The sequence below is a fragment of the Bubalus kerabau genome, chromosome 19 (assembly GCF_029407905.1).
Source record: "Bubalus kerabau isolate K-KA32 ecotype Philippines breed swamp buffalo chromosome 19, PCC_UOA_SB_1v2, whole genome shotgun sequence".
NCBI classification, from domain to species: domain Eukaryota; kingdom Metazoa; phylum Chordata; class Mammalia; order Artiodactyla; family Bovidae; genus Bubalus; species Bubalus kerabau.
In genome coordinates this window covers 38744137-39320852 of record NC_073642.1, presented here as the reverse complement: position 1 = coordinate 39320852, position 576716 = coordinate 38744137, and the positions used below count along the sequence as shown (strand labels likewise).

General features: G+C 36.8%; 2 long non-coding RNA genes across 2 annotated transcripts; both read right to left on the bottom strand.

Moving 5' to 3' along the window:
* Positions 1-213743: 213743 nt before the first annotated feature.
* On the bottom strand, positions 213744-406756 carry LOC129633661 (uncharacterized). Its single transcript, XR_008705201.1, has 2 exons — positions 406549-406756; positions 213744-215989 (listed from the first exon to the last, which is right to left on the bottom strand). It is a non-coding gene; the product is annotated as an uncharacterized LOC129633661 (long non-coding RNA).
* Positions 406757-407874: 1118 nt separating this feature from the next.
* Positions 407875-570600, bottom strand: LOC129633660 (uncharacterized). The gene is made up of 4 exons (XR_008705200.1): positions 570386-570600; positions 410992-411067; positions 409360-409449; positions 407875-408548 (listed from the first exon to the last, which is right to left on the bottom strand). It is a non-coding gene; the product is annotated as an uncharacterized LOC129633660 (long non-coding RNA).
* Between the last annotated feature and the right edge of the window lie 6116 nt (positions 570601-576716).

The following is a 576716-nucleotide window of genomic DNA, read 5'->3' as shown; positions in this document are numbered from 1 at the left end:
ACACCGACATCAACAAGAGATTTCCTAGAGGTAGACAAAATGGATTTTGACAGTCTTAAAGGATAAATAAGTTCCAGTAAAGTGAAGTCGCTCAGTCATGTCAGACTCTTTGTGACCCCATGGACACCAGGCTCCTCCGTCCACGGGATTTTCTAGGCAAGAGTACTGGAGTGGGTTGCCGTTTTCTTCTTCAGGGAACTTCCCGACCCAGGGATCGAACACAGGTCTCCCACATTGTAGACAGACGCTTTACCGTCTGAGCCACCAGGGAAGTCTTAAATAAGTTCTAATTGGGTGACAGGCAAGAGAGGTATCACAGTCAAAGGTACCTCATGTAAATGTCATGGAAGATGAGAGTGTGATGCTGGCAAGGGACCTGCAATATATTTAACATAACCTGAGAGTATGGTATGAGAAAGATGTTTGAGAAAAGAGACCTGAGAAGTTTTAAAAGGATAAGCCATGCAGAGACTTGTATGTTGTAGTAATAAGTTTGAATTCAGTCAGCACTGACTCAGAAGACTCTTGAGAGTCCCATGGACTGCAAGGAGATCCAACAAGTCCATTCTAAAGGAGATCAGTCCTGGGTGTTCTTTGGAAGGAATGATGCTAAAGCTGAAACTCCAGTACTTTGGCCACCTCATGCGAGGAGCTGACTCATTGGAAAAGACCCTGATGCTGGGAGGGATTGGGGGCAGGAGAAAAAGGGGACGACAGAGGATGAGATGGCTGGATGGCATCACTAACTCGATGGACATGAGTCTGGGTGAACTCCGGGAGTTGATGATGGACAGGGAGGCCTGGTGTGCTGCGATTCATGGGGTCGCAAAGAGTCGGACATGACTGAGCGACTGAACTGAACTGAACTGAACTGACTCTAGAGTCAGATTAAGTTTAAATCCTAGCTTTTCCATTTGCTGGGGTGCTTCCCAGGTGGTGCTGATCGTAAAGAATCAGGCTGTCAGTACCGAAGGTGCAAAAGATGCAGGTTCGATCCCTAGGTTGGGAAGGTCCCCTGAGAAGAAAATGGTAACCCACTCTAGTATTCTTGCCTCAATCCATGGGTCACAAAGAGTCAGACATTACTGAGTACACACATACACACACACATATCGCCGCTCGCTGGCTATGTACTTCGGGGCAAGTTACTCAAGCTGTCTGTGCATCAGTTATCATATCTGTAAAGTGGAAGTAGTAATAGAACCTACCTCATAGTCAATATGCTATGCTATGCTTTGCTAAGTCACTTCAGTCATGTCCGACTCTGTGCGACGCCATGGACTGCAGCCCACCAGGCTCCCCCATCCCTGGGATTCTCCAGGCAAGAACACTGGAGTGGGTTGCCATTTCCTTCTCCAATGCATGAAAGTGAAAAGTGAAAGTGAAGTCACTTAGTCGTGTCTGACTCTTAGCAACCCCATGGATTGCAGCCTATCAGGCTCCTCCGTCCATGGGATTTTCCAAGCAAGAGTACTGGAGTGGGGTGCCATTGCCTTCTCCAATAGTCAATATGAGAAATGGGTTAATACGTATATAGTTCTTATACCCAAAGGGTCCTATATCATCACTCAATAAATCATCATAACAATTTTTATTACTATTATTAACCATCTTGGCAAAGGAGACACATTGGTGGAACTCCCACATAGTCAAATATGTCTGAACATGAGTCACTTTTGATCAAATGAGTTTGAAAGTTTATTCTGGCATCTTTAAGCAAAATGGGCTGTATGGGGCAGAACCAAAACTAGAAATAGGAAAATCACTGGTATTTTCAGTTGAGAGATTATGCAAAGAATGCTTGACCTAATGGTATTATAGTGTGGTGACAGGAAAGAGATGAATAAAAGAGATTTTAATGAGAAAATCTGACACAATATAGTCATTAATTAAATATTTAGAGTAACCATAGCTATCTACAAAGATTCTGACTGGAATGATGTGATTTATCATTCACTAAAGCAGGGAATGTAGGAAGGGGTGCTGGTCTGAAGGAGAAGATGATGAGCTGAGTCTCTGCAGATGTAAAGTGACTGAGACTGAGTTTGGAGCTGAGAATAGATCATGGAGAGTCACCAGTAAATACAAGTATTAGATGAAACCATAGGTATATATGATCAAAGGAATACATGTAGTGCAGGAAGAGTAGAGGGTCTGTGATGCAATGCTTAGAAGGTATCAAAAGATTAGGAAAGTGAAAGTGATGTCGCTCAGTCATGTCCGACTCTTTTTGACCCCATGGACTGTAGCCTGCAGGGCTCCTCTGTCCATGGGATTTTCCAGACAAGAATGCCAGAGTGGGTTGCCATTTCCTTCTCCAGGGGATCTTGTTTTTTACCACGTTACTCTTTGGGCTTCCCAGGTAACTCAGTGGTGAAGAATTTACCTGCCAACCAGGAGACATGGGTTCAATCCCTGGCTTAGGAAGATCCCCTGGAGAAGGGGATCTTGTTTAACTTGTTTCCACCGGTAAACAAGACAGAGCATGTTCCCACTGGTAAACTGGTAAACTACAGCTGCTAGGAAGTATCTGATGCACAAAATAAGTTAATTGGGTATTTTACAAATAAATGAATACATGAAGTAGTGAGAAGGGTAGGCAGTGGTGACAGGAAAGCCCAGGGAAAAGTTTTACTACAGCATTTAGAAGTCTGAAAACAATTGTTTTTATTGAATTTAACAAAAGGGTCACCAATGGCACTGGTAAGAGTAGTTTGCATAGAATATTAGAAGCAGAATTCAAACACCTAAGCCTGAGAAATGAAAGAAAACAAATGAGTGAAGAAAACAAATTTATTCTTTCCTTTCAAGAAGCAGGACTGTACAGAAAGAAGATAAAGAAATATTTAGAAGAGTAGCTCTTTAAAAGTAAATACAAACAAGCATACAACCCAGAAACAACTTCGAGTATTAGAGACAGGTTCTGAAAGCTATGAGGTCAATGTTTTTGTTTTGCTTTCTTTTTAGTTTGAAACATTTTTGAACTTAAAAGGTAGCAAGAATGTTTCTAAGAACTCCCTTTTCATGTAAAGGCCTCATTCAAGTTTCAGTAATTGTACTATTTAGTTTTAAGCAAAAAGATCCAGTCCAGGATCCTGTGTTGTACACAGCTGTCTAGTAATACTAAAATTTTTCACTTTGAGAGAGTTCCTAAGTCTCACATTGACTTTTATTACTTTGATATTTCTCAAGATTGCAGTGCACTCATTTTGTAGGATGTCCTTTAAATTGGTCAATCTGTTTCTTCATGACTAGACCCAGGCAATGTTATTCGGCTGGAATATCACAGAAGAGATGCTGGTTTTTTCTCATTGTCTTCTACTGAGTGATATGTGATATTCACCGATCTCGTTACTGGAGATTTTAACTTTCATCATTTGATTTTGTAACTGTAAAATCACATTTTATCCAATTTAATCTCATATTTCATTAGTAAATATTTTATGGAGAGGCACTTTGAAATTATACAAAATTCTGTTTCTTATCCAACTTTCACCCACTATTTTGAGTGTGTATTGGAATATATTTTTTCAATTATCATTACTGCAGTGGTGGCCAAATGGTGATTTTTCCAGTTCCAGCTTTCTTCCTTCATTCGTTAGCTCTCTTTCTATTGTAAGGACGAGCTAACTCTGCCTTCCATTTCTTTCTTTCTTTACATCAATGTAAACTCTTGAATTGCTACTTTATTCATTTGATATAAACGTCACTGTCATTATTTAACTTGATGCTTAAATTGTCACAGATTTGGACATTGAAGTGTTTTGTTTTTAATATAGAAATAATTTTGAACGCTTTTGCATTTTTGGAAAATAAACGAGTACAACAGTGACGTTCAATCTTGGCTGTGATCAAATTCACCCAAGGAGCTTTTAAATATCTTAATGTCCAGGCCAAACACTGCACCAATTAAACAAGCATTTTTGGAATTGAAACCCAGCTATAAATATTTTTCAAGCTCTCCAGTGATTCTAATCTGGAATCAAGTTTAAGAACTTGATTAAGATCTGCAACCAAGTTTAAGAACCACTGAAGAAAGAGGGGAAGAATAGAAATACAGCAGAGATAAGAGATAAGTGTTAAATTACATGTATATGAAGATTAGGGAAAGGAGGCTCTCTAAGGGCATAAGTATAAGAGCAGGATCTAATTTGTTTTCTGTAGGTGAGGAACTAAGAGGCTGAAGAATTTCCTATGTAATAATTCTTTTTGTTTCTGTGAAGAATCAGGTGAATTTGTATGTTGAGATTTAGAGTAAATGGTGATGGAGACCAGCAAGGCTTAAAATAGCTGTTGTGAGGAGTTAAAAATATAATGTAACCATACAACAGGTAGATTCTATTGAGATATTGAAGGTCTTTTCTTGAGGTGGGGAGGGGGGTGGGTAACTCAAAATTAATGATAATTTCCCTCGAATTTGCATTTAGTCAAGTAGGTGCAAAAAGATAAGAGTTTCAAAAACTGAAGGGCTGGGTTGAAATACAGGGGCTAGAATTGACAGAGAAGTTGACTATAAGAGGGGTCAAATTGTGGGAATATGAGTAGTGGCAGAGATATGAACATCTTCTAAACTTCTTTAACAGCAGTGGTTGGATTTTCAGGTTCTGTGGCAGGAATTGTATTTGGGGGCACAAGAGTTATTTTTGGCAACGGTACGTCATCTTTCCCTTCAATACATCAAAAGTGGAAAATCGGTGCCTGTTATTCTATTTTGTATATGTTGTGCTCAGGGGCTTGCCATGTTTAGGACACCTGAAGCATTCTACCTGAGCATCTACCTGTATAACTTGTGATTTCTTGTTTTTGACACATAAGATTTCTTAGTTTTATCCTTTTATGCTTGCAGCTTGCCCTGACTCTGATTCTTCAGTTTTTGTGCTTCAGTGCCTCTTTGTTTTTGTTCTCATCATTATTAGGTAGACCCTTCCTGGTAGGTAGACCTCATGAGTAGGCTATTTTAGAGAAACTGTCATACAACAAGTTCTAATTACAATCCATTTGAAAAAAAATATTCTGTTCAATTTTCTTTTTTTTAAAACAAGCTTTTCAAAAGAAGACTGATTTTTATTTTCTTTGGTAGAAAATAGGCATTTCAGTAAAGCTCTGGGTCACAGTCTGTTATTCATAACAGGGATAAGATTCCAAGTATGCATACAGCCATCACACTAGAGTTTTAAAATATTTCCTCATGAGTTTTCATTATTTGTGACTGTCATAAAATGATAGCCATTTCATTGTGGTAAAATAGAATAGTTTTATGGCAAAACCAAGGCCACTTAAAAAAATTAAACTTGATAAATAGGAATAGACAGTGAATAATTATATATGTAACTAAATAAAGGAAAACAAAATTATTAAGATAAATATTGGGGAAAAAAACTTAAATTCAGCACTGAAGCATGTGATGAAAAATTAATGCCGTAGTGAAGCCACAATACTGCAGGTTTAATAGAGCTGAAGCAGCAGGTTGCCCCATGTCAAGAATCCAGAGAGCATAGCAAGCTTAGGCATGATTCAAGTAGGAAGTTCAATGTGATAACCAAGGTACATCAGGGAAGAGTTATAATCAGGGAAACAATTCACAATCAGCAGGAAGATGGTGACCCAAGGAAACTCTGCCAATTTTCCCACAATTATCTGTCAATTCTCCCATCAGTGGACAGGCAACAATAGCTTTGGGGAAAGAAAAAGGGTTAGATGCTTGTGTGGGGTTACCAAGGCCCTGGACTTATTTTTTTCCTTTAGAGCCTTGAGTACTTGGCAGTTCCAACTGAAAACCATGAAGCTTAGTTAAGATGTGAACATCAAAGATCTCAAGCATTTCTCAGGAAAGTTGAGACTGAGAGAATTAATTACAAGAGCAGCTATATCTCCCTTGTTAATGCTGTCAGGATTGGTAGTGGCCTTGCGTTCATGTGGAGACAAAGTGAAATCAAACTGGCAACTGTTGAGCTGATTTCAGAATTTTAAAAGAAGACTACAGAAAGCAATGAAGCTTTCAAAACAAATCTCTTCTGAGTACATGTTAAGACTTTGCTACCTTCCACGGGACTTCCCTGGTGGTCCAGTGGTTAAGAATCCACCTTCCAATGCAGGGGACATGGGTTCAGTCCCTGACTGGGGCACTCAGGGAACTGAGATCCTACATGCTGGAAGGCAACTACTGATACCAAAAACCACAACTAGAAAGAAGGCCACATATGCAAATAAGACCCGATGCACCAATAAACAAATAGATAAAACTTTGCTACCTGCCCAAAATCCAAATTATAGATGCCTGACACAACTTACATTTGTATTTCACTAGTATTAATAATTCATGATTGCTGCTTGGAGTTGGTGCTTTGTAGGCACATTTTTAGTACAGCAAAGTAAAGAACCCCGTAAGTTTCACTGTTGTATGGGACTGTGTAGTGTGGGAAATGATTAATTACTCTAGCCTGGAATCAAAGACCCACTTTGCCTCTAATCTTGTCCATATTTTTCACTCCTCCTTACCATTACCCTTCTAAACATACATCTACAAACACACAGCTTTGAAACTAACGAAGGCAAAATATGATGTATTCTAAGTTACTCAGTTTTTAAGTACTTGACTTTCCTATTTTCTACCAATATTTTTAATTATTTAATACTGGGTTTAGTTTTAAAACTTGTTAATAAGATTGACATCTTTTTAGAGATTTTTCTTTCAGTCTTAGCATTTATTTTAGATTAGGAATCCATCTCAAAGAAAACAAGGAAATAGCATCTTTATATTATTTGCCTTGATTGATGTATTATCTTCCAGATTCTGCCTGAAAGTCACAGGATATTTTTTTTTTTTTGAGATTTATGTATTTGTGAGTTTTAGATTTAGATTAAGAAAATCCTATTTTTAATGAAAGCATAACTTACTGAAACACATCTTTTTATCTGAACATACTTCATTGATAAATTGAAATTCTAACTATTGATCTTTATATGTAAATCTTCTGGAGTGAAGCTTTTTTAAAAAATGCCATTTTTCCATTTTATTTCTATTAGACTCATTTTTTGATATTTCATTTGTCAAATATCAGAATCATCTCAGGAAAATTTTAATCATCGTTGGTGAATAACCAACTTCAACAGGTTTAGCAATTTTGTTTTCTGGGCCTATCTAGAGTGGTAATTACAAAGGTTACAGTGTCAGTTAATCTGTAAACAACTTTGTTTTGGAAGTAGGCCATTGAATAGTCAAATATAATCTTATTTTTTATATTGTACTCCAAATACTAAAATCATAACAAATAACAGTAGGAAATTTTCCCTTGCTGGGGGTTTCAGCCACATATAAAAAAAGATTTTGAGGAAATACTTGGCTATGTTGCCTGACTTTCTGTTTTATAACCCATTAGTTTAGTGAACTTCAGAGAGATAACTTTATTTCTTTAGACTTTAATCAATTACATCAACAATTGGCAGGGTAAATTTTTACCTCTTTCCCTGGTGGCTAAGTCAGTAAGAATCTGCCTGCAATGCAAGAGATCCAGGTTTGATCCCTGGGGGTAGGGGGTAGGGGGGACGTGGGGGAATTTCCTGGAGAAGGAAATGGCAACCCACTCCAGTATTCTTGTCTGGAAAATCCCATGAACAGAAGTTCCTCATGGGCTACGGTCCATGGGATCACAAGAGTCGGACATGACTTAGTGACTAAACCGCCACCACAATGTACCAGATCTTTGAATAACATTCAGTAGCTAACACTAATATCATTTATTATGTGTGAGGTGGTGCTCTAAATGTTTGCTAGGTATTAATTCACTTAATCTTCACTAGTCCCAATAAAGTATATGTTATTATCTTCATCTTACAATGAAGAAACTAAAGAATAGAGAGGTTAAATAACTTTCCCCTGGTCACAGAACCCAGGCTGTTTTATATGAGATTCTATCCATGGGCTACAAATTGAGTAGGTTTAACCATCAATGAAAAGCATCAGGCCATATATTGATTCTATGATGTAAGAGATGCACTTGATTTTGGTTAACTGGCATTAAATTATATGTAACTTGAACACATAACTTTAAAGTGGTGCTTAAATTATTAACTGATATAATCACTCATAGTAGTGCAATATGCACAACTTTCCTCAAGACCTTTTTCTTCTTCTCCCGCTTTCAATTCAGCTAGTGCTGTAAACTGTGCTCCCCATCCCAACTAAAAGCAGATAATAGTGGATTTAAACTCAGCACACAGAGAGAAGGTCTTTATCACGTACCCAAAATTGGTTCCCACAAAGAATAAAATGAACTAACCAGCTTCACAATGATAGGAGTCTTTTGAATAAAGGAAGCAGCATGTACAGCTGTAGCTAATTACAAATTTGGGCTTCACTTTTGTTAACAGCAGACTAATGTTTGCATACAAAGCATTTGTGGTAAATAAATAGCTTTAATAAGTGGGGAAAAAAGACAGTAAGCAATACAATGCCAGGGGTAATTACAGCTATGTTTGCAAAAGCCACAAATGCAGTATATAATTATCTTAATATGAAAAATGGAGATTATTTCATATTCGGAGCTCTTTATTAGGAATAATTCTAACATTTGCATATTCTAGTATTTGAACAGTTGTCTGATTCTGACTTAATTTTCTTGATGTTCTACTTTATATAACACATAGAAATACCAAATAATGCAGCCTCAATGAATAAATCTCTGTTTATGAATAAGATATTTAAAACACACTTGATCATAGATATATAGCTTTCAGCCTGGTATGATTTACTGATCCAATTAGGCATGGTATAGAAAGGGTAGTAAGAGCTCACATAGCTCATCTAAAGTAAGGCTACTCACAAACCATTCCTTCCACTACTCTCCCCTCCCAAATAAAGATATCAACCCTTTTTATTCTGCCATGAAAACAGCAGTGTAGAACTACAGCATCACATTACAAGACTGATAGAAAAGCCAAAACAACAGATACAGGTTCTATGTCACCCGAATTAGACTTTGTCCTGAGAGGCAAATAAGGTTAATACAGAAGATAATTATACATTGACCTTCATGTAACAGTAATTGTAACTGAATTTGACATTCTGGTAAAAGATGGAAAGAAGAAGTCATTCATAAAAAGCTTATATTTATCCACACAAAAACCTACACACAAATGTTTAAAGTAGCTTTATTCATAACTGCCAAATTTGGAAGCAAGCAAACTATCTCTCAAGAGGTGAATAAAGAAAGAAATGTTGGTACATCCTTACACTGGAAAGTTGTTCAACAATAAAAAGAAATAAGCTATCTAGTGATGAAAAGATCTGGAGGAGCCTTAAATGCATACTACCAAGTCAAAGAAGCCAATCTGAAAAGACTATACATGCTCTATGATTCCAACTTACATACATTTTGGAAAAGGCAAAGCTACAGTGACCAAGAAAGATCAATGGTTGCCAGAGGTTCAGGGAGGTGGGGAGAAGAATGAATAGGTGAAGCACAGGGGATTTTTAGTGCAGTGAAACTATTTTGTATGATATTGTAATGCTGGATACATGTCATTCTGTATTTGTCAGAACCTTGTAGAATGTTCAACACAAAGAGTGAAACCTGGTATAAATTACAGACTTTTGTTAATCATAGTGCATTAATATTCGTTAATCAATTATAACAAGTATACCAAACTAATAATCCAAGATGTTAATAATGGAATCCTGTGTGTTTGCAGGGGTAAGGAGGGTAGAGTATATGTGAACTCTGTATTTCCAGTCAGTTTTCCTGTAAACCTAAAACTGCTCTAAAAAAATTGACTACCAATTAAAAAAAATATATATATATAATATTAATGACAAATGGAAAGGGAGATTATTTAAAATTCAAGAACAGGAAATCTGAAGTTATCTTACTTTTAGCAAGGTAAGATCAATCAAAGATTATTTCTGGTGAGTAGGGCCTAAAATTTTCTCCTAAACTCATGTTAGTATGCCTCTTTTTTTAATTACAGAAAAATATTAACATTTAAAACACTGAAAGTGAGTATTGATTTGTCAGTATTCTATGATTCTGTTAACATTCTTCTATTACCAGAAGCTGTTATTCCTTTGTGTTAGGTAAAAACTCAGTGAAACTAAAATGAGAAAAAACTCATATACTTACTATATTTGCCTGGAAGTAGGGAAGCAAAGGAAAAGAGGCACTTAACTGATAAAAATAACAGGTATATTTTAAATTAGACACAAAAATCAAATAATATTTTTAAAGTGACTTTAAATTATGATTATGTAAAAAAACTGGATAATAAAGAGGGAAAAAATCTATACTCAGGGAAATAAAAGTGCCATTAAACCAAACTAAAGTTTTGCCTCATTTTTTTAAAGAGAAATATGGTAAAGAAAAATTTCTTTTCAAAATAGCTTTTTAAACAAATAGGATCACAGTATTAGTTTATAAGTTAGTATATGGACAGGCTGTTCTAGAGCTGCTTAATAAACTAAATAAAAGCAGTTTACCTGGGCTGTATAATACCTTTCTTAAAGTTTTAAAGAAAATCTTTTTGCTTGATAATAAGAAATTCTTTAAAATAGGAAGAAGCATATTGGGCTACAGAATATCCACTTGTAGGGCTGTTAGATAAAATTCAGGATGCAAAGTGAGTTCTAGTTTCAGATAAACACCATATTTTTATTTTTAATATAAATATGTTCCATAAAATATTTGGTACATATTTGTGTGAAAATTTATTTTTTAATTAAAATTTATCTGGATTTATTTTTGTTTTTAAATCTGGCAACCTGACATTTTGCCAGTCTTGCATTTTTATAAGCCTTGAAGAATGTAGAATTTAACTAGTTAACCTCATTTTCACCCATATTTCTGGAATTATCAGAAATACAATCCCAAAACGACAATGGAATATGTAAATGAGCACTCATGTTTTAAATGCTTGCTTCTTGTAAGATTCTGGGCTAAGCTTGCTGCTGCTAAGTCGCTTCAGTCATGTCCGACTCTGTGCGACCCCATAGATGGCAGCCCACCAGGCCCTGCCGTCCCTAGGATTCTCCAGGCAAGAACACTGGAGTGGGTTGCCATTTCCTCCTCCAATGCATGAAAGTGAAAAGTGAAAGTGAAGTCACTCAGTTGTGTCCAACTCTTAGTGACCCCATGGACTGCAGCCTACCAGGCTCCTCCGTCCATGGGATTTTCCGGGCAAGAGTACTGGAGTGGGGTGCCATTTCTGCCTTTATAGAGGATATACCAGTGAAGCATAGGCAGATGATTATAACAGACCTAATGGACTATTATTTTAATTTGATGTAAATTTGCACATAAAGACATAACTATTGCATGTGATTGATACAGATGTTCAGGAAATCTTTTGATAAATATCCACAGCAAAAGCTATTTAAATAAATATAGCTGTCAGAAGCTAGAGGGATATCTTACAAAGAGCAATCAAATAGAAAGGATAAATAGACACTTCTGGCAGGAGCAGCATAAGTATCAACAGAGAAATTCACCAGAGATAAGAATTTGGCTAGTTTTATTTAGTATTTATATGCACTATCTGTTAGAAGAAGTGTACAATAAAATTCCCAACTTTGATTGAAATGCCAAGCTTATGAGGATAAACAGGGTATTTTCAGGAAACTGTGAATATAGCCAAAACATGTGGTAAATGAATTCTAGTGTTGGCTATTTCAACACAATGCCTTGCAGGAACACAGGCCAACTGTATTTTTAAGTTGGTGGCCTCCAAATTAGTTGTTTTGCAAGGTTACTAGGGCTAGTTATTGCAATTCCCTAAAAAATTATCGGATAAGTATGCTACTGTGACCAGAAACATCCAATACAATTTTTAATAACATAAGGCAAATTACAAAGAAAATTAAAGCTATTATTGTATACCTTGGTTAATCCATAGTACGTTTATATCTGGATTTTTATGCAAACAAATGTATCTAGATAATAATTTAAAACTGGAATTTGTTTAGGAAACTGGAAATGATCAAAGAGTAGAACATTGTTGTGCCAAATAACTGGATTTTTCCCCTTTTAAAGGCTAACATTCCATTCCATTTTCTTTATTCATTCATCCCTCTATAGACATTTAGGATGCGTCCATGTATTGGCTATTCTGAATAATGAATATGGAAATTCAGATGTCCATTTAAAATCTTGATTTCAATTCTTTTGGATGTATACCTAAAGGAGGGATCATATGATAGTACTATTTCCTGGATCATATGATAGTACTATTTTTTTCTGAGGAACTTCCATCCTGTTTCCCATAGTGGCTCTACCAATTTCCCTTCCCACTTTTATGTTCCCTTTTGTCCACATCCTTGGGAATGCACGCCATCTTTTGGTTTTTGATAATAGTCATCCTAAAACCACTGTCTCCTTTGCTTTTGATTTGCATTTCCCTGATGATTAATGATATTTGGCACCTTTTCAAATACCTGTTGGCTTTTTGAAGGTGGTCCATTGGTAAAGAATCCTCCTGCTGATGCAGAAGACAGAATTCGATCCCTGGGTTGAGAAGATCCCCAAAAATAGAAAATGGCAACCCATTCCATGGATTGTGAAGTCAGACATGACTAAGCATGCACAGATGCGCAGTTGACCTTTTGTGTGTCTTCTTTGGAGAAAGGTCTATTCAAATCCTTTGCCCATTTTTTTTAAATTGAGCTTTTTGTTTTTTCTATTGAGTTTTAGGAGTTCCTTATATATTTTGGATATTAACCCTTTATCACTTATATGGTTTGCAAATACTTTCTTCAGTTTCTTAGCTTGCCTTTTCATTTTGTTGATTATATCCTTTGCCATACAAATGCTTTTTAGTTGATGTAATCCCATTCTTTTATTTTTGTTGCTGATGCTTTTGGCATTATATCTGAGAAATCATTGCCAAAGTCAATCTCAGGAAGCTTTTCCCCTGTGTTTTCTTCATGGAGTTTCACTGTTTCAGGTCTTACATTTAAGGCTTACTTTATTTGAGTTGATTTTTGTGTGTGGTATAAGGGTCCAAATTAATTATTTTGCAAGTCGATATCCATTTTTCCCAACACTTTTGTGAAGAGATTGTTATTTCACTTTATGTATGTAGTCTTGGCACCACTGTCAAAATTCATTTTACCATATAGGTGAAATTTTAGTTGTGTGTGCTAAGTCCCTTCAGTCATGTCCAACTTTGCAACCCCATGGACTATAGCCTGCCAGGCTCCTCTGCCCATCATATTCTCCAGGCAAAAATACTGGAGTGGGTTGCCATTTCCTGCTCTAGGGGATCTTCTTGACCCAGGGATCAAACTCAGGTCTCTTCTGCATTGGCAGGTGGGTTCTTTACCATGAGTGCCACCTGGGAATCCTGAAGATTTATTTATAAGTTTCTGATTTTGTTTCATTAGTCTGTATGTCTATTTTTATGCCATAGTCATTCTATATTGATTACTGTGGCTTTGTAATATGTTTTGAAATCAGGGATTATGGTGCTTCCAGCTTTGTTCTTTTTCAAGATTGTTTTGGCTATTCAGGATTCTTTCTTGCTCCATACAAATTTTAGTATTGTTCTTATTTCTGAGAAAAATAACCATTGGAATTTTTATCAAGATTGTATTGAATCTTCAGACCTCTATGGGTGGTGTGGACATTTTAATAATATTCAGTGGTGAACACAAAATGTCTTTTAATTTATTTGTTGTAAAATTTCTTTGATGAATGTTCTGTACTTTTCAGGTATGTTTTTCACCACCTTGGTTAAGTTTATTCCTAAGTGTTTTATTTATGATCCTGTTGTAAGTGAGATTATTTTAAATTTCTTTTTAGAGTTCTTTTAGTTAGTACATCAAAATACAACTGATTTTTGTATGTTTATTTGTATACTACAACTTTACTGAGTTTGTTAGTTTTAATAGGCTTTTTTGGTATAATCTTTAGAGATTTTATGCATGTAACATCATGTTATCTGCAAACAGATAATTTGAATTCTTCCTTTAAACTTGGATGCATTTACATCTTTTTCTTGCTTAATTTCTCTGGCTAGGACTTCCAGTACTATATGAATAAAAGCAGCAAGAGACATCCTTGTCTTGTTCCTGATCATGGAGGAAAAGCTTGCAGATTTTCCCTGGTGAGTATACCTGTGGGCATGATGTGTATGGCCTTTACTAGGTTGAGGTAATTTCCTTCTATTCCTAGTTTGTTAAGTGTATTTAATCACATGGATATTTAACTTTTTTCATTTGCTTTTTCTGCATCTATCGATATAATAATATAATTTTTACTTCTATTCTGTTAATGTGGTGTTTTACATTGCTCAATTTTATATGTTGGATCACCTTATAGCCCAGGGGTACATCCCAGAGACTTGTTCATGGTGTTTGATCCTCTTAATGTGTGGTTGAATACAGTCTGCTAATATTTTGTTGAGGATTTTTGTGTTTATGTTTATCAGAAATATTTGCCTCTAGTTTTCTTGTAGTGTCCGTATCTGGCTTTAGTATTAGGGTAATACTAGTCTTATAACGTGAGTTTGGCAGTCTTCCCTCCCTTCAGTGTTTTTTCAAGAGTTTGAGAAGTATTGGCATTAATTTATCTTTAAATGCTTGATGAAATTTACCTGCAAAGCCATCTTATCCTAGGATTTTCTTTTTTGGAGGGTTTTAATGTACTGATTAAGGTGATTAAATCACCTTACTAGTAATTAGTATGTTTGGATTTTTTAATTTTTTCCTGATGCTGTCTTGATTGATTTTGGTTTTTGAAATTTATCTGTTTCTTCTATCTTGTCCAATTGTGGTGTATAATTGTTTATAATAAGTTCCTATGATCTTTTTCTTCATTTAATGTCTCCTATTTAATTTATAATTTTATTCTTCCCTTTTTCTTAGTCTAAAGTTTCATCAATACTGCAGATAGTTTCAGAAAACAACTTCTAGTTTTGTTTATTTTTTTATTCTCTAATCTATTTCTGCTCTAGTATTTATCATTTCCTCTGTTCTGCAAGTTTGGGCTTAGTTCTTTTTGTTTTTTTTTCAAGGCCTAAAGTTAAACTTTTATTTGAGGGAGTTCTTTTTTAATAATCCGTTTATTGCTATAAAGAGCACTTAGTACTGCTTTTGCTATACCCAATAAATTTTGGTATGTTATGTTTTCATTTTTGTCTTGGGATATTTAAAATTTTTCTTTTTAAAGATGTCTTATTTAATCCAATGTTTGACCAATAGAATGTTGCTTAATTCCCACATAAATGTGAATTTCCTAGTTTTCCTTATATTATTGATTTGTATTAATAATTTAATTCCATTAATGAATGAAATGATAATTGAGATATTTCAACTTTATTAAATTTATTAATACTTCTTTTGTGACATAATATGTGATCTGTCCTGTATAATTTTCTTTGTGTGCTTTAAAAGAATGTGCGTTCTGTGACTCTGGTGTGGAATGTATTATATACGTCTGTTAGGTCCAGTAGGTCTATAGTGTTGGACAAATAGTTTGTTCCATCATTAATTTTCTATGTGGATGTTCCATTCACTGTTGAAAATTTAGTATTAAAATCTCCCGTGCTTATTGTGTTGCTGTGTACTTCTTTCAGATCTGTATACTTAGAAACTTTGATGCTGGTTTAGTCATTCAGTCATGATTGACTCTTGTGACCCCATGGACTGTAGCCCACCAGGTTCTTCTGTCCATGGGATTTCCCAGGCAAGAATACTGAAGTGGGTTGCCATCTGTGATACTTATGTTATATTTGGTCTGACATGAGTATAGCCATTTCTCCCTTTTGATTATCATTTGCATAGCTGTCCTTAAATCTAAATTCTCTTGTAGACAACGTGCAGCTGGAGCTTGTCGTTGTCTCTTAGGTGCTCAGTTGTGTCTGACTCTTTATGACCCCATGGACCATAGCCTGCCAGGTTCCTCTGTCCACGAGATTTCCCAGTGGGTTGCCGTTTCCTTCTCCAAGATGGAACTCATTGTTCTATCTATTTAGCAACTCTGTGTTTTTGATTGTGAAATTCAATATATTTACATTTAAAATTATTGATTGGTAAGAACTTATTACTGACATTTTGTTAATTATTTTTTGTGAGTTCTGTAGTTCTTTTTACTTTTTTCATTTGGTGATTTTTTTATATTGATATGCTTTGATTTCTTTCTAGTTTTCTATTGCATGCACATATTCTTTGAGTATTTTGTCTATAGTTATCTGGAGGTGTATATAAAAGATCTTATAACTGTTTTTTTTTAAGATGATAATACCAACTTTTATTATAAACTAAACTCTACAATTTTACTTCTTCCTTCTTACAGCACTTTGTTAATAATATAACAATTTACATCTTTATTTTATACAATTATTATATTATATTCCAGTTTGTGTAGTTATAGTTACCATAAGTCTTACACTAAAATTAAAAGTACCTTCAGTTCAGTTCAGTCGCTCAGTCGTGTCCGACTCTTTGCGACCCCATGAATTGCAGCACACCAGGCCTCCCTGTCCATCACAAACTCCTGGAGTTCACCCAAACCCACGTCCATTGAGTCAGTGATGCCATCCAGCCATCTCATCCTCTGTCGTCCCCTTCTCCTCCTGCCCCCAATCCCTCCCAGCATCACAGTCTTTTCCAATGAGTCAACTCTTCGCATGAGGTGGCCAAAGTACTGGAGTTTCAGCTTTAGCATCATTCCTTCCAAAGAAATCCCAGGGCTGTCTCCTTTAGAATGGACTTGTTGGATCTCCTTGCAGTCCAAGGGACTCTCAAGAGTCTTCTCCAACACCACAGTTCAAAAGCATCAATTCTTCAGCCCTCAGCTTTCTTCACAGTCCAACTCTCACATCCATACATGACTACTGGAAAAACCATAGACTTGCCTAGACGGGCCTTTATTGGCAAAGTAATGTCTCTGCTTTTTAATATGCTAAAAGTACCTTAAGATCCACCTTTACAATTTTACTTTATTTTATATTTGTGTGTATATTTGCCTTTAACTGTGAAATTTATACTTTCATATCTTATTTTGTTGCTTTCAGGATTATTTCCTTTTCACTTGAAGAACTTTTTTTTTTTTTTTAATTCTTGTAAAGCAGGTCTCACGGTTATCAACTCCTTAAGTTTTTGTTTCTCTGGAAAAGTGTAGTTCTCTTTCATTTTTAAAGGATAATTTTTACTGAAAATAGTATTTTTGACTGTCTGCTCTTATTTCTTCAGGCATTTTGAATATATACTCCTATTCTGTTCTGACTTGCAAGGTTTCTGTTGAGATACTAATAGCCTTCTAAGGGTTTCTTCATATCTGATGTCTCTTTTCTCTTGTTTATTTCAATTTTTTTCTTTGACTTTTGATTATTATGTATCTCAGTGTAGAGTTCTTTAGATTCAATTCAAAGTTTCTTGGAATGTTTTGCATTTCATGAATGTGAATGCCTATTTTGCTCTCTAGACTTGAGAAGTTTTCAGCTATTTTTAGAATTTTTTATTTTATATTGATGTATAGTTGATTAAGAATGCTGTATTAGTTTCAGGTGTATAGCAAAGTTCTCTGAGCTATTTAGTAGGTCCTTGTTTTTTATGTATTAATATAATGTATTATTATTATATATTTATATATGTTATATATAAATTATATATGGAACCCCTTTCTCTTTCTCTTCTCCTTCTGGGATTCATATAAAGCATATATTAGTTTATTTATGATGTGCCATATATTCTGTAGGCTTTCTCACTTTTTAAAATTATTTTTCTTTTTACTCTGATTGGGTTATTTCTAATGACCTATCTTCAAGTTGAATGATACTTTCTTCTAATCGATCAAGTCTACATTTAAAACTGTCTTGAATTTTTCAACTCAGTCATTGTGTTTTTCAGTTCCAGAAATTCTGGTTCTCTTTTATCGTTTTTATATCTTTTTTGAAATTCTCATTTTGTTTTAGTACGGTTTTCTTGATTTCATTACTTGCCTGTCTATTCTCTTGCAGCACACTGAAATTTTTAAAGACCATTCTTTTAACTGTTAGTTAATTTGTAGATCTCTATTTCTTTGGGTCTAGTTACTGAAGTTTATTTTACTGTTTTGATGAAGTTATGCTTCATTATTCTTTTTCTATAGCTTTGCATTGCTATGTGCATTTGAAGTAGTCACCTCTTAAAGTCTTTATGGACTAACTTCAGGAGGAAAAAACTTTCACAAGACAACCAAGCTAGAGATTATATGTATATATCTATATTATTTTTTCTATTATAGTTTATTATAAGATATTGAATATGTGCATTCAGTTCAGTTTAGTTGCTCAGTTGTGTCCGACTCTTTGCAACCCCATGAACAGCACACCAGACCTCCCTGTCCATCACCAACTCCCGGAGTTCACCCAGACCCACGTCCAGCAGTCAGTGATGCCATCCAGCCATCTCATCCTCTGTCGTCCCCTTCTCCTCCTGCCCCCAATCCCTCTCAGCATCAGAGTCTTTTCCAATGAGTCAACTCTTCGCATGAGGTGGCCAAAGTACTGGAGTTTCAGCTTTAGCATCATTCCTTCCAAAGAAATCCCAGGGCTGATCTCCTTCAGAATGGACTGGTTGGATCTCCTTGCAGTCCAAGGGACTCTCAAGAGTCTTCTCCAACACCACAGTTCAAAAGCATCAATTCTACGGTGCTCAGCCTTCTTCACAGTCCAACTCTCACACCCATACATGACCACAGGAAAAACCATAGCCTTGACTAGAAGAACCTGGGTTGACAAAGTAATGTCTCTGTTTTTGAATATGCTATCTAGGTTGGTCATAACTTTCCTTCCAAGGAGTAAGTGTCTTTTAATTTCATGGCTGCAGTCACCATCTGCAGTGGTTTTGGAGCCCAGAAAAATAAAGTCTGACAATGTTTCTACTGTTTCTTCATCTATTTCCCATGAAGTGATGGGACCAGATGCCATGATCTTCATTTTCTGAATGTTGAGCTTTAAGCCAACTTTTTCACTCTCCACTTTCACTTTCATCAAGAGGCTCCCTAGTTGTTCTTCACTTTCTGCCATAAGGGTGGTGTCATCTGCATATCTGAGTTTATTGATATTTCTCCCAGCAATCTTGATTCCAGCTTCTGCTTCTTCCAGCCCAGCGTTTCTCATGATGTACTCTGCATAGAAGTTAAATAAGCAGGGTGACAATATACAACCTTGATGTACTCCTTTTCCTATTTGGAACCAGTCTGTTGTTCCATGTCCAGTTCTAACTGTTGCTTCCTGACCTGCATACAGATTTCTCAAGAGGCAGATCAGGTGGTCTGGTATTCCCATCTCTTTCAGAATTTTTCACAGTTTATTGTAATCCACACAGTCAAAGGCTTTGGCATATTCAATAAAGCAGAAGTAGATGTTTTTCTGGAACTCTCTTGCTTTTTCCATGATCCAGCAGATGTTGGAAATTTGATCTCTGGTTCCTCTGCCTTTTATAAAACCAGCTTGAACAGCAGGAAGTTCACGGTTCACATATTGCTGAAACTTGGCTTGGAGAATTTTGAGCATTACTTTACTAGCGTGTAAGATGAGTGCAATTGTGCGGTAGTTTGAGGATTCTTTGGCATTGCCTTTCTTTGGGATTGGAATGAAAACTGACCTTTTCCAATCCTGTGGCCACTGCTGAGTTTTCCAAATTTGCTAGCATATTGAATTCAGCACTTTCACAGAATCATCTTTCAGGATTTGGAATAGCTCAACTGGAATTCCATCACCTCCACTAGCTTTGTTCGTAGTGATGCTTTCTAAGGCCCACTTGCCTTCACATTCCAGGATGTTTGGCTCTAGGTCAGTGATCATACCATCGTGATTATCTGGGTCATGAAGATATTTTTTGTACAGTTCTTCTGTGTATTCTTGCCATCTCTTCTTAATATCTTCTGCTTCTGTTAGGTCCATCTTTGCATGAAATGTTCCTTTGGTATCCCTGATTTTCTTGAAGAGATCCCTAGTCTTTCCCATTCTGTTGTTTTCCTCTATTTCTTTGCATTGATTGCTGAAGAAGGCTTTCTTATCTCTTCTTGCTATTCTTTGGAACTCTGCATTCAGATGCTTATATCTTTCCTTTTCTCCTTTGCTTTTTGCTTCTCTTCTTTTCACAGCTATTTGTAAGGCCTCCCCAGACAGCCATTTTGCTTTTTTGCATTTCTTTTCCATGGGGATGGTCTTGATTCCTGTCTCCTGTACAATGTCAAGAACCTCATTCCATAGTTCATCAGGCACTCTATCTATCAGATTTAGTCCCTTAAATCTATTTCTCACTTCCACTGTATAATCATAAAGGAGTTGATTTAGGTCATACCTGAATGGTCTAGTGGTTTTCCCTACTTTCTTCAATTTAAGTCTGAATTTGGCAATAAGGAGTTCATGATCTGAGCCACAGTCAGCTCCTGGTCTTGTTTTTGCTGACTGTATAGAGCTTCTCCATCTTTGGCTGCAAAGAATATAATCAATCTGATTTCGGTGTTGACCATCTGGTGATGTTCATGCATAGTCTTCTCTTGTGTTGTTGGAAGAGGGTGTTTGTTATGACCAGTGCATTTTCTTGGCAAAACTCTATTAGTCTTTGCTCTGCTTCATTCCGTATTCTAAGGCTAAATTTCCCTGTTACTCTAGGTGTTTCTTGACTTCCTACTTTTGCATTGCAGTCCCCTATAATGAAAAGGACATCTTTTTTGGGTGTTAGTCCTAAAAGGTCTTGTAGGTCTTCATAGAACCGTTCAGCTTCAGCTTCTTCAGCATTACTGGTTGGGCCATAGACTTGGATTACTGTGATATTGAATGGTTTGCCTTGGAAATGAACAGAGATCATTCTGTCATTTTTGAGATTGCAACCAAGTACTGCATTTCACACTCGTTTTGTTGACCATAATTGTTATGAATATGTTGACCATGATGAATATGCACATTATCATATATGAAATAGATAAACAAGGATTTACTGTTTACCTTTATTTTCAACTCTGGTTGGTTGTTAAATTGGATTTCTGAGAGTGGATGTGTGCTGAGACCGCTTTTTCCATTATTTTTCTGATTTCACTGCTTACTCCTTTTCTGTTGGGTTGCATTGATGCTTAATACATGTTATTAAGGCAAATGTTAATCATTTGCCTAGTATATATGGTCTCTTAAATCTACCATTTTTGTTAATGAGTCATTTATACTTTATGTTGTTGTAATAAAGTTTTGGATTTATTAAAATCAAATTTATCAAACTAATATCAATTTTTTTGCTCCTTGTGTCCTACTGATATCTTTTACTCTCGTGAGATATTAGTCTATAGGGCTTAATTTCTTTAATAAATCTAAAAATTTAGGTTTTCATTCACTTAGATTTTATTTTTGTGAACTGTGTGTCATAGAATATGCTGCATAATATAGACATAACATAGACACCTTGTTAAATCCTCCTAGTAATTTATGTCACTTATTACTATCAGTTTTTAATCCTAAAACTGCTTTTGTATCTTATCTGCATTAGCAACTGTGAATATACTTGCCACCATTTGTTTATAATTTTAACTTAAACTTGACTGAAAATAAGTTGATAATCTTGTCTCCCAAATAATATAAACATGTTAGAATTTTTAATTCCAAGCTCCTCTCATACCATCATCATAATCTTATCTGTTATTGTTTTGCAATATTTTATTTTCAATTTGTTTTCAAAACTGTTCAAGACATTATTATGATTTTATACAACTGACTTTTAGTTGGATCAACTCACATATTTACTGATCTACTTGTTCAAAAATTTTTTTTTTTTATCTTATTTGTTCCTTCTGAGTTGAGATTCTTTCTTACTGGAGTTTATCCATTAGTAGTTACTCTAGAGAGGTTCTGTTAGTGGCAAATTATCTCTCCTTTTTGTTGTCTAAATATGTCTTTCATTTGCTCTCTACATTGAATTACTGTTCATCTGAACTCAGAATTTAGGTCAACAATAATTTTCTTTCATTACTTTGCTGTTATTATCCCATTATCTTCTGGTTTCTGCTTTTGTGGATGAGATGTTATTTTTGTGAGGGGAGTGTAATTTTACTTTTAAAGATGCAATGTTTTAGCTTCAGTTCCCATAAAATACTCCTTTTTTGGTTTATATTTTAAAGTTTCAGTGTGATCATCTAATCATGGAGTTATTCTATGTATTCTGTTCAAGATGCTTTATAAATCCTAAATATGAAAACTCTCTGCTTTTTAAATATTAAATTTTTATATCTTTTATTTGTTTTCTCCTTTCCAATACACTTTAGACAAAGATTGAGTTCATCTTTGTCTACTCATCATGCCTCTTACTCTCCTTTCCTTAGCATGTTCTGCTTTATATAGTTGTGTTGCATTTGGGACAATTTTCTCCAATCTTTCTTTTAGTTTATGAACTTTCTCTTTAAACATCTAATTTATCATATAATTCACTTATTTGATTTTTAATTTCTGTGATTGTATTTTCATTGAAAGTCTGAATTAATTATATGTCTATATATGCCTCCTTTTAACTACTTATTGTCTTTGCTAATGTTTTCAGTGTTTTTCTGGAACGCTTTTGCTTTTTTGATGATCTGACGGATGTTGCCAATTTGATCTCTTGTTCTCTGCCTTTTCTAAATCCAGCTTGAACATCTGGAAGTTGATGGTTCATGTACTGTTGAAGCCTGGCTTGGAGAATTTTCAGCATTACTTTGCTAGTGTGTGAGATGGGTACGAAAGTGCAGTAGTTTGAGCATTCTTTGGCATTGCCTTTTTTGGGATTGGAATGAAAACTGACCTTTTCCAGTCCTGTGGCCACTGCTGAGTTTTCCAAATTTGCTGGCATATTGAATTCAGCACTTTCACAGCATCATCTTTTAGGATTTGAAACAGCTCAATTGGAATTCCGTTACCTCCACTAACATTGTAATGATGCTTCCTAAGGTCCACTTGACTGTACATTCCAGGATGTCTGGTTCTAGGTGAGTCATTATACCATTGTGATTATCTGGGTCATGAAGATCTTTATTGTGTAGCTCTTCTGTGCATTCTTGCCACCTCTTCTTAATATCTTCTGCTTCTGTTAGGTCCATACCATTTCTGTCCTTTAATGAGCCCATCTCTGTATGAAATATTCCCTTGGTATCTCTAATGTTCTTGAAGTGATCTCTAGTCTTTCCATTCTGTTGTTTTCCTCTATTTCTTTGCATTGATCATTGAGGAAGGCTTTCTTATATCACCTTGCTATTCTTTGAAACTCTACATTCCTTTTCTCCTTTGCTTTTCGATTCTCTTCTTTTCACAGCTGTTTGTAAGGCCTCCTCAGACAGCCATTTTGCTTTTTTGCCTTTCTTTTTTTTGGGGATGGTCTTGATCCCTGTCTTCTGTACAATGTCATGAGCCTCCATCCATAGTTTTTCAGGCACTCTGTCTATCAGATCTAATATCTTGAATCTATTTCTCACTTCCACTGTATAATCATAAGGGATTTGATTTAGGTCATACCCAAATGGTCTAGTGGTTTTCCCTACTTTCTTCAATTTAAGTCTGAATTTGGTAATAACGAGTTCATGATCTGAGCCACAGTCAACTCCAAGTCTTGTTTATGCTAACTGTATAGAACTTCTCCATCTTTTGCTACAAAGAATATAATCATCTGATTTCGGTATTGACCACCTGGTGATGTCCATGTAGAGTCATCTCATGTGTTTTTGGAAGAGGGTCTTTGCTATAACCAGTGCGTTCTCTTAGTAAAACTCTATTAGCCTTTGCCCTGCATCATTCTGTACTCCAAAGCCAAATCTGCCTGTTACTCCAGCTGTTTCTTGACTTCCTATTTTTTTCATTCCAGTCCCCTATAATGAAAAGGACATCTATTTTGAGTGTTAGTTCTATAAGGTCTTGTATAGGTCTTCATAGAACCATTCAACTTCAGCTTCTTCAGCATTACTGGCTGGGGCATAGACTTGGATTACCATGCTATTGAATAAGTTTGCCTTGGAAACTAACAGAGATCATTCTGTCATTTTTGAGATTGCATCCAAGTACTGCATTTCAGACTCTTTTGTTGACTATGATGGCTACTCCATTTCTTCTAAGGGATTCTTGCCACAGTAGTAGATATAATGGTCATCTGAGTTAAATTCATCCATGCCAGTCCAGTTTAGTTTGCTGATTCCTAAAATGTTGACATTCACACTTGCCATCTCCTGTTTGACCACTTCCAGTTTGCCTTGATTCAAGCATGGACTTGAATGGACTTAACATTCAAGGTTCCTATAGAATATTGCTCTTTACAGCATCAGACTTTGCTTCTATCACCAGTCCCATCCACAACTGGGTGCTATTTTTGCTTTGCTCCATCTCTTCATTCTTTCTGGAGTTATTTCTCCACTGATCTCCAGTAGCATATTGGGCACCTACCGACCTGGGAGTTCATCTTCCAGTGTCCTATCTTTTTGCCTTTTCATACTGTTCATTGGGTTCTCAAGGCAAGAATACTGAAGTGGTTTACAATTCCCTTCTCTAGTAGACCACCTATTGTCAGAACTCTCCACCATGACCCATGTAAAAAAGCAAGAGAGTTCCAGAAAAACATCTATTTCTGCTTTATTGACTATGCCAAAGCCTTTGACTATGTGGATCACAACAAACTGTGGAAATAACTTAAAGATATGGAAATACTAGACCACTTGACTTGCCTCTTGAGAAATCTGTATGCAGGTCAGGAAGCAACAGTTAGAACTGGACATGGAACAACAGACTGGTTCCAAATAGGAAAAGGAGTATCAAGGCTGTATATTTTCAGCCTGCTTATTTAACTTACATGTAGAGTATATCATGAGAAACACTGGGCTGAATGAAGCACAAGTTGGAATCAAGATTGCCGGGAGAATTATCAATAACCTTAGATATACAGATGACACCACCCTGATGGCCGAAAGTGAAGAAAACCTAAAGAGCTTCTTAGTGAAAGTGAAAGTTGTGAGTGAAAAAGTTGGCTTAAAACTCAACATTCAGAAAATTAAGATCATGGCATTTGGTCCCATCATTTCATGGCAAATAGATGGGGAAACAGTTGAAACAGTGAGAGACTTTATTTTTCTAGGCTCCAAAATCACTGCAGATGGTGACTGCAGCAATGAAATTAAAGACACTTACTCCATGGAAAAAAAAGTTATGACCAACCTAGAGAGCATATTAAAAAGCAGAGATATTAATTTGCCAACAAAGGTCCATCTAGCCAAAGCTATGGTTTTTCCAGTAGTCATGTATGGATGTCAGAGTTGGACTATAAAGAAAGCTGAGTGCTGAAGAATTGATGCTTTTGAACTGTGGTGTTGGAGAAGACTCTTGAGAGTCTCTTGGACTGCAAGAAGATCCAACCAGTCCATCCTAGAGGAAATCAGTCCTGAATATCCATTGGAAGGACTGATGCTGAAGCTGAAACTCTAATACTTTGGCCACCTGATACGAAGAACTGACTCATTTGAAAAGCCCCTGATGCTGGGAAAGATTGAAAGTGGGAGGAGAAGGAGACGACAGAGGATGAGATGGTTGGATGGCATCACCAACTTCATGGACATGAGTTTGGGTACTCTCCATCAGTTGGTGATGGACAGGGAGGCCTGGCCTGCTGTAGTCCATGGGGTCACAAAGAGTGGGACACAACTGAGAGACTGAACTGAACTGACTGAGTGTTTTCAATTCTTCTCTTACATATTTAATCATTTCATGGTATGCATGGTGGTTTAATGTTGATGTTACTTTTATCTTAGAATTCTCAATGCTAACAATTTCATTGTGTGTTTTTAGATTTTAAGTGGCATTATCTTCAATGGGGATTGAAGTAAGAATACAGGGCAACCAGTGCAGAGGGATTTTCCTTCCATAATAATTATGCATTTACTTTTAAAAAATACTTTAAAATTTCCAGTAGTTTCTGCCTGAAATTTAGGTTTATTTCTTTTCTGGCCAGGCAGTGTTGAAAAATGTATCCCCAGATCTGTTGTGGTCAGGCATGTGGTTTCAGAACCTCAGGGCAAATATATCAGAGCATAGCCGAAGAGACCACCTTGTTTGTTATTCCATTTTACCAGAGTACAGTTATTTTTCTTTTTCAGCCTTTCATTAGAGTTCCACCCCCTTGAGTGGAACTTTATATGAGAATCTCAGTCCCAATTTTTTGTTTTAACTTGCCCCATGTCTTCGTCTCCTAAACACATCTTGACATTAAAAAGCTGCAGGGTTTCTTGGTCTGGTGATTCTCAAACACATTTGGTTGCACCTTGTAAGCAAGTTTTGGTTGACACAGTGTTGGAGACCATGTCAGGTATTTTGAAACTGTGAGCCAGGGATATTAACCATCCTAAATTTCTATGATACAGAACCACAAAATGAGTAGTTGGCCTGCCCTAAATACCACCAACTTCTCATGAAGAAATACTGACATCAACAGGGATAATCACTATGTCAGCTCATGTACTTTTACCATCTTCACTTTTAGTTCTGTGTTCATTTTTGATCTCTAGTAATATCCAGTAATATTCCTTACTTTACTTACTAATATTCCAAGCTCATCTAGTCTACAGAAGAAAATTTATGGTGTAATACTTATCATTATACAACTTAAGGCTTTTTTTTTTTTCAACTTGTGTAATCTGTTATATTCCTAAAACCAGATTTCTGAATTTCTGTGTGCATTCATATTTATAGTATGCATCTATATCTGTTAATCTACATATCTCAATATTTATATGTCATATTATTTTTCTATTTGTCTTTATTTAAATATGAATTGAAAATACATATACTTATATTGACCTTGCTGCTAAGTCACCTCAGTCGTGTCTGACTCTGTGCGACCCCAGAGAGGGCAGCCCACCAGGCTTCCCCGTTCCTGGGATTCTCCAGGCAAGAACACTGGAGTGGGTTGCCATTTCCTTCTTCAATGCATGAAGATGAAAAGTGAAAGTGAAATCCGCTCAGTCATGTCTGACTCTTTGCGACCCCATGGAATGCAGCCTACCAGGCTCCTCCATCCATGGGATTTTCCAGGCAAGAGTACTGGAGTGGGGGTGCCATTGCCTTCTCCGCCTTATGCTAATAATTAATATTTATGAGTTATAACTCTTGATGTGATTTCTTTGTGAATTTTGAAACTTTTTACAATGCTTAAATTCTGTATAATATCATGCTTGCTTTCTTTTAAGACAACACTAGCTGAATGAATATATTTATTATACATGCATGCATGCTAAGTCGCTTCGGTGGTATTCGACTATTTGTGACCCCATTAACTCTATCCTGCCAGGCTACTCCGTCCATGGTACTTGCTAGGCAAGAACACTTGAGTCAGTTGCCATTCTCTCCTCCAGGGAATCTTCCCCACCCAGGGATAGAACCCACATCTCTTTTATCTCCTGCATTGGCAGACTTGTTTTTTACCACTAGAGCCACTTGGAAAGCCCATACTGATTATAATTGAAGACAATAAAATCAGGAAAAGTTATGGTGAAATATGACTGTTTCTCAAATCTCAGAAGCCTAGTATTAAAGATGGAAGTGTAGCCTTTCCTTTAGAAACAGATGACAAAAGCAGAGTAGCTCTGTCTGTAGCCCAAAAGGCAGTCATCAAATTTGCCTCCCAAACACTATTCACATTAATTTTTTTCCTTGCCTTCCTCTCTAGGTAGGCTTGGAAACTGAAATTTCAACCTTCTATCATAGTTCAAAGCCAGGGGTCCTCATCTGATCTGCTTCTGGACACTGAGATTTATGTGGAAGACTGCCTGTTGGGATTGAGGGTAGTAGACAGATGTCTGTAATTAGAAGCTCAAAATTACCAGGTTTCAGGCTATGCCTTGATCAGTTTGGTTTTATTTACATGTTAAATGAGGGCCAGAAACATAAGAAATACAAGTTGACTGGAGAATTTTTAAAAAAAATCTGGCCCTGGACAGCTACAGTATGTTTATTCAATCCATAATACAAACACTGTATCTCTTCAGATGGATGAAAAATACTGTATCTCTTAAAATGAATGGAGGTGAAAGAAAAAGTTGCTATAGCCATGGCGATTGCAGGAAGAATATCTCTATCCCCTTTGTCCAACGTGCTGCCTTGATGGATAATGAAAAAAGATTTTTGTACTGAGGAGAGGTGAGAATTTCCGGTATATCTGATCAGGAAAATTATTCCATTGTAGGGTGGTGAGTCTCACTAATCCTATCAGCTAGTTCTGATTATATTGATTTATATATGAGATATAGATTGAATGCAGCTGGATGATTTTCATGCTCGCTTTTTCCAAATGGGATTTTTTATTGCAGTTCCTTTCTTCTCAACCATTGTATATGTTGGATGCTGGGGGGCAAATGAGTTATCTTTTAGGCATGCAATCTGAATTCAGTGACTGGATGAACTTTGGAGCTTTCTCTCCTGAGTAGTGAGTGAGAATGTTCTGTGTAATGGGGAAAAGGATATATATGAATTTTGAGTAGACAGGGATAAATAATTGATCAACCTCCTTTGAAGTCAGAATTGGGCAGACATGTTTCAATTTTAGTTGAAGTGGAAGTATCCCGAGTGTAGTTTCTGTGAGAACTTGATATAAAAGGACAGTCTCAAGGGGTAGAGCCTTTGACTCTTCTGTCATTTGCCTTCCTGTAATTAAGATATGATGTCTGGATAGACAGTAGTCCTGTTGTGAATTTTAGGTACTTAATGCAAAGATGGAATTATGATCTCTGATGTCACCACTGAGCCAACTCTAGCATCTCTATTTTTGGATTGTTGTTCAAGTTTTCTATTACATGCAAAATGGAGAGTTTTATTATCTTAACCCCTTTAGGAGCTTACAGCACAAAGACAGAAAGTGTTCTCAGATTTCTAAGACCTGTCTTCATTATTCATATAATGTTTGACTGGGACAATTACTGAATAGTGATTGAATCCACTTTTGTCTCCTTTGTCCTTTCCCTTCTTTCTTCTTTGTACATTTCTTTTTTAATCAGTTAAAATATTTGTTCATTTAATGGTCACCTGTTACCATCTATTATGTTACAATGGTATTCTATAAGGCATTTTGCTGTCCTGTAGCTCAGATTTGCTATGAGGCTCTTCATTTATAAAGTAATGTATTCAGTTACTTTGCATTCAGTTTTGTGTTCAAATTTTAGTCATAATTTATTTTTGTTGTTAGACTTTCAAGATTACCCTATTATAACACCCTTCTTTAATGCACGCCTAAAAATTTTGTAGATGAATGATACTCTGAAAATATCACATATTCCAACTTTATTATTTACTTATTGAATGCTACTTAATATGATAGAGATTTTGTTCACGTGACATCTTATTTAATGTATATAATAATCCGAAGGCTGATGTCATTGTTCTTGTATATATTAGGACAATAAAATTCAGGAAAATGTAACTTAATCAATATTCTATTCAGTATTATTGCAGTGTGCTAATGACTATGAGGACAAAAAAGATTTTGTTCTCTGCTCCATGGCCTCATAGTTCAAAAGGGAAATTCATAGGCAATATGAGAGGTGCAGTGGAATCCCAGGGGAGGAGGACATGATAGGAAAGGATTTTCAATGGAGGTGATATTAGAGTTGAGTTTTATTTTATTTTTTTCATTTTATCATCTGTTATTTTTTTATTTTAAATTTATTTATTTAAATTGGAGGATAATTTCTTTACAATACTGTGGTGGTTTTTGCCATACACCCACGGGTGCACGTGTCCCCAAATCTCAAACCCCTCGCATGACCCTCCCCAGCTCATATTGTGTTACAGTTTTATCAGCTAGAGCAAGGACGGTTGCTCTCTACAGGAAGAAAGTCATTCACATGCATGACATATTCAATGAATTGTTAGTTTCTCTATGTAAATTAGAGCCATCTTTACAATCACTTGTTCTGCCTTTAATTACCCTGATGACTATTGTCAGATAATTCACCTACTGCCTATTATTGGAATTTCCTCTCTGGACTTCTGAAAGTGGATAGAGGAAAAATTTGAATATTTGTATGGACTTCATTGAACATTCCCAATAGAGTTTTAACAGAAATAGGATTATTTTCTCAGGAAAATAATAAGTACAAAATTCAGCATTCATAAAATTTGAGTTGCTTGACCAGTTTTTCACATTATCTCAGTATAAATTAATCAAGTTTAATCTTGTGGATCAATTCTCGAGTAAGAATTTAAACTAAGAACAGTTTCATATGAATTTCCCTTTTTGTTATCCTAAACTACATTTCCAAGGTATGAAACATGTGTTGTAAGGAATCAGTATTATCATTATTTTTAAAAATTCTACTTGTCTTAGTCTGCCCTGGGTCTTCATTGCTTTTTGTGTGCACTTAACTTACTCTCGTTGCTGTGAGTGAGGGCTACTCTCCTTGCTTGCTTCTCTTGTTGTGGACCACAGGCTCTAGGTACATGGCCTTCAATAGTTGCAGCATGTGGGTTCAATGGCCGTGGGGTGCAAGTTCTAGGACACACAGTAGTTTTGGCACACAGGCTCAGCAGCTGCGGGTTGTGGGCCCCGAGCACAGGTTTAGTTGTTGTGACACACTGGATTAGTTGCTCCACAGCACGTGGGATCTTCCTAGACCAGGAATCGAACCTGTGTCCCCTGCATTGGCAAGTGGATTCCGATCCACTGTACCCCAAGGTAAGTCCAAGGAATGATTATTGATACATTTTAAACCTAAAATTGTGTTCAGTCTTTGCTCTTCAAGTTTGAGATACTGAATATATCTTTAAAATGATATATTTAAAAATAAATATTAAGGATGTTGTGGAAATAGCATTAAAGATTCATATGGCCTTCTTTAATTTCCTTTTTGTTTAACATAACGGTATGAGTTGACATAAAAATCAATGTTTTCTCAAAAAGTCATGGCTTTAGCTGTATTTCTTCTGTCCACACCATATTATAAAGTACCTATGTTATGAAAAGCAAAGTTTTACCTATAAGTTCAGTTCAGTTCAGTCGCTCAGTCGTGTCTGACTCTTTGCGACCCCATGAATCGCAGCACACCAAGCCTCCCTGTCCATCACCAACTCCTGGAGTTCACTCAGATTCACGTCCATCGAGTCAGTGATGCCATCCAGCCATCTCATCCTCTGTCGGCCTCTTCTCCTCTTGACCCCAGTCCTTCCCAGCATCAGAGTCTTTTCCAATGAGTCAACTCTTCACATGAGGTGGCCAAAGTACTGGAGTTTCAGCTTTAGCATCATTCCTTCCAAAGAAATCCCAGGGCTGATCTCCTTCAGAATGGACTGGTTGTATCTCCTTGCAGTCCAAGGGACTCCCAAGAGCCTTCTCCAACACCACAGTTCAAAAGCATCAATTCTTCGGCACTCAGCTTTCTTCACAGTCCAACTCTCAACATCCATACATGACCACAGGAAAAACCATAGCCTTGACTAGCCGGACCTTTGTTGGCAAAGTAATGTCTCTGCTTTTGAATATGCTATCTAGGTTTGACATAACTTTCCTTCCAAGGAGTAAGCGTCTTTTAATTTCATGGCTGCAGTCACCATCTGCAGTGATTTTGGAGCCCAAAAAAATAAAGTCTGACACTGTTTCCACTGTTTCCCCATCTATTTCCCATGAAGTGATGGGACCAGACGCCATGATCTTCATTTTCTGAATGTTGAGCTTTAAGCCAACTTTTTCACTCTCCACTTTCACTTTCATCAAGAGGCTTTTTAGTTCCCTTTCACTTTCTGCCATCAGGGTGGTGTCATCTGCATATCTGAGGTTATTGATATTTCTCCCGGAAATCTTGATTCCAGCTTGTGTTTCTTCCAGTCCAGCGTTTCTCATGATGTACTCTGCATAGAAGTTAAATAAGCAGGGTGACAATATACAGCCTTGACGAACTCCTTTTCCTATTTGGAACCAGTCTGTTGTTCCATGTCCAGTTCTAACTGTTGCTTCCTGACCTGCATAGATTTCTCAAGAGGCAGGTCAGGTGGTCTGGTATTCCCATCTCTTTCAGAATTTTCCACAGTTTATTGTGATCCACACAGTCAAAGGCTTTGGCATATTCAATAAAGCAGAAATAGATGTTTTTCTGGAACTCTCTTGCTTTTTCCATGATCCAGCAGATGTTGGCAATTTGATCTCTGGTTCCTCTGCCTTTTCTAAAACCAGCTTGAACATCAGGAAGTTCATGGTTCACATATTGCTGAAGCCTGGCTTGGAGAATTTTGAGCATTACTTTACTAGCATGTGAGATGAGTGCAATTGTGTGGTAGTTTGAGCATTCTTTGACATTACCTTTCTTTGGGATTGGAATGAAAAGTGACCTTTTCCAGTCCTGTGGCCACTGCTGAGTTTTCCAAATTTGTTGGCATATTGAGTGCAGCACTTTCACAGCATCATCTTTCAGGGTTTGAAATAGCTCAACTGGAATTTCATCACCTCCACTAGCTTTTACCTATAAGCTAATGCAAATTGAAGCAAGGTTCTCTTTAGATCTCACCTGGAATGAGGCGAGAAAAAAAAGTAATATTATTAGTCTGAATCCAAAATGCTAGGCAGAAATGAGAAGTCAAGTAATTAGGAATGAAATTTGAATAGTTACTCTGCTTAGGCTTAGAGCAAGTGTCTATTTCTGTAATTTTCATTTTGGAATCAAGTTATTATCAGGTTAACTCTTTATAGGCAATTTTTAAATGTAAATAATCCCTTAAATAATAAAATAAATTCAACTCTAATAGGTAGTAAAATTTTACTAATACCAGATTAGGCCTCACACTGGCAGCAAGCTATAGGATAAGATGATCTGTATATTTAAAAAAATATATTACCTCCTCTAAAGCTAGTAGGTTATGGGGAAAGTGTGCTGATGTGAATGAAAGGGAGAGAGAAGGGAAACTAAGGACAAACTATAAGAAATTAAAGCATAAGAATAATTTAATATATAATTTTCACTGAAATACAAATATGACTTTATAAAAGTCAGCAAACTCAGAAGTTAGGTGTAATTTAAAATTCCTCTTTTTATTTCTTCAAGGTGTTGAGACTTAATTGATCTACATCTTAGTCATTTCTATTGGATTTTGAATGCCACTAATATTTTAAGGAAGAATGCATCATAGAATTAGGGTAATACAGACTTGTCTTAATGAACTTATGTGTCCTTTCTAAATGCAACTTCATTTTGTCATTGATGACAATAGCATTTAAAAGAAATACATTGGTTGATTCAAAGCCTCTGGGACAAAGTCTTGGTATATATTGGAAAGTAAATAAAGGTTATTTGTATTATTTTTATTCTTCTCAAAAGGATGGATGGCAACAGGCAGTACTAATATATTGTCAAGTATAAGCTGAGGTGTGAGGTTCACTATCAATAAAAGTTCATGTATTTATAACAAATAAAATCAGAAGCCTTATATCCTGATTTATTCCAACTGCCTCATCTCACAAGATGAGTTAAATATATCCAGTGAGATTTCATTCTAGGAGATCAATTATGATATATAGCTGCTCATAATTTGTAGGGATTAGCTCTTCATAATAAGGTCAACAGGATATATTCACTAGAAAATTAATAGAATATGGGCAGCCATTTATCTTCTTATTCACAAATTCAAGAATGAATAGCAATTTCACAAGAAAGGAATATTTTCTATTTTTGATTCGGAAGCCTAGGACATGAATCATCCACTTAGCCCCTGGGCCAGTGAATCTCTACCATCTTGTTTGGTTGTCAGTGAGCTTCTCCAAGGTCAGCTGGTAGAAGAAGAATTTAAAAGTGCCCTATGATTCATTTATTCTCCAGTTTTTGGGCGGGGTTTAAGTGAGGGTGCATTTCCAGGGAAAAAGAAAGAAGGCAGGTGGCTAGGTCTATTCTTCTTGTGAACATGATGTTGGGCCTCTGGGAAAACAGACTAATGAAATATGTGAGGAGAGGAGTCCTTATCTATACAGTGTTTTGGGCAGAATGTCCTAGATTTGGGATTGCTTGTGATAAACAATCTGTTGATTTATAAGACATGGCTCCCATACAATTCTCTGGGGGTATAAAAGAGTGACATTTCATGACGTTAATACTATCTGCTGTCTGAGGGGACTCAAGAACTTCTTTAAAAACTTGTCTATTATTTTGGGCAAGGGAGTGCATTCCTGTAACCACAAGAAAGGATGTGGGAGCCACAGGAGAGAAGTCCTTGTCCTCTCCTTGCTTCACCCAGGCTTCTTGAATGTCTATATTCTTTAACATAGTCATTAGTTATTAGTAAATCTTGATACTAGGTAAGTTCTTTGATCTATGAGAGTCTGATTTGACAAATGCATCTTTTGAGTTAGCTCAAATGTCAAAAGCAAAATGATTAGGAGCCACTCTTGAAGCGTAACTTATATTGATATGTTTACTGATGGAACAGTAGGTCTTTTAATAACAGTAGAACTTGTTTGGAACCAAAAAGCATCAGATTCACAACTAATGATACAGCACAGTTAATATTTAAAGACCCAGTGATAAAACATAAAAATAGCCTTGAAATATCTATATCCCCTTGCTGATTAAAATTTAGAGAGAAGTATATTATGGTCACTGGATATATGGTACTTCAAATTTAGCATTTTAATTTTAATGCATTTAACTTTAATTCTTGATGTTGGATGGTGCAGTACTTTTGAGAAGGAGATGAGAGTTCAGACCTTCTTACAGGGAGGAGGGTTGTTGCTCTTCCCCACTCCCGACCCCCCCCCCCCCCATAATAATCTCAATCTTTCTTTGCAATATCTTGTTCTTTTTTATTTTTTTCTTTACTCTCAAATTTTGCAACTATCAAGAGTAATTCTTTGAGTAAGATGTTCTGGAATCTGTCTGCACTCCGACAGTACAAGGTGAGGCAGGAGTCAATAGTGCAGGCGCTGTGCCTTGAGCAGGGACTCATTTATAATGGTTGCCAATCCTTGATTTAAGCCGATCGACACATGACAAGGTCAGCTGGAATTAGATAAGACTGTTTCTAAAAAATGTGATGTTACCTTCAAAGATAATCTATAAGCAGTTAAGGAATTCTTATTCTGATTTTCAAAGGCATAGTCCTCTCAAAGAATGAGAAAGGAGAGTAAAATAACTACTCTGACAGTGGAATTTTCAAAATAATTTATACAAAATGATTTGAAACAGCAAAAGATTTTTTTTTCCTTTTCTCAAAGGCCAGATATTTATACAGCAAATCAAAAGAAACATCTTGGGAAAGGAATAGTGCATATTATCGAAAAGGCCTTTCACTCAGCCTCAAGAGTCTGCTCAGATGAGGCCTGTGTTAGAAATTCCTTAAGAGAGGCCTTTTGATGTTGGTCTCATCTTAATTCATTGAGAGCAAGCACTTCTTAATTAATTTAGAGCAAACCTCTTGGAACTGTAGCAAGGCACAGGATGGGGAACTTTATACATAGTTCTTGAAATTGTCTACAGCCTGCTGAATATGTACTTTAAGTGCTTTCTTCAGAAATGTATTTCCTTGGACTATTCTGAGGTACTTATCCAGAGATCTTTGATTTTTTTTTTCCTTTCTGAGTAAGTAGAAAAGTAACATTGTGTTCCTAATTGAATATTCTTTTCTAAATTTTTGTTTCAGGAGTTTTCTATTTATGAATTCTATTTAATATCAGAATAAGACAGACTTTGGTTTGAATCTCAATTTGACTGTTTGACTCAGAGTAAGCTACTTTATCTCCCCAAGACTAATTTTTCTCTTCTGAAAATATAGGCAGTTGAAATACTACATCATAAGTTTGTTTGAGGACTAAATGAGATAAATTAATGAAAATAATGTATCAAATACTTTAGCACATGGTAAGAACTCAGTGAAGTCTAGCAGTTATTATTGCTACAAAAAATACCTCTTAGGTTTAGCACATTCAACAGAGAGTAGAAATACTGTATTGATTCAGAGTATACTCAGATCTTGGAAAAGTAGCTTGTACTAATCCCTTTGATTTCAGGGAGATGGTTTAATACAGCATAGCTCTCATCTATTATATTTTCATTTTTATGACAGTGCTAACAATCCACTGATTATCCCAGTTAAACAATGCTATAATTATGTGTGTATATAAATGTGCTGATGTGTCCCATACAAAGCAAAAGCAATCCTCTATAAGCATGAGCCTGATTTTTCCTACTCTGGGCTAAAGGATCTTGACCTGATATGAATACAGACCATATCTAAAGGAATTTTTAAAGCAGGGAATTTATCTCAGCAACTGCATTATTCATTTCTTTTTTTTTTTTCAGTTGACTATATATACCCTGATCCTATTGTCAGTTTTATCAGAATTAGTGATTAACAAAACATACAAATAATTTGTTGAGGGTAAGTAAAACCCAAAACACCCAGACCATTTTATTATATGTGTGCATGTGTGCTCAGTTGTGTTCAACTCTTTGTGACCATATGGACTCTAGCCCACCAGGCTCCTCTGTCCATGAGATTCTCCAGGCAAGAATACTGCAGTAAGTTGCCTGCGGGGCAATCCTCCCCTAGGGGAATCTTCCCCAGCCAGTGATTGAATGCATGTCCTCTATGTCTCCTTGCATTGGCAAGCAGTTCTTTACCTAGGAAGCTACTTATTACATGCATATAGTATATATTGAATATACCTACATATACAATACACACACACACACACACACACACACACACATATATATAAATACAAAGATTTTTAAAAATCTGTTTTTGTATATCCTTATAAGAATTTAATAATGATCTTCTTCAGTGGGTTAGGAAATGGTGTTATGGGAGTCCCATTTTGATTCACTTTTGGGTTTGTTTTCCTGTGGCTTGAAATAGTCCATTCTTAATTTGTGTAAAGCTTATCAACATTATCACCTTTTTTTCTGATCTCAGAGAGTTTTAGTTTTGTTTGCCAGGAAAAAATGCTGCATGAATGGGTAACTCTGACTAACCTGTGAATGCTGTATCTGGAAATTGTGTATTCTAACTTGTGGGAATGTTTTGTGGTCAGAAAACTGCAGTATATGATTACAGTAATATTGATTGTGGTCTTAAAGTCATGTTTATTGGGAAGGAATTATTTATTCTTAGGGTCTGAGCAAAAAATTTATTTCACCTTTATGAACTATGTAAGGTGACCAACAGTCCTGATTTTCCCAGAATTAAGGAATTTTCTGTGATATAGGATCTTCAGCTTTAAAACTGGGAGAATTTGGGGCAATGGAAATGATTTTGTTACAGAATCTTTGTGACACTTTTCAGCCAGTTCAGTTCAGTTGCTTAGTTGTGTCCAACTCTTTGCGACCCCATGGACTGCAGCATGCCAGGCCTCCATGTCCATCACCAACTCCCGAAGTTTACTCAAGCTCACTTTTATGTTACATTAAAAATCCTTCTGGATATGACAGATGTACATAAATATAAATGTGTTATACACTATATAATAAGAACTTTTCTGCTGTATCTCATAAAAACTTGAAATGACCCTGTGAGGTGGGTGTTAGCATATTTTTTAAATAAGGAAACTAAAGCTTTGAGAGATGAAGCAACTATCTAGCATCTATCTATTATCAGATAATACTATATATATATATATATCATATATAATATTTATAATAGTTATATATCACAGGCAATGTATATCCATAGAATCATGATTTTATTATATTGTTACCATTTTCTTATGCCATCAGAAATTTTTGGGATATGTTTTCTTCTTAATGATTGAGTAAAATTTGACAAATCATGTTCTAAATTAGCTATCTTCTTCCCTTAATAAGGACAGTTTGCCTACAGAAAAGGAACTAGGGAGCCCCAGTTTTGTTGGGAAATTATTGGTCATAGAAAACCCTCTACCTCTTATTTTGATCAATCCTTTCTTTTTTAATCCCTGGTGGCTCAGATGGTAAAGTGTCTGCCTGCAGTGCAGGAGACCCAGGTTTTATCCCTGGGTTGGGAAGATCCCCTGGAGAAGGAAATAGCAACCCACTCCAGTACTCTTGCCTGGAAAATCCCATGGACGGAGGAGCCTGGTAGACTGCAGTCCATAGTGTCACAAAGAGTCGGACATGACTGAGTGACTTCACTTTCCTTTCCTTTCCTTTATAAAATTGCCCCCAGACCATTTGATTGTCCCATTGCAACCAATTAAAGATCAACCATGTACCTGATAACCAATTAGCAAGTCTCCCCCACTTCCAAAAATACAAATCCCCCTTGATAGAATGCTTGCCAGAGATTCAGTTTTCCTTTTTTTTTTTTTTTAAACTTTATAAAATTTGCTGTGCTGTGCTAAGGGGCTTCAGTCATGTCTGACTCTTTGGACCCCATGGACTGGAGCCCACCAGGCTCCTCTGTTCATGGAATTCTCCAGGCAAGAATACAGGAATGGGCTGCCATTTCCTTTTCCAGGGGATCTTCCTGACCTAGGGATCGAACCTGCATCTCTTGAGTCTCCTGCATTGGCCAGCAGGATCTTTACACTGAAGCTTACTCTCCTTTATAACATCTTTGACGCCTTGCTGAAATGAAAGTGATGGCTGAAAGATTTCCTTGATGCAAATTTATGAATGCTGCTGCTGCTGTGTAGTCGCTAAGTTGTGTCTGACTCTTTGTGACCCTATGGCCTGTAGCCCTCCAGGCTCCTCTGTCCATGAATAGTCTTTGTTAATTTTGTCTTGGACTTATCTTTGTCTTTAAGAAGTAAAATAAAAATGCATTAGCATTACACCGTTACACAGTTCTAACATCTACAGATTTCCATGATTTTCTGACATGGATGCAATGAGTTACATTAAAACAAACAAACCCCACCCTCACAGTTCTTTCTCTTCTCTCTACCAAGGTTCTTCCTGTCTCTGACCTTATGTTTCAGTTGATAAAACCTGTTTGATTGTTTGGGAGCACACATCTGCTAATGGTCATAGTAAGTGTGTTGTGGAGGAGAGCGATGAAAGAGTAGTCTACTGTTCTCAAAAGTGGTATTCACTTCAAGCAGGAAGAGTTCTGCAGTTTTTTTATTGTTATGGGCTCCATTGACTATGTTAAAGCCCTTAAATGTGCGGATTACAACAAACTGGGAAATTCTTAAAGAGATGGAAATACCAGGCCACCTTACCTGCCTCCTGAGAAACCTGTATGCAGATCAAGAAGGAACAGTTAGAACTGGAAATGGAACAATGGACTGGTTTCAAATTGGGAAAAGAATAATTCAAGGCTGTATATTGTCACCCTGATTATTTAACTTATATGCAGAGTACATCATACGAAATGCCAGGCTGAATGAATCACAAGCTGGAATCAAGATTGCCAGGAGAAATATCAGTTATCTCAGATATGCAAATGACACCATCCTTATGGCAGGAAGCAAAGAGGAAGCAAACTGAAGAGCCTCTTGATGAAAGTTAAACAGGAGAGTGAAAAACCTGGCTTAAAATTTAACATTCAAAAAACAAAGATTATGGCATCTTGTCCCATCACTTCATGGCAAATAGATGAAGAACAGTGGAAATAGTGAGATACTTTATTTGGGGGGACTCCAAAATCACTGAAGATGGTGACTGCAGCCATGAAATTAAAAGACGCTTACTCCTTGGAAGAAAAGTTATGACCAACATAGATAGCATATTGAAAAGCAGAGACATTATTTTGCCAACAAAAGTCCATATGGTCAAAGCTATGGTTTTTCTCATAGTCATGTATGGATGTGAGAGTTAGATCTTTGTAAAGAAGGCTGAAAGCTGAAGAATTGATGCTTTTGAACTGTGGTGTTGGAGAAGACTCTCAAGAGTCCCTTGGACTGCAAGGAGATCAAACCCGTTAATCCCAAAGGAAGACAGTCTTCAATATTCATTGAATATTCAATCAGTCTTGAAAGATTGATGCTGTCGCTGAAGCTCCAATACTTTGGCCATCTGATATGAAGAGACAACTCATTAGAAAAGACCCTGATGCTGGGGAAGATTGAAGGCAGGAGGAGAACGGGATGACAGAGAATGAGATTGTTGGATGGCATCACTGATTCAATGGACATTGGTTTGAGCAAGCTCCAGGAAATGGTGAGGGACAGGGAAGCCTGGCATGCTATAGTCCATGGGGTCGCAAAGAGTCGGACACAGCTGAGTCAGTGAACAACAAATGGGCTCCAGGGAGCAGATATAATATATGTGTACAATTGGTAATTTAATATAATCTACATGTCTTTTTTCTAAACCAAAAACATTTTTTTATTCGGTATAGACGAGCCATTTACTTCCTTATGTAGAAACGAAATGAAAACAACAAAACAAAAACAAAAAGTAAAAGTTGATAAGCAGCAAAGTGTATGAAGATATACCTTTCATTTCTTAAAGTTTTCTTATTCTTCCTGAAATTGCATATTTTTAAGTTGGGTTGATGCTTTCTCATAAAGTCCTGGCTTTAGAGTTTTTTTTTTTCCTTTGTTTTTTTTTTTTAATTTTATTTTATTTTTAAACTTTACAATATTGTATTGGTTTTGCCAAATATCAAAATGAATCCGCCACAGGTATACATATGTTCCCCATCCTGAACCCTCCTCCCTCCTCCCTCCCCATACCATCCCTCTGGGTCGTCCCAGTACACCAGCCCCAAGCATCCAGTATCGTGCATCGAACCTGGACTGGCTTTATTTATTTATTTTTTAAAGTCAACTCTAGTTGTTTTTTTTTTTTTTCTTTTTTTTTATGATTTTTAAACTTTATTTATTTATTTATTTATTTTTTAAATTTTTTTTAAATTTTATTTTATTTTTAAACTTTACATAACTGTATTAGTTTTGCCAAATATCAAAATGAATCCGCCACAGGTATACATGTACATAATTGTATTAGTTTTGCCAAATATCAAAATGAATCCACCACAGGTATACATGTGTTTCCCATCCTGAACCCTCCTCCCTCCTCCCTCCCCATTCCTTCCCTCTGGGTCGTCCCAGTGCACCAGCCCCAAGCATCCAGTATCGTGCATCGAACCTGGACTGGCAACTCGTTTCATACATGATATTTTACATGTTTCAATGCCATTCTCCCAAATCTTCCCACCCTCTCCCTCTCTCACAGAGTCCATAAGACTGTTCTATACATCAGTGTCTCTTTTGCTGTCTCGTACATAGGGTTATTGTTACCATCTTTCTAAATTCCATATATATGCATTAGTATACTGTATTGGTGTTTTTCTTTCTGGCTTACTTCACTCTGTATGATAGGCTTTAGAGTTTTAAAAGCTTTAGATTTTTAAAGGAGAGGATTGGGGAGAAAGAGGTAAAGGGTGGAAAGCCACACAACATTTCATACTCATTTGGTCACTGCTGCAAGTGACTGATTCTTTTTTTCCTCTTAAAGTAGTTTTATTTTATTTATTTATTTTTTGGCTATGCTGGGTCTTTGTTCCTGCACAGGTTTTTCTCCAGTTGAGATGAGCTGCAGCTACTCCGTAGCTCCAGTGCATGGGCTTCTCATTGCAGTGGCTTCTCTTGTTGTGGAGCACAGGCTCAATAGTTATGGAGCATGGCTTAGTTGCTCTGAGGCACATGGGATCTTCCTATCTTCCTGGATCAGGGATTGAACCCATGTCTCCTGCATGGCAGGTGGATACTTTACCACTGATCCACCAGGGAAGCCCAAGACTGATGATGGAGCCTGATGAATTGTCCACTCTGGGGGAAAGTGGGGCAATATTTATTTCCCTTTATACTCGAATGGTGTATAAAGATCAATGGCGGTCCTACAAATTTAGCTCCCTCAAATTTCTGTCATGTATGAGTGTAAAATATTTCCCCACTAATGTATCATGCCTGTGAATCAGAGATTCCTGAGAAGAAAAGGAAATATATGAGGCTCTGGCAAAGGTGGAACATAGACTTGATTTATCTGTCAGAAACTGGTTAAAACCTGTGTATAACTGGTGATTATAAGCCAGAGCTTTGAGTAAGAGGTAAAGCTGAGAAGATTCTAAGTGCTATATAAGATATATCTGATCATTGTCATGGATCAGGCAGTTCAATTACTCAGTCATGTCCTACTTTTTGCCACCCCAAGGACAACAGCACGCCAGGCTTCCCTGTCCATAACCAAATCCTGGAGCTTACTCAAACTCAAGTCAGTGATGCCACCCAACCATCTCATCCTCTGTCGTCCCCTTCTCTTCCTATCTTCAATCTTTCCCAGCATCAGGGTCTTTTCCAATGAGTTAGTTTTTCACATCAGGTGGCCAAAGTATTGGGGTTCATATTCAGCATAAGTCCTTCTAATGAATATTCAGGACTGATTTCCTTTAGGATGGACTAGCTGGATCTCCTTGCTGTCCACGAGACTCTCAAGTCTTCTCCAACACCACAGTTCAAAAGCATCAATTCTTCTGTGCTCAGCTTTCTTTATGGTCCAATTCTTACATCCATACATGACTACTGGAAAAACCATAGCTTTGACTAGATGGACCTTTGTTGGCAAATATGTCTCTGCTTTTTAATATGCTGTCTAGGTTGGTCATAGCTTTTCTTCCAAAGAGCAAGTGTCTTTTAATTTCATGGCTGAAGTCACTATCTGCAGTGATTTTGGAGCCTAAAAAAATAAAGTCTGTCACTGTATTCACTGTTTCCCTATCCATTAGCATGAAGTGATGGGACCAGATGCCATGATCTATGTTTTCTGAATGTTGAGCTTTAAGCCAACTTTTTCACTCTCCTCTTTCACTTTCATCAAGAGGCTCTTTAGTTCTTCTTCACTTTCTTCCATAAGGGTGGTATTATCTGCATATCTGAGGTTATTGGTATTTTTCCCGGCAATCTTGATTCCAGCTTGTGCTTCATCCAGCCTGGCACTCCGCAAAATGTACTCTGCATAGAAGTTAAATAAGCAGGGTGACACTATACAGCCTTGATGTACTCCTTTTCATATTTGGATCTAGTCTGTTGTTCCATATCCGCTTCTAACTGTTGCTTCTTGACCTTATACAGATTTCTCAGGAGGCAGGTCAGGTGGTCTGGTATTCCCATCTCTTTGTTTCACAGTTTGTTGTGATCCACACAGTCAAAGGCTTTGGCATAGTCAATAAAACAGCAGTAGATATTTTTCTGGAACTCTCTTGCTTTCTTGATTATCCAATGGATGTTAGCACTTTGATCTCTGGTTCTTCTGTCTTTTCTAAATCCAGCTTGAATGTTTGGAAGTTCATGGTTCATGTACTGTTGATGCCTGGCTTGGAGAATTTTGAGCATTACTTTGCTAGCATGTGAGATGAGTGCAATTGTGCAGTAGTTTGAGCATTCTTTGGCTTTGCCCTTCTTTGGGATTGGAATGAAAACTGACCTTTTCCAGTCCTGTGGCCACTGCTGAGTTTTCCAAATTTGCTGGCATATTCAGTGCAGCACTTTCACAGCATCATCTTTTAGGATTTGAAATAGCTGAACTGGAATTCCATCACCTCCACTAGCTTTGTTTGTAGTGATGCTTCCTAAGGCCCACTTGACTTCTCATTCCAGATGTCTGGCTCTAGGTGAGTAATCACGCCATCGTGGTTATCTGGGTCATGAAGATCTTTTTGTGTAGTTTTTCTACATATTCTTCCCACCTCTTCTTAATATCTTCTGCTTCTGTGAGGTCGATAACATTTCTGTCCTTTATTTTTCCCATCTTTGCATGAAATATTCCCTTGGTATCTCTAATTTTGCTGGGAGAAATATTAGTAACCTCAGATATGCAGATGACACCACCCTTATGGCAGAAAGTGAAGAGGAACTCAAAAGCCTCTTAATGAGAGTGAAAGTGGAGAGTGAAAAAGTTGGCTTAAAGCTCAACATTCGGAAAACGAAGATCATGGCATCGGGTCCCATCACTTTATGAGAAATAGATGGGGAAACAGTGGAAACAGTGTCAGACTTTATTTTTTTGGGCTCCAAAATCACTGCAGATGGTGATTGCAGCCATGAAATTAAGAGACGCTTACTCCTTGGAAGGAAAGTTATGACCAACCTAGATAGCATATTCAAAAGCAGAGACATTACTTTGCCAACAAAGGTCCGTCTAGTCAAGGCTATGGTTTTTCCTGTGGTTATGTATGGATGTGAGAGTTGGACTGTGAAGAAGGCTGAGCGCTGAAGAATTGATGCTTTTGAACTGTGGTGTTGGAGAAGACTCTTGAGAGTCCCTTGGACTGCAAGGAGATCCAACCAGTCCATTCTGAAGGAGATCAGCCCTGGGATTTCTTTGGAAGGAATGATGCTGAAGCTGAAACTCCAGTACTTTGGCCACCTCATGCGAAGAGCTGACTCATTGGAAAAGACTCTGATGCTGGGAAGGACTGGGGGCAGGAGGAGAAGGGGACGACAGAGGATGAGATGGCTCGATGGCATCACTGACTCGATGGACATGAGTTTGAGTGAACTCTGGGAGTTTGTGATGGACAGGGAGGCCTGGCGTGCTGCGATTCCTTGGGTCGCAAAGAGTCGGACACGACTGAGTGACTGAACTGAACTGAACTGATCTCTAATTTTCTTGAAGAGATCTCTAGTCTTTCCCATTCTATTGTTTTCCTCTCTTTCTTTGCATTGATCACTGAGGAAGGCTTTCTTATCTCTCCTTGCTATTCTTTGGCACTCTGCATTCAAATGGGTATATCTTTCCTTTTCTACTTTGCCTTTTACTTTTCTTCTTTTTTCAGTACTTTGTAAGGCCTCCTCAGACATTCATTTTGTCTTTTTGCATTTCTTTTTTTGGGGGGCATGGTCTTGATTACTGCCTCCTGTACAATGGCATGAACTTCTGTCCATAGTTCTTCTGGTACTCTGTCAGATCTAATCCCTTGAATCTATTTCTCAATTCCACTGTATAATCATAAGGGATTTGGTTTAGGTCATACCTGAATGGTCTAGTGGTTTTCCCTACTTTCTTCAATTTAAGTCTGAATTTGGTAATAAGGAGTTCATGTTCTGAGCCACAGTCAGTGCCTGTCTTGTTTTTGCTGACTGTATAGAGCTTCTCTATCTTTGGCTGCAAAGAATATAATCAGTCTGATTTTGGTGTTGACCATCTGGTGATGTCTATGTATACAGTCTTCTCCTGTGTTGTTGGAAGAGGGTGTTTGCTATGACCAGTGCATCTCTTGACAAAACTCTATTTTGCCCTGCTTCATTCTGTACTCCAAGGCCAAATTTGCCTGTTACTTCAGGTGTTTTTTCACTTCCTACTTTTGCATTCCAGTCCCCAATAATGAAAAGGGCATCATTTTGGAGGTGTTAGTTCTAACAGGTCTTGTAGGTCTTCATAGAACTGTTCAACTTCAGCTTCTTCAGCATTCCTGGTTGGGACATAGACTTGGATTTCTGCGATACTGAAAATTTTGTTTTGGAAACTAACAGAGATCATCCTCTCATTTTTGAGATTACATCAAAGTACTGCATTTTGAACTCTTTTGTTGACCATGATGGCTACTCCATTTCTTCTAAGGGATTCATGCCCAGTAGTAGATATAATGGTCATCTGAGTTAAATTCATCCTTTCCAGCCCATTTTAGTTTGCTGATTTCTAAAATTTCGATGTTCACTCTTGCCATCCCTCTTTGACCACTTCCAATTTGCCTTGTTTTATGGACCTAACATTCCAGATTCCTATGCAATATTGCTCTTTACAGCATTATACTTTACTTCCATCACGAGTTACATCTACAACTCTATGTTGTTTTTGCTTTGGCTCCATCTCTTCATTCTTTCTGGAGTTATGGATGAAGTGAAGTGAAGTGAAGTCACTCAGTCATGTCTGACTCTTTGTGACCCCATGGACTGTGGCCTACCAAGCTCCTCTGTCCATGGGATTTTCCAGGCAATAGTACTGGAGTGGATTGCCATTTCCTTCTCCAGAGGATCTTCCCGACCCAGGGATCAAACCCGGGTCTCCCGCATTGTAGACAGACGCTTTACCGTCTGAGCCACCAGGGAGTTATGGATAATTATATGTAAATACAATGCAGGAGACCCTAGTCATGTGTTCAGTCCTTGGGTTGGGAAGATCCTCTCGAGAAGGAAATGGCAATCCACTCTAGTATTCTTGCCTGGATAATCCCATGAACAGAAGAGCTTGGTGGGCTACAGTCCATCGGGTAGCAATGGTCCGACATGACTGAGTGACTGAACAACAACAAATGTCATGCTATATCTACTAGGTTCCCCAAATCATTTTCATTTCACATACTGGCAATTTAGCCCATTCTCATTTTGAAATTTGCAGTAGAAATCACAATAGTTTTCATGGAAATTCTTAACTCAAGAAATCAGAATATCTGGCATTTTCATTGTGTGATTTTTCTAAATTTCAAAATTTATATCAAACATGGCTGTGCAAACTTTGATATCTCCAGTGAAATTGCTTATTGATTTTAACTTACACTAAATTTATTTTGTGGGTCATCTGAAACATTCTACATTTCTTTGTTTCTCACTGACTTCTGCATATGCTTTTACTTTGCACAGAAGAGACAATGCTAAATTAGTATAGTCCTGCTAAGTACCAGAAAGTGAAGTCCTTCATCAATTTCAATTATATATGTTTTATCTGACTAGAGATTCAAATTGTTAAAATCAGACAAAGAAAATTATCAGATCAAATTCTATATGCAAGAGGCAACCAAAAGCTTTATGTTCTATTAGTAATGCAGGTGCTTGACACTATTTAATGGAACACAGTGGTGTACCATAATGTCTTGACAACCTGAAGTGCGCCTCCTGAATAGACTTGTGAAAGTTTAATTGGATAGGAGACTACTCCACGAGGGACCACTAGCACTTTAATAGCTAGTTGCAGACCCCTAGTGAGGTTGAATAATTACAATCAAGGAGCTATAGCCGTTTCCATGACTGCACTTATACTTCTGCAGAAAGGCCCATTTTCCTCTACATGACAGTTCACTTTGTATTAATTATAGATTACATGCCTCAGCCCTCTATCATTATGCTAGCATATTCTCATAAAGGATGGTACATTAACCATGAAACACTGTATTCATTGCATGTATGACTGTCCAGCTCCCTGCCCTGGGTGTGTGTGTGTGTGTGGAAGAAAGGGGGAAAAAAGGTTATTTTATAAATATCAATGGCACCAGATGTGCAAATAACAAATCAAAAGGCAGCAAAGCAGAGGCTGGCACACTCTCAACCTAAAATGGAGCTATCACATGTACTTTTCCCTCTATTTCTATTTTCTAGCACATGTTGGTTAAAAATGGAGCAGGCTTGAAATATAGTTAACATTAAATAATTGAAATATTCATTTCACTAGAAGAATCACCTGCAAAACTACTCCTAACTATCACTCATCACTATTGCTCTCTTTCTGTGAATGGCAACCGTAGATCTTGGTCTGGAGAAGGGAACTCATAGCAGATAATCTGTGTGCCCATCATTAGGATAAAGCTTAAATCAACATAATTTCATTATGAAAAACTCTCTGAACTGGGACTTATATAGCAAAAGTAAACAGAAGCACTTTTAAGATAAACTAGGTAGGATTCAATTTCCAGACCATCTAATGGCAACATCTGTGCCCATTTAACCATCGGTCCTGTTTCCAGGGATAATAAAATTGAGGGAAGTGGGGCAATACTGACAAATTTTCCCTTAAGGCAGTAAAATACCGCTATTCATGATAAAATTGCATCATGATTTCTAAAAATGGAATTCAGTAGATCAGTTGTGTTTTAACGCTAATGTGTCATATGTGTTTCAACTGTATCTTAGCTCTTTCAGTATAAAATGTATTCACATACAAACCTCAAACTTCTAAAAAATATTACCCTAATATTGCTTCCTTCTAATAACATATCATGGTGAGGATTAGGCAGGTTGCTAGATATTTTCTATCAAGCTTTCTATAACTGTCTTTGTCTTTCATGTTTCTGAATACTCATTTTCCAGAGAGATGTCAGAATCAAATACTTAACTTTTAGGCAAAATGTTTGGTGGATCATTCGTTATAATGTTGTAGCAGATTTGTTTCTTACCTCTAGAAATTGCTATAACTTTTTAGTATTTGCATAGTTGCTCAGTCATGTCCAACTCTTTGTGACCCCATGGACTGTAGCCCTTCAGGCTCCTCTGTGCATGGGGATTCTCCAGACAAGAATGCCAGAGTGGGTTGCCATGCTCTCCTCCAGGGAGCATTTTAGTATAAAAAATTTCAAAAGCAGAGAGAGCGTTTTAGTGTTGATTTTCCCACTTAACACTTTTACCATTTTAAAAATAATGAAGTGATTTATTACTATATGATATATAGTAATAAACTCATAGTGGTGGTGGTTTAGTCCCTAAGTCACGTCCGACTCTTGTGATCCCTCAGACTGTAGCCTGCCAAGCTCCTCTGCCCAGGGGATTCTCCAGGCAAGAATATTGGAGTGGGTTGCCATTTTCTTCTCCAGGGGATCTTCCCAGCCCCAGAATTGAACCCAGATCTTCTGCATTACAGGCAAATTCTTTACTGACTGAGCTATGAGGGAAGCCCCAAAGTGAAAGTGAAGTTGAAGTGAAAGTCACTCAGTTGTGTCTGATTCTTTGCAACTCCATTGCTTATACAGTCCATGGAATTATCCAGGCCAGAATACTGGAGTGGGTAGCTTTTCCTTTCTCTGGGGAATCTTCCCAACCCAGGAATCAAACCAGGGTCTCCTGCATTGCAGGTGGGTTTTTTACCAACTGAGCTCTCAAGGAAGCCCAATAAACTCATAGATTTATTCATATGCTGCTGCTGCTAAGTTGCTTCAGTCATGTCCAACTCTGTGTGACCCCATAGATGGCAGCCCACCAGGCTCACCCGTCTCTGGGATTCTCCAGGCAAGAACACTGGAGTGGGTTGCCATTTCCTTCTCCAATGCGTGAAAGTGAAAAGTCAAAGTGAAGTCACTCAGTCGTGTCCCACTCCTAGCGAACCCATGGACTGCAGCCTACCAGGCTCCTCCATCCATGGGATTCTCCAAGCAAGAGCACTGGAGTGGGGTGCCATTGCCTTCTCCATTTATTCATATAGATAGGTATATTTCTGTCCATTATAGCTGCCTTTAATGTTGCTTAAAATGTTCTAACTTTGACCTGTGAAATCTCCCCAAATTACATTAAAAGACATTTGTCCTTAAAAACAATAGTCTTTCATAACTTCCTTGGTTTAAAAATGGGGTCCAAGTTCATATTGTAGATTCTTGCCATAAACCTGGTTATCAGTTACTTCTTCCAAGAAGCCCTGGTTCTTTTGAACAGAAAATGTTATGCAGAGACCACAAACCTCACAACAGATGATTTTTGATGACAGACTTATCAGTATTTCTCAAACCTTTCAATTGGGCAATGATAGGAAATCTATAATTTTTTAAAGAAAAATGTGCCATGGGTTCCTACGTTTTTAAGTTCAAACTCAATTTACAGAGATTTTGCTTAATTCTTTTATTTTTCTAATCTCATTACTCTTCCTGTATGTGAAAAATTTTGTTTCTAATTCAATTGACATAATTTGTTAATATAATAAATATAATTTTCAGTACTAATGATATAACTGAAAAAAACAAAGAATTTGACTTTTTTTTAACTTAAAAATCTCTCTGTCTTACCACAACTTCTCTCTGTATGACTGACTGGCCTACCAATTTTGTATTGGCTTATTTCATTTTTCTATAATTTTTAATGTATTTTATGTAGAGATGTATATGTGTGTGTATTTCAAATATGGTTATATTTCACAAATATGTAGACTTTTGTAGGTTCCAAATTTAAATTTACAATGTTAGTTAAAAATTTAAAAGAAGTCTCACTTTTTACACCTGTCTCATACACCTATACCTTCCCATCTCTATAGGTAACTTTTTTTCAGTACTCATGTATATTCACAGTTTCTTAGATAAATGGTGGCTTACTTTAGCATACACTCCACTTTGATGTGTTTCACTTATATATACTAGAGGATCTGCATAGCACTAATTAGAGATATTTCTTATTTGTTTTACAGCTGCAGAATACTTTATTACATGGATGTTTCATCGTTAACTCAGTTTCTTATTGATGATCTTTTGGGTTACTTTGAGTTCTTTACTATAATGATTAGTTATCATAACATATTTTAGTTATCAGTTTCTTGATGAATTTCTCAAAATTCATCCAATTGTCTTTATTAAGGCAATGTTATCTCTGATGTTATCTCTGTTGGCTTTATCTAGATGGTGTATATCATCATGGGTTAATTATGTATGATTAAGCAAAGACTGTTTCTGTAATCCTTGTTTGTTTTTACATTTGTATATTCAGTACATTTGGTAAGTAATATAGAAATAAAAGGGCTTACTTGGTGGCTCAATGATAAAGAACCCACCTGCCAACGCAGGAGATGTGGATTTGATTCCTGGGTGGGGAAGATCCCCTGGAGAAGGAAATGGCAACACACTCCAGTACTCTTGCCTGTCAAATCCCATGGACAGAGGAATATAGTGGCTATATCCATGGGGTCACAATGAATCGGACCTGATTTAGTGACTAAACAACAACATAGAAATAAAAGCTTCAGAATTTATTGGGCATTCTTTCTTTATCATGATCAGAATTGCATAGATGATTGCTAAAAGAGTATGTCTCCATTTTTAATTACCTAAAGCACAGGAATACGAATGTCAGGGAGGAAGGCAATATGTCTCCTTGATATTGGCAATGTTTTTATTTCCTGAGAGAAGAGAAAAAGGATATTTCAAACATAAATGCACTTCTTCAAGAAATTTTAGGTTAGGTATTTCCTCCAACAATAGATAGCCGAATACTAGGGAAGCTCTTCCTTTGTAAGATGACGTTTTGCACCAATGGGTTTGCAAACTGATGATCTGATGGTCTACAAATGTAATTTGTGTAGCCAAATCCCATTGTCTTTGGCAGAGACATCCTCTTCATTAAGTCACAGCCCTTGTTCTTCCCTATTCCTTGCCTGTAAGGAATAGGCATTGTAAATATCAGGCCTGTAAAGACATTTGAGTTTATAAAATATACCTGATAGAGTTTTTGCTCAGAAAGTGTGAAGGTAAGAGATAATAAATTTAGATTCTATCCTTTAAAACCTGACCCAACTTGTTACATAAGACTTATGGTGGCACTTAAGGTATAATTGACATTGTCTTTCACAGAGTTACATCCTGAGGGTGGTTTTCCTTAAGCATAATGTACCACAACTAGGAAATTCTCTGGTTATTTGTTTATTAGAGTGACCAGGGAACTTTCTTTCTAGTCAAATGTTATTTGTGAAATTGATTTTTTTATAATAATATCTGATATTATGTAAATGTGTATGTCAGTATGTCAGCCACTTTTCTAAGAGCTTTACCTAGCAACCCTATGAGGTATGTGCATGTGCGCTTAGTTGCTTAGTCTGGTTGCTCAGCTGTATCTGACTCTGCAACCCTATGGATTGTAGTCCACCAGTCTCTTCTGTCCATAGGATTTTCCAGGCAAGAATATTGGAGTGGGTTGCCATTTCCTACTCCAAGGGTTCTTCCAGACTCAGGGATCAAACCCATGTCTCCTGCCCCTCTTGCATTAGCAGGTGGAGCCGTTATCACTGAGCCACCTGGTAAGCCACCCTATAAGGTATTACTCTTTCCTTAAACAGGAGGATAATAAAGTATAAAGAACTTAATCAACTAGCTATTAGTTGACACTGCTAAATATTAATAGATTTTGAAGTCATCTAAACTTGGAAGTGAGAAATAGATTTAAGGGACTAGATCATGAGAAACGCTGGGCTGGATGAAGCACAAGCTGGAATCAAGATTGCTGGGAGAAATATCAATAATTTCAGATATGCAGATGACAACACCCTTATGGCAGAAAGTGAAGAACTAAAGAGCCTCTTGATGACAGCGAAAGAGGAGATGAAAAAGTTGGCTTAAAGCTCAACATTCAGAAAACGAAGATCATGGCATCCGGTCCCATCACTTCATGGCAAATAGACGGGGAAACAGTGGCAGATTTGACTTTTTGGGCTCTAAAATCACTGCAGATGGTGACTGCAGCCATGAAATTAAAAGACACTTACTCCATGGAAGGAAAGTTATGACCAACCTAGATAGCATATTCAAAAGCAGAGACATTACTTTGCCAACAAAGGTCCGTCTAGTCAAGGCTATGGTTTTTCCAGTAGTCATGTATGGGAGTGAGAGTTGGACTGTGAAGAAAGCTGAGCACTGAAGAATTGATGCTTTTGAACTGTGGTGTTGGAGAAGACTCTCGAGAGTCCCTTGAGCTAATGGAGATCCAACCTCAAAGGAGATCAGTCCTCAGTGTTCATTGGAAGGACTGATGTTGAAGCTGAAACTCTGATATTTTGGCTACTTGATGCAAAGAGCTGACTCATTTGAAAAGACTCTGATGCTGGGAAAGATTGAAGGTGGGTGGAGAAGGGGACAACAGAGGATCAGATGGTTGGATGGCATTACCAATCAATGGACATTAGTTTGAGTAAACTCTGGGAGTTGGTGATGGACAGGGAGGCCTGGCGTGCTGCAGTTCATGGGGTCACAAAAAGTTGGACACAAATGAGTGACTGAACTGAACTGAGACATGATCCAGAATCCATGCTCTTAGCACATTCTACTTCTTCACTTATTTCATAGTCTCACTTGGGATAATTCTACTCAATTCTGCAAACATGCCAGTTTTCTCTTTGTGACTCTGTTTTTGAAAACATTTCTATAGCAACTGTGAGGCATTTGATTGGAGAAGCCTCACAGATCTGACCCTGTTAATTCTTTCCTTATATTCATGGTGTTAAAATTTTAAAAATATTACCATTTAGAAAATATAAGTTTATGGAAAATCAAAGAATGAATTTAGTTGCTGCACTTTCAGAAATTTGATTCTTTACAAAAGTTTCTTAGAAGAAACAAATTTTATTATGGGGTCTCCTGAGAAATCTCTTTAATCCATGGTACTTGCCATTGTGCTGAAACATCAGCCTTCTCTCCAGGAAGCCCTGGCTCCTGATTTCCCTTTGAACTCACCTTTCTCACTGTCTCTCCATGCCATCCACCAGACACTACCTCAACCTGCCATGTCCTTCCCTCATTTATGTTTGCTCAGTCACTCAGTCATATTTGATTCTTTGTGACCTCATGGACTGTAGCCTGCCAGACTCCTCTGTCCATGGGATTTTCCTGGCAAGAATACAGGAGTGGGTTGCCATTTACTCCTCTAGGGAATCTTCCTGACCCATGGATTGAACCTGTGTCTCTGGCGTGTCTCCTGCAATGAAGGCAGGTTCTTTATTTCTGAGCTATCAGGAAAGCTCATTTATATGTTTACTAATGTCTAAAACCGTTTTTAAAATTTTAGTTTTATTTTTTTAGCAGCCAATGAACAATGTTGTGATAGTTTTAGGTGAACAGCAAAGGGACTTAGCCATACATATATGTTTATCCATTCATCCCCAAACATCCCTCTTATCCAGGCTCACACATAACATTGGACAGAGTTCCATGTGCTATACAGTAGGTTTTTGCTGGTTATACATTTTAAATATAACAGTTTGTATATTGTCTTCCCAAAGTCCTAACCATCCCTTCCCCTGGCAACCATGAGTTTGTTTTCTAAGTCTGTGAGTCTCTTTCTGTTTTGTAGGTATGTTCACTTGTATCACTTCTTTTTAGATTCTACATATAAGGAATGTCATTTGATATTTCCCCTTCTCTGTCTGACTTAGTTCACTCAATGTGGTATTCTCTAGGTCTATCTGTGTTGCTGCAAATGACTTTATTTCATTTGTTTTGGCCGAGTAATATTCCATTGTATATATGTACCATGTCTTCTTTATCCATTCCTCTGTTGATGGACATTCAGGTTGTTTCCATGTCTTGGCTATTGTAAACAGTGCTTCAGTGAGCATTGGGATACATGTTTCTTTTTGGGCCATGTTTTTCTCTGGATATATGCCCAAGAGTGGGATTGCAGGTTCATATGGTAGCTCTATTTTTAGTTTTTTAAGGAACCTCCATACTGTTCTCCATAGTGGCTGTACCAATTTACATTCCCTCCAAAAGTGTGGAAAGGTTCCTTTCTCTCCACACCCTCTCTAGCATTTGTTGTTAGTAGATTTTTTGATGATAGCCTTTCTGACTGGTGTAAGGTTTTAATTTTAATCTCATTGTAGTTTTAATTTGCATTTCTCTAATAACTAGTGATGTTGAACATCTTTTCATGTGCCTACTGGCCATCGGTATGTCTGCTTTAGGGAAATGTCTATTCTAGTCTTCTGCCCATTTTTTGAGTGGGCTGTTTGTTATGATGCTATTAAGTGTCATAGCTGTTGGTAAATTTTGGAGACTAATCCCTTATCTGTCACATCATTTGCAAATATTTTCTCCCAATCTGTGTGTTGTCTTTACATTTTGTTTATTATTTGCTTTGCAAAAGCTTTTGAGTTTAAGTAGGTCCCGTTTATTTTTTATTTTATTTCCATTATTCTGGGAGCTAGATTGAAAAAAAAAATGTTTATGTGATTTATGTCAGAGAGTGTTCTGCCTATGTTTTCCTCTAAGAGTTGTATAGTGTCTGGTCTAACATGTAGGTCTTTAATCCAGTTTGAGCTTATTTTTGTGTATGAAGTTAAGGAATGATCTAATTTAATTCTTTCACATGTGACTGCCCAGTTTTCCCAGCACCTTTTGTTGAAGAGACTGTTTTTCCAACATTGTGTAATATCACCACCTTTGTCATAGATTAATTGATTATAGTTGCATGGGCTTATTTCTGATCTGTTCCACTAATCTTTATTTCTATTTTCATGCCATTACTATACTGTTTTGATGATTGGAGTTTTGTAATATAGTCTGAAGTTAGGGACCCTGATTTCTTCAGATCTGTTTTTCTTTTTCAAGATTGCTTTGGCTATTCAGGGTCTTTTGTGTGTCCATACAAATTTTGAGATTTTTTTGTTCTAGTTCTGTGAAAAATGCCATTGGTAATTTGATAGGGATTGCATTGAATCTGTAGATTGCCTTGGGTAGTATTGTCATTTTGACAGTATTGATTCTTCCAATCCACAAACATGGTATATCTTTCCATCTGTTTATGTCTTATTCAATTTCTTTTATCAGCATCTTATACTTTTTGAAGTATGAGTCCTTTGTCTTCTTAGGTAGGTTTATTTCTAGGTATTTTATTCTTTTTAATGCAGTGGTAAATGGAATTGCTTCTTCAATTTCTCTTTCTGATCTTTCATTGTTAATGTACAGAAATGTAGCAGATTTCTGTGTATTAATTTTGTAACCTACAATTTTACCAAATTCATTGATAAATTCTAGAAGTTTTCTGGTAGCATCTTTAGGATCTTCTATGCATAGTATCATGTCATCTGCAAACAGTGACAGTTTAGCTTCTTTTCCAATTTAGATTCCATTTACTTTTTTCTTCTCTGATTGCTAAGATAGAATTTACAAAGTTTTGTTGAATAAAAGTGGTGAGAGTGGGCATCCTCATCTTGTTCCTGATCTTAGAGGGAATGCTTTAAGCTTTTCACCATTGAATATGAAACTAGCTGTAGGTTTGTTATATATGGCCTTATGTTGAGGTATGTACCATCAGATAGTGACTGCAGCCATGAAATTAAAAGATGCTTACTCCTTGGAAGAAAAGTTATGACCAACCTAGATAGCATATTGAAAAGCAGAGACATTACTTTGCCAACAAAGATCTGTCTAGTCAAGGCTATGGTTTTTCCAGTGGTCGTGTATGGATGTGAGAGTTGGACTGTGAAGAAAGCTGAGCGCTGAAGAATTGATGCTTTTGAACTGTGGTGTTGGAGAAGACTCTTGAGAGTCCCTTGGACTGCAAGGAGATCCAACCAGTCCATTCTAAAGGAGATCAGCCCTGGGATTTCTTTGGAGGGAATGATGCTAAAGCTGAAGCTCCAGTACTTTGGCCACCTCATGCGAAGAGTTGACTCATTGGAAAAGACTCTGATGCTGGGAGGGATTGGGGGCAGGAGGAAAAGGGGACGACAGAGGATGAGATGGCTGGATAACATCACTGACTCAATGGACGTGAGTTTGAGTGAACTCTGGGAGTTGGTGATGGACAGGGAGGCCTGGCGTGTTGTAATTCACGGGGTCGCAAAGAGTCGGACACAACTGAGTGACTGAACTGAACTGATGTACCATCTATGCCCACTTCCTGGAGAGTTTTTGTTATAAATGAGTGCTGAATTTGTCAAAAGCCTTTTCTACTTTATTGAAATGATCTTATGGTTTTTATTCTTCAATTTGTTGATATGGTATATCACATTGATTGATTTGCAGATGTTGAAAAATCCTTACATCCCTGGGATGAATCCCATGTAATCATGGTGTATCATCTTTTAAATGAATTGTTGGATGCAGATTGCTAGTATTTTGTTGCAGATTGTTGGATCAATGTTCATCAGTGATATTGGCCTCTTTTTTTCTTTTTTTGTGGTATCTCTGTCTGGTTTTGATATCAGGGTGATTGTGGCCTCATAAAATGAGTTGGGAAGCTGTCCTTCCTCTGCGACTTTTGGGATAAGTTTCAGAGGAATAGGTGTTAACTCTTCTCTAATTGGTTGATAAAATTCACATACAAGGCTGTCAGGTCCTGGACACTTGTTCTTCGGGAGGATTTTAGTCACAGTTTCAAAATCAGTGCTTGTGAATGGTGTGTCCCATATTTTCTATTTTTTCCTGGTTCCATCTAGGGAGACTGTACTTTTCTAAGAATTTTTTCATTTCTTCTAGGTTGTCCATTTTATTAGCATACCATTATTCAGTCTCTTATGATTCTTGGCCTTTCTGTGAAGTCAGTTGTAACTTTTCCTTTTTTATTTCTAATTTTGCTGATTTGAATCCTCTCCCCTTTTTTCTTGATGAGTCTGGCTAAAGGTTTATCAATCTTGTTCATCTTTTCATAGAACCAGCTTTTAGCTTCATTGATCTTTGTGACTGTTTTCTTTGTCTCTATTTTATTTCTCCTTTGATCTTCATGATTTCCTTCCTTCTACTAACTTTAGATTTTGTTTATTCATCTTTTTCTAGTTGTTTTATGTGTAAGGTTAGGTTGTTTATTTGAGATTTTCCTTGTTTCTTGAGGTAAGATTGTATTGCTATAAAATTCACTCTTAGAATTACTTTTGTTGCATCCCTTAAGTTTTGGTCTGTTATGCTTTCATTTTCACTTGTCTCTTGGTATTTATTTCTTCTTTAATTTCTTCAGTGACCCAATGGTTGCTTAGCAGCATATAGTTTAGCTGCCACATATTTATGTTTCTTAGAGCTTATTTCTTGTAGTTTATTTCTAATCTCATAGACCTGTGTTCAGATAAGATTCTTGATATGATTTCAATTTTCTTAAATTTACCAAGACTTGGTTTGTGGCCTAGCATGTGGGCAATCCTGGAGAATGTTCAGTGTGCCCTTGAGAAAAATGTGTAGTCTGCTGCTTTGGGATGGAATGGTCTATAAATATCAGTTAAGTTCAACTCATCTAAAGTGACATTTAAGGATTACATTTCTTTATTGACTTTCTGTCTGTATGATCTGTCCATTGATGAAAGTTGGGTATTAAAGTCCCTCACAATTATTCTGTTACTGTCAGTTTCTCCCTTTATATTTGTTAGTATTTGCCTTACATATTCAGGTGATCCTACGTTGAGGGCCTATATAACAATTATAAAAATTTATAACTCTTGTGTCTTTTTCTTGGATTGAATCCTTGATCATTAAGTAGTGTCATTGTCTCTTATAACAATCTTTGTTTTAAAGTCTACTTTAAATACTCATACTCTGTTATGAGTATTGCTACTCCAGCTTTCTTATGATTTCAATTTGTCTGAAATACATTCTACCATCCCCTTAATTTCAGTCTGTAAGTGTCCATTGATAAGAAGTGGATCTCTTGTAGACAGCATGTATATGGGTCTTCTTTTATTATCAACTCAGGTAGTCTGTTTCTTTTGGTTGGTATATTTAACCCATTAAAATTTAAGGTAATTGTTGATATCTATGTTCCTATTCAATTCAGTAGCTTAGTCGTGTCTGACTCTTTGCAACCCCATAAACTGCAGCATGCAAGGCCTCCCTGTCCCTCACCAACTCCCAGAGTTTACTCAAACCCAAGTCCATTGAGTCGGTGATGTCATCCAACCATCTCATCCTCTGTCATCCCCTTCTCCCCCCGCTTTCAATCTTTCCCAGCATCAGGGTCTTTTCCAAATAGTCAGCTCTTCGCATCAAGTAGCAAAAATATCGGACTTTCAGCTTCAACATCAGTCCTTCCAATGAACACCCAGGAGTGATCTCCTTTAGGATGGACTGGTTGGATCTCCTTGCAGTCCAAGGGACTTTCAAGAGTCTTCTCCAACACCACAGTTCAAAAGCATCAATTCTTCAGCACTCAGCTTTCTTCACAGTCCAACTCTTACACCCATACACACCTACTGGGAAAGCCATAGCCTTGACTAGATGGACCTTTGTTGGCAAAGTAATACCTCTGCTTTTTAATATGCTGTCTATGATGGTCATAACTTTCCTTCTAAGGAGTAAGTGTCTTTTTATTTCATGGCTGCAGTCACCATCTTCAGTGATTTTGGAACCCAGAAAAATAAAGTCTGCCACTGCTTCCACTGTTTCTCCATCTATTTGCCATGAAGTGATGGGACCAGATGCCATGATCTTAGTTTTCTGAATGTTGAGTTTTAAGGTAACTTTTCACTTTCCTTTTTTACTTTTATCAAGAGGCTCTTTAGTTCTTCTTCACTTTCTGCCATAAGGGTGGTGTCATCTGCATATCTGAGGTTATTGATATTTCTCCCAGCAATCTTGATTCCAGCTTGTGCTTCATCAAGCCCAGCATTTCTCACGATGTACTCTGCATATAAGTTAAATAAGTAGGATGACAATATAAAGCTTTGATACCCCTTTGCCGATTTGGAACCAGTCTGTTGTTCCATGTCCAATTCTAATTGTTTCTTCCTGATCTGCATACAGATTTCACAAGAGGCTGGTCAGGTGGTCTGGTATTCCCATCTCTTGAAGAATTTTCCACAGTTTGTTGTGATCTATAGTCAGAGGCTTTGGTATAGTCAATAAAGCAGAAATAGATGTTTTTCTATATCTCTTGTTTTTTTGATGATCCAACAGATTTTGGCAATTTGATCTCTGCTTCCTCTGCCTTTTCCAAAACCAGCTTGAACATCTGGAAGTTCACAGTTCATGTACTGTTGAAGCTGGCTTGGAGAATTTTGAGCATTAATTTGCTAGAATGTGAGATGAGTACAATTGTGCGATAGTTTGAGCATTCTTTGGCATTGCCTTTCTTTGCATTAGAATAAAAACTGACCTTTTTCAGTCCTGTGGCCACTGCTGAGTTGTCCAAATTTGCTGGCATATTGAGTGCAGCACTTTCACAACATCATCTTTCAGAATTTGAAATAGCTCAACTGGAATTCCATCACCTCCTCTACCTTTGCTCATAGTGATGCTTCCTAAGGCCCACTTGACTCCACATTCCAGGATGTCTGGCTCTAGGTGAGTGATCACACCATCATGAATATCTTGTTCCTGAAGATCTTTTTTGTGTAGTTCTTCTGTGTATTCTTGCCACCTCTTCTTAATATCTTCTGCTTCTGTTAAGTCCATTCCATTTCTGTCCTTTTGAGCACATCTTTACATGAAATATTTCCTTGGTATCTCTAATTTTCTTGAAGAGATCTCTAGTCTTTCCCATTCTATTGTTTTCCTCTATTTCTTTGCATTGATCACTGAGAAAGGCTTTCTTATCTCTCCTTGCTATTCTTTGGAACTCTGCATTCAAATTGGTATATCTTTCCTTTTTTCCTTTGCTTTTCGCTTCTCTTCTTTTCACAGCTATTTGTAAGGCCTCCTCAGACAGCCATTTTGCTTTTTAGCATTTCTTTTTTTGGGAGGTGGTTTTGATTCCTGTCTTCTGTACAATATTATGAACCTCTGTCCATAGTTCATCAGGCACTTTATCTATCAGATATAGTCCCTTAAATCTATTTCTCACTTTCACTGTATCAGGTCAGGTCAGATCAGTCGCTCAGTCATGTCCGACTCTTTGCGACCCCATAAATCACAGCTCACCAGGCCTCCCTGTCCATCACCAACTCCTGGAGTTCGTCATAACTGAATGGTCTAGTGGTTTTCCCTACTTTCTTCAATATAAGTCTGAATTTTTAAATAAGGAATTCATGATCTGTGTCACAGTCAGTGCCTGGTGTAGTTTTTGCTGACTGTATAGAGCTTCTCCATTTTTGGCTGCAATGAATATAATCAATCTGATATCGGTGTTGACTATATGGTGATGTCCATGTGTAGAGTCTTCTCTTGTGTTGTTGGAAAAGGGTGTTTTCTATGACCAGTGTATTCTATTGTAAGAACTTTAGCCTTTGCCCTGCTTCATTCTGTACTCCAAGGCCAAATTTGCCTGTTATTCCAGGTGTATCTTGACTTCTTACTTTTGCATTCCAGTCCCCTATAATGAAAAGGACATTTTTTAAGGTGTTAATTCTAGAAGGTCTTGTAGGTCTTCATAGAACCATTAATCTTCAGCTTCTTCAGCATTACTGGCTGGGCATAGACTTGGATTACCATGATATAGAATGGTTTGCCTTGGAAACGAACAGAGATCATTCTGTCATTTTTGAGACTGCATTCAAGTACTGCATTTTGGACTCTCTTGTTGACTATGATGGCTATTCCATTTCTTCTTAGTGTTCTTGCCCACAGTAGTAGATATAATGGTCATCTTAGTTAAATTCACCCGTTCCAGTCCATTTTATGTTCTTATTACCATTTTGTTAATTGTTTTGGGTATACATTTTTGTAGATCTTTTCCTTCCCTTGCATTTCCTGCCTAGACAAGTTTTTTTGGCTTTGGTTTGGTGATGCTGAATTCTCTTTTGCTTGTCTGGAAAGCTTTGGATTTCTCCATCAAATCTGAATGAGAGTCTTGCTGAGTAGAGTATTCTTGGTTGTACATTCTTCTTTTGGAAAACATTGTGCCATCCACTCTTGCTTGTAAAGTTTCTGTTGAGAAATTTTTGATAACCTTATAGTAGTCTCCTTGTATTTTTTTTTCCCCCTGTTGCTGTTAATAATCTATCTCTGTCTTTAGTTTTTGTCAGTTTGGTTACAATGTGTCTCAGTGTATTCCTCCTTGGATTTATCCTGCCTGGTACTCTCTGTGCTTTCTGTACATGGTTGACTATTTCCTTTCCCATGTTGAGGAAGTTTTCAGCTATTGTCTCTTCAAATATTTTCTCAGGTCCTTTCTCTTTTCCTTCTGGGACCTCTATGCAAATATTTGTGCATTTTATGCTGTCCCACAGGTCTGTTTTGCTGGCTTCATTTCTTTTCATTCTTTTTTCTGTATTCTGTTTTGCAGCATTGATTTTCACCATTCTCTGTTCCAGGTCATTTGTTGTTCTTCTGCTTCAGGTATTCTACTATTGATTCCTTCTGGTGTATTGTTCATCCTTTTTATTTGTTCTTTAGTTCTTCTAGGTCATTGGTAAATATTTCTTGCATCTTCTCAATCTTTGCCTCCATTATTTTTCAGAAATCCTGAATCATCTTCACTGTCATTATTCTGAATTCTATTTCTGGGAGGTTTCCTACATCCACCTCATTTAGTTGTTTTCCTGGGCATTTATCTTGTTCCTTTATCTGGGTCATAATCCTCTCTCTTCACTTGGAGTAGCTTTCTGTGATTGTTATATTAGTTCTGGAGGCTGATGGGATTGCAGTTCTTAATTTCTTCTGTCTGCCCTCTAGTAAATGAAGATAAGAGGCTTGTGCAAGCTTCCTGATGGGAGGGACTGGCTGTAGGGAGAACTGGGTCTTGCTCTGGTGGGCAGGGCCATGCTCAGTAAAACTTTAATCCAATTGTCTGCTGATGGATAGGGCTTTGCTCCCTCCCTGTTAGTTGTTTGGCTTGAGACCACCCAGGCCTGGTGACTGTATACTGGGGCTAAAATGACCTCCAAGAGGACTTATGCCAACACTTGAATCTCCTAGGACTGCTGTTGCCAGTGCCCCTGTCCCCATGGCAGGCTACTGCCAACCCACACCTCTGCAGGAGACCCTCAAATACTCACAGGTAGTTCTGGCTCCATCTCCTGTGGGGTCACTGCTTCTTTCCCCTGGGTCCTGGTGCACATAAGATTTTGTTTGTGCCCTCCAAGAGTCTCTGTTTCCCCCAGTACCACGGAAGCTCTGTAATCAATCCCCGCTGGCTTTCAAAGTCAGATTCCCTGGCGATTCCCTGCCCCTTGGCCAGATCCTGGGCTGGGGAGCCTGATATGGGGCCCAGATCCTTCACAAAACTGCGAGAACTTCTTTGGTATTATTGTTCTCCAGTTTGTGAGTCACCCACACAGTGGGTATAGGATTTGATTTAATTGTAATTGTGCCCCCTGGTGGTTCAGAGATTAAAGTGTCTGCCTCCAATGCGGGAGACCTGGGTTTGATCCCTGGGTTGGGAAGACCCCCTGGAGAAGGAAATGGCAATCCACTCCAGTATTCTTGCCTGGAGAATCCCATGGACAGAGGAGCCTGGTAGGCTACAGTCCAGTGGGTCGCAAAGAGTCGGGCACAACTGAGTGACTTCACTTTACGGTTTTGTTGTGGCTTCTCCTTTGTCCTTGGATGGGGGATATCTTTTTTGGTGGGTTCCAGTGTCTTCCTCTCAATGGTTGTTCAACAGCTAGTTGTGATTTTGGTGCTCTAATATGAAAAGATGAGCACACATCCCTCTACTCTGCCTAAAACCATTGTTTGAAGTTTAGGGACAGTCTAAATGTCAATCTTTTCAAGTGTACATTATTTTTCCCCTTTAAAAAATTTGAATACATGCTGTTTACTTTATTAAATTATAAAATATATGCACATTATTTATTTTATTCAATTATTTTTTATCTTGCAAATATCTTTCTTGCATTTTTATTCTGTATATGGATGTCTCATCTCCTCAAATAGATTGCAGGCATCTTCAGATGATTAAATAAATTTTATGTTTGTACTTTATTTTTCCCTTACCCAGGACTAGTATTCTTACTGTAAGGAGGATACATTCTCTAAAACATTAACTTTAATTGAAAGGAAGATTGTTTCTCAGTGAGTTGAATTAATTCTATTTTCAAATCATATGTGGGACAGATATAAACTTATGGCTGTAATAAATAGAAGATCTGCTTTCCCAAAAGTGTATGTGTGCATATGGACTTATTTGGTTATCATATATATGTGTATGTACGCATACACAGAAACATATATAAACATAATACTACATAAACATACATTCCTTCAGAAAAGATATATATATATATATATATATATATATACCTTTACCTACCAAACACTGTGTGTGTGTTTATGCACACACACATTCAAAGAGCAGTAAAGCAGAATAGGGATTATGCCAGAAAACGTCCTGGCAATGGAAAAAAAAAGAGTTTTATAACCTCTTGTGTTGGCTATCAGAAATAACCCATCTCTTTCCACTCACAGCTGCATTGCTAATTAAATTGAATCGGTTCAATTTTAGCTGAACATTAATGGTATAATTGCATTGCTGTAAGTAATTAAAACCTTATCCTACTTACCCTGACAGATGGTTTGGTTGAAAGTTTCAACTGCAAAGGATAAAATTTATACAAGTGGATTCTAGAGAATAGACTCCTTCACTCATATTTTGTTTGCCTGAGAAATAATTCCATAGACATTTATCCCACTGAACTTTGCTATAGGAGATAGTAGATGAAAACTTGTTGATCAGTGAGACTCTATTGGTATTCATTTCTTTACCTGAATTGTTTTTACCTATTTTGATGATATTACTTACTATGATGGTTCAAAAATTAATGTATCATAACACTAAACTTGAATCTTAGAACTTAGTCTAAGGAAAATTTGTATTTAAAGGAACAGTCATTTTGTTTCACATTATAAACACTTCTTTGACTCAGCTGTTCTTTCAAACTTATTTTAAACATGCGGTAGCTCAGCTGATAAAGAATCTCACTCCAGTATTCTTGGGCTTCCCTGGTTGCTCAGATGGTAAAGAGTCTACCGGCCATGTAAGAGACCTGAGTTCAATCTCTGGGTTGTGAAGATCCCCTGGAGGATAGCATGGCAACCTACTCCAGTATTCTTGCCTGGAGAATCCCCATGAACAGAGGAGCCTAGTGGTCTACCATCCTTGGGGTCGTGAACAGTCAGACATGACTGAGCCACTAAGCACACAAAGGAAAAGTAGGCCGGTATTGCATTAATAAAACTTTCCAGTCTCTTTGAATTTATTCCTCAATTGTACATTGTAGCAAATTTGCAACACATTATTAACAATGTTGTTCTACTCCATAACACAGTTCTTTTACATAAGTCCTAGAATATTTTTAATAGACATCTTCAATGAGGGCATAATTATATCAAATTGTATGAAACCTCAGAATTACTTCAATCAGTGTATTGTGAGGGGCTGCCATGTAACGGCAACTTCTCTCCTTTGCTCATTCTTTTGTCTTTTTTCTTTCTTGTTTTTGTTTTTCATCTGCCTTTCTTCCCTTCCTTCCTTCTTTCCTTGCTTCTTGATTTTCTTTAATGTACTGCACCAGAATAAATACTGAGAAAAATAAATCATGTCTTATCCCAGAGGTTTCCAACTATGTCATAGAATTTGAAGTTTGTGTGAAAAGGTCTGCAAAGCAAAGACCATTGCAGGGATCTGGCCAAGTTGGATAAGCAGGAAGACTATAGAATTCTTTTCTAGATCATTTTACATTTTTGTCCACTGAAATCTCCTCTATACCTGGATTCAGTTCTTGAAAAATGTTATACGATTTTCTTTTTCTTGTTTGTGCTATGCTAAGTTGTTTCAGTCATGTGAATCCCCTCTTTCTTGTTTAGACAACTCTTAAGACTATCTATTAGAGAAAAATGTGAATAACATTTTAATTTCAGTTATCACCAGGAATATTAAGTTCAAATGACCTATCAAAGAGTGGAGTGATTTTTTAAAAATATATAATGTTTCTCTTTTAGTGTGTTAAAATCTTACAATGTTATTATAAATGAGTCTCTTATAATTAACTATCTCAATTTCTGTATAGATAAAAAATGCAGCATTTTATACTACTTTGCTAGAATTATAGGATATTTCTGGGATATAATTTCATGTGATTGTCATCTGAAACATTTGAGAAAATACTGGTAGATATAACCCAACATTTTAGGAAAACGAGTACATTTTCCCCAAAGTATTTGAAAATTTGGAATGCCTTTAGTTCTGCTGTGCTGTGCTGTGTTTAGTTGCTGTCATGTCTAACTCTTATCTGGCTCCTCTGTCTGTAGGGATTCTCCAGGCAAGAATACTGGAGTGGGTTGCCATGCCCTCCTCAAAGGGATCTTCCCAACCCAGGAATCAAACGGGGGGTCTCCTGATTGCAGGCAGATTCTTTACCAGCTGAGCTACCAGAGAAGCCCTTAGTACTGCTAAGAATGTCTAATTTAATTTACTTCAATTGTGAATGATTGAACTTAAGCTTTTTTGTTTTGTTTTGTTTCCTGTTGTGTTACTAAAGAATGAAGAATGAAATTCTGCCATTGGCAGAAATATGGTTGAACCTAGAGAATATTATGCTTTTTGAAGTAAGTCAAACAGAGAAAGACAAATACTGTATGTTATTGATGCTGCTAAGTCACTTCAGTCGTGTCCTACTCTGTGTGACCCCATAGACGGCAGCCCACCAGGCTCCCCCGGTCCCTGGGATTCTCCAGGCAAGAACACTGGAATGGGTTGCCATTTCCTTCTCCAATGCATGAAAGTGAAAAGTGAAAGTGAAGTCACTCAGTCGTGTCCGACCCTCAGCGACCCCATGGATTGCAGCCCACCAGGCTCCTCCGTCCATGGGATTTTCTAGGCAGGAGTACTGGAGTGGGATGCCATTGCCTTCTCTGTATGTTATTACTTATGTATAAATTAAAAAAATAAATAAATAAAAGTACATAACAACAGAAACAAACTCACAGAGAAGATGAACTTTTACCTACCAAAGTTGGGGAGGGGTGCATATTAGGGGAATGGAATTATCAAATATAATCTATTTTATGTAAAATAGATAAGCAACAAAGATATATTGTATGGCACAGGGTATTATAGCCATTATCTTTTAATAACTTACAATGGAGTATATTCTGCAAAAATACTTATTCACTATGTAGTACTCCTGAAAATAACACAATATTTTATAAACCAAGTTTACTTCAATAAGAAAATTACACCAGCATCTGGAAGATCTCCAACCACCTATTTATTATTTCAGTTATGCATGAACTGTTAAAATAGTCTTTCTTATAAGCACAAATATCATGCATACATGTGTTATGTTCCTGGAAATTTCAATTTTTTTGACTGCTTATCATGAATTAGAGTCTTCTTTCCATACTATTTTAACCATATGTGTTTACTTAAATGTTAGACTTTCAAAATGTTTCCTTGTGTATAAACGTGGTAGTCAAATTGCATTTGTCTTTGTTCCGAATGATTGTGCTACACTTTTTAAGGCAAATAGGAAGTGTTTTTTGACTTATTTTTCCTTGAGTTGAATTGGATTTATAATAATGACTATCCTCCTTTTCTCTAAACATGACTTGTAAAAAAAATTGAGTTTAATGAAATATTATTTACAGTCTTATGATTATTTTTCATCAATCAAAACAAGTATCTTTTTAATACTTATTATGTGAAAACCCCTATCATTGTACTGGGTAATATGGAAATCAAGGCTTGAGCTGTTGCTTTTAAATTAATTAGATACTTCATTTGAAACCACTTCATTGAAATTCTTTTGCCATGTGAATTTCACACATACAAAAATGACTATATGATTATTTGTAGTTTAAAATTTATCATTTGAAATCTATAGTGCACCCACAGCATATGATAAATTATAAAAGAAGAGTGTTATTTCATTGCTGCCTGCATTCATTAATCCATTTAACAGATAGTTGCAAAATACCTACTATCTGCCATAATCAGATGCTAAGAATAAAATTAAAAGATTCTTACTCCTTGGAAGGAAAGTTATGACCAACCTAGAGAGCATATTCAAAAGCAGAGACATTACTTTGCCAACAAAGGTCCATCTAGTCAAGGTTATGGTTTTTCCAGTGGTCATGTATGGATGTGAGAGTTGGACTGTGAAGAAGGCTGAGCGCCGAAGAATTGATGCTTTTGAACTGTGGTGTTGGAGAAGACTCTTGAGAGTCCCTTGGACTGCAAGGAGATCCAACCAGTCCATTCTAAAGGAGATCAGCCCTGGGTGTTCTTTGGAAGGAATGATGCTAAAGCTGAAACTCCAGTACTTTGGCCACCTCATGTGAAGAGTTAACTCATTGGAAAACACTCTGATGCTGGGAGGGATTGGGGGCAGGAGGAGAAGGAGATGACAGAGTTTGAGATGGTTGGATGGCATCATCAACACAATGGACATGAGTTTGAGCAAACTCCAGGAAACAGTGAAGAATAGGGAGGCCTGGCATGCTGCAGTCCTCTGTGTCACAAAGAGTCAGACACAAATTAGCTACTGAAAAACAAGAATATTTCATTAGTTGTTTTCTTTCAGTGTTTTTTTTTTTCTTGTTTTCTATTCTCTGTCTTCTCATTTTGCTTAACTTTGTCTCTGTGAAATTAGGTGAAGCTTTTACCTATTCCAATCTTTAAGGGATGTCTTTGTACAGGTGAGTCCCTGGATAGTCTGTCTGTGTCCAGTGGCTTTGGTGAGAGAGCTGGAGCTGAAGTGAACAGGAGGTACATCTTCCCTGAGGGTGTGCTGACAGCTACCACCTTGGTGGGATGTGGGGTTGGAGAAAGAGGGGTTAAGTCAGGAGTCTGGTGTGCAACAGGGCTGTTTCTTTGCTCAATGGCTGACAACCTCTAACAGGGTTAGGGGTGGGTCCTAAGGTACTGAAGCAGAAGCCCTGTGTTTCAAGTTCAAGCTGATTCTGTTTTTTTAAATCTGTGCTTTACCCCTTCCCAGCATCAGTGACTTCACCCCAGAAGGGAGCAGTGATGGATCAAGAAGGGCTGGAGTGTGCACCTGCTGTTGATCAGGCATGTGCTTGGGGCAGTCCTGGCATACCAGTCATAATTTGAGACCACTTCCTGTCTGCCTCCTCCAGGAGTGCCAGTAATGGCTGCCCTACCCTGTTCAGATGCTGTGCCAGGTCTGAGCCAGCTCAGTCCCCCACAGATGAGCACTCTTCTCAGCAATGGCAGCTTTCTCCCTTCCAGGGAGCTGTCCTGAGGAGCCAGAGGTGCAAGACTGGGTACTGATTTGGGCCAGTGCATATGCTGGGGCAGTCATGCAAAACTGGCCAGAGTCCTGTGCCATCTCAGTCTGCTTCTGCTGCCTTGTTTGGGGAGCAAGAAAGATTATGTGCACTATTCACAAGCAGAGTCCAAGTTTCACACAGTCCTACTGCCAATCCCACTGGTCTTCAAACCAGCCTAGGGGTTCATCTTCCTTGTGTTGAATTCCAGGACTGGGGTGCCCAATATGTGGTTCAAACCATTTACTCCCTAGGGCCTGTGTGATCTGCCCCTCTCCCAATTCTGTGTCATCTTCTAGGGGATGGCTTCTTTTTCCTTCCTGTCTGAACCTGTGTGACTGTTTCTTTACAGCATTGGTTATAGAAAAGTCTTTTTTCCAGTCTCCACTTTTTCACTAAGAATTACTCCACATGCAGATGTATTTTTGATATGTTTGTGTGTTTGGTGAGCTCGGTATCCCCCTACTCTGCCATCTTGATCAACCCCCAGGAACTATGAGTATCTGTGCTTTAACTTGATTCACTTTGTGCATATATTAGCAAGAAATGTCCTAAGGTAACTATTTCTTAACTTTATGCCATTTCACTTCATGTTTCATAGAAACCCTCTACTTTCAAATAGTGGGGGGAAATCTGTATATTGCTTTGCACACAGTTGGAGTTCTGTAGAATTCCTGACTAACTGTAGCTGTTATATCCTTTGATTTCCTAGCAAATATATATCTATGTGCTTAATAGTTCCTAGGTAATTTCATAGCATTTATGCAGCCTTAAATAGTGAGGAAGAAAATCAAAGGAAATAGTCCCCAGGATAAGTTCCTCTAAAGAAAAATATTATTTCTCCTTGAAATATAGATGCTTTCTCTCTCTTGGACCAGGAATGACTCATGTTTTTTTGTAAGGAAAAAATGAATACTGGGATTAATGATTTTTCTGCCAGTAAGATTTTTTAAAATGCAAGGTAATGCTATCACTTTTTTTTGACATCTCTGATTCCTTAATAAACAGAGTGCGTTTGTTTTTGGAAAAAAAAAAAAAGTTAGTTCCCATTAAGTGCAGGATGTAAACAAGTACAGTCTTACAAATATGTCCCATTAAACTTACTTAATATATAGATAATAAATAAGCAACCAAAGAAGTAAATTTGTCTCCCCCCACCCCACCTGTAATGCAGGAAAAGAGGAAAAAATGCTTTACACATATCATTTAACTCTGCTGAGGGTCCAGTTGTACAGGTTTGCCTGGGACTGCAGAGATGAAGGGTGTTTTTGTGAAAGCTGCAGCTGGACCAACTTGCTACTGTTGCATAATATCAATAAAGCATGAGTGGCATTCCACATTATATCCTTAATCTTTAACGGCGAGTGTGCAGGTCAGCTTGGGTGACTCTACCTCAAGCTGTGAGTTTCTGGGTTTGGCTTACCTGTTTCAATCCAGAGTTTAGGCTACAGAGGCAACAGCTACCTGGGGCATATTCATTTCATAGAAGAATTTGACTCTACCAGCAGACTAAGCAAAAACGTTGTTCAGTTGCTCAGTTGTTGCAACCCCATGGACTGCAGCATGCCAGGCTTCTTTGTCCTTCACTATCTCCTAGAGTTTCCTCAAATTCATGTCCATTGAGTCGATAATAGCATTCAACCATTTCATCCTCTGTCATCCCCTTCTCCTCCTGCCCTCAGTCTTTCCCAGCATCAGGGTCATTTCCAATGAGTTGGCTCTTTGCATCAGGTGGTCAAAGTATTGGAGCTTCGGTGTCAGTCCTTCCAATGAATGGTGGTGGTTTAGTTACTAAGTCATGTCTGACTCTTATGACCCCATGGACTGTAGCCTACCAGGCTCCTCAGTCCATGGGATTCTCTAGGCAAGAATATTGGGGTGGGCTGTCATTTCCTTCTCCAGGGTATCTTCCTTACCCAGGGATCGAACCCGAGTCTCCTGCCACTGCAGGCAGATTCTTTACCATCTGAGCCACCATGGAAGCTCTTCTAGTGAATATTCAGGACTGATTTCCTATAGGGTTGACTGGTTTGATCTTGCAGTCCAAGGGACTCTCAAGAGTCTTCTCCAGCACTACAATTTAAAAGCATCTATTCTTCAGCAGTCAGCCTTCTTTATGGCCTGACTCTTACATCCATATAGTTCCGTTCAGTTGCTCAGTCATGTCTAACTCTTTGTGACCCCGTGGACTGTAGCACGCCAGGCTTCCCTGACCATCACCAACTTCCGGAGCTGACTCAAACTCATGTCTATTGAGTTGGTGATGCCATCCAACAATCTCATCCTCTGTGGTCCCCTTCTCCTCCTACCTTCAATCTTTCCCAGCATCAGAGTCTTTTCTCTCAAGAGAAGACTCTTGAGAGTCCCTTGGACTGCAAGATCAAACCAGTCAACCCTATAGAAATCAGTCCTGAATATCAGGAAATCAGTTCTTTGCATCAGGTGGCCAAAATATTGGAGTTTCAGCTTTAGCATTAGTCCTTCCAATGAATATTCAGGACTCATTTCCTTTTGGGTGGACTGGTTGGATCTCCTTGCAGTCCAAGAGACTCTCAAGAGTCTTCTCCAACACCACAGTTCAAAAGCATCAATTCTTCAGTGCTCAGCTTTCTTTATTGTCCAACTCTTACATCTATACATGACTAGAAAAACCATAGCTTTGACCATACAGACATCAAAGTGATGTCTCTGCTCTTTAAGAAGCTGTCCAGGTTTGTCATAGCTTTTCTTCCAAGGACCAAGCGTCTTTTAATTTCAAGGCTGCAGTCACCATCCAGAATGACTTTGGAGCCCAAGAAAATAAAGTCTGTCACTTTTCCCATTTTTTCCCATCTAGTTGCCATGAAGTGATGGGACCAGATGCCATAATCTTAATTTTTGAATGTTGAATTTTAAGTCAGCTTTTTTACTCTCCTCTTTCACCTTCATCAAGAGGCTCTTTATTTCCTCTTTATTTCTTCTGCCTTTAGGGCGGTGTCACATGCATATGAGATGGTGATATTTCTCCCAACAGTCTTGATTCCAACTTGTGATTCATCTAGCCTAGCATTTCGCATGATGTACTCTGCATATAATTTAAATAAACAGGATGAAAATATAGAGCCCTGACATACTCTTTCCCCAATTTTGAACCAGTCCATTGTACCATGTTCAGTCCTAACTGTTTCTTCCTAGACTTGAAATTGACACACTAGCACTTCCACACTTATAGAATAGAGCTAAGCAAGTTAACTGCTTAAGTCCAACTTCAAAGAAATGGAGACATGAATATATGCTAAACAATAATGGCAAAATTGTCTTTAATTTGAAGGTATATATCTTTTATAAGTGTTTTAATTTATTTTTTAATATGCTAATAAATATACTAAAAAGGTTAGTATAAGAGAAATTGTTGCACTTCTTTGAGCAGTAAATTCATGTTTTTAACTTGAACAATTTTGTTCTTCCTTCAGTCCAGTTCAGTTTAGTTCAGTTCAGTCGCTCAGTAGTGTCTGACTCTTTGAGACCCCATGAATCGCAGGGGGCACACCAGGCTTCCCTGTCCATCACCAACTCCCAGAGTTCACTCAAACTTAGGTCCATCGAGTCGGTGATGCCCTCTAGCCATCTTATCCTCTGTTGTCCCCTTTTCCTCCTGCCCCCAATCCCTCCCAGCATCAGAGTCTTTTCCAATGAGCCAACTCTTCACATGAAGTGGCCAAAGTACTGGAGTTTCAGCTTTAGCATCATTCCTTCCAAAGAACACCCAGGGCTGATCTCCTTCAGAATGGACTTGTTGGATCTCCTTGCAGTCCAAGGGACTCTCAAGACTCTTCTCCAACACCACTGTTCTTCCTTACATGCATTATTTCTAACTTAGAGTGGAATTTAAATGATTTCTGTGATGTAGTTATCTGAATTCAATTGCCTCAAAGCCATCTAAAATTTTTTCTTTCTCATTTAACAACACCACCAAATAAAATATAGAACACCTAATAAAATTTGAAATTAAGATAAACAATACATTTTTCATGTAAGTAGGACTTCCCTGGTGGCTCAGATGGTAAAGAGTCTGTCTACAATGTGGGAGACCTAGGTTTGATCCCTGGGTTGGGAAGATTCCCTGGAGAAGGAAATGGCAACCCACTCCAGTTCTCTTGCCTAGAAAATCCTATGGATGGAGGAGCCTGGTGTCCATGGGATTGCAAAGAGTCGGACACGATTGAGTGACTTCACTTTTCCTATAAGCAAGTTCTAAATTTGTGTTGAATATCTGAAGTTCAAATGCAATTGGACATCCTGTATTTTGGTTTGCTAAATCAGGCAACATACTCCCACTTAAACAATGTATTTGATCAACATCCTTTGGATTGCTTAATAAGTTCCTACTATGAGTCAGATACTTCCAACAATACAGAGCATACAAGCTCCTGACTCCAAGAAGCTTAGCGTGGACTGAGAAATCCATGATTTATAGTACTTATGGTAAAGTCTGTGAGAAGGGAAAGGCTACCCACTCCAGTATTCTGGCCTGGAGAATTTCATGGACTCTATAGTCCATGGGATTGTAAAGAGTTGGACATGACTGAGTGACTTTCACACACACACACACACACACACACTTGGTAAAGTCTGTGAATGGCTTATGTATATTATGCTACTGGGATACATGAAGGGCCACTTGATCGGGAGTGGGAAAGTCAGATAAGAGTGATTTGGGGTATAAATATTTAGTGAAAATAATAGGTCAAATTAAAAATCAGTTATAGCAGGTACATGATCCAAATAGGCAATTCAACTCTTCATGAAAATAAAACAGAATATGGTTTCTGCTCTAGATGGTGTCCAGAGAAGACAATGGCACCCCACTCCAGTAGTCTTGCCTGGAAAATCCCATGGATGGAGGAGCCTGGTGGGTTGCAGTCCATGGGGTTGCTAAGAGTCGGACATGACTGAGCGACTTCACTTTCACTTTTTACTTTCATGCATTGGAGAAGGAAATGGCAACCCACTCCAGTGTTCTTGCCTGGAGAATCCCAGGGACAGGGGAGCCTGGTGGGCTGCCGTCTATGGGGTCACACAGAGTCGGACACGACTGAAGTGACTTAGCAGCAGCAGCAGCAGCAGATGGTGTCACTAGATGTCTATACAGCAAGGATATTTTATCACTAATTGTTATGGAGTGTGTTGAAGAATTTGACTGAGTTCCAGAAATCTCAATTTCTCCTTCTGTTTCTTCAACAATGTCATCTTCTTTAAACTATAGTTTTTTATTACCATTAACATTAGTCCACATTTTACAGAAGTCTAATATTTTAAAAATAATTTTTGTTTACATTTGTTGTTCAGTCACTAAGTTAGTATTATGTTTTATGTTAAATGAATCAGAAGATCAGGGAATCTAAAATAATATATTTTTAGTCAGAAAACTAATATGTGTTTAGTCTTGATTTTACCTCAAACCATTTGACTCCATTTACTTTATACACTATCTTGCATTGTAATGTCTCAATTCTCGTTTATCTCATAGTGTGATAGACCTACAGATATGAGTTATACAGATATGGAAATATTAGGCAGTAAAGGGGCTTCCCTGGTGGCTTAGATGGTAAAGAATCTGCCTGCAATGTGGGATGACCTGGGTTCTATCCCTGGGTTGGGAAGATCCCCTGGAAAAGGGATAGGCTACCCACTCCAGCCAGTAAGGAGAATGGGCCAGAATTTCTTTTCCTGAATTTGGTTCCACATATCAAACATAGTATGCAGCACCCATCAAAATAACTGAACTTTTATTTCCAGCTTTCAATCTCAAAGCAGCTTAGTTGCAACAAATGTAAAAAAGGAGGCAAAAGAGTTTGTGATCTCATCAAATTTAATTCTTTACTGGGCCAGGATTACTACATTTCACCATCCCTACTGCCTTTTTTCCCCCTCCTGGATTTTTGCCTAATGTGTTTTATGATATTACTGTAGAAGCAATATCTAAAGGAATTATCAGAAGGCTACCTGTGAAAACCAATTTTGAATGGATTATGGTACTTTATCTTAAATTTTCATTTTAATTGCTATCTGCTTTTAAATGAAATTGAGTTCCTCAATTTACAGTAGTAAAAATCTAGAAATATCATCTAATGTGTTTAATATTCAGGATGCATATCCTGATTTAATCAGTTGTGAGTGCTAGACATTCAAATGAATAAACTGCACATACATAATCAACAATACATTATTTCTAATTGAGTTAAATGCCAAAATGAATTTAGTTTATTCTGTAGTGTTGAAAATGTTTGTAGTTAACATTGAAATGAATTATTCTTTACAACTGACAGAGGTAAGAGAAACTAGATTTTGTTTAACCATATGGCAGTTCTATTTTTTAGAGTGATTTAGTTAAGTAAGAAGAGCTAAATGGTATAGAACACTTGTGTTACTTCTATCCATTAAACTGGTTACCTAATCAATAGCACACGTTTTTATTAAGATTGTGATTAGTTCAAGAGAAATTGGGCCTCACATATTTTTTTTCCTCCTTCTTTCTCTTTCTCCTCTTCTATCTCCTTATCCTTCTCACCTCCCACCCCTCTTTTTTGTTTTCAAGGTGTAGGATTTTTAAATATGAAGTGACTCACCACAAATTGTGAGTTGGTTAAAGTTTATTATTCCATTGTTTGTTAACTTTTAAGATTGCAATATGTCCCTATAAAAGCACAAAAATTAGATGATTGAGTAGGTCTCCCTCTTAAGAAAAGTATGCTGCTACTACTGCTAAGTCACTTCAGTTGTGTCCGACTCTGTGCGACCCCATAGACGGCAGCCCACCAGGCTCCCCCATCCCTGGGATTCTCCAGGCAGAAACACTGGAGTGGGTTGCCATTTCCTTCTCCAATGCATGAAAGTGAAAAGTGAAAGGGAAGTCGCTCAGTCGTGTCCGACTCTTAGCGACCCCCTGGACTGCAGCCTACCAGGCTCCTCCATCCATGGGATTTTCCAGGCAAGAGTACTGGAGTGGGGTGCCAAATGTCTGTTAATACTTACCTTTTTATCATGTGCAGTCATCCTAGAATCATTAAATTCATTTCTTAAGTTGTTTACAAAATAGTTATTATTGTTATATTATGAAAGAATGATTCATTCATGTACAAAACGTTTTGAGCTTCACCAGTGTACAAAGCACAGTGGGACACATTGTTATAAGGAACTTGAAAGTGAAGAGAACATAGTCTTAAATTCATAAAAATTCACATTCAGTATTCCAGTACGTGTCTCTGCAGTTTGGAAAAGAAATGCAAGCATAGAAAAAGACCTAGTGTGCCAATGGAAATGATTATTGACTTGGAAAAGGGGCTTAATGTAAAGGAGGTACCATATATAAGTAGCCTGGTGAATAAAATACACAACATTTTTAAATTTACTGAGAATATTTCATAAAGTAATGGGTAATTATAATCAGAAAAAAAATCACTGTGATTTTTGAGATATTGGACTCCATTTTCAAGAAACATTAAAATTTCCTTTCAGGAATTTTTGAAAGCTGATGTTTGGCAAAACCAATACAATATTGTAAAGTAAAAAAAAATAATAATAAAAAACAGATAAGAGAAAAAAATAAAATAATAATTATATACGATATTTATAAATTATTTTTAAAACATTTTTGAGTAGCATCAATTAGACACTTTGGGAGGTATAAGAGATTTACAAAAGTGTCTTTTTTTGACCTTAAGGAGTTATGATATCATTTAACAAAACAGAAAATTAAGAAAAATACAAAGTAATTTACAGTTGGGTTCCAGTACAGCGTGGGCTTCACAGGTGGCAACAGTGGTAAAGAAGCTGCCTGCCTGCCGATACAGGAAATGTCAGAGATATAGGTTCAACCCCTGGGTCAGGAAGATCCCCTGGAGGACACAGCAACCACTCCAGTATTTGCTGCCTGGAGAATCCCATGGACAGAGGAGCCTGGCAGGCTATAGTCCATAGCGTTGCAAAGAACTGGACAAGACTACTTAGCATGCATGCACAGTGTAGGAAATGCTATAGGAGATTACAGTATAGAAAAAAAATGGAATATTATTCACAGTATATTTATTAAGGATATACTATGTGCAATTACTGAGATGGATGATAGAAAGCATTGTTAAATTTTTCTAATGCACTGTTTTATAGATAATGGACTCAAAGATCTTGTTCACAGGTTCTCTATGACAAAATACAACTTTTGCCTTTTGATATTAATGATTATATTCAGTCATATTCAGACTATCAAAATCTGTACTGGACCTAAAATCCTTAGATTAATTATTCTACCAGTCTTTCTTTCACGTAATGTGATGTGAGGGGAGAAGGTTTCTATCAAAAATCTTTCCTATAGTTGTTTTCACAAAAATATATAACTTTCTTGGTACAGCAAAAGCACTGAGACTATACCAGTAATGTGGTCAAACAGGGTATACAACGGTAATTCAACTTTGGCCTTGTGATTTGAGGGTTGGACAGAAACAGATCTCTTTTTAGAAATTCCAGGGAAATGTAACATCAACAATCTGAACTCAAAATGAGTCACCTTCAGATCTCTAAATTTTTCAGATCTCTAAATTTTCTCTGACCAGATACTTACATACACTTACTTTTTCCACTGAGGTACTTTGAAGGCCTCACAAGTTCTGTCTGGTATTCTGGCCTGAGGAATGAATCAAGTGAAGTGACCTGTTTTAAGGATGGCGAGGTGAAGTAGTGATGTTGAATTGACCAAAAGGTAAACAGTAAGACTTGTATTTGGTTTCCCTCTTTCCAGTGTCACCTTCATTCTTTGAAATAATGACACTTTAATGTTACTGTTACTATTTAACAGAATTAAAGCAAAAATCTGAAATGTCATCATAATGCTCTTCCAGATGTAACACAGCTGTTTCTGAGATTCTCTCGTGTTTAGACAGCTTACCTGGGCATACTCTAGTTACTTGTGCAGTATTTGTTACACTAAATTACCATTTTATGCAATTTACTGAAAGCTTGTCATATGACCATAGTAAAATAGAACTTAAAATAACATTCTGCACCTGCACTTAATCAAAGGGGTATTCCTGGAATAGAATAACTGACATAACAAAGTAATTTCGTCTGCCGTAATTTCATCTCAAAGTTGGTGAGATTCAAAGGTAAGTATAGATCACTAGAGTCATAACTGGACTGGCTTCCAGCTCTTGCTAAATTTATACTGAAAAATTCCCTTAAGCTTCCACTTTCAACAGAATTATTACCTGCATACCTCAAGGAATTCTGAATACCAAATAACATATTGTGTATTAACTTGAAAATGGTAAAGTGCATCAAATATACATGCCATCATCCACATTTTTACAAAGAATCTCTGTTGATAGATCTTGAACAAATGTTTTAATGAATCTTGAACTTGGTTGTCAAGGGAAATTACTGAAATCTAAAATGTATGAACTCTTTATATTACAAATTCATCATCTGTATGCTGAAGTTGTCATCATTTTATTTTCCTGAAAATATTAGCTTCCTATCCATTGATAGAGGAAGACTATAGTTGAGTTCAGGGAAACAGATGCAGTTGAGAGGAACTTTCTTGGACTTTGTTTCTCTTGTTTTTAACACTTTACAGTATATTGAAAAAGACAGTGATTTACCCAGTATTGCACAGGAATAATTAGTAATGTTAGATAAGCTCTAAACCAATTACATTTATTTTTCTTTCTTGTCATAAAATCAGAAGATTTTTCAGGCTGGAGCCATGTCCAAATTATACCACAAGCTTCATTATTGTCAGTTATAAACTAGGGTGCTTTTATGATTGAGTGGCTATACATACACAAACACACAAACACACACATGCCTTCATACATTCACATATCAAATATAAGTTTAAAATTTTAGAAAACATAAACATATAAACATAGCATCATATAAAGTAACACTAAATGCACTTTTGTTGTTCAGTCTCTCAGTTGTGTCTGACTCTTGTGACCCCATGGACTGCAGTATGTCAGGCTTCCCTATCCTTCCCATCTCCTGGAGCTTGCTCAAACTCAAGTCCATTGAGTCGGTGATGCCATCAAACCATCTCATCCTCTGTGGTCCTTTTCCTGCCTTCAATCTTTCCCAGCATCAGGGTCTTTTCCAATGAGTCAGCTCTTCGCATTAGATGACCAAAGTATTGGAGCTTCAGCTTCAGAATCAGTCTTTCCAATGAACATTCAGGGTTGACTTCCTTTAGGATTGACTGGTGTGACATCCTTGCTGTCCAACGGTAAGTGCATTAAACAATACTAAAATCTCTATTAGATCAAAATTTTAGAGAAATTAGATAACTCACAACAATATTGTTTAATTTCCAAAGTCTGGTAGTGGTTCTTGAAATTCCCAACTTTGATGCCCAGATATCTTTCTTCCCACGTGTACCTCTATCCTTTGATCATTCCCTAACTTATCATGGTCCAAGGACATGAGCCCCGCCTCCCATTTTTTTTTTTTTTTACTGTTTACTCTATTGTATACTCTGTCTTTAGATATTTAAAACTCTATCTTCACCAGTGAGTTATCTGCTGTCTTTCAGACCAATATGCCTCAAGTCCTTAGTATCTCTTTTATAGCACATTAATGTTTTGAGAATAAATGGACTAAATATCATTCTTTCTCTCCAAATTGTTTTTTCTTTCTGTATTCATATCTTCATAGATTAATCCAATGTAATAGTCTAGTATTTTGGATAGATTCATGGAACTCATGAAATAGTATGAATCCCTTTTAATCATAGGGCAGGGGTTAATCAGATTCTTTAAAAAGTCTGTGACCCCAAAATGTTAACAGCTGTGTTATATAATAAACTAGAAACATTGAGCCATTGTACCCTACTTCATATTAATAAATACCTATTCTATCAGATATTAATGTGCACAGTTTAATATCCTAATGCTGTGCTTTATTCCTATCATCACAGCCTTAATTAAAACTGTTCTTTTTAAAAGTTTTAAAATTTATTTATTTTAATTGGAGGCTAATTACTTTACAATATTGTAATGGTTTTGCCATAAATTTACATGAATCAGCCATGGGTGTACATGTATTCCCTATTCTGAGCTTCCCTCCCCATCCCATCCCTCTGGGTCATCCCAGTGCACCAGCTCTGAGCACCCTGTCTCATGCATTGAACCTGGAAAAAACAAAACGAAACTCTTCTTAGTTCTCATTTGAACTTTTGCAAGTGTTTTCTCATCAATCTCTTTACTTTCTTCCCCCCAGTCCTTTATGCTGCATCTGAAACGCACTTTCTAAATTTGTATTTGTGTCATATCTCTGCTCATAATGCATCAATAGGCCACATTTATCTTTCTGAGAGTATTCTAAGAACCAGAAGCTCTGCAGTGTCTGAAATTTCATCCTTTCTCTCACATTGTCAATTTTTAATCTTTGCTTTAATAGATGCAGGTACTAATAAGCACATATTTTTCAGGTCAGGTATACTGGGCAAAAACTAAAAGATAAAGTCATGTATTCAATGTATTATTGGCCTCCGCTTCTCTAGCTTTATTTCTCACTAGTCATTCTTATACATTCAGCACATTGAAATTAGTGAAGTTATTCAAATATTGACCATATTTTTCCATTGCCTTTCAATGTGTTGTTTCCTCTGGCATGTCCTTCCCAAAATTATTTATCTACCAGGCTTCTAGTAGTTCTTTAAATGTCAGCTTGTGTTTTACTTTCTTCTCCAGTCCTCAGTATTATTTAGGGTACCAGTTTATGCACTCCAAGAGTATTCTCTGCATACTTGTACCACTGCATTTATTGCTATGTTGTGATGACGAATTAATAATCTTTGTCCTTCAGTAGAATGCAAACTGAACAGAACGGAGACCTTTTTATCAACAGTAATGTCAACACTCAATAAATTTTTGCTGACTGAATGAATGAATTTATGTTCTATCATTCATCAGCTATGTGACCTTGAGTAAAAAATAACTATATTCACTCAGTGTTTTGTTATCTTTCTCAATGCTACTTTTCTTATCAATTGTATAGGAATAATAATAATGTGTGCTTTAAAGAGTGGTTTTAAAACATATAAGATGATAACATCCTATTATGAGTTATGTCATGATTTCTAATAATGTTCTAGAATTTCCAACTGATTTTTATTACAAATTAGAGAAAATGAAAGGTAGTCATTTGATATTATCACTCATGCTTATTCATGTTATCGTTATTTGAATATAGTGAAATGCTAGGTGTCCCTGAAATATACTCCAGAATGAGCCACATAGAAATTTCACCTCTCCCAAGCATTATGGCAGGAGAAAAATGGTAAGTGCTTATCTGCTCTGTTATTGTGCTCCTTAGAATATTGCATCCTCTCCTTTTTAGCCTTACTTCATTGTAAACATCAGTTTCTGGTTGTTTGTCATATATAACCTTCTCCACCCTCATAAATGCTACTGTTATCTTAATAACTGTTTGAAATAATTTCCTGTACAGTGTTACAAACCTCCATCCACAGTTCTTCAGGCACTCTATCAGATGTAATCCTTTAAATCTTATTTGTCACTTCTACTGTATATCATAAGGGATTTGATTTAGGTCATACCTGTGTGGTCTTGTGGTTTTCTCTACTTTTTTCAACTTAAGTCTGAATTTTGTGATAAGAAGTTCGTGATCTGAGCCACAGTCAGCTCCTGGTCTTGTCTTTGCTGACTATATAGAGCTTCTCCATCTCTGGCTTTGAAGAATATAATCAGTCGGATTTCAGTATTGACCATCTGGTGATGTTCATGTTTAGAGTCATCTCTTGTGTTGTTGAAAAAACAGTGTTTGCCATGACCAGTGCATTCTTTTGGCAAAACTCTGTTAGCCTTTCCTCTGCTTCATTTGGTACTCGAAGGCCAAATTCTCTTGTTACTACAGATGTCTCTTGATTTCCTACTTTTGCATTCCAGTCCCCTATGATGAAAAGGATATCTTTTTTTTTTTTTTTTTTTGGTTTTAGTTCTAAATGATCTTGTAGGTCTTCATAGAACCATTCAACTTCAGCATTAGTGGTTGGGGCATAGACTTGGATTAATGTGACACTGAATGGTTTGCCTTGGAAACAAACCAAGTTCATTCTGTCATTTTTGAGCTTAAACCCAAGTACTGCATTTCAGACTCTCTTGTTGACTATGATGGCTACTTCAATTCTTCTTAGGGATTCTTGCCCACAGTAGTAGATTTAATGGTCATCTGAATTAAGTTCACCCATTCCAGTCCATTTTAGTTCACTGATTGCTAAAATGTTGATGTTCACTCTTGCCATCTTCTGTTTGACCACTTCTAATTTACCTTGATCCATGGAGCTAACATTCCAGGTTCTTATGCAATATTGTTCTTTACAACATCAGACTTTACTTTCACCTCCAGACACATCCACAACTGGGCATTGTTTCCGCTTTGGCTCAGCCTCTTAATTCCTTCCAGATCTACTTCTCTGCTCTTCTCCAGATGTATATAACTCTTCAGTTACATACTTTAAATTCCAACACTTTGACCAAGTAAGGAGGAGCCTGAAAACTGTCCCAATGAGTTCTAAATATTTGAATTTTCTTATAGTTTTCAAAATCACCTTCAGAAACAATGAGCAACTTTCTTTCATCTTAAGTATAGAGACATAAAGAGAAGACAGGTAAAATGAAAGACCTGAGTGAAGTAAGATAAGAATAGGAAGAGAAAAATTGTGAGTCAACTGTGAAGCACTAATTCCTTGCATAGGCAATGGTGGATGTATTTATATTAAGAAAACTGGAAAATTCTAAAATAAAGGATTCCCTTTGTCTCTCCACGGAGAAGGCAATGGCACCCCACTCCAGTACTCTTGCTTGGAAAATCCCATGGATGGAGGACCGTGGTAGGCTGCAGTCCATGGGGCCGCTAAGAGTCGGGCACGACTGAGCGATTTCACTTTCACTTTTCACTTTTATGCACTGGAGAAGGAAATGGCAACCCACTCCAGTGTTCTTGCCTGGAGAATCCCAGGGACGGAGGACCCTGGTGGGCTGCAGTCACTGGGGTCGCGAAGAGTCGGACACAACTGAGCAACTTCACTTTCACTTTTCACTTTCATGCATTGGAGAAGGAAATGGCAACCCACTCCAGTGTTCTTGCCTGGAGAATCCCAGGGACAGGGGAGCCTGGTGGGCTGCTATCTATGGGGTCGCACAGAGTCGGACACGACTGAAGCGACACAGCAGCAGCAGTTTTTCTCTCTAAGAGCCAGTTTACTAGCATTACCTTTGGCAACTGGGAGAAGTGGATGGGACATTCTGAAGAGACAACCATGGCTAAATGCTGAAGAATTGGAATTCTAGCAAATTTTGTAATGCCAAAGAAATACTCATGGCTCTTCCTACCTAAAGATTTTTTTGTAGAAGCTATATGAACTTTAAAATCAGCTGTTTGTCTAATAAAAATCCTAACTCAGTTAAAAATGCCTTTATGCATATGCATGGCAAATGCAAGTTATCATTTTCTGAAGAGTTATCTAAAAGGAAAGGGAAAAAAGCAATTACTTATCCTGATCTATTATGTTAGTAATTACATTTTCTTGTAAACTGAAGTTTTATAGCAGTCTTAGGTTCTCAGTAAATTTGAGCTGAGAATATCTATGTATTCCCTACCTCCACACAAACATAGCCTCCCCCATTATCCAAATCCCATACCAGAACAATACTTGGTTTCAGTTCAGTTGAGCGTATGTGCCATTATCATCAAAAGTTCATAGTTTTAAATTAGGGTAAAATAATGGTGTTTATTCTTGGTGGTGTATATTCTATAGATTTTATGCCTCATTATAATATCATACAGAATATTTTCACTGTCCTCCAAATGCTCTCTGTTGCATTTATTCATCCTTCTTTCCCCTACTAGGCCCCTGGAAATCACTGACTTTTTTTGTTTTTTAACCATTTCTATAGTTTACCTTTTTCAGAATGTCACATAATTGAAATAATACACCATGAGTTCTCTTTTTAAGAATGGCTTCTTTCTCTTAATGCTGTACATTTAATTTTCCTCCATATGTTTCCATGGACTGATAGCTCATTTCTTTTTAGTGTATAACAATATTTCATTGTCTGTACCACCATTTATTTATCCACTCACCTACTCAAGGACACCTTGATTGCTTCCAAATTTTGGTAGTTGTAAATAAAGTTGTTATAAACATCTATGTTCCAGTTTTCGTGTGGACATATTTATGAGTTTCAGCTCATTTTGGTAAATACCAAGGAGGGCAAATGCAGGATTGTATGGTAAGACTATGTTTAATTTTCTGAGAAACAGTCGAACTGTCTTCCAAAGTGTCTGTACAATTTTGCATTCCTATCAGGAATGAATGAGAATTTCTATTGCCCCACATTCTTGTCAGTATTTGGTGTTGTCACCATTCTAGACTTTTACAGCATTCTAAGAAGTACGTAATGGTAGCTCATTGAGGAAAAAAAAATTGTGGTACCCTAATTACCAGTGACTTCCCTGGTAGCTTAGCTGGTAAAATATCTGCCTGCAATGTGGGAGACCCCGGTTTGATTCCTGTGTTGGGAAGATCCTCTGGAGAAGGGATAAGCTACCCACTCCAGTATTCTTGGGCTTCCCTGGTGGCTCAAATGGTAAAGAATCTGGCTGCAATGCAGGAGACCTGGGTTTGATCCCTGGGTTGGGAAGATCCACTAGAGAATGGCATGGCAACCCACTCCAGTATTCCTGCCTGGAGAATCCCCATGGACAGCAGAGCCTGGTGGGCTACAGTTCATGGGTTGCAAAGAGTCAGACATGACTGAGAGAGTAAGCACAGCACGGTGACCTGTGTGTGACATTAAACATTTTTTTCATAGACTTATATGCCATCCATATATATTCTTTGGTGAGCTATCTGATCAGATATTTTGCCTTTGTTAAATCAAGTCTTTTTGTTGTGAGTTTTAAGAGTTTTTTTTACATATTTTGGTTAATGATACTTTATCAAATATTGTATATGCTTCTGCTAATTTTTTCCCAGTCTATAGCTTATTCTCTTAATCCCTAACACATTTTACACTGATTTCAAGAATTACATATTTCTTCTTGTTACAAATAAAAAATGTCCAGAGGAAAATTTTAAAAGAATATTCAGTATTAGAGTTTTGAGCAAGTATTAATTTGAGCCATAGGGAATTGTTCTTTTCATGGATCAAAAAGTGACAGGAAATCTTGCTGTTCATGAATTTAACATTCTAAGGTTTATATTTTTGAATTTCTTAAATAGAGTACATTTTAAGTTTAGGTCTAAGTGTTAAAGATAATAATATTCTTTTTTTTTTAATTTTATTTTATTTTTAAACTTTACATAATTGTATTAGTTTTGCCAAATATCAAAATTAATCCGCCACAGGTATACATGTGTTCCCCATCCTGAATATTCTAAGTCCAGAGGATCTGTCCCTGTTGGCACTATTTATCTTTGAACTGGACAATTCATTTTTACGCAGGGCTTCCCATGCATTGTAGGTTGAGCCACATCTCTGGCCTCTAGGCACTGGAAATGTTCCATCCAAAGTTATGATAACCAAAAAATTTCTCCAGAAATGTCCAAATGTCTTTTGAGGGTTTAAAGCATCCCCAGTTGAAAACCATTGTTCTAACGATACTCTACCTTGATAATGGCTTACTTTTTAGAAAAATATACCTTCTATCATATACTCACAAGAGCATATACAATTTGTTTGATCTCTGTCAGATCTTAAACAAGAACTCTCAATTTCTAGGAATAAACTGATTAAAACACTTAGTATCTCATCATTGTCTATAAATCAGAAAGAGACTAAAGCAGTTGCTAAAACTGGACAGTTATTTTTCTCATAAACATATTTTTACAACTTTATTGGGATGTAATTGACAAATAACATTGTAATGTGTTTAAAGTGTACAATGCGATGATTTTGATATATTTATGTATACATTCTGACAGACTCCCAAACATCAAGTTAATTAATACATCCATCAAAGTATTATCAACCATAGTAGCCATGTTATACATTAGATCCTTAGATCTTATCTTATAATGTGAAGTTTGTACACTTTTACTAGCTTCTACCTATTTTTTTCACCTTGAAAACTGTGGTAGCTACCATTCTTATGCTCTGTTTCTGTGTTTATATTTATATTTTTAAAAAAGATTTCAAATATAAGTGATTCTTTATACTGTCTTTCCATGTCTGGCTTATTTCTCTTAGCATAATGCCCTACAGTTTTATCCATCTTGTCACAAATGACAGGATTTCCTTCCTTTTTTAAGGTGAATAATACTCCATAGTGTGTGTGTATGTGTAAATATACATATATATATATATACACCATATTTTCCATATATATATATTTATACACCATATTTTCTGTATCTGTTCACTTATCACAGACTCTGAGTTTATTTCTATACCTTGGCTGTTGTGAATGATGCTGCAATGAATATAAGAGTATGTATCTTTTTGAAATAGTGGTTTTGTTTCTTTTGGATATAAACACAAAGGTGGGAATGCTATATCATATTATAGTTGTACTTTTAATTTCTTGAGTAACCTCAATACAGTTTTCCATAGTGGCTTTACTATTTTATATTCCCATAAATAGGATACAAAATTTCCTCTTCTCCACATCCTCATCAGCATTTGTTATTTGTTTGATTGATGACAGCCATTCTAACAGGTGATCAGTAATATCTCTTTGTGGTTTTGATTTGTATTTCCCTGATGATTAGTGAGTGTGGGTGCCTTTCCATATACCTTTTGGCCATTTGTATGTCTTGTCTGGAAAACTGTCTATTCAGGTCCTTTGCCCATTTTTCAATTGGGTTATGTATTTCTTTGCTATTGAATTGTGTGTTTCTTGTATATTTTTGACTGTGGCTTGCAAATGTTTTCTCCCATTCCATAGGATGCCTTTTTATTATGTTGATGGTTTCTTTTGATGGACAAGAGCTTTTTAGTTTGATATATTCCCACTTGTTTATTCTCACTTTTGTTGCCAAATCCAAGAAATCATCACCAGCTCCAAGGTTAAGGAGCTTCTTCCCTATGTTTCTTCTAAAATGTTTATGATTTTGGATCATATATTTAAGTAATACATTTTGAGTTATTTTTGTACATGGTCTAAATAGGGATCGAATTTCATTTTTTTGAATGTCAATATGCAGTTTTTGCAACAACATTTATTGAAGAAATTATACTTTCCCCATTTTTATTCTTGCTGTAAATTAATTGACCATAGATAAGGAGCAACCCCATGCCCGAGGCCAGGGGCCATGGCCGGGAGGACCAACCCCACGTCCAAGGAGCTGTGGCTATGCGGGCACAGGAGGGCCTAGAGGCACTATCCCATGTTGAAGGTCAGGAAGGGCAGCGGTGAGGAGGTACCCCTCGTCCAAGGTAAGGAGCAATGGCTGCGCTTTGCTGGAGCAGCTGTGAAGAGATACCCCATGCCCAAGGTAAGAGAAACCCAAGTAAGACGGTAGGTGTTGCAAGAGGGCATCAGAGGGCAAACACACTGAAACCATACTCACAGAAAATTAGTCAATCTAATCACACTAGGACCACAGCCTTGTCTAACTCAGTGAAACAAAGCCATGCCCATGGGGCAACCCAAGTTGGGCGGGTCATGGTGGAGAGATCTGACAGAATGTGGTACACTGGAGAAGGGAATGGCAAATCACTTCAGTATTCTTGCCTTGAGAACCCCATGAACAGTATGAAAAGGCAAAATGATAGGATACTGAAAGAGAAACTCCCCAGGTCAGTAGGTGCCCAATATGCTACTGGAGATCAGTAGAGAAATAACTCCAGAAAGAATGAAGGGATGGAGCCAAAGCAAAAAGAATACCCAGCTGTGAATGTGACTGGTGATAGAAGCAAGGTCCAATGCTGTAAAGAGCAATATTGCATAGGAACCTGGAATGTCAGGTCCATGAATCAGGGCAAATTGGAAGTGGTCAAACAAGAGATGGCAAGAGTGAATGTCGACATTCTAGGAATCAGCGAACTGAAATGGACTGGAATGGGTGAATTTAACTCAGATGACCATTATATCTACTACTGTGGGCAGGAATCCCTCAGAAGAAATGGAGTAGCCATCATGGTCAACAAAAGAGTCCGAAATGCAGTACTTGGATGCAGTCTCAAAAACGACAGAATGATCTCTGTTTGTTTCCAAGGCAAACCATTCAATATCACAGTAATCCAAGTCTATGCCCCAACCAGTAACGCTGGAGAAGCTGAAGTTGAATGGTTCTATGAAGACCTACAAGACCTTTCAGAACTAACACCCCCAAAAGATGTCCTTTTCATTATAGGGGACTGGAATGCAAAAGTAGGAAGTCAAGAAACACCTGGAGTAACAGGCAAATTTGGCCTTGGAATACGGAATGAAGCAGGGCAAAGACTAATAGAGTTTTGTCAAGAAAATGCACTGGTCATAACAAACACCCTCTTCCAACAACACAAGAGAAGACTCTATACATGGACATCACCAGATGGTCAACACCGAAATCAGACTGATTATATTCTTTGCAGCCAAAGATGGAGAAGCTCTATACAGTCAGCAAAAACAAGACCAGGAGCTGACTGTGACTCAGACCATGAACTCTTTATTGCCAAATTCAGACTTAAATTGAAGAAAGTAGGGAAAACCACTAGACCATTCAGATATGACCTAAGTCAAATCCTTTATGATTATACAGTGGAAGTGAGAAATAGATTTAAGGGCATAGATCTGATAGAGTGCCTGATGAACTATGGAATGATGTTCATGACATTGTACAGTAGACAGGGATCAAGACCATCCCCATGGAAAAGAAATGCAAAAAAGCAAAATGGTTGTCTGGGGAGGCCTTACAAATAGCTGCGAAAAGAAGAGAAGAGAAAAGCAAAGGAGAAAAGGAAAGATATAAACATCTGAATGCAGAGTTCCAAAGAATAGCAAGAAGAGATAAGAAAGCCTTCTTCAGTGATCAATGCAAAGAAATAGAGGAAAACAACAGAATGAGAAAGTCTAGAGATCTCTTCAAGAAAATCAGAGATACAAAGGAACGTTTCATGCAAAGATGGGCTCCATAAAGGACAGAAATGGTATGGACCTAACAGAAGAAGAAGATATTAAGAAGAGATGGCAAGAATACACAGAAGAACTGTACAAAAAAGATCTTCATGACCCAGATAATCATGATGGTATGATCACTGACCTAGAGCCAGACATCCTGGAATGTGAAGTCAAGTGGGCCTTAGAAAGTATCACTATGAACAAAGCTAGTGGAAGTGATAGAATTCCAGTTGAGCTATTCCAAATCCCGAAAGATGATGCTGTGAAAGTGTTGCACTCAATATGCCAGCAAATTTGGACAACTCAGCAGTGGCCACAGGACTGAAAAAGTTCAGTTTTCATTCCAATCCCAAAGAAAGGCAATGCCAAAGAATGCTCAAACTACCGTACACTTGCACTCATCTCACATGCTAGTAAAGTCATGCTCAAAATTCTCCAAGCCAGGCTTCAGCAATATGTGAACCATGAAGTTCCTGCTGTTCAAACTGGTTTTAGAAAAGGCAGAGGAACCAGAGATCAAATTGCCCACATCCGCTGGATCATGGAAAAAGCAAGAGAGTTCCAGAAAAACATCTACTTCTGCTTTATTGACTATGCCAAAGCCTTTGACTGTGTGGATCACAATCAACTGTGGAAAATTCTGAAAGAGATGGGAATACCAGACCACCTGATCTGCCTCTTGAGAAATCTGTATGCAAGTCAGGAAGCAACAGTTAGAACTGGACATGGAACAACAGACTGGTTCCAAATAGGAAAAGGAGTTCATCAAGGCTGTATATTGTCACCCTGTTTATTTAACTTCTATGCAGAGTACATCATGAGAAACGCTGGGCTGGAAGAAACACAAGCTGGAATCAAGATTGCCAGGCGAAATATCAACAACCTCAGATATGCAGATGACACCACCCTTATGGCAGAAAGGGAAGAGGAACTCAAAAGCCTCTTGATGAAAGTGAAAGTGGAGAGTGAAAAAGTTGGCTTAAAGCTCAACATTCAGAAAACGAAGATCATGGCATCCGGTCCCACCCTTTCATGGGAAATAGATGGGGAAACAGTGGAAACAGTGTCAGACTTTATTTTTGGGGGCTCCAAAATCACTGCAGATGGTGACTACAGCCATGAAATTAAAAGATGCTTACTCGTTGGAAGAAAAGTTATGACCAACCTAGATAGCATATTCAAAAGCAGAGACATTACTTTGCCAACAAAGGTCCGGCTAGTCAAGGCTATGGGTTTCCTGTGGTCATGTATGGTTGTGAGAGTTGGACTGTGAAGAAGGCTGAGTGACAAAGAATTGATGCTTTTGAACTGTGGTGTTGGAGAAGACTCTTGAGAGTCCCTTGGACTGCAAGGAGATCCAACCAGTCCATTCTGAAGGAGATCAGTCCTAGGATTTCTTTGGAAGGAATGATGCTGAAGCTGAAACTCCAGTACTTTGGCCACCTCATGCGAAGAGTTGACTCATTGGAAAAGACTCTGATGCTGGGAGGGATTGGGGGCAAGAGGAGAAGGGGACAACAGAGGATAAGATGCCTGGATGGCATCACTGACTCGATGGACATGAGTCTGAGTGAACTCCGGGAGTTGGTGATGGACAGGGAGGCCTGGCGTGCTGCGATTCATGGGGTCGCAAAGAGTCGGACAGGACTGAGCCACTGATCTAATCTGATCTGATCTGATGGTGCTGCTGCTAAGGCACTTCAGTTGTGTCTGATTCTGTGTGACCCCATAGATGGCAGCCCACCAGGCTCCTTTGTCCACGGGATTCTCCAGGCAAGAATACTGGAGTGAGTTGCCATTTCCTTCTCCAATGCATGCATGAATGCAAAGTTGCTTGAGTCATGGCCAACTGTGCGACCCCATGGACAGCAGCCCACCAGGCTCCTTTGTCCACGGGATTCTCCAGGCAAGAATACAGGAGTTGGTTGCCATATCCTTTTCCCCATAGATATGCATGGGTTTATTTTTATTCCATTCATCTATGTGTTTATTTTTATGCAAATATGCTATTTTGTTTACTCTAGCTTTGCAATATAGTTTGTAATTAAGAAGTGTGAGGCCTTCCATTTCACTTTTCTAACTCAAAATTTCTTTGACTATTTGGAGTCTTTTTTTGCTTCCAAACATATAGTAAGTTTTTTTTTTATTATTTCTATGAAAAATGCCATTGGAATTGAATTCTCATAGACATTGTATTGAATTTGTAGAATTTGGGGGAGTAGTATGCACATTTCAACAATGTTAATTCTTCTAATTACCCTGATGCTGTGAAAGATTGAAGGCAGCAGGAGAAGGGGATGACAGAGGGTGAGATGGTTGGATGGCATCATTGATCGATGGACATGAGTTTGAGGAAGCTCTGGGAGATAATGAAGGACAGGGAAGCCTGGCATGCTACAGTCCATATGGTCTCAAAGAGTTGGACACGACTGAACGACTGAAATGAACTGAACTGAATATATCAACATGGAATATCTCTTCTTTATTGTGTCTTCAATTTAATCAATGAAATTGAAGTCCCACTTTCATCAATGTTTTATAGTTTATAACATATAGATCTTTTACTTTCTAGGTTAAACTTTTCCTAGGTATTTTGTTTTTAATGCTATTATAAATGAAACTCTCTTCTTAATTTCTCTTTCCATCTCTTCACCATTGTGATATTTGCTATGGCTTTGTCATACATGGCATTATTGAAATAATTTCTTCTATTCATAGTTTGTTGAGAGATTTTTTTTAAATTTTCAATTATGAAAAGGTGTTTGTCAGATGCTTTTTTTGCATCTGTTGAGATGATCATATGATTTTTATCATTAATTTTGTTAATGTGTTATATCACTTTTATTGAATTGCATCTGTTAAGCCATCTTTGAATCCCAGGAATAAATGACACTTGATCATGATGTATGACCCTTTTAGTGTCCTGCTGAATTTGATTTGCTAGTATTTTGTTGAGAAATTTTCATAAATGGTCATAAGCAATATTGGCCTATAACTTTCTTTTTGTAGTGTCCTTATCAGGCTTTGATAGCAAGATAATGCTGTCCTTGTAAAATGGCTTTGGAAGTGTTCCCTCCTCTTCTACTTTTTGAAGGAGTTTAAGTAGAGTCTTTTAATACTTTAAATGTTTGGTAAATGTCATCCATGAAACCATCCCATGTGCTGGACTTTGCTTTGTTGAGGGGTTGGTTTTTGATAGCTGATTCAAAATCTTATTAGTAATTGTTCTGTTCAGATTTTTCTCTGTACTGGACCATTTGTATAGCCTGGGGTGGTGCTGAAATGCCCATTTAAAAACTGCTTATTTATTTTCCATAATCTGGAGCAACTTGGAATGATCCTCCTATTGCCTGTCAGAGCTAGGTGACTTTGGGTCCCATACCTGGAGTGGCAGTCATAAATGCTGGTGCTTAAGATGTGTGGGCAGAATCCGACAAAGAAGATACTGGCAACCTGTCTTTATTGTTGGAGTGAGCCAGAGAAAGGCAGAGAAAGAACCCATGAACTCATTTGGATTCTGTGGAGCATGGCAGTCAGCACGAAGATGGCATGTAAACTAGAATTTGGGCCCTTAGACTACACTTTGTAAAGTACTCATCAAACCCCCTCTGGAGATGAATGATTTGCTTGCTTTATCTGTGCTGAGCCCTGCGTGGATAGCCTTGGTAAGTGTACATGTCCCCATATACAAGTGTTTCTTTGTTTACTATATAGTTGGATCTCAGATATACTGCAAGTTCAGTTCCAGAACACAGAAATTGAGTATCAAAATAAAGCAAGTAACACAATTTTTTTGTTTCTCAGTGCATATAAAAGCTATGTTTACACTATAGTCTATGAAGAGCAATAACATTGTCTAAAACAATGTAAAAATATTTTATTGCTAAAACATGCCAACCATTATTTGATAATGCAAGATTGCCGTGAATCTTCAATTTATAAAAACTGCATTATCTGTGAAGCACAATGAAGTGAAGTGCAATAAACCAGGTATGCCAGTGGTCCTGTGGGACCATGAATACAAGGCCCAGTGGCTTTCAGATTTAGGTGTTTTGAGGGCTCATAGCCTTAAAAACTGGAGCACTAGATGTGTGGTCCAAACCATTTACTTCTCAGGTAAAGCTGGGAGTTGGAGGTTCTCTTCTGAGTCTATGGTGCTGTGGTGGGGGTGGGACTTACAGAGAGTGTGTATCACAGCCTTCTCTACCCATTTTCATGTGGATACTTTCTCATTTTATTTCTGTATAGGAGTTACTCAGCTAGTTTGTGGATTTCTTTCAGAGGAAATTGCTCTATGTGTAGCTGTAACTCTGTCTCTATGGGAGGAGAAAATTCAGGAGCCCCCTATGTCGCCATCTTGGTCCAGAGTCCCACGGCTTTGGTAGTGTGAGATTGAAGTTTCTTGACGGAGAATATTCCTTATCTGGCCTGTTCCTTACTAATATTTCTGTAGACAATTTTCTATGAGTCCAAAGGAAGACATCAATACAACTAAAATGAAATAAAAACCTCTCACCTTTTAAAACTAAAACACTATAAGAATTTATTCTCATCTTAATAGCAATCTAAATTTTCTCTCTTTTTTCTTCCTGTTTGATACATTTAAGGAAAATGTGTGGTTTTTTTCCTTCTCATGGTTAGCAGTCCCTATACTGCCATAGTTATTTCAACCTGTGTATTGGTATTAACTATGAGACTTGGGAGTTTTAACTATTTTTTAAAACCATGTAATCTGCAAAATCTTTCAGAAATAAGGATACTGCTTTGTGGTCATTACTTTCAGTCCAAACTAGGCATTAATTTCCTTAAATTCCCTTTACCAAACACAAAAAGAAAATGACAGAAAGGAGAATAATTTAAATGTTTCTGTGGTGCTTGTACAATGGCAGTGCTGTGCATCCTTATTTCACTGCAGACAACGATTCTATATACCAAGAGTATAATTTTTTTTCTCAGTGGACTCCAGCAGATAAATTTTTATTGGTGTAAATAATTCAGCAGCTTGTTATAATGAAACCACTTCACATTAAGCATTTCCTTGCTCTGTCTTAAATGCACACAGAGATATTCCACTGGATACTACTAATATCTGATGCAAACTGAAGGTTTCCCAGTTTATGATGCGTTGTAGCTCTTTAAGGACCTGAGCCCATTGCTAAGGGATGTGGTTCAACATTTGCGAGAAAAAGAAAAGCTAAGCAGAGTGCAAAGTAAAGGAACAAAGAAAATAATACAGCTTTGCTGGTCATTATGTTGATCTGAGAGCTTTCATAGTCACAGCACATCTGGAGGTTAGTTTTCAAGCTGGTCCTTCAGAGACCATGAAGGAGATTAAAATTTATATAGAGCAGATATAATTCTCAATAAAATTTAAGGGGCAGTGACAAGTTTCCATATTTGGAAGTTCTCTTTTTTAATCCCCCGTAAGAATAGAAAATAAAATTATACACAATCTAAACCTTTTCTTTTTGAGATATAAAGGACAGTTCATTTAAAAGCTGAAAAAAAATTGGTTATGGTGTTCTACAGAGTTCTTTCTGTCTTTGCAGCTTCAGTCTATAAATCTTTTCTGATAAATTTTTCTTTTGAGGAAGAAGTCCACTTGCCTGTTGGTGAGTTGTCCTAGGCTTGTGTTGCTCTCTTTGTGGCAGTGTTCAGGCACCACTCTAGAGGATCTACTGCCAAACTTTTCCCCACAAGCCTGCCTTCTCCCCACTTCACCACCAGTTTTGACTTATAATAGGCTTCATACTGATTTTTGGTATACAGTAATTTGGGTCTTGTTTAATATTTTTGTACTTGACTAGTATCAAAGGGATGACTTCCTAAGGGGGATATTTTAACAAATTCAAATGTAGCTTATAAATATTTTATTCAGCTTGTGATTTAATGTAATATCTGGCTTGCAGCTCTTGATGCCAGCTTCCTCAGCTTCCCATTATAGTGTGTAAGAGAGAAGAGACCAATTTTCCCAGTCCTAAGGTTGAGAGTTTACTTATGGCTAAAATCTGAGAGAAATATAAACTATATAGAATGAAACCAGATTGGGAAAAGCATGTTTAGACCACCTGAGAAAAGACAGACATCAGAATCCTCCTTTATTCCTTAAACCCTGATTCAGTGTCTTTATCAGCCATTGGGCAACTGTATCCAGGCCCCTCAGGAACCAGTTCCTGAAACGATCTGATTAGTATGGCCTCCCTTCTGGCCATTATTTTTAATTGCATTAGCAAAAGACAAAATATATTTTCATTATAAATGCACATTGTAGTGTAAGGGGAAAAGACTCACTTGTACTCTATTCCATCACACTCTTCTACCTGAGAGAATCCTTGATGCTAATTTGGTATGCCGTTGCAGATGATTTTAATATGCATTTGCATATATGTGAATATATGTACATGTATGCTATAAACATGAGAAGGTATGTTTTCATTATTTGTATACACACATATACACATTCTTTGTTGTTATAAATAAAACTGTACATTATGTATTACTTAGTATCTTTCTCTTTGCTGTTTTTTTTTAAATTAATAACCTGTGTGTTGTGTCTTATACAATTGTTTTGCCTATAGAAAAGAACTTCTGCATAGCAGTCCATAATATTGATGCCCCATGGGTTCATTAACCACTTCCTTGTATACAGTGTTTCTATTTTTTTTTTTTGATTAATTATAAAGTGCCTAAGTCGTGTTTGCTCATATACCTGATTATTTCTCTAGGAAAAATATCTGTAAGCTGCTTTATCAGTCTACCTTCACATAAGAAATGGATGAAAATATCCATTTTTTAATATACTTGCCAAAATGAAATCCTATAGTTTCTCAATTTTGCCAGTCTAAAAGCAACAATACCCTGTATTAATTTTCTGTCAATTTCTAATGAAGTTCAGCATCTGGTTTTGTATTTCTTTTTGTTTTGTGATAGCCTGTGGTGTTCTTTGCCCATTCTTTTTTTGAATTATCTGTCTTTTTTTTTAGCATTTTTATTTGGATGGTTTTTTTATATTCTGCTAGTTATTTTTTGTGCCAATCAGAAATGGTAAGTTTCAGAAAACAACAGGAAATGAGAATGAGAATTAACAGTGGCACATTATGCTCTGGAAATTTTAGCTTCACAAATAAATCATCACAAGTGGGGGCTCAGAAGAACCACAGTACTAATTGGAGCTAGGGGTTGAAATGTTTTATGACCTTAGTTTATTTAATATATGAGAAAGTCAAACAGGAATGAAGGGGAAGTTACAGCAGGTAAAACATATTCATACATGAGAATTGAATGAGGGAGGTGCTATATACATACAAATATATACACACACATACATGCATACACACACACACACACACACACACACACACACACATATATATATGTTTTCCCTCTGGCCATTAATCTGAGTGGGAAGGTCAGCTTTCTTTACAAGTTGATGAGAGTAAAGCAAAGGACAATCCCTCTTATTTATAGATAGATAAAAAGAGAAAGATTGTGTGGACGGAGAGTAAAAAAAGCACAACATTCCAACAGGAATACGAAAAAGGACTTGCTTTCAAAGATAAAATTGGATTTAATGCAATTAATATATTTAAGGACTATATATATTATTGGCTATCTCATAATAAAATTAATGTCATCCATATGGAGAGAAAGCAGCATTTTTAAAAGTCATTTTTCATTTTTAAATGACAATGTGTAGAACTGTGATAAAGATGATAATGTCTAAGGAGAACTGCACTAATGATCTTGGTAGTGATAAGAGGAAAAAAAGCTATACCTTAAATACATATGCTCAAAAGAACTAGTTTCCCTCTTGAGTCTGTTAGCAAGAAAAGAGATTCTCTAGCATTAGTGTGTATCAGAGTCACCTTAGAGTTAATAAACAACACAGAGACCCAGGCTCATTGAAATAGGATGGAGGCTGGATCTTTGCACTTTCACTAAGTTCCCCAGGTGATCCCAACACTCACTTAAGGTTTAAGAACCACTGAACTAAGGGACTGTTATTTCTTCAACAATTATTTGAAAATGTTAAAGGAATGTGGCTGAGACTCCTGCTTTCTAAATTTCTCACACATATTATTTAACCCATGAATTTTATATAGAGGCAGATATTTTGAAGTCCAGAGAAGCCCCACTGTATACATTTGGGGAACTTTGAGTTTCTGTAAAAATTGCAAAGGTTGGTAAAAAAAAATAGCAAAAACAAAAAAGATAAAGCCATACCCTTGTTTATGGTTAACCAAATGCTTAGTGAAAGAACTTTTTGCTGTATGTTCATTTTCTGACTCGTGAAAGACGCTATTCCCACTTATACATTATGCGGATGACATCACAGGTGCTAAAACAGGCATAACTTAAAATAGTGAAAGCTGTAAATTACAGACTTGTAAATACTTTTTGCATAAGAATCACTGGAAAGATTATTAAAAATGCAGATTTCAGGATTCCCTTATCAAAATTTCCATTTAGTATTTCCAGAATATTCATGTAAAAGACAAAATAATCTGCAGATGATTTTCTACAGAAACTGTTATAAGTGAGGAGCACCCAGAAACCAGAGTTTCAAGAAACACTGTAATAGAAATTCATCAATAAAAATGAACACTCCAAGATGATAACAGTAAAGTAATGTCAGTGACTTGCTGTAAAGTTTTTTTTAAAAAACTGAGTTAGGAATTCTAAGCACCAGTTCAAGGAAGATGTGTTTTTTGTTTTATTTTATTTTTGACATATGTAATAAAACACTGAGAAAGAAAAGACAGTATTAAGACCCAGCTTTAGACTATCTATTATTTTTTAATATAGAAGCTCTAGATCTAAACTGCCCAGTATGATATCCAATAACCACAGGTGAGTATTTCAATTTAAATTAGTTAACATTGAATAAAATTTAGAAAAGTAGTAACTAGTAGCTTTAGTCACATTTTAACTGCCATAAGTGATCAGTAGCAATATTATGGGTACATTTCATTGTCACACATACTTCTGTTGGAAAGCACTGCAGAAAGAGAAAGAGAAAGTAAAAATTAAATTTGAAAAAAATTCTTTTTTACCTTAATTTTTTTTTATTTAACACCAAAAACGTTTTGTATTGGGGTACAGCCAGTTAACAATGTTGTGATAGTCTCAGGTGAACAGTGAATGGACTCAGCCATACCTATACATGTATCCATTCTCCCCCAAATACCCCTCCCATTCAGGCTGGAACATAACATTGAGAAGAGTTCCATGTACTCTACAATAGGTTTTTGTTTATCCATTTTAAATATAGCAGTGTGTGCATGACCTTCCCAAAGTCCTTAACTATTCCTTCCCCTTGGCAACCATGAGTTTGTTTTCTAAGTCTGTGAATTTCTTTCTTTTTTGTAAGTTCATTTGTATCATTTCTTTTTAGATCCCAGATATAAAGGATGTCATATGATCCCTTATATCTGTCATACTTCACTTAGTATGATACTTTCTAGGTCCATCCATGTTGCTGCAAATTACTTATTTCATTTTTAATGGCTAAGTAATACTCCATTGTACATCTATACACCGCATCTTCTTTATCCATTCCTCTGTCAATGGACATTTAGGTTGTTTACATGTTTTAGCTATTATAAACAGTTTCTGCAATGAACTCTGGGGTGCATTCATGGAAGAAAATTTGAGAGTTTCCAATCAAAGAAGTTTTACTGTTAGATATGACTAGGAAGATCTACTCTAAATAAAAGCAGGATTTCTTTAATTAGCATTGTTTCTTTTGAAAAATGAATGTTCAGAATATAAAAAGACTCATTTACCATTAATATAAGGGATTAACTTTGTAACTGTGCATTATTTATCTTATAAAGTAAGATAATTTTTTTAATTATTTCATTTTTTTCATTATTTGATTATGAAGTTTCATTATGAAGTAATGAAATCAAAGGCAACAAGCCACAGTAGAATTTGTCCTATTGCATTGTTTTATTGTTTTATATATATATCATAAATTTATTTTTTGCATCATAGCAGACTTTGGTCAATTTTTTAGGAAACCTTTATTCAATATATGTCATAGAGAAAAGTGTACAAATCAAAGTATCAAAGCTATGAATTTTCATAAAAAGAACATATTCATGCATTAGCACCTTGATCAAGAAACAGAAGCATATGAGCAACAAGGAACTCGTTCTCATCCACTTTTTCAGTCACTACCACAGGAAAAAGGGTCACCAATAATGTCACTTTTAATGCCATTAGTTTTGGCTTTTTTATAATTTTCTGTAAATATAGTCATTGTTTCTTTTTGTTTAATATAATGGAGGAAAGCTATGATAGACCTAGACAGCATATTAAAAAGCAGAGACATTACTTGGCCAACAAAGGTCCATCTAGTCAAGGTTATGGTTTTTCCAGTAGTCATGTATGGATGTGAGCGTTGGACTATAAAGAAAGCTAAGTGCTGAAGAGTTGAACTGTAGCAATTTAATTGCTTTTGAACTGCAGTGTTGGACAAGACTCTTGAGAGTCTCTTGGACTGCAAGGAGATCGAACCAGTCCATCCCAAAGGAGATCAGTCTGAATATTCATTGGAAGGGTTGATGCTGAAGTTGAAACTCCAATACTTTGGCCACCTGCTGCGAAGATCTGACTTATTTGAAAAGACCCTAATGCTGCAAAAGATTGAAAGCAGGGGGAGAAGGGGACGACAGAGGATGAGATGGTTGGATGGCATCACCAACTTGAAGGACATGAGTTTGGACTAAGCTCCGGGAGTTGCTGATGGACAGGGAAGCCTGGTGTGCTGCAGTCCATGGTGTTGCAAAGAATTGGACATGACTGAGCGACTGAACTGAACAGATGCTTTTGAGATTCCTCCATGGCATTGCTTATAGTAGTGGTTTGCATATTCTCATTGCTGTATAATATTCTGTTGTATAAATATATCACAGTTTATCCATTCTGCTATTGATGACCATGAATGTTTGGGTAATCTTTCATCCTTAGTTCATATACATGGTCCTGGTATGAATATTCTGGGTCATGTCTTACAGCTATGAGTGGACTATCTGGGTCATAAATCATGAAGTTTAATTTAAGGTAGATATAATTACCAGTTTTCTGATGTTTACTCTCCCACTAACAGATAATTGGAATTCTTCCACATTCTTCCAATTATTTGATATTGTCTTTGCTATTCTCCATCAGTCTTGCTAGGGGATAAAAATGGTATTAATTTTGTCAAAGAACCAACTTTTTGAATTGTTAATTTTCTCTTTTTTAAATATTTTATTAATCTGTTGTTTATCTTTTTTCCTCCCCTCTGCTTAACCTTATTTGTAAACTATTCTATTTTCTAATAAAAGCATTTAAAATTATGAATTTACCTATAAATCCTTTTCTAAAGCCTACAACTATTGATACGATATGTTTTTTTCTTCAACTGATAATTTTCTAATTACCTAAAGGAATTCTTTTATCCATATTGTCAGAAGACTACTATTCTATTTTAAAATATTTTTGGATTTAATTAATATCCTGCTAATATTGATTTTTTTCAATTTACACTTGTGATCAAATAATGTTATCTGTATAATATCAATGTTTTGATTATATTGAGACATGTTTCACAGCTTAGCATTTGTTCTGTTTTCATGAAAATTAGATGTATACTTGAAAATGTATTTTGTAGATGTTGATTTTAGTGTACTAAAGTATCACCTGGGTCTAATTGGTTGTAGTACTGTTTACATTTTGTATATCCTTATTTGCTTTGCATATTTCTTCTATCAAAGTGACCAAAACCTCCAACTATGTTTATGAATTTTCTATTCCTTCTATTCTTTCCCTCAGTTTTTGTCTCATGTATTTTGAAAGTCTTTTATTTATGTCTGTATATAATCAATCTCTGTATCTTCACGATTAACTGTTTAATCACTAGAAAATTTCCCTTGTTATTTTTGGTAATGCTCTTTGGTTGACTTGTAATCAACTTTTTTTGGACAATAACAGATAGTCATGTCCGATTCTGTGACCTCATGGACTGCAGCACACAAGGATTCCCTGTCCATCACCAACTCCTGGAGCTTACTCAACACATGTCCATTGAGTTGGTGATGCCATCCAACCATCTCATCCTCTGTGGCCCCTTTTTCTTCCAGCCTTCAATCTTTCCCAGCATCAGGGTCTTTTCCAATGATTCAGTTCTTTGCATCAGGTGCCCAAAGTATTGGAGGTTCAACTTCAGCATCAGTCCTTCCAATGAATATTCAGGACTGATTTCCTTTAGGATGGACTGGTTGGATCTTCTTGCAGTCCTAAAGACTCTCAAGAGTCTTCTCCAATGCCACAGTTCAAAAGTGTCAATTCTTCGGCGCTCAGCTTTCTTTAATTCAACTCTCATATCCATACATGACTAATGGAAAAAAAAAAAAAAACAACATAGCTTTGACTAGACGGACCTTTGTCAGCAAAGTAATGTCTCTGCTTTTAGTATGCTGTCTAGGTTGGTGATAGTTTTTCTTCCAAGGACCAAGCGTCTTTTAATTTCATGGCTGCAGTAACCATCTGCAGTGATTTAGGAGCCCAAGAAAATAAAGTCTCTCACTGTTTTCATTGTTTCCCCATCTATTTGTCATGAAATGATAGGACGAGATGCCATGATCTCAGTTTTTTGAATGAGTTTTAAGCCAGCTTTTTCACTCTCCTCTTTGAGTTTTAACAAGAGGCTCTTAAGTTCCTCTTCACTTTGTGCCATAAGTGTGGTTTCATCTGCATATATGAGGTTATTGATATTTCTCCCAGCAATCTTAATCCCAGCTTGTGCTTCATCCAGCCTAGCATTTCACATTATGTACTATACATATAAGTTAAATAAGCAGGATGATAATATACAGCCTTGAAGTGCTCCTTTCCCAATTTGGAATCAGTCTGTTGTTCCATGTCCTGCTCTAACTGTTGCTTCTTGACCTGAAACAGATGTCTGAGGAGGCAGATTAGGTGGTCTATTCTCATCTCTTGAATTTTCCACAGTTTGTTGTAATCTACACAGTCAAAGACTTTGGCATAATCAATAAGACAGAATAGGATGCTTTTTGGAACTCTCTTGCTTTTTTGATGATCAAGCAGAGGTTGGCAATTTGATCTCTGGTTCCTCTGCCTTTACTAAAACCAGTTTGAAGATCTGGAAGTACACAATTCATGTACTGTTGAAGCTTGGCTTGGAGAATTTTCAGCATTACATTGCTAGTGTGTGAGATGAGTGCAATTGTGCAGTAGCATGAATATTCTTTGGCATTGCCCTTCTTTGGGATTGGAATGAAAATTGACCTTTCTCAGTCCTGTGACCACTGTTGCATTTTTGAAATTTGCATATATATTCAGAGAAGGCAATGGCACCCCACTCCAGTACTCTTGCCTGGAAAATCCCATGGACGGAGGACCCTGGTAGGCTGCAGTCCATGGGGTCGCAAAGAGTTGGACACGACTGAGCGACTTGGCTTTCACTTCTTACTTTCATGCATTGGAGAAGGAAATGGCAACCCACTCCAATGTTCTTGCCTGGAGAATCCCAGGGATGGGGGAGCTGGTGGGCTGCCGTCTCTGGGGTTACACAGAGTCGGACACGACTGAAGTGACTTAGCAGCAGCAGCAGCAGCATATATATTGAGTGCAGCACTTTCACAGCATCATCTTTCAGGATTTGAAATAGCTCAACTGGAATTCCCTCACCTCCACTAGCTTTGTTTGTAGTGATGCTTCCTAAGGCCCACTTGACTTCGCATACCAGGATGTCTGGCTCTAGGTGAGTGATCACACCATTGTGGTTATCTGCATCATGAAAATCTTTTTTGTATAGTTCTTCTGTTTATTCTTGCCAACTCTTCTTAATATCTTCTGCTTGTTAGGTCCATGCCTTTTCTGTCCTTTATTGTGCCCATCTTTGCATGACATATTCTCTTGGCATCTCTGTCTTAAAGAGATCTGTAGTCTTTCCCATTCTATTGTTTCCTCTATTTCTCTGCATTGATCACTGCTGAAGGCTTTCTTATCTCTCCTTGCTATTCTTTAGAACTCTGCATTCTAATGGGTATATCTTTCTTTTTCTCCTTTGCCTTTCACTCTCTTCTTTTCTCAGCTATTTTTAAGGCCACCTCAGACAGTCATTTTGCTTTTTTGCATTTCTTTTTCTTGGTGATGGTCTTAATCCCTGTCTCTGTAAAATGTCATGAACCTCTGTACATAGTTCTTTAGGCACTCTGTCTAACAGATCTAATTCCTTGAATCTATTTGTCATTTCCACTGTATAATTGTAAGTGATTTGATTTAGGTCATACATGAATGGTCTAGTAGTTTTCCCTACTTTCTTCAATTTAAGTCTGAATTTGACAATAAGCAGTTCATGATCTGAGCCAGTCACCTCCTGGTATTATTTTGCTGACTGTATAGACCCTCTCCTTCTTTGGATGCAAAGAATATAATCAATCTGATTTTGGTATTGACCATCTGGTGATGTCCATGCATAGAGTCATCTCTTGTGTTGTTGGAAGATGTTGTTTGCTATGACCCATGCGTTCTCTTGGCAAAACTCTGTTAGCCTTTGCCCTGGTTCATGCTGTACACCAAGGCCAAATTTGCCTGTTACTCCAGGTAGTCATGTCAGCTTTCTTTTATCTTTTTCTTACATTTTGCTTGGCTTTCGTTTTCTATCTTTTTACTTTCAAAATTAGTTTAGTTTAGTTCAGTTGCTCAGTCGTGTCCGACTCTTTGCAACCCCATTAACTGCACCATGCCAGGCCTCCCTGTCCATCACCAACTACCAGAGTCCCGTCTGTCAATTTGGTGATGCCATCCAACCATCTCATCCTCTGTCGTTCCCTTCTCCTCCTGCCCTCAGTCTTTCCTAGCATCAGGGTCTTTGCAAATGAGTCAGCTTTTCGCATCAAGTGGCCAAAGTATTGGAGTTTCAGCTTCAACATCAGTCCTTCCAATGAACACCTAGGACTGACCTCCTTTAGGTTGGACCAGCAATCTTGATTCCAGCTTGTGTTTCTTCCAGCCCAGCGTTTCTCATGATGTACTCTGCATATAAGTTAAATAAGCAGGGTGAAAATATACAGCCTTGACATACTCCTTTTCCTATTTGGAACCCATCTGTTGTTCCATGTCCAGTTCTAACTGTTGCTTCCTGACCTTCATACCGGTTTCTCAAGAGGCAGGTCAGGTGGTCTGATATTCCCATCTCTTTCAGAATTTTCCACAGTTTATTGTGATCCACACAGTCAAAGGCTTTGGCATAGTCAGTAAAGCAGAGAGAGATGTTTTTCTGGAACTCTCTTGTTTTTTCAATGATCCAGTGGTTTTTGGCAATTTGATCTCTGGTTCCTCTGCCTTTTCTAAAACCAGCTTGAACATCAGGAAGTTCACGGTTCACGTATTGCTGAAGCCTGGCTTGGAGAATTTTGAGATTTACTTTACTAGCATGTGAGATGAGTGCAATTGTGTGGTAGTTTGAGCATTCTTTGGCATTGCCATTCTTTGGGATTGGAATGAACACTGACCTTTTCCAGTCCTGTGGCCACTGCTGAGTTTTCCAAACTTGCTGGCATATTGAGTGCAGCACTTTCACAGCATCATCTTTCAGGATTTGGAATAGCTCAACTGGAATTCCATCACCTCCACTAGCTTTGTTCATAGTGATGCTTTCTAAGGCCCACTTGACTTCACATTCCAGGATGTCTGGCTCTATGTGAGTGATCACACCATCGTGATTATTTGGGTCGTGAAGATCTTTTTTCTACAGTTCTTCTGTGTATTCTTGCCACCTCTTAATATCTTCTGCTTCTGTTAGATCCCTACCATTTCTGTCCTTTATGAAACTCATGTTTGCATGAAATGTTCCCTTGGTATCTCTAATTTTCCTTGAAAGATCTTTAGTCTTTCCCATTCTATTGTTTTCCTCTATTTCTTATCATTGATCAGTGAGGAAGGCTTTCTTATCTCTTCTTGCTATTCTTTGGAACTCTGCATTCAGATGCTTATATCTTTCCTTTTCTCCTTTCCTTCTCCCTTCCCTTCTTTTCACAGCTATTTGTAAGGCCTCCTCAGACAGCAATTTTGCTTTTTTGCATTTCTTTTTCTTGGGGATGGTCTTGATTCCTGTCTCCTGTATAATGTCACGAACCTCCATCCATAGTTCATCAGACACTCTGTCTATCAGATCTAGTCCCTTAAATCTATTTCTCGCTTCCACACTATAGTCATAAGGGATTTGATTTAGGTCAAACCTGAATGGTCTAGTGGTTTTCTCCAGTTTCTTCTATTTCAGTCTGAGTTTAGCAATAAGGAGTTCATTATCTGAGCCACACCAGCTCCCGGTCTTGTTTTTGCTGACTATATAGAGCTTCTCCATCTTTGGCTGCAAAGAATATAACCTGATTTCCGTGTCAACCATCTGGTGATGTCCATGTGTAGAGTCTTCTCTTGTCTTGTTGGAAGAGGGTGTTTGCCATGACCAGTGCGTTCTCTTGGAAGAACGCTATTAGCCTTTGTCCTGCTTCATTCTGTACTCCAAGGCCAAAATTGCCTGTTACCCCAGGGGTTTCTTGACTTCCCACTTCTGCATTCCAGTCTCCTATAATGAAAAGGACATCTTTTTTGGGTGTTAGTTCTGAAAGGTCTTGTAGGTCTTCATAGAACTGTTCAACTTCAGCTTCTTCTGCATTACTGGTCGGCACATAGACTTTCAAAATATGTCCCTTTTATTTTATGTGCTTCTCTTTTGAGCAGTAGATTGTTGGGCATTGATTTGTTTCTTTCCCCCTCAAATTCCAATCTGATAGTCTTTGAATTTAAAATGAAATGTTCAGTCCATTATATTAATATTGTTACTTGTGACTTAAGACCACCATCTTGTTACTGTTTTTGTTTTTTTTCAGTATATTTTATAATCTGATTTTAATTTTTTGAATTGTAATATGTTTAATTGGAGGATAATTGCTTTACAATGTTATGTTGGTTTCTGCCACATCACAACGTGAATCAGCCATAAGTATACATTTATCCCCTTCCTCTTGAGCCTTCCTCCTACCTATCCCACATCCCTCTCCTCTAGGTTATCACAGAGCACCAACCTGAGCTCCCTGTGTTTTACAGCATCTTTCTATTAGTTACTTATTTTAAACACGGTAAAGCATATAAATCATGTATATATTTCAGTGCTATTCTCTTGATTCATCCTAGCCTCTCCTTCCCCTGTTGTGTTCTCAGCTCCATTCCCTATGGCTGCATCTCTATTCCTGCCCTGCAAATAGGTTCATTAGTAGTGTTTTTCTAGATTCCATATATATGTGATAATATATGATATTTGTTTTTCTTTTTGTGACTTACTTCACTCTGTACAATAGACTCTAAGTTTGTTCATCTCAGTTCACCTGACTCAAATTCATTCATTTGTATGGCCGAGTAATATTACCCAATTGTTTTTACCATTATTTAGTATTGTGTTTTATTTCATCTATTGATTTTTCAGTGATACCTGTTTGTATGTAAGTGGTAACACTAGGAATTACCATATAAATTCTGTTATTTAGATTTAAGACCACTTTTTTTTTTTTTTTTGGTCTTTTTGACTGTGCCACATGTCTTGTGGGATCTCACTTTCCAAACCAGGAATCCTAACCACTGTGCCACCACAGAACTCTCTACTTTGAGTTAATATTGGACCACTTCACATAAAATGGAGGAATATATGAACACACACTTCTATTTTAAACCCATTCTTTTTTGTTGTTGGCAAATGTTTTTACTTAAATAAATGTTATGATCCTCACAATGAGATATCTTTGTTTTAGACAGTCTATTGAAGAAATTGAGATGGGGAAAGGCAAAAGCAAAGATAATCTTCCATAGTTATGTAGTATTTACTCTGTTTGGTATTCTTAATCTCTTTCTGTACATCTTATTTTGCTTCTGGCTTCATTTCTCTTCAGTCCGAAAAGCTTCTTTTTGCACATGTTACAGTGTATATCTGCTGACAATGGATTATGTTAGTTTTGCATATTTGAAAAGGTCTATATTTTGCCTTCATTTTTGAAAGTTGTTTTTTGACTATAGATTTCAGAGCAGAGAGATTTTGTTTTTCGTTCAGCACTCTACCTGCTTGTCTTATTGTTGTTGGTGTTTAGTTGCTAAGTCGTGTCTGACTTGTTTGCAACCACATGGACCACCAAGGTCCTCTATCCATGGGATTTCCTGAGTAGGTTGCCATTTCCTTCTCCAGGGGATCTTTCCAACCCAGGGAATGAACCCGTGTCTTCTGCTTGGCAGGTGGATTCTTTACCACTGAGCCATCTGGGAAGCCCATGTTTGCCTTATAGGTTGCATCATTTCTCAATAGAAGTTACTCATTATATTTAGAGTTGTTTGCCTACATAGTATATGATGTATTCTTCTGATTGTTTTATAATTTTTCCTTTATCTTTTCTTTCCAGTAGTTGAGTGGCATGTATGTAATTCTGTACTCTTAGGGTTTACTTCTTGGATCTACAAATTGTTTCTCCCAACTTTGGGAATTTTTCAGCAAATGTTTTTTCAGATACATATTTTTTCTAATCCTCTCTCTTCTAAAACTCTGAGTAGCATTTGTTAAAACTTTTCACTCTATTTATTGCTCCTGTCCTTTATGCATTTTCTGAATGTTCTGATTTTGTATCCTTGCTCCAATTTACCTTTTTTAAAATCAATCTATCTTCTGTTAATATTCATATAATCCACTCATAAACACACCAAGTCATTTCTAATTTTATATATTATATTTTCTTGTTACATAATATCCATGCTGTTCTTTTGTCTTTAGTATTTTAACTGAGGTATAATAATATACAGTGAAATGCACAGATCTTAATATACAGTTAAATGAGTTTTGGCAAGTCCACATATTCATGTACAATCAAAATATAGAATATTATCTTAAAAAGTTCCCATCTGCCCTTTCCCATACATCTATGTCCATGTGGGTTAAGGCATGTACTTTTCTGTTTATTTTTATGATACAGCTCCCTTTTGAAAATTTCCCACTTTTCCTTTTTATTGTTAATTTTCCTCTATTTTCTTTAATAATTCTATTAATATACTTTGCTTAGTCCTATATCTAGAACCACTGCAATCCATTTTTAATGTTTATTTCTTTTACTTTATATGGTTCTGTCTCTTGACATCCATTAAACTTATTGATGTTAGATATATGTTGTATATAATAAAAAGTAGAGGCTTCAGATGATTTCCTAAATTTTACTACAGAGTATTCATCTTTTACTGTGCTAGGAAGATAGATAGAGACTCATTATTTTAATTCATTTAGAAGTGGAACTGATTTGATATTGCCTTGCAGGTTTGGTAAGACTCAAATTTATCTCTGATATAATCTTGTACTGAGGACATAGCCCCACAGGCCTTTCAACTGAAATCCTGGTGTGTTCACTGGAGCTCTTTATTCTGGCACATCGTAAATCTAAATCCTTATTTTAAATAGCACTACAAGATTGCCAGAAGTCTCTAGGAGGGAAAATGTCCATGGATTTGAGAACATCATGTCTCCAATTTTATCTTTATCCTCATTAGAATGTCCATATCTCTTTTCTGTCTATATCTCTTTTCTGTCCTTCACAAGTTACCCACTATTTGGTCAAAGCTTGGTTTCTCAGCCTGTTTTGCTCAGAATTTGCAAATACTCCCAGAAAATAATTACAGAATATGAGTTTACTTTTCACATTTCTTTACTATCCAGAATCTTGTTCTCTGAAGTTCTCATTATATTTCAGCCTTTAAACAAAATATTTTGTCTTGTACCTTGAGGAATGTTGGTCTGCTACAAAGCATTCTATCCTGTGTTCTTCAGTTGAAATTTTAATATGCAGATTAAAAACAATTGTAAGTTATTATAGTATTATAAGTAATTAAAATTACTTACAAAAAATTACATAGATGAATATGGCATTGGCAACATAATTTTGCTCATTGACATAAATTCTTGAAAATAGCTTTCTGAGAGATATGAATTATGGTTATAGAACTGTAAATATATAGATTCTTTAATAACATATGAAAAAATATTTTAACATGCAAAGATCCAGAAAAATATGATTGAGAGTGTACTATCTCTAAGGAGAAAAAAATTAGGAGACACTCAGGTTGAATGAAAAGGAAAGAATGAAATACTAAAACAGCAGTATGCTAACAATATTAATGAACATAAAAGTATCACAACATAGAATGTATGTAATGGACTTTGTTATGATTTTATTTATTTTTTAAATTTTGGTTGTGCTGAGTTTTTGTTGCTGTGTGGGCTTTTCTCGAGTTGCAGTGAGCAGGGGCTACTTTGTAGTTGCAATGAGTGGGCTTCTAGTTGTGGTGTCTTCTCTTGTTATAGAGCAAGGACTCTGGGTTGCCTGGGCTTCACTAGTTGCGTCCCCCAGGCTTTGAAGCACAGATTCAACAGTAGTGGTGCATGGGCTTAGTTGCTCCATGGCATGGGATCTTCCCAGATCAGGAATTGAACCCATGTCTTCTGCACGGGCAGGAGAATTCTTTACCTATGAGCCACCAGGAAGGCCCTATGTAGTGTTTCAATAATATACATGTAAAAGTGAAAGATGGTTGAGATCATTTTTAAAAGCAAAAGCATAATTAGAACATTTTTTATAGTATCACAACACAATTTTATAATATAAAAGATGTAGAAGTCAAGAAATAGTGTAAGTTCAGTTAAATTGTATTTGAAGTATTGTTTGTTTTCCAAAAGAAAAAGAAAGGCTTCAAATGTACTGACTATTCACAGTGATAAGAAATAAAGGCAGTTATTGTCATTAAAATTATAAACAGGACAAATATACTGTCTTCTACCTCCTCCTTCTCTATCTCCTCCACTGATTATTATGATTTATTATTATTATTTCTCTTGGAGATTTTTTGTTTATCCTAACAGGGAAAAACCAATTATCTCTAATTGTGGGAAAAAATAAAGCATTCAGTTCTTTGTTGATATATTATTTTCCTGAATAAGAGTCAATTGAAAACTTATTGGAATTGATAAAATAAGATCAGTACAAACAGATAAAAGATTGTTTAAACAAGGGGAAAACATACAAATTAATGGCTTTGCAATATATAATAAGTAAATCAGTAATATTAATTGGAAGAAATGCTAACCATTATAGAAAGAAAAAACAATTAGAAATAAACTTTATAATAAATGTAACATAATTACTACATTTATTATACAAATTTATTAAAGTATTTACAGTAAACATAGATAAATGGAGAGACCTACTATTTTGCTGAAAAACTGTATAAAGTCAATATTGTGGAGAGAAATCAGTTCATGATTGATTGATCCATATAGTCAGTTCAAGAATTTGTTATATAATTTGAGAAATTGATTTTAAGTTCATCTATAATTTATCATCCAGCTGTTGAGTGTTTATGTGTTCAGTCATATCTGTCTTTTTGTGACCCCTTGGAATGTAGCCCTCCAGGCTACAGGGATTGAACCTGGGTCTCCTGCATTGTGGTGTCTCCTGCCTGCCAATGCAGGAGACATAAGAGACATGGGTTCAGTCCCTGGGTTAGAAAGATGCCCTGGAGAAGGGCCTGGCAACCTACACCAGTATCCTTGCCTGGAAAATCCCATGGACAGAGGTACCTGCAGGCTGCAGGCCATAGGGTCACAGTCAGACATGACTGAATCAACTTATCACCATGCATGATTTATCAAGAATACCCAAGATAATGAAAAGAAAGTCTAATTAAGGAAATGAATGGAGTATCATTAAAACTTTAAAAATTTACTAAAAAAGACCACTACACGCAATAAATTAAAAAAAAAAAAAAACAGAGGATTTTAGTATGAAAATGCAGTGTGAAAATGAAAAAGACCAAAAACAGTTGAAAATTTGTTATGTGAAAAGGATGGCATTCTGAATCATGTGGAAAATGTTGGCATTCCCCAAAGTGTGATTTATAGCAAAGGTAAACAACATTATTTCATATGGTTCAGTTCAGTTCAGTCGCTCAGTCGTGTCTGACTATGCGACCCCATGATGCAGCCCGCCAGGCCTCCTTGTCCATCACCATCTCCCGGAGTTTACTCAGACTCACGTCCATCGACTCAGTGATGCCATCCAGCCATCTCATCCTCTGTCGTCCCCTTTTCCTCCTGCCCCCAATCCCTCCCAGCGTCAGATAGTTCAGAGGAGACCAATTTAAAATGATAAAACTACTTATTTTAGCTGATATATAAGAAATTTATAAAACAAGTCACATATCACACCTGTTCCCTCCAAAATTATGAACATATAATTTAGGGCAAGACTATATTAAGAAGGGAGTTAAGACGAATTTTAAGAAAATATTAGACAAAATAATATTATCTTAGACAAAAATATAATATTAGACAAAAAATAATAATATTGTGCAGATGGCATACAGATACAACAAAGTGATGAAAATGACTTTTTAGAATACATTATTTATTAAAAGATGCTATGATGAATAGCTATTCATCTGGAGAAATATTGAGTTAGGTAAATAATTCAGAGTCTATAAAAAATAAGTTCCAGAAGCAATAAATTTCAAAAAAATATTAATAATACACTATAGTATCAGCTAACAAAAATTGTAGAAGACTTTATTATAGTCTTGGGAAAAGGCATTATTTAGAAACAAATCTGAAACTCATAAGCCATAGAGAAAAATATTGCCAGAATTTATTCCAAATCATTTAAGCACATTATCTGAGTAAAAAAAGTAAAAATAAACAAAGTACAATAAAAAATATATATATATAAAACATGGATACAATAATTGCCACACCACATGTAAACAGAAGAATAATTAACTGCTGCACTATATGCTATATGAAGTGTTCTACAAATGAAGAAATAGATAATTAAAAGAATGGAAATATGGACACACCCTATGAAGAGGGTGTTTTACACCAAGAAATAAAAATGACAATAAGCATACAAAAGATATTCTGCCACACAAATGGTAGAAAATGCAAACCAAACCAGGAAGATACTACTTTCACTAACAATATTGGGAAACCTTACATTCTTAACAAAACACAGTGTGAGGAATGGTGTGGAAACAGGCATTCTAATGCAGTGTTGATAAGATAGATTGTAACATGCAAAGTAAAAATAAATGTATGAAATTGCATTTGGAAGCTGGAGTGGATATATAAACACAGGGATTTAACTTTTTACTTAATATATTCTGTTTCAGGGTATTTTTTAAAAGAATTTGCTTTTTGTAATTAAAAATATTAAATCTGATAAAAGTTTAGGAAAAAATATACATGAATAGATTAGGACCAACAGTTAAACTTGGTAATGAATATGTGAAAAGGGGCTAAATCTCACTGAAGATCAATTGAAAGCAAATTAATACAATTGAATGTAATTCTCAAATACCAATCTCAAGGACCTATGAAATCAAGAATATGAAATATTGCTATCTTGGAGGAAAGAAAGTAATTTCATTAAAATAAAAAAGTAAGCTATGTCTTGATTTCAAAAAGGCAGTTGGCAGTATAGATAAAAATGATTATTTTTATGTTGAGTTTTAGTCCAAATTGGCTCATATATAAGAGTGCTAGGAAAATACCAGGATGTCTAGTGTTGCATTTTTTTTTTCTTTCTGGATTATTACATAATGACTTAAAAATTAAATGACATAAAGTCACATTTATCCATTTTATTCATTTTAAAGTATACAGTTCAATGAGTTTTAGCACATTCAAAGTATAAAATCACCATTATTTAATTCCAGAATATTGCTCTGTGTGTGTGTGTGTATGTGTGTGTGCGTGTGTGTGTGTTGCGTTGCTCAGTTGCATCTGACTCTTTGTGACCCCATAGACTATAGCCCACTAGGCTACTCTGTCCTTGGAATTCTCCAAGGAACAGTACTGGAGGGGATTGCAATTCCCTTTTCCAGGGTATCTTCCCAACCCAGGGATTGAACCTGGGTGTCCTGCTTTGCAGGCAGATTCTTTATTGTCAGAGCTACCAGGGAAGCCCCCCAGAATATTGTGATAATCCCCCAGAAAAAAATCATTTCAGTTAGCATTCAATACTAGTTTCCTCTTCCCTTTGTTTCCTGGAGCTACTAATCTACTTTCTGTCTATGGTTTTGTCTATTTTTTACATTCATAAAAATGGAATCATACAATATGGTATATCTGTGTCTAGCTTCATTTATTTAGCATAATGTTTTCAACTTCTTTTTGTAATGTGGATTGTTTCAAAGGTTCATTCCTTTTTATGGCTGAAGGCTTTAGCAATATGTGAACCATGAACTTCCAGATGTTCAAGCTGGTTTTAGAAAAGGCAGAGAAACCAGAGATCAAATTGCCAATGTCTGCTGGATGATCAAAAATGCAAGAGAATTCCAGAAAAACATCTATTTCTGCTCTACTGACTATGCCAATGCCTTTGACTGTGTGGATCACAATAAACTGTGGAAAATTCTGAAAGAAATGGGAATACCAGACCACCTGACCCGCCTCTTGAGAAATCTGTATGCAGATCAGGAAGCAACAGTTAGAACCGGACATGGAACAACAGACTGGTTCCAAATAGGAAAAGGAGTACGTCAAAGCTGTATATTGTCATCCTACTTATTTAACTCATATGCAGAGTACATCAGGAGAAATGCTGGGTTGGAGGAAGCACAAGCTGGAATCAAGATTGCCGGGAGAAATATCAATAACCTTAGATATGCAGATGACACCACCCTTATGGCAGAAAGCAAAGAAAAACTAAAGAGCCTCTTCATGAAAGTGAAAGAGGAGAATGAAAAAGTTGGCTTAAACCTCAACATTCAGAAAACTAACATCATGGTATCTGGTCCCATCACTTCATGGCAAATAGATGGAGAAACAGTGGAAACAGTGGCTGATTTTATATTTTGGGGCTCCCAAATCCCTGCAGATGGTGATTGCAGCCATGAAATTAAAAGACATTTACTCCTTGTAAAAAAAGTTATGACCAACCTAGACAGCATGTTAAAAAGCAGAGACATTACTTTGTAAGCAAAAGTCCATCTAGTCAAGGCTATGGTTTTTCCAGTGGTCATGTATGGACGTGAGAATAGGAGTATAAAGAAAGCCGAGTGCCGAAGAATTGATGCTTTTGAACTGTGGTGTTGGAGAAGACTCTTGAGAGTCCCTTGGACTGCAAGGAGACCCAACCAGTCCATCCTAAAGGAGATCAGTCCTAGGTGTTCATTGGAAGGACTGATGTTGAAGCTGAAACTCCAATACTTTGGCCACCTGATGCAAAGAGCTGACTCATTTGAAAAGTCCATGGTGCTGGGAAAGATTGAGGGCAAGAGGAGAAGGGGATGACAGAGGATGAGATGTTTGGATGGTATCACTGACTCGATGGACATGAGTTTGGGTAAACTCCAGGACTTGGTGATGGACAGGGAGGCTGGTGTGCTGCTGCTCATGGGGTCACAAAGAGTCGGTCATGACTGAGTGACAGAACTGAACTGAACTGAATATTCTACCAATTGAAAATAGCACATTCTGTTTACTCATTTTCAGTTGATGGACATTTGAGTTGTTTCTGCTTTGGATTATGAACGATGATGCTATGAACATTCAAGGAACTGTTTTCTATAGCAACTTCACCTTTTACATCACCACCAGCAATGTATAACGTTTCTATTTTATCATATCCTTGCCAACATTTTCTATATTGTTTCTTTATTATGATTATCATCCATTGAGTATAACGTGTTATCTCACTGTGATTTTGATTTGCATTTCCCTAATGTAAAAAGATTTATTTTTTTTCATGCTCTTATTGTCCATGCATATATCTTCTTTGAAGAAATGTTTATTCATAAACCTTTGCTCATCTTGTAAGCTAGGTTGCTTGTCTCTTTATTGTTGTTGTAAGAGATCTTTATATAATCTAGATACTAGACCCTCATATGAATTGTAAATATTTTATTCTATTCTGTTGGTTGTTTTTTTTTTCACTTCCTTGACAGTATTTAGACACACACAAGTTTTAATTTTGATGAAGTCCAAATAATAATTTTTTTATTATGTTGGTTGCTTTGGTGTTATAATGAAACTTTTCTCTAAGGTAAAATCATAAAAATTTACATGTATGTTTCTGAGATTTTTACATTTTATCTCTTATATTTACCTATTTAATCCATTTGAGTTAATTTTGGTAGCAGATATGATGTAGTTATCCAATATTATTATTTTGTTATGTGAGGTCCATTTGGTCCCCCAACATTTTGGTTTGAAGTCAACAGTTTTAATTTATCCAGTTATGTTCTTCATTTCCAACATTGTTTTGACTATCTGGGGTCCCTTGGATTTGTGTTTCAATAATCAGTTTGTTTATTTTTGCAAAAGGCAGTTGGAATTTTGATAGAGATTGGATTGAGTCTGCAAGAACAATTTGTTCTATTGCCATCTTAAAATTTTGAGTCTTTTAGTCCATGGACATAGTCTGTCCTTGCATCAATTTGTTCCAATAGTACTTTATATTTTAGTGTACAGGTGTTTTAATGATTAAATTTATTTCTATGTATTTTATTCATTTTGTGCCATTTTCAATGGAATTGATTTCCATACATTATTGGACTGTATGATGCTAAAGCTTAGAAATTGAACAATTTTTGTTTATTGTTCTTATGTTTTCAACTTTACTGAAATAATTTATTAGCTCTAAGCTTGTGTGTGTGAGTATGTGTTTTATGTGGTGTGTGTTTGGTTATTTACAATTTCTCTACAAAAGACATATCATTTGTGAATAGAAATTTTAATTCTTTCCATCTGAATGACTTATTTTAGAGCCTAATTGCCCTGGTTAAATCTCTCAGTATAATGTTGAATGAAATTGACAAGAACAGATATCATACCATTTTCCTGATCTCAGCGGGAATTTTTTTCTCTTTTATCATTAATTCTCATGTTAGCTGTAGGTTTTTCATAGATGCTCTTTATCTGCTTTTTATTGGGATAAGGCAGCTTCCTTATATTCCTAATTTGTTCAGTGTTTTCTATCATGAAATTATGTTGGATTTTGTCAAATGCTTTTCTTTTTTTTTTTTTTAATTTATTTTATTTTTAAAATTTACATAACTGTATTAGTTTTGCCAAATATCAAAATGAATCCGCCACAGGTATACATGTGTTCCCCATCCTGAACCCTCCTCCCTCCTCCCTCCCCATTCCATCCCTCTGGGTCCTCCCAGTGCACCAGCCCCAAGCATCCAGTATCGTGCATCGAACCTGGACTGGCAACTCGTTTCATACATGATATTTTACATGTTTCAATGCCATTCTCCCAAATCTTCCCACCCTCTCCCTCTCTCACAGAGTCCATAAGACTGTTCTATACATCAGTGTCTCTCTTGCTGTCTCTTACACAGGGTTATTGTTACCATCTTTCTAAATTCCATATATATGCGTTAGTATACTGTATTGGTGTTTTTCTTTCTGGCTTACTTCACTCTAGGAATATTTATCTGTCACAGTTGTTTTTCTAATATCTCTTGTGAGTTATTGACACATTCATTATTCAAGAATGAGTTATGGGATGAATAATACCATCACAAAGAAGGTATGCTGAAACTCTAATACCCACTTTTACAAAATGTGACCTTATTGGGAAATAGGGTTTTTGCAGAGGTAATTAGTTAAATTAAGATGAGGTCATGCAGGAATAGTTGTTGTTCAGTCACTAAATCAAGTCCTACTCTTTGCGACTTTAAGGAGCAAGACAGGCTTCCCTGTCCTTTGCTATCTCCCGGAATTTGCTCAAACTCATGTCCATTGGGTTGGTGATGCCATCCAACCATCTCAATCATTATTGCTCCTTCTCCTCCTGTTCTCAATTTTTCTCAGCATCAGAGTCTTTTCCAATGAGTCAGCTCTCTACATCAGATTACCAAAGTATTGGAGCTTCAGCATAATGAAGTGCTTCCCTGGTGGTTCAGCTGATAAAGATTCTGCCTGCAATGCAGGAGCCCTGGGTTTGACCCCTGGGTTGGAAAGATCCCCTGGAGAAGAGTTCCTAATCCAAGGTGACCAGTGTCCTCAGAAGAAGACGGCCATATGAAGACAGACTCACAAAGAGAATGCTTTGTGACAATCAGACATTAACATTATGTAACTTCAATTAAAGAAACACCAAAGATTGCCAGGAAAGCACCAATCCCTACAAAGAGATGAGGAAGGATTCCCTTACTGGTTTCACAGGAAATATGGTCCTGCCAACACCTTGATTTCAGACTTCTAGCCTCTAGAACTAGACTAATTGTGAGATAATTATTTTTGTTGTTTAACAGGCTGTTACAGCAGCCCTAAAAAGAAAGCATTGACTATTTGTTGATTTTTACATCTTTATTAAGGAATAATTAACAAATATAGTTGTATATACTTACAGTGTGTAATGTGATGATTTGATAGATGTATATGTTATAAAATAATTGCCAAGATGAAGATAGTTAATACATTCATCACCTCACCTAGTCACCTTGTGTATTTGTGTGTGTAGAGAATGTGAAGTGTTAGTCCCTCAGTCATGTCTGACACTTTGCAGCCCTGTGGTCTGTAGCCCTCCAGGCTCCCTCTGTCCATGGCATTCTCCAGGCAAGAATACTGGAGAAGGTTGCCATTTCCTTCTGCAGGGGATCTTCCTGACCCAGGGATCAAACACAGGTCTTCTGCATTGCAGGCAGATTCTTTACTGTCTGAGCCATCAGGGAAGCCCATAATTAGGACTTATTCTCAACATCTTTCCAGTATAAAATACTGTGTTACTAACTATTGTCATCCTTCTCTATGTTAAATCATCAGAACTTACTTTTCTTATAAACTGAAAGTTTGTACCCTTGACCAACCCTTGCCCATTCTCCCCTCTTCCCAGCCCCTGGTAACCACCATTTTATTCTGTTTCTATAAAATGGGTTTGTTTGGGAGATTTTTTGTTTGTTTGCTTGTTTAGTTTTTGTTCAGTGGGTTGGGCCTAGAATCCACATATTTTAACACCATACTATATTTCTCTTTGTCTGTTTGACAATTCATTTTTCAGTGTTACAAATTTTGATGTATTCACCCTTTATAATTATATAATGCCATCTTTGGTTCTCATAACAATTTCTTTCCTAAAGCCATTTGTTTGATATTAGTATGACTACACTTTTTCTCTTTTAATTAATGTTCACATAGACTATCTTTTCCCATCATTTTACTTTCAGCCTCTTTGTGCCATTGAAAATATACTCAATCTTTTATAGATGGCATATAGTATGTTCATCTGATGGTTGCAGTGAATACAAATTACTCAAGACCATTTTATATTCAATTTTATGTCTGCATATTTATCTTAATCAGCATTGAATACCTTTATAGTAGGAAAAATAAAGATATTTTTGTTAAAATCAATAACTTGTAAAACACAAGAGAAGATGAAAGCAAAATAACACAATACAGAAAACAAATGTTTGGAAAAAGAGTAAAAGCATGGATGCAGGGTGAGAGCAGCAAAGTATATGACAGATGTTGGGACCAAGTGTTCACATAAAAGCAGGCATATTCTGCCTGCCAAGGGGAGCCCTTTGTGGGGGTCTTCAAAAGTAAAATTTTGGAATGTGAACAGACTTACCACCTGACCAATGACAATGAAAACTTACTAGTTACAGTGATTTAAATGATGGGCATATGCATTCTTTATCTATAATATATTATTACTGATGTTAAAAACTCTGTTGTGCCTCTGTGTAGTTTTGCCATTCCCTTTCATAATGACTAAAGATCTTAAGGATATAGGTAATCTTTAAAGCTTGTGAAAAATTTGGTATTCTACATGGGGAGAATTGAGTGGATATGCATTTCTAACATTTCCTCATTAATCTCCAGAAAAAAATTGTAGTAAAGGAATATACCCAAAGGACAAAGGTAATGTTAATTATGGTGATAGCAGAGGACAAGCCAACAAACATGAGTTTGAAGCTGATAGATGCATGGTGACTAATCTAGCAAAATGGAGAAAGCCTAAACCTAAGCCTGTTGATGACAGATGAGGGGGAAGGTCAAAAGAAATTCATTTAATAAGACAAACTCCTAGTACTGTGTATCTCTGTAAATAGGCATTCAAGTTGAAAATGAGAAAACAGCATTTCTAAAATTACATGTATACTAGGATTTAACAAATTAGTAAATAAACTGTAATTGATGTAATTAGTAAATAAATTGTAATTTCCTTGAAGGTTTCTCACCTTCAGGAAAAGGGAGAAAGGCTAGAATGAACCATAGACTAAGGTTGACTAAATCAAAGTTGGAGATTCCAATATGAACTCATGTTTATTTTAATATCTATACAAATATATAAATAATTACTGATATGTATTCATGGGTTAGTAAACATCATATATTTCCAAGGTCTTTCAACTGAGAAAATTGAGAATCAATTATTTCTTATGGAAATAGTTGAGTCTAGCACTGTTGAAGGTAAAATACATATATTTTGAGATAGCTTGTGCTGACAAAAAGGAAATGCTCTTTTAAAAAAAGGCACAGGATGAATCTAAAAGACTTCCCAATGATAAAACCTGGGACAATTTGGTCAATAAGCCAAATAAAGACAGTATTATATCTCAAATTATAAAATAATATCCATGAATGAATATATAATATAAATGATTGAATAAATAAATGATAAAGATAGATATTCCTTACAGAAATCCAAATCATATACATAATACTCTTTACCTTTTCTTATAAGAAAACCACATCCATGACCACAACCTAAGTATGAGGAAACTTTAGTCAAATCTAAGGGATAGTTTGCAAATACCTGATCAGTATTCTTCGAAAGTGTCAAGGTCACAGAAAATGTGGAAAAACTAAAAATAGTCATAGAGAGAGGACATCAGGAGACTAATGCATGACTACATGATGACTAAAGGCAGTGAGGTGTCCCAAATTAGATTCTGGAAGAGTAAAAGAGAATCGTGAAAAAACTGGTGACATCTGAATAAAGGCTGTGGTTACTTAATGGCACTGTATCAATGTAATGTAATGAATGGAGAAGGCAATGGCAACCCACTCCAGTGTTCTTGCCTGGAGAATCCCAGGGATGGGGGAGCCTGGTGGGCTGCCATCTATGGGGTCGCACAGAGTCAGACATGACTGAAGCGACTTAGCAGCAGCAGCAATGTAATGAAAAGTTTAGCACCAATGATAAGGGGACTTTCCTGGTGGCTCAGATGGTAAAGAATCTGCCTGCAATGTGGGAGACCCAGGTTCAATCCCCGGGTCAGGAAGATACCCTGGAGGAGGAAATAGCAACCCACTCCACTGTTCTTGCCTAGGAAATCCCATAGATAGAGGAACCTGGCAGATTACAGTTCATGAGGCTGCAAAATCAAATACAACTGAGTGACTAACACTTTTACTTTTTTCTTTTACCAATGAAAATTTTCAATTTGGGGAAATATATTATGGTTATATGACATTAGTATTAGAGGAAGCTGGATGAAGGGTAGACAAAATGTACTACCTTTGTACTTTTATTGTATATACTACCTTTGTAATTTTATTGTAAGAACTCTAAAATTTTTCAAAATGAACATGGGTGCAAATATCTAAAGTACTACCTTTGTAATTTTATTGTAAGAACGCTAAAATTTATCAAAATTAACATGGGTGCAAATATCTAAAGTAGTGGGGAAAAAAGCAGTGCTGGGAAATTAGGTACTTACCATGAAGATGGTCAAGGCTGTATGTTGTCACCCTGCTTATTTAACTTATATGTGAGAGAGTCAGTTCCCAGGCAAGTTGATAGGGAGTCTAGGGGTCCCCAAGGAGAGAGGGGTCTGGAATTCTCAAGGAGGAAGAAAGGACAAACTTTTTTGTCTTTCTCTACATTCCTTAGGATTATATAACAATAATGTATCCTGCCTAAGGACAGTCTTTGGATTCAACCTTTTGTTATCTTAAAATGTTAATTATGGGAGTAGACCTGGTCTTTACAAGGATGTATCTTGCCTGAGGACAGTGTTACCTTAAGATGTAAATTATGGGAGTGGGTCTGATGAGGTCTTTGCAACCTCCAGACATTCTTTGGCTTATATAACTTCATTGTTAACACTAGCAAGCGGGTACTCTTTCTGCCCCCTTCTGATGCCTGTGTCAGAAGCTTTCTCTATCTCCTTTATACTTTAATAAAACTTCATTACACAAAAGCTCTGAGCGATCAAGCCTCGTCTCTGGCCCCGGATTGAATTCTTCTCCTCCGGGGGCCAAGAATCCCGGTGTATTCACGTGATTCAACAACAACCTTTCATATGCAGAGTACATCATGCAAAATGCTGGGCTGGATGAAGCACAGCTGGAATCAAGATTGCTGGGAGAAATATCTATAACCTCAGATACACAGATAACACCACCCTTATGGCAGAAAGTGAAGAACTAAAGAGCCTCCTGATGGAAGTGAAAGAGGAGAGTGAAAAAGCTGGCTTAAAACTCAACATTCAGAAAACTAAGATCATGGCATCTGGTCCCATCACTTCATGGCAAATAGATGGGGAAACAGTGGAAACAGTGTCAAACTTTATTTTTAGGGGACTTCAAAATCACTGCAGATGGTGACTGCAACCATGAAATTAGAAGACACTTGCTACTTGGAAGAAAAGCTATGGCCAACATAGACAGCATGTTGAAAAGCAGAGACATTACTTTGCCAACAAAGGTCCATCTAGTCAAAGCTATGGTTTTTCCAGTAGTCACGTATGGATGTACGAGTTGGACTATAAAGAAAGCCGAGTGCCGAAGCATTGATGCTTTTGAAGTGTGGTGTTGGAGAAGACTCTTGAGAGTCCCTTGGGCTGCAAGGAGATCCAACAAGTCCATTCTGAAGGAGATCGGCCCTGGGATTTCTTTGGAAGGAATGATGCTGAAGCTGAAACTCCAGTACTTTGGCTACCTCATGTGAAGAGTTGACTCATTGGAAAAGACTCTGATGCTGGGGGGGATTAGGGGCAGGAGGAGAAGGGGACAACAGAGGATGAGATGGCTGGATGGCATCACCGACTCAATGGACGTGGGTCTGAGTGAACTGCAGGTGTTGGTGATGGACACGGAGGCCAGGTGTGCTGCTATTCATGGGGTCGCGAACAGTCGGACACGACTGAGTGACTGAACTGAACTGAACTTCTACTCCTGGTCACCTCTATCTCCCTCCTCCTTCTTCTCTTCTCCATGTAACTCTGTGAACCTCTCTGGGTGTCCCTCACTGTGGAGAATCTTTTCACCATTAACCTAGAAGTTTTATCATCAGTGCTATATGGATGGAGAAGTCTTGAGGCTACTGTAAGAATAAGACTGAAAAGCAGAGGCAGGAGACTTAAGCCCCAATCCTGAGAACACCAGAGAACTCTGGACTCCAGGGAACATTAATTGATAAGAGATCATCCAAAAACCTCCATATCTACACTGAAACCAAGCACCACCCAAGAGCCAGTAAGTTCCAGAGCAAGACATACCACACAAATTCTCCAGCAATGCAGGACCACCACCCTGAGCTTCAATACACAGGCTGCCCAAAGTCATACCAAGCCCACAGACATCTCACAACTCACTACTGGACACTTCATTGCACTCCAGAGAGAAGAAATCCAGCTCCACCCGCCAGAACACTGACACAAGCTTTCCTAACCAGGAAACCTTGACAAGCCACTCGTCCAACCGCATCCATAGGGAGGAACCTCCACAATAAAGAGGAACCACAAACTGCCAGAATATAGAAAGGCCACCCCAAATACAGCAATCTAAACAAGGTGAAAAGATAGAGAAATACTCAGCAGGTTATTATACTTGTAACTGGAGCAGTAGAGTAGCCTGCAATTGATATTTCAGGGGGAGTTCCAAACTTAAGACCTATATTCTCAAGTTTACAATACATGTATGTTCATGTCTGTATAATTTTAAAGGCTTTTATTGAATATGTTGACCAATACATTCAATTGGTGAGAATGAGTAAAGAAAAGAGATTTTAATACTTAGTCCTTGTGTATACTGAATTTTTGATGGTAAGGGTTTAAAGAAGGGTTTAAAGGAGAAGTGACTAAGCACAGTAGGAGAGAAAGCAGAGGGAATGAAACACTTGAATCCAAGTGAAACATGTGATTCCAGGAAGGAAAGAGCTACTCTGTTCAGTAGTATCTGACAGGTTTGTGTACAATGACCACTGGACTGTGGGAGTCCCTGCTGACCTAGACAAAATTTATTTCAGTGGATTAGTGTGGGATAAATGTAATTAAATTGAGTTCAAGAGAAAATAGAAGAATTGCAAATAATGAGTATAGAAATCTCTATATCCACTATTTACATAATTATATTAACCGTAATGCCACATTAACATCACAATTTATCTCAAATAGCAGTAGAGAATGTCTAAAAGTACTTTAAGTGCTTTCTAAAAAATAATGGTACATATTTAATGAAAACACTGAAACCAGAAGTGATTCAAAATTCTCTAAATGAAGTAGGAAGATTTGAAACAGTCTTACATTTGAGTTTATGGTTGATACTTAACTTTGAAATTGTTATTTAAGCAGAAGTTTCCCTCCTCAACCCCCCTGGACTAATGATAAAATTGACAAAAGATAGATTAAAAGGAAAAACATATAATTCTTGAACATGGAAGTCTCATATAAACAGGACCTAAGAAGTGGCCAAAGCAGACAACTTTTATACTTTTTAGACAAACAAACAATAAACATGAGAGGAATTGACAGGACAAAAACCTAGGTTTGAGTGCTTAATTAGTGAGGAATTTAAACAAATTTTGGGCTTGAGGTAGTAAATTCAAGAAGTAACAAGGTTTGTTTCTATAGGCTTCTTGACCCCAAATTGTCTCTCACTGTAACAGTGTCCTATCTCCAAATGCAAGGAATGCAATTTTCACATGAGAGAATTATTTCCTGCTTTCAGGGAGACAAATTGTCCATGTTCCATCAGTTCTTTTTAAAGTAACATTAAAGTAAACAGCATGCCACTGAGGCATACATGGGGCTGGCCTGCTCGGGGCCCCAACAAAGTTCAAGTTAAGAAGCATTTTTATTGAAGTAGATTGTCTTGGTCCAATTCACAAATTGTATATTCCTTTGATAGCCTGGCCACTGTAGTAATGGAAGAAAAAGAGTAGAGTGAAAATAGATAAACTTGGAACAATCAATAATTAAGTTTTGTAAATAAGACCAGATACTGATGCGAAGAGCTGACTCATTTGAAATGACCCTGATGCTGGGAAACATTAAGGGAGGAAGAGAAGGGGATGGCAGAGGATGAGATGATTGGATGGCATCACCGACTCAATGGACATGAGTCTGGGTGAACTCCGGGAGATGGTGATGGACAGGGAGGCCTGGTGTGCTGCGGTTTATGGGGTCACAGAGTCGGACATGACTGAGTGACTGAACTGAACTGAACTGACTGATTATATGTGACAGTTATGACGTTTAATTTCAATCACATACCTATTTTATATACCTCTTACATCTTTATTTAAAAATAGTGACTCAAAAACAATTACATATTTCAAAATCAATTCAAATGATAGCTTTACATCTTTGGGCTGCTTTTTCCTCAATATTTAAAAATAAAACCAATCCTTCCATTTCTTCTACCCTTCACCCTCATCCTCTGGCAGCCATCAATCTGTTCTCTGTGTCTGTGAGCTTGTTTTTTGTAATATATATATACATTTTTAGGTTCCACATATAAAAGATTTCAAATGGTATTTGTCTTTCTCTGACTTTTTTCACTTATCATAATGCCCACAAGATTCACCAGTGGTATTATTGCAGATAGCACAATTTCATTTTTTAATGGTTGAATAATATTCCACTATGTATGCATATATACACAGCAATAATTTATCTATTTGTGCATCAATGGACACTTAGGTTGTTTTCATATCTTGGTTATTACAAATACTGCTTTAATGAATATGAGGGTGCTCATTCAATTTATTCTATTTTTAAACTTTCATTAGTTTAGAAATCATATAGTATATATGAGCCTCACAATATTGATCAAATCAAGGCTATCTCTTTTTCAGATGCAAAGTATGATATTATTCCCCAGTATCATGGTGTTAACACATTTGGTATAAGTTGAAAGTGAAAACATTTCATGAAGCATTAAAAATAATAATATAACAATTTTAGGGCATTAACAGCATTCAATCTTTAACTTTTACATTGAAAATGTATATAAGATAAACATGTTTATAATATAGTAAGAGCTTTGAGTAAACACCTCTTGTTGCTAAAGCATTACAAGACACATTATAATTCTGATGTACTCATTTTCAGCAAGAAAAGCTGGATTTTAAAGATTTATAAATGGCTAAACTAGTTTACCAGCTAAGTCTAATTAATATACAGTTGTGCACATTTTAACTCTTCCATGTTCAACCTAATGACTCATTTACTTAACTAGAGTTGACTTACAAAGTGAGACAAAGAAAGTTTTTCATGCCTTGGCTATTCTGAGAAGACTAGCTTCAAATACCACAATGAGCTAATCCTTCTACCAAATATAGTAGACGTTCTGTATCCATAGGTGTAAAACCAACAGCTGGAGGGCTAAGTGTATTCATTGCGCTATGTCATTTTACATAAGGAACTTGAGCATTCTCAGTATTTGGTATTTTCAGGGAATGCTGGGAATTATCCCAGCATTAATTCTTGGATTAATTATCCCAGCATTAATTATCCCACGAGGATACCAAGAGATGACTGCAAAGAGGTGTACCTCATTTAATAGCTCTTCCCTTTACTGAACTTCAGATACCATGGTTTTGTTTGTTTGTTTTTACAAATTGAAGGTTTGTGACAACCCTGTTTTAAATAGTCTGTTGGTGCCATTTTTCAACAAAATTTGTGTCTGTATCACATTTTGGTAATTTTCACATTATTTAAAACTTTTCACTATTATTATATATGCTTGGTAATCTCTGATGAGTGATTTTCGATGTTACCATTACAAAAAGATTATGACTCATGAAGGCTCAGATGATGGTTAACAATTTTTAGCAATAAACTTGTTTTTAAATTAAGGAATATACATTGTTTTTTTTTTTTTCCAGACATAATGCTATTGTACACTCAATAGACCTGAGCATATAAACATAACTTTTATATCCACTGGGAAACCAAAAAAGAATTCATGTGGCTTATTTTATTGTGACACCTGTTTTATTGTGGTGGTCTAGAATTGAGCCTACACTATCTCCAAGCTATCCTTCTACATATACAACCCTTCTCCCAAAGGCTGAATGCCGGACAGTTCCTTCAATCTGGGTGTGAGTCAGGTTTGTGATCACAATATGTTGGGAAAGGATAGGCAAGTCCGGAGAAGAAACGCTTTAACAACATATTGACCGACATATGAAACTAATATTGTGTTTTAGTAAGCACAGAGAGATTCTTAATATTGTGTATGCCTTATTACAAATGCTTTTGTAATTCCAAATGCACAAAACAATTACCGGAGGCTTGCCAATGCTAAGCTGAATTTTAAAATTATTTTTGCAAAGCAAATTTTAAATTTGTGGATTAGTGAAAATTATCATTATCAACAGAAAAATGCACAGCTTTGTAATGAAGATCATACACACACACACACATTTTTCCCTCAGAAAATTCAAGAAATGATGGAATAAGAAAAGCTTCTTTCATGAAATACACATTATTTTGGCATCAATGCTTCAGTAATTCCTGATGTTTCTCCTGACAATAACTCAGATTGTTGCAATGAAGACTGTATGTTTGATTATTTGGATACCTGTCATGCATAACTGGAGGGCGGCTGTAAAAAACAGGATTAATCAAAGTAGGATTATAATTTTCTGCAACACCTGTTTCGACCAGCTGCCTCTGATTGTAGATTCTATTCCTCTAGTCCTCCCAAATTACACAATAAAGCAATTTAGAAATCAGTGGAGAGTCCAGTGTCACTGTGCCAGAATGGAAGTCAAACATTAGAGCAGAAGAACCTCTGAGCTACCTGATTTAATTTGTTTAGACTATTCCAGAAAGAGAAGAGAAAGCAGACGAGATAATATATTGGAATATATCCTTAAAAAGCTTTTGTTTAAAAATTTTTCTATCATTTGCTTATTTTTTTTTGTTTGTCATTAAATTCAGTTTGATTTAAGTAACTTTGATCACTTGTGAAGTACTGCTGCTGCTGCTGCTAAGTCACTTCAGTCGTGTCCAACTCTGTGCGACCCCATAGACAGCAGCCCACCAGGCTCCCCCGTCCCTGGGATTGGAGGACATAAAAGTGAAATATATGACACAATTTCCATTTCTTCCATTCTTTCCATTTTCTTCCACTGAAGAAACTTACGGTAGTATTACTAGGGGTACAGTAGTTTAATAGATGTATCAAATGTTTGAGTTCACATGTGCCTAGAAATGTCAGAAGAAAACAATGAGTGATGAAGATAAGTAAGATTTCTTAGGTAAAGAGCACACTGTTGTGTTTGATGGGTCCACTGCAAAGGATGCAGTGTCATAAGGAGCAACTCTTTGGTTCTTGATGTATGGCATAAGCAAGAGTTCACTGTCACAAAGAATTTAAAGTATATCAAATTATAATTTCTGGAATATATATTTGTCATCTATGATATATAATTCATACTTTATATATGTGTATGTAAAAAGAGAGATACATGTATATGCAAGAGGCAGAAGAAATGTTCATATGTTTTAATTAAAAATTTTTTTATCTATATTCATTTAAGAAGCTTTTAAATGTCATAATGTTAAAATGTCAAACTTCAATTTATCTTGTTTACTAGTTTGAGTTTCATATCTTAATTTAATTTGGAAGTAAACAAATATTATCAGGTGCCTAAACCTACTTTTCTTTTGTTTTGAAGTGAACTACATTCATATTCTTCCCTATACTTTGAAATATAGACTCATATAATAAAGACTCTTAATGTGATAAAAATGCTAATTATCCAGTTAACAAAAACAATGATTGGCAAAGAAATAAATATATTCAGCCACTGAGGTAAGATGATTTACTTTAGCTTATTAGATTAGTAGGCAGCATGGCTTCTACTATAAAACTATCTTTCTTTTTTTTAGCCTCAAAGGATGAAAATGAAGAGCTGTCCTAAGCATAAACACATTGAGTATTCTTAGTTGCTTCTCATAGTCACAAGTACTGTGGACTGTGAATTTAGTTGTGGAGTTGAAATCATAGGGTTTCCATTGAAAATATAATTTAAATCAAATTGAGAAAACTCAATTGTCAGCTCTTTTAAAAATTAAATGAATGATATGATTTTAGTTATATACATTTTCTAGTTTGCTTTTAATATGAATAATTCGGACTCCATATAAACTGGGCTTCCCTGATGGCTCAGATGGTAAAGCATCTGCCTGTAATACAGGAGACCTGGGTTCGATCCCTGGGTCAGGAAGATCCCCTGGAGAAGGAAATGGCAACCCACTCCAGCTTTCTTGCCTGGAAAATTTCACGGTCGGAGGAGCCTGATAGGTTACAGTCCTTTGGGTCGCAAAGAGTCAGACATGACTAAGTGACTTCACTTTCACTTTTCACTTCCATATAAACTAATATATAAAAACTTTTATAAATTATCTTTCACTTTTCACTTCCATATAAACTAATATATAAAAACTTTTATAAATTATTTAAAAATATCAGTACGAGTAAGAATATAATGGAGACTAACTTTCCTCAACTGGGAGTCAGTAACATAATATGTTCGCACCTGTTTAGGCAGTGGATATACAGTCTGACATATTCGCCCAGTCTTGCCTAACTCTTTGCGACCCCCAGACTGTAGCCTGCCAGACTCTTCAGTCCATGGAACTCTACAGGCAAGAATACTGGATTAGGTTGACATTCCCTTTGCCAGGAGATCTTCCCCATCCTGGGACTGAACCTGGGTCTCCCGCATTGCAGGCAGATTCTTTACTGTCTGAGTTACCAGGGAAGCCCAATTTATACTCTGGTTGTTAATTATATAATTGTTGTAGGGAAAATCCTTTATAATGAAAATGAAACTGCACCCAAAGTTGTAAAACCTCTATTCTTGGCTTTTACCTTGATATTCATTCAGCAGACATTCCACAGATATTTGAGATATTGGGTGAATGCCTTTCAAGTGCAATGCACTTTTAGGGCAATTTGCCCCTGTATATGTGTGTATGTATTAACTCCAGTTTCTATACATTAAAAAAAAAAAGGATTGGATTTGAATTATTTTGAGGTTCCATTTATTGTATAATGGTGAACTCAATAAATAGTAATTTTTGAAATCTTGTTGACAAATTGAATCACAATAATGTACTATCTAGATATACCTTGCAAAAACACTTATCCTCTATTCAGGGATTCATGAAAAAAGTTAAATGAGTTTCCAGGGTGATATATAAAGGAAATGAAATGTAGAATATCATGTGTGTTTGTATGTATACATATGCATGTATAGTTTGAAACACATCATTTCACTGATATATATTTCTTCTTCCTATATATTTATCATATATTGCCTGTACCCATAGTGTTTGGTCTGCTAAATACAAATGAAAAATCACCTCAGATTGGCTCACTATGTAGACTCCAAACCAGAAGGAACTCAACTGTGATAGACCTATCTATTAGCTCTTTCCTATATTCTTAAAGAGAGTTACTCCAAAATTTCTCTGCTTTTAGGTTTCTTACTTCTTCATTTCTTGAAAATATAAGATCCTGGTCATACTCTTTTCAATGCTTTCTATTTTATTGTTTACTTATGTGTTTTAAATTTATGATAGTAAAATATACATGACAAAATTTGTCATTTTAACTATTTTAAATGTAGAGCTTAGTACATAAATTCATTCATGTTGTTGTTCAATCACCACCACCATCCTATCCATCTTCAGAACTATTTCATCTTCCCAGACTGAAATTCTGTACCCAATAATTCCCTATTCTCTTCTCTCAGTCCCTGTGTATCACCATTCTACTTTCTGTTTCTTTGAATTTGATTACTCTAGGTACCTCTTTATGTGGAATCATGCAATATTTGTACTTTTGTATTTGGATAAATTTCACTTGGCACAATGTCTTCCATGTTCATCCATGTTGTAGCATGTATTAAAAGTTCTTTACTTTTTAAGGCTGAATAAAATTCCAGTGTAAGTATATACCACATTTTGTTTATTCACCCATCAGTGGATACTTGGGTTGATTCTACATTTTGACTATTGTAAGTAATGCTACTACAAATATAGGCATACAAATATCTGCTCAAGTCCCTGTTTCATTTTGGGGGAAATACACCTTGAAGTGGAATTGCTGGATTATATTAATATAGTAATTCTATCTAATTTTTTGAGGAAAAGTGAAAGTGAAGTCTCTAAAGTTGTGTCCGACTGTTTGCGACCCCATGGACTGTAACCTATCAGGCTACTCTGACCTTGGGATTTTCCAGGCAAGAATGCTAGAGTGGGTGACCATTTCCTTCTACAGGGGATCTTCCTGACCCAGGGATCAAACCCAGGTCTCCTGCATTGCAGACAGATGCTTTACCATCTGAGCCACTGGGGAAGCTCAATATAGCTGAGAGAATTTGTTACAAAAACTTGCCTTGCAGGAAATACTAAAGAAAATCCCTATTCCTCACATGTTCTTACCCCAGATATCCACACCACTTTCATTAAGTATTTTTTCAAATGTCACATTCACTGTGAGGCCTTGCCTGAAAAACCCAGTTAAAATTACAATATCCAATCTCTGACATTTCCTGTGCCCCTTTCTTACAGCATTTAATCATGTTTCCTGGTCACCATCTTGCATACTGTATGTCTGAAGACTGTGTTCCCAGTCAGAATATGCACACCATGCTGACAAGCATTTTGTCTTTTGTTTCTTTTTCACTTCTCTACTACATTCTCTTTCTTCCCAGGAAGGAGAGCTACAAAAGAATTCTTTTGTAAATCTGTATATTTTGTCTATTCATGGGTAGGAGTCATGCACTAGAAGCAGATGTCATACTCAAAAAGATTAAACTGAAGATGATTTGATAGGATAAACTATAGTGGGTGGGGGCTTCCCAGGTGATGCTAGTGGTAAAGAATCCACCTGCCAGTGCAGGAGACGTAAGAGACAGAAGTTCTGTCCCTGAGTAGGAGAGATCCCCTGGAGGAGGGTATGGCAACCCAATCCAATATTCTTGCCTGGAAAATTGCGTGGGCAGAGGAGCCTAGCAGGCTACAGTCCATAGGGTCATAAAGAGTTAGACATGACTGAAGTGACTTAGCACATTGTGGGTGAATCACATTTAAGAGAAGAAAGGGATGATGATCCAGAGATTAGTAACATTAGGAAGCAGTTACCTCCCTTAGGGCTAAAGGACAAGGGAGAGAAGGATGTTACTGAAGCAGTATGGGAATTTTAGGTATGGTATGCCAACAGCTTCCTTCTCTTTCATCCATCTCCAACTGGTGACTTTCACTGGCAGAGCCTAATTAGAAACTTAATATGGGTGAAACACTCCTCCTTGTCATGGAGGAGGCAAAGAAAGGTACATAATGAATTTGGGGGAACAAACCAAATATAATCAAACTATCAGTTCATCATTCTAGGAGATAAGTATGGTCTTATTGGCCAAGTATGGCATTAAAAAACTGGCATCTTGAACTTTTGATTTAAAACTATATTGTAATAAATATATCAGATTTTTAAAATGAATGTATCAGAAATTATACATCTGAATGAATATTAATGGCTTCAAAGTAACTGTCTTCCAAGACTATATACTTTTTCATCTTTTCCCACAATTTTTGAAAATTTCCTTTCTTGTACAGTATTTTTTAAATATAATTGTATTTATTGATTGATTTTTGGTTCTGCTGGATCTTCACTGATGTGTGGGCTTTTCTCTAGTTGTAGTGAGTGGAGTCTCTCTCCTCTCTGGTTGTGGTGTGTGGGCTTCTCATTGCTGTGGCTTCTATTGTTGCCGAGCACAGGTTCTAGAGCTCTCTGGTTTCAGTATTTTGCAGCTCATGGGCTCTAGAGCACAGACTCAATAGCTGTGGTACACAGGCTTAGTTGCTCCATGACATGTGGGATCTTCCTGGACCAGGAATTTAACCCATGTCTCCTGCATTGACAGGCGGATTCTTTACCAGTGAGCTACCAGAGAAGCCCTCTTATACAGTAACTTTTAAAAATCAGTTTATTTCATTGAATGTTTTAAAAGTATTGACTTGAAGGATGCTACATATTTTCTAAACAAAGTCATAACAAAGCTAATTGATAAAATGGGTGCTCAATCTAGGAAATTTTATATGGAAAAAATCAGGGAAACTGTAATAATACTGATTCTTCAAACCCCATGTAAAAGAGGTCATCGTGTTTATAATTAAAGTACTCTATATTATATAGTCATACTACATGAGACAGTATAGTATTCAGAAAAAAATAACTAAAATTATAATTTAATGTATATTGACATGGCAGAGAACTCTAAAGATATAAAGTATATTTATAGTAATGTAAATTTCCAGTTTCCATATTCATGAAATTTTGACCAGTATCCTGATTTGAAGTGTCTCTTGGTGGTAACAAGTAGAAGCGCCTTATTAACCTTTTGAAATTCATTAATGAGATAACATAATTAAGCTGTTTTGATAATTAATTAAATATGTGTTCTCTTGGTGGTTTAAGAACCCTTATAAAAGGTGAAACATTATATCTCTATTATAAAAATACATTATTTTCTCTGTACTACTCTTAATAAGGTAAAAAGTAATATTTATCATATGATAAAAAATTAAAAAGACAATGAGTTTGTGGTTGAATACCATTTCTGCCTCTTTCAAGCTATATGATTTTGGTTTTGTAACTTAACATGCTCTAAAATTCATTCTACTTATCTGTAAAATGAGAATAATGAGATTTTATGCCTTAGAGTAGTGTGGGGATTAAAGAATATACTAAATGTAAAACTCTCAGAGTATTGTCTGATTTTAATTTTGTCTTCATTTTGTGCAATGAAGGGCAGAATGGCAAATATATCTGACTCCAAAGATTTTGGATTATGCAGTGCAATCATAGAAATGCTTGGTGTGCTGCAGTCCACAGGGTGGCAAAGAGTCAGACATGACTTAGATTGAACAAAATCAATATAGCATTCTAAAAATAGCCATGGGGGGGGGACCACTTGATTTCTAATTTAAATTTTGTTCTCCTCTTACTTGACCTTTGATAAGTTAACTGTGTGGATCACAAAAAAATGTGGAAAATTCTTAAAGAGATGGGAATACCATAATACTTTACCTGCCTCCTGATATATCTGTTTGCAGGTCAACAAACAACAGTTAGAAACAGACATGGTACAATGAACCGGTTCTAAATTGGGAAAGGAGTACATCAAGGCTGTATATTGTCACCCTGCTTGTTTAACTTATATGCGAAGTACATCATGTGAAATGCTGGGCTGGATGAAGCACAAACTGGAATCAAGATTGCCAGGAGAAATATCAATAACCTCAGATATGAGCAACTGAACTGAACTGAACTGACTGAAAACATCCCAGGATTCTGTGAAATGGTAAGATGATTTCTAAAGCTTTTTTCACTGCTAACATGGGGAAATGGGTTTTAGCTGTCAAAATATTCTAGAACTGTTACTGATTTAAGTAATTTGTAACAAGTGACTTAACATACCTGTCTAAGCCCTGGGTTCTTCATTTGTGAAATGTGATCAGTAATATCTTCTATCACATAGGTTTGAGGATTCAGATGGATAATATATATGGAATATTTAAAATGGTTCATGAAACTTAACTGTTTTAAAATACCCATTATGATAATGTCAATTCTCTGGCAAAGGGAATGACAACCCACTCCAGTGAATACTGGAGAATCCCATGGACAGAGGAACCTGGTGGGCTTCAGTCCATGGGATCACAAAGAGTTGGACATGACTGAGCAACTAACACACACATGGTAATGACAATATATTGATTCCATTAGCCATGACTTTTGCTTTCATTGTTTCTGTTCTCAAAAGAAGATAAATAAACACAGAAGTGTTCATCCTTTCAGATAGCCCAAGTGTAAATGAAGTTAGAGAGTTACCTTCAGAATAGAGTAGATAGGGCAATTATAACGTGTAGTATTGAAAGTGAAAAGTGAAAGTGCAGTCGCTCAGTTGTGTCCAACTCTTTGCGACCCCATGGACCATAGCCTACGAGGCTGCCCCATCCATGGAATTTTCCAGGCAAGAGTACTGGAGTGGGTTGCCATTTTCTTCTCCAGGGATCTTCCCGACCCAGGGATCAAACCCGGGTCTCCCTCATTGCAAGCAGACACTTTTACTGTCTGAGCCACCAGGGAAGCTAAGTGTAGTATTAATGGCCCTCAAATCCTGGTTTCTTTGGATGGTAATGGTAATGTTGATCAAGTGTATTTAACTTGATAGCTGCTTTTAATTTCTTATTTCTAATGACTGTATTTTTAGAATTGCATGCTTTCATCAAATTCATTTAAAAAAGACATGAGGAAAGAGAAGTAATAGCAACCATTCTTTATTAAGCTGCATAGTTAGGGAGATACCTGCATTACCTCACCCTGACACCAAGATTAGTAACTCAGATGACTCTGTTGAACGTATGCTATAGTGTTCATGTCTCTCTTCATAGACAATAATAAAATTAGCCGAAATAATGCAGAAAATTTACTTATTCCCATGAAATGCATAACAATTTCACTCTAAATTTTCTATAAATTGTCATGTCTTTTTATTCTAATGATATTATTATCACAAGTCTATAGCTACATAATAACCACACAGCTTTAAGACATGTATGTCACTTTCATTCATCATTCACAACACGCCTGAAAAATACAAATAGCAATAAGTTAGTTAAGAGATTTATCATGGTTCTAGAGACACACTGAATATATTCTGACATACATACATCATTGTTGTTATTCAGTCACTAAGTTATGTCTGACTCTTTGTGATCCCATGGACTGCAGCATGAAGGCTTCCTTGTCCTTCACTATCTCCTGGACTTTGCTTTGACTATACAGACTTTTGTTGGTCAAGTGATGTCTCTGCTTTTTAATATGCTGTCTAGGTTTGTCATAACTTTTCTTCCAAGGAGCAACCACCTTTTAATTTCATGGCTGCAGTCACCATCTACAGTGATTCTAGAGCTCAAGAAAATAAAACCTATCCCTGTTTCCACTTTTCCCCCTTCTATTTATAATGAAGTGCTACACTGAATACCATGATCCTAGTTTTGTGAATGTTGAGTTTTAAACCAGCTTTTTCACTCTCCTCTTTCACCTTCATCAAGAGGCTCTTTAGTTCCTCTTCACTTTCTGCCATAAGTGTGGTATCATCTGCATATCTGAGGTTTTTGATATTTCTCCCAGCAATCTTGACTCCAGCTTGTGAGTCATACAGCCTGGCATTTCACATGATATATTACTCTGCATACTTGGACTTCCCTGGTGGCTCACAGGGTAAAGAATCTACCTGCAGTGGGGGAGATCTGGGTTCGATCCCTAGGTTAGGAAGATCACCAGGAGGCAAGCATGGCAATCCACTCTAGTATTCTTGCCTGGAGAATCCCCATGGGTAGAGGAGCCTGGTGGGCTACAGTCCATGGGGTCACGAAGGGTTGGACACAATTGAGTGACTAAGCACATCACATCATCACACTGCATATAAGTTCAATAAGCAGATTGACAATATATATCCTAGATGTACTCATATCCCAATTTTGAAACAGTTATTGCATGTCCAGTTCAAACTGTTGCTTTTTGGCCTGCATACAGGTGTCTCAAGAGGCAGGTAAGATGGTCTGGTATTCCCATCTCTTTAAGAATTTTCCACAGTTTGTTGTGATCCACAAAGTCAGAGTCTTTCGGGCAGTCAATGAAGCAGAAGTAGATTTTTTTTTTAAAGTCCCTTTCTTTTTCCCTGATCCAAAGGATGTTGGCAATTTGATCCCTTGTTCCTCAGCCTTTTCTAAATCCAGCTTGTACATCTGGAAATTCTAGGTTCACATACTGCTGAAGCATAGTTGGAAGGATTTTGATTATTACCTTGCTAGCATGTGAAATGAGTGTAATTGTGCAGTAGCTTGAACATTCATTGGCATTGCCTTCCTCTGGGATTGGAATGAAAATTGACCTATTCCAGTCTTATGACCAATGCTGAAATTTTCCAAATTTGCTGGCATATTGAGTGCAACACTTTAAGAGCATCATCTTTTAGGATTTGAAATAGCTTAGCTGGAATTCCATCACCTTCTTTAGCTTTGTTTGTAGTAATGCTTCCTAAAGCACACTTGACTTCACACTCCAGGATGTCTGACTCTAGGTGAGTGATCACACCATCATGGTTTTGCTTTTGTTAAGTCCATACAGTTTCCGTCCTTTATTGTGCTCATCTTTGCATGAAATGTTCTCTTGGTATCTCCAGTTTTCATGAAGAGATCTCTAGTCTTCCCATTCTATTCTTTCCCTCTATTTCTTTGCATTGTTCATTTAAGAAGGCCTTCTTATTGTTCTTTGCTGTTTTCTGGAACTCTGTATTCAGTTGGGTATATCTTTCCCTTTCTCTCTTGCTATTTCACTTCTCTTCTTCAGCTTTTTGTAAAACCTCCTCAGACATCCACTTTGCCTTCTTGCATACTCTTTGTTTGGGTTGGTTCCGGTCATCACCTACTGTTGTTCAGTGGCTCAGTCATGTCCGACTCTTTGCGACCCCATGCACTGTAGTATGCCAGGCTTCCCTATCTTTCACAATCTACCAGAGTTTGCTCAAACTCATGTCCATTGAGTCAATGATGCCATCCAACCATCTCATCCTCTGTCGTCCCCTTCTCCTCCTGCCTTCGATCTTTCCCAGCATCAGGGTCTTTTCCAATGAGTCGGCTCTTCGCATCAGGTGGCCAAAGTATTAGAGTTTCAGCTTCAGCATCAGTCCTTCCAATGGATATTCAGGACTGATTTCCTTTAGGATTGACTGGTTTGATCTCCTTGCTGTCCAGAGGACTCTCAAGAGTCTTCTCCAGTAATACAGTTCAAAGACATCAATTCTTTGGTGCTCAGCCTTTTTTATCATCCAGTTCTCACATCTGTACATGACTACGGGAAAAACTATACCTTTGACTAGACCAACCTTTGTAGGCCAAGTAATGTCTTTGCTTTTTAATATGCCATCTATGTCAGTCATAGCTTTTCTTCCAAGGAGCAAGTGTTTTTTAATTTCATGGCTGCCGTCCCCAACCACAGTGATTCTGGAGCCCAAGAAATAAAGTCTGTCACTGTTTCCATTGCTCCCCATCTATTTGCCATGTACTGATGGGACCAGATGCCATGATCTTAGTTTTTTGAATGTGTTGAGTTTTAAGCCAGCTTTTTCACTCACCTCTTTCATCTTCATCAAGAGGCTCTTTAGTTCCTCTTCGCTTTCCACCATCAGATCAGATCAGATCAGTCGCTCTGTCGTGTCTGACTCTCTGCAACCACATGAATCGCAGCATGCCAGGCCTCCCTGTCCATCACCAACTCCCAGAGTTCACTCAGACTCACGTCCATTGAGTCAGTGATGCCATCCAGCCATCTCATCCTCTGTCGTCCCATCTCCTGTAGTGTTATGAACCTCCATCCATAGTTCTTCAGGGAACACACATATATGTATTGCTTTCCTCCCCTCATATCTACTATTATTATATCCAACAAAATCTGTTCATCTTACAAAGGAGAATTTTATGAGATATTTACCATTCTTTCTAAAAACAAAAATAATCAAATTTTAGAAGTTTGAGTCCAAGGAATTGTAAACTTTCATTTGGTTATATATTAGATGAGCCTCACCTTTATTATGATTCCTATTTATTTTGTGCATCCTTCAGTGTAACTTCTGGGAATCAGGCTTTTTTTATTTTCTATCCTCACTTTTCAAATTAATATAAGGTTAATAAAGATGTTCACAAAATCCCAATTCTAATTATTTAGTTATCAGTACCACTGATTTCCTTAGAGGCTACCAAGCTATTTCCTTTATTTTTTCATTAAATATCATTATAGTTTTTTTAAACTCTAAATTGTAGTTTGAACAATTTCTAGCACTTCATCTATTCTTTTTCAAAAGGTTTGGAACTTACATCTAAAGTTTAATGATCTCATTTTAAACTAGTCTGAATATTTTAGTTAGAAGCACACCACATGAACCTAAGAAATTTAACCAATTATAATATTAACTAATTATAGGGTATACAAATTAGAATAATTTTCTCTCCATGTAAAAATTTAAATTTGAATACCAAGTGTACAATGCATTTTATGTCAAAATATTAAACATCTTCATAAAAATATTATTCATATGTTATGCTTCTACCTAAAATATTCAGACTGGTTTAAAATAAGATCATTAAACTTTACATGTAACTTCCAAATGACTAAGTGACTAAACACAGCATAGCACCTCTAAGAAGAATATATTTAGTACATACTTACTGATTATTTACCTATATTGAGTAAATTGGATAATCCAAGCTAAAACATTCATGGTAAAGTCTTATAATATATTGTTGTAATTATTCATATACACATACATTTGTCTGCCTTATAATCTCATCCAATTTTCATTAGGTTGTTGATACCTGGTAAATTTCTTTCTTTGACATCTACTTAGGTATAAATTTTGGACTTCCCTGGTGGCTCAGACGTAAAGCGTCTGTCTATAATGTGGGAGACCTGGGTTCGAGCCCTAGGTTGGGAAGATCCCCTGGAGAAGGAAATGGCAGTCCACTCCAGTACTATTGCCTGGAAAATCCCATGGACAGAGGAGCCTGGTAGGCTACAGTCTATGGGGTCGCAAACAGTCGGACACAATTGAGCAACTAAACTTTCACTTTAGGTATAAATTTAGCGACTTCAGCTTTCTTTGATGAGGGTTTGCATACTTTTGCCAACAAATAGGGGAGAAGGCAATGGCACCCCACTCCAGTACTGTTGCCCGGAAAATCCCATGGATGGAGGAGCCTGGTAGGCTGCAGTCCATGGGGTCGCTAAGAGTCAGACACGACTGAGTGACTTCACTTTCACTTTCCACATTCATGCATTGGAGAACGAAATGGCAACCCACTCCAGTGTTCTTGCCTGGAGAATCCCAGGGACAGAGAAGCCTGGTGGGCTGCAGTCCATGGGGTCACACAGAGCCGGACAGGACTGAAGCGACTTAGCAGCAGCAGCAGCAGCAGCAGCAGTCAACAAATAGGGTGTCTCTTAGTCATCTCATTAACCCCGGTAGGAAGACCATTAACAAAAGCTCATAAATTTCACTTCCGGGCTCCTCAGGTTTCACAGCTGTCATGCTAGTCCATATTCTACTTCTTATTTTTTTTTTCATTTGTCTTTCTACTAAAATTCAGTTTAATTTAAAAAAGTTAACATATTCCATAAGATATTTATTAAAAATTTTTTAAGTTTTTTTTTCACTTTTTTTTTTAATTTATTTATTTTAATTCGAGGCTAATTTCTTTACAATATTGTACTGGTTTTGCCATACATCAACATGAATCCGCCACCTTTAAGGAGTTCCCAAATTTGAGTTGCTATTGTCTGGACTACTTTTATGGCTTCCACATTCTTCTCCCATGCTCTGACAGTGGTGAAATAGTTTTCAGTTCTATTACTTTTCAGAGGGTTTTATCACCCTTTAGAATCCTATTCATACGTCTGCCTCACCAGCTTATTTCTCTAATGGGCTAAAATTTTATAATTTGTAGATTATAGAAGATGTTCCTGTTATCAGTAAAAGAATCGTTTTTGTGTGTATGTATTTTTATATCCATACTGGAAGCAAAGACACAAAATCATTCTTTCAAAATAAAATTATACTATTATGTAGTAAATTTGAATCAAGCATGTTTGCTCAGTAATTTCCATTTTTCATATATTAAAAGGTTGAAGATACTGACAGTAAAACTTGTTCCTAAGAATTCACTCGTCAGCACCTTCAATCTATTTGTTAATAATAGTAACAACATTTCTGAAGTGCTCACTATTTATGGCACACTGTGCATGTTACATTAACTATGATACCTCATTTTATACCATTGAAAAAGTTCCTACTATTATCCTTGCTTGATATATGAGACACTTAGAATTATCAAACATCTTGCCTATTCAGTCATTAAGTGGCAGAGCTGGAATTTTCATCTGAAGATCTCCAGATTCTAAATACAAAATAGATACTGAGAAGCATACAGAGGTAGAATTTGGAAAAGGAAGTTTTTGAATCAGGATGAAGTAGTGTGAAATAAAGATATATTTATATAGTTACTTGAGCACCATACTTCAGTGCAATATCTAAGCATTTAACTTCATGTCCGTTTTTCACAGGTGCCCTAAGCAGTGGCATAAAAATACGATATGTGTTCTCATGGATAAAGGAAAAGAGTTGTAAGAAAGCTTACTCTTTATCTTATTTAATGTTGTGGGTATTTGGCTTATGATCCTTTGTTTTTGATTCATTAATAGAACTACTCAAGTTGTTTACCAAATATGGCCAAATAAGTTTGTTTGTTTGTTTGTTTGTTTTTGGTCTATTTTCATTTTTTGTCTGCTACCTAAGATAAGATACATATTGATATTTTTTACTCATGATCCACTTCTCTAAACCTGTAAAAACATGTATAATAAAGGTCTCTGGAAATAATAGTTCACCTTACATAGACAATGCATCATTCTCCTTCATCACAGTTTATTTTAAAAGTGCTTATTGCAACCCGCTACATTTATTTATTTGACATAGAACTGACCAGTAACATTGTATACATTTAAGGTTTACAACATGTTGATTTAATGCATTTATACATGGCACCACAGCATTAGCTAAGGCCTCTATCCTCTTACATCATTATTTTTTGTGTGATTAGAACAATTTAGACAGAGTCTCGTCGCAACTCTGACATTTATAATATTGTTCAAAATGATAACTATGCAGTACATTAGATCTCTGGACTTGTTGATCTACCAGTTGAAAATTTGTAACTTTAATGAACATCTTCCCAATTCCCTCAGCCCAAGTCCCTACCAAACACCATTCTACTCTCTGATTTATGAACTCAACTTTTTTGATTCCACATATAAGTGATATCATACAGTATTTGTCTTTCTCAGTCTTAATTATCTCACTTAATATTATGCCCTCAAGGTCCATCCCTGTTGTCACAAGTGGCAAGATCCCCTTTTTTCTCGTAACTGAATTAATATCCCATTGTACATACAAAGCACGTTTTCTTTATCCACTCATCCATTGACACACCCTTAGTTTGTTTCCATATCTTGGCTATTGGGAATAATAGTACAATGAACATGGGTTATATATATATATCTTTTCAAGTTAGTGGTTTTGTTTTCTTCGAGTAAGTACCCAGAAGTGGACTGCTGGTAGTTCATATGGTAGTTCTGTGTTAAAAGAATAAAAGGAACCTGTGTATTTTTCAATACTGACTGAAACAATTTACTTTCTCACCAACAGTATGCAGGAACTCCCTTTTCCCCACATCCTTGCCAGCAATTGTTATTACTTGTCTTTTTTATAACAGGCATCCTAATATGTGGGAGATGATATCTCATTGTGGCTTTGATTTTTATTTCTCTAATGATTGGTGATGTTTACCATCTTTTCATGTACCTGCAGGCCATTCACATGTCTTTTCTGGAAAAATGTCTATTTAGTTCTTTGCCTCATTTTTTAAAACAGAGTGTTTTTGTTTTTGTTATTGAGCTGTGTGGGATTTTGTTATATATTTTGATTATTAACCTTTTATAACATGGTTTGCAACAATTATCTCTCATTCTGTTGGTTGCCTTTTCATTCTGTTGACTATTTCATATGCTGTGCAGAAGACTTTCACTTTGAGATAGTATAGCTTGTTTATTTTCTATTTTTGTTTCTTCTGTTTTCCAGGTTATATCCAAAAGAATCATTGCTAAGACCAGTGACAAAAATTTTGCCCCATACTTTCTTTAAGGAGTTTTAGGGTGTCAAGTTTTAGGTTTAAAACTTTGAGTTAATTTTTGTGAGTGATGTAAGATTACAGATTAAATTTTATTTTTCTGCATGTTCCTGTCTAGTATTACCAACAATCTTTCTTGAAGAGACTATTATGTCCCAATTGATTGTTCTTGGCTCCCTTGTCAATTATTCAGTTCAGTTCAGTCACTCAGTTGTGTCCTACTCTTTGCAACCCCATGAACTGCAGCTCACCAGGCCTCCCTGTCCATCATGAACTCCTGGAGTTTACCCAAACTCATGTCCATTGAGTTGGTGATGCCATCCAACCATCTCATCCTCTGTCATCCCCTTCTTCTCCTGCCTTCAATCTTTCCCAACATCAGGGTCTTTTCAAATGAGTCAGCTCTTTGCATCAGGTGGCCAAAGTACTAGAGTTTCAGCTTCAACATCAGTCCTTCCAATGAATATTCAGTACTGATTTCCTTTAGGATGGACTGGTTGGATCTCCTTGCAGTCCAAGTAACTCTGAAGAGTCTTCTCCAACACCACAATTCAAAAATATCAATTGTTCTGCACTCAGCTTTCTTTATAGTCCAACTCTTACATCCTTACATGACCACTGGAAAAACCATAGCCTTGACTAGACGGACCTTTGTAGGCAATGTAATGTCTCTGCTTTTTAATATGCTGTCTAGGTTGGTCATAACTTTTCTCCCAAGTAGTAAGCGTGTTTTAATTTCATGGCTGCAATCACCGTCTGCAGTGATTTTGGAGCCCCCCAAAATAAAGTCAGCCACTGTTTGCACTGTTTCCCCATCTATTTGCCATGTCAATTATTAGTGGACTGTAAATGTGGAACTGTATTTTTGGGCTCTTTATTCTGTTCCATTTTATTTTAGTGTTATTTATGTCATATAACTACCCTTAAAAATGGCTCATATATAATAATTAACTTTCTTTCCTCCCTCCCTTCCTTCCTGCATTCATCTTTTCCTTTCTGTGCATACTATATGTTGTTAATGCTATCCAGTTTAGTAGCTTGGCTAATTTAGGTGGTATTACTAGAGAGGTGCTTTTTCTTACTAGAGAGAGGTGATTTTTTGCTTTTTTTTTTCTTTCTATCTTTGTATCCTCTCCAACATCTTCCTTCTCTCAATTTTTGTTCATATTGTTAAAAACAGGAAAAAAAAATACTGCTTTCTTTTTGTAAAGTGACCATTCTTTTGTCAACAACAGAGTATAACAAATTTAGTTGCCAACCATGTTTTATTTTGTTCATATCACTGAAAAATATGCTCTATTTAAAATTTTTTAATCCCCAAAATATTGAATTTATATTTGTTGAGTTATTCTTAAAGATGAATGTCACAGAATGTAGTTTGCTATAATTTTGTAAAATTTTGGTGAACCATACTTATGCGTGACCTTCAATAATATGGTAATTTATTTAAATGTGCTTTACTAATTAAGAATATTTAAAATAGGAGTACACTTAAATTACTCTTACCAATTATCTATATAAGAAATTATTGAGATGATCATTAACATAATCAACAATCATTACTGAAATAAGATAATAAGCATCTTCAAAACACGGCTGCCTAAATTTTTTGAATGTTCTTCTATGAGGATTTAAATTCATTCTCTAAGCATTTCCCTTTAGAATATTTATGGACCATAATGTCTATACCATAACACAAACCAAATATCCTACTAATGTCACTATGTAAAATAATAAACATGTCAGGAAGGAGAATATACATTTTCTATGTCAAGTATGAGTTTTGCCCTCATGCTTGGACAATAGAAATTGAAAAAGTATCAGGGAGTAAAGTCACATAATCTCCTTCATGAAATCCTAGTAATTAAAGGCAGGTTATTGAGAGCTTTTTTCTGGCAGATCTTCAGGGACCCAAAGTTTATGACCTACATCATTAGCCACTTAGCTTTTTTCTATTCATCAATGACTTGAGGCCCTTTTCTAAATATTTAATAGAATTTCTCTCCCTCTCAATGCATTATGTTCCATTACTCAGTGCCTATCATTACTATTAACAGAACAAGCAATCTTTCATGTATTTCAAAGCAGTTATTATATTGCCAACTAACCTTACCTAGTCTGAGCTAACCAATGTATCATGTATTTTCCTATCTCATGGCTGTTACATAAGCCATTTACCCATTTTTTAAAGCTTTAATGAGCATTAATAACTCAATAGTATATAATGCATGAACAGGGCAGAAAACAGGTATTATTGTAGATATTTGAAACAACACAACTCCAGTGATAGAAGACAGTAATCCACAACTCCAGTGATATAAGCAATAATTGTTGCTTCCACAGTTATTGGAAAGGAGCAGAAGTCATGGGTTATTACTGAAGAAAACAACTGAATACTGCAAACAAGAGCTCAAAAACATTCCAAAAATTGAAATCGTACAAGCTTCTTTTCCAACCACGGTGCTCTGAGACTAGAAATCAACTAGAATAAAAAGCTTACAGGAAACTTAAAAACCCGTGGAGGCTAAGCAATATAATACTAAACAACCAATGGATAGCTGAAGAAATCAAAATTTACCTGGAGATAAATGAAACTGAAAACATAACAACCCTACATCTGTGGAACTTGGCCAAGGAAGTTCTGAGAGGGAAGTTTATAGTGACAATAGTTTACCCCAGGAAACAAAAACATTCTCAAATAAACAATCCAGCCTTAGGAGTCTAAAGGAGCGAGAGAAGGAACAAGCAAAGCCTAAATTTAGTACGAAGAAAGAAATCATAAAAATCAGAGCAGAAATAAATGAAACAGAGACTAAAAAAGCAAAATAGAAGGTTAATGAAACTAAGAGTTGATTCTTTGAGAAGGTAAACAAAATTGAAATGCATTTAGCTAAAATCATCAAGAAAAAAGAGGGTGAAAATGAGTAAAACCAGAAATGAAAAAGAAGTTACAACTGACACTACAGAAAAACAAATTATTCTGAGACTACTACAAAAAACTATCTGCCAGTCAAAGGAACAACGTAGAAGACATTTAAAAATTACTAGAAATGTGCAATCTCCCAAAAGTGAACTGGAAGAAATAGAAAATATGAGCAGACCAAATACAGTAATAAAATTGAATCAGTAATAAAAGAATTCCCAACAAACAAGTCCAGTACCAGGTGGTTTCACAGGTGAATTCTATCAACATTTAGAGAAGAGCTGACCTATTCCTCTCATATTCTTCCAAAAAATGCAGAGGAAGAAAATTTCCAAACTCACGCACTGTATGAGGCTGCCATCTCCCTCATACAAAATTCACAGACCAGACAATTCACAAAGAAAATTACAGGGCAATATCACTGATGAAGGCTATGGCACCTGACTCCAGTACTCTTGCCTGGAAAATCCAATAGACAGAGGAGCCTGGTAGGCTGCAGTCCATGGGGTTGCGAAGAGTCTGACACGACTGAACAACTTCAATTTCATGCATTGGAGAAGCAAATGGCAACCCACTCCAGTGTTCTTGCCTGGAGAATCCCAGAGATGGGGGAGCCTGGTGGGCTGCTGTCTACGGGGTCACAGTGAGTCGGACATGACTGAAGCGACTTAGCTTAGCTTATCACTGATGAACATAGATTCAAAAATCTTAAGAAAATATTAGCAAACAGAATCCAACAATACATTAAAAGGATCATCATCAGGATCAAGTGGGATTTATTACAATGATGTAAGAATTTTTCAATACCTGAAAATCAATCAGTATAATATACCACATTAACAAATTGAAAAATAAAATCCATATGATCAGGTTAATAGATGCAAAAAATGCAAAAATGGGCACAATAAAAGACAGAAATGGTATGGACCTACCAGAAGCAGAAGACATTAAAAAAAGGTGGCAAGAATAAACAGAAGAACTATGCAAAAAAGATCTTCATGACCCAGATAACCATGATGGTGTGATCACTCACCTAGAGCCAGACATCCTGGAATGCAAAGTCAAGTGGGCCTTAGGAAGCATCACTACGAACAAAGCTAGTGGAGGTGATGGAATTCCAGTTGAACTATTTCAAATCCTAAAAGATTATGCTGTTAAAGTGCCACACTCAATATATATGCCAGAAAATTTCAAAAATACAGCAGTGATCACAGAACTGGGAAAGGTCAGTTCTCATTCCAATCCCAAAGAAAGGCAATGCCAAAGAATGCTCAAACTACCACACAACTGCACTCATCTTACATGCTAGCAAAGTAATGCTCAAAATTCTCCAAGCCAGGCTTCAACAGTATGTGAACTGTGCACTTGTAGATGTTCAAGCTGGATTTAGAAAAGGCAGATGGACCAGTGATCAAATTGCCAACATCTGTTGGGTCATAGAAAAAGCAAGAGTTCCAAAAAACATCTAATTCTGCCTTATTGATTATGCCAAAATTTTTGACTGTGTAGATCACAACAAATTATGGAAAATTCCTGAAGAGATGAGAATACCAGACCACCTAACCTGCCTCCTGAGAAATTTGCATACAGGTCACGAAGCAACAGTTAGAACTAGACATGGAACAACAGACTGGTTCCAAATCACGAAAGGAGTACATCAAGGCTGTATATTGTCACCCTGCTTATTTAACTTATATGCAGAGTACATCATGTGAAATGCCAGGCTGGATGAAGCACAAGCTGGAATCAAGATTGCTGGGAGAAATACCAATAACCTCAGATATGCAGATGGTACCACCCTTATGGCAGAAAGCAAAGAAGAACTAAAAAGCCTTTGATGAAAGTGAAAGAGGAGAGTGAAAAAGTTGGCTTCAAACTCAATATTCAGATAACTAAGATCATGTCATCTGGTCTGGTCACTTCATGGAAAATAGATGGGGAAACAGTGGAAATAGTGACAGACTTTATTTTGGGGGGCTCCAAAATCACTGAAGATGGTGACTGCAGCCATGAAATTAAAATACGCTTACTCCTTGGAAGACGAGTTATGACCAACCTAGACAGCATAGTAAAAAGCAGGGAGATTACTTTGCCAACAAAGGTTCACCTAGTCAAAGCTATGGTTTTTCCAGTAGTCATGTATGGATGTGAGAGTTCAACTATAAAGAAAGCTGAGCACCGCACAATTGATGCTTTTGAACTGTGGTGTTAGAGAAGACTCTTGAGAGTCCCTTGGACTGCAAGGAGATCCAACCAGTCCATTTTAAAGGAAATCAGTCCTGAATATTCTTTGGAAGGACTGATGCTGAAGCTGAAATTCCAATACTTTGGCTACCTGATGGGAAGAACTGACTCATTTGAAAAGACCCTTGTGCTGGGAAAGATTGAAGGCAGGAGAAGTGGACGCCAGAGGATGAGATGGTTGGATGGCATCACCGATTCAATGGAGATGAGTTTGAGTAAACTCCAGGAGTTAGTGATGGACAGGGAGGCCTGGCATACTGCAGTCCATGGGGTCCAAAGAGTCAGACATGACTGAGCGACTGAACTGAACTGAACTGAATAAGTTAAATTGAAAGAAAACTATGACAAACCTAGACAGCATATTAAAAGGCAGAGCCATCACTTTGTCAATAAAGATCTGTATATTCAAAGCTATGGTTTTTCCAGTAGTCATGTGCGAGTTGGACCATAAAGAAACCTGAGGGCTGAAGAATTGATACTTTCGAACTGTGGTGCTGGAGAAGACTCTTAAGAGTCCGTTGGACAGCAAAGAGCTCAAACCAGTCAATCCTATAGGAAATCAATCCTGAATATTAATTGGAAAGACTGATGCTGAAGCTGAAACTCCGATACTTTGGCCATGTGATGTGAAGCACCAACCCTTTGGAAACTACCCTGATGCTGGGAAAGACTGAAGGGAGGAGGAGAATGGAGCAACAAAGGATGAGATGGTTGAATGGCATCACTAACTCAACGGACATGAGTTTGAACAAACTCCAGAAAACACTGAAGGACAAGGAAGCCTGGCATCCTGCATCCATGGGGTCTCAAAGAACAGACACAACTTAGTGACTGCACAGTAGAATACAATGTTAAATTAAGCAACTGACTCAGAGTCCTTTAATTAAAACAGTTTGAATGTAGAAGAGGAAAAAGAGAAGCATTCTGGGAGATAACATAGACCTGGGTTGTAGAATACTTGGTTATATTCCACTGAATAAACCTGGACAAATCATACATCCTTTCCATGCTCAGTTATTTCAGTAGAAAATCAGAGTTGCATTAGATTGTTGGTTTTACAATTGAGTTCTCAGAGTTCTGAGAGATACGTGATTCTAGATTAGAGTAAGAACAACTGCCTTGTTACGTGTGTGGGTGGGGTGAAGTTGGTATGAGAGAGTAACTGAGGTTTCCATTCCCACTTCAGCCAAGACAAGTTAACTTTTAGTAATTTTATATAACACACATATATATTCAGTTCAGTCGCTCAGTCATGTCCGACTCTTTGTGACCCCATGAATCGCAGCGTGCCAGGCCTCCCTGTCCATTACCAACTCCCGGAATTTACTCAGACTCATGTCCATTGAGTCGGTGTTGCCATCCAGCCATCTCATCCTCTGTCATCCCCTTCTCCTCTTTCCCCCAATCCCTCCCAGCATCAGAATCTTTTCTAATGAGTCAACTCTTCGCATGAGGTGGCCAAAGTACTGGAGTTTCAGCTTTAGCATCAGTCCTTCCAATGAACACCCAGGACTGATCTCCTTTAGAATGGACTGGTTGGATTTCCTTGCAGTCCAAGGGACTCTCAAGAGTCTTCTCCAACACCACAGTTCAAAAGCATCAATTCTTTGGTGCTCAGCCTTCTTCACAGTCCCACTCTCAAATCCACACATGACCACTGGAAAAACCATAGCCTTATATATATATTTATATATGTTATTATATATTATATATATATTATATATATTATATTTATATATATTTATATATATATAATATATATATTTATATATATTATATATATTATATATATAATATATATATTTATATATATATTATATATATATTATATATATAATATATATATATATATAGGGTGTTTTTTTGGATGGTCTGTCCTTCCTGAAAATAATAGGCAGAAGTGCAATGATGAAGATACTAACTAGAGTTTTCACAAAGGAACAATTTTTATTACCTTTTGAAAGTCATTATTATAGCCCATTTCACTTCCACTCTAATAACTTACCATAGCTTGCTAAGCCTAGCCTGCTGACATAGGACAACTTATATTTTTACAATTGTTTTTTATGTTTTCTTGAGTTCTCACCCCCTCTCCCTCCATTTCTATTGACTTTTTTTTTTTATTTTAGCACAAGAGAAGATAACTGGACTTAGAGTTTTTCCTCATTTTATAACATAGTGAGATCTGAAGTTCAGATATATTACCTCTTTGAATCTATTTTAGTAGATTTTCCCTCATCCTTCATTCATTCTCTATCTCCTGTAATACTCTGGAGAAGGAAATGGCAACCCACTCCAGTATTCTTGCCTGGAGAATTCCATGGATGGAGGAGCCTGCTGGGCTGTGGTCCATGGGGTCACAGAGTCGGACCCGACTGAATGACTAACACACAAAGAGTAATGCTCAGGTTTTCCTAGGTGGCCCTAGTGGTAAAGAACCTGCCTGCCAATACAGGAGATGTAAAATACATGGGTCTTATCCCTGGGTCAGGAAAATCTCCTGGAGGAAGGCATGGCAACCCACTGCAGTATTCTAGCCTGGAGAATCCAATGGACAGAGAAACCTGGAGGGCTACAGTTCATAGGGTCACAAAGAGTCAGACACGACTGAAGTAACTTAGTGCACATGGTAATAAGAATTTAACTAGCTTAACCACTATCCAAAGTTCCTTCTTAACCTCCCTACCTTTATCTAATTAATTGTATCACAATTTTTTAAACAAATATATAGTGTTTTCCTTACATTGACTATAACTGACTACCTTAAGACACTAATATGCTGTTTCCCTTTCCTTTGCTTCCAAAGGTTAAAGTCTTTTTCTCTCTCTCTTTGCTTATTTTTCTATGTATTTTTTTTCTGAAACTTAGAAGATAATTGTAAAATTTCTAAATATTATCTTACACATAAACACATCAAGGACTCAGCAAGTTTTGTTTTTGTTTTACTTTTCTTGAAGAACTTTTTCAGTTCAGTTCTGTCACTAAGTCATATCCAACGCTTTGCAACCCCATGGACTACAGCATGCAAGACTTTCCTGTCCTTCACCATCTTCCAGAGCTTGCTCAAACTCATGTTCATTGAGTCAGTGATGCTATCCAACCATCTCATCCTCTGTTGCCCTCTTCTTCTCCTGCCTTCAATATTTCCCAGCATCAGGGTCTTTTCCTCCTTCTAATTCTGTGATTTGGGCTAGTTATTTAACACTAAATCCTTCTCTTTCTTTGTTTACATTAATACCTGTTTTGGGTAGAAGAACATACAGAATTTCTGGAGGTAGATTTGTCATAATTCCCTTATCAAAAAGCACCTTTACTAAACTCATACACTTAATTATTTGCCTGGTTTTGGATTTCTAAGTAAATTTCCTCTCAAAATGAGAAGGCATTGATATATTGTCTTCCACTTTCCAATGTTGCTATTCTGAATTTTAATCCTTCTATGTCATCTATTTTGTTCTCTCTGGCAGTTATTATGATCTTCTCCATGTCCCTATTACCTGAAATGTCATGATAAGATGTCTTAGTGTAGGCCTTCAGGGATAATTTATAAACCCCTTTAGTCTGAAAATTCATATCCTTATATTCTATGAAATTTACTTAAACTCTTTTACTAATAATTGCCTCTCCTTTGTTTTTATACTTCCTTTTATTTCATTTTTGATATTTTTGGGCTGATGCTATAATTTCAATTTTCTTTCCATTGACTTAATTTTTATTCTAATTTTAAATAGTTTTCTCAAGTCCACCTTCCATTCCTCAGGGTGTATGACAAGGCTTGCGAATGGAAGTTTTTATCTCTGACCCTTTTCACTCGGAGTTCTAAGATTTCACTATCTTCTTCAGAATGAAATCTCCAGTTCCCACTTAAGAGATATAACTTTGGCTTTCAGAATTATTAGAACATGATGGGGTAAATGGCTAGGGGTATTAATATTGGGGGAGATAGAAAACGGGTGAACTTTGAATTCCAGCATACTTTGTCTCCAAATAGTAAAGCTAGGTGATGATAGAATGAAACTACTCACAGTCAATATGAAAATTAGAAATTAGCCACTTGCAAGCAAGAACTATGCCCTTTACTGTTGAATTTGATGTTGAGAAATCAAGTGGGAATATCAATCAGCTGGAAATAAGCATTAAGTAGGACTAACTTTAAAGTTTAAAAGATATTATGTTCATCATTAATTAAGATTATCTTAAGCTGTATGACTAGTTTAACTTCTAATTGTGTTATTTTTCAGTTACAGTGATGTCTTAAAATAACATGCCTAGCCTATTTCACCTCTTAAATACACACACACACACACACACACACACACACACACACACACATATATATATATATATATATATTCTGAAGGTGACTAATAGTGGATATTAACTTATAGTATTTTAATTATACCAAGACAATTAAAATATCAGAAACAAGTTTTAAGATAGAAATCCACTGGCAAATTAGTGCAAAGACTTAGCCATTTAAGCTATTAATATAAAGACTATGAAGGCTTATTTTCACATGAAATGTTTAGTAGAATCAGAACATCAGGGCAGCAAGCACAGAGGGCATTCTTCCTCAGCAATGAGGATTATCCTCTGCTTTTGGCCACTGCTACAGTTTAGATGTTTGCTGTGATGCCATCTGTTAAGGTTGATTGTGCAGTGACCTTAGGCAGTCTGAAACCTGTTCAATTGAGCCCGTATATAGAGTTCTGGTTGGGAACCAGGAGGACAGATGGTAGGGTTGGAGATGGGGAACTTGTTTGTTACAGCTGATGAAAATCATTTTTCTTGCCAAAGCCATTAAATGTGATATCCTTGGCACAGCATTTCTCAACAAATAGAGTGTCCCACTTGGTGGGTTAGCTGCAGGTGAATTGAAGCATTCAACAGTCTCTATTTAGGTTTACCTAGTTCTTTACTTTTACATCTCTGACAGCCTAAGTCAATGTTCCAGCAGCAGGGCACTCTGCTCAGTAAGTACAGAATTTCACATATGTAGTTTTCAAAATATACATATACAGTGAGCAGTGCAAAGTGGACTATAATTGTGAAGCCAGTTAAAAGAGTTTATAAATAGCTTTAATTGAATAGCATGTATAGAGAAGAAAAATTCCTGTAATACTGAATAACAGCTTCAAATACATCTACTCATTTTTCATATCTGTGGAAAGACTTCTCAGTTACCATTGTTTAAGAAACTGTATTAAAATCATTTTATGGGAAATAATTATGTCTATGATCAGACAAGATAATTATTGCAAAGTGGTTTTTGCAACTTGGAAAGCAGAAAATTTTGCCCACCCACAGAGACTTTCCCTCTCCATATTTGACAGCCCCCAAAATGCTACTCGTAGAATTCATATCTAAGCTATGTAAACAAAAGAGTAATTTTAAAGTCAAAATTCAATATAAAAAAAGTGAACAATATAGGCTCTATCAACTTTTAGAGTTAAAAAGTAAAGTCTGGATGGAAGTGCCGTTTACTAATCAAATCTGTTTCCTTAGAAGTTTCACCTAAAACATATCAGACATCTTATTTTAAATATGTTTATAGAGGTAGTATGACAGCAGTCTGTAGGTAATACATTTCAGTAGTTTGTATTTTAAAACATACAAAGAAATACATCATTTTATTATTGTTTATGTAAATACTTATGTGTACATTGTTAAGCAACCTATTTTCCCTTTGGTTAATATATCTTGTAGACCTTCCTGTCAGCACATTGAGTTCTTTTTTTTTTTTTTTAGGTTCTTACTTCATTCTTTTGAAAGGCTGCATAAATAGCAGCCATATGATAGATATCATATGATTTATTTAGTCAGGTCCACATGAATGGACATGTTGGTTGGTTTTAGTAATTTACCTCTTTCTTTGGTTATTGACCATGTTGCAGGAATATTCTTATAAATGCTTATTGTGCCCATATTCAAATACTTTCTAGAGAAGATACATGGAAATTTCATTTCCTGTGAAGGAATAGGTGAACATTTAAAGTTAATATTTCCATATCTCCTGCCAGAGTGACTCTACCAGTTTAAACTCCTAGCAGCTATGTATGAGATTACCATTTTCCTGCAAAGTTGAAAACAACTAATCTGAAAATATGTTTTGATTTTTACTAACTAGAGGTTTAAGGAATATCTGTATCTCTCTCTATATGTATACATACACACATTGTTTTCATTTTTATTTCTTTAAGAATATGTTTATGTTTTTCCTTCTTTAGTTTATTAACATGAGGGACTACTCATTTATTCATTGTTATGTGTTTATGTTCAATAGGTAACTATTGACTATTTTATATTAGGCATTCATTATATAATGGTGAGTAGTGAACACAACTCCTGACTTCTCAGACCTTATAATACAATGAAAGTTTTAAAAATAAAACAATTTTATTGGTAATTATTATTTTATTTATAGTAATCTGCAAATCTATGGTTATTTAAATTTATTAACTTATAATTGTGATTTTTCCCTTGATTTTAAGGTATTATATGATTTTATGATGCTTTTGAAGGAACAACCTATTTTATATTTTATTATTATATTAATTATATGTGTATATGCTGTTTTAATATTTCTTTACAATATAAGTTTATGCATTTTATGTTGTTCTTCTCTAGATTCCCTAATTGAATACTTGATTTTTTTCTTGATTTTGTTTTTTACTCTAAGTTTACTATTAAAAACTGTTTACTGTTAATGGGATTCCCAGGTAGCTCAGCTGGTAAAGAATCTGTCTGCAATGCAGAAGACCCCAGTTCAATTCTGGGGTCAGGAAGATCCACTGGCGAAGGGATAGACTACCCACTCCAGTATGTTTGGGCCTCCCCAGTGATTCAGCAGGTGCTCAGCTCCTGTAATGTGGGAGACCTGGATTCGATCCCTGGGCTGGGAAGATCACCTGGAGAAAGAAACAGCTACCCACTTCAGTATTATGGCCTGAAGAATTACATGGGCTGTATAGTTGGGTACAACTGAGTAACATTCACTTTACTTAGTATTAAAAGTGATTTTTTCAATCATGAATTTCTCTTTGAAAATTTGATTATGTAGTCTGCTTGATTTTATTAAATTTTGTGCTCGTGAGGTTTCTGGAGTTTGCTCTTTATTTTATTTTATTTTTTAACTTTACTTTTATTATATGTGCTTAGGCTGCAGTCTGAAGGGGCTGGAGGATCAGCTACTAGAAAAAAAGGAGACAGAAGAACACATACCAGAGCTCTGCCTTATTCTAGTCCTCAGAAGCAAGTTACAAGATCCAGTTTACTAAATATCAAGAGGCAAGAATTACGAGACCCATCCTTGAGGCTACTTTCCAAAGTGTATATTGAAATTTTGGTTTTCTGAGTCTTATGAGAACTATTTCATGGGAAATAGATGGGGAAACAGTGGAAACAGTGTCAGACTTTATTTTTCTGGGCTCCAAAATCACTGCAGATGGTGACTGCAGCCATGAAATTAAAAGATGCTTACTCCTTGGAAGGAAAGTTATGACCAGCCTAGATAGCATATTCAAAAGCAGAGACATTACTTTGCCAACAAAGGTTCGTCTAGTCAAGGCTATGGTTTTTCCAGTGGTCATGTATGGATGTGAGAGTTGGACTGTGAAGAAGGCTGAGCACCGAAGAATTGATGCTTTTGAACTGTGGTGTTGGAGAAGACTTTTTTTTTTCCCATACATGATATTTTACATGTTTCAATGCCATTCTCCCAAATCTTCCTACCCTCTCCCTCTCTCACAGAGTCCATAAGACTGTTCTATACATCAGTGTCTCTTTTGCTGTCTCGTACACAGGGTTATTGTTACCATCTTTCTAAATTCCATATATATGTGTTAGTATACTGTATTGGTGTTTTTCTTTCTGGCTTACTTCACTCTGTATCATAGGCTCCAGTTTCATCCACCTCGTTAGAACTGATTCAAATGTATTCTTTTTAATGGCTGAGTAATACTCCATTGTGTATATGTACCACCACTTTCTTATCCATTCATCTGCTGATGGACATCTAGGTTGCTTCCATGTCCTGGCTATTAAACACAGTTCTGCAATGAACATTGGGGTACATGTGTCTTTTTCCCTTCTTGTTTCCTCAGTGTGTATGCCCAGCAGTGGGATTGCTGGATCATAAGGCAGTTCTATTTCCAGTTTTTTAAGGAATCTCCACACTGTTCTCCATAGTGGCTGTACTAGTTTGCATTCCCACCAACAGTGGAAGAGGGTTCCCTTTTCTCCACACCCTCTCCAGCATTTATTACTTGTAGACTTTTGGATCACAGCCATTCTGACTGGTGTGAAATGGTACCTCATAGTGGTTTTGATTTGCATTTCTCTGATAATGAGTGATGTTGAGCATCTTTTCATGTGTTTGTTAGCCATCTGTATGTCTTCTTTGGAGAAATGTCTATTTAGTTCTTTGGCCCATTTTTTGATTGGGTCATTTATTTTTCTGGAGTTGAGCTGTAGGAGTTGCTTGTATATTCTCGAGATTAGTTGTTTGTCAGTTGCTTCATTTGCTATTATCTTCTCCCATTCTGAAGACTGTCTTTTCACCTTGCTAATAGTTTCCTTTGATGTGCAGAAGCTTTTAAGGTTAATTAGGTCCCATTTGTTTATTTTTGCTTTTATTTCCAATATTCTGGGAGGTGGGTCATAGAGGATCCTGCTGTGATGTATGTCAGAGAGTGTGTTGCCTATGTTCTCCTCTAGGAGTTTTATAGTTTCTGGTCTTACGTTTAGATCTTTAATCCATTTTGAGTTTATTTTTGTGTATGGTGTTAGAAAGTGTTCTAGTTGCATTCTTTTACAAGTGGTTGACCAGATTTCCCAGCACCACTTGTTAAAGAGACTGTCTTTAATCCATTGTATATTCTTGCCTCCTTTGTCAAAGATAAGGTGTCCATATGTGCGTGGACTTATCTCTGGGCTTTCTATTTTGTTCCATTGATCTATATTTCTGTCTTTGTGCCAGTACCATACTGTCTTGATAACTGTGGCTTTGTAGTAGAGCCTGAAGTCAGGTAGGTTGATTCCTCCAGTTCCATTCTTCTTTCTCAAGATCGCTTTGGCTATTCGAGGTTTTTGGCCAATATCACTGATGAACATAGATGCAAAAATCCTTAACAAAATTCTAGCAATCAGAATCCAATAACACATTAAAAAGATCATACACCATGACCAAGTGGGCTTTATCCCACGGATGCAAGGATTCTTCAATATCCACAAATCAATCAATGTAATACACCACATTAACAAATTGAAAAATAAAAACCATATGATTATCTCAATAGATGCAGAGAAAGCCTTTGACAAAATTCAACATCCATTTATGATAAAAACTCTCCAGAAAGCAGGAATAGAAGGAACATACCTCAACATAATAAAAGCTATATATGACAAACCCACAGCAAACATTATCCTCAATGGTGAAAAATTGAAAGCATTTCCTCTCAAGTCAGGAACAAACAAGACAAGGGTGCCCACTTTCACCATTACTATTCAACATAGTTTTGGAAATTTTGGCCACAGCAATCAGAGCAGAAAAAGAAATAAAAGGAATCCAAATTGGAAAAGAAGAAGTAAAGCTCTCACTGTTTGCAGATGACATGATCCTCTACATAGAAAACCCTAAAGACTCCACCAGAAAATTACTAGAACTAATCAATGACTATAGTAAAGTTGCAGGATATAAAATCAACACACAGAAATCCCTTGCATTCCTATACACTAATAATGAGAAAACAGAAAGAGAAATTAAGGAAACAATTCCATTCACCATTGCAACGGAAAGAATAAAATACTTAGGAATATATCTACCTAAAGAAACTAAAGACCTATATATAGAAAACTATAAAACACTGGTGAAAGAAATCAAAGAGGACACTAACAGATGGAGAAATATACCATGTTCATGGATTGGAAGAATCAATATAGTGAAAATGAGTATACTACCCAAAGCAATCTATAGATTCAATGCAATCCCTATCAAGCTACCAACAGCATTCTTCACAGAGCTAGAACAAATAATTTCACAATTTGTATGGAGAAGACTCTTGAGAGTCCCTTGGACTGCAAGGAGATCCAACCAGTCCATTCTGAAGGAGCTCAGCCCTGGGATTTCTTTGGAAGGAATGATGCTAAAGCTGAAACTCCAGTACTTTGGCCACCTCATGTGAAGAGTTGACTCATTGGAAAAGACTCTGATGCTGGGAGGGACTGGGGGCAAGAGGAGAAGGGGACAACAGAGGATGAGATGGCTGGATGGCATCAGTGACTCGATGGACGTGAGTCTGAGTGGTGATGGACAGGGAGGCCTGGCGTGCTGCGATTCATGGGGTCGCAAAGAGTCGGACACGACTGAGCGACTGATCTGATCTGATCTGATGAGAATTACAGACACTGTGCTCCTTTAGCTCTAAGTATTTCAGCATGTAATTCCAAAGAACAAGGATATTCTCTTCCATAACAGTGGTGATACTTCAAATATAGAAAATTTGATGTAAATACACCAGTGTTAACTTATCTATGAAAGTGAAAGTGAAGTCACTTAGTCATATCTGACTCTTTGTGACCCCATGCTCTGTAGCCCACCAGGCTTCTCCATCCATGGGATTTTCCAGGCAAGAGTACTGGAGTGGGTTGCCATTTCCTTCTGCATACTTATTCCATCCAATATTCAGATTACATCAACTGTATCAGTCACTTCCTTTACAGTTTTTTGAAAAAAAAAAAAAAAAAAAATCTAAAATCCAATGAAGTCTAAAGAAGCAAAACTCTAAGATGGGAAATTCATTTTATCTATATGTCTTTTGTTGCTAAGTCGCTTCAGGCATGTCTTACTCTATGTGACCCCAGAGATGGCAGCCCACCAGGCTCCCCCATCCCTGGAATTCTCCAGGCAAGAACACTGGAGTGGGTTGCCATTTCCCTCTCCAATGCATGAAAGTGAAAAGTGAAAGGGAAGTCGCTCAGTCATGTCCGCTTCGTCTCTCTTTATCTAAATACCCTTCAATTTGACTTTCTTGACATTGACATTTGGAGGAGTGCAGTCCAATTATATTGTATACTGCCCCTCAGTTTGGTATATATTTCTTTTTTTACTGAATTCAGGTTACTTATTTTGGCAAGAATATCAGAGAAATTGTGTTGCTTCCATTTGAAGACATGTGGTATGATTTGTCCCAGTAAAATAATGATATTAATTTTCTGCATATTCTTAAGGTGGATATTTTCAGGTTTTTCTTGAATTTTTTTTCTGTAATAAACAATTTGTGGGTAGATATTTGAGACTATGTAAGTATACTTTTGTCCATTAATTAAACTGTCACAGATTTGTTTTATAATCTTTTTAAAATATTTGTGTCATTATTTTTCATATTTTGCTCTATTATAGTTTAAGATTTTACATATTGTTCCCTGTGCTATATAGAACCTTGTTGCTTATCTATTTTATATATAGTAGTTTGTATATGGTAATCCCAAACTCCTAATTTAAAAGTCCCCTATTATCTTTTAACGACTAGCTTCATCTCCTATATTTTTTAACCAACATTCTACAGTACAGAAGAGTGTTCATTTCACTCACATTTAATTGATATTTTGTGCATTTGTTTATATCAAGGTGGATTCATGCATCTCTATTTTGTACACTGGGTTATCATTCATTGGATGAATATTTATTTTGATCACATTTTCCCAAATTTAGCCACAGGGAGCCACTTTTGGTTACTTTTATGTCCTCTATATATTTCCAGATTATTTGGGGAATGTTTTCTAACTGTCACATGCAAAATTTTCCAGGCTTATCTTGTATTTACCTTTTCTCCCAGCCCTAAAATCAGCTGGTTCTCAAAGAAATACTGGTTCTTTTTAGTGAAATGTGGTATTTTTTTAAATTAAAAAGCAATTAATCTAAACTAAAAAAAAAATTGTGTTGAATTTTCTCCAAAGCTTTTTCTACATCCATTGATATTATCACATGATTTTTATCTTTCAGTTGGTTACTATGGTATATCACATTGATTGATTTGCCTACATTAAAGAATCCTTGAATCCCTGAGATAAATCTCACTTGATCATGGTGATGATTCTTTTATTGTGTTGTTGGATTCTGTTTGCTAGTATCTTGTTGAGGTTTTTTGCATCTATGTTCATCAGTGATATTGGCCTGTACTTTTCTTTTTTGTGATATCTTTACCTGTTCTTTTGCCAGGGCAAAGGTGGCCTCATGGGATGCGTTTGGGAATGTTCCTCCCTCTCCAATATTTTGGAGGAGTTTGACAAGGATAGGTGTTAGCTCTTCTCTAAACATTTGATAGAATTTGTCTGTGAAGATATCTGACCCTGAGTTTTTGTTTGTTGGGAGATTTTTTTATCACAATTTTGATTCTACTTCTTGTGATAGGTCTGTTCATAATTTCTATTTCTTCCTGGTTCAGTTTTGGAATGTTGTAATTTTCTAAGAATTTGTCCACTTCTTCCAGGTTGTCCATTTTAATGGCATATAGTAGCTTATAGTACTCTTTTATGATCCTTTGTATTTCTGCATTGTCTACTGTAACTTTTCCTTTTTGATTTCTAAATTTATTGATTTGAGTCTTCTCCCTTATTTTTTTCTTGATAAGTCTGGCTAAAAATGATTTGTCAATTTGCTTATCTTCCCAAAGAAACAGCTTTTAGTTTTACTGATCTTTACTACTGTTTTCTTCATTTTCCTTTTCATTTATTTCTGCTCTGATCTTTATGATTTCTTTTCTTCTACTAACTTTGGGGTTTTGGTTCTTTTTTTTCTAGTAGCCTTAGGTGTAAGGTTGCTGCTACTGCTGCTAAGTCACTTCAGTCGTGTCCGACTCTGTGCGATCCCATAGATGGCAGCCCACCAGGCTCCCCTGTCCCTGGGATTCTCCAGGCAAGAACACTGGAGTGGGTTGTCATTTCCTTCTCCAATGCATGAAAGTGAAAAGTCAAAGTGAAGTCGCTTAGCCATGCCCAACTCTTAGCAACCCCATGGACCCTACCAGGCTCCTCCATCCATGGGATTTTCCAGGCAAGAGTACTGGAGTGGGGTGCCATTGCCTTCTCTGAGGTGTAAGGTTAGGTTGTTTATTTGAAATTTTTTCATCTCTTGAGGTAGGATTATATTACTATAAACTCCACTCTTAGAATGACTTTTGCTGCATCCCACAGGCTTCAGCTTGTGTTTTCACTGTCATTATTTTCTAGATGATTTTCTTATTTCCTCTTTGATTTCTTCAGTGACCTCAACGTTATTTAGAAGTATATTGTTTAGTCTCCATGTGTTTGTGTTTTTTTTTTTAATAGTTTTTTCCTTGTAGTTGATACTAATCTTATAGTATTGTGGTCAGAAAAGATGCTTGATATGATTTCAGTTTTCTTAAATTTACCAAGGCTTGATTTATGACCCAAGATGTGATGTATCCTGGAGAACGTTTTGTGTGCACCTGAGAAAAAAGTTTATTTTGCTACTTTTGGATGCATACAGATGGCTTACAAACACATAGAAAGATGCTTAACATTACTCATTATTAGACAAATACAAATCAAAATTACAATGAGGTATCACCTTACACTGGTCAAAAGGAACATCATCAAAAAATCTACAAACATTGAATTCTGGAGGGGATGTAGAGAAAAGGAAATCCTCTTGCAATGTTTGTAGGAATGTAAGTTGATACAGCCACTATGGAGAACAGTATGGAGACTTCTTAAAATCTAGGAATAAAACTACCTTATGATGCACCAATTCCACTACTGGGCATATACCCTCAGAAAACCACAATTGAAAAGACATATGAATCCCAGTTTTCATTGCAGCACAATTTATAATAGCCAGAACATGGAAGCAGCCTGGATGTCTATCGACAGATGAATGGATAAAGAACATGTGGTACATGTATATAATGGAATATTACTCAGCCATAAAAAGGGACACATTTGAGACAGTTGAAGTGAGGTGGATAAACCTAGAGCCTATGATACAGAGTGAAGTATGTCACAGAGAGAAAATAAAATATTGTAATATTAATGCAAGCATATGGAATCCAGAAAAATGGAGCTAATGAACCTATTTGCAGGGCAGGAATAGAGACACAGACACAGAGAATGGACTTGTGGACACAGCAGGGGAAGGAAAGTGTGGGATGAGTTGAGGGAGTAGCACTGAAATATCTGCATTACTATGCGTAAAACAGATAGCTAGTGGGAAGTTGCTGTATAATAAAGGAAGCTTAGCCCAGTGGTCTATGATGACCTGGAGGGGTGGGATAAAAACTATAAAATTACTTTCTATTAAAAAATAAAAAATAACAAAAAATAAATGCTTTTAAAGCTTTTCTATTTAACAGACAATGAAATTATTTCTTGTTAGTCTAAAACTATTTGAATATTTTCTTTAGAGTCATTTATGTGTGTGCATGTGTGTGAGTGTGTATGCATACAGCCTAAGACAAATTAAGCTAAAACTTTAAAAACCCAACAGTGAAAATTTAAGGTAGTGTGAATGTGTATGTATGAATGACATATGATATCTCGAGTATACTCTCTGAAAGTTCTCCATCACTCAGTGATAAATGTGGTTAATAACTGAAAATTGTTAATGTTTCTGGGAAATAAACACAATTGAAGTTATATTATAAGTGATTTTTTATATTATGTCATTCCCTTTAACAATAAAAAATCTAGGTATGGTAGCAGAGTTGTTTTTTTTTTTTTCATTTTTTTTTGGTAGCAGAGTTTACTTTAAAAAACCACCAGGCTTATGTCCATTACCTGGCTCAGCCATTAGCTGAAAGAACTTGGTCAAATTACCTAAATTGTTTTCCCCTGGAATCTAAAATAAAGAAAGTAAACTGAAATAACAGTATTGTTATTAGGATTAAATGTTAACACATGTCAAACTATTATAATGTCACTTAGTATACAATAGATTCAGACTAAACAATACTTGATATATTACAAAATAAGCCATTTCCTTACCCTATTATTTTTAACTTAATGTTTGTATAACATTGTAGTCTATGAGTTAAGCTTGATTTATTTCTATCTTTCTCAAACCTTTTTACTAGTGAATCACACAAGGTAGGGAAGAGTATAGTAATGTTTCTTGAGAGTCTCTGAAAAAGTTGCTTTAAAACTCAACGTTCAGAAAACTAAGATCATGGTATCTGGTCCCATCACTTCATGGCAAATAGATGGGGAAACAGTGGAAATAGTGGCTGACTTAATTTTTTTGGTCTCCAAAATAATGGCAGATGGTGATTGCAGCCATGAAATTAAAGGATGCTTACTCCTTGGAAGGAAAGTTATGACCAACCTAGACAGCATATTAAAAAGCAGAGACATTACTTTTCCAACAAAGGTCAATCTAGTCAAAACTATGGTTTTTCCAGTAGTCATGTAAGGATGTGAGAGTTGGACTATAAAGAAAGCTGAGTGCTGAAGAACTGATGCTTTTGAACTGTAGTGTTGGAGACTCTTGAGTCCCTTGGATTGCAAGGAGATCCAACCTAAAGGAAATCAGTCCTGAATATTCATTGGAAGGACTGATGTTGAAGCTGAAACTCCAATACTTTGGCCACCTGATGGAAACTCATTACTTCAATTTGTTACCTCTAAAAATGTTCTCTTCATTTTTTAGTTAAAAGGACAGTTTATATTTTTCTCTTGCTAGGTAATTGAGGTCCCATGTTTTTATACACATTTAAACAACCTCTAACAAAAAGGAAAGAAAAATTCTCATTACTATGTAAGTAGCTGTATTTCTATCATAGCAACTTTATTCAAATTTTGAAAGTCAATTTGTAAGCAAAAATGTAGTATCATGTGTGATTCTATTTGTTATTTCTCTCTTTGTACCTGTTGCACTTTGCCTTTACTTCAGGCAGTCTCCTCTATTTCTGTATTGAGAAATAATTGGCCTAGAACTTTTGTATTTGTTTCCATTTAGCAAACCTCATTTTATAGGGCTTCAGCATTATTGTGTTTTGTGGATTTAGTTTTTTTTTACAAGTTGAAGGTGTGGCACTTTGTATCAAGCAAGCAAATCGATTTGTGCCATTTTTCCAACAGCATTTACTCATTTCATGGTAATTTCTGTGCTATTTCAAACTTTTTAGTCATTATTATATTTGATATGGTGATACGTGATCAGTAACTTTGATGTTACTATTGCAAAAAGATTGCAATTTACTGAAGTTCTGATGATGGTTAGCATTTTTTAGCAAGAAAGATTTTCCAGTAGTCATGTATGGATGTGAGAATTGGACCATAAGGAAAGCTGAGGGGCAAAGAATTGATGCTTTTGAACTGTGGTGTTGGAGAAGACTCTTGAGAGTCCCTTGGGCTGCAAGGAGATCAAACCAGTCCATCCTAAAGGAAATCATCCCTGAATATTCACTGGAAGGACTAATGCTGAGGCTCCAATACTTTGGCTACCTGATGCAAAGAACTGACTCATTGGAAAAGACCCTGCTGCTGGAAAAGATTGAAGGCAGGAAAAAAGGGGACAACAGAGGATGAGATGGTTAGATGACATCACCAACTCGATGGACATGAGTTTGAGCAAGCTCCAGGTGTTGGTAATGGACAGCAAAGCCTGGCATGCTGCAGTCTATGGGGTCACAAAGAGTCAGACATGACTGAGTGACTGAACTGAACTGATACACACTTTTTAGATGTAATGCTATTGCATACACAATGAACAATAATATATAAATAACTTTTGTATACAAAAACTTGTATGAATCACTTTATTGTGATATTGCCTAATTGTGGTGGTCTAGAACCAACCCACCCTCAATATCTGCAATGATTCCACACTTGTATATTTTGTGAGATTATCACCACAGGTCTATTAACATTTGTCATAGTTACATAGTTACAAGTGTCATGGTTACACACTGTTTTCTTCTATTAAGAACTTTTAAGATTTACTCTCTTGCTGCTGCTGCTAAGTCGCTTCAGTCATGTCCAACTGTGTGACCCCATAGACAGCAGCCCACCAGGCTCCCCCATCCCTGGGACTCTCTTGTTGCTGTTGTTTAATAGCTAAGTCAAGTCCAACTCTTTTGCCACCCTATGGACTGTAATCTCTTAGGCTCCTCTGTCCATGGGATTTCCCAGGCAAGAATACAGGGGTGAATTGCCACTTCCTTCGCCAGGAGATCTTCCTGACCCTGGGATCGAACCCACATCTCCTGCATTGACAGGCAGTTTCTTTACAACTGAGCCACCAGGGATGCCCCTTTATTCTCTTAGCAACTTTCTAATATGCAATACTGTATTATTAACTGGTCATTATGCAGGATGTTACATCCCCATGACTTATTTACTTTATAACTGGAAGTTGGTACTTTTTGCTCACACCCAGCAAACTCCAATCCCAAGCCTCTGGTAACCACCAGCTCATCCTCTATATCTATGAACTCAGTTTTCTTTTATGTGTTTTATTTTTCTTAGACTTCACATATAAGATTGTAAGGTACTTGTCATTCTCTGGCTGATTTCAATTAGTATAATGGCCATCCATTTTGCAAAAGGCAAGATTTCCTTCTTCTTTATACTTGAAAAACATTCCTGTCTGTGCTGTTGTTTTTTCTGTTGTTGTTGCTTAGTCACTAAGTCATGCCTGACTCTGCGACCCTGTGCACTGTAGCCCTCTGGGCTCCTCTGTCCTTGGGATTTCCCAGGCAAGAATACTGAAGAGGGTTGCCATTTCTTTCTCCAGGGAATCTTTCAAATCCAGGGATCAGACTTGCAACTCCTGCATTGGCAGGTGGTTTCTTTACCACTGAGCCATGTGTATATACCTACAAGCCATATTTTCTTTATCCATTCATCCATTGATGGACACAGGTTACTTCCGTGTCTTAGCTATTGTAAATAATGATGCACTGAACATAGGGGTGCACACAATTTTTGAGCTAGTGGTTTTGTTTTTTTCTGATAAATACCTACAAGTGGCATTGCTGGAGGGTAGCTCTCTCTTTAATTTTTAAGTAACTACGAAGCCATTTCTGTAGGGGGTGCAACAATTTACATCCCACCAACAGTGCAGAAGGGTTTAATTTCTCTACATTATTTCCAATTCTGTTATTTCTTGTCTTTTTAACAATAGCCTTCCTAAAAGGTGTGAGATGAAATATCATTGTGTTTTTGATTTGCATTTCCTTATTGGTGACATTCAACACACCTTTTCTCGTACTTTCTGGACATCTGTATGTCTTTCTTTGGATACATGTCTATTCAAACCATCTGTGCACTTTTTTTCTTTTTCTTTTACTATTTTTTTAACACCCAAAACATTTTGTTTTGGAGTATAGCCAATTAAAAATGTTGTGATAGTTTCAGGTGAACAGTGAAGGGACTCAGCCATACATATACACGTATCCATTCTCCTCCAACCACCTCCCCCCAGCCCCACACACACTTCCATCCAGGCTGGTACATAACATTTAGCAGAGTTTGATTTGTGCCTTTTGAATAAGACATTTTTTGGTATTGGGTTTTATAACTTCTTTATATTTGGATATTAACCTCATATTATGATTTGCAAATATATTTTCTCCCAATTGGTAGATTGCCATTTCATTTGGTAGATGGTTTCCTTTGCTTTTCAGAAGCTCTTTAGTTTGATGTATTCCCATTTGTTTATTTTGGCTTTTATTGCCTATTCTTTTGATGTTGAATCTAAGGCATTATCACCAACACCAATGTCAAGGAGCTAATCACTTATGTTTACTTCTAGAATTTTTATGGTTTCATATCTTACATTCAATATTTAATATATTTTGAGGTAGTTTTTGTGTATGCTGTAAGATAATAGTTCATTCTTTTGCATGTGTCTGTCCACTTTACATGATTTATTGAAGATACTGTGTCTCCATTTTATATTTTTGGTCCATTTTTGTAGATTGTCTGTGTATGTGCAGTTTTATTTCTGGGCTCTCTACTCTGTTACAGTGACCTGTATTTCTGTTTTTGAGACAATATCACATTGTTTTAATTACTACAGCTTTGTAATATGGTTTGAAATAAGGGACCACCATTTACACCATTTTTTTTCCCCCTCTTAACATTGGCTTCACTGTCTGGAGTATTTTGGGAATCCATAAAAATATTAGGATTTCTTATTCAATTTCTGTGAAAAATCATTGGCATTTTGATATAAATTGCATTGAATCTTTAATTGCTCTGGATAGAATGGGCAGCAAGATCTTTTTGGATCCTAGAATAATGAATATAAAATCACAATAAACAAATAGGACCTAATTAAACTTAAAAGCTTTTTGCACAGCAAAAGAAACCACAAATAAAATGAAGATACAATCCATAGAATGGGAAAAAATACCTGCAAATAAAGTGAGTGGCAAAGGATTAATCTCCAAAATATACAAACAGCTCATGCAGGTCTATGTCAAAAAAAACCAGAACACAATGAAAAAATGTACAAATGATCTAAATAGACATTTCTCCAAAGAAGGTATACATATGTCCAAAAGGCACATGAAAAGATGCTCAATATCATTATGAGATGTAAATCAAAACAACAGTGAGGTAGCACTTCATGCTGGTCAGAATGGCCATCAAAAAATCTACAAACAGTAAATTCTAGAAAGGGTATGGAGAAAAGGGAACCATCCAATACAGTTGGTGGTAATGGAAATTGGTACAACCACTATGGAGAACAGTATGATGTTTCCTTAAAAAAATCTAGAGGTAGAATTACCATATGAGCCAGTAATCCCATTCCTGGGCTTACAGCTATAGAACACCATAATTTAAAAAATTCATGAACCCCAGTGTTCATTGTAGTGCTCTTTACAGAAGCTAAGACATGTAAGCAGCCTAAATGTCCATCTATGGAAGAATAGATAAAAAGGGTGTAGTTCACAATGGAATATTAGTCATAAAAACAATAAAATAATGCCATTTGCAGCAATATAGTCAGACCTAGAGATTATTGTGAAATAAGTGAAATAAGTCAAATATCATATGATATCACTTGTGGAATCCAAAATAATATATAAATGAATTTATTTACAGAATAGAAACAGATTCACAGACTTCAAAATCAAATTTATGGTTACCAAAGGGAAATGGGGTATATAAATTAGCATCTTGGGATTAACACACATACACTGCTGCTGCTGCTGCTGCTAAATCGCTTCAGTCGTGTCCGACTTTGTGTGACCCGATAGACGGCAGCCCACGAGGCTTCCCCATCCCTGGGATTCTCCAGGCAAGAGCACTGGAGTGGGTTTCCATTTCCTTCTCCAATGCAGGAAAGTGAAAAGTGAAAGTGAAGACGCTCAGTCCTGTCCGACTCTTTGCGACCCCATGGACTGCAGCCTACCAGGCTCATCCGTCCATGGGATTTTCCAGGCAAGAGTACTGGAGTGGGTTGCCATTGCCTTCTCTGACATATACACACTACCATACATCAAATAGATAAAGACATACAGTATAACACAGAGAACTCTACTCAATATTCTGTAATAACCGATATGGGAAAAGAATGTGGAAAAGAATGGATATATGTATATGTGTAACTGAATCACTTAGCTGTACACTTGAAACTTACTCAGCATTGTAAATCAATTCTTCTTCTTCTTCTAAGTCGCTTCAGTCGTGTCTGACTCTGTGTGACCCCATAGACAGCAGCCCACCAGGCTTCCCTGTCCCTGGGATTCTCCAGGCAAGAAAACTGGAGTGGGTTGCCATTTCCTTCTCCAGTGCATGAAAGTGAAAAGTGAAAGGGAAGTCACTCAGTCGTGTCTGACTCAGCGACCCCATGGACCGCAGCCTACCAGGCTCCTCTGTCCATGGGATTTTCCAGGCAAGAGTATTGGAGTGGGGTGCCATTGCCTTCTCCGAAATCAATTATACTCCAATATAAAATAAAAATTAAGTTAAAAAAATCACTTGCTATCAATCAGTCTCATTATCACTAAAATTAAATTTGATCATTTGCTTCAGGTTGTACCTGTCATTTTTCTTCAGTGATAATTTTCACTCTTTGATATCAATAAGCATATTTTGAAGAGATACTTTAAGACTATATAATATCCTGTTACTCTTCAACATTTACTCATAAAGATTGTATCCATTGGTGACTCTTACATAAATTATGATGATGATGTTTCAAAATGGTATTATGCTGTCTATATTTTTTAGTTGATTTTCTATGGTTAGGAGGAGCTTTCTTTTTGCTGTTATTTTTGACTAATACTTGTGTAGACTCATGGGTTCTAATTATTTTATATAAGGTAGAGTGTATTATTATATTTTATAATCTTGTTGCTCAAGCTATCTCTTATTTGGCCAGTTGTTACCTGTTTTAACTGGCCTTGTTTTTAAGTTTACATGTCCTTATTCGTGTCCTTACTTTGTAGCACAGCAAAGCATTCCAGGATTATCTTATTCTTTCTGTTCCAGGCTCTGAAATCAGTCTTTGCTCCAAGAAGCTGTGATCCTTTTAGTAGAGGTTGGCACATAGCAACCAATGTATGTGAACACTTTATATACTCATTACTACTGGATGTCAGTGTTTCTAGACCCTCTCAGAGTACAGAACATACACATATGTAACTTTTTCTTTTTGAGATTCATGCCAATATCTCTAACTTCCAGTTGAACACTGCTGTATTCTTTCAATTCTTACTCATATGCAAATTTGTATTCTTTTCTTCAATAGTATAAAACTTGTACTCATTACACAATATAGTTTATTTATTTGCTTATCTTTAAAGTGTATAAAAAATGTTTTCTGAATTGCTACTGCATACTACTGGGGAAAAGAAAGGAAGAATAAGAAGAAAACCTATGAATTAGAGTCACTATTTGTTCACAGTGTTTTTTGGCTTTAGCCAGAGGACCTATTGTCCACATATTTCTTTATAGTTATTTGAATTATTCTTACTTATTTTTCTATACTTTCAATTTGGTTATGCTATTTATTGGAAATAGTTTTCACATATTCATATTTATATTCATTTTTTTTCTATTTTTGTCAAGTATGTGAATGGGTATACAAATATATGAATAATATTACACATGAGAATTGGTGATTGAGACTAAGTTTAACTTTTATCCCCAATGTTTTTATCTTTTTTCCTACTTTCAAGCTTTTCCCTATTCTACAACTAAAAAGAAGAGATATTGTTATGGTAACAACAAAGAAAGATGAAAATTTGAAGATGACAATGGTTATCCACAGAAGATCTAGGTAAAGTCATACAACCTTCCTGTACTTTAGTTTCAATGATGAGGGTTTTGAATTTCAATTTTTAAAATTGTAAAAAGCATATAGAATAGTTATGAAGAGGGCAGTTTATAGTACTAAATGGATTGGCTGTCATTCTTTCTTAGTTGTCTTAGATAAACTATTGAGCCTCTCATTGCTTCGGTTTTATTATCTATACAAGGGGTGAATATTAGTGCGTATCTTACAAGGTTGATAAGCTAATCCTATTAACAACAAGCAACACAGAGACTAAAACAGGCCCACCTGTGCTTGTGCCCATGGAGACCCCTGATGACCAGGCAGTGGCCATTGCTGCTGCTCCAAACAAGCAGCAGAATGAGCTGTGGGAGGCTACACACATCCCAGGGAGGCCCAGCCCATCCTAATGAACTTGAGGAATGTCATAAGCGACCAACATTAGAGGCATTGTTAAGTGATTACTGGAATGGCTCATGCACAGAATTTCAATGACAATCTCTGAGGGAAGCAGGCATTGAATTTCACTTTAAATGGGTGAGGCTGTCATATTATTAAAGTAATTTTCTGAAATTTCTTGGCCCAGAGTGCTATACTGGCAGCCAGAAAGCTTCTACAACCCAGAGGGGTAAAATCTGTAGGAGTCACATTTTCTTAATAAGTCCATGTGGCTTAGGGAAAAAAGTGGACTCTTGCATTTCTTCACATCTATCAGTGTTAATTACAGAAATGCTTACACCATGCTGGGTGACAAAATTGGTGCTGAGGCAGCTTGGAGGAGCTCTTCACCTAGACTAAGCTCGAGGCAGAGTGAAGACAGAGATGGGTCTAATCATGACCTACAGGAGCATTCTCTCTGGTGAATATTTTCACTGACGAATTGCTTTTGATCAGCTGGCTAGAACAGAGCTATTGTGAGGTCAAAAGTCATGGGGTCAACACCATTGTGATCATCTTACTATCACATAGTTACAGGTGGTAACCTAGCCTTGGCCAACTATTTTGAAAATAAGTTCCATGGTCATTGATTCAATATGAAGAAACCTATGTCAAAACAGGAAAAAAAAAAAAAAAAAACCTTCTATTTTATAGTTAATAAAAAGCTCCCTGTTTACAGAAAAGTGTTTTACATTATTCTTTCCAATATTGAAGATATTCTCTTTTCCTCAATTCCATGCTGGCATGGTTCTTACCTAAATTCTATTCTAGTGGTAGATTTTTCATTTAATTTTTGGCCACACCATTAAGCATGTGGGATCTTAGTTCTCCAACCAGGGTTCAAACCTGTGCCTCCTCATTGGGTGCACAGTCTTAATTGCTGGATCATTAGGAAAGCCCTCTAGTGATAGATTTAACAATAATATTGTTCAACTGGAAGAGTTTGCTGGGAGGCAATGGCAGCAGTCTAGGGCAGAGACCATAAAGATAGGAACTAAAGCAGAGACGGCAAGGTGAGAGAGAAGGGACACACCTGGAAGATACTTAGGAGGTGAAATGCCAGACCCTGGCATCCAGGATCCATTAGTGTCATCACATGTTGATGGACATGAACTTGGACTAACCGTACCATAATAATGGATGTCAGTTGTCAACTGGAACCCAGACTCTCTAATAAACAAAAGCCCTGATTTGCAGGGCTTGCTTATTTCCCTGGAATAACTATTCCTACCAATTTCAAGCTGCTGCTGCTAAGTCACATCGGTCATGTCCGACTCTGTGCGACCCCATACAGCAGCCCACCAGGCTTCCGTCCCTGGGATTCTCCAGGCAAGAACACTGGAGTGGGTTGCCATTTCCTTCTCCAATGCATGAAAGTGGAAAGTGAAAGTGAAGTCGCTCAGTCGTGTCCGACTCTTAGCGACCCCCATGGACTGCAGTCTACTAGGCTCCTCCATCCATGGGAATTTCCAGACAAGAGTACTGGAGTGGGTCGCCAGTGCCTTCTCCAAATTTCAAGCTACAAAGGACTTAACAATCAGCAGTAAAAATTCCTGATGTTTTAAACGCTGCTTGTGTGGAGTGGAACAAGAGAACTGGCATACCACTGGCCTGCATTCAGTGTCAAGCTATCCAGTTTTCAGGTCACTGAAATTTTCTTCTTTCTTTCTTTCTTTCTTTGAACCTATTGACTATTCGTTCTTTGCCATTTTTTGTAAGAATGACTATAACAGCCATTCATAGGATTTTATGGACATGGAGAAGACAAGCACAAAGACCCTCAACATACACTGGACTTTATACTGGATATACATTTGACTGTATACTAGACAAATACTGGTGTATATTGGACTGCACACTGAACTGTATATTGGGCTGTACACTGGATTACAGGAGTGTATAGTGGACTGTATACTGAAATGTACACAGGGTTGTACCTGGGATATACACTTGACAGTACTCTCAACTGCACACAGGATGGGCAGTACACAGGATGTACACTGGAATGCACACTGCATTGTACACTGGGATGTACCCTTGGACAACACACTAGGTGTGCATTATTCTGTACACTAGATGTGTCCAGATGTGTCCAACTGTGTTCCAGATGTTTTCAGATGTGTCCTGATGTGCACTTGGAGTATACACCAGATGTGGTCCAGCTGTGTTCCATGTTCCAAATGTGCTCTTGTACAGAGGTGCCCCAGATGTATCCGGTTGTTCCCTAGATGTGCACTGCACTGCACACTATAGTGTACACTGGACTGTACACTATACTGTAAACTGGATTGTGAAGACATTGAAACAAGACCAGCATGGTATTTTCTGGTATATCATGGACACATGACCTTTGAATGAAAAAAAAAATATATATATATATATATGCCAAGCTTTAAAGATTTCAGGATTTAGTTTCTTCTGACTTTTCCTTGAGGTCCAGGTAGACAACATCAGTCTGTTTTCAATTTCAAGATGCAAGGAAACTTTAAAGGTTAACTTGCTTTCATTTTGTTACAACCAAAAAGTGACTGATTCTAAATTATATAATGTATACCTCAAAAACAAACAAACAAAAAAAAACAAAAACTCAACAACTGAACATGGTATATAGATGCATGTGTTTTTTACCCATAACTAATGTTTTACAAGGAGAAAGTTTAAATCGTTGTAAAGAAGTTTTCATAATGCAGTTCAAGGAACAATACTACTGAATCCCTTGTGTTTCTATCAATTTTCTGACACAGGGCCCCAAAGTAAAGCCATTGGGAAGCAGATAATGTCAAAACTAATTAACAATAAAGATATGCTTTCTGTTCATCTACATGATCAACCAATGATTACCTTGTTAACAGCAATAAGAACAATTTCTAATCTTACCATGAGGGGAACTGTTATTTAAGTGTTAATTTTATCTGGTTTGAGACAACAATTAGATATGTACAGGCTTGTTCACACAAATACAAATATTCTTGTCTTTTTAACTGGTATTGGACTTAAATCCTGTTTAACAATAATTAAAGTAAAACTAAAATTGAAGGACAAATGGTCTTTCAAAAATTATAGTAATAAAGAGACTGGTTCAAGATGTGAAGTAGGAAGATCCTGAACTCACCTTCCCTAATGGACACAAAAAAATCTACAAATCACTTGAAATAATTTCCTTTGGAAAAATACAAAAATTAGGTAAGCAACACCTACACATTGGGCAAACAAGAAAAAAAAATCAATAAAGTGGGTGAGAGGGTCTGATATATATAATCTTACCACAAACTCCACCTCCAACATGGCAACCAATAATCAGGACATAATTCAAAATCCAGAGTTTCATCCTGACAGGTGAGGAATTAGAATCCCATATCAGACACTACAAATTTTAAAACTTGCACCTGAAAGACAAGATCCCAACATTTAACCTTTAATGCCAACATGGTTTTCATCCACAATCCCCACAAGGCTAAACCGAACCAAGAAACAGTTGTGAAAGGAGTCTAGCGTTGACTCAGTCATTCCCCTTAAAGATGGGAAAGTGGAACTTACCAAATCAGAATAGCATAAAGAATTTTAAAAAGCAAAAAGAGCTTAAGTGATTTAAGACATCAACTGAGGGAACATTTGCATTGTAGGCCTCCCAAAATTAGAAGATAGAAAGGGGCGTAAACTTATTTCAAGAAACATTGGCTGACAACTTTCCTAACCTCAGCAAAGTAGTAGGCAACCAGCTTCGAGAATCCCAGAAAGTACAACAAATGAGATGACTCCAAAGACCCACAATAAAACATATCATATTAAAATGCAAAAATTAATAATAAGGAGAGAATCTTAAAAGCAGAAAGAGAAAAACATCTTGTTCTATACAAGGAAACTAACAAAAAACTATCAGCAGATTTTTCAGCACAAACTTTACAGACCAGAAGGGCATGACATATTATTTTCAATGTACTGAAAGAGAAAAAGTCTTCCAACCAAGAATACTCTACCTAGCAAAGCTGCCATTCAGATGGAAGGAAAGACAAATAGTTTTCTAACAAACAGAAATTAAAGGGGTTCATCAAAACTAGACTGGCCTTAAAAGAAAAGATAAAAGGACTTCTTTAAGCTGGAACAAAATGGCACTAATGACTAACACAAAATGAATGAAAGTATAAATCTCATGAAAAAGGCAAATAAACAGTAAAATTCAAAATAATTTATTGTAAAGTATTTGATAATCACTTATAACGCTACTTTTAAGGTTAAAAGTAAAAGCAGTGAAAATAGCTATAAATACAATAATTGACCAAGTGAGAAAAAGAAATGTGGATTATGTTTCAAAAACATAAAATGTGGGGAGAAAAAGTATAGAGTTTTAGAATGCTTTCATACTTAGTCTATCAACTTAAAATATACTGTTACAAATGTATTATTATAGGGGTCGGTCCTAAGATGGCAGAGGAATAGGACAGGGAGAACACTTTCTCCCCCACAAATTCATCAAAAGAACATTTGAACCCTGAGCAAATTCCACAAAACAATTTCTGAATGCTGGCAGAGCACATCAGGCACACAGAAAGGCAGTCCATTGTGTTGGAAGGAGGTAGGACAAAATATAAAAGATAAAAAGAGAGACAAAAGGTAAAAGAGAGACAAAAGAGGCAAGGGCGGAGATCCATTCTGGGAAGGGGGTCTTAAAAAAGAGAAGTTTCCAAACACCAGGAAACACTCTCACTGGCGGGTCTGTGGCGAGCCTTGGAATCTCAGAGGGCAACATAACTGGGAGGAAAAAATGAATAAATAAATAAATAATTAAAACCCACAGATTATGTGCCTAATGGCAACTCCCAGCAGAGAAGAAGCCCAGATGCTCGCATCCGCCACTAGCAAGAGGGGACTGGACAGGCAGGCACTGGCTGCATTGCTTAGGGTAAGGACCCGGCCTGAATGCTCCGAGGGCAATCTGAGGGAACTAACTTGAGATAGCAACCCCGACTGTGGGATAGCTATCCCGCGAAAAGCTTCCCTCATAGCTCAGTTGGTAAAGAATCTGCCTACAATGCAGGAGACCCGGGTTTGATTTCTGGGTTGGTAAAATCCCCTGGAGAAGGAAATGGCAACCCACTCCAGTATTCTTGCCTGGAAAGTCCCATGGACAGAGGAGCCTGGCATGCTACAGTCCATGTGGTCACAAGAGTTGGACATGACTTAGCGACTAAACCACCACCAACACACTGCCAGGCCCGCTCACAGAAGACAGGAATGAGCAGAGCTACCCGGCTGTGGATCAGGCCATCCACCACTGGCAGGCAAGGGGAGCCAGAGCTGGAAGGGGGCAATTGTGGCCCCAGAGAGGCATCCTCTTCCAAACTGCAAGCAGGCTTCATTGCTAACCAAGACTTCCTGGGATTCTGGACAGTCAACATCCACCAGGAGGGTCGCAGCCAGAGATCAGCTCCCCAGAAGGGACACACAGCACACCTGAGAAGGCGCGCCTGTTGTACACCTAGAAAACTGAGCAACTGGGATGGGGGAGGTGATAAGATGCAGGCTCCAACTGGAGGTTACTGTGCTCACCAAGCACCTGGTCACATGAGCTGCTCAGACCTGGAAAGGGCACAAAACGCAGGCCCAACCAAGTCTGCACCATTGTGGAGTACCCAAAAATCTAAACCTGAGCGGCTTAGACATGGGAAGTGCATGCAACCCAGGGCCCACCTCAGACAGTTCCCAGCAGAGCAACCTAAAGCCTGAGCAGTGTAGACTGGGGATGCACACAAGTCGAGAGGGGGGGCAAACCCAGTGTGGCCGAGACACTGTGAGCACTCCCCACACATGCCAGTGGTATTTGTTTGCAGTGTTCCTCCCTCCCCACAGCATGACTGAACAAGTGAGAGGGGACTGGAAAAAAAAAAAAGCACCACTGCCCCCTTGTATCAGGGCAGAAATTAAACACTGAAGAGACCAGCAAACAGAAGAAGATAAAATAAACAGTGGGAACTGCTTTGGAAGTGACAGGTGCAATAGATTAAAACCCTGCAGTTAGCACCTAGTACACAGGAAGGGGCCTGTAGATTTTGAGACGTACAAGCCGGTTCAAGGAACTATCTGAAAATGAACTGACCCCACACTGTCTGCAACAGCTCCAGAGAAAATCCTAGACATATTTTTACTATTATAATTTTTTAAATTCTTTTTATTTTAAGTCCTCTATTACTCCTTTAATTTTAATTTTTATAACCTACTATTACCTTGTGAAAAAAAGACCCTATTTTTAAAGCAAACTTCATATATATATATACATATATATATATTTTATAATTTTTGTGACTTCGTTTTTTTTTTTTAATATAGTATTTTTGAGAATCGGAAACAGTGGAAACAGTGTCAGACTTTATTTTTCTGGGCTCTAAAATCACTGCGGATGGTGACTGCAGCCATGAAATTAAAAGATGCTTACTCCTCGGAAGGAAAGTTATGACCAACCTAGATAGCATATTCACAAGCAGAGACATTACTTTGCCAACAAAGGTCTGTCTAGTCAAGGCTATGGTTTTTCCTGTGGTCATGTATGGATGTGAGAGTTGGACTGTGAAGAAGGCTGAGCGCCGAAGAATTGATGCTTTTGAACTGTGGTGTTGGAGAAGACTCTTGAGAGTCCCTTGGACTGCAAGGAGATCCAACCAGTCCATTCTGAAGGAGACCAGTCCTGGGTGTTCATTGGAAGGAATGATGCTAAAGCTGAAACTCCAGTACTTTGGCCACCTCATGTGAAGAGTTGACTCATTGGAAAAGACTCTGATGCTGGGAGGGATTGGGGGCACGAGGAGAAGAGGACGACAGAGGATGAGATGGCTGGATGGCATCACTGACTTGATGGACGTGAGTCTGAGTGAACTCTAGGAGTTGGTGATGGACAGGGAGGCCTGGCGTGCTGCGATTCATGGAGTCGCAAAGAGTTGGACACGACTGAGCGACTGATCTGATCTGAACCTCTAGATATTTAATCTTTGCTTTTTGTTGTTGTTGTTGTTGTTATCAATTTTGTACCTTTAAGAACCCAATATTCAGTACCCATTTTTACTTGGAAGTGAGATTACTGGCTTGATTGCTCCCTCCCTTTTTTGACTCTCCTTTTTCTCCACCAGGTCACCTATATATCCTCCCTTCCCCTTCTCTTCTCTACCCAACTCTGTGAATCTCTTTGTGTGTTCTGGGCTTGGAGAACACTTAGGGACCTGATTACTGGCTGGATCTATCTCTCTCCTTTTGATTCCCCCTTTATCCTCCTGGCCACCTCTGTCTCCTTCCTCCCTCTTTTTTCCCTGTGTGACTCCGTGAACATCTCTGAGGGATCCAGACTGTGGAGAGCACATAGAGAGGTGATTACTGGCTAGCTTGCTCTCACCCCTTTTGATTCCCCCTCTTTTCCTCCTGGCCACCTCTCTCTCCCTCCTTCTTCTTTCCTTCTCCATGTAACTCTGTGTACCTTTCCAGGTGTCCCTCACTGTGGAGAAACTTTTTAACATTAACCTAAATGTTTTATCATCAGTGCTGTATAGAAGGAGAAGTCTTGAGGCTACTGTAAGAACAAGACTGAAAACCAGAGGCAGGAGGCTTAAGTCCAAATCCTGAGAACACCAGAGAACTCCTGACTCCAGGGAACATTAATCAATAGGAGCTCATCAAAATCTTCCATATCTACACTGAAACCAAGCGCCACCCAAGTGCCAACAAGTTCCAGAGAAATACATACTACACAAATTCTTCAGCAATACAGGAACATAGTCCTGAGCTTCAATATATAGGCTGCCCAAATTCACACCAAACCCACTGACATCTCAAAACTCATTACTGGACACTTCCTTGCACTCTAGAGAGAAGAAATCCAGCTCCACCCACCAGCACACTGAAACAGGCTTCCCTAACTAGGAAACCTTGACAAGCCACCCATCCAACCCCACCCACAGCAAGGAACTTCCACAATAAAGAGAAACCACAAACTGCCAGAATACGGAAAGGCCACCTGAAACACAGCAATGTAAACAAGATGAAAAGACAGAGAAATACTCAGCAGGTAAAGGAACAGGATAAATGCCCACCAAACCAAACAAAAGAGGAAGAGATAGGGAATCTACCTAATAAAGAATTCTGAATAATGATAGTGAAAATTATCCAAAATCTTGAAAACAAAATGGAGTTACAGATAAATAGCCTGGAGACAAGGATTGAGAAGATGCAAGAAATATTTAACAAGGACCTAGAAGAAATAAAAAAGAGTCAATATATAATGAATAATGCAATAAATGAGATAAAAAACACTCTGGAGGGAACCAACAGTAGAATAACGGAGGCAGAATATAGGATAAGTTAGGTAGAAGATAGAATAGTAGAAATAAATGAAACAGAGAGGAAAAGAGAAAGAAGAATTGAAAGAAATGAGGACAACCTCAGAGACCTCTGGGACACTGTTAAACACCCCAACAGTCAAACCATAGGTGTCCCAGAAGAAGACAGAAAGACCATGAGAAAATACTTGAGGAGATAATAGTTGACAACTTCCCTAAAATGGGGAAGGAAATAGTCACCCAAGTCCAATAAACCCAGAGAGTCCCAAACAGGATAAACCCAAGATGAAACACCCCAAGACACATATTAATCAAATTAACAAAGATCAAACACAAAGAACAAATATTAAAAGCAGCAAGGGAAAAACAACAAATAACACACAAAGGGATTCCCATAATGATAACAGCTGATCTTTCAATAGAAACTCTTCAGGCCAGAAGGGAATGGCAAGACATACTTAAAGTGATGAAAGAAAATAACCTACAGCCCAGATTACTGTACCAAGCCAAGGACCTCATTCAAATAAGAAGAAGAAATAAAAAACTTTACAGACAAGCAAAAGCTGAGAGAATTCAGCACCACCAAACCAGCTCTCCAGCAAATGCTAAAGGATCTTCTCTAGACAGGAAACACAGAAAGGGTGTGTAAACTCTAACCCAAAACAACAAAGTAAATGGCAATGATATCATACTTATCAATAATTACCTGAAACATAAATGGGTGGAATGCCCCAACCAAAAGACAAAGACTGGCTGAATGGATACAAAAACAAGACCCCTATATATGTTGTCTACAAGAGACCCACCTCGAAACAACGGACACATACACACTGAAAGTGAAGGGATGGAAAAAGATATTCCACGCAAATAGAGACCAAAAGAAAGCAGGAGTAGCAATACTCATATCAGATAAAATGGACTTTAAAACAAAGGCTGTGAAAAGAGACAAAGAAGGACACTACATAATGATCAAAGGAAAAATCCAAGAAGAAGATATAACAATTATAAATATATATGCACCCAACATAGCACCACAATATGTAAGACAAACGCTAACAAGTATGAAAGGGGAAATTAACAATAACACTAAATAGTAGGAGACTTTAATACCCCAACTCACACCTATGGATAGATCAACTAAACAGAAAATTAACAAGGATATACAAACGTTAAATGATACAATAGACCAGTTAGCCCTAATTGATATCTATAGGACATTTCACCCCAAAACAATGAATTTCACCATTTTCTCAAGTGCACATGGAACCTTCTACAGGATAGATCACATCCTGGGCCATAAATCTAGCCTTGGTAAATTCGTAAAAATTGATATCATTCCAAGCATCTTTCCTGACCACAATGCAGTAAGATTAGATCTCAATTACAGGAGAAAAACTACTAAAAATTCCAACATATGGAGGCTGAACAACATGCTGGTGAATAACCAACAAATCACAGAAGAAATAAAAAAAGAAATAAAAAATATGCATAGAAATGAATAAAATGAAAACATAACAATCCAAAACCTATGGGACACTGTAAAAGCAGTGCTAAGAGGAAGGTTCATAGCAATACAGGCTTACCTCAAGAAACAACAAAAAAGTCAAATAAATAACCTAACTCTACACCTAAAGCAACTAGAAAAGGAAGAAATGAAGAACCCCAGGGTTAGTAGAAGGAAAAAAATCTTAAACATTAGGGCAGAAATAAATGCAGAAGAAACAAAAGAGACCATAACAAAAATCAACAAAGCCAAAAGCTGGTTCTTTGAGAAGATAAATAAAATTGACAAACCATTAGCCAGACTCATCAAGAAACAAAGGGAGAAAAATCAAATCAACAAAATTAGAAATGAAAATTGGGAGATCACAAAAGACAACATAGAAATACAAAGGATCATAAGAGATAACTGTCAGCAATTATATGCCAATAAAATGGACAACTTGGAAAAAATGGACAAATTCTTAGAAAAGTATAATTTTCCAAAACTGAACCAGGAAGAAATAGAAAATCTTAACTGCCCCATCACAAGCACGGAAATCAAAATTGTAATTAGAAATCTTCCAGCAAACAAAAGCCCAGGACATATGGCTTCACAGCTGAATTCTACCAAAAATTTAGAGAAGAGCAAATACCTATCCTACTCAAACTCTTCCAGAAAATTGCAGGGGAAGGTAAACTTTCAAAGTCATTCTATGAGGCCACCATCACCCTAATACCAAAACCAGACAAAGATGCCACACATACACAAAAAGAAAACTACAGGCCAATATCACTGATGAGCATAGATGCAAAAATTCTTAACAAAATTCTAGCAATCAGAATCCAACAATACATTAAAAAGATCATACACCATGATCAAGTGGGCTTTATCCCAGGGATGCAAGTATTCTTCAATATCCTCAAATCAATCAATGTAATACATCACAATAACAAATTGAAAGATAAAAACCATATTATCTCAATAGATGCAGAGAAAGCCTTTGACAAAATTCAACATCTATTTATGATAAAAAAAAAAAAACCTCCAGAAATCAGGAATAAAAGGAACATACCTCAACATAATAAAAGCTATATATGACAACCCACAGCAAACATTATCCTCAATGGTGAACAATTGAAAGCATTTCCCCTAAAGTTGGGAACAAGACAAGGGTGCCCACTCTCACCACTACTATTCAACATAGGTTTGGAAGTTTTGGCCATAGCAATCAGAGCAGAAAAAGAAATAAAAGGAATCCACATTGGAAAAGAAGAAGTAAAACTCTCACTGTTTGCAGATGGCATGATTCTTTACATAGAAAACCCTAAAGACTCCACCAGAAAATTACTAGAGCTCATCAATAAATATAGTGAAGTTTCAGGATATAAAATTAACACACAGAAATCCCTTGTATTCATATACACTAACAATGAGAAAACAGAAAGAGAAATTAAGGATACAATTCCATTCACCATTGCAACAAAAAGAATAAAATACTTAGGAATATATCTACCTAAAGAAACAAAAGACCTATATATAGAAAACTATAAAACACTGGTGAAAGAAATCAAAGAGAACACCAATAGATGGAGAAATATACCATGTTCATGGATCAGAAGAATCAATATAGTGAAAATGAGTATACTACCCAAAGCAATCCATAGATTCAATGCAATCTCTATCAAGCTACCAACGGTATTTTTCATAGAACTAGAGCCAATAATTTCACAATTTGTATGGAAATACAAAAAACCTCAAATAGCCAAAGCAATCTTGAGAAAGAATGGAACTGGAGGAATCAACCTGCCTGACTTCAGGCTCTACTACAAAGCCACAGTCATCAAGACGGTATGGTACTGGCACAAAGACAGAAATATAGGTCAATGGAACAAAATAGAAAGCCCAGAGATAAACCCATGCACATATGGACACCTTATCTTTGACAAAGGAGGCAAGGATATACAATGGAGAAAAAATCTCTTTAACAAGTGGTGCTGGGAAAACTTGTCAACCACCTGTAAAAGAATGAAACTAGAACACTTTCTAACATCATACACCAAAATAAACTCAAAATGGATTAAAGATCTAAATGTAAGATGAGAAACTATAAAACTCCTAGAGGTAAACATAGGCAAAACACTCTCTGACATACATCACAGCAGGATCCTCTATGACCCACCTCCCAGATTAATGGAAATAAAAGCAAAAATAAACAAATGGGACCTAATTAAACTTAAATGCTTTTGCACAACAAAGGAAATTATAAGCAAGGTGAAAAGTCAGCCTTCAGAATGGGAGAAAATAGTAGCAAATGAAGCAACAGACAAAGAATTAATCTCAAAAATATACAAGCAACTCCTGCAGCTCAATTCCAGAAAAATAAATGACCCAATCAAAAAATGGGCCAAAGAACTAAACAGACATTTCTCCAAATAAGACATACAGATGGCTAAAAAATACATGAAAAGATGCTCAACATCATTCATTATCAGAGAAATGCAAATCAAAACCACAATGAAGTACCATTACACGCCAGTCAGAATGGCTGCGATCCAAAAGTCTACAAGCAATAAATGCTGGAGAGGGTATGGAGAAAAGGGAACCTTCTTACACTGTTGGTGGGAATGCAAACTAGTACAGCCACTATGGAGAACAGTATGGAGATTCCTTAAAAAACTGGAAATAGAACTGCCATATGATCCAGCAATCCCACTAATGGGAATACACACTGAGGAAACTAGAATTGAAATAGACACATGTACCCCAATGCTCATCGCAGCACTTTTTATAATAGTCAGGACATGGAAGCAACCTAGATGTCCATCAGCAGATGAGTGGATAAGAAAGCTGTGGTACATATACACTTGGAATATTACTCAGCCATTAGAAAGAATACATTTGAATCAGTTCTAATGAGGTGGATGAAACTGGAGCCTATTATACAGAGTGAAGTAAGCCAGAAATAAAAACACCAATACAGTATACTAACACATATATATGGAATTTACGAAGATGGTAAGGATAATCTTATATGCAAGACAGCAAAAGAGACACAGATGTATAGAACAGTCTTTTCGACTCTGTAGGAGAGGGCGAGGGTGGGATGATTTGGGAGAATAGCATTGAAACATGTATATTATATGTGAAATGAATCGCCAGTCCTGGTTTGATGCATGAGACAGGGTGCTCAGGGTTGGGGCACTGGGATGACCCAAAGGGATGGGATGGGGAGGGACGTGGGAGGGGTGTTCAGGATGGGGAACACATGTATACCTGTGGCAGATTCATGTCAATGTATGGCAAAACCACTACAATATTTTAAAGTAATTAGCCTCCAATTAAAGTAAATAAATTTATATTTTTAAAATGTATTATTATATAAAAGCTTCCTGGTATCAACAAAGTAAAAATATAATGTAGACACAAAGAAATACAGAGAAAAGAATCTAAGTATACCAATATAGAAAATCATCAAACCACAAGAGAAAGCAGAAAAAAATTATACAACAATTAAAAATAGTAATATATGCATATCTATCAACAATTACTTCAAATATAAATGGACTAAATTGTCTAATCAAAAGACATAAAATGGCTAAATGGATAAAAATGAAACCCATCTATATTCTTCCAGTAAAAGACTTATTTCAGCTGTAAGGACACACAGAAACAAAGTCAATCTATAGGAAAAGATATTCCATTCAAATGAAACCCAAAGAAAGCTGGTGGCAATATTTATATCAGATGAAATAGACTATAAAACAAGTATTGCAATGAGACACAAATATGAGCATCACACAAGAATAAAGGGGTCAATAAAATGAGGATATTTCATAAAAATTTAAATTTTTATCAACTCAAAATAGGAGCACCTAAATATATAAGGTGAAAATTCACACAAAGAGTGAAAGATAGATGGCAATACAATAATAGTATAGGATCTTAATACCCACTTACATCAATACATAGATCATCCAAACAGAAAACAAGTAAGGAAACATCAGCCTTAGCAGACATGATAGTCTTAATCGAATATGTACAGAGGGACAAGATGAGCCTAACATATATATATATATATATATATATATATAGAACAGTTCATCCAAAAGCAAAGACTACACATTCTTCTAGAGAGAACATTCTTTGGGATAGCTCACACAGCTCTAAAACAAGTCATAATAAAGTTAAGAATATTGAAGTCATATCAAGCATCTATTGCAACAGTAAAAGTGTAGAAACTACAAATCAACTGGCCTTAGAGTACAAAATGAAGCAGGGCAAAGATTAACAGAATTTTGCCAAGAGACTGTACTGGTCATAGAATACACCCTCTTCCAACAACACAAGTGATGACACTACACATGGATATCACCATATGGTCAACACAAAAATCAGATTGATTATATTCTTTGCAGACGAAGATAGAGAAACTCTATACAATCAGCAAAAACAAAACGAGGAGTTGACCGTGGCTCAGATCATGAACTCCTTATTGAAAAATTCAGACTTAAACTGAAGAAATTTGAAACTTTCCAAATTTGGAAACTTGGAAAACTCAGCGGGGACCACAGGACTGGAAAAGGTGTTTACATTCCAATCCCAAAGAAGGGCAATGCCAAAGAATGTTCAAACTACTGGGCAATTCACTCATTTCACATGCTAGCAAAGAAATGCTGAAAATTATCCAAGCTAAATTTCAACATCCAGATGTTCAAGCTGGATTTGGAAAAGGCAGGGGAACCAGAGATCAAATTGCCAATATCCACTGGATCATAGAAGAAGCAAGAGGAGTCCAGAAAAACACCTACTTCTGCTTCATTGTCTATGCTAAAGCCTTTGACTGTGTGGATCACAACAAACTAGAAAATTCTTAAAGAGGTGGGAATACTAGACTGCCTTAACTGCCTCCTGCAAAACATGTATGCAGGTCAAGAAGCAATATTTAGAACTGGACATGGTTAAACAGACTGGTTCAAAATTTGGAAAGGAGTAATTCAAGGCTGTATATTGTCACCCTGCTTATTTAACTTATATGCAGAGTACATCATATGAAATGCCAGGCTGGAAATCAGTCCTGAATATTCATTAGAAGGACTATGCTGAAGCAGAAACTCCAGTACTATGGCCACATGACACCAAGAACTGACTCATTAGAAAAGACCCTGATGCTGGGAAAGATTGAAGGCAGGAGGAGAGGGGGCTGATGGGGGATGAGATGGTTGGATGGCCTTACTGACTCAATGGTAATGAGGTTGAGCAAGCTCTGGGAGATGGTGAAGGACAGGGAAGCCTGGCATGCTGCCATCCATGGTGTCACATCAGGTGGTCAAAAGAAGTACTTCAGGTTCATCATCAGTCCTTCATGATGCTGAATATTCCTGAATGAATATTCAGGACTGATTTCCTTTAGGATTGACTGGTTTTATCTCCTTGCAGTCAAAGGGATTCTCAAAAACCTTCACCAACACCACAGTTCAAAAGTATCAATTTTCAGCTCTCAGCCTTCTTTATAGTCCAACTCTCACATCCATACATGACCACTGGAAAAACCATAGCTTTGACTAGACGGACGTTTGTTGGGAAAGTAATGCCTCTGCTTTTTAATATGTGTCTAGGTTGGTCATAGGTTTTCTTCCAAGGAGTAAGGTGAGGTAAGGTGAAGTCACTCAGTCGTGTCTGACTCTTTGCGACCCCAAGGACTGTAGCCTATCAGGCTTTCCCATCCATGAGATTTTCCAGGCAAGAGTACTGGAGTGGGTTGCCATTTCCTTCTCCAGAGGATCTTCCTGACCCAGGGACTGAAATCAGGTCGCCCTCATTGTAGGCAGATGCTTTACCGTCTGAGCCACCAGGGAAGTCTTTCCAAGGAGTAAGCGTCTTTTAATTTCATGGCTGCAGTCACCATCTGCAGTGATTTTGGAGCCCAAGATAATAAAGTCTGTTGTTTCCATTGTTTCTCCAATTTATTTGCTGTGAAGTGATGAGAGCAGATGCCATGATCTTCGTTTTTTTAATGTTGTTTTAAGCCAGCCTTTTCACTCTCCTCTTTCACTTTCATAAAGAGCTCTTTAATTCCTCTCTGCTTTCCGGCATTAGTGGGGTGTCATCTGCATATTTGAGGTTATTGATATTTCCCCTGGCAATCATGATTCCAGCTCGTGATTCATCCAGTCTGGCATTTTGCATGATGTACTCTGCATATCAGCTAAATAAGCAGGGTGACAATATACAGCCTTGATGTACTCCTTTCCAAATTTTGAATCAGTCTGTTGTTCCATTTCTGGTTGGTTGCTTCTTGACCTGCATACAAGTTTCTTAGGAGGCAGGTAAGGTGGTCTAGATATTCCTACCTTTTAAGAATTTTCCACAATTTGTTGTGATCCACACAGTCAAAAGCTTTAGCATAGTCAATGAAGCAGAAATAGATGTTTTACTGGAATTCTCTTGCTTTTTCTATGATCCAATGGATGTTAGTGAATTGTTCTATGGTTCTTCTGCCTTTTTAAAATCCAGCTTGAACATCTGGAAGTTCTCATTTCACGTACTGTTGAAGTCTAGCTTGGAGAATTTTGAGCATTACTTAAAAAAACTAGTATATGAAATGAATGGAATTGTCTGGTAGTTTGTAGACATTGTTTGGTGTTGCTCTTCTTTGGGATTGAAATGAAATTCGAAATTTCACGATCCTGTGGTCATTGCTGAGTTTTCCAAATTTTCTTGCATATTGAGTGCAGCACTTTCACAGCCTCATCTTTTAGGATTTGAAATAGCTCAGCTGGAATTCCATCAGTTCCACTAGTTTTGTTCGCCATGATGCTTCCTAAGGCCTACTTGACTTCACACTCCAGGATATATGGCTCTAGGTGAGTGATCCCACTATCATGGTTATTGAGGTCATTAAGATCTTTTTTGTATAATTCTTCTGTGTATTCTTGCTACCTCTTCTTAATATCTTCTGCTTCTGTTAGGTCCATACCATTTCTGTCCTTTATCGTGCCCATCTTTGCATGAAATAGTCCCTTGGTATCTCTAATTTTCTTGAAGAGATCTCCAGTCTTTCCCATATTATATATAAAAAGATCATATATTATGACCCAGTGGGATTTATTCCAGAATGCAAGGATGGTTCAACATCTACCAATAAATGTGATACATCACATTAAGAAAATTAAAATTCATATGATCATTTCAATATAAAATTATCTGACAAATTTAAGCATCCTTTCATAATAAAATTCTAACACTAGGAATATAAGAAATTACTTCAACATAATTAACACCATATATGACAAGAAGTCAGCTAACTCAGTACTTAATGGTGACAAGACAGACTCTTTTCCTTTAAGATTCAGAACAAGATGAAAGTATTCACTATTACTACTATTCTACATAACACTAGGAATTTTACTCAGAGAAATTAGGCAGGAAAAAAGAAATAAAAAGCATGGAAATCAGAAAAGAAGAAGTACAACTGTCACTATTTTCAGATGGCATGACATGATATGTAGAAATCCTAAAGATCCTACAGAAAAGTGTTATAACTAATAATGAATTCAGTGAAGTTTCAGGATACTAACACAATCCATATAAAAGTATTGCATTTCTCTACTCTAATAAACAGTCAGAAATTAAGAATAATATCCCATTTACAATTGTATCAAATAGTAAGATATCCAGGAATCAATTTATTCAAGGTGGTAAAAGACCTGTACTCTGAAAACTATAAGACATCGATTAAGATGTTGAAGAAGACATAAGCAAATGGAAAGTTATTCCACCCTCATGAACTGGGAGAATTGATAAGGGGTTAAGGTGGATGCCCTTCAAATCAATCTACATATTTAATGCAATACCTGTCGAAATTTAGAGTGTTTTCCACAGATACAGAGCAAGCAACTTTTAAAATTTGCATGAAGCCACATACAAATCCAAATAGCTAAACCAATCTTGAGAATGAAGAACAAAGCTGAGGGTATTACACTTCTTGATTTCAAAGTGTATTGCAAAGCTTTAGTAATCAAACAGTGGTATTGGCACAGAAACACACAAAAATCAATGTAACACATTAGAAAGCCCAGAAATAAACCCGCACATACAGTCAATTAATTTATGACAAGCTAAGAATATACCATGGAGAAAGAATAGTCTCTTCAATAAATTGTACTGGGAAAATGGGCAGCCATATGGAAAAGAATTAATTTAGATGACTCTTACAAATACAAAAATTGACTCAAAATGGATTAAAGACTTCAATGTAAAACCTGATGCCATAGAACTCCAAGAGGAAAATAACTCCTAGTTATCAGTGATAATTCCTTGACATTAGTCTTGGTGATGATGTCTTGTATTCAACAATGAAAGCAAAGGCAACAAAAGCAAAAAGAAACAAGTGGGACTACATCAAACTAAAATTCTTAAATTATTTACAAATCATATGTCTGATAAACTGTTGATCTAAAATATAACAGAACTTCTACAACACAGTATTAAAAATAAACAAACCTGATTAAACAGTGGTCAGAGGATGTGAATGGGCTTATTTTCTAAAAAAGAAATACAAATAGCCAAAAGATTAATGAAAAGGAATTTAACATCCTTAATCACCAGGAAATGCAAATAAAAACCACAATGAGAAATCACATCACACCTGTTAGAACAGCTAATATCCAAAAAACAAAAAATAACAAATGTTGTTGAGGATGTAGAGAAAAGGGAATTCTTATGCACTGGGTGGAAATTTAATTTGGGGCATCCACTACAGAAAACAGTATGAATGTTCCTTAAAATTTTTTTAAAAAAAGAACTGCCATGTAATCCAGTGTTCTACTTCTGGGTACTGAATTTGAAGAAAAGGAAAACTTGAAAAATTGTATGCATCTCCATGTAAATTGCAGCATTATTTACAATAGCCAAGACATGAAGAAATGTTTGTTTCATCTGTGGCTGAATGGATACATGTGTATACATATACAGACCAGAATATTGTTCAACCATAGGAAAGAAGGAAATCTTACAGCTGTGACCACATGGATGGACCTGAGGGGATTATGCTAAGTGAAATAAATCAAAAAAGAATGACAAATACACTTGATCTCACTTATACATGGAATCTAAAAAACAGCCCCCCCACCCCAAAGACATCTAGGCTCATAAATTCAAAGACCAAAATGGTGGTTTTCAGAGGCAGAGGTAGAGAGTAGGTGAAATGTGTGAAGGTGTTTAAAATGGTACCAAATTCTAGTTATAAAATAAGTAAGTCATGGGAATGTACTGTAGCCAGAGACTATAGTTAATAGCACTATATTTCTTTTTGAAAGTTGCTAAGAGAATAGATCTTAGAAGTTTTTTTTTCCACAAGAAAAAAATGGTAGCTATATTGTGATAGATGTTTATTAGACATTATGGTGATAATTTCACAATATATACAAACATAAAATCACTCATATAATAATATAAGCTGAAACTATTAGGATGTCAATTGCACCTCAATTTATATTGAATAAAAACAAAAGCCAGACTTCTGATTCAAGATGGAAGAGCAGGACATGTGCTCATCTCCTACTGAGAAAGCACCAAAATTGCAACTAGCTCTTGAACAACCATCAATAGGAGGGCACTGGAACATACCAAAAGAGGATACCTCATGTTCAAAGACAAAGAAGAAGCTGTAGTGAGATGGTAGGAAGGACACAATCATGATAAAATGAAATCCCATACCTGCTAGGTAGGTGACCCACAAACTGGAGAACAATAATAACAAAGTTCTCCCAATGTTGTGATGGTTCTGAGCTTCTCAGCCTGGAGATCAGACAAAGGAATTGGGGATCCCCAGAGACTCTGACTTTGAAGACCAGTGGGATTTGATTATAAGACTTCCACAGGACTGGGAGAAACAGAGACTCTAGTCTTGGAGGGCCAAACAAAATTGGTGCACCGAGACCCAGAGGAAAGGAGCAGTGACAGGAGATGGAACCCAAAACTCCTGTAATTTTGGAGGGTCTCCTGTGGAGGCATGGGTCAGCAGGGGCTCACAACATGGATGGGGACACTGGCAGCAGCATTCCTGGAAGGCTCCCCTTGGCATAAGCCCTCTTGGAGGTCTCCATTAACCTTACCATAGGGCCTGTAGATCCCAGGGCTAGGTCACTTCAGGCCAAGCAACTAACAGAGGAGCAAAACTGCACCCATTAACGGATAATTGGATTAAAACTTTACTGAGCAATGTCTTGCCCACCAGAGCAAGGCCCAGTTTTTCCTACCTAGTACCTTCAATCAAGAAGCTTACACAAGTCTCTTAGCCTCAGCCACCAGAGGGTAGACAGAGGAAGCAAGAAGAACCACAATTCCAGGATGGCTAGAACAAAAACCACATTACAGAAAGTTAATCAGGATGAAAAAGCAGAGAGTTATGTCCCAGATGAAGGGACAAGATAAAATCCCAAAAAACAACTACATGAAATGCACATAGGCAAACTTCCAATAAAAGAATTCAGAACAATGATAGTGAAGAGGATCTCAGAAATGGAGATCTCAGAATGGAAAAGATGCAAGAAATGTTTATCAAAGACCTTGAAGAATTAAAGAACAAAGAAACAGAGATGCACAATACACTCGAAGGAATCAATAGCAGAATAACTGAGGCAGAAGAACGAATAACTGACCTGGAGGATAGAATGGTGGAAATCTCTGTGGCAGGACAGAATACAGAAAAAGAGAATGGAGGAAAAAAAAAAAAAAACTGCCTAAGAGACATCTGGAACAACATTTTACACACCAACATTTACATTATATGGGGTCTCAGAAGGAGAAAAAAGACAGAAAGAACCTGAAAAAATATTTGAAGAGATAATAGCTGAAAACTTCCCTAACATGGGATAGGAAATAGTCAACCAAGTCCAGGAAGCACAGAGTCCCAGGCAGGATAAACCCAAGGAGGCACACACCAAGATACATAATAATCAAACTGAAAAAAATTAAAGATAAAATATTAAAAGCAACAAGAGAAAAATGACAAATAACATACTAGGGAACTCCCATCAGCTTATCAGCTGATTTCTTAAAAGAAACCCTACAAGCCAGAAGGGAATGGCACAATATATGTAAAGGGATGAAAGGGAAGAACCTACAACAGGAATACTTTACCCAGCAAGATTCTCATTCAGATTTAATGAAGAAATCAAAAGCTTTCCAGATAAGCAAAAATTAAGAGAATTCAGCACCACCAAACCAGTTTTACAACAAATAAAAAAGGAACTTCTCTAGGTAGAAAACTCAAAAAGAGGATAAGACCTACAGAAAATAAACCCAAAAACAATTAAGGAAATGGTAATAGAATCATATATATTGATAATTACCTTAAATGCAAATGGATTAAATGCACCATCCAAAAGACATAGACTGGTTGGGCAGATGAAAATATGTGCATGCATGCACTTCCACTTACCACATCACTCTGCTTGACCCTTCAAATTGTATGTAATTACTTTATATGGATTTTCCAGGATTCATGTATGGATGTGAGAGCTGGACAATAAAAAAGGCTGAAGGCCAAAGAATTGATGCACTCAAACTGGTGCTGGAGAAGACTCTTGAGAGTTCCTTGGACAGCAAGGCTATCAGACCATCAATCCTAAAGGAAATCAGTCCTGAATATTCATTAGAAGGACTGATGATGAAGCTGAAGCTTCAATACTTTGTCCACCTGATGTAAAGAGCTGACTTATTGGAAAAGACTCTGATGCTGGGAAAGATTGAAGGTAGGAGGAGAAGGGGATGACAGAGGATGAGATGGTTGGATGGCATCACTGACTCAATGGACATGAGTTTGAGCAAACTCCAGGAAATGGTGAGAGACCAGGAGGCCTGGCATGCTGCAGTGCACTGGGTTGCAAAGAGTCCAGCACGACTGAGCGACTGAACAACAAACAACTTTATATTGTTAGGTTAATCATGTTCCCATTATGGTTTGCAACTGTAATTATCTTGTATTTTTTTGCCTGGCTATTGTCTGTGAAAACTCATAAACAAATTATACTACTGTGATTATATAGCTATTACTCAGTACTTTTGTATCATGATTGGTCAACAGAAAAATAATAGAATTCTATATCACCAAGACTACAATTTAATAGAAAAACCTGAGATCAGTTTTTAAAATCCAGAGGCATATCAGAATTTATATTGGAATTTTTTGAAGAATACAAATGCTCAAGTATTGCCTTTGTTCTCTAAAGCTCCAGATGTGTTTCTAATGAGCAGCCATGTTTAGAAACAACTGGACTGTATGATGATCTTTTAACCTAGTTCATTTCACTTTTTCTATTTCATATTCAGTACTCCCATTTATGTTTTCCAATTTCTCCATTTCTTTTTTTTTTTTTTTTGATGTTCTTTCTCATGCCTTTATCAACTATTTGTAAACTTTTATTTACAAATATATAAATAGTATACATATACACAAATACCATACATATAGACTAATATTAGTTAGTTAGTTAGTTCAGTCACTCAGTCACGTCCGACTCTTTGCCACCCCATGAACCGCAGCATGCCAGGCCTCCCTGTCCATCACCAACTCCCGGGGTCTACCCAAACAGACTAGTATGCATATGCATAAATAGTGAGAACCACTACACGGTGCTAGTGGCAAAGAATCCACTTGCCAATGCAGGAGAGGTTAAGAGAGAGATCTGGGTTCAATCTCTGGGTCTTGAAGATAACCTGGAGTAGGAAATGGCGACCCACTGCAGTATTCTTGCCTGGAGAATCCCAAGGACACAGGAGTCTGGTAGGCCACAGTCCACAGGTTGGCAAAGAGTTGGACACAACTGAAGTGACTTAGCACAGTTGCATATAAATAGCATGTATAACATACACATTTTAGAAAACTTATTACTTTTTCCTAAGTAAAAAGTTTATGATAGTTTGATTCCACTTGTTTGACTTCATATGAATAGAATGCTAGTTTTCTAATTAAAAAAATAGACATAAAATAAGCAACAAAGGTATACTATCTAGCACAGGGAACTATAGTCAATACCTCGTAATGACCTATAATGGAAAATAATCTGAAAAACAATATATGTGTATATATAACTGAATCACCTTGTTGTGCACCTGAAACACTGTAAGTCAACTATACTTCAATAAAATATATATATATATATATATATATATAAAGGAAAAAAAGCCAGTGAAAAAACCATATAAATAATATTATTGTTCTCTAAATTTTCTCATTCTTCTGACAAAAATTAGACTCTAACATCTTTATAGACCCTAATTTACTATGTTTCTATATTCTGATAAAATAAATCTTTCATAAGCATTAATGAATAACATATCAGCATACCAAATATGGAAACATAAATGAAGCAAAAGAAAAATGAAAGGAAAAGATAGTTATGTGTTTAACACCAAAATTATGTGCCTGTATATTTTTCTAGAGGAAATTAGAAGATTTATATGGAATTTTTTGATTTAATAAAAGCTGCACATGGAAAAATTTTGTATGGCATTTTGAAGAGAAGGTAGAGATATGAATTTGCAGAAGAGGGAGACCAAAATGGGTTTTGGAACTTATAATTATACACTAGAGTACTGTAGGTGTATATATTTGTTTAACATGTAACATATGATTGAAATGCTATGTGCATTTTATGTGTTCATAATTTTTTAAAATTATTTTTATCCCTACTGATGGATCTTTCTTAGTTAACACAATCTTTTTAAGAGCTAATTTTCTGTTTCTAGGAAACAAACCAAGAAATTACAACTGTAAATAAAATGTAGAATTATAATTGACTTTGTTTAAATTTGAAGCTGAAACTAGCTTTTCAGCCCTTCTGATTTTCATTTGCTTTTCACTATGCTTTTGGGGGGCATCCCTGCATTCAAATTACAAAAGTTATCAACAATTTGAGGAGAGTTTATTTGCCAATTTTAGGCCTTTGTTCCCTGAACTACCTGCTTCTCTGAGCATTTTCCTCCTAAATTTCCATCCTTCTAGCAGCCCCAAATTCTTTCCTCTAAAGCATCAAGTCAAAAAGTCTAGAGTTTTCTGCTTGATTTTGGCTGACCCACTCCACGGGGACAGAGGACTGTGCCCTCAAAACCATTTAAATATACCGGTTGCCTCTTTTGCTTCCTTATCTCAAAATTCAAATCAATTCCCATTTCTCCAAGGCTTTTCCTTCAAGTAGTTGAGTTTTAGTACTTTATTTGAAGTTTACTGTTGTTATCAGAGAGCAGTTTAGCCTGATATAAGCTATTCTTTTACCAGTACTTGAAATGACTTTTAATGCTGAAGATACAGGAGTTGCCTTCTGGATTCTATTTTTGCTAATGAGCAATATACTTCAGTCTATCATTTTTATAGGTAAGTTCTGACTGATTTTAGTTGCTCTCCTTTTCATTGGTTTTCTTCAACTTCCCTAAGGTGTGTGTAGCTTTAAGTTGTGTGTGTGTGTGTGTGTGTGTGTGTGTGTGTGTGTGTGTGTGGTGTCAGAGGAGGCCAAGAGGAGAGAGAGGTGACTTGGTTTGCTGCTTCAGTTTCAGGACTCATTACTTAATTTTGCAATGTTCTTAATTTATCTGCTCTGAATATTATCTCTCCTAATTTTCACTATTAATTATTTTTGGATTGAATTTCTGGCAATAGCCTTATTAACAAGTTTTAAAACTTCTACCTTCCTTCTCTCAGTGGTCTATTTCCATTATACCAGGCTAGAATTATCCTATAACATAAATCAGTTCTCAGATTTCAGCCCTTTGATTATCAAGAACCACAAGGTCTCCATAAAGGACTGAATCCCTTTATAATTCTTACAATTCCCTACAATATATGGTATCCAACCCCATCTCTCTCTTTTTTTTTTGGGAGGGGGGGTTGTTAGTTCTAAAAGGTCTTGTAGGTCTTCATAGAACCATTTAACTTCAGCTTCTTCAGCATTACTGGTTGGGGATAGGTTTGGATTACCATGATATTGAATGGTTTGCCTTGGAAATGAACAAAGATCATTCTGTCATTTTTGAGATTGCATCCGAGTGCTGCATTTCGAACTCTTTTGTTGACCATGATGGCTATTCCATTTCTTCTAAGGGATTCCTGCCCACAGTAGTAGGTATAATGGTCATCTGAGTTAAATTCACCCATTCCAGTCCATTTTAGTTCACTGAATATTTCATGCAAAGATGGGCTCAATAAAGGACAGAAATCATATGGGCCTAACAGAAGCAGAAGATATTAAGAAGAGGTGGCAAGAATACACAGAAGAATTGTACAAAAAAGATCTTCATGACCCCGATAATCATGATGGTGTGATCACTCACCTAGAGCCAGACATCCTGGAATGTGAAGTCAAGTGGGCCTTAGAAAGCATCACTACGAACAAAGCTAGTGGAAGTGATGGAATTCCAGTTGAGCTATTTCAAATCCTGAAAGATGATGCTGTGAAAGTGCTACACTCAATATGCCAGCAAATTTGGAAAACTCAGCAGTGGCCACAGGACTGGAAAAGGTCAGTTTTCATTCCAATCCCAAAGAAAGGCAATGCCAAAGAATGCTCAAACTACTGCACAATTGCACTCATCTCACACGCTAGCAAAGTAATGCTCAAAATTCTCCAAGTCAGGCTTCAGCAATACGTGAACCATGAACTTCCAGATGTTCAAGCTGGTTTTAGAAAAGGCAGAGGAACCAGAGATCGAATTGCCAACATCCGCTGGAATATCAAAAAAGCAAGAGAGTTCCAGAAAAACATCCATTTCTGCTTTATTGACTATGCCAAAGCCTTTGACTGGGTGGATCACAGTAAACTGTGGAAAATTCTGAAAGAGATGGAAATACCAGACCACCTGACCTGCCTCTTGAGAAACCTATATGCAGGTCAGGAAGCAACAGTTAGAACTGGACATGGAACAGCAGACTGATTCCAAATAGGAAAAGGAGTACATCAAGACTATATATTGTCACTGTGCTTATTTAACTTCTATGCAGAGTACATCATGAGAAACGCTGGGCTGGAAGAAGCACAAGCTGGAATCAAGATTGCCGGGACAAATATCAATAACCTCAGATATGCAGATGACACCACCTTATGGCAGAAAGTGAAGAGGAACTAAAGAGCCTCTTGATGAAAGTGAAAGAGGAGAGTGAAAAATTTGGCTTTATTTTATTGGGGCTCCAAAATCACTGCAGATGGTGACTGCAGCCATGAAATTAAAAGATGCTTACTCCATGGAAGGAAAGTTATGACCAACCTAGATAGCATATTGAAAAGCAGAGACGTTACTTTGCCAACAAAGGTCCGTCTAGTCAAGGCTATGGTTTTTCCAGTGGTCATGTATGGATGTGAGAGTTGGACTGTGAAGAAAGCTGAACTCCGAAGAATTGATGCTTTTAAACTGTGGTGTTGGAGAAGACTCTTGAGAGTCCCTTGGACTGCAAGGAGATCCAACCAGTCCATTCTGAAGGAGACCAGTCCTGGGTGTTCATTGGAAGGAATGATGCTAAAGCTGAAACTCCAGTACTTTGGCCACCTCATGGGAAGAGTTGACTCATTGGAAAAGACTCTGATGCTGGGAGGGCTTGGGGGCAAGAGGAGAAGGGGATGACAGAGGATGAGATGGCTGGATGGCATCACTGACTTGATGGACGTGAGTCTGAGTGAACTCCGAGGGTTGGTGATGGACAAGGAGGCCTTGCATGCTGCAGTTCATACGGTCACACAGAGCTGGACATGACTGAAGTGACTTAGCAGCAGCAGCACCCTCAAATATAGAGACATGGTAAATAGATAACTAGCATCAGGTAATAGGAAAATCAAGCTCTTTTCATTTTAAATACAAAGATAATGGTTACCTTCTCCAGTGATAAATTTGTCTCATGGGGAAATTTAACTTCACCTTAAATGGATCTCTTGCTCTAGATGAATAATGAAATACTGTGTCTAGGTACAACATGTTTCAAGAAGTATTCCTAGGCAACCAATGTAAGTATACATTTCATTGCACATAGTAAACTCAGAGTTTAAAGGGAAAACTTTTGATTAGGTTAGACATATCTCAATGCATAATATCATACACATAATAAAGACTGACATGTAGACTAATGAATGATGAAAAAGGGTTATATCTACTGTGCACCCAAGCATTTCCATAGAGTAGCATCAACTTAAATATCTATACGAGGGCATTTTGTCAGTTTATGAAAAATTACTAGTATTGAATTTCTTATCAATTAAAAGCCATCTTAGTCAAATATCTCTATATTACATTTATCATATATTGTTAAATTGCTATATATATGTATGTGCTTGTATATATATATGTGTATATATATATATATATATATATATATAAATTATGCACACATACATACACAGAGTAAAATCAGTAACTCAGTTTCAGGAAGGAGGAGAAGCAAAGGTGGCTGTCTCCTCCCCACTTCCAAACAGATCTCAGGCTTATAAACAGTGAGAAACTGAGATGTTAGACTGTCTTTAAGACCATCTTGGAGCATTCACATGGGGCTTTCTCCTGAGAAAATACATATTATTCTTAGGCACATATGGAATATTTTCTAGGAAAAACTGTATGTTAGGTCACAAGTCTTAATTAAGATTAAAATCATATCAAGCATCCTTTCTAACAAAATGGCATGAAACTAGAAATCAATCTTTATCAAACTCTTGCAAATAACAGAAGAGGAAGAAACACTTCCAAATGCATTTTACAAAGTTAAAACAAAATCAGACATGTATACCATAAGAAAATTACAAGCCAATATCCATGATGATGATGATGAACAGAGATGCAAAAATTCTCAGCAAACATTATCAAACTGATTTCAGCAATACATTGAAAGGATCATACACAATGATCCAGTGGGATTTCCTCCAGAGATACAAGGATGGTTTGACACCCACCAATCAATCAATGTGATACACTGCATTAACAAAATTAAAGATAAAAATCCTATGATCATCTCAATAGATGCAGAAAATGCATTTGACAAAATTAAACATCCTTTTATCATAAAAATTCTCAACAAACTAGGAGTAAAAGAAATTACTTCAATGCAATTAATGTCACATTATGACAAGCACACAGATACTTAGTGATGACAAGCTAAAAGCTTTTCCTCTAAGATCAGGAACTAGGTAAGGGTGCCCACTATCCCCACTTATATTATGCATAGTATTAGAAATCTTACTTAGGACAATTAATCAAGAAAAATAATAAAAAGCATGAAAATCAGAAAGGAAGAGTTACAAGTCACTATTTGCAGATGGCACAATATGATATATAGAAAACCCTAAAGACTATGAAAAAACTGTTTAATAAATTAATTCAGTAGTTGCTAGATACAAAAGCAATATAAGAATGTATTGCATTCTACACATTAATATCTAATTATCAGAAAGAGAAATTAAGGAAACTATCCCATTTACAATTATGTCCAGAAGAGTAATACATTTAGTAATGAATTTCACCAAGATGGTGAAAGGCCTGTACTCTGAAAACTGTAATACACTGATGAAAAAAATTGAAGAAGTCTTAAATAAATTGAAAGCTATCCCAAGCTCATGCACTGACAGAAAATATGATACAAATTTGTATAATACCCAAATCAATCTACAGCTTCAATGTAGTCCCTGTAAAAATTTAAATGGTATTTTTAAAATATTGAACAATTTTAAAATTTGTATGGAACCACAAACCCCTCAAATATACAAACCAGTCTTGAGATACAAGAACGAGCCTGGAGGTATCATACTCCCTGATTTCAAAGTATATTATAAAGTTTTGTGAAGTGAAAAAGTCACTCAGTCATGTCCGACTCTTTGTGGCCCCAAGGACTGTATAATCCATGGACTTCTCCAGGCCAGAATACTGGAGTGGGTAGCCATTCCCTTCTCTAGGGGATCTTCCCAGCCCAGGGATCAAATCCAGGTGTCCCAACATTGCAGATGTGTTCTTTACCCACTGAACCACCAGGAAAGCCCAAGAATACTGGAGTGGGTAGCCTATCCCTTCTCCAGTGGATCTTCTCAACCCAGGAATTTAGTAATAAAAAAAAACAGTATGGTATTGCATTAAAACAGACACATAAGTCAAAGTAAATGAATAGAGAGAGTCCAGAAATAAAAACACCTGCTTACGATCAATTGATTTATGAAACACTGCCAATAATACACCAGAAAGAACAATTGCTTCAATAAATTATGCCTGAAAAACTAGATAGCCACATGCAAGGGAATGAAACTAGATCACCTATTATACAGTGTCAGATAAAAATAAACTCAAACTGGATTAAAAACTTGATTGTAAGACTTGAAGCTATAAAAATCCTAGTAGAAAAAATAGATGGTAAACCCCTTGACATTGGTCTTGGCCAAAGAAAGCCATGAACAAAATGAAAGGCTATCTATGGTAGGGAGAAAATCATATATCTGACAATTGGTTAATGTCTAACATTTATAAGGGACTCATAAAACTCATCAGTAAAAGTAAATGTGATTACAAATGTGCAAAGCATCTGAATAGACATTTTTCCAAAGATGATATACAGATGGCAAACAGATACATAAAAAGGAGGCTCAGCATCACTAATCATCAGGTAGATGTAAATCAAAGTGACAATGGAGTAGCACCTCTCACCTATTAGGATGGCTATTATCAAAAAGACAAGGAATGACCAGTGTCAGCAAGGATGTGGAGAAAGGGGGATTATTATGCACTGTCAGTTGGAATATAAATTATGGAACTATTATGAAAAACAGCATGAAAGCTCCTCAAAAATTAGAGAACTACCACATGACTCAGCAAATCTACTTCTGGGTATTTATTCTAAGAATATAAAACACTAACTTAGAAGATGCTCTCCTCCATGCTCAATGCAGAATTATTTACAATAGCCAAGATATGGAAGCAATCTAAATGTCCATCCATGAATGAAGGGATAACAAGAATGTACATATATACAAAGGAATGTTATTCTGCCATAAAAATTTAATGAAATCTTTCCATTTCTGACCAAATGGATATATTTTGAGTGCATTATGCTAAGTGAAGTAAGGAAGACAGAGAAATCTTCCTTATATGTGGAATATAAAAATAAATAAATGATAAGCACAAAGATACGGAGAACAAATTGGTGGTTGCCTGAGGTGGGAGGACTGGGGTGTGTTGGGACAAAGTGGGTGAAGATGGTCAAAGGTATGAACTTCCAGTTCAATTGCTCATCATGTCCAACTCTTTGTGACCCCAGGGACTGCAGAACACCAGGCTTCCCTATCCATCACCAACTGCTGGAGCTTACTCAAACTTATGTCCATCAAGTCGGTAATGCCATCCAACCGTGTCATCCTTTATCGTCCCCTTCTATTAGCCACCTTCTATCACTCCCAGCATCAGGGTCTTTTCCAATGAGTCAGTTCTTCCCATCAGGTGGCCAAAGTATTGAAGTTTCAGCATCAGTCCTTCCAATGAATATTTAGGGTTGATTTCCTTTAGAATTAATTGGTTGGATCTCCTTGAAGTCCAAGGGACTCTCAAGAGTCTTCTCCAACACTACAGTTCAAAAGCATCAATTCTTCAGCGCTCAGCTTTGTTTGGACTTCTCTGGTGGCTCAGATGGTAAAGCATCTGCCTGCAATGTGGGAGACCTGGGTTTGATCACTGGGATGGGAAGATCCCCTGGAGAAGGAAATGGCAACCCACTCCAGTATTCTTGCCTGAAAAATTCCATGGATGGAGGAGCCTGGTAGGCTATAGTCCATGGAGTTGCAAAGATTCGGACACCACTGAGCAACTTCACTTTCACTTTCAGCTTTCTTTATATTCCAAGTCTCACATCCATACGTGAATACTGGGAAACCACAGCTTTGACTAGAGGACTTTTGTTGTCAAAGTAATGTCTCTGCTTTTTAATAGGCTGTCTAGGTTGGTCATAGCTTTTCTTCCAAGGAGCAAGTGTCTTTTAATTTCATGGCTGCATTCACTATCTGTAGTGATTTTGGAGCTCCCCAAAATAAAGTCTCTCACTCTTTCCACTGTTTCCCCATCTATTTTCCATGCAGTGATGGGACCTGATGCCATGATCTTAGTTTTCTGAATGTTGAGTTTTAAGCCAACTTTTTCACTCTCTTGTATCACTTATATCAAGAGGCTCTTCAGTTCTTCGCTGTCTGCCATAAGGGTGGTGTCATCTGTGAATCTGAGGTTATTGATAATTCTCCCTGAAAACTTGATTCCAGCTTGTGCTTCATCCAGCCTGGCATTTCACATGATGTACTCTGCATATAAGTTAAATAAGCAGTGTGACAATATACAGCCTTGAAATACTCCTTTCCCGATTTGGATCCAGTCTGTTGTTCCATGTCCAGTTCTAACTATTGCTTCTTGACCTGCATACAAATTTCTCAGGAGGCAGGTCAGGTAGTCTGATATTTCCATCTCTTTCAGAATTTTCCAAAGTTTGTTGTGATCCACACAATCAAAGGCTTTGGCATAGTCAGTAAGGCAGAAGTAGATGTTTTTCTGGAACTCTCTTGCTTTTTTGATGAGCCAATGGATGTTGGTAATTTGATCTCTGGTTCCTCTGCCTTTTCTAAATCCAGCTTGAACATCTGGAAGTTCATGGTTCACATACTGTTGAAGCCTGGCTTGGAGAATTTTGAGCATTACTTTACTAGCATGTGAGATGAGTGTAATTGTGTGGTAGTTTGAACATTCTTTGGCATTGCCTTTCTTTGGAATTGGAATGAAAACTGACCTTTTCTAGTCCTGTGGCCACTGCTGAGTTTTCCAAACTTGCTGGCTTATTTAGTGCAGCACTTTCACAGCATTATCTTTTAGGATTAGAAATAGTTCAACTGGAATTCCATCACCTCCACTAGCTTTGTTCATAGTGATTCTTCCTAAGGCCCACTTGATTTTGCATTTGAGGATGTCTGGCTCTAGGTGAGTGATCACATCATCATGGTTACCTGGGTCATGAAGATCTTTTTTGTATAGGTCTTCTGTGTATTCTTTATATCTTCTGCTTCTGTTAGGTCCATACTATTCTGTCCTTTATTGTGCCCATCTTTGCATGAAATGTTCTTTTGGTATCTCTAATTTTCTTGGAGAGATCTCTAGTTTTTCCCATTCTGTTGTTTTCCTATATTTCTTTGTACTGATCACTGAGGAAGGCTTTCTTATCTCTCCTTGCTATTCTTTGGAACTCTGCATTCAAATGGGTATATCTTTCCTTTTTCCTTTGCCTTTAGCTTCTTTTCTTTTCTCAGGTATTTGTTTGCCTCCTTAAACAACCATTTTGCCTTTTTGCATTTCTTTTTGTTGGGGATAGTCTTGATCACTGTCTCTTGTACAATGTCACAAACCTCCATCCATAGTTCTTCAGGCATTCTGTCTATCAGATCTAATCCCTTGAATCTATTTGTCACTTCCACTGTATAATTGTAAGGAATCTGATTTAGGTCATACCTGAATGGTCTAGTGGTTTTTCCTACTTTCTTCAATTTAAGTCTGAATTTGGCAATAAGGAGTACATGATCTGAGCCACAGTCAGCTCCCAGTCTTGTTTTTGCTGACCGTATAGAGGTTCTCCATCTTTGGCTGCAAAGAATATAATCACTCTGATTTCGGTATTGACCATCTGGTGATGTCCATGTATAGAGTTGTTTCTTGTGTGTTGGAAGAGGGTGTTTGCTATGAACAGTGCATTCTCTTGGCAAAACTCTGTTAGGCTTTGACCCGCTTCATTTTGTAATCCAAGGCCAAATTTGCCTGTTACTCCAGGTATCTCTTGACTTCCTACTTTTGCATTCCAGTACCCTTATAGTGAAAAGGACATATCTTTTGGGTGTTAGTTCTTAAAGGTCATGTGGATCTTCATATACATATATGTGTGTATATATATACACACACACACACATACTGAATCATGTTATACTAGTATATGTCAATTATATCTCAATGAAAATGAAAATAATATTTAATGTATCTATGACTCTGGATGGATTTAGTTTTAATTGTTGCTTGTTTTCTATTTGGCCCCTGTTTTTGTCATCCTTTATTTTGATGTTTTTTAAAAATCTAGCTTGCTAATTTTGTCTATTTGTTTTCTATTGCATTGATTTCTACTGTTTATTGTTTTCTTCCTCCAAATCACTTTGGGCTTGCTTTAATATTTTTCTGCCAGCTTAAAATAACTTTTGTATTTGAATAACTTTTCTTTTTTAATATAAATGGAAAATATATATGGTTATTGAGCATAGTCATGATAGTTCCTTCAAAGTACTTGTCTGGGTCATCTCAGATCTGGCCCTTATTGACTACTGTTTTCTTTGAAAATCAGTCTTATAATTCTGGTTTTATATACAAAGTATTTTTGAACTGTACTGTTTATATCTTGAATGTCTTCTTTGGATACTCTGGCTTCCTACTCCTTCAAAGAGTTTAGACATTTTAGTTTTAGTAGGTGATTAACTTTCTTTTTTGGAACAAGCACTTTTTAAGATTGACATTTAATTTATAATATATTAGTTTCAGGTGTACATCTTGTGATTCAGTATTTTTATAGGTTATATTCCACTAAAAGTTATTACAAGATAAAGGCTATAATTCCCTGGGATATACATTATATCCTTGTTACTTATCTATTTGATACATAGTAGTTTGTTTCTCTTAATCCCATTCCCTTATTTTGCCCCTCCCTTCTTCCCTCTGTAACCTCTAGTTTGTATTCTACCTCCATGAGTCTGTTTCTGTTTTGCTGTATACAGCAATTAACGTTCTTAAATTAACTTTGCAGCCTCTGTCTTTTCTGTGATAGGCAGCAGTTCAAAGATCAATTTTGTCACTTTTGCCTTGGGTCAAGCCAGTTTGAGACTGCTTCACCACTGCATGATTTTCTGCTCAGTTCGAGTTGAAGAAGAATTTATACAGAATTTGGTGCTCTTCTTCCCTTGATCTCTATTTTTTCAGGTCACTTCTTTCTTTTTTCTTTCCAGCTATCTGGTTGCCCTGATCTCTGTGCTCTACATTTGTAGCTCCAAAGCATATAACATTTATCAGCTGAATTTTAGCACCCTGAGCCATGCTACAATAGTTGTTCACCCTCAGGAAAAAGGCCAGACTTGGGAAACACCATGTCATAGATCCTTTTCCAAAATTTTGACTGCTATCCAAATCTACCAGATTTTTCTAAGACACTATGAAGTTTTGTTTTGTATTATTTTCACAGTTTTAACTTGTTATCTTCTAGATAATTTCACTGGTAAGAGTTTACTACACGATACTAGAAGCCATAATCTGGGAGCATTTGCTCAAAACTTTTTTTTTTTTTTAAAGGAATGTGACATTTTCCCACATAAATTATATAGGAAATAGTAATATGTATGCATCTAATACAAATTTATTAACTTTTCATATCTACTGTAAGGTTATCTGTATAATGATTTTTTTTTTCCAAAGTGGCAATAAGAAATATTAAAGCAGTGCAACCTGGAAAGATGAAGGGTTTGCTAATTCATTTGCTATTGGAATGAATATAATTATCATCTCTGTGCTATCTATATTTCTCTGGAGCAATGTTGAAATTCTCATTTTTCCACAGTAGCTTACATAGCAATCTTTAAGATGAAGATCACAAACATAATGCATTTTGGATAGTCTATTATTTACATTACTATAAATTACATATGGAGCTGGTGTCAATATATGCAATGAAATATATAGTAAGGAAATATGCAATGTGATATAAGAAAGGGTATCTGGCGTATTAACATGTTTTCATATTTAGACCCTGTAAATATAATTTGATGATATATTCTAAAGTATCTAAAAGATAGATATACTTTTCAATAGTCATATAAAAGTGCATAATTGTTAATAAATATTATTTGAGAACTGTTTTATTTTAGTGAAAATTTTATCTAATAATGAATTTTACATTTATATACCATAGACTGAGCTTAAATTTTACGTAGCTAAGAATTTTCAGTTTTATGGCAAATTATTCCTTATAATAACTTCATCACAATTTAATAAAATTAATCAAGATAAAAAAAGAAGAAATGATAGCTGTATTTGGGCACAAGGGATTAAACTGAATTATAAAGTTAAGCTATTTTAATGCAAACATTTTCAATAAGCATTTGAAGTACAAAATGGTATCTAGGAAGTATCAGATGGCTTAGAACCATTAAGTGGGAAAAATAGTCCATTTACTTTAGATTGGGATTTTTAAATCTTTATTTAAAATGAAAACTTTATTTAAATATTATTTCTAATATTATGAGCATGGGAATAATTTAGACGAGATCTCCACAGCAACCATGAGGTTGGGCGAAACACTGTTACTTTTAATAAGAGCTTTCTAAAGAATAGGAGCCTGCAAAAAGAAGGGTGGACTAACTGAGCTAATTGTATTATTATCTGTTCAGATATTGACTGGGCTTCTCTGATGGCTCAGATGGTTAAGAATCCACCTGCAATGCAGGAGACCCAGGTTTAATACCTGAGTGGGGAAGATCTGCAGGCATCTCAGGTAGTGCTAGTGGAAAGAAACTGCTTCCCAATGCAGGAGACATAAGAAGTGCGTGTGTTCAATCCCTGGGTTGGGAAGATCCCCTGAAGTAGAGCATGGCAACCCACTCCAGTATTCTTGCCTGGAGAATCCTATGGACAGAAGAATCTGGAGGACTTAAGTCCACAGGGTCGCAAAGAGTAGGACACGATTGAAGAGACAGCACAACACACAGCTGATACATTGACACATGGCTACAGGGCCACTGAGTGTTAAGACCAAGGGTTAAATACTCCATATATAAAATGGCAATGTATTGTTTTAAGATATAATTGGAATGAACTGTACAATTTAATAATTTTCAGGGTTTCCCTGGTGACTCAGGAGTAAAGAATTCGCCTGCCAATGTAGGAGATATAGGAGATGTGGATTTAATCCCTGGGTTGGGAGCCTGGGTAATCCCATGGACAGAGGAGCCTGGCAGGCTACAGTCCATGGGGTCACAAAGAGTCAGACATGACTGAGGGACTGAGCAGGTACCCCTGTATTGTAAGGTAGAGGAGGCATACAATTTATGCCATCTTTCTTCAAGTGGTGGTTTTAGTTATTTCCCAAATGTGGCTGTTTAATTAAAAACTTTTTTTAATTGCATAAATAAGCCCTTTATTCCACCTTGCCATTTCCCTGCTAGTAACGTGAAGAATTTTTCAGTTTCACAGGAATAGAAATAGAAGTCTCAAAACAGGCTTTTTGTTGTAGTTTCTTGCAGATGAAAAAAATTTAACAACTCAGCAATGAAAATAAATTGGTATGGTTGGCCACATGGTAACATCAGCACAGAAGGGAATACAGAATACAAATGTCTGGTCAAATTGATATAATAGGAAAGGCTTAATAGGCAGATAAACTTCATCTCCACTATAAGCATGCTTGCTAATTGGAAATGGAGTTTAAGTTGCCTGGAATAAGGTCAGGTTATGTGATCCAAACATTATGATGTCTAACACTTGGTTTAAAAAAAAAAAAATCTGCTTTCTAACATGACAAGAATGATTTGCAGTTAATAATAGAGGGGAAAAGGCCAGTCTTTTCAGATACCCTTGACTTCACCGAGGACAAAAAAGAAATCTCTTCTGCTGCTGTGAGCTACTTACTTTCTTCCTGGTCATTATTGTTTAGTTATATTTTAGTGATGAAATCTATCATTACTGACTTTATTGACATTAAAGTTGATTTATTTGTGTCCCTGGTGAATAAAAAGAGCATTATGTCTGCATTCATATTGCTGAGTACTTGAGAAAGCAAGTGTAGCTTCAACTTAATTGTCTTTTGCTGGTTCACTTACCTTCTAATCTCAGTTTGAAAACAAAAAGTACCAAATCAAGTGATAATGAAGAACTGCTGGCCCTAAAGTATGTGTTTGCTCATTGTGGTGGTGGTGGTTTGATGCAGATCAAGGAATTTAAGTTCACTTATAATTTTCAAACATTACCACCAGATAGTCATATTTATTTAAAACAGAATTCTGTATTTTAACATTTTACCAATCGTTCCTTGGATATCAGGGCTTCAGAAACTGGTAGAAGATAAATACCAAATGGTGAGCAAACATTCAAATTTATAGTCAATGTTTTTTTCCTTCCATATGCCAAAAAAAAACCCAACAATTTGAGGTTTCAGTTTCTATTCTTTGTATAAATAAATAAATACATTAACAAGAAGTTGGTGAATTTTTTACTGTTTAGAATGGAATTGTTAAAATGTCAGTATTTGGTTTATTGGGTAACTGGATATTTTATTTCCTTCTATGACTTTTTTTTGTGGGACCAAAGGAAAGACACTGGGATGACTGATAGCTATCCCAGTCATCCCAGCTCCCTCCCAATTTATTATACAAGCAACTCCTCTATTAAAATATATTCAAATGTAATTTTGTCTTGGCATCTGCTTTTTGATGGACTAGGACCAGCTCATCTACCATCCAATATTGATTTCAAAATTCCTAAGGGAAATCATAAGACTAGAAATGATATTTTTAAAAAAATATTTAACAACTAGTGCAGTACAGGGATCAGTGAGTTAAAGTGGATGCCAACCAATCAAAATAAACAGTAGCTGTAAAAGATTCTGAAGGCTGAATTGTAAAGAGTGCCTTAAAAAGGAATGCATATAACTGAGTTTTTAGAGTAAAAAGGAGCAGGAAATACTGAACTAGATGATTTCTAGTATTCAAGTCATAGAATTTTATGAGCAATACCAATGTTAGTTTCACATAATATTAATAAATTTCAAGGAAACACTCCTTGACTGTAACTTGACTTTTTATACCTTCATTTTATACAGTGCTTTAAAGGATTTCATGTTTGGTGACTTATCAGCAACTTCCCCATGCACTCAAATCTTTAATATTATATGGGGGAAAACAGAGAAAGAAAGAGAGCAAGAATTAATTAGAGAACTAAATCAACTGCTTAACTGACATTAAAATTCCATTCTCTTAAATATTTATTTAGTTCTCAGAACAAAACTGCCTGAATTACATACATTCTTAATATAATTTCAATTTCTTGATGAAATTTCATTTCTCAGGTCATGAAACCTGAGAATCAAGTATTCACAGTATTCTATAATAATACAGAGACCCTGTTGTGAGATTAGACATCACTCAGTGGCTAGTCTTATTTGGTAAATATGTAGCCCATGGCAAATTATGTAGCTTTGCTATGCCTCAGTCTCCTGTCTATAAAATTGGGAAATACTATTACACATTTAGATCTGTTTCAAAGACTAAATGCAGTATTGTATGCAAAGTGTAGAGTACAAGGACACATGTGTTTAATGCTAGCTGTCATCATCATCATTATCATCAATCATTGCATTAAGCCATCTACCTGAAATATGACAAAGAATATGAGTCATAGTTATCAGAAATCTAAAAGTATGAACAAGAAGCAACATTCTTGCCTGTATCTGAGAAGAATAAGGAGAATAGCTACTTTCAGTCCATAACAGGAAATAAAAGTTTCATTTATTTTTTTCATTATTAAATGAACACTTTTTTTTTTTAAAGTATTCTCCATTTCCAGATAAATGGTATAACAAACTTCTATTAATGATGGTTTAGGCTTAAAAGTTTTCCAAGTGATCTATGTCTAATGAAGAGTCACTGTACTTTTATAATGAACTTGTTTAGGTAATTCAAAAAAAACTTTGGCAAGTGTATTAGTTCACAGCAGCCAGAATACTGGAAAATACAATCTTTCTCAAGAAAAGGGTTCATAGAAAATTATTCTTATGATGCTGGTGCTTTGTAGTGCTATCATCTATAAATGGTAATTATTATTGAATGTCTAGGAGGCATGGGTTTTTAAGGAACAACATAGAAAAATGACAAATTTGAATATGGAATATGGGTTTTTTCTGTACTTGTAAAGGTTCGATCTATTGTCTTTTACAATACTGCTTCTGCTTTTGTGTAATTAGTAGTCTTAATTACTTGGCAAGTACTAACCTATGATCAAAACCCTGTTTAATCTTGAGCCAAACATAAAAGGCATAATCATCTTCTAGATCTTACCTTTAAATTTAAGGGAAGTTATAGACTGTTCTATTATAGAAGGGTATGGTCTTATAAATCCTAAGCTAAACAGAACCAGTATTAGCCCATGAGGAGCCTGCAAAACCCAGAGTGACAACGAGTTTACTAGATCTTTTCACTACTGTAACATAACTAAACCACTCCAAATCCCCAAAGGCTGACTTAATACTGTCTTAACCTTTATGGAACAAATTATCATTTTCCCTGAAGTAGTTTCATACTTGGAAAATGAGAAGCTAGGCATGTCAGTGAATAAGGGACTTGAAACATGCATAACAAAACAATCGATATTAACATTTTTATTAATGTATTCATTATTTCTTTCAAATAATTATGGATCTTTTATATAGGAAAGGCATTGTGTTGGGCATTGATGTATCTTGGTGATGAAACTGATCTATTTTGTGTTGCTAAACAAATATGAAAACATAATATGTATGAATTAAACAATACTATGCATTCAATAACTATTTATCAGGCATCTTTCACATTAGGTCCTGGAGTTGGGAAAAAAATTTTAATATAAATTAGATATAGATTCTGCCCTCCAGAATTTAAAGACAAGTGAATGATGAAGTAAGACAAATATACTGCAAACAACACAAAATAGGCAGTTATATGTACTGTAAACAGGGTACTACAATGATTAAGAAGCAGAATACACATCAAGAAGATTTATAGGAGATACATAAGAAAGGTAAAAAGGTAAATATGGAAGAAAGTGTAGTCTAGGTTGTGAAATATTGATGATATGGATGCTCGTTCACATGTATACGCAAGAAATGTTATTTGATTGAAGTACAGAATGCATGACACTATTACTGATCTTTAAGGATTTCATTCAAACTTCACCATCCTGAAATATCACAAAAAGTATATTAAAAGCCATGAAAGAATTCTGTATTATATACACTGACAGTGAGACACAAAAAGTTTTTACAGACAGTATTAACTTATGCTCAGTAAGATATACTTTGGAAAGATTAAACTGGTAGCAGTATGTTGGAGGAAACTGGAAAGCACAGAAATTAGAGGGAAGAAACAAAAGAAAGTAATTATTGTCAAAACAAGGTTTACACTTGGTGGTAATAGTTCAATGTTTCATGGATTTACATTGTAACATCTCTGAAGTAATAATGAAGCTGTTTTTCAAAGCTATACAAAACAGCTATCATCAAATAAGAATAGGCATTTAGAGTAAAGGTATACATGTCTGTATCTCCTAGAAGCAAGAGTCTCTAAACACTGGCCCATTCTCAGCCATTTCACCTTGGTTACCAGGAGGAAGTATTAGTTGCCAAGTCATGTCTGACTCTTTGTGACCTCTATGGACTGTAGCCCTCTAGGCTCCTCTGTCCATGGAATTCTTCAGGCATGAATATTACAGTGGGTAACGATTCCCTTAAACCCAGGTCTCCTGCACTTCCAGTAGATTCTTTATCATCTGAGCCAATAGGGAAACCCCAAAGGTCCATAAGATCCTTCTATTTCTTTCTAAGCAACAGTAAATGGATAAAGCTGGAGGAACAATATTGACATGCAACTAACTATAAGACTTAGATTAAAATGCATTGGAGAAACAATAGAGATTGTTATTCTGAGGGGCTAATATACATATTTGTTGTTTTCAGCTGCTCAGTTGTGTCCAACCTTTTGCCACCTCATGGATGGCAGCGCTCCAGGCTTCCCTGTCCTTCACTATCTCTCAAAGTTTGCTCAAACTCATATCCATTGAGTTGAGGATGCCATCTAACCATCTCATCCTCTGTCTTCCATAGACCAACTTTAAACATCTCATAAGTGATTCAAATTATGGTCTCATCTTGTCTGTGTGACTTAAAATGCACCTACAAAATCCTTTTAGATTTCCCATACCCCAGGTTCCCTTCTAGGCAAATCTTGACTGTTGCCTGATTTTCATTATTCCACATACTGTTCTCATTGTTATATCATAATTATGTAAGAATAGAAAAGATAATAGAGCTATGCCTGTTCAGTCTTGGCACAATTCTGCTTCATTGTGTCAAAATCCAATTCTGTTTTTGTTTTATGCATTGATTGAAGCAGGAATAATATACACATTCCCCTCATTTTTCTCTATCTACACATGGTCTTAGTGACTTGTATAACTCCCTGCAATTCATGGATGTCAAAAAGACTAATCCATTCCCCCACTTTAATATGACAAGTTCAAGTTTTGAATGCTGTGTGCACCCGACATTCTCCTATTTTAACATATACTTAAGAAAGGAGCCAGTTTTTACTTTCATTTATTTTTCCTCATTTTTTGTCATATCTGATTACTAACACAAAAGTGATGTTAATACCCTAGTTTAGAAATTATTCAAAATAAATTATAGAAAATATATTCCAAAAAATTCCCTTGATACCTCTGGAAACAATATCTTTTGATTACCCTAGATAATTTTGATCTACATTTTTTCTCTCATTGTTGTCAGAGTGTCAGTCACATTCTCTCTAAATTTCCTCTAAATTTATACTTTCTTGCCACTCTGCTTTAGTGGATGTATTGGATCACTTATTCATTGTTTTTGGTTATTCTGAAATGCCAGAAAAAATGGTTTTAACAAGGACATTTAAAATGTCCTATCTTTGGATAGGAATAAAAACAATTTTCAGATTGAACACTTTGCAATTTATCACATTATATACTTCAATTACCTCTTACTAAGAATACCTAAGTAAATTTCAATTAAACAAATAGAAAGTATACTGGTGCTGGAAAGCATCAGTTGGGAACCCTCCTTCTAGTTTATTAGTTGAAGGACCTAATCCCCCTCACCAGTCTCTCACCCCTAGTACTTGTATATCTCACGTCAAACCAAGCAGCTATCCAGATAGGGACACAGCCCCACTCATCAGCAGATCTGTTGCCTTAAGACCCCCTGAGACCAGTAGAATCAAGTCCCATCCATGCCCACTAATGTACCAGTACTATCCTCTGACCCTCAGGACCCAGATCCACACAACAGAGGCCAGCACTGGGCCTGGAATTAGCCTCACCAACCAGTGGGCAGGCACTAGCCCAAGGACATTCTCAGCCCCAGCCTGACCACCACCAGGCTAACACAATTCTGGGGTCCCCAGCACACTATAATCAGGTACCTTAAAAGACAACCCTCAGAATGGGAGAAAGGCAATGGCACCCCACTCCAGTACTCTTGCCTGGAAAATCCCACGGACAGAGGAGCCTGGAAGGCTGCAGTCCATGGGGTTGCTGAGGGTCAGACATGACTGAGCGACTTCACTTTCACTTTTCACTTTCATGCATTGGAGAAGGAAATGGCAACCCACTCCAGTGTTCTTGCCTGGAGAATCCCAGGGACAGGGGAGCCTGGTGAGCTGCCGTCCATTGGGTCGCATAGAGTCGGACACGACTGAAGTGACTTAGCAGCAGTAGCAGCAGAAGCAAATGAAACAATTAACAAAAGATTAATTTCCAAAATATATAAGCAGCTTATACAACTCAATACAGGGAAACAAACAACCCACACAAAAAGTGGGCAAAGGCCTAAACAGACATTTCTCCAAAGAAGACATACAGATGGCTAATAAATACATGAAAAGGTGCTCAACATTGCTCATTATTAGAGAAATGCAAATCAAAACTACAATAAGCTATCACCTCATACTGGTCAGACTGGTCATCGTCAAAAAATCTACAAACAATAAATGCTGGAGAGAGTGTGGAAAAAAGGGAACCCTCTTACACTGTTGGTTGTAATAGAAATTGATACAGCCACTATGGAAGACATTATAGAGATTCCTTAAAAAACTAGGAATAACACTACCATATGATCCAACAATCCCACTACTGGGCATATACCCAGAGAAAATCATAATTGAAAAAGACACATGTACCCCAATGTTCATTGCAGCACTATTTACATTAGTTAGGACATGGAAGCAACATAGGTGTCCATTGACAGATGAATGAATACAGAAGCAGTATTCTGTACAGAGCTGTACATATATACAATGGAATATTACTCAGCCATAAAAAGGAGCACATGTGAGTCAGTGCTAATGAGGTGGATGAACCTAGAGCCTCTTGTGTAGAGTTTAAAGAAGTCAGAAAGAGAAAAACAAATATTGTATATTAATACATATATAAGAAATCTAGAAAGATGGTACTGATGAACCTATTTGCAGGGCAGCTTCAGAGACACAGACACAGAAAACAGGCTTATAGACATTGGCAGGAGGAGAGGAAGGAGAGAGTAACATGGAAACATATACACTACCATATGTAAAACAGAGAGCCAACAGGAATTTACTGTATGAATTAGGAAACTCAAACAGGGACTCTGTAACAACCTAGAGAGTTGGGATGGGTTGGGAGGTGGGAGAGAGGTACAAGAGGGAGGGTACATAGGTATACCTATGGCTGATCCATGTTGACATATGGCATAAACCAATACAATATTGTAAAGTAATTATCCTTCAACTAAAAATAAATAAATTTAATTTAAAAAGAAAACTAGCTCTGCCAATCAGTGAGAGAGTATTAGCCACAGAATCCCCTAGGCCTTGACCCTGTCCACCCACCAGTGGAACAACACAAGTCTAGGGACATCCTAGCCCCTGAAACCGGGTGTGTAAATCAGTCCCAACCATTAGCACTAGCAGACCAACACTAGTTCTCCTGTGCCCTATAGCCAGAGACGCTAAGACCCAGTTCTGATGATCAGCAGACGTAATGATCAAGTAATAAATCCAAGAAGATACAATACTTGTAAATATCTATGTGCCCAACATAGAAGCATCAAAATACATAAAACATTAACAGACAAAAAGGATAATTACAGTAACAAAATAATAGTAAAGGACTGTAAAATCCCACCTACATCAATAGACAGATCATCCAGACAGAAAATCAACAGGGAAATGCTGGTTTTAAACAACACATTAGTCCAAATGTACTTAATAAATACATATAAACCATTCCATCCAAAGGCAGCAGGATACACACTCTTTTCAAGAGTACAGGGAGTGTTCTCGAAGATGGATCACATGTTGGCCATGAAGCAAATCTTACTAAATTTAAGAAGACAAATTACATCAAGCATATTTTCTAACCACAACACTATGAGATTAGAAGTCATCTACAACAAAAATCTCCCAAAAAAACCCTCACAAAAGTGTGGTGGCTGAACAATATGCTACTAAACAACAAATGGATCATTGAAGAAATTTAAAAAAGAATACTTGGAAACATGTGAAAACAAAAACAAAACAATCTAAAATCTATGGGATGCTGCAAAAGTAGTTCTAAGAGGAAAAAATTTCTCAAGACTAAATAGGAAGAAATATAAGATATGAACAGCTACCTGTAAAATAATCATATTCAAATACTGTCCCATGCCACACACAAAAATAAATTCAAAATGGGTTAAAGAATACATTTGAATCAGTTCTAATGAGGTGGAAAAAACTGGAGCCTTTTATACAGAGTGAAGTAAGCCAGAAAGAAAAACACCAATACAGTATACTAACGCATATAATATGGAATTTAGAAAGATGGTAACGATAACCCTGTAAGTGAGACAGCAAAAAAGACACGGATGTATAGAACAGTCTTTTGGACTCTGTGGGAGAGGGAGAGGGTGGGATGATTTGCGAGAATGGCATCGAAACATGTATAATATCATATATGGAACGAATCGCCAGTTCAGGTTCAATGCATGATACTGGATGCTTGGGGCTTGTGCACTGAGACGACCCAGAGGGATGGTACGGGGAGGAAGGTGGGAGGGGGGTTCGGGATGGGGAACACGTGTACACCTGTGGTGGATTCATGTTGATGTATGGCAAAACCAATACAATATTGTAAAGTAATTAACCTCCAATTAAAATAAATAAATTTATATTAAAAAACCCCAAAAAAACCCAAAATGGGTTAAAGACTTAATGTAAGACCTGAAAACTTAAAATATCTAGAAGAAACCCTAGGCAGTAGACTTTCTGACATTGTTCTTAGCAATATTTTTTTTGGATATGTCTCCCAGACGAGACATATCCACACATATTCCACACATAGTGGAATATTACTCGACCATTGAAAAGAATGAAATATTGCAATTTATGACAACATGGGTGGACCTAGATGGTATTATGCGAAGTGAAAAAGTCAGGGAAAGACAAATAGTGTATGATTTCACTTAGATGTGGAATCTAATGAACAAACAAAACGCAACAGAAGCAGAGCTATATATACAGAGTACAATAGATGGTTACCAGGGAAAACGGGGTCGGGGTAGAAAGAAGTTGGTAAGGAAAATTAAGATGTAAAAGCTTTCATTTAGTAGTAATAAATGAACCAGTATAAAATGTACAGGGAGGGAACAGAGTCAATGACTAGGTAATATCTTTGTGGTAACATATCATAACTAGGCTTATCACAGTGATTATTTTCAAATATACAGAAATGAGTATTTGAAATCAAACAAAGTGTATAGAAAATAATCATTGTGTTGTATAATACAATTAAACTTACATAAAAACCATACCAAAAAAAACATACAAACTGTACAAAAATACATACAAACAAACTCATAGAAAAATAGAATAGAGTTAATTAAACTTCAAAACCAAACATACATACAAACAAATTCATAGAAAAGTAGTACAAATTTGTGATTATTAGAGGCAGTGTGTCTGGGATGGGGAACTGGATGAAGGCAGTCAAAAGACACAAGCTTCCAGTTATAAGTACTACAGATGTAACATACCTGATAAATATAATTAATACTTTTTTCTCTTATGTATGAAAGTTGTTAAGACAGTAAATCCTAAGAGTTCTCATTACAAAAGAAATTTTAAAATTTTGTATCTAGATGAGATGATGGATATATACTAAACTTGTTGTAATCATCATTTCATTGTGTATATATCTTAAATCATTACACTCTACACCCTAACCTTATACAATGTTGCATGCCAATTATTTCTCAATAAAACTGGAAGGAAGAAAGTTAATGTCTGAAAGATCAATAAGAAGTTAAAACCAAAAAACAAAAATACAATTATATTTAAATCACAATGGAAAACATAAGACTCAGATACAGATTCAGGAGATTTACCACGTGAAAAAGAAAGAACAAGAAGCAGATTATAGTGGAAGCCTATAGTAAAAAATTACATATAACAAAATGTAATTTTTCTGTGCAAAACTCTCTTAAAACTGAGTTTATAAATCAAAATGGCTCATGGAAATTCAGGAAATGTTGATTGATAGACATGTATGCCTCAGGATTTTCTGGTATAATTCTGGTATATGTTTGTGTATCTATTATATGTATATGTATGTGTATACCTAACTAGCACACATTTCCTACAAATTAAGAGTAGATAGTCTCAGGCTTTGGAGAAGGCAATGGCACCCCACTCCAGTTCTTTTGCCTGGAAACTCCCATGGATGGAGGAGCCTGGTGGGCAGCAGTCCATGGGGTCGCTGGGGGTCGGACACGGCTGAGCGACTTCCCTTTCACTTTTCACTTTCATGCATTGGAGAAGGAAATGGCAACCCACTTCAGTGTTCTTGCCTGGAGAATCCCAGGGACGGGGGAGCCTGGTGGGCTGCTGTCTATGGGGTCGCAGAGAGTCGGACACGACTGAAGCAACTTAGCAGCAGCAGTCTCAGGCTTCGTATCTTCAAATCTAGAAGACAGTTAGAAGCAATAATGGACTACTGAAAGAATACCATATACAGTCCATATATCATTCACTGCCAAAATAAAAGGTATCCACAGACATGTGAGGGTCCACAGATTATCTCATCTATTTCATACAGGAAAATTCTTGATAAAGAATTCTAACCTAACTACACATGAATTTGACCAGACAGTTTGAAGTAGGAAAGGAGATAAACACTGGTGAATAATATGTTGTTTGTTTAGTTGCTAAGTCGTATCTGACTCTTTTGGGACCCCATGGCCTGTAGCCTGCCAGGAAATCCTCTATAGGATTTCCCAAGCAAGAATACCAGAGTGGGTTGCCACTTCTTCCTCCAGGGGATCTTTGCAACTCAAGGATTGAACCTATGTCTCCTGTATTGGCAATTGGGTTCTTTACCACTGAACCACCAGGGAAGCTGGTGGACAATATAGTTGTATCTAAATCTGTAAGAGTATGCCCTTTTAATTCAAGATTCTTTTTTTTTTTTTTAAATTTAGAAATGACATTTTATTTATTTTTTTTTCTTTCTTCAGTATTTATTATCTTTTTTTTTGAATCTTTTTTTTTTTAAACTTTACATAACTGTATTAGTTTTGCCAAATATCAAAATGAATCTGCCACAGGTATACATGTGTTCCCATCCCGAACCCCCCTCCCTCCTCCCTCCCCATTCCATCCCTCTGGGTCATCCCAGTGCACCAGCCCCAAGCATCCAGTATCAAGATCTTAAAAGGAAAGAAACATATTTTAAGAAAAATTCTAATAGTAATAAATAACACACTAAATTGTCTCATGATCATAGGGAAAATAACATTCTTCAAATATCTCATTTACAAAGTCTTAGAGAAAAGTAGGAATGAGAATGTGTTTTAGAAGGCTTATCTTATTTGAGGGGAGGGAAGCAAGAAAAATAAAAAAAATTAGAACACCTGTATGGGGGAAATAGTATCTTCTCACTAGGAAATGAGAGAGATACATGTAACTTTATAACAAGCATCATATAGTTCTCCTCATTAACAAGGGAAAAATTCAAGGGAATGACAACTTGATCATATAAGTAAAGAAAAGAATAAAGGAGTAAAAAAAAATCCTAATAATAATAATAAAGAAATACTAAAAGCAATAAGAAACAGTAAGAAGAAAAAAGTTTTCTTAAAGTAAATAAGAGCTGAAATCTCCAATTGAAATATGGAACATATTGAGTTAAGTTTAAAAACAACTCAGCTATAATTAATAGACTTAAAGAGATAGAAAAAAGTTGAATATGAAGATGTGGATAAAGAGGTACCAATTAAATGCAAACAGAAAAAGCAGCAGCAGTGATATTAATGTTAGATGAAATTACACAGAAAAATGTCATTTTAAAGATATATAAATCTTTTAAATTAGCAATAAACATTATACTTATTTATTCAGTATTTACTAAGCATATATTTTGTGTTAAGTTATTTTCTTGGCACTGTATGGACCTTTATGAGAAAGATAAAAAAAAACAAAATCCATGTCCTCCTAGAGTTCACATAATAATGAGTATCATCTGAAAGTGGACTAAAGATTGCATAGAGGTTTATGTGGTTTTATAACAAAATCTGGAGAAAGGTGGAGCTGGCATTGTTTTAGTAGCTTATGTTAAAAAATCACATTATCATAATAGATACAGAAAAGAATTTGACAAACTTAAATAGCCTTTTGTAATAAAAACTCTTAACAAAATAGCATTAGTAAAGACTACCTCAACATCATAAATAATATATCTGCAAACCCACATGAACATCACACTCAATGATAAAAGTCTGAAAGTTTTCATCTAGGATGAGGAACAAGATAAAGTTGCCCACTCTCACCACTTTTATTCTACCTAATACTAGAGATCCTAGACAGAGTAATTAGGAAAAAAGATTAATGGAATCACATTTGGAATGAAAGAAATAAAGCTGTCATTGCAAATGACATGACCATTTCTTTTTTTTTTAATTTTTATTTTTTTATTTTTTAAATTTTATTTTATTTTTAAACTTTACAGACCATTTCTATAGAGATTCCTAACGACTCCTCCAAAAATTTCTGAAACCTAACAAATGAACTAAATAAAGTTGCAGGATATGAAGTCAACATACAAAAAAGTCAGCTGAGCTTATACACACTAACAAAGCACTGTCAGAAAAAGAAATAAAGAAACTCCCATTTTCTTTATTTAGAATTGAATCAAAAAGTAAAATACCTAGGAGAGGCTGACTTAAAACTCAACATTCAAAAAATGAAGATCATGGCACCTGGTCCCATCACTTCATGGCAAACAGATGGGGAAACAAATGAAACAGTGACAGACTTTATTTTTCTGGGCTCCAAAATCACTGCAGGTGGTGACGGCAGCCATGAAATTAAAAGACTCTTGCTCCTTGGAAGAAAAAGTATGGCTAACCTAGACAGCATATTAAAAAGCAGAGACATCACTTTGCCAACAAAAGTCAAAGCTTTGGTTTTTCCAGTAGTCATGTATGGATGTAAGAGTTGGACTCTACAGAAAGCTGAGTGCTGAAGAATCAATGCTTTTGAACTGTGGTGGTGGACAAGACTCTTGTGAGTCCCTTGGGCTGTAAGGAGATCCAACTAGTCCATCCTAAAGGAAATCAGTCCTGAATATTCATTGGAAGGACTGATGCTGAAACTAAAACTCCAATACTTTGGCCACCTAATGCAAAGAGCTGACTCATTTGAAAAGACCCTGATGCTGGGAATGGTTGAAGGCGGGAGGAGAAAGGGATAACAGAGGATAGGATGACATCACGGACTCAATGGACATTAGTTTGAGTATACTCCAGGAATTGGTGATGGACAAGGAGGCCTGGAGTGCAGCAGTCCATGGGGTCACAAAGTGTTGGACAAGATTGAGTGACTGAACTGAAATGAAATTTAACCAAGGAGGTAAAAAGTACTGTTCTCTGAAAACTATAAAATTATGGAAGAAATTGAAGACATAAATAAATGAAAATATATCCTATGTTCTTTTGGGAAGAAATAACATTATTACAATGTTCTTATTACCCAAAGTCTTCTATAGATTCACTGCAATACCTATTAAAATTCCAATGACCTTTTTTCACAGAAATAAAATTCACATGGGACCATAAAAGACTCTTGTTAACTAGGGTGATCTTGAGAAAGAAGGTAAGCTAGAGGTACCACATACTGTGATATCAGACCAGATTAAAAAAACTATAGTAATCAAAGATTGTGATATTGGCATAAAAATAATCATGTAGATCAATGAAACAGAACAAATAGCCCAGATATAAACCCACACTCATATATTAGCTAATTTTTGACTGGGCTTCCCTCAAAGCTTAGTTGGTAAAGAATCTGCCTGCAGTGCAGGAGACCCAGGTTAGATTTCTGGGTCAGGAAGATCCCCCAGAGAAGGAAATGGCAACCCACTCCAGTATTCTTGCCTGGAGAATCCCAGGGACAGAGGAGCCTGGCAGGCTACTGTCAAAGGGGTCACAAGAGTTGGACACGACTTAGCAACTACACCACCACCACCGATTTTTGATCAATGAAGCTAAGAATACAGAACAATGGAGAAAGAAGAGTCTTTTTGATAAATGGTGTTAGAAAAACTGGAGAACTACATGTAAAAGAATGACACTGGAACACTATCTCACAGCACTCACAAATGTTAACTTGAAGTGGATTAAAGACTTAAATTTCAGCATAAAACTAAAATTTTCAGTATAAAATTCCAGTATAGAATTTCAGTATAAAATTCCTAGAAGAAAAATGTCTTTGCCATTGGTCTTGGCAAAGATTTTTGTGTACATTGAAAACACACGCTAACAAAAAAATAAATAAATAAATAAGTGGGACTACAACAAATTAAAAACCTTCTGCATAGTAATGGAAACAGTGAACTAAATTAGAAGATTCCTATGGAATGCACACCATATTTCTAATAAGGGTTTGTTGTTCAGTCACTAAATCATGTCTGACTTTTGTGACCCCATGGACTGCACCACCTTAGGCTTCCCTGTCCTTCACTATCTCCTGGAGTTTGCTCAAACTCATGTCTACTGAGTCAGTGATGCCATCCAACCATCTCATCCTCTGTTGTCCCCTTCTCCTCCTGCCTTCAATCTTTCCAAGCATCAGTGTCTTTTCCAATGAGTCAGTTCTTCCCATCAGGTGGCCAAAATATTAGAGCTTCAGCATCAGTTCTTCCAGTGAATATTCAGGGTTAATTTCCTTTAGCTCCCTTAAGACCGGTTGGATCTCTTTGCTGTCCAAGGGACTCTCAAGAGTCTTCTCCAACGCCACAATTCTAAAGCAAAAATTCTTCAGTGCTCAGCCTTCTTTATTGTTCAGCTGTCACATCCATACATGACTACTGTTAAAACCATAGCACTGACTGTATGTACATTTGTCAGCAAAATGTTTCTGCTTTTTAATACACTGTCTAGGTTTGTCATAGCTTTTCTTCCAAGGTGCAAGTGTCTTTTAATTTCATGGCTGCAGTCACTGTCTGTAGTGATTTTGGAGCCCAAGAAGATAAGTGGTTAATATCCAAAATATGTAAGGAACTCATATAACTCAATAGCAAATGGCTAACAGATATTTGAAAAGGTTCTTGTTATATCACTAATCATAAGGGAAATGCAAATCAAAGCCACAATGAGATAGCACCTCATATCCGATAAGATGGCCATAAAACAAGTAGCAAAAATTGTCAAGGGTGTGGTGAAAAGGATAACTTCTACACTGTTGGATGGAGTATAAGTTGGCAAAGCTATTGTAGAATATAGTCTGGAGTTTCCTCAAAAATTAAAAACTGAACTATCACATATGATTCAGAAATCTCACTTTTGGGAATATAGCCAAAGGAAATAAAAATCAATACCTTTAAGAGATACCTGCATTCCTATGTCATTGCAACATTATTCACAATAAGCAATACATGGAAACAACCTAAGTGTCCATTAATGGATGAATGGATAAAGAAAATATAATAGATAGGTTGAATGATGGATGGATGAATGGACAGACAGACAAGGAATGTAGATCCATATATTATGGAACATTATCTTGTCATGAAAAAGAAGAAAGTCCAGTCTTTTGCAATGGCACTGATGCAGCTGGAAGACATTATGATAGATGAAATAGGCCAGGACAAAAAGACAAACACTGTATGATTTCATTTTTATGTGGACTCTAAAAAAAGTTGAACTCTTAAAACAAACTAGAACTGTAGTTGTAAGGGATTAGGGGGAGAGGAAATGGGGACTTGCTGTTTAATGGGTACAAACTCAGTTGTAAGATGAGTAAGATCTGGGGAGTTAATACACAGGATAGCAAATGACAAACCACTCCAGTATTCTTGCCTGGGAAATCCCATGGACAGAAGAGCATGGTGGGCTACAGTCCTCGGAGTCACAAAGGGTTGGACACGACTTAGTGACTAAACAACAACAACATGGTGGTTATAGTTAATGATATTGCATTCTATACTGGAAAGTAGTAGCTAAGGAAGTAAATTTGAAGTGTTCTCATCACACACAAAAAACGTGGTAACTACATGAGGTAATGGCTGTGTCAATTAAATTGATTGTGCTAATCATTTCCAATGTATATGTATAATAAAACATCACATTGTATACTTTCTAAAAATCATATTGTAAAACCTAAATATATACAGGTTTTATTTGTGTATCATACTTCAAAAAAGCTAAAAAATAGAGTATCTTTCTTGTTACATATTTTTAAAAACATATATTTAGAACTATGAACAAAGAACACATTTTTTGTAGAAGTACAGGTGATTTATAATACTGTGTTGATTTCAGGTGTGCAGTGAAGTGATTCAATTACACATATATTCTTTTACAGATTATTTTCCATTATGTGCTATTATAAGACATTGAATATAGTTCCTGTACTATACAGTAAATCCTTGTTGTTTATTTTATATATACTAATGTGCATCTGTTAATCCCATATAAAACAAATTTATAGTTGCCAGTGGGAAAGGAGAGGATACATTAGGAGTATGGGATTAACAGATACACTCGTTTTCAAAGTAAAGGTTTCATAGCCCCATTCTCTGAACACAGCTGCATGCAATTAGTAATACATAATAAAGATAGACACAAAACTCTTTACTGATTGGAAATTAAAAGCAATCTCATATAATACTTGGTTCAAAGCAAAAATCAAATGAGAAAATGGCATATCTCTAGAAAGCCCTGAAACAAAAATTTATAAAACAAAGAAAAGCCTATTAGTCAACTGATAATGTTTAATTTCAATGCCTTCATTATTAATAATGGGGAAATCTCAACATAAAGAATACTGATATTTGTCTTAAAATTACAGCAAACAAGCAAAGAACAGTGATTTAATACATTTGGAAAAAATAAACTGGAAACAGTAAAACAGGTAGGTAAAAATACTACATATAAGAGAGTAACTGGAGAAGAGAAAATGAGGACTGCAAATATTTTAGAAATTGAAAGTAAAGGAAAAGTCTGAGCAGTATCATAGAAATAAGAGAGAAATAAGAGCAAAAATCAGAAAGTCAAAGCCAAAAAAAGGTGGGGGTGGGGAGGAGAGGACAAAAGAAAGGCAAGGATGCAGAAGAACCGAGTTTCCTGGGGGAGGTGGATAAGAGAGTTTAGGGATATTTTCCAGAGAAAATTATAGCCTATTGGAAAGAATCCATAGCATAAAGCTTATGGTAATTTATTAAATACATTTATACTAGTAGTTACTTTATGATGGGTTAGAAATAAATTTTTAATAAAAGTATTAACACCATTTATACAACTTTCCAACTTAAACAGTACCATTTTTACAACTTTCCAACTTAGACAGTTGGAGAAGGCAATGGCACCCCACTCCAGTACTCTTGCCTGGAAAATCCCATGGATGGAGGAGCCTGGTGGGCTACAGTCCATGAGGTTGCTAAGAGTCAGACATTGCTGAGTGACTTCACTTTCACTTTTCACTTTCATGCATTGGAGAAGGAAATGGCAACCCACTCCAGTGTTCTTGCCTGGAGAATCCCAGGGACGGGGGAACCTGGTGGGCTGCCATATCTGGGGTCACACAGAGTTGGACACTACTGAAGCAACTTAGGAGCAGCAGCAGATAACCTTAGATCCTCTTTCCACTCCAAAGTATATTTTGTTTCGTGTATTGACAAGAATTAGTGTGATAGTTATAGTGCTTTTACTTTGGGATACAGGATATTATATTAGAAGCTTCACTGAAGAAAGATTTAGAACATAGTGATAATGCAAGGCAATTACACAAAATATGTATATTTCATAAAACTAACATTCCCTTATCAACTCATCTATTATGAATATTTTCCAGTGTTTCAGAAAAATCAGCACATTCCTGATTCGCTACCTACAACTAGAGTAGTCAAGGGAGGAAATGAAATTATCATTAAACATTCACTGAGCAAAATCAATTAGTCCACCTACCACATTAATTAAATGACTGGCCTTGTGCAGTCAGCAGTTCTTGGTACCTACAATGTCAGAAGAGTGAGATATAGTGAAAAAATATGGACTTTGATGTCCAGATAAACTGCTGAAAATGCTAGCTTAGCCTCTGAAAAATTGAACTTGAACAACATGTATAATTTATGAGTCCTGTTTTCCTTCTCTTAAAAGAAGGATAATGACCACATCATAGAGCAACTGTAAAGATTCAAATAACTGATCTCTTTTCTCTAGCACATGAAAGTGAAAATGAAAGCCACTTAGTCATGTCCGACTTTCTGCGACCCCATGGACTACAGAGTCCATGGAATTCTCCAGGCCAGAATACTGGAGTGGGTAGCCTTTCCCTTCTCCAGGGGATCTTCCCAACCCAGGGATTGAATCCAGGTTTCCCGCATTGCAAGCAGATTCTTTATCAGCTGATCCACAAGGGAAGTCCAGGAATTCTGGAGTGGGTAGCCTATCCGTTCTCCAGTGGGTTTTCCCAACCCTGGAATCCAATCAGGGTCTCCTGCATTGCAGGTGGATTCTTTACCAACTGAGCTATCAAGGAAGAAGGTGCCTAACAAAAGGTAATGGGCTTTTTCCCTCTGATGTCTTAGATAATGTAGATGAGTTCCTTCATACAGATTGGGTATTCATATAGAAAAGGAATTTTACAATGAAGGAGAATGATAATCTACACCTTTTTCCTATGTAAATTTCTATAAGTAAATATTGTAAATATTAACAAAACAGTGTCTGAATTTTTGTGGTATCATGGGCTTAGAGTCCCTTGGACAGCAAGGAGATCAAACTCATAAATCCTAAAGGAAACCAACTCTGAATATTCATTGGAAGGCTGATGCTGAAGCTCCAATATTTTAGCTACCTGATGCAAAGAGCCGACTCATTGGAAAAGAACCTAATGCTGGGAAAACTTGAAGGCAGGGGGAGAATGGGATAACAGAGGATGAGATGGTTGGATGGCATCACTGATTCAATGGATGTGGGTCTGAGCATACTCTGGAAGATAGTGAAGGACAGTGAAGCCTGGACACCAGGAGACTCGAAGGACACTGCTGTAGTCTACAGAGTCACAAAGAGTCAGACATGACTGAGTGACTGAACAACAACAACACTGGGCTTCCAGGGTGGCTCAGTCAGTAATGAATCTGTCTTCAGTGCTGGATACCCAGGTTCAATCTCTGAGTCAGGAAGGAAGGAATGGCTATGGCTATGTACTCCAGTATTCTTGCCTGGAGAATTTCTTGGACAGAGGAGCCTGGTGGGCTACAGTCCACGGGTCGCAAAGAGTCAGACAGGACTGAGTGACTAACACTAAGGGAAAAAGTGATTTGGTTTTCCATTGCCCTTATCAGTTCTAAGTTTTCTGAGTTCCTTTCTTTGCTTATTTTAATACTTCATTGTCAGTCAACAAAACCAACTTCCAACCTTTTTGTCTTTGAAAGCATTGCCCAAGAATGCTCAAAACCCCTGCATGCCCTAACTTCATTTGGTGTGAGAGTTATCTTAGCATCAACTGTGCTGTGATTCCTCCTCCTAGCCTGACCATACAAAAATCCTTTAACTGCACTTATTAGACATTTGCTAATTAAATACTCTGTGGGAAAGGATCTTGCCTGACATTTTGTTCTCTGGCTTGGTGCCTTCTTTAAGCAATTATTCACCCAATCTCCTTTATCTTTCAAGAGTTGAGTGGGGACTCTGAATAAAAGAAAGTCTATATAAAAAAAACTTGACATTGTAACTCAACTGTGTATCTTCTGTTAGTCTTTCTAATCTGATCTTAAAGGGAGGGTTTACTTTCTAATTCATGTGGACCTTTCAAACAATATTGTAAAGAGACTTGATCAAAACTGGTTTAAATTAAAAGAATGAAGCAGTTTCTTACAATGACTTTTCCAGAAAGTTAATTTCTGTAGGAATTCAAAATCACTCACGAAGATGCTAGGGAGGGAAAATAATTCTTTGCCAGTAGCACAGAGATATTAACAGATAACTGTTTCCAGGGTCAAATATAAGAGTCTTACAAAATTTTCATTGTATTTATATATTGGCAATGGTCCTATAACAGAGGCTATCAACCACATATACCACTTCATAATCTCAGGTCTGTGATACTCACCAGGCATTATTCATCGGCAAGTTAGGATGTTGGGTGAAGTGTTGATGAAAATCCACAGTAATAAAAACCTCACAGATGTGAAGTCAATTACAGTATCAAGTGAAGTTTGTTATGAAGAGATACTTGTTATTAAAGTATCCACGCCTCAACAAGGCTGACCTTCTCAAATGCTAGTATGTCACAAGGCATGCGATTTAAAAAAAATCCAATAACAAGTTTCCCCACTGTGGTTTCAATTGCCTTTTCAGATCTCCCACAGTGTTCTGTTTCAGGCTGAGATAATGCAGACAGTTCTGGACTTCAGAGGGTCAAAGTAGCTTGTAGTTACACTAGAGTAATCATGGAAAGAATTTCTACCTTGATCAAATTATCTTGATATATTTTTACTCAACTCTTCACTCCATTTGGCTTCCATAGACAAAGATTTAAACAAAAATCTTTTTATTTCTGTATTTTTCCTAATAAAATGCCTAATGTATGCTACGGGATCAGAAAACAATGGTTGTGTCATTCTGTTGAAGAAGTTCACAAGAAGACTTGGGTCATTCAGTACTTCATAATATCGCATTAAAATAAACATGTGTATACAGTAAAATGGTTGCATGATGTTGTTTCACCTGTTTGAAAATAGCTTTCTTACATAAGCAGTGCTAAACAAAAAAATCTGAAAGGGTATTCTTTGAAAACAGAAAGTTGGTAGGTATCACATAGAACACCATGACCTTTACCCATTAGCACTATCTACGTGCTCTTTTTCAGTACCACCACTGGTGGGCTGCAGTCCATGGGGTCACTAAGAGTCGGACACGACTGAGCGAATTCACTTTCACTTTTCACTTTCATGTATTGGAGAAGGAAATGGCAACCCACTCCAGTGTTCTTGCCTGGAGAATCCCAGGGACGGGGGAGCCTGGTGGGCTGCCGTCTACGGGATCGCACAGAGTCAGACACGACTGAAGCGAATTGGCGGCAGCAGCATAACAAACCAGTGCATCTCTTTACTGTAATCTTTGTTCTTTACTGTAATCTTGACATACTTTATAGAACTCTTATGATCCCCAGCTATTTTCTAACAATTTGGAAGAGGGCAAATATTGGCTTTTCTTATATTTTCAAAGTATCATGCCTATCCCAAAATAGTCACTTCAACTTTAAAAATTAATCATCTTAATTCTTAAAACATAGAATACCATTTATCTTGGTGAATTTGGGCTGACACCACCCAAGATATCATATACTGGGAGGCTTAAACAATAGACATTTATTTCTCACAGTTCTGAAGCTGAAAATTCCAAGGTCAGGGTGCTGGCAGAGTAAGTGATGAGAAATCTCTTCCTAGTTAACAGACAACAATTTCACAGCCTCCAAAATGAAAACCACAATCACAGAAAGCTAACCAAAATGATGACATGGATCACATATCAATGAAACTATAAGCCACGCAGTGCAGGGCCACCCAAGATGGACGGGGCATGGTGGAGAGTCCTGACAAAGCGTGGTGCACTGCAGAAGGGAATGGCAAACCACTTCAGTGCCCTTGCCTCGAGAACCCCATGAACAGTATGACAAGGCAAAGAGATATGACAGTGGAAGATGAGCTCCCCAGGTCAGTAGGTATCCAATATGCTACTGGGAAAGAGAGGAGAAACAGCTCCAGGAAAAATGAATAAGCTGGGCCAAAGTGGAAATAAAGCTAAGTTGTGGATGTGTCTGATGGTGAAAGTGAATTCCAATGCTGTAAGAACAATATTGCATAGAAAATTTGAAATATTAGGTCCTTGAATCAAGGTAAATCAGATGTGGTTAAGCAGGAAATGGCAAGAGTGAATAATGACATTTTAGGATTTGGTGAGCTAAAATGGACCAGAACGGGAGAATTTAATTCAGATGACCATTATATCTACTACTGTGGGCAAGAATTCCTTAGAAAAAAGGGAGTAGCCTTCATAGACAGCAAAAGAGTATGAAATATAGTACTTGGGCACAGTCTCAAAATTGACAGAATGATCTGAGTTCATTTCCAAGGCAAACCATTCAAGTCTATGCCCCCAACCACTAATGCCAAAGAAGTTGAAGTAAAATGGTTCTATGAAGACCTACATGACTGTCTACAATGAACACCAAAAAAATATGCCCTTTTCATCATAGGGATTGGAATGCAAAAGTAGGAAGTCAAGAAAAACCTGGAGTAACAGGCAACTTTGGCCTTGGAGTACAAAATGAAACAGGGCAAAGGCTAACAGAGTTCTGCCAAGAGAATGCATTGGTCATAGAAAACACCTTTTTTCAACAATACAAGAGATGATTCTACATATGGACATCACAAGATGATCAATACCAAAATCAGATTGACTATATTCTTTTCAGTCAAAGATGGAAACATTCTATACAGTCAGCAAAAACAAGACTGGAGCTGACTGTGGCTAAGATCATGAATTTCTTATTGCAAAATTCAGGCTAAAATTGAAGAAAACAGGGAAAACCACTAGGTCATTCAGGTTTGACCTAAGTCAAATTCCTTATGATTATATATTGGAGGTGACAAATACATTCAAGGGATCCGATCTGGTAGACAGAGTATGTGAAGAACTATGGATGGAGGTTTGTAACATTGTAAAGGAGATGGTAACCAAAACCATCCCCAAGAAAAAGAAATACAAGAAGGCAAAATGGTTGTCTGAGGAGGCCATATAAATAGCTGAGAAAAGAAGATAAGGGAAAGGCAAACAACAAAGGGAAAGAAATAACCAACTGAATGCAGAGTTCCAGAGAATAGCAAGGCAAGATAAGAAAATCTTTTTTTAATGAACAATGCAAAGAAATAGAGGAGCACAACAGAATAGGAAAGACCAGATATCTCTTCAAGAAAATTGGACATACTAATGGTATATTTCATGCAAAGATGGGTACAATAAAGGACAGAAGAGGCAAGGACATAGCAGAAGCAGAAGAGATTAAGAAGAGGTGACAAAAATACATAGAAGAACTACAAAAAAAGATCTTAATGACCCAGATAACCACGATGGTGTGGTCACTCGCCTAGAGTCAGACATTCTGAGTGTGAAGCCAAATGAGCCTTAGAAAGTATTACTATGAACAAAGTTAGTGGAGGTGATGGAATTCCAGATGAGCTAGTTCAAATCCTAAAAGATGATGCTGTTAAGGTGCTGCACTCAGTATGTGAGCAAATTTGGAAAACTCAGCAGTGGCCACAGGACTGAAAAGGGATTTTCATTCCAACCCCAAAGAAAGGAAATGTCAAAGAATGTTCAAGCTACCTTACATTTGTGCTCATTTCACATGCTAGCAAGGTAATGCTCAAAATCCTTCAAGCTAGGTTTCAATAGTATATGAACTGAGAACTTCCAGATGTACAAGCTGGATCCAGAAAAGGCAAAAGAAGCAGAGATCAAATTGCCAGCATCTGTTGGATCATAGAGAAAGCAAGGGAATTCCAGAAACACACACACAGAGAGATCTACTTCTGCTTCATTAACAATGTGAAAGCCTTTGACTGTGGATCATAGCAAACTGTGTAAAATTCTTAAAGAAATGAGACTAACAGACCACCTCATTTGCCTCCTGAGAAACCTGTATGCAGTTTAAGAAGCAATAGTCAGAACGGGACATGGAGCAACAACTAGTTCAAAATTGGCAAAGGAGTATATCAAGGCTGTATACTGTTACTCTGCTTATTTAACTTACATGCAGAGTAAATCATATGAAATTCTGAGCTGGATTATTCTCAAGTTGGATTCAAGATTGCTGGGGGAATTACAAACAACCTCAGATATGCTGATAATACCACTCCAAAGAAAGAAACTGAAGAGGAACTATAGAACCTCTTGAAGAGGGTGAAAGAGGAGAGTGAAAAAGCCAGCTTGAAACTCAACGTTCAAAAAACTAAGATCATGGCATTTGGTCCCAGCACTTCATGGCAAATAGATGGGGAAAAGGTAGAAATATGACATACTTTATTTTCTTGGGCTCTAATGTCACTGCAGATGGTGACTACAGCCACAAAATTAAAGGACACTTGCTCCTTGGAAGAAAAGCTGAGAAACCTAGACAGCATATTAAAAAGCAGAGACATCACTTTGATGACAAAGGTCCATATAATTAAAGCTATGGGTTTTCCTGTAGTCATGTATGGATGTGAGTGTTGGATCATAGAGAAGGCTGAGAGACAAAGAATTGATGATTTCAAACTGTGGTGCTATAGAAGGTTCTTGAGAGTCTCTTGGACAGCAAGAAGATCAAACCAGTCCATCTGAAAGGAAATCTACCCTGAATACTCACCAGAAAGACTGATGCTGAAGCTCCAATACTTTGGCCACCTGATGCAAAGAGCCAGTTCATTGGAAAAGACCCTGATTCTGGGAAAAATTGAAGGCAGGAGAAGGAGGTGACAGAGGATGAGATTGTTGGATGGCATCATTTACTCAATGGACATGAGTTTGAGCAAACTCGGGGAGATACTGAAGGGCAGGGAAGCCTGGAGTGCTGCAGTCCCTGGAGTTGCTAAAAGTCGGACACAATTTAGCATCTGAACAACAAATAACATATCCTTGTTGTATCCTAAATTGTAGGAGGTGAAGTGGGGAGACAGCACTAATCTCTTTCTTATTTACAAGTGCATTGATCTCATCATGAGAGTTCTACTCATGAGACTTCATGAAAACCTGATTATTTCTCAAGGGCCCTAACTTCAAATATTATCACTGGGGTTAGGTTTCATCATATGAATTTGGGGTGGAGGGATACAGATGTGCAGTCAGTCAGTTCAGTCGCGTCGGACTCTTTGCGACCCCATGAATCGCAGCATGCAAAACCTCCCTGTCCATCACCAACTCCCGGAGTTCACTCAGACTCACATCCATCGAGTCAGTGATGCCATCCAGCCATCTCATCCTCTGTCATCCCCTTCTCCTCCTGACCCCAATACCTCCCAGCATCAGAGTCTTTTCCAATGAGTCAGCTCTTCGCATGAGGTGGCCGAAGTACTGGAGTTTCAGCTTTAGCATCATTCCCTGCAAAGAAATCCCAGGGCTGATCTTCAGAATGGACTGGTTGGATCTCCTTGCAGTCCAAGGGACTCTCAAGAGTCTTCTCCAACACCACAGTTCAAAACCATCAATTCTTCGGTGCTCAGCTTTCTTCACAGTCCAACTCTCACATCCATACATGACCACTGGAAAAACCATATCCTTGATTAGACGGACCTTTGTTGGCAAAGTAATGCCAAAAATGCTCAAACTACTGCACAATTGCACTCATCTCACACGCTAGTAAAGTAGTGCAGTCCATAATACCACTAAATTAGAGTAGGTTACAATGGGATTTATGTATGTATGCATATGTTTCTGTGCTATTGTTAGTAAATTTTATAACATGGAGTAGACACCACCTCTATCTCGCAGTAGACAGTTAACATGTAGCCAGTTTGAACTCACAGGATAATGGGACTTGATTCTCTCCTCTAACTAAATCCAAATGACTTTTTAAATTCTGTCAGGGCAATAGATTCCAGAAAGCACTAACTAAGCCTGATAAAGTCTAACCCGCAATTGTTTAATATCACAACAGTGCTTTTCTCTAGGTTATAGTTTCATTGCTGCTACTGTGCACTTTCTTGTGCTCATTCTTCAATTTTTCTACAATGACATATTCTTTACGTTTAACCATAAAAATTGAAGGTAATATATTTAGTCATACAAAACCATCAGTAATTATCTTGTATTATATGATGATTATATCTATATGAGTATAAAGATAAAATTCAATGTTTAAATGTCAGCGATTTTTTGAGTCTAAACTCTTTTTCTGATCAGAAATAAGGAACATATTCTTGCCATTTTGAAGTATGCCCAATCTGATTCAGAGATATTTTACTAATTGGATATTTAAAAGATACAGATACTTTTTATTTACTAGCAACTTTGCAATTATCAATCTTCTTTGAGCATTTGATTCAAAGTAAAAGAAAAAAAATTTTTCATAAGCTTTCTGTGGAACTCCTAAGATTTGATTTTAAATAGAATACAGTAAATGAAGAAAATTTCACAATAAAAAAAGTTAGGACTTCAGAAAAAAAAGAAAATCAAGGTTGGAATGCAACCTTGCAAATACCTCCTACCTAGGAAAACTAATGACTTGTACCAGACGAGGAATAAAGAATTTCTATTTCATTTATTACTGCAGTTTACCTCCTAAAGGGATGGCAGGCTGGTTTAACATGCAGTCAGTTATGAATGTAACATCTATAAACAAAACTTGAATTTTCCCAGATGAGACATTCAGATAAGGATGCAGGCGGAGAGTATGAGGAGATATACGGAGTGAGTAGCTTCTAACTCAAAGCAATTGTTTTGCAGAAAAAAAAAAAAATCCCCTTCACATACAAAAGAAACTAGTGTTAAGAGAAAAAAAAAATAGGAGGTATATATATTTTTCTGTCTCTAGAGATATTTAATAGAAAAGCACTCTATATGTTTCTAGGAATTGAGAAACAAGTTGTATAGAACTTAATATTGCATGTATTAATAAAGTGGATCTTAGAGACTTTTGTATACAATTTAATCCCTGGACTTCTTCAATTTATATAGCTATGTGGTTGGTATTTTGAAACTAATGTTATAAACTTGGAAGGAGTTTCTTTTCAGGTATTTTTAAATGGCTACAATTTGTTTTTAAAGAAAAGAATAATCATGTTAGTAACTCTTGTGATTTGATACACATTAAATTGTAGTGAGTAACAATTAATTAGGTAGTAAAACTCATCTCTATCATTTATTTTTAAGGGACAAAAAAATTGCAGATACCTGGATGAAGAATTTGGAGAAGGAAATGGCACCCCACTCCAGTACTCTTGCCTGGAAAATCCCATGGATGGAGGAGCCTGGTAGGCTGCAGCCCATGGGGTCGCTAAGAGTCGGACATGACTGAGTGACTTCACTTTCACTTTTCACTTTCATGTATTGGAGAAGGAAATGGCAACCCACTCCAGTGTTCTTGCCTGGAGAATCCCAGGGACGGGGGAACCTGGTGGGCTGCTGTCTATGGGGTCGCAGAGTCGGACAGGACTGAAGCGACTTAGGAGCAGCAGCAGGATGAAGAATAAAGTTTATTTCTGATCCAGACACTGAAGGCTGAAATAGACCAAAATCACAGCAGTTTTATTAGCTGTGATCCTCAAAATTGGGAGGAATAAAAGCATATATACGTATGTGTGTGTGTATGTGTTGTATATCCATGTATATCCACACACACAGTTTTATTAGCTGTGATCCTCAAAATTGGGAGGAATAAAAACATATATACGTATGTGTGTGTATATGTGTTGTATATCCATGTATATCCACACACACACACATATACATAAATGAATCATTTAATATCTTACAAATAATAAAAATAGTTTTAGCAGATTTGTTTTTTAGCACTTTTTAAAAAGGGAATATCCAGTTTCAAATCACTTAAGAACTCTGTTTCATAAATTAGGCTAACTCTGTACTCATACTTTCCTATATTTCTAAAACAGTAAGACATAGTTAACTATATGTCCCTAAACTCATACTTGGTAAGTTTGAAGGAAATGGTAAGCCTCAGATAGACAAAGGCTGTCAGTCATAGATTAAATTGGGTTGAGGCCAGCAAAGCTTTTGGTGAGGCGAGTTTTGAAAAATATAGAGCTGTTCATCTCCAGAAACTACCAGGCCACGTTGACACCCAATAGGTCAGGACTCACAGATGTCTCTGAAGAAGCCCCTGGCTGTGGGAGCGAGTTTGTGAGTCCAAGGTTGTTTTACCCTGAAACTAAGATGCTGTTGTTTCATTCTAGCTGAGAGAAGCTGAGTGTTCTAATAAAGGTGGATGTTAAACTCAATTAGGCAGATAGTAAAAATCAATCTGGGAGAAAAGAATTTGACCAGGTAGTTTTCAGTGAAAGTATGAGGTCGTTAACTGTGGAGTAAACAGGAACCTAAGGAATAAACATCCTCAGATCTAGTTCTCTAACCTACCAACCAAGTATATCTCTTCCTTGCATTTCTCAATCTACAGAAATAAAAAGGAAATAGAGGGAAAATTGCATAAATAAGCATTTGAGTTCTATGTTATACTTCTGCAGAAAATTTATGTGGTCTATTTTTAATAGGTATCTTACATGTTTCTTTGTATATTTTTTAATGCTAAAAGAAACAAGACATTGTGCTTCTGTTAACACTCTAAAGTTTGTGTGTGAAATAGTTTTGATATTTAAGAGCATCTTGAATGTTGATGTACAAAGCATGTTAGTGTAGTCAGTCAAAAAAGAGGAGTCTGTGGAATTTCTTCAAATTTTACATCCAAGGTAGAGAAAGCAGCCTATTTATTCTGTAGCACTGTTCACATCACTCTTTGCTGATTTGTATGCTGCAGAAGTCCTGCATTACAGACCTCAGCATTTGGTGAATCACAAAGCCCCTTACCTAATCAATCTTATTTTCATCAGTGGTCAAGAGAATAGGAAAATAAGTCATTTTTACCAAAATTCTGAAGGGATCCAATTTGGAAAACTAGCCATGCAGCACACCGCCACAAGGTGGGAGTAAAACGTTTGATTGGCTTAAGAACTGGCCTTTGCTTTTTTTTTTTTTCCCTTCCTCCAGTTCAATGTGAACAAAGACATAAGACAGGTTTGCTTTAAACTTGAATGAAATAACATTGGTTATTTATTCCTTGTTGCTAATGTGCATTTCTTGAGATCTGGAATGTCTTTTCACTAAAATCTGAGGATCAAATATAACAAATATCAATGAAGAAAGTGGTCTATTAGTTATGTCTTTCCTTTATTCCTTGCCACACTTAATGCCTTTTCCAAACTGTATTTTAGGGACTATAAGTAAACCATTTGAACCTAAGCTGTACCAAAACATTCCACATTTTTTTTACAGATGATAATGAATATTAGTAATTCTCTCTGCTAATGAATATTTTGAAGATAGCCTCCCTCCATAATTTTTTCCTATCATTTTATATCTGCATAGTAATGAAGGCAGCTGTGTAAATGGGAACAACTAATTAAACAATACTACAAAAATATATAATGATCATGACCTTTCAAAGGAGCCAGATGATTAAAGTGAGTTTTTAAATATTGCTTATTCTAGAATAAATACAATGCAGGGCTATAGCATACAGTTCTATTGCTTTCGCTTGCTTTGCATATGAACAGATTGTCCTAGTTATGCTTTGGGTGGTATGTGATTATTGGATTCACTTTGAAATACTGGATTCAAACTTGCCAATATTATGTGTTTATGTTGAGGCTGTAAATATTCACAAACACACAAGTGTCCTTTGAGACAGAGTATCTGACCCTTAGGTTAGCAAGATGAGCTATTGCAAAGCAGTTGAGAGATACTAAGGTTAACAGTGACACACCCATGGGATCCAGACTGGTGCTAAATGGAAAGGGCTGCCATACTCCTTGAATGATACAGAGATTGAGAAAAGACATGAGTTGGCTTGCCAATTTCTTCTTCCTGTCTCCTGCTGCATATGAAAAAAGAATGGGCTAATGGATGGCATGCTCTCATTAGTACTAATGTTAGATTTTCTGGAAACTTTTACCCAAGCTAGTCTTTTTATACTACTGAGTTCTGAATACATAACAAATTGAGAAACGCATGACTTACTTGTTCTTTTTTTTTTTTTTTCAATTTTACCCCTAATGATAACGATGGTAGGAAAAACAAAGTAGTACCTAAAGCCATAAAATTGATGCTTTGCTAAATGGATGTAAAGAAATGCAAAAAAAAAAAAAAAAAAAAAAAAAAGCATAAATCTCAAGCATCAAGTTTGCTCTTTAAAGTCCAAAAGAATGTTACATTTATATATTAAGAAGGATTTTTTTTAACTGGGTGAATTTTTTTAAAAATTGAGATATATGGATAAAATATATTTACATAATGAAATACCACTAGACCATATACTAAGCAATTTGAGATATTGTATTATAAAAATGCATGGAAAGATCATACTTTTTATTTTTTTTATTTTTTTATTTTATTTTTAAACTTTACATAATTGTATTAGTTTTGCCAAGTTTGTTTTACAAATTTTTAATGTTTTGAACAATACTACAAAAAAATGGCTTTCCTGGTAGCTTAGCTGGTAAAGAATCTGTCTGCAATGCAGGAGACCCTAGTTCAATTCCTGGGTCAGGAAGATCCTCTGGAGAAGGGATAGGTTACCCATTCCAGTATTCTTGGGTTTCCCTAGTGGCTCAGATGGTAAAGAATCTGCTTGCAATGCAGGAGACCCAGGTTCAATCCCTGGGTCGGGAAGATCCCCTGGAGGAGGACATGGCAACCCACTCCAGTATTCTTGCCTGGAGAAGCCCATGGACAGAGGAGCCTGGCAGGCTACAGTTCATGGGGTTGCAAAGAATCAGACATGACTGAGCGACTAAGCATAGCAAAGCACATTATATATAAACTGACCAATGGGTTCTTTGAAAATTCAACATGTTCTTCGGTACCTACTTATCATGTTTATTGACCCTAAGGTGACATTAATAATAGGATGTATCAGTCTTTTGTGTCAACTAAGAAAAATACTATTTATTAAAGTGTGATCCAACATTAATTGTAAGATTCATCTAAATTTCAGATACATTAACATGTAAAAAGAAAAGGAAGGAAGAAAGGAAAGAAAAGGAGGGAAGGAAGGAAGAGAGGTTTTGGAAACCATGAAATCAAGTCACTGATACAGCCTGGCAATCAGACTTTATTGGATTGTCCTGAAATCTCCCATTTTTTATATGAAGGACCTCACTGGATCGAAGCTAGAATGGTTCTTGGGTTAAAGTTTGTGTGAAATGGTGGAGACAGACTGTGCAGTGAGATTTATATTCATTTTAATTAAAAAGATTACCATCATATCTTTAAAAATAAAATTTAAGTAATATAATGAAATGTCCAGGTATTTAAACTTTCTATACAGGGCTTCCCTGGTGACTCAGCTGGTAAAGAATCTGACTGCAATGTGGAAGACCTGGGTTTGATCCCTGGGTTGGGAAAATCCCCTGGAGAAGGGAACAGATACACACTCCAGTATTCTGGCCTGGAGAATTCCATGGACTGTATAGTCCATGGGGTCGCAAAGAGTCAGACATGAGAGTGACTTTCACTTTCACAGGAATCTCATTTTATATAACTAAGTAAAAACTCAATTATAAAGCACAATTTTGAAAAACATGATGGTCCTGGAGTCAGGGAATCTCCCATATAGAATTAGCCACAAAAGAATACTACTGGTCATATTTTGGTTTATTCTAAAGTCTCTTTTAGTGCTACTTTTTACATGAATGCATAATCTGTTTAAGCTGTATTGCTATTTCTCTTATGCCAATTAACATCTATTTATTTACATTTTAAAATCCTAATTACTTATCAGGTAATGTATTACTTACTAAAAAATATTTGAGAAAGAAGGAAAAGGAGAAAAACATACACAGAGACACTTAGCTCTTAAATTCCATGTCCTGACATAAAATTGCATTACACATCCCAGAGGAAACTTGTACTAGACTAATCTGTAAACTGCAGCAAATTACAGATGATTTACTATTACAAATAAACTCCTTAGCAAACTACCAGAGCCCTTGCATCCTCCTTGTTACAGCTAAGTGAACAGTCATAAGTGGAAGAACCTAAGTAGTTGAGTTAATCTGGTATTTACTGTTGGTTTTCACTTGGATTTTCCTAAGGTGGTTAAAGGAAGAACCCAATATTTGTCTCAAGATGTCAGAGGAAAAATAACCTGCATTTTTCATCATTTATATTAGTGTTTTGATTATTTTTTGTGAAATAAAAGATATTCTTTACAGTTATATAAATTCCTATAAAGATATTAGGTTACTTTAGCTAGTATTATAATTGATTCATCCACCAGAGGTTGCAATAGGGCTTTCTGCAGATGAAAGACAATGGGAAATAGCAAGTCTGGGCAGAATAGGAGGGAGCTAGCCATTCATCTATTCTCTGTTATATATCTGTCTATACAGATTCGTATATAGAACAGATCAACTAATAATTAAAAATCAAGTGACAACTCCCTTAGATATTAGATTTGCCTTAATCTAAAACTGCATGGAAAATGAATTAGCAAAAAAAAATCACCACATGCTTATTTTAAGATCCATTTCAGATACCATTTCTTTTATGGCCAAGCCTGACTTCCTAAAAGTACTTTTACATTTTTCACTGCTCTTTTGAATTACCAAAGATGTAATTTTTATACGAGCAACATTTTGTCTCACCAGTAATTTCTGGCCCCTGTGGTCTGAATGTGTGAGACATTTTTTGCACCATGAGGACAGGAGAGTATTTTCAGAGTACCCTGGGAAGACACATTTAAAAGAAGTCCATTTTTATTTCTTCTCATGTAAAGTATTTGTGAATAAATAAACATGCATTTGCTGAAAAGAAAATCAAGAATTTGGTCCCAGCCCACACTCTCAAGTCATTTCTTTATTGTGAATTATCATACAGATTGAGTTGTTGGTATCAAAGCCTATTTGAATATTTTTTTGATAGAACGCTCACATCCAATTCAATAGGAGATATGAGATACGTTTTGTGTTTTGTACTTAATACCATTTCTTTTTAAAAGTACAACTGTAATGAGAAATGGAATGAGAAGAAATGGAATGAGAAGACAGAAGAAAAAAGCTATCAAGTATTACAACAACCAGACACAAATTACTTTAATCAAAAATACTGCCACAGAAAAAGAAATCTAAGACCAGAAGCATTAAGTTTATACATGTATACAATAACACTTTTGGAAAGCTCCCAAAGGCATAGGGTTTACTACTTTCAAAAAGTACCCACTACTAAGGTGACAGAGGTCTTGTCCCTTGAGCCTCCTTAAAGAAACAACAACTGTTCAGTAGCAGTGTAACAGATGTTAAAAAGAATCATTAGCAATCTAATGTTTTTTGAGCAGATGTCCCACTTCTGCTGTGGCTAACTTTGGGGGGAGTGAAGTGGGATGCAGTGAGAATGGGGAAAAGGATGAAAAGTTGAAAGGAATCGATAATAAGTAGATCTTCATAAGAATTACTCATCTAATTATATCAAAAGGAGGATTGAGGTGCTGTGTTTTGTAACCGCTGCTGTTGATGAAGAATGAAGATAAATAAGCCAAGGGAAGAATTAAACTCACTTTGCTCCACTGGCTTGCTGCATAGTTTTGGATCAATGAGAAGAGACAAGCAGTATTATAGAGAAATTTAATGTTAAAATTGCAGTTGTGCACTTTTCAATGGATATTAATAGGGAATCAGAGGCTAAAAAAGAATCAGTGGAGAGAATGAAAATGAGGGAAAACAGTCCACCTACAAGATGAACCTATGGATGGAATAAGAGAAGTTACTAGATGAGGTGACTGTTGTGGTTAACTTTATTTCCATAGGTACAAAGATAGGAAGATTTTTCTCAGGCATTTTTTTTTCTCTCTCTCTCTCTGAAATACTTGAACTGGAAAGAATTCTCTGTGTAGAGAAATTGTCCTCAACCAAGTCTCTCCTTATTTTGAAATTTGCTTTCTTCCTAACAAAGACAGAATGTGCTGCTGCTGCTAAGTTGCTTCAGTCGTGTCCGACTCTGTGCGACCCCATAGACATCAGCCAACCAGGTTTCCGGTCCCTGGGATTCTTCAGGCAAGAACACTGGAGTGGGTTGCCATTTCCTTCTCCAATGCATGAAAGTGAAAAGTGAAAGTGAAGTCGCTCAGTCGTGTCTGACTCTTAGCGACCCCATGGACTGCAGGCTACCAGGCTCCTCCGTCCATGGGATTTTCCAGGCAGAAGTACTGGAGTGGGTTGCCACTGCCTTCTCCGAAGACAGACTGTAGATATATGTTAATTCTTTATCTGCACCTTCAAAGGACCATTCTTTTAGTGTTTAAGAGTAAAGGGGAAGAGATACTAGATGAGTACAATCTTTTTATAATTTTATCTTTCAAATGAGTAAGCAAAATAATTGTAGCCTGTAGTAAACTCACGGTCATTAATAATACAGGAAACTCAGTGAAAATAGAAATTATGCATTTGATATACTTTATACATCATGAAATGCATTTAATAACAGGTTGACTTTGTCCATATATAACCAGATTGCTCATTCAATCATTTTAACAAAAGATTTTACAAGACAAAATTATACAGCAGCAACGGAAATTCCTTCCAGGATTAAACAGACATTTAATACATTAAAAATGTGAATTTATGTTGCATTTAAAGAACCTAAAAGACAGGTTCCGGTTCTGTAACATAAATTCATATTTAATAAGTTATATGCTGCTATTTAACTTTTTTGTCTCAATAATATGAGGAGTGAGGGACGAGAACCATGCTAACATTCTATTGAGGGAATGAGTGGTTTAAAACGTCAATTTTAAGTGACAGATAACATTTCCTCATGCATTTATTCAACAAATACTTACTGAAAACCTATTCTACACCAAGCAGTGTATTAGATGCTACAAATTACACAGATTAAGAAAAAGTTACTACAGGAAAGTGGTTCACAGTCTAATGAATGAGAAGCTTAGCCCCTAAATAAGATTACACCATGCATAAATTATGCACTTGAGGATTAGCAAAGTCTGAGAATGCAATGCAAGCCACATTTCTACTAGAGCCAGTGAGGAAGGACTCAGAGAGGAAATGAAGTTTCAGTTCTGCTGCTGCTGCTGCTAAGTCGCTTCAGTCGTGTCCGACTCTGTGCAACCCCATAGATGGCAGCCCACCAGGCTCCCCCATCCCTGGGATTCTCCAGGCAAGAACACTGGAGTGGGTTGCCATTTCCTTCTCCAATCTGCTAGTCAACTGAATTTAATTAGTGGAAGTGTGGAAAGTTCTTGTAAATCATCATATATTATGTATCAATTTAATTAAAATGTATCCACCAAATTCTTCAAAATATAATCTTTTAAAGCCAATTGGATCTTGTTTATTCTCAACATCAATGTCTCAAATAACATTATCTACAGTTTTTGAGAAATACCATGATACAAGAGAAGGAATGGTGGCATACACAGGCCCCTCAGCAGGCAAGATAATTTCACTGTTCATATTACAAAGTCCTAAGATTTGCAACTTCCCTATTTCTCCAATATTACCATCCATAACTTAGAAAGGATAATGCAAAACTACTGTTACTCATCTAACATGGCAATACTTCTGAAACTGATATGTATATGTGTATGTGTGTGCATATATATACATTAAATATACATTATATATTACATATTATATATACATTATATATATATACACACATTATATATACATTATATATATATACATTTTATATATATGTGTGTGTGTGTAATTAAAGAATAGCACTCTAAAGAATAGTGCATTTAATAAGAACTGCTGGGAACTCCCTGGTGATTCAGTGGTAAAAAAACCCACCTTGCAATGCAGGGGATGCCAGTTTTGATCCCAGGTCAGAGAACTAAGATCCCACATTCCCCAGAGCAACTAAGCCCATGTACCATAATCACTCAGCCCCCCGCCACAACTAGAGAATCCATGTGCCAAAACGAAAGATCCCACATGATGGAGCAAAGATCCCGCCTCACACAGAAGACCCGACAGAGAAGCAAACACTCATGTAATATTTAGCATTTGTCAGGTATCTTTCTAAAGGTTTTACATAAATTAACTAATTTTACTCTTAAAACAGTCCCATAAGGTAGGTGCTGCTATTATTAGGTTGGTGCAAATGTAATTATGGTTTCCAACCATGAACTTTTTATTTTTTTATTTTTTTTGAGAGTGTTCAAATAATACTTTCCAGACTTACAAAAAAGTTATGAAAGTGGTGGAGTTCCACTTAGCCTTCACCAAGCATCCTTAAATGTTAGCCTCTTGTATAACCATAGCACAATGATCAAAACAAGGTAAATAACATTGAGAAGTGCATAATCTATGACCATGAACTTTAAATCATTGTAACTAGGCTCAAACACATCTTTAGTCATCAAAATAGAAACCATTGCAATCAACACATTTTTGCCAACAACAAATAAGCTTGCTTATTCCTGTACATAAAAATCTGTGTTTTGGGATTCAGTGAATTCTTGCAATGCATTTTCTGCATCCTGTTGGTTGGGGAAGCATTTTCCCTGTGAAATGTTGTCAAGGTGCTTGAATAAGTGGTAGTTGGTCGGTAAAAGGTCAGGTGAATATCGTGGATGAGGCAAAACTTTGTAGCCTAATTCGTTCAACCTTTGAAGCACTGGTTGTTCAATGTGCAGTCAGGTGTTGTCATGGAGGAGAACAGGGCCCTTTCTGTTGACCACTGCCAGCGGCAGGCACTGCAGCTTTTGGTGCATCTCATTGTAAAGGTTTCACCAGGGTTCATAAAGTTTTAGTGGATCAGATGGACAGCAGACCCCCAAGCAGTGACCCTGACCTTTTTCTGTCCCAGTTTGGCTTTGTGAAGTGCTTTGGGGCGTTGTCTTGGTCAAACCAATGAGCTGCTCATTGTTGATTGTCATATAAAATCCATTTTTTGTTGCATGTCATAATCAGATGAAGAAATTGTTTGCTGCTGTGTAGAATAAAGAAAAGATGACACTTTAAATTGATGATTTTTTTGATTTGCGGTCAGCTCATGAGGCACCACCTTTTTGAGCTTTTTCACCTTTCCAATTTGCTTCAAATGCCAAACAATTGTGATATGATAGACATTGAGTTCTTTGGCAACTACTTGTGAATTTGTAAGAGGATCAGCTTCAATGATGGCTCTCAATTGTCATTCTCAACTTCTGATGGCTGGCTGCTAACTCCTCATCTTCAAGACTCTTGTTTCCTTTGCAAAACTTGTTGAACCACCGCTGCACTATATGTTCCTTAGCAGTTCCTGGGCCAAATGTGTTGTTGCTGATGGCCAGTGGAGCAAGTTGTCTCCACTGCTTTACGACCCATTTTGAACTCAAATAAGAAAATCACTTGAATGTGTTTTTTTTAATATCATTTTCATAGTCTAAAATAAATATAAAATAAACAGCAAGTGATAATTCAATAGCAAAAAGAGCATAAAGCAAGAAATGCACATTAAAATGATGTATAATGTAGCCACATTTAAATTAGAATGTATTCCAATATCAAATGGCAAATTTCAACAACTGCAAAAGCCACAATTACTTTTGCACCAACCTAAAATCTCCATAAGGGAGGTGGTGTTATTTGTCTAATGTCACATGGTTAATAGATGGTAGGATTATAAACACAACCTGTTTTCAAAGTATGTGCTTTCAACAAATCCACTGTATCTCTCTGCTGACTACAAGATCTAGAAACAGAAGAGGAAAAGTCTTCCATTTCAGGTAAAGTAGATGTTAGGAGGAAAAAAAAGGGGGCAAGAGGAAACCGTCATCCTATTAATTTAAGTCCTAGAATATCTCTTAATCATTATCATTATTTAAAAAATAAATACAGCAATGCAATATATCAGTAAAGGAAGCTTGCTTTTAGAGATTTTAAGTATCTTTTAGTTCACAAAAAGAAGAACATATTAAAATAGAAGTTCTTTTAAAGTTAAAAATTTGTGGACAGGCCCTAAACACTGTTTCTGTTCTCTAATCACAATTTCTTGACAAGAAACTTCGGATCTTGAGATGAAAAAAAGATCTATTAGGTCATCTTGTCCATCTCGCTGCCAGTAGAGAATTGCTTCCGACAGGAAAGAAGTTAACTTATTGACAGCACTCTTTAAGCAGCAATTTACCAGGTGAATCCCTAAAGGCAAGCATGACTTCTCTGGTTTATCTGTGCCTTCTTATCATCAGTAGAGTTAGGAGACCCATTCAATCTTCTCTGCTGGATGAGGAAAGGGACAGGATTCCTGAAAACGTTTCTAAACTGCAGCAGATTAAACATACAGCTACTGCAGCAAATTAAACACACAGCTAATAGCACTTTGATAGTTTCATCAAGGATCACTGCTCTTCCTTCATATTTAGGGCAGCATGTCCACACATGTTTGTGCATGTTTGTATAAGAGATATTTGACAATGAAATTGTACACTATCAAAATTTATTTTATAAATACATTTAATATTCTGTTTAATAAATAGGAAAATGAGTAATAAGCTAACAAAGAATACACAGGAAAGTGAATGACCTTCAACACATTCTGAGTAAAGAAATCTCATTCCAAACTGTGGATTTTAATGATCTTCTTAGTTTTGTAGAATGATATACTTAAAAGGTAAGAAATATACCCAGGTTCTTTTTTTCAGTTCAATGTTGGTGCTGCTATCATCACTTATTCTATGCATATTCTATAGGATTATTTTATACAAAGTAGTTGGAATCAAGATTGCCAGGAGAAATATCAATAACCTCAGATATGCGGATGACATCACCCTTATGGCAGAAAGTGAAGAGGAACTAAAAAGCCTCTTGATGAAAGTGAAAGAGGAGAGTGAAAAAGTTGGCTTAAAGCTCAACATTCAGAAAACGAAGATCATGGCATCTGGTCCCATCACTTCATGGGAAATAGATGGGGAAACAGTGAAAACAGTGTCAAACTTTATTTTTGGGGGCTCCAAAATCACTGCAGATGGTGATTGCAGCCATGAAATTAAAAGATGCTTACTCCTTGGAAGGAAAGTTATGACCAACCTAGATAACATATTCAAAAGCAGAGACATTACTTTGCCAATAAAGGTCCATCTAGTCAAGGCTATGGTTTTTCCAGTGGTCATGTATGGATGTGAGAGTTGGACTGTGAAGAAAGCTGAGGGCTGAAGAATTGATGCTTTTGAACTGTGGTGTTGGAGAAGACTCTTGAGAATCCCTTGGACTGCAAGGAGATCCAACCAGTCCATTCTAAAGGAGATCAGTCCTGGGTGTTCTTTGGAAGGACTGATGCTAAAGCTGAAACTCCAGTACTTTGGCCACCTCATGTGAAGAGCTGACTCATTGGAAAAGACTCTGATGCTGGGAGGGATTGGGGGCAGGAGGAGAAGGGGACGACAGAGGATGAGATGGCTGGATGGCATCACCGACTCGATGGACGTGAGTTTGGGTGTACTCTGGGAGTTGGTGATGGATAGGGAGACCTGGCGTGCTGCAATTCATGGGGTAGCAAAGAGTCAGACATGACTGAACGGCTGAACTGAACTGAGTTTCAAAGTAGTAGGTGCATTATGAACTTTTCAACTAATACTAGTCTCCTTAAATTTCATGGCATTTTAAAAAAGGAAACAAACACACATACATACATAAGATAAAAAAATAAGAAAGAAACAGTACCTCAGTCCTCTGACTGGAGGGCCTAATCTCAGTGTCACTGCTTAGCTATGTCTGGTTTTAACTTTCACTCACTCATTCCTCTTGAGAAGTTGTGTTGACAAAAGAGCCATTAGTCTATATACTGGAACAAGCAGCTATCCATCTATCATCAGTTCAGTTCAGTTCAGTCGCTCAGTCTGACACTTTGTGACCCCATGGACTACAGGACACCAGGCCTCCCTGTCCGTCACCAACTCCCGGAGTTTACCCAAACTCATGTCCATTGAACCGGTGATGCCATCCAGCCATCTCATCCTCTGTCGTCCCCTTCTCCTCCTGCCCTCAATCTTTCCCAGCATCAAGGTCTTTTCAAATGAGTCAGGTCTTCGCATCAGGTGGCCAAATTATTGGAGTTTCAGCTTTAACATTAGTCCTTCCAATGAACACCCAGGACTGATCTCCTTTAGGATGGACTGGTTGGATCTCTTTGCAGTCCAAGAGATTCTCAAGATTCTCCTCCAACACCACAGTTCAAAAGCATCAATTCTTTGGCACTCAGCTTTCTTTATAGTCCAGCTCTCACATCCATACATGACTACTGGAAAAACCATAGGCTTGACTAGATGGACCTTTGTTGGCAAAGTAATGTCTCTGTTTTTTAATATGTTATCTAGGTTGGTCATAACTTTTCTTCCAAGGAGTAAGCGTCTTTTAATTTCATGGCTGTTGTCACCATCTATCTTATGAACTGCCAAAAGGACTTTTTGCTTTAAAATATATTCTACTCCTGCCTGTTTTTGAACTCATGCATTAAATTATCTAGATATCACCAATAAATGCAAATATTATACATTAATCCTATATTCTTTATTATGGTAGACTCCCAGATTGCTGTGTAGCATTAGCAGAAAACAAAAGAATCTCAACTACAAGGGAAGGGAGATGGAGCAAAAGGAAGTTAATGGGCGAAGGGTTCTTCTGAAAAGTCATAGTTCAGAGGATGGAGAGGAATGATGAGTGGGTGAGAAGGAAGAAATGAGTGTTAAGAAGAAAACTAGACAAAAAAATTACTTGTATTTTATAAGCAAATCCATGGGGTCACAAAGAGTCAGACACAACTGAGTGACTGAACTGAACTGATAAGCAAATTTGTAAATTTGCTTGTAAAATATTTGACATGAATGCCAGGAACTGAAGCCATAAGATGATGGTCATTGACTACTGAGGTTATAGCCAAGGTTATGACTCTTTGGTTTTTAGATTTAAAATACTCAAGAACTTTGAATAAGACTACAGTGAGGCTTCAACCTGGGATATTTACTTCTCTCCATGCCTTCATTTAGCACTTGGTTACTGGATTGGGACTGTACTTGACTTGACTTTAAATTGCTCTTTCATGATATTATAAACATATAGTCTAATTGTACGTATTAACAGTTTCATGCACTTGTGACATTTTTTCAGAAATTGGGTAAAGGTTTTTACATCATTAAAATGTTTGTTTTCCAGAAGTTACTTTCCCGTATCTCCAGGGGTTATTGTAATAGCAATCATCATCATCATCTCTCAGTCGTTTCTGGACTACTGGTCCAGAAGGAAAGAGAAAGGGAAATAAGTTACAAATACATTTCACATGTCAGTATTTGCTACAATTCATATTTTGGGAATGATCTAGAAAGAAGGGAGCAAAGATGATACCAATTTCCCTGTTTTCGGTGAAGTCAATATCAGTAAGAGAACAACTGAAGGAACAGGAGGTAAAAAGTTCTTAATTTTGTATATGGTGAGTATGTGGTTCATATAATCTAGACATGGATTTCTTGTGAATATTTTATGATGGTGCTGAAAAAAGAAGGTACAAATTTAGGAATCATTAGCATATAGGAATGGAGAAGACAATGGCACCCCACTCCAGTACTCTTGCCTGGAGAATCCCATGGACGAAGGAGCCTGGAAGGCTGCAGTCCATGGGGTCGCTGAGGGTCGGGCATGACTGAGCGACTTCACTTTCACTTTTCACTTTCATGCATTGGAGAAGGAAATGGCAACCCACTCCAGTGTTCTTGCCTGGAGAATCCCAGGGACAGGGGAGCCTGGTGGGCTGCCGTCTATGGGGTCGCACAGAGTCAGACACAAAGGAAGTGACTTAGCAGTAGCAGAAGCAGCAGCATATAGGAAAACATTGGAGATGTATGAGGTATACAGTAGTGGATAATAAACCATTCAGTTCAGTTCAGTTCAATCGCTCAGTCGTGTGACTGTTTGTGACCCCATGAATCGTAGCACGCTAGGCCTCCCTGTCCATCACCAACTCCCGGAGTTCACTCAAACTCATGTCCATCAAGTCGGTGATGCCATCCAGCCATCTCATCCTCTGTTGTCCCCTTCTCCTCCTGCCCCAATCCCTCCCAGCATCAGAGTCTTTTCCAAAGAGTCAACTCTTCGCATGAGGTGGCCAAAGTATTTCAGCTTCAGCATCAGTCCTTCCAAAGAACACCCAGGACTGATCTCCTTTAGAATGGACTGGTTGGATCTCCTTGCAGTCTAAGGGACTCACAAGAGTCTTCTCCAACACCACAGTTCAAAAGCACCAAATCTTTGGCGCTCAGCTTTCTTCACCATTACATTAAAAATATTTCAGATCAAGTTTTATTAGTAAGCATTCAGTTTCAAAGGAAGAACACACAGAGGCTATATTTGGCAATTTCAGTAACTGGCAGGTTTTTATAATTTTTTTTTAAAAGATTACCTATAATTCCTTTTAAAAGTCACACATTCAGTAAAATTTCTTCCAGTGTTTACGATGCAAAAAGGGAAAATCACAGTCATGTTACTTAGGCTGCCTTTTGTGACTAATAGGACTTGGTGTATCTTTTTCTTTTGGAACAGTGACAGGACATGCCACTGTGCTTTATTTACAATCATTGAAAATTCACATTTGCCAAGTCAGTTTGCGAAAACCCCATGGGTGAATTCTCCATGTGACAAACTGAACATGGGGAAGGAAACCTGTGTATGTATTGAGATGTATGTGTGTGTGTGTTTATGTGTGAAATATAATATCATCTAGGTTAAACATGGAAGAATGGTCAAGTCCTCATTGGTCAGTAATCTTCTTGAATGAGACATAAACTGGCGACAGACAACTGGTATAGCTCATTTTGTTCATCTTGTTCTAATCTGCACACTTGGATTAATAGATGACACCACCCTTATGGCAGAAAGTGAAGAGGAACTCAAAAGCCTCTTGATGAAAGTGAAAGAGGAGAGTGAAAAAGTTGGTTTAAACCTCAATATTCAGAAAACGAAGATCATGGCATCCGGTCCCATCACTTCATGGGAAATAGATGGGGAAACAGTAGAAACAGTGTCAGACTTTATTTTTTGGGGCTCCAAAATCACTGCAGATGGTGAGTGCAGTCATAAAATTAAAAGATGCTTATTCCTTGGAAGGAAAGTTATGACCAACCTAGATAACATATTCAAAAGCAGAGACATTACATTGCCAATAAAGGTCCATCTAGTCAAGGCTATGGTTTTTCCAGTGGTCATGTATAGATGTGAGAGTTGGACTGTGATGAAAGCTGAGTGCCGAAGAATTGATGCTTTTGAACTGTGGTGTTGGAGAAGACTCTTGAGAGTCCCTTGGACTGCAAGGAGATCCAACCAGTCCGTTCTGAAGGATATCAGTCCTGGGTGTTCTTTGGAAGGAATGATGCTAAAGCTGAAACTGCAATACTTTGGCCACCTCATGCGAAGAGTTGACTCTTTGGAAAAGACTCTGATGCTGGGAGGGATTGGGGTCAGGAGGAGAAGGGGATGACAGAGGATGAGATGGCTGGATGGCATCACTGACTCGTTGGACATGAGTCTGAGTGAACTCTGGGAGTCGGTGATGGACAGGGAGGCCTTGCATGCTGCAATTCATGGCGTCACAAAGAGCCGGAAGTGACTGAGTGAACTGAACCGAACTGAACTGAACTGAACTAGCATTATTAAAAACCTGCTTGATTAGTTCATGGAAGAAAGTAAAAAATTGTGCCCAGTAGTATAACTGCTTAAAAGTGTGTGAATAGAATTAAAGGTGGACATCCTAAACCAGTGCTTCAACTTTCATACTGTAATATCACTAATACAAAGGACATGACATTTCACACGTTCACAGTTAGACAAGCTTTAGATTTGTATTTTAAGTTATCAATCAAATGAAAGACCTTCTAATAATTCAGTATTTTCCATATTGAGTTCCTTTTCCTCCTTAAAGCAGACTTTTTTAAATCTTAACTTTTGTAAACCCTAACATGTACACTTGACATATTAAATGTGAGCACATCATCTATGTTTCAGCTAGCTTGTATATACCTAACAGTAACCAAGGAAATGTCTATATTTATCCACTTCCTTTAAAAGAGAAAGAAAAATACATATTTTAAGATGTATCTATTTCTCATCATTTTTATAGATGTAAAAATGAGACTATACACTCAAGCCAGTAATTTAAGATTCTGTTCAAAATAATTACCCAAACTAAAACATTTTTATAAAAATTCTATTTGGTCAATTTGCAAATACTATGAGAGTGAAAGTCAATTGTATTAAATTTTGTATTTGTGTTATAAATGGAAAATACACATTAATAATAATTAATCATAATAAAAACCCAGTTATCAAAGCTGTTGATAATTAACTGAATTTGAATATCTGGAATGTTTGAGATTCACTAGCACATTTCTGATTGAAGAAAACTTATGATAACTCTGGACATTATGAGTATACAGACTGTAAACTACTTTTTTTTTAAAAAAAGAAACCTTTATTGTTTTTCTCCTTACTAATTAATCTGACAGTTTGTGTGGAAGAGGTAAAAAATTTTTTTCTATAGTCTTTATCCACACACTTTTGTGATAAAGATATTTTTCAAAGCAGATCATTTTTATATTTATTTCTTTTTATAAGATGGGGGTTGCTTCATAAGAGTCATTTTTGCCACTGAGCAAATGTGTACCAGGGAATCCAATATGGAGTGTAAAGAAGGAAGAGCACAAAAGGGAGAGAATATAAAACATATCTGTGTGGAGCAGAGGACAATCAATTAGATTCATTATCTGTGCTACATTCCAGTCACTTCTTTAAAAGAAAAGAAGTACGTAATACCATGGCAACAGTTAGACCTGCAGTCTGTTATGGTATATAATCATTAAGAGGTCTTCAGCCTTCCCTGAAAATAGATATGAAAAAAATTCACAGTAGTTGTACAAACTCCCTCCATTTATGCTGATTAAATGACAAGTTTGTAATTTACAGGTGTCTTATTGCCATGGGAATGCAATCATACAATTCCATTTTAGAATTCAAGGGCTTTTGAAACATGCTGCATGATTGTTAGCCGGGCTGCAAGCTAAGATTAAATTCAAAGGGTGGCATGTAGATTTTAGAACATGGTGTTGACATTTACTGGCCAATCACATTTTGCAGCACTCCTGCATGACGGCAGATGTTGACCTTTCAAGCTTTCCCTATCTGCTTTCACGCATTACCTGCAGAAATTAACATAACTCTGCTTCCTGCTCTATGCTGCTATTAATGTCATCTGGGAATTGAGATTCATGAATTCAGTTATTACCCAGGCTTGAGACCCGTTTTATACTCTAAGCACAGAACTAACAGCTCCTGGGAGCTGATATTTTTGGATGTTGCTTCAACTACCTTTGTGGTTGAGGGATAGCTGGAAGCTATGGAGTAAAAAATGTCACAGGGAACAAGAGGAGAAACAGGCAGAGGAGGACAGTTTCAAGGAGAAAGCTAAGGGCCATAATTGCAAATATATGGGATAGCAGAGCTTAAAACACAAAAAGGCTACATTTTAAGTAAGTCAAATAATGGCGTGTTTCACTTCTCTTGTTAACCGAACCATGAAAATGATATCCCTTAGAGTCTGTGTGCAGTGAGCTGCAGGGTTTACTTCACAATGCCTCAGGCCTCTATTATAGATGATTTAGGAGAGAAACAATCTGAGGTAAAGATGTCATAGGTAGCCCTTAGGACTTCTGCGCATAACTGTGAACCAAATTCTTTACTGCATCCTTTTAAATAAAAGTCCTATCATTCTCTGTTGTCTTCTCAGGTGTTTTTGTTTGTTTGTTTGTTTTTCCTCAGCTCTACTTCCTAAATATTTTGAGGGGACTATTAAACAGGGAAATAAAATTCTGTCATATTTTATTTTCTGGGACAGGAATTAGCACCTCTTGTAAGTCCAGTTAACATAGCATTACAATAAATCACAGCTCTAGAAGTTGATAGACAAAATTATGACATTATCAAAATTTGCAGACTGTGAAGGAAGATTCTGAATTTTGCTTAACCTTTTCTTCAGGTTAGCTGTATGGATTTAGTAAATTTCCTGCCGTTCTGTCTTTTAAAGTCCTTGGAGAGCATCCATGAAATATCTTAGTCACGGTTCTGTGAATCTAGTCTTTTGAGATACAAGCAGATGCATTTATCTCAAATAGGAATTGATTAACAGAGCCCAAGATGTCACCAATGAGATATGCATATATAGGCTTCTTCAGTGGCATTGCTCTGACTTACCCCCCAGCAAACATTCTGCACTGATTTGCATGTTTCAGCCACAGTGAAATTTCCAGCAGTTTCTCTGAAACCAGCACCTCTTACTGCATATATGATATATACAAGCAGCATGATTTGAAGGGCCGAGACCTACCCTTAAAAAAATACCTTTCCAACTTAACTCTGCTGTTTGAGATTTGATGTTTTGAAATTAATTTATATGTATGAATGAGTTGTTTGATACAAAGAAATGCTCTTGGGATAAGTGATAACAATGTTACTAGTATTTTCCTATGAATAAATTGGCCTGGTTTCTTTCTTGAGAGGAGGGACTGGTGAAGAGATATATATGTCCAAAGATACATATCCAAATGTCAGATGGACATCTCCTAATGTATATCCCATAAGCACCCAAATTAAGGATTTCCAAACCTGACCTAGTCATCTTTAGCCTGCAACCACTGAATTGATTCTTCTCCTATACCAGAGAATATGAGGTACACTTTCATCTTTGTTATACATTATTACACCATTTGGATTTTAACCTGAGAGGAATTGAGAAGGACTGTAAATAGGGGAGTCACATGATAAAATCAATTTTAAAAAAGTCATTCTGAGTTACAGGATGAATAATTGGATGGAGATGGGCTGAACTTGAGAACAGTACAAGGAAGGGAAGGACATCTGGGCTGTTACTGTACTAATCTAGAAGTGATTTTACAATATTGAAACATGTAAAATATCATGTATGAAATGAGTTGCCAGTCCAGGTTCGATGCACGATACTGGATGCTTGGGGCTGGTGCACTGGGACGACCCAAAGGGATGGAATGGGGAGGGAGGAGGGAGGGGGGTTCGGGATGGGGAACACATGTATACCTGTGGCGGATTCATTTTGATATTTGGCAAAACTAATACAGTTATGTAAAGTCTAAAAATAAAATAAAATTAAAAAAAATACTAATAAAAAAAACAAAAAAACAATATTGAGTGGTGATCATGAGAGGTATCCAGGCTTGAGAATTCTTAAAGAAATCTGAATAGAAATTTACAGTATATATAAAAGGGTGATATGGGTGGGGGAAGAGTCAGAAATGACTTTCTAGTCTTTGCTTCTAAAATGCGGTAACTGCTGCTATTTATCATGGAGGAAGAGGACATATAGCAAAAAAGGTTTGGGGAAATGTGCTGACTTCATTTTTAGACATGCAATTTTAAAATCCCGTAAGCTAACCAGCTGGACCTATTTCTTTCAGCTTCTGTAGCCACATATGTGTTTTCCACAAAATACCACATAAAATGGAATCTCTAGCATTCTTTTTGTTCCTGATCCATATTTGAATATACTTATTCCAGGGCCTTCTAGAGGAAAGCCAATGTGGCAAACAAGAAAGGTTTGGTTCAAACTAGCTAGGCCCAAGTGCCTGCTCTGTCTTTTGCTTACTAGATGATCTTGGATGAAAAAACTTTGCATTTACATTTCTTTATTTTTAAACTGAAGCTGTTAGAACCCACACTGGCATACAATAAACACTCAAATATGGTAGTTTCTATTTTTTAATACTCACTTTATATTTACTCATTTTTTTGGTCTTGTGGTTATTTTTCCTATTTTTCCACTAATACTGAGAATAGAGATAATTTTATAAGAGAGTAAAAAGATATAATTTATGAATATTGACCAATTTTTGATAAAGGCAAAATTGGCAATTCACATTTAGAAGCTTCTAAAATATTTCTTCAAATGAAAATGAACCTCTCTTTACTTCTCTAGACCCCTTAATCAAGATTGTTTTGCAACAGAACCTGAGTTTGGAAAGCAAACAGTAAAGCATATCTATATTAAGGCAGAGCCTTAGATAGGTCAATGTTTCCTTGGATAAGAAACAGGTAGGTTTGCATGATCTGTATTCAGAGTGTAATATTATTAAGAAGCGTCTATGAACAAAAGCCCAAAGAGAGAAACTTCATAAAGCTCTTGAGTTAAATTTTCAAAGGTGAGTGAGTTTCCAAAATGTCTCATATATAGAAGTGTTGAAATATGTCAAAAATGATTTATATGTAACAAATATTTATTCAGTGTCTGTTATATGCCAGGTGGTGGAGAAGGTAAATTCCATTCATTCTTCCCACAGTTTTTTCAATTTTCAGCAGAAGACACATTTCACACTTGCGTTCTCTTTCTCATGCTTCTTATAATATTCACTCAAAACCTGATCTCTAAGATTAGCCATGTTTTACTTTGCCTTAGATATCAAAGCTTATCTTCAGTCTCTCTCCTGTGCTTTATGTCCCCCATAGAGCCAGCTCACTTGGGCAGAACCTGACCATATCCTATCCTTTTCTTCTCTGTTCTCTGTCATTCACCCACAACAGAGTTAAGAGGTGATGCCAGAGTTTGCTTAGATGACTTGGCTATATACCCTTTGTTAGAGGAAGGGGAAAAAGAAAGCAAAGAAATCCCCATTCAGGGCTTCTGTGGTGGTCCAGTGGTTAAGAATCTGCCTTGTGATGCAAGGGACACTGGTTCAATCCTTGGTCCTGGAAGATCCCACATGCTGTGGGGCAACTAAGCCCATGCACTATAACTACTGAGCCTGAGCTCTGGAGGCCCTGAGCCACAACTACTGAAGCCTGCATGCCTAGAGTCCATGCTCAGTAACAACAGGAGCCACAACAATAAGCCCATGCATGCCAACTAGAGAATATCCTCCTACTCTCCGCAACTAGATAAAGTCCACACGTAGCAATGAAGACCCAGTGCAGCCAAAAACAAAACAAATACATAAATAGAAATTAAAATAATGATATTAAAGTTGGAGAAGACTCTTGAGAGTCCCTTGGACTGCAAGGAGATCCAACCAGTCCATTCTAAAGGAGATCAGTCCTGGGTGTTCTTTGGAAGGAATGATGCTAAAGCTGAAACTCCAGTACTTTGGCCACCTCATGCGAAGAGTTGACTCATTGGAAAAGACTCTGATGCTGGGAGGGATTGGGGGCAGGAGGAGAAGGGGACGACAGAGGATGAGATGGCTGGATGGCATCACCGACTCGATGGACATGAGTTTGAGTGAACTCCGGGAGTCGGTGATGGACAGGGAGGCCTGGTGTGCTGCAATTCATGGAGTCGCAAAGAGTCGGACACAACTGAACGACTGAACTGAACTGAATATTAAAAAAGAAATTCCCATTTCAATTTAGGTAAGCTCTGCATTAGGAGTGATTGAATAATTTCCCAGTACTTATTAAATGGCATTTTGCTTCCATTTGAATATTGTTTATTTGAAAATATCTTTCTCAGTAGGGAACTCCAAAAATAAAATGGTTGAGTGGTAAGGTCATGAAACTTCTCCTGAAATGTTTATCCACTCTATTCTATTAGGTGTTAGATGGAGACATCCAGGTATAGTTAAATTAGAATGAGAGCTTATTCACAAATTTGCCTACTTCTTTTTCTGGAAATTACAGAGAACCACACATAAAAAGTGGAAAAAAATACAAACTATTTTTTCAATAAAAGTATGTGAGGAGAGCCACTCTTTAATGTAAATGTAAGTGTGGTCAAAACCAGCTAAGTCCAGGACAAATGATGTGGGCAGGCACACTTGCATGGTAGTTTGCTAGGAAGATCAGGGTGTGTGCAGGGGCTTAAGGTTAATAGGAAATATAGTCTCCTGGAAAATATGTAATTTCTGAGCCTCAAGTATTATTGAGTCATATTGAATAAACAGGTTTCAATCCCCAAAGAAATAAAAGAAAAAGAAGAGGTAGTAAGAATCTGGGGTCCAAGATTTGACTTATGGTAGAAAGAACACTTTGAAACAAAGGGAACACTTGGAAAATATCTCTTTAGTTAGGCCAAGGCTAGAGGTAACTTAAGAATGGAAGGTTCCCCATCCAGACCAGATCCTGAATGAGAAGTAAAGGTCACGTGGTCACACAGAACAGCCATTTTTTTAAAAAAGAACTGTCATTATAGCAAAAGAATTGGGAGTCCTTAAACAGAGAAACATGACACAGTTCACCCTTCACCCTTCCAAAGACATTTTATGAATATGTGACCCAGGGAAGTACAATTATTTCAAATACAGGTGACAAAAAATATAACTATATTGTGTATTAAAAATATAAGAACATGGAAAAATAGCATCTGTGCACCAATGAATAAAAGCAAAACCTACTAGAAGACTATTTTATATACATGTGTGCATACTCAGTCATGTCTGACTCTTTGCAACCCTATGGACTGTAGCCCGCTTGGCTCCTCTGTCCATGGAACTTCCCAGGCAAGAATCCTGGAGTAGCTTGCCATTTCCTACTCCAAGGAATCTTTCTGACACAGGGATCAAACCTGCATCCCCTGCATTGTAGGAGGATTCTTTACCACTTGAGCCTTGGGGGAAGCCCAATTTTATATGAAAAAATTAAAAATTTTTAAATTTAAAAACTACAGGCCAACTGTTTCAACATGACTTTAAATATATCTATATATTTTATGTATTTAATATATAATATAATTGTCAATAAATATATTATTTTATTTTATTAACAATGTTTATTATTTAATTTAAATATCAATTTATTTAATATTTATTTCTTATATATATATTGTAAATGTACACACACACACACACAATGTCCCCTACATATGAACGTTCAAGGTACAAACTTTCAAATATGGGAGTGTGCATTTACATATCCAATCACACAAATAACTTCATGTGTCTGGCATACACTATCATGAGTGTGCATCCTATACACATGGTTGTTTTTGTGTACTTTACTTCACAGTACTGAATACTGGAGTGGGTTGCCATTTTCTTTTTCAGGGAATCTTCCCAACTCAGGGCTTGGACCCTCTTCACCTCTCCTGTATTTGGCCAGAGGATTCTTTACCACTGAGGAACCAGGGAAGCCCAACATACAGTGTACAATACTTTATTTCAAGCCTAGATATTCAGAAGCAAGCATAAAAGCAGCAAACCTGGATGTCCAGAAGCAAGGATAAAACTTGGTACTGCTAAGAAGTGCCAAATGCCAAGAAGGATAAAGAGAGACAAGAGGAAGTAACTGAAGAACTGAAGAAACTCCTGATGTTGGAAATGGCAAGGAGATTTTCTTTATTTGAGGAGGCACTGTTAGTTTTTGAGGCACAGAACCCAAATGTAGAATGGTATAGAAAGGTTACAGCAGCCATTCAGAATCCAATCAAGTTCTACCATGTCATTTATGACACAAAAAAGAGCTACTACCCAGGTATCACAGGGTTGTTTTGTCAAGAGGGTAGATAGAAGGGAGTCCAGCAAGGAACCAGAACCTGTATCATCAACATCAGTTTAATTCTGTTCAATCGGTCACTCATGTCTGACTCTTTGTGACCCCATGGACTGCAGCATGCCAGGCCTCCCTGCCCATCACCAACACCCAGAGCTTTCTCAAAGTTATGTCCATTGAGTCAGTGATGCCATCCAACCATCTCATCCTCTGTCATCCCCTTCTCCTCCCACCTTCAATCTTTCCCAGCATCAGGGTCTTTTCAAATGAGTCAGTTCTTCACATCAGGTGGCCAAAATATTGGAGCTTCAGCTTCAGCTTCAGTCCTTCCAATGAATATTCAGGACTGATTTCCTTTAGGATTGAGTGGTTGAATCTCCTTGCAGTCCAAGGGACTCTCAAGAGTCTTCTCCAACACTACAGTTCAAAGGCATCAATTCTTCAGCGCTCAGCTTTCTTTATAGTCCAACCCTCACATCCATACATAACTACCATACATAACTACATAAAAACCATAGCTTTGACTAGATGGACCTTTGTTGGCAAAGTAATGTCTCTGCTTTTTAATATGCTGTCTAGGTTTGTCAAAGCTTTTCTTCCAAGGAGCAAGCATCTTTTAATTTCATGGCTGCAGTCACCACCTGCAGTGATTTTGGAGTCCCCCAAAATAAAGTCAAGAGTGTATTCATAAGTCCAGTTTATTTGTAAATCCAACAAAGTTAGCCTAGGTACCCAACAAACACAATTAGCTATATATGACTGTACTGTAATAGGTTTATAATAGCTTTCACACAGATAATACATAAAAAACAAACACAAAAAATAAAACATTTTTAGTCATATAGTATAGGACCTTAAATGGACTTCCCTGTAGTTCAAATGATATCGAATCTGCCTGCTATGCAGGAGAATTTTCTTGGGCTCCAAAATCATCAACATCAGGAGAGAATACAGTTGCAGCTTGTCCTCCATCTTCTGTTGCTGATTATCGTTCAGCTCTATCATTTCTCACCTCCTCTCCTTCCTCCATTCAGTAACTCTTCTTGCCAGCCCCAGTATCCTAGCTGTTGTCATGTATTACTGTATTTTTCAAGGTATTATGTATGCGTTAGTCACTCAGGTGTGTCTGACTCTCTGCAACCCCACGGACTGTAGCCCACCAAGCTTCTCTGTCCACGCTCTGTCCATGGGATTCTCCAGGCAAGAATTCTGGAGTGGGTAGCCATTCCCTTCTCCAGAGGATCTTCCCAACCCAAGGATCGAAACCTGGTCTCCTGGGACCGGATGCCATGATCTTCGTTTTCTGAATGTTGAGCTTTAAGCCAACTTTTTCACCCTCCACTTTCACTTTCATCAAGAGGCTTTTGAGTTCCTCTTCACTTTCTGCCATAAGGGTGGTGTCATCTGCATATCTGAGGTTATTGATATTTCTCCCGGCAATCTTGATTCCAGCTTGTGTTTCTTCCAGTCCAGCATTTCTCATGATGTACTCTGCATAGAAATTAAATAAGCAGGGTGACAATATATAGCCTTGATGAACTCCTTTTCCTATTTGGAACCAGTCTGTTGTTCCATGTCCAGTTCTAACTGTTGCTTCCTGACCTGCATACAAATTTCTCAAGAGGCAGATCAGGTGGTCTGGTATTCCCATCTCTTTCAGAATTTTCCACAGTTTATTGTGATTCACACAGTCAAAGGCTGTGGCATAGTCAATAAAGCAGAAATCGATGTTTTTTGGGAACTCTCTTGCTTTTTTGATGAGCCAGCGCATGTTGGCAATTTGATCTCTGGTTCCTCTGCCTTTTCTAAAACCAGGTTGAATATCTGGAAGTTCACGGTTCACATATTGCTGAAGCCTGGCTTGGAGAATTTTGAGCATTACTTTACTAGCGTGTGAGATGAGTGCAATTATGTGGTAGTTTGAGCATTCTTTGGCATTGCCTTTCTTTGGGATTGGAATGAAAACTGACCTTTTGCAGTCCTGTGGCCACTGCTGAGTTTCCAAATTTGCTGGCATATTGAGCTCAGCACTTTCACAGCATCATTTTTCAGGATTTGAAATAGTTCCACTGGAATTCCATCACCTCCACTAGCTTTGTTCGTAGTGATGCTTTCTAAGGCCCACTTGACTTCACATTCCAGGATGTCTGGCTCTAGGTCAGTGATCACACCATCATGATTATCTGGGTCGTGAAAATCTTTTTTGTACAGTTCTTTTGTGTATTCTTGCCATCTCTTCTTAATATCTTCTGCTTCTGTTAGGTCCATACCATTTCTGTCCTTTATCGAGCCCATCTTTGCATGAAATGTTCCTTTGGTATCTCTGATTTTCTTGAAGAGATCCCTAGTCTTTCCCATTCTGTTGTTTTCCTCTATTTCTTTGCATTGATTGCTGAAGAAGGCTTTCTTATCTCTTCTTGTTATTCTTTGGAACTCTGCATTCAGACGCTTATATATTTCCTTTTCTCCTTTGCTTTTTGCTTCTCTTCTTTTCACAGCTATTTGTAAGGCCTCCCCAGACAGCCATTTTACTTTTTTGTATTTCTTTTCCATGGGGATGTTCTTGATCCCTGTCTCCTGTACAATGTCACGAACCTCATTCCGTAGTTCATCAGGCACTCTATCTATCAGATCTAGGCCCTTAAATCTATTTCTCACTTCCACTGTATAATCATAAAGGATTTGATTTAGGTCATCCCTGAATGGTCTAGTGGTGTTCCCTACTTTCTTTTACATTCATTTCATTTACATTTCTTTTATATGGGACTTAATTAAACTTAAAAGCTTCTGCATGACAAAGGAAACCATAAACAAGACAAAAAGATGACCTACAGAATGGGAGAAAATCCTACAAGGGAATAATTTCCAAAATATACTAACAACTGATAAAGCTCAATATCTTAAAAAAAAGAAAAAGCTAATCAAAATATGGGCAGAAGATCTAAATAGATATCTCTCCAAAGAAGACATATATTAATAAATGGCTGAAAGACACATGAAAAGATGCTCAACATTGCTAATTATTAGAGAAATGCAAATCAAAACTACAATGAGGTGTTACTTCAAACTGGTCAGAATGGCCATTGTCAAAAAGACTACTAGTAATAAATATTGGAGAGGGTGTGGAGAAGAAGGAACCTTTTATATTGTTGGTGGGAATGTAAATTGGTAGAACCACTATGGTGAATAGCATGAAGGTTCCTTTAAAAAATAAGAAAAAGAGTTATCATATGATTGTGCAATGCCATTCCTGAGCTTATAGCTGGAGAAAAGATATCTACACCCCAATGTTTATTGCAGCAATATTTACAATAGTAAAGATATAAAAGCAACCTAAATCTCTATCAATAGATTAATGGATAAATAAGATGTGGTATATAAACACATATATATATATATTTACAGTGGAATATATTTGAACTGTGGTGTTGGAGAAGACTCTTTAGAGTCCCTTGGACTGCAAGGAGATCCAACCAGTCCATTCTGAAGGAGATCAGCCCTGGGATTTCTTTGGAAGGAATGATGCTAACGCTGAAACTCCAGTACTTTGGCTACCTCATGCGAAGAGTTGACTCATTGGAAAAGACTCTGATGCTGGGAGGGATTGGGGGCAGGAGGAGAAGGGGACAACAGAGGATGAGATGGCTGGATGGCATCACTGACTCGATGGACGTGAGTCTGAGTGAACTCCGGGAGTTGGTGATGGACAGGGAGGCCTGGCATGCTGAGATTCATGGAGTCGCAAAGAGTCGGACACGACTGAGTGACTGAACTGAACTGAACAGTGGAATATTAGTCATAAGAAGTAGGAACATTTGTAAGCAGTAGGAACAACATGGATAGACCTAGAGATTATCATACTAAGTATGATATAATATCATATGTAGTGTGACATTATATGAAATATCATATGTTTACATAATATTTGTCTTTCTGTCTAGCCTACATAGACAAAGACTAGACAAAGATAAATATCATATACTATACTTATATGTGGAATATAAAAAAATGATACTAATGAATTTATATACAAAACAAAAATAGACCCACAGGCACAGAAAACAAACTTACTGTTACCAAAGGGAGAAGTGGGGAGGGATAAATTAAGAATTTAGGATTAACAAATACACATTACCATATACAAAATAGATAACCAATAAGGACCTACTATACAGCACAGGTACATATACTCAATACCTTGTAATAATCTATAAGAGAAAAGAATATATATATGACTGAATATGTGAATCATATATATATATATATATATATATATATGGCTGTACCTGAAACTAACACAACATTGTAAGTTAACTATACCTCAATTTAAAAATAAGAATACTGAATGACACAAGAGAGAAGGGATCAAGGGTATTATATATGGAAAAACACAGAAAACCAACAGAAAACAAAATATATCATAATACAACTAAATTCAAGCATTATCTGTTATATAAATAAATATAAATGGGTTTAATTTATATTAGGGTTTAACTTATATAGTAAAAGATATGACTAAACTAAAAATCAAAATTTATCTCTGTGCCAAAGATGAATGACAAAAATAATGCAATTTATAAATGTCAAAAATTAATAATATGTACCCAGTAAATACAAATAAGGGCTTCCCTGATAGCTCAGTTGGTAAAGACTTCGCCTGCAGTGCAGGAGAACCCAGTTCAATTCCTGGGTCAGGAAGATCCACTGGAGAAGGGATAGACTACCCACTCCAGTATTCTGGCCTGGAGAATTCCATGGACTGTATAGTCCATGGGGTCGCAAAAAGTTGGACACGAATGAGTGACTTTTACACACACAAAAATGTAAATAAAAAATAAGTTGGGGCTGCAAGTAATAGTTATATGTAATAACTATTTAATAATATGTAATAATTATCCACATGCTAAATAATACAGCAGAAATACTAAGTTCTAAATATTTGATAAAAATATACAACCATTAGGTTGTGGGTGGAAACAAGCCTTTTCATATACTGTGGAAGTGAATGTCAAATATCACATTCTTTATTGGAGATACTTTGGCAAAACCTTTTTTATGTAGCTAGGCATTTATGCTACAAATATGTATTTACACACAAAATAGAATTATTTATAATATTCATTGCTATATTATTTATAATAACAAGAGACTGGGAATAATTCAAGTATCTATCCATTTGGAACTGGTTAAATAACTCACAGCACATGGGGAATTCTCTACATTGTGTAATTGAATATTGTCTTATATATATGGTTAAGTGAAAAAAAGCAGATTCAGAATGGTATTTGTGTATGTGTATATGTGTATGTGTGTGTACATATAATAAATATAAGGAAAAGAGGACTAGAAATATATGTTCATAAATGCTCACATATGCTTTAAGAGACTCCAGAAGGATGTACGCATAAACTTACAAAATTGGTACGAATGGAAGTGGAAAATAAGTGAGAAACAAATTGGATGGTGCAGGATGAGACTAAGACTGCAATATATACTGTTCTTAAGTCATTGTGCTTTTTAAACCATATACCATATTACACATTTTGAAATTAATCTTAAAAAAGAAAAAGTATTACACAGTTTAGGGGGAATCAATGAAACATGTCCTCTGCTCTCAGATAGCATAGATGTAATTATGGAAAGAGGTTATTACAATTTTTTAAGACCTGGTAAAACAAAAGATCAAAGGTTATGAGATTTCATAGGATGGGTAGTGTGATCTGGTAAGGATAATAAAAATATCCTTATAGGAAAATTAGCATTTGAGCAGCTCCAGCTTCATAGACACAAGACTTGTGTTATTATTCAGAAGAGACTTGCACTTTGGTTTAATGTGTCATTTTTGCAATCTTGAAATTCTATTTTTTAATAAGCAATCCTATATTTTCCCTGTTCATTTTTTTAATTTTATTTTTAAACTTTACATAACTGTATTAGTTTTGCCAAATATCAAAATGAATCCGCCACAGGTATACATGTGTTCCCCATCCTGAACCCTCCACCCTCCTCCCTTTTCATTTTGAACTGGGCACCACAAATTATGTAGCCAGTCCAGCACTGGAGATAGAATTTGGGACTAATGTTTCTTCATTTTTATTATCCAAACTCTAAGGTTTCTCAAAAAACCTCTGGATCAATGGATAGGTGTGATATAAAGGGAAAACAAGCATATGAAATATTATAATTCGCAGTTTTTGGTAATTCTGATTACCATGATTTACATTTTAATGCCTGATTCCTATTTTTAAATCTGCCTTATCCTATTCTACACAATACTTACATAATATGATGTCATATTAATAAATGACTATGCACAAAATACCTAGAGGAAACTGTCACTCTAACAATGGCTATTAAAAAGCAGGGGCTTCAAAATTTATATTCAGGTGAGACACAGGGACAACAGTAGATTGGAGGGGGGTGGGTCTCCTGGATTTCTTTAAAAGTTGCACTTGCCTGTAGCCAAGCTCATCTTCAAGTTTCCATCAGTTTAACTAAACTTTAGACAGGTTTCTTCCAGACTGTGGACCACTGACTTTCCTTTTCTTAGAGAATTTACTTTAGAAAGGCTGAAATTATTAATATGATTTCTTTCTCTACTCCTTTGAGAGGTACATCTTTTTAAAAGCTTCTTGCCAGTCTTAAACCCAGAAATGTCTTTCTCAAGGGTCCCTTGGATTTCCCTTTGAAATACAAACATCAAGGAAAACAGAGCCCCATTTCCCAGTTTCTATTGGAAGATAGGAGCCTAACTTCTATGGGGTATCTTGTTCCAAGTTGTAAAACTTCTTTCTATTGTGAAGATATAAGGAAGTTTTATTTTCCTTTAAGTAAAACCCATAGCCACACAGATGACCTGTGATCCCCTGACACCACCTATTATAAACTCTCCAACTTTTTGTTTCAGTGGAATTGGGTTCAGACTGACTTCTGATCTCTAAACCCTGATGGCAACATGCTTGAGAAGAGTCTTCCTCACCTCCTTAATTTTGTCCTTTGTCTCGGTGATTTTTACTTTGACGTTAGCACTTTATAAATGTGAAGAAAATGTCTGTTGTCCATGTCAAGAGTGAAGTGCTGATAAAGATTATAATTCTGTAGAGGAAATGTGGAAATTGGCAAAATTGTATCCCCATACCTGATAAATCATGTCTTTGAGGGCACTGGGGTGAAATGCAATTTTAATAGATTTCTATGCTAACAATTAAGTAAACATTTTATTAGTATTAACATTAGCATCCACAATGTTTATGATTCAAAGTAGACTGGAAGTGAAATGGGATTAGAAACATTGTCTCAGCCTTTAGATAGAGGGCCCCTTTTCTGGTCCTTGCAGCCTTAAGGTAGATCAATGAGTTTTTGTTTCCTGGCCTTCTCTCTGCCAGCAGTTGCCTGGTGGTGATTTAGCTTTCTTTTTCGTGCTTGATGTGGTGTCATATTTTTCTTAAGATCCTCTGCATCTCAGATGTGATATTTCAAAGCATTCGTTTTTCATGCAGTGCTTCTGCAGGTCTCTCCTCCATTTTAAAATGCTGAGTATTATCCTCGCTGCTCCAAAGAAATGGATCTCATATTTCAACACCTCATCTAATAGGATTTTTGTTTCTGCTCTGATGAAATGTGGCTTAGATATATTTATTTTCTATACTCCTCTGCTTGCTGGCAAAGTGCATACCAAGTAACATGAATGCATTCTTTGTTTCTGAATTGAAGAGTGTTTACAAAGAAAAAAAAAATGAGGGACTCTGTATGCAAATGAAATCTTTGGCACAGAGTTCCACCTAGTTAAACACCTAAATATGCCCCCTGCAGAAAATTAGGTGCTGAATTGTGCACCAATGTCCTTAAAGGCATTAATTAGACCTTTAATTTTATCATGTGGGAAATGCGCTCCAGTCAAGAAACACCTGGTGAAGACAAACATGAAAGGAAACAATCAAATTAAAGTGTCTCGATAAACAGCACGGAAATATTAAACAAAATGCATTGAGATTAAACAAGCAGGAACTACAGACATAGAGGAAAAGGAAAGAACACTAGTACCTGGGCTTCTACCTTCAGGGATGAAATTAAAACATGAATTGCATTTTTAAAATAAATATTCCCAGAAAGGAAAAATGTTGCCTTGATTTTTAAGGCAAAAATCACCATGGACTCATTTGAAAAACATTAATACCTGGTATTGAATAGATTTTTGTGTACGCCTTCATTTAAATGGCCTTTTAAAAGAAAAATTTACACAAGTATATAAATCATTCCTACTGAACTTACTGATATAGGAATTTAAGAAATCGTTCAAGACAAAAACATTCATGGTAAATTCAATGCTTCTAAATACAGTAACTATTCTGGATATGAATAGTAAAATATTTTCTAATGATAAGCATATGCAAATATATACCTCTAAGTATACTACATATATCATATGTGTACATTCAGATCTGATCAGATCAGTCGCTCAGTCGTGTCTGACTCTTTGCGACCCCATGAATCGCAGCAAGTCAGGCCTCCCTGTCCATCACCAACTCCCGGAGTTCACTCAGACTCATGTCCATCGAGTCAGTGATGCCATCCAGCCATCTCATCCTCTGTCGTCCCCTTCTCCTCCTGCTCCCAATCCCTCCCAGCATCAGAGTCTTTTCCAATGAGTCAACTCTTCGCATGAGATGGCCAAAGTACTAGAGTTTCTGCTTTAGCATCATTCCGTCACATTACACAGACACATATACATGTGTATGCTCAGTTACTCAGTCAGGTCTGACTCTGAGACTCCATGAACTGTAGCCCACCAGATTCCTCTGTCCATGGAATTTTCCAGGCAAGAATACTGGAGAGGTTTGCCATTTTCTACTCCAGGGTATGTCTATATAATTATTAATGGCTTTTGCTGAGGAAAGAGATCATCTATCTCCATGTTCTTTGATGCTCTAAGTCCCCCACCCTCTTCCCATCTACAAATCATTTGGAAAACATTGCTACTAAAGGTAGACACAGTTCCAATACTGGAACTCTCTGAGTTACTTTCAACTGTTGTTAGTAAGGAAAGAACACAGCCATGAATCATCAAGTTCCCCCTCAGAACACACATTTAGAACTCTGAAATATAGGGCCATCACATGTCTTAGAAAAACAGAATTCCTTTTTGAACTTAAGATGTGGTTTTGTTCATTTTTTATTTCATTTTCTGAACTTTCTTCATTCTTTCAGAAACCATTATTCTTTTTGTTAATTTATCTAAAATAGTGACTTCAGAAAACTCTTATTTTGAGATTACTACCATAGCATTACAGAACAAATAAATGTAGAAAACAAAGTTAGTCAGAAAACTAACTTCTTATAGTTGTGTCATATTTAGTAAAGGGAAAAAAATACTGCTAAAACAGTAACAGTCAAGATTTTTTTTTTTTTTTTTTTTTTTTTTTTTTTTTTTTTTTTAAGGGTCAGATAGTAAATACTTAAAGCTGTGAAACAGGCATCCATCCCTAGACCAGCTATTTGCTAGCCTCGGTTGCATTGGGTCGGGGATGTGATGACCACAGATGAGGGGAAATCAAGTGATTAATTGCTTCGGTCAAGTTGCTCTCCAGAAGACAAATCTAGCAGAAATGGGCTAAAGGTACTGGATTTAGGACTAAACACAAGTATTAAATCGCTTATGAAAGAAGGCTGTAGTTTTGCTTTTTAACAGGAAATACATTGTCTTCCCTGACAAAACTTCCCCAACAAAGTCCAGTAGCCTTACATGACTCTGTCCCTTCCTATCCTTTCACGTAGTACTCTCACTGACCCCTGTGTTTCACGATTGTGTCTCATTCGCTGCTATTTATATTGCTCTGTTTTAGCTCCCACATGCCAACCCATGTGTTAATATCCTCTCCACTTGGAGTAGCATCGGAACTGACATAATTCACTTCCTTTCATCCCATAATATCCTTTTTATAAGCAAACTCCACTGAAAGGTGGTGAAGTTTACAAACTTCCCAAACTGGAATAGGTACTTCTATTGGCTCCCCCAGCAGATGATTTATGTCTTGACATCTCACAAGCTAGCAAACAAAAACCTTTTAATTTTAGAATAAAATTCTAGAACAGTTTGAGATTTATAGAAAACCTGTGGAGGTAGCACAAAGAGTTTCCACATACCCACACCAAGTTTCCCCTATTACCAACATCTTAGGTTAGTATGGGCATTTGTGAAAACTAATGAACCAATATAGACACACTATTATTGACTGAAGCCCATATTTCATTCCTTTTTCTTATTTTTTCCTAGTACCCATTTTTTTCCAAGATTTCATCCAGGATATGCATTACATTTATGTTTCATATTTCTTTCCTTAGCCTCCTCTTGGCTATAATACATACTCAGATTTTTCTTGTTTCTGATGACTTTGGTGTTTTTGAGAAGTACTGATGAGGTATGTTGTAGAATGTCCCTCAGTTGGGATCCGTCTCACATTTTTCTTATGAGTAAACTGGGACTATGTATTTTGGGGAGAAAATCCATAGGGGTAAAATGTCATTTTCATCATACAACATCAAGAATATATACCGTCAGCATGACATCACTGTTGATGTTAACTTTTATCATGCCACTAAGGAAATATGATTAGGTTTCTCCAACAGTAAAGTTACTCTTTTATCCTTCTTTCCAAAACACTCTTCACAAGGAGTAGGGAGTAATACTCCACCTCCTCAAAGGATGTGAGAGGTCAAAACAGCCTGCCACAGCTATATATGTCCTAATCTCCAGAACTGTAAATATATCACTTTATATGACAAAGAGGAATTAAAATTTAAATGAATTACACACTTATAATCAATTGATTTCAAAATAGGGAGATTATCTTGCATTACCTAAGTGGGCTCAAGTAATTACAAGTATCCTTAATTAAAAGTGGAGAAGCATCAGAGAGATGTGGCTTTAGGAGAATAATGACTGAGACGCAGAGTTCCTTGCTCTGGTCATAGTTAAAGGATAATTAACCAAAGTATGTGAGTAGCTTCTAAAAGCTGATGAAGGCAAAGGAAAGGATTTACCCCTAGAACCTCAAAAATTGATTGCAGCTTTATTTACACTTTGTTTTTACCCAGTGAGATACATGTTGAATTTCTACCCTGTAGGACTATAAGAATGCTGAAGTATCTATCTAATATAAGTTGAGATTTCTTTGCATGAAGAATTAGCACTTCTCCAGTTATTTATGTATTCAGCTCCCTATATGAGGATGGGCTTATTTATATTTTAGGTAATAGACCAGCATTATTTTGTTTGTCAAACTGTTCCAGTTTTGATCATTGGGTGCTCTTATCATTGGCTCCTGTGTCCCTTTTATATACCCTCATTAGTGTGTATATGTGTGTGACTGTGAAAGAGAGAGAGAATGTGTGTAAGTGTGTGTGTAGTGGGTGGATCGAGGTTTCAGTACTTATGTCAGGCAATCCAAGATGTTTCAGGTTCATCTTATATATTTACTATCTGAATCCTAGAATCAGCCATTTCTACAAAGAACCATGGTTCCTTTTATTATAGAACAGCATCAGAGATCAAGATCCAGAAGGTAGATATGCTTGTTGATACTGGGGTGTCCTTCCTTCTATGTTCTCTGCCTGGCAAAGCAAGGGCTTATATGTGTATATACTAACCTGGGTATATAAACATATCCATAAATATTTCTATATATAAGGTGAACATGAGTTCATGCCAATGTCTTCAACTTAGACATATTAACACATGATCTTTCTAGACTTTTCTCACTCCAACAGTGAGAAACCTGAGACTCCCACCATCCATCATCCATTCACTGACTCATTTAATTTCAATATGTGAGTATATTGGTATCAGAATCATTAACCTATATTCTTAGGGAAAACAAATACACCAACTAGACACAGTCCTTATGTGCAGTTTATTTTGCACTGAATTTTAGAGATTCTACCCATTTCCAAAGCTACTTAGCTCAGCACTTTGTTTTTCCCACCCTATTCCATGAGGTGGTCTCAGACATACGTAAATGAATGAATTGTTCAGGTCCCATATTATATGTGCATCAAACATAGCATGGTAAAAGTGTATGAGATATACTAGAATAGATATCATTCACTGTTTATCTGAAATTCAAATTTAATTTGCTCATGTTTTTAATCTGGCATTCCTACACCTTCTGTTCTGGAAATGCCTCATGTGTTTTGGTCATACTTTCAATCTCTAACCTGAAATTCTAATCCCAGCCCTGGTAATATCTATAAAACATTAAATTTTGTGTACATACTGACTGACTGCATCAAGGAATCTTGACTAAAGGCAGAGAAATTCCTTAAATGTGGCTTCTCAAAGACTTACAGAACTAGACTTTTAAAAAACCAAAAATAACATACCCAAATGTAATTTTATCTACTTAGATGTAAGATAATTAACAAGAAAATTAAATAATTGTTTTCTTGAGCAAAGGATTTCAATGGTGTATATTGGTTGAGAAATATCCCAAAAGTATATAATAAATTAATGTCCCTAGGTGAAGTTTAAGCACAGCATAGGTTATTAGAGTTAAAATCATTAACACATAAACTTCTCAAAGCATAAGTTGATTGGTGGAAATATCTTCCCATTAAATAAAAAAGAAAACTAATAATGTTCCCAAAGTTTTTGAAAGCTTATTATAGCAAACACTTTTGAAATAGAGTGATTACAACATAAATCCTTTTGAAAGTGAAGGGAATCAGGCTGAAATAGGGAAAGTTATTATTTTTTAATGATGTTAAAATGGTGTTTTCAATTCAAAGCAGTCTCTGGTGGCTTTGTTATTATTGTTCTAAGAAATCTGCTGCTATCACATGACTTTTAGATATTATTTCAGACTATTCCATGAGGTAATTGATCTAAGACTCCTAAGAATGAACGTAGGTGACTAGAAAATATAGAATTGCTTACTAAATTTCATTTTTTAAAAATACTAAAATCAATTAAATCAATGGATATACCCGATTCGTAAAGCTCTAAGCAAAAGGCATTATATGCATAAAAAGTAGGAAAAGCAACTGAGTAGCAGTGATGAATTTAGTAGATGAGATGGCAAGGAAACAGAATTCATTCTGGTTGGGGTAGTGTGGGTGGATGAGTGGGTATTGTTGAATTTTTTTGTTTCAAATATATTTGAAGCTAAATAGAAAATCTGGAGAAGGAAATGGCAACCCAGTCCAGTATTCTTGCCTAGAGAATCCTGTGGACAGAGGAGCCTGGTGGGCTGCTGCCAGTAGGGTCGCACAGGGTTGGACACGACTGAAGCAACTTAGCAGCAGCAAATAGAAAATCGCTAACGTATCGTGGATATCCAAAAGTTTTATCTGACTATATACTTTCATTTTTTTTCCAGTTGCATGTTCTTATCTAAAGGCGATTATTCATTTTCTGTTGTTTTGAAATTTTTCTTTTTTTAGATAACACTTAAAAATAATCAAATTGGGCAGTCATATCCAAAGCTTTAAACATGTTCTATTTGAAATAACCTTTTCAATAATTCACTTACTTATCTTTCCCATAAAATTCCAATATCTTTGCAGAACAAACTGCTCATATATCTGTCCCAGATGGAAGGTTGAGAAAAGTTATTATTTAATGGCAGAATAACAGCACTTTAACTTTTCTCTTTGACCTCATTATCTGTGGTGAGTCAGTAAATAGGTTTTTTTTTTTTTTTAATCACTGATGTGTTGTTTGAGACAGGTACTATGTCTTTCAGATTTCTATTAATAGAATGCAAGTGAAGGCAGCTAAGGACCATAGATTCACGCTACTGCAAATGTTCACTTTTAAACCTTAAGGACACTCACTAGATTTCCAAACTAGCCATATTCTTTAAATATACTGAGTATGTTGAGCAAATTTTAAAGAATGTTTTGAATATTATTATTAGGGGCTGAATTAACCCCTCCAGATATTCATAGTTGACGTCCTAAGCCCCAACGCTTCAGATCATATTTGGAAAAATGATCACTGCAGACGTAATGAATTTAGGTGAGGTTATACTGACCTGAAACTATCACAACACTGTTAACCAGTTATACTGAAATATAAAATGTTTTTGGTGTTAAAAAATGGAAAAATAAATAAACAATAAATAAATTTTAAAAAGAAAATACTTTGGACACTAAGAACAAATGATGAAGTTATACTGGAGTAGGATGTGGTCCTGGTTAGAAAATTTAACTCGGGATTCTTTTGACTTCCATTGGTCAATAAAATGTAAGTTAAAGTGACTTGTCACTTCTCACCAAAAGTTTTCAGAGCAAGATCATAATTTGCCTGATCTTCCTCTCTTGTCACAATAACCAGCAATGTTACAGACTAATGCTGTTCCATCAGCCTAGGTCCCAGGAGGAAGAAACCCTGGATGCAAACCACAGTGTCCATGCAGCGTGAGTAAGAAATATATCTCCACTGATATAAGCCAGCAGGAGTTTGAGTGGATTTAGTGCTGCCATATAACCTAGTCTATCTTGACTGATACAGAGACTAAGGCCAATCAAGAGGCACATTGGGATGAGTCTTGTTACTCTCATGCTATGATTCAGAATTATTTCATCTAAGTACAATAGTTTTTGAGAAGATTACTCCCTGTGTCTTGATGCTATGTCTTAAAATGGGGCTCTTGGGCATGATTTATAGAGTCTGGGCAGGCTTTTAAAGCTTGGAGAACTGCCCTGCCTCTCCTGAGTGGTGGTTCACTAATACTTAGCTCAAAAAACCCTCTGAATTTTCTTGCATTCCTTAAGGCAGAAGAATAAAGCACAGAAAATGTCGATTACTTCCCCATGAAGCAAAAAGACATTTGTAATCATATTTCCTAACTTTTTGTATAATGTCTAAAGCTGATAACCATCCGTGAGGAGTAATGTCTAAACTTTATCATAAAACATTCATTTTTCTTCATGTAAGTATACCATTTCCTAACACAATATTCTTTACATCTCTAATTTAAATGAAATTCTTTGGGAAAATTATTTTTGCAAACACAAGCATAAAATATGAACATCATTTATGCTCAAGACATAAGGGGCCTTTCCATTTAGGGGCTAATTCATTTTTATTCCTATCTTTTCCTTTGCATCTATAGCAACAGAAAGAAAAGCGTCAATATTTTTTCTTTTGTCAGTGTCATGGCCTCCCTTTATAAAAGGTACATAACACCTAGAGTCTGAAGGACTGTGCCAATCTGTGACTTCCATTCAGGTCAGTTTTGGGGATGCTTTATCCAGATGGGTTTTTTGAATTCCCACAGGCAGGTTGGCACCCAGCCAGTACAAGTCTTTTTAACTGCAGCATTAAGCACTGTCGCCAGCTGTAGAATCAGGATGCTTGCGTAGAAGCTGTCAACTGTCACCTGATCCTAAGACCACTTCCCATCTTGCTTTTGTTAGCAGAAAAAATAAAATTCTAGCCTGTTAAATATAATTAAAATTAAACAAATGACCACAGTGTTGTAATGAAAATGTCTGCTTCGTGACCAGTACTGGAAAAGAAGAAAGACTACTTGAGAGGCAGGGGCTGAATCCATGTTTGTGAAAGCACCTCACTATTTTTTTTTTTTAATCTGTGTCAATGGGGCCATTAACTTAAAAATTAACGAAATTGGAAGCAACAATTCTGAAGGAAATAGTGTGAATGTTACCAATCATTACAGTGTAAGATATAGAAAACCCTATGCTCCTTTTTTTGTTTAGATAAGCTAAATAGGTACTGCGTGCTGCTTAGTCACTTCAGTCGTGTCCGACTCTGTGCGACCCCAGAGACGGCAGCCCACCAGGCTCCCTCATCCCTGGGATTCTCCAGGCAAGAACACTGGAGTGGGTTGCCATTTCCTTCTCCAATGCATGAAAGGGAAAAGTGAAAGTGAAGTTGCTCAGTCGTGTCCGACTCTTAGCGACCCCATGGACTGCAGCCTTCCAAGCTCCTCCACTCATGGGATCTTCCAGGCACGAGTAGTGGAGTGGGGTGCCATTGGCTTCTCCGAAATAGGTACTAAATAAAGCTAAATCATTCATTAGATGATGAAATGAATAAAATATGAACATAAATTTAATTTCTAAGCTTAGAATTTTATATACAGTTTTATGATTTCTTCATTTAAGATGTGTAGCTTTCTTAGTTCTAGATTCCTACAAAAAGTTGTTTATATATAATCACATCTATCTCTATATATTGATATATATATTCAAATATTCAGCAATAAGAGCTACCAATTCTTTAGGTTTTATTGAGTGTCAGACATTGTACCAAGCATTTTATAGTTCTGTGTTTGTGGAGAGATCTGAAGCCTACATAAACTTTATCAAATAGTTTACTTAGAGTGATCACCATATATGATATACTATGATAGCTGGTATATACTATGATAGCTGGCTGTTAAAATTATAGAGAAAATAAAAATGAGCCACATAGAAAAAGAATATGCTTCACAAATATTTCCTTTTGTTATTATGAAAGACCATTTCTATAGACACTTTATTGTCATAATTGAAAATTCTTTTTCAAATACTTACTCTGGAGTTGAGATTTACATAAGGAAAATCTCCCAAGTAGACTAACTTTTTGCTTACAGGTTAGCAAACTATCTACCTATGATTTGCATTATAATAATATTAACTAGCTTCAGAATAACTGAATATAAAGCAAAGTAGTCAGTTAATTTTAACTCTTCTCAGAATTTTTAACAATGTAGAAAAGTAAAAATTTCTTAACTCTCTCTAAAATGGTACATTCTTGATGAGCTGGAGCTTATTCATTTGTGTCAGGGTTGTTATCAGTTCCATACAAAATTGATGTTTGAAAAATAAAAAAGTGTGTTTTTATAAATGTAAAAGTTCTACTTAGGATGGCATATGGTGACCAAATAATACCTATTTAGGCAATTGCAGTGGGACAAGAAGTTTTGTCTTATTTGTAATTCTATCTCCACCATCCAACCCTGTTTTGGATGGTATTAATACTAGGAGCTGGTATACCTGCCAAGTATACAGATGAAGTAATGCCAGTAGATGCTACATCTGTCAAAATGGCAACCAATATTCATTTGGCTATTATCATTAACTCTGCCAACTTTCATCCTTGTCATTCTTCAGATTATAGCAGCTTTCCTAGGAAATTTACTGCTCTGTTTCTCTGCTCAGTAGGGTAAAGAACAACTGCGAAGTGGCATCAGAAGAACCACTTTAAGGCTGTAGTTAAAGAAGTGGTGCTATGTGCGTGCTAAGTTGCTTCAGTTGTGTCCACCTTTTTGCAACCCTATGGACTGGAGCCTGCCAAGCTCCACTGTCCATGGGATTCTCCAGGCAAGAATACTGGAGTGGATTGCCATGCCCTCCTTCGGGGGATCTTCCTGACTCAGGGATAGAACCTTGTGTCTTATGTTTCCTGATTTGCAGTTGGATTCTTCACCACTAGCACCTCATTCTAGATTTTGGAGTCTATTTGTATTCAAATTCCTGTTCTCACACTTTTTAACACAATGTATGACTCTGTATCTAGCTGTTTTTTTTTTTTTTTTTTTTTTTTTTTTTTTTTTTTTTAATTTATTTTTTTTAATTTTATTTTATTTTTAAACTTTACATAACTGTATTAGATTTGCCAAATATCAAAATGAATCCGCCACAGGTATACATGTGTTCCCCATCCTGAACCCTCCTCCCTCCTCCCTCCCCATTCCATCCCTCTGGGTCGTCCCAGTGCACCAGCCCCAAGCATCCAGTATCGTACATCGAACCTGGACTGGCAACTCATTTCATACATTGAAACATGTAAATATCATGTATGAAATGAGTTGTATCTAGCTGTTTTAACTATTGGTACCTCGATTCCCTCATCTGTACAATGAGAAAACACCTTTAATTCACAGAGGGATGGTATGGGGAGGGAGCGGGGAGGAGGGTTCAGGATGGGGAACACATGTATACCTGTGGCGGATTCATTTGGATGTTTGGCAAAACTAATACAATTATGTAAAGTTTAAAAATAAAATAAAATTTTTTAAAAAAGTATATGTACACAAAAATAACTGACAGGCAAAACCTGCAACTCTTTCACAGCAATCTCTAGTATGCCCCACTTGTGACCTGAATTAGTGTCAACCAAAGGTAGATATTTGATAGGACACATATTAAGGAAAAATTTGTAAATTCCCTTACAAAATAAGATAGGGATTTATGGGTTTTTTTTTTGGTTCTGTCCTGTGGTTTCTTTCTGGAAAAGAAGTGTGACAGAAGAGTGAAAATGTGGCAAAGAACTGGCAGGACATCAGAGCATGGATTGCAAAATACATGAGGAAAATTAGTGATTTCTCTTTAAATAAAATTGTCAAGTGTTCATTTTTAAGTTATTCATTTGCTATACATCTTTATTATATAGGTAGGTATTCAATAAAGTTTAAGACTCAAATGTCTTCTATGAGTATATATCCCTCTGTGTGTATATCTAAATGCATATGTTTACAAAAAAGGAAAAGGATTTCATTCCATATCTGTGTTTAGGCAGTAAGGAACAGTGACAACATATGTGGGATGATGAGATCCCGCTAAACTGAGTTACTGAGACAAAGGGAGACCTTGGACCTAGAAGAAACTGTGAAAAGAAAATATTCACAGAAATCTTCTGTGAGTATTGGAATATCCTTACTCTGTAGATAAAGGGAAGAATTATGTGACTTTGACACTAGAATCACAATAGCTATCTCTAAAGGAGTAGTTAAAAACATGGTTATCATTGAATCAATTGAAGAGCTATTTCTAAATACATAATCCAGCCCTCAACTCAATTATCATAGCTATTTGCAAGTCGAATCTAGGATATATGAAAAAATATATAAATATGCCCTCTTATGATTTATTTACTCAGCAGAATTCAATATTACCAATGAAAAGATGCTTAAAATCTCTAATTAATAGAGAAATGCAAATCAAACAATGACATATAAGTTCACACCTGTCAGAAGAGCTATTATCAAAAACAAATCTATCTACAAATAACAAATCTTGATAAGGATGTGAAAAAAAGGGTACTGTATTGTGGGAATGTGTCGGGGGAGGCCTTACAAATAGCTGTGAAAAGAAGAGAAGCAAAAAGCAAAGGAGAAAAGGAAAGATATAAGCAGCTGAATGCAGAGTTCCAAAGAATAGCAAGAAGAGATAAGAAAGCCTTCCTCAGTGATCAATGCAAAGAAATAGAGGAAAACAACAGAATGGGAAAGACTAGGGATTTCTTCAAGAAAATTAGAGATACCAAGGGAACATTTCATGCAAAGATGGGCTCGATAAAGGACAGAAATGGTATGGACCTAACAGAAGCAGAAGATATTAAGAAGAGGTGGCAAGAATACACAGAAGATCTGTACAAAAAAGATCTTCATGACCCAGATAATCACAATAGTGTGATCACTCATCTAGAGCCAGACATCCTGGAATGTGAAGTCAAGTGGGCCTTAGAAAGCATCACTATGAACAAAGCTAGTGGAGGTGATGGAATTCCAGTTGAGTTATTTCAAATCCTGAAAGATGATACTGTGAAAGTGCTGCACTCAATATGCCAGCAAATTTGGAAAACTCAGCAGTGGCCACAGGACTGGAAAAGGTCAGTTTTCATTCCAATCCCAAAGAAAGGCAATGCCAAAGAATGCTCAAACTACCACACAATTGCACTCATCTCACACGCTAGTAAAGTAATGCTCAAAATTCTCCAAGCCAGGCTTCAGCAATACATGAACCGTGAACTTCCAGATATTCAAGCTGGTTTTAGAAAAGGCAGAGGTACCTGAGATCAAATTGCCAACATCTGCTGGATCATGGAAAAAGCAAAAGAGTTCCAGAAAAACATCTATTTCTGCTTTATTGACTATGCCACAGCCTTTGACTGTTTGGATCACAATAAACTGTGGAAAATTCTGAAAGAGATGGGAATACCAGACCACCTAACCTGCCTCTTCAGAAACCTGTATGCAGGTCAGGAAGCAACAGTTAGAATGACAGACTGGTTCCAAATAGGAAAAGGAGTTCATCAAGGCTGTATATTGTCAACCTGCTTATTTAACTTCTATGCAGAGTACATCATGAGAAACTCTGGGCTGGAAGAAGCACAAGCTGGAATCAAGATTGCCGGGAGAAATATCAATAACCTCAGATATGCAGATGACACCACCCTTATGGCAGAAAGTGAAGAGGAACACAAAAGCCTCTTGATGAAAGTGAAAGAGGAGAGTGAAAAAGTTGGCTTAAAGCTCAACATTCAGAAAATGAAGATCATGGCATCTGGCCCCATCATTTCATGGGAAATAGATGGGGAAGCAGTGGAAAAGTATCAGACTTTATTTTTGGTGGGCTCCAAAATCACTGCAGATGGTGAGTGCACCATGAAATTAAAAGATGCTTACTCCTTGGAAGGAAAGTTATGATCAACCTAGATAGCATATTGAAAAGCAGAGACATTACTTTGCCAACAAAGGTCCGTCTAGTCAAGGCTACGGTTTTTCCAGTGGTCATGTATGGCTGTGAGAGTTGGACTATGAAGAAGGCTGAGTGCCGAAGAATTGATGCTTTTGTACTGTTGTGTTGGAGAAGACTCTTGAGAGTCCCTTGGACTGCAAGGAGATCCAACCAGTCCATTCTGAAGGAGATCAGTCCTGGGTGTTCATTGGAAGGACTGATGCTGAGGCTGAAACTCCAATACTTTGGCCACCTCATGCAAAGAATTGACTCATTGGAAAAGACTCTGATGCTGGGAAGGATTGGGGGCAGGAGGAGAAGGGGACAACAGATGATGAGATGGCTGGATGGCATCACCCACTCGATGGACGTGAGTTTGAGTGAACTCTGGGAGTTGGTGATGTACTGGGAGACCTGGAGTGCTGTGATTCATGGGGTCACAAAGAGTCAGACACGACTGAGCAACTGAACTGAACTAGACTGAAACTGGCACAGCCACTATAGAAAACAGTATGGAAGTTTCTCAAAAAACTTAAAATATAACTACCATATGTTATAGCAATCCCACTCCTAGGCATACATCCAGACAAAATTATAATTCAAAAAGATACATGCACCCTTATATTCATAGCAGAAATATTCACAATGGCCAAGATATGAAGACAACCTGAATGTTTTCCAACAGATAAATGGATAAAGGAGCTTAGGTACATGGAATACTACTCAACAATCAAAAAGCACAGAATAATGACATTTGCAGCAAAAAGGGTGGAACTGGAGATTACATACTAAGTAAAAGTAAGTCAGAAGAGAAACAAAAATACCATATGATATCTTATTTGTGGAATCTAAAATATGACATAAATGTCATATATGTATATGTGGTATCCTTAGTTCCCTGACCAGGAATTCAACCCATGGCCCCTACCATGGAAGAGTCCTAAACACTGGACTGCAAGAGAAGTCCCTTCAAGCCTTTCTTTGGAGAGAGTAATGAATTTGATAAATAAAATGTGTAAAAACTAAAGAAACTCAAGGTATCTAAAAGTTTATTCCTTTAGAAAGATTTATATATATAGATATAAGAAAGACTAATTATAATTATATGATTATAATTATATAATTTAGAAAGATTAACATACATATATTAAGATATCTAAAAGTTTACCCTTTTAGAAAGATTAATACATTTCATAAATTCAGCCAGACTCACCAAGCAAATCAAAATCACAAATTACCATATCAGGAATAAAAACAAGGTAACAAATCCTACATACACTTTAAACAAAAACAAGAGGTTAATATGAAAAAAATTATGCCAAATATATTTCACAATGTACAGAAAACGGATATATTATTTGAAAAATAGAATCAGTAAAACAAGCACATGAAGAAATAGACCATCTAAAAAGTCCTAACTCTGTAAAACACATTGTATCTTTAATTTATACCACACAATGATTTCTCTCTCCATGACTCTATTACTTCATTGCTGAATTTTCCCAAATATTTAAAGAAGTATCAATATCAATTTTAAATATATAATATATATATGCAAAATAAAAATTTTCTAAAACATTTTATGAAGTCATCATAATATTGTACCTAAACCTGACATGAGCAGTGCAAGAAAGGAAAATTAAAGATATTTCTATAAGGAATATCAGTTCAGTTGCTCAGTCATGTCCAACTCTTTGTGACCCCATGGACTGCAGCACACCAGGCCTCCCAGTCAATCACCAACTCCTGGAGCTTGCTCAGACTCACATCCATTGAGTCGGTGATGCCATCCAACAATCTCAACCTCTGTCATCCCCTTCTCCTCCCGCCTTCAAACCTTCCCAGCATTAGGGTCTTTTCCAATGAGTCAACTCTTCGCATCAGGTGGCCAAAGTATTGGAGTTTCAGCTTCAACATCAGTCCTTCCAATGCATATTCAGGACTGATTTCCTTTAGGATTGACTGGTTTGATCTTCGTGCAGTCCAAGGGACTCTCAAGAGCCTTCTCCAACACCACAGTTCAAAGGCATCAATTCTTTGGCACTCAGCTTTCTTTATGATCCAACTCTCACATCCATACATGACTCCTGGAAAAAACCATAGCTTTGACTAGATGGACCTTTGTTGGCAAAGTAATATCTCTGCTTTTTAATATGCTGTCTAGGGTTGTCATAGCTTTTCTTCCAAGGAGCAACCATCTCTTAATTTCATGGCTGCAATTCACCATCTGCAGTGATTTTGGAGCTGTCAGTTTCCATTGTTTCCCAATATATTTGCCATGAAGTGATGGGACCGGATGCCATGATTTTAGTTTTCTGAATGTGGAGTTTTAAGCCAACTTTTTCACTCTCCTGTTTCACTTTCATCAAGAGGCTCTTTAGGAATATAAAAGATCCTAAATAAGATATCAGCAAATTGAATCTAGTGATGTACAAAAAGATGATATATATCATGTCATAGTGAGATTTATCTTAGGAAAGGAGATATATAACCTTTGGAAATCAATCATAATTCAACATATAATAGAAAAAAGTAGAAACGTCCTATTTTCTGTGGAGCAGCAAGAGCATTCAAGATAATTAAAATTTGATTAGAAGAATGACAGTAACAAACTCCTCTCAGCAACCTTAGAAGAGCAAGGGACTTACTTGATTTAACAAAGATATCTAAAAAAGAGAAACATTTGTTACAAAGGAACTAGTTGAAAGCTTCCCTCATTGGAGTCTGGAAGAAGAAGATTATTAACTATTCTTTTTCTAGTCAACATTATCCTGGAAGCAAGTAAAACAAATGTTAAAAATTTGGAAGGAAGAAGGAAAACTGTACTCAAGGAGGTTATGATTTTCTTAGGCAGAAAATTTTAAAGCAACTTTATACATGCAGTTAGAATTAACAACTAAGGATAGTAAGGCTTTTTGATATAAGATAATCAATATAACTTTTGTATGTCAGAAACAATACATTTGAAATAAAATTAAGTAAACATTTTCTATAGTACAAGTTACATCAAATTTCTCAGAAAAAAATCTAATGGAAGATGTGCAAGTTCTCTATCAATAAAATCATTGAGTATTGAAATTAAAAACTGAAGACCTAGATAAATGAAGATATTTGATATGTTAATGGCTATGGCACTTTAAGATGTAGGTTCTCTCCAAATTGATCTGTATATTCAATGTAATACAGGTAGACTATTCCATCAGGATTTACTCGTGAATATTGAGAAGGTGATTTACATTTATATAAAATTTAAAACACCAGAGAGGCACCAAGATAAACTTAAAAAAGTGACTTGAAGACTTACACTATAAAGTATCAAGACTTAATAATTCTCCTCTAAATAATATGGTATAGTTATTGACTTATTAATAGACACACAGAATACTGGCATAGTCTAAAATATGATTCTATATAAAGAGTAACTTTACTTAGGATAATAAGAGATGCCTAGATTCAGTGGCCAAATATGTTCATAACAACAAGCATTTCTGGGTCAACTGAATGCTTCATTTATAAAAGCATCTTGACTATTACCTTACTTAAGGCACAAATGAACACTTGGTGAATTTTGAATCTACGTGTGTATGATAAGACAATAAAGATTCAATCTACGTGTTAACACTTAAAAAGATTGTAATCTTGAGTTATGCAAATGCATTTCACACTAGTATATGACAACAATGAAATCAAAGAAATTGTAGACATTATTAGATTTGCAATTTGAGTTACCAAGCACATTATTAAAGTATAAAAAGAAACAGAGCAACAGAAATTATTTGTATCACATATGTTTATAAAGAGCTTGTATCCAAAATGTATTTGAAAATATTTTCCTACAAAGCAGTAAGATTAAAACAAATGTTTAATTTTAAAAATGAACCAACATCTCTAATAAGGATAACATATGAAAGCCACATTAGTCAGCAAGGAAATATAAATTAAAGGCATATATAATATCACTTAATATCAAAATGGCTTTTTTTTTTTAACAAAACATGAAAACTTACAGCGTTAAATATTCATGAGAATGTGAAACAACTGAAATGTTTAAGTTTTTCTAGTGAGAATATAAACTGGTACAACGACTTTGAAAAGCTCTTTGTTACTATCATTAAGCTAAGCACAGACATGTCTCATGGTCAGCAATTTCACACTTCAAGTATATTCTCAACAGAAATGTATGCATGTTTACCAAAAGGTATGTATTAAAGTCAGAGAAGGCAATGGCACCCCACTCCAGTACTCTTGCCTGGAAAATCCCATGGATGGAGGAGCCTGGTAGGCTGCAGTCCATGGGGTCGCTAAGAGTCAGACACGACTGAGCGACTTCACTTTCACTTTTCACTTTTATGCATTGGAGACGGAAATGGCAACCCACTCCAGTGTTCTTGCCTGGAGAATCCCAGGGACAGGGGAGCCTGGTGGGCTGCTGTCTATGGGGTCGCGCAGAGTTGGACACGACTGAAGTGACTTAGCAGCATGTACTAAAGTGCTTGTAGCAGTACTATTCAAAAGTGCCCAAAACTGGGGAAAAAATTAAAATCCACTGAGTTTAACAGACAAATTCATTGTGGTATAATCAATTAACAAAATAATAATGAACAATACAATTAATAAACCACAAGTGCACACAAAATAGATGAATCTCATAAAATTAATTTTTGGTGAAATAATCCAGATACAAAGTAGAACATATTGTATAGTTCAATTTATAAAAGTATCAAGTTAGGCAAAACAATCTCAGATGAAAGAAGGATTGAGAGAAGATAGATTGTGTTCATCCTGATTTTAAGGGAAATGTAAGAGAAAACAATAGGTAAGAGGCATACTTCTTTATATTGATAATTTCCATACATTTCTATTTCCTTCTTAACTACTCCTTAAGTGATAAGAGGCTATCAGTCTGACTGAAGTATTGTAAGGATATTCTTTAAGCCATATTTCGCTAGTAAATTTGGTGACAGAGAATTAAAATTTCTTTTATTATAGATGGCTTCTCTTACAGTTCCTGTGCCATGTGTTAAGGAGTACTAGGCAGGGTCTGACAGCTTAATTTCACAATTGGTCAAGTGCCACCCTCGCTTCTTTATCAACTCTTGCATACAGTGGTAGATAAATAATGAAGACCATATTTATTAGCTGTGCCAAGTGAAACAGGATTTTGCTCAATAGACTATGTGCTCAGAGAGATATTAACTTTCTAACCTTACAATTTACAGTATATCCTTTGTGATGAGCAGTTGAATTACAGATAATTTGGAGCTAGAGTCAACAAAACTTCTACCAGATCATAATATGGAATATGAGAGGAAATGTAATCAAAGATGCTAACAAAGTTGTTGAAATAAAACACTGGAAGGCTGATGTTGTCAATAACTGTGATGGAGAAGAAAATGAGTAGTTTGGAGGAAAAAATAGATATTCCTTTTCCACATGTTAGGATTGGGATTTTAATTATCTAGCTAAGTGGAGATGATAAGATATATGAGTCTGGAGTTCAGAAAAGAGGATTGAAACCTGGGAATTTCACCATCAACAAGTTAAGAAGAAGATGAAAATTCAGGAAAGGAGATTGAAAAAACTGAATAGTAAAAATAGGAAAGAAAAAATAAGATATGGTATCCTCAAAATCACATGAAGAAAGATTATCAATAATCCAAGAATCATCAATTGTGTCTAATGCTTTGTGGAAATAAGGTTGCTGCTGCTGCTGCTAAGTCGCTTCAGTCGTGTCCGACTCTGTGTGACCCCATAGACAGCAGCCCACCAGGCTCCCCCGTCCCTGGGATTCTCCAGGCAAGAACACTGGAGTGGGTTGCCATTTCTTTCTCCAATGCATGAAAGTGAAAAGTGAAAGTGAAGTCGCTCAGTCGTGTCCGACTCTTCGCGACCCCATGGACTGCAGCCTACCAGGCTCCTCCGTCCATGGGAGTCTCCAGGCAAGAGTACTGGAGTGGGGTGCCATTGTGGAAGCAATAAGGTTAGGACAGATAATTTGTCCTGAGAGCAAAATGGAGGCTATAGATCATCTTTTGAAGATAAGTTTCAATGGCCTGGCAAATGCAAATACCTGATTCGAGTGGAGTTTAAGAGAAAATAAGAAATGAGAAGTTTGTACAACAGTCTCAGCAACTTTTTTTTGGAGAAGGATAGGGGAAATCAAGCCAGAGAAGTTTGTTGTTATTGTTCTTTAATATATTTCAGATAGGGTGAATAATGGTATATCCATAAACTAATGGGATGATTCAGTAGACAAGGAAAATTTGATGAAGATGGAAAAAATGAAGAAAAAACACCAAAGCACAGGGTTTCCATGGTAGCTCAGCTGGTAAAGAATCAGTCTACAAAGCAGAAGACCCGAATTCTATTCTTGGGTCAGGAAAATCAGCAGGAGAAGGGATAGGCTACCCACTCCAGTATTCTTGAGCTTCCCTGTTGGCTCAGACACTAAAGAATCCACCTGCAATGCAGGAGACCCCAGTTCAAACCCTGGGTTGGGAAGATCCCCTAGAGAAGGGAACAGCTACCCATTCCAGTATTCCTGCCTGGAGAATTCCATGGACTATTTAGTCCATGGGACCACAGAAAGTCAGATATGACTGAACGATCTTTTATCTTTGAGTAGATAAAAAGATAATGGATTAAAAGGGATATTATTTTTAGATAAGAGATTGAATAAATTCATTTATTGAAACAGACATATCTGGGTATAGATTCTTGTAGCCAGGAGATAAGGTGGCAGAGTCTGTAAAAGTTCTCTTTTGATTATTAATCCTCAGTCAAGCAGGAAGCAAAATCAGCAGCTGAGAATAAGGGGATAATGAGGTGTCAGATTTGAGGACAAACAGAGGTGTGAAACAGTCATTTTTGTGGAAAGCATATGGGAACATTAGTACATCAGTACATTAGGAATATATAGCATGATTGCCAGCTACCACAGAGGCGCCTTTGAGGCTTGTGTTCATGAATTTAATTGAAGAGCAATCCATGTAGCTATGTGCTTTCTCTAACTCCATTTAACTGGATGAATGCTGAAACCCTGTAGAAGGAGTTGGGTTGTGTTCTGCTCAGGTAAGTAACATGCAGTAAAAGATGTATAAAGAGTGTTTCCATTGATTTGAAAATTTAAGCTAGGGGGAAGAAAAGGAAAGAGGAAAAATCACTGCAGATGGTGATCGCAGCCATGAAATTAAAAGACGCTTACTCCTTGGAAGAAAAGTTATGACCAACCTAGATCACATATTTAAAAGCAGAGACATTACTTTGCCAACAAAGTTCCGTCTAGTCAAGGCTATGGTTTTTCCAGTAGTCATGTATGAATGTGAGAGTTGGACAGTGAAGAAAGCTGAGCACCAAAGAATTGATGCTTTTGAACTGTGGTGTTGGAGAAGACTCTTGAGAGTCCCTTGGACTGTAAGGAGATCCAACCAGTCCATCCTAAAGGAGATCAGTCCTGGGTGTTCATTGGAAGAACTGATGTTGAAGCTGAAACTCCAATACTTTGGCCACCTCATGTGAAGAGTTGATTCATTGGAAAAGACCCTAATGCTGGGAAGGATTGGGGGCAGGAGGAGAAGGGGATGACAGAGGATGAGATGGCTGGATGGCATCACCGACTCAATGGACATGGGTTTGGGTGGACTCCGGAAGTTGGTGATGGACAGGGAGGCCTGGCGTACTGCGATTCATGGGGTCACAAGGAGTCAGACTCGACTGAGTGACTGAACTGAACTGAAAGGGTGATAGAATCAAGGCATTGGATATTCTTGTAGATTGAATGATTTCTGGGACAGAGAAAGTGAGTTCTGCATAGGAGGTGGTGATCTGAGAGAGGGATGCAGGAATTCGTGATTACGGACGGACTGAACTCACTGGAAAATAAAAAGACTAGGGTAAAGACATGGCTGAAGTGAGATGGAAGGCAGAGTCATTGGAAGCAAATGGTTCAAGACATAAATAAGCAAGCAGTCTATATGTGAAAATCAGCAGGAATTGCAAGGAAAATCATGTTTAAAAGAGTGTGATTGAAATAGGACCATGCTGGTAGGTAGATGACAATAATGAAGTATAATTATTGGTAAAATCTTTTGACATTCAGTGTATGTGTGTGCAAGGATTGTGCTCTAGTGTCAAGACCTAAAATTAAGCACCACTGGATTCCTTAGTCACACTATGGATGATCTGATAAGTCTGACAGTGGGTCTGGCTTGACAAACCTTTGATTATTTTATTGGCCATTTTTATTTCCCATGCCAGAACACAGAAGTAACAAACATAGTGTTCCAATGCTATGTTGTACCTTATAAAAGATTACAAAGTTTAAAAACGTCCTATACTACACTGTAATAATTATTATATTTGTCTTTGGTTCAACCCCATTTTGACTAACATTGGGGAGCTCATAATTGGCAGGGGAGGCGCCTATTCAGAGAACTGAATAATCTAAGTTTTGTTGCTTATATTTAGGGTCTTATACAGAATTTCTGCTAAAATATAGGAAATACAAAGGAAAAAAAGAACTACTTGAAGAGGACGAACTAAAGAGGCTAAACTAAAGAGGCAGTTCACATACTGCTGAAGCATAGCTTGGAGAATTTTGAGCATTACTTTACTAGCATGTGAGATGAGTGCAATTGTGCGGTAGTTTGAACATTCTTTGGAATTGCCTTTCTTTGGGATTGGAATGAAAACTGACCTTTTCCAGTCCTGTGGCCACTGCTGAGTTTTCCAAATTTGCTGGCATATTGAGTGCAGCATTTTCACAGCATCATCTTTCAGGATTTGAAAGAGCTCAACTGGAATTCCATCACCTCCACTAGCTTTGTTCATAGTGATGCTTCTTAAGGTCCACTTGACTTCACATTCCAGGATGTCTGGCTCTAGGTCAGTGATCACACCATCATGATTATCTTGGTCATGAAGATCTTTTTTGGACAGTTCTTCTGTGTATTCTTGCCACCTATTCCTAATATCTTCTGCTTCTGTTAGGTCCATACCATTTCTGTCCTTTATTGAGCCCATCTTTGCATGAAATGTTTCCTTGGTATCTCTGATTTTCTTGAAGAGATATCTAGTTTTTCCCATTCTGTTGTTTTCCTCTATTTCTTTGCATTGATCACTGAGGAGGGCTTTCTTATCTCTTCTTGTTATTCTTTGGAACTCTGCATTCAGATGCTTATATCTTTCCTTTTCTCCCTTGCTTTTTGCTCCTCTTCTTTTCACAGCTATTTGTAAGGACTCCCCAGACAGCCATTTTGCTTTTTTGCATTTCTTTTCCATGGGGATGGTCTTGATCCCTGTCTCCTGTACAATGTCATGAACCTCAGTCTATAGGTCATCAGGCACTCTATCAGATCTAGTCCCTTAAATCTATTTCTCACTTCCACTGTATAATCATAAGGGATTTGATTTAGGTCATACCTGAATGGTCTAGTGGTTTTCCCTACTTTCTTCAATTTAAGTCTGAATTTGGCAATAAGGAATTCATGATCTGAGCCACAGTCAGCTCTTGGTCTTGTTTTTGCTGACTGTATAGAGCTTCTCCATCTTTGGCTACAAAGAATATAATCAATATGACTGTGTGGATCACAATAAACTGAGGAAAATTCGCAAAGAGATGGAAATACCAGACCACATGACCTGCCTCTTGAGAAACCTATATGCAGGTCAGGAAGCAACAGTTAGAACTGGACATGGAACAACAGACTGGTTCCAAATAGGAAAAGGTATATGTCAAAGCTGTATATTGTCACCCTGCTTATTTAACTTCTATGCAGAGTACATCATGAGAAATGCTGGGCTGGAAGAAGCACAAGCTGGAATCAAGATTGCCGGGAGAAATATCAATAACCTCAGATATGCAGATGACACCACCCTTATGGCAGAAAGTGAAGAGGAACTAAAAAGCCTCTTGATGAAAGTGAAAGAGGAGAGTGAAAATGTTGGCTTAAAGCTCAACCAGAAAACGAAGCTCATGGCATCTGGTCCCATCATTTCATGGGAAATAGATGGGGAAACAGTGTCAGACTTAATTTTTTTGGGTTCCACAATCACTGCAGATGGTGAGTGCACCATGAAATTAAAAGACACTTAGTCCTTGGAAGGAAAGTTATGACCAACCTAGATAGCATATTCAAAAGCAGAGACATTACTTTGCCCACAAAGGTCCATCTAGTCAAAGCTATGGTTTTTCCACTGGTCATGTATGGATGTGAGAGTTGGACTAGGAAGAAAGCTGAGCGCTGAAGAATTGATGCTTTTGAACTGTGGTGTTGGAGAAGACTCTTGAGAGTCCCTTGGACTGCAAGGAGATCCAACCAGTCCATTCTAAAGAAAATCAGTCCTGGGTGTTCTTTGGAGGGAATGATGCTAAAGCTGAAACTCCAGTACTTTGGCTACCTCATGCAAAAAGTTGACTCGTTGGAAAAGACTGATGCTGGGAGGGATTGGGGGCAGGAGGAGAAGGGGACTACAGAGGATGAGATGGCTGGATGGCATCACAGACTCGATGGATGTGAGTTTGAGTGAACTCCGGGAGTTGGTGATAGACAGGGAGGCCTGGCGTGCTGCAATTCATGGGGTCGCAAAAAGTTGGACACGAATGAGCGACTAAACTGAACTGAACTGAAAGAGGCAGTTTATTTTCCTTTAATCACTTAGTTGTTACCACTCCCTATGTCTCTGCTACACCTCTTTTTTCAGAGAACCAAGTTACTCTAACAGCTTGTGACATAAATATGAATGATTCTTAAACCAACATCACTAGTGTTGACCCGGAAACTCTAGCCCTATAATCTCTCATTTTTCACAAGATTTTCACTCTCATGTGTTAGTCACCTTCCTATTAATATTAAAAAAGTCAAATTAATCACATCATTTCACGCCTTTCAAATCAGTCATCTATTTCCCTGTAAATAGCTTATTTCTCTCAGTGGCCCTCTCATACAGTAACTGAGGCTGAGGGTCTTATGATAACTTTTGGTTTTAAAAGTGTGATTATTTTAATGAAAATAGTTGGTAGGATAGTTAACTTTCATTTGTAGAAAAGTTAAACCTCCATTTTAATGAACTTTGAACATTCAGATAAATCATCTATTACATTAAAATTTAAGTACAGAAGGAGTACCTCATTTAAAGTGAAGAAATAACCCATTTGATACACTGCATTTTACAATAAATGCTATCTCTTGAAGGGCAGGGGGAAAATGGTCTCACAGAGAAAAACAGATACCCTGCTGAAAAGAATATCTAAATTCAGAAATGCCAGGCTATAGAGCAGTGAATACCCTGAAAAGACAATTACATATAATTTAGAGGTATTTTCTGGTTTGTTGTATAGATCACGCAATAACAGAAGCTTTGTGTGCATTTATAACTGCTTGGAGAATAGACTAGAGTAGAGTGGTAATGTGTGTATATTATAATGAGCAATTCTTTTGATAAACCTGGGGAGGAAGATGGAGAATTAGAGAGGCAAATGAGAGGGCTTCTGTGTGCTGGGAATACCAGATGAGCAGCGCCTCTATTGCCTCCATTTGGATAATGGGGCTATCTCTGACCGCTGTTATCTACTCTCCGGGCAGCTGGAAAGCAGGACAAAGGTAAAACTATTCTATTCCTGCATGACAGAAAAGTCTCTGTAAGCTCTTTCTCTAACAGCCATTGAGTCTTTCCAAATTGCAGTGAGAAACATCACTCATCTAGTACAAGCCTGCTTGCCATACACAGTAGCTTTGAACAATTCCAAATATATTCTCCTGAAACACACAGACATGTGCTCACTTCTTCACAATGCTCTATCATTAAAGGAAAGTCATGGAAGATAAAATGCAGAATAGCTGGACCTATAATGTATAATAGCAGGAATCTCTATAATAGCCAAAGTGCTTCATGTATTAGAAGTCATTTTCTGTAAGAGCTCACAATGAAAAGGAAGGGAAATTATAACATGAAAATGAAGGTGCAAAGTGGGTGATGCTTTAAAGCAGCGATGTGCTGTTACATGTCATTGGTTGACCTCACCTGTTTCTTCTTCAATGCAGAGTGAAATCTTAAAACATTTAATCAAAGTGACTGAAATGAATTCAAACTTTTTTCTTTTATTTTCCCCTGCAGCCTATAATTCCTTCCTCCACAATCATATCGAGTACCATATTTGGGAAAAAGAGAAATACTAATTCCTGCCCTTTTATATATACATGTACATGTACACACACTTATGCATACATTTATATACATGCACATTGATATTTCACATGCATTTTACATACACACAGAGAGATAATTTTGTGATTTTAGGAAAAAGTGCCACAAAGTAAACTGAGCCGAGTTAAAACAACTTGACATTAGATATTTTTATATTTTAATTAAAGGGAATAATAAAAGAGAAGCTACTACTTATAGGGTAGTAAATTGAAAGTGCTTAATAAATTTGAGGGTGAGTGAACAAGCACACTTAGCACTACTTTTTTAGAGGAAGCAATGTGGCCCCAGGACCAATTCAGACTCTGTCATCTAAATCAGGCAACTGGTAGATACAATGTCAATGAACTGTGTATGGAAGTTCACAAGATGCAAGGTTAGAAGATACAAATAGGAATCTATAAAGTTATCCTTCTCTATACTTTTTATTTATGGCTTAAATATGTTATAATCACCTTGATTTTATTTCTATGTAGAAAATGCTGAGGATTATTATGGTTCCAACCATAATATGGAAGAAAATATGGGAGATTGAGACCCTAGGGTCCTATATATTTGAATAACTATCTGTTTATATACTATGGGCAACATCCTCCCCAAAATAAATTTTTAGCATTTTAAAGCAATCTAACTTTCATTTTATATTTATACTGTATCTACCTATTGCCTGTTGCTGAGAGATTTGTTTTATATATCCTCTTCTATGTTTCTTGATTTCATCCTTTATGAAATAGAAACAAATAATCATGCGACCAGGTGCTTTGACATTGATCTTAATTTACAGTCTCCTTTGTCAATCAAATTACTCCATGTCATGGGTCCAGTGAGAACTGTGTCATAAAGCAGAGCAATGTGAGTGAAGCTTGCAAATTTATTTCTCATCTGAAAACTTTGTGGTGCTTCTGAAATACAACATTTCAAATACTATACAAGCTCTACATTAAGAGCAGGCAAGTATTTGAAAATATATATTCTTTCAGAAATGGAAACTTACCTTACAGTTTTGCTGTTGCTTAAACTTGGCTAAATATTAAGAAACCTCAGTTATTAGAGACGAGTTATGTTGTGGCCCAGCTTCATCAATGAATGATTTAGATACCAAGGGAAAAAAAAAAAAAAAAAACAGTTTTCCAGTGATTTTTAAAAAATCACTTTACCAAAAAAAAAAAAAAAAATCAAATCAGTCAATACTAACATACATAGTGGATCAGTGTCTAGTTGACACGTGTTCAGGTAATGAGCTCACAGAGTGGTTTGAGAGTGAAAACAAGGATCCATTAGGCTAGCTAAAGAGAATCTGTTGCTTAGTCACTGAGTTGTGTCCAATTCTTTGTGACCCCGTGGATAGTAGCCCCCCAGCCTCCTCTCTGTCCATGGAATTTCCCAGGCAAGAATACTGGAGTGGGCTGCCAAAAGAGAATCTGTACTCTTTAACAATTACCCAGTTTAACACATTCACCCTGAAATCAACCAGCCAATTCACAAACCTGGCACCATCAGTCATACTTATGTATCAGATTGCTTGTACCTTCTTCCACTTATGGTGCATATACTCACTACCATGCCCCAAATACTTTTCCTATTCTACCAGGAGAAAGGAGATGACTGGATCAGACTAAAGGCTATTGATCACTTTTAAAGCAACTTAGTAGCAGTTAGTAAACATAACTGGGCAACACAATGAGGTCAGATATTTACCTGTGTGTGTAGTAGGGTTGTACCACTAGAAAGAAAACATATAGTATGGTTTACACACCTGCCCCTCTTCTTTCCAGAGAGACAGAGGGAGGGAAAGAGAGACGTTTATTTTGGAACATTAAGGGTCTCTACTCTGGAATGTGAGCAAACAATGTCTCTCCTGGAAGGAGGTCTCTAAATCTCTTGGAGCAATATCTTATCTCTAACTTTCAAGACATGGCTGCCATTCAGTCATCCTTTGTTTCCCAGTGATCTTTGCTCAGAAATCCTGAACTATGTAGAAACGTGAAAATATTTGTGGAGAACTGTCTCCCAGCAGATGCCATCTGGGCAAAGACATGGACGCTTGAAGTTCTGTATTTAATGAACAGAACATATTTAAATACTGACACAAATGATCCACATGGGTATTACTCCACTGTGGAATAATATTCAAAAAGAAGAAAATTTTATTTGACTTCAAATTAGGGAATGTTTCCAATAATGCCATAATGTTTTTTTATCCTTTCAAATGAGTCAATTGCTCTATATATTATAGACATAATTATCTGAAATGATGCTTTTACCTTTGTGCACCTAATAATTTAAGTTTACTTTTTATTTAATGATAATAATTCTCTTACTATAAGAATGTTTTAATGTGACATCCTTTTAGTTAAAATTTGAGGAAGGAAGAAACTCAGCCTGTGAACATTGGCTGCAGTAGCTCTTTATCATTAAATTGATAGGAATTGTATTCATAAAGTTGTCAGGGTAAATGTGGGTACAAACTGTTATCCTGGACTCTTTGATGTTCTTAGATCTGCCTTTCTTAGAAGAAAAGGATAAGATGTGAGCTATGTTACCAGAAGCATTTCCTAGACCCAAGCCATATGTTAAGAAGGAAGTGATGTTAGAGGTAGGAAGCAGGGCAGAATTATGATGCTAAAAACTGGTATAATCTGACCTGGGGCATTATAACAGATAAGGTTATATAAAGGAAGTCATATCTCTGGGCAACAAGGCAAAGAGTAAAAGCTTAATCTTTATAGCTCTCTCTCTCTCTTTTTTTTAACCCATTCTGAATTTTCTGTTCCTGATTCCATATGCTATTCCTATTTCCTTTTATACTGAGATGCCTCCTATTCCTAACTAGTTGATCCAAAGGTAAATTAATGTTACATGAAGAAACAGTAAAGGAAATAAGAATTCATTACTGTATACTTCTAATATGACAAGAAATATTCCATAGTAATCACTTATAGAAGTATACCCAGGGCAAGTTAATGCTTCAGTAATTAGCTTTTGTCCTTTCATAGCCTTTTATTCAAAGAAAAAGTATTTTTCTTTGAACTATTTTCCAATTTATATTTTGAAAAGACAAAAAGTATATTAGAAGATGAACAAATAAGAACAATGTTGATATCAAGTTACCTTTAATAGTCACTAAATTGTGTTTGCAAATCTGTTAGTGGGAAGTCAGAATGGGGTGAGGGCATAAAGCAGAAAACAGTGAGAAACAGAGAATAATTAGCACAACCACAAAGAAGACTAACATTATTGACCACAAAACTGGTCTTCATACAAATATTCTTGTTCCTTTTTGCAGGTATTTTGTTGGTTTGTAGCATTTGTCTGTAATGTAAGTTAGTTCAGTGGTTAAAAGGAAGAAAGTATTATGGAAAGGAATGTCTATGAACTTGTGAAAAAGATATAGATCTTATATTTATGTAATTTATTCAAAGGGTCCTTATTCTCTACAGGAATATAAGAAAAGTCACATAAATATGTAAATTATACAACTATTTTATAATTTATTTTTCCTTAACCCCTCACCCCCAATTAAGGGTTCTTTACATACTACTAAGAACTTATTTCTAGTTTCATTGCTCTTGAAAGCAGTGATACTTTGTACATGTTAATAAGTACTGTGAGTTAATAAGCACATGTCATTGTATCATATTAACTATTCATATTGTCACTTTATAATTTTCTATTGTCAATATTTCAAGAGTTTCTCATTTATTTTGTTAGTTTTCTTTTGGTGGATTTTTGCTGTCAAGGGTATTATGAGACAAAGTGAATGGTTATTTAATTCATCACTTGAAATGTTGTGGATATATAATTGACTATTGAAATTACACTGAGATAATAAGTAAACTCAAATGCATTTTTTCACTTCCTCTTAGATGAATAGGAAAGAAGACCTAAAAGCTAAGCATCTGTCAAGTTTGTATCAGCATCTGTTTAATCATGGATATTTTTTGCTGGTGTTATCCTCTTGTTATTCTCCAACTTGAAGATCAACAATCAATAACTACCCAGTGCAGAGTGTGTGGAGTAACACTTTTGAGTATAAGCACACATCTCCCCTTGTCTGGGGATGTCTCATTGGTGTCCAGGAAGAAAGCGTATACATCAATGCAGAACTCTCAATCTCACCACTCACAACTCATTGTGCTCTCCTTTAACTAGAGAAAGAACTTTGCCCATCTTAACAGTAGGGTATTGTTTTGTGTTAAAAATAGCCATGGTGAGGAATATTCTCATTAGGTTTTTGCAGCCATCTTTAAAAAGAGTAGAGGAGGTCCTATTCCTTCTATTACTCTATCACCACTGATTTATAGACATATGTTAAATTTAAAAATATAAAAATTTTAAATTAACTATTAAATATTATTTTAAGAATTGACATATGGATAGTTTGTTTAAAAATTAATTCTATCATTTATCTTTTGGACAAACCAAACAGAATCATGCTGCTGCTGCTGCTAAATCGCTTCAGTTGTGTCCGACTCTGTGCAACCACATAGATGGCAACCCACTATGCTCCCCTGTCCCTGGGATTCTCCAGGCAAGAACACTGGAGTGGGTTGCCATTTCCTTCTCCAATGCATGAAAGTGAAGTCGCTCAGTTGTGTTCAACTCTTAGTGACCCCATGGACTGCAGCCCACCAGGCTCCTCCGTCCATGGGATTTTACAGGCAAGAGTACTGAAGTGGGTTGCCATTACCTTCTTCAAAACAGAATCATATGAACGCTAACAAGAATTGTGTTATATATAAAGTGAAGATAAAAAGATACATTTAGTTTTAAATATTTAAAGAATGTAGCTGATTATTACCCATTTGACTGCTAGCAAGTAAAAGTCAAAGTCCAAACCCATGTTTCAGATATGTCACTAAATGTTTGGTCTTCTACAATATTTCATAAATATAAAAACGCTTTTGGGATGAACTTTCTTGGCCCTAAACTTTTATTCTCCCTGTGGTAAATATCCCCAAAAGATGTCTATTTTTCTGTAGAACCAGGCTAATCTTAAGAAGTAAGGATGTGTGTACGAAGAAAATTATAATTTAATAAACTGGTATTAAATGCATATCCTAATACTTATCTTCAACTGCCCAAATTTTATAAACACAATTCCTCAGTGGGAATCATGTAGATAGTGTGAGTTTATGTAAATTATATTTAATTGCTACTTTGTTTCAGTCTAGGTTTAAGGGATACAGCAGTAAACAAAACAAATGTAACTGTTACAGCTTTTGATGCTAATAGTAGAGAACAGAAATAATACTGGCTTAAATAGAACAATATTTTCAAAATAAATCTATGAATATATATATATATTTTTTTCATTTTACAGATGAGAAACTGAACCTTAGAGATATGCTTTTGGCTCTACCTACTAGTAATACTACTCTAAAAGTTTTGTGTATTGATTTTTCTCACAAAATAAGAAGTTAGGAAGCACACAGTTCAGAGGTTCCTGCCCTTGCTTGAGGCAGTCCTCAAGGTGGTCATCTTGTTTTTATCTCTGTTCGCCACTATCTCAGCATGCAGTTTTGTCTTCATAGTTGTGAAACTTTGTCGTTCCCTTAGATATAAGACCAACAGTATAGGCAGGAAAATGAAAATGAAAACAGATAGAAACAGAGCCTCTATCAAGAGCTTAAACAGGACTTCCCTGGGGTTCAGCGGATGAGAATCTGCTTGCCAGTGCAAGGGACAAAGGTTCCATTTCACATACCATGGAGCAGTTAAGCCCATGCACCACAACTACCGAGTCTGTGCTCCACAACAAGAGAAACCACCACAATGAGAACCCATAAACTGCCATGAAGAGTAGCCCCTGCTTGCGACAACTAGAGAAAGCCTCCCACACAGCAATGAAGACCCAGTGCAGCAATAAATAAATAAACTATATATATATATATATATATAAAAAGAACATTTTCCAGAAAGCATCTAGCTGACTTCTGCCACTGAGCTCATTGATTATAAATGCATTACATACTCCTATCTGGAAAATCCCATGGACGGAGGAGCCTGATGGGCTGCAGTCCACGGGGTCGCTAAGAGTCAGACACGACTGAATGACTTCACTTTCACTTTTCACTTTCATGCATTGGAGAAGGAAATGGCAACCCACTCCAGTATTCTTGCCTGGAGAATCCCAGGGACGGGGGGAGCCTGGTAGGCTGCTGTCAATGGGGTAGCAGAGTTGGACATGACTGAAGCGACTTAGCAGCAGCAGCATCTGCAAGGGAGTCTGGAAAGTGGAGATTTGAGCACACTGATGCTTTAATTAAAATCAGCATCTATTAGCAAAAAGTGGGGAATAATGTTTGGTAGGCAATAGCAGCATTACAGTAATGCTTTGGGAGATTAAGAAGTATGCTTCTGGCATGAAACGATAGAGCTTAAAAGTTGTCAACAGTCAAACAGCCAAAAAATGTGGAGTCAAACTCAGTGTTACAAGGAGTGATCCAGTTTCTCCACACCCTCACCAGCATTTGGTGTTATTGCTTTTTAATTTTTATTTTATTGTAAGCATTCTGATGGGTTTGTACTAAAATCTCATTGTGGTTTAATAATAGCACATGATGTTGAACATCTTTGTATGTGCTTACTTGCCATCCTTATTTCCTCTTTGTTAAAATCTCTATTCTTGCCTTTTCTTCATTGTTTCAGCATGTATTTTTTAATGTATTTAAAGTCTGCAAGAAAACACAGGGATATACTTGCAGAGCCAAATACAAACAGTGAGGATTAGAAATGCATTCACTATTTTCTCCCAATTTTAAATATATAATGTCTCAGTTTTAGTGATAGGCTCAAAAATTTACAGTTTCAAAAACAGTCTTCAGTGTGAAAATCCCCCACGCTTTCAATCTAGTAAGTTCAAACTACCTTATAAATCTACTGAGTAATGTTGGTATTCCTTTATCACTAGTCCTCTTACTAGACCTTCTGGTTTGGCTGTTTTCTTTTTTTCCATTGAGTAATTTTATTTAATTTTTTGCAGCTCTCTTGGATGCTATAAGAATTGATTATTTTCAACTGTGGTGTTGGAGAAGACTCTTGAGAGTCCCCTGGACTGCAAGGAGATCCAACCAGTCCATTCTGAAGGAGATCAGCCCTGGGATTCTTTGGAAGGAATAATGCTAAAGCTGAAACTCCAGTACTTTGGCCACCTCATGCAAAGAGTTGACTCATTGGAAAAGACTCTGATGCTGGGAGGGATTGGGGGCAGGAGGAGAAGGGGAAGACAGAGGATGAGATGGCTGGATGGCATCACTGACTCGATGGACGTGAGTCTGAGTGAAATCCGGGAGTTGGTGATGGACAGGGAGGCCTGGCGTGCTGCAATTCATGGGGTCGCAGAGAGTCAGACAAGACTGAGCGACGGAACTGAACTAAAGTGAACTCGATGCTACAGTCCTTGATAGTCTCTATGTTTGAAAATGATTGTTTGTATCCTTTTCTAGTTTATTGACATCTTGCCTGGGTACAATACAGTGAATCATACTTTTTTCTTTAACATTTTATACACTTTAACTTATTAACTTCAGATAGTTAATGTGGTTCTGAGGAAGTTTCAGGTTATCCTGTTTTTCTCCCTTGAATTTGTCAGCCTGTATACCTGAAGATTTTATACTTTTGAAGCTGATTCACCCAAATAGGTAAAAGGATCATTTTGATACAATATTTTCAAGCAATATTTAAGATATTGTGTTATCTGTCATTTTGTCCTCTTGAATTTGGGGGAAATTACCTGCTATTTTAACTGGGGATTTATTTTTACTTTTAGCTTGTTGAACCCTCTTCAGAGATTTCAAGAAAACTTTCGTAAATCTCTTTTGTACTTCATATTATCTTATTTTAAAAAATCTTTTACCACTGTGTTATGCTATTTGCCTCAAAACTTTCTTCATTTTAAATAATTTGCTTAAGTCATGTCTATTTACTTATTGCTTTTCATTCTCAGTGTTTTAGCTTTTTATTTCTTTATTTTTACATACATTAGAAACATCCACAGGCATCCATTTTTTGTCTCATATTCTTTCATTTAATTTTGAATTATTTTAATTGGAAACATTTTCATAAATTCTTTCAGCGTACTTAAAATTCTTGGAGATGCTTCTTCTTTGAGTTGTATTTGCTTCCGTAATACACTCATAACAAATAAACTTTTACTATTTTACATACTTTGCTACTTTTTCTCCCCTTTAGTATATTTGCATAGATGCCATGTCACTTTTCCCCCATATTGCTCATGTATAAAACGAGCAGTCTCTTCCAAAATTTTCTTTTTATTAACCTACCACATATTTTCACTGGCTTTCTAATTTTTCTTTATAAATTATTTATTTACTCTTAGAGATTAAAATTTGAGCAAGGGTACCTGGGTCCTGAGACCATGAATATGGTGAGGAAGAAGACTCAACATGGTCTCTGTGCTTTCCTTCTCCTACACAGTGTACACAGTGGTGTTTTTTTTTTTTTTTTTTTGGATGCCTAAGTTCATCTTATTCTCTTTGCATGTTTCATTCAACATGGAACATTCTTGGCTTTAAGACTTCCTAACAAGGCTAGTGGAGATGATTGAATTCCAGTTGAGCTATTTCAAATCCTGAAAGATGATGCTGTGAAAGTGCTGCACTCAATATGCCAGCAAATTTGGAAAACTCAGCAGTGGCCACAGGACTGGAAAAGGTCAGTTTTCATTCCAATCCCAAAGAAAGGCAATGCCAAAGAATGCTCAAACTACTGCACAATTGCACTCATCTCACATGCTAGTGAAGTAATGCTCAAAATTCTCCAAGCCAGGCTTCAGCAATACGTGAACCATGAACTTCCTGATGTTCAAGCTGGTTTTAGAAAAGGCAGAGGAATCAGAGATCAAATTGCCAACATCTACTGGATCATCAAAAATGCAAGAGAGTTCCAGAGAAACATCTATTTCTGCTTTATTGACTATGCCAAAGCCTTTGACTGTGTGGATCACAATAAACTGTGGAAAATTCTAAAAGAGATGGGAATACCAGACCACCTGACCTGTCTCTTGAGAAACCTATATGCAGGTCAGGAAGCAACAGTTAGAACTGGACATGGAACAACAGACTGGTTCCAAATAGGAAAAGGAGTATGTCAAGGCTGTATCTTGTCACTCTGCTTATTTAACTTCTATGCAGAGTACATCATGAGAAATGCTGGGCTGGAAGAAGCACAAGCTGGAATCAAGATTGCCAGGAGAAATATCAATAACCTCAGATATGCAGATGACATCACCCTTATGGCAGAAAGTGAAGAGGAACTAAAAAGCCTCTTGATGAAAGTGAAAGAGGAGAGTGGAAAAGTTGGCTTAAACCTCAGCATTCAGAAAACTAAGATCATGGCATCTGGTCCCATCACTTCATGGGAAATAGATGGGGAAACAGTGTTAGACTTTATTTTTGGGGGCTCCAAAATCACTGCAGATGGTGATTGCAGCAATGAAATTAAAAGACGCTTACTCCTTGGAAGGAAAGTTATGACCAACCTAGATAGCATATTCCAAAACAGAGACATTACTTTGCCAACAAAGGTCCATCTAGTCAAGGCTATGGTTTTTCCAGTGGTCATGTATGGATGTGAGAGTTGGACTGTAAAGAAAGCTGAGCGCTGAAGAAGTGATGCTTTTGAACTGTGGTTTTGGAGAAGACTCTTGAGAGTCCCTTGGACTGCAAGGAGATCCATCCAGTCCATTCTAAAGGAGATCAGCCCTGGGTGTTCATTGGAAGGACTGATGCTGAAGCTGAAATACTTTGGCCACCTCATGCGAAGAGTTGACTCTTTGGAAAAGACTCTGATACTGAGAAGGATTGGGGGCAGGAGGATAAGGGGATGACAGAGGATGAGATGGCTGGATGGCATCACCGACTCAAAGGACATGAGTTTGGGTGAACTCTGGGTGTTGGTGACGGACAGGGAGGCCTGGCGTGCTGTGATTAATGGGGTTGCAAAGAGTCAGACATGACTGAACGACTTAACTGAACTGAACTGAACAATCTCTGTAGCAACCTAGAACACACAGCTTGTACCTACAGTGCCCTATTTGTCTGACCCTCCTCTTCTTTTCATGTTTCTTTTGTTTCTTTTCTCCAGCAACTTCCACATACCAAAGCAGAAGTTGAATGTTAATGAATGGTTATTTCTACCTTTATGTTAAAACTTCAGGAAGGGTTAACACATACATATAAATAACCTATTGAATGCACACCAGGGCTAATCAGAGTTTATTTTGAAACACAGAGACCAGAGCAGTGGCTGGTTAACAGTTTACTATAGTACCTTGCACTCTGGAATTTTCACTTTGTTTTATTCTGGGGGCAGGAAGGCGAGAGAGCAGAGAAGGTCCAGATGCTTCCAGTTGTCTCTAACTCTGCTAATAGCCCTCCCTCAAGGATCAGGGAACCAATATAGGGGTCCCATCAGTTACCAAGTATATCCCTTTGGCATTTATATTCTGGGGGTGAAAACACATACACAGAGAATGAACCAGTGATCACTCTGGACCAAACATGAGGCAGACTAAGGTCAAGACTTTATATAGTTCCTGACTTCTATAAGTCCTTATTCTAACAGGCCATGGTGATATTTATTTCTCCAAGGATTAGCATCAGTTTAGAGCAAGTATGTGATACAGTCCAAAGATCTGGATATTTTCTAATTCTAGTGAAAGTTACATGTCATTTTGGGGAAGGTTGAGGGAACAGTCAATATACATTGATGATTCCTTCCTTGTACACATAGCTGCTGCTGCTAAGTCACTTCAGTCGTGTCTGATTTTGTGCGACCCCATAGACAGCAGCCCACCAGGCTTCCCTGTCCCTGGGATTCTCCAGGCAAGAACACTACTATGTATAAAATAGATAATCAACAAGGGCCTAATGTATAGCGCAGGGAAGTATACTGAATATTTTGCAATAACCAAGAAGAGAAAATAATATGAAAAAGAATACATACTTATACACAAATGTGTGTGTGTGTATGTGTGTGTGTGTATTGCTGTGTTGTAAATGTGAAACTAATACAGTATTGTAAATCAACTATACTTCAGTTAAAAAATTTTTTTTTAAATCTCTTCCTTATAGGAACAAATCTGTCCTCATGTTTCAATCTGTAAATAATTTATATTGAGAAACTGGATACAAGATCAGGAATTCCCATTCTGGCAACAGAGTCAGTTGTCTGTCCATCAAATGTAGATGTTTTCTGCCTATGTATGCTAAATTAAACTTTAGTGATCTGTCCATCTATTTTATTTCTATGTACCTCTTGTCAATTAGTCTTCACTATAGATTCTTTTGGGTCGGAGTTTTTCAACCTCAGCACTATTGACATATAGGACCATATAACTCTTTGCTGTATGTCAGGAGTCCTGTACATTGTAACATATTGTAGTAATATGTTTGACCTCTGTTTACTACATGCCAATAGCACTCTTCACCATTGTGATAACCAAAAATGTCTCCAGATATTGCCAAACATTCTTTGAGGACAAAAAACTCCAGATGAATACTACCACTTTAGGTTAAAACACTGATTAATGCCCCATTCTTTAAAGTATGCCATCCCTGCCTCTAAGAATGAACAACCACCCACTTGGCCTCTATGGGATGTTATGGGATCACATCATTTCCTCTGAAATATGGAAACTCAATTAACTTGCAGACTCTTCCACTGATATCTCTTGCCTAGAAGAATGTCATCAGCAAGAATTTTCAGTATGCTAGTGCTTTCTTTGCTGTTATATTTCTTAATAACTTGGTGAAGGGAGTTTACTTTGACCATCTCTTATGGGAGAGAGCAGATTGGTTAGGATGTAAATTGCAATGGATATAGTCCAATACTCCCATCTTTCTGAGTCTTCCCTCATTCCTCTACAGCCCACCAGGGAAGGCCTTATATCCCAGCTTCTCTAATTGTTGCAGTCACTGAGGCCAGGATTCATTTAGATAGCCAAGTGAATCTAAAGGGTCAAAAGACAACATCCAACACAGCAATCAAAGGAGAGGTTATCTTGGATGGACCTGACCTAATCAGTCAACCCTTGAAAAGAGACAAGTAGCAACAGACACTTTCCTTATGGCCTGGTAGAAAGCAGATGCCCACTTGTAAACTGCTTATGGAGTGGACAGGGAGTGAGGACCTGAAAGTAGCCTGAGGGACTCAGAGCAATCCCTACTGATAAGTCATCAAGGAAATGGGGTTGAGTTTTACAACCACAAGGTACTGAATTCTGCCAACAACCTGAATGAATGTGGAAGAAAGATCTGAGCTCTGGATAAGAATGCAGCCCTGCTAACACCTCACTTCAGCTTTGTGAGAAACCCTGAGCAAAGAACCCAGTTATTCTGTGCCCAGATTTCTCAACTTCAGAAATTGGGAGATAATAAACGGGTCTTATTTCAAGCCCCCCACCTCAACACACATACAAAGAATCATCTTGGATTTGGCAAAACTAATACAATATTGTAAAGTTTAAAAAAAAAAAAAAAACAAAAACAGATTCCTGAGCCATTTTTTCCATAGATCCTATGACCTTAGGATTCCTGAGTTTGAGAGAGACCCAGGAAACTCTGGGCTTCCTTAATGGCTCAGCAGTAAAGAACCTGCCTGCAATGCAGGAGACCCAGGTTTGATTCCCTGAGTCAGGAAGATCCCCTGGAGGAGGGCATGGCAACCCACTTAGTACTCTTGCCTGGAGAACCCCATGGGCAGAGGAGCCTGGCGGGCTACAGTCCATAGGGTCACACAGAGTCAGACAGGACTGAAGCCACTAAGCAGCAGCAAGAAATTCTATATTTTAATAAACATACCGCATGACTCTGAGGCCCATGGTTGAGGAAGCACATTTGCAAATGCTTTTTTTTTATCATTTTAATATTAAATCTTATTTTCTAAAATATTATGCATGTGGTTCACATTTAAGTTAGAGTCTTTAAAGTTTAGCAACTGGGACTCAATTAAAGACACATAAAGCTTCCCAGGTGGCCCTAGTGGTAAAGAACCCACTTGCTAATGCAGGAGACGTAAGACTAGGGTTTGATTCCTGGATCAGGAAGATCCCCCTGGGGTAGGAAACCACAACCCACTCCAGCATTCTTGCCTGGAGAATCCCATGGATAGAGGAGTCTGGTAGGCTATAATCCATAGGGTCACAAAGAGTCGGACATGACTGAAGCAACTTAGCATGCATGTGAAGTAAATACACATTAGAGATAAGAGGAAAGCAATAGCGTTCTCTGGAATCTTATTCTCCATACTTTACAAGTTGCTACCAAGGCTGGATCATGAGGGAATCAATTCTGACATATTTTATCCTGTGTCATTTCTGAGTAATCCCTCATTCATATTTCATTCCCACTAGACCTCAGGCTTTCTGAGTCTGGAAAACTGGTGGGAAACAGAAGGAGGTGATCCCTGAGAATGTCCTGCATCTCAGGCCTTTGGTCTGATTTCTGAAGCTGAACTTCCAAGTCTCATCTATTATTACTATCCCACAAATCTTCTTTTCCTTTCCCTTTTTTTTTTTTTTTTTAACCATGTTTTTAAGGGACTTTTAATCTATAGCTGTTATTTCTCATTGGCTTATTCTCTCCATGTTTATCATTTCAGGTTTCATGGAGAGATATCAACTGATCAGTTTTTTTTTTTTTTTCCCCTTCCTGGAAATATCAGCTCATTGTTCTGCCTGTATGTCTTCTATTTTTGTGGCAAGAGCCCAGGGATAATATAATAAAATCCAGTGGGGGCAAAATACTCACAAAGGGGCCACACTTTCCATAGGGGATGTGGATGGGGATCTTCACTCAGAAACCACCAGCATATCAAGCACTGTGACCTAAAGTCTAATTTACTCATGAAATAAGAGGAAAAGAATATGCAATATTTGATCAGTTTTTCCCAGTTCCTTCTTGAAGCCAAGGTTCAATGTCAGAAAAACATTCTGATCTAAATTTAAATAGAATAAGAGATCCTGTTAGTTACTGAAAGAGTCCAAAAATTTCCCACAATCTCAAGATCCAAAATCAGATAACTGTAAGTGAATCTGGAATCAGGCAAGGGAAACAAGCTGAAAGCAAGTATGTATACAATTACCAGGCATTTTTCTTTTCTGAGTGTGTGTGTTAGTCATTCAGTCATATCCGACTCTTTGGGACCCCATGGGCTATAGCCTGCCAGGCTCCTTTGTCCATAGAATTCTCCAGGGAAGTATACTGGAGTGAGTTGCTATTTCTTCTTCCAGGGAATCTTCCTGATCCAAGGATCGAACCTGAGTCGCTTGCATTGCAGGCAGATTCTTTATCTTCTGAGCCATCAGGGGAAGCCATTTTTCTTTTCTACCCTGAGCTACTGGAAAACATTTTTCATTTTTCTCTTATATCCACTTAAAATTGGCATATTAGAGGAATAAGTGATTTCAAATGAATATTTAGGAAGATATCTGTAATTTTTTCAGTAGAAGAAAGCAGGTGTAAGCTCACCAACATTATAACTGAGGGGGTGGGGGAAGCGGGGGAGAAAAACAAAAACCAGAAGCAAACAGAAATCAAATGTCTTATAATAATTTTTTTTTCAGATAGGATTAACATGAATGATTCTTTTATATTATGCTGATTAGAATACAAAACAAAAGTATATTTGAAATAATTGAGGATTAAGTTTTTAGAGGAAGAGTCTACCACATTCAGGAGATTCCATCGATTCGTGATTAAATTCTGATCTTACTAGTCAATGAAATTTTTGCACAAGCCTGTAAGGATAGCGTTTATATGAAAGCATTTAAAATCTTCAAAGACATTTTGTGGTCTATCTTGAGAAAAGAACAAATCAACATTTAAAATTGCAGAGGCATTCTCACTGATAACATTTCTCAGTTCAAATGGAAGAGAATTAATGAGTTTGACAAGCTCTTCCTCCATTGATAAGGGACAAGCAGGAGAAAGAGATTAGAAACAAAGTCAGAATATATCAAGTCTCCAAAGAGGAAATATTTTCATCTATAGATTAGATTATGACACTGATATGGTGTTACTCTACCCATGGGTTTGGTTGGTGGGCCAAGGGAATCTATTGAGTCCAGAGCCTTTGGGAATGAAATGCAGGAAAGTGGCTATGACAACTATCTCTCCCTTTTGTAATCTGTTCTTTGTTATTGTGTTCAGATTGATAGTGTTCTTTCTGCCAGACCAGTGGCCTATGTCAACAGGCCAGGGAGATAACACTAGAGTGAGATTCTGAAGACAGGCAAACAAATGTGCAGCAGATGAAAATGACAAGGCAGTGCTGATAACTGGCATAGTAAAATGAAATCCACTCCCAATGTCCCTTAACAATAAATGTAGTATCAAAACACTCTATTCCACAGGCATGTTGGTCAGAGTCGATGAGAAAAATCCAAAGCTCTGATAATCTTTCCACTAATAAACTCATAGGTGACCTTACAGCCCTAAATGAGGTTATCTCTTTTTCTCCATAAATAATGTTTCTCTTTTTCCCTATAATTTATATGAATGCCAATTAAGTGTTTCAGCAAAATAAATTTCAGTTTTATAACATGTGATACATATGTTAATGCACGAGAGTTACATATTGATAAGGATTTTGATACAAATATTTAAGAAAGCCTTTCAAAATTCACACTTTCAGTTATATAAGTTTCTCAATTTTAATCAAAATGGAAAACCATCCCATAGTTGCTCACTGATCACCTACCATGTATAGAATACTGTGCTTGCTAATGTGAAGGTTGTAAAGACAGGCTCAGGAAATTAATTCTTCCAGTATTTACAGAATTATTCATTTGTGTTAAAAATAAAACGTGTCAGTGCACTTCAATATACCTGCACTTCAATATACCTTCAGATACACTTGTGTATCTGAAACAAATTGCTACCATGTATATACATCACACAGCAACAATTTGAGAAAATAGCTATACAGTCTAGGTTTAAAGATAGGCAATTGTGAAGAAAATAAAGAGGAAATGAAAATCTCCAATTTAATAATGGTACCTATTTTTAATTGAATTTGAACTAATGATCTTACAAACCTAAATTTTTATTTGCTTATGCAGAAGAGAGAATTGGTTCAATTTTTAAATATAATACTTAATTATGACAGAAAATATTCTTCTCATTTTTGTTGTTGTTAGTTGACCTTTCAAAATGTTCTATTATGGAAAATTTTACTTTAAATTTTCTTTAAATATCACATTTTATTAAATGCAAACTTCTCTAAAATAGTGTGAGCTACTCTTGGTTATTAAAAGTGCTCCATGAATTGAGTTGTGCTCTAATTCTTCCTTCAGAAGGAGGAATTCTCCTTCTCCATTTCAAGTGTGCACAGGGTATACATATATTTTTTTCTATTCTCTTGTTCTTTCCTCTTGTGCTATTTTCATTAATACTGCTAACATCAGAGAACGTTTGCTCACTTTTGTAGTTACGTTGGGGAGTTTTGTCACTCCGTATACATCTTGTTCTAGATTAGGAACATGGTTTGTGGGCACTGAAGGTTAGGAAGACAACCCACTGTTTATTCTCTTTTCTCCAGCTACTTGAACTATTACACATGTACATGGGTCTCTGACCTAGAGAATTTAGAAAACCACATAATTAGAAGGACAGTTCAGTTCAGTTGCTCAGTCGTGTCCGACTCTTTGTGACCCCATGAGTCGCAGCACACCAGGCCTCCCTGTCCATTACCAACTCAGGGAGTTCACTCAGACTCACATCCATCGAGTCAGTGATGCCATCCAGCCATCTCATCCTCTGTCGTCCCCTTCTCCTCCTGCCCCCAATCCCTCCCAGCATCAGAGTCTTTTCCAATGAGTCAACTCTTCACATGAGGTGGTCAAAGTACTGGAGTTTCAGCTTTAGCATCATTCTCTCCAAAGAAATCCCAGGGCTGATCTCCTTCAGAATGGACTGGTTGGATCTCCTTGCAGTCCAAGGGACTCTCAAGAGTCTTCTCCAACACCACAGTTCAAAAGCATCAATTTTTCAGCACTCAGCTTTCTTCACAGTCCAACTCTCACATCCATACATGACCACAGGAAATTTTTAACAAAGTGAAATCTAAAATAAAGAGTATTTCGTGCTGAATTTGTAGCTGAAATCGATATGCAGAAAAGCTGAAGTGATTTGACATAATATTGTTTGAACAATAAATGCAAGCATCAAGAGTAATAGAAAGACAGAGCCTAAAATATTGTCCAAGAAAACCTTCAAAAACTTTAGAATGAAATCTCTGCGGACCTATATGAAAGAGCCTTGGAAATACCTCAGACTGCAAAAAATACTCATTGCTGTACTGCCTTTATTTTATGACTACCTCATTCCCAAATTCCTGATTCTAACAAAGAATAATCTGATCCTTATTTTAATCATGCCTCAGTCTGTGTAGGCTTGACATTTGAATTTTTTCTCATTATGATTTGAACCTAGTTTCATACTTCATTAACTTGAACCTTCAACCCTCCCAGCACAGCATGTGCCATTGTTTGAGCAACAGTTTCAAATCTCACTGAGCAAAATCTGTTGACCACAACCCAAAATACATATATGAAGGGGACTTATAATATTTATTGCCAAGGGAACTAATGAGTAACTGTGTAGCTTTTCCCATAAATATATAGCAAATGTATTAAATGCTTCTTATCCTAGGTGCTAGGATCATAAACATTGATACCTTTATCAGTTAAAATAATTTTGATTGAAAATAACCTCGGCAAAGTGTGATTTTTTTAAATAATAAGGGGAGATTATTGGCTCACATAATATAAAGCCTGTATATAGAAATAACTGATGCAGAGAGTTGATCTAATGGCCCATCATGGACCAACTTTATCTCTCTCTGTTCTTTGAAACCTTAGTATTAGTTACTGTCATAGTTTGACTTCTTTGATAATTTCAAGGCAGTTTTCAGTAGCTTTCAGGGGTAAATATTTCCTTTTCCTGGCAGAAGAATGAAAAGCTTTTTAAGTCATCGCTGCTAGTAAAAGTCCTGTGTCTGCTGACAGTGCCTTAGGTCATATTACTTTATGGGGATCACTAAACTACAATCCTTGCATAAAATTCAGCCAGTGATCTGTTTTTCTATGGGGAAATAAGAATGATTTTTACATTTTTAAATGGTTGTAAATAAAAATCAAGAAGGAGATGCAACAGAGAGTTTTCCGGTCTGCAAAGCCTAAAGTATTTATTAAGTGGCCCTTTTCAGAAAAGATTTTCTGTTACCTTGAACAATCAAAGTGTTTAGATAAAGTGGTGGTGTACTCATTGGCTTAAGGTTGGGGCTTATGTAAATCCTTCAATAACTAATGTTGATCACAGGGATGATTTACACTGTTGGGGATTAGAAATCAATTCCATGAACTGGCCAAATTAGGGGGACAAGTACATTTCCAGGCTAAAAGCAAGCACATGGATGAGAGAGAGGAAATAAAAATTTGTCCACCATGCCACCCTTGGAAGTCATGTAGTGGTCGAGACAAACACAACAAGTAAAATATGACTAACAACATGCTACAAGTAAAAAAAGAGTGATAGTTTTAAAATACAAAGGAAGTAAAAATCAATTTCATGCAGAGGACATAAGCACATTTAATCTGGGGAGAGAGGTAGTTCAGAATGCACCCTGAATAGATGAAGATAAGGAAAATTCAAAGGAAATTTTGAGAGATATGTAAGATAGAAAATATTTGTTGTTTAGTTACTAAGTTGTGTCTGGCTCTTTTGAGACCCCAGGGACTGTAGTCCACCATGGTCCTCTGTCCGTGGGATTTCCCCGGCAAGAATATTGGAATGGGTTGACATTTCTTTATCCAGGGTATCTTCCCGAGTCAGGGATCAAACCCACATCTCTTGTGTCTTCTGCATTGGCAAGTGGATTCTTTACCACTGAGTCATCTGATAAGGCCTACATTTTATTATGGAGAAGGCAATGGCACCCCACTCCAGTACTCTTGCCTGGAAAATCCCATGGACGGAGGAGCCTGGTGAGCTACATTTTATTAGAAGAAATTTCTTTTGACGGTCTTTGCCCACTTTTCCTTGGACTGGTTATCTTTGTTTTGAAGTTATAATTCTCTATATACTCAGGATATATCAATGTTTAGCAGATGTATGATTAGTTAAATATTTTCTCCCATTACATAGATGTAGGTGCTCCTACCTGTTGTAGGGAATTTAGAAGGCCATGCATAAATCTGGATGCATGCTCAGAAAAGACCTGTGAAACATTATGTTTCCACCTTTATCCTGAAGAAAGTGGATGACACCTTTACAGTACTGACAAAGGAAAATTGTTAAATAAGGATTTTATACCTGGCAAAACTACCCCCCAAAATTAAGGAAAAATTAAGTTCCTGCTTCCCTGGTGGTGCTGCATACTGAACTACCTCTCTCTGCGATGAAGCCTGCTTGTCTCATCTGTATGAAATTTGTTCTTCCTTCATATAAATTTTGGGATTCCATATGACCTAATTAATGGACAGATCCATATTTAAGTATCTGTTCATGAAATTAAAAAAAAAGTTTAATTACATGTACTATGAACTTTGAAGAATTATGTAGCTCTTTACTGATTTTATCCTGTACAAGTCCCGCTGGAGGGCAGAGGGATTCAGAGAGAAACACAGGAAGTTTCCTACAAATCTTCAATAAGCTGTTTTCTATTTCTGGTATTTCCCAGTCAAGAAAACTGCTGGAAATCTCTTCTGTGTTCTCATCCATGGGGTTACCATATCGACCTATCATTCCGTTCCTTAATTCCATTTATGCCTTCATGAGCCACACATTTCTTCCTCCATCTGGATGTGGCCAGAGACTTTTGATTTCTATGACCTCTCTGCCCCTATCAATTTAGGCCTACCAGAGATTTGATTAAAGACCATTCTATTATCTTTTTACATTCTTCATAATTTGCTACTAAAGACATTGGGTCATTTAAATTTCCTTCCTTAATTTCTTGGAGTTGGAGAATGGAATAAAAAACTGAGTGCAAATATTTAATATTAAAATTTATCACCTCGACATCATAGATTTGTGTTTCCTATAAGTTGAGGCTTATTCTGTAGCCACTGAGTTCTTTCCTTCAGGGAAGGAACTACAGTACTTTAAGTTCCCTCAAGGGACTTGTATATAATTTATTTATTTAGGTGGTTATCCCCAGTGGCACAGTGTGAAAAGGAGGAAAGTAAGAAAGAGAACAGAGAAAGACAATAAAATATGTATTAATAATTAGATTGCTACTCAGGGTCACTGAGACAGAATTCTACTGGAAACCCTCAGAGAAACTTTGTACTTCTTTGTAACTCTGTAGGTCTCATAATTTTCCGACAAAAGCAAAGGGAGAGGACTCAAATAAATAAAATTAGAAATGAAAGAGAAGAAGGCACCACATAAATGCAAAGGATCATGAGACTACAAACAACTGTATGCTAATAAAATGGACAACATGGAAGAAATGGACAAACTCTTAGAAAGGTACAATCTCCCAAGACTGAACCAGGAAGAAATAGAAAATATAAACAGACCATAACAAGTTCTGAAATAGAAACTGATTAAAAGTCCTCCAACAAACAAAAGTCCAAGGCCAGATAGCTTCACAGGTGAATTCTAGCAAACATTTAGAGAAAGCTTAACACCTTAATCTGGGCAATAATACTGGAATGGGTTGCCATTCCCTTCTCCAGGGGATCTTCCCAACCCAGTGTCTCCCGCATTACAGGCAGATTCTTTGCTATCTGAGACAATGGGGAAGCATGCTCCCCCAACACCCACCCTTCTGAAACTCTTAAAAAAAAAAAAAAAAAGAAAAAAAGAAAAAACTGCAGAGAAAGGAGTACTCCCAAGCTCATTCTACAAGGCCACTATCACTCTGATACCAAAACCAGACAAAGATACCACAAAGAAAGAAAATTATAGGTCAACATCACTGGTGAACATGCAAGTAAAAATCCTCAACAAAATACTAGCAATCTGAATCCAACAATACATTAAAAAGGTCCAACAAAAACCCACTAGTAAGTGGGTTTTATCCTAAGGATGAAAGGATTTTTCAACAGCTTCAAATCAATCAGTGTGAGACACTGTATCAGCAAATAAAGGAAAAACAAAACAAAACAAAACATGATCATCCAATATATGCAGTAGCACTATTTATAACAGCCAAGACATGGAAGAAATCTCAATGTCCATTGACAGAGGAATGTATAAAGAAGATGTGGTACACATATACAGTAGACTATTAGCCTTAAAAAAAAGAATGAAATAAAGCTACCTATAGCAACTGGTTCAACCCAGAGATTATCATACTAAGTGGTGTCAGATAAACAAAGACAAATATCATATGATATCACTTTATATGTGAAATCTTAAAAAAAGTTACACATATGAACTTATTTACAAAACAGAAACAGACTTAGAAAACAAACTTATGACTACCAAAGGGTAAAGGTGATGAAGGAGAGATAAATTAGGAGACTGAGATTAACATAAACATACTACTATACATAACATCAACAAAGACCTAGTGTATAGCACAAGGAACTAAACTCAGTACTCTGTAATAACCTATAAGGGAAAAGAATCTGAAAAAGAATGGATACATACATACACACACATATATACGACAATTAACTTTGCTGTACAACTAAAACACAAAATTATAAATCTATTATACTCCAATATAAAATTAAAACAAAACTGTGACACACAAGCAATGGAATATTCAGTCAGTTCAGTTCAATTACTCAGTCGTGTCCGACTCTTTGCAACCCCATGTATCGAACCACGCCAGGCCTCTCTGTCCATCACCAACTTCCAGAGTTCACTAAGACTCATGTCCATCGAGTCAGTGATGCCATCCAGCCATCTCATCCTCTGTTGTCCTCTTCTCCTCCTGCCCCCAATCCCTCCCAGCATCAGAGTCTTTTCCAATAAGTCAACTCTTCACATGAAGTGGCCAAAGTACTGGAATATCAGCTTTAGCATCAATCCTCCCAAAGAAATCCCAGGGCTGATCTCCTTCAGAATGGACTGGTTGGATCTCTTTGCAGTCCAAGGGGCTCTCAAGAGTTTTCTCCAACACCACAGTTCAAAAGCATCAATTCGTCAGCGCTCAGCCTTCTTCACAGTCCAACTCTCACACCCATACATGACCACAGGGAAAACCATAGCCTTGAATAGACGGACCTTTGTTGCCAAAGTAATGTCTCTGTTTTTTATTATGCTATCCAGGTTGGTCATAACTTTCCTTCCAAGGAGTAAGTGTCTTTTAATTTCATGGCTGCAGTCACCATCTAGAGTGATTTTGGAGCCCCCAAAATAAAGTCTGACACTGTTTCCACTGTTTCCCCATCTATTTCCCATGAAGTGATGGGACCAGATGCCATGATCTTCCTTTTCTGAATGTTGAGCTTTAAGCCAACTTTTTCACTCTCCTCTTTACTTTCATCAAGAGGCTTTTTAGTTCCTCTTCCCTTTCTGCCATAAGGGTGGTGTCATCTGCATATCTGAGGTTATTGATATTTCTCCCGGCAATCTTCATTCCAGCTTGTGCTTCTTCCAGCCCAGCGTTTCTCATGATGTACTCTGCATATAAGTTAAATAAGCAGGGTGACAATATACTTGGCATACTCCTTTTCCTATTTGAAACCAGTTTGTTGTTCCCATGTCCAGTTCTAACTGTTGCTTCCTGACCTGCATACAGATTTCTCAAGAGGCAGGTCAGGTGGTCTGGTATTCCCATCTCTTTCAGAATTTTCCACAGTTTATTGTGATCCACACAGTCAAAGGCTTTGGCATAGTCAATAAAGCAGAAATAGATGTTTTTCAGGAACTCTCCTGCTTTTTCCATTATCCAGTGGATGTTGGCAATTTGATCTCTGGTTCCTCTGCCTTTTCTAAAACCAGCTTGAACATCAGGAAGTTCACGGTTCACATATTGCTGAAGCCTGGCTTGGAGAATTTTGAGCATTACTTCACTAGCATGTGAGATGAGTGAAATTGTGCTGTAGTTTGAGCATTCTTTGGCATTGCCTTTCTTTGGGATTGGAATGAAAACTGACCTTTTCCAGTCCTGTGGCCACTGCTGAGTTTTCCAAATTTGCCTGCATATTGAGTGCAGCACTTTCACAGCATCATCTTTCAGGATTTGAAATAGCTTAACTGGAATTCCATCACCTCCACTAGCTTTGTTCATAGTGATGTTTTCTAAGGCCCACTTGACTTCACATTCCAGGATGTCTGGCTCTAGGTGAGTGATCACACCATCATGATTATCTGGGTCATGAAGATCTTTTTTGTACAGTTCTGTGTATTCTTGCCACCTCTTCTTAATATCTTCTGCTTCTGTTAGGTCCATACCATTTCTGTCCTTTATCAAGCCCATCTTTGCATGAAATGTTCCCTTGGTATCTCTATTTTCTTGAAGATATGTCTAGTCTTTCCCATTCTGTTGTTTTCCTCTATTTCTTTGCACTGATCGCTGAGGAAGGCTTTCTTATGTCTTCTTGCTATTCTTTGGAACTCTGCATTCAGATGTTTATATCTTTCCTTTTCTCCTTTGCTTTCGCTTCTCTTCTGAATATTATTCAGCCATAAAAATTAAGGAAGTCTGTCAATTGTGACCACATGGATAGACATGAAGGGTATTATGCTAAACAAAATAAGGCATAATAGAAAGACAAATACTGGATGATTCACTTATATCTAGAATCTAGAAAACAAAACAAATAATAAAAAAATTGAAGCAGAATCATAGATACAGAGAACAAACAGGTGATACCAAAGTGGAGAGAGCTAGAAGAATGAAATACATTTTTTGGTAGATTAAGCAGTACAAGGGCTTCCCTGGTGGCTCAGTGGTAAAGAATCCATCTGCCAATACAGAAGACATGGATTTGATCCCTGGGGTGGAAGGATCCCTTAGAGAAGGAAATAGTAACCCACTGTAGTATTCTTGCCTGGGAAAGCCCATGGACAGAGGATCCTGGAGGTCTACAGTTCATGGGGTCTCAAAAGAGTCAGACATAGCTTAGTGACTAAACAACAACAAAGAGTTACAAACTTCAGTTTCAAAATACATGGGGTAAGGGGCGGTCCCACGTTGAAGGTCAGGAAGGGCGGCGGTGAGGAGATACCCCTCGTCCAAGGTAAGGAGCAGAGGCTGCGCTTTGCTGGAGCAGCCGTGAAGAGATACTCCACGCCCAAGGTAAGAGAAACCCAAGTAAGACGGTAGGTGTTGCAAGAGGGCATCAGAGGGCAAACACACTGAAACCATACTCACAGAAAACTAGTCAGTATAATCACACTAGGACCACAGCCTTGTCTAACTCAATGAAACTGAGCCATGCCCGTGGGGCCACCCAAGATGGGTGGGTCATGGTGGAGAGACTTGACAGAATGTGGTCCACTGGAGAAGAGAATGGCAAACCATTTCAGTATTCTTGCCTTGAGAACCCCATGAATAGTATGAAAAGGCAAAATGATAGGATACTGAAAGAGAATCTCCCCAGGTCAGTAGGTGCCCAATATGCTACTGGAGATCAGTGGAGAAATAACTCCAGAAAGAATGAAGGGATGGAGCCAAAGCAAAAAGAATACCCAGTTGTGGATGTGACTGGTGATAGAAGCAAGGTCCGATGCTGTAAAGAACAATATTGCATAGGAACCTGGAATGCCAGGTCCATGAATCAAGGCAAATTGGAAGTGGTCAAACAAGATATGGCAAGAGTGAATGTTGACATTCTAGGAATCAGCGAACTGAAATGAACTGGAATGGGTGAATTTTACTCAGATGACCATTATATTTACTACTGCGGGCAGGAATCCCTCAGAAGAAATGGAGTGGCCATCATGGTCAACAAAAGAGTCCGAAATGCAGTACTTGGATGCAATCTCAAAAATGACAGAATGATCTCTGTTCGTTACCAAGGCAAACCATTCAATATCACAGTAATCCAAGTCTATGCCCCAACCAGTAACGCTGGAGAAGCTGAAGTTGAACGGTTCTATGAAGACCTACAAGACCTTTTAGAACTAACACCCCCAAAAGACGTCCTTTTCATTATAGGGGACTGGAATGCAAAAGTAGGAAGTCAAGAAACACCTGGAGTAACAGGCCAATTTGGCCTTGGAATACGGAATGAAGCAGGGCAAAGACTAATAGAGTTTTGCCAAGAAAATGCACTGGTCATAACAAACACCCTCTTCCAACAACACAAGAGAAGACTCTATACATGGATATCACCAGATGGTCAACACCGAGATCAGACTGATTATATTCTTTGCAGCCAAAGATGGAGAAGCTCTATACAGTCAGCAAAAACAAGACCAGGAGCTGACTGTGGCTCAGACCATGAACTCCTTATTGCCAAATTCAGACTTAAACTGAAGAAAGTAGGGAAAACCACTAGACCATTCAGGTATGACCTAAATCAAATTATACAGATTATACAGTGGAAGTGAGAAATAGATTTAAGGGCCTAGATCTGATAGACAGTGTGCCTGATGAACTATGGAATGAGGTTCATGACATTGTACAAGAGACAAGGATCAAGACCATCCCCATGGAAAAGAAATGCAAAAAAGCAAAATGGCTGTCTGGGGAGGCCTTCCAAATAGCTGTGAAAAGAAGAGAAGTGAAAAGCAAAGGAGAAAAGGAAAGATATAAGCATCTGAATGCAGAGTTCCAAAGAATAGCAAGAAGAGATAAGAAAGCCTTCCTCAGTGATCAATGCAAAGAAATAGAGGAAAACAACAGAATGGGAAAGACTAGAGATCTCTTCAAGAAAATCAGAGATACCAAAGGAACATTTCATGCACAGATGGGCTCGATAAAGGACAGAAATGGTATGGACCTAACAGAAGCAGAAGATATTAAGAAGAGATGGTAAGAATACACAGAAGAACTGTACAAAAAAGATCTTCATGACCCAGATAATCACGATGGTGTGATCACTGACCTAGAGCCAGACATCCTGGAATGTGAAGTCAAGTGGGCCTTAGAAAGCATCACTACTAACAAAGCTAGTGGAGGTGATGGAATTCCAGTTGAGCTGTTCCAAATCCTGAAAGATGATGCTGTGAAAGTGCTGCACTCAATATGCCAGCAAATTTGGAAAACTCAGCAGAGGCCACAGGACTGGAAAAGGTCAGTTTTTATTCCAATCCCAAAGAAAGGTAATGCCAAAGAATGCTCAAACTACAGCACAATTGCACTCATCTCACATGCTAGTAAAGTAATGCTCAAAATTCTCCAAGCCAGGCTTCAGCAATATGTGAACCATGAACTTCCTGATGTTCAAGCTGGTTTTAGAAAAGGCAGAGGAACCAGAGATCATATTGCCAACATCTGCTGGATCATGGAAAAAGCAAGAGAGTTCCCAAAAAACATCTATTTCTGCTTTATTGACTATGCCAAAGCCTTTGACTGTGTGGATCATAATAAACTGGAAAATTCTGAAAGAAATGGGAATACCAGACCACCTACCTGCCTCTTGAGAAATTTGTATGCAGGTCAGGAAGCAGCAGTTAGAACTGGACATGGAACAACAGACTGGTTCCAAATAGGAAAAGGAGTTCGTCAAGGCTGTATATTGTCACCTTGTTTATTTAAGTTTTATGCAGAGTACATCATGAGAAACGCTGGACTGGAAGAAACACAAGCTGGAATCAAGACTTCCGGGAGAAATATCAATAACCTCAGGTATGCAGATGACCTCACCCTTATGGCAGAAAGGGAAGAGGAACTAAAAAGCCTCTTGATGAAAGTGAAAGTGGAGAATGAGAAAGTTGGCTTAAAGCTCAACATTCAGAAAATGAAGATCATGGCATCCTGTCCCACCACTTCATGGGAAATAGATGGGGAAACAGTGAAAACAGTGTCAGACTTTATTTTTCTTGGCTCCACAATCACTACAGAGAGGGACTGCAGCCATGAAATTAAAGGACACTTATTCCTTGGAAGCAAAGTTATGACCAACCTAGATAGCATATTCAAAAGCAGAGACATTACTTTGCCAACAAAGGTCCGTCTAGTCAAGGCTATGGTTTTTCCTGTGGTCATGTATGGATGTGAGAGTTGGACTGTGAAGAAGGCTGAGTGCCAAACAATTGATGCTTTTGAACTGTGGTGTTGGAGAAGACTCTTGGGAGTCCCTTGGACTGCAAGGAGATCCAACCAGTCCCTTCTGAAGAAGATCAGCCCTGGGATTTATTTGGAAGGAATGATGCTAAAGCTGAAACTCCAGTACTTTGTCCACCTCATGCAAAGTGTTGACTCATTGGAAAAGACTCTGATGCTAGGAGGGATTGAAGGCAAGAGGAGAAGGGGACGACAGAGGATGAGATGGCTGGATGGCATCACTGACTCGATGGACGTGAGTCTGAGTGAACTCCAGGAGTTGGTGATGGACAGGGAGGCCTGGCGTGCTGCAATTCATGGTGTCACAAAGAGTCGGACATGACCGATCGACTGATCTGATCTGATCTGAAGGGGCCGTCCTTAGACGGTAGAGGAATAGGACGGGGAGACCACTTTCTCCCCCACAAATTCATCAAAAGATCATTTGAACACTGAGCAAATTCCACAAAACAACTTCTGAACGCTGGCAGAGGATACCAGGCAGCCAGAAAGGCAGCCCATTCTCTTCAGAAAGAGGTAGGACAAAATATAAAATTAAAAAGATAGACAGAAGAGTTGGGGATGGCGACCCATCCCGGGAAGGGAGTTGTGAAGGAGAAGTTTCCAAACACCAGGAAACCCTCTCACCAGCAGGTCTGTGGGGAGTTTTGGAATCTCAGAGGGCAACATAACTGGGAGGGAAAAAAAAACACACACACACACACACACCCCACAGATTATGTGCCTAACCAGAACTCCCAGCAGAGAAGTAGGCCAGATGCTGGCGTCTGCCACCAGCAAGCAGGGGCTGAACAGGGAGGTGCAGGCTACACTGCTTAGGGTAAGCACTGGGCCTGAATGCCCTGAGGACAATCTGAGGGAGTGAGACAACAACCCAAACTGTGGGATAGCCAGAGAGAGAGAAAAAAAAAAAAAAAAGGAGAGAGAAAAAGAGAGAAAGAACTTTCCTGAAAAAAGCTCCAACCTAAGGCACTGCTGGGCCCGGAATACCAGAGGAGAGCTAGTCGGCTGCACACTGGTCCATCCACTACCAGAAGCAGAGAGGCAGGCGGGTGACAGCCAGAGCCAGAAGGCGAGGGGGAATCTCAGCCTCTGAGACAGTATCCTCTACCAAACTGCAAGCAGGCTCCCAGTTGCTAACCAAGTCTTCCTGGGATCCTAGATGGTTGATATCTGCCAGGAGGGCCACAGCCAGAAATCAGCACCCCAGAAGAGACACATGGCATACCTGAGATGGTGCACCTGCTGCGCACCCAGGAAACCCAGTGGCTGGGATGGGGAGGTGATAAGACATACCATCCACCTGGGGAGAGTGTGCTCGCCAAGCACCTGGTCGCCTGAGCTTCTGGGACCTGGGAAGGTCACAAAACTCAGGCCCAACAGAGTCTGTGCCTTTGTGGGGTACCTGAGAACCTGACCATGAGTGGCTTAGACCTAGGAGGTGCATGAAACCCAGGGCCCACTTTAGACAGTAACCCTGCAGATCAGCCTGGAGCCTGAGCAGTGTAGACTGGGAAAGCACACACGATGTGAGTGGGGGCAAACCCAGTGTGGCCCAGACACTATGAGCACTCCCCACACACACCAGTGATATCTGTTTGCAGTGTTCCTCCCTCCCCACAGCACAATTGAACAAGTGAGCCTAAATAAGTGACCACCTTTGCCCCATGTATCACGGCTGAAATTGGACACTGAAGAGACTTGCAAACAGAAGAAGCCAAAATAAAGAAGAGGGAACCGCTTTGGAAGTGATAGGTGTAACAGATTAAAACCCTGTAGTTAGCACCAACTACATTGGAAGGGGCCTATAGACCTTGAGAAGAAGTATAAGCTGGAACAAGGAACTATCTGAGACTGAACTGACCCCACACTGCCCTCAACAGCTCCAGATAAATTCCTAGATATATTTTACTATTATCATTTAAAAAATTTGTTAAGTTCTTTATTACTTCTTTAATTTTCATTTTTATAATCTATTACCTTGCCAAAAGAGACCCTATTTTTACAGCAAATTCCATATATATTTTTTTATAATTTTTGTGATTTTGTTTTGTTTCTTTAATATTATATTTTTGAGAGTCTAATCTCCACACTAGACTTTTAAATCTTTGATTTTTGGTATTTGTTATCAATTTTGTACCTTTAAGAATACAATATTCAGTACCCAATTTTACAGAGGAGTGTGATTACTGGGTTGATTGCTCTCTCCCCTTTTGACTCTCCTTTTTCTCCCTCAGGTCACCTCTAACTCCTCCCTCACCCTTCTCTTCTTTACCAAACTCTGTGAATCTCTTTGGGTATTCCTGGCTGTGGAGAACACTTAGGGAAATGATTACTGGCTAGATCTGTCTCTCTTCTTTTGATTCCCCCTCTTCTCCTTCTGGTCACCTCTCCTTCCTCCCTCTTCTCTTCTTTATGTAACTCTGTGAACATCTCTAGGTGTTCCAACTGTGGAGAGTACATAGGGAATTGATTATTGGCTAGATTGTTCTCACCCCTTTTGATTCCCCCCTCTTATCCTCCTGGTCACCTCTATGTCCCTCCTCCCTCTTCTCTTCTCCATGTAACTCTGCAAACCTCTCTGGGTGTCCCTCACTGTAGAGAATCTTTTCTCCATTAACCTAGAAGTTTTATCATTGGTGCAGTATAGATGGAGAAGTCTTGAGGGTACTGTAAGAATAAGACTGAAAACCAGAGACAGGAGGGTTAAATTCAAAACTTGAGAACATCAGAAAACTCTTGACTCCAGGGAACATCAATCGAGAAGAGCTCATCCAAAAAACCTCCATACCTACACTGAAACCAAGCTCCACCCAAGAGCAAACAAGTTTCAGAGCAAGACATACCAAGCTAATTCCCCAGCAACGCAGGAACATAACCCTAAGCATTAAAATAGAGGCAGCCAAAAGTCACATCAAACCCATAGACACCTCAAAACTCATTACTGGACACTTCATTGCACTCCAGAGAGAAGAGAACCAGCTCCACCCACGAGAACACTGACACAAGCTTCCGTAAACAGGAAACCTTGACAAGCCACTCGTCCAATCCCACTCACAGGGAGGAACCTCCACAATAAAGAGGAACCAAAAACTTCCAGCATACAGAAAGGCCACCCCAAACACAGCAATCTAAACAAGATGAAAAGGCAGAGAAATATCAGCAGGTAAGGATTTTGATAAATGCCCACCAAACCAAACAAAAGAGGAGGAGATAGGGAGTCTACCTGAAAAAGAATTCAGAATAATGATAGTAAAAATCATCCAAAATCTTGAAAACAAAATGGAGTTACAGATAAATAGCCTGGAGACAAAGATTGAGAAGATGCAAGAAATGTTTAACAAGGACCTAGAAGAAATAAAAAAGAGTCAATCAATAATGCATAATGCAATAACTGAGATCAAAAACACTCTGGAGGGAACCAACAGTAGAATAACTGAGGCAGAAGATAGAATAAGTGAGGTGTAAGATAGAATGGTGGAAATAAATGAAACAGAGAGGAAAAAATAATTAAAAGAAATGAGGACAACCTCAGAGACCTCTGGGACAATGTCAAAAGCCCCAACATTCGAATCATAGGAGTCCCAGAAGAAGACAACAAAAAGAAAGGCCATGAGAAAATACTTGAGAACATAATAGTTGAAAACTTCCCTAAAATGGGGAAAGAAATAGTCACCCAAGTCCAAGAAACCCAGAGAGTCCCAAATAGGATAAACTCAAGGCAAAACACACCAAGACACATATTAATCAAATTAACAAAGATCAAACACAAAGAACAAATATTAAAAGCAGCAAGGGAAAAACAACAAATAACATACAAGGGGATTCCCATAAGGATAACAGCTGATCTTGCAACAGAAACTCCTCAGGCCAGAAGGGAATGGCAGGACATACTTAAAGCGATGAAAAAGAAAAACCTACAACCCAGATTACTTTACCCAGCGAGGATCTCATTCAAATATGAAGGAGAAATCAAAAGCTTTACAGACAAGCAAAAGCTGAGAGAATTCAGCACCATCAAACCAGCTCTCCAACAAATGCTAAAGGATCTTCTCTAGACAGGAAACACAGAAAAGGTGTATAAATTCAACCCCAAAATGACAAAGTAAATGGCAACGGGATCATACTTATCGATAATTACCTTTAATGTAAATGGGATGAATGCCCCAACCAAAAGGCAAAGACTGGTGAATGCTTATGAAAACACTGCTGCTACTGCTAAGTCACATCAGTCGTGTCCGACTCTGTGCAACCCCATGGACAGCAGCCCACTAGGCTCCCCCGTCCCTGGGATTCTCCAGGCAAGAACACGGGAGTGGGTTGCCATTTTCTTCTCCAATGCATGAAAGTGAAAAGCGAAAGTGAAGTTGCTCAGTCGTGTTCTACTCTTAGCGACCCCATGGACTGCAGCCTTCCAGGCTCCTCCATCCATTGGATTTTCCAGGCAAGAGTACTGGAGTGGGGTGCCATCGCAAGACTCCTATAAATGCTGTCTACAAGAGACCCACCTCAAAACAAGGGACACATACAGACTGAGAGTGAAGGGCTGGAAAAAGATATTTCATGCAAATGGAGACCAAAAGAAAGCAGGAGTAGCAATATTCATATCAGATAAAATAGACTTTGAAATAAAGGCTGTGAAAAGAGACAAAGAAGGACACTATATAATGATCAAAGCATCAATCCAAGAAGAAGATATAACAGTTATATATGCACGCAACATAGGAGCACCACAATATGTAAGGCAAATGCTAAAAGTATTAAAGGGGAAATTAAAAGTAGCACAATAATAGTGGGAGACATTAATACCCCACTCACACCTATGGATAGATGAACTAAACAGAAAATTACAAAGGAAACATAAACTTTAAATGATACAATGGACCGCTTAGACCTAATTGATATTGATAGGGCATTTCACCCCACTCCAAAACAATGAATTTCACCTTTTTCTCAAGTGCACAAGGAACCTTCTCCAGGATAGATTACATCCTGGGCCATAAATCTAGCTTTGGTAAATTCAAAACAATTGAAATAATTCCAGCATCTTTTCCGATCACAATGCAGTAAGATTAGATGTCAACTGCAATAAACTGTAGAAAATTCTGAAAGAGATGGGAATACCAGAAAACCTGACCTGCCTCTTAAGAAACCTATATACAGGTCAGGAAGCAAGTTAGAACTGGACATGGAACAACAGACTGGTTCCAAATAGGAAAAGGAGTATGTCAAGGCTGTGTATTGTCACCCTGCTTATTTAATTTATATGCAGAGTACATTATGAGAAACGCTGGGCTGGAAGAAGCACAAGCTGGAATCAAGATTGCCAGGAGAAATATCAATAGCCTCAGATATGCAGATGACACCACCCTTATGGTAGAAAGTGAAGAGGAACTAAAAAGCCTCTTGATAAAAGTGAAAGAGGAGAGTGAAAAAGTTGGCTTACACCTCAGCATTCAGAAAACTAAGATCATGGCATCTGGTCCCATCACTTCATGGGAAATAGATGGGGAAATAGTGCAAACAGTGTCAGACTTTATTTTTTGGGATTCAAAATCTGGCTGCAGATGGTGATTGCAGCCATGAAATTAAAAGACACTTACTCCTTGGAAGAAAAGTTATGACCAACCTAGATGGCATATTCAAAAGCAGAGACATTACTTTGCCAACAAAGGTCCATCTAGTCAAGGCTATGGTTTTTCCAGTAGTCATGTATGGATGTGAGAGTTGGACTGTGATGAAACTGAGCACTGAAGAATTGATGCTTTTGAACTGTGGTTTTGGAGAAGACTCTTGAGAGTCCCTTGGACTGCAAGCAGATCCAACCAGTCCATTCTGAAGGAGATCAGCCCTGGGTGTTCTTTGGAAGGAATGATGTTAAAGCTGAAACTCCAATACTTTGGCCACCTCATGTGAAGAGTTGACTCATTGGAAAAGTCTCTGATGCTGGGAGGGATCAGGGGCAGGATGAGAAGGAGACAACAGAGGACGAGATGGCTGGATGGCATCACCAACTCGATGGACATGAGTTTGAGTGAACTCTGGGAGTTGGTGATGGACAGGGAGGCCTGGCATGCTGTGATTTATGGGGTCACAAAGAGTCGGACACGACTGAGCGACTTGAAACCAAACCAACAGAAAAAAAAAAAAAAAAAACTATTAAAATTATAAAAATATGGAGGCCAAACAACATCCTTCTGAATAACCAACAAATCACAGAAGAAATAAAAATATGCATAGAAATGAATGAAAATGAAAACACGACCCAGAACCTATGGGATTAAGTAAAAAGCAGTGCTAAGGGGAATGTTCATAGTAATACAAGCTTACCTCAAGAAACAAGACAAAAATTAAATAAATAACATAACTCTACACCTTAAGCAACTAGAAAAAGATGAAATGAAGCACCCCAGGGACAGTAGAAGGAAAGAAATAAAAATTAGGGCAGAAATAAATGCAAAAGAAGCAAAGGAGAATATAGCCTAAATCAACAAAGCTAAAAGCTGGTTCTTTGAAAAGATAAATAAAATTGACAAACCATTAGCCAGACTCATCAAGAAACAAAGGGAGGAGTATCAAATCAACAAAATTAGAAGTGAAAATGGAGAAATCACAATGGACAATACAGAAATACAAAGGATCATAAGAGACTACTATCAGCAACTATTTACCAATAAAATGGACAACTTGGAAGAAATGGACAAATTCTTACAAAAGTATAACTTTCAAAAACTGAACCAGGAAGAAATAGAAAATCTTAACAAACCTATCACAAGCATGGAAATCAAAACTGTAATCAGAAATCTTCCAGGAAACAAAAGCCCAGGACCAGACGGCTTCACAGCTGAATTCTCCCAAAAATTTAGAGACGAGCTAACACCTATCCTACTCAAACTATTCCAGAAAATTGCAGAGGAAGGTAAACTTTCAAACTCATTCTATGAGGCTACCATAACCCTAATACCAAAACCGACAAAGATGCCACATAAAAAGGAAAACTACAGGCCAATATCACTGATGAACATAGATGGAAAAATCCTTAACAAAATTCTAGCAAACAGAAGCCAACAACATATTAAAAAGATCATACATCATGACCAAGTGGGCTTTATCCCAGGGATGCAAGGATTCTTCAATATTCACAAATCAATGTGATACACCACATTAACTAATTGAAAAATAAAAACCATATGATTATCTCAATAGATGCAGAGAAAGCCTTTGACAAAATTCAACATCCATTTATGATAAAAACCCTCCAGAAAGCAGAAATAGAAGGAACATACCTCAACATAATAAAAGCTATATATGATAAACCCACAGCAAACATTATCTTCAATGATGAACAATTGAAAGCATTTCCCCTAAAATCAGGAACAAAACAAGGGTGCCCACTTTCACCACTACTATTCAACATAGTTTTGGAAGTTTTATCCACAGCAATCAGAGCAGAAAAAGAAATAAAAAGAATCTATATTGGAAAAGAAGAAGTAAAACTCTCACTGTTTGCAGATGACATGATTCTCTACATAGAAAACCCTAAAGACTCCACCAGCAGATTACTAGAGCTAATCAATGAATATAGTAAAGTTGCAGGATATAAAATCAACACACAGAAATTCCTTGCATTCTATACACTAACACTGAGAAAACAGCAAGAGAAATTAAGGAAACAATTCCATTCACCATTGCAACGAAAAGAATAAAATACTTAGGAATAAATCTATCTAAAGAAACAAAAGACCTATATATATAGAAAACCATAAAACAGTGATGAAAGAAATCAAAGAGGACACAAATAGATGGATAAATATACCCTATTTATGGATTGGAAGAATCAATATAGTGAAATTGAGTATACTACCCAAAGCAATCTACAGATTCAAAGCAATCCCTATCAAGCTACCAATGGTATTTTTCAGAAACGAAAACAAATAATTTCACAATTTGTATGGAAATACAAAAAACCTTGAATAGCCAAAGTAATCTTGAGAAAGAAGAATGGAACTGGATGAATCAAATTGCCTGACTTCAGACTATACTACAAAGCCACAGTCATCAAGACAGTATGGTACTGGCACAAAGACAGAAACATAGATTAATGGCAAAAAATAGAAAGCCCAGAGATAAATCCATGTACCTACAGACACCTTATCTTTGACAAAGGAGGCAAGAATATACAGTGGAGAAAGCAAACTCTTTAAAAAGTGGTGCTTGGGAAACTGGTCAACCACCTGTAAAAGAATGAAACGAGAACACTTTCTAACACCATACACAAAAATAAACTCAAAATGGGTTAAAGATCTAAACATAAGACTAGAAACTATAAAACTCCTAGAGGAAAACACAGGCAAACACTCTCTGACATAAATCACAGCAGGATCCTCTATGACCCACCTCCCAGAGTAATGGGAATGAAAGCAAAAATAAACAAATGGGACCTAATTAAACTTAAAAGCTTCTGCACAACAAAGGAAACTATAAGCAAGGTGAAAAGACAGCCTTCAGAATGGGAAAAAATAATAGCAAATGAAGCAATTGACAAAGAGTTAATCTCAAAAGTGTACAAGCAACTCCTACAGCTCAATGCCAGAAAAATAAATGACTCAATCAAAAAATGGGCCAAAGAACTAAATAGAAATTTCTCCAAAGAAGACATAAAGATGGCTAACAAACTCATGAAAAGATGCTCAACATCACTCATTATCAGAGAAATGCAAATCAAAACCACAATGAGGTACCATCTCACACCTGTCAGAATGGCTGCTATCAAAGAGTCTAGAAACAATAAATGCTGGAGAGGGTGTGGAGAAAAGGGAACCCTCTTAGACTGTTGGTGGGAATGCAAACTAGTACAGCCACTATGGAGAACAGTGTGGAGATTCCTTAAAAAACTGGAAATAGAACTGCCTTATGACCCAGCAATCCCACTGCTGGGCATATGCACCAAGGAAACCAGAATCAAAAGAGACAAGTGTACCCCAATGTTCATTGCAACACTGTTTATAATAGCCAGGACATGGAAGCAACCAGATGGGCATCAGCAGATGAATGGATAAGAAAGTTGTGGTACATATATACAATGGAATATTACTCACCCATTAAAAAGAATGCATTTGAAGCCATTCTAATGAGGTGGATGAAACTGGAGCCTCTTATACAGAGTTTAGTAAGCCAGAAAGAAAAACACCAATACAGTATACTAATGCATATATATGGAATTTAGAAAGACAGCAGCAATGACCCTATATTTGAGGCAGCAAAAGAGAGACGGATGTAAAGAACAGTCTTTTGGACTCTGTGGGAGAAGGCGAGGGTGGGATGATCTGAGATAATAGCATTGAAACATGTATATTATCATATGTGAAACAGATCACCAGTCCAGGTTTGATGCATGAGACACGGTGCTCAGGGCTGGTGCACTGGGATAACCCTGAAAGATGGGATGGGGAAGGAGGTGGGATGGGGTTTCAGGATGGGGAGCACATGTATACCATGGCTGATTCATGTCAATGTATGGCAAAAACCACTACAATATTGTAATTAGCCTCCAATTAAAATAAATAATTATAAAAAAACACAAAGGGTTACAGGTATGAAATGTACAGTGTGGGGAATATAATGACTAATTATGTAATAAATTTGTATGGTGACAAATGATAAGTAGACATCATTTTGAAACATATAGAAATAGCATATCATTTTGTTTTGTACCAGGAACTAACATAGTAATGTAGGTTAATTATACTTCAAAAACAAACAAACTCATATAAAAATAGGTATTTGTAGTTACCAAAGATGAGTGCTAGGGGAAGGATAAATTGGATGAAGGTAGTCAAAAGATACAAACTTCCAGTTATATGATAAATGAATATTAGTGATATGATGCACAACTAAGCATAACGAACTGTTCTGTATGCTAAATATGAGAAAGAGTAAATCCTAAGAGTTCTCATCATAAGGCAAACATTTCTTTTCAATTTATTTAATTTTGTATCATATGAGATGATGGAAGTTCTCTAAACTTATTGTGGTAATTATTTAACAATATATGTAAGTCAAACCATTAATCTGTTCATCTTAAATTTATACAGTGCTGCATGTCAATTGTATCTCAATAAGTCTGGAAGGAAAAAAAAGTGATTTAGCTGGACCTCACAATTGATTACCTGTGAGGTATAATAATATTATTAGATTAATTGAGATTGAATCATACCTTTTTTTTAACCTAATTCAACAGGGAATAGTGGTACCAATTACTAACTAGGACATAAAAGTTCCTGGGATAAATCAGGTTTGGCTTGGATGGTGACTAGAAATCAAGAGTTCCATTGTACACATGCCAAACTTGAGATGCCTATTATATGTCTAGTATACATATTAATAAACCATGTGTATGTATGAATCTACAGCTCATGGCCCATAAGAGTAGTTGATACTAGAAGTAGCAACAGATCTCTTTGAGTTTCCTATATTTATTCTTTTAAACATACAGTGAGAAAATTATCTTAAAAGACAAGCCGTGTGGGAAGAATGTCTTTTCTAAATGCCAATAATTTCCTTTGCATTCTTTTAATCTAGTTTTAATCTGAGTAAGAGGTAAGAGTTAAACTCACTCATGTTCAGCTTCCTGCCAGCTAGCCTCCCGGGGGAGAAACGTTGGCATTGTGTAAAACTTAACAGAATGTGGCTATGACTCAGTACTTGGACCCCAGCCCCCTCACCATGTCAGGAATCAGCCTAATAGTACCCCCATCTCTCTCTCTTCAGCCAACGTGCTAACAGTACACTGTAAGGCAGCTAAAGCAAAACTTTCCCATCTCTGCTTTCTTGGGTCCTGGAATTGTCAAGTTAAAAAGCCAGAGGCCTGGGTTTATTTTGCCGAGTTTGATGTCAGTCAGTATGTTAGGCATCTGCGTCATGCCCTAGAATGAATGGCACTGGACACCTGCTAGGATCACTCTTTGTGTTAACCCAAATAAAGCTTGTCCTACAGGTTAATGTTGTTCTGTCAGGTCACGTACTGCAAATTGTAGTGACATATAGGTAGAGAGGTTATAGAATGTGAGACAGGAAGCTTGTCCATGCAGCAGAAGGAGGGAATGACAATCCTTGGAAAGAGGAGGAGATCAGGTACAGGGTAGAACACACCAGTATTTTCTGACTCTTGAATAAAGAATGAAGGCACTGAGCAGTGGGAAGCAGTTACCACTGAACAATTCAAAGAATTTAGAGGAATATGGCTTGTTTTTCATTTCTTTGAAACCAGACTGGGACTAGCTTAAGTTCCTTTAAGGAGTAAAACATATAAGAGGGCACCACCTCAGACAGAAGGTTGGAAATGAAACAATGGCAGAGGGAATGATAGTAACTGCCAGTTTTCTCCTGGCTGGATTAGCCCCATGGAGTCCCCTAGGTTCCACACCAACCTAGTAAATGTTGTGCAAGGGGATTCAGATGTAAGTGGGCTATCCCCTTTTATGACTCCAATTCCATGAGGCCACCCAATGAAGATAACCTAAGCCAAAATTGTAGGATGCCTCAATTATTAGGAACAGAGAATATAAAGAGTTATAACTTGACAGGAGCCCTAATATTAGGGCTCCCAAAGAGTATCTAGGGTTTTAGTAATAAAGTCAATCACCAGTGTCAGGTATCAGGCCAGGTATGGTCAGCAGCAACCAGAGCCAGTGGAATGCAGCTTACATGTTTCAGCAGCCACATACTTCTTGAGAACACAGAAAATGTTTCAGATAAAAGCAGGATGGCCTCTCTCAAACAATGATTGTTGAGGTTCTGTAAAATACATCTGGATCTGTGTTCTTTCTACATGAAAGCTGATGCATATGCTTTCACCTATTTCTGCATACAAACCAGTAGGGAAAGGCAGAGAGAGAAGACAGGAACTGAAAAAACTACATATTTAACAATAACAAACTTAGTTAACTTGAAAAAGATTGCTTTAAAGGAGGAGGCTGAGATATCTTTATGGCAAGTTTTAAAACCCATGTGACTCTTACTTCAATATCTAGTAAGAAGATAATTATATGAATAAAGATAAAGGGCAGTTATAGAAAAAATACATGTATTTTCAAAGGCTCAGTTTTAGTGTATAAAATTCTGATCTCATTACCAATTATTCCCACATGAACATTATTCAGATTCCCCTAAGATACCATTTCCTTTACAGTAAACTCTTGGTTACAGAGTAATCTTTTTTTTTTTTTTTTTTTTTTCAAAAATGACTACAGAGCCTAAAGCTTTATTTATCTCCCTGGGAATGACGCCAGTTCATGAATTAGACCCATGAATTTCAACCACTGTCTATTCTTTATGGACTTGAACTGATGGAGAGAAGCTGTGCCCTGAAGAAACAGAATTTTATACAGGTTTAGGTCTATGAATAATGTTATGTAGACAAATCTTTGTGCTTCCCTGGTGGCTCAGTGGTAAAAAAAAAAAGCCACCCTGTAATGCTGGAGACTTGGGTTTGATCCCTGGGTTGGGAAGATCCTCTGGAGGAAGGCAGGGCAACCCACTCCAGTATTCCTTTTTTTTTTTTAAGCATTGTTTTTATTTATTTATTTTAGTTGGAGGCTAATTACAAATTTGTAGCGGTTTTTGCCATACATTGATATGAATAACCCATGGGTTTGCATGTGTTTCCCATCCTGAACCCCCCTCCCATCTCCCTCTTCCCATCCCTCTGGGTCATCCCAGTGCACCAGCTCTGAGCACCTGTATCATGCATCGGACCTGGACTGGCGATCTGTTTCACATACGATAACATCCATGTTTCAAAGCCATTATCTCAGATCATCCCGCCCTCGCCTTCTCCCACAGAGTCCAAAAGTCTGTTCTACACATCTGTGTCTCTTTTTCTGTCTTGCATATAGGGTTATTGTTACCACCTTTCTAAAGTCCATACATATGCATTAGTATACTGTATTGGTGTTTTTCTTTCTGGCTTACTAAACTCTGTATAAGAGGCTCCAGTTTCATCCACCTCATTAGAACTGATTCAAATGTATTCTTTTTAATGGCTGAGTAATACTTCATTGTGTATATGTACCACAGCTTTTTAACCCATTTGTCTGCTGATGGACATCTAAGGTGCTTCCATGTCCTGGCTATTATAAACAGTGCTGTGATGAACATTGGGGTACACATGTCTCTTTCAATTCTGGTTTCCTTGGTGCATATGCCCAGCAGTGGGATTGCTGGGTCATAAGGCAGTTCTATTTCCAGTTTTTTAAGGAATCTCCACACTGTTCTCCATAGTGGCTGTACTAGTTTGCATTCCCACCAACAGTCTAAGAGGGTTCCCTTTTCTCCACACCCTCTCCAGCATTTATTGTTTCTAGACTCTTTGATAGCAGCCATTCTGACAGGTGTGAGATGGTACCTCATTGTGGTTTTGATTTGCATTTCTCTGATAACGAGTGATGTTGAGCATCTTTACATGTGTTTGTTAGCCATCTGTATGTCTTCTTTGGAGAAATGTCTGTTTAGTTCTTTGTCCCATTTTTGATTGAGTCGTTTATTTTTCTGGCATTGAGCTGTAGGAATTGCTTGTATATTTTTGAGATTAATTCTTTGTCAGTTGCTTCGTTTGCTATTATTTTCTCCCATTCTGAAGCCTGTCTTTTCACCTCGCTTATAGTTTCCTTTGTTGTGCTAAAGCTTTTAAGTTTAATTAGGTCCCATTTGTTTATTTTTGCTTTTATTTCCAATATTCTGGGAGGTGGGTCATAGAGGATCCTGCTGGGTTTATGTCAGAGCCACTCCAGTATTCTTGCCTGAAGAATTCCATCGACAGAGGAGAGTCTGGTGGACTACAGTCCATGGGATTGCAAAGAGTCAGACATTATTGAGTGACTAAGCATAGCACAGACAAATCTGCAGCCCTCAGGTGACTAACTGCAGGGCAATTTGCAGATCAGATTTGCTCACCAAATGTTTCTGGGAAGACTACTATCTAATATATTTATTAGATTCATGTGAAGATTAAAATATTTCTCACAAAATCTGAATTACTGACCTCTGGTTTTTGTTAGAAAATATGTCAAAACCCGACGTGTATTCCTCACAACAGCAAAATCTGTTTCACAGTAACTCCTACTTTAGCTATGACAAGAAATATTAAATTCACTACTATCTCCTCCACTCCTTATCATATTAGACTCAGTCTTTTCACTTATTTACATCATTGCCTGGCCCTTGGAGACATCTACATTCGTGGACTCCTGACAAGGATTTTCACTTATATGTTAGTGTATCTCTGGACAATATTTAGTTAACTCTTGGTGATAAATTAAAATCCTATACTGAGTTCTGTGGCATAGTACTTTGCATTACTTTTTCAACTTTCTTGGAGAAATTTATTTTTTACCATATCCGCATAGCTTCACTTATCACAGGTTCCATAGTACCTGCTGGATACTCAGGAGTACTTTGTCTTGGGTAGAGAATTATTTAGCAGTCCTGACATATTATGAGACTGTGACAGAGGCCTTTATTATCATAAAAAGTTGTACTTTTTTTCCTGATAAAATTTGTCATTTGAGGTGTGGGTATAGGTAAAAAAACAGCTTCCACTTCATAATTTCACAAGTGAGATTTTTATACTTACTAAACATAATAGAATTTCATAACATCACCTTAACCTGATCTTTGAACTAAAACATCCTATACTATACCACAGTATTACCAAAATATATCTATTTCTCAAATAATTGTGACTCCATCATCACCCACTCTGTAAAGTCTCTCTGACTTTTCAGTTGTATTTCCAAGAACCTTAAGAATGTGTATCTTATTCAATCCACACTTCTTTTCACCTTGAGTTTTTCAGTTAGGAAGTCACAGTCAAAAACACTTTTAAGTCTAAGGTTAAACATTTAACCTACAAAATTTCTGAGCACTATTATATTAAATTTAGACATTAGCTCCTCCAGACATAACTAGTAAATTATAGGGTCCTTTTGATAACTTAGAGATATATCCAAATGGTACACTTATCAGACTGAAATGTACCTTGAAGATTAATACAGATATTAATAGGCTTCTTTAAGGGTGCAGGGTCCAGTTAACTTCTATGCTAAGTGCCCTAGAAAAAAGTTTCCTGGATATTGTATACAAACTTAGCTTTGTATCCCACTGTCAACATTGATGGCAGCTACTTATCTATTTCACTCTTGACCAAGCATGAAATTTCTCACCACTTCCAGGCACTTCTTAATTTTACCTCTTCCATTCTTCATGTCATGCTGTATCCTTCCAGGTCCTCATCTCCTTGCTACCAGCTTTACCAGACCACTGTAGTATGACAGAAGTGTGTGTTGTGTTCTGTATCACTAGGTCTTATATTCCTATAATTGGTACTTGACTTAAGGGCAAGAATTCTGGGGCTTCTGGAGTTGACAATGAGAATAAAACTGCAAGGACTATTAAATAGAAAAAAGATACATATAGTAAGTAGGTGGTAGCCAACACAGGATGGGTTATGAGATAAGAAAATTATTAAAAAGAAAATGGCACTAATTGATAAAGAGAAAAAAGTAAACCATAAAGGCAGAGGAAAAAGATCAATATAGGTAATTATAGAAGCCATATGAGGCATTGTTTTACCTTCTGTAAATTTTTCTGTATTTTTGAGCTTGCAGCTTTATTTTATATAAGTCATTCCATTTGTACATAAAGAATATTTTGATATATTGGTAATTTTTCTCTGTTTCCCTTTCCCTTAACTCTGCTCAGTCAAATATATAGCTTTGTGCACATTATTTCAAGAGAAGTATGGATCTTGATAGGGAAGAAGGAAGTAATAGCTTCAAAATATATGTGTTTCTTTGGTTTTGCTTTTAGTTATCTATGTATAAGGAAAACTTTGAGAATTTGTTGGAGGAGTTAAGGGAAAAGGAATATCTGGGAATGAGTGAAGTATCTTGGCCAAAAAAGAGAAATTATATGTATTTTCTAAAACAAGTAAGGTAAATCTTTCTTGCCCATTACTTCAGGTCATACAGTGAGCGACAGACAGAAAGAGAAAGAGTAACATACATGGAGACAGAGAGAGAAAAAAAGAGAGAGAGGGAGAAAATATTAAGTTTTCTCCTTGGTTTGTTGATGGCTATCTTCAATCTATCTATCAGATCTAGGCCCTTAAATCTATTTCTCACTTCCACTGTATAATCATAAGGGATTTGATTTAGGTCATACCTGAATGGTCTAGTGGTTTTCCCTGAGAAACACAAGTTGGAATCAAGATTGCTCGGAGAAATATCAATAACCTCAGATATGCAGATGACACCACCCTTATGGCAGAAAGTGAAGAGGAACTCAAAAGCCTCTTGGTGAAAGTGAAAGCGGAGAGTGAAAAAGTTGGCTTAAAGCTCAATATTCAGAAAACGAAGATCATGGCATCTGGTCCCACCACTTCATGGGAAATAGATGGGGAAACAGTGGAAACAGTGTCAGACTTTATTTTTTTGGGCTCCAAAATCACTGCAGATGGTGATTGCAGCCATGAAATTAAAAGATGCTTACTCCTTGGAAGGAAAGTTATGACCAACCTAGATAGCATATTCAAAAGCAGAGACGTTCCTTTGCCAACAAAGGTTTGTCTAGTCAAGGCTATGGTTTTTCCTGTGGTCATGTATGGATGTGAGAGTTGGACTGTGAAGAAGGCTGAGCGCCAAAGAATTGATGCATTTGAACTGTGGTTTTGGAGAAGACTCTTGAGAGTCCCTTGGACTACAAGGAGATCCAACCAGTCCATTCTGAAGGAGATCAGCCCTGGGATTTCTTTGGAAGGAATGATGCTAAAGCTGAAACTCCAGTACTTTGGCCACCTCATGCGAAGAGTTGACTCATTGGAAAAGACTGTGATGCTGGGAGGGATTGGGGGGCAGGAGGAGAAGGGGACAACAGAGGATGAGATGGCTGGATGGCATCACTGACTCAATGGACGTGAGTCTGAGTGAACTCCGGGAGTTGGTGATGGACAGGGAGGCCTGGCGTGCTGCGATTCATGGGGTCACAAAGAGTCGGACAGGACTGAGCGACTGATCTGATCTGATCATCAGTCTGTGCCTATGTCCTCATACAAGGACACTGGTCATAGTGGACCAGGGCCCACCCATATGACCTTATGTTACTTTAATCACCTCTTCAAAGGCCCTGGCTCCATATACAGTCACACTCTGAGATACTGGTGGTTAGACTTTCAGCATATGAATTTGAGGAAGGAAATAATTCAGCCCCCCTAAAAGAGTGTGTTACAGAGCTGAAGAGTAGAAGAGCATACATAGTGAAAACAGTCAGTGCCACCAGCGAATATACTGCACAATGACCAGGAAGGATATGACTACATGGTATGTCTTGATAGACAAGCCAGGTACAAAAAATAAAAAATACCTTTTGCCAAAAGAGTGACTGGCAATCAGCAGAAAGCAAGCTCTGAAGGGATCTAAGCACCTGTGACAGTGGGTGTCCTTGTACTAAGTAGATGACTGATAACCGAGAGCCCAATCATTTCCCTATCTCCAATCTCTTGATAGTATGAGCACTCTGGACTATTACACAAACTTGGGGAAGCAGAAATAATGTTATAATCATGACACATTTAAAATAAGTTATATTTCTCAAGTGAAGGCCAAATTAAAGTTTCTTTTAGAAAATAAAGACAGTTATACTTCTTTTAGATTAAATTTAGGGACTGATATCCAAACTTATTGCTATAATAGACTTCTTCAATATTTGGACGTAACTTGGGTACGCTTCTAACTACAAGAGTCTAAAACAGAAACTGAAACTTACAAAGTTGCTAACTATTGAAATATTTACCATAAGGTGGTAAAGTAGACAATCAGGGAATATTTCTCTCAGTCCTGTGCTGACCTAGGTGGTGCAGTAACTAGTAATTAAATTGTCTCCACCTGTAGCATGAAGTATCTCATGTGCACTGAGTGTAAGGTTCTGGAGGATCTTGCAACTAATGTTTTAGAGAAGTTTCAAGAGAATAAGGTATGCTCTGGTGATAAGGGATAACTGCAGACCATGTTGTCTGCTGGAAACAGATAAGAAAAGGCAGATATAGCTTCTACCTCTGTTTCTGGAAACATTTCCTGCTTGTAGGCATATTCTGAAACCATTAAAAACTCGGGCCAAAACCAAACTATGCACATTATTGAATTCAAACCTATTTCAACTGCTTCTGTAATGGTTAAAGTTGAATCCTTGATCTGTTGAAGGCTAGACTCTTAGTAAAGAGGTTCATGAAAGGAGTTACACCCCCCACCCCACCCGCCCACTGCCCAGCCAAACTTCAGCCTTTTTGAGACCATCCTATCCTAATCTACCCATGGTGCTAATGAAGAGGAGTACAGCGAATGAAAACGTATTTTACCCTTCAATACAGCAACCAACCCATCCTTGATAAATGGTTAAGTATCTCCAAATTTCTTGCTTTTGATTAGAATATAATGAATATCTAGGAACAATAGTCAATATAAAGAAAGTCTTTCCGATGTTGTTTGTCCAAGTCCTACCCTTGTTAAGAACATTGATTATTCATTACTATTAAAAAGATGAAGTTTTGAGATTCGGGTTGTTCCTTAGCAACACGGAACTGTCAATTTAACACTTCTGGCCCCTGCGTAGCAGTTATGTGTCACTGGTTAATGAACATGGTTATGTGAGATATAGTCTAATACAGCAAAAGACTGACTCAGATAGTCACCCGAGTCTTTATAAAATCTTAGGTGTTCAACAAATTTTTGACCAAGATTCAGTAGATGTTATCAATAGTCAAAGGTCACTGCTGGTTGTAGAGCCCTTGTATGGGTAAATCAATCCCCTAAGAGGGTGGAATATGGGAAAATTTGTACTATGGACTGAAGTGCAGACTCCACTGTCACTGAAATGAGACAACGATCTGTAGTCATGGATTCACACGTTTTCTACAGTGTCTCAGTGCTCAACAGGGTTGACATTTATTAATATTAAATAATAATATTAAATGGGTTTTCATATTGCCAGGCAAATTGTCCTTTGGGACAGAAAGTCAGATGACTTTCCTTATATACTTTCTAAATGGCCTTTTGCTTTCTGTTTAAAAGGTATATTATTTAATAGCAGTGATTTAGACCAACTGCAGAGAATATTCAGAAAGGTTGTGACATAAGAAGAAATATGGACAGACTCTGAAGAGTGTGGACCCAGAGACTGACAGCTAATACTCATGAAGCCTGCGACTCTGCCTCTAATATTGTCATAGCACTAGCCTTGGACTATTTCTTTCTGAATAAGAAAGGGCATTTCAGGGGCAGGTAGATCTGTTGAGCAGGGATCTATAAGGGCTTATCTTTGTGAGATGGATAATGAATGTATATGGACACAGGGGAATATATAGAGAAACCAACCAATGCCTATCTGGCTCATACCATCTTCAAAGAGAATCATCATCTGCCTTCTTCCCTTATGCCTAAGCAAACATATTTTTCAGCATGTAACTGAGTCTCCCCTAGGCCATAGTTAGGTACGTGAACTAAATAGACTCCATCTGTATGTTGCCTTGTGACCTCCTTGTGTAAAATATGCAAAGATGAAGTGGGTCAACCAGATTCTTTCTTTAGATTTTGGATCTGAAGTATTGATACTAAGAACTTGTCAGTAGCAGAGTGACTAGAAGCAGAAAGATTTTGATGTAGAAAAGCTGTCAGAAATAGGGCTGGATGAAAATGTTCAAAGCTACGTGGAGCCAAATACAAAGGAGCAGAACTCCAAGTATAATTACACGGAGAGAACCAACTGGTGAAGAGAGTGTAGAAAGGAGACACACGAAAGCAGAGACATTAGAGGGATGGGACCACACAACTGCTGAGAGACCAGGCTTTCCAGTGCCATTTCTGGTCAACATGTTTTCCTTAAAATAATTTTATTTCTCCCCCACCTCCATCTATCTTTCTTGACATAGTTTTTTCTTTCTTTCTTTCTTTCTTATGACCTACTTTAAAAATTAAAGCTAACTGGTTAATGATCTTTTTTTTCTTATGTAGCCACATATAGTAAATGTGCCTTCATGTCAGTATATATCTATTTTTTTTTCAGTTTAGTTCAGTCACTCAGTCCTGTCTGACTCTTTGCAACCCCAGGAACTACAGCACGCCAGGCCTCCCTGTCCATCACCAACTCCCAGAGTTCACTCAAACTCATATCCATTGAGTCGGTGATGCCATCCAACCATCTCATCTACTGTCATCCCCTTCTCCTCCCCCTGCCTTCAATCTTTCCCAGCATCAGGGGCTTTTCCAATGAGTCAGCTCTAGGCATCAGGTAGCCCAAGTATTGGAGTTTCAGCTTCAACATCAGTCCTTCCAATGAAAATTCAGGACTGATCTCCTTTAGGATTGGCTGGTTGGATCTCCTTGCAGTCCAAGGGACTCTCAAGAGTCTTGTCCAACATCACAGTTCAAAAGCATCAATTCTTCAGTGCTCAGCTTTCTTAATGTACATTAAATTGCTGCTTCTCACCCAATTTTTATGTTGAAATATTTCTGTCAAATTTAAATTTGTGTAGCGGACAGAGAAGTACCTATATCCAATGGTACAATTGGACACTCTGGATTGAAATATAATATTTAAAGAAGGCTAAGGGCAAAAGAATTATTAATGCTTTCAAACTGTGGTGCTGGAGAAGACTCTGGAGAGTCCCTTGAACAGCAAGGAGATCAAGCCTGTCGATCCTAAAGAAAATCAACCCTGAATATTCATTGGAAGGACTGATGCTGAAGCTGATGCTCCAATACTTTGGCCATCTGATGTAATGACCCTGAAGGGAAATATTGAGGGCAGGAGAAGAAGCGGGTGACAGAGGATGTGATGGTTGGATGGCATCATCGACTCAATGGACATAGAGTTTGAGCAAACTCAGGGAGATAGTGAAGGACAGGGAAGCCTGGTGTGCTGCAGTCCATGGGGTCACAAAGAGTCAGACATGACTGGGTGACTGAACAACAACAATATTTAAAGAGAAACAATAAATGAGGGTTCAATAATTAAACGGAATGAATCATAGGAGAGAATATCTGGAAATGTACTTACATAGTCAGATCTTTATATTACACTATACAGAAACATTGCAATAAATCGAGAATTTTTTTTTTTTCTTAAAGAAGCAAATGTAATTCTGTACTTACCACTATGACTTAGTGAGACAGAACCATGGGTCAAATTGCATGAACTGGGGAATACCATGACCCAGTAGAACACATTAATCAGAAAGGCTGAGAGTGGAGTCCATTACAAAAATATCAATGTTATGTTGTATACTTGGATTTAATATTTGGTGGAAATACTTATATTAGAATAAAATTTAAAAAAAGAGTAAGGTAGTTTGATGATAGGTATGTATGATCCCTCCCTAATCAATATAACAAAATCTCAACAGAAAATATAGACATTCTATTAATGCTAAACTTATAAATATTATTAAAGTTATTATTTTGGCAAAACCAAAACAGAAGTACATATATTTTTAACATGTACTTGATGGCAAGAAAAGTTGCCAATCTGAATTTTTAATATAATCAGGAAAAACTTCTTGGTAAACTAGAAAATAGAATACTGTTAATAAAATGATTATGACATTTTAATACACACTCCTAAGAGGCAGTCTTCTGCAATAAAATGTATCATTTTATTAATAGCACTTACAATAAAGTTACTGAGTATCAAATACTTAGTATTATCTCATTTAATGCTCACAACAGCAATAGGAAGTATAACTACAACACCTTCATTTTATAAGCATGAAAGCAAGAGACACCCACATGAAATAATTTTCCTCAAATTATTGTTAGTTAAGAGAAGAGTCAACATCTTTCACACTCAGGCTCAAGGTCTTGATCATACCTTTCTTAAGTCTCTCCATGCTTATCACAACCTGAGGTTGGCAATATCAATGAAATGCTAAAATACTGCATTATATAATCAAATAGTCTTGAAAGGCTGCAATTAAGGATCTTAATAGATATGTTTTAACAGTGACAAATGTAAGGCAAGCATACATTAAAAATATAAATTGTAAAAATAAGGGATGAGGAAGATACCTTTTAGAAATTCATGTGAAAAAAAAATTGAGTTTTACTTTCCTTTAACTCACTATGAATCAGCCATATAATTAGAAAATTATTATCATTTTATGGTGCTTTTAATATAGGTTAGGAAAAGGAGAAATTCACTGTTCAGTACACTTGGCATATTTGTGAGGCATGTGATATGTTTTGGTTGCCATATTTTAAGAATTCACTAAAGTGTGACAGAAATCTATGGAATGGTGGTCTGGATAATTGTGTCATGTAATTAAAACCGAAGGAATTTTTTTTATATATAATGTATTTCCTTGAATTGTGGATATCTATCATGAAAACAAGCACAAAAGCCTTATCAGATCTTAAGAGTCATTTTCAAATGTGAAATTCTAGCATACATGAGGGAAAAGATTTGGTCTACATGGGTAACAGCATATAATAAACTAGATGTTAGAGGAAGAATGTTTTAGGCTTACTATGATGAGTTGAATATATACATTAATCCAAAAATCATAAAGAATTGTTGTAAATATAATTAAATTCACCATTCCTATCTGGGTTCAAACAAAAACCAAAGTTAATGTATTAGGTATTCCTTCAGTGAATAGGAGGTAGGAATGTATGATTTCTATGATCTTCCCAATGATTAGCAGAATTGGTATATTTTCAATGGGTTATTAGTAAATGTATAATTGACTCTAAAATGGGTAAGTGTGATGGCTCTATATTTAATGAACCAAAGAAAATATGATCCACTCATGCTTGGAAGGGTCATATGTGATCAGTCAGACAGAAATTGGTGGCATCTGTTACCAGTTCAGAATTTTACAAATAATGAATATTATCACTTCTGTGACACATTAAATAGATGTGCACTGCTCACTGGTTAAAGGGATGAGTACTGTTATATATCCAATTTCTCCCTCTGTTAAACCACAAAATAGAGTTGATTATCAGTTGATCATTAAGATGCTCTTAATGAGATCCTAAAATTCTGCATGAGGCTAACACCAAAATTGTATAGTTTCTTTCCTATTTTACATACATGAAGAATGAATGAGTCTCATATGTAATAAAAATTTGTTGCAGGTAAATGTGTGTATGTGTTAATATAATTCAAAACAGATAATTCTTCTAGCTAAGAGTTGAACAACAATCTTCATTAAGGCACTCTCTTATGTTCCTGGGGCACAATAAATCTGTGATGGGAAGGACTGGCCACGATGTGGAGTAGACAATGAACTTGCCTCCTTCCACGGACACCAAAACTACAACTATATACAGAGGAGCTGTTGATGAGAATGATTGGAATACTATCAGGAAAGATCTATGAGATAGAGAGAAAATAAGGCGGGTAGGAAGGGCAGAGATGCATTACAATCAAGACACATACCCTTGCACTGGTGTCCCAAGATTGGGAGGATAATTACAGATGTTCTCCCCAAGAAGTAAGGCATCCAAGCTTCACATCAGGATCCCAAGCCCAGGGATCCTGAACTGGGAAGACGAGTCCCCCAAAGAGTTGGCTTTGAGGACAGTAAGTATTACTTTCCATAGTGCCACAGTGCTGTGAAAAATTAAAACTCCAGCTTTTCTCATAGCTTAGTTGGTGAAGAATTGCCTGCAATCCAGGAGACTCTGGCTCAATTCCTGGGTCAGGAAGATCCCCTGGAGAAGGGATAGGTTACCCACTCCAGTATTCTTGGGCTTCCCTTGTGGCTCAGCTGGTGAAGAATCCACCTGCAATGCAGGAGATCTGGGTTTGATCCCTGGGTTAGGAAGATCCCCTGGAGAAGGGAAAGGCTACCCAATCCAGTATTCTGGCCTAGAGAATTCACTTTCATGCACTGGAGAAGGAAATGGCAACCCGCTCCAGTGTTCTTGCCTGGAGAATCCCAGGGATGGGGCAGCCTGGTGGGCTGCCGTCTATGGGGTAGCAGAGTCGGACACGACTGAAGCGACAGCAGCAGCAGCAGCTACCATAAGAACACTGGTGTTGGCAAGCAGACAGATACCAGCCACGGGATCACCTGAATTCTGGCCCCACATATCTATCTTTTATAGATTTATAAAAGGTGATTTATCGTCCCAAGATCACCTGAACCCTGAAGCCTGCCTTTCAGGACCTAGCCATGAGCCACAAGTAGAGTGGCACAAGCCCCAGGATCCCAGCCCTGCTCACCAGCAGACCAGCACCATATCTAGGATATCTTGGGCCCCTTAGCCATCTGTCCCTGTATCCAGCTCCACTCACCAAAGCATTGACAACAGCTTCAGGACAATGTGAACCCCATAGTCAGCCATGTCAGGAACAAGCCCTGCCCATCAGCAGGCTAACAGAAGCTCCTGGACTCCCAGCCCCCTGCAGCCAGAGACCCTAGAACCTCGCTCTGCCAACCAGTGGGCCAGCAATTAACCTGGTATCCCAAGCCCTGGACCTGCTCACAGCAGGCCAACACCAGCTCCAAGACAACTTGGCTCCCTCAGCAAGCCACTCTGGGATCCAGTCCCAATCACCAGCAAGCCGGTACCAGACTTGGGACACCCTAGAACCCACAGTCATTCATGTCAGGAACTAGCCCCATCCACCAAAGGGCCAACACTAAATCCAGAACAAGACCCACAACCATTCACCACAGAATCTGGTTCTGCCCACTAGTGGGCCAGCATGAGACCCAAAACTCCCAGGGAACCACAGCCACCTCATGACCTGTCCCCACCCCAAAGCAATCTGCAGCCACTGCACTGTGCTGGGCATGGGAATCAACGAGACTGGGAGCCAGCCTCTCCTAACAGTCCACCCACAGCAGTCAGGCTGTCACAACAGGACTCCTAGAGCGTACAGCTCTGGTGACTAGAGGTGGGGTGTGCTGCTGGAACACATAGGATGTCTCCTGCAAAAGGCTCCTTCTCCAAAGTCGGGAAACATAACCAACCTACCAAATACATAAAAATAAAAAATATCAAATTAGGCTAAATGAGGAATATATTTCAAACAAAGGAACAAGATAAAACACCAGAAGAAATAAGTGAAGATAAGCAATCTACCTTATAGAGAGTTCAAGGTCATGAGTACAAATACGCTCAAATATCTCAGGAGGAGACTGGATGAATAGAGTGACAGGTTAGGAATGCTTTGGAATTCATTTGAGGAGGACAGCATCACCCTGACACCAAAAGTAGACAAAGATATTACACACACACAGACACACAATTCTGGCCAAGATCACTGATAAACATAATTTCAAAGTACTCAAAAAAACTGAATTCTGAATTCAACCAATGCTCATACACTGGGATCAAATGGGTTTTATCACAGGATGTAGGGATTGTTCAATGTCACAATCAATCAATTTAACACACCACATTAACAAGTTAAACAATGAAAATCACATGATCATCTTAAGAGATACAGAAAAAGTATCTGATAAAATTCAACATCCATTCATGATAAAAACTCTTAACAAATTAGATATAGAGAGAGCATACCTGAACACAGGTTATATATGACAAGCCCAAAAGTAGCACTATTCTCAATTCTGAAAAGTTGGAAACATTTCCACTAAGATGAGGAATAGGACAAAGATTTTTGTCTTGCTATTCAACACACTGTTTTGTTATTCAACACCAATTTTATTCAACATAGTATTGGACACAGCATTCAGACAAAAAATAAAGAACCAAATTTGAAAAGAAAGAAAGAAAACTGTCATTGTTGACAGATGACATGATCCTATACATAGAAAATCTTAAAGACACCACCAAAAAACCACGAGAAAAAAAGTTGCTGGTAAAGTTGCAGGATGTAATGTTAGTATACACAAAGTTGTTGTATTTCTATATACCAAAACAAACTATTAGAATAATCAAGAAAACAAACCCATTTTAAATTGTCTCAGAAAGAATAAAATACTTAGGAATGAATATAACTAAGGAGGTAAAAGATCTGTACTTGAAAAACTGTAAGAAACTGACAAAAGAATTGAAAAGCAAAAAAAAAAAGGATAGGTATTCCATGCTCACAGATTAGAATTAATATTGTTTAAATTATCTTATCACCCAAATCAATCTATGGATTAAATGCAACTCCTATCAAAATACAAATGGTATGTTTCAGAGAACTAGAAAAAAATAATGGCATTTTTTTTAGAGAACAAGAACGAATAGTTCTAATATCTGTATAGAAACACAAAAGACCCCAAATAGCCAAAACAATCTTGAGAGAGAGGAACAAAACTATAGATGTCACACCCCTTGATTTCAAACTATAAAAATAAAACAACAGTGATCAAAGCAGCACGGTACTGGCATAAATACACACACGTGCACATACACACTCAGATTTATGAAACAGAATAGAGAGCCTAGAAATGAACTCACACTTATATGGAGAATTAATCTACAATAAAGGAGGCAAGAATATAGAATGAGGACAAGACAGCCTCTTCAAAAATGATGTTGGGGAAACTAGACCATATCAAAAGTATCAAACTGAACTGTGCTCTCACACCATATACAAAGATAAATTCAAAAGAGAGTTTATGATTGACTTGAAACCATAAAACTTCTAGAAGAAAGCTTAGGCAGTAAAATTTTTAACATCAGTCTTAGTAATATTTTTTTGATATATCTCTTCATGCAAGGGAAATAAAAGCAAAAATCAACAAATGGGAAATCAAACTAAAAAGGTTTTGCACAGCAAAGGACACTATCCACAAAACAAAAAAGGCTACCTACTGAATGGGAAAAGATGTTTGCAAATGATATATATGGTAACAAGTGTACAAAGAACTCATACATCTGAACATAAAAAATGAACAACTCATGCAAAAAATGGTCAGAATACCTGAATAGACATTTTTCCTAAGACATACAGATGGCCAACAGACACATGAAAAGTTGCTAAACATCACTACTTATCAGGGAAATGCAAATCAAAACCACAGTGAGGTATCACCTCACTGCTAGATACCCTCGACAGCCATATCTAGCAAATGGCTATCATCAATGACAACAGGTATTGGTGAGGATGTGGGAAAAGGAAACTCTTGTGCACTATTGGTGGGAATATAATTGGAAAGCAGGATAGAGATTCCCCAAAAATATAAAAAAGAAAAAGATTCAGCATTTCTACTGCTGCATATTCAGCCAGAGAAAGCAAAAACAGTAATTAGAAAACATATATGCACCCTAGGTTTATTGGTATATTATTAATAGCCAAGATATGGAAACAACCTAAGTGCTCATCAAAAGATAAATGGATAATGAAGATATGATATGTGTGTGTGTTGGAATGTTATGTGTGTGTGTCTATGTATACACATACACATATATATGTACACACAGACACAATGAAATACTACTCAGTCATAAAAAAGGAAATATTACCTTTTGGAAAGACCTAGGACTATTATACTAAGTAAAGTAAGTCAGAGAGTTAAAGATAAATACTGTATGATTTCAAATACTGTATGTGTAACCTAAATAACAGAGCAAATCAATAAACATAATAAAACAGAAACAGAGTTATAAATACAGAGAACAAATAGGTGGTGGCCAGAGAGGAGAGGGATAGGGGGAAGAGAGAGATAGGTGAGACAGGTTAAGAGGTTCAAACTTCCAGTTACAATATAAACAAGTCAAGGGTATGAAATGTACAGTGTAAAAATACAGTCAATAATTATGTAATATCTTTGTATCACTGTAGATGGTAACTAGGCTTAGTTTTATCTCTTATGCTTAGACTGCTTAATATTTTTATACTTTATTTCAGACTAATATTTTGCATTTTTTAAATATTCATTTGAAGCCAATTTTTGTAAATGGTGTAAGGGTCCATCTTTATTCTATTGCACATGGATATCTAGTTTTCAGCACACATCAAGGCTGTATATTGTCACCCTCCTTATTTAACTTATCCTCAGAGTACATCATGTGAAATGCCAGGCTGGATGAAGCATAAGCTGGAATCAAGATTGCTGGGAGAAATATCAATAACCTCAGATATGCAGATAACACCACCCTTAAGGCAGAAAGCAAAGAGGAACTAAAGATCTTCTTGATAAAATTGAAAGAGGAGAGTGAAAAAGTTGACTTAAAACTTAGCATTCAAAAAATGAAGATCATGGCATCACTTCATGGCAAATAGATGGGGAAACAGTGGAAACAGTGAAAGACTTAATTTTCTTGGGCTCCAAAATCATTGTCGATGGTGACTGCAGCCATGAAATTAAAAGACACGTACTCCTTGGAAGAAAAGTTATGGCCAACCTAGAAAGCATATTAAAAAGCAGAGACATTACTTTGCCAACAAAGGTTCATCAAGTCAGTGCTATGGTTTTTCCATTAGTCATGTATGGATGTGAGAGTTGGACTGTGAAGAAAGCTGAGTGCTGAAGAATTGATGCTTCTGAACTGTGGTGTTGGAGAAGACTCTTGGGAGTCCCTTGGACTGCAAGGAGATCCAACCAGTCCATCCTAAAGGAAATCAGTCCTGAGTATTGATTGGAAGGACTGATGCTGAAACTCCAATACTTTGCCCACCTGATGTGAAGAACTGACTCACTGGAAAAGACCATGATGCTGGGAAAGATTGAAGGCAGGAGGAGAAGAGGATGACAGAGGATGAGATGGCTGGATGATATCACCAACTCGATGGCCTTGAGTTTGAGCAAGCTCTGGGAGTTGGTGACAGACAGGGAGGCTTGGCTTGCTGCAGTCCATATGGTCACAAAGAGTTGTACACGACTAAGTGACTGAACTGAACTGATCCAGTTTTCCCAACACCATTTGTTGAAAAGACTTCCCTTTCTTCACTGAATTACCTTGGGACCGTGTTGAAAATTGTTTGACCATATGTTAACGGCTTATTTCTGGGCTCTCTATTCTATTTAATTGGTCTATGAAGCTGTGTGCATGGCTGCTCAATCATGTCTGACTCTTTATGACCCCAAGTACCATAGGCCCCCAAATTCCTCTGTCTCTGGGATCATTCAGGCAACTATGCTGGAGTGGGTTGTCGTTTCTTCCTCCAAGGGATCATCTTTACCCAGGGATTGAACCTGCGTCTCCTGTGGTTCCTGCATTGACATATATTTGTCTTTATGCCAGAATCATACTGTTTTGGTTAGTGTAGTTCTGTAATAAGTTTTGAAATCCAGAAACATGAGACCACCAACTGTGTTCTTTTTCAAATTGTTTTGGCCATTTGGGGCCTTTTGAGATTCCATGAATTTTATGATGAATTTCTATTTCTGCAATAAACACAAGTGGAATTTTGATAGAGATTGTGTTTTGAATCTGTGGATTACTGTTGGTAATACTGATATCTTAATATTAAGTATCTCAGTCTGTGTACACAAGGTGAATTTCTATTTGTGTCTTTCATTTCTTTCAGTAACATTGTTTTCACTGTGTAATTTTTTCCTTCCTTGGGTAACTTTATTCCTAGGTATTTTATTTTTTTTTTGATGCTATTGCAAATGAAATTTTCTTAGTTTCCTTGTTATATGATTCATTTTTAGCATCTAAAATGAATGATTTTTGTTTTTGAGTTTATATTCTGCAACTATGTTGAATTAATTTATTCTAATAGTGTGTGTGTGTGTGTGTAATCTTGTTGGTTTTTGATTAATTTTTGTTTTTGAGTTTATATTCTGCAACTATGCTGAATTTATTCATTCTAGTAGTGTGTGTGTGTGTGTGTGTGTGTGTGTGTGTGTGTGTGTGTAATCTTGTTGGTATTCCACATATAAAATCATATCTTTGCTAACAGATTATGTTACCTCTTCCTTTTCTATTCATGTATGTTATTCTTTTTGCTTGCCTAGAAATTGATTAGGGCTTCTAGCACTATCTTGAATAGAAGTGATGAAGGTAGGTATCATTGTCTTGCTTGTGATTTTTCAGTCTCTGGAAGAATATTTTTGTATAGAATAATCTTAAGTGAACTATAAAGATCTGAATCTAGGAAAAAAAAATTAAACAGGATACAAGTAGTTGTTTTTTCCCCTAAGGAAGAGATCATCAGTCCAACAGGACAAAGGGATTTTAGCTAATATATTAAAGTAAATTCTAAGCAGTTTTTCATAGGCGCCTAGGATCTTGCTTTAGAATACATTTTCTAAATGCCTACCTTCGTAATATTTTTGATGTAATAGAGTTACTTAGAAAGGTTATATGCTCGCAGTTGTTACTAACTTTGAAATAGCGCTCAATGTGATTATGACATGCTTTGGAAAATATGGCCTCCTGGTGACACAGTGTACACATATTGCCTTTGCTGAACTATTCGTGTGTATATAGAGACTCATCTTGCTTCCTGGGGAACAGGCTTATACTTTAGGGAGACCTTTTTCACTTTTGTTAAAAGCCCTGTGAATCTGGCTAGATAATGCATTAACTGCTGGGTGACCATATGAAATAAGGCTATAATGCATTAATTACTGTTATCAATATGATCTTGTTCTATAGTTTCACAAACTAATGTGTATGTATGTCCTTAAACATAGAATGCCTCAGCATCACCACTGACATATCTCAAGATAAATCTGAGCAATTTTAGTTTAAAATGTTATTTTAAAAATACCTTTATTTGAGGAACTGTTAAAATTTAAAGTCGATGTGATAAAATCTTTAGAATTAAATGAAAATAAAAATCTGGACTGAGAAAAGAACGTTGAAAAGAATGATTCGATGGAGCATATTATACATATTGTAAGTACCAGCTGATCTTGTTAACACTTGGAAGAAACACTTTATGATTCTCTGAAGGATGCCTGTGTTGCAGGAATACTTCACTAGCCAAAGGCTACTTTAAAGTATTAAGCTCTTTCTTTTTTTTTTTTTTTTTTAAATTTTATTTTATTTTTAAACTTAACATAACTGTATTAGATTTGCCAAATATCAAAATGAATCCGCCACAGGTAGCATAGTTTATGAGAGACTCCTTGTTCACATCATGTGGTTATCTTAAGGAAAAACAGAATCATTCTTATTTATTTAGGGAGTCCTTGCCAGCACAAAATAATTTCATTTAAGAAAGTGTTTTTTCTCAGCTGATTTAGGAAATTGAACACTCACACAATTTACCAGTGGAGCCCCTCTCCTCTGAAAAGATACTGACAGGAAAACTTTCTTGATAAAAATCCAAAATCTTACTCTGTACAAAAATGCTATTATTTAGTTCAGTTTAGTTCTGTTGCTCAGTCGTGTCCGACTCTTTGCAACCCCATGAATCACAGCACGCCAGGCCTCCCTGTCCATCACCAACTCCCAGAGTTCACTCAGACTCACGTCCATTGAGTCAGTGATGCCATCCAGCCATCTCATCCTCTGTCGTCCCCTTTAGTTAAATTTAATTTAATCCTTTATATACTGGGCAAACTGACAGAAATAATAACATCTAATAAGTCAACAAGTGCCCTTGAAGTCAACTGTAAGAAAGTGAAATAAAGCACAAAAAAGAAAATGCTAAAAGGATCAAATTTATATTGTGAAGTTGCTCAGTTGTGTCCAACTCTTTACGACCCCATGGACTATACAGTCCATGGAATTCTCCAGGCCAGAATTTTGGAGTGGGTAGCCTATCCCTTCTCCAGCGGATCTTCCCAACCCAGGAACTGAACCCAGGTATCCTGCATTGCAGGTGGATTCTTTACTAACTGAGCTATCAGGGAAGCTCCATATTGTGAGAGATGAACAAAATTGCCCTTTTATCAAAACATTCCAAGACATAGACACACTACTTATGCATTTATATATAGTAAAATTCAACTCTCAGAGAAGACTCTGGGCTTTCTGGTCAATATGATAGTCACTTGCCTGTAAAAACAAATGCAAGCATCCAAATAAAATCTTGGTCAATAATAAATCACTTTACAAAGATAGTCACTTATGATTATAACTATGATGATAATCATTCTTTAATGAATCTATCATACCTCTCTTGAACACATCAAGGAAATCAAATGCAGCATTTCTTAATTTTTAATGGCCTATGGAATACATTTGTTTTAAGTGACAATCATAATACAGAACTTTCTTTTCCTATCTGCAGAGTGCAAGTCAATGATATCTGTCCAGTTACAAAGAAAGGGACACTAAGAGAAGTTACATCAGCGTCTCCTTCAATACTATAACCTTCAAAATAAGTTTTAAGGTGTCTTTTTTCCACTTTGATTTCTCAAGATGAGTACTTTTGCAGTAAGACAAGTTAAAAAAGGATTGGTGGAAAACTATTAAATAATGTAAACTCTTATTCATGCCATGAGACAGGACAGTTTTTATAAGAAAAATCCATTAAGCATGAAGATTACAGTGATCAGGGAAAAATCTCCTGTGAGAACAGCGCCTAGGGCTTGATGTGTTAAAATGTCATTGTTGTGTCCTATTGTGAGATGAGAAATAATTGGTCTAATAAATGACTTAAATTTATACATAGTCCAAAGAATAGCAAGAAGTGATAAGAAAGCCTTCTTCAGCGATCAATGCAAAGAAATAGAGGAAAACAACAGAATGGGAAAGACTAGGGATCTCTTCAAGAAAATCACAGATGCCAAAGGAACATTTCATGCAAAGACGAGCTCAATGAAGGACAGAAATGGTATGGACCTAACAGAAGCAGAAGATATTAAGAAGAGATGGCAAGAATACACAGAAGAACTGTACAAAAAAGATCTTCGCGACTCAGGTAATCATGATGGTGTGATCACTGACCTAGAGCCAGACATCCTGGAATGTGAAGTCAAGTGGGCCTTAGAAAGCATCACTATGAACAAAGCTAGTGGAGGTGATGGAATTCCAGCTGAGCTATTCCAAATCCTGAAAGATGATGCTGTGAAAGTGCTGCACTCAATATGCCAACTAATTTGGAAAACTCAGTAGTGGCCACAGGACTGGAAAAGGTCAGTTTTCATTCCAATCCCAAAGAAAGGCAATGCCAAAGAATGCTCAAACTACCGCACATTGCACTCATCTCACACACTAGTAAAGTAATGCTCAAAATTCTCCAAGCCAGGCTTCAGCAATATGTGAACTGTGAACTTCCTGTTGTTCAAGCTGGTTTTAGAAAAGGCAGAGGAAAAAGAGATCAAATTACCAACACCCGCTGAATCATGGCAAAAGCAAGAGAGTTCCAAAAAAGCATCTATTTTTGCTTTATTGACTATGCCAAAGCCTTTGACTGTGTGGATCACAATAAACTGTGGAAAATTCTGAAAGAGATGGGAATACCAGACTACCTGACCTGCCTCTTGAGAAATCTGTATGCAGGTCAGGAAGCAACACTTAGAACTGGACATGGAACAACAGACTGGTTCCAAATAGGAAAAGGAATATGTCAAGGCTGTATCTTGTCACCCTGCTTATTTAACTTATATGCAGAGTACATCATGAGAAACGCTGGACTGGAAGAAACCCAAACTGGAATCAAGATTGCTGGGAGAAATATCAATAACCTGAGATATGCAGATGACACCATCCTTATGGCAGAAAGTGAAGAGGAACTCAAAAGCCTCTTGATGAAAGTGAAAGTGGAGAGTGACAAAGTTGGCTTAAAGCTCAACATTCAGAAAACGAAGATCATGGCATCCGGTCCCACCACTTCATGGGAAATAGATGGGGAAACAGTGGAAACAATGTCGGACTTTATTTTTCTGGGCTCCAAAATCACTACAGATGGTGACTGCAGCCATGAAATTAAAAGACGCTTACTCCTTGCACGGAAAGTTATGACCAACCTAGATAGCATATTCAAAAGCAGAGACATTACTTTGCCAACAAAGGTCCGTCTAGTCAAGGCTATGGTTTTTCCAGTGGCCATGTATGGATGTGAGAATTGGACTGTGAAGAAGGCTGAGCACCGAAGAATTGATGCTTTTGAATTGTGGTGTTGGAGAAGACTCTTGAGAGTCCCTTGGACTGCAAGGAGATCCAACCAGTCCATTCTGAAGGAGATCAGCCCTGGGATTTCTTTCAAAGGAATGATGCTAGAGCTGAAACTCCAGTACTTTGGCCACCTCATGTGAAGAGTTGACTCATTGGAAAAGACTCTGATGCTGGGACGGATTGGGGGCAGGAGGAGAAGGGGACGACAGAAGATGAGATGGCTGGATGGCATCACTGACTCGATGGACATGAGTCTGAGTGAACTCCGGGAGTTGGTGATGGACAGGCAGGCCTGGCGTGTTGCGATTCATGGGGTGGCAAAGAGTCAGACACGCCTGAGCGACTGATGTGATACATAACTCATCCAGCATTAGACACTATTATTCTATACCTTTAATTTACGTAAACATGCTGAATGATCAGTACTTCTCCAAAGTACTAAAAATAAAAAAAAAGTAAAAATATAAAATTTTGATATACCCTTTGCACCATGAAAATTTCCATTGTCGGTGGCAACCTAGATGCAGAGAAAATAATAACAACATTTTAGTTAAAACAGTGAAATGGATACTTATGCTCTTGATCGTCACATGAGTCACAAATACAGCGTGGAGCAAGATGCTAAGTGTTTTTTCCTCAAAAGTAGCTAAAAACATTGTAATAACCATCATTAAGTTTGGCTTTTATAGATGCTAGAGCTTACTTCTAAACATGCAAACTTGCCATTTACATAGGATTTTGCCCTATAAATTTATATCCTAATCTTATTCATACAGATTCCATACAATTATAACTGTAATTGAGTATGAAGTCACTTATTTCTCCCATAGAGCCAACACATAATTGGCTAATTCTAAGTCTGACAAATTAGACTTTGAAACATATGTTCTATTTATGATATGTGACATCATTGAATTTCAGTTCCATAGAAAGAAAATCTCAATATCAACCTTTACAGCAGAGACACACGTTTCCTGCAAAAGAGATACCAGTACTTCAAACAGACTGCTCTAAAACAAGACTTTGCATTGGAGCAACATATACATGAGCTAGTCAGGGTTTTAGTTTTTTTTGTTTTTTTGCAGTTCTCCATTTGATAACTGCTGCAAAACTGTAGGAGATATGCCTTCAAACAATATAACAAAATAATCACAGGTATGCAAAAACCTTGAAATTTTAATCTTCTTCTCCATGAGTAATAATTATCACCTTTTGGCTATTTGATGGAATATCCTGACAACTGCTTGTTCAAGAAATAGATTTTTATTTTAGTTTTCTAAATAGTGACAACACATGTTCATGCTGGTACTTAGCAAAGTACTATCTACAATGATTCTCAAAGACTCTGCTTTAGATAATAGTTTATAAATTCCTATGCTTCCCTTACTTGTCTTCTTCCTACCATAGTGGACCTATAACCTAAAGCCTCATTGCCTTGTATAGTTATGTCTTTATCATCTTTTATGAATGTTAACATTCTCATGAAGTTTTATAATTTATGAGAATTTAGTTTCATTTTAAGAATTACACAAGTCCACCAATGTTTACGCTAAATAGAACTGTTATCAGGGAAGAATAAATCTGACTCCATATCAGATCTATTTTTTCTTTTTCTTTTTTTACTTTAGCCTTTGTATTCTATTGCTTTTGCTACAAGTGAATCACTAAAGAGGAAGGGGTGTTGCCTACAACTTAAAATGTACATAATGGCCGAATTCCAGGAACCCTGCCTCCCATGAAGCTAAATTCCTTTGTTTAAGCTCACAGAAAACATCCTGATCAGGTCCACCTGTGAATGGCTGCAGGAAAGAAGAAATTAACATATCCCCACCAGAGTCTGGCTGGAACAAGTATCCACCCCCCCACTTTTTTTTAATCCTCATCTCCCTATACAAAAGAAACCAGTGTCAAAACCTAGACAAGATGGTTCTTTGGGACAGTAGTCCACCATCGTCTTGGTCTAGTAGTTTTCTAAATAAAATCACTATTCCTTGCCCCACATCTCATCTCTTGATTGACTGGCCTGTCATGCAGCAAGCAATACAAGCTTGGACTCTGTAAGAGAATAAGAAAACTTGCCAGCTGTGGATCTGGCTGGTAGAGTAGGGTACCAGATCAGTGGGAGCTTCTGGAGCTAGCTAGATCCACTAGGGCATGGCTAGACTTGCTGAGCATCATGTAACCTATAGATGTTGCAGTATAAGTGCCTGTAGGCAGAGCACAGACTAGGGAAATAGATAACAGGAATTAATTCTAAACTGGCAGAAATTCAGAAATTGGACTCCATTTTAAAGAGACAAAAGATTGGTGGATGGAAGACGGATAAGAGATGGCATGACCTGCTTATACCTGACTTTCATAGAAATTGAAATAAATATCACCTAGCATCTAAGAAACAAACACATGCATGTATTGAAAACGGTTTTGAAAATAGATTAGAACAATATTTTCATTTATGACAGGAAATATTCAGTGGGTTGCTTTATCTGTTAGTGCTTAAATATAAGAGCATGTATTTTAAAAATTGAGCTGTTGTCCTTTATAATTAACTGAGCAAAATATCATGTAGATATTGTATTTAAATTATGTTATATTAACAAATTCAAACTGCTAATTGTCCCTACACAATCTTACTTATATCCTTAAGGATGTTCTTTTAAACATGTATATTAAAGAATCAGATCAGATCAGTCGCTCAGTCGTGTCCGACTCTTTGCCACCCCATGAATCGCAGCATGCCAGGCCTCCCTGTCCAACACCAACTCCCAGAGTTCACTGAGACTCACGTCCATCGAGTCAGTGATGCCATCCTATCTCATCCCCTGTCGTCCCCTTCTCCTGAATACAACACTTAAAAAACAGACATTTTTAGAAAGATGAACTGAGAAATATTAATTGTTGGTTTTGTGACCAAAAGACAGTATTTTTTAAATAGAAAATTTAACTGAATTGTATGTAGAGAGATTTAGATTCATGAAAATGAATCAGCATTCTTAAGAATATTTAATTTAGCAAACCATGTCTTAATTGGTATGTATTAGAATTGCATTTTATACTGTTATATGAAATTAGCATATACTCTAAGCAGATTCCACTGAAACTCTCTGGTTATTGGATTTAGTAAACAATTTGGAAGTAAAGTAGGCTTAATATTGACCAGAAAATTAAAGAAAATTAAAATGCTCTTTGAATTAGACTGTGGTTTTACACAATCTTGAACAAATTGTACAGTAGAACCCACCACTACCACAGTTCCACACTATTTAGCCCTGTGTCCACAGAGAATGCCACTGAAATTGGTTTGGTAAATGCCTGCATGAGAGGCATATCAACTGGTTATTAATTAGCTAATGAAGGGAAGAAGATAGAATTGTACTGGGACACTATTAGTGTTTTGTATTTCATTGGTGGCCAACATCTGTAGGTTGCTAATGTGAGATTTTTGTTGCTGTTATTAAGAGGACAGGATCTCTTTCCAAATCTGGAGCTGTCATTTCAATATCTGATTCATATACATTGGGTTATATTATACCTTTCCACTTTGAAAGAAGTTGTTTCTGGGGATCCTGGGTAAATTTAGATGCTCAGCATTTGTACAACTAAGCTTCCTTTTCTTGAACTAATGCATCCTCTATATCCTCTTTAAGAAGCTCATCATTTGAAAACACTGACCATTCAGGATTAAAATATTATACAAGAATACTTGAAACTTATCTGACTCTGTTTTATTTAATACTCCCCAAATGCGGTGGGCATGAACATTTCCAGTGCTGCTCCTTTGTTTTCCATGTTAAAGGTGATTTAAACACTTGCATTAAAAATGTCAAGCAAGTCAAAGTCACTGAATAAATTAAATCTTAAACAATAAAAAGGTCTTTGCTTTTGCTACAGTGGGCAGATACTTTCATAGATATTCAAATGAAATTCATTGTCTTTCCCAGAAGATTCAATAGAAGACTTTATTAGTCTTACCTCATGGGTTATATCTCTTCAATAAAGACTGTGCCATATTGGACAGGTCATCAATCTATTCACTTACAGAGATGTGTTTTCTTCTATTTTATTGAATGGACTGTGGTCAATAGGCATGAGCTTCCTGATTTCTGCCTCTTAAAGCTTTCTGTCTTCTTCTCTCTGACTTAATTTCATTCTGTCACAGCTTTAGAATATGAGCCTTTACTTCTGTTCAAGGCCAAGTCTCTAACTCAGCTCCTTGCTTCTCCCTCTTTATCCCTTCAAGGATTACACTAGCACTCAGTCCCTCTCTTTTCTTTTCTTAGATCTTTTCTCTACTGGTTCTCTAAGCGAGCATATGACCCACCACTTTCAAACAAAAAACAAACAAAATCCAGCAAACTCACGCTCCCAACCCCCTTTATCACACTCCCTACCCCCATTGAGCTGTTGTTCAAGTGTTTTCAGAATTGCTTACATCCCTAGGTCAGGAAGATTCCCTGGAGTAGGCAATGGCAACCCATGTCAGTATTCTTGCCTGGAAAATTCCATGGACAGAGGAGTCTGTTGGGCTATAGTCAATGGGGTTGCAAAGAATCAGATATGACTGAATGCACCTGTGTGTGGCTAGAGGGGACCAACATGATATTTATTTACAGTTCTTTTTTTTTTTTTTTTGGCTTTAGCCTTATAGAATCAACACAAAACAACTGTTTTCCAAAGTGCTATTCTCCCCTAAACCTTCTTCAGTGTGACTTTAATACATAACACAAGGTGATTCATTTGTCAGAGTCTGCACCCCTTATTGGGTTCTCCCCCTTCCCCCAGCATAACTGTTGATTTTTTTAAAATCTCCAGACCATAAACTCAGTGTTCATTTCTGAGGGATTTGACAAGTATCCGAGTCATGTTTCTACCATCACAGGAACACATAGGACAGTTCCATCCCTCTGAAATTTTCCCCATGCTAACTCTTTGTAATTAAGTTTTTTCTCAATCCAGGCTCCAGCAAAGCAGTCACTAATCTACTTTCCATCTTTACACTATTGCTTTTCCAAAATGTCATACAAATAGAATCATACAACATGAGTTCTTTTTTCATGAGTCATTTCATTTAGCAAAATGAGTCCATGTTTTTATGTTAAAGAGTATTCTGTTCTTTTATTTATTGCTGAATAGTATTCCTTTGCATACATAGAAGATGGTTTGTTTATTCATTTACCTGACAAAGAGCATTAGGATTGTTTCTATTTATTCTGATGATGAATAAAACTGCCATAACTTTTTCTATGAATATAAGTTTTATTTCAGTTGTGTAAATATCTTGCTGTGGAATTCCTGATAATATGGTTAAATATGTTTAATTTTTAAGAAAGAGCTAAACTGAAAGTGAAAGAGGAGAGTAAAAAGTTGGCTTAAAGCTCAACATTCAGAAAACGAAGATCATGGCATCTGGTCTCATAACTTGATGGCAAATAGATGGAGAAACAGTGAAAACAGTGTCAGACTTTATTTTTTGGGCTCCCAAATCACTGCAGATGGTGATTGCAGCCATGAAATTAAGAGATGCTTACTCCTTGGAAGGAAAGTTATGACCAACCTAGATAGCATATTCAAAAGCAGAGATGTTATTTGCCAACAAAGGTCAGTCTAGTCAAGGCTATGGTTTTTCCAGTGCTTATGTATGTATGTGAGAGTTGGACTGTGAAGAAAGCTGAGTGCTGAAGAATTGATGCTTTTGAACTGCGGTGTTGGAGAAGACTCTTGAGAGTCCCTTGGACTGCAAGGAGATCCAACCAGCCAATCCTAAAGGAGATCAGTCCTAGGTGTTCATTGGAAGGACTGATGCTAAAGCTGAAACTCCAATACTTTGACCACCTCATTCAAAGAGTTGACTCATTGGAAAAGACCCTGATGCTGGGAGGGATTGGGGACAGGAGGAGAAGGGGACAACAGAGGATGAGATGGCTGGATGGCATCACCAACTCGATGGACATGAGTTTGAGTGAATTCCGGGAGTTGGTGGTGGACAGGGAGGCCTGGCATGCTCCAATTCATGGGGTCACAAAGAGTCGGACACGACTGAGTGACTGAACTGAACTGAACTGGAACTGGAAAAAAAAAAATTGTGCTGATGAGAGTTAACTAAACTTATTGTGGTAATCATTTCACAATATATATAAAATAGGACTTATTATGTTCTACATCTGAAATTAATACTATATGTCAATTGCTAACTGCTGCTGCTAAGTCGCTTCAGTCGTGTCCAACTCTGTGTGACCTCATAGAAGGCAGCCCACCAGGCTCCCCGGTCCCTGGGATTTGCCATGCAAGAACACTGGAGTGGGTTGCCATTTCCTTCTCCAATGCATGAAAGTGAAAAGTGAAAGTGAAGTTGCTCAGTTGTGTCCGACTTTTAGCGACCCCATGGACTGCAGCCCACCAGGCTCCTCTATCCATGGGATTTTCCAGGCAAGAGTACTGGAACGGGGTGCCATTGCCTTTTCCAATATGTCATTTATACCTCAATTAAAAATAAATAAAAGAAAAAAAGGTAAACTGTAGGCATCAACTAATATCCTCCTAAAAACACAAGTCTGATATTTACTTTTTGCCCTTTATATACGATGAAATGTATCAAGTGAAACTTTCTGTCTTGACAAATAAATATCTGTGTATTTCAGCCCTATTGAGATACAGAACATTACCATAACCCGACAATTAAAAAAAAAAAAAAAAAACAAAGATGGCAATCTTGTGTAGGATAGTGGAGACTGAAGCAAATAACTTTTATAACTGGAAATGCGCATGCCATTTCTTCTGCTAGGCCTGAAATGTACAAACCCCTCTGTCCCTGTCCTTTGAAGTGAAAGGCTTTAACTTTAGTCTCCCAGGCTTCCTCTGAATCTCAAAGAGCTGACTCAGGAAACTCAAACCAGGACCTTGTAACAACCTAGAGAGGTGGGAGGTGGGAGGAAAGTTCAAGAGGGAAAGGACATATGTGTACCTATTGCTGATTCATCTTGATGTATAGCATCAGTTCAGTAGCTCAGTCATGTCCGACTCCCTGCAACCCCATGAATCACAGCACGCCCAGAGTCCCTGTCCATCACCATCTCCCGGAGTTCACTCAAACTCACATCCATCAAGTCGGTGATGCCATCCAGCCATCTCATCCTCTGTCGTCCCCTTCTCCTTCTGCCCCCAATCCCTCCCAGATTCAGAGTCTTTTCCAATGAGTCAACTCTTTGCATGAGGTGGCCAAAGTACTGGAGTTTCAGCTTTAGCATCATTCCTTCCAAAGAACACCCAGGGTTGATCTCCTTTAGAATGGACTGGTTGGATCTCCTTGCAGTCTAAGGGACTCTCAAGAGTCTTCTCCAACACCACAGTTCAAAAGCATCAATTCTTCAGTGCTCAGCTTTCTTCACAGTCCAACTCTCACATCCATACATAATCACTGGAAAAACCATAGCCTTGACTAAATGGACCTTTGTTGGCAAAGTAATGTCTGCTTTTCAATATGCTATCTAGATTGGTCATAACTTTCCTTCCAAGGAGTAAGTGTCTTTTAATTTCATGGCTGCAGTCACCATCATGTATGGCATAGACAAATGCAATATTGTAAAGCAATTAACCTTCATTAAAAATAAATTTTAAAAAGAGATAATGAAAATTAGAGATACCAGAGGAATATTCCATGCAAAGATGATTACAATCAAGGACAGAAATGTGGACCTAACAGAAGCAGATGATATTAAGAAGAGGTGGGAAGAATATACAGAAGAACTATTCAGAAAAGATCTTCATGACACAGGTAACCACAAAGTTGTGATCACTCACCTAGAGCCAGACATCCTGGAATGCAAAGTCAAATGGGCCTTAGGAAGCATCACTATGAACAAAGTTAGTGGAGGTGATGAAATTCCAATTGAGCTATTTCAAATCTTAAAAGATGATACTGTCGAGGTGCTGCACTCAATACGGCAGCAAATTTGGAAAACAGCAGTGGCTACAGGACTAGAAAAGGTCCATTTTCATTCCAATCCCTAAGAAAGGCAATGCCAAAGAACCCTCAAACTACTGCACAATTGCAATCATCTCACACGCTAGCAAAGTAATGCTCAAAATTCTCCAAGCCAGGCTTCAATAGTACGTGAACCGTAAACTTCCAGATGTTCAAGCTGGATTTAGAAAAGGCAGAGGAACCAGAGATCAAATTGCCAACACTGGAAGAGACCCTGATACTGGGAAAGATTGAAGGCAGGAGGAGAAGGGGACATCATGGTTGAGATGAGATGGTTGGATGGCATCATCGATGCAATGGACATGAGTTTGAGTAAGCTCCAGGAATCGGTGATGAACAGGGAAGCTTGATGTGCTGCAGTCCACGGGGTTGCAAAGAGTCAGACACAACTGAGCAACTGAACTGAACTGAACGCTGTATTTTTCTTCACCATAATCAAGTGTCAGTAGATCTGCTTCACTGTGTGCAGGTGACTGGCCCTGAGTTTTGTTCAGTAACAGGCATTTAGTGAAGACTATGTTAATCTACTAAGGATTTTAAGGTTTGTTGCTACTCTGTCTACTCTCAGTACATCATTAGTTTTAATTTTTCTTTAGCTGTGTCTGGCATAGTAGCAGCTGGTTTGCTTGAGTGTTTTCTTTTCTTTTCCAATGTCTGCTCTACCTACATTCAGCATTAGTTCTCTCCTTCTTGCTACATATCAGAGAAGTGTCTTGAAGGGTATTTTGTACAGGGTGATTTTTAGCCTAAAGATGAACATGTGGATGGGAAATGTGTCCTCCTTTGTTTTTATTAAATCTCTGTTTTAGGAAAGAACCAGATCTCACAGTTCATGGAACTGGTTTTAGTGTTGCTATCACTCCTGTGGTATAGTTCTGAGCACATAACCAGAGAGAAATCTTCACTTCCTATTCCCTTTTGCCACTTGCAATGGGCTTTCAAAGTGTCATAGAGGCCATAATATTTTTTGCCTTCATTCCCACATAGGAAAGATTTTGTTCGATATGTTAGATAGTAGAGAAGGTTTCCATGTGGAATTTCTTGATACTCTCACCCTTTTTTCCCCAGCAGCTGTTCCTCTAAGCCAATTCTGCAGTAGGAGAGAAACTTTCTCAATATTTTCCTATCATCCATCTACCTACCAATTCAACCATCCCCATCTAACTATCCACCCTACCTACCCATATACATGTTGCATTCTTTCATATATATTATAATTGTTATTTGTGAGCTCCTGGTAGAATTCAGAGTGCAGACTTTTTCATATTTGCCATCACCAGAAACTTCTCTTTCCCTTGCCATTATTTTATATACTTGTTTATCCTCCATTGATTTGCTAATCATTCTAACTGAACTCTTTTTATGAATGTGTGGCTGCATCTTGCCAATGTAAGCCAGGACACATGTCTTACATCTCTCTCAGACAGCCCGTATTGCCTTAGATTTTCTGCTAGTTTATTATCCTGTGACCACAGAGCTCTGTGATGGGTTCAAGAAAATAGTGAACAAGGCTTTAACAGTACATGAACCATGAACTTCCAGATATTCAAGCTGGATTTAGAAGAGGCAGAGGAACCAGATATCAAATTGCCAACATCTGCTGAATCACAGAAAAAGCAAGCGAGTTCCAGAAAAAACATCTACTTCTGCTTTATTGACTATGCCAAAGCCTTTGACTGTGTGGATCACAACCAACTGTGGAAAATTTTTAAACAGATGGGAATACCAGACCACCTTACCTGCCTCTGATAAATCTGTATACAGGTCAAGAAGCAACAGTTAGAACTGGACATCAAACAGACTGTTTCCAAATTGGGAAAGGAATATGTCAAGGCTGTATATTGTTACCCTGTTTAACTTATATGCAGAGTACATCATGAGAAATGCCGGGCTGGATGAAGCAGAAGCTGGAATCAAGATTGCAGGGAGAAATATTAATAACTTCAGATATGCAGATGACACAACCATTATGGGAGAAAGTGAAGAACTATAGAGACTCTTGATGAAAGTAAAAGAGGAGAGCAAAAAAGCTGGCTTAAAACTCAACATTCAGTAAACTAAGAACATGGCATCCAGTCCCTTCACTTCATGCAAATAGATGGAGAAACAATGGAAACAGTGACAGGTTTTATTTTTTTTGTGTTCCAAAATTACTGCAGATGGTGACTGCAGTCATGAAATTAAAAGATGTTTGGTCCTTGGAAGAAAAGCTATGACCAACCTAGGCAGCATATTAAAAAGCAGAGACATTACTTTGACAGCAAAGGTCCATCTAGTCAAAGCCATGGTTTTTCCAGTAGTCATGTGGATGTGAGAGTTGGATCATAAAGAAAGCTGAGTTGCAAAGAATTGATGCCTTTGAACTGTCATGTTGAAGGCTCTTGAAAGTCCCTTGAAATGCAAGAACATCAAATCCATCAACCCTAAGGGAAATCAGTCCTCAATATTTATTGGAAGGACTGATGCTGAAGCTGAAGTTCCAATACTTTGCCCACCTGATGTGAAGAACTGACTCATTGGAAAAGACCCTGACATTAGGAAACATTAAAGGCAGGAGGAGAAGAGGTTGACAGATGTTGAGATGGTTGGATGGCATCACTGACTCAATGGACATGAATCTGAATAAGCTCCAGGAGTTGGTGATGGACAGGGAAGCCTGGTGTGCTGCAATCCATGGGTTTGCAAAGTGTTATACATTACTGAGCAACTGAACTGAACTGATACGTCCAGGTAAAATGCATATTTTTTTAAGAACAGATATTTCATTTCTCCTAGTGATATTTAGGTCAACACTAGAATATAGGAAATGATAAATATTTCATTAATATGTTGCTGCATCATGTTATTTCAAATTGTTATTTTGTTGCTATGTTATATTGATATATACAGAGGCTATAAACTGATTGTCTGCATATCTATCTTGACTATCTCTTACCACAGTTAACCTCATGAATTTTATTAAACTTCTTTGCATCTCAATGTTTTTCATCATTATAATGAGAATCATTATAGTTCCTATCAAATAAGCTTGGTTGAGGATTAGATGAGTTAATATGTACCAGGACGTGCTAGAGATAAAGAACTTGCCTGTCAATGCAGGAGATGGAGGAGATGCTAGTTCAATCCCTGGGTTGGGAAGATTCCCTGGAGGACAGCATAGCAACCCACTCCAGTATTCTCACCTGGAGAACCCCATCAACAGAGGAGCCTGGTGTGCTATGGTCCACAGGTCGCAAAGAGTCAGACACAATTGAAGCGACTTAGCACACAAATTACTAGCACATATTAAATGTTCCATAAATATTAGACATAATTATTGTTAAAAATAATAGCATTACTAGTCAGAAAGTTATTACAATTTAAATATATTAGATATTTTTAAATATTGATAATAAGTAAGATAATTTGCCCTTGTTCACTTGGTTCAAACATTTTTTACCCGCATCCAGGTTAGCTGAAACACTATTTACCCTTTACATATCAAATTAGTGTTATTTTCTCACTTTTCTTCCAAGGCAAAATTGATTATTTCTGGTCTTCCAAAAATCTTTACCTAATTTTAATACGTCTATTGAATCACATTCATCAACTATAGCTTTAATTTTTTTTTTATTGTGGTAAAAGTCACATAATATAAAACATACTATTTTAACCACATTTAAGCGTACAGTTCAGCGGCACTCAGTGCAATCACATGGTTGTGCAACTCTCACCATCATCCACCTCCCGAATTTTTCACTTTCTTAACCTGAAACTCTGCCCCATTAAACACTAACTCTCCGTCCTCCCTCCCCACATTTCTGCTACACACAATTGACCTGAGACACAGGCTAGTCTTTGTATTCTATTGCTTTATTTAGAATAATGTGAAGCCTTTTGCTTTTATTATTTTATTAAAGTGTCTTATGCTGGTGTCTTTCAACTATGTATCATAGAACACATTTAAATAATTTTATATACATGCTCTCTGCTTAGTCAATAGCTAGAATGTAACTGTGCAGATGGCTCAGATCTATACCTGATCTTCACTGGACCCTGCAACAGTTCTTGGAATATTTTTGTAGACCTCACAATGCTCTGGACAACCATGTATAATAGAAATGTTTTCCATTAGAGGTATAAAATATCATTTCCCCTATTTAAGGATCAAAATTTACATTACTAGTGATAGAAAGTTTTCCCTGTTTTTTTCACAACCACTAAAGAAATGAAATCTCAGCAAATGGGAAAATAATTATCTGCAAGCTTTGTTACCAAGTCCTCTTTAAGTCTGGGATTACTTGATGTAAAACAATGAATTAAAAAAGATACTAACATCTTGATTTTTATTTACTGTATGGGTGGTATATTATTTTAATAAATCCCACATCAACTGTTCTGACCACTTGAAAACATAGATTTGAAAAATTCTAAACTCTCAAAGCTAGACACACCATTTATAAATGTGTTTATTTATATCATCTGTGGTTTCACTTACAGATGATATTGGAGAAGGAAATCACAACCCACTCCAGTGCTCTTGCCTGGAGAATCCCATGGAGGGAGGAGCCTGGTAGGCTACAGTCCATGGGGTCGCAAAGAGTCGGACACGACTGAGCGACTTCACTTATAGATGATATAAAAACATCTTTTGCCCATTATGGTTGACATGTCAAAACTATAATGTTATTCTTGAACTGCAGAAGATGTCACACAATTTAAAATATTTTTATGACTAGGACCAGGCCCTAAGGTCCATGATACTATTTAACAATGTTACTTTGGATATCATTATGATTAACAGAACAGGATGTATGTTATCATCAAGCCTAGAAATCTTCAGTTCTTCTTCTTTGTTATATACTCCCAGATGCTTGTCTCGGGAAATTGAAAGTGTTATTAATAAGTAGAGTACCACAGCCTAAAGAACATTACATGGTCACAAGAATTTTTCTAAAATACATCCTTGTTCACAAAATCATTTAAGAGCTAATAAATAAGAAATTTAGATTTCTTTAGTCCCTGAATAAAGATAGAAATATCTCTATATATGCACTTGACTATATTTTGAATGGGTATTGAAACTGCATTACAACTGAAGTGGAAATATGTATCACTTCAAATCATTGCATTTTGCTGCTATTTATCTATGCTCAAGTCCTGAACTTTATCCTTTCATTCATCAACATCTTGAATTTTTTAAGGTGGTTCTTCCATTACTAAACATAATGTTAAATCAATTATATCTTGATATAAATGTTAATATTTTGGTGTTATCAGAATCTATAGATATAAAACTCTTTAGGCAAATAGTCAACTGTTCAAACAAGAAACTCAGCAAAACAACAAACAATGTCAAAAACAAGCCTAAAATCACTGCATACTGCTATACCATGCAGAATTACAAATATCACTAATCATCCATTTTATCATTTGTTGCAAATGTTTATATCTTTATGATTATCTGTTAAAACTTCTATTTTTTTAAATTGTGTTTATATTCTACCTCAATTCACAAATGACTCGTGACAATTAATATCTCTCTTCACCAATCTCTTTAGCTACACGCATTCACCTTATATTCTAAGATATGTTGCTATAATACTCGAGATATTTTTCCTTGGGGTAACTTTGCTTTTGAACATCTCTCTTAGTCTATGCACAAAAACAATGCTGGAAATGATGGTTTTATACAACTGCAAAAGGAAAATTCCATAGTTTTGCTCTAGCAATACTTATGGTACAATTCTATCCACTGCCAAGCAGAAAATGCCATAAGTTGAACAATTTTTGCATCATATTATCCTACTGAAAGACAGGCTGGCTATAACTATGGCACTGCACAATGAGTGGGACATGGCAATAATTGCTAAAGGCCACTATTTGAGGATTAAATTTTTATGTGTTAAAAGCTGGACTGTAGGAAAACAAATGAAGAATTTTCCTAGACAAGAATTACAAAGCCTTCCAGGAATAACGTCAAACGTTTTCCCACGCTGTCAAATATCAACATTTTGACAGCATAGGAAAAAAAGCATTAAACATTTTCCACTCTGTCAAAGGTTTGACGTTTTTTAAAAGACACATTCACTAGACACACTAGTTTTGCCTATGGAAAGATATGCGCCTATTATACAGTAAGGGAAGATTTAGAAAGAATGAAAATAATAGAAACAGATGACATCAGGTGTCATCACACAGTGATATAGAATACAAATAATACATAGAAAGTGACACTAAATAGATTGGGTCACAATTTTATGTAAGTATCTTAGGGAAGAGATATATGATTAATTCTCAATCATCCATGGTAATGAGGAAAAGTGAAAGCAGGAAAAATGACCCCAAATTTAAATCCTAATCTTTTATAGAGTTTTAATTGCATCAATTATTATATCAAGAATGACAAAACAGGAAAACCTTAATTTTGAAAGACTTTTTTTTAACATTTCCCATTTCCTCCTCTAATCAAGTATAAAGCAAAAGATAAATAAATGATAGGAAAAGAATGATATTAATAACTGGTCCTTAAACCATTAAAAGCTATATCTCTGTTTTATTTCATTTTGAGCAAACAAACCCTTTAATACCAAAATAATATTTTTAAGCAATGGTAATATCCAACCCCTCTTTATTGGTAGATATTCTGTACTTTCTCAGAAAGTAATGCTAGAAAATTGCCAACTAAAACTTTTCAAAAATTTCTCATTGTTTGTAAGTTTTGATGCCCAGATGAATCATTTGAAAGTGAACAGTTTTCTAATGCAGAGATATTAACAGTGTCTAAAACTATTTTAAGATCTCCATAGAAAGAAAGAAAGTGAAGTCGCTTAGTCGTGTCCAACTCTTTGTGACCCCATGGACTATAACCTATCAGGCTCCTCTGACCATGGGATTTTCCAGGCAAGAATGCTGGATTGGGTTGCCATTTCCTTCTCCAGGGGATCTTCCCAATCCAGGGATTGAACTCAGGTCTCCTGCATTGCAGGCAGATGCTTTACCATCTGAGCCACCAGGGAAGCCCAAGGAGACTAAATTGAATGTGTTATTTTAGGCTCCAAATAACCCTTCACAATGGTTTGTAACTGTAAAAGTATATTTTATCCAACCTGTTTAATACAAAACAGGATACAAAAATGTAAATATTAAAGTAAATATATCTAAATTTTAATTTTAAATAAACATCTAACTGAGGCATTTCTCTTGAACACAATCTGACTCATGTGTTCCTGTATTGTTTTAATCCAATATGGCATGTTTTATCATAAATTAGTATTTCTTTTCTGCATACAAAATATTTCTTGATGTAGTATTTATTTTTACATTCACCAAGGCAAGCATATTTCATATCCATTAGTTTTTGGATCACATTTGAAACAGTCAAAAAAGTTATTCAAACTTAAACAATCACTTAGATTTGTAGGGGAAACTGAAAATAAGGATAAGTGAAATTTCATTTAGAAGAGGTGTTTAAAAAACTTTGGTCATAAAGAAACAAAAGATAATGTATTTTTTTTTGTGTGTGTGAATTTTATTTTATTTTGCTAGAAATTCCTTTTATTCATTTATTTTTTTTTTAGGATGGGGAACACGTGTACACCCGTGGCGGATACATGTTGATGTATGGCAAAACCAATACAATATTGTAAAGTAAAGAAAAAAAAATAATAATAAAGATAATATTTTAACTCATATTTTTCTGCATGGAGAGGAAAAAGAAAAAAAAATCTATTTAGATTTGTGTATTTTAAGGGATTCCCAGGTGGTGCTAGTCCTAAAGAACCCACCTGTCAATGCAGGAGATATAAGAAACATCAGTTTGATCCCTGGGTCGGGAAGATCTCCTGGTGAAGGACAAGGCAATGCACTCCAGTATTCTTGCCTGGAGAATCCCATGGACAGAGGAGTCTGGTGAGCTACAGCACATAGAGTTGCAAAGAGTTGGATACAACTGAAGCAACACAGCACATACACGCAGTGTGTTTTAAGATAGCTTTTGTAAATGGAATACTTTAATTGAAGGATAGTCCTATGAATAGAGAGTACACAGTTGGAAAACAGGGAGAAAATACACTGCAAAGACACTTAAGAGATCCCAAGGGACAAAGAATTTAGGTTAATTATAGGGGAAAACTTTCTAATGAACTTCTGAGGAAAAAAAAATCTAGAAAACTTACATTAGGAGATCTTAAAACAGAATGCTGACTTAATTTACATGGTTGAAATAACTCACAGCTTAGAAATTCAAATAAAAGATCCTTCATTTGATCTATAAAGTTGTCTAGTTTGTACATAGGTATAATAAAAAACATGCTGTTCAGATATTTCCTGGTAGACATTTTAATTCTGATTTCAGCACAGAGTAGTAATGATCCAAATGATGCTTGTGCCACACAACATCCAAGACTTTTTTTCTGTGTTTTCTAACTCTGTGCAGATGAGTGCTGTTGTGAACATTGACTATCTATTGCCTCTTAAAAACACTTAACATAGTTTCTTGAAATTCCTTCAAACCTAAATCTAGTTACATAAGGGCCAAACATGTGTTGTGTGAGTATGCATACATATGCATATACATACATATGTGTGTATACATTATGTACACATTATATATATATATATATATATAAATTCTATATCAGGAAGGAAACATTCACCAAAGCTGTAACGAAAGCATATGGTCTTTGAATGACAGAACCCTTTCTCACTACACATGAATGGATGGATAGATAGATTTCCTTATGTCATGAATGATAGCTCATCAATAACAAAGAAGATGACACCTCCCTTCATGGGGCTTTAAAAGAGAAGAGAATCAGTAGGTGGATTTTTAGATGGAGAAGGGTAATTGTAGAAACAGATTAGATTCATTCTGCATGACTTTTACTTTATCCTTCATTTCTCTAGCAGTGATTATTATCATGCTTAGTCAAAAGAAATATATTATCCATTAATTTTCCATTAAAATCATGTCTTGCTTAGGGTAATAAAATTTAGAAGTTTCCCAGAGGTCAATTGGCATGATAAGTCAAATTTCTTATGTGACACCTTTTGACCTGGCAATTCTATGTTTAGAAATTCATCCTAATGAAATTAACTGAGGACCGTGCAAGTAATAAACTGTAAATAAGTTTATCATGTTATTCATTACAGCAAAATTAATTAGAAAAATATAAATGTCCAACTATATATGTATACATACATATATATATTCTATGCATAAAACAGGATACTTTGCAACCATGAAAATTATGTTATAAATCACAAAATGCTTCTGACAAACAGCATATATAAGAATTACATTCATGATTATTTTTGAAATGTTAGCATAACAAAAATACATTTAAAAGTCCATTTCATTTCCCTTATTATGTCTCTTCCATCTACATGAATAAAATAATTTACATTTGAATTGCTCCATTCTTTTTTCTACTTATATAATCTCGATAATCAAATCTGAATCTTAACAGGAATTTATGTCTAAAAGTTTATTAGGCATTCCCATAACATACTTTCAACTTCTGTACCAACGGGCAACTTCTCAGGAATTATAGATGACTTTAACTGAGTTGAGAAATTTTAAAAGGGATTCCTTGGCCAAAGAAAGGGAATACCCAAGAATCCTCAAACTACTGTACAACTGCACTCATCTCACACACTAGCAAATACTCAAAATTCTCCAAGCCAGGCTTCAATAGTACATGAACTGTGAACTTCCAGATGTTCAAGCTGGATTTAGAAAAGACAGAGGAACAAGAGATCAAATTGCCAATATCTGCCGAATCACAGAAAAAGCAAGAGAGTTCCAGGTAAACATCTATTTCTGCTTTATTGACTATGCCAAAGCCATTGTCTGTGTGGATCACAACCAACTGTAGAAAATTCTGAAAGAGATGCGAATACCAGACCACCTGACCTGCTTCCTGAGAAATCTGTATACAGGTCAAGAAGCAACAGTTAGACCTGGACATGGAACAACAGACTGCTTCCAAATCAGGAAAGGAGTATGTCAAGTCTGTATATTGTCACCCTGTTTGTTTAACTTATATGCAGAGTACATCATGAGAAATGCTAGACCGAATGAAGCAGAAGCTAGAATCAAGATTGCTGGGAGAAATATTAATAACCTCAGATATGCAGATGACACCACCCTTATGGCAGAAAGTGAAGAAGAACTAAAGAGCCTCTTGATGAAAGTGAAAGAGGAGAGTCAAAAAGTTGGCTTAAAACTCAACATTCAGAAAACGAAGATCATGGCATCTGGTCCCATCACTTCATGCAAATAGATGGGGAAACAATGGAAACAGTGACAGGCTTTATTTTGGAGGGCTCCAAAATCACTGAAGATGGTGACTGCAGTCATGAAATTAAAAGACACTTACTCCTTGGAAGAAAAGTTATGACCAACTTAGACAGCTTATTAAAAAGCAGAGACATTACTTTGCCAACAAATGTCCATCTATTCAAAGCTATGATTTTTCCAGTAATCATGTATGGATGAGAGAGTTGGATATAAATAAAGCTGAGCATCAAAGAATTGATGCTTTTGAACTGTGGTGTTGGAGAAGACTCTTGAGAATCCCTTGGACAGCAAGGAGATCCAACCAGTCCATCCTAAAGGAAATCAGTCCTGAATATTTATTGGAAGGACTGATGCTGAAGCTAAAACTCCAATACTTTGCCCACCTGATGTGAAGAAATGAATTTTTGAAAAGGCCCTGATGCTGGGAAAGATTGAAGGCAGGAGGAGAAGGGGACTACAGAAGATGAGATGGTTGGATGGCATCACTGATTCAATGGACATGAGTTTGCGTAAACTCCGGGAGTTGGTGATGGACAGGGAGGCTTGGCGTGCTGCAGTCCATGAGGTTGCAAAGAGTTGGACATGACTGAGTGACTGGACTGAACTGAACCAAGGCCCAAAGGCCTTGCATGGTGCCTGGAAAAGAAAACATTCTTAATTTTGAAAACTCTCCAGCAATCATCTTCCTTTCAAAAAAATAAATACAAAAAGATGTTCAATGTTTCCAGGTAAACAATTGAAGGAGGTAATAAAATTATTCTTGATCTCATACATTTGTCAAGATCTGAATTGGATGTCTGGAAGGATATTGACCAAGGCATTCATTAAATGTAGCTTTCTGCTTCCCTGATAGTGCAGTTAGTAAAGAATCCACCTGCAATGCAGGAGACCTTGGTTCAAATCCTGAGTTGGGAAAATCCTCTGGAGAAGGGATAGGCTACCCATTCCAGTAATTTTGGGCTTCCCTTGTGGCTGAGCTGGTAAAGAATCCACCTGCAAGGTGGAAGACCGGGGTTGGATCCCTGGGATGAGAAGATCCCCTGGAGAAGGGAAAGGCTACCCACTCCAGTATCTTCTCAGTATTACTGACACAAGCCATCACTTTTAAAATAAATTGTTCACATATTAATGATTAACATATCAGCAAAAATTTTAAATTATGAAAACACAATCTCAAAAAATATTATTATTATTATATAAGAATTGACACAGAGAAAAATCAGGAATCTGGAAGTTGTCAGAGAAGACTTTAGAGTTCTAATTCACAAGAAAGAGTGATAATAATTTTTCTGGGTAGCAAACAGGAAGACATAGATTAAAACAAACAAACAAACAAACAAACAAGATGTTGACAACTGTTAAATATATGGAATTTCCAATGCCTTTGAAGAAATCAGGATCTTTTAGCTTATAGTGGCAGTGGTCACTATGCACACCAAGAAGGCAGAAGTAAAACATACCTTAATACACCTAACCCAAGGACACAGACAACATTGAGAGGAGATGATAACCCAGTAGCAATAAGACCATTTTTCTAGCTGATAAATGCGATAGAAAGAAGGATGAGTTATACAGACTCCTAAAGCTACCACAAGGACAGTGTAAAAACAGATGGTGAGCTGCACATAAAGATTATGGCCTAGACAAGTTGCAGGTATATGACCCAACCAGTACAGACAGTGCAGCTCTATCTAGCTTCACATACTACCCCTGAGGGAGGGAAGAAATCTTTGCTGCATGTGAGTGTGAGGGACTTGACCCAGGGATGGAACCCAGGTCTCCTGCATTGCAGGCAGATTCTTTACTATCTGAGGAAGCCCTGTGGGGGATATGGCATTGAACTATTGTTGATATTGAGGAATCTACAGTGCTCTAGACTGTCTAATTGTAATGTTTAATATGTGACATCTATGAATCTGAGCTACTTAAAACCTTTAAACTACTGAAAGTTAACTAACTGACTAGCTGCATTTAAAAGAAATAAATTACACATGCAGAAAATTTAGGAACTTTGAAAATTATGAAGATAAAAATCATCATTATCATGGAACCCTTCCTGCAGATATATATTGAGATTCCGTGCTTCATCATTTCAACCACAATCTGCAAAATTTATAATGTCTGTTGTGCTTTTGTCCTTTCAACACACCTGCCTGGCAAAACTGTAGAGCTGGATGAATCCAATTATCTGTTTTCTCTAAGCTTGCACCTGGGTAGTTAAACCCAGCTGCCAGTGTACATTTATGGCTGAATATTGAACAGATTTTCAAACTTTCTGGCAACCATTCTACTTCTCCTAGTCAGGTGTTTTTCCTCATTCTTCATAATGACTATTTTAAACCTCTTCTACTTTCTTCACCCTCTACCCTCCTTTCTATTCAGAAGACATTGCTTCTGCTTTAGAAAGTAAACAAGCCAGAACAAAGGGGAAACTCATAATTCCATGTCCATATGTGCAAAGCAGCCTATCTCTGCCCTCATCCTATCCTGTGTCTTTTTCTTACAACTCTCCTTCCACCCACTAACTGCCCATCTTCAGCATTTATACATATTTAATTCTCTCAACTCATAAAAAGTACAAACATACTTTTCCTTCAAGCCCACACCCTTTCCTTCTACTATTTTTCTGCTTTTGCAATAACATGTAATTTGATAGATGAAATGTATCAAAAATATGCCTTCTCCATTCACTTACTTCCCCCTGCACTCCTCATCGCTGTTCAACTGAAATCTCTTTTGCCAAAATTCAAGGTGCACTTCTGTCTGTGATCTTCTATTAGTTTCTTTATATCTGAATACCTTTTGGCATGCTGATCACTTCTTCCTTCTCAACTCTCTTTCTTTTGTTTCTATGGAACTCACTCTCCTGGTTTTCTTTTGCTCTTCATGCCCTCTTTCAATTTTTCTGGTTGACTTGTTCACTAAAAAATTATTTGTCATCATTGGAGTTTTTTAAGATTCTTTCTGAGGTTCTCTTATGCATGAAATACAATGCTGTATGGCACATTTATAAATACAAATATTTCATGCTGTCCTTTGAATTTCAATTACAAATAGCTTTTTAATTGTCATCTCGAGATGAACTTCTTTTAGACACTCAATTCCTCAAAAGAAATCTGTATTCTCTATCCCTCAGACTTATTTTCTACCCAATTTCAGGCCTTATTTCTAATCCAAAGCACTCAAGTATTCAAACGAAAGACCTGAAAACCGCTTACCTTGTCTCTTTCAAATCTGATTCCCAGTCTTTGTATCTTGGTGACACCACTTCCTAATTACCTCTCTACTTATCAACTTATATCCATCTCTACTACCTTGATCATCCACCCTGAGCAACCTTTCTCCTCTGAACTCATTTAGTAACCTCTCTGAAAACATGCCTTAATTAGTCATTCTCACATCTAAAGCTTCTAAATATATCTTCATTTCTCTTAAATATAAAGACTTAGGTTCTTTATAAGAAATACAATCCCTCTTATCAAGCCTCAGCTGCCAAGATATTGTGGCTTGGATAAACCACAACTCTTTCCAACACAGTCCCTCCTTGTTGGAAAAGCTATTCCCTTTAACAGTTTGTTGTGTAGCTAGGAAGCTTTACAACATTTTTCTATACTATATGTACATATAAAGTGAAGCTAAAATTACCAGTTTAACATGTGCTAAACTGGATGTGGGTTCTTAAGGTGTCATTTAAGTGTTTAAGAAACAATAAAATTTTTATTTTCCAGATTAAAAAAGTGTTGTCACTCCCTTCTTCCCTTGAATGTGGAAATGGGAGGTGGAGTTACAGTGACCATCTGTGAAACTATGAAGCATTTTAAAAAGGGAAAAAGCCAAATATTAAGAATGGCAAAGTCAAAAACACAGAAATAGCCCATGACATACATGAGCAGGTAAACCAATAGATGTGAGAAAAATGAGCCTTTTTCTGTAAAAAAGATTTTAAAAGTTACTTGCTATAAACACATTCCCAATAATACAGTGTCAGACTTCATAGCTTTCTCCTTGGCTTTTAGCTTTAGGCATATGATATTTTACTTAAAATACACACACACACATACATACAATTCAGGCATAATTCAACAGGGGTAAATGCACAGGACCTCCGTGTACTCTCTGGCCTGTGATTCCTAGGCACATTGGCCTTTCCAGACTTTCAACTTTCTCTTCCATTAAGGGGGACTTCCTGGTTCTGCTTGGGTTCCTACTCATTTCTCTGTGGTCTACACAGTCTCTCTAGACAGGAAACTGGAGCAATTGTAAGGCTCATTTTGCTTCCCTGTCTCAGGAATCACTCTTCTTCACTGCCTGATGCCCAATGTCTGAAACCCATTTTTCTCTATTTTTAGTTGTTTCAGGGGGGAGGGTAAATTCCAGGTCCTATTGTGTCATGTTGCCCAGAAGCGGAGGCCATCCTACTATTAAATCTCTAATCATTTCACTTATTTTTTGTTCCCTCCCTGAGTGTGATGGGTATAGAGAATGTTTCCCTAATCCTAGGTTGGACAGTTAACAAGCATAAACTTCTAGGTGTGTCATGGATCTGAACACTCTTGGATATTGTGGATAGGTGCAAGATACTAAAGTCCATTGACTATTTCTTATGGCCTCAGCTGAAGTACAAGATTGACAAACTCTAATCCACAGAGACTTACGTGCAAGAGCAGGGAGAAAACAGCTGGGTAATTTTTAACTTTGTTAAAGACATGTTTTGTCTCGCGGTATAGGATTTGAAACCAACTGGTGAGAAGCAGATTATCATGTATGAAGTCAAATTTCCTTGTAGCCTCCAATTAGTGTGCTAGTAACAAAATGATGGGCCCATGGCCATTTGAGTGGGGCTAGAATAGTTAAAAATTTCAGTGAAATCTGACAACCCCACACATCAACTCCTGCTGTTCCCATTCGCTTGGAATGATGTATCCCTTCAGAAAGTAAAATCAAACCTAAAGCATCCACACTAGGTCTGAGTTAACATCACAGAGTATATGAATTTGAAAAGGCTAGAGTTTCCCAGATATGGATTCCCAATTATCCCCAGAGAGGGCAAATAGTGGAAACTTAAACTGGGTGGGTAAAGCCTCAGAAAATGTGTTTTCTACAAGTCCATGATTCCAGAAGATTTCTAGTTTTGCTATTTACACAAAATTCTCAGAAATAAACATCATAGACAACTGACAGAGATTTTATGGGAGTTATACTGTCAAAAAATCAGTTCTGGTAAAAAGCTACATTCTCTTACAATAAAACCTGTAAGTACCCAATCCCTAGGGAGAAGCTTACTGCCTGAAGGCCCTTGTTTTAATTTGTATTGAGGCTCGGCTTCATCCCTTTCCTTTCAAAATCTTGTTTTATATTCCAATATTAGCAGTTAAATTTATTTATGTCCCTCTATAGAATTTGGAGATGTGTTTCACTCTCTTTCTATTAAAAAAAAGACAATATTTTCCATTTCTAATTTTTATTTTTGTCTTCTATTAATTAAATTTACATTTATTGGGATTTCACTTTAGGTTTAAGTAGCATGGTTCTCAGTCTTATCAATTCTAGTATTTTCCCTCTATTTTCTTCCGAGTTGTAATTTTTCTTCCTCATCACTGTATATTTTCTTATATTTTTCTCTAATTACTACAGCTGAAATTATTTTCCTTTTGTTTAAATAACTGAAATATGTAATACTGCGATTTTACTTCTAAATACAGCTTTAGTTGTTCAATTTTTACCTAATTAGTTTTCCAAAATATCTTTCATTGCCTATTTGATGTCTTCTTATGTTTCAGAAAAGTGTTTTCTAATTTGAGGTTATTTATGTATTTTTAATAATTTGTTGATACAACATGTAGATTTCACGCATTCTTTTTGTATTGGTATTTTAATCTAAGAACATGTGTGTGTTCAACAAAGCTTGATTCTTGAAAATGATTCAAGTTATATGACTTAACTAAAAATGCAGTTCTCTTCTATAATTATATTATTTTCAGCTTCTAGTTCCCTTTTTCTATTTAAGATTTCTATGTTTGTCTATTTAAGATTCCATAGATTAACACTGGTATACTGATATTTTTCCCAGGGACTTATTTCCTGCCAGTTCACCACAAATTTCCATCAGTATCTTTCATGTAAGTAATATACTACAGCAAAAGTAACCTCTCTTCTGCCCTGATGCTGCTCAGGCCAGGTTTTAAAGTTTATATTCTTGGATTATATTTACATACTTTGATATAAAATCTGACTTTACATTATCTATATTTTATTCCACCCACCCTTTTATTTTAGTTTTTTCCTATTTTTTTTTGAATGCAGATTTTTTTTTCTTTTCCCTGAATAGAATATATCCAAACCTCTGTGGTTTTGAGTTCTCACATTTGCCCCATAATTATTTAATCTCTTTTGTTTTTTCTCAAGATTTCACAGCTTCACTGCTATATTACTAAACAAATATTTTTAAAATTTTAATTTATTCTGATTCAAATAATAATAAATTCATCACTTCCTCCATACTTTATAAAAACACTACTGTTGTAGAGAAATTTTTTTTTTTTTCAGTAAAGCCAAGAGTTACTTTTATTTTCTTCATTATTCTTTACTTAGCCTTGACTGAAAAGAGATATTTCTGGCCCTTATCTTTTTTGCATAAGACTTTTTTTTTCTCCTCACTGCTTTATTTCCTATTGATAAAGCCCTCTGCTCAGATGTGAACCTGAAGCTAAGTTGATGTATACTATCTTAAACCAAATTTCTGGCTCCCTAGGGCTTCCCTGTGGCTCAAACAGTAAAGAATCTGCCTGCGATGCAGGAGACCAGGGTTCCATACCTGGGTTGGGAAGATGACCTGGGTTCCATCCCTGGGTGAGGAAGATCCCATGCAGAAGGGAATAGCAACCCATTCCAGTATTTTTGCTTAGAGAATCCCATGGACAGAGAAGCATGACAGGCTACTGTCCACGGGGGTGCAGAGAGTCGGACGTGACTGAGTGACTAACACTTTCACACTTTTTCACAGATTATAACAGATCCAGGTTTTATGTAGCCTGAAGCTTTTACAATTTTAGGAGTTTTCTTCAAGAAAAAGAATACAAAATTGCAGAGACAAAATGAATTGCAAAATTGGTATAGAAGATTTAGAATGAGTAAATGAAGTCAAAACAAGTATCGGTACCTTGGAAATCTCAGTATCTCTCTCTTTAGTTAACTTACCAGAAATTTTACACAGAAATGCCTTCTGAATGCCAGTTGCTATCCCTTCCCTCTCCTATTTTTTATACCACCACCAGAATCCCCAATCCGTTAGAATACTCTCCTTGCTACTCAAATTGTAACCCATGGACAATTTTGTTCAAAATGCAGAGCAAAACTGGCCACCGCTCAGACCCAGTAACTCAGAATTTTGACAACGTTCCCAGGTGATGCACATGCACATTAAAAGCTGAGAAACACTGCTAACCAAATCAAACCCCTCTGCGAGGGAAGGGCCCTGAACGTCAAGAAGCAGGCTGCTGAGGAAATCAGCTTTGCCCTGAAGATAACTTCAGCTCACTCCCACGGCTTGGCCTTCTTGCTGTGAGGGGAGTTTATTTCTAAGCAACACAGGACATCTGTGGCTCTGCAATGGCTCTGTGCGGTATACAAAAGCTCACCTGCACATGCATCCACTTCACTGAGGGCCCTTCCAGCCCGTGTCCTAACAACTGCTCATTTCACATTCCAGGATGCAAAGATAATGACAAACAAAACTGAATTTTCTTTGCAGCAGATTCCCTCTAGGCAGTTAGAGGAGTTCATTAGAGGAGCGATTTGATAAACCAGTTCTGAATTGGGCCTTCAGGGCCTGTAAGTCCTCCAATAGGTCTAGTTAGAAAAAGGAAGGCTAAGGATGTTGTTTTATGGGGAATATTCAGGAAGGAAAGAGAGCGGGCTAGTGACTACTCATAAAAGAATCATGTGGGGGAAAATGAAACCTCCAGTGAGAGGCTTTGCTAGGCGGTCTGCTTTCTAGTATATGGCAGAAGCTCTCTTCTGTGTTCCCAAGAATCATCTGTAGAGTCAACTTTGCATCCTAGTGCTTTTCCGGAGTAGATTTCCTTTTTCAGGAGAAAAATTGCTGGGCCCTGCTGTGAGGTTGGCACAAAGCAAAACCACAGGCTGTGCGCAGGAGGGTAGCTGCCTGTGGGGTCACTCCGTGCACTGTGGCCTCTCCCTCCACCCCTTCCTTTGTTCGAGGACTGAGGACTATGTAATTGGATGCAGAGTCCTACTGATGAGTCTGGGGACTCATGAGCTCTGGCTGTGTCAGAAGGTGCTCTGCTCTGTGGGAGGCACTGGACTCACTGAGGTTTCACAGTGTTTCAGACAAGAAAGCCTCATCCTTTTTATTTTGAAGGATGCTTGGGGCTGGTGCACTGGGACGACCCAGAGGGATGGAATGGGGAGGGAGGAGGGAGGAGGGTTCAGGATGGGGAACACATGTATACCTGTGGCGGATTCATTTTGATATTTGGCAAAACTAATACAGTTATGTAAAGTTTAAAAATAAAATAAAATTTTAAAAAATTTAAAAAAAATTAAAAAAAAAAAAAAAAGATAAAGTGTTAGTTGCTCAGTCATGTCTGACTTATTTACCCTAAATTTAGTGTTTCATGGATTAAAACCTGAAAGATTGTCCTAAAAGCAGGACAGAAGCAGCAGCAGAAGCTTGATATATGTCCTGCTGTTTGCGCTCCTATTAAACTTTGCATCTCTGATGCCTGCCTGGTTCTCTGAACGGATGATTCGGGAAAGATAAGCAGATTCCATTTACTTGCCAGAGTGTCTTTCATTAAACTCTTTGAAATAATTCTATGGTAGGACAACTTGCCTAGTAATTGCAAGACTTTTCTGGAACTTTTAGAAAAAGGAATGTGTCAATTTACAATATTTTCTGAAACTGTTTAGGGAAATTTCATATGGAAAAGTCAGCTCTGGTAGAAATTGTTTTTAAAAAAAATGGAGATTTTACTTCTGTCAACTGTATATTGGGTCAAAGATTGTGTTTCATCATCAATCTAAACAATCCATCTCATTCATCTTTTCTTTTAATGAGTTGGGCTATTTTTTTCTCCTTTTTCTTGACTCCCCTTGCTGTCCCAGGAATGCCAACTTTCCAATGAAAATGGATGGCAGACAAAATTGATGGCCATTTTCAAACTCTTCCACACTTTCCAAAGTGCCCCTCAACAGCCAAGAGAAGATTCATGGTGCAGGAAGTCTTTTCTGTCTTGTATTAGGGAGAAGATTCCTAGTCATCTCTTCACTTGGTGGTAGCAGAAGTTAATATAAATTTACTGATTACACAGGAAAAAAATTCATAGAAACATGTACATTGGCAGTTGCTTTTCAGAAGGTGGTTTATTTTTGCACAGTTGCTGGATGTGCTTTTTCTCCTGGACGTGATAACCCAAATTATTCTTTTATATGTGATGGTAAAGAATCTGCCTGCAATGCAGGAGACCTGGGTTCGATCCCTGGGTTGGGAAAATTCTCTGGAGGAGGAAATGGCAACCCATTCCAGTATTCTTGCCTGGAGAATCCCATGGACAGACAGAGGAGCCTGGCAGGCTGCAGTCCATGGAGTCGCAAAGAGCTGGATGCATTGGAGAAGGAAATGGCAACCCACTCCAGTGTTCTTGCCTGGAGAATCCCAGGGACAGGGGAGCCTGATGGGCTGCTGTCTATGGGGTCACACAGAGTCGGACACGACTGAAGCGACTTAGCAGTAGCAGCAGCAGAGCGACTAACAATCTCACTTTCAATATGGACTGTATGTCTATACATTTGAAGCTTTACTTTTTTGTCTTTACCATTTTCAGAAAATGTCAGTTTTCATTCCAATCCCACAGAAAGGGCAATGCCAAAGAATGTTCAAACTACCGCACAACTACACTCAACTCACATGCTAGCAGGGATATGCTCAAGATCCTTCAGGTTAGGCTTCCACTGTACATGAACTGAGAACTGCCAGACGCACAAGCTGGATTTAGAAAAGGCAGAGATCAAATTGCCAACATCTGTTGGATCATAGAAAAAGTAAGCACGGGGATTCCAGAAAAAAAATCTGCTTCATTCGCTCCACCAAAACCTTTGACTGTGTGTATCACAACAAGCTGTGGGAAATTCTTAAAGAGATGGGAATACCAGACCACTTTACCTGCCTCCTGTGAAATCTGTAAGCAGGTCAAGAAGCAACAGTTAGAAACGGACATGGAACAACAGAATGGTTCCAAATTGGAAAAGTAGTATGTCAAGGCTGTATATTGTCACCCTGCTTATTTAACTTATACACTGAGCACATCCCAGGCTGGATGAAGCTCATGCATGAATCAAGATTGCTGGGAGAAATATCAATAACCTCAGATATGCAGATTTTACCTAATACAGAAAGCAAAGAGGAACTAAGAGCCTCTTGATGAAAATGAAAGAGGAGAGTGAAAAAGCTGGCTTAAAACTCAACACATGTATACCTGTGGCGGATTCATTTTGATATTTGGCAAATCTAATACAGTTATGTAAAGTTTAAAAATAAAATAAAATTAAAAAAAAAAACAAAAAAACAAAAAAAAAAACTCAACATTTAAAAAAACCAAGATCATGGCGTGAGGTCCCATCACTTCATGGCAAAGAGATGAGGAAGCAGTGGAGAGTGACAGATTTTCTTGGGCTCCAAAATCACTGCAGATGGTGACTGCAGCCAGGAAATTAAAAGACACTTGCTTCTTGGAAGAAAACCTTTGACAAACTTAGACAGCATATTAAAAAGCAGAGACATCACTTTGTCAGCAAAGGTCAGTATAGTCAAAACTGTTGTTTTTCCAGTAGTCATGTATGGATGCAAGAGTTGGATCATAAAGAAGGCTGAGAGCTGAAGAATTGATGCTTTTGAACTGTAGTGCTGGAGAAGACTCTTGAGAGTCCTTTGGACAGCAAGGAGACCAAACCAGTAATTTCTAAAGGAAATCACCCTGAATATTCATTGGAAGGTCTGGTGCTAAACTGAAGCTCCAATACTTTGCCAACGGGATGCAAAGAGCCCAATTGCTGGAAAAGACCCTGATGCTGGGAAGGATTGAGGGCAGGGGGAGAAGGAGGCAAGAGAAGATGAGATGATTGGATGGCATCATTGACTCAATGAACATAAGTCTTAGCCAACTCCAGGAGACAGTGAAGGACAGGGAAGCCTGGCATGCTACAGGCCACGGTGTTGCAAAGAGTTGGACACAACTGAGTGACTGAACAACAACAGCAATCATTTTCAGATGGAAGTTCTCAGCTACCCAGAAAGGTATACTAATATTTAGGTACCACTTTTTATATCCTTTCTCTGAAAAATAAGAAAAAAAAAAATCTGTTCATGCTAGTGGGGAGAAAACAGCTGTCCTATTGTTATGTCCTTTCTCTCTTTGTGATAATTTAACAAAATTGCATTTTATAATCAAGAGTCCTGAATAAGGTCTTTTGAATGTTGTTTGTATAATGCCTTATAATGTCTTTTCAAAGATTATTTTCAGATGGCACATAATCATTGATTCTAAATAGCACAGCTTGCATTTTAGCAGCAGGTTACAAAAGAATGTCCATTTACATAAACAATATTTTGAACACCATGAGGAAATTCTTCTTTATAATTTCAGATTAGAGATTTATATTTGCCTCAGGTCTTTTAGTATTTTAAAATATTTTATCTCACGAAATTTCAAGTATCAAAAAAATGAGAACACAGTATAATGAATCCTGATGTACTCATTATACAGTCCCAATAAATATTTTATTTTGCCAATTTTATCTCTGTATCATTGCTGTAATTTTCTTTTTTTCAAATTTTATTTTATTTTTAAACTTTACAAAATTGTATTAGTTTTGCCAAATGTAATTTTCTATCTTAAAGAAAATCCAAAGCAACTTTTTTTTTTTTACGTTAAATTTTTAGGTAAATACTTCTAAGGGCACATAAAATATAACCTTAATACTATCACACTTGCCAAAATTAATTTATTAAAATCATCTACTACAGACTATATACAAATTTTCAAGCTTGCCTAACAAATGTCTCTTTATAACTGATTTATTTAATTAGGATCAAACAAGGTATATATATATATACTGCATTTTCTTTACCTGTTTTTGTGTCCTTTGCTCCATAACAATCCCATCCTTTTTTAGGGCTTTTCTTTTTCCAGTTTTATTGAGCTTTATTGAGATTTTTTCCCAGTTTTATTTATTTTATAATCACTATAGAAACTTAAAGTGTACAACACAGTGATTTGATTTACTATATTGTGAAAGGATTACTACAGTAGGTTCGGCTAACATCCATTATCTCATATAGACACGATAAAAATAAAAGAAAAAAAAAGCCTATTTTCTTGTCATGAGAAACCTTAGGATCTACTCCTTTTATGTTTCCTATATATCACACAGTGGTATTCTCTATAGTTATCATACTGTACATTACATTCCTAGTACTTACTTATAAATGGAAGTTTGTACTTTGACCACCTTCCTCCAATATTTCTTTCCTTTAATGCCATAATTTTTAAGAACTGATTTTAAGATCATCTGAACACAAGAATGTCTCTCATTCTGGATTTTGGTGACTGATTCCTTATTTTGTTGTTCAACTTGTTCCTTTATCCTTCATTCAACCTATTGTTGTGGGGATAGTGAGAATAAGGGTCTGTTCTTTGAAAAAATAAGACTACTACACAGTCTGACTCTTTGTGACCCCATGGACTGTAGCCTGCCAGAGTCCTCTGTCCATGGATTCTCCAGGAAAGAATACTGGAGTGGGTTGCCATTTTCTTCTCCAGGGGAATCCTCCTGACCTGGGATCAAACCCAGGTCTCCTGCATTGCAGGCAGATTCTTTACCATCTGAGCCACCAGGGAAGTCAACTATATAGATAGTTCTATGTATTTTATACTCCATCACATCAAGAAGCAGGTAACCTCGAGGCATCCCAATGATTTGTATGTTGTCCATCTCATCTCCTCTTTATCTTTCACATTATTTTTTAAAATGCTATCAAAGTAACCAGGACATTAGATTGCATTTGATCTTATGTTTTTCACAAACTGCAATTCCTTAAAGTCAAGAATGATATTTCTCTTTGGTTTCTGATGCGTTGTCTTACCTTAACATATTTTATGAATAATTAAACCTAAGGATAAATTAATGGAAAAACAAGTCAGCCTTGTTAGTTATTTGTAAATTGTTTTACACATCTAAGGAATAGACGATGCACGATACTGGATGCTTGGGGCTGGTGCACTGGGACGACCCAGAGGGATGGAATGGGGAGGGAGGAGGGAGGAGGGTTCAGGATGGGGAACACATGTATACCTGTGGCGGATTCATTTTGATATTTGGCAAAACTAATACAGTTATGTAAAGTCTAAAAATAAAATAAAATTAAAAAAAAAAAAAAGATCAAGATATGTAAAGAGTTCCAAAATATAAAAAAAGAAATATTATGCTGCTAAATAGTTCTGCAAATAACAAACTGATACTCAAAACAGATAAAATATACACAAATGAACAGACAATTTATACTATCTAAGCATAAATAAAAATATGCACATATTTAAAAAAATAAAATACTGGAAAACTAACATTGGCAATAATTCAATATAACACTAGTAAATTTAAAATTTTCACATATTTAAAAAATAAAATACTAGTTGACTTAAATTGGAAAAATAAAATATTAGTAAATTTAAATTGGCAATAATTTTAAAAAATTAAATTTGCATTGTTTTCCTCACTGAGAAATACAGTGAATCAGTATTAAAATATATTTACCCTAAAAATGAAAGAACAATTCAAAATAGAAAAATTAATGTAGAAAAGCAAACCCATCAAATAGAAAAAAAATACTAGTTTTCTTTGCATATGAAAAAAAAGACATTTGATAAAATTTATATTTAAAGACCCTTTAAAGGATATTTTCTCAATAAATGATGCCAGACAAACTGGACAGCCATTTCCAAAAGGATGAAACTGAATCACTATCTTGTACCATATGCAGATAACAAAAAATAGGTTAAAGACTTGAACATAAAGCCTAACCATAAAATTCTTAGAAAAATCATGGGGCAAACCTCCTTCATATTGGTCTTGGTAATGATTTTTTTGGACATGACACCAAAAGCAAGGGCAAGAAAAGCAAAAACAAACAAAAGGGATTACATCAATATAAAGAGCTACTGTGCAGTGAAGGCAGAGAAGGAAATGGCAACCCACCCCAGTGTTCTTGCCTGGATAAGCCCAGGAAAGGTGGAGCCTGGTGGGCTGCCATCTATGGGGTCGCACAGAGTTGGAAAAGACTGAAGTGACTTAGCAGCAGCAGCCAAACAGTGAAGGAAACACCCGTGGTGATGGGTATTAACCAGCCTTATTGTAGTGATCATTTCATAATATATATACACACTGAATCACTATGCTGTACATCTGAAACTAATAGTGTTGTATGCTAATTATATATCAAAAACACAGAAATCACATTTTGAAAATCTTCAACATATGATCATTGATTTTCTTTGTAATGAAGACTTAGTTCAGTTCAGTTGCTCAGTCCTGTCCGACTCTCTGCAACCCCATGAACTGCAGCACGCCAGGCCTCCCTGTCCATCACCAACTCCCAGAGTTCACTCAAACCCATGTCCATTGAGTTAGTGATGTCATCCAACCATCCCATCCTCTGTCCTCCCCGTCTCCTCCTGCCTTCAATCTTTCCCAGCATCGGAGTCTTTTCCAATGAGTCAGCTCTTCATATCAGGTGGCCAAAAGTATTGGAGTTTCAGCTTCAACATCAGTCCTTCCAATGAGCACCCAGGACTGATCTCCCTTAGGATGGATTGGTTGGATCTCCTTGCAGTTCAAGGGACTCTCAAGAGTCTTCTCCAACACCATGGTTCAAAAGCATCAATTCTTTGGTGCTCAGCTTTCTTCACAGTCCAACTCTCACATCCATACATGACCACAGGAAAAACCATAGCCTTGACTAGAAGGACCTTTGTTGGCAAAGTAATGTCTCTGCTTTTGAATATGCTATCTAGGTTGGTCATAGCTTTCCTTCCAAGAAGCAAGCGTCTTTTAATTTCATGGCTGCAATCACCATCTGCAGTGATTTTGGAGCCCCCCAAAATAAAGTCTGACACTGCTTCCCCATCTATTTCCCATGAAGTGATGGGACCGGATGCCATGATCTTCATTTTCTAAATGTTGAGCTTTAAGCCAACTTTTACACTCTCCTCTTTCACTTTCATCAAAGAGGCTTTTCAGTTCCTCTTCACTTTCTGCCATTAGGGTGGTGTCATCTGCATATCTGAGGTTATTGATATTTCTCTCAGCAATTTTGATTCCAGCTTGTGCTTCTTCCAGCCCAGCGTTTCTCATGATGTATAAGTTAAATAAGCAGGGTGACAATATACAGCCTTGAGGTACTCCTTTTCCTATTTGGAACCAGTCTGTTGTTCCATGTCCAGTTCTAACCGTTGCTTCCTGACATGCATACAGGTTTCTTAAGAGGCAGATCAGGTGGTCTGGTATTCCCATCTTCTTCAGATTTTTCCACAGTTTATTGTGATCCACAAAGTCAAAGCCTTTGGCATAGTCAATAACTCATTGTAAGTTGAATGCAAACAAAAAAATGTTTCCCTATATTTCTTAAAACTCATTTTCTCTATCTCATTCCTATCATACTCTTTCCTTCTGCAATCCTAGATTTATACATGCTTTAGGCCTGGTAACTTTGGCCATTGTACTGGAGATCAACCTAACTTTTTTGACTTCGTCTGCATCTCCTGTGTTGAGACAAATTCTGTTGTTCAATAGAATAAAGACAGAAATTATACCATACCACTTCTCTCACCTACCAGGAAATGTGACTAATGATTTCTACCACATGAATATTTCAACACCCTGTCATTCAATGAAATTAAAAATCTAATATATCGAATCCATATTAGACATCAATATTGGTTTTAGTTCTTTTTTTATCCAGAACATCTATTAATGAAAAAGTAGGCTGATTATTTTTACTTTTGTTTTTTTCTTTTTTTTAACCTTCTTAAAGGAATAAAATAAGTTTTAAAAAGTCTAGTGTAACTGAGCAGGTCCCTATAGGGCCTCCCAGAATAGGACTACCTCCAACCTCATGTCCTCCACCTGCCTTTTGTCTGTAGAAAGGTAATAAATTTAATCAGAGAAGTGAGAAAATCCAGAAAGAAAGGAAAACAGTCAAGAAAGTGAAAATAATAATACTTTAGCCATTAAACAAAATCAAGTACCTTGAGTTCCTCCTCAAGGACTACAGATAAAATTTGGAGCCATGTCTCTAGTTGTTTTGTAGAGACTGAAACCCCTACCAAAAGAAAGAAGTTAACTCCATGCCACCCACAAGCATGTAGACCCCCAAGACTGAACCAGAAGATTAATGATGTTGACTCCCAGTTACCTCACCACCAGCCAATCAGAAAAGTGTCCATGAGCCGATCACACACTTCATAAGCCCCCTTCCTCATCCTGTTTTTATAAACTTTTCCCTAAAAGCCTTTAGGGAGTTCAGGTCTTTTAAGCTCTAGCTGCCCTAACTCCTTGCTTAAAGCCCTGCAATAGACGCTGCGCTTTCTTTCACCACACCCCAGTGTCGATACATTGGCTTTACTGCGTGAGGGTAAGTAGACCCTACTTGGTTCTGTAACATAATGTTGGGATGGTAGCTACAGTCTGGCTAATCCACAGACTAATCATTTAACCAACTTCTCACTATTCAAATGACAGAACATCACAAACTTTAAGCCAGTCATTTGTTTTCACCTGATATCTGGTAAGAATCCTCAAATCCCTACATAACAGATTTGTGGTTCCAGGAGGCCTCATCAGCAATCAGGAGTGTTCTTTCCTGCATCTGCCTGACTTGGCTTCAGGCCTCCTACTGCTGCCAATAAGATTATTCAGGGTACTATGAGTGCTGGGGCAGAGAGGACAGATACTTAAATATCATCAGAAAGTTTTCAACATCAAAAGCAAAAGAGTAAGCTACTCTAGATGTCTTTTTAGAAGAATGATGTAAATTGCAATTCTAATTACTGGTTATGGGGATCAGCAGATTGGGAGGACATTATGCCATGTAAAGTTTTTTTATGATGCAAGTTTATTTTCTGATCTCACTTTTATTTTGGTGTGAAATAGATATATTCTTACATCCCTGTTTCGCCTGCACTCTTCCCTGTGTACTGCCATGATTGAAAGGATACCCTGATTAATGATATGAAAGGGTGAGTTATGAATTGGGTGAATGTAAGTTAATAGAAAATAGTGGACTGCATGGTGATCAGGGGAAAAATAAAAGCTTGTACAGTATTAGAGATGAAGGTATTTAAATGGAAGGTATTTCTTGACTTATCAAGTGATACCATAGAAGTAACAGACAGAAATTAGAGAAGGTATAGCTGTCTACACCCTCTTTATAACTTACATGTAGGCAGGGCTCTGAATATTACCATTTATAGTTTTTTACAGGCCTCTCTATTTTTAGGGGTTTCATTACTGCCATTGTCTTGGTAGTACCATAAATATGAAAGAAAACCCTCAATGCCTATCACATAATCCCTAAATTATTGATATATTTTCAAAGCATGTGTGCCAAGCAAATAGCTCACTGAAGCATAAAGATGAAATTATTGGAAACTGTTCTACACCGCCCAATGGCCGTCTGGCTTAGCCTCAGTTAACACAAAGGAAAAGTAGAATGAATAGCATCTGCCTTCAGAATACATAGGTGAAACAGATAAACCACAGGGCCTGACAAATAGATCTTAAAATTGTAGTAACTCTACACCTCCATTTTCCTCCTCTTTTTTTAATTTTATTTTATTTTTAAACTTTACATAATTGTATTAGTTTTGACAAATATCAAAATGAATCCACCACAGGTATACATGTGTTCCCCACCCTGAACCCTCCTCCCTCCTCTCTCCCCATACCATCCCTCTGGGTCATCCCAGTGCACTAGCCCCAAGCATCCAGTATCGTGCATCGAACCTGGACTGGCAACTCGTTTCATACATGATATTTTACATGTTTCAATGCCATTCTCCCAAATCTTCCCACCCTCTCCCTCTCCCACAGAGTCCATAAGACTGTTCTATACATCAGTGTCTCTTTTGCTGTCTCGTACACAGGGTTATTGTTACCATCTTTCTAAATTCCATATATATGCGTTAGTATACTGTATTGGTGTTTTTCTTTCTGGCTTACTTCACTCTGTATAATAGGCTCCAGTTTCATCCACCTCATTAGAACTGATTCAAATGTATTCTTTTTAATGGCTGAGTAATACTCCATTGTGTATATGTACCACAGCTTTCTTATTCATTCATCTGCTGATGGACATCTAGGTTGCTTCCATGTCCTGGCTATTATAAACAGTGCTGCGATGAACATTGGGGTACACGTGTCTCTTTCCCTTCTGGTTTCCTCAGCATGTATGCCCAGCAGTGGGATTGCTGAATTATAAGGCGGTTCTATTTCCAGTTTTTTAAGGAATCTCCACACTGTTCTCTGTCTTACTCTGAATTGTTTTCAGCTACTGCTGAGGATATCTTATAAGATTACACTTTAACTGCCACATCTGTATAAACTTCAACAGAGTTGCACTTTGGCAAAAAGGAAGCCTGAAATAGAGATGGTAACAAAGCATTCACTTCTCTCCACTCATCATCCCTTTATCTTCAAAACTCAATTTGGTCAAACTATTTAAAAACTTAATTACTAATGTCTGTGATTAAAAAAAATATCATCATGAATTTCCTGTTTTTATAAACAAAAAGATAGATAAATGAACACAGAATTGTGGACTCTATATCTAATCAATTTGAAAATTTACATGAATATCTGATTTCAATAGTTTTAAAATTATTTTAATACTCTTTTTACACATTATCTGTACAGTTTTTGTTCCTTGTATATAAAGAGAGCCAATGAAAGGAAAAATAGAAAGTTCATGTAGTTTAGAGTTTATTATTAGTTTAGTAATTAATCTCATGAATTCCTTTAACAATTTGCCTTCAAATTTTACTTGGGTCAAATTAATACCCCCAATATAAAACTTAGCATGATATGCTTCAGGTTTTTCTAAAAAAAAAAAGAGAGAGAGAAAGAAAGAAAAAAAAAAAACCTTTAAAAAGAAAACATCTGCTTTCATGATTTCTCTTTTAACATCTTTACTCATAAATGAGTTTCAGTAGGATGAATGCAGAAAGGACTTGGATGAATTTGGACCAAAATTCTATTTCTGAGACCTCTCCTGTTAAAAAAAAGGCACAGCTAAAAATGAATAAAACAGCTTTGGTTTAGATTGCTTGGAAATCCTCCCCTCTGCTGCAATTACTGGATGAAATAGATATTAAGCTCAGAGGAGTTCTTCACTCAGTCTCTTTTGCTTCTTGCCTCTGTGAGGGACTGTTTTTCTGATGCCATTATTGGCAGATCGCCACATTGCACCTGCTGATCCACCTGCCTCTCACTGGCGTGCAGTATTTAAAATGTTACGCAATTAAAGTAAATGAGTTTAAAGGGCTGGATTTGCACTACACCTCCTGGAGAGCTGTTGTTCATCCTTAAAAGTGCCTGATGATGGTTTGGGAAGCGCTGCTGCTGGCCTGGCCCTGGGGTGCTGAATTGCTCCCCTTTGAAGAACTCTGTGGTGAATCCCCTCATAAGGATGCTAAATGGTGAGGAAACATAAAGAGAGACATTTTGTACCCTAGGAATCCAGTCTTTATAGAATGAGACTAGGCAGCAAAAGAAAGATTGCAAACTAACTAGAACCATCTAAACTGTTTCCTGATAAAATAACTCTATCTCCACCTATTTTACTTTGTATTTATGAATTTAGTTTGAATTATTCCTTGCAAAGCTCTATAAAAATGTTAAGTAAAGACATCTCAAGAGGGAAAAGTTATCTGCTTATCAGGACATCCTTCAGTGTCTCACCATTTCCATGGTTGTCATAATTATTCTCTGGTGCCTATCTTTCTTCTAAGTATGGTGTGAAGTAAATGAAAATGAAGCGGTTTATTTCAGTGCATTCTCTTCTTTAGTACAAGAAGTATGAGACTATCTAAGGCTGCTGGTTCAGACCACAAAGCCATGCTTTTAAAGCAAGTTAAATCATTATTCACTGAAAATGCTTTTAGAAACTGGGCATATGGAAGATACAAAAAGAAATTGCTCTGCATTTTAAGGAATTTGACATTAGTGATAAGTGGTCACAGAAAATTATTTTATTTGACATACATTTTACGAATTTATGATCCTTCAAAAGGTACCATGGCACTAGTTACAAGAGAAATATAGTTTCTTACCAGGCATATAGGGAGCTTGGAAATCACCACTGATTCTCATAAGCAAAAACATGACTGTAAAATCAACAATTCTTAAGTCTACCAGAAGATAAAGGTCACAAGGGAAACCACTCCCCACACAATTGGACTGATAAGCAGACAGAATGACTGAAAACTTGGCAGAACAGAAATCTCCACAGGAACCTGTACTGGTTTTAAAAAAACATAACTAAGAGCTGTGGTTGACTAAGAGCTGGAGGTTCAGTGTGGGCAAATTTCCAGGGGCAGGGTGCAGTCTTAGCGAGGTCCTGCACTTTTATGAATTTTACCTTGAGGAGTCCTACAGGTTCTCACTGTAATGGTCAGAGAAAATAAACATATGCTTCCAGCAGGAGAAAAGTAGCCATTTTGAAACACTCCCAGAATATCCTATTCTTCTTAACAAGGACTGCCCTCAAGATAAACTATTTTACCAGAGCCTAACTGACCTTGGAGAAGGCAGGGGCAACCCACTCCAGTACTCTTGTCTGGAAAATCCCATGGATAGAGGAGCCTGGTAGGCTGCAGTCCTTGGGTTCGCTGGGAGTCGGACACAACTGAGCAACTTCACTTTTACTTTTCACTTCCATGCATTGGAGAAGGAAATGGCAACCCACTCCAGTATTCTTGCCTGGAGAATCCCAGGGACAGGGGAGCCTGGTGGGCTGCCGCCTATGGGGTTGCACAGAGTCGGACATGACTGAAGGGACTTAGCAGCAGCAACTGACCCTGGCAAAGGAAAAAACCAACTCCATCCACCTCGGGCTTCTGAGTGCGAGAAAAGAAACACTAAACTTTACAACCACATCAGTAGAGCTCCTGTATAATAATGGGGGGATGCAATTGAGAGAAATATGTATCTTGAACTTTATAAAAGAACACTCTAGGAAAACAAAACAGAGGGGCCAAAAAAAAAAAAAGAGTGGGGGAGGACATCAGAGGAAACTTTACTTCCAATACCTGCAGCTACAGCAAACAGCCTAAGCTCTAGCCTGAATACTCATTGGAAGGACTGGTGCTAAAGCTGCAATACTTCATCCACCTGATGCAAAGAACTGACTCATTTGGGGGAATTGGGGGCAGGAGGAGAAGGGGACGACAGAGGATGAGATGGTTGGATGGCATCACTGACTCAATGGACAGGAGTTTGAGCAAACTCAGGGAGATAGTGAAGGACAGGGAAGCCTGGCATGCTGCAGTTCATGGGGTTGCAAAGAGTCAGACATGACTTAGAGACTGAACAACAACAACAACCTCTAACCAGACAAACATAAACCTTACATTAAAGGCAGGTTTATCTCAGTTCCTTTTTCTAATACTAATTCCACTTTCAACAAAAATTTGCAAAACACACTAAAACACAATTTGAAGAGACAGAACATGCATCAGCATCAGATTTAGATATGACAGACATGTTGAAATTATCCTATCATGAATTTAAAACAACTATAATTACTATGCTAAGGGTTCTAACAGGAAAAGTGGACAGCATGTGAGAGAGTACAGGTACTGTAAGCAAAGAGATGGAAATTTTCAGAAAGAAAAGGAAATGCTAGAAATTAAAAACACTATAAGCAAAGGAGAAAAGGCAAGATATAAGCATCTGAATGCAGAGTTCCAAAGAATAGCAAGAAGAGATAAGAAAGCCTTCCTCAGCGATCAATGCAAAGAAATAGAGGAAAACAACAGAATGGGGAAGACTAGAGATCTCTTCAAGAAAATTAAAGATACCAAGGGAACATTTCAGGTAAAGATGGGCTCGATAAAGGACAGAAATGATATGGACCTAACAGAAGCAGAAGATATAAAGAAGAGGTGGCAAGAATACACAGAAGAACTGTACAAAAAAGAGCTTCATGACCAAGATAATCATGATGGTGTGATCACTCACGTAGAGCCAGACATCCTGAAATGTGAAGTCAAATGGGCCTTAGAAAGCATCACTACAAGCAAAGCTAGAGGAGATGATGGAATTCCAGTTGAGCTATTTCAATTCCTGGAAGATGATGCTGTGAAAGTGCTGCACTCAAATGCCAGCACATTTGGAAAACTCAGCAGTGGCCTCAGGACTGGAAAAGGTCAGTATTCATTCCAGTCCCAAAGAAAGGTAATGCCAAAGAGTGCTCAAACTACCACACAATTGCACTCATCTCACATGCTAGTAAAGTAATGCTCAAAATTCTCCAAGCCAGGCTTCAGCAATACATGAACCTTGGATTTCCAGATGTTCAAGCTGGTTTTAGAAAAGGCAGAGGAACCAGATATCAAATTGCCAATATCCGCTGGATCATCGAAAAAGGAAGAGAGTTCCAGAAAAACACCTATTTCTGTTTTATTGACTATGCCAAAGTCTTCAACTGTGTAGATCACAGCCAACTGTGGAGAATTCTGAAAGAGATGGGAGTACCAGACCACCTGACCTGTCTCTTGAGAAACCTATATGCAGGTCAGGAAGCAATAGTTCGAACTGGACATGGAACAACAGACTGGTTCTAAATAGGAAAAGGAGTCTGCCAAGGCTGTATATTATCACCCTGCTTATTTAACATATGCAGGGTACATCATGAGAAACGCTGGGCTGGAAGAAGCACAAAATGGAATCAAGACTGCCAGGAGAAATATCAATAACCTCAGATATGCAGATGACACTACCCTTATGGCAGAAAGTGAAGAGGAACTGAAAAGCCTCTTTGATGAAAGTGAAAGAGGAGAGTGAAAAAGTTGGCTTAAAGCTCAACATTCAGAAAACTAAGATCATGGCATATGGTCCCATCACTTCATGGGAAATAGATGGGGAAACAGTGGAAACAGTGTCAGACTTTATTTTTGGAGGCTTCAAAATCACTGCATATGGTGACTGCAGCCATGAAATTAAAAGATGCTTACTTCTTGGAAGAAAAGTTATGACCAACCTAGATAGCATATTCAAAAGCAGAGACATTACTTTGCCAACAAAGGTTAGTCAAGGCTATGGTTTTTCCAGTGGTCATGTATGGCTGTGAAAGTTGGACTGTGGAGAAAGCTGAGCATGGAAGAATTGATGCTTTTGAACTGTGGTGTTGGAGAAGACTCTTGAGAGTCCCTTGGACTGCAAGGAGATCCAACCAGCCCATCCTAATGGAGACGAATCCTGGGTGTTCTTTGGAAGGACTCATGCTGAGGCTGAAACACCAATACTTTGGCCACCTCATGCAAAGAGTTGACTCATTGGATATGACTCTGATGCTGGGAGGAATTGGGGGCAGGAGGAGAAGGGGACGACAGAGGATGAGATGGCTGGATGGCATCATCAACTCGATGGACAAGATTTTGGGTGAACTCCGGGAGTTGGTGCTGGTCAAGGAGGTCTGCTACTACTGCTACTGCTAAGTCGCTTCAGTCATGTCCGACTCTGTGCGACCCCAAAGATGGCAGCCCACCAGGCTCCCCAGTCCCTGGGATTCTCCAAGCAAGAACACTGGAGTGCGTTGCCATTTCCTTCTTCAGTGCGTGAAAATGAAAAGTGAAAGTGAAGTCGCTCAGTCATGTCTGACTCTTAGCGACCCCATGGACTGTAGCCCACCAGGCTCGTCCATCCATGGGATTTTCCAGGCAAGAGTACTGGAGTAGGGTGCCATTGCCTTCTCCCAAACAGGGAGGCCTGGCGTGCTGCAATTCATGGGGTTGCAAGGAGTCGGACAGGACTGAGAGACTGAAGTGAACTGAACTGAACCAAAGTGAAGAATGCCTCTGATGGGCTCATTAATATACTGAACACAGGCAGAGAGTCAGTAAGCTTAAAGAAATGTCAATAGAGACTTCCATGACGGAAACACACAAAAAAGTATAAAATGAAAAAGATAGAATAGAATATATAAAACCTGAGATAATCACAGAAGTGTTAATGTAATATCAGAAGGAGAAAAGAGAAAGGAACAAAATAAATATTTGATTTTGAGATTAATATATACATATACTATATATGAAATAAATAAACAACAAAGACTTAAAATATAGCTTAGGGAACTATACTCAAAATCTTATACTAATCTATAATGGAAAAGAATCTGGAAAAATATATATGTATGCATATATATGTGTTTGTGTATGTAAATATTTATGTGTGTATATATATGTATACTGAATCACTTTGTACTACATTTGTGTTGAAACTAACACAATATTGTAAATTAACTATACTTCAATAAAAATAAGTAAAATTAAAAATAAATATTTAAAGAAATAATAATGAATAAAAAATTCCCAAAATTAATGATAGATACCAAACCACAAACCCAGATATTAAAGAGAGCAAGCAAAAATATTCCCCCCAAAATCTACATATATGCATACGATATTCTAACTTCAGAAGATCAAAGAGAAAATCTTTAAGAAGATGGGGATGGCAAGGTGGGGATAGACCTTGTGTATAAAGGTCCAATGGTAAAAGTAACACTGGATTCTTTTTCAAGAACTAGACAAACAAGAAGTGAGTAGAATGAAATGCTTAAAGTGTGGGAAGAAAAACCTAGAAATCAGTAACAGGAAAACACCAGAACGCTTGAAAAGTAAACAACCCACTTATTAAAACATGAGTCAAAGAGAAGTATCAAGAAATATTTTTAAATATTTTAAAGTAAAGCACAAAATTTGCATTAAAACTCATATATTTATAACAATATTTATAATTGCAATAACCTAAAATATTTATAACAATAAATGCTTGTATTAGAAAAGAAGAAAAATGTAAAAACTAAGCTTGTACCTGGGGAAAACTAGAGAAAAGAAAAGCAGCTTCAAAGAAAGCAGAGGAAAGAAATAATATATGGCAAAACCAATACAATAAAGTTAAAAAATAAAAAATAAATAAATAAAAATTAGAATGAAAATCAATGAACTTGGAAACAGGAAATCAACAATAAAAACTAATGGAACCAAAAGACGGTACTTGGAAAAAAAATCAATAAAATTGATAAACCTGTAGCTTGATTGAGAAAAGAGAAGATGCACATAACTAATGTCAGAAATTAAAGATCAACCATCTCTTTTGATATCACAGACTTTAAAAGAAAAATAAAGGAATATTATGAACAACTCTATGCCCACAAATTTGATGACCTAGATGAGACAGACTTAGTCCTTGGAAGACATGCTCTACCAAAAATAACACAAGGAGAAATAGAAAATCTCCCCAAAGAAATATAGCTACTAAATTGAATAAATAATTAATAGCCTTTCAAAACAGAGGCATCAGGCCCAGATAGATTCACTGTTGAATTCTACCAAACATTTAAAGAAGAAATTATACCTTATTTCTACACTTTCCAAAAAAAAAAAAAAAAAGAAGATGAAATAATTATAACTCATTCTATGTGGACAGAATTACCTTATTACCAAATCCAGTTAAAGATGTTACAAGAAAGCTACAAACTAATATCTTTCTTGAATATAAGTGCAAAACTCCTCAATATAGTATTAACAAATTGAATCCAACAATATATACAATGAATTGCACATCAAACCAAGTGGTATTTATCCCATGTATGCAAGCAAGGCTAGTTCAATATTCAAAAACCAAATTATGTAATCCATTGTATCAACATACTAAAGAATGAAAAACTCTCTGCCAACTAAGACTAGAGGGGGACTCCATTAATTCATTAAATAACATCAAAACAAAAACAAAACAAATATCAAAGTTAATAGTGAGAAACGAGATGTTTTCTTCCTAAAGATCAAGAGCAAACAAAGATACACATTTCTCAGCACTTTTCAGTATTGTTCCAGAAGACCTGTCAGATGCATTGAGATAAAAGAAGTGGAAGGGAGAAATAAATGTTTCATTTGCAGATGACATGACTGTACAAAAATCCCAAAGATTCTACAACAAAAATGATCTACTTGAACCATTTAGCAGCTATACCAAGGTGGAAGGATAGAAGTTTAATATTTAAAAAAAGCATTGCTTTCTTATATACTAGCAATGATCTATTGGAATTTAAAATTATTACCATAGTAGCATTCATATTAGCACAGAAAAAGGAAATATTTAGGCAAAAACTTAAAATATGTTCAAAGTCTATATAAGGTAATTAAAAAAAAACCTCAAAGAAAATAAGGAAAATCTAAAGAAACGAGGCTATTCTATGTATATGGAAGGCAGATTCAATATTATCAAAATGAAAGTTCTCCCCAGCTTGAGCTGAAGAGTCAGGTAAATTCCAGTGCAAATCCCAGGGAGTAATCTTGTGGATATTGACAAACTAATTGTCAAGTCTCATGTGAAGGCAAAAGATACAGAAAGGCCAAAAACAATTGAAGTAGAAGAATAAAGTTGGACCACTAACACTATGAAAATTCAAGACTTAGTTTAAAAAGTCTATTAATCAAGAAAATAGGGTATTGGTGAAAGAACAGACAAATACACTAATGGAAAATAAAATGAGCTGGGAATAGACCCATGCAAATATAGTCAACTGGTATTTGACAAAAAGAAACAAAGGGAATTCAATGGAGAAAGAATAATCTTTTTAACTAATGATGCTGCAACAACCAGTTGCAAAGAAAAAAAAAAAAAAGAAGAATCTAGACACAGATGGCTTATACCTTAACAAATATTAGCTCAAAATGAATACTAGATCTAAATGTAAAATGCAAAACCATAAAAATCCTAGGAGGTAATGGGGGGAAATCTAGGTGGCCTTGGGTATGGTGGTGACTTTTTAAGTTATAAAATGCCTAAAAAGCAGGACCTATGAAAGAAAAACTGATGTTACATTTCATTGAAACTAAAAAGTTCAGTTCTCTAAAAGACAGTATTAAGAGATTGGAAAGACAGGTCACAGACTGGGAGAAAATCTGCAATAATTCTATCTAAAAAAGGACTAGTTTGAAGAAATATATAAAGAACTCTTGCATGCATGCATGCTCAGTCATGTCTGACTCTTTGAGCCCCCATGGACTGTAACATGTCAGGCTCCTCTGTCCATGGAATTTTCCAGGCAAGAATACTGGAACAGGTTGCCATTTCCTACACCAAGCTACACCAAGGGATCTTTCAAACCCAGGGATTGAACTAGCATCTCCTGTGCATCACCTGCATTGCAGGTGGATTCTTTACCACTGAGCCCCCAGGGAAGCCCTATAAAGAACTCTTAAACCTTATCAATAAGAAAGCAAGCCAATTAAAAATAGACAAAAGACTTGAATAGATATCTCGACAAAAAGATACAGATGGCAATTAAGCATATGAAAGGATGCTCAGTATCATGTCATTTGAAAATTGCAAATTGAAATTACAATGAGATACTATTACACATCTATGAGAATAGGTAAAATCAAACCCACAGAGAACCAAGAACTGTTTGAGGTGTAGAGCAACAGAAATTCTCATTCATTAACGAGAATGCAAAATGGTACAGCCACTTTGGGAGAGTTTGTCAATTTCTTACAAAACTTACACTCTTACCATATGACCTAGCAATTATATTTTGTGGTATTCACTCAAAAGAAGTGAAAAGTTATGCCAACAGAAAAACCTGCACATAAATATTTATAGCTACTTTATTCATAACTGCCCAAACTTAGAAGCAATCAAAACATCTTTCAATAGATGGGTGAATAAACAAATTGTGTCACATCCATAACCTGGAATGCTATTGTTCAGTAAAAAGAAATGACTTAGTAAGCCAAGAAAAGACACTTAGCAATCTTAAATGCATATTGCTAAGTGAAAGAAGCCAATCTGAAAAGGTAGCTTACTGCATGATTCTAACCATATGACATTCTGGAAGAGATATGACCACAGAGACAGTTAAAAAATTACTGGTTGCCAGGGCCTCATTTGAAGGGAGGGAGAGTGATGGTTAGATAACAGGAAATTTTTAGGGCAATGCAATTATTCTGATTATCCTGTAGATACACATAATTATATATATGTTAGTCAAAACCAACAGAACATACAACACAAAGCACGGACCTTATATAACCATGGACACTATTGGTAATGTATTGGCTCATCACTTGTAATAGATGCATCAATATTACACTAACGAAAGATATTGATAATAAAGCAAACTGGGGGAAGGGTGAGAGGGTATATGAGAACTCTACTTTCCACTCAATTATTCTATAAACCTAACAACTCAATGAATTAGTTGTATTCAGTGTATTAGTTAAAAAGAGACACATGAACTATATTCTGGGTGGTAAAATGCTAACATATATAGGACATTATGAGAGCAGACGAGAAAGCAAACCAGATAAATGATAAGACAAAGAGATATTAGCAAATGTCTCCAGAGGAAATGGTACCGAAATTTATTCCTAACAACAAAAGAACTTTACCCATGGGGAGGAAATTCCTGGAGGAGGGAACAGGATGAATAATGGCAGAAACATGAGATCAATCGTCTCAGTGGTTGATCATCCTGTGGTGGGAAACGGCAGTTGGAGTTGTTGGCAGAGACCTCTTTGCAGGAGACTCAGATGCAGAGAACAAATGTATGGACACTAAGAGGAGAAGAGGGAGTGGGATGAATTGGGAGGTAGGAATTGATACATATTAATATACATAAAATAGATAACTAATGAGAACCTGCTGTACAGCACAGGGAACTCCATGAAATGCTCTGTGGTGACCTAAATGGGATGGAAATCCAAAAAAGAGGGGATATATGAATACATATAGCTGATTCACTTTGCTGTACCGCAGAAACTAACAACGTTGAATAGAAACTATGTTTCAATTAAAAAATAAGTAATCCATATGCAAAAAAAAAAAAAACACAAAAAAGGAGAGCTTTATTCATTTTATAAAGAAGACTGGATCTCCTATGAATAACAGAGGAAACGTCTGCGTTTATTAAGGGAAATGTCATGGTATATTGAAAGCATTCAAGTTATATGGGCTCTCTATCAGGATTCCAGTTTCTTGGATTATGTTTTTAGAAGTAAGCATAGTAAGAATAAGGCACAGACTGATGAGGTAAGAAGTTTCTATGTCTTAAAAGACATCATATTTTGTTTAATGCATTTTCTGTTCTACTTTTGCTTTTTAGCATTTTAAAGTAGCATTGTAAATGACACTCCGAAATGGACTGAGTTTTCATAAATAAACATTTCTAGTAAAAGTAACAGATGTAGAAAGACACTGTCCAAGACTCTACTGAATAGTGAGTATGAATATCTATATATGGTGACAAATAAATGGCTATATTATATATATATATATACACACATGTATATATAAAAGTTGTATCAACATACAACTATTAAAGAGTTTACCCCCTCCTGGATTTTGTTACTCTAAGCTAGTTGTATATTATATAATGCACAATTTATTTCACAGCTTGCAGAACAACAGAGCAAATATCAATTAGCATTTTATTCTTTATTCTAACTGGAAAAATTATATAGATTATTTAAAATTTCCTCCTGGGTTTGTCTGTGTGCATTCTAATGAATTGGCACAAAAATTTGAACTATTATTAAAAAAATACACACTATATGCATAAACTATTTCCCTTGGGGGGTGAAAAAGATTTTTTTAGCTGATTAAAAAGTACTAAAGAAATATGTCAAATACAAGGCCTATACTGTTTCTAATTTTAAGTTAAGTTTGTTATTTTAATGCAAATTTAAAACTTGATTTATATTTTAAGGTTAGTATATCTGAATGGAAAAGGCTTCATTAAGAAAAATATAGCTTTATCTGCTTTTTAAGTTACGCATCTTTAACAAAATATTATTAAATGATCATTTACATAATAGTTGATGAATAACATATTCTAGTGACTTGAAACTGGTTTTAATTCAGATGACACTGAGAAAATATATACCTATTTATAATAAACAAATTTATTGTTGATTTGCATATTTGTTTGGAGGTGAATATTTATCATTTACATAAAACCTGCTTTTCTTGCCCTTGGAAAGAATTTAAATACATTCAAAAATGTTTTCCAATAGTTCTATGTACTAATTTAAAATTATCCTTTCAACTTATTAAACACCTCTGGGGGTAGAATATATAGCAAAATTTTATTATTATTTTGAATAATTACATGCTGACTAAATTAATATGACTTCATTTTTAAAAGTATTCCTTTTGGAGGCTTCTCTAAGGCAGATCAGTCGTCTCTCAGTTAAGTCACCTTAGCCTTAATTTATCATACTATTAAAATTTTAGTCATATATATAGCCACATTGCAAAAGTATATACTTTGCTTTCTAGTTACAATTTCAGCCTTTTAGAAAAAAAATCTCTTAAAGCTCACTGAAGTGTTGCTTTGTCAATTATTGATATATATTGTATTAATTGCCTTCAGAAATCATCTGTACAAATCCCCAAGTTAATATCCGAGAGCAAATCTCAGCTGTTAATTCCAAGTCTTTCACAGACTTGTTCAAAGTATATGATTTCTTTTCACTGACATACAGGGAAAGACTAAATTTATCATTTGGTTCAGAAACTAAATCTATTTTATGCTTGATGAGGTACATCTCCTTATTTATCCTCTCTTAAGATTAAGGAAAAAGTTAGCTCAAGGGGAATGACTTTCTAAAGGTTAAATTTGCCGAATGACTGTAGATAAATCATTAATCCTCTGAGTATTCGATAGGGAAGAAATTATTGGTAAGTTTCCTGGAACTTCTTATTAAGATGTTCCTCTAAGAGCTACTCTTTCCAGTATTCCCACTTTTATCCACCATCTTGATTCAGGTCAATATTCCCAAATGCTTTTGCTATAAAAATCTTATGTTTTTCTGAATCTACTTCCTTCTTTCAGTATCTTGTAAACACCTATAGTAAACATCATCCTCTGTGCTTGTGTGTCCTTACTTTAAAATATCTTAAATGATCCAGAATTCTTCAAAAATACTCATATTACTTCTTTGCAGTATATGTTAACATTCAACAGTCACCCAATTGCTAAACTGAAAAACTTGCAAATTATTCCTGATGATTTCTTCTCCAGTTTCCATCCAAATCACTGAGTTTTACTGATTTACCTAAGGCATCTATCACAAATCTATCCACTACTTTCATTACATGTTTCTAGAGCTCTTGACCAGCTGATTAGCATCTTTTTCCAGGACTGTAGAACCGGCCTTTAAGTTGACCCCATTTCACTCTTTGACACGTAGATCAATTCATTATTCAGTATATACAGTAAGCTCTTTAGAATGTTAATAAGATCATGTTACTGCCTTGCTCAATACCCTCTAAGGCTTACTTCAGTCATTTCAGTTGCTCAGTCGTGTCCGATTCTTTGCGACCCCATGAATGGCCGCACACCAGGCCTCCCTGTCCATCACCAACTCCTGGAGTTCACTCAAACTCATGTGCATCAAGTCGGTGATGCCATCCAGCCATCTCATCCTCCATTGTCCCCGTCTCCTCCTGCTCCCAATCCCTCCCAGCATCAGGGTCTTTTCCAATGAGTCAACTCTTCGCATGAGGTGGCCAAAGTACTGGAGTTTCAGCTTTAGCATCAGTCCTTTCAAAGAAATCCCAGGGCTGATCTCCTTCAGAATGGACTGGTTGGATCTCCTTGCAGTCCAAGGGACTCTCAAGAGTCTTCTCCAACACCACAGTTCAAAAGCATCAATTATTCGGCACTCAGCTTTCTTCACAGTCCAACTCTCACATCCATACATGACCACAGGAAAAACAATAGCCTTGACTAGACGGACCTTTGTTGGCAAAGTAATGTCTCTGCTTTTCAATATGCTATCTAGGTTGGTCATAACTTTCCTTCCAAGGAGTAAGCGTCTTTTAATTTCATGGCTTCAATCACCATCTGCAGTGATTTTGGAGCCCAAAAAAATAAAGTCTCACACTGTTTCCACTGTTTACCCATCTATTTCCCATGAAGTGATGGGACAGATGCTATGATCCTAGTTTTCTGAATGTTGAGCTTTAAGCCAACTTTTTCACTCTGCTCTTTCACTTTCATCAAGAGGCTTTTTAGTTCCTCTTCACTTTCTGCCATAGGGTGGTATCATCTGCATATCTGAGGTTATTGATATTTCTCATGGCAATCTTGATTCCAGCTTGTGCTTCTTCCAGCCCTGCATTTCTCATGATGTACTCTGCATATAAGTTAAATAAGCAGGGTGACAATATACAGCCTTGACGTACTCCTTTTCCTATTTGGAACCAGTCTGTTGTTCCATGTCCAGTTCTAACTGTTGACAGAATGTGGTCTACTGGAGAAGGGAATGGCAAACCACTTCAGTATTTTTGCCTGAAAACCCCATGAACAGTATGAAAAGGCTTACTTATTGCACTTAAAATAGGACCTCAAGTTTTATCATGACTATTGTCTTGCCTCGGAGAGGGCAATAGCACCCCACTCCAGTACTCTTGCCTGGAAAATCCCATGGACGGAGGAGCCTGGTAGGCTGTAGTCCATGGGGTCGCTAGGAATCGGACACGACTGAGTGACTTCCCTTTCACTTTTCACTTTCATGCATCAGAGAAGGAAATGGCAACCCACTCCAGTGTTCTTGCCTGGAGAATCCCAGGGACGGGGGAGCCTGGTGAGCTGCCATCTATGGAGTTGCACAGAGTCGGACACGACTGAAGTGACTTAGCAGCAGCAGCATAGTCTTGCCTGATTTCATCCTTAGTATTCTTGCCTAGAGAACTCCAGGGACAGAGGAGCCTCTTGGGCTACAGTTCAGGGGATCGCAGAGAGTCAGACACGACTGAGCGACTAACACTTTTCTCTCTAAACCTTCCTTATACCTCTGACTCCTCCCTTCTCACTTTTCTCTCATTGTGATATAACTAGATACTTCCAAGCTCTTCTCTTTGGCAGGATATCTGTGGACCAGCTTCCTTTTTTCTTCAAGGCAATTCAATCAGGACTCCTATGTAACATTTAAGAAAGTGATATCTTGGATACCATTAGTTTAATCAAATTCTCAAAGTGAGTAAGTGAACTCAGATATTTTATTCCAAGTAAAAAAAAATAGTGTATTTTGTTTGTTCCCTGGTGACATACATTAGATCACATAGCAACAAACCCAGTGAGACCTGACTTCTTACTCTCTTCTCTATATGCCGAACTCAGATGCCATCCTCTTCCTTCAGCTGTTATAGTCAGTCACCCATGCATCTCTCTTTGGCTTATCAAAATCTTTCTTGTAAACCTGATTGTCTCCTATATTTTTCTCTTTAGACTCTTCCACATACTCTTATTCTCCACTTCTATAAAGTCTACTTCCTCATCTAGTCAAGTCTATGCAATGTAACATTTAAATATTTTAAGTGGATTCATGTACATTAATTTCTTTTTTCCTAATAAGTTCTTTGATAGCACTGATTTATATCTCTATACAAGTCAAGAAACCTAGTCATTTCCATTCTTTGTCAAATCTATATATTTATCAACTCTTAACACACACATTTTCAAGATGCTTTTCAACTATTTCCTCATTTCCTCTAATTAAGAACATCAATCACAGACTGTTACATGTTCTCCTATTATTTTTACATCCATCCTCTCATCTTTCCTTAATATTTAATATCATATTCTAAAATGAAGATTTTTTAAATCTTTGTGAAATGAAAAAACTATTAACATTTAAACGTCTAATAGCAAATTTTCTTATTAAGTAAATAAAAGATGTTAGGAAAACTGGACCACTACATGTAAAAGAATGAAATTGGAACACTTTGTAACATCAGACAGAAAGATAAACTCAGAATGGGTTACAGACCTAAATGTAAGACCAGATACATTTCCTCTTAGAGGAAAACATAAGTAGAACACTCTCTAACATAAATCACAGCAATATCTTTTTTGATCTACCTCCCAGAGTAATGAAAATATACACAAAAATAAGCAAATGGGACCTAATTAAACTTAAAAGCTTTTGTACAGTAAAGGAAATCATTCACAAAAAGAAAAGATAACCCACAGAATGGGAGAAAATATTTGCAAACAAAGCCACTGACAGGGGATTAATCTGCAAAATATACAAAAAGTTCATGCAGCTCAACATCAAAAAAAAAAAAAAAAAAACTAAAAAGTGAACTGAAGATCTAAACAGACATTTCTCCAAAGACGACATACAGATGGTAAAAAAAACTACATGAAAAGATGCTCTATATCACTATTAGAGAAATTCAAATTAAAACTATAATCAGGTATCACTTTACACCAGTCAGAATGGCCATCATCAAAAAAATCTATGAACAATAAATGCTGGAAAGATTATGGAGAAAAGAGAACCTTCCTACACTGTTGGTGGGAATGCAAACTGGTACAGCTATTATGGAGATTAGTATGGAGGTTCCTTAAACATAGAACTACCGTATGATTCAGCAATCCCACCCAGCATATATTCAGAGAAAATTATAATTCAAAAAGATACATACACCCACCCCTATGTTCATTGCAGTAGTATTTACAATAGCCAAAACATGGAAGCAACCTAAATGTCCATCAACAAAGGAATGGATAAGGAAAATGTGGTACATAAATACAATGGAATATTGTGCTTAGTTGCTCAGTCATGTTTGACTCTTTGCGACCCCATGGATGGTAGCCTATTGGGCTCCTCCGTCCATGGGATTTTCCAGGCAACAGTACTGGAGTGGAGTGCCATTTCCTTCTCCAGGGGATCTTCCAGGGATCGAACCCAGGTCTCCGGCATTGTAGGCAGATGCTTTTACCGTCTGAGGCACCAAGGATGTCTAACTGTATAATCGGCTCATCAGAACAATCATCCTAAGGTACAAACATAAAAGTGTCATAACCAACCCTGAACTCTTAATGATCTTATTTATTTCTACAAAGGAATAAAATATAAAGTATTTGGCTTAAAGACAAGACTATGAATTAGTTGGCTGTAAACTATTCACCTAGTTCTGATGCACAATTTTTCATGCAACCCTCACACCAGTCAAATGTTTCCTAAAATATACCCCTTGAGACAGTCCATGAAATAAAAGTGCTGTGGCCAAATTAGATCTTCAATGTTCAAAAGGTCTTAACCATTTTTAGAGGTAATAAAGGCTATTTTATAAAGCAGAACATAGCGTTTCTCAAGCTTATGTGTTCATTTGACCCTCTCTTCATATTACATCCAAGGAACAAATTTTGAAAAACCACATGCATTGCTCCTACTTTCCCATGTCTATGTTGGAAAAATGCAAAAGAAATGTCTTAGTAAGATTATGTTCGGATAACTCAGGCATGCCTATTTTTCTGAATTAAGTTTGGTAGAACCATATCCAAACAGGAGCCACAGTCAGAATGGGAGGTAGGAAGGTAGTAAATCTATAGGGTCAGCTCTTAAAATATTAGAAACTTCTTTTTAATAGATCAATAGGAGGTATCTCTTAATGGTATATAACAACACACCTTGCTCATAGGAGTAATAAAAACAGAATTCTAACTTATTAATTGGAATGAATTTATTCACTTTCTATGAGAGTTCTACTGTGTACCAGAGTGTGTATGTATGTGATATTATAGCCAGCGTATCTCCTGCCTTGGATACACCCACTCAGAAAGTCAATATAAAAGCAGAATGCAATTCAATCATTTACAAAGATAATGCAACATGGAAAATATTTGTCAAAAATATAAATGATCAATCCTAACACATATCTATTATAAGGAAATCCAAACCATAACAGGAAGACACACTGGATCATTACCAAAAAAGATGAATTAAATTGAATATCTAATATTATGTTGGTGAATTCATTCTAAAGAGAAATGATATATTTTTCAAAAGTCTTCTCCTTACAAATTAAAAGGCTTAGTTTGTGTATATTGGCTCTTGTAAATTCAAAATCTAAAGGAAAGAACTAGCTTCAAGAACAGCTGGATCCAGAAACTCAAACAATTTTATCAAGCTGAGAGAGATCACAAAACTCAATCAATTTAACATGAGTAGTCAGCAGGAAAGATGAGAGGCATCTCCATGTCACCCGATTTCTTACCTTGTCCTTTCTTTTGAATATTTCGATTTTTGAGGGACTTTATTTATATACGCCATTTTATTAGGACAACATAAAATACAGACTACACAATGCTAATTGCAATGTTGTACAGTATCTGACATGTATAGCAAACCACACACCAGTGTCCTATTTATCCATTTTCTGTGTGACAGAAAAGCCACTAAATTTGCAGATGTTATTTTAAGAGGGGGAAGTTGATATTTCTGGCACCACAAAATTCTAAGCTTTTTCTATCTATGAACTATCTAAAACAAAAAGTTGTTCTAGCCTATTTCAGGAGTCATGAATTATGGAACAAAGAGCACAATGTGAATTGCCAAAAGGAAGGTGTGGGGATCTCAAGAAAATTCAAAGCCAATTATTTAACATGAAAAAAATTTATTTGTAATACCCACAGTAAGACACACACTATTTGTACACAAAGCCTTTCCTAAGCACCATCTATTCTTTCAAGGGATAAAAATTCATAATAATTTGGAGTAGGGGGGAAGAGGAACAGTTAATAGTCCTAAAACTCAGTTTAAGCAGTCAAATCCACTTCAATCTGTGTTTGGTGGGACCAAACAAAATGTAGCAAGATAAGTATACATTACAAGAATTCTGACCTCCATAATCATAACCCTTTTTGGAAAAAGCAATTGTCTTTTATTCTCTTTCCTTTTTTTTTTTTTTTTTTTTTTTTGAGTAAATAATACATAAATTACAATCCAGCTACAAAGAGAACAATCTTTTTTTTTTTTTTTTTTTGCTGATTTGAAATTCAGCAAACATACCAGACCATGCTTTCAGGTGGCAAAAGCTCCAGGGTTCCCCAGCTTCTTTTGTGTTCCTAGGCTGGTAGAGGGCTAGGAGCTGACAGATGCTTATCAAACATTCATGTAAACATTGCTATCAAAGCTGTGCTCTCCAGCTCTCCTTTCACACAAGAGGGTCAGCATGGAACATCATTAACGCTGGGCCAAAGATAGAAATGTCATGCCACGAGGTTTGTAATGCAAGAGAACGCCTACACTGCTGTTCCAAGATGCAGCACTCAAATTGTTAACTTTGCTGACATGAAAGACCAGTACAGAGGCGATATTTAAAACACTGCTGACTGTTTATATAAGCATGAATTCTGTTAAGCATTTTTCATCTTTGTTTTCTCAAGTTAAAATAGCGTTTGGGCCTTTTGTTTTTATCTGAGAGGATATGGAAACATGGCTCAAATCTGAGAATTGCACCACAATGGCTTCATAAACGATTGCAATGACCACTCTTCAACATTTTGTTGTGATAATACAAAAGGCAGAAAGTTGAAGGTCTGAGGTTACTTACTGCATCTTGAAGGACCCCTTTCCTTCTTCAGTTATCTCAGGTCTATGATCCTGTTGCCTTCCTCACATGCCCAGGTCACACACACTGCTTTGGGGATGACTCCTTGCCAAGTGAAAGGGCATAAAGTCATAATCTGGAGAGAGGCCACTCCTCACCGCCAAGACTTAGGTGATGGACGTCCTCCATATTGAATTCAGAGCCTACCTTTTACAATTACTTACCAGCTTCACATACTTTATGGTGGCTCTTTGGGTTACCCATGTGAATTCAATATTCTCCCGATTGCCCATAATTGCATTCGGGTGGCAGTGTGTGAAGAATGGTCCCTAAAGCAGCAACAGGAGCATCATTTGGGTAGTTGTTAGAAATGTAAAACCTGGGGCCTATCAAAGAAAAAAGGAAAAGTGAGAAGACTGATTTTATTCAGACCACTGCAGTAGGGCAACACTGAAAACCGATCTGACTGTCTCAGCTGGTTGGTTTGACCTTAGACTTCTGTAGTGAGAACAAAACAAGTTGCAGGAGAAATGATTTACGTTGTAATTGTTTTGCAATCAAGGGATGTCTCAGTCAGCTGACAGGGAGTTTATATCTGCAAATAGCTGGTTTCAGCAGAACAAACACTTCTACTCTTAGCTAATTCTTCCAGAGACTAAAAATAAAACCTTGGAGGATCTGCGTTTGGCCTTGTCACAAGTAAACAGGAGTCATCTGCAAATCTCTGTGAGTTCAAAGAAAGTGTGGACAGTGAGTCTAAGTCACATGGAAAAGAGTGGCTCTTGGCAAGAAGGCACTTCTCAAAACACAAAATGGTAGGAGAAGTTTGGGAAACAAAAGTTTGGGGGTACTTCTTAACCATCACTGTTTTTTGGGAGCACAGGCTCACCTAGTATTTGATATTTTCAGACTCCACCCTGGACGCCCCCTTATCTGAAAGTCCGACATTGTGATGCACACTCTGCGGGTTAGCAGGCCATCCAGGTGTTTCTCCAGCACAATCAAGCTTGAGAACCAAAATGTTAGGCTTTATCTCCAAAACCTGCTTTTCTGTCTATCTGGCTTGTTTCAACATTCTGCAGATGATTTTTTTTTTTTTAACCTGTTCCTTTACCTTTTGAACAAAGAATGTGTCCCATATCAGTCAATAAAGGATGACTGATTTAGTCACATATCAGTCATATCATATCAGTCAATGAAGGATATTGCATAAGTATGTGAAGCTGGTAAGTAATTCTGAAAATTAGGACCTGAATTCAAAATGGAGGACATCCACCTCGTAGGTCTTGATCTTGGCCAAAAATAAAACAAATAAGACATTAAGAATAATTATAGTCCATGTTTTAAGCCTCTTTTTTCCTGTCCTCTCATTTTATCTATGTTTTGTTTTGTTTTAGTTTTTTTCCTGCAAAGGGCAATGTGCTATTTCAAATTAAGATATAACATACTTCTATTTATTTCAGTTGATTTTCATAAAATGTACTCACTGCCTCTGGGCCTTTGAATCCATGGACAAATGCAAATTCAACATTTTAACTAAAGACAAATGTCTTATTTATTTGCAATGGCGAGAGAGAGTCAGTCAGTCCTCTAGGGAATGGTAAGACAAGAAGGTGGGCATTTCTAATATCTGTTTTGGTTTGTAATCCTATGGTTTGTTGTGATTCCTGAGTTTATTTCTATTTTTATTTTATTTTTTTTAAACTCTTAAAACATTTATTTCACCTCTGCTTTTTGTAAGTTTAATGCAGACAATTTTGCTCAGTGGACCAAATCTATTTCTATTACTCAAACTGATATGGGAAAGCAGTATTTAGGATTTATTCTGCTTTATAACAAGAAAATATATTTATTTCTTCTTTATTCAGAAAATAGAAATATGAACCATTGATATTATTCAAAGTTGCAACTCAGATACTCAAATTTGATCATACATTGACTTAGTAGATCATATATAGATATAATGTTTCCAGTTTGGGGAAGTCCAGGCATGTCTATAGTGTCTGTAACAAAAAAAAAAAAAAAAAAAAAGGGGGAATATAACTAAATATGAAAAAAAGACAAACAGAAGCCAGTTATTGGTTATAAAGCTTGAATCAGCATATTAGAAAAATAATAACTTTGAATAGCGACAGCTACTGCTTCCTAAGTAGTTTGCCATTTTATTGAAAGTGGAAATAAATGCTTTGTTATTTTGAGTCTATACTCTTGGAGACAACCATTCTTAATTCTTTTAGTTGGTTCTTCTGGTATTTGTCTCCTTAGCTCTATGTAATGGTTGTAGATGCTATTTCTTGGTTCATCAAATTTCCTACTGAATTCCTTTTACTATGTTTGAGGTTTCTGTTCTTAAAACTGTTTCTTCCCCCTCCCATCTTCTTATTGTAGTTATAACTATTGGCTATTAGTTAAATAGCCTATGTTATATTAATCTTTATTTGTGACTATCATTGCAACTAAAATAAGAATTATAATTTGTTCTTATACATTTTTTTATCAACTATTGTTTCATTTATTTTCTTCCTTTTTTTCCTTACCTCTTCCTCTTCTTTCTGTGCCAACAGATCTGTCAATAAACTATCAATATGTTTTCCAAATACTGTATCATATCATTACCCCTCTCTTCCCTGTCCTAGGACTTGTCCTCTCATAGCTCCTGGTCCTTCTTCCATCTTTTTAAATTGCTCTCTAGTTCTATCTTATAGATGTCACTTCATTCTTCCCTTCTCCAGTCTCCTGGGTTAGACCCCGGTTTTCCAAAACCCTCTGTCAATCTTTGGGGCTTCCCAGGTGGCTCATTAGTAAAGAATCTACCTGACAATGAAGGAGACTCAGGAGACACAGGTTCGATCCCTGGGATGGGAAGATCTTCCAGAGGAGGAAATGGCAACCCACTATTCTTGCCTGGAAAACCCATGACAGAGAAGCCTGGTGGGTTACAGTCCATAAGGTGGCAAAGAGTCAGACACAACTGAGTGACTGAACACACTGTCAGCCTTGGTCTTATTCACTGTGTGAAACATATCCTCTACTCATTCTCAAGATAGCGTGCACACAGGTAAGGTTTATGAGATTACATACTGTTTCAAAAGGCTTTAAGATTCTTTCTATGGCAAGATGATACAACATTATGACTGTTTTGCTGAAAGTTTTACTTTCATTTCAGATTAGAAGGATTTGTTAACAAAAAAACCATTCATTATACATAATAAACAAGTTTGACATTTAATAAAGGATTGACTTATTTTCAATATATAGTCATCAAAAGAAGTGAAATAGAAACAACAGAAAAGAGTAACAACACATATGTCACCAAATTTGGCCAAGCAACATCCATACTTAAACAGCATGCTAGGAAGTCCCTTCTTAACAGCAATCAGGAGTCCCAATTGGGAAAAGATCCAGGCAGTGTGTCCAATTCACAGTTGAGACTTCAAATTGCAGTTTTGGGGGCTCCTGCTTACAAGCCCAGGCCACACTGATATCATTTTCAGTTTGCATGCAAAAATGCAGTTCTGGTTTTATTTTTATCTTTTTACAATGCTCTTTGCTTTATCTTGTGAGTCATAGGATTTCATTAAATGTCAGGGTGGTTGGCCAGACCTCCAGGGTCTCAAGAATTCCAAGACCCATCATCTTTCTTGTCTGAAGGGCCCCCCAATTTGCTGTGCTTATGGGTAGGCATGGAATTTGGACAGTGTACAGGCACGGCCGGTCATAAGCAAGGTCAGGGGCCTGCTCTTCACTTCTGAAGCCTGAAGGAGACTTCCTCCATTTTAATTTCCCTAATAATGACACTTGAATTAGAGGAAAGACAAAACTCTTTTTTTACTTACAGCTCTAGAGAAGGATGCCAATCAGGGTCACACCCAGAGGGTTCTATCTGTTGACAGTATACCATCAACTTGCAGCTTTGGGGGCAGGTTATGTATGGCAAGCAGGGTGAGTTTAACTACTCAATTTTATAGGTTCCCTATAAATTGGATAATTAGGATAATTTCTCAGGTCTGGGGGCATAGGAGTTGTTTCTGTCTGGTACTTGGCCCTGGGGCTATTTGGACAGATGCACAGTAGCCCCAGGGTATGAGAAGTAGATAAGGAAAGTGGTTGAGGTGTGAAGTTAATAAGCTGCCCCTAAAAAGAGAAAATAAAGCCAGAAAAATACACAATACAAAAATACTAATGAATTATTATGTAGTGAATATCCTTCATATGCTTATTCTCAATCATAGCTTCTTTCTTCTTTCCAAAAGATCTACTGTCTTGACTATTTCAGCAATTACTTCCTGTATTTCTTAAATTTTACTACGTACATTTGCATTCTTTGACATTTTAGTTGTCTTCCCCAGTCTTAAATTCAATATGTATTTCAAGTTTCTTATAGTCTACAGGTTCTTCCTCCATTCCTTTCTTAGAATTCATGTGCTAAAAACAAGGCAATCTTACCTGTAGAGTTCCATAGTCTATATTTTGTTGACCTCATTCTCACAGAGCAGTTTGATGTATTTTTCTGTTCTGTCACCTGCAAACAAACAGCTAGATCCAGAGCTTTGATCATACCCAGTTTAATTATTTTGGCAAGATTACAGATGGTATTGCATGCTATCACCATGCGCCTACATGATACTTAATTTTTGCTATTTTGAGTTCTTCTGGTTCTTTTTACACGTCACTTGTCCATTCTACCAGAATTCCACACATTTTTTGTCTTTTATCTTTACTTTGATTCTGTCTAATGCTGAACTCCTTTTTTTTTTTAATTACGAGATGCCATAGGATTAATAATGAAATAGAAAATTATTTTTCAAGAAATGAGGGATTGATAGAAGAGGTATCATTTGAGATGAGAGTTGGGCAATAGATAAAAATGAACTAGCTAGAGAAGGGGAGAGATTTCAAGCAGCAGGAATGGCATTGGCAATGATTAAGAAGTGTGAGAAGGTGTGACAAGAAATCTCAAGATTAGAGTATGTAACATAGGAAGCTGAAAATTATATTGGACGTGTGTGCATGGGTCATCTAATAAAGACCTTTACATTTCATGAAAGAAAAACGGTGCTTTTCAAGTGTATCCCTTGCACTATGCTGTAAGGGCAGGAGAGAGTGGAAGTAGGTGAAGGTAGAGGGAGGTGAACTTGAAACAGGAGGAAGTAGAGGGAGGGACGGAGAAGGAGATGGCACTCCACTCCAGTACTCCTGCCTGGAAAATTCCATGGATGGAGGAGCCTGGTAGGCTGCAGTCCATGGGGTCACTAAGAGTCGGACACGACTGAGCGACTTCACTTTCACTTTTCCCTTTCATGCATTGGAAAAGGAAATGGCAACCCACTCCCGTGTTCTTGCCTGGAGAATCCCAGGGACAGGGGAGCCTGGTGGGCTGCCATCTATGGGGTCGCACAGAATCGGACACAACTGAAGCGACTTAGCAGCAGCAGCAGCAGTAGCAGAGGGAGGGAAAGACAATGGGAGGTAAGCTCTCCAAACTCTCATGAATAACATTTTCATGAAGCAGTGTGCCACTTGTTAAGAGCTAGGCTTCTGAGTCCAAAGTTTGCTGAAAGTATATCTCTGCAGAGTTTTATTTCTTCATCATGAAATTCACCTATAGCCCAGTGAAGGGAATGCTTGGAACATTCATTAACTGACAGTACACAAGCAAACAAAAGACCTCCCTTCCTCAATAGTTCCTCTCCAATTTTCCCTCTCCCAGTTTTCCCCCTCTAGCTCCTTCCTCTTCCTCACTTCCTTGCTCCCTACCCCTTCCTTAGCTGCTCATATCCCCCTCTCATCCACCAAGGCTGCTCTCCCTATCTTGTTTATAACATGAACAAAATAGTGTGTGCTCAGTCACTAAATCATGTCCAACTATTTCTGACTCCATGGACTGTAACCTACCAGGCTCCACTGTCCATGGAATTATCCCAGCAAAAATACTGGAGTGGGTTGCATTTCCTCCTCCAGGGGATCATCCCCATCCAGGGATCAAACCCATGTCTCCCACAGCCCCTGCATCAGCAGGGGAATTCTTTACCACTGAGCCACCTGGGAAATCTGAGTAAAAAAGTAATAGCTAACATAAAGAAATTTTTTGAATAAATAATAGGACTATGTAAAACCTATCATCCATATGGTAAGCACAACATAAATCTTGAATTTGTAATCACTTTTACAAACATTACATTGCATTATATATATATTTGTATAATTTAAATATTATAACAATATATTTCTCCACAAATTCTAAATAGCAATCAACAATAACAAAACGCTTGCCGCATAATAGTTGTGAATCCTTTGGGTTCAAGTGTCTCTTGGTCCAATTTGAGTGTATGGCAACCCAGTTTGAAAAACATAGAAATAGAAACAGAAACATAGAAATAAAGAGGGAATAACATATTTTAAGAACAACATAAACCAACAATTAAGAAGAGATGGCAAGAATACACAGAAGAACTATACAAAAATAAAGATCTTAATGACCCAGATAACCACAATGGAGTGATCATACACATAGAGTCAAACATCCTGGAAAGCAAAATCAAGTGGGCCTTAGGAACCATTACTACAACAAAAAACTAGTGGAGGTGATGTAATTCCAGTTGAGCTATTTCAAATCCTCATAGATGATGCTGCAAAAGTGCTACACTCAATATGGCAGCAAATTTAGAAAACTCAGAATTGGCCATATGACTGGAAAAGGTCAGTTTTCTTTCCACTCCTAAAGAGAGGCAATGCCAAAGAATGTTCAAACTACAGCACAATTGCACTCATCTCACATGCTAGCAAAGTAATGCTCAAAATTCTCCAAGCCAGGCTTCAATAGTACATGAACTGAGAACCTCCAGATGTTCAAGCTAGATTTAGAAAAGGCAGAGAAACAACAGATCAAATTGCCAACATCTGTTGGATCATAAAAAAACCAAGAGAATTCCAAAACATCTACTTCTGCTTTATTGACTATGCCAAAGCCTTTGTGTGGATCACAACAAACTGTGGAAAATTCTTAAAGAGCTGGGAACACCAGACCATCTGACCTGTCTCATGAGATATCTGTATACAGGTCAAAAAGCAACAGTTAGAACAGGACATGGAACAACAGACTGGTTCCAAATCAGGAAAGGAGTACGTCAAGGCTGTATAGTGTCACCCTGCATGTTTAACTTATATGCAGGGTATATCATGTGAAATGCCGGGCTGATGAAGCACAAGCTGGAATCAAGATTGCTGGAAGAAATATCAATAACCTCAGATATGCAGATGACACCACCCTTATGGCAGAAAGTAAAGAAGAACTCTTGATGAAAGTAAAGAGGAGAAAGTAAAGAGCCTCTTGATGAAAGTGAAAGAGGAGAATGAAAAATCTGGCTTAAAACTCAACATTAAAAAAAACTAAGATCAAGGAATCCAGTCCCATCATTTAATGGCAAATAGATGGGTAAACAGTGGAAACAGTGACAGACTTTATTTTCCTATGTTCCAAAATCACTGCAGATGGTGACTGCTGCCATAAAATTCGGAGAAGGCAATGGCACCCCAATCCAGTACTCTTGCCTGGAAAATCCCATGGACGGAGGAGCCTGGAAGGCTGCAGTCCATGGGGTTGCTCAGAGTCGGACATGACTGAAGCGACTTAGCAGCAGCAGCAGCAGCCATAAAATTAAAAGATACTTGCTCCTTGGAAGAAAACCTATGACAACACTCAGTTCAGTTCAGTCACTCAGTCGTGTCCAACTCTTTGCGACCCCATGAATCGCAGCACTCCAGGCCTCCCTGTCCATCACCAACTCCCGGAGTTTACTCAGACTCACGTCCATCGAATCCGTGATGCCATCCAGCCATCTCATCCTCTGTCATCCCCTTCTCCTCCTGCCCCCAGTCGCTCCCAGCATCAGAGTCTTTTCCAATGAGTCAACTCTTCACAAGAGGTGGCCAAAGTACTGGCGTTTCAGCTTTAGCATCAGTCCTTTCAAAGAAATCCCAGGGCTGATCTCCTTCAGAATGGACTGGTTGGATCTCCTTGCAGTCCAAGGGACTCTCAAGAGTCGTCTCCAACACTACAGTTCAAAAGCATCAATTCTTCAGCACTCAGCTTTCTTCACAGTCCAACTTTCACATCCATACATGACCACTGGAAAAACCATAGCCTTGACTAGATGGACCTTTGTTGGCAAAGTAATGTCTCTGCTTTTGAATATGCTATCTAGGTTGGTCATAACTTTCCTTCCAAGGAGTAAGAGTTTTTTAATTTCATGGCTGCAGTCACCATCTGCAGTGATTATGGAGTCCAGAAAAATAAAGTCTGACACTGTTTCCACTGTTTCCCCATCTATTTCCCATGAAGTGATGGGACCAGATGCCATGATCTTCGTTTTCTGAATGTTGAGCTTTAAGCCAACTTTTCCACTCTCCACTTTCACTTTCATCAAGAGGCTTTTTAGTTCCTCTTCACTTTCTGCCATAAGGGTGGTGTCATCTGCATATCTGAGGTTATTGATATTTCTCCCAGAAATCTTGATTCCAGCTTATGCTTTTTCCAGTCCAGCATTTCTCATGATGTACTCTGAATATAAGTTAAATAAACAGGGTGACAATATACAGCCTTGACGAACTCCTTTTCCTATTTGGAAGCAGTGTGTTGTTCCATGTCCAGTTCTAACTGTTGCTTCCTGACCTGCATACAGATTTCTCAAGAGGCAGGTCAGGTGGTCTGGTATTTCCATCTCTTTTAGAATTTTCCACAGTTTATTGTGATCAACACAGTCAAAGACTTTGGCATAGTCAATAAAGCAGAAATAGATGTTTTTCTGGAACTCTCTTGCTTTTTCCATGATCAAGTGGATGTTGGCAATTTGATCTCTGGTTCCTCTGCCTTTTCTAAAACCAGCTTGAACATCAGGAAGTTCACGGTTCACATCTTGCTGAAGCCTGGCTGGGATAATTTTGAGCATTACTTTACTAGCATGTGAGATGAGTGCAATTGTGCGGTAGTTTGAGCATTCTACCCTAGACAGCATATTAAAAAGCAGAGACATTACTTTGCTGACAAAGGTCTGTCTAGTCAAAGCTATGGTTTTTCCAGTAGTCATTTATGGATGTGAGAGCTGGACCATAAAGAAAGCTGAGTGCTGAATCTTGATGCTTTTGAACTGTGGTGTTGGAGAATACTCTTGAGAGTCCCTTGGACTGCAAGGAGATCAAACCAGTCAATCTTAAAGGAAATCAGTCCTGAGTATTCATTGGAAGGACTGGTGCTGAAGCTGAAACTCCAATACTTTGGCCACCTGATGTGAAGAACTGACTCACTGGAAAAGACCCTGATGCCAGGAAAGGTTGAAGGCAGGAGGAGAAGGGGATGACAGGATGAGATGGATGGATTGCATCACTGACTTAATGAACATGAGTAGGAATAAGCTCCGGTAGTTGGTAACGAACAAGGAAGTCTGGCATGCTGCTGTCCATGGGGTCACAAACATGCAGACACAACTGTGCGACTGACGTGAATTGAAATAAATAACAATAATGCAATTTTGAAAGAATAAATTATTAAAGTATTTTGATAATATGAGTCTGGGTGGAAAGAGGAAATATTAGTGTAATCCACATGTGGAATGCTGCAGTGAATGAACTAAGGCAGTGGCAGTATGGCTGGTGATAAAGAAATGGGAATAAGAGGTCTGGAAATCAACATTAAGTAGTCAGGAAGGTGATGTATTCAAGTACAGGGACATTCCAAGGATTTTTGTAGTAAGCATATTTTTAGACATAACCAAAGAAATTGGTCACCTTGTGTGTTCATCTTGGTGCTTAAACATAAATTAAAAGAAGATGTTCAGGAAGAGGATAAGGATTTCCCTAACCTGCAAAGGCTACACATTTCCATCAACCTCTACTATGAGAAGGTGGTAGCTAAGCAAGCATTATGCTTGTTTTAATTTAATTCCGTTAAACCTGTAGGTATCCAGAGTTAAGTCTTAGTGCCATGTACTTCCTTATTTCTTTGACTCTAGGGTTCCATGTTGAAAAACTTACTGCAATGTTATAAATTAGAAATACTTGAGCCATTCAGTCATCAAGTCATGACCTAACCTTGGCTTGCTGCACTGCCTTTTCTATTCCTCCAAAAAGATATTTCATCTGGACAACATATTCAATACAATATAGTAAAGAGTTGAATAGTAAAGTAGAATACATTGAAATTTACTTCAAAAGGGGTCACAAAGGGCCCATGTGTGTTGACTTGAGAAACTGTAAACATTCTGAGAATCTTAAAGTGCAGTGTCATTACTAACATACAGAAAGGAAGTAGATATATGCTTCTGATATCTGTAAGTTATCCCAACTAACATCCCTTCTTAGCATCATCACACATGGGGTATGATGAGACAGATAGTAGCGTATACAAGCCGTATTTCTAGGAAGAATCTCAGTTCTTTTCTGTTCTAAAGAAGAATGAATTGTTCCTTTTAACATCCATTCCCTGTCCACAGGGCTTAATAGCTTTGCAAGGTAGGATAAATATGTTTGTAGTGAAGGATGAAGGTCATAACGTTAAGTGCTGAAACACTGAAGTAATTTTTTGTTTTTCCTCTTACAAGTAGAACTGAATTAAGATCTAATAAAAAGTACTATCTGTAAAATTATGGGCAAGAAGGCTCATGTGACACCGAAACTATTTCTTCATTCAGGCATATCAGTCACATTTTCCATATGCAAAGGAGTTGTTTTCTTCTTAACATATGAAAATTACTTATAATTTTGTAAGTTAAGGAAAACTTATTTGCCATCAAGATTCCATAGCTTACCAGTTGCTACTTGAATTATACAATATTAGACATCTTTAGCCCTTCAGAGATTTTTGTTTTTGCCAGGGCTTCACATGAATAATATATTATTACTCTTAATTGACAGTATCAAATAGATGTTTTCAGTTCAGTTCAGTTCAGTCACTCAGTTGTGTCCGACTCTTTGTGACCCCATGAATCGCAGCATGCCAGGCCTCCCTGTCCATCACCAACTCCCAGAGTTCACTCAGACTAACATCCATAGAGTCAGTAATGCCATCCAGCCATCTCATCCTCTGTCATCCCCTTCTCCTCCTGTCCCCAATCCCTCCAAGCATCAGAGTCTTTTCCAATGAGTTAACTCTTCCCATGAGGTGGCCAAATAAAAATCTCTAGACTTCTGTAGTATATTATAAGCAATGATATTTTGAAATATTGATGTTTTTTATAATTACTTCTTATGTTTCCTTTCTTTTTTTCCCTTAAAAAAAAATTCTGGGTTTGAAAGAAATATAATCAAGCATTTATTTTCCAATAAAAGCTGCCTTGCACCTCCACTTAAAACTTTAAACTTTGTGTTTGGGAGGTGAGTTTAATAGGTTTAATATTTTCTTCCTCCCCACCTCCCAGCTCTACTATCAAATGTAAATTTTATGAGCAGGGTTGGCTCTGCAAATTTGTCCAATGTGAATTCCAAAAGACAGAACAGAAGTTAAAAATCCCTTCTAGCTAAAAAGTTTGTTAGATTTTTTAATTTGGCTCCCCCAGCCCCCTGCCAGAAAATTGAAGGAAAAAAAATCCACAATTTTTATTAGAAAAAATAAAATTAATTAAAAGGTTAAATAATAAAAGATACACTAGAACATTTAAAAAAGCACTATTTGTTTCCCAATTTATTCATATATTCAACAAGTATTAGTTAGATATTACAACAGACATTGTGTGAGGGTATAGATACAACGAATAGATGTGATCCCAGACTGCAAGGAGATGATAGTGTTGTGACAGAGACAGAAAACAGAGAGCTAAAGATGTAAATTAATAGAAAATAACAAACAGAGATACAGGAGAAAACTTTTTAACATCTGCATTTACTATATATTTTTATATTTTCTCTACTCTGGTACTCTATCTGGTACCTTGCCTACTTTAAATGGCTTGCCTGGGAGCATGCCTTTAATATATAAAGCAACTAGTGGGAGCCCTTATTCCCAAATACCTCCTTTTATGAGGCTCTCAGTCTGAGAACTATTCTCCCCTCATCACTCTAGCCATGAGTACAGAAGTCATGGTTCAATCCCTAGGTTGGGAAGATCCCCTAGAGAAAGAAATGGCTACCCACACCAGTATTTTTGCCTGGATAATTCCATGGACAGAGGAGCCATGGGGTCACAAAGAACTGGACATGACCGAGCGACTACCACTTTCACTTCTTTTTTCACAGCAGTGCTGTATTTCCTAGTAAAAATAGAAGAAAATTTTGATATATTGCCTTTGAGTTTCATGTTTCGTTTTGAGATGTCAAATATTGTTTCCATTTACTTTATTGATAAGAAACTCCATTTGATAACCAGATAAATGTGAATTTTCCCAGGTCAGATTATGGGTTATATATCTTACTTACAATGGTCCAAGCATAACTTCAGATATAATTTCTATTATTTGTGATCTGAAATTCAATGGTACTTTCAATGTTTAGTGGTAGATTTTCAGCATTTTTCGGCACAAACTTATTAATAACAGATTACTTTGTTCACGGTAGATTATTCTTAATGGTTCTTTATATTTTAAAATTATAAGAGAGATGTAAGTTTAGTTACTTTCAGACATCAAAATCAACATATTATTTTAGTTAAATTAGTTTACATGTCATTCACTGGGTATAAGCAAGTTATAATCAAATGCCTATGGACCAAAGATGAGTTCAAAATTTAGCCCAAACAATCAGCAATTTTAAAAAAGAATAGAAACTTTTACTTTTCAGGATATTATAAACTTGTTTTTAGAGTTTCCATGATTAACGAGAAAAAACTAGTTCAGTTCATTTAATCTAAACGTTTTAAGATTCCTCAGCAGTTGATCAAATTTATGCAAAAGAGAAAAGCCCCATTTGAATGGCACTGGTGGCTCAGACAGTGAAGGATTAAGGGTATTAACCCATAATTTAATATCTAAACTAAATACATATAATAAGATACGAAAAGGCATAGTTTTCACACACCCACCAATAATTATCTGTGAAAATATTATGGCTTTTGCAAAATGTCTTAGCATTTTAGGAGTCATAAAAATTTGCTGAATAGTCAAACTAAAAATTTACTAATTTTTCTATTAATTATCCACCAAAAGTCTTTTAATTTTCTGTTTGTTATATACATATTTTAATATAAAACACAATAGAAAAAAAGGTACAAAGATGCCCTCTATACCAAATGAAACTTAGCTAAGTTTCATTGTTTCTGTGTCCCAAAATATCAATAAAATTATATCTCTTTATATATATATAAAATTATATGTCTTACTTTTATCTATGTAAAAGACTAGAGATCTCTTCAAGAAAATTAGAGACACCAAGGGAACATTTCATGCAAAGATGGGCTTGAGAAAGGACAGAAATGGTATGGACCTAACAGAAGCAGAAGAATTTAAGAAGAGGTGGCAAGAATACACAGAAGAACTGTACAAAAAAGATCTTCATGACCCAGATAACCATGATGGTGTGATCACCGACCTAGAGCCAGACATCCTGGAATGTGAAGTCAAGTGGGCCTTAGAAAGCATCACTACGAACAAAGCTAGTGGAGATGATGGAATTCCAGTTGAGCTATTCCAAAGCCTGAAAGATGATGCTGTGAAAGTGCTGCACTCAATATGCCAGCAAATTTGGAAAACTCAGAAGTGGCCACAGATCTGCAAAAGGTCAGTTTTCATTCCAATCCCAAAGAAAAAGAATGCCAAAGAATGCTCAAACTACCGCACAATTGCACTCATCTCACATGCTAGTAAAGTAATGCTCAAAATTCTCCAAGCCAGGCTTCAGTAATATGTGAACCGTGAACTTCCAGATATTCAAGCTGGTTTTAGAAAAGGCAGAGGAACCAGAAATCAAATTGCCAACATCCACTGGATCATCAAAAAAGCAAGAGAGTTCCAGAAAAACATCTATTTCTGCTTTATTGACTATGCCAAAGCCTTTGACTGTGTGGATCACAATAAACTGTGGAAAATTCTAAAAGAGATGGGAATACCAGACCACCTGACCTGCCTCTTGAGAAATCTGTATGCAGGTCAGGAAGCAACAGTTAGAACTGGACATGGAACAACAGACTGCTTCCAAATAGGAAAAGGAGTACGTCAAGGCTGTATATTGTCACCCCGTTTATTTAACTTATATGCAGAGTACATCATGAGAAACGCTGGACTGGAAGAAACACAAGCTGGAATCAAGATTTCTGGGAGAAATATCAATAACCTCAGATATGCAGATATGCAGATTTCACCCTTATGACAGAAAGTGAAGAGGAACTAAAAAGCCTCTTGATGAAAGTGAAAGTGGAGAGTGGAAAAGTTGGCTTAAAGCTCAACATTCAGAAAACGAAGATCATGGCATCTGGTCCCATCACTTCATGGGAAATAGATGGGGAAACAGTGGAAACAGTGTCAGACTTTATTTTTCTGGGCTCCAAAATCACTGCAGATAGTGACTGCAGCCATGAAATTAAAAGACGCTTACTCCTCGGAAGGAAAGTTATGACCAACCTAGATAGCATATTCAAAAGCAGAGACATTACTTTGCCAACAAAGTTCTGTCTAGTCAAGGCTATGGTTTTTCCAGTGGTCATGTATGGATGTGAAAGTTGGACTGTGAAGAAAGCTGAGTGCCGAAGAATTGATGCTTTTGAACTGTGGTGTTGGAGAAGACTCTTGAGAGTCCCTTGGACTGCAAGGAGATCCAACCAGTTCATTCTGAGAGGGATCAGCCCTGGGATTTCTTTGGAAGGACTGATGCTAAAGCTGAAACTCCAGTACTTTGGCCACCTCTTGCGAAGAGTTGACTCATTGGAAAAGACTCTGATGCTGGGAGGGATTGGGGGCAAGAGGAGAAGAGGACGACAGAGGATGAGATGGCTGGATGGCATCTGAGTGAACTCCGGGAGTTGGTGATGATCAGGGAGGCCTGGCATGCTGTGATTCATGGGGTCGCAAAGAGTCAGACACGACTGAGCGACTGAACTGAACTGAACTGATGTAATCAGAGTTAAATAATGGGTTAAATCAAATAACTGTGATCCAATAATTTTAACTGCTTAGGGGTAGTGGTTCCTTCTTTATCTTGTAAGTGTTATAAAGCATGAAAATATCTTTCCGAATTCTAAAAGCAGGAATACTTTAACAAAACCTGTCCTTCATAGAAACCTACTTGTCATATACACAAACATTATATAACAGTAAATGCATTGTTCAAGCTCATAAATGATAATATACTATCAGACACTGAAAGAGTACTTTCCATGGGTCAAGCACTCTACTAAGCATCTACTTCTACTCACTCATTTAAGCCTTTCATTACTATCATAATTAATACAAGTATTATTTTTAATTCATATTTTAATTATGACCAAATGGAGACACAGAATGGTCACACAGCTAGCAACTGATGGAAATAGAATTCAGATCCAGATAATTTGCCTCCATTTCCATGCTCCACTTAAGTGCATAGTATTTATATATATTTTATTAATATTAATAAGATTAATTATATTATCAAGAAATAAGTCATATTAGTAATGCACAATTTCTTCCTACTTCTCTTGGGGTTGATATCAGAAGAGTCCATTCCACAGTTGAAGCTCCTGGGGAAATATATGGAGAAAAGGGGAACAGAGGAAATATTAATTAATTTTTGATTCTGTGGAATTAAATGATAAATGCTTACATCAAATTCTCTGTTCTGTTACGTGGAGGAGCAAGACAAAAATGGAAGTAATAAAAGCTTTTTCACTGGCAGGTAAATTGGCTCCTCTCATTCTTATATCAAATAATTAAGTTTTGCATATATAAGAAAATGTAAGAGTAAAATTCACAGAGAATGACCAAGAAGGAGGAAAAATTTTCTCATAAAAGTATAATAGGATATCCATGATCTTGTATTCCAATATATATTGGATATTGTCTTTCTCAATAAAGAAATGTGTCTTGATGTTTGACACATAAGGCAATTCCCTGGGTTCAAAATCAATCATCTATTTTTTTTTCTAAGAATCTGATAAAGACAAAAAATGTTTAATTATAATTGCAGGAAATCCTCTATGGATTTTTCCCATGAATTAATCATTATCTGCTTTGAAGCAGAACATAGGAGTAAATGAATATCATCATAAATAGTAAGAAATATTTTAAATTGTTTCATTTTTGACCATTTAAAAAATTATAAACCTTCTATTTTAATACATGCTTTTCAGACTGTCAATACTTAATTATACACTTTCCTCTAGAAAGCTGTAAAATTGATGTGTATAAACATCTTTTAAGAAAAATCAATGGATCTAATGTCAAAGGGAATGAAATTTCAGTGCACGAGACCTTTCATCTTTCCAATAGAATTGGCCCTAACGATGTCTACTTAACAACACAAAAATTCTGTGATTAAAGAAAAATATCTGTAATGCCAGATAATCCTCCATTAAATACAATAAAAATATTAAAGAGTGAAAATTAGAGACTTAAAAATGAAGCTAGATTGGAATGTTTTTATTATACTGACTTTTGATAATATTTCTAAGAAATTAGCACTGTTAATCTCACCACAGTTTATTTCCTACATCTTTATTTTCTCTGAATGTTTAAACCAGCTTTGGGTTTATATGTCTTCCTCCCTCTATCCTTCTGTCTCCTGCTTCCTTCCTACCATCCTATCTGTATCTATCTATCCATCCATCTTCAAGGATTAAATTTATGGGTCACCACAATAAAGGTGGTTCAGCAATTTGGTCAAACGTTATTCTGGATGTTTCTGTGTAGGTGTTTTTAAATGAGTAAACTGACTCCTGAGTAAATAACTGAATACAGCAGATTGCTCTCACTAATGTGGGTGGGCCTCATCCCATCAACTGAAGGCCTGAATAGAACAAAAGGCTGATTCCGGCTAAACAAGAGGGAATATCTCCTGCCTGACTGCCTTCTACCTGTGCCATAGGTTTTTCCCCCTCCTTTCAAACTCAAACTGAAACATGGGTTTTTCCTTGATCTCAAACTTACTGGACTTTGGACTGTCTCTTCTGGTTCTCTAACTTGAGGACTGTAGATCCTGGGGATTGTCAGCTTCCACAAATGCATGAGGCGGTTCCAAATAGACAGACAGATAGATATTAATAGAGAGAGATGAAGTCCTATTGATTCTGATTCTCTGGAGGACCCTGACTAATCTGGCTAATCTCCATCCCTTTCTTTCATCTGCATAGGCACATATGTGTATGGATGTGTGTATGTGTTTCAAGTAAGAATCACTGTGCATGTACAGGCCTATTTCTTTATTTATTGGCTGTGCTGGTCTTGGCTGCTGCATGGGCTTTTCTCTAGTTGCGGTGAGCAGGCTTCTCGTTGCTGTGGCTTCTCTTGTTGTGGAGCACAGGCTCTACGGCACATGGGCTTCAGTTGTTTCAACACACAGGCTCAGTAGCTGCTGTTCCCAGGCTCTATTGCACAGGCTTAATAGTTGTGGCACACAGGTTTAATTGCTCCATGGCATGTGGGACCTTCTTGGTCCAGGGATTGAACCCATTTAGCATTGGCAGGCAGATTCTTTACCACTGAGCCACCAGGGAAGCCCTACAGAGGTATGTAGAGAGACTAACCTTCTTGGCCTTTTTATTACCCAATAATACAACTGAAAAGAGGAGTTTGAGGAGAGTGAAGAATACTGCCTTTCCCTAAGTAAGAATAAACTTCCAATTTGTCCATAATATGTTGATTAATTTCCACTTTTTATTTCTTTTCTAGAGATTTACACTGAAACTATCTAGATTAAGAACATTAGCTCTGAAGTTTGACAAACCTAGCTTTCAATTCAGGTCCTGAAATCTAGGTCCTAACACCTAATGCTCTTAGATAAATTATCCACCTCATTAAGACTCAGTTTTCTCATCTATGAAATTTTGACCAAAAAAAAAAAAAAAGAATACTTCTAAGGTATTGGACACAGTGTCTTGTACACAATAAAACCTCAAGAAAGGGTATTTTCATTTATCAATTACTTCTATCTTACTGTGTATACCTGCATTGTATAAGACTACAAATCAGAATAGAAAGTGTTCTGTTAGACATTTCTTCCAGGGAGTTGTCAGATAACCTATTCTGATTCTATATTATAATTGTATCAGCATTGTATTCCAAATCTCTTTAAGCTACTACAACTTAAAAATGATTTAATATGCATTAATGGCAAGATATGACAAGCAAACCTAGGTATTGCCACTTTCTCCCTTTGGCATTCAAAAGCCACATGCAGTTTGAGAAACAGAAACACAAGTTTCTTCTTAATTATCTTTCTTGAAAGTCACTAAACTCCTCTTTGCAGTTGCCCTGACGAGAGCCAAAAGAGGTCAGTCTCTCTAGATAATGCTGTATCCCCAGAGTTGAAGATATATCACTTGAAGTAGTGATGGAGCACTGCTATTGGCTGGTGTCCTAGAGACCTAGATAACACTTGGAAAGATGAATTGGTGTTCACTCATTCAGCTTGTGCATGCTCTGTTGCTCAGTCAAATCTTACTCTTTGCAACCCCATGGACTGTAGCCCACCAGACTCCTCTATCCATGGGATTTCCCAGGCAAGAATATTGGAGTGGGTTGCCATTTCCCTTTCGAGGGGATTTTGCCAGCACAGGGATCGAGCAACCGGGTTTCCTGCTCTGCAGTCAGATTCTTTACTGTCTGAGCTATCAGGGAAGCAGTTCTCAATACCTTAGTCTCCCCAAGAGTCCCATCTGATCATGTAATAAACAGTAAACAGTAATGGATCTAGCTTAAAATTAGCATCATATTATGCAAAACAATAGAATGGGAAAGTCTAGATATCTCTGCAAGAAAATTAGAGATAGGATGGGAACATTTCATGCAAAGAGGGTCTCGATAAAGGACAGAAATGGTATGGATCTAACAAAAGCAGAAGATATTAAGAAGTGGCAAGAATACAGAGAAGAACTATACAAAAAAGATCTTCACATCCCAGATAATCACGATAGTGTGATCACCAACCTAGAGCCAGACATCCTGGAATGTGAGTCAAGTGGGCCTTAGCATCACTACGAACAAAGCTAGTGGAGGTGATGGAATTCCAGTTGAACTATTTCAAATCCTGAAAGATGATGCTGTGAAAGTGCTGCACTCCATATGCCAGCACATTTGGAAAACTTAGCAGTGGCCACAGGACTGGAAAAGGTCAGTTTTCACTCCAGTCCCAATGCGAGGAAATGCCAAAGAATGCTTAAACTACTGCACAATTGCACTCATCTCACACACTAGCAAAGTAATGCTCAAAATTCTCCAAGCCAGGCTTCAACAGTATGTTAACCGTGAACTTCCTGATGCTCAAGCTGGATTTAGAAAAGGCAGAGGAACCAGAGATCAAATTGTCAATATCCGCTGGATCATTGAAAAAGCAAGCAAGTTTGAGAAAAATATCTACTTCTGCTTTATTGACTACACCAAAGCCTTTGACTGTGTGGATCACAATAAACTGTGGAAAATTCTTAAAGAGATGGAACTACCAGACCACCAGACCTGCCTCTTGAGAAACCTGTATGCAGGTCAGGAAGCAACAGTTAGAACCAGACATGGGAAAACAGACTAGTTCCAAATAGGGAAAGGAGTAAATCAAAGCTGTATATTGTCACCCTGTTTATTTAACTTCTATGCAGAGTACATCATGAGAAACACTGGGCTAGAAGAAGCATGAGCTGGAATCAAGATTGCCGGGAGAAATATCAATAACCTCAGATATGCAGATGACACTACCCTTATGGCAGAAAGTGAAGAAGAACTAAAGAGCCTCTTGATGAAAATGAAAGAGGAGAGTGAAAAAGTTGACTTAAAACTCAACATTCAGAAAACTGAGATCATGGCATCTGGTCCCATCAATTCATGGAAAAAAAGATGGGGAAACAGTGGAAAAAGTGACAGAGTTTATTTTTGGGGGCTCCAAAATTACCATAGATGGTGATTGCAGCCATGAAATTAAAAGACGCTTGCTCCTTGGAAGAAAAGTTATGACCAACCTAGACAGCATATTCAAAAGCAGAGAAGTTACTTTGCCAACAAAGGTCCATCTAGTCAAGGTTATGGTTTTTCCAGTAGTCATATATGGATTTGAGAGTTGGACTACAAAGAAAGCTGAGGGCCAAAGAAATGATGCGTTTGAACTGTGGTGTTGGAGAAGACTCTTGAGAGTCCCTTGGACTGCAAGGAGATTCAACCAGTCCAACCTAAAGGAAATCAGTCCTGAATATTCATTGGAAGAACTGATGCTGAAGCTGAAACTCAAATACTTTGTCCACTTGATATGAAGAACTGACTCATTTGAAAAGGCCCTGATGCTGGGAAAGATCGAAGGCAGGAGGATTTTGGGACAACAGAGGATGAGATGGTCGGATGGCCTCACCAACTCAATGGACATGAGTTTGAGTCAACTCCGGGAGTTGGTGATAGACAGGGAGGCCTGGTGTGTTGCAGTCCATGGGGTTGCAAAGAGTTGGACATGACTGAGTGTCTGAACTGAACTGAACTGTACTGATGCATAATGTGTCTGATCTTATTTTTTGTTTGTTTAGGTTGTCTTGATTTTTCCTTTCCAGAGACTAGCATAGCTGACTTAATACCATCTTTGTGTTTGTACAACATATGTTAAAGAATTATTCTTTATTTTTGAAAAAATAAGGCAAAATAAGTATTTTTAGAAAACTCTTATTGTTCATTTCACTTTCCTCTGTGTTTTCACAAGAAAAAGTCATGTTATAATTAAAGGACACCCTTCCTTGGCATGTTTCATGGTCCCACTAAACATAGCAGTATATTGTTGAAGGTGCTGATGGGTAACAAAGGCAAGTATTCCTTAATGTCAGATTTACCTTTTCATCTCCTGGATACCTGGGGGGATAAACTTTACTAAACTCAAATGTCAGAGCTCTATTCTGCATTTCAGCATGATAGCTCAGCAATGTGCAGTTGTACACTTCAGCAGAAATGTCTGCCTGGCCAGATTAATGGTCAGATTAATGGTATCTGTTTATTTTAAATAAATCTATTTTGAGGCAATGTCTCCAGGTGTTTGCCTAGTTAATAACAAAAGGCTCCCTAGAGGGCCTAGAATAAGCATAAAAGAAATAAAGGATTTTTTCAAGGTAATTATCTCTAGTCAATAATAATTAGTCAATGAGTAGATTGATTGGACAAATGAAAAATGATGTTTTAAACTTTTTATCAGATTAGAAAAAGTTAAGATTAGATGACTTTCTACTTGTTTTTCAGTTTATAAGTGTTAGGGATGCTGAACAATGTTTAGATATGATGTTCTGATAAATGATGAAATGTTTCATTTTAAGCAGTAATTATAGAAGATAATAATAAGGAGCTCTGGGGATCCTTATTTAACTCTTAGGTGTGTCTTTGAATCCACATCTAAAAGTGCCATACCAAATTTACCTCTGTAATCTTCCTATCAACTCAGAAATGTCATTTCAGCTTCTTTTGCAAATGTTACTTACCACTTGGTTCTGAAATGATAAATCATCTCTTTGGTTCTTGTTCCATTTTCCTTTTCTGTAGTTTTGACAACATTGAACATCATTACCTATAAAATTTCTGCTTATTGAGTTTTTCAGATTGGTTGAGCATTCTTCATCTCAATATATTTTTTTCTTCTGAGGAGTGGGAACATTAGGAAGGGAAAAGTACCTAAACAGATGGATCATTTTTTTATATGCCAAGTGGCTTACATATATAATCCTATTTAATCATCATGTAAATTTCATGCTTTATGAGGTATATTAGTTTGCAAGGCTGCCATAATAAAGTGCCACAGACCGGGTGGCTTAAATACCAAAAATTTATTATCCTCACTAGACTAGAAGACTAGAAGCCCAAGGTCAATCTGTTGGCAGGATTGGTTTCTTCTAAGGGCCTTCCTCCTTGCTTGTAGATGACTGTCTTCTTCCTGGTCTTCACATGGTCTTTTTCTGTGTGTGCCTATCCTCACCTCCTTTTCTTATAAGGACACCAGTCATATTGCATTATGGTCCAACTAATTTTCCTTTAATTATCTCTTTAAAAGCACTGTTTTAAAGACCTAATTTTAACTGATTAAGATCTTGCTTTTAAGAGATAATTAAATACTGGGAGTTAGGATTTTAACACATAATTTTGGAAGAGACACTATTCAGACCATAACAGGAGGGTTATGTAGGAGGCAACTGAGACTCAGTGAATATAAGGGTGAGTCATAGGAAATGAAATTTGTCATTTCAGAAATTCTCCATGAAATCAATAACATTGTCTACCACATTCTGCCTCCCACCTGGATCTTGTTCTTGACATGGTCATTAATTCTGAATGACTTTCAGAAAGTTCCTAAACTTTATTTATTTTTTGCTCTTGTTCATTGTACAAAACAAGGAAGTCTTGTGGAATTTAAGGAATCATACAATTTAAATATTTTGGATGACAGGAGTTGAATTTCTGCCATAAGTCCTGATTCTCCACTTACATTGTAGAACCCTTTGGGGTGGAAACAAATTTCACTTTCTAATTTCACTAATAATTAAACAATACTGAATTTATGATTAATCAAATTGGGACTTTTAAGTTCTTTATTACAATGGAGAAATGACAGGTTTTCACTTCAAAGTATATATTATATGCTGATTTTGTAAAAGCATCTAATGATTTCAGTCTACATTTAACAATGGAGCAACAGCTACAAAGGTAGAAAATTAGGAAAAAAAATCATTGTGAAGAATTTTCATGAGATTACAATCAAAATCTTCCAGTTCTTTATGGAATATGATATACAACTCTTTTCTTTGTTTTTTTTTAATGATTTCAAATTAATAAATGGACAGCATACAGCAAATATGGCATAGAAGGCCTAAAGCTGACTTACTAAACAGATTCAGCTTTCAGGTTATAGAATATAATTATCCCAATCACAGACTCAATTTAAATTTCATTGTCATATCATTTGTAAATTCTTGAATCTGAGAAATTTTGAGCATATGGTTATGTTACACATATGTTGCTGCTGCTAAGTTGCTTCAGTCGGGTCGGACTCTGTGCAACCCCATAGATGGCAGCCCACTAGGCTGCCCCGTCCCTGGAATTCTCCAGGCAAGAACACTGGAGTGGGTTGTCATTGCCTTCTCTGATACATATGTTAGGATGGTGTTAAGTATTTGGCTTCTTGAATTTCATTTATTTTAAATTATAAACAATTCATTTCTTTGAAGATATTTCATTAATGGTTTCCTTTAGGTTAAATGATGAAGAAAAGTGAAAGGGAAAGTGACTCAGTCATGTCCGACTTTGTGACCCCATGCACTATACAATCCATGGAATTCTCCAGGCCAGAATACTGGAGTGGGTAGACGTTCCCTTCTCCAGGGGATCTTCTGAACCCAGAGATCGAACCCAGGTCTCCCACATTGCAGGCAGATTCTTTACCAGCTGAGACACCAGGGAAGCCCAAATGATGAGCATATATTTAAATATTTTTAATCCTCATATTTTACATTTAGAACTTATACTGATAATAGATATCATATCAAATCAATTTTTTATTTGCCTATTTCCTTCAGTAGTAAATGCTTACATTTTCATTATTTCTCTAGTAGAAAATAGAAGGGCATTCTAGAATAAAAATATATTAGAGTTTTAGGCTCTGATGTCTTAAAAAATATATGTTATGGTCAGAATGTGTCCATATAGAATTCATACTGAAATCTAAACCTCCAAAGATGATGGGATTAGGAGATGGGGCCTTTGAGACGTGCTTCAACCATTAGGGTGAGCCTTCATCAAAAGGATTAGTGCTTTTATAAAAGAAGGTTCAGAGAAATCTCTCACCTCTTCCAGCATGTGGGGACATAAGGGGAAGACACCAGCTAGAAACCCACTAGGGGTTCCTCACCAGAAGGTGACCATGGTGATAACTTGATCTTGGACTTTCCAACCTTTCTAACTGCGAACCACAAATTTCTGTTGTTTATAAATTAGCCAGTCTGTGGTATTCTGTTATAGCAGCTTGAATAGACTAACCACAACACTCTTATCATTAATACACTCTTCAGATCCACTATATCAGTCTCAGCAATTCTTTTGCATTGAGTATTATGTCTATAATACTGCTCAACAGAAATGAATTTTTGTGAATATTACATAAACTAGATGAACACAGTTTATTTTTCTGCCCAGATATTAGGCTGTTTAAGACTGACTATATAATCTTTTTATAATCCTGTAAACAAATCTATTATTCTTAGCCTTGACTATAGTGTAGTAATATTTTATGCAGCAAAAGTGCAATCCCATTGATTGGAACTTCTCAATGATGTATGTCCAGAAACAATCATGTACTTGTGTAAAGAAATTAAGTATAAAATTAAATATATTCTGTGATTATGAGAACACATCCATGAAAGTATAACTATATTAAAATTAAGTTTCTTGTTTTTATGAAGCATATAATTTTTTCTCATAAAGCAACAATGTGTCTATAATATTTGGAAACTTTCCATTGTTTAAATGTATTTTATGCCAAATACATTATTGTTTCATAGATATTACATATTTTAAGGAATAATAAGTATAAAGCATTAAATCATATTTGAGAAAAGACATTTTGTCAATTTTAAAACATATGGGTACATTTCAAATAAAAATTGACCTCTAATTTTCACATGTACCAAGTTTAACATTAACCATTGCAAGCTTTTTAGTTTTACTTGGCTGAAATATAATTTATTTTTGTTTTAGCCTAATTCTAGTGATTTAAAAATATGAGAGTCATACTTTTTCATCAAAATGATATATCAGTTCAGTTTAGTCGCTTAGTCGTGTCTGACTCTTTGTGACCCCATGAATTGCAGCACGCCAGGCCTCCCTGTCCATCACCAACTCCTGGGGTTCACCCAAACTCATGTGCATCAAGTCGGTGATGCCATCCAGCCATCTCATCCTCTGTCGTCCCCTTCTCCTCCTGCCCCCAATCCCTCCCAGCATCAGGGTCTTTTCCAATGAGTCAACTCTTCGCATGAGGTGGCCAATGTATTGGATTTCAGCTTCAGCATCAGTCCTTCCAATGAACACCCAGGACTGATCTCCTTTAGGATGGACTGGTTGGATCTTCTTGCAGTCCAAGGGACTCGGAAGAGTCTTCTCCAATACCACAGTTCAAAAACATCAATTCTTTGGCACTCAGCTTTCTTCACAGTCCAACTCTCACATCCATACATGACCAAAGGAAAAAGCATAGCTTTGAGTAGATGAACATTTGTTGGCAAAGTAATGTCTCTGCTTTTTATTATGCTATCTATGTTGGTCATAACTTTCCCTCCAAGAAGTGAGTGTCTTTTCATTTCATGGCTGCAATCACCATCTGCAGTGATTTTGGAGCCCCCCAAAATAAAGTCTGACACTGTTTCCCCATCTATTTCCCATGAAGTGGTGGGACTGGATGCCATGATCTTCTTTCTCTGAATGTTGAGCTTTAAGCCAACTTTTTCACTCTCCTCTTTCACTTTCATCAAGAGACTTTTGAGTTCCTCTTCACTTTCTGCCATAAGGGTGGTGTCATCTGCATATCTGAGGTTATCGATATTTCTCCCGGCAATCTTGATTCCAGCTTGTGCTTCTTCCAGCCGTGTGTTTCTCATGATGTACTCTGCATAGAAGTTAAATAAGCAGGATGACAATATACAGCCTTGACGTACTCCTTTTCCTATTTGGAACCAGTCTGTTGTTCTATGTCCAGTTCTAACTGTTGCTTCCTGATCTGCATATAGGTTTTTCAAGAGGCAGATCAGGTGGTCTGGTATTCCCATCTCTTTCAGAATTTTCCACAGTTGATTGTGATCCACACAGTCAAAGACTTTGGCATAGTCAATAAAGCAGAAATAGATGTTTTTCTGGAACTCTCTTGCTTTTTCAGTGATCCAGCGGATGTTGGCAATTTGATCTCTGGTTCCTCTGCCTTTTCTAAAACCAGCTTGAACATCTGGAAGTTCACGGTTCATGTATTGCTGAGCCTGGCTTGGAGAATCTTCAGCATTACATTACTACCGTGTGAGATGAGTGCAATTTTGCAGTAGTTTGAGCATTCTTTGGCATTACCTTTCTTTGGGATTGGAATGAAAACTGACCTTTTGCAGTCCTGTGGCCACTGCTGAGTTTTCCAAATGTGCTGGCATATGGAGTGCAGCACTTCCACAGCATCATCTTTCAGGATTTGAAATAGCTCAACTGGAATTCCATCACCTCCACTAGCTTTGTTTGTAGCGATGCTTTCTAGGGCCCCCTTGACTTCACATTCCAGGATGTCTGGCTCTAGGTGAGTGATCACACCATCGTGATTATCTGGGTCGTGAATATTATCTGGGTCAGTTTGCTGGAGCAACTGTGAAGAGATACCCCACATCCAAGGTAAGAGAAACCCAAGTAAGACGACAGGTGTTGCGAGAGGGCATCAGAGGGCAGACACACTGAAACCATAATCACAGAAAACTAGCCAATCTGATCACACGGGCCACAGCCTTGTCTAACTCAATGAAACTAAGCCTTGCTGTGTGGGGCAAACCAAGAGAGATGTGTCATGGTGGACAGGTCTGACACAATGTGGTCCACTGGAGAAGGGACTACTTAGCATGACAATCTAGAAAGAAATTCAAAATTATCTCTCTTCTCTCTTGCTGTTTGTTCTGCCTGACCTATACTCTGCTTATTTAAATGCATTATGGAACATAACCTCTATCTCAGGTATACCAAATGTCTTATTTGTTTTTGTTCAGTTGTTCAGTCATGTCTGACTCTTTGTGACCCCATAAACTGCAGCATGCCAGGCCTCCCTGTCTTTCACCATCTCCTGGAGCTTGCTCAACTGCATGTCCATTGAATCGGTGATGCCATCCAATCATCTCATCCTCTGTCATCCCCTTGTCTTCCTGTTTTCAATCCTTCCCAGCATCAGGGTCTTTTCTAATGAGTCAGCTTTTTACATAAGGTGGCCATAGTATTGGAGCTCAGCTTCAGCATCAGTTCTTCCAATGAATATTCAGGATTAATTTCCTTTAGGATTGACTGGTTTGATCTCTGTGCAGCCCAAGGGACTTTCAAGAGTCTTCTCCACCACAGTTTGGAGAAAAGTAAATCTTTTATAGAATAAGAATATTTTAACGACATCAGTTGGGCTTCCCTGGTGGCTCAGATGGTAAAGAATTTCCCTGCAATGTGGGAGACCTGGGTTTGATCCCTGGATTCGGAAGATCCCTGGAGAAGGGAATGTCAACCTACTCCAGTATTCTTGCCTAGGAAGTCCCATAGACCGAGGAGCCTGGCAGGTTACAGTCCATGGGGTCACACAGAATCTGGCACGATGGAGCAACTAACACATTCACTTTTGAACAATATCAATATGGCACTACTTGATACTGAGGGCCCTCTTTGTTCATTACTTATAGATGTGATTTTTCTACCAGGGTCTACTTGGTTCACTGATTTCTTTTTTGGTTGTGATTGCTACTGTTACTTTTTACTTTCTTGCCTTAAAAGATTTCTTAAAATTTTTATACTAAACTAAAATCTCTCTCATTCTATACATTTATTTCTTTACTTTGAATAAAGAGTAAGTATAATTCTCTTCTAAGTATCTCCAAATAACTATTATTAAGTTATGAGATCTTTATGCTAGAGAATAATCATTCCCAGTTTTCTCCACTCAGTAGCCTAAAAATGTTGGAATACCTTTAGTTCAATTGCAGTCTGAGGTATTTTATACCCCTTACTATGGGGTTCTCAGATAAGGTAGGAATGCCTCAGAAATGTATAAGAATAAGGGATACATTTTCTTCTTTAAAAATAATGTTTTTATAGGTATTAAATCTTGTTTTCCAGTAGCACCAATATGTTGGTTTTTAATTAATCTTAAACTAAAATTAGCTTGTGTATTTGATTGTTAGTTAATTACTCTTACAGTTTGTTGAGAACTTGAAGAGTTGATTTTGGCTTCCCTAGTAGCTCAAATTTGGAGGGAACTAAATATAGAACTTTATTAGTATCCCTCTAGAATCTTATATCCTATAGTCCAGCTTACCTTTCTAGCTTGTGAGAATCCTTTCAGACCTATAATTGTCATTCGTTATCTCTTCAAATTTCATGGCAATCATTGGGAACATTAATAAATGTTCTACTTCATCTTTTCTTCCAGGTTCACAATAGAATTATAATTTTTGCATTCTGGAAGTTAAATGCATTTGTGTGATTTGCTTTGTCCAATAAAATTTAGCCAAAATTTCCTGTGTCATATCTAGGAAAAAAAAAACAAGGAGAAGCATTTTTTCCCTCTATTTTCTGTGACTGGTAACATTAAGTAAGATATCTGTTTCTCAGCCTGGGTACAGGAGCGGGGATGATGCAAAAGAGACCCCCTCACAAGCCTGAGATTAACATGTGAAACAGCATTAAACAATCCCTTCTTGCTTTAAACCACAGAGATTGTGAGTGTGTTTGAGGGGGGTGCACATATGTGCTGAAATTTTTATTGTTGTTATGTATGTTAGAATAATCAGGTTTCATAACAAAATGTCAGTGGCTTAATGTGGCAAAATTTAACTTTTTTCCTCATACAACATGTCCAAGGTGGGTTTTCAGGGCAGCTTTGTTCACTACAATCACTCAGATATCCAGGCTAATGGTGGTCCATCTGGACACATGCTTTCATCATCTCTTGGCAGGGAAAATGAGTGTGAGGTACCTTATCTACTCTTAGACTCTTAGAGTAGTAAGTTACCCAGAAGTGACACAACACTTTTTATATTTTGTTGACCAAAACAAATCACACACCTACATCTAACTTCAGATTGGTGGAACGTACGAATTATTCGTTAGGAATTCAGTATAAACACCATATCCTTTCAAAAGATCCTCTATCCAACAGTGGAGAAGATGGAAACTACCATATATTCCTGAGGCTCCTCTTTTAGAAAGCAGGAGAAAAGCAGAGGTCGCTATTCCTTGGAAGTGGTTACAAGTACATAAGTGACCAGATGTGAGGTTCATAGTTGCTTCTTGGTGAGAATTGAGAACCATTATACTGCTGCCAGCTGAGATAAGTAGTGGGAACTTTTTTAGAAATTCTTTTAAAAAGGAAATAATTTCAAACTAGCTTTTGACAGACACTGTCTTTAGTATGTCATGCAGGCATTCAACTCTGCTTCCCTAACCATATGAAGGTGGCTTCTCTCCCTTTTACAAGGATTTTTCTGTATTTAGCTTTCCCATCTCCTTCATATTCATAACAAATCTCAATTCCTATATTAATTTATAAAAGAATGCTTAGATTGACTCTGTTTCACTGACAACACATACCAATACAGCAGAAACATGCAAACTTTATGGCTTCAGAGAAAGGATAACCAGAGTATGTATCGTCAGCCCTAATGAATACCACATACATTATGTACCCACAGATACACTACATTCTTTTTTTAAATGTTTGTATTTGCCTCAAATTCATAATGTTGAGACCCTAATCTCAACATGATGGGATTTGGGGATGATGGAACTCTCATGAATAGGATTGATGATCTTATAAGAAAACATTAGCTAGTTCTTTTTCTATCACATAACGATACAGCAAGATAATGACCCTCTGTCTACCTGGAAGAGGGAACTCATCAAGAACACATCTGTGATCTTGATTGTCCAGCCTCCAGAACCATGAGAAATAAATGTTTGTTGTTGAAGCCACCAGTCTATTGTAATTTGTTATACTAGCTCAAACAGATTAAGACATACATTAGAACTGAAAATGTGGGTACTTCTATAAAAAAACACTTTATAAATATGGAAGTGGCTTTGGAACTGAGTAATGAGTAGTGGCTGGAATTCATGCTAGGAGTGGTGATTACTATGAAGGGACTTTCAAAGGTGATTCTCCTGAGAGTTCATGAAGAAGAATAAGGAAGCTTTAGATAAAGTGCCCATCTTCATAGAGAGACTACATAATCATGCACAGAATGTACAGAAATAAGAACAGTAAAGGCCACTCTGATGTTGTCCCAGATCAAAACAAAGAACAAGTTATTAGACAATGAAGAAGACAATCCTTGTTATAAAGTGGCAAGGAATTTGGCTGAATTGTACTTGTGATCTAGTCTTTTGTGAAAGCTAGAAATTGAAACCAGAAAAATGGATATATTTCTGTATATTAGTCCTTTTGGCCATGGCAGAAAATAAGAATTAAATAAAAGTTGGGCAATGCTATTTCTGAGATTTCAAATATATATAAGAAATCCATTTTATCCCAATGCTAGTGCAAAAGGGAAAAGTAGGAAAACAGTTTTTAAACTGTGTTAAGGTTTTTACAGTGTCTAGAAGTGGTAGCAGTTACAACTGAAGTGAGACCCTAATGCAAATTATAAATTCTAGAGTAACCATTAAAGTAATTTTTGTATAAGATCGTATCAATTAAAGACATAAGTCCATTGGGAAACACAATATCTTTATCAATTTGAAAGCTCAGTATTGTTAAGGTGACATTTCACACAAATTTATGTATAGATTCAATGTAATTCCAATCAAAATCCCCACTTCTTTTTAATGGTAATTGACCAGCTGTTTCTAAAAAAATATACAGCAATGAAAGGGCAAAAAAATAATCAAAGTCACATTTAAGGAAGAACAAAGCTGGAGGACATACTCACCAAGTATCAAGACTCATTTAGAGCAAATTAAATAGTGAGGTATTGGTGTAAGGAGAGGTAAATAGACCAATACAACAGATTAGAGGGTCTAGAAACAGACCCGTGTCTACATGGTCACCAGAATTAGGATAAAGATATTACTACAGTACAGAGGGAAAGGATGATATTTTCAATAAGTTGAACAGATCAATTAGCTTTCCATACAAAAATAACTTTAATATCACACATACACATGAAAATTCATATACATTTTAAAATTAATTGAAGAGTAAGATAATTGCATTTCTAGAAGACAGATGAAATATTTTCCTAATGCTGGGGGTAGGTAGAGATTTTTTTTAAATAGGCTAGAAAAACACTAAAGATCTTAATCATAGATGACTGATATACTGTATTTCATTAAAATGAAATTTCTGTTCTTCAAAGATTATTATTAAGAAAGTGAGAATGTAAAGCAATAAATGGAAGAAAATACTATATACACATGGAAAGGGACTCATACTTAGAACTCATATAAGGAAATCCTATCAATCAATTAAAACATCAACAATCTAATTTTTTAAATGGACAAAAGGCTTAAATAGGCACTTATTAATAGCTAAAAAGGATATCTAAATTGCCTATAAGCATATGAAATGGCATTCAAGATCATCAGTCATCTGTAGACATAGACATGCTTATTTTAAATGTAAGTTTTATTTACTTACTATTTATTTACACAATCTGTTCATATCTAAAGTGTGATGTAAACAGTAAAAAATTCAATAAAAATAAAAGCATCTAAAATAGGTGAATTTTATTTATATCCTTTAAATATTTTATTACAATTTATATATTTTTAAAATTTTGTGATTATGTACTTGTCTTTCAACTATTTGAATATAAATTAATTATTCCTCTAAAGTTATGTCCTAATTGCCAAAGTTGATATCACATGTACAAGTTAAGACCTAAGTATTTGGAAAATTTAGGTCAGAACAAATTTCATTAGGATGAATTTGGCAAACAAGTTCTTTTTTCAGGTATCTTTTGAATGTGTTTTTTGTTTTAGGTATACAACAGAATGATTTGATTTTTTTTTTTAATCAGGAAATGATCACCCTGGTTGTCTAGTTACCACCTATCACCATACAGAGTTATTAAAATATCGATTATATTCCCTTCACCATACATTATGTCCCCATTACTTTATTTCCTTTATAACTGGAAGTTTGTACCTATTAATCTCCTTCACCTATTTCTTCTGTCCCTGCAGATTCCTTCAGGCGACTACTAGTTCTCTATATCTATTGTGAGTGTGTCTCTCTTTTATTGTGAATCATTACCATCCTTAAAAATCAAACTGAACAAATAAAGATACTATTGGGTTTTTCCTTTGAAAACACGTATTAAGATTTTGTTGTAATACTATCCTAAATATTAAAATTGCTCTTATGTCAAGGGTTGCTTAGTGTTTTTAACACAAGGGAAATGCCTACAATAATGTCAAAATAGTCAGGTACAAAAAGTTCCATCTAATCTTAACAACTATGCAATGGAGATAGGAATGTATCAAGGGTAACTGTAACAAGGGATGTGTTTGATATTGAAAATGTTAAAACAATAGTAAAACCAACTAAAAGACAGTCTACTTGGCAATTTGAAACAATGTCATTGATAAAACTGCTCACAGTGTGGAGATTCCTTAAAAAACTGGAAATAGACATGCCTTATGATCCAGCAATCCCACTGCTGGGCATACACACTGAGAAAACCAGAAGGGAAAGAGACACGAGTACCCCAATGTTCATCGCAGCACTGTTTATAATAGCCAGGACATGGAAGCAACCTAGATGTCCATCAGCAGATGAATGGATAAGAAAGCTGTGGTACATATACACAATGGAGTATTATTCAGCCATTAAAAAGAATACATTTGAATCAGTTCTAATGAGGTGGATGAAACTGGAGCCTATTATACAGAGTGAAGTAAGCCAGAAAGAAAAACACCAATACAGTATACTAACGCATATATATGGAATTTAGAAAGATGGTAACAATAACCCTGTGTACGAGACAGCAAAAGAGACACTGATGTATAGAACAGTCTTATGGACTCTGTGGGAGAGGGAGAGGGTGGGAAGATTTGGGAGAATGGCATTGAAACATGTAAAATATCATGTATGAAATGAGTTGCCAGTCCAGGTTCGATGCACGGTACTGGATGCTTGGGGCTGGTGCACTGGGACGATCCAGAGGGATGGAATGGGGAGGGAGGAGGGAGGAGGGTTCAGGATGGGGAACACATGTATACCTGTGGCGGATTCATTTTGATATTTGGCAAATCTAATACAGTTATGTAAAGTTTAAAAATAAAATAAAATTAAAAAAAAAAAAACAAAAAACATGAGGCCATAATTAATTGACTACAGAGAAGCATCTCTGAGATTCATATGAGTTTATTGGCTGTGAATTTTCAACTCCTGAACTGTACTGTGAATACTTTTAGTTATAAAAATAAATGAAAATAATTATATGTACTGACATGGAAAAAAAAAAAAAAAAAAACTGCTCCTATGCATGGTGGCAGACTCACTCACACCACACTTCTCTTGGGATGCCATGCAATTCATTTTGCAGAGAAAAATGGAGTAATAAATATGTGATAAATCTACACCAACTGAACTATTAGACTGAAACAAAACCATTTTCTTTGTATGAAACAATAGAAGTGGTTAATTTGAAAAATTCTATTTACTTTTTGTAAGTAAAATCATATATCATAAATGCAAACTTTCCAACTGAAATCATCAAAACTTATGTATGCAACAGCTGAGTAACTAAAAATTCAATTTAGAATTATTTCATAGTGGCTTGTTAGACTGTTTATTTGCTCTTCACTGGAAACATTTTTAACTTTGTGAGAAGAGGTCATGAGAATGATTATGCTGAATGCATAGCTGTTGAGAATAAATTTATATTTGCTTATATTCAAAATATTTTGAGCTTAAAGTCCACTCAAACCATCAGGGAAAAAATAGTTAAACTTGAAAGAGTTGTTATAAAAATATAATTCATCAATCATATATGCATATTCACTAATCTGACAAATTTATAATATTGCTCAGCCTTCTGAAACTTTAGTAATGAAAATTCTAAAACTCTGAATGTATGAATTGCAAATGTGTGTGGGTTTTTTTTTTGGTTATGCTGAAAAAGATGACTTGAAGGCTTGATATTGCAAAGAATTTTAGTGATTAGAAATGTATACTGTGATAAGACCCAGTTGTTAATACATGTATTAAAATGCTAAATTATATTCATATGTCATTAATGTCCACTGCTGGCTTATTTGTAATCCATGTTAACATTTTGCCTATTGGAAAATGCATTTTATATTAGGTCAGTGTATAAACCCTTGAGGAATTTTTGTGCTTGATTCTGAAACTACTCACTGAGGCTTCACCTTTTAAAAATACAATTTTGCTGCCAAGAAATAAATTAAATTACAATATTATTGAAGTGTAAAGATAATCAATTCATTAGGTAATTTCATAAGTTTTTTTAGCAACTTTTTTTATAAGAATATTTGGTTTTAATCTAATTGAGAAAGGATTATACTTGCTTCATGAAGGAAATAGCTCATGCAAATGCCTAATTTATTTGTATATATTGATATGATACTTTCAAATGGTTTTATATCCTTTCAAATGGTTTTATATCAGTTGATTCTGTACCTCTAATGTTGCCTTTTTACTTTTTGGGTTTTTTTGTTTGTTTTATTCATTGAAGTAAATGTCAACAATGCATTACTTAAGCTAATTAACATGGAAAAATTATATTTCCTATCAGTAAAAATGCCAAGATTACAAAGTCCTACTTTTCATTTTCAGATGATGAAAGATAAAATTGTACTGCAGATAGGTTGAATTATCTCTACCATATGAAAAATTCTTCATTTGAATTCACAGGATTAATTACATAATGTTGACATTTAGTCCAGATCTTGAAAAAACAAAACAGGTAAAAAATACATGAACCCAAAATTTCTGATGAAAGACAGAAAAACATTTACAATTCAAGAGATATGAAGAATAAATCACAGGGAACTATTTCCACCAACTCTTTATACAAATTTCTCCTGACACAAATTTAAAAGCCTCAAAAGTCAAATTAGAAAAGAAAAAAAGAAAGTATAGACCAACCAAGGCTATCAAATTCAAAGAAATGGAAACGGAAACTCTATTACCAGCTTGGCTACCTGCTTAAATACCCTAATCATTATATGAGAGATGCTGTTTTAACTAAGAGTAGTTCAGTGTATTCATCAACTGAGTTTACTTCAAGGATTCATATTTGAACATGAAAATCCAAAGTTGGAGGAAGATAAAAAAATGTGAGTTGAGTAATAGATGCAAGGATCTGCAACAGGAGAAGACAGAAAAGATAATCTAGACATAAAATCCACTTACTTTTATCTATTTATATGCTATTACTTTTTTCTAGATGTGTTATTTCTATTTTTCAAACCCCACTTTTAACATATAATTGCTATTTTCTTCAGACATGTATTGTTCTGTTTTCCTAACTCTTTTAGGTAAGTTCCATTTTTCTGTCCTCATCACTGTTTCTCCTGTACCTGTAAGTGTTCCAACTACAATCAATGTCTATTAGAGATAGTATGAAGACATTCATAAATAAGAAGAAGAGTTGGCTTTTCAAGTGCTGCAAAACTCACATGTTCTATGAAATACAAATTATAGCATGTCTACTGATTTTTGGGAGGGAACTGTTCATTAATAAAAGTAGATGTAATTCTTATTGTGAGTCAGAGTCACAACATTTGAAAGCTTCTGTGTTTATCTGTAAATAATCACTTTGACAGTACTGTAGTTCAACAGATGATAAACAAGTTTGAATTATTTTAACAAGTAACAATAATGTATTGACATGGAAAAAATGGCAAAGAAAAGTCAAGCAGGTGGGTGTCATAGTTATATAAGCACAAAAGAAAGAGATGATAACTTAAAAGTTATTTTAAGGAGAGATGGGGAAGTTTAACACTAGAGAAAGAAAAGATAAAATGAAATAAACTGTCTAGTCAAATTCAGAGGAATTGGAAATATGGTTGTATTTAAAGATAATAGGGTATTTGAAAATGTTGCCATTGTAATGAAAAATCAAATTTGTCAAAAGGTGTTTTTGTTAAGTATAACAGAATCACATTAGAAATGACAGTTGAATATGCAGAGTCTGGGGCCTCCTGCCGAAGTATTTTATCCAAATTTCTAGAGGTACAGCTAGGAGTATTTATTTTTTAACAGACACCTCAGATGATCCTTATGTACACAAAAATTTAAGAACAGTTTCTTAATAATCTAATTTAAAAATACATTTAACGACTCTGAAAATTTTCACTAAAAGAATGATTTAACTATGAGATTGCTCACAATTTCCTCTCAAAGTCCGCTATGTCTTTAGCATTGCAAGAGAAAAAATAAAACGACATGAAATGCACTCTGATGAAATTCTGAAGATTATAATGAAAGTACATTATATCAAATGTATCTGGTATTGTAATTTTTATGAGTACATAGGATAACATTATGTTCCTGCATTCTAATGCCATGGAGTAAGAAGAGAATATGGTAGAAAAACAATTTTAGCAATTATCAGTCTCAGGCTTCTTCTAAAGTACACACTTTGATGTTCACTTATTGGGATGCAAGAAGAACTGTGGAAGCATTGAGAGCCACTTGGTATTTCAGAAGAGAATTAAACATCATCATCTAGTTAAACGTTCCGGTTGATTATTTATAGGCAATGCACTGCAATTAGAATTTAAATAATTCAATGTTAGAAACCATTTTCTCTGAGATTAACAAAGATCCATTCTTACATGCTGTGTTTTTAATCAAAGAGGTGAAAGGTATACAGCATGGGACAGGAACAAAGATGTCTGGTTACAAACTCACTCTTGCAATTTGCTGGTAATGTGCCTGACTGCGCATTTAAAGGCAACTCAAATGTGGTGCACTGTCTATTCAGACCTTAATAAGAATGTAAATGAAGGATTATTGGTATCACCAGCAGATGATATGTCTTTAGAAATATTGCCTGAACCATACTCTATTATTTCCTAACTTTCAAAAAATCTGTACAATAATACACCTCATTAATGATATTGTCATTGTCATTTAGAAAACATGTGGAGACCTGCAAAATCATATTAATTATAGCCACATGCATTAAAGCAGAAACGCTCAAATTCATCACTGTATTTGCTAATTAGCTGAAAAATCAGTCCTATTTTATCTATATTTCCCTAAAACTAACCTTATTATTTTTTTGATTAAGGATATTTTTTTTTCTTCAAAAGGGACACAGATCAGAAGAATTGTAATATGCTTTTCAACACAAACTACTCAATTTATTCCAATCTAAATTGTCTCACCCAAAAGAACATGGTAAATACTACAATAGCAAGACATCCCCACCCCCCACTTTCTTTCCATTAAAATGGTCTGATTGCCCCTTGTCCATTTCTAAATGATAGATAATATCCTCTCCTCTTTAGCTTTTCTTGCCTATTATGTCCGTTATAGAAAACCTAAAATGAGGCATTTCCTGCAAGCCTGCAGAGAGAGAAGACTGAATAGGAAGCTGAACGGGAGTATAGAGACCAGGATAAAAGGCAGTTATTAAATTTGTGAACTCTATCAGAAGACAAGAAAATAAACTGTACCACTGGCTGGAAGGGTAGTGAAGTATGACATTTCATTTTTATGCAGGTCTCAGCATGATAGAAGTAACACATTGAAGAACACGGTAAAAAAGCAGTTAGTGCATTCATTGAATGCCAGCATGGCTCCTCTGCTGTTCCCTGGTTGACCCTTTTTTGTGTCTTTGTGGAATAGTAGTGCAGAGATTCATATATATGAGATCAGACCCACCATCGACCCTTTGTGAATTTTGATGATGAGAGGCTGAAAGCTTATTCTATGTAACTCTATGAGATGTGAGGTCCAGGTGTGCTTTATATTCTCCCACATCTCTTCTCCTTCAGTGTATGAATGCAATCTCATGCAGTTTCAAACTCACCCTCTCTCTTTCTCCCTCTGACACACCCACGGTGTCACAGAATAGAGGTATACAGAATGTTCCATATTAAGAATTCTTAAGCATTAAATGGATATTTAATGTTTTGCTTAAGTTCATGAAAGTAATATTAAAACTAAATATTTCTCATTCTTTTTAGTTCTTTTAGATATTACTTAAATAAATATTAGATAAATAGGAATGATAACTTTTTTAACTTACACAGTTGTAATTTGTTATAAAATTTTTTAAAGAGTTGTGCGAAATAAACAATGAACACAACACAATTTTATTTTTTTCCCCTTTCCTTTTTATACATCTGATTTCTAGTCTCCTTGTCTACCACATCTGGGTGAAATCTTGAGGAGGACCTATTATTGCTTTTCAGCCACTAGTCAGTCAGAAAAAGAGCCTCAAGTTAAGAAATGAAAAGTGTTGTCCTGTGTAATTTTAATGTTCCAAACACGTGAAAATTGTAAACTTTTCACCATCAACAGCTGAAGCCTAACCTAAATTTGAAGATTTCAAGTGGGGACAGAGGCTTCATAAACTGGTTACTATGCTCTAACTCCAAAACACGACCCCGGCCAAGGATCTTGGTTCCTCTTAGGTGGATGGAAAGGAGCAGGAAAGGTCTTCCAATTTGAGTGTTGGTGCCCTGTAGGTGCCAAATCTTCAGCGGCTGAGTTTTTTTCTCTGGGCATTTTTGTGTGTGGGAATTCTTGACAAAGCTCCTGATAGATAGCTCCAAGTACAGTTCTTTCATATTTTCACTGGCTAATGAATTTTCTGAGAAGGCAATGGCACCTCACTCCAGTACCCTTGCCTGGAAAATCCCATGGACGGAGGACCCTGGAAGGCTGCAGTCCATGGGGTTGCCAAGAGTCGGGCACGACAGAGCGACTTCACTTTCACTTTTCACTTTCATGCATTGGAGAATGAAATGGCAACCCGCTCCAGTGTTCTTGCCTGGAGAATCCCAGGGACGGGGGAGCCTGGTGGGCTGCCGTCTTTGGGGTCGCACAGAGTCAGACGCGACTGAAGCGACTTAGCAGCAATGAATTTTCAATATACACTTCATTGAGGAAATTTGACAGTTTATCATTCACTGAGATCTCTTTGACTTCCAGATGACCTTCCTGGATAGAATTCCTTTTAGTAACTCTGGGCAGATCCACATCTGGCTCCTGGTAAATAGGCAGGGCTATAGCCCACTGGGGAAGTGCTGACTCCTAGCAGTACCTGCCTGCCTTCTCTCCCTCCTTCCTTTCCCTCCCCTTCCCTTTGCTTCCTTTCTTTCCTCTATCTCGAGTCTTAATAGCCATGGTCCTTTATATTAGACTTATCCTTGCAGAGTCTGAAATCAGTATGTATGTCCCATAAACTTCATCCAATGCTGGCCAATATGTCCTAATTTTGTCTTAAAAATCCCTTCACTTGGTTTTAAAAAGAAGGGAAAGTAAATTTATTTTCTCCCCATTTCTATAAAAAGTACTACAAAGTAGTTTTTAGATAAATCAGTTTATAGAAACTAGGTAGAAGAAAATTTAACTAAAACTAGATCACACTTTGTTTTTAGGCAAAAGCCCTCCATATATGGTTTTCAGTCTTCATATTGCAACATTTTGGCCAGAGGAAGTCTCTTTAGATTGGCATTGGTCTCCTTATGGCATAACACTAGTAGTCTTTAGTAGCATCCTTGCTGCTGCTGAGTCACTTTAGTCGTGTCCGACTCTGTGCAACCCCATAGACAGCAGCCCACCAGGATGCCCCGTCCCTGGGATTCTCCAGGCAATAACACTGGAATGGGCTGCCATTTCCTTCTCCTATGCATGAAAGTGAAAAGTGAAAGTGAAGTCACTCAGTCATGTCCGACCCTCAGCGACCCCATGGACTGCAGCCTTCCAGGCTCCTTCATCCATGGGATTTTCCAGGCAAGAGTACTGGAGTGGGTGCCATTGCCTTCTCCTTGGTTTCTAGTTTAAAGTTCCAGTTTCACATTGTACAGGTCTTACTATTTTCTTAAGGAGTCTTGTTTCTTTCAATAAAGAAATAGTAGTTAGAGATGATAATTTAAGTATTAAAAATGCTGTTTGCTCACATATTATGTAAATATTACACAAGATACAGTTAGAGAGTCTAGCTTCCAAAATATCCTCCTCACCCTCTTCTCTCCATCCCCTTAATTAGCTACTTTTATTAATGCTGTTCATTTTCAATCAACTTATTTGACCTGATAAGCAAATATGCATATATATTTTCATTTTATAAGTTTTATTAAGATATTAACTACTTACATTTTAGAGGAACATTATATCCTAAAGTTCAACCTGAAGTATCCATAGATTGTCCTTTTTAAATGGTGCCAACCATGGTGCATATGTGCAATAATTTCTTACACATTTCACTATTGATGAACATCTAGGTTCTTTCCAATCATTTGCTATTTTAAATAACACTGCAAAGAATAGCCTTCAGCATATACCATCTTGAATATTCACAGTATGTCTTTGAAATCCCTTCCTGGGTTAAAAGATAAACACTGTTCTAAATTTGTAAGTTAGAGCCAAATTCACCTCTGCAGGAAGTTATTAGGAAGAGTGCATGGCAACCCACTCCAGTATTCTTGCCTGGAGAATCCCCATGGACAGAGGAGCCTGGCTGGCTACAGTCTGTGGTGCTGCAAAGACTCAGACATGACTGAGTGACTAAGCAAGCACAGCACAGGAGGTTGTTATATTTTGTATTATCTCCAATGGGCTTCCCACGTGGTGCCAGTGGTAAAGAATCCCCATGACAATTCAGGAGAGGCAAGAGACAGGGGTTGGATACCTAGGTCAGAAGATCCCCTGGAGTAGGAAATTGCAACCCACTCCAGTATTCTTGCCTGGAAAATTACAAGGGCAGAGGAGCCTTGCCAGCTGTAGTCAATGAAGCCTCAAAGACTCAGACATTACTGAGCGCACTGAAACACATTGATTATCCCCAATACTGTAAAATATACTTGCTTTCCATTACCTTATCAAGAAAGTATGTTGTCTAAAGTCAAATGTCGCCATGGGTGAGATGTCGTATTTCATATAGTATTAATTTACATTTCTCCTAATTACAAATTATAGTTTCTGTAGAGTGGTTCTATATGTTGTCTGCTTTCTATAAATTATGGTCTTTTCCCTATCATTTTTAGAATTTTTTTAAAATATAATATATTCAGCATAACCTTTTGGTATTGTAATTTTCTTTCAGTATTTTGCTTTTTAATTCTTACCTTAGTGTATTTTCATATGTAAGTTTAAAATTTCTATGTAGCTATGTGTGCTATTCCTTCGTATCACAACTCCTGAATTTGAGCATTATTCAGGAACATTTCCCCACAGCTATTTCACAGAAAAAATTGCCTGAATTTTTTAGCATTTATAAATTTTTATTTTATCTGTAAATCTTTAATCCACTTCTAAGTTATCTATCTTCTTGTATGTGGCATCTGAACCAGATCACATTAAAATTTTTCCATATGCTTGTAACAGAGACAAACAAACCTGACTCCATATGGGAGCTTTTCTTTTAGCCTGAAACTTTGTGCTCTGTTGCCTCTACTTAGTCTTGCTGACTCTGCATCTTTGCAAAGGAATGTTGTCTGTAGCCTGAAATACACCTAATAGTCCTTTCTCAAGGCTCTGCCTCCTAGGCCTGACCTTTAGAGGTATAACGCTTTTCATTTAGATAGAGATTAAAAAGTTGCAGAACAGAAAATAGTTGTCTGGTTGTAGGTTTACAGGAACTCATTGACCAGACCTTCATGAAACAGCTGCAAGAACAAAAGATTATCACCCTCCCCTGCAGGGTCTGCCTGGCACCAAGAAGTTTGCATCAATCACATCTTTTAGTATAATAGAAGCCTGACCTCTAACTCAGACAAGATGGTTCTTTGGGACACTAGTCTGCCATCTTCTCAAGTTGTTGGCTTTCAGGATAAAGTTGCCATTCTTTACCCCTAAACCTCATACCTCCATTTACTGGCCTATTGTACAGTAAGCAGTAGGAGTTTGGATTGGGTAGCATGATTATCCAATTATGCAATATTCTTCTCAAAACATTCTTCATTTTCCACTGATTTGTCACCTTTTCATATACAACATATTTAAATGTACTTCATTTTTGAATTTCCTATCCTTATCCTTTTCCTCTACTAATTAATTTTGATTAAAGGTACTTGTAAAGTATTCTAATATCTGTTGTACATTATTATTCAAGAACAGCATAGGTTTTTGCATTTTTTCAAGTCTAGTTTTGAATCCTTCAGGAAACTGTACATGCAGAGACCCACTCACCCACTAGTCTGTAGTATTTCTGCTGAGTTTGTGCTTCATATTTAGGTATTTTTAAAATATTCAAGTCTAATTAAAAGGACAAAATTAGTGGGATTGTTAGAAGTGTTAATACTAAGAAGTATCAAATTTTAATAAAGAAAAAATTAGATGAATCATGAGATGAGACTTTTTTTGGCAATACTGTAAACTACAAGTTCAGAAAACAATGAAAAGTCCCATAGCACCCACTAGATTACGAACATGATGAAGGCAAATTTAGGTCTTATTCATTGGTACAGTAATTGGCACAAACACATTGAATACATTTTTGCAAATCAGTTGTACAGCATATGCAGATTATGTGCCTATATGGCTTATGTTCATCATTAAGAGAGGAGAAAAACTGATTGATAATATTGAGAAATTTTTTGAGTGTATGACTTCAAAAGAAGTTTGAAATTCCTGGACCATAAGCCTTATGGTGATTGCATTAAAGGCCAGAATAGAAATGCCAAGCACCATGAAAACATTGTAAACATATTTCTTATAAGCCAAGTAGCTTTATATGCCTTATAAAATTAAAAGGAGGAATAAAGATTTTGATCTTCCACTGATCATATAACTCTTGGTTCTGTAATAAATCAAATGGCAATGTGTTTCTGTCATAACCTCCTTCATCACTGTTATAGCTGCCTGTAAAATTAGGTTTTGATGGCTATTCCAAATATTAGAAAACTGAGCTTAATATAGCATTAATTTGACCTAACAAGCTTTTTCTTATTATTATATGATATAGCTTGAAGAAGCAACAATTTAGCGTATAATTACTCAACAACAGTTATGCTAGTCTCTGAGCATCAAAGATGAATAAAATGAAAATCCTCTAAAAAAATCACAGTCTAGGGTCAGAAAGGCATATTTTTTCTGCAGATTTATTTTTAATAACGTGAAATACTCCTATCTCCCTAGTCGCAATAAATTCACTAAAAGGAAAGCTGTCTTCATTAAAAATATCAGTGTTTACATAATTCCTCATTAATGCTTCACAAATAATGGAGAAAATTAATGGTGTGTTTTTCTGCATATTTCATTTGTGAATGATAATCACACAAAACAAAGCAAACCAAAATAAACAAACAAAAGCAGCCAGTATGAAAAGTATGGATGAAATCAATTCACAGTTTGATAGCACTGGTTTTCCGTGCAGTCTTTGTGCATGTACTATAATATATTTATGGTAAGCACTTGTGATAACGCCAGCAAAAATTTTCCATCTTGCTGCATGCTTAATTTCATCTAACTTGTTTTATGGCAGTGTACTGAAACACAGAGCGAAGGTCTGTTGAAACCATTTGTCTCTGTTTCTCTTTGCAGAATGCCAACAGATTTGTTTAAACCAAAACAAAATGCATAAACAATCATGTCTTCATTTAGCTAACTATACAACTTAAATTCTAGAACTTATTTTTATAATATGCTGAAATTTATTAACTCAAATTCTGATTTTGATGCTAGCAACTCCTTTTTTTGTTCTTTTTTTCTCAAGATGAAAATGTTTACTCATTTATTATTCTCTAGGCTCCTGTGCTAAATATTGTTTTGGTTCTATAAATTACGCAATGCAAATATACATTTTATTGAATAGTTTCAGATGAACAACCAGATAAATGTAGTGTTTTTTACTGTTTTATGGAATATCAGCCCTCAAATGTGGTTACAGGTCTCATATATATTTTTTCAAATTTGAGAGCAGCTATATATAATTTTTATTTCCTCCAACATATAGTTGAGTTTAGTCATTTTCATGTGTGATTTGCAGGCAAGCAGTATCAACATCATTGTGTAAGAAATGCAGAATCTCAGACCTCTCCATAATTACTGAATCAGACTCTGCATCTTAACAAGATGCTAGGATTATTAACATGCATATGGAAGTGTGAGATGCATGTTCTTATTCAGAATCGGGTGATAAAGGAAATATGGTTCAAGGAAGGTTTATTCCTGTAGTAGGTCTCACTGGTGGTGGGTATGGATGGAAAGAACTCAATAATTTTTAGTTTTGGTTAAAAACAAGAATTCATGCAGTTATATTATTTCAGCTTACAAAGACCTATTTTTACTTGAAAAAATTGAATATATATTGTTTTATCACTTCTGTATTTTGGGAAAGCAGCTTACGATGTCTATGGATTAATTTCAGAATTATAAAAAATATATTTTTATGTTGATGCTATAATTTGTTCCAGAAAGGTTTTAAAGGATTAACAATAATATATAAAGTACAACATAATTGTTGTTGTTGCTAAGTCACTTCAGTCGTGTCCAACACTGTGTAACCCCATAGACAGCAGCCCACCAGGCTCCCCTTCCCTGGGATTCTCCAGGCAAGAACACTGGAGTGGGTTGCCATTTCCTTCTCCAATGCATAAAAATGAAAAGTGAAAGGGAAGTCGCTCAGTCATGTCTGACTCTTGGTGACCCCATGGACTGCAGCCTACCAGGCTTCTCCGTCCATGGGATTTTCCAGGCAAGAGTAAAACATAATAAATAAGTGTAAAATAAAAAAAGAAACAAAAAACAAAAATGCAATGACCTAAAATTATGGTGAAAATACGGCTAAGAAAAAAAAAGTCAATGCCAAATTTAAGATTTTTAGCTTCATACATAAAAGAAACCCAATTAGACAAATTTATTGCAAAGATACGACCAAAACAAACTGCTTTCTAATAAGAAGTATATTATTCTTTGTATAAATTGCAGACAGAAATTTCTCTGTTGTATAATAAACAAGATCTTCAAATTATTCTTAAAGGAGACACAGGTAGAATGAGTTTCATGAGACTGTAGTTTTCTTACATTGGCACTTAGTATCAATTAGCAATATCAAGTAGAATTACAATTTGGATAAACAGTTCTATTAGTGGGCCAGTGAGATCTGAATAATCAGCTTTTGCTGATCTGATGGCAACCAATGAGTAAGTAAATTTCAACAATAGATTCTTTGTGGAAAACTTTTTTTTTCCTGAATATTGTTTGAACATTACTGTTTTTGTCATTCTGAGCACAGCTGATCCACAAAAAAAACTCTTTGCATACTTGTTCACTCAGTTCTTGAGGGCTGCAGGGAAGGATAAATTTCTTTACAACAAATCTCACTATACATCCTAAAAGAGATAGAAATATGTAAGGTACTTGTTCTCTACAGTGATCTAAACCATAGGTGCTACACAGAAACAGACCCTGAGGCCCCTGAGAATGTAAGGATGATAAATATGACCTTCATCAGGCAAAGCGCCCCAGAGATTAAAAAATAATAGAAATTAGATAGTGTATTTGAAATGAATCCTTTTCAATTAGTAGATGTTTTTAAGTATTCAGCAACGGGGAACAATGACAGAAGCAAGGGGATACGAAACCAAATGTAGCTTTTCTGGTAGCAGCACTGAAAGACAATGACCTAAAGGAGGGCTTCCTAGGTGGCTCAGGGGTAAAGAGTCTGCCTGGCAATATAGGAGATGCAGGTTTTATCCCTAGGTTGGGAAGATCCTCTGGAAAAGGAAATGGCAAACCCATTCCAGTATTCTTGCCTAGAAAATCCCTTGGACCGAGGAGCCTGGAACAGGCTACTGTTCAAGGGGTCGCAAAGAATCAGATATGACTGAGCACACAGCACACAAGCATTTAGTCATCTATATTCCAAATTCCTCTCTTCAGTTCAGTTCAGTTGCTCAGTCATGTCCGACTCTGCGGCCCCATGAATCACAGCACACCAGGTCTCCCTGTCCATCACCAACTCCCGGAGTTCACTCAAACTCATGTGCATCAAGTTGGTGATGCCATCCAGCCATCTCATCCTCTGTCAGCCCCTTCTCCTCCTGCCCCCAATCCCTCCCAGCATCAGTCTTTTCCAATGAGTCAACTCTTCTCATGAGGTGGCCAAAGTACTGGAGTTTCAGCTTCAGCATCATTCCCTCCAAAGAAACCCCAGGGCTGATCTCTTTCAGAATGGACTGGTTGGATCTCCTTGCAGTCCAAGTGACTCTCAAGACTCTTGAGAAATTCCTCTCTACCAGATTATAATTACTAGATCATATTGTTCACCTGTAAATGTATAATCAATCCTGTCTATGCATAATAGACAGTAGATCTTACTATATATGCATTTATTTAAAATATCCATGAAAGAATTTGCTAGGCATTTAATGAAGATTAGAGATAAATGGAATATACATTTTCAACTTTTTCAGTAGTGCAAAAAAAGACAAGAAAGAGAGACAAATTATCTCATTGGTTTACAAAACAAATTTTTATTTCCTGCTCATATTATATGAGAGCTTCTCATTGGCTGTGCTTCTCCTGGACTCTACCAGGATTTATGTTTCTTATCTGAAACCCAGACTGAAAGAGCAACTGCCCTCTAGGCTATATGAGGCTGGTGGTAGAGGGGCAGGGCACAAGAGAGCCAGGGGGAACCATGCCATCACAGTTAAAGCATCCAGTATGATGGGGCAATGCTGTTCTCAGCCCCTCTCTTTGGCCAAAGCATATCATCTGGCCAAACTTAAAATCAACGAGACAGAAACTGACATATCCCTTACAGAATAAGTTACAAGTTGGGTAAAAAAATAATTCTACCTAACTTAATAGAGTTAAATATTTTCTATTCAAAAGAATGATAATTCCTAAGGGAAGTGCAGCAAGTCTGGCTGGGGAGTCAGGCAGCATAGGTTTGAATGCTGGATCAATCCCTGTGTTCACTTTGGAAAATTATTCAGTGTTTCTGAAGCTTAGATTTCTTTCTGTAAAACAAGGATAAAATCCATCCTTATGATTATTTATGATGACAGTAAATCATTGATTTTGTTTCCCTTCCAAACTCTTTATTCAAAGGTGATTAGAAGGTCCAAGGTTTAAATTCATTATTTTAGACTAGTTTTAAGCTTATCATAAATGAAAACAATGCTTTTCTCAAAGATGTGCTAACTTGCAAAGAGACATTGTTCTCTGTGAGTACTTAGGATGCTTATTTCTTAATCATTTTACCAACTACTGATTTTTATTATTGTTGAAATTTGGCTAACGCATGTAAATTTTGCCAGTACAATTCTGTCATGTTTTAAAACTAATCAGAAAGTGTTAAATTTTTATATATAAAATATTTTTAAACTGGCAGAATCTCCTTGCTTAAAACATTTTTTTTAAAGATTAGGCATACTTTGTCTATCAGTTGTTCAATTTTAGATTTACTAAAATGGTGCAATCTTTTATTTCCTTGGGGCATACTGACATACAAAAATGGAGCTATTTCTAAAATATATTTCCTATAGTCTGAGAATTATTATTTGAAAATAATTTCCAATCTATCTCGTTAAGGTGCCACAATTATACTGCAGAGCAGTTGTAGGTTTTATATTTTTAATGTTATATTGCAATCTCATCGTTTATAGTTTATAATCTTGGCTAACCAAACTTCTTTCTAGGGATAGTGGTGGCTAGCTGACATTTACTCATTGTTTGCTTTCAATCATTGCTACTATTTTCTTTATTCAAGTTTTTGCACAGAGATAGTTTTATGATACTTTTCAATAATGTTTAGTTGAAAACTAGATAATGTAATTCATTACTCTATTTATACTGGTATATAAGACATTATATGGTAAAACTTGGAAAGCAAAATAAAAACTTGGGATGTTACTCTAAGCTCCTCCCACTCTTTGCAGAAATGTCACCTAGATATTTAGTTATCCCTAGGGTTTTCCATAGTATAAAAAAATGCTCTAACATGAACTTCATATTTTGTCGTATATTATGCCCTTCCAGAGTGCAAAGACCCATGTAGCTAACTAGTAGAGTACAAATGCAAAATGCTATGTGAAAACAAAACAAAAAACAAGCACAGGCAGCAGTAGGAAGATGACCTAAGGATAATTCCATCTCAAGGGCCTGGGTATACAGCATAGTTTAGTTTGACCAAGACTTGTATTGCGTAAGAATTCCACAGATGTATTAATTTCCAAACTCAAGTGGACTTCCATATACCCATGCTGTCAAGTAGGTCAGCACCTCTTAAAAATTTAAATGAGTAACTAGATAAACAACTTCATTTTTAATTTTATTTTCTATTTTAATAGCAGTTTTATTGAGATAAAATACTCATTTATAAAACACACCCTGTTTAAGTATACTATTCAGTTGTCTTTAGTATATTCAGAGATGAGTAACCATCAACACTATTTACTTTTGGAATATTTTCATCACCCCCAAATGGAACCCTATATTCATTAACAGGCAATCTCCATTATGCTCTCTCCCAACACTTGGCTATCACTAATTTATTTTAGTCTTTGTTGATTTGCCTATTACAGATGTTATCAGTGGAATCATACAATTCATAGTTTTCTATATTTGGCCTTTTTAACCAAGCAGAATGTTTTCAAGTTTCATTCATGCTGTAGCACATTATTAGTATGTTCGTTTTGTAACTGAATGATGTTCCACACTGTATTTTTATTCTAATCAGTTCATGGAAATTTGGGAACTTTTTACTTTGGCCATTATAATGCTGCTATGAACATTTGTGTGTAAGTTTTTGTATGGACATGTGTTTTTAGATCTCTTGTGAATATTCCTAGGAGTGCAGCTGCTGGATTTTATGGTTAGCTCTATGTATAACTTTTTGAGGAACTGCCAAACTGTTGTCCAAAGTGTCTGCATCATTTTACATTCTGACCAATTACTTATGAAGGTAACAATTTTTCCATAGCCTTACCAACTCTTGTTATTATCCAATTTTTTCATTGTAGCAATCCTGGTGGGGTTGAATTATATGATAATGGCTTTGACTGCATTTCCCCAATGAATAACTTCTGATGTTGAACATGTATTCATGCAATCCTTGGCCATTCATCTATCTTCTTTAGGGAAATTTCCATTCAAATCTTTGCCCATTTTTTAATGTTCACTTATTAAATTATTTTATATATTCTGGATACAAGTTACTTACAAGAGATGTGATTTGCAAATATTACCTCCCTTTCTGTGCACTGTCTTTTGACTTTCTTGGTAGTATTTTCTAGAGCACAAAGATTTTAACTTTGATGACATTCAATTTATTTTTTGTCTTTTGTTGTTTTTGCTTTGAGTATAATGTCTAAGAAATGATTGCCTAAATCAATGCTTCAAAGATTTACTCCTGTGCTTTATTTTGAAATTTTTATAATTTTAGATATTAAATGTGGGTTTATGATTCATTCTGTTAAATTTTGCATGTAATATGAGGTGGGTGTTTGATTTCCTTCTTTTACATCAGATATCCAGTTGTTCCAGCACAATTTATTGAAGAGACTTCTTTCCTTCAATGAATTATCTTGACTCCCTGTCTAAACTCAACTGACCATAAATATAAAAGTTTACTTCTGAAACATCTACTTTTTTTCAGGCTCTAAGTGTTTATCCTTAGGTGAGTACCCCACTGCCTTGATTACTATAACTTCGCAGAAGTTCAAAGTCACAAAGAGTGAGTCCTCAACTTTGTTCTTCTTTTTCAAGTTCATTGAATTTCCATGTAAACTTTTGGATCAGCTAGAAAATTTCTGTGAACAAAAATGCAGCCAAGACTTTGATAGAAATTGTGTTGATTCTGTAGATCAGTTTGGGAAGTATAGCCATCCTAAAAATATTGTGTCCCAGTCAGCAGGAAAAAAAAAAAAGGATGTCTTTCCATTCTTTAGCTCTTCTTTAATTTCTTTCAATGCTGTTAAAGATTGTCAAAATTCAAGTACCTCTTTCTATATTGATTTATATAATGTAAAGTTATATTTAAAGGCTCTGACAACCATATTATTGATACTCCTAGTGAAATATTACCTTTTAGGACATTATGTATTTTCAATAATCTAATTTGGAAGATCATTTTAAAGCCATAGTAAGTGATTATAATTCTCTTTATTAACAATTGAAAGATAAAAAAATTAATTTTTCTCATGATTAGATCCTCTTGGTTCAGAACTCTAGATTGAGAAACTTCCAAACCAATATATTACTACTTGGAAAATTGTATAACATAATATTTATTTTTTAACTTTTTGGTGCTTTTAAAAGAAGAGGATCATATGGCAGTAAATCACATGTCTGAGATGTGAGATGAATATTTTAATTATGTTTTACAGAATTCTAGATCCCCACATGATACATTCATCTAAAATAATTTTTGAATTACCATACTTTCTTAGTTAATGCTAGTCAATTTTCAGTTTTACTTTATTTAACTGATAGATACTTGTAAGTTTCCCCCACTAAATAGAAATGAGAAAACTGTAACTCACAAAAGATAATTGCTCAAGGACTTATAGTTGGTGGGACTACAATTAAACCTTGATCTGGCATATTCTGAATCCTATATTCTCCCCTTTCATTTTTTTTATGCTTTTAAGTGTTTGCATATGGCTACCTCTATTACTCGAATGTAGTAATTATACACCATTTACTTCAATTTGTGGATACACACTTGCACTTTCAGATAGTTATCTAAAATAAAAACATCCCGATTAATTTAACATTAAAGATTTTTATTATTACTGAGTGTAGAAAAATGCTGTGTGTATTTTATAATTCACAGATAATGATTCATTCAATTTTATTATGTAGGAAGAACAGTGAAGGATGACATTGTCTTCATTATTTTAACCCCTCTATTCTAACATTTCAAAAGAAAGGTGTTCATTATTTATACTGTTATATGCAGTTATTCTTTGACATAAAAGCATTTTAAATAATAGCAGACCCCTAATTAGAGTAGAACCTCACATTTTATTATATTTAGTGATTTGAAGCCTTTATGTTCCTCAGTATTGCCCCAGGTAAAATAAATCTATATTCAGGACAGTTTATATGTTCCCAGGTCTTCATTACATAGCAAAGTAAAATATAAGTGCTGCTTGTCATTTATTGGATACAGGGTTAAGTTTCACTAGGATGACACATATTGCTTTTCTAACATAATTCCCCTGTGGTGATTTAACCAACCAAAAATATCAATAAATCAGAAATGGAATTTTGCTCTAGGCTGAATCTAGTTTAATCATATTTTTACCTGAAAAAAAAGTCTTCCTTATAAGATTCAGGGTTACCTACTATGTGTATATTATTGGAAAGCATCATCTATAAGCCTTCATGAATCTATGCTACATTTTGATGGTGTCAAAGTGGAAAATGAAGGCTTTTATTATCTCTTTAAGAAATTGGCAGGTAACGAACATGGCAGATATATTATATATATATATATATATAAAACTACAATAATTTATAGAAATCTAGGCTACTAATAATTTATATTTTTCCAAAATTTCAATAGTTGCTATTTTTCCTTTAAATCTAGTCTCAGCCCCATGTTTAGCCAAAGGTGAAGCTGTGAGGCATTTTGAATTTGCTTTTATGATTTTCAGCTTCCCTCTTTCATGCTCTTCTCCAAGAATAGCACATCTTCATTTAGCCCTATCATAAGTGCTAGGCCAATAAGCTCTTAGGACAGTTCATATACTATTTTCAGTTCTTCCTTCAAAATTATGTGCCATACCTCCTAGAATTATTGGTACTTTGATACCTGCTTTTTCATTTATTCAACAAGAATTGAGTGCTTACTGAATACAACAGTGAGTTCTAGAAACCAGAGCTCCCTTAAGGAGCTCATAGCCTGTTGTCTAGAGAGAAACAAACAAGAAATAGGAGATACCCAGGAATGAAACAAACAGCACATTTTTAGTTGGTCCAGAGGGTGCCATGCCCTCTTGGTTTCATGGCTACTACTCAAGAAACAGTTACTTAGAGCCTGTGCTATTGCTTTTTCTCTTTCAACAATTTTGAGAGAGTAGGGATCCATTGGCACCCCACTCCAGTACTTTGCCTTGAAAATCCCATGGATGGAGGAGCCTGGTAGGCTGCAGTCCATGGGGTCGCTAGGAGTTGGACACGACTGAGCGACTTCACTTTCACTTTTCACTTTCATGCATTGGAGAAGGAAATGGCAACCCACTCCAGTGTTCTTGCCTGGAGAATCCCAGGGATGGGGGAGCATGGTGGCTGCCATCTATGGGGTCGCGCGGAGTTGGACACGACTGAAGTGACTTAGCAGCAGCAGGGATCCATTATGAGCTTTTTCTCCTATCTACATCCATCCCTTGGTGATCATGTATGTTCACTGGGTTTATGAAAACTGGTGATTCTTCAGATTATTACCTCTAGCCCTAACCTCCCCTGTGGATTCTAGACTAACATCTCTAACTCCTACTTGAAATCTTCCCTCTGATGCTTCCTAAATAGCTCACATTTAATATGTGAAACATCTATTGCTTCCTCTTTTGTTTCCTCAAGTCTGCTCCTGTACCAGACTTTCCCACAAAAGGTACTGTCATTGTTTTTGTCCCAGATGCTCAGGGCAGAAAGCTATTGTTTTCTTTTTCTCCTAGTTTTCAACCAATCTTTCAGCAAATACTTTCAATTAACTTTTGATTCCATCAAGTTTACTTCTTCCATGTCTGATTTTTTTCTCAGCCATGATGATCTTAGACTTGGACTACAGTAATAGGAAATTACCTAGCCTCTCTGTTTCCACTCTTGGTCTAATGCAGGAAGCAAGGTTATAAAAGAAGAAAGAAAGAAAAGAAAAGATCATGGGTTGTTTTAAAAGCTCTAATCGTGTTGGGTCACACTTGGAATAACATTTGAGGGTCACATATCGAAAGGATCTATGTGGTCAGACCTCTGCCAAAGTTTTACCTTTATTTTCTAAGACCGTATACCTCAATCACTTTAATCCAGGCACTCGGGTATTTCTGTCATGCCTTGAACATATTAATCACATTTCTGCCTTGAAGCCTTTGCAGGGACTGTTACCTTTCCCTAGAATATCTACTGTACTGGACTGTATACTCACACCATTTAGGTATTTTTCCTCACATATCACCTCCAAAGGTTTTACTGGACCACCTTATTGCTGGTCTAATGCCTCATCTGTAAAACATCTTTATCTCTGATCTCCAACTCACATCTTTTACTCTCCTCATCTCTTTCTTATCTGAAATTATCCCACTCTGTAACACTTATTAATGACATTATGTGTATGTGTGTGCTAGGTCACTTCAGTCATATCTGACTCTGCACAACCCTGTGGACTGTAGCCTGCCAGGCTCCTGTCTCCATGGGATTCTCCAGGCAAGAACAGTGGAACAGGTTGCCAAGCCCTCTTCCAGAGGATCTTCCTGACCCGGGGATTGAACCCACGTCTCTTTTGTCTCCTGCATTAGCAGACAGGTTCTTTACCACTAATTCCACCTGGGAAGCTAAATGATGTTATACTATATATTTATTGGATCATGTTCTGTCTTTGGACATGTAAGCTCCCGAAGGGCAGAAACTTGTCTTCTCTCTCTACTGCTGTTACCTCAATGCTTAGAAATAACTGATAATATAAATGACTCTCTTGTTTCTTACGGCATCCATCACAAAACAGATATTTGTGTTCACTGCTTCTACATTCCATCTCCCACTTTCTCTTTTTCAAATTTTAAAATGCATTTCATTCCCCCAATCCATTAAAACACCTCTTTTTGCACATAAGAGAACAAGAGCTTTCAATCACTGTCAATTATGGAAACAACTAGTAAAATTATTTTGGAGATCAATTTTGCAATATCTCATCAAGTTCCAGTGCATATATGCTACAGCCAAGAAACTTTATACCTAGTTACATGCCCCAGAGAACAGATAAGAAGTCATATATAAAGATGTTCATAGAAGCATTATATGTAATAGAGAATATTGGCCATATGCAAGATACTAGTAATTAGAAGAACAAGAAAATACATTTTGGTGTATTTTTCTATTCTTATTCAGCAGTTATAATCCATGAGCTAGCTCTATATAGCCACACAGGTACCTAGAAAATGTGATGTTGATTGAAAAAAATCAAATATTATAATTCATTATATTTAAGAAATTAATGAAATGGAAAAAACTACTTAATATTATATTTGTATGGTAATATACAAACATAAGTGTGTATGTTTGTGTGTGAAGTTAAAAAACAAAGACATGAACTAGAAAATATTTTCATGGGTAGACCACTAAGTGAACAAAATGGTAAAACCCAAATCCCATTTTATCTCTGCCTCTGCCTTTGACTCTCTCTCTCTCCATCTTCCTCTCTCAGCAGAAATTCATAAATCAAAATTCAACTTCCAAGTCATGGGGCTGGTGCACTGGGACGACCCAGAGGGATGGAATGGGGAAGAAGGAGGGAGGAGGGCTCAGGATGGGGAACACATGTATACCTGTGGCAGATTCATTTTGATATTTGGCAAAACTAATACAATTATGTAAAGTTTAAAAATAAAATAAAATTAAAAAAATAAAGTATTCATGACAGCTTGCAAAAAAAAAAAATTGTCTTGAGAACCCCATGAACAATATGAAAAGACAAAATGATAGGATACTAAAAGAGGAACTCCCCAGGTTGGTTAAGTGCCCAGTATACTACTGGAGATCAATGGAGAAATAACTCCAGAAAGAATCATTGGAAAAGACCCTGATGCTGAGAGGGATTGGGAGCAGGAGGAGAAGGGGACGACAGAGGATGAGATGGCTGGATGGCATCACCGACTCTATGGACGTGAGTCTGAGTGAACTCCAGGAGTTGGTGATGGACAGGGAGGCCTGGCGTGCTGCGATTCATGGGGTCGCAGAGTCAGACACAACTGAGCGACTGACTGAACTGAGAACATGAATAATGATATTCTAAATTTCATATTTCATATTTAATGTGTCAAATATTTTTGTTTATTTTTTTTTATTTTTTTGTATAGATCTTTAGGGATCTATACTTAAAATGCATATGCTATGCTTTATTCTTAAGGTTCTGATATAAAGAAAATGCAAGTCTCATAAATGACTTAGATCATTTCCCCTTTGTTTTAATCAATTATTTCTTAAATAGTGTGATAGAATTCACTGGTAAAGACATATGATCCCCAAAGTTTCATTGGGAAAAAATTTTTAATTGCTATTTTAATTACTTAATATGTATAGATCCAATTAAGTCTCCTTCATGTGTCTGTTTCAAAGGGTTGTATTTTTCTAGTACAATGATTCAATGTAATTTGTAAATTTGTCTTCAAGAAGTTTTCATAATCTGTGTAAATGATATGACTTACATGCAATAGAATGCCCACAATTCGATGAATAGCTGCATATGTTTGTATAGGCACATAATCACATGACCACCTGAAAGACTAAGACATTGACATTTCTCTCACTCTTAGGAAGCTTACTTATGTCACCTGTTAGTAACCACCATTCTGACTTCTCTAATTGCACGTTTTGTCTTTTCTTACATTTCATATAAATGGAAACATAGCCTAATGTGCCTAGTATCTTTTGCTCAAAATAAAGTTTTTTAAAAATACATTCTCATTGTAGGAATTACTAGTACATTTTTATTTCTATCCTAAATTCCATTTTATGAATTTTTGTTCATAAATTTTCAACTAGATGGATATTTGAATTGTTTCTACTTTATGGCTATTATCACTAAAACTGTTATGAGCATTTTTAACCTACCCTCTGTGTGCAAACACTCCTTTCTCTTGAGTGTATATCTAAAACTACAAGTGCTATATTCTTTAGATACTGTTGCATAGTTCTCCAGAGTGAGTGCAGGAATTACACTTTTGGCAATTGTTTATGAGATTTCTAGTTGCTCTTGTGATCTCATCAACAGTTAGTATATCTAGTGTTTTCATTCTTAATTCAGCCATGAGTGTGGGAATTAAATTTCAAACTAATGTTACATAAATGCATGGAGATGTATTATACCTTAAGTGAGAAATGATTTCTTGACACCAATTTACTCATGTGTTAAGAAGGATTATCTATGATTTTGGAGATCAGTATACTATTTGATCAAATTAAAGACATATGAAATATATTACTAATTGTCAAAAAATCATTTTTTACTCCAAGTGTAAAGGATATATTTCATATTTCAGGTAACTTTTATATATAGATGATATTGTGGTGAATTTTATAGGTTAAATTGGCATATGGTACCTCTATATTTTATAATTATATTGCACAAAACTTTATTTTTAAACAATCACTGATGTTAACATTCCTGTTTTTGTTATCCTCTTCATGTAGGATTTAATTGTATATGATCTTTCTAGATCCCTTGACATTTATACTGGCACAAGTCTAAGCATCCTGAAAAGGTTGCCTATGTGTATCCATTCCAAAGAATTTTCAAATTACCACACTATTGCACTCATTTCACATGATAGCAAAGTAATGCTCAAAATTCTCCAAGACAGGCTACAACAGTACATGAACCAAGAACTTCCAGGTGTTCAAGCTGGGTTTAGAAAAGGGAGAGGGACCAGAGATCATCATTGCCAACATCCTTTGGATCATAGAGAAAGCAAGAGAATTCCAGAAAAACATCTACTTCTGCTTCACTGACTACACTAAATCTTTTGGATCACAACAAACTGTCAAAAATTCTTAAAGAGATGGGAATACCAGACCACCTGACCTGCCTCCTGAAGAACCTGTATGCAGTGCAAGAAGCAACACTTAAAACCGGACATGGAAAAACAGACTGGTTCCAAATTGGAAAAGGGGTACAACAAGGCTGCATATTGTCACCCTGCTTATTTAACTTATATGCAGAGTACATCATGAGAAATGCTGGACTTGATAGAGCACAAGCTGGAATCAAGATTGCTGGGAGAAATATCAATAACTTCAGGTATGCAGATGATACAACGCTTATGGCAGAAAGTGAATAAGAACTAAAGAGCCTCTTGATGAAAGTGAAAGAGCAGAGTGAAAAAGTTGGCTTCAAACTCAACATTCAGAAAACTAAGATCATGGCATCTGGTCCCATAACTTCATGGCCAACAGACGGGAAAACAGTGGAAACAGTGAGAGATTTTATTTTGGGGGGCTCCAAAATCACTGCAGATGGTGACTGCAGCCATGAAATTAACAAACGCTTGCTCCTTGGAAGAAGTTATGACCAACCTAGACAGCATATTAAAAAGCAGAGAGACATTACTTTGCCAACAAAGGTTCATCTAGTCAAAGCTATGGTTTTTCCAGTAGTCATGTATGGATGTGAGAGTTGAACTATAAAGAAAGCTGAGTGCTGAAGAATTGATGCTTTTGAACTATGGTGTTGGAGAAGACTCTTGAGAATCCCTTGGAATGCAAGGAGATCCAACCAGTCCATCCTAAAGGAAATCAGTCCTAAATATTCATTGGAAGGACTGATGCTGAAGCTGAAACTCCAGTACATTGGCCACCTGATGTGAAGAACTGACTCATTTGAAAAGACCCTGATGCTGAGAAAGACTAAAGGCAGAAGGAGAAGGGGAAGCCAGAGGATGAGATGGTTGGATGGCATCACTGACTCAATGGACATGAGTTTGAGCAAATTCCGGGAGTTGGTGATGGACAAGGAGGCCTGTTGTGCTGCAGTCCATGGGGTCACAAAGAGTCAGACACAACTGAATGACTGAACTGAACTGAACATTAAGGCTGTATACTGTCACCCTGCTTATTTAACTTATATGCAGAGTACACCATGTGAAATGTTGGGCTGGATCAAGCACAAGCTGGAATCAAGATTGCCAGGAGAAATATCAGTAACTCAGATATGCTGATGACACCACCCTTATGGCAGAAAGAAAAGAGGAATTAAAGACCCTTTTGATGAAGTGAAAGAGTAGAGTGAAAAGACTGGCTTCAAACTCAACATTCAGAAAACTAAGATCATGGCATCTGGTCCCATCACTTCATGGCAAATAGATGGGAAAACAATGGAAACAGTGACAGATTTTATTTTCTTGGGCTCCAACGTCACTGCAGATGGTGACTGCAGCCATGAAATTAAAATATGGTTGCTCCTTGGAATAAAAGCTATGAAAAACCTAGACAGTGTATTAAAAAGCAGAAACATTACTTTGCTGACAATGGTCCATGTATCAAAGCTATGGTTTTCCAGTAGTCATGTATGGATGTGAGAGTTGAACCATAAGAAGGCTGAATGCTGAAGAATTGAAGCTTCTGAACTGTGGTGTTAGAGAAGACTCTTGAGAGTCCTTGGACTGCAAGGAGATCAAACCAATCATCAGATCAGATCAGTCGCTCAGTCGTATCCGACTCTTTGCAACCCCATGAACCGTAGCACGCCAGGCCTCTCTGTCCATCACAAACTACCAGAGTTCACTGAGACTCACGTCCTTCGAGTCAGTGATGCCATCCAGCCATCTCATCCTCTGTCGTCCCCTTCTCCTCCTGCCCCCAATCCCTCCCAGCATCAGAGTCTTTTCCAATGAGTCAACTCTTCACATGAGGTGGCCAAAGTACTGGAGTTTCAGCTTTAGCATCACTCCTTCCAAAGAAATCCCAGGGCTGATCTCCTTCAGAATGGACTGGTTGGATCTCATTGCAATCCAAGGGACTCTCAAGAGTCTTCTCCAACACCACAGTTCAAAAGCATCAACTCGTCGGTGCTTCGCCTTCTTCACAGTCCAACTCTCACATCCATACATGACTACAGGAAAAACCATAGCCTTGACTAGACGAACCTTTGTTGGCAAAGTGATGTCTGCTTTTGAATATGCTATCTAGGTTGGTCATAACTTTCCTTCCAAGGAGTAAGCGTCTTTTAATTTCATGGCTGCAGTCCCCATCTGTAGTGATTTTGGAGCCCAGAAAAATGAAATCTGACACTGTTTCCACTGTTTCCCCATCTATTTCCCATGAAGTGGTGGGACTGGATGCCATGATCTTTGTTTTCTGAATGTTGAACTTTAAGCCAACTTTTTCATTCTCCACTTTCACTTTCATCAAGAGGCTTTTTAGTTCCTCTTCACTTTCTGCCATAAGGGTGGTGTCATCTGCATATCTGAGGTTATTGATATTTCTCCCGGCAATCTTGATTCCAGCTTGTGTTTCTTCCAGTCCAGCATTTCTCATGATGTACTCTGCATATAAGTTAAATAAATAGGGTGACAGTATACAGCCTTGGTGTACTCCTTTTCCTATTTGGAACCAGTCTGTTGTTCCATGTCCAGTTCTAATTGTTGCTTCCTGACCTGCGTACAAATTTCTCAAGAGGCAGATCAGGTGGTATGGTATTCCCATCTCTTTCAGAATTTTCCACAGTTTATTGACTGTGTGGATCACAAACCAATCACAGAGGAAATCAATCCTGAATATTCATTAAAAGGACTGATGCTGAAGCTCCAATACTTTGGCCACCTGATATAAAGAGCTGACTCATTAGAAATACCCTGATGCTGGGAAAATTGAAGGCAGGAGGAGAAGGGGATGACAGAGGACAAGATGGTTGGATGGCATCACTGACTCAATGGACATGAGTTTAAGCAAGCTCCAGTAGTTGATGAAGGACAGAATAAAATGAAAAGCCTTGCCTGCTGCAGTCCATGGGGTCACAAAGAGTCGGATACAACTGAGCAACTAGACAACAGCAACAATCCATGTCTTTCACATTGGAACTCTAGATTTTCTAGAAATCTGTTATTTTTACTATGCTTGATTATAACAAAACTCTATACTTCAATGTATTTAATATGAGGTTGTAGACAGTAAATCCCATTTATAATATGTACCACCCTACACCCACACACAAGTCCACTATGTACCTGAAACCATTCCCACTCCCCTTAAGACATATTTTTTGTTTTATAAAAGAAAATTTACTTCCTGTTTCTAATTCAGTATTTTCCCAAGATTACCGAAATTTGGGGCTAATTATTGCCAGTTTACAGTATCCTTCACTGAAGTTGATAGGCCTGCTTTTTCAGAAAGACATTAAAATTTTAAACATGTGCACATGAGGACTTCACTATGAAAAATACAAATCCAGAAATATTATATCAGTCTAGACACAGATATCTTCCATCCAGTCTCCCTTTCATTTATACCTAGCTTGGTGTTTTTAAAGTATGCAGATATCTATACCTGCCTCCATTCATGATTGACTCAAGCAACAAATACAGTTTTTCATAACTTCTGCATGTGTATGTATGTATAAATGTATTTTTATTTATGCATCACTGTATTTAAGGGATGAGTTTTACAGGAACATAGGTCACCCTTTATATACACATGTTCCAAAATTTTGTCCATATTCTGCCTCCTTTTCTACCATTTCCAAGCAGAGTAATATAAATATTTCTATATACCACTACATAGTATTATTTATAAAATAATATTTTAAAATAACATAACTGATTTTTATCCTGTCCCTTCTGTGCCTGAAATTAACTCTTCCAGCTTTCAAGTGATGAATACTTACTAGATAGTAAGATTTACTCTGGGATTCATGGCCACAATCACTTATATTACTACAAAATACAAAAAAAGATACTTTTTAACTTCAGAGTTAATTCAATTTATTTGGAAGGAGAAAATAATTCAGATCTGAAATGAAAGCCAATTGTCTACATGTGTTGTATATGATTACATGTTTGGTTTGAGGGTATTCACAAGTATTTTATCATGATGACAAATAGTAAAGATGATTTTGTTTAATTTCATTTTAATTCATTATAGACATTTAATCAAAAAATAGAAGTAAAGTGAAACTTCCCTCACTTAAGTCATATCAGGATTGTGCTTTTTGGGAAGGACTGATTCTTGGCAAATTTGTAATCCTCACTTGTTTAGATCTTGTGATTTTAGTCACATTGACACAGGCTTTAAACTTATATAGATCATACAGTTCAATCTATAGGCTACAACTTTGTCAGATCTATATCAGTAAGTTTGAGCACCCTATAAATGTGCTTGGCTTCTACAATACCATCTACAGTCTTCTAAGGAGTAAAACACAAGATCATTTATTACATCTTGAGAAGAATCTGTCTTCTACAACTGACTTGCCTGAAATAAAAGACAACTTCCAAATAAGAAGTCCTCACAGTATTAAAGCTCTCATCACAGTTGTTACTATAAACAACTATTTCTGGCACAAAATATTTCTTTCCTTTATTTATCTTCCTTTAGTTAGTTATGTGCTTTAAGGTTTAAATTACAATAAAAGGATGTAGTAAATTTCAGTGTCAGATGGCAGAGAATTAAGGGCTGCAGTACTCCATTTTACTTTGCCCTGATGTGTGATGGAAATGCTACTGAAAGTAAACAAAGAAATAGACAAATGCATTGGTATGTTTTCAAATTATATATTAGTCGGTGCTGTGATAGTTTCCTGAAGATATTATCAAAGCAGGGATATATACCTAAAACAGAATGACATAAACAGAGAAGAATGTCTACTTTTCTTCAAAAAATTCCAGCAGCTAAACACTTCTGCTTATGCTATTCTGTGTATTTTCTTTATCTTAGGTGCAGATTCTGCATGTGGTTTAATCAAGCTTGCTAATTATTCTGTTCATCTGTGTGCCTATTAATCTTCTTGCCTCTATCTATTAAACAACATATTGAGACCAATTTCAACATATGGCTAGATTTTTAAAAATATCCATTGAAGCAATACCTGTGTCCCATATATAGTCAGGTAAGAGTGGGCTTATGGCGGTCACGAACACTAGAATTTTCTATTATTTTTCAGATTAAATTCATGGTACATTATTTCCTTGGTCTCCAAGTTAATAAAAAGTCTTTTGAAACCTTTGCAGCAGGAAAAAAAAGTCAAGAAGATTCCATGCATGAGAAGGATTTCAATTGCCATTGTTAATTCTGAGGTGCAGTGGCCCATCTATAAGGAACAGAAACTTCTTACAACTAAAGGAGGTTTCTGGCTGAGGATCAGCAAGGAAATGGGGACATCAGCCTATAACTGCAAATAATTGAATCTGGTTAACAACCCCAAAGAACTGTTGTTCCTCAAAGCCTTCGGTACAGATAGAGCCCTGCAATAACCTTGATTTTAGCCGGGTGAGACACAGTGTCAGATTTTGAAGCTACAAAACTGTGAGACAGTGAGTTGGTATTGCTTTAAGTTGGCAGGTTGTTGTGCTTTGTATAGCAGCAGTAGAAAACTGGTATAGGCAAACTCAGAAGAAGCTCTAGGGAGAATCTGACAGTATCCCTAATTGTCTTTTTACCTTAAGAGAAATGGACAAAGTAAGTTTACTAATGATGTTAATTTCATGACTATTTCTTTCCAAACTGCCCTTCTAAAAGAGTACTCTTTTAGAGTACTAACTGGTTTTTTGCTCACTACTTCCTTTTCAATATACAAATTCATTTAAATTTTTGTTTTTTCTCCTGCCTCGCTCTCCATTGTGTGTTTTTCCAGTTTGTCCAGTTATGATTTTTTAATTTTTTCTTTTATATTCTAGTAATGGACCCTTACTTTGGCTGAAACAATGTGTTAGAAATATAAATCAAAATATTTTTCATCTCTTTTACATATACATCTGATAATGTTAGCAAAAAACTTAAAGAGTAAAATTTTTATAGTATCATTAGCAAATATTGAAAACCAACACTAATTAAGTATATTCATAAGACATTATTTAATTTTTATATGGCTAGATTTTCACTTAGTATCTCTGAGGCAGAGTATTATCAATATTTGCTCTTATATTTATGTTAATATCCATGAAAGGGAAAGTTAAACAAAAGTGTAGAATGTAAAACTCATGCTGTTATTTATTGCCTTACATTATTGTCAGATGAATGATTTTCTTTTAGGGCATTTTGATAAATGAGGCAAAAGAAAATATCCAGAAATTTAGCAAAATCTATTTTTCTGTTTCAGAAAAATAACAAAGTACAGAGAAATACTAAAATTATACTATGCAAATAAATGAATGCCACATGTTTTATAAACTATTGCTAGCCAAAAAAAAGTGTTTCAGAGGTGTGCATATATAAAATTCCTTTATATCCATTTTGAGGGAATTAAATGATCAATTATTATGAACAAGGAAGTGTTCTATATCTGGTAATTTCAGTCAAACATATGTAAATGCTTAGTAATATCAGAAAAGGCCTATCAATTTCTAATCCTTGTGTAAATAACATAATATCACACCTATGAAATTCATTTTTAACCTACAAAATAGTAGAATCAGTATGAGACATTATGTTTCAGTAAATTCTCAGACTCTTTTCACTGGTACAATAGAAGAGATAATATTTTTGAACAGGGCATGACAACTTCTATTCATTCATTTTTTCAAGATGCTCTAGTGCACACCATATGTAATGTGGAAGTCTATAATGGGATATGTAGAAAATATAACTTGACCTGTAAAACCTAGTCCAGTATGAGTGTAATATAAAGAGCAACTGCTACCCTTAAAGAAATTACAGAATGGATGACAATTGCATAAAGTTAAAATGCAAAGGAGAAAGTATTAGTCTTACAGGAGTCCTAATTTTCACATGCAGGTATTGCTTCCAGCTGGTGGGATCAAATAAGTTTTCACTGAGAGGATCATCTCAATACTGAGACATGAAGGATAAATATATAGAGTGAGACATAAAGAAATAAATGATAAGCCAAAATCTGGTATTAAGAAATAGCTTTTGCAGTTTATTAGAAAACTCTAGATTGGCTAGAAAATAACTTTAGTTTGGCTAAAAATATAAGAGTCAGAAAAGTAATACAAGAGAAAACTTATTCTACTAGATTCAGAAAAATAATGCCTTCCTTGAGTGTCTGGCTAAGACTCTAAGATTTACCACAGAGACAATGAGAAACCATTAACAGAAGAATTAACAATATTTTGATGAGGCTGAGAATGGAGTTACTATCAGCAATTTAGTAACACTTTTGGATTGAAGATGCAGGTGTATACATATATATATATATATACACACATATACACACACACACACACACACACATATATATGATAGTTGTAGGTACAAATACGTATATATAATAGTTACGTTAATTATTAACATTTAGACAGTTTTCCTAGTTCTATTGCTATATCATGTTAAGTAATTATTATTACTGAAGGAATAATCTTCAGTATCGATACAGAATATTTATTATAGATACAATTTTACAATGTTCATATTTCATATGTGAAGAATATAGTTTATAAAAGTTTATACCTATATAATGTATTCCCATTGTTCAAAACTGATATCCTCTATTTGCCTTAAGTCTACTTAAAGCCAGATTGTGTCTTTTTGACACTGTATGATAACTGGAGCCTAATATACTAAGATAAATTCACAAGAAGATTGCAGTTATAGCGGTTACACTTCAAAGATTAAATTTGTAAATTTTATTCCAATATAGTATAAAAACATTCATTTAGGATGAATTTCTCCCAAAGCATATGCAGCCAACAGATTTACTAAATTAAGTTGTGGTAAAAAAAATAACCCACACAAATTTTAGCAATCTACAAGAGGAGTTTATTTTCTCTCATTGTACATGCCCTTTGAGGGTTTCTTGTAGCTCTGTTCCAGATTTCAATTCATTCTATGATCCAGACTAAAAGAATTACCTCTATCGTGACCTCTTGGCAGAGGAAAAGGACATGGACAATCCATGAGATGCTTCTTATAGCCTAGCCTCCAACTATTCCTTCATCACTTCTGTCCACATTATATTGCACAAAATGAGTTTTATGTCCAAGACTTGTCCATGGGACAAGAATAAATTCTTCTTTCACAATGAGATTCTGCCTGTCACATAGTGCCTGGTAGGAACAAGTCATCTTCCTATGGTCAAGGGAGCCAATACTCGGAACAATAATACAATCTGTAACATTTAATTCTATAGACACTAGTATCATGGAAAAGTCTGGTTAAAAAATAAAGTCTTTGAAATTTTATAAGTTACATTTATTTGGAGGTCATAATGTATATTAATATGTTAAACATATTTATTTTTTGTAGTGTAAAGATGGATGAATTTTAAGGTTTATTTTTTTAATGCAGTTTTTCACAGTAATCTGCTTAAGTCCTGTGGATGGCAACTTCACTGCACATCACTTACAAAGACCTGTTATTTTTCAGCAAACACTTGGGAACTGAAATGCTGTACAGGAAAGTGCCAAGTTGACAAAAAATTCATCTATTCTGTACTCTCTTAAAACCTAATATAATAAATGCACATGATGCTTCTTGGTCATTTGTTCTCTAATAAATCACCCCCATTACTTCAAAGGAGAGTGGCACATTTGCAATATAAGATATATTCCGTTTCTCACTTCCTTATATCAGTCATATGTAATTTTTTCTCCATTACTACTTTAGAAACACTTTCCTATTATCAAGAAAACAAAAAAGACATACTAACTAGTAGGAAAGAAACTCACAGGTTTGCAATAATTGAATTTGTGCCACTACTGGCCTTTTAGAAAGTCATTTACCAGGTGAGAAAGTCATTTCTATTATGTGCTGTTACAATGCCTATGAGATTCATTTACATAGGCTCTCTTGACACTATTATTACCTCTTCATCTTGATAGTAAAAATGGTTCACTGTTACAGATAGTAATGCAGACAGGAGTATTTACAAGGGCAGCACTTACTGAGTTGGTCTTCACATATACTATTAAACCATTCCTTAGAATTATGTGCCTATATTTTAATGAGTACATTTTTGTGTATTTGTTAATAAAGTTTTATCTGCTCTTATTTTCAGTTCCAACTCTAGGAATTTCAAAATAATGGGTATAGCTGAGATTGCACTTTACATAGCCGTAAGCCAGCTGCTGCCGTTAAAGAAATATTTCATAATTTACAATGCTATTATTTGACATAATAAGAAAGAGAACACCGCTTTCCATTCTACACAATAAATTTAAAACTTGGACCATAGATTTAAAATATGCTCTGCTTGAAAATGAATAAAATTATCCTACATTTACCCTCATAGATACTAAATTTCTATTCATTGTGGACAAGTAGATATTTCCACAGATGCCAAAATATCTCTGTTTAGCCAGTTATTTACAAAAGAGTTAGAATTCTCAAATCTTTAGTACATATACACAAACTTTTAAAATAAAACTTACGTTTCATGTCATATTTTATGCCCTCCCAAAAAAGTGACTAAAATATGCTTATGATTTTTAGATGTGTAATAGAAGATAACTTTGGAAAGCACTCATAGAGTAGTCATTGTTCTCACAAAGACTCTCTCCTTGACCACACTTTTCTGTGAGCCTTCTTTTCAACTCAGTCTCAACTTTGGGCTTCTGTGTCCTGGCCAAATCTAGTTTCAACAAGAAATCTGTTGAGTCAATTTAGTGAGAATCCTCCCAACCCTTGATATCTGATCACCCTGGCTTGCTTTTAGAAAAAATCTGTTAAATTGGCTTAGCAAGAATCATACCCTCCTTGGTTTCTCTTAGTAATAATTTTCCATTCAATGACCTCCACACCCACCCACCCTGCTCATTGGCCATAAATTCCCACTTGTCTTTGTTGTATTTGGAGCTGAGTCTGATCTTTCTCCCCAAATGCAATAGTCTAAGTCTTCCTTACCAGTTAACAACTGTCAGAATATATTTTCTTTAATAAGTCTCCAGAAAAATAGGACCAATGAGTATAAGTATATAAAGAAAGAGATGTATTTTAAATAACTTACTTGTGGCGATCCTGAAGACCCACAAGTCCAAAATCTGAATGGCAGGTTGGCAGGGTGGAAATTTAGCATTAAATCCAAAGTTTATAGTGCAGACTGACAGACTGCAAATTTAGGTAAGATTTCTATGTTACAATTTTTTTTTTTTTAAATTAATTTTTTTTATTTATTTATTTATTTATTTTTTAAATTTTATTTTATTTTTAAACTTAACATAACTGTATTAGATTTGCCAAATATGTTACAATTTTGAGACAGAATTTCTTTTTCTCTTGAAAACCTCACTTTTCATGAGACCTGTTTACTTTATTGCAGATAATCTCTTTTACTTAAAATAGACTGAGTATAAGTGTTATTCATGTCTATAAAATACCTTCAAAACAACATTTAGACTAGTGTTTGACCAACTGGACAACATAGGCCAGCCAAGTTGATATATGAAATTAACCATGATAAGCATCAAAAGCCATTCTTTTGGTTTCCAAATAGCAAGTCACCAAGCCAAAAATATAGATGAATAATTAAAAGGCATATCCCAACTCCATTTAAATATGGATTATTGACACTCTCTATCTTGTCCCTATCCCTATCAAAATTTCACTGCTCATGAATTCTTGATTAATTCCTAACTGAAAATGACCTTCAAATTCTGAGTATGATCTCATATTTCATCACTAAACATTGTAGTAGAAAGGTAGGGGATTCATTTTTCTTTTTTTCTAAAATCATTGATGGACATATTGCTCTCATCTTATTCCCAAGTCAGCTCTCTTTTTATAGACAAAACACTCCACTAAAGCTTTCTTAGGTTTTAACACTTGGAGTGTCTTGAATCCTTTAAGCCATCCATTGGCACAATGTATTGGCAATTTTTGTATCACTCATGAAAGCCTTAGGGAAAATCACAGATTTCAGGGGCTATGTTGGCTAAGTTAAAGGCTCCAGTTTATGCTCTATACTAGTTCTAAATAAAGAGTGAAGATGATCATATAGTCTATGTCCAATTGCTAGCAATTATTTTATTTACTTAAATATTTATTCCTCTGAAAGATTTATTTAGATGTGACATTTTGCTATCTAAAAATTAAAGAGATGGTAGAAATAAATGACAAATGATTACTTACATCTTTCTTTCTTGGAAAAGAAAGCAAAGTTTCACATCAAAGAAATGATTATACTTGGTGTATGAGGGTCATAAAACTCCACTTAATCAAAATCAGAGTAAAGGCAGACACAAAATGTCAGCCAAGGAATTTGAGGGGTAAAACATGCAGAGAGAGGAAAAGAAAGAAAGATTTTCAGGAAGAGCAGATAGTTTCCATAGTAACAAAGCATAATGTTCTCTCAATGTAAAAGATCCTATTTTGAATGCATTATTGGTGATTCGGATGCAAAAAAAAAAATCAGTTTAGAGAAGATGGTATATGAATTTACATATCACAAGTCTTAAGTCTAGGAAGCTATGACTTGTTAAGAATACACTTGTAAATTCTGTTGTTAGATTTGTGTGCTATATCTGTATTTAGTGGTGCCACTCATTCAATTCATGAAGACTTATAAATGAAAGGATAAGAATGACCTAAAATTTAACTCTTTTTACTTATGAAACCTTGCACATTAGAAATGTATCCATCTGAAACTGAGCAGAATCTGGCAGGCCCCCTCCCCCTACCTAGTACCAAACTGACCAGTTAATGATTGGGACAATAGAGTCACAGACTCAGAGTCTGATGCGTATTTTTGAGTTGTTTTACAGATACTATAACTGTAACTAGGGGAGAGGGAGGGAGAAAGCTAATTTTATGATGACTCAATGGTAGCCATGACATAGCTAAGTGGTGTCCATGGGATTCTCCAGGCAAGAATAGTAGAGTGGGTTGCCATGCCCTCCTCCAGGGGATCTTCCCTATCCAGGGAGATGCAGGTTCCATCCCTGGGTCGGGAAGATCCCCTGGAGGAGTGTATGGCAACCCACTCCAGTATTCTTGTCTGGAGAATACGATGGACAGTGGAGCCTGGTGGGTTACAGTCCATGGGGTCACAACGAGTCAGACATGACTGAATCAACTTAACATGCACACATTGCATTCACGGCTGGTACAATTCCAAGAACTGGCGTGAAGAGCATGGGATCAACATTATTGCTTATAATAATCATATCTATGTGCACAAATTAATTGTAACTTGCTATGTCCGTATACGTAAGACAGTAGAAAAACTGTCAGCAAAAAGATGCTACAGACCAATGTTGATATCTCCACTCTAAGAGTATAGGGCCTTTGTCTCTGTGAAGACGTTATAGAAAATGGAACTTCACCTCTAATCCAATAGAAATGGAATAATGTCTGACAGTGGGGGACTGAAAGTGGCTCTTCTGCCCCTTTCCTATTTGCCATTTCTATTCCTCTCTAACCTTAAAGGAATATAATCATAGGAGTAAGATCACTAGGCAGTTTAACCTAACTCCTGACTTAGGCTCTGCTGAATGCACACCATGCCTTTCTTAACTTTTTCTAGACAAAAATAAGAATGCAGAATTAAGCAGCTAAACAATGATTAGTTCTCTATGTCCAATAGCATCCTAAGGAATACTGCAGGCAGATCACTGGGGCAAGATAACATCTGAAGAGTCAGCCAGTCTTCATGCAATGGGGATTAGTACAGAATCCAACCTCCTGCCTCGAAGATTCATTGAGATTCTTCCTACTACTTTTCCCTTCAAACTCTGTCATGGCTGAGCAGAATTTTCAGAGTTGGGCTCTGGATATGAGTCCACCATCTCCCCAGATGGCCAGCTTTTCTAATTAAAGCACCTTTCCTTTGTACTGACACTTGATCTCAAATTACTGGTTTTCTGAGTGGCAAGAAGCCAAATCTGAGTTTGGTAATACAACCAAAAGAAAGAACCTTTTTTTTTCTAATTTGCATATGTGCTAGTAGTAACTGTGTGTATTTATTGAGAGACAAAAAGGGGAATAAATGAAAATTTTATTTAAAAGCATCTGTACAAATGTGGACTAAGTTGTTGCAGATTAGGTAATTATTCAGAAATATTTACTTCAACCATCTTCCACCTCTGTGGGCAGAAGGTACAGCACAAAGCAAGCTTTCTTTAGAATTGGTCTTGTTGTCATATTTGTAAGTGGAGTATAGCAGGTGTGAAGAGACAAAAGGGTTAAAAAAAAATCCATGTACTATTGATCTTGCTCTCCTGAACCTCTGCCATTGTCCTAAGATAAGCATGCATAGTCTAGCCCATTGGTTCAAGAATTCTAAAAGCAAAGTATGGAGCAGATACACTTCAACTGAATACATCCTAGATCAACTAAACTCCAGTTGAACTTGAGAGGGTTTGTTAAGCCTAAACAGTCAACCATTATTAAAAGTGGCAACTAGAAATAGGGTCCTATCATAATAAGATTCTAAAATATGTAGCACTTTGGCTTTGAAAGTGACAAGCTTGTGAAGATAGGAAAAAAAATAAAACTGTTACTGGAGGCTTGAAAAGTAGAAATCTGTTTTACCCACAGTCAAAAAAAAAAAAAAAAAAAAGACTTAAGAAAGGTTGTTGCCAGGCAGATTGTTGAATGCATCAACTAGTTTCTTTTGACCACGTAAATCCGGTTCTACAAGACAGAGGTAAGCCCCAAAACAAAACAAAGCAGGCCAATTTGTGAGCAGAATTAAGAAAGAAAATAAAACTGTTTGGTTTTGGTTCCACATATAAGGACTCAGAACTGAAGTCACCACTTTATCTTAATAAGTTAAAGCTGAGTAGACTGAAATATCAAGAATTTTTCTCAGATCCATAAGACAAGTGAGAACACAGGACACACTTCTGCCTGCAGAGATAGACAGGCTAATATGAGGGGTCATTGCTTACTGGAGCAGAGACACAGATTGAAACCAGAAACAGGCACAGAAAATAATGCCATGGTAACTGAATTGTAACTGATGAATTGCTGGAGGCTCAGTGTGGACAAGTCTAGGAGCTAAAACCTCTTGGGAGAATCTGTCATAGAAGAGACCCCACAATACCATGACATCATTCCTAGGAGCATAGCAGAGTTTTCATGGTAAATATTAGAAAAGAAACCCCCACTGCTATGGTAGGAGGAGATGAATGAAAAATTTTTGAAATATACCAGAGCACTCTCTTAGTCTTCACAAGACCTGCCCTCAGGGAAAAGTATTTCACAAGAACCTAACCTGACGGAGTAGTATCAGAGCCTAACTGACTTGGAGAAAGGGAAATATCCAACTACAGCCCATTCAAGCCATCCTATCCCACCTAAGAAAAGTAGAAACAAAACAAAACAAAACAAAAAAACCCTGAGAAATTCTTATGAAGTTTCATAATTCAGTCTTATTTTAAAGTTGATATTTAATTATAGGATTATAAAATTATTTTCCTTCCCCCATAAATTTACCACCACATTATGAGAGGCCTACTTAACAGCAGTTCTTTTTACCCAGTACATCTTGTTCAGCGAGAAAGAAAATAGACTAGGTATTTAAAACAACTATGATTCATACTCCAGGGGCTCTAATAGATAAAGTAGACAGCATGCAATAGCAGTAAGCACAGAGATGGAAATCCTAAGAAAGAACTAAAAAGAAATTATCACTGTGATAGAAGTGAAGAATACCTTTGATGGATTTATCAGTAGATTGGACATAGCTGAGGAAAATTTCTGAGCAAGAGGATATACCAATGGAATCCTAAAAAACCAAAAAGCAAAAAGAATAGAGACTGTAAAAATAGCAGAAAATATATAAAGATTGTGAAAAAAACTGAAAAAGGTGTGACATATTCATAATAGAAACACCAGATTATATATTGGAGACAGAAACTGAAGATTTATTTGAAATAATAATAATGGAGAATGTTCCCAATTTAATATCAGAAAGCAAACTACTTATCCAAGAAACTCAGAGAACATCAAGCAGAATGAATTTCAATAAAGCACACCTATGCATATCATTTTCAATTACAGAAAATCAAAGATAAAAATCCTGAAATAAGTGAGAGGGGAAAAATATTTTTAACCATAGAGAAACAAATATTAAAATTTTACTGAATATCCCATCAGGAACTATACAAGCAACAAGACAGTGAAGTATTTATAAAGTATTGAGTGGAAGGAAAAAAAAAGAGGCAATCTAGAATTCTGTACTTTGTAAAATTACCCTTTAAAGAATGAAGATTAAGTTAAAGACTTCCTCAACCAACAAAAATTGAAGGTGTTGTTCCCAGTAGAACTGCCTTGCAATAAATGCTTAAAGAGGTTTATTCAAGTAAAAGGAAATGGTATAGGTTAGAAACTTGGATCTACATCAAGGAAGAAAAAGCACTGAGAAAGGAAGAAGTGAAAGTTTAAAATAAAAGCTTTATTTATCTTTTTCTTAATTAATCTAACAGATAAAATTTATTCAAAATAGTAATACCAAGAATGTGTTCAATTATGTATACCTATGTGTATATCTATATTTAAATATGCTTGTATAAAAATGAAATGAATGACAACAACAACACAAAGAACAGAAGGGAAGGATTAACATTATTTCATTATTACAAGATACTCACACTACTCACAAAATGGTAGAGTGTTATGTGAAAATAGAATTGGATTAGATGTAAATGTATATTTATGGGCTCCACTTCAGTTCAGTCTAATCACTCAGTCTTATCTGACTCACGACAACCCTATGGACTGCAGCACACCAGGCATCCCTGTCATCACCAACTCCCGGAGCTTACTCAAACTCATGTCCATCAGGTTGGTATGCCATCGAACCTTGGTGGTTCGATGCCTTGTCCTCTGTCATCCCCTTCTCCTACTGCCTTCAATTTTTCCAGCATCAGGGTTTTTTCAAATGAGGCAGTACTTCGCATCAGGTGGCCAAAGTACTAGAGCTTGAGCTTCAACATCAGTCCTTCCAATGAATATTCAGGACTGATTTCCTTTAGGAGGAATTGGTTGGATCTCCTTGCAGTCCAAGGGACCCTCAAGAGTCTTCTCAAACACCAGAGTTCAAAAGCATCAATTCTTTAGTTCTCAGCTTTCTTTATAGTCCAACTCTCACACCCATACATGACTACTGGAAAAACCATAGTTTTGACTATATGGACCTTTATTTGCAAACGAATATCTTTGCTTTTTAATATGCTGTCTAGCTTTTATGTAAAATATAGTTTTTCTTCCAAGGAGCAAGTGTCTTTTAATTTCATGGCTGCAGTTACCATTTGCAGTGATTTTGGAGCCCAAGATAAAGCCTCTCACTGTTTCCATTATTTCCCCATCCACTTGCCATGAAATGATGGGACCAGATGCCATGATCTTAGTTTTCTGAACGTTGAGCTTTAAGCCAACTTTTTCACTCTCCTCTTTCACTTTCATCAAGAGGCTCTTTAGTTCTTCTTAGTTTCCTGCAATAAGGGTGGTGTCATCTGCATATCTGAGGTTATCAATATTTCTCCTGGAAATCTTGATTCCAGGTTGTGCTTCATCCAGCCCGGCATTTCTCAAGATGCACTCTGCATATAAGTTAAATTAGCAGGGTAGCAATTTACAGCCTTGACTACTCCTTTCCCGATTTGTAACCAGCCTGTTGTTCCATGTTCAGTTCTAACTGTTGCTTCTTGATCTGCATAAAGATTTCTCAGGAGGCAGGTAAGGTGGTCTGATATTCCCATCTCTTCAAGAATTTTCCACAGTATGTTGTGATCCACACAGTCAAAGGCTTTGGTATAGTCAATAGAGCAGAAGTAGATATTTTTCTGGAATTCTCTTGCTTTTCTTATGGTCCAGCAGGGGTTGGCAATTTGATCTCTGGTTCCTCTGCCTTTTCTAAATCTAGCTTGAACATCTGAAAGTTCTCAGTTCATGTACTCTTGAAGCCTGGCTTAGAGAGTTTTGAGCATTACTTTGCCAGCATGTGAGATGAGTGCAATTGTGTGGTAGTTTGAACATTCTTTGGCATTGCCTTTCTTTGGGATTGGAATGAAAACTGACCTTTTCCAGTCCTGTGGCCCTGCTGAGTTTTCCAGATTTGCTGGCATATGTATTGCTTGCAGCACTTTAACAGCATCATCTTCTAGGGTTTGACATAGCTCAGCTGGAATTTCATCCCCTCGACTAGCTTTGTTCATAGTGATGCTTCCTAAGTCCCACTTGAGTTCGCATTCCAGGATGTCTGGCTCTAGGTGAGTGATCACATCATTGTGATTAACTGGGTCATTAAGATCTTTTTTGTATAGTTCTTCTATGTATTCTTGGCACCTTTTCTTAATATATTCTGCTTCTGTTAGGTCCATACCACCATTTTTGCATGAAATGTTCCCTTGGAATCTCTAATTATCTTGAAGAGATATCTAGTCTTTCCTATTCTATTGTTTTCCTATATTTCTTTGTATTTATCACTTAAGAAGGCTTTTTATTTCTCTCCTTGCTCTTCTTTGGAACTCTGCATTCAGATGGGTATATCTTCCCTTTTTTCCCACTTAGCCAAGAAAAGTTTAACAAAGGCGAAAAACTCATGCTTCCTGACTTTAAAACATATTTAAATGTACAGAAATCAAAACAGTGTACTACTGGCATAAAGGCAGATATCTAGACCAATAGAACAAAAGAGAGACTTAAGAAATGAACCATCATATATAGGGAGCTGTTAAAGTGCTGCAAGCTGAGATCAGCTGTCCCCAGCCAACCTGTTAGCTAGCTGGGAGTAATAAATGTCTTAATCTGCTGAATTTTGGGATGGTTGCTTATGCAAAAATTGTAATTCAATCCAGAATTAAACAAAATTGTGGGACTTATAACACAATTGTATACAACCTTAAGAATGGAAAAGAAGTGATTAGGCAGAAAAATCACATGTTGTATAAAGAATTTTTTTTTCTCTACTGAACTATCCTAAAACTGATTACTTTTAGTAGCTTCTATACCTCTTATTTATTCACTTTATTATAAAATATTAAATTGTAACATACAAGTTATTCACATCTCAGTATTTTTATCAAGGTAGATCGGTAGATTTATCAATTTCTTGGATTTTTGTGGCTACCAAGTTTAATGCATATGATTCTATCACATATACTTCTTAAGGACTCACTAGAGACTGTACAGAGAAGGCAATAGCACCCCACTCCAGTACTCTTGCCTGGAAAATCCCATGGACGGAGGAGCCCGGTAGGCTGCAGTCCGTGGGGTCACTCAGGGTCGGAGACGACTGAGCGACTTCACTTTCATTTTTCACCTTCATGCATTGGAGAAGGAAATAGCAACCCACTCCAGTATTCTTGCCTGGAGAATCCCAGGGACGGGGGAGCCTGGTGGGCTGCTGTCTATGGGGTTGCACAGAGTCGGACACAACTGAAGCAACTTAGCAGCAGAGACTGTAAGGCATTGGTGATATATTAATATTTTTGAAAAAAATAAATAGGATTAATGATTGTATGGGTCTCTCAATATTTTTTGCAAGACAGTAAATAGTTGATGTATGTAATATGTAATTAGAATGGTGATAAGTATTTCAGAGAAAAACTATAATATTTTTGGAGATGATATAAGAAGACATGACCAAGCCATGAAGTAGATAGAAAACCATAATAAAAAATAAGTATTGTGCTTTCATCATCATATAATAGCCATTATTTATTGAACACTGAACACCTACTAGAAATCATTTTAAATACATTACATAAAACTAGTAGGTATGTTACTGGCCACATTTTACATATAAACAAGGTAACAGCCTAAACTTTCATAGCTAGAAAGTGATGGAGCATGGATTTGAACCTAGGAAACTGGATATAAAAGTTGAGATTTTTAAAGATTAATTGGTATTTTTGATCACTGAAAAGTATATAGGTACATATATGTATATATTTTTCAGTTCAGTTCAGTAGCTCAGTCGTGTCCGATTCTTTGCAACCCCATGAATTGCAGCACGCCAGGCCTCCCTGTCCATCACCAACTCCCGGAGTTCACTCAGACTCACGTCCATCAAGTCAGTGATGCCATCCAGCCATCTCATCCTCTGTCGTCCCCTTCTCCTCCTGCCCCCAATCCCTCCCAGCATCAGAGTCTTTTCCAATGAGTCAACTCTTCGCATGAGGTGGCCAAAGTACTGGAGTTTCAGCTTTAGCATCATTCCTTCCAAAGAAATCCCAGGGCTGATCTCCTTCAGAATGGACTGGTTGTATCTACACATACATATACACAAATATTGGAAATGTGAAGTCACTCCAGTATTCTTGCCTGGGAAATCCCATGGACAGAGAAGCCTGGTGGGCTAGAGTCCACTGGGTTGCAAAGAGTCAGACATGACTTAGGGATTATCAGCAACGGCATACACAAATATACTGTTTATTTGTTTAACATAGACTTCATGAGAACTTAGCAAGCATTGTACTAAGTATTAGAGGTACATAAATACATTTTATTAGCTAAGCAAAGAAGAAACGGTGAGCAAGGGAGTAATAGAATTCCACTAAAAGATGACAATATGGGCAAATTCCTGATAAGAGAAGAATCCTGGGGTAAATTCTGAAGTGAAATAGGCTGGCATAACTAGAAACACATGGGATGGAGATAAACACATGCAGCAGAACTGTGAGGTAAGGCAGAAATACAGAGACTTTCAGTACCATCAGGTCCTTTTAAGATATGTTCATATTTTTATTTTCATATTGGACAAAACTGAAGCCATTGAAAGATTTTTAATAAAATAGTGATAGTAATATTTGTACTTCTATAAAACTTCATTTTGTATGACAGGTGTTTTAGTTTAGGAAGTCTCTTTATACTTAAATTCATCTTTAATACACAAATGTGATAACTTCTAAATATTTACCACATCATGCTTTTTTCAGGGTAGTCATATAAACCACATCATGCTGTTTTCAGTGTAGTCATATAAACCATTTTATAGTAATTTTTATCTTCTATCTTATGTCTTGCTTTTTAAATATGACACGTGTGCTGTTCTAAGTCACTTCAGTCATGTCTGAATCCTTGCACCTCTATGGAATGTAGACCACCAGGCTCCTCTGTCCATGGGATTCTCTAGGCAAGAATACTGGAGTGGGTTGCCATGCCCTCCTCCAAGGGATCCTCCCGGCTCAGGGATGGTCTTCTGCATTGGCAGGTGCATAATTTACTACTAGCTGGAAAGCCCCAAATTATGACATAAAATTGTTTATATGTGATGTATGACAAAATTTTCATGATTTGTCTCTGAAAGTTTTGTACTTTCTGGAAAGCCAGGATTATATCCTACTGGAAATATTTTCCCTTTTATTTTATTCTTGGATATAACCCAGGGACTCTGAGCACAGCATGACAAATTGATTTGACTCCTACATTTTTCAGGGAGGGGGCAGGGGCACCACCTTGAAGCACCTATTCTATTCTGTTCACAAAAGTAGGGAAGAAAAGTAATATGCAAATCACAAGGTCAGCATAGACAACCTTCTGCTCAGACTTTCCAAGAGATAAGGCAAAGCAGCCTCTACTCACCAAGGTTTCTCACTCCACTTCAGGGTCTGAAGTCTAGGAGATTGTCAGGGCTGAACTAATGTTTGCAGAACACAATGATCCTACTAAACCCAAGCTTGAAGGCTCATCTCATCTATTTCCATTGTTTTCTCTTTCCGCAGATGAAGCCCAAGGTGGGACAAACTCTCAAGAACATATATTCTACAACATGCTCTCCAAAGTTAAACTGGTCTCAAAAACACAATTTGCAAATGGTCAGATCAAAGAAGAAGAGCTAGTCTGACCACTTCAAAAATGTAATACGAGAAAGAGTTTTTTTTTTTTTTTTTTTTTTTTTTTTTAATGGCAACAGAAAGGACTTTGAATGGTCTTATAAAAGCAGTTAAATGGTTTAGTTCAAATATGACCAAAACTTTTCTAAGAATTAGCAGTTAGTTGGAATTAGTCTTGTATCTCTGCCCCAGGAAACAATTGGTTAATTGAGGTTAAGAAGCATGTTGTCCTACTGTGTTATTCTTCCATGTGTACTCAACTGTGCATATGGGAGACTGGCAGGAAATAGACACTCATAAAATCTGGGTAGACTGAATAAATGAATTTATGAAAGAATAAAAGAATAAATCAGTCTAGACTTGACTCAGGTTAGAGGCAAATTGTCCTTGTTTTCCTCAGGTCTTACAGTGATTTATGAATGATTAAATTGATGTATTAGAATTTCCCTGTCCAGTGTAATAGAAAGATGTGTGGCTGGGTAATAGAAAAGTCAGAGCTTTCCAATTTGATAGTGAAAAAAAGTGCTGAATAACTGAGTTGGAGTTGAAATGGTGTTACACATAACTAGAGAAGTGGCACATTTAAAGAGCTCTTTCTTGGAAATTTAAGTGATCCCTTGGTCAGTACAAACCTTAATAGCTTTTAAGAAACCCTCTGTGGCTGAGAATGAGTTGGCCATCCATGAGCGGTTACTAGTGGTCTTTCTCAGAACTACATTGCACTGACATTAGCTACACCCTATGATGGTAGATTCTGCAGACAGCCTGTGGATGGAGCACATTTGGTAACTGAAAAACCCTGCCACCTGCGGAGTCAATCTCTACAGTGCAGGTTTAGTTGTTAGATTGGCATTTCTTTTACAATACCCATCTTACAAACTGAATGATTGTCCTTGTTTCAATATCTTTTTCTCACACATTTATTGTTAATATTAATTTTATTTTAAAATCCTATAATAAACATAAAATAACTGCAACCAAGTAGCTCACTTCAGTTTTAATATCTAAACACAAAGCCCGTATACTTAAAAAAAATCATTTCCTAATGCAACTTAATTTACTTTTCTTATGTTAGAAATATGACATACATAAAGCAGTGTTTTTAATCTGACCTATTTAACTTAATTTCTTTTCTTACCCAAAGATGTTCAAGACATGAAAAACATTAATTCTAATTAACTCACATTCAGACACTATATTTTTTTTCATTTTCCTACTTATAGTGTCATATTACTTTAGTAATGTCAGTATCTGTGATTTTACTGGGAATGTTTATTTCAACAAGGCCTTAGAACAATTGGTACTTACCTCTTGAGTCTCTTAGGACATCACAGCTCCAAGAGTATTCCTAGCACCAGCAATACCAATATCAACCAAAATTTTTAGATACACAAATTCCTGGGCAACACCCCAGACCAAATGAATCACAACATCTCAGGGTAACATCCTACGGAACATGAAAGTCTGAGAACTGCCACTTACTCAAGAGAAATAGAATTTTAGCATATTCTGTTCCAGAAAAATGTAGCAAAAAAAATTTATCAGAATTTTTTTCCTTCTTTTGTTGCGCTGCTATGTCATGCTACTTTATGTGCTTTTAAGTAATATTACTAAAAGCCCAAACTGGAATTCTTAAAACCACATGAACAGTATTTAAATTATTAACATTTAACTTCAAGGTTCTCCTAAAAATGTCTTTTGCTGCCTAAAATGTAACATATGTACATTTATACCTCTGTCAGAACAAAATCTTTAATTGTATATTCTAAAAGATCAACTAATTCACTTCTTTAATTATCTTTAAACAAATAAACATATGCTAATGTATATGTGGAATAAGGAAATGTCACAAGCACCAATAGGGCGATTGTAATTTGGCCTTTGATGGCATATTTTTGTTTTAAGAGTGATGTGTGCCACAACCTGAGAATAAGTCGGATATTAAATAAGTCACACAAAAGGAGGAGACAGATTAGTTATTTATCTTCATTTGTGCTTTAGGTATTTCTGTTGCCCTTTAAAGCATTCATCTAGTGGATATTCTATAAATAGTAAATAATGATTGTGACAAATTGTGTCTGACATCACGGTGGAGAGCTGAGACCATGCAGTAATATTAATATCATGAAAGTAAAAGATGTTCATTTGAAGGTAACTCTATTCACAAATGAATAGGACACACACACACACACACACACACATATATACACACACACATGTTATTACTAAAGGTGAAGAAGTAACCAGCCAGAAAGAATATTTAGAAAAAAAATTGGTGGCACTGGTAAGGTACCCTGAGGAACTGTTATTAAGCATTTTCTTTACCTCTAGACCTTAAATCAATTTTATTTTCATATAAAAAGATATGGAGCTCATAAAAAATTAAATCATTAATAATTTTACAGTGGCATACCTGACAGTTCTGACAGCCACATGTGGTAGCTTAGAACTATATTCCTTTGCCAGCTAAAATATTAATAGAACATTGACTAACTATCTTTTTCATAGTCTATAAGGTCCTGAAATTATTATGAAATCCGGGTTTGCCTTCAGGCGATTTGGTTTAGTTACTATACCAGCAGGCATTTTTTGTGTATTTGCTTTCTGAAGGATGGATAATTTTTGAAGCAAAGGCAGAGACGTCCTAATAAATCATATCTTTATGAAATATTCATTATATCTGAATATTCTTTACAAGGCTTCTGTCAGAGGAATTAAAGAATGTTTAAAAAAAACATTTAGTAGCAAATTGACAAAGCACTTTATAAGCTAGAAGAGTTTTGGGGTCTAACTAGAAAAGTTTTCAAAAGAGATTCTGCCCACTCTTATTAGACAAGTAGGAGTAAAAATGAAATCAAAAGGCCTTTTGATTGCCTTTTTCAGAAGTATACTATTTCCTTTTACTCTCTTCTGGACATTATCATTTTTAACCAGAGAATTCATAATGTTTACTGCTTAGAACTGATGATTTGCTGGACACAAAAGACTGGTAAAGTGGTCCTTAGGTCCAAAGATCCTCAGATCAGGCCTACTAAGGCAGGTAGATGTGCCATGATATATCCTTGTGTGACGCTAAGCACAGATTCTAGAGTCTAACTGCCTGGGTCTAAATTTCAGCTGTGATAGATAAATTTGCTTCTCTCTGCTATAATTTCCTCACTTGTTAAATGGAAGCTTTATTAGATACCTAGCTCATGTGGTCATTTTTAGTATTACATGAATTAATATATGCTAACTGCTAATAAAAGGACAAACATTAAGTACTACAAATCTTGATTAGTATAAAGGATAAAAAAGACACTATCCAAGAATCCCAGATAAACTAATGAGTGTGCTTGCTTTGTGTATTTTAAATATTTTATTTAATCTCATATGTACACAGCCAATACCACTCATGGGTTTTGGTTAGACAGAGATTAAACGCATCACACATGTGTCACTCCCACCCTTTACTCTAAGATCACCTTAAATGGCTAACTTATGGCCAAAAGTCCCTGGCTGTGTGAAAGAATACTTTTATTTATTTTTTTTTTCCCCTAGCTGGTGCTGGTACATCATGGTCTAGCTTTTAACTAGCCCCTCTCAAAGGATATGGACTCTCATGAAGGCAATTTTCACATTCTTAAGATTCATTTCTGGATAATTAATGACTTTCTTAACACCACTTCAGTTTAAATAGCTCATGTGCAACCTGCTGAGAAACTCTTTATTTGGGCATAGAAATTAATGATGCAGACCATTTTATTTCTCCCAAGTGCAAGGGTTTATGAGAAATAAAAGAATGGTGCTGACAGGCAAAGTCAGTTATAGTATCACACTGCTGTGGAATATTTCATAAAGCTTCAGTTGTCTTAGTAGTGTATTTGCTTTTGACAGTTCATGGTAATTGTGGTGGAAAACTTAAAGGCAGGAAAAGAGAATCATTCTGGATCTGAAAATGAAGAATGTTATTTATTTAAAGCAGAATTTTATATTATATGTGGATTTTGGCAAACATATAAAAGAAATTCTCATCTTCTTAGAAAAATGGAAGGTAACATTGATAAAGATAAGATCCTGTATTTCATGTTATTTTTCCAAAGCAGCATTTTTGACCCAAAGTTATCTCAAGTGAAACCAGAGATATGTATGCCACAGATAGAAAATTCTTCCTCTAGTTCACAGCAAGCTCAAAGCACTGGGCTTACTACACAACCTGATGTTAGTTGTCACTCTGAGTTGCAAACAATATTTAAACTGAAGCAAATGAAAATATTACCTCCGAAGGCAGTGGCACCCCACTCCAGTACTCTTGCCTGGAAAATCCCATGGATGGAGGAGCCTGGTGGGCTGCAGTCCATGGGGTCGCTAAGAGTCGGACCCGACTGAGCGACTTCACTTTCACTTTCCACTTTCATGCATTGGAGAAGGAAATGGCAACCCACTCCAGTGTTCTTGCCTGGAGAATCCCAGGGACGGGGGAGCTTGATGGGCTGCCGTCTCTGGGGTCACACAGAGTCAGACACGACTGAAGCGCCTTAGCTTTTTAGCTTTATGCTCTTTCAATCTTCTGGCCTTCATTTAGGTCTAAAGTAACAGTTAAATGAAATGGGATTTATTAGGGGCCATTATCAATCTAAATTATAGGGATGTATGATTGAGTGAAAAAACACTGTAGTCAGGAAATCTCAGCTCTACTCCATGATTCCAAACTCACTACACTGTATTAGACAAAAAGCTTTCAGCCAGGTTATTTTAGCTGTAAATGGTGATTATATAATCTACAATATTGAATCAGCAACCTTTATGTGGCTCTACTGTTTATTGGGAATTACCTTAAATCCTTAGGATTATATGGTGGTGGTGGTGGTGGTTTAGTCACTAAATCGTGTCCGACACTTGAGACTCCATGGACTGTAGTCAGACAGTCTCCTTTGTCCATGGGATTTCCCAAATAACAATACTTGAGTGGGTTGCCATTTCTTTCTATAGGGGATCTTCCTGACCCAGGGACTGAACCTGAGTCTCCTGTACTACAGGCAGTTTCTTCACCACTGAGCCGCCAGGAAAGCACTCTTAGGATTATGGTGAGTGTTAAATAACTTATATGTGCAACTTTTAATAATTGTAAGATTTATACATTTGTTAGCTGGCACAGGTGATTATCATCCTTCACCCCTCTCCGCACATTATCATATCTAGGTTTGTTTACTGCTGCTGCTGCTACTAAGTCGCTTCAGTCGTGTCCGACTCTGTGTGACCCCATAGATGGCAGCCCACCAGGCTCCCCCGTCCCTGGGATTCTCAAGGCAAGAACACTGGGGTGGATTGCCATTGCCTTCTCCAATGCATGAAAGTGAAAAGTGAAAGTGAAGTCTCTCAGTCATGTCTGACTCTTAGCGACCCCATAGACTGCAACCTACCAGGCTTCTCGGTCCATGGGATTTTCCAGGCAAGAGTACTGGAGTGGGGTGCTATTGCATTCTCCAGGGTTTGTTTACTAATTAGAACCTAATTAGAATAGATACTGAAGAAAGTATTTGGCTGTAGGAAATCAGTATTTTTAAGATTTTGTTCATACCAAGGCTCACACACAAATTTCTACCAACATTCCTAAGACATTATTAGACTTTTCTCAAATGTTAACCCTATGACTTGTTCAAGAGACCATTTTACAAAATTTGTCTCAACTTTTCTTTGCCATCTTTTTAACATCGTGTTTTAATTTGCAGAGCAAAGTTATGGCTAGAACAGAATTTCCATATGAATAAAATATTATTCATTTATTATTAAAAAGAGCATATATTTGACAATGTAAATATGAAACATAAAAAATATTGACAAAAATGAAATTAAATTGTCATTCACCTGTTAATCGGCACTTTCATTTTTTTTTTCTTAAAAAATGAACACAAATTCTAACTTCATAAGAAAATACTGTTTTATATCTTGGCCTATGCCAGTGTGAATGGTTTTTCTTTTTACATCTCTAAACTTAGGATGGAAATAAATAAACAAATAAAAACAAATATGTATAATTTTCCTAGTTAAACATAAGATTGCTAATACATGCTTACATTGCAGGTAACCTATCACCCCTGCTTTTTTTGATGGACAAAATGAAAATATTTTCAATGACCTCTTTCTCTCAAAATATTGATTAACAACTTTTGACAACTCTGTTTTCTTAGGTTAATTTCACATGTCAAATATTTAACAAATATTATGGCCCAGCCTTCCATATCCATAGACTCAACCCACAGATTCAACTAGCCTCAGACAGAAAATATTATTAAAAAAAAAACAAACAACCCAAAGCAAGATGTGAATTTGCCATGAACTGGCAGTACTTACAAAGCATTTACATTGTATTAGGTATTATAAATAATCTAGAGGTGATTTAAAATATACAGGAGGGTATGAATAGCTTATGTGCAAATACTATGTCATTTTATATAAGGGATTTTAGTATCTATGGGCATCCTGGAACAAATCCACCAAACTCTAGGAAACTCTAGGATAACTCTAGGAAATTCTGTTCTGTTTAAGAGATATATACACACACACACACACTGCTGCTGCTGCTGCCGCCAATGCGTCGCTTTAGTCGTGTCCGACTCTGTGCGACCCCATAGACGGCAGCCCACCAGGCTTCCAGTCCCTGGGATTCTCCAGGCAAGAACATTGGAGTGGGTTGCCATTGCCTTCTCCAATGCACGAAAGTGAAAAGTGAAAGTGAAGTCGCTCAGTCGTGTCCGACTCTAGCGACCCCATGGACTGCAGCCTACTAGGCTCCTTCGTCCATGGGATTTTCCAGGATACTGGAGTGGGTTGCCATTGCCTTCTCCGATACACACACACACACACACACACACACACACATAATATATTAATATTAATATATATATATATATACACATACACACATATATATACAATTGTTGGGGCTTCTCTGGTAGCTCAGATGGTAAAGAATCTATCTGGTTTCAGTCCCTGTGACAGGAAGATCCCCTGGAGAAGGACAATGCAACCCACTCCAGCATTCTTGCCTGGAGAATTCCATGGAGAGAGAGCAGCCTGGTGGGCTACACAGTCCATGGGGTCACAAAGAGTCAGACATGACTGAGAGACTAACATATACGCATGATTGTTGACAATCAACATATTTTATTTTTTAGGTAAAATAAAAAAGTATTCTACTCCTAGTCTTTAATGTGAAAGAGCAATCAGGAGCAAGTACTATATACAATGTTAATTTTCCTTCTCTTATTTAGTAGCTTATCTTTTAAAAATATGCTCATTGATGAAGTCATTAATTGCTCAACATAAAAATAATTTCAATTCAAGGCAAACTATGTTTTTGGAATATCAATTATCACTTATTATAAGAAAAGGCAATGTAAAATGGCAGCTTTCTCATTTATTTGTTTTACTTCAGTGACTTTCAGCCTTACTTTTAAAGCACAATATGCATTTTAAGCATAAGTCTAGACAACATCTAGCACAACATTTGGTTCAAAACCCAGGTAATAATGACTTTATCTTTCAAGCAGCCAAAGGCTAGTTGCTGGTGTCTGCCATTGTGCATATGCTCTCCTCAACTCCCGACTGAGAAAACATGCATGAAAGCATTTTCCTGCCTGAGATTATATTAAAAACCTGTACCTGTGCTAGCAGCATGAATTCAAGTTGATTATTGCTCTAAATCTGTGACTTCCCATTTATTCTCCTGAAGATATAAATGCTTGCTTTTCAATAGGCCATGTATGTAGACATTATTATGAAGGCAAGATTTAGTAACAATAATACACATAGCAATCTACTGAGATTGAATTGGAACACCCACATTAAGCTCTCTTAAATACGTGGAGCAGAACACATAAGAGAAACCCAAAGCATAACTGCACACTACCACTGCTATGGTTCCACACCCCATCTATTCCAATACTGTTGACATCAATGTTACTGAAATTTCTGGGGAAGATTCCCCACATTTTGTCTTTATGTGCATTTGGTTTTATATTTTACTCTAAAAGGTTAAATAACCCTCTGCATGGAAACAAAAGGAAGCCTGGGGGAAAATTCTCAAAAATAGTGAAAGTGCTTAAAGTTAATTCAAATAAAGGACTTTTTAAAAGATACCTGCATAACACTTTAGGTTGGAAAAGCACTTTGGAAATTCATGAAAGCCACATCTATGTTACTTGAATTGTGACCTTGGCCTAAAATGCCCATGTTGACACACATTTTTCATGTAGGAGGCCTATTCAATTATTGAGAACTATAATTTTTAGAAAGTTCAGATTCTGTGCAAAATCAAGATCTGAATGTCTATCCATAGGTTTTAGTAGTCAATCTCCATATTCAATTGTTCTATCACAAAACATGCTTTTGAATGCTATACGACTAATATCATGTCACTGCACCTATGTTTTTTCAAAGCAAAGTGTCTCTAATGCCCACCTTTCAAGATTTCTAGATCTTTCGCCAAACATCAGTGCACTTAATAAACTTCATTTGTCCAAGTTCATATTTATGTTTCAAAAGTTGGATTTTCCCCTCTTTGCATTGGGAGATAATTATTCCATTCTATTATGGGGTACTTCATTTTTATTTAATATCACTATATGTGTCTCAGGTGGCTCAGAAGGTAAAGAATCTGCCTGCAATGCAGGAGACCTGAGTTCAGTCCCTGAATTGCGAAGATCTCTTGGAGAAGGAAATGGCTACTTACTTCAATATTCTTGCCTGGAGAATTCCATGGACAGAGGAGCCTGTCTGGCTACAGTCCATGGGGTTGCAAAGAGTTGGACACAACTGAGCGACTAACACTTTCACTTTTCACTTCATGTGTTTCAAAATACCATCAGAATCAATGAGTTTTCCAATACTAGAAGTACTCATGTAAAAACTTGACCTGATGTTAAGTAAAATATTCAAATATGGAATAGATAGCATGTTACTAAGCTCTTATTACTAATAGAAACTTATGTATGGATTTTTTTATATATGGCCTTTTCATTAAATATTGTATTTTTGAACAATGTCCAGGTTTTTCTATAGTATAAGGTCATTATTTCTCATGCATTTTATGAATATGCACATTTTATTTATCCCTTCTATTTTTAATGAGCATATGGGATGTTATTAATTTAATTCTGGTATAAATAGCAAAAACAAGACCAGGAGCTGACTGTGGCTCAGACCATGAACTCCTTATTGCCAAATTCAGACTTAAATTGAAGAAAGTAGGGAAAACCACTAGACCATTCAGTATGACCTAAGTCAAATCCCTTATGATTATACAGTGGAAGTGAGAAATAGATTTAAGGGCCTAGATTTAATACAGAGTGCCTGATGAACTATGGAATGAGGTTCGTGATATTGTACAGGAGACAGGGATCAAGACCATCCCCACGGAAAAGAAATGCAAAAAGCAAAATGGCTGTCTGGGGAGGCCTTACAAATAGCTGTGAAAAGAAGAGAAGCAAAAAGCAAAGGAGAAAAGGAAAGATATAAGCATCTGAATGCAGAGTTCCAAAGAATAGCAAGAAGAGATAAGAAAGCCTTCTTCAGCAATCAGTGCAAAGAAATAGAGGAAAACAACAGAATGGGAAAGACTAGAGATCTCTTCAAGAAAATCAGAGATACCAAAGGAACATTTCATGCAAAGATGGGCTCGATAAAGGACAGAAATGGTATGGACCTAAGAGAAGCAGAAGATATTAAGAAGAGATGGCAAGAATATACAGAAGAACTGTACAAAAAAGATCTTCATGACCCAGATAATCATGATGGTGTGATCACTGACCCAGAGCCAGACATCCTGGAATGTGAAGTCAAGTGGGCCTTAGAAAGCATCACTACGAACTAAGCTAGTGGAGGTGATGGAATTCCAGTTGAGCTATTCCAAATCCTGAAAGATGATGCTGTGAAAGTGCTGCATTCAATACGCCAGCAAATCTGGAAAACTCAGCAGTGGCCATGGGACTGGAAAAGGTCAGATTTCATTCCAATCCCAAAGAAAGGCAATGCCAAAGAATGTTCAAACTACCGCACAATTGCACTCTTCTCACACGCTAGTAAAGTAATGCTTAAAAATTCTCCAAGCCAGGCTTCAGCAATATGTGAACCGTGAATTTCCTGATGTTCAGCTGGTTTTAGAAAAGGCAGAGGAACCAGAGATCAAATTGCCAACATCGGCTGGATCATGGAAAAACAAGAGAGTTCCAGAAAAACATCTATTTCTGCTTTATTGACTATGCCAAAGCCTTTGACTGTGTGGATCACAATAAACTGTGGAAAATTCTAAAAGAGATGGGAATACCAGACCACCTGATCTGCCTCTTGAGAAATTTGTATGCAGGTCTGGAAGCAACAGTTAGAACTGGACATGGAACAACAGACTGGTTCCAAATAGGAAAAGGAGTACGTCAAGGCTGTATATTGTCACCCCATTTATTTAAGTTATATGCAGAGTACATCATGAGAAACGCTGGACTGGAAGAAGCACAAGCTGGAATCAAGATTGCCAGGAGAAATATCAATAACCTCAGATATGCAGATGAAAACACCCTTATGGCAGAAAGTGAAGAGGAACTCAAAAGCCTCTTGATGAAAGTGAAAGAGGAGAATGAAAAGGTTGGCTTAAAACTCAACATTCAGAAAACCAAGATCATGGCTTCTGGTCCCATCACTTCATGGGAAATAGATGGGGAAACAGTGGAAACAGTATCAGACTTTATTTTTCTGGGCTCCAAAATCACTGCAGATGGTGACTTCAGCCATGAAATTAAAAGACGCTTACTCCTTGGAAGGAAAGTTATGATCAACCTAGATAGCATATTCAAAAGCAGAGACATTACTTTGCCAACAAAGGTTCGTCTAGTCAAGGCTATGGTTTTTCCTGTGGTCAGGTATGGATGTGAGAGTTGGACTGTGAAGAAAGCTGAGTGCCAAAGAATTGATGCTTTTGAACTGTGGTGTTGGAGAAGACTCTTGAGAGTCCCTTGGACTGCAAGGAGATCCAACCAGTCCATTCTGAAGGAGATCAGCCCTGGGATTTCTTTGGAAGGAATGATGCTAAAGCTGAAACTCCAGTACTTTGGGCATCTCATGCGAAGAGTTGACTCATTGGAAAAGACTGATGCTAGGAGGGATTGGGGGCAAGAGGAGAAGGGGACGACAGAGGATGAGATGGCTGGATGGCATCACTGACACGATGGACGTGAGTCTGAGTGAACTCCGGGAGTTGGTGATGGACAGGAAGGCCTGGTGTGCTGCTATTCATGGGGTCGCAAAGAGTCAGACACGACTGAGCAACTGATCTGATCTGATGAGTTATTAAAACTAGTATAAATAATACTTCTATGAGTATTTATTTACATGCCTTTGTGTATAAATTTAAGACTAGAATTTCTGTTGGCTGCATATGTGAAGTAGAATTGTTGAATCACATGGTATAGATAAACTGCCCAAGCGTTTTCCAAAGTAACTAACAAATTTATACTCCCTACAGAGTAGGGGTAAGGTGTTATATTAGTTATGGTAGCAACGACCTCAAGCATATAATGTCTCATATCAAATTTTCTTTTTTGCCCATCTAACCATACTTCATAAATAATCAGGAAAATGGAACTAAACTTCTCTAGCAAAGCCTTCAGGCAGATGAAGTATCTGTCAGCTTCCACAAATGGTTTTTAGGGTATCCCTGAGTCTGGTATTGTCTAAACTACATATCATAACAAAAAAATAAAATGATAGAGCATGAGCAACAGTTGGTTTCAATTCAATGACATAACATAGATTTCATAATGTTTTATTGCCTCCAGCATTTCAGAGCAAAACTCTTTTCAGAATCAGATAAACCAAGTCAATGTCCAGTCTCAGTACTTACAAGCTAAACTTGAGCTCTTTAGGTTTTTCCAGTTCAAAAATTATAGGCATATAAGTTTTCTTAGATTTTATTCAAGATGACAATATTAAGTTAAAATTACTATAATAAATAATGAGATAATATACATAGGCTACTTTTTCAAATTTGATAACCATAGACAGATGATTTCTCATAGTCCATGTGGAATCAAGGAATCATTCCTGTATAATACAATAGTGTAAGTATCACTGTTTCTCATGCTTTTATTTTCTGCTTTAGAAAAGAATGGGGGAATATGTGAATCTGCCTGAAAACATAGTTTTCAACAGATTTGTCAACGGATTATTCAGAAATGTAAAAAAAATTAAAATCAATGATTTAGTGCAATTCATGAGATGATATAGCCCATATTCATTTTCCATGATTTAAAAATTTCTTTCCGTAACATCAGGGGAAAGTTAAACTTAATAAAGCAAGGTAAATGGTCTACAAGGAGATACACACCAGGGATTCCAGACCTGTACCTGGTTGTGTATGTCCACAGGTGAACCGTGTGAAGGATAAAGGGGAGAGAAAGACATCAGAGACTTACTCTTGCTGCTTTCTTCACACTTTAAGAGTCTAATTGAGAATGATTTTCTCTAAGGTAAATTTCAAGTGGAAATCAGTTTAGAATTGTGTTACTAATCACTTCACCAAGAGCATTTGAAGCTCTGTCTGAAATGTTTTAAAGCTCAAAATATAAGATGTTATTTTTATAGCTTAATCTCATGAGGTCAATTACTGTCTTCCCTCCAGACTGACACTTTGAACATTAGTATTAACACTTCTGTCCTTAAAGCATCAACATTAGCCTGCAGTGGAGCAAACTGTTGATGGCTAATAAAGCACAATGTTCAGCTGCTGCCTGAGGGCAGGATTCAGAATTGCCATCTCAACTCATAACCACATTTTAACTTTTGGGAACAAGTTGCATTACTTAAACATTAAAATACTTCCATTTCTGTCACTTTAATATCTAGACTCAATTTATGGCTTCAAAACTAAATATATTATTCTTTTCCCTAGGAGAATACCACAAATGGAGTCTTCCATCATCACATACAGTTCAGTTCAGTTGCTCAGTCATGTCCGACTCTTTGTGAACCCCTGGACTGCAGCACGCCTGGCCTCCCTGTCCATTACAACCTCCCAGAGTTTACCCAAACTCATCTCCGTTGAGTCGGTGATGCCATCCAACCATTTCATGCTCTGTCATCCCCTTCTCCTCCTGCCTTCAATCTTTCCCAGCATCAGGGTCTTTTCAAATGAGTCAGTTCTTTGCATCTGGTGGCCAAAGTATTGGAGTTTCCGTTTCAGCATCAGTCCTTCCAGTGAATATTCAGGACTGATTTTCTTTAGGATAAACTAGTTGGATCTCTTTGGAGTCCAAGGGATTCTCAAGAGTCTTATCCAACATCACAGTTCAAAAGCATCAATTCTTCGGTACTCAGCCTTCTTCATCATCCAACTCTCACATCCATACATGACTACTGGGAAAACCATAGCTTTGATTAGCAGACCTTTGTTGGCAAAGTAATGTCTCTGCTTTTTAATATACTGTCTAGGTTGGTCATAGCATTTCTTCCAAGGAGCAAGCCTCTTTTAATTGCATAGCTGCAGTCACCATCTGCAGTGATTTTGGAGCCCCCCAAAATAAAATCTCTCAAAAAGTGAGAGATTTCCACTGTCTCCCCATCTATTTGCCATGAAGTGATAGGACCAGATGCCATGATCTTAGTTTTCTGATGTTGAGGTTTAAGCCAACTTTTTCATCTCCTCTTTCACTTTCATCAAGAGGCTCTTTAGTTCTTCTTCACTTTCTGCCATAAGGGTGGTGTCATTGGCATATCTAAAATTACTGATATTTCTCCTGGCAATCTTGATTCCAGCTTGTGCTTCATCTGGCCTGGCATTTCTCATGATGTGCTCTGCATGTAAGTTAAATAAGCAGGGTGACAATATACAGCCTTGACATACTCCTTTCCTGATTTGGAACCAGTCTGTTGATACATTTCTAGTTCTAACTGTTGCTTTTTGACCTGCATACAGATTTCTCAGGAGGCAGGTGAGGTGGTCTGGTATTCCCATCTTTTAAGAACTGTCCACAGTATGTTGTGATCCACACAGTCAAAGGCTTTGGCATAGTCAATAAAGTAGAAGTAGATGTTTTTTCTGGAACTCTCTTGCTTTTTTGATGATCCAACAGATGTTGGGAATTTGAACTCTGGTTCCTCTGTCTTTTCTAAACCCAGCTTTAACATCTTGGAAGGTCATCACACACAGAGGATAGCTATAGATAAGCAGATAGATAGAAAGATATATAAATATATGGATATATGAGATGTTGTTCATTCAGTCGTGTCTGACTCTTTGCCATCCCATGGACTGCAGCACGCCAAGCTTCCTTGTCCATTCACCATCCTCTGGAGCTTGCCCAAACTCATCCATGGATTCAGTGATGCCATCCAACCATCTCATCCTCTGTCACCCACTTCTCCTCCTGCCTACAATCTTTCCCAGCATCAGGGTCTTTCCCAATGAGTTGGCTGTTTGCATGAGATGCTGTGGCATGAGATGGCCAAAGTATTGGAGCTTCAAGTTCAGCACCAGTCCTTCCAATGATTATTCAGGACTGATTTCCTTTAGGATTCACTTGTTAGATCTCCTTGTAGTTAAAGAGACTCTCAAGAGTCTTCTCCAGCACCACAGTTCTTCAGAAAATATCAGTTCTTCATTGCTCAGCCTTCTTTGTGGTCCAACTATCACATCTATACATGACTACTGGAAAAGCCATAGGTCTGAGTATACAGACCTTTGTATAGTCTGTCACTGTTTCTTGTTTTTCCCCATCTATTTGGGATGAAATGATGGGACCGAATGCTGTGATCTTAGTTTTTTGAATGTTGAGTTTAAGCCAGCTTTTTCACTCTCCTCTTCCACCTTTATCAAAAGGCTTTTTAGTTCCTCTTCACTTTCTGCCACTAGGGTCATCGCATATCTGAGATTACTGATACAATTTATTTACAGTGTTAAAAATTCACATTCCTTATTTTTCATTGTGAGATGCCTTTTCTCTGAAGGTGCAAATGTTTTTCTCATAGTTCCCATGAAATCTATTTTAAAATATTTTTATATTGATGATAAACTTAATAAATAATTAATGCCCTCTGAACAATCTTTCAATGTGTCATTCTTTTTAGAAATAGGCATTACATATGGCTTTCTAAAAAAGCAACTTTAGTGTGATATTTTAGGAGGTAGAAGCCATAAATAGGTAGACACAATAAATAAGGACAGACACAATATCATAATGCAAAGTCCATAGCAAGAGGAAAGCCATCCCTGGAAAAGAAACATGAAGAAACCGTGTCTAGATGGAAAGTAGCAATAGCAGATACAGCAACATAGAGAATAAATGGTTTTTCTCTTCTAACTGGAATATTTTGTCCATTTAAATTCATTGCAATTGTTAATACATTAGGATTCTGATTTGGCATTAATATTGTGTGGTTTCTGTTTTTCTAACTTTGTCTATATGTTTCTTCTCTCTCTCTTTTCTTGTCTCCTTTGGGTTAAGTCCAGTGTTTTCTTATTATTTCATTTTACTTTGCCTTCTACAGCATATTGTATTCTTCTACTATCCTTTCAGTGGTTCTATTATTATAGAGCCTTGCATTATTAAATCTAATATAAATTAATAAGCTTATCTCTTCTTGAAAGAAACAATAGGCAGTTAACAGGAGATATTTTAAAAATAAAGATACAGAAGATTCGAAAATAAAAGATGGAATAAATATTTCTTGAAAACAACAAAAACAAAAAAGAAAGTTGGTGTTGCTATACTAATTTCAGAATATCAGTTATTCCGTGAGGAGGAGTGAATACTGGAGGGCACAAATGGGCTTCTGAAGTAATAATAATGTTCTGTTTATTGAGCTGGATGCTATTTATATGAATGTGCCAACTCTGTCAAAATGCATGGAGTTCTCCTCTTATGAGTTGTAGAGTTTTAACATAGATATAAAGCATATATCTCTATATAAATATATATAGTATAATATATAATTATAAATCTATATGTAAGATATAGATCTATTTTATAATTCAATAAAATATACTTTTGAAATGAAATGAATGGCCATTAGCATCCATTCAGTTCAGTTCAGTTCAGTCACTCAGTCGTGTCCGACTCTTTGCAACCCCATGAATCGCAGCACGCCAGGCCTCCCTGTCCATCATCAACTCCCGGAGTTCACTCAGGCTCATGTCCATTGAGTCAGTGATGCTATCCAGCCATCTCATCCTCTGTCATCCCCTTCTCCTCCTGCCCCCAATCCCTCCCAGCATCAGAGTCTTTTCCATTGAGTCAACTCTTCACATGAGGTGGCCAAAGTACTGGAGTTTCAGCTTTAGCATCATTCCTTCCAAAGAAATCCCAGGGCTGATGTCCTTCAGAATGGACTGGTTGGATCTCCTTGCAGTCCAAGGGACTCTCAAGAGTCTTCTCCAACACCACAGTTCAAAAGCATCAATTCTTCAGCACTCAGCTTTCTTCACAGTCCAACTCTCACATCCATACATGACCACTGGAAAAACACATGTATACCTGTGGCGGATTCATTTTGATATTTGGCAAAACTAATACAATTATGTAAAGTTTAAAAATAAAATAAAATTAAAAAAATTTTTTTTCTAAAAAAAAAAAAAGGAAAAACCATAGCCTTGACTAGACAGACCTTTGTTGGCAAAGTAATGTCTCTGCTTTTTAATATGTTATCTAGGTTGGTCATAACTTTTCTTCCAAGGAGTAAGTGTCTTTTAATTTCATGACTGCAGTCACCATCTGCAGTGATTTTGGAACCCCCAAAAATAAAGTCGGACACTGTTTCCACTGTTTCCCCATCTATTTCCACCCATTAGAATGGAAAAAATTTTCACATAATATAAGGTCTATAAAAGGTATAGATCAAGTGGAGATCTTCTATACTGTGGTGTAAATGTAATTCGGTACACCACATGAAAAGTGTTCAGTAATATCTCTAGTAAAAATCTTAACATATATATATGATGACCCAGCAAGTCCATTCCTAGGTATGCCTGCACTTACACAGCAGGATATGCATAGGAGTATGCATGATGGCACTCCTTTTTCTCTTGTTAATTTACTTTTTCATTGAGGTTATATTGGTTTAGGTCATTCTGTAAGTTTCAGGTGTACAGCCTTATACAGCATTGCTTTCAATTCTATCAAAGTATAGAATCCACCCCAAAAAGCAACAATATAACACATAAACTGTGGTATATTCATAAAGGTAACAACTATGTAAGAGTATAAATAAAAGTATAAATAAAAGAAATACATCTGCTCTACTCCAATCCTCTGCTCTGTGAGTGGAGTTTAGAGATGATGAATATCTTGCCCAAGTTCACAGTTAATATGCACAGGGACAACTTTTGAATCCAGCTATTTTTGACACCATAGACTAAGTTTTGATTTACTGTATTTTTATGTGCCTATTTACACCTGGAACATTATTTCCTAACATTTTTTTTTTTTCACAAGATCCCAAATATTTAAGATATTCCATGAAAAAGGAGTCTTTTCAAACTAATGCTGGGAGATGCTGCATACTTCAAATTCTCCATTTTCGTAGTCACAGTACACCTTATCATATTAATGCCTCAGCCCTATACTTAGTTAAAATGACTTTTAAACAATGTTTAACTCAGGCTTCCCAAAATTATTTGACTGTAGAATTATTTGCATTTATTTAATACAGTTACAATGTAAAACCCTAATACAAGGGAAAATCTGTGTTTTAGAAATTAAGGTAAAATGATTAAGCAATACATTGAACCAGAAATGCATATTTTCAGATATTATTTATACTCTTATCCAATTTATTAAAAAAGCAAAAACATATATAATGTATATGATATATAGTCACTCATACACATATAAATAAATGTATATACACCTACACATATTTAATGGTAAAAATATACAGAATTTTATATGAATTTTACAGAATTTTAAATTTACAGTATTAATATATACTGGCCATTATTTTTATGGATATTTATATAAATATATTAATATTTACAACATATTTCTATAAGGTTATTTATTATCCCAATTTTATTCTAACTCATTATTATCCCAATTTTATAAATGAAGAAAATAAGTAGCAGAGACAATTTGAACATCATCTAGCACCAAAGCTATGCCCTTAAAGTGAAACAAATCTTTACACCTTATTGATATATTCTATCTATATAAATATATCAAATTTTCATATATGGAAAAAACTAGAAAAAATAGTTGTGAAGAAAAATTAATAATAAATATACTGTGAGCAATGTACAAAAGAAGAAATTAAAATATAATTAATCTCTTTATAATATAGATAAAATATACCAGATTTTGAACAAATTTTTAAAATTCAAATGAACAGTAAAGTACACAAATATTGTTTTTAATCTAATTTATTTTAATTGGAGGATAATTACTTTACAATACTGTGGTGGTTTTGCCATACATTGACATCAATCAGCCACATGATTCATTAACATGAAATCAGTACAAATGTATCCCCCCCTTATATGTCCATATACTTGAAGGGGATCAGGATATACCACCCCAAAGTATTCCTCTTTGGCCTAAGGATTATTTTGATTTGGTTATTTCAAAGAGACTGCAGACATTGAAGACACTCAGAAAACTGAGTAGATGTCCTTTCGTGAAAGTGAAAAAAAGTGAAGTCACTCAATCGTGACTGACTCTTTGCGACCCCTCGGACTGACTATAGCCTACCAGGCTCCTCCATCCATGGGATTTTCCAGGCAAGAATACTGGAGTGGGTTGCCTTTTCCTTCTCTAGGACATCGTCCCAATCCAGGGATTGAACCCGGGTCTCCCTCATTGTAGGCAGACGCTTTACCATCTGAGCCACCAGGGAAGTCTCTGTCCTTTAGTAACACACACTTATAAAGAAAATCTCTATTTGCAAGGATGTCGCCCTGGTGGCGCAGCAGTAAAGAATCTGCCTTCCAATGCGAAAGACATGGGCTTGATCTCTGGGTGGGGAAGATTCCCCTGGGGAAGGGAATGGCTACCTACTTGGGTATTCTTGCCTGGGAAAAATCCCATGGACAGAAGAGCCTGGAGGGCTACAGCCTATTGGGTTGCAAAGAGTCAGATACAATTGAGCCACTAAACAACTCCCTCTATACCAGGAAGACAATTCTAATTTAAATCTGTATAATAATCATATCAGGAAAAGAATATAACTTCCCATAATGGATCTCCCACACTATCCCCCACCCTCAAATCCTTGTCTTTAGCTGGAGATGGTATTTGAGGTGGTGGCCTGGGACATTTGTTTATTCACTTAGTTTGCCTGGATCTACCAGTCCATCCTAAAGGAGATCAGTCCCAGGTGTTCATTGGAATGACTGGTGTTGAAGCTGAAACTCCAATATTTTGGCCACATGATACAAAGAGCTGACTCATTTGAAAAGACCCTGATGCTGGGAAAGATTGAGGGCAGGAGGAGAAGCGGATGACAGAGGATGAGATGGTTGGATGGCACCACCGACTCAACGGACATGGGTTTGGGTAGACTCCAGGAGTTGGTGATGGACAGGGAGGCCTGGCATGCTGCGGTTCACGGGGTCGCAAAGAGTCAGACATGACTGAGCTACTGAATTGAACTGAACTTGCTAGGTAGCTCCTATGTACATAATAGGAGGTATGGGGGTGTTAGTTGCTCAGTCATGTCTGACTCTTTGCGATCCCATGTACTGTAGACTGCCAGGCTCCTCTGTCCATGGGATTCTCCAGGCAAGAATACTGGAGTGGACTGTCATTCCCTTCTCCAGAGGATTTTCCTGACCCAGGGATTGAACCTGGGTCTCATGCGTTGCAGGCCGATTCTTTACCGTTTGAGCTACAGGGAAGACCCTAATAGGAGGTATGCTGCTGCTGCTGCTAAGTCGCTTCAGTCATGTCTGATTCTAAGGTGTCCATAGGTGTGTGGATTTATCTCTGGGTTTTCTATTTTGTTCCATTGATCTATATTTCTGTCTTTGTGCCAGTACCATACTGTCTTGATGACTGTGGCTTTGTAGTAGTGACTGAAGTCAGGCAGGTTGATTCCTCCAGTTCCATTCTTCTTTCTCAAGATTGCTTTGGCTATTAGAGGTTTTTTGTATTTCCATACAAATTGTGAAATTATTTGTTCTAGTTCTCTGAAAAATACCATTGGTAGCTTGATAGGGATTACACTGAATCTATAGATTGCTTTGGGTAGTATACTCATTTTCACTATATTGATTCTTCTAATCCATAAATATGGTATATTTCTCCATCTGTTTGTGTCCTCTTTGATTTCTTTCACCAGTGTTTTATAGTTTTCTATATATAGGTCTTTTGTTTCTTTAGGCAGATATATTCCTAAGTATTTTATTCTTTTCATTGCAATGGTGAATGGAATTGTTTACTTATTTCTCTTTCTGTTTTCTCATTGTTAGTGTATAGGAATGCAAGGGATTTCTGTGTGTTAATTTTATATCCTGCAACTTTACTATATTTATTGATTAGCTCTAGTAATCTTTTCATGAGCTCATTGACTATTTGAATATCATTTGGGCGTATGTGTGAAATGTCCAAATTTTTCCCTTTTAATTACTGGGTGATGTGCCAATTTATCACTGAGAATTAACAATTTTGGATGGGACATACACAGTGTTTTATCATTAAGTGTGATGTTTGCTTGGGATTTTATATATCTTCTACTAAGTTGAAGCGATCTTCTATTTATAATTTGAGGATTTATTATTTTGGGATTTATTAATTTTGGAGAATTTTAGGATTTATTATTTTTGAATTTTTTTCTCTGTCTACCAAGATGACCATATCTTTGTTTTTGCTTTTCTGGCTACACACACTGCACAGTATGTGGGATCATAGTTCCTTGACCAGGAAACCAGAGATCAAACACAGGTCTCCTGCATTGGAAGCACAGACTCCTAACAAGTGGACCACTAAGGAAGTACCAGCACTGGAGTTTTTTTCCTTTATTCTATCAATGTGTCAAAATTACAATAACTTATTTTTAATACAAAATAAATCTTGCATTCTTGCAATTAAACTCAGTTAGTCGAAATTCTTTTTTACTTCTGTTTCTTACCAGTAAGATAATGCTGTGCTAATATATTCTTAGGGATTCTTGTGTCTATGCTCATGAAAATCTATGATTTTTGTTTTTCATAAATTTTTGGCAATATCTAGTATTAGTCTTATGATGACTCATAAGTAATTTATAAATGGTCCCTCCCAACTTTCTGAAATAAATAACAAGCATTTCTTACTAAATATTTATTTAAAATAATTTTTAGTGAAGATGTCTTGGCCTGGTGTGTTGTTTTTACAACCACTTTTAAAGGAATTGGGAGATTGTGATTGATGTGTATATGCACTACTGATACTATGTAGAAAATAGGTAACAAATGAGAATCCATTGTATAGCACAAGGAACTTTAACTCAATGCTCTGTGGTGACCTAAATGGGAAAGAAATCCAAGAAAGAGGGGATATATGCATATAGATAGCTGATTCACTTCGCTGTTCAGTAGAAATTAACACAACATTATAAAGCAACTTCAATAAAAATTAGAAGTGATGCCTAATCCATTTCCCTCCCCTACCTTCTTTTGCATTTAACATTCACACACACACAATCCTACAGCCAATCCATAGTGCATTTATGTTTTTTTTTTGCTTTTCTATAATTTCAAATATCTCAACCAAATTACTCTTAAAAAATTTTTTTTTCAATTCTTTATCCGTATTTCAATATTGATATTTTAAATATTAAATTGTCCATTCATGTCAGCACTCTTAATAGACATATAATATAGTATAATAATATATCTTTTCAAAGCGATGTTAAGAGTCCAGATATGTATCTAGACTCTAATGATTGAAATAGGAATGCCATTACAATCCTCTAAAAATCATTTGATTGTATTAAATATTAAAACTACTGTTTATTCTGTTCACCAAATTTTGCTTCTTTTCAGAATGCCTATACGTTTACCCACATGAATGTTCAAGGAGAAGTTTTGGATAACAATTTTTTTCACAAGAAAGGGTGAATTTCCCACTGAGAAATATGTTGATTATGATAAACAATCATAAAAAACATTAATACCTCAGGAGTTTTTAAAAACTGTATTTCAAAAAATATTCAAAATCATTTTACTTGTAAATTGCACTCTTCTAGGATATTTATATATTCTGACAGTTATGTGTTTTTGAATGAAACTTTGACTGATTAAAAATGGAGGCAGAGAAAATCAAAACCAAAAAAAAAACAAAAAAAAATCACAGAATCAACTTCACAATTTTAAAAGGTTCCACATTTTTATGTAGCTTATATTTAACATCTACTTCTGCTTTATTGACTATGCAAAAGCCTTTGACTGTGTGGATCACAATAAACTGTGGAAAATTCTTAAGATATGGGAATACCAGATTGTCTCACCTGCCTTCTGAGAAATCTGTATGCAGGTCAAGAAGCAACAGTTAGAACTAGACATGGGACAAAAGACTGGTTCCAAATCGGGAAAGGAGTATCAAGTATATTGTCACCCTGCTTATTTATATTCAGAGTACATCATGCAAAATGCCAGGCTGGATGAGGCACAAGCTGGAATCAAGATTGCTGGGAGAAATATCAAAAACCTCAGATATACAGATGACACCACCTTTATGGCAAAAAAGCACAGAACTAAAGAGCCTCTTGATGAAAGTGAAAGAGGAGATGAAAAAGTTGGCTTAAAACTCAACATTCAGAAAAATAAGATTATGGCATCTGGTCCCATCACTTCATGACAAATAGATGGGGAAACAATGGAAATGGTGAGAGATTTTATTTGGGGGGGGGGGGGGCTCCAAAATCACTGCAGATGGAGACTGCAGCCATGAAATTAAAAGACGCTTTCTCCTTGGAAGGAAAGTTATGGCCAACCTAAATGGCATATTAAAAAGCAAAGACATTATTTGCCAACAGAGGCCCATCTAGTCAAAGCTAGTTTTTTTTTTCAGTAGTCATGTATGGATGTGAGAGTTGGATTATAAAGAAAGCTAAGCCCTGAGAAACTGATGCTTTTGAACTGTGGTATTGGAGAAGACTCTTCCGAGTCCCTTGGACTGCAAGGAGATCAGACCTGTCCATCCTAAAGGAAATCAGTCCTGAATATTCATTGGAAGTACTGATGCTGAAGCTGAAACTCCAATACTTTGGCCACCTGATGCAAAGAACTGACTCATTTGAAAAGACCCTGATTCTGGGAAAGATTGAAGGTGAGAGGAGGAAGGAACGACAGAGGGTGAGATGGTTGGATGGCATCACAAACTTGATGGGCATGAGTTTCAGGTCTGGGAGTTGGTGATGGACAGGGAAGCCTGGCGTGCTGCAGTTCATGGGGTTGCAAAGAGTCAGACACAACTGAGTGACTGAACTGAACATTAAAGATATTTTTAGCAGTTGATTTTCTTATTTAAAATAATTGTTCTATATTCTGATAGGACAACAACCCAAATAATAGTCTTTCTCTTTCTTCCCAAAGATCATCTCACTTGTGATCATGAAGAAATAAACACATATTTAAATGACTGAGAGAAAGATAGGAATGGCCAGGGACAATGCTACTATCTTAGATACTGGCTCTGTGCTTAGTAGCTTGGTTGTCTAACTCTTTGCGACTCTATGGACTGTCGCCCGCTAGGTTCCTCTGTCCATGGGGATTCTCCAGACAAGAATGCTGGAGTGGGTTGCCATGCCCTCCCCCAGGGGATCTTCTCAACTCAGGGACTGAACCCAGGTCTCCCACATTGCAGGTGGATTCTTTACCACCAGGGAATAGATACTGGCTGTAGACACCTGCAATAAGCCCTTCTTGTGAGATGTGTACCACTTTTTAAATAAATAAATTGGCTGAATACACTTCTTAACTGATACAAATATTTTAAAACACTGATGAATTAAACATACAAATATTGAAAAAGTTTGTATCACTTTGTCTAATGTAAAATTTGAAATTGTGTCTTTATGGATCAGTAGGTTATTCAGTGTTCTTTCACTCTTGAGTCCACATTGTAAATTAAAATTATGTCAGCTTTGAAGAATAAGCAATTTAAAATTATGATCTAAATTTACACTTGGATTTTGACTAACAGGATGATCTCTCATTACCTACTCTATCTAAAGGAATAACATTTATGCAACTTCAAAATGTACAGAATAAACCCTCCTCATGAATGTGAAATATCTAGAATATATTTAATGCATTTCATTTTTTGAGGAAAAGGAGATCCTTCATAACATAGCCTCAAATATTTAGTTTAAAAAATGAGAGAATAACTATAGTATAGAAGGTTGTTTGGATTTATTCCCAACACGCAAAGTCCTTGGAAGTCATCCGTTTTATTCTTAAAATTAAAAAAAGCTAAAAAGTTGGAAACCAATGACTTTTCTTAGACACATCAGAGAATTGAGAATGCAGAGCAAATATTCCTGCAAAACAGAGAGGGAGGTAAATCTGTCAAGATCTACTTCTTGGGGTAGACATTGCTAAAGTCAAACCTTGTAGGATCACTAAAGTGGTGATTTTGACTAATTCCTGGAGGCTGAGTATGGATTATAATATGTGAGGGGAGAAACTTCTGTGGGGAAGTTTTATGGATACCTTTAAATTTTCATGGGTTCTATCTCCAAGAACCCCACAGAGTTCTCATGGTAAAGACTAAGAATGATCATTTAGGACTCTTACAGGACAAGGATAATAGTAATCATATGAAGTATAACAAGTGCCTTCTTCACACACAAGAGTGACAGTCCAGGGTAAGAGACATGACCAGAGCTTTATTATTTCTGGGGAGGGCATTCCTCCCCATTGAATATTCTCGTCTCACTAGCAAGGGACAGCTCACAAAAAAAATTACCACTGGAGAAACAGTTGTAAAGGTCATAAAAGTACATTAGATTCACTAAAAGATTGAGATTAAATTATGATATCATAGAATGGTTTCCCATCCTCACACTTTAAAACTTAAGTCAGCTGGAACTCCAGTGTAACAACTAGGGGTTTACAGCTGAAAGAACTAAAAAAAGCAGACACTCTTTGAGGAAGAGTACTTAGGAAAGCCCAAAGTTAAGAGAGGGGATATAAACAAGGACTCCAGAAGGCTTTGAAGCCTCTGACATCCAGAACTAGAGCAAACATTAAATATAGCTCAACTCCTGTCAGATTAGCATATAGCCTCACATTAATAGTCTTATCTCAGTACATATTACTAATGCAACATATCTGGCTTTCAACCACAAAAAATTACAAGGCACGGCAAATGCAAGAAAAAAAATATATATATATATATATACAGTCTGAAAAGATAACAAGATCAGCAGAACAAGACTCATGACGATGCAGATTTTGTAAGGGCCAGACAGGCAATTTAAAATTACTATGATTAAGATGTTAAGGGCACTAATGAAAAAAGTAGACAACATGCAAGAACAGATGGGTAATGCAAGCAAAGAGATGGAAACTTGAAGAAAGAATCAAAAGGAAATGCTAGAAATCAAAAGAAGTGTAATAGAAATAGGGAATGTCTTTGATGGGTTCAATTAGCAGACCAGACATGGTTGAAGACTCAGTGAGATAGTTAAGATAGTTCAAGAAAAATATTTCAAACTAAAACGCCAAGAGCAAAAAGAAGAAAAATACCAAACAGAACATACTAGAATGTGGGGCAATTTTCAAAGTTGTAACACACACATAATTGGAATACTAGAAGGAGTAGAGAGAGAGAGAGAGAAGAGAGGTAAAAAAAAATATCTGAAGCAGTAATGATCAATAAATTTAAAAATGTAATGACATGAAACAAATCACAGGCCCAAGAAGCTCAGAAAATATCCAGCATGATTATCATGCCAAAAATGCAACAGCTAGGCATAACTTATTCCATCTGTACAAAATCAAAGGTGAGAACAACTTGAGAGAAGCCTGAGGAAAAAATGCATTACCTGCAGAAGATCAAGGATAAGGAGTATAGCCCACTTCTCATAAGAAATCACACAAGCAAGAAGAGAGTGGAATGAAATATTTAGAGTGTTGAAAAAATAAAAACATCAACAGAAAATTCTTTATCTAGAAAAGTATCCTTTCAATGAAGGAAATATAAAAATTACCAGACAGCCAAAAACTAAGGAAATTCATTGCCACCAATCCCATCTTACAAATGTGTCTAAAAGAGGTTCAGCTCCTCAGAAGCAACTAGCAAACCTGTCATGTGTATCTTACTAATACAATTCTCCAATTAAAGGTAATACATTAATCAATTAAATATTAGTCAAAATCACAATGCTATATTTTGTATTGCAAAGATTCCTAGAAAAATGATTTAAGGTTTTAAAAGTACACTTTTCAAGGATAAAAAGATCTTTTTTGTTTTTTTTCTGAAATGTTCCCCAAAGCTACTAATCTTTAGGAATAGGTCCATATTCTCATACTTCTCAGTTTGCTACCATGAGCTATTGAAAAATAAATAAATAAAATATATCATGCTAATGAGGAACCTTAGTTTGTAGTGAGAAAATTTTTGTTCAAATAAAAATATGTGTAAATATCTTATTAATATATTATAAGGAATAACTAAATGAATATTTTCTTTGAGTAAAACATCATTTATTCAGTAAGCAATATTCAATGTTACTTATAATCCCTTATATAAAATTTTCAGAATTTTAAGAGAAATTCTTCCTCTCAAATTTGGGGACCCTTCTTATCTGACAGTTGGGTTCTAGCTAGATTCTGGTTCTTACCAAAATAGTTGAAGTCAAATGGAAAAATCTTGCACAATATATAGGCATATGGCATTAATATTAGGATTTGAGTGCGGAGAGGACTGAAAGATATCCTTGTCAAGTTCTAAGTTTTAGACAAACTTGTACACAAATCAATCAATAATTAATGACTACACATGAATAATGGCACCCCACTCCAGTACTCTTGCCTGGAAAATCCCATGGATGGAGGAGCCTGGTGGGCTGCAGTCCATGGGGTTGCTAAGAGTCGGGCACGACTGAGCAACTTCCCTTTCAGTTTTCACTTTCATGCATTGGAGAAGGAAATGGCAACCCACTCCAGTATTCCTGCCTGGAGAATCCCAGGGACAGAGGAGCCTAGTGGGCTGCTGTCTATGGGGTGGCACAGAGTTGGACACAACTGAAGCGACTTAGAAGCAGCAGCAACACATGAATAAAAGGTAACTCCCCTAGACTCATGAAGAAAATCCCATTACCCCTAATATTCAAGGTATATTTTTTTACAACTCTCTTGAAAAACTTCTTACTTACCAATACAGATTGAAAAGTTTGGTACAACAGGTTAGAACCCTGAATCTTTCTCATAAACTGATAGAGCTCATGTCTCATGATAGAGCTAGACTACCCAGAGACTGATAAACTGAGATGAAAGGAGTGAGCCAGAGCTAGGCATAACAGAAAGTTCTACCCTTAATCTGTTCATGCACACATGCATACTCAGTCATGTCTGACTCTGCAATCCCATGGACTGCACCAGGGTGTAATCCCACCAGGCTCCTCTACCAACTGGACTTTCTAGGCAAGAAAACTGGAATGGGTTTCCATTTCCTCCTTTAGTGGATTTTCCCAAACCAGGAATTGAACCTGTGTATCCAGTATCTCCTGCACTGGCAGGAGAATTCCTTCCTACTGGGAAGCATTTAATCTGCTCACCATATACAAAATAGAAACAGAAATCAAGTCCATAGCCTGAGTCCGAGCATACCAAGGATACAGCTTACCATGCACAAATATATACAGAAAAATAGGTTTTTATGAATCTGTTGCAAAAAATTAGGAATTCCTTTTCTCACAGGTAAAGTTGTTAGAGGCTATTAAGGACACTACAAAAAAAAACACTTCCTTTGAAGTGAAGTAGAAGTTTCCACTCAGGAAATAACATGATGGAAAATAAATTGTCTTTCCTACCTCTCAGTACATCAAACCTAAATATCAAAGGTTATGGTCAGTGTGTGCCATCTATTTTGGGGTGAAGGAGATTTCCAAAGGTCAATCCATATCCACTTTCACAAGGCACCTTCATTGATACCTTTCTTTTTGCATATCCTCCTTGGTCTCATGATCTTAGGACTGCCATAAGAAAGAAGTGAAGTCATTCAGTCATGTCCAACTCTGCAACCCTATGGACTGTAGCCCATACCAGGCTCCTCTGTCCATAGGATTCTCCAGGCAAGACTACTGGAGTGGGTTGCCATTTCCTACTCCAGGGGATCTTCCCAACCCAGGGACGAAACCGAGGTCTCCTGCATTGAAGGCAGACGCTTTACCATCTGAGCCACCAGAGAAGCCCAGGATTGCCATAGGAGGTTTTGTTTTTTTGTTTTTTAATTTTATTTTATTTTAAACTTTACAATATTGTATTAGTTTTGCCAAACATTGAAATGAATCCGCCACAGGTATACCCGTGCTCCCCATCCTGAACCCTCCTCCCTCCTCCCTCCCCATACCATCCCTCTGGGTTATCCCAGTGCACCAGCCCCAAGCACCCAGTATCGTGCATCGAACCTGGACTGGCGACTCGTTTCATACATGATATTATACATGTTTCAATGCCATTCTCCCGAATCTCCCCCTGCTCTCCCTCTCCCACAGAGTCCATAAGACTAATCTATACCTCAGTGTCTCTTTTGCTGTCTCGTACACAGGGTTATTGTTACGATCTTTCTAAATTCCATATATATGCGTTAATATACTGTATTGGTGTTTTTCTTTCTGGCTTACTTCACTCTGTATAATAGGTTCCAGTTTCATCCACCTCATTAGAACTAATTCATAGAAGGTTCTTAAAAGTACTAGATCCACACCAAGGCTACCCTGCCTCTTAGGACAAAAATGCTTCCCCCTGTTCAATATTCCAGTCAAGTTTAAATACCTTTATTTGCATTTCTCTTCTAAGTCAAGTCTATGTCATTGCTGAATTTAGAATGGAATATGTTTAGTGAAATAACCTTCATCTCTTGTGGACAATTAATGTTTATAATCATTTCTTCTAACTCTACCCAACTTCTTGTCTTTGTATCTTTATATCCTAGGGCCCTCATGTTGTTGCTGCTGTCTTTTTAGTAAATCGTGTCCGACTCCTTGTGATCCCATGGACAGTAGCCTACCAGGTTCCTCTGTTCATGGCATTTCCCAGGCAAGAATACTCGAGTGGGTTGCCATTGCCGCCTCCAGGAGATCCTCCTGACCCAGGGATTGAATCTGCACCTCCTGCACTGGCAGGCTGATTCTTTACCACTGAGCCACCTGGAAAGGGCCCTCATGTCTCAGAGGAAATTGGTCTCTCCTTTTCTCCATGTAGTCAGAAATAGAGAACACTTGTAGAATTTTGGGCCTAAACATGTTGTTAATAAATTATGCAACCTGGTCCATAGGAGCCCAAAGAAAACTAATATTTCCACTGACCCTCAAAATCTTTCCTGTTCTCAAATGTTCCTTGTTTTAGTTTTGAATAACTTGTTATCACTACCAAGACAGACAGGATACTCCTATCTTATCATCTTTCCCTGAAGCACTGGAATAGACTTTCTCTGTTGTCTTCAAAGATCTTCAATTATTTTGTATCTCATTCTTTCTCACACACATGTACGTCTCACAGTTTTTACTGGCTTGAAATACTTTCTTCTCTTTTTTTCCGATCTACATTTGGGCCTTTTTTTTCCCCCCTACTTATTTAATTATATCTTGTGAAGTCTCACACAGTGAGAGCTTGGAGGTCAGTGGATTCTGAATCTGTGTAAGTATCCATTTCTACCCTACCTTACTTACAGGTACTTCTTTTCCTATTCATATATGCCAACCCTCAAACACAAATTCTCCCTGAAAAAAGCTATCAGTCTCCATCACTGTGTCTTTGTTTCACTTTAATCTTTCTGATCACTGCCTGAAGACCAAAAAGCATCTTATAAAACTCCCTGTGTGTGCTACATAGAGACAGTGAGTTCCAAATATTATAAACATCTTACTATCTGACTTATGATGATTCAGAGTTTTATTTAAACCCAAGAAAAGGTATATATATGCTCTTTCAGAAGGATTCAGATATATCTTTAGTTGTTTATGGATTAAAATATACCAGTCCACAGTGTTTCTATAACACTATATTTCTGAAAGACATAATTACTATCAGGGTTTATTAAATAATCAAACTTTAAACCCTGGTTTGTTTTGGCAAGGGGAAAGAAGAGATGATAACAGGAGTGTGATGAGATGGTCAATATATCCAATGCCTGTTTTGGCCTGAAATGTAGTTTGGAACAAGATATACAGAATAAAAATCTAAGTTTGCTGACCTAGATAATAGTGTACAGACCTAACAAGAAAACATCAAAAACCTCTTATACTCACCTTGGTTAAAACTTACTGTTCGACCTGGGATTCTGACTGAAAAATGTAATAAGGACAAAAAGTAATCTGATGTAGCACAAACTACCACACCAACACATGCTGAAATCTGGTATACAGCACTGTGCATATTTGAACTTCAAAATTTTTCCTTGAAAAAATATTTACTTCTTTATTGCTGTCATTCCAAGGAATTCCAACCAGAAGAGGACAGAGTCACACACAGGAGGTTCACTAACAGCCTTCATATGGGGCATCCTTTGACTCACGTGCTAGCTCTGTTCACACACAAGCATTAGTTCTCAGCCAACATGATGACGTGTGCTGGTTTTGCATGCTTACTTGCGCTTTGCCCTCTCCTGCTTTCAGCCTGTGTAATGGAACCAAGGGAGATCAAAGGGAATCAGTTACTAGCTTACTAATGGTTCTCTAGCAACACATTTGATATTATAACTGGGACATTAAGGCTGAAGAAGGGTCTTCACACTACTTTTAGCAGTACACATCTGTACATGTCAACGTGTATTCATATACCATGGTCATGGTTCAAGCCTAAAACACCAATGAGACACCCTTCTTAGTATCCTGAGCTTGGACAGGTTCCACCACATAAGGAGACAATTGTATTTGCATTAATCTGAATATTCTAAAAGAATGAACTTAACCACTTTAAAAAGACAATAGTGGTTTTTAAAAATTTTTATTTTAATAAAGCTAAATTTTATCAATGCAATTTCAGTTCAGGTCAGTCACTCAGTGGTGTCTGACTCTTTGTGACCCCATGAACTACAATATGCCAGGCTTCCCTATCACCAGCTCCCAGAGCTTGCTCAAACTCATGTCCATCGAGTCGATGATGCCATCCAACCATCTCATCCTCTGTCATCCACTCCTACTGCCCTCAATCTTTCCCAGCATCAGGGTCTTTTCTAATGAGTCAGTGCTTCATTCCATAAATCAGTTTTGCATTTTTCTGAACACAGTATATTCCTAGTTTAATATCAAGTCCAGCAATTTTTAAAGAATTAAAGAAAAAGAGAATCAGGAAAAAGACATATAGAAAAACAACATGAATGTGAAACATGATAGCACTCTACTTTAGCCCTCCAAATTATGTCTTTCAAGCATTTCAATGATAATCAAAATGGAAAACAATATATAGAAAAGGTGGGGTCCCACAGAAAGCTGGTAACAATGTTGAGATTAAAAACTGATAAACTATAAGTGCTTCTCTAATGTGCTCTTTATTCTAAATGAATGCAAATAATTATCCATAATCGTCCATAATTTTTATACTTTATAGATAAGTCATTTATTGGGCAGAATTTTCCTAATTTTATACTTGAGTGAAAAAATATGGGATTGACCTACTGTTACGTCCATTACTGGGGCTGCAATTTTGCTTAAGTAAATTCACTTTCTATGAGCTCCATTTGCTTCATCTATAAAATAAAAGATCTGGATTGAATGATCCTTTGTTTTTTTTTCCTAGCTATAAAATTCTCCAAACTTAATCTATAATTTACATTATGAGTAGGAAAATTAAGAATGAGCTCTGTCCATCTAGTCACTTTTGTGTAATTACCAAAAACTGCACATTTCATATTTATCACTAGTCATTGACAATAATTTTCATACACATTTAATATTTACAAGAAAAAAGTTCACTGTGTTGAAATCAAGGATCACACAGGATCATTACTACCATAAAAGTAGATGACTTAGATCTATTCTTAATTATATCCAGATACATAAACATGAAGAATGATCTTTTTATGTGTTTCTTATGTTAAGTCCTTTTATGGCAATATATGTGTTAGTTAGTCATGTCCAACTCTTTCTAACCCCATGGACTAGCCAACTAGGCTCCTCTGTCCATGGAATTCTCCAGGCAAGAATACTGCATGGGTAGCCATTCCTTTCTCCAGGGGATCTTCCTGACCCTGGGATCAAAGTTGGGTCTCCTGCATTGCAGGCAGATTTTTTACTGTCTGAGCCACCAGGGAATCCTGAAATATAAAATGTTTTATTTTTTTTTTTAATTGGTAATGGAAAAGAGATGATAATAATAAGATAATAATACATTCTGCAATTGAAAGAAAGTGATTTACCCATTATTTTAAAGCTGTTCATAAAGAAACAAATTTGAATTCTTATTTTTAATAAATACTAATTTAAATAAGGTTATTTTAAAATCAAAATAAAAACTACATGAAATTTTAAAATTTCAACTAAATACTTAGTAAAATTCTTAACGATATTCTTTACTCCTTGTTTCTATATTTTATCTTTAAATTTTTTTGACTAATGTCATGTTCCCTAAGATTTACATTCATGAATAGATGTGACCTTTTCTCTTCATGGTAGGATAGTCAATGTCTAATAGCATACTAGTTACTCTAAATAAATATTCCCTCAAAAATTTGTTGAATAAATTATAAAAAAGTTAGCAAGTCTCTAATGGACTTTAGTGTCTTTTGAATAAGATAAATACATACACAAAGTATTATTAATGGCATGAAAAGATAAGATGCTTACTGTTATTACTAACAAAGGGCTACACAAGTACAGAACAAGTGGTTATGAATTTCAACTTGTTTTCACAAATTTCTTGGAAGAGTTGGTATTTTACCTTTCCTGAAATAATAACCAGGAGTTAGGCATGGAGGCTCAAAATTTTCAGACTACAAAGTGAATATAGTTGGAAATATTGTAGGTCACTGAGGGAGGGAAATATGAAGCAAGACTCTGAAGATGTGAAGAACTAAGAATTTTAATCTCTATTATATGTACTATTGAGAGCACAAGCAGCAGTAGGAGCCTTGGTTTCCTCATCTTTGAGAGAGAAATCATAGAAATTATCACACTGAGATATTAAGAATTAAACAGGATAATGAAAACAAACTATGTTACATTTTTCCTAGAAAATAACAGGTTTCCAATAACTGATTATTTTTTAAAAGTAGATCTTATTTTTGTATCGTTTCTATCATTGTTGAACAAAAAGAATAGAAAAAAAATAGCTTCATGGCACTCCAAGAATATATGTATATATTCTCTACATACAGGCAAGTTTCCAGCACATTCAGATAACAGCAAGAAGAGCTATGAAAATATAATCCCGAAGACTAAGAGGAGGAAGAATGCCATCTGAGATTTAAGCATCTTAAAGCAACCTAAAGGGTCTAAAGCCAAGAGGATTTTGTAGTGTTGAGAATGAATTCATTAACATAGCTAAAGAATGTCTGTCAATCACAGGGCAGTTAGTCACCTTTTGAGACACAGATGCAGATGACTCTCTAAGGTATAAATCTGCATTCTCTTCAAGTACAATTCCAAATCATGAGATAGGAAGGAAGTCTGGGCTGGTAAAATTGTCAATTTCACTGGCAAGACTTCCTAACACAAAAATACATGTGTCCATTTATTTTAACTTGATAGTATTGAATTTTCTAATTATCACACTTTTGTTCTTGATACAATATAATATAATATATACCCAGGTATCACAGGACTGTATTTTGTTTTTCCATACAGATGTGCTTTTGGGATGAAATATGTACTGGCCGTGCTGAAGTAAGAATTTTATTTCATATAGCATCAGATTAGATCAGATCAGTCGCTCAGTCGTGTCCGACTCTTTGTGACCCCATGAATCGCAGCACGCCAGGCCTCCCTGTCCATCACCAACTCCTGGAGTTCACTCAGACTCACGTCCATCGAGTCAGTGATGCCATCCAGCCATCTCATCCTCTGTCGCCCCCTTCTCCTCTTGCCCCCAATCCCTCCCAGCATCAGAGTCTTTTCCAATGAGTCAACTCTTCGCATGAGGTGGCCAAAGTACTGGAGTTTCAGCTTTAGCATCATTCCTTCCAAAGAAATCCCAGGGCTGATCTCCTTCAGAATGGACTGGTTGGATCTCCTTGCAGTCCAAGGGACTCTCAAGAGTCTTCTCCAACACCACAGTTCCATATAGCATAATACTTATTATAAATTAACAAATTAATATTCTGATTGTTCTTACTATATTTTGGTTGTTATGGTTGAGTTATGTCTCCAAAAAGATATGTTGAAATCCAAACCCCAGTACTTGGGAGTTTATGTGCTTAGTTGCTCAGTCATGTCTGACTCTTTGCGACCCCATGGGCTGTAGCCCACCAGGCTCCTCTGTCCATGGGATTCTCCAGACAAGACTACTGGAGTGGGTTGCTGTTCCCTTCTCCAGGGGATCTTCCCGATCTAGGGTATGAACCTGGGTCTCCTGCATTGCAGGCAGATTCTTTACCATCTGAGCAACCAGGGAAGGCTTCCCTGGTAGAGCTTGGGAATATGACCTTATTTGGAAATAAAAAGTAGGGTCTTTACAGATATACTCAATGATGAGGGCATGGGGGATCAAGGTGGGACCTCCTTCAATGATTAATGTCCTTACAAAAAGTAGAAATTTGGACACAAAGAGACACAAGAGTTACAACACCATAGAATGACAGACGCAGAGATTAGAGTAATACATGCTAGGGAAGACTGAAGTCAAGGGACAATAGAAGATGAGATGGTTAGATGGCAGCACAGACTCAATAGATTTGAGTTTGAGCAAATTTCAGGAGAGACAGACTGAAGGACCGGAAAGCCCTGCATGCTGCAGTTCATGTGTGCTAAGTCGCTTCAGTCATGTCCAACTCTTTACAACCCCATGGATTATAGCCGACCAGGCTCCTCTGCCCATGGGATTCTCTAAGCAAGAGTCTGGAGTGGGTCTCTATGCCCTCCTCTAGGGGCTCTTCCCCGCCCAGGGTAAAATCTGCATCTCTTATAAGTCTCCTGCATTGGTAAGAGGGTTCTTTCACCATTAGTGCCACCTGGGAATCCAATGGGGTTGCACAGTCAGACATGACTTAGATATTGAACAACAACAATAATCTACAAAGCAAAAAACAAAAAACAAAACAAAACAAAAAAAACAGGAATTGCTGGCAACTACCAGAAACTGGGTGAGAGACGGAACAAACACTCTCTCAGAGCCTCCAGAAGCAACCAAACCTGCCAACACCTTGATTTTGAACTTCTAGTATCCAGAATCACGAGACAATAAATTTTTGTTGTTTTAAGCTGTCCACGTTACAAGTCTTTAGTATGGTAGTAGTGTAGTGTTAGTTACTCAGCTGTGTCCGATTCTTTGTGACCTAATGGACTGTAGCCTACCAGACTCCTCTGTCCATGGGGTTCTCCAGGCAAGAATACTGGACTGGGTTGCCATTTCTTTCTCCTTTATTATGATAGCTCTGGGAAATTAATACAGTAATTAAAGGAAATAATTTATTTCCCTATGCCCTGCAACTTAATTTTTTTTTCATAGACCACTTTACTGATTTGCTACTTTGGGCTTTACATATAATGAATTGAACATCTTTTAGTGTTACTTTTCTTGGATATTACTCCTGGAAACCTTTTAAAGAAGATTCATGGAAATCAATCTGTGCTGATTGAATTCTCCTAAAGAATCACACATTTTTCATAGTTGATCATGTGTGGCTGCTTTGATTGTCTTGGATGCCATGTATGTATAGCACTTGCAAAACAATCTCAGCTCTTGTTGAAGTAGGAAATAACTTCCATAGTTGTCCTCATATCAGATTCTTTTCCTTAGCACAAAAGAGTAATAAGTGTGTCTGTGGGTGTTGTAGAAGCTATTAACTAAGAAATGTTCAATTATATTTTTTATTTTGATTCTTTAGCTGCTAATTAAATTCAAGTTCTGTTATTATTTTAGTGAGAAACGATGAAACATATCAATAAAAGTTAAAGGAACAAGGTGAATCAATCTAATGGGAGAATCTAAATCTTTTCAGGGATCTATCTAAGTCCATAAAAAAAGCACCCTGATAGGTAACAGCAGGGGATTAAAGACTGAAGCAGTTTACTGCAGGCTATGAATGACCTGATCCTTTAATCCATCTGTCTTTTTATATGAGAATGCTATGCTAATTAGCTGTGTAAATTGTTTCCTGATGACATTAATTTTGTGCCTTTTTGTTATTCTAGGCTTTGACTTTCACTGTGATAAAAATATACTAAGGGACATTTCCAATTGAGACAGTTTTGATCCTGATAAATTCCAACACAGAAGCAATGTTGTGGGGAAATATGCATAAATAGCAAACTTAATCAATCCTGGGGATAGACATAGAGGACTTTGGCTTCCTATATAATCATTCCCTTTAGCTTCTAAAGCATTACATTAACACACTTGAAATGTTGAAACATAATTCAAGGAGAACTTTTAGCAAATGCAATTTTCATTGCTCCATTTTCCTTGGAGAAAATCAAGACTTGAATATTAACATGGAGAAAGTAATGGAACAGAGAGTCGTGATGTGAAATCTTATTAGTAAACAAGAGCTGCATCTGAAAAAATATTGTCATTAAAAGCTATGTAGTAGTTAATTGAGTTTGATATGAAATTTAGTGCTGGAAAGTTAATGACTAATGCAGCTATTTCACAGAGCTTGGTTACTGCAGACTCCATAATGATCTCCTTTTGCTTCAGAGCAACAATGAAATTAACCTCTCTTTTGTCCTGCAGGTGTTGTGTTCTGATAATGCATATCCCTTACAAGTTTGGGTAAATTATTTGCTTTGCATATAAATTAACCCTAAAGCTGAATCAATATTAGAATAATGAAAATGTAGAGAATATTTTTATTCCAAGAATAAAAACAAGATATATAGCAAAGTATATCAAAATCCTCGGTATAGATCCAATTTCAGAAGAATGAATTTAAAAAATATTTACAATGCTCAACAGGGGAAGAGAGAGAGGAGATTGAGGGGAAGAAAGAACGATTTTGGAAAATAAAATAGTTCACTATTTTTTGCATTACTCAGGATAAAATAAATGAGAATCAATACATGTTGTTTTTCAGTATAAAAACAGTAAGATGGCACTTGTTTAACAATTCTTATCTCTGAGTTTCACATTATTGGGTACGTATGATCCTTTAGTTAAACTTTAATTTCAAAATGTTAAGCATTACAGCTATACGGTAAAGACCCACTTTTCACTTATATGTAGTGGATTAGTAGTTATATTTCACTGCCAATAAAACATTTCCTTTTATTCTTTTGTACTTCTAGAGACTTTTTCCCCACATATTTTCCTCTATTTTCCTTCTTTACTATTTCTTGCTTCAAAAATGTGTATGTGTATAAATTATTTATAAACATGACTTTTTTCTTCTTTGAAATGATGCCTAAATTCAAATTGTTTTATCTGACTCAAAATTCGGAGGTGAATTCAGCACTGATCTGCTAAATGTTTGATACTGTGTCATACTACATAAGATACAGAAATTCCTGTAAATTGGAGGAGAAAAGTTAGCACTTTCTCTGACTTTCTACGTTGAAAGAATACGTTTATTCATGGATATTGATCAAAAGATTTATGGGCACTATTTTGATGGTAAAAAGGGAATAAATGATAGTAAGAGCATTTAGTCAAGTGATAAATTTAGTCCTTCATGTTTACTTTTGTTTATTTAAACTGCTATAGAAATAATCCTGCTTTGTTTACTCCAAAACATTCTTTAATCTCCTCCCTTACAGTTAAGCATTGGGTATAGCTTTGATATTCTTGGTTATTACCCATTGGGTCCAGTGTTCACTCTTTGTTTCTAAATTCCAAAAGCAAAGTGGAATCTAAAGTACAATAATAATCATTAATAATTTATAGAATGCCCATTTCCAAAACAAAATCAGAGACACTATAGACAATAATAAACACACATTAAACCAACTGGGCACTGTGCCCAGAAAACCTGCCAAGTACACACAATAGGCAAGAAAATAGCTTGTATGGGTGAGAGGAGAAGAAAGAGAAAACAACGCACGAAAGACTTGAAACAGATTTCCAAGCTTCCACAGGAAACAGAAATATTTTGAAGTCCTTTCTGTTGGGTCTACTAATTGTCTTTCAATGTATGATAAGATAAGTCCCATTAAAAGAAGTGGAGTATATTCTAAAATTTTCAAATCTGCTCGGTCTAGGTGTAGTAGATTATTATATGTTTTGCAAGCTGCCAAGTGAGAAGATCCAGGGCCACCCAACAGCTACAGGTTTGTGATACTTTTCATTGTTGGCTATGATGTAAACCAGTCCCTTTTTCCTATGATTTATTTAAGCTATTGCAATCTACTTGGGATGGCATGTGATTATGACAAACAGAAACAAAGAGTCTCATGTAGGTGTTTTCTCACTTCATAAAATGGTACTTGTACTTTCTTAGGTCAAGTCTCTCCTGACAAATTAAAGCAGGAAAATGCTCCCATGAGCTGAAGAAATCTATGAAAGTTAACTTTCTGAAATGTTGCCTCTGACCTCCTTTAGGTGGGTTTTCACAGGTTATAGATCTGAAGAGTAATAGCAAACACAAAATACGAAGAGTTTTTTTCTTTTTCTTTTTTTCCTGAGGGAGAGGTACTTCAAAATTCTATTCTGTGTAAGCTTGAGAGTTGAACATTAATGTACTTAAATATGCACTTATTATGAAATGCAGTTTGAGTAGGTGCAACCCAGCTGCTATTGGCAAGAGAGCAACCTGGGATGTACATTTACTGTTGCTATTACATCCAAACCAGGAGAATAGTACATGGGAAAAGTATGTTCAGTTCAGTTCAGTTCAGTTGCTCAGTCGTGTCCAACTCTTTGCAACCCCATGAATCACAGCACACAGGCCTCCCTGTCCATCACCAACTCCCGGAATTCACTCAGGCTTATGTCCATCGAGTCAGTGATGCCATCCAGCCATCTCATCCTCTGTCGCCCCCTTCTTCTCCTGCCCCCAATCCCTCCCAGCATCAGAGTCTTTTCCAATGAGTCAACTCTTCGCATGAGGTGGCCAAAGTACTGGAGTTTCAGCTTTAGCATCAGTCCTTCCAAAGAAATCCCAGGGCTGATCTCCTTCAGAATGGACTGGTTGGATCTCCTTGCAGTCCAAGGGACTCTCAAGAGTCTTCTCCAGCACCACAGTTCAAAAGCATCAATTCTTCGGCACTCAGGCTTCTTCACAGTCCAACTCTCACATCCATACATGACCACAGGAAAAACCATAGCCTTGACTAGATGAACCTTTGTTGGCAAAGTAATGTCTCTGCTTTTTAATATGCTATCTAGGTTGGTCATAACTTTCCTTCCAAGGAGCAAGCATCTTTTAATTTCATGGCTGCAATCACCATCTGCAGTGATTTTGGAGCCCAGAAAAATAAAGTCTGACACGGTTTCCCCATCTATTTCCCATGAAGTGATGGGACCAGATGCCATGATCTTCGTTTTCTGAATGTTGAGCTTTAAGCCAACTTTTTCACTCTCCACTTTCACTTTCATCAAGAGGCTTTTTAGTTCCTCTTCACTTTCTGCCATAAGGGTGGTATCATCTGCATATCTGAGGTTATTGATATTTCTCCTGGCAATCTTGATTCCAGCTTGGGCTTCTTCCAGTCCAGCATTTCTCATGATGTACTCTGCATAGAAGTTAAATAAGCAGGGTGACAGTATACAGCTTTGATGTACTACTTTTCCTATTTGGAACCAGTCTGTTGTTCCATGTCCAGTTCTAACTGTTGCTTCCTTACCTGCATACAAATTTCTCAAGAGGCAGGTCAGGTGGTCTGGTATTCCCATCTCTTTCAGAATTTTCCACAGTTTTTTGTGATCCACACAGTCAAAAGCTTTGGCATAGTCAATAAAGCAGAAATAGATGTTTATCTGGAACTCTCTTGCTTTTTCCATAATCCAGTGGATGTTGGCAATTTGATCTCTGGTTCCTCTGCCTTTTCTAAAACCAGCTTGAACATCAGGAAGTTCACGGTTCACATATTGCTGAAGCCTGGCTTGGAGAATTTTGAGCATTACTTTACTAGTGTATGAGATGAGGGCAATTGGGTGGTAGTTTGAACATTCTTTGGCATAGCCTTTCTTTGGGATTGGAATGAAATCTGACCTTTTCCAGTCCTGTGGCCACTGCTGAGTTTTCCAAATTTGCGGACTATAAATTTTACACAATTACATTTAATTCCAGTCAGTACAGATAATATTTAGTAGGATTTTTAGGAACTTGCAATAATATTCTAATTCTGAACTTATAACCAAGATTACTGACAGTAAAGATTTGGGGATAAACCAGGTAAATAAATTACTTTTCTTGGAATATTAATTGTTTCTTTGTAGATAATATTCAGTGAAATGATAAACCTTTGTTAAATTGAAATCTAGATTTCAGGGATAATATACTCAATAGGATGAACTGTTACATACAGAAAATGCATTTTACTCCATGAAACATTGTTATTTATCAGGAATGATAGTCATTAATTATTCTCATGCCATGCAAAAGAGTATGTAGGTGTATCAGTCTGAATCCTGTTGACTATGCCAATTGACTTACTATTCACACTGTCTGCTAAACCAGGGCAGGCAAAACACAAGCCAAGAGGCTGGAAGAAGACATGAGGAGCTGTAGGAACTAGACGTGTTTATTCTCTCCTAGCTAACATGGCAGCCATAACATAGCCTCTCTCCTGGCTGACACAGCAGCTATAGCAGCAGCCATAACATAACCGTAAGATAGTCAAAACATGGCCATAACCTAACCTCATGTAACATAACCATGCTGTTGCTCCAGTGTAGCCCCAGTGTAGCAGCAACCAGGGCTTTCACGGGGAAGCTCATACAGGTGTACTGCACACACTCATAACCAGGCGAGTACCTTGTGACATACGTGCACAATGCTGTAAGTCATCTCATCCACTACATAACCATGAAAAGTACATAGGGTGAGAGGATGTGAGGGTGGGGTGAGAGAACCTCACTGGCACCATCTTGGCTAATTTTCTCTCTTCCTACAGGGTGCTTCCTAGGTGGCTCAGTGGTAAGAAATCTGCTTGCCAACATAGAAAATGTAGGTTCTAGCCCTGGGTAAGGAAGGTCTCCTGGAGAAAGAAATGGCAACTTGATACAGTGTTCTTGCCTGGGAAATTTCATGGACAGAGGAGTCTGGCAGTCTACAGTCCATGGGGTTGCAAAAGAGTTAGCAACTTCTTGTTAGGCCATAAAATTTTATACTGGCAAAAGTATTTAGATATGAAATTCTAGAAGTCTTTGAATATAAAGTTTTTAATTAGTTACACCATAATTAAATGTTTTCTCTAACATGTGGGTGTCTTAGAAGTAGAGAAGCAAAAGGGCTGAAGGTAAACGTCTCACTAATAGGATGCTATGCCCACTGTGTAAAATTTACTACTCTTAGTTGATTCTGTTAATTGAGCTGATTATACTAATTGAGCTGTTTACATAATGCTGAATGAGTGTACAAAATAGAACTATTGTTTCTAGAGAAAACTATGGGAAGAGGTGCAAACTTATGCAGAGGCTGCTAAAAGAGGAACTTGGTTTTTTATTATTAAAATGCTTAGCTTGACCAGTCAAATTTAGTAGTATTTCATGGAGAAACCTAAATATCTAAGTTATATAAATGGATTCAGGCATGACTGAGTCAAAGAAATTTATTTTTTTTTAACTGTTTTACCAAGTGGCTAATAAGATTTACTCAATGCCTTTTTCTTTCTTTTTTTTTTTATTTTATTTTTAAACTTTACATAACTGTATTAGTTTTGCCAAATATCAAAATGAATCCGCCACAGGTATACATGTGTTCCCCATCCTGAACCCTCCTCCCTCCTCCCTCCCCATACCATCCCTCTGGGTCGTCCCAGTGCACCAGCCCCAAGCATCCAGTATCGTGCATCGAACCTGGACTGGCAACTCGTTTCATACATGATATTTTACATGTTTCAATGCCATTCTCCCAAATCTTCCCACCCTCTCCCTCTCCCACAGAGTCCATAAGACTGTTCTATACATCAGTGTCTCTTTTGCTGTCTCGTACACAGGGTTATCGATGCCTTTTTCTAATAGCTCTACTGGCCCACTATTTAGTGCTGGACATATACAACACAAAGAGTTAAGTTCTGAGGATGATCGTTGCCAATTGTGAGCAATAAAGGACTTTATATGACATTATTTTGAAAGGAAACAGTGATTTCCATGTAAAATATTTTATAACTGAATGTTCTTTCAAGCTTATATATACTGCTTATTTGTTGATCTGTTTCTACCCAGTGTCAAATTTTCTCATCCATTCATTCAGCAAACACTGATTGAATACTAGCTGTGTCCCAGGAATTAATGACAAATAAGATTCTTAACCTCAACAAGCATATGGCCAGAGACTAAAGAACACAAACCAACGTAATTTTAGTACAGTGCTGTTGAGAATAGGGAGCTATTAAAAAAAAAAAAAAAAAAAAAACTGGAAGAACATCTAACTATATCTTTGGAGAGTTAAAAGCTTTTTTTTGAAAATAACCTCTAACGAGAGTTTTAAAGAACAAATAGGAATTAACCAGAACAAGGAAAAAGAGCATTTCAGGTGTCAAAAGGTCTTTTTCATGGGCCAAGAAGCAGATTATTAAAATGTTCATTAATGTACATGGTTGATTTTGTTCAACATTTTGAAGCTAATATCATGTAGTCTACATCACAGTTCAGATCAGAAACTCTGGTACATGTAACCCTGGTTCTATGAGGTTTTACTTGAATAAAAATAGAGATTTCAGGGTCTACATGCATTTAGGGGAAAAAAAAATGTTTCCTAAAAATTCTGTATTTTTTTTCTGTATGGCTTTCTTTAATAAATTAAAGCATAATGTGAATTTCCAGAAAGTCTTAGTAGTAACCAGTACTTTCCATAATTATGTGACCAAGAAACTCTATACTTACAGAACAGCTCTTAAAAGTTGTTTCATGAGGAGCATGCTTTGAGAAATGCTGTTATGTACAGATATGAAATTTTCCAAATCTAAATTCTTTATAGTAGAGACAACTGAAAGCATGGAGGGAAATTATAAAGTCTGATAGCAGTCTCTAATGGTTTGAATGCCTCTCCTCCTCCCCCAAATTATGTCCACCTGGAACCTCAAAATGTGACTTTATTTGGAATAAGGATCTTTGAAGACAATTAAGGTAAGGGTCTAAGCTAAAATCATCCTGGATTATGATGAGCACTAAATCCAATGATGAGCATTCTTGTAAGAGGATAGACAGAGACAGAAAGAGAAGGCCATGTCAAGACAGAGGCAGAGATTGAAGTAGCATGTCTAAAAACCAAGGAACACCAAGAACGCCTCATAGTGTGGAATGGATTTTTCTCTCAGAGTCTCCAGTAGGAATCAACACTACAAACACTTGCACTTCAGACCTCTGACTTTCAGAAGTGCAAGAGAATGAATTTCTGTTATTTTAAGCTGCCTAGTTTGTTGTGATTTGTTATGATAACAGTAGGAAACAAATGCAAGGATATATTGCTTTTCCACAGAGGTTATAGTTTAACAAATTGTAACCTTAACACATATTATGACCAAATGATCAAAGACTCATAATGCCATTTTAATTCCTGTCCTTGCAATGTCCTCCCATCCTGAACACAGGTTAAATTCGGGACTTTCTTGAACCAAAATAATACAACAGAAATGACATTGTACAAGTTTTTCTCCTAGGCCTAAAGAGGGTTTGTTGTTTTCACTTACTCCATCTGAGCCTTGAGCCACTGTGCAAAGATGTCCAGGTTAGGTTACTTGAGGCTGAGTGCCCCCATGGGCACTTTCCACCCCATGGTGGAAAGGCACAGGAGAATGTAGGACCAGGAAGACAGAAAGGCAGGTCATCTCCTAGTCTCTCCTGTCCAACACGTAAATAGGGCCATCCTGGAATCTCTAGTTCCAGAAAAGCTGCCCCCTGAATACAAACACATGCGAGGACCTAGCCAACACCATCTGGAAAGGCAAACCACACAGCTGAGTCCAGCCCAGACTGCAGCTCCATGAACAGATAAATGCTTGTTGCTAAATTGTTTTAAGTTGTTATGTTTGGAAGTAATTTGTTATACAGCCACATAAAACTGTAATCAGCTAGTATTATCTTCAAGTATTTATTTTTAAAACAAGGATAGACAAAACACATTATGGGTAGAATGCCAGTCAGTATGCTATAGCAAAGGCAGGACTGACTTCTATCAATTAAGAATTTTGATCCACTCTCCTGTATCTTTTTCAATCCTATCATCATTAACTTAAATCTCTGGAGAAAAAAATACATGCCACCCTAAGGTAAACAAAGACTACTTTTTATGAATACCCAGAGTTTTATTAAAATTCGGCATAAGTATAGCCAGAATACAATGAATTTTAGCCCAAATTAGCACTAGAATTTTAGCATGTTTGCTACTGCTAAGTCACTTCAGTCATGTCCAACTCTGTGCGACCCCATAGACGGCAGCCCACCAGGCTCCCCCGTCCCTGGGATTTTCCAGGCAAGAACACTGGAATGGGTTGCCATTTCCTTCCCCAATGCATGAAAGTGAAAAGTGAAAGTGAAGTTGTTCAGTCGTGTCTGACTCTTCACGACCCTATGGACTGCAGCCAGCCCACCAGGCTCCTCCGTCCATGGGATTTTCCAGGCAAGAGTACTGGAGTGGGTTGCCATTGCCTTCTCCAACACTCAGCTTTTATGAGAAACAGACAATGACAACTTAATCTCTAGGATTTATTTTAAAAGGTTGCATCATAAGTACAGCATAGACTAAGAGCATTTCTTATAACTTTTATCTTCCGATCACTGCAGACAGCTGATATTCAAAGTGACCATGCATGATCTTGAAATGGCTTCTGGACATTAACAATTAAATTCTGGTCAGCTGTAGTTTTAAACATTTTGATATATTTTGAGATTTCTTAAAAATACATATATTTCCAATCCACATAAGATGCATAATTAATCATCGGGTGATCAGACATTGAATTAACATATATCCTGTTTTTTCAGCAATTACCAGATAAAATTAGCTTAAAGATAGAAGTGACAACTGACCATTGCTACAAATGAACTCTTATAAAAACCAGTTATTTAAATCACACACACACACACACACACACATTTATTTTCACATGTCTGTGGAGTGTGATAGAAGTCCACAAATACAAAATTGTATTAGAATTCTTATAGCAAATAAATTAACAAAAGAACAGAGTCAACTTGCTAATTCAGTTTTAGTCTTATGAAGGATGTGTTCTCTTTTTCTGACCTAGTTCTTTTATAAAATGAAGGTGGGCACACAATGACCACAGGTCATTTTCCATGGACACATAAATTGTATATTAAATGAGGAAATGAGAAAATAATCCTGATTTTAATCTTTATACTAGAAAGCTTAAAAGACTGGTATAAAATTCATGTTTTGAAGCCATTTATTTACAGTATTGCTACTTCTCCCCCCACAGCTTTCTTTCCCCTGGGCATATATGGCTTTATTTCTCTTTTCTTCCTCCCAGTTTTTCTTCTTCCTTCCCTTTTTTTCCTTCTCCTCTTCCTCTTTTGTTTTTATAATGAAATATAATATGCATTCAGAAAAGGCCATACAGATATTATTACTGATCTCAAGGAACCTAGATTTAACTTAGTGCTATTTCTACTTCTTCCTCCTTTTCTTCTCTTTCTTGGGTTCTATTTTGCTTTATTTTTCTTCTTAATAGACGCTACAACTATGAATTTTGCTCTGATTGTGTAGATGATTTTTAAGGCTAAAAATCAATTTTAACGGTAATTTTTCATAAGAAAGAAATGGCAAAATATTTTGCAAATAGAAATTACTATATGTAAGTAAAAAATAATAACCATTTCTACTGAGATAATATTGCTACTGGTTTTCTTTCATCCCTGGCAACATTTTTATCTGAAATAGTCTTTGCTGTTTCTAAGTTCAATGTCCTGCAGCAAACGTTGCCAGTAATACAAAATACTTTCAATTAGTATTTCTCTACTTTGGTTGCTAAGCGACTGACCTATGGTGAGGAATACATAATGATCTGTATAGACACCTTAAAGTGGTGGAAAGTATAGGCTTCATAACTTTCATTTACACACCTGTGTTGATGTTACACTAAATAGTTAAACACATGGCAATATTTTATATTGGTTTGCTAAAATAAACCTAAAGGCTAACTTAAGCTCTGGACAAAGGTAGGACTAAACATGACACAGAATATCATATTTGTCTTTCATATATGTTATCATTTTGTTTATAGGGAGGACAAGTAACCAGGTTAATATACGATGAAGTGTATATATGCTAATCATCAGTGAAGGCAGAATTCAGCACATAGCAGAAATAGTAAGAGAGCTGAGAAGAAAGTTAGACAAAAATGGAGACACTAAATGGCAAATACAATGAAAATCATTATGTCTGATATGTATGTAAGTGTCTTCCTGTGTGTTAGAAAATAAAAACAGAAATAGCCAGATCTAACAGAAAAAAAAAATAGGCACTTGAACCCTGGATATTTTTATTCTATCCTTCTAACATATTTTTTATTGCTTTTTTTATTCCATTGACTACTGCATGCACTGACCCTCACTAAATCAAATCAATAGAGAAGAGAGATTATATCTCCCTTTTATCAGTAGAGCAGTTTAGACAGAGATTTTTTTTTTTGCCCTGTTTCTTATATGTATTCTGTTCAGTTTTTACATTGCATTTTATAAGCTGCTTTAGAACAATGGAATAATTTTCCTTCATTTGATATAGAGCTTTCAACATAATTTGAACAAATAAAAAATAAATTATTGAAATTTATGTTCTTATAAACACAGTATCAGTGGAACCAGGAAAAAAATAGAATGGGAAAGACTAGAGATCTCTTCAAGAAAATTAGAGCTATCAAGGAAACATTTCATGCAAAGATGGGCACAATAAAGGACAGAAAGGGTATGTCCCTAACAGAAGCAGAAGATATTAAGAAGAGGTGGCAAGAATACACAGAACTAAAGAAAAAGGTCTTAATGACCAGGATAACCATGATGGTATGGTTTCTTACCTAGAGCCAGATATCCTGGAATGTGAAGTCAAGTGGGTCTTAGGAAGCATTACTATGAGCAAAGCTAGTGGAGGTGATGGAATTCCAGTTGAGCTATGTCAAATCCTAGAAGATGATGCTGTTAAAGTGCTGTAAGCAATATGTTGGCAAATTTGGAAAACTCATCAGTGACCACAGGACTGGAAAATGCTAGTTTTCATTCCAATCCCAAAGAAGGACAATGTCAAAGAATGTTCAAACTACTGGACAAGTGTGCTTATTTCACATGTTAGCAAGGTAATGCTAAAAATCCTCCAAGATAGGCTCCACAAGTCAGGAAGCAACAATTAGAATGGGATGTGGAACAATGAACTGATTAAAAATTGGGGAAGGAGTACATCAAGGCTATATATTGTCACCCTGCTTATTTAACTTATATGCAGATTAATCATATGAAATGCCAGGCAGGATAAGCTCAAGCTGGAATCAAGATTGCCAGGAGAAATATCAACAACCTCACATATGCAGATGATAGCATTCTAAGAGCAGAAAGTGAAGAGGAACAAAAGAGCCTCCTGATGAAGGTGAAAGAGGACAGTGAAAAAGCCGGCTTAAAACTCAACATTCAAAAAACTAAGGTCATGACATCTGGTCCTATCACTTTTTGGCAGATAGATGGGGAAAAAAATGAAAACAATGAAAGACTTTATTTTCTTGGGCTCCAAAATCACTGTGTATGGTGACTGAAACTGTGAAATTAAAAGATGATTGCTCCTAGGAAGAAAAACTATGATCAACTTAGACAGCATATTAAAAAGCAGAGACATCACTTTGCCAACAAAGGTTCATACAATCAAAGCTATAGTTTTTCTAATACTCATGTACAGATGTGAGAGTTGGACCATAAAGAAAGCTGAGACTGAAGAATTGATGCTTTTGAACGGTGGTGCTGGAGCAGACTCTCGAGAGTCCCTTGGACAGCAAGGAGACGAAACCAGTCAATCCTAAAGGAAATCAACACTGAATATTCACTGGAAGGACTAATACTGAAGCTGAAGTTCCAATATTTCGGTTTTGGTCAGTGGTAACAATGACCAAGGAGAAGGCAATGGCACCCCACTCCAGTACTCTTGCCTGGAAAATCCCATGGACAGAAGAGCCTGGTAGGCTGCAGTCCATGGGGTCACTGAGAGTCAGACTCAACTGAGAGACTTCACTTTCACTTTTCACTTTCATGCACTGGAGAAGGAAATGGCAACCCACTCCAGTATTCTTGCCTGGAGAATCCCAGGTACAGGGGAGCCTGGTGGGCTGCCGTCTATGAGGTTGCACAGAGTCGGACACGACTGAAGCGACTTAGCAGCAGCAGCAGCAGCAGCAGCAACAATGACCAAGGTTTCCTAATGCCTGCCCTCCCTTTGTGAAGGCCACATAGGGAGCAAAAAGAAGAAGCTTCTTCTATTCTCTGATCGACTTTGAGTTGGGGACCCTGGACTTTTACTCCAAACTTGAAGTAAAAAGGCAGCCTCCACTATCACCCTGTGTCATGTCAGGCAAGGTTTACTTGCTAAAATTTAAATAAAATAGTCTTATAATATTCAAAGTACCTAGATAAATTGAAAGTTGGTCAGCAGAGTAAGAAACAGACAAACCATATCTTCAATGACAAGTTAACACACGTCAACATAAAGATAACATAAATACTAGACTTTTTCAACAAGAATTTCAAAGGTATCCTTATAAAAATGTTTTAATAATCAGTAATAAATATGCTCAAAACAAATGAAACAAATAGAAAGCTTTACCAATGAATAGTAGATACAAAGGACAAAGTATAATTTTGGAACTGACAATTACTATAGCTAAAATTTTTTCTAAAAAACCCTCTGAAAAAATGATCAATACAAATTACCCAATCTGGAGAACAAAGAAAAAAGAGACTGAAAACAAGGAAACAAACAAAAACCTCAGAACTTTAAGGACCTGTAGGACTGAAACAAACAAAAAAAATCTAAACTTATTACATATGTCAACAGAATTTCACCAACAAAGGAGATAAATGGCAGGGCTAAACGTGTATTTTAAAAAACAATGGCTAAAACATTTCCAACTTTGGCAAAAAAAAAAAAAAAAGAAAAAAGAAGAAGAAGCCAAGATTTAGACTGAGCAAATCTCAAAAGGATAAACTCAGAGGCATTCGCTCCCAAACAGAAACCAAACAAACATACAACTTCAGAAAACAAGAAAAAAAATATCGAAGGCAGTAAAACAATACTTTCCTTACAGGGGAAAAGTAATTTGACTGAAAGCTGATTTCTCATCAGAAACTATGAAGTCCAGAAGAATAAGTGACATATTTTTCAGATATTCAAAGGCAAAAATTGTCGACCCAGAATTCAGTATTGGGCAAAACTTTCGTTTAGAAACTAAGGGAAATTAAAAACATTTTCAAAAGAAGGGAAATTGAAAATTTATCACCAGCAGACCTGCCCAAAAAAAGTAGCTAAATGAAGCTCTTGAAACAGAAATAACAAGATTAATTGTGTCTTAAATCACCAGGAAGGAAGAATTGAACTGAACATTCAGTTCAGTTCAGTAGCTCAGTTGTGTCTGACTCTTTGCGACCCCATGGACTGCAGTACGCCAGGCCTCTCTGTCCATCACCAGCTCCTGGAGCTTGTGCAAACTCATGTCCATCAGGTCAGTGATACCATCCAACCATTTCATCCTTGATCATCCCCTTCTACTCCTGCCTTCAGTCTTTGCCAATGAGTCGGTTCTTCACGTCAGGTGGCCAAAGTATTGGAGTTTACGCTTCACCATCAGTCCTTCCAATGAATATTCAGGACTGATTTCCTTTAAGATTGACTGGTTGAATCTCCTTGCAGTCCAGTTCAGTTCAGTTCAGTTCAGTCACTCAGTCATGTCTGACTCTTTGTGAACCCATGAATCGCAGCACGCCAGGCCTCCCTGTCCATCACCAACTCCCGGAGTTCACTCAGGCTCACGTCCATCGAGTCAGTGATGCCATCCAGCCATCTCATCCTCTGTCGCCCCCTTCTCCTCCCACCCCCAATCCCTCCCAGCATCAGAGTCTTTTCCAATGAGTCAACTCTTCGCATGAGGTGGCCAAAGTACTGGAGTTTCAGCTTTAGCATCAGTCCTTTCAAAGAAATCCCAGGGCTGATCTCCTTCAGAATGGACTGGTTGGATCTCCTTGCAGTCCAAGGGACTCTCAAGAGTCTTCTCCAACACCACACTTCAAAAGCATCAATTCTTCGGCACTCAGCCTTCTTCACAGTCCAACTCTCACATCCATACATGACCAGAGGAAAAACCATAGCCTTGACTAGACGGACCTTTGGCAAAGTAATGTCTCTGCTTTTGAATATGTTATCTAGGTTGGTCATAACTCTTCTTCCAAGGAGTAAGCATCTTTTAATTTCATGGCTGCAGTCACCATCTGCAGTGATTTTGGAGCCCCCCAAAAATAAAGTCTGACACTGTTTCCACTGTTTCCCCATCTATTTCCCATCAAGTGACGGGACCAGATGCCATGATCTTCGTTTTCTGAATGTTGAGCTTTAAGCCAACTTTTTCACTCTCCACTTTCACTTTCATCAAGAGGCTTTTGAGTTCCTCTTCACTTTCTGCCATTAAGGGTGGTGTCATCTGAATATCTGAGGTTATTGATATTTCTCCCGGCAATCTTGATTCCAGCTTGTGTTTCTTCCAGCCCAGCATTTCTCATGATGTACTCTGCATATAAGTTAAATAAACAGGGTGACAATATACAGACTTGACGTACTACTTTTCCTATTTGGAACCAGTCTGTTGTTCCATGTCCAGGTCTAACTGTTGCTTCCTGACCTGCATACAGATTTCTCAAGAGGCAGGTCAGGTAGTCTGGTATTCCTATCTCTTTCAGAATTTTCCACAGTTTATTGTGATCCACACAGTCAAAGGCTTTGGCATAGTCAATAAAGCAGAAATAGATGTTTTTCTGGAACTCTCTTGCTTTTCCGATGATCCAGCGGATGTTGGCAATTTGGTCTCTGGTTCCTCTGGCTTTTCTAAAACGAGCTTGAACTTATGGAAGTTCATGATTCGCGTATTGCTGAAGCCTGACTTGGAGAATTTTGAGTATTACTTTACTAGCATGTGAGATGAGTGCAATTGTGAAGTAGTTTGAGCATTTTTTGGCATTGCCTTTCTTTGGGGTTGGAATGAAAACTGACCTTTTCCAGTCTACTGGCCACTGCTGAGTTTTCCAAATTTGCTGGCATATTGAGTGCAGCACTTTCATAGCATCATTTCTCAGGATTTGAAATAGCTCAACCGGAATTCCATTACATCCACTAGCTTTGTTCATAGTGATGCTTTCTAAGGCCCACTTGACTTCACATTCCAGGATATCTGACTCTAGGTGAGTGATCACACCATCATGATTATCTTGGTCATGGAGATCTTTTTTGTACAGTTCTTATGTGTATTCCTGCCACCTCTTCTTAAAATCTTCTGGTTCTGTTAGGTCCACACCATTTCTGTCCTTTATTGAGCTTTATTTTTTGGCGGCTCCAAAGTCACTACAGATGGTGACTGCAGCCATGAAATTAAAAGATGCTTACTCCTTGGAAGAAACGTTATGACCAACCTAGATAGCATATTGAAAAGCAGAGACACTACTTTGCCAACAAAGTTCTGTCTAGTCAAGTCTATGGATTTTCCTGTGGTCATGTATGGATGTGAGAGTTGGACTGTGAAGAAAGCTGAGCACTGAAGAATTGATGCTTTTGAAGTGTGGTGTTGGAGAAGACTCTTGAGAGTCCCTTGGACTGCAAGGAGATCCAACCAGTCCATTCTAAAGGAGATCAGCCCTGGGTGTTCTTTGAAAGGACTGATGCTAAAGCTGAAACTCCAGTACTTTGGCCACCTCATGCTAAGTGTTGACTCATTGGAAAAGACTCTGATGCTGGGAGGGATTGGGGGCAGGAGGAGAAGGGGACGACAGAGGATGAGATGGCTGGATGGCATCACTGACTCGATGGACGTGAGCCTGAGTGAACTCCGGGAGTTGGTGATGGACAGGGAGGCCTGGCGTGCTATGAACATGGGGTCGCAAAGAGTTGGACACAACTGAGCGACTGAACTGAACTGAGGTTAGGCATAGCTTTTCTTCCAAGGAGCAAACATCTTTTAATTTCATGGCTGCAGTCACCATTTGCAGCGACTTTGGAGCCCCCAAAAATAAAGTCTCTCCCTGAAGTAGATGTGACATAGTGGTAAAGAATTTGTGGGCAATACTTCAAGAGAAGCAGGTTCAATTCCTGGGTTGGGAAGATCCCCCATAGTAGGAAATGACAACTGGCTCCAGTATTCCTACCTGGAAAATTTCGTGTTCAGAGAAGGCTGGAGGGCTAGAGTCCCTGGTGTCACAAAGTGTTGGACACAAGTGAATGAATGTGCACGTGCGTGGACACGTGGACACACACACACACACACACACAGATATGTTTCCTGTTTTGACAGCAGTGGGTAGTAATAGGAATTTACGTGTGTGTGCGCATGCTCAGTCATGTCCGACTCTTTGCCACCCTATGGACTGTAGCCTGCCTGGCTCGTCTGTCCATGGAATCTCTCAGGCAAGAATACTAGAGTATGTTGCCATTTCCTCCTACAGGGGGTTTTCCTGATTCAGGGATGGAACCCACATCTCCTGTGTCTTCTGCATTGCAGGCAGATTCTTTACCTCTGAGCCATCGAGGTAAAACCTGTAGGAACCCACATGTGTGATAAAATGACACAAACCTATACACACATTTTTAAAATGTCAATTTCCTGGTTGTGATATTGTACTATAGTTACTAAAAATGTAACCACTAGGAAACTGGATAAAGGGGTAGGAGTGAGTTCTCTGCACTATATTGCAACTTTCTATAAATCTTTAGTTTAAAATTGACAGGTAACAAAAAGCTTAATAGATCAATAGACTAATAGTTTCATATGGAGTGCAGAATGATAAGAAAAATTTTATTTATATAAATAAGTGAAAGCATCCGTGAAAGAGATGAGCTTTGCAGTTGAGTAAGTCCAACGATAAAAGAACATGGGGAATAGTGCAGAATTTATGTCAGATACTTTAGAAGGCCAAAATATAATTTCTAGTTGAAAATTTCTACATTCATGATGCAAAGGAATCTAAGAGAGTTCTTGATCTACAAAATTATCTATTTCTAAAATATAAGTGAATATTCTCTTTATCCTAAACCATTCAGACATTAAGACTATCTTTGATAATCATTAACCACAGGGGAAATGGAGATGAAAAGAAATAAGATATGGGAAAAATAAAAAGAAGAATATCAAACTTCAGAAGCTTCCTCAGAAAGTTTCATGTAGATATATTTTAACAGCAACTCTGCCATAATTTTTTCCCTCTTCTTCTAGTACAGATTGCTATTTTGCTGAGTGAATCTACTTTAAGACCACAAGTAAAAAGATTTCTATTCACTATAGGTAGAAAATTATTTTAAAATGTCTATATTTATATAGCATTTCAAATAAAATTCTATTTTTCTGCTCACAGGGAGATGGTTACTGTCCTATGCTTCTTTAACAATAATCACTTTAGCTAAAGTCTGTTAGCTAATATTTATTAGATAATGTTGCTACATTATCTGCCACACAGAAAATGTGGAAACATTTAGAAAATGGCCTTCAAGATATCTGTAGAATTATCCAGAATTATCCAAATCAAATTTGCCTTGGATCCTTTTGTCTATGTTTTAATTCCATAGAAGTCATTTTTCAATAAAATATTTTCATGATTTGCATATCCCTTTCAAGGAATCTTTAAATGCTATTTGTAATGTTTAGCTCTGATTAAATTCCAAAATGGTGAGATTTTTAAATGTTCATAGAGAATTAGACTGACATAAAATAAAAAATCAGAAATTTAAAAAGAAATTTAAAACACAACCTTGTGAAAGACTTCTACTGAAATAAACATGCATATTATTAAAAATAATAGACTAAATTGGTTGCTGAAAGCTATAAATGGGCAATCTACTTTATTAATATACAAATAAGAAAAGTTATTTAAAAATTTTTATTACTGTATTTTATTTGTTCTTTCCATACACATTCTTAAAAGCATGTATGTGTACAAGAGCAAATGTAACTTTTATTTCACTTTTAGAACATTTTTAGCTTTACTGTTTCTTTACTGCCATATAAGATTATACAAGTTTCATGCTGTAACATTATTTCAAAGATGGTTTTTGTACACGATTGGGCTTCCTTGGTAACTTAGCAAAGAATCTGCCTGCAATGCAGGAAACCTGGATTCATTCCCTGGGTCAGGAAGATCCCCAGGAGAAATGAATGGCTACCCACTCCACTATGCTTGCCTGTAGAATTCCATGGACAGAAGAGCCTGGTGGGCTATAGTCCATGGGTTGCAAACAGTTGGGCACAACTGAGCAACTCAACGCACACACACACTGTACATGAATACCTTAGTATTTTTAAGGTATAACTTTGGAAGGCTGCGTATTTATTATCTCACTTATAACCTTTTATTTAGGTCTTGCTGTTCAGATTACTGAAATTTACATGTACTCAGTAGCGTCTGACTTTTTGCCACCGCATGGACTGTAGCCTGACAGGCTCCTCTGTCCATAGGATCTTCCAAGCACGCATACTGGGCTGCATCACTGTTTCCTCCTCTAGGGGATCTTCTTGGAGAAAGCAATGGCACCCCACTCCAGTACTCTTGCCTGGAAAGTCCCATGGATGGAGGAGCCTGGTAGGCTGCAGTCCATGGTGTCGCTAAGAGTCGGACATGACTGAGCGACTTCACTTTCACTTTTCACTTCCATGCATTGGAGAAGGAAATGGTAACCCACTCCAGTGTTCTTGCCTGGAGAATCCCAGGAATGGAGAAGCCTGGTGGGCTGCCATCTATGGGGTTGCACAGAGTCGGACACGACTGAAGCAACTTAGCAGCAGCAGCAGCAGGGGATCTTCTAGACCCATGGATCAAACGTATGTTTCTTGCATCTCCTGCATTGTAGGCAGATTCTTTACCTCTGAACCACCAGTAAAGTTCAAAATTTACATTATGGCTAAAAATTAGAAATATTTCTAGACTAAAGAGAACTACTGAAGTCATGGAAAGGTACAACACATTACAAAATGTATTTCATTACTCAGTTAAATCATAAATTTTCTGTTGAATGATATTTAAAGGTAAAATAGTTGATGTCAAGAGCCTATCAGAAACTAAAATATATTAAAAGTAGATGTGTAGTATTTGAGATTGATTTTCGGGGTTTGTTGCTCTTAAAAAATTTTATTGGAATACAGTGCTTTACAACGTTGTGCTGGGTTCTGCCGTACAGCGAAGTGCGTCAGCTCTATGCATACATGTATCTTCTCTTTCTCGGGTTCCTTCCCTAAGAAAAGATTTTGCAGGAATGGGAAATTCTCCAAGCTCAATATGAGGATTTTCATGTATGTAATTTTCACTCAGTGGTGAAGGTTCCTTACATAGCTCTTTGTGTGCTACTTTCAAAGTAGGCCATTAATACTCAGAACCAGCACCTAACCCCTTTTTATTTTTTCTAGTTATTGGTAATGACTTTTAAAATCCAAATCCAGTCACTCTGCTTCTAAGGATAAACTGCTATAGAACAGACACATGTTTAAGACATAGTAAATATAGGCTGGATCTCAGTAAGTCTTACAAATGGTAAAGGAAAAAAAAAGATGGATTCCAAGAACAAAATGTAATGACTAAGTCATTTCTCACTTTCTAGAAATGGGCAGAGATTTTTAAATGAGGTAAATGCTACAAAAATATATTTGGAGTAAGCTATTGGTGAATGGTATAAAGCTTGGGACTATACTTTCACTGCATAAATTATAAGGCTGATGATTTATATTACTTGATTTTACATTTAGAAATAAAGTATAAATATTGTACAATGTGTTTTTCCCAGTTATTTTTTTTTAATTTGGGAGTAAAGGTAAAGGAAGCTATTTATAAACAGTACTAAGTCCATATCTACTTGTTTCTAAATAAATCTTGACATATCATAAGGATCAAACATTACAGAAATCCTAATCGCCTCCAAACCTGAGTCTGCCCTTTTATGAGCAGAAGGAAAAGGTCTTTTTCAAAATTAAAGGATGAAAGAAAATGTACATGCAACAATATTGAAGAACAAGAAGACATTTCTTATAACATTAATGTCAACTTAGAGGGAAAGTTAGATATCCAGGCCTCCCCCTCATGTGTAGGACCCGGAGAAACTATAAATTCAGGCCCTCATATCGCTTGCCTAATTTTTTTTTTTTTTCATCAGTGAAACTTTATTTCAGAGTATATCTAACTTCTACCAGCATAATGGAATGGTTGTTTACACCACTGTTAGGGGTAATTTTTTTTTAATTAATTAATTTTTTATTGAAGGATAATTGCTTTATAGAATTTTGCTGTTTTCTGTCAAACCTCAACATGACTCAGCTTAGGTGTACATGTATCCACTCCCTTTTGGAACTCCCTCCCCATCCCACCCTTCTAGGTTGATACAGAGCCCCTGTTTGAGTTTCCTGAGCCACACAGCAAATTACTGTTGTCTATCTATTTTATGAGGCTTCCTTCATAACTCAGTTGGTAAAGAATCTGCCTGCAATGCAAGAGACCCTGGTTTGATTCCTGGGTCGTGAAGATCCCCTGGAGAAGGGATAGGCTACTCACTCAAGTATTCTTGGGCTTCCCTTGTGGCTCAGCTGGTAAAGAAACCATCTACAATGCCAGAGACCTGGGATCGATCCCTGGGTTGGGAAGATACCTTGGAAAAGGGAAAGGCTACCCACTTCAGTATTTTAGCCTAGAGAATTCCGTGGACTATATAGTCCATGGGGGTCACAAAGAGTCAGACATAACTGAGCCTTTTCACTTTCATCTATATTACATATGGCAATGTAAGTTTCCATGTTACTCTTTTCATACATCTCACCCTCTCATCCCCTTCCCCATGTCCATAAGCCTTAGGACTTTTAATTTTATTTTTCCTAACAGGATTACAGTCTTGAGTACTTGTACCCTTGCATTGATCAGTTCAGTTCAGTCATTCAGTCATGTCTGACTTTTTGCGACTCCATGAACCACAGAACTCCAGGCCTCCCTGTCCATCACCAACTCCCAGAGTCCACCTAAACCCATATCCATTGAGCCGGTGATGCCATCCAACCATCTCATCCTCTGTCATCCCATTCTCCTCCTGCCTTCAATCTTTCCCAGCATCAGGGTCTTTTCAAATGAGTCAGTTCTTTGCATCAGGTGGCCAAAGTACTGGAGTTTCAGTTTCAACATCAGTCTTTACAATGAACACCCAGGCTAATCTCTTTTAGGATGGACAGGTTGGATGTCCTTGCAGTCCAAGGAACTCTCAAGAGTCTTCTCCAACACCACAGCTCAAAAATCAATTCTTCAGTGCTCAGCTTTCTTTATAGTCCAATTCTCACATCCACACATGACCACTGGAAAAACCATAGCCTTGACTAGATGGATCTTTGTTGGCAAAGTAATGTCTCTGCTTTTTAATATGCTATCTAGGTTGGTCATAACTCTCCTTCCAAGGAGTAAGCGTCTTTTAATTTCATGGCTGCAATCCCCATCTGCAGTGATTTTGGAGCCCAAAAATAAAGTCAGCCACTGTTTCCACTTTTTCCCCATTTATTTGCCATGAAGTGATGGGACCGGATACCATGATCTTAGTTTGCTGAATGTTGAGCCTTAAGCCAACTTTTCACTCTCCTCTTTCACTTTCATTAAGAGGCTCTTTAGTTCTTCTTCACTGTCTGCCATTAAGGGTGATGCCATCTGCATATCTGAGGTTATTGATATTTCTCCCGGCAATCTTGATTCCAGCTTGTGCTTCTTCCAGCCCAGCGTTTCTCATGATGTACTCTGCATATACATTAAATAAACAGGGTGACAATATACAGCCTTGATGAACTCCTTTTCCTATTTGGAACCAGTCTGTTGTTCCATGTCCAGTTCTAACTGTTGCTTCCTGACCTGCATACAGATTTCTCAAGAGGCAGGTCAGGTGGTCTGGTATTCCCATCTCTTTCAGAATTTTCCACAGTTTATTGTGATCCACACAGTCAAAGGCTTTGGCACAATCAATAAAGCAGAAATAGATGTTTTTCTGGAACTCTCTTTCTTTTTCAATGTTCCAGAGGATGTTGGCAATTTGATCTCTGGTTCCTCTGGCTTTTCTAAAACCAGCTTGAACATCTGGAAGTTCTTGGTTCACATATTGCTGAAGCCTGGCTTGGAGAATTTTGAGCATTACTTTACTAGCGTGTGAGATGAGTGCAATTGTGTGGTAGTTTGAACATTCTTTGGCATTCTTTTTCTTTGGGATTGGAATGAAAACTGACTTTTTCTAGTCTTGTGGCCAATACTGAATTTTCCAAATTTGCTGGCATATTGAGTGCAGCACTTTCACAGCATCATCTTTCAGGATTTGAAATAGCTCAACTGGAATTCCGTCACCTCCACTAGCTTTGTTCATAGTGATGCTTCTTAAGGCCCACTTGACTTCACATTCCAGGATGTCTGGCTCTAGGTGAGTGATTACACCATTGTGATTATCTGGGTCGTGAAGATCTTTTTGTACAGTTCTTGTGTGTATTCTTGCCACCTCTTCTTAATATCTTCTGCTTTTCTTAGGTCCATACCATTTCTGTCTGATAAGGAGGTATAAATATGCCACTAGCTTTATGTGAATATAATTCCTTTACCGTGGACTCCTCATGTCAGGTTGGAAGGAGAGAGGGAGGGAAGACTATACTGTAAAGGGCAGGGCCTAAAACATGAGGGCCCAAACTTCCTGAGCACCTTAAATGTGGGGCTTGTCAACTGCATTATTTTCTACCCATCATAGCCATTCAAAGTGTATCTTCTGACATTCACCTGTACCCCTGTCTGCACCCTTCAGATTTCTTCAAATCCTGACAAGTGATAAAAAGCCATTTGGAGAAGTAAACATCGATAAACTGCCCTGAACACTAGGGAAAAAAAAAAAAAAGTATTGCCGTTATAATGATATTAAGTCTTCCAATCTATGAACATGAGATATCTTTCCATTTACCTAAATCTTTCAAAATTTCCTTCAACAATATTTTATCATTTTCAGTGTCCAAGAATTGCAAAAAATGTTAAATTTATTTCTGAATTTTATACATGCTATTGAGAATGGCATTGTTCTCTTAGTTTCCTTTTTGGATTGCTTGTTGCTAGAGGATAGAAATGTAATTGATTTTGTATATTGCTCTTATGTCCTATGATTTTGCTAAGCTTGATTATTCTAGCAGTTTTTCCATGAATATATGGAATGTGTATAATGTGTATAAGATTCATGTCAGTTGTGAATAAAGACAGTTTTACTTCTTTCCTACCTCTAAGTGCTGCCCTGCAGCTCTGTCCTTCTGCCCTTTTGACCACAGAATGAGTCAAAGATATAAAGAGAGCCTGAAGAAGCCTTTCACTAATATTTGTAAATGAAAGTTCACTAATAAAGCTGAAGGAGCTATATCAACACATAACCAGTCATTGTGAAGCTAGAAAGCAAACACTCCATGTTGCATAGAATTGATATGTGTAGTCCAGTCCTTTACCGAGTATTCTGTGTGACCAGAGAAGGTAGCATATAGTCTTTAACTTCAGGTAATTTAGTATCCATGTCTGAACATAAGAAACCTAGACACAAAGAAGATAGCTTGCAGTAAAGTGCTATGCAATAGGTATGGGGGATTTTCTAGGAGGGAAATGCTGTTGTGAGATGTTGTTTGATCTTTATGGTGATCAAAGAAAGGTTAATAGAAAAAGTGAAATCTGAATGTCCTCTTGGGAAATGACTTTATGAAGAAGAGGAAGGAAGAAGTCTCTCAGTTGTGTCTGACTCTTTGCGACCCCATGGACTGTAGCCTATCAGGCTCCTCCATCCATGGGATTTTCTGGGCAAGAGTGCTGGAGTGGATTGCTATTTCCTTCTCCAGGGGATCTTCCCTACCCAGGAATTAACGTGGGTCTCCCGCATTGCAGGCAGACACTTTACCGTCTGAGCCACCAGGGAAGCCCCACATAGATGATATAGTGCAAATTTATGGTAAAGAGATTACAGAAAACATATTCATAGATTTACAGAATGTATACATTAGATAAATGAATGTACCTGAGAATATCTGAAGATAAGATTAGAAGTTATTGATCAGGACAATGTGATTGATTTGGAATGTTAAACTAAGGGAGTTGGACTTTATCCTATAAGTGGAAAAAATAAAAAATATTTAAAATTGCTAATAAAGAAAATGAACAAAATAGTCATGGAACAACAATATTTGTTAATAAGGTATAATCAAAAAGAAAGTAGGATGGCTGTCTTCTTCTTCTTCCTTCACCTTCTAAATGTAAGGCCCGCAGTAGGTAAATGAAGCAGACATATACATGATAGGAAGGAAGAATTTAAATATATGTTATGTAGACATAGGAAAATAAGGGAAATGAAAGAGTGGAACTCCAAATTCTCAGATTGACAGTGATATCTTCGACATAAATAGAGAAAACTTGACCCAGGGAATTTGTCCTTTACCCACAGCACCTGGCCTAGGAGAAGGAGCCAACTTTGCACAGCTGATGAGTGGTTTAAGACTGGGATTTGAAGTTACCTTGTTGATTTTTAGAGACGAGGCTTTGATCAGGTCAACTAGGTTCTGCTTCCCCAGAGAACAGGATCAGGAAATCTGTTCTCAAATCAAACATCAAACCAAATTTCAAGTAAAATGTTAGAATTCTTCATTACATAGCATGTTGGTAATGACAGGTTTTGAGAAGAAAGTCAACATAGAGCATAACTACACATAAATTATTATAGTTGGAAGTTACAGAGTAAATACTTTTAGTGAAAGAAAGTGGGAGCATGAAATGAGAGCCATATCAAGTGAAGACTTTTATGATAGACATACACATATGTACAGTTAGTAAAGAATAAACTGCAGATGATTAGAAGCATAAAGTTGCCAGCCAAAGATCTGTTGCTGGAAATGAAAGAAGGGATTGGATTTAAAGCTCTAGTGGAAAGGTTGGTCTGGATAACAGACCTATTGGAAAACTCTGGATGGATGAGAACCAAATGTAGGAAAATGTAAGATTGGGATATGTCATTCATTAAATTCAAGAGTTCATTCCTTCAAGAACTGTGTTAGTCATGCATTTCTTAAAATACATTTTTATCATGGTAACACGGATATTTCATAATTCATCTAATTTTTTTCGCCCTATTATAACATTTCTATTCTTATTTCTATCTGCCGCTCCCTCCCACTCCAAGTATCCTACTGTGACTGAACTGAATTGAACTGATACAATGTGTTTGCTATAAGCTCTTGAATATATATGTATATTTGAATGTTATTTAAAATTTTATGAAGTTTTGGGGAATTTATATTATATAAATGTTTCTTATATTTTTTATTCAACACTTTATTATTAAGATCTATCTTTGTTCTTATGTGTATTTCTACTTTATTGTTCTCTATGCTGCATAGGATCCATCATTTTCAGCAATTATATATACATATATATTTTATATATATATATTATTCTCATAATGCTGGGTCTTTGGTTCTCTCCAGCTCCCTGCAATGAAAAATTTATCTTTAATGAAATCATTATGTTCTTTCACAGATTTAAGTGGAAGTACATTTGGTAAGTAGATCAGAAGTAGGATTGCTATTTTATAAGTGTAGGTTTAATTTCTCTAAGGACTTACTTAAGGACTTCCGCATTGCTCTCCAGAATAGCTGTACCAATTCAAACTCCTATCAGCAGTATATGTATGTTATTATTTCCTGAAATTTTCTTCAATATTTGCTATTATCTGAACATCTTCTGTCTTACTAATGTGCTCCTCAAATTTACCCCTTTGCTATTTATCAATATCATATATTTCATCCTTCATTTCAACAGATATGGTTTCCACACTGTATTTTTTTTTTTTAAGATTTTAAGCAAACTTTTTTAAGACTGTTTATTTCTTTTTCAGATTTCAAATATCCTCTCACACCTTTGAGGGCAGTTGATACACATATTTTAAATTATTGCTATTTTAATACAATTATCGGGCTGCCTTTGTTGCATGTGGACTTTCTATGTGGTTGAGTTTCTCTGAGGTCTTATTTTGCTTTTGGTGGGCTTTATTATGCTCAGGTGGAAAAAGAAACTGGTCAGCAGGTACTAAAGGCAGGCTCAATATTAACCCCTTCATAGTCAGTTTGGAATGAGAGACACTTTAGGAGAATAGCAGTATTCTGCCCTTCTTTGTTTGCCTTCTTCCCCCATAACCATTCCACTGTGAATTTTGATGTATGCATGCATCCTAGCTATTAGTTTTTAGCATGGGTGATCTCCCTCAGTTTTAATCACCAACCTAACTCCTGATGTGCGTAATCTCATGTTTAAAAGAAAGTGCACATGGTCTTCCTTCCCTTGTCATCATTTCCTCATTTTCCTAGCTGAGCTGAGTTTCACTCTATTGGTAATATCCTGCCCAGCAGACTTCAAAATGACTTTGAAGGAAGTGGCAATGGTCTCTTTTCAATTCCCCTGTGACTAGAATGGAAGCTCTGGGCAGGAGTTTGCTGATTTTGCTATTGTATTGTCACCACTTCGAAGAATACTCTGCACATGGAAGATACTCTGAATTTTGAATGAGCAAGAAAAAAATGAATACAAGGAAAATAAATTGATATGAATAAGACCTCTGCCTCAGCCTATTTTGTTATCTTTTGAGCCTACTTTTCTGCCTCTGTTGTTTTTTCTTCTCCACTCACTCTCACTCTATTTCATACTCAGAGGGCGTCTCACGCCTTTTGGTATTAGACATACCAGCCTTCCTCTTATTTCTGTGACATTTCTGGGGTTGTAATCATGGAAGAGAGAATGTATCATGTTAGTATTCTATCTCATCAGAAACAGCTGACTTCAGTCTAAAGCTTTCATGATATCCAAATCTCTCATTTATTTTCTTTTCAAGTTACTCCCACTTATGCAAATTTATTTGAATACTGTTAAAATTCCAAGAATCTAGTCAATTATTGATGAGGCTGATGAGGCCATGATTTATGTATTAGTTGTTCAGTCATGTCTGACTCTTTGCAACCCCACAGACTGTAGCCTGCCAGGCTCCTCTGTCCATGGGGATTCTCCAGACAAGTGGAGTGGGTAGCTACTGGAGTGGGTAGCCATTCCCTTCTCCAGGGGATCTTCCAGACCCAGAGATTAAACCTATGTCTCCTGCATTGTTGACAGATTCTTTACAGTTTGAGCCACCAGGGAAGCCCGTGTCACCTATAGCATAAATCTAAGATGAAAATACTCCTTAGTGCATTTTTCTGATATATCACACAACCAGTGACAAAGCCTCAGCACCTGGTAATTCCTAGATCCTCATTTCTGATGCCCCAATATGAAGCTTGCCAACTACTTTGCTATATGAATACAAATATAAGTCACAGACAGTTAAATGAAACAAGTATCCATAGAAGCAGAGGACACTTGGACAAAAAAGAAAAGTAGGATATGAAAATATGTAGACACTGATCTGGCCCTTAATCATTATATAATTCTGGGGAGCATGTTTCTTCTGAGGCTGTTTTCACAGAGGTAAATGGGGACAAAAATGGTTTGTCTGCCTGGCTCATAGAACTTCTGTGAGAATAAAAAGCAATGGGTGTTTATTAAAGTACTTTATAAATATCATGCTGCTGCTGCTAAGTCGCTTCAGTTGTGTCCGACTCTGTGCGACTCCAAAGACGGCAGCCCACCAGGCTCCGCCCTCCCTGGGATTTTCCAGGCAAGAGTACTGGAGTGGGTTGCCACTGCCTTCTCCGTTATAAATACTATAGAGCACCATAATTATAAAAATAAGAGAAATGTTGGCTTCTGTCAGTATCCATTTTTCTGTTACAAGTGCTTGTTTTTGTTTTCAAATTTTAATACTGTTTTTCTACTACTCGATGTTTCAACACTGACATTCTTAAATGTATGCCTTCTGCAAAAACAAAAAGGTTGTTATGGCCATAGACCAATAACTTTACATGCTCAGTTTCTTAATTAAAAAATTCTTTTGTAATTCCTTTGAAGAGAAAGTAATTACACTCTAATTTAGATTTTGTATAAATTATAATAATTGTTTGGATTCAGCAAGATACTTCATGAAGGCTATTTGTGGCTGTTGCACTGTTAAGACTTTCTATTTATGCAAACCTATTAATTGTTCCCAGTTAAAAGTGAACCATTATCCATGCAAGTAAAAGATTTGGTCTAAAAAACTTTGGTTTTCAAATTCATGCAATGCCATCACTATCTTCTTTATGGTTTGGATATCTTATTCTAAATTATCCACAAAAGAGACATTAAATAAGTATCTACATAAGAAACAATACACTGGGACTTTTATTTTTCATATTCTCTCAGTTTCAGGCAAAAATCTAAAGAAAAGGAAAAGGAAATGTTAGTTAAGTCACATAGACATCTAAAGTCTCTGATTTATGTGAAATCTTCTGTTTGGTAGAGGATATAGAGGAAAGAAAGAAATATTGAATTTCTGACAACATACATGCTTAGTCCTTTGCTACCAAAGCAGCAAGCATATATTTATTTATTTTTCCTGTGCTTTCTGAATTGAAACCAGTACATTGTAAGTTTATCATACAAATGCTTGCCAAAAACAAACAAACAAAAGACTTGCCATTTATTTCTATTAGTTCTTTTTCTCCTGAGATGACTGCCCTACACAGAGCCATTTTATTCTCTTCACATCTTTGATGATGGAACATCTTGACATCACTCCAATTTCAATTCCAACATGTTGGAAGAATTGAAACACATTTACTTTAAAATTCTGAAGCACATTAATGATGCCATAGAAATGAATCTCACTTATGAAAAATCTATTAGTTTTACCTTTGTTAACATGTTTCAGTGCAACTCTACGATCAACACTTCTCTCTGTGCTGACTGTGCTCTCTGTGCAGCTGTAGCAACTGCAGTTGCCAAGAAAAAGAGCAAAATATTTTCCAAGCCAAAGCCAACAACAAGGCTGCCCCAAGTATTCATTCATCTTTTATATCTAGGTTTGCTGTACTTTTCTTTCTTACTCTAACTGTATAATGAAATAATATTATCACTGTCATCATCCCTAGATTAAAGCTTAGAGAAAAAAGGAAAACCTATCCCGGCATTGATTTTCAGGCCCTTTCACTCTGGAAGATTAGCAGCAAGAGGATCTTTTTGTCGCTTCTCTTCATTGGAAGTGGGCTGCTGTGTATCTCCAGGGAAGGCAGCACAGGTCTCTGTTTGCATTCTGGGCTATTAGCAACAGGAAGCTTTAACAGCCCAGATCTGTAGTACTTAAGCAGACCATCATGGGGCAAATCCTGTTGGCCTTATCAGAAAGCTCTTACCAGCTTGTTGTCCACCACAGTTTCATCAAGCTCGTAGATGGAATAAGTAATAGGAAAAACAAGCCAAAAGGGGAATTGCTAGAGCTGGTGACATTTCTGACAGCAACAGACATATCAATGCTCTGATAACAACGCAGTGCTAGTGACAAAAAAAACTGCTTTTAACTAAGAATCTGAACATGTGAGTGTGTATGGTACTGCCATAAAAGAGGGCCGTCTTTTATTTACAGTCTGTTGATTTCAGCTTGCTTTAGACCACTGGTGTAAATAAGCTAGCAGTAGTCAGGATTTACTTTCTCCACTTTTACTCAGGATTGAAATTTGCTTACTGCAGTTTGGGATGTAGAGGCCACGGCATGTGAACTCGTGGTGAGAAGCCACAAAAGAAGAGGAATTCATGAGTGAGAGGGCATGCTGAACTCACTGGCCTGCCTGACCTCTGCTGCAAATATTACTCACAGAATCAGTAGCATTCAAAATGCTGACAGAAAGATTGTAAGAGGTCAGCAAAGGGTGAACTTGCATGAGCATCTTGGGACCAAACCTTTGAGAATTACGATAAACTATTAGCTATATAGTGGCTACAATTGAAATGCAACTGTTCATCTAGTTCCTTTTTTGCTCTTTGACATGTGCCCAATTCAATAGTGAATAATTTCTGCTCTACTGTAGGAAAAATACAGAAGGCACAGAAGATGTCAAGCCCTGAGATGCTTTAATAAGCAGTTGATGATGAATAAAATTTATTTGAAAAGAGAGCATCTTAGAGTATTCCAGCCTTGCTCCTCTGTCCGCTTGGGTTGCTTATCACTTACTGAGAATCACAGGGCCTCCTACCACTGTAATCTCTAGTTCCTGTCCTGGGAGGATATGAGGATTTTCTAGAGTCAGTCGTATTTCAGAGATTTTTTATCCATAGGGTAATGGCAAGCCAGAGAAATGCTGATTTTTCCATTTCTTAAATATTTACTGTGCAGCTACTATATGCCAGGATTTGTGCTAGTGAAAAAGTAAGTGAAAGTGTTAGTCACTTAGTTGTGTCTGACTCTTTGTGACCCATGGACTGTAGCCTGCCAGACTCCTCTGTCCCTGGAATTCTCCAGGCAAAAGTACTGGAGTGGGTTGCCATGTCCTCCTCTAAGGGGTCTTTCCGACCCAGGAATCAAACCTGGATCTCTCCTGCCTAGCAGGCAGATTCTTTACCATCTGAGCCAACAGGAAAGCTCGGATTTGTCCTAAGAACTGGGTAAACATAGACGTTTCCTAGTTTTTTAAGCTCAGTCCAGGAGGGAGAATGCAGGTTCAGATATAATATAATGTGCTGATTGTATTTTATTTTTAAAAACATCTTTTTTGGTTTTCTATATTTCCACCAAAGGAAGGGAACGTGTATCTGTGGGATCTTTTCCCATATATTCATTTCATGTAGGACAGCCCCACTTCTGGTTTCCTAAGTAAAATTTATCTAGACCCTTTGTGGGAAATGAAGCTTATATATGGAGTCCTTCTTCAGCGAAAAGAATATGAGGCCCTACCATTGAGAAAATCTGCTTATGAGTAAGTCTAAAATTATGGAATCAAATGTACTTAATGCTGTGTATTCTGACTTGTTTCCTGAGTAGGAAGATACCAAGATACCTCATAGCAATTCCAAAGAAGGTTAATCTCTTTGTCTGGGTATTTTTAGTTTTCAACAAAATAAATGTATATACATGACAACCATTAAATGCTTTCTTTAGAGAGTGTAGTTAAAAGTTCAGGATAACAGAGAAGTTACAAAGCAGTTTTCTCCTTGCATAATAATAGTTTATATGTAAATATACAATTCAGTTAGTCAGTTTAGTGACTCCATGCTGCAGCACACCAGGCTTCCCTGTCCATCACCAACTCCTGGAGTTTACTCACTTACGTCCATCTAGTTGGTGATGCCACCCAACCATCCCATCCTCTGTCATCCCCTTCTCCTCCAGCCTTCAATCTTTTCTAGCATCAGGGTCTTTTCCAATGAGTCAGTTCTTCGCATCAGGTGGCCAAAGTATTGGAGCTTTAGCTTCAACATCAATCCTTCCAATAAATATTCAGGACTGATTTCCCTTAGGATTGACTAGTCTGATATCCTTGCTGTCCAAAGGACTCTCAAGAGTCTTCTCCAACACCACAGTTCAAAAACATCAATTCTTTGGCACTAGGCTTTCTTTATAGTCCAAATCTCATATCCATACATGACTACTGGAAAAACCATAGCCTTGATTAGATGGATCTTTGTTAGCAAAGTAATGTCTCTGCTTTTTAATATGCTATCTAGATTGGTCATAGCATTTCTTCCAAGGGGCAAGCGTCTTTTAATTTCATGACTACAGTCACCATCAGCAGTGATTTTGGAGCCCCAACAAAAATAAAGTCTCTCACTGTTTCCATTGTTTCCCCATCTATTTGTCATGAAGTGACTGGACCAGATGCAATGATCTTTGTTTTCTAGATGTTGAGTTTTAAGCCAACCTTTTTACTCTTCTCTTTCACTTTCATCAAGAGGCTCTTTAGTTCTTTACTTTCTGCCATAAGGGTGGTGTTATTTGCATATCTGAGGTTATTGGTATTTCTCCTGGCAAATTTGATTCCAGCTTGTGCCTTATCCAGCCCAGCATTTCTCGAGATGTATTCTGCATTTAAGTTAAATAAGCAGGGTGACAATATACAGTCTTCACGTACTCCTTTCCCTATTTGGAATCAGTCTGTTGATCCATGTCCAGTTCTAACTGTTGCTTCTTGACCTGCATACAGATTTCTCAAGAGGCAGGCCAGCTGGTCTGGTATTTTTATCTGGTATTCCACAATTTGTTGTGATCCACACAGTCAAAGGCTATGGCATAGTCAATAAAGGAGAAGTATAAGTTTTTCTGGAACTCTATTGCTTTTTCTATGATCCAACTGATGTTGGCAATTTGATCTCTGGTTCCTTTGCTTTTTCTAAATCCAGTTTGAACATCTGGAAGTTCACGGTTCATGTACTGTTAAAGACTGGCTTGGAGGATTTTGAGCATTAAAGGTTAATTAAAACTTCTCAAGGCATTTAAGAATATATATGTTGGATGACCAAAGAACAGAAAAATAAGGGAAGGTAACTCAGACATTTTGTTGAAGAAAGTGACCTAAAGGTAGAAATTTAAAAGTTCAATTTTTAAAAAAAAGCAGTCTAGTAAAGGCATACAGATATACAGTAAATAATTTAAATTGTTAAATATTTTAAATGCCAACCTTATTTGGAGAAATTTTTAGGATCTAAATACAGATAAGGCCCTAATTACAGTAGTTGGAATGATTAAAGAATATTGCATCCTATATTATAACTTTCATACAACTTTTGATTATTATGAAGTATTTAAAATCAGCAGACTAAAGAAATGTTTAGATGATTTATTGTGAATTTTAAATTGTGTAGGAGGCTACTGAATTTGGTATTAATTAAAGCACTCCAAGAAAAAGTGACATTTATATGGATTATACTTCTGTAAGTCCTATTTGAGGCATTTTTCTTATGACTTTTTCTCTCTTCATTATCATTGTTGTTTAGTCACCAAGTGGTGTCTGACTCTTTGTGACCCCATGGACTGCAGCACACAAGGCTCCCCTGTCCTGCCCAATCTCCTGGAGTTTGCTCAAACTCACTTTCATTGAGTGTGTGATGCTAGCAAAACTTTTTTTCCCCTCTTGTAGAGTTTTTGTTAAGATTTATTGGAGGCTAACACACATACAGAAAACATGACCTGCATACAAACTGATCATAACTTCAAGTGAATGATGGGTGTGTGTGTTAGTTGCTTAGCCATGTCTGATTCTTTGCAACCCCATGGACTGTAGCCCACCAGGCCCCTGTGTCCAGGGGATTCTATAGGCAATAATACTGGAGCAGGTTGCCATTTTCTTCTCCAGGGCATCTTCCTGACCCAGGGATCAAACCAGTGGTCTCCTGGTATTGTAGGCAGATTCTTTACCATCTGAGCTATAGGGAAGTCTCAAGTGAATGATACTCCTTGGTAATCAGCTTTGTTTGTAGAGATGTGGATGGAGCTAGAGAGTGTCATACAGAGTGAAGTGAGTCAGAGGAAAAAAAAAAATATATATATATATATATATATATATAAACGCATATGTATAAATTTGGAGAAATGGAAAAGATGATCCTATTTGCAAAGCAGAAATAGAGATACAGATGGGAGAACAAATGTATGGATATGTGTGCATGTGTGTGTGTGCTTGTGCTCAGTCATGTCTGACTCTTTGTGACCCCATAGACTGTAGCCCACCAGGTTCCTTGTCCATGGGATTCTCCAAGCAAGAGTACTGGAGTGGGTTGCTATGCCCTCCTCTAGGGGTAGTCCCAATCCAGGGATCAAACCCACATCTCTTGTGTCTCTTGCTTTAGCAGGCAGATTCTTCATCACTGCCACTTTGGAAGCCCCAAATGTAAGGTTGTATCTTTCTGCTTGAATGCAAGCTCAGTCACTTCAGTCGTGTCTGACTCTTTGAGACCCTATGGACTGTAGCCTGCCAGGCTCCTCTACTCATGGGTTTCTCCAGGCAATAATACTGGAGTGGGTTGCCATCGGCTCCTCCAGAGGTTCTTCCAACCCAGAGATTGAACCCACAGCTCCTGTGTGTCTCCTGCATTGCAGATAGATTGTTTACCGCTGAGTCATTGGGGAAGCCTAAATGTATGGATACCAAAGGGGAAAGAGTGGGGAGGTTGGAGGAATTGGGAGATTCAGATTGATACAAATACACTATTGATATTCTGTATAAAATAAGATAACTAATGAAAGCATATTTGTTTTCATATGTTCATTCAGGGAACTCTACTTAATGCCCTGTTGCAACCTGAATGTAAAGGAATTCACAAAAGGGAAGGAATATATGTATGTGTATGACTGATTCATTTTGCTGTACAGTAGAAATGAACACAACATTGTACAGCAATTATACTCCAATAAAAGTTAATAATAAAAAAAAGATTTATAACATTGTGATTCATCATGAAGACCTCATAACTTTCCTATTGTTTACTCCCAAATTCATTTCTGCCAAAGGCAGCAATTACCCTGAATTTGAATGCTTAATTTCAATATTGAATTTAGATTCAATATACCTCATTGAACATGTATATGTACACATGTGTATGTAACTCTTACTTTGATATAATTTAAAACTTACAAAGAGCTGCAAGATTAATAGAAGGACCTCCTATACACCCGTTACCAGATTCACTCTTGAGTAGATTTTGATGTATTGTCATCTCTCTCTAGCTTTCCTACTGAACCATTTGTGAGTAAATTGAAGATGTTGTACATCTTTAACCCTAAATACTTGTTTATTTCCTAAAAAACAAGATAGTCTCTTATGTAATTACTTTCTACTCTAGAGTTACAATATAGTTATCAGAAACAGGGAATGTTAGAGTTTACTATAGTGTTTAAAAAATTTTTTTAGTATACTGCTGCTACTGCTAAGTCACTTCAGTCATGTCCAACTCTGTGCGACCCCATAGACGGCAGCCCACCAGGCTCCCCCGTCCCTGGGATTCTCCAGGCAAGAACAGTGGAGTGGGTTGCCATTTCCTTCTCCAATGCATGAAAGTGAAAAGTGAAAGGGAAGTTGCTCAGTCGTGTCCGACCCTCAGTGACCCCATGGACTGCAGCCCACCAGGCTCCTCCATCCATGGGATTTTCCAGGCAAGAGTACTGGGTTATTAATTATTTTTTAATGAATTAAACATAGATTTGAAACTAAACAACAATAGCCAGGGCCACTCTTTCTTTGTGTAAATTATTGGCATATTCTCAAGGAGAAAATAACAAACTTTAAGAGGCATATTTAAAAATTAATAATTTAACATGAGTTACAGCTCCCAGAAAGCAACGACTTATTTGAGTCTTCAATGAGGTCCCTGGATTTCAACGGTTTTTTGGCAAAACTAATACCTAGTTCCAGTCATTTCTTTTTTTTTCTTAACACACAATTCCAGAGTCCAATGCCATTGAAAGTCATCTTCCCTTACCATCTATTCTGCTAACAATTGTTTTTTTGGTGTAAATACTTTGATGATATTTCTTAAGGTATAAAGATGGAAGAATTTACCATTCCAAATATTTTTTATTCTGTAAGCTAAAATTTTTGAGAAAATGAGGCATCTAGCATAGGACCCTGTACATAAAACTTTGAAAAATACAGTTGGAAGAAACTTTGCTCTTAAGGAACTTCAAAACTAATAGAATGACAGACTTCTTGTATAAGAAAAATATCTTACATGCAAAAGAGAGCACAAGTGCACTAGGGATTCTGATGAGGGAAAAATCATTTCTACTTGGGTGATCAGAGGAGTTTTGAAAGAGCTGTCATGTGAGATGTCATGAAACATATGTAGGATTACTATAGGTGATAATAGATGGAAGAAGACGACACTGAAAGGAATATGAATATAATATCACATAGGTAGAAAAATGCCAAGCAAATTTAAGGTATTAAAGAGTCTCATGAGTAGGTGGTTAAGCATGGGCAAGAAAGAAGAAATATTACCAGAATAATTGTAAAGTGCTATAAACAACTGGTTAAAGAACTTGGATGTTACTAGGTCCAGGAGACAAGAGACTATTATTTTTTTTGAATAGGTGACATGTGCATGATTCAAAAGTAGAAAAACTCTCCATGCTACCTTGTCCCCCATCTGCCCTGTTCTCATCTCTTAATATGAATGAATGCTGTTTTATGATTTATGCACATAAAAGAATCAGCAAAATAAGTTCTCAATTTCCTTTGTTTTTGTTAGAGTTAGAGTAGCACTTTGTATGTCCTTTCTTGAAGAGCCTTCCATGTTAATAATACATATGGAGCATTACCATTACATTTTTACAGTTATGAACTATTTCAAAGGCAAGTAACATGATTTAGTTAAGTAACACTGTGCTGACAGCCTTGCTGTTGCCAGGATTTTGCTAATATATGTTTTTCTGCAATGAGTACATTTATATATAAGTAATTTCACATGTTGGTGATTATTTAGGCTAACCTACCTAAGGTGTAATTAATTGGAAATGTTTTTATCCACTTTTCATTTTGGTAGCTATTATTAAGTTGCCTTAGAAAGATGTGTACCATGGATTTGCATGGATGGGAGTACCTGCTTCTCTAAATGTTTGCAGAAGCTTGTGTTATTAAATGATGTGTCATTCTGATTGGTAAAAGAATATTATCAAGCTATAGTTTTAATTAGAGTTTTTTTTTTTGTTTTTGTTTTTTTGTTTGTTTGTTTTTTACTGTGAGTTAACTTGAATATCCTTTCATATGTTTAAGTCATCTACACTTACTTCTCCATGAATTATTTGCTTATATGCTTGGCTATTTGGGGGACTGTCAATCATAAGCTCATTTATTTCTAGGAACACTTCATATATTAGAGAAGCTATATTACATAAAAAGCAAATACAGTTTCTCAGTTGATCACTTGGGGTTTTACTTTGTTTACAGGATTGTTTTTCCATGAAGAAGCTTATTTTTAGCCTATTCACATTTATCTATCTCTAATCTTATGGCTTCTGAACTTCAAGTCATAGTCAGATAGATCCTAACCACTTCAAGGTCATAAAGGAATTGTCCCACATTTTATTCAAAATGGTTCATAGTTTTATTTTTCTAACATTAATTTTTTTAATCTGCTGGAAATAATCTTATTATAAGCATTAGAAGATATGGATCCACTCATGCTATTTTTCTACAAAATTGTAACTCATTTTCCTTCAGTAATTTGAGATTTAGTTATTTATCCATTTCTGGTTTTTCATTATTTTCCATTCACTACTCTCTCTGTTCATGTACTACATGTTTTATTTCACTTTTGAAGCATTACCGAATAACTTACAATGTTTTAAATGATGGATGAATTAGAATGAGAAGAGAGAGGGAATAATGAATATCTGAGATAATGTGTTGGCACAGGTTACAAAGATAGTACAGTTTAGGAAAAACACTGTAGTGAGAAAATGCCCACCACTTTCCAATGTTTGGCTCTTGAGGGAAGGTCAAGAAGGAGTGCAATGTGACAGAAATGTTTCAAGTCTGGAGGTTATAATAGACACAAAACAGGAAAATTTCCAGATCTGTAGAATTTTGATGAAAAATCAATCAAGATTCTCTCAAAAATTAAAGAATTTATTAAAATTCTCATATGGTCTTGCTTAAGAATATTTTAGCTGTTTTCCTTATCAGGCACATTTATTTACATATCCTTGGTTCTTTGATTATTATATATCTCTTACTTTGATCTCCAAGTAACAAAAGCCTACCATGGCAATGAAGAGATTGCACATGAAGAAGTAAATAGGTAGAAAAGTGTTCAGTTCTGGTTCATTCCTGGGTTTAGGATATTAGCAAGGAACCCCATTTTTTCTGCATCTCTATTCTGCAATCTACCTAACAGCTTTATCTGCTTCTGGTTCCCCTTGAAATGGAAAAAAGTTTCCAGGAGTAATAAGTTCTACACTATTTCTCATTCAAATCTAGTGAATAAAAGGGAAGAGGTGTTCTCCTTTTAGGGATAAAAGTCTTTCCCTTCAATATAATTGAGGCTGTTTGAACAATCTACTTATCCTTGGATAACAATTAGACAAATCCCATGTACTGAGGGACTTGTATGTCTGATTTTCAAAATAATCATGAGCAATGGAAAGGAATTACTAAGATTGCCTTAGAGTAATCAGGTTTCAAGTCTTGATCTAGGAAATAAGGTCAACTTTTCTAAGTCACATGGTGTATGTAGGAAAATGGGGGTATATTTGAATGAACTTAAGGTCCTCTTAAGAAGGAAGCTGTATGTGTGTTAAGAGACCAGCAGTACTCATTACCCCTTGTTTCCTTAAGAATTCTAACAGGGGCATTCACTGCATACTCCACTCCACATTTATGGCTGATCTACTCTCCTATACCTAATACAATTTATCTGTGTGTAAACTGGTTTTGTGGCTCTAATTTCTGTGCTTCCAGAATTTCAAGTAACTGCTTGATAAACTAAGATTTTGAATAGCTGATGAGACATAAGTTATGACCAACCTAGATAGCATATTCAAAAGCAGAGACATTACTTTGCCAACAAAGGTCCGTCTAGTCAAAGCTATGGTTTTTCCTGTGGTCACGTATGGATGTGAGAGTTGGACTGTGAAGAAGGCTGAGCGCCGAAGAATTGATGCTTTTGAACTGTGGTGTTGGAGAAGACTCTTGAGAGTCCCTTGGACTGCAAGGAGATCCAACCACTCCATTCTGAAGGAGATCAGCCCTGGGATTTCTTTGGAAGGACTGATGCTAAAGCTGAAACTCCAGTACTTTGGCCACCTCATGCGAAGAGTTGACTCATTGGAAAAGACTCTGATGCTGGGAGAGATTGGGGGCAGGAGGAGAAGGGGACGACAGAGGATGAGATGGCTGGATGGCATCACTGACTTGATGGACGTGAGTCTCAGTGAACTCCGGGAGTTTGTGATTGACAGGGAGGCCTGGTGTCCTGAGATTCATGGGGTCACAAAGAGTCGGACATGACTGAGCGACTGATCTGATCTGATCTGATGAGACATATTTGTTGTAATTGTGGAAATGACTTGGGAAACTAATGACTGAATTATGGCTTAATGGAGAAATAGGGTGCTGTGTGAACCCCCATTTTACCTTATGATCTGTATTATGTTTCTAAAGATTTATTTGCTTAATTCAAAGCTATGATAAAAATGGTGCACACTATGATGGAGGAGCTACTGTTAGGAATATATTTGTTTTTAGAGGAAAACGTACATTGGTAGCTTTCAAAAGATGAATTTTATACTTTTACTACAGAGAAGTTTAGGTTTACATTATTAATGAAGTATTTTATATCATCTCAGAATTCCTTGGCAATAAGCATTCTTTTTGTTGTTCTCAACACAGCCTCTGGTAAGATTTAGCTTCTTATCCTCCTTTATCACTCCTTAGATGTTCTTTTGAAACCTCTCTGTTCTATGGGGTTTTGAGGCTTTAAGAGCTGAGGGATAGTAAGCAGGTCTGCTGTCCATACTCTCCCTTTATCTGGGGGACATCTGAAACATGTATATCCTTGTTGTAGACTGAATCATGTCCCCCCAGTTTTGTAAGTTGACACCCTAATTCCCAGTCTGACTCTGTTTGGAGATAAGGCTAATTTTATCTCCAAATTAAAGGGGTAATTAGGTTAAATGAGGTCATAAGGGTGGTATCTTAATTCAATCCTCTTTCATAAGAAGAGAAAGAGAAGCCAAACTGGGGTGGTCACACTCTGAAGAAAGGCCACATATGGACACATGAGAAGCTGGTTCCCTGCAAAGTAGGGAGAGAGGCCTCAGGAAAAACCAAACCTGCTGACATTTTGATGATGGACCTCCAGAATTGTGACAAAATAAATTTTTCTTATTTAAGTCTCCCTGTCTGTGACACTTGGTTCTGGTAGCCCTAGCAGACTAATATACTTAAAATATGAGAACTACAAACATCTTGGCAAACAAGCTGATGAAGCTAGCGGAAGAGCTCTTATCTGTGGGGTGTTTTTTGCAGGATGTACCTAGCATTCCTTATGTTAAACACAACTAGAATCCATGTACATAGGGGGCATAAATTCCCAGAAAATATATGCCTATTTGAGTGTAATATGGAGGTGTGTCATAACTGATACTGTTTACTTTTCATGTTATTAACACCCCAGCAATAAGCAATTCTTATCTGAAGCAATAAGAAAAGACCCAGAGTCCTAGCTCTCCAGCTGCCTCTCCCTGGGCCTCTAGATTCTAGTCTTCTAGGTCCTCAAAATGATTGGTAAATCCCTAATTTTTATGAATCTCATTCAACATTTGGATCATTTGTATTATCTCACTGATAAAATTGAGGAATTATTTCATATAGAATATATAGATTCTCAGGTGAGTGTTAATTTTTTTTCTATGTAAGCTTATTTACAAAGATATATATGTCCACTATTAACTGATGATGAAACAGAATGACTTGTCTACATATTAAGGCATTAAGCAAATTTAGATGTGGGGATTAGACAAAGTGACTGTATCTCAACAATGTGCATCACCTTAACTGGTAGAAGTATCCACTGAAGTAGAAATACTTTGATTTTATAGTGTAATCCACCAAGGACATGATATAAACTATCTTCCATTTTATTCATCAAATAATTATTGTGTTGGAAGTGAGCCTGAGAGACGATATTAACAGTCTTTCTGTTTCAAGAGCTTCTGATTATACACATCAGAAAGAGAAAATTGCTAAAGTTTAGAACATAGCCAAAGGAATATCCCAAACATCTTATAGTAACACATTACAGTTAACACAGCTAACAATATGAACAGTCAAAATGATTTACTTAACGTCTGAAAATAACTATTCCTGTTGTAAATTTTAAAAATTCTAATTGTCCAGTTTTCAGTGGACAGAAAGAAAAGTTAGTTGCAACTTCATTGCCCCCTTCCTTATTCATTTGCATTCTATGCCAGTGAATTTCACTTGTACACACAAACACATTCTCTCTCTTAATACAAGTTATCACATAATGACATCAATTCACCTTGGTTATTGTAAACTACTTTTATTCTATAGATAGCAATACTTGCCTTTAAAATTAAACTCATGATATTTGCAGATTCTGAAAACAGTGTAATGAAATATATAAAGTAATTATCTGTATGAAAAAAGAATCATCCCTATTAGAAAGACTAATTGAAATTTTGGATTTAAAATTTTATCATTAAGGATTTTTATTGCCCACATCTCCATCCTTACCATTCTAGCCAGATGTTAAGCTAAACTATTTTTAACCAAACTATAGTTGATTTACAATATGCTATACTATTCTAAAAAATGATCATGAGAAGGCAATTCTATAACTTCTATTGGTGTTACATGTAATGTTATTTACATTCAGAATACTCTTTTCATGTCTAAACTAAAATCTTTAGCTGTAATTTATGACAATTGTTTTCAGTTCCCTCTTCTTCCCTCCTCCAATCTTCTGCAATAGCCTACAGGATCGATATAATTTTAGTTTTACTCTTTTTGTGTAAAGATGCCATAAGATGCAATATCTGAAACCAAAAGTCTGTTTTAATGGTGAAAATGCCAAATACTGCGCAAGGCCACTAACAGATTTTTCATTGTAAGAATCATTTTCACATGAGTCAAATCACAAGGAAGTCAATTTTATTCTCTGATTACACATACATTTGTAATGAATTTAATCTGTTGGAGACTCTCTCTTCTTTGCCTTATTGTTTTTTCTCTCAATTTTTGCATTGCCATTTCCACTTTTCTCTCTAAAGTATCTTTTGAATAATGACAAAGTGATAGTCACTTTGACAAACATGAACTTTATTCTACCAAAGGAAATTTCAAGTAAATGATCTGTTTAGCCCTCTTTAAACATTTGTACTAGGAAAAAATAGGAGAGCCATCCAGCCCTATTTTATTGGAGCCAAAGTTAAACATGAGTGAGTATGTGTATATGTGCGTGTGTATGTGTGTACTCATCTGATGCAAACCTTTCCAAGTTAATGTGAAGTTACATACTGGTCTGAATATAGAAATATATGTTATTCTCATAAATCAGTTCTTTTCTCATTGTGGTATCATTGTAGAGTACAACAAACAAACAAACAAAAAAAACAACATACATTGCGCTGCTGCTGCTGCTGCTGCTAAGTCGCTTTAGTCGTGTCTGATTCTGTGCGACCCCATAGACGGCAGCCCACCAGGCTCCCCCGTCCCTGGGATTCTCCAGGCAAGAACACTGGAGTGGGTTGCCATTTCCTTCTCCAATGCATGAAAGTGAAAAGTCAAAGTGAAGTCGTTCAGTCATGTCCGACTCTTAGCGACCCCATGGACTGAAAGGAAAGAAATTTGACTCTGAAGCTAAATTAAGGCTTGAACTTGACCACATTGATAGTCTTTACAGATGTAAATTTCTGTATTCCCAAAACAGAGGTATCTGATTTTACATAGTCCCTTGTGCTCCCAGTTGTATCATACTCTGCAACCCCATGGACTCTAGCCTGCCAGGCTCCTCTGTCCATGGAATTTTCCAGGCAAGAATCCTGGAGTGGTTTGCCATTTCCTTCTCCAGGGTATCTTTCCCACCCAGAGATCAAAGCTGTATCTCCTCCACTGGCAGGCAGTTTACCACTGAGCCACCTGAGAGGCCCACACAGCCCCTAGAATGTCTCTTTTCTCTGATTCTTCTCTGAAGCCCTAGCTGATTTTCTGTCCTAGACTACTACATTGAGACTGTAAGCAAGTGAAAACTATGCTTGACTACAAAAATTATCATATGAGGCTCCTAAGTGTCAATATGTAGAATTCCCTTTTTTGTTCTGGTGAAAAAAAATCAGTTTTCCACAATCAATAACTATAAAATTTTTCAATAAAAATTTATTTCATGTGAATAATGTAAATTGCTATGATTGTTTTGGAAGATACAGGTCTTATCACACAGCCTCTTGCCTCAAGAATCTTATCACTTGGTAAGTAAAATAAGACAATTATATTGATAACCACCAGTGGGAAGCATTAAATGTCTGAAGTGATAGACAGGAAGAGAACCAAGAAGGAAGTGTCCATGCGAATGCTAAAATGCTAATAAGGCACAGATCTCAGGTGGTGGTGATGGGAGTAAATGACTTGAACAGTTTTCAAGTGAATTAAAATAAATAGGAAGCAAGTGAATTGAACAGGTTTAAGAGAGAACCATGAAGGAAATAAACTCGTATCCAAGGGATCTTTCAATTTTTGAGAACATATTACATTTGAATCTCTTTCCTTAGTGGTATGTGGTTAATTTTCCCTTTAAAAAAGGTACAGTAAAACTTTCATTAAAATCTTGGATTTTGTAAATCGTAGAAGACAATGGCAGAATTATATGTCCTGTGAAAACAACTGTATGCATAATTTTGGAAACAAGGAAAGAGATTCTCTGAACTGTTAGAAACAAAGGATTTCTTTTTCTTTCTTTCTTTTCTCTTATTCTATTAAGGTTGTCTTTTCTCCTTCAAAACTATATAAGAAATATTCTGAATACTAATGTGAAAAAATCAGATGCAATCCCCAAATACCATATTTGCTTAATGATAAATACCTAGTCCTTACCTTTAAGGATACTTAGACAATTCAGTTTGTCCTGTAGCCTTGGAGTAGTCAGGAAAGTTAGGCACAGTATTTTAATGCTCATTTCTCCTCTTTTGCTGTTAGCTGTCATTAATCCCTAATGCCTGGAACGGCATAAATTTCTTCTACAAAGGAAGCCCACAGGTCGTTTTTATTTGGAGCACTTTTTTTTTATATGCGCCACAATATATTCCGTTATGTATTACCTCGTCTGAATGCAAAACTGTTTTATATGCAGATTTAAGGTAATGAGCACTCAAGTTTAAAAAATGGCTCTGGTATCCTGTAGCTTCTCAATAATAATATACTCTTACATTCCAACAGAGAAGGATGGATTATGGGTTTTTCAATTTGCATCAGGCATATTAATTGCAGAGTAGGGCCTCCACATAAAATATCAATGTACTGGAACAAACTGTTAATGTACCAGAATATGAACACTTACATTCATTTCTGAAACTTTAAAAGGAATCATCCTTTTTCCTTTTTTGTTGTTGTTGTTGTTTATTTCTATACCTCTAGAGATGGTAAAAATTTTTTTTTTTAACCATTTAATGAGAACTATGTAACCTCGGTTTTTCCAAAAACCCCTAATTAGATTAAGTGCAATAGGGCTTTTCTAGTCATTCTGCTGGGGAATGATACAACAAGCAATTAGGGAAAGTGAATAATTTAAAGGATCTGGAGGAAACTTATTTCAGAGTTGCTTTTAAGAAACATGCTATGGAAGATCAACTTTATGTTGTAGTTGGAGGCAGAGAAGCACACTCAACTTTTATCTGCATTATATTTTTCAACTGTGAAGAGAATACCTAAACTTGTAAAACTGTAATTGGAAGTTTTATAAGTAATTTTCAGCTGAGGTTTTGCACACTAACTTTAATTGTAGAGAACTGTGTATTATGATATTCTATTTCATGAAAGTACTTGATATATATACAGTCTTATAAGCATAAAGCTGTTAATGTCCATTGAAAAACAAACAAACAAAAAGAAATGTAGTAAATGTAGTAAAAAAAAAACTTTGTGATTTTCTTATGTTTAAAGGTTTGCTAACTAATATAAAGAAAGACTGATTAGTATACAGATTTGAATATTTAAAAGTATGTTCAATACATTTTGTCACGTGGATGTCTTCCTATGTTGAGAAGATAAAGCAGCAGGAAGAGATAAAATCTGAGATTTAAAACACACATTTTTTTTCCCCCCTGAAGCCTGTACATAAGATGCAAATTCTAAGAAACTGATGAATATTCATGTAATGAAATTCTCATCTATTGTATCCTAAATTGTTACTTCTTTCCCACTATATTTTATTCCACATCCTTTTTGATGCTTAATGAAATTTGTGATTTTATTATCCCCAAACAACAGTAAAATGGGACCCACTTTTCAAAAGCATTCTGAAAAGGACAACATTTGCGTTTGCATGCTATAGCAGTAAGCAAGGAATTATCTTGCTAGGAAAGAGAAGAAATACCACCCATTTAATCCAACAGGAGATTTGATTCATTTTGTGTCTGCAGCAGTCCGTGCAATGTTACAAGCTGAAATGAGTTTCCTTTTCAATCTTCAGGTGAAAAAAATAGTGAGAATGCCCTGCTCTATCAATGTAAATTCTCTTTCTTAAATCATGTGTTTGTACGTGTCTGTGTTTTATTCTGTAATGGTAGTTTTTACTTAATGTTACTATAAGGTTCAGCGTGTCATGGGAAAAAAGCGAAAGCGATATAGACTTTTCTTAGCAATAAAATACAACTGAATCTACATAAAAGTAATTTTGATACCGTGTTAAAAAAAAAAAAAAAAGCACTGGGCAACACAAATGTTCCTTTGCTGAAGCATGTTTGCTAAAAACAAGCATAGATAGATGCTCAATGAAGCCACCAGGGTAAATCACTAGCATATAAACTCTCCCTGTATCTGTTGGGTGCTAACATTTTGAGAAATGCTGGAGGTGAGTTATTCTCATTTTGTATTACAGATAGTGGGTATTTTTTAAACTCAAGGAATTTGATTTCTAGTTAAAAAAAAATAAGCCAAATAAAGTGTTGCAATTATTTTATGTATGGGCAATTCTTTCAACCAGCCTCCTTTTATTTCCAGGTTTTTTCCATCTTGTTTGAAATGCTACATAACACAAGGTGTTGCCTGTTTCTGTGCCTTTTAATATTGCATACTTAGATGGAAAGTGGGCTCAAGAATCTCATACAAGAATCTTTTACATAGTTCCATCAGTTGAGAAGATATCACCTTTTCAGAATTTGCTTTTCTTGGTAAACATCACTAACAAAGTGTAATGTTAGTAAAGGATATCATAAATCTTAATTTAATGCATATAGCAACTTAAGGTTTTGTGAAATTCTACTATTTAATAAAAATTATTTTGGGATCACAAAGGATAATTTTAGAGCTAATGATTAAATACACCTGCCCCTCTTCCCAATGCATCTAATTTCTATGTCCCCAGATTAAATCAAATGAAAATTAATCTCAGGTTCAAAGTGAATTCAGGAATCTTGCGATGTCCTTTACTTCCTTTGAAGCATCATTTGCCAGCACAGGAATAATTTCAGCCTAGCTGTTGATTTTTAGCTACAGTTTTTATTTTTTAATTTTTGTGAGGAAAGGGATTTAATCTCTCAAACTTCATTGGTAAATTACATTGATGAATGCATTCTGACAGGAAGCTTTACTGAAATGAAAAGGACTCATGTGTAAGGGTAGGAATAACTATTCTAAGAGCTTTTTCATGGTGCTCGTTGCCAGGGAAACCACTGCTTTGTCTGTACGTGTTTGGAATGCTGCCTCATTAGAACTCAGGCTCCCAGACAGTCACTTTGTGATACTGATGAAATGAAAGGGATGAACCTATTTCAGCTGATTAACTCCAAATTAAGAAAAATAGCATATTTAAAAGACAGATTTCTAAAAGCTAAACATGTAGAGTTATAGGGAAACTGTAAATGTAGTATTGATTAGGCCTTTTCAGCCACATGTATGACTGGAAGAATATTTTCTTTCCTTTCCTTTTGCCTATTTACATATTAATAGAAGAGTAAACAAACAGAATATTATATATTAGCATCACCAAACACTGGATATGATAGATCCTGATATTTGCACAAATATGCACATATTTCTCTACTAACAAGTCATTTTTTTCCTTGCAGTGACTGACCGATGTCATGGCTACAATATTATTAGAGAAGATTGAATTCATTGACTCAGGACCATAAGACGTTTGAAAACCTGTGTCAGACACCCACATTGGGGTAGTTCTTGTTTTTCTTGAAAGAACAAAGCAGTGACATACTCAGAAATTATGAGTCAATATTAACAAAAAAGGGCAGTATAACTTTGAATATTGCTCTAAACTTAATTTTTATTTTTTTAAGAGAGCAAGCGGGAAGAAAACCATCTCAAGCTTAAGGAAGCTCAGACCAACTCACAATGCAATACTCCTTCCTGCTTTTGACTATGAGACAGATTTCCCTAGGCAATCTGTTGGCATTTAAAATTTCTGGTTTTGACTCATGACAAAGAGATGAAGCAACAGATTTATAAGCTCTTTTTCTTTTAAACCCAAGTTCTATAAATTGCTTGTTCTGTCATTTTATATAAGTATACTCAAAGTACTAGAATCTTAAATATTATTATCTAATAATTTAACCTGAGGGGAAGGAAAAGATATGTAAAATCCAAATTTTACCCCACCAGATGTTTTTAATCCATATCAAATAAATTAGCTTTAATCAATTTGACAATATTAATTTTTCCCCTATAGTAGCATTTTAGAAAGAGAAATGTCAAAATGATATTCTAGACTTTGCAAGTCTAGTTTTGATTGGCAACATCAGAAATTTGTTTTTACATGTTAAGCTTAAAACGGTTATTACTAATTTAAAAAGAGATATTGTTAAGAGATCTTTTACGAAGATAGAATGTATTTTGTTTTTCATTATTGTGGAATGAGAATAAGGTGGAGATAAACTCAGGGCTTATCATGACTCCCAGGGTTGGATGAGTATTAACTTTATAGTTATTCACTGAGATTGGAACTGTTAAGAGAAATGGTTTTCAATCTTGACTACACAGGAACATCACCTGGGAAGCTTTTCAAAATACTATGCGTGCATGTCCATGCTAAGTTGCTTTAGTCATGTCCGACTCTGTGTGACCCTATGGACTGTAGCTCCCAGGGCGCCTCTGTCCATGGGATTCTCCAGACAAGAATACTGGAATGGGTTGCCGTGTCCTCCTCCAGGGGATCTTCCTGATTCAGGGATCAAAACTTGTCTCTTTTGTCTCCTGTATTGGCAGGCAGGTTCTTTACCACTAGCGCCACCTGGGAAACCCTTTCAAAATACCAAAGCCTACTATATAAACACCAAAGTAAAATTCATAGGAAATACAACTACTATGTTGTATTTGAATACTACCTGATAAATACAAAGATGAATACTACATGATAAAAGGGTTAATTCACCAATAATACATGCCAATCTTAATGTATATGCAATTAATAACAGTATTTCAAAATATTAATACACAATGCAAAAACTGAAGAAAATGAGAAGAGAAAGAGACAAATCCACCATGATGGTTGAAAACGTCAGCTCTCTTTTGGAGTAATAGATTGAAAATGTAGCCATAAAAATATAGAAGAACTTAATGCCATCAACAAACTAAACTTAATTGACATTTATAGACCACTGCACACAACAATGGAAACACATTATTTTCAAGTTCACATGGCACTTTCACCAAGATATAGCATATTATGGATCATAAAACGAACTAACAAATCAGTACAAGTTGAAATTTTACAACGTAGGATCAAAATGGAATTCAACTAAAAATCAGTAACAGAGAAGATACTTAAAAAATCTCCAGGGACTTCCCTGGTGGTCCAGTGGCTAAGACTCCATACTCCCAATGCAGGGGGCCCATGTTCCATTCCTGGTCAGGGAACTAAATCCCATATGCTGTAACTAAAAGAGTCTGCATATCACAAGGAAGACTGATGATCCCATGCTACAACTAAGACCCATTGCAGCAATATAAATAAATATTTTTAATATCTCTGAATCCCCCAAATTAAACCACACATTTCTAAATAATCCATGGATCAAAGAGAAAGTCTCAGGAGAAATTGCTGTTGTTGTTTAGCCACTAAGTCCTGTCAACTCTTTTGCGACCACATGGACGATAGCCCACCAGGCTCCTCTGTCCATAGAATGCTCCAGGCAAGAATACTGGAGTGGATTGCCATTTTCTTCTCCAGAGGATCTTCCCAACACAGGGATCAAACATAATAATGGAAAACTGTAGCAGTGAGGGAGTCATTAATACCCCTATAAAAAAGAAAAAAAAAAGGATCAAGAGCAGAAACTTGGTAAACACTGGACTTTGAAAGGAATGAAGAGGGAAAAGAACCAGAACTGAAAAGTGAGAAAAGCAAAGAAAAGGGATTTGAAGAAATGAGATATTATGAACCCTGGTTATTCCTATTCTTACATCTCTCGCTCCTTCTCCCACTTTCTCTCACTCTTGCCCTCTCCCTCCCTCTTCATGCCTCTCCACTCTCTCTCATTGGGCATTTGCTATTCCTTTGGATAATATCTAGTTTGATAAATATAATATAATTTCAAATTATTTGGCTTAAGTTTATTTTCTCCCACCCTTCACATCATAGAACTACTTGGTTTGCAGTGTCCATGACCTTCTTGAACATTACTTCATTCCAAACTATTTCAAATTACATTAACTTTCCATCTATTCAAATAATGGTCTGTGTCAAGCAGATTTATGACAGTATGCTCAACGTTTAAGTCTTTTTTTCTCAAGTCGTGTTTTCCCTGACAACGACAAGTATTGGATGTCTCTCAGCATTCTCTTCCTCCTGCATCTCAATACTAAAATGCCATTGGAGAAAATTACACGTTTACCTAGATTATGGTGCTCTGCATCTCACCTGATCAATATGAGTTTCCTGAAAGTTACCTTGAACAGTTACCTTCCCCATGTGAGTTATTTCAGTTTTTTACCAATGTTTTCATATGCCTCACATTACTGCCACTCCTACTGTAAAAGGTGAATATAATCTTAGCAAAACATGTGGCCATCAGTCAAATTCCCCCAACTTCCTGTCCTCATCTCCTTATGAAACAAGTGAAAATGAAAAACCACAGAACTGTAATTGTACTCACTTTCCCATCTCTTTTTCCAGTCACAGAAGATGAGCTGTTCATCATTTTGCTTTTCAAGGATGAGTTTCCAACCAGTGATTCTGATCTCTATACTTCCATTTCTTCTATAACCTGGATTCTAATCCCAAATATTTTCAACTTCTGTTCAGAAAATAATTCCTACTGTCAAGTCTCTCATTTTCCTCTCAGTTTCCTCTTCTTTCCTTTGCATCCAAGTCCTTGAAAATAATACCCCACACATTGGTTTTCAAAACTGACTAAATATTAGAATCACCTGGGTAAACTTTGGTAGCTCTTGACAACCAATCCCCCTCCCCAGAAATTTTGATGCAATTGCTCTGGAAAAGAGCACAGGCATGGTGGCTTTTAAAATCTCTCCATGTGATTCTGATATCTGATCAGCTTTGAAAACCACTGTTCTACTAACTTGGGCTTCCCTGTTGGCTCAGATAGTAAAGAATCTGTCTGCAGTGCAGGAGACTTGGGTTTGATCCTTGGGTTGGGAAGATTCCCTAGAGAAAAGAATGGCAACCCACTCCAGTATTCTTGCCTAGAGAATCCTGTGAACAGAGGAGCCTGGCGGGTGATAGTCCATGGGGTCACAAAGAATCGGACATGGCTGAATGACTAAGCGCACAAACACAAACACACATACATGTTCTAATAACTCAGACTGCTAGTAGCTGCTCATTCCCCATTCGTTTACTCCAATTAATTTCTACTTTTATACTTCCCCTGAAACTATTCTCTTATAGCAGGGGTCCCCAAACTCCAGGATCTATTGCCTAATGATCTTATTGGAGCTGATATAATAATAATAGAAATAAAGTGAACAATAAATGTAATGCGTTTGAATCATCCCAAAACTACCCCCCTCAACCACTTGACTGTGGAAAAACAATCTTCCATGAAACTGATCCCTGGGGCCACAAAGGTTTGGACATGCTGTCTTAAGGGACACCGATACCTACTTGATTTCTACATCCAGTTAAATATTTTTTTGTTTTCACATCAACTTTTCATACCTAGCCTCTGTCAAAATTAAAAGTTTTTGCTTTCTAGCCTTCATACTGCTACAGAAAAACCTTGCTTATGACTTAGTTTTTGCTGATCTAAGTATGGGCCCTGTAACAGTGAAACCAAAATGACAGAAAAGATCTCTTGTGTTTTGTAATTATAAAAAATGATGGTTCTATGTGTATATTTATGTGCTAGTGGAGGATTTCCTTAAAGTGAAGCTTCATTTAAGAAGATGGAGTGAATCTTCATTTAGCAAGCTTAGTTATAATCAAATGGTAAGAAGTAATGTACATGTTGAAGAAAGCATCACAACGGAACTGTAGGAGCCCAAATTTAATACACTAGCTTTGGAAAATCTAGAATATTCCATGTTTTATTACTTAAAATAATTATCTTAACTTTTTGTCAGAAAGATTTTTGTACGCAATAAAATATTGACAGAAATATCAACCGTTTTATAAGACATGAATTTGAAGGCAGAATTTAGAAATAGGAACACTAACTGGGAGATTATTTCATTAATCAAAATGTAGAGGATTAAGTCCTTGGGTAAAAATCTCAACAGTTAAAATGGATAAGAAGAGACAAATGTGAAGGAGATTAAAGTGATAAGTGGAATAACTCAATAACAGATCAAAATTTACAGTGAGGAATGAAGGGGAAAAAATGATTTCAAAATATTTAGCCTGGTAATGTAAAGATTTGTATAACGGGTGACATTATAGGGTAGTTGGATAATAAACACAGTGATTTGGGATAGGAGAAATTACTCCAGCTAAGATCATTGTGAACCTAATGGCTGGCCACCTATTTGACTATTGAGAGTCAGTTTCCTGTCAACATGGACTGCAATAGATGAGAAATACCAGGTCTGGAGATACTGCTTTAAGTGTCACCCCTATAGAAGTGGATATTCAAATCTTTTTTTTTTTTTGGATATTCAAATCTTAAGAGTCGATGACATTTCCAAATGGGTGATTATAAACAGTAACAGCAAGAAAGCCAAAGAATGTTGAGAAACACTTCCATTAATGGAAGATGCAAGTTCGTATGATGAGAGAATGGAGCCTCTGGAATCAGACTGACCTGTGTTTGAATTCTTACTTCAGCACGTACTAATTATGTGACCTCAGACTTGTAACTAGTCAGCTTCATTTCAGTCATTCATAAATTGGGGATAATATTATTTCCTCAGAGGATTGTGGGAGTCTTTCTGTCCACATTTGTGAGTGTGTATGTGTGTTTAGACAGAGAGACAGAGGGAGATGTTTTTATTTAAAATGCAGTTTTGGTTGGAAAAGTGATGTATGGATGGAACGAAAAATAGAGCATGACTAAACAGAGAATGTGTATGTACCTTCTCCCCTTTTATGTACATACCTCCCCTTTTCTCTCCCACACTGTATTTCTCCACAGTTGAGGGGGATCATTCTCCCAGATCTTTTCTTGTTTTTTTCCTCCTCTTCCTCTCCTTTTCCTTCTTCAAATTGCCTAATACCATGCCAAAATGCATTTGCTTAGTTTCTTATTGATGGACAGTTGGGTCCATTTGTTAAACCTCTATGAAATGTATTGAGTCTCATAATTAACAGAAAACTTTCATATGGTAACTGGAACTGTATGAGAAAATTGCATTTTCTTCCCCTCGGCTGTGCCTACAAGCTGAAGGCTAAACTGATTCTAGAACTATCCGTGCATTTCTGGGTTTTCACTCTGGTGAACTTTAATTCAAAAAGAAGGGGAAGGAAGGGGGAGAGGATAAATGAGGAGTTTGGGATTAAAACATCTATATATAAAATAGATAATCAATAAGGACCTACTGTATACAGCACAGGGAACTATACTCGATATTTTATAATAACCTATAAGGGAAAAGAATCTGAAAAATAATATATATATAGATAAAACTGAATCACTATGCTGTATGCCTGAAACTAATACAACATTGTAAATCAACTATGGGCTATGTTCTTAGTTGCTCAGGCCTGTCCCACTCTTTGTGAATCCATGGACTGTAGCCCGCCAAGCTCCTCTGTCCCTGGGGATTCTCCATGCACAAATATTGGAGTGGGTTTCCATGTCCTCTTCCAGGGGATCTTCCCAGCCCAAGGATCAAACCCAGGCCTCCCACATTGAAAGCAGATTCTTTACCATCTGAGCTACCACAGAAGCCCAAGAACACTGGAGTTGGTAGCCTATCCCTTGGTAGCCTATCCCTTACCCAGGGCATCCTTCCAACCCAGGAATAGAACCAGGGTCTCCTGAATTGCAGGCAGATTCTTTACCAGCTGAGCTACCAGGGAATTCATAAATCAACTATACTTCAAAAAAAATAAATATAAGCAGACATTGATTGGTAATAATTTCATCATATCATACTGTAATGTATAGATTGATAACATAATTGAACACTGATATAATTTAGAAAAAGGAAATCCACAGAAAAAGGGAAATCGTATTGAAGTTAGTACATACTGAAACTTCCAAATTCAGTATAACAACACAGAAGTTGCATTGGAAGACATTAGAATTTTTCAGGATAGGATGGGTAGGGAACAAACCTGATATATGGGACCTATATAGGTGAGTAAATTCCACTTGTATCTTTGACTCAGCAAGACATTTTGATTGACCAATGCCATGTGTTCAAGGGGTATATTTATCTAGTCTAACATGAAGACACACGTGCAGTCCAGTTTGTTAAAGCAGATGAATAAAATTGCATGATGTAGGTGGGCTGGTCTGTCTTCTAAGTGTAGTTCCTGCTCAACAAAACATAAATTCCTTATTTCTGTTTCCAAATTTTAGGGATCTCAAATATGAGAAAAAATAATGCATAATTCTTTGTCTTTTGTGATTTGAAACCAAAGGATCGTAGAATTTGTAGAGGATTATTTGGATGTGTATAATTTACAGATATGGCCTCCAAAATAATGATAGCTTATCACAGTTGCATTTTTCCACCTTCAGAAGAATTGGTTATTATTATTATTTTTATGGAAAGGGGTGATTACAAATTAGAATTAAGCTGAATGGAGTGAAAAGAGAAATCATAGCATCAAATTCTCTGCCAGGAAAGAATTATATTTGCACAAATAGAAAGTTTTTTGCAATTCTTACTAAGCTAACTTGTATTTTTAGTTGTGTCAGTAGATTTGCATCATTCTGAAAATAGTCATGTCCTAGATCCACATTTTCCTTATAAAAACAATGTTTACTGGGAGTAAGTTTCTTCCTGAGATTCAATGTCTGAATATTCACAAGGTGAAGCTTGTATTCACATTTATTCAAATGGGGGTTCTCTGAACTGCAATTGTGTAGTTATTTCATACATTGAACTTCAGATAGAACATATCACATTTAAATGGTACATTTTAAAAGGACTGAAATTATGCATGTGTGTGTGTGTAAAGGCTGTGTCAGCATTGCATAGAAGCTATGTGGATGGTTAGATAAAAAATACAGAATCATGTACCAGATGCATAGATAATGACTTTCCAACAATTAAAAATGAGATCATTCTGAAAATAATACACCAGAACATTTAAAAATCTTTGTTTTTTAAAGTTCATATGTGATCATTTCTACTGTTATCTGTTTTCTTCACAAGGGCTTCTAAAAACTAAGTAAAGGAATATATATTTGAATTTTTATTTGCATACTAATATTTGAATGTTGCCTATTTTATATATTTCTCAGTAGAACTTATATTAAAACAATGATTTTGTTTTTTAACAAGGAAAATATTCTTAAAGATATCAAGGTGTTAAATTATCACTACTATTTGTAATATAAACACATTTTAAACAACCTAAATGTATATTACAAAAAGAATAGTTAAATAGGGATATATCTGTGTTAAGAAATGATATAATGATATAGCTCTATATATGACATAGATCTATATATGTTGACATGAAAAGGGTATTTGATATATTGATAAATTGTTTCTTTGAGTGAAAATTATTCTATTTGTATAAATATAAATTACACATCTGCAGGGCTGTAGCATTGTGAAACCCTAGCAGGTATGTAATTCAGTAGCATCAGTATTATATATGCATTATGGGTGTTTATGCATACAAATGCATAGTTAAAAGAAATTATTAGCACTTTAAAAATGTATTTATATTTATGTAGAAAAAGTAATAGTAGTAAACAGTGCAAATTATTAACAGTACAAACCCTTAATAGGTAGGATGGTGGAAAGGATAGAGATGAGGGTAGTTTTGCTTCTCATTTTTGCTTTACATATCTTTGTACTGCTTGAATTTTCAACTGAGTTTGCATTAACTCCAGAATATATTTTTAAATATAACTATAATTGGAATTTTACTTTGTGAATTGTATGTCTGTTTAATTCATGTTCTTTACCTTTAATCATCAATTTCTACAAGGACTTCACAAAGATGCCATACTTCCACCAGTTAAAGAAACCACAAAATTAAAAAGAAGCAAAATAAAGAAGTAAGCAAACAAAAACCAAACCTTCTCTTAGGGACATCACCTTTTGTGTCAAGCTTTGGGATTAGATGGTAAAAGCTAGCTTTTGACTTCTTTCTTTCCTGAAGTTGTCTGACTTGAATGATCAACTCCAAACTCTTGCAAGTCCTACAAAGTTATCCTTTACTCTACATTCCTTCTAAAATCTTACTTACATTTAGTAGCTTCTTCACTTGTTTCCTTGGCTTCCATTTCTTACCTTGGCAATCACCCCTATACATTGCTATAGTGTTAGTTTCCTGAATCATAGATTAAATCATGTTATTACACTTATCAAAATATTTCTGGACTCTATCATTCACAGAATAAGATTAAAATTTCTAGGCATAACATCTAGGATATGTCCTGATGCCCAATTGCTTATTAACATGACTTTTAAACTGCACCCATTCAATAATTTCAAAACTTCCATAAATATAACACATTCATGCCGCTAAGTCTCTTTACTATGTAGTTAACTTCTCTTAACTCTCTTCATCACCACAAATACCACTCTTTCTAGGAAGCAAATTATTTTATATGACAATGGAATTAAACACACCAATTCTCCTACAGGACTTTGCTTGATGTATATTAAAGATCTTATTTTACTTGCACTTATCTTGGATGGTTTTTATTTGTTTTGTTTTTCATTAAATAATCTGCCTCTTAGGTCCTACAATCAACTGATCTATGAATTCTCAGGATTCCTAATAAAATCGTGCTCTATGAATTTGTTTGCCTTGTATGTTTGCTCAGTTGCTCAGTTGTGTCTAACTCTTTGCAACCCCATGGATTGTTGCCAGCTAGGCTCCTCTGTCCATGGGAT